Source organism: Rhynchophorus ferrugineus, unplaced genomic scaffold (assembly GCF_030347505.1).
Source record: "Rhynchophorus ferrugineus isolate W39M unplaced genomic scaffold, kcgeb_rfMv2 rfM11, whole genome shotgun sequence".
Lineage (NCBI taxonomy): Eukaryota > Metazoa > Arthropoda > Insecta > Coleoptera > Curculionidae > Rhynchophorus > Rhynchophorus ferrugineus.
The window spans coordinates 17,083,005-17,659,720 of NW_027472590.1; the positions used below are offsets into that span (position 1 = coordinate 17,083,005).

At 31.4% G+C, this 576,716-nt stretch overlaps 4 protein-coding genes and 6 long non-coding RNA genes across 14 annotated transcripts in view; 7 read left to right on the forward strand and 3 right to left on the reverse strand.

Moving 5' to 3' along the window:
* Positions 1–49,554: 49,554 nt before the first annotated feature.
* LOC143204548 (uncharacterized) lies at positions 49,555–94,949 on the reverse strand. Its single transcript, XR_013007627.1, has 3 exons — positions 94,745–94,949; positions 51,085–53,761; positions 49,555–51,031 (listed from the first exon to the last, which is right to left on the reverse strand). It is a non-coding gene; the product is annotated as an uncharacterized LOC143204548 (long non-coding RNA).
* A 29,924-nt stretch (positions 94,950–124,873) lies between these two features.
* On the forward strand, positions 124,874–134,551 carry LOC143204477 (kinesin-like protein KIF6). The gene is made up of 9 exons (XM_076417025.1): positions 124,874–124,892; positions 124,940–124,980; positions 125,068–125,100; positions 125,161–125,265; positions 127,738–127,850; positions 127,905–128,153; positions 133,718–133,949; positions 134,004–134,171; positions 134,225–134,551. The coding sequence occupies exons 1-9, from the start codon at positions 124,874–124,876 to the stop codon at positions 134,429–134,431; spliced, it is 1,167 nt and encodes a 388-aa protein (XP_076273140.1). The 3' UTR covers positions 134,432–134,551.
* Positions 134,552–134,911: 360 nt separating this feature from the next.
* On the forward strand, positions 134,912–139,640 carry LOC143204478 (uncharacterized). Its single transcript, XM_076417026.1, has 7 exons — positions 134,912–134,930; positions 135,152–135,259; positions 135,327–135,395; positions 138,092–138,361; positions 138,417–139,193; positions 139,397–139,506; positions 139,572–139,640. Exons 1-7 carry the CDS (start codon positions 134,912–134,914, stop codon positions 139,638–139,640), a joined length of 1,422 nt encoding a protein of 473 aa, XP_076273141.1.
* Positions 139,641–178,882: 39,242 nt separating this feature from the next.
* LOC143204547 (uncharacterized) lies at positions 178,883–453,143 on the forward strand. Of its 4 annotated transcripts, XM_076417137.1 has the most exons (8): positions 178,883–179,318; positions 280,539–280,575; positions 351,429–351,482; positions 437,613–437,800; positions 437,861–437,986; positions 449,887–450,107; positions 450,164–450,392; positions 452,494–453,143. In XM_076417137.1, the coding sequence occupies exons 4-8, from the start codon at positions 437,615–437,617 to the stop codon at positions 453,007–453,009; spliced, it is 1,278 nt and encodes a 425-aa protein (XP_076273252.1). In that variant the 5' UTR covers positions 178,883–179,318; positions 280,539–280,575; positions 351,429–351,482; positions 437,613–437,614; the 3' UTR covers positions 453,010–453,143. The 4 variants fall into 4 exon arrangements, with proteins under 4 accessions (XP_076273252.1, XP_076273255.1, XP_076273254.1 ...); XM_076417140.1 differs by lacking the exon at positions 351,429–351,482 and having other exon boundaries at positions 179,180–179,318; positions 452,494–453,122; XM_076417139.1 differs by lacking the exon at positions 280,539–280,575 and having other exon boundaries at positions 179,186–179,318; positions 452,494–453,121.
* Positions 453,144–475,283: 22,140 nt separating this feature from the next.
* On the forward strand, positions 475,284–476,908 carry LOC143204549 (uncharacterized). Its single transcript, XR_013007628.1, has 2 exons — positions 475,284–475,637; positions 475,697–476,908. It is a non-coding gene; the product is annotated as an uncharacterized LOC143204549 (long non-coding RNA).
* Positions 476,909–477,576: 668 nt separating this feature from the next.
* On the forward strand, positions 477,577–478,485 carry LOC143204977 (uncharacterized). Its single transcript, XR_013007711.1, has 2 exons — positions 477,577–478,219; positions 478,279–478,485. It is a non-coding gene; the product is annotated as an uncharacterized LOC143204977 (long non-coding RNA).
* A 12,174-nt stretch (positions 478,486–490,659) lies between these two features.
* On the reverse strand, positions 490,660–493,768 carry LOC143204744 (uncharacterized). The gene is made up of 4 exons (XR_013007667.1): positions 493,639–493,768; positions 492,086–492,310; positions 491,506–492,035; positions 490,660–491,015 (listed from the first exon to the last, which is right to left on the reverse strand). It is a non-coding gene; the product is annotated as an uncharacterized LOC143204744 (long non-coding RNA).
* Positions 493,769–503,409: 9,641 nt separating this feature from the next.
* LOC143204550 (uncharacterized) lies at positions 503,410–505,620 on the forward strand. The gene is made up of 3 exons (XR_013007629.1): positions 503,410–503,551; positions 504,394–504,468; positions 505,427–505,620. It is a non-coding gene; the product is annotated as an uncharacterized LOC143204550 (long non-coding RNA).
* A 4,816-nt stretch (positions 505,621–510,436) lies between these two features.
* Positions 510,437–576,716, reverse strand: part of LOC143204552 (uncharacterized) — a 237,693-nt gene continuing 171,413 nt past the window's right edge. The window contains exons 4-18 of one of the 2 annotated variants that reach the window (XM_076417141.1): positions 559,832–560,153; positions 545,958–546,043; positions 543,732–543,859; positions 534,179–534,448; positions 526,397–526,645; positions 526,157–526,339; positions 525,908–526,102; positions 523,745–523,912; positions 523,492–523,693; positions 523,267–523,435; positions 519,149–519,814; positions 518,858–519,091; positions 515,969–516,167; positions 515,702–515,910; positions 510,437–512,754 (exon numbers count right to left, since the gene is read on the reverse strand). In XM_076417141.1, the coding sequence (XP_076273256.1) occupies positions 512,636–512,754; positions 515,702–515,910; positions 515,969–516,167; positions 518,858–519,091; positions 519,149–519,814; positions 523,267–523,435; positions 523,492–523,693; positions 523,745–523,912; positions 525,908–526,102; positions 526,157–526,339; positions 526,397–526,645; positions 534,179–534,448; positions 543,732–543,859; positions 545,958–546,043; positions 559,832–560,153 (3,399 nt within the window). In that variant the 3' untranslated portion in view covers positions 510,437–512,635. The remainder of the gene's footprint in view (positions 512,755–515,701; positions 515,911–515,968; positions 516,168–518,857; positions 519,092–519,148; positions 519,815–523,266; positions 523,436–523,491; positions 523,694–523,744; positions 523,913–525,907; positions 526,103–526,156; positions 526,340–526,396; positions 526,646–534,178; positions 534,449–543,731; positions 543,860–545,957; positions 546,044–559,831; positions 560,154–576,716) is intronic. The other variant, XM_076417142.1, reaches the window with a different exon arrangement.
* LOC143204553 (uncharacterized) lies at positions 539,404–539,932 on the forward strand. The gene is made up of 3 exons (XR_013007630.1): positions 539,404–539,535; positions 539,603–539,725; positions 539,794–539,932. It is a non-coding gene; the product is annotated as an uncharacterized LOC143204553 (long non-coding RNA).

The following is a 576,716-nucleotide window of genomic DNA, read 5'->3' on the forward strand; positions in this document are numbered from 1 at the left end:
TCTATGCAATAGTCGTTTTAAAACTTTTGATGCACAAATTAACGTATTTATTATCTGCAATATTCGGTTAGTGCTTGGTTAAAAAATTCAGTCACTAAGGAAACTGGAAATTACTCAGAAGTTAATAACACTAAAATTTATGGAAAATTATTAACAATCTTTAGAATTCTAGAGGTAATTACAAAAATATATATACTACAGAATCATACCAATTAGTAAAAGCCTTTAAGCAAGAACAATATTTCTTTTTTTCTGTTTCATCAGCAGACATCAAATCATATTAAACGCTCACTTCAAAAATTTAAGTACATTGTAAGCAAAGAAAACAGACGATCCTTATTATTCTCAAATGCTGTTAATCCATGAGGGGATGATATTTACACATATGTCGAGTTTTCCTTTTACTGCTGTATATACCTTCCAATAAACTGAACACATTATTTTGTTTTCTCTGCAAAATATGTAAAATGTAACTTTACGTGATCATACTGTTCATAATAGATTTTTATCCAAACTTGCCATAACACTTTAATAATTCCAACAATATAGGTATTGCCAAAAGTAATACAGTATCTTATATAACACTGCTTAATATTAAATAATTGTTTCTAATAATGTTTTAATTACTCACTTTTCGTTATAACATTGTTTAAAATTTAAAATTTAAGGATTTGTCTTCCGACTGAAAATTACCTGCCTGCATTTTGCGGTACAATGCTGCCAGATTTTGATAAGATTACGCGCCGTCGTTGTTATACATAAAATATAAACGACAAATAATATACCGTTTGAGAGTTGTATATAGTAGCGCGTTAGCGAGAGACTAAAACATTTGTTTAGATATATGTTTTTTAAATTTATTTATTTATAGTCGCTTCAACACAGTTGTGTTATTTAGCGACTTCAAACACTCACTTAATTTTAACGAATACTTTATTTTGTTATCTCCTTTAACAAACCCTTTATTTTATTTTATATACTTTTAAAAAATACCTTTATCCCCATCGGACTTCGATCCTAGTACGGTATTATCGGCTAGCTAAACTCTTAGCCTGCACGACTATCCGTTGGGTTTGTTTATATATTTTATGTCAACGATCTGACGGCTATTCCAGGTTGCTTGATTTGGGCTTTTTTGTTATAACGAAATATATTTAGTTGTAACGCATATTACACAAAAATATTCTTCCTTTGCACGAACATAACTGTGCCAAACATCAAGACTCTCGCTGTTCCCGTTTTCCTCAAAAAAAGAGGGGGGGCAAGATTGTCGCTAAGCCGATCTATATATCGATTAGATACGATTAGATAATAATAGTACTTATGTAGGAAATGTAGGGGACTTAATTATTTTGACATATTTCGTTCTATTCAAATAAATATCTTTGAATATGAAAGAGAAGATAAATAAAACGTTCCAATTCGAAAACAAAATTAAGGCATGGAAATATATCAAGAACTATTAGAACCTAGAACTATTAGAACTATAGTCATGAACTATTATATCTTATGTCTATCTGTCAATAATTGTCAATACGATACTGTAATAGGAATTACGCCTACATATAGTCAAAGACAGTTTGTCATAAAGACAGAGTAATATAGGTAAAAAGGGGTTCATTTTTACAGTTTCCTTGTAACACCTTTCGCTGGTACCAATCAGAATTGAGACGGCAGCTGCTGGGGCCGCTTGGTGAATATAGCTATCGATACTCTTTGTTTTCTAACAGACAAACAATTCAGGAATACTAATTATTCACTGGTTATAAAAAATATGTTTTTTTTTTCAATTTAGTGTCATACTAAATCACACATATGTTAAATAGCTGTTATCGCGTTTTAAATTTCCATACACATAATATATATGGTGTATATAAATGTATATAAATTTGAATTGAATATCAAATCACAAAACAATTACTACCACGGTACTGTGAACAATGGCATATTGGCATATCATATATTAAATAAACAATTAAATACGAAGATAAATTATAATAGTTATTATAAAAAATGTACACAAATTTATAAATAAAAGGATAATACCTCTTCATCAGCGGCATTTAAGTTCTATATTCCCACGCAGAAAAATGCCTTGCTGTGATCCAGGATGCCAAGGGCAGATGGAAAAGGGATGTAAACAGAGAAACGCAACAAATTTAACTTTAAATCCAGGCAAATATATTGGTTGGCTGAGTTATCAATTTACAACAATTTACATATAAACATATACTAAGACCACTGTGCAGCTAGTGAATTCAGCTGTAATAGATTGAGATGGCCACGGACACTATCAAGATTTGCCGATTCCCAGCGCCGTGTCTTCTAGATATGGAAAAATCGATTTGATTTTACTAATGCGTCAACAGTAAATGATTCCGTGGAGAATATCATAATTGTAGTTGTTTGTTACTATATTAGGACAGAGAAAAATTAGTCTTTAATTGTACACTAGTTCTGAACAAATCTCAAAAAAATAAAAAATAATGCATGGTATATATTTAATCTCAATGAGAAGAGGATTAAATAACATATTATTACCTATTTGTGTTCACTGTAACCTGATTCAGAACAATCAACAACCGAAATAAAAAACATAGGACAGTCTTCTCGATAACCCATTTTTGTTAATAGATTGATTTTAATAAAAAAAAGCAAAAGCGTGGGTAGATGAAAGTTTTACAATACAAAATAAAAATATTTAACTATGGTGTCTATCTTGGTTTAGCACGGGGTACATTTTTCAAAAGCTGAGCAAGTGTTAAGAGAGCAGATAAACACCAACAGAACTAATAAATTTTGGTTTTGCAAGGTTTTTATAAGAAATATTATGTTATATAATAAAGCTCAGATTCAGGTCTTCTAACCGTGGTTATTTTTACTATTCTACTTATAATAAAATGTACAGCTTTCTTTTATATATTTAATGCAGCTTAATTAATTATAAATTGCATAGAAATATTATATAAGATATATTTATCTGAAAGTAAATATATAACTTTGAGATATATCATGTAGAAAAAATTGCGATATTTTTTGTACATCAACATGAAGCTTGAGTCGTTTACTGAAGGCAAAATTACTAAAATACATACCATGGTTAAAAATATTAGGAAATACACAAAAAATACGCCCCCACTGCCGTATTTTCCAGATGTTGCTCCGTTGACTACCATTTAAACGCTTAATGTCTTTTATCCGAACAAGTTGTAAATGGGAAGAGCCAAGTCTTGTTGGAAATGTCCTGTTTTATCTGTATCCAAGCAAGTTTTTACAATACAATCAAACGTTATTCTGTTGAGAATTTACTTTGTTGTCTCTTAGTTAGTATAGTGGAAAAAAGAGAAAATTGATTCAAGAACTTCATAAGGAATCACACTAATCAAATTAACAGTCAATGGCACTTTATTTCCACAAATCGAAATCAAACAAGGAAGAAATATACCACCTAATAACAATAAACCATATTGTTATATTAACCATCGTCACTTTTCGTCGACTGTTTCTCATTAGAGACCAGTTTTCATTAACGTATAATTATTCTTCGCTCTAGAGTGGTCAACGCATATATGCAATTAAACATTATTTATAGACCAATAAGCTTTATATTCTTTTACGATATAAAATCGCTGAAATAACTGTAACAAATTAAAAATAATTAAACACTGCCGTAATAAAATGATTTTAATTATATATTTCACCGACTAAGAGGCTATTTAAAAGAAAATTGCATTATTAGCGATCTTTCACGTGCTAAAAATTAAGATAATTTTTGTTATTTTATAATTATATTCATTTGTTATATTACTTTTTCAGGTATTATTTAATATGGGTTATATTTATATAAGGTATGAAAAGTGTTTAAGATATAAAAAAAATATATTTTATTTTACGATACTAATTGAACGCAATTTTAAGCGATTCTGCTGATTCAATCTCTAATATAAACCCCATATCTAGACATCTCACTTATCACATCTTGGAATTCAAATAGGCTAATTCACCGAGTCCGGGAACCAGTACTATTGTGTGTGTGTATGTTGTCTACCAAGATATAAAATAACATAACAACAATACTAAGATTTATATTTAAAATTAGTAACAAACTTAGTAAAACACACAGCGTGGGATTCACGAGCAATAATACCTGGAAAAGAAAACGCATTACTCGTATAATCACTATTACAAATGGTATCATTCAGGCCGTGAACTCACTTACTGGGCTACTGACAGTAATAAAGTGAGAGACCTACTGGACATTTACATTCCGAACGGCATCTCATCAAATAAAATGTAAATTGAGAGTTTGTGCGAGATACTGTCTAATCACAGTTCTATATTGTTAACAAGAAGCGCGAAAATTCTGAAAAGAACAAAGGGGCCTAATCTTGTTAACAAATTTAGCAACTGGGACACGTTTAGACATATAATGCAGGAACAAATCTGTTTAAACTGAAAAAGACTCAAAAGTATAGACAACCTTAAGCAGCAAACCCATAATGTAATTGAACAAGCTCGGTCTGCTGCAAAAGAAGCTACCCCGACATCAATAGAGAACTCAGAATATGAGGTAAATTATCCCCATGAAATTAGGAAACTGATAAAGGATAGACGAAAAGCTAAAAGAGTATGGCATAGTGCCAGAAATGCTGTAGACGAAACAATATTTAATAGATTTAGTATTCAAACAAATCAAAATATTAAAGAATATAAACAGAGTTGCAACGATGAAAAATCCCAATTATTCCCTGAACCCTTAGATATAAATCGTGTAACATATAACAACAACAGAAATTAACAACAAGCTCAATCCTGAAAAAGCTACTAGACTTGATGATATTTCACCTGGGTTATTGAAATAGCTGCCACGAAAAGCAATAATCATGTTGACGTATGTCTTAATGTTCCGTAATGTCTTAAGGTTGTTCGAATAATTATGTTCAAAAAACCTGACAAAATGGCAGAACTAATTGGATCTCACAGGCCCATTTAGCTGCTACCTGCGATATAAAAATTATTTGAGAAACTACTGTTAAAACGTATTAAAAGATTTATAGAAATACCAGATTTCCAGTTTGGATTTCGAGATCACCATTCGAAAATCGACCACACAGTGTACAGTAACAGCAGTTGTGGAAGGAAAGAAAAATAAATTCTGCAATATTTCTGGATGTCTCACAAGCTTTTGGAGGTGTATGGCACTATTCTCAGCACATAAAGCTATATCTGCTCTATACTGCTTATATCTTAACAACAAGAGAAACAGTACTTGGAATATTTGCCGACGACACAGTTATAATGGCAAAAGATTTATTTTTGTCTAAGGCTTAGAAAAAGTACACGTAACAGTATCAACAAGTTCTACAAATGGACTAGAGACCGGTAAGTGGAGCTTAATAGCCCCAAATCTTTCCATTTTAATTTTACGTAGCGGCGAAATGACAAAAACCTAATTATATCACTTGACGGATGCTCGATTCTTCAAGCAGAATCAGCTAAGTACCTCGGAATACTAAATACAGAATATGGTAGGTTAATTTGGAAACATTATATTAGACATAAAGCAGGATAAATTAAAAGATACAACTTGACCTAAAATCGAAGAAGTTGGTTTATCAGACTATCATAAAACCGATTTGAACCTATAGGGGGCAAATATGTGGTTGCACTAAAACATTACACCAACTAATAATCCAATGCAGCCAAAACAAATTTTTAAAATTAATTACCAATACTTATCGTTACCAACGAAGAGCTGCACGATGATCTCGAAATCAAATGAATATACGAAGTGATCCAAGATTTCGCCTTAAAACATGAAATATGGTTGCCTAATCACAGCAACGTGGAAGCAATACATATATTGGATAACAAGCAAAAATCGGAAGATTGAAGCGAACGAAACCACACGAACTTGTTTATTGTATAAGTGCTTGTATAGTAATTGTATTCTTAACTTTGGTTTAACTAGTTTAGTTTTATTTTACTTTGGGTAATACATGCGGATGTATTAATCGCGTACTCGACTTGCTTGTCTATTACTGTAAGTACAACGGAACAGTAGTAACACATTGTACATTTCAGCATCAATTGTTATCCAATACATTATAACTAAAGTTTTTTATTATGACATCATTATTAGATACGCTTAGTACAATCTTAATTTACAATTAATTTATTACTACTTTTCCTATGTGCTTGGATTAATTAACAAGCAAGACGAGTGCGGGAAGATACATCAATATATATTCCTCAATTATAAAATTATAATTATTTATTAATTATTAACTTATAGCTATAGTTTACACTAATAGTACACACTAAATATTCATACAAGTTCGTATGGTTTTGTTCGTTTCAATCTCCTGACCTCCTGCGCGCTGTCCTGCAGTTGTATTGCTTCCACGTTAGTATGATTTAGTAATCTTCTTTCGTGTTTCAAGGCGAAATCCTGCACAACTTCGCAAATCCATTTGATTTCCAGGTCATCGTCCAGTTCTTCATTGGTTACATAGCGATAGGCATTGGTAACCTTGAAGAACCTTGTTTTGACAGCGCTGTATGACCAACTGATTTGAATTTTAAGTGCAACCCCATATTAGCACCCCATAGGTCCAAATTGGCTTTATAATTGTATTATAAATCAACCTCTTTGATTTTAGATCAAGTTGAGAGTATCTTCCGACTAACCAGTATTGTTGTTTTATTTTGGTTCTAATGTGTTTTGCTTTTTGTTTAACGTGATGCTTCTAATTTAATTTACCGTCAAGATGGATTCCAAGGTATTTTGCTCCATTGATCATCCATCCGGGCACCCATTGAGTGATATAATTAAGTTTTTATTATTTCGCCTTCATGCAAAATTAACGTGGACAGATTTGCAGCTATTAAGTTGAATTTTCCAATCATTCGTCCATTTGTAGATTTTGTTGACTGCCACTTGCACTTTTTCTATTGCCCTAGGCAGAGATATATCTTTTGCCATAATAACTGTGTCAGCAAAGGTTCCAAGAAGTGTTGCTTTTATTGTTGGAATGTCAGAAGTGTAGAGCATTATACCTAAAGTGGTGTATACTATTTTCATCGGAACAACAAAATTTTTTGTTGTGGTATCAAATGTATCATGTTTAACATTTAACCTACCTTTTGTGACCTGACAAGTGACTTACTTTTGCCTTCTTCGAACTCCACTTAACTATTACTTAATTGCCAAGGAATGCTTCGAGTAAGTGCGGAACGATTGCCAATCCAACGTCAACCGATCTTCCTTTCTTCATAAATAAGCTGATTCCTTTTAGTTAAATGAATTTAACAGAGAACAACCTTCATATATTAATATAAATCAAATTGTTACCTCCAGACATCTTACTCTCAAAGACATGATCTATTCCTGAGATGATTACTAACATAAACATGTCGTCTCGTTTTTTGAACAATCAGGGCCGCATCAGTCTCGCGATACATTCGAACACGTACCAAATAGCCATTAAGTCTTGATCGCCCAATAACTAAGAAATAACAAATGTCTATAACTGATTTCAACCAGAAAATGTTTATGGGGCTTAGAACATAATTAAATTTACTGTTATTCCAAAGTTTTAGAGGGGTAGCAGGTGGTGTGAAAAATTGAAATTCCAGAAAATCCTTACAGAGATGGAATTCATAAATTCCAAAATCTGAATGTTTTACTATAATTCCCTATGTTTATTTCGGTTTTCGTAAATACCCGTTCTATTTTCGTGAACATACTGAACGCCATATAGCATTTTTTATAATAATCCCTTAAGACTTTAATATTCTGAAGTACTTCTTCAACAAAATAATGCCATCAGTTTGTTTGTTCACAATATGTATTATTGTCAAGGATTTTTAAATCATTATTATAATGTTACTTTTGTATTCAGTCTGGTGAATTTTAGGGAATTTATACGCAGTTGGCGCCGATATAATGTAGTATTATCACTAATGCTTTCAATCCTGGTTATTTGTTTCAACGGCAACGACTCGAGATTGCCTTCCAACTTCCATAAATACAACTTAAATCTATGCCCTATATATCCGCATATTTTTGAGAATAATACTTAAAAGGATATATATTGAGATTTTGTGCTAGTTACCCTTATTTTCTGGTTGTTACATATCATAAACATGCTTGAAATTCAAAATCATTTATATCGAATAGCTTATTCTTTTATAATATCTAGTTTCGTGCCAAACATAATTGGCATAAAATTCTCGGGCAATTTGTAGGTCCGTTTTCTAATTTAGAACACACAGAAGTCCTTTTAGTACATAAAAGCTACATTTACAAATTATTTGAAATGCTTACAATATAATTATTTAGCTGTTAAAACGAAAATTGTGGCACATCAAGAAAAAAATAATTGAAAATAATTGATGACAAAACTTGAGCATTCATGTTAGGAGATTGTTATTTTAATTTATAATATAATATATTTATAATTTAATTTTATTATATATATATATATATATATATATATATATATATATATATATATATATATATATATATATATGATAACAATCAAAAATCGGAAGATTGAAGATAACGAAACCACACAGAGCTAACATAACTGTACAACATTTTCATCAAATAGTAATATGATTGCTGATAAAAATGGATGGACAATACTCAATGTTGTCACTAAAGCCGAATATCAAACAATATCCAGCTGTAAAAGAATGTCGTTCGTTATACAAGCTAAAGTAAACAGACATTGCGTTTTCCTTTTATGACTTTTTGTTCCGATCAATACCGTTTAGCTAATAACGTTTACACTTTTACCAACCATTTATAGCGATTGCCACAAAATATATACTTAATTTTTAATCGGAACAAAATAGCTTCAATGAAATATCACATGGAGTAAAGTGGGGTAAATACGGAGAGCTTAAGTAATTTTATACCATGCAAATTTTTTTATTTTTTTTATACCCATCAGTTTTAATCAACTGTAGAATTTGACCATTACTGGTGAATTAGTATGGCATTAATTTACAAATCTATTTATTACAACTGTTATGTTCTTATACTTGCATTAATACACAAGCAAAACTAAGCGGGATAGATACATCAGTATATATTTCAGAAATTAAAATTAAATTAGACTACTTTAAGTAAAATTTAAGAGTAACACTTATAGACTATACAAGTATGGTTTGGTTCGCTTCAATCTTCTGATTTCCTGCGCGTTATTCAGTAGCGGTATTGCTTTCAGGTTGCCTTGATTTGGTAAACGTATTTCATATCGTAAGGTGAAATCTGAGGTGTGAGTTCTTCGTTGCTTACGAATCCATAAGGATTGATAATGAATCGAAGAACTTTTTGTTTGCTTTTGCAGCCTTGGACTACCAGTCGGTTTGATGTATTAATCCCATATTTACACCCCATAAGTCCAAGTGGCCTTTATATCTGACTGATTAACTAACTTATTTGATTTTAGGCCAAGTTGAGACTATCTAGTAGAAAATCGAGAATATAAACCGTTACAATTTTTACAAAATATTCCTTTTTTGTCGTTTTTGACAAAAAAAACTCTTGTACATGTTCTGAATTAGGTTATTTTTCTCTTGCTTAAGCTCTTAAATATTTCACATTTACATTTTCCATTGTAAAAATTATTGAAAACAAGTATTGAAAGACTTTTAATTAGGTGTGTGTGATAATTGTGATTTGTTTGTGATGAGGCACGCCAAGACGTGACTGCGCTAATTTCTAAATCGTCTTATCTAAAATAATTCTACCAGTTATTACACGTTTCATAAGATACTACGTCGGCACCAAGAATACCACAAATTACTTTCCGTGCTGTAGAAACACTTCAAATAATAAAAAAGCGGCGAAAATTAACGCCGGAAAAGAAGTAGCTTGTGCTTTTTCAATGACTTTAGAAGTATCATCTCTAGTAGTGTTTAATCAATGAAGTCGTACCAAGATAAAACTGGATATATATATATATATATATATATATATATATATATATATATATATATATATATATATATATATATATATATATATATATATATATATATAGAGAGAGAGAGAGAGAGAGAGAGAGAGAGAGAGTACTGATGAAATATTAAACTTTCTTAGTGGACATGTGTAACACAAAATATTTTGATAATTATGACTACAACCAATACTAAACTGGAGAATAACAGAAAATTTTACAATCGCATATATTTAGTGATATTTAAGTAAAACTGTAGCGCGTTTGGACAGTCCATAGAGCATTCAAGATAGTGGCATTCGTTTCCTAGTCGTACCTATTTTTGTCATATTTTTTAGGGAGATGAGCAGTAAACGCCAGTGTCAAAATTGCTTTACTTGAATTATTTCAGGATTATTTGTAATTGGTTTTGGAAATTTCGTTGAGGATTAACTCTTAACCCCCCCCCCCCCTGATGGGCGAATCGTTGAAACAGTTCTTGAAATTCTTGAAAATATCGAGGTAGACCGACATATTTTATCTCGCGATATATCTACAGTACTAAACATTGACCATAAAGCTTTTGAATCAGTTACATATAAGAGTAAATACCAGAAGAAGCTCTACACTTGGGTTTAAATCAATATGAAACACAAGTAACATTAGAAAGTTGAATGAACTAAGATTTATTTAGTGAATTGTCGGTGAATTAAAATGAAATGCAGTTATTTTCGGAACAGATTATTGCGAGCGATCAAAAGTTGATCATGCATGAGGATAAAGTCTAAGAAAGCTCGTAGTCGAAGCCAGGAGCATCTTCACAGGAGAAACTTTACAGATCAGACTAGAAAACAAAGAATAGTACTGTTTAGTCGAAATATATTTCAAATTTGATCTAATATCAAGCATATTTGTATGTCAGTCAATCATAAAATTTATCTGAACTTATGGGATTACACTAAGGCATCAAACTAATAAGCTTTGCCAAAACAAAGTTCTTCGATTAATTACCAATACCAATCGTTACACAAACAACGAAGCACGATAACCTCGAAGATAATCGAAGAAGATTTTAATCTTAACTTAAATGGTTAATTTAATATTAATCTAGGAAATGAATACTGACGCATTTTTTACAAGCACTGAATACTGATGCAAGTACAAGAAACAATAGTAATACATTAATTTAGAAAAACTAAGAGTGTACGATGAATATATAATATAAGGTATAATAAAAAATAACCATATAAACCGGACATTGCATCATCTGACTATAATTTGATTTGATCTATAAAAAACTCTCTTAATGGTCTGAAATTGGCTATCGAACAGGTTTCTGAAATTCACTAGGTTCATTTTATCATCCAGAGTGACGGAATCATAGTTTCATTAAAAAGCTGCATCGATCACAGCAATGAACAAGCGAATGATATACGAGCAAGTTCGTTTTGTAAAACATGAAGTAAGAAATAGGTTATTTATATTCGAAATATAATTCTGATGAATTCCTGAAGAAAATATCTATACATGTTAAGTTTAATATATTCATATAGATGTGTATGACGCCACAATTAAAACTGTTATTATCCAGAGCCAATTGGGCGGGTCGGGATTTTTCGATCGCCACTTCAGAAATGTTCATTTAACCGCCTAGACGACAGTCAGTTAGGAAAGCAATTACTGGTCTAATTGAACTTAAGATTGCATTTATTTCCTCTACCAGCCGACCCATTAAGACCGCAGCACATCGCTCTTTGTCAGAGGGAACAAGATGGGAGATTAGGATTATTAATTGCCGCAATGGCTTTGTCGCGCAATTTCTACATACCGACAAGCGGTCTACCAACCCGAAAGAAAGCACGAAACAAGGAAGGAAACTACATTTTATTAGTTGCATTAATCTGTAGATTTTTCACGGTCGATACAGATACATGGCAATATGCAAATTCATTGGGTCTTAACCAGATATCGTCAGCAACATTGTATGTTAAGCGGTATTTCCTAATATATTTATTATTTCGCTAAATTTCCTGATTCATATATAAGGCCGTTCAATCGAGGTATGTGTATGTTGAAACACTGTGAAACAAAATGTGCGTTAGATTTTAATGAATTTGATTCTTCATTAGAAAGGACCATAAATATGATGTATTTAATGGTTTAGACTAGGGATGCCTAAAAAACAGCGATATATCCATATCTTTTTATATATTTTTTTCAAAAATGTTGGAAATGTTGATAGTATATTTTTAGCAGATATTTTTTCGAGAAAATTAATTTTTCAATTAAATAATTTTAAAGGCAAATTAGAAATATCTTTTTTAAGTATTTAGAGAATATAAATATTTTTTTCATAAAAATATCGACATAAAAGGTCAATTGAAAAGTTCTCGGCCTGACACACAGATGGCGCTACTAGAATTAAATCCATATGTTTTTTTAATTAGCCCAGACCCTCAAGAGATTCGTGTATAAATTTGACAGCTGCCAGATCATTAGTTTGTTAATTATAGCATTGTTAGTGAAGCAAATTTTGTTATTGTGAAAAAAATTTATGAAAACTTCGCGTCTAGATAAAATATCGATTTTTGAAGAGCAAAAATACAGTTGAAGCAAAAACTTGGTTTGATGCCGAGTTTACGGATACTGCCCCAGGAAAATTTACCATCAAGGATTGGTGTGCTAAGTTTAGACGTGGTGAAATGAGCACCGAAGACGGTGAACGCAGTTTACGCTCAAAAGAGGTTGTTACCGACGAAAACATTTAAAAAATCCACAAAATGATTTTGAATGACTGTAAATTGAAATTGAACGAAATAGCAGACATTCTAAAGATATCAACTGAACGTGTAAGTCATATCATTCACGAATATTTGGGTATGAGAAAGCTCTGTACAAAGTGGACGTCGCGCGAGCTCACTTTTAAGTAAAAATATTTATAAAAAAAATTACGAGTTGATGATTCGGAGCAGTGCTTGAAGATGATCAAGCCTAATAATCCCGAGTTTTGCCTCGATATGTGACAATGGATGAAACATAGCTCCATCTTTTCACGCCGAAGTCCAATCGACAGTCATCCAAGTGGATTGCACACGATGAACCCGCTCCAAATCGTGGAAAAACAGTCGGCTGGCAAGGTTATGGTGTCTGTATTTTGGAATGCGCATGGAATAATTCTCTTTGACTACCTTGAAAGAGGAAGGACCATCAATAGCGACTATTACATGGCGTTCTTGGACCGTTTGAGAACGAAATCACCGAAAAAGGTCGCAATTGAAGAAAAAGAAAGTACTGCTTCACCAAGATAATACACTGTGTTACAAGTCAGTGAAAACGATGGGAAAAGTCCATGAATAGGGCTTCGAATTGTTTCCTCATCACCGTATTCTCCAGATCTGCCCCCAGCGACAATTTCCTGTTCTCAGATCTCAAAACAATGCTTGCTGGGAAGACATTTTCATCGAATGAAGAAGTGATCGTTGAAACTGCGGTCGATTTTGAAGTAAAGAATAAATCGTATTACAAAAATGGAATCGAAAAGTTAGAGGGTTGCTATAATCAGAGTATCATCCTTGACGGGAATTATGTTGAATAAAAAAAAATAATTTTGCCAAAAAAATGTGTTTTACTATGGTAGGCCGGGGACTTTTCAATTGACCTGTTATCTCTTGTAAAATGTTGATAATTTTTCTATCCGATGTATATTTTCTAAAGTATCGCCACCCCTAGTCTGAAATATCCTGATTTAAAAGATATTGATCGATAGTCTAGCGGTGCCAAATCGAATGATCTTGTTCGATATGTCTGTTCTTAACTAAAGCTAAATCACTTGTTTTCTAAATCTAATCAGATGTTTGTTTAATCTATTAACTTGCTTTTGTCATTTGGTGTCAGTGTTCCTGGTAAGGAGTCAACAATGGGCGAATTGTGAGCGCCAATAAAACCGTTAAAGAGTGGTAAGGCCGCTGGAGCCGACCAAGTCACAACATAAATCGGTGGAGATGACAATGGGTAGAGAAATGTTGTTTTAATGTTCCCGACTAATGAATAACTAATTTAGAGACTCCTCTTGAAGATATGCAGTTTTAACCAATAGCTTCATGTAATGCTCCCACAAATTTGGAAACCATAAGGAGTACCATCTCTATGGGCAGAAACGATAATTCTACCTGTAGTGGAAAAAGGCACCAATTCGTGTAGGAACTATGGAAATATGTCAAGAAACATATCTCCGTAGTTTTTCTTCTCTTTCAATTCATGCGATTTTAGATTGCTCTCGAGCATATACATTGGTCCTCACTTTAGGCAGATCGGAAAGCTCTTGACTTTATTGCCTAAAAATTATTGAACCTCTTGAGGCAACTTTCGTTGGTTCCATTAGCTGTTAGATTCATTTGAACTGAAATTTATGTGAGATTAGTGTTCGCCAAGGAGGTGTCGTCTCTTCACTGCTTTTCAACATAGTAATAGATGCAATTATGCGAAAAGCTTTTAAAAATATACATGGATTTTAATATTATGAACTCCTTGACCGATCTGATCTTCTCTGATGATAGCGCTGATAGTTGTTGATACATATGTTGAGGTTTCTAATATTCTTCATAAAAAGATAAAGGTATATAGTATAATATTGTAAATCTCAGTGAAATCCAGCTAGAACAAGTGCCGGCACCGTGTAACAGTAATACAGCATAAAGTGGCATGTATTGCTGAATAAATAAGCCGAATCATCCAAGCTAATATCTAAGGAGCTGTTGTTACTCTAAGATATACACATGAAAGAGGAGAAATATGGCAATCAAGATTAAAATCCACCTCTTTCGAAGAGTTATCTCGCAAACCGATTCTTGAGTTCTCTAAAGTCCTATTTAAGGTATTGTAGTACTTCATAAAAATGTCTTGTTTTTATAATTAATTTATCGAATTTGTAGATAGAAAAAATCATAAGCTTTTAAGAGTAAACCAAGTAAAAAGTCATGGTGTAAGTTACGTATGTATTGATTAGTAGTCACCTTAATCTTTCTGGATTGTTTAGTGAGTGAACCAAATGCTTAATGTAGACACTGAATTACGATCATTCCAACTGATGAGTATCCAACTTAAGATTATTTTTGAAGATATGCTGTTTTACCCAATCTGATTACTGACGTAAATGAGATGATATTCAAATTTTGTCAAAATTTACACACTTGGAGTCCTAAGATCCTTATCAGCAAAAATCAAGGCCAAAAGGAGCAAACAAGAGGAAGCTTATTCAACAGTAAAAGTAACTCAGTTTATATTGGCGATAGTTTCGATAGTTTTTTTCTCTATCTATTTAACACATATGAAGTATCATAAATGGAAAATATCACCTGTGCTGATGATACTATTGAGACAACAGCAAAGAAAAAATAACCAATAGCCAATAACAACGCAACAAACTCAACTGGAAACCAATATAGACAATTAACATCAATGAAAGAAATCAGTGTATAATGAGTTCTCATATAATTAAATTGTAAATAAGTCAATAACCATGACTAATACTCTCACCCTATATGTTATCTAATGCTATCTTCTGATGAATCTTGAAATAAAACTTCTTTGGAAGGAGTAAATTAAAAAGAAGTTATTTGAACCGTATGATCTCTTGTAGTATAACGAGATGTATTTAACAAAAAAAAAACAATATTTTGTATCTATATATTAAAAAATAAATAAAAATATTATTATGGCACACTTGTATAACAAAACTAGTAATGTTTGCATTTAATTACATTTTTACATTACATTTATATCAGTATATTAACGTAAAAGAGATTGTACACAACTTTCCCAGATGGTATAACAGCAAACCATCTAAAAAACTCACTAGCAAGCAACTATCAGAACTTGCTAATATTCTTAATTACATCCTGAGGTTAAAACATTTTATAAAGAACTGGAAACATGCGCTTGTCGCATAAGTCATTCGTAAAGAAATGCCAAGTCCAATACATCTGACTATAGGCCTATCAGTCTGATTAGTTCAGTCTCCAAGCTTGCCGAAAAAGTAATATTAAACGCTATAAACGATTTCACAGACGCACTTAATCAGATCACTTAATCCCGAACAAACAATTCGGTTTCGGCGCCAAATACTCATGCCTCCATCAAGCTGCCAGCGTCGCGGCAACAATCCACCAGGTACTAATAAAACGTCGAAAAACTGGAGCCATCTTCTTAGATGTCTCCAAAGCTTTCGATCAAGTATGGCACCATGGTATAAGTTTCATACCTCCTGTTCGACCGCTGATTCCAATGGTCAGCCCAAATTCAGCACGCTATTTGCAAAGGAAATGGCGTGTACAGCCTACTATTTCCACTACTATGCAGAAAAAGTAAACTTCCAATCCCACAGAAAGCGACACTGTATAAAATGCTAGTTCGTCCAGTCTGCCTCAACGGAGCACAGGTGTGTTTCTAAGAGACAACTTGAACTACAAGCGTTCCAATCCAAAAAAGTCCGCGCCTTACTCAATGCCCCATGATTTATGAGGAACGTCAATACACACCCCTTATCAGGCATCCCGTTTGTGAAGAATTTCACAAATATGCTCAGTGTAAGGTTCTCCATAGGCACCTTAGAACAGGACAAAACCTTAGTTAAATACGTACCCATCCACAATCCTCACTAGTAAACAAACTACGACAATCTCAGTCGTAACCCAGGTTCTCTGTCGCCCGCAAAACAATCATACTCCGAACCCGAAGCGAAATCATCAGAAGACCATTTGGTTCTAGCTGGTCAACTTGGTAAAAGAAAAAAAAGTACACAACTTCGTAAATACAAACTTTTGTATGCTTTGCAACTTTTTGTTTTGTTGATTTTAATACATAGTATATAATATTACCAATGTAATTATACCGTATAGATTACATTTATACCTAATTGGCAAATTAAACTAATGCGATCCTTCTTCACTATCCAAATTGCTTTGAATTAAAAATTGTACATTTGCTTAGCAACCAAATTTAAAATACAATGTATATATTCACTTAAGTATTCTGTTTTTCTTGTTTTTAAGTCTTTTATAACCTCAAATCTGGTAAGCCAATAGCGGTTTACTGAATATTAACTAACTCTATTCTATTTTGATTATTGATCAGAGATATGGTGAAAATGAGAAGTATTCATTTACATTAGTTTATATTAATTTAGTACTATGATAATGAATTGCATGACCTAAAAACTCCACTTAACCTTCCAAAGAAGTTTCAGATAACTTAGCAGTTGATGATTCAACAATTTCCAAACATTTACATGTGGTGGGGAAAATTGAAAAGGAGAGAAATGGAATATCGAACCACCAATATTGCGGTATGATTACTTGCCATGCAAAAAAAAAGATTGTTCTGTATGCGATTGGCAATGAAAAGTCTACTACGATATACTCTATGACAAAAACGCAACGGTTAGTCCAGGAGAACTGTCTATATCAATACTAAAGCGGAATATTCATGGTCATAAAATCTTGATATGTACGAACTGCTGAAACGGAATGAAACTGTTACGGAAGATATCAACCGGCTTGAGTTAAACAAATGGAATGACGTATTCCTGCAAAAAAAGACCAGTAAAAGCGAGTAACAGAAGCAATGCCATCCTTTTACATAAGGTTAAAGAGCAAGAAAAGGTGAAGATAAATCATATATGATTCTAAGTATACAAATAATTACTAATGATTGATGATAAATTATTAATTTTACATCGTAAAATAACTGTCTTCTAAATACCTAGAAATATAATCCCAGATGTTGAACAAGGGCTGGGTGCTAGCAGCGCCAACTATGAAACGATAACGATTATCTCAGTATCTACTCAGTATCTACTAACGTTGAGTTCAGACGTGCCACCATTGACTGCCCAAGCTTCGTTAACAGATAACACCGCTGCCATCCGTTTTATATGTTTGTATTTTCCACTTTTTATATAACGTCAATAAATAACGGTCACATCATGTAAACAATCACTGTTTCATTTCATTATACCTCCATTAACAGAGCTATATAAACAAACCCTAAAAATAATTACATATAATAAAAATATAGCTACAAAATTGTGTAGAAAATTTAAATATACTAAAGTAGTTATATAAAGCAAGTATAGAGTGAAATATGAATATGAATAAATAACTAAATAAGATATAATTACTTATTATTTATTTAGATGTAATATTTAGAGCTTTCTTGAAATTGATAAACTAAAATTACCTGACATAACTAATTATAATTAATATATTTTCAGTGTAGGAGCAGATAGTTATTACTCGACTGTTAACAATTGGCATTTCAGTAGAACCTTCTAATTATTGTTAAGTCAATACTACATCGCAATATGGACATTTTCTGCTTACTGAGATCACGATTGCAAAAGATACTTATGTCAGGGTCCCCTTAAATATTTTAACATATGAAATGCAATTATTTATTAGACTTTCACTGACCAACAGTACTTACGGCGGCAGACTTCAGCGGCTATAAATACCATGTCATGCCTCTTCCATTAACATTCCTTTAGTTATTTCGGGATAATTGTAATTATTTATTTATGCCTGTCTGGGTTCAATCAAATATTAATAATTATTAATTGGGATTGTTTAGCACTAAGTATAAGATTTATTTTTTAATATTGATGATAGAGATGAATTCAACAGGGTTAACTGTTTCTTGAAACACAGTAAACATTAACAAATTATGTGTTGTGACATGTTCATACTGATGTATTAATTTGAAATCCGTATATATATATATATATATATATATATATATATATATATATATATATATATAGTGTAGCGACTTTGAGGCATGTCGAATTTTACATCGTGGAATAACGGTCAACAAAGTATATAATCCCAGGTGTTGAACACGGTCGGGGTGCCAGCAACCACAACTAGAACACGATAGCGAATAGCTGGCAGCCCAAGACGTTTGTCTGGGATGTTATTGAAGGGTATTTCGATCATTCAGTAACCGACCATCGTTTGGTTTAGACGTGCCACCATCGACTGCCCAAGCCTCGTCTCCAGGTAACACCTCTGCCATCCGTTTTATCTATTTTGTATTTTCCACATTTTTATATTACTTCAATAAATAACGGTCACATAATGTATACCACCACTATATATAAATATATATATATATATATATATATATATATATATATATATATATAATATATATATATATATATATATATATATATATAAATATATATATAAATATATATATATATATATATATATATATAAATATATATATATATATATATATATATATATATTTATATATATATATATATATATATATATATATATATATATATGTCTCTAGTTTTTTCCTTTTCTTTTTTTACATGTTCCTTCCAGCGAAATATTGCATCAAAATTCATTCATACTTTTGTTTGTGGCTTCTTTTCTATTGGCTTCAACAACAAAAATCGTACTATCATCTGCAAATGTAGCCATAGTCAACTGATCCATTTGTGGTGTATCACATGTGTAGAGATAAAGAATTGGCCCCAATACAGTTCCTTGTGGTTCATCTATTTTAGCCTATTTTATTGTAGAGTAGTCTTCCTCTTATTTGACTCTAAATATTTTGGCTGTAATTAACTCATTACAACTCTTATTTGCGTTAAAAATGAATAAGTCTTTGTACATAGTCACAAATATTGGCTTTAATAATATTTTATCCCATAAAAATTTGAATTTTATATTATTTGTTTGTTTAGTTAACTAATCTTAGATATTAATACTTGCATCGTTGTTTCTAAAATAAAATAAGAATAATATTAATTTCAGTATTATCAAGTTATGTAGTTTACGGACGATCTTAAACTATTTCAGTGATATTTTCGATGTTGTGGGCGCAGTATGCAAGGGTAAATGTTAAACAAGCTTGTGCAATTGGAAACAATAACGAAATGTCAACCGACTACACGAATCTACAAAGCAAATTGTTTTCAAGACTGACTAGTATTATATATTTTGAAAAAAAATTACTTTACGCTCCGGTTCAAGGTTGCTGATATTTTCTTGTTGATAGTAAATGTAAAAATATCGTAGTAGATTCAAGTTTTAGTTGCATACTATAAATAAAGAATCTAAAATTGAATAAAATGAAGGGAAATGTAAATATAACATAGCAGTTGTGATGAATCAATCACATAAACTGAATATATAATATAATAGAATGGTGAGATTAAATATATTACTTGGCTTTGTGTTTGTTTCTGTTCTTTCACATACTTTTAAGAGAAATATTAATAAGAAATATATGACCTATTAAGTAATTATTAATTAATATTTCATTCATGTAGCAATTCATTCAATTCAACTTTGTACAAGTATGTGAAAAAGGACATACAGTAGTCGTGAAAAATTGAATCTGAAATCCTGCAAAACATGTTGGTTATTTGAATGCGAACTCAGAACTATTTTTCTACAAAGAAATTCTGAAACCTGCAATTCATTGTGATTTTTGTTTGTCTCTTACAACTTTAACAATCTGCACGTAGGCAATAAGTATTTCTTTATGATTCCGTTATACAATATAACTATCCTGACATGTAGAAGTTCGCTTCAGTAAGTGATCTGCTGTACAAACTTATAATCTAAATCTTATTCTAGATACTATTCTACCTTATTCTAAAGTCCATCCTAATGTATGCTAAGAATCACTCATATTCTAGAGATTATTATATCTCATTATATATGTCTTTCAGAGTACTTTGTATGTTAGAGACGTAATATGGCGCATCGACGATGCCTTGCAACACTTTATTCACTAGAACCCCTGAAGGATAGCTATGTTAGATTTGCTAGTACTACCGCAGAGTTGAATGCCATTGGGCCAAATGGGCCCAAGTATTAACTATGCAGTCAGTTGTATATAATAGATATAACAGTGGACCAGGGACACTGCTCTGTGGAACACCTGAATATATTGGATGTAGATCAGTGTATTCGTCATCCTGTTTCACAAGGAAATGTTTGTCTGCGCGATATGACTTTAGTAGTTGAAAGTGTATGTGGGGCAAAAGCTTTTTCAATTCAACCTTCCCCCTCCAACGCCTTCTCGAGAGCTTGAAATGCAGCGGAGCAATATATTTTATCATTTAAATTTTTGTTAACTTAGTTGACTAATTTGTTTATTTGTACTGTTATTTGTACTTTTGTGTTTGTTACGAAAGCCAAATTTAAGGTTTGGAATAATATTTCTCTCTTCTTTCTTTATTTTGAATCTCTTAATAAATTCAAAAACTTTGGAGACAGGATTTTAAGTAGAAAAAATGTGAGAGACAAATGGATATGTTTCATAATAGGTGCATGTTCAATTTCAGTACATATACATTTGCACCGCATGAATCTAAATAGGCTTAATAATTAATTGACGAATTTTTTGATCTTGATTTATTTCGTCCAAAAATTGACATTGACCTATATAGATCTTTTTTAAGCTGTATTTTCCAAACTCAAATACTTTTGTAAATCTTGATGACTGCCACTTGTATTTCTTCTACAATCTTAGGCATACAATAATATTCTGGCACAATAGCTGTGTCGTTGGCAAATGTCCCAAGTACTGTTTCTATTGTTGTTGGGATATCAGCAGTGTAGAGCAGATACAAGAGTAATTCCAAGACACCACCCTGGGATCTCCATCCGAAATGAGTTTAGATGTTGAGAATGTTCCTCCATGCGATACTATAAATTTTCTTTCGAAAAGATATGACTCCAACATTTAAATGGTTCCGCGGTAGCAATTTGCTCGTCTTGATTAGTCCCAAATATTAAAGTCGGTCAAATGTTTCTGAAACGTCCAGGAATATTACGGAGCAGTATTTCATTTCTTCAAATGCCATTTTAACAACCGCTTTTACTCTGTGAACTTGGTCGAGATTGTTGAGTACTGACTTCGAAATCCAAATTGAAAATTAGGTATATTTATAAATGGTTTAATACGTGATAATATTATCTAATAAGTTTGATATTGAAGGCAGCGAAATTGGCCTATAACATCCAACTTGCTCTACAGTTTTGTCAGGTTTTATTAATAAAGCGTAATTATTCGAGCTAATTTCAAGGAAATATATATAATTATTGTTACTCTTTATCAAATAAACATTACAAAAATAATTGAATACGATCGAATTACGCGATCACTAGTTTAAATAAATTCTTGAATAAAACAACTGGTTAAAAAACAGCGCGAACCAAATTGATATCATCTACCAAACATCTCGGTAACTTTTGCTTTTCAACGATCTATTAATCACGCGCTATGACAACTCTAGTCTAAACAGATAAGTATGTATCTAGTTAACACGAGAGAAGAATTCTTAAAGAAGTGTATCGTTTTTTTTTTTCATTTCAACCTCTCAAGGTTTTGTTCGAGCAATGGTAATGGACTTTTAACTCGGAATTATGTATGTAACTGGGTGTTCTCGAATGCGGAAAAGATAAAAATACCAACATCAATAATCATTCTCATCTGGGATTGGACCGAACTTAAACGCGATGCTGATAGCTTCGGTTTGTAATGGTAAACATAAATCATTTTAAGAAATGCCCCATCGATCTTTTTTTTATTTCAATACAATAAGTCGATATTGAAACACACCTTTGTTTTAGTTTTGAAATAAACGTGTTAATTGCTACGGTGGTATTCAATAATTAAATATCGTTTGATTATTTAATTTCATAGATGGTGCCACAAGTTCTTATGTTTTATTAATTAAGTTAATGACAAATTCATTTTAATTTCTTATTTTTTAAGTTAGGTTGCTAAAATGTCTAGGTTTCTAGACTTATCTCCTTCCCTCCTCTATTACTTACTCTTTACCGGCTAACTTAGAATTTTTCTCTACAGTAACTTAAAATTGGGTACATATTTACAAAGACCTATTGGTCCTTACTTAGTCTCTAATAATATAAAATAGATGTTAGTAGCACCTATGTTTTCAATAATTTTCTTAACTTTAACATTATTTCACTGCACAACAACAAGGTCACACGGTTTAGTTCTTTTGAGTCAGCGTCCTAGTTCATTGTTATTCAAGGGTTTCAAGCAGCACTTTCAGGTGGTGTTTATATGAGATTGGAGTTTTACTCATGTGTTGTTGCGTATCTCTGATTGTCGCCTGTAACAGTTTGAATTCAAAGGTCTCGGTTAAGTATCTGTTTCTGTAGTATCTGGGTTCATCCACAATACTTATTAGCATTTTGTTCTGAAATATTTGTTTTATGTTGATATTACATCACGCAGAATATCCCCATATCTAAATTCCGTAGATCCATATGGGTTTTAGTATCTGCTTCTATAGCAGCAACATATTATGTACGGATAGTTTAGATATTATTCTAAATAACCAATATATTATTTAGAATTTTAATTTAAGCACTTTTGTCTTTTCCTTTTAATGTGAAATATAAAGACAAATTCTACTAGGCTAGACGACATTCTTTAGAAAAACTGACACTGTCTACCGAAACAAAAAACATAAGCAGAGATGAAGGTTAACAAAACTATCTCTGTTATGGCAAAATCACAGTATTTTTAATTTCGGTCGTGTTTAGTTACGTATAACAATGGTAATGGGATGTAAAATTTCAGAAAATATAGGGATCGTTAATTGTAATAATTTAGAAAATAAAGCATGGAAAACTATCTCTATCTCTTCACTGTTTATTATGTAATGTGTACTGTCAAAACCATTTAAACTTGGGTCAAGACTTACACATTTTGCCATAACGTTAACAAAAAACTAAATAATGTAATAGTTTAATAGAAAAGCCTTCAATTGTCATACACTACTAAAAATCTAAAAACTAGTAGGTAAAATTGTCGTGAAACATTGTCATCTTGTCTATTACAAGTCAGATATTATCATAAGTTGTATTTGTTTTTGACAATAATTATAAACAGTTCAAAGTTTAATTTAAAGTAAATATGTAATAATATACAGTGGATACGCAAAATAATATGATTACCTGATATATACCCAATATTTATTTGTCAATAAGGTTTTGTGCCCCCATTTGCTCTTAAATCAGCCACAATTATTCGGGAAATGGATTTAAATTAAAGAGTATCTGTGACGGAATGTTATTCGTGTACCAAAACCCGCAATCCGCAATTTTCTTCAATGATATTGGAGAAGGAAATATACCCCTCACTCTCTGGTCAAAAACTCCTCACGAAAGGTTCAATTATGTTAAAGTCTGCCGGTTATGTCGACCAGGGAAGATGCTTGATAATTTTCGGGTGCTCCTCAAACCAATCTTTTGGTTGCGTGCATCTTGTAATATGGCAGTGTTTGATCTCTATATGCCAGTCATTGCAAGAACTTAATCATTGAGGATATTGAAATATTAATTCCCAGTAATTCGGCTAGTGACGTGAATGAAAGAACTAGCTGGACACCACGATATTGTCGCCCGAACCATAACGGAACCTTCCCCATGTTTAACCGTAGGATCTAGATATTCTGGTTCCTAGTGTACTTTTGGGGTTATATGGAGACCCAAAAAAGAGGACAGTTTGTAGGACATAATAAAAACAATGATACATTCATAATCATTCCACATTGTTCCTATCATTAGGTGTCTAATATTTATGATCGTTGTACCATTTATTTCGCGGCTTAGGATTGGCTCCCGTTCTAAAGGCTTTTACAATCGCAGCATTTCATTAATGTTAGCTTTGTATAGCTCCCGCCGTACTGTTTTTGTCAAATAGTATTAGAGGAGTATAATGAATGAAATGTAACATCACATTAGAGCAATTGTGCTAATAAACAAGCAATTAAAAAAACTATTAACTAGATGCTCTATGTGGTACGAGAATTTAAAGAATGGTAACTTAAATGGGAACATTCATAACCATGTTTTGCGTATGTGCATAACAGAAGGCCGGATGACAAACATGACAGATTTCTTTTGTTTCTTTCGATTTGAAATGTTGAATTTGTTGTTATGTTTAAATAGCATAAAAGAATATTATTTGTTTAAAATGCAAAAACATGATAAAAGTGTTATTTTTTAGGGTGTGATGGTTCATATAATATAAATTATTTTCCAAAGTATCCTAATTTAATGATGAATCTATTGATGAAAGTAAGAAGTGATAAAGTTCAGGAATACTTTTATGATATCGTACATTAAGCGTCCAAAATGGAAGGTTTATTCTTTCCATTTCTGTCCGACCAGATGTTTATGGACTCAAATATTGAATATCATAAGTTAGCAAAGATGCAATTTCCAATTGAAATTTTAATACTATTCTTTCATTTCTACAAGCTATATCAACAGTTGCCCAGCCTATACTTCTTCAGAATCGTCAAAAAGAATTAGAAGTACAGATATAATATTTTTTGAAAGGAAAAATATATATAATATAGTATTCAATATGTTATATTGTATTATATCTGTAGACTTATTTTATAGAGTCTCTTATTTATTGCCAAAACAAATTTAGCGAAAGTTCTCATTCAGATATTATATCAGCAAATGGTGATCTTTTTTAAAATTATTCATTGTGTAAAACATCCTGAGCGAAAATGATAAATTTGTCGTACTATATGTAATTGCATCTTAATTAATTACATCACATATTAGATATGCTTAGTAGAATCTTAATTTACAAATTAAGTTATAACTACTGTTCCGTTGTACTTGCATTAATGGACAAACAAGGCGGTACGGGATTAATACCCGTAATAATCAGTATGCATTCCCATGGATTAAAATAAAATTAATCTGCTTAAGCTAAAGTTAAAAATACACTTATACACAAAACAAGTTCGTATGGTTTAGTTCGCCTCAATATTCTGATTTCTTTCGTATTTTCCAGTAGCTGTATTGCTTTCACGTTACTTGCCTGATTTTAGCAATCTTATTTCATATTTCAAGGTGAGATCTTGAATCACTTCGTGTATCCATTTGATTTTGAATTCATCATGCAGCTCTTCGTTGGTAGCTATAAGAAATTAGGTAGCAATAATAATATTGATAATTAATAGTTTTTGATAATTAATCGTCGAACTTTGTTTTGGGTACATTGAATTACCAGGCCCATAGGCCCAAATTCGCTTTATGATTGACTGATAAACCAACCTCTTTGATTTTAAGTCAAATTGAGGGTATTTTCCGACTAACCAGTTCAGTAGCTTGACTTTGAGTCTAATCTGCTCTGCTCTTTGTCTAACATGATGTTTCCAGTTCAACCTACCATTGAGATATGTTCCGATGCATGTGGCTGATTCTGCTTGAGATATCGGGCATCTGTCAAATGATATAATTAAGTTTTTGTCATTTCTCCGCAACGCAAACAATATGGACAGATTTGGAGTTATTAAGCTACATTTTCTAGTCTCTAGCCCATTTGTAGATCTTGTTGATAGCTAGTTGTACTTTTTCTTCAACCTTAGACAGAGATACATCTTTTGCCACGATAACCGTGTCGTCGACAAATGTTCCAAGTACTGTTTCTTTGTTGTTGGGATATTAGCATATAATATGGATTAAGTACCTATAAAAATATATATAAAATAGAAAAGGAGGTTTTGTAATTAACATTGTAACATGTAATTACTACGTTCAAATATTGTATTTTGAAGTATACTGCGTATAAGTAACTTTTTGTTAATAGTTTATTACTACTATTTTGAAAATATTTTATACAAATGCTTACTAGTATTTAAATAAAATATTTTATTAAAAATTTTTCCCCCCTGTAATATAAATATATATATTCTCTGTATATATTCTCTGAACATATTCTCTCACCTCAGGTGGTTTAGACGAACAAAACTACCACTTTATACATGGGAGATCGTATTCTATGTTTATTTATTCTGTGATTACTACTAAACGTATTATTACCTTCCAATAAAACATAAAAACAATTAGTTCATAGCATAAAATAAACATGTGTACCGTTCGGTATGTTTTGTATGTGTGAAGCCTGAATGAGATGTAGGTGTAGAGCTTTCATGCTCTGTTTTCCAAATCAACTGACCAGACCAGACAATGGTTTAGCAGACGAACCGTCGGCCTGTCAAAGAACCTAGCGGAATTGAATCGTCGAGCGAGGTTGCTGATACGACGCCTATTTTTCATGTTTTGCAAATAAACATACATAAGACCGGCTTTGTATGGAATTTAAATTCGTGTTTGTTTAAATATTGACTCAAATATAACGAAAATGTTTCCTTGTTTGTTAGAATTACAACAAAGGGTGTTATGTTGTATTTAAGTCATACTTAAATGACTATGATTCACACATTTTTGGAAAAAACCATGTTAATTTATATTTTTTTATAAATAGTTACTAATATATAATATATAATCTTACTTTCTTTCTTTCTTTGTCAATATTAGAGATAAGTATTATATTCGGTTTCAAATTAGTTTCCATAGTTCTATAAGATATTTACGATTAGTATAATAACATATACGTTTTTCATTTTAATTTTAATTTATTACTCTTAGTTTGTTTTAATGTTTTTGATGTCTCCTGTCTATCAACTGAGGGCTTATTTAAACTGAACCTACCGCTTAATGTCCAATATAAGGAATATATAGTAAGATTGAAATTATAGCAAGATTGAAAGTACATATACAAACATATACAGTAAATACAAATATAACGAAACAATCCTAGTAGCAATATGTTTTTATATGAATAAGATGTGCTTAAATTGAGCGTTAAAAGAATATAAATTTTAATATTGTACAATATGACAACATTGAACCTAATTTTGCAAAATCGGTGAAAATCTTTGTCTAAACATTTAAATATGAGGTTCCTCCCTATTTTCTCTGCTATATGCGAGTCATTTTACGAGTATATTATGTAAAGATATTAACAATTGGTTGAGCGGTGAAGAAGAGTTAGTAAAATTTTGAATAAAAACTGAAAAGTCTTTTGGTTAATTCTCAAACATTTTGGTTTGGTATATTCTGTATATTATAATAAGAATCGAACACAGTAAAACTTTTTTTATTTGTAGTCTTTTATTTGTACTACGCCATTACTAATTGACAACACTGACAATTATTTTCTTGTAGTAACCCTTGACTATCAGTTTTTTTTTACAAAATATTTGTACCTAGCAGTGATCTTTACTAAACCTCTAATTCGGAGGAAACAAGCTGATTCATGTTTAACGAAACTGAAAGAACACTCTAATAAGTTAAAAGATAAAATCATCTATTCTGTAACAACATACAGTAACAACCGCCGAACATCACAATCTTCAAGGAAGAAAAAAGGTACAGAAAACAATTTAATAGTTGTGTTATGTCCTAGGTTATAGTGGGTTGAATATATTATTAACTTAAGTTATCCTACTCTATATCAGAGGAAGATTAATAACTTAAATAATAAGACCTAATAGGTTCGTAGTTTGCATTTTGGACAGGCTGATTATAAAACCAATTGCGAAAGGCAACCGTGCATAATTTCTATTAAATACATAACATATCTTTATTTATGTTACAGCTCCTCTAACACCTCCATTCGGAAACGGAAATATGAATACAAGTTTGATATCAGCAAGAGTCAGTCGGTGTAAGTCTGTAAAACAGAAATTTACAGATTCTATTTAGAAATAATATGGAATATATACTTATAATAATGTGTAATTATATACTTATAATAAATATATCATCATAAGAAAATATTAAAATATATATGGTCTTAAACATAAAGGTACATTGTATTTAAGACGAGCTTATTTATGATAATGCAAATTTTTCATATTTGTTGAAACAGAAATTGTAAGATTTGATATTATGTATTTGTATTATGTACATCGACTGTTTTAGACGCTATTTTTGAATCGACTGATTTCATTACATTTTACTATGACTGTTTCAGTCGCTATTTTCGGTCCGACTGATTTTATTACTATTTACTATCGATTGTTTCAGTCGTGTACTTTTAGTTACTATTTTTGGTTCTTCTACTTTCATTCGACTGGTTTTTCATGTTCTGGCTTTGTCGTCCTAGTCGCGACCTTGACCAAAATGTACTGAATTTATGCTTACATATGTTTTATATGTAATATATATAGCTTCATGATTTTTTTAGTAGTTTTGTTGTAAGTAACAATATACTGTATATTAATATAGCAGCATTTTGGAACGTTATTTTTCAAGATTATTAACGTAATAGGGCAAACATATTAAAATTGTGAATGTTAAATAGTAAAATATGTTTGACTGTTTTTATGACAATAATAGGTAATTTTTTTTTATTAACTTTTTCGTTTAGATCTAACACACTGGATTTTTGTTCAAGCCTTTTGATTTTCAAAAATTCTTTCCTAAATCTTGAAAACTGGAATTAGACTTTCGATTCCAAAAGTTTTTGGAGTAGCAGAGAATTTCGGCAAAAAATATTAACGGTAAAGATTATATTTACTTAAGTATTTATTTAAGATTTATTTTATCAGCAGGCAATAGAGAAACATCTCCTTTATAATGTAGTTTATAATTTTATTTAATTTATTTTTAACTTTTCAGTAGAGTGATGCATTCAGCGATACGTTCTATAGTTTGAGAATATTTTGAGAAATAATCATCTCATCTTCTGCTATCTGCAATTAGGTGTAATCAATAAAAGACAATTCATATTTTTAGATTCTCGATTTAAAAAAGCAGTATTTGGTTTTACAAATAATGCTGAGGCGATAGAAGAAATTATCACAATAGACACATCTTACACTCTAACTTCAAAAAATACAAATACGGCTCTACTACAACAAATTTACAAATTAAGTATTATTTGGAAAGGCCACTTATTGGGTGTTTAGAAAACCCATTAGATATTTAACAAGCTCATAAAAGGATATTACGTGAATTATATCAGTTACATTAAAAATATTCTGCTATACACGCAACAATATACTATCACCTCGGAACGATTTTTTTCAAAATCTAGCCAAATTATTAACGATCAAAGGCATCTCACGGGAAAAAAGTTGAACGTGATTATATTTTTGAATAGTGATTAAAAAATATTTCTGTTTAATAATAAATGATTCATTTATTTTATTTTAAAAGGCTCTGGCAGTTATTTTGCGATCATTTTTAGTTACGCCATGGATTAATTCTTTTCTATGATTAGGTATAGTTTAATTCTTATTTAGTATATATGGTTATTCTACATCATTAATTTTTATTATGTTATTTAAAAATAGCAATTAACATGTTAAAATACTATAAAATATTTGGGAGGTCATTATTCCATTCAGTAATTCTAGTATTCAGTAATTCATATTTTTCTTTTCTATTTTAAAGTTAGTACGTGAAGAAATATCTCCGTCTCGCTTATACTACCGTTGGAAAATATTAGCACATATAAAATTAACTGCTCCAAGCAATTATCTCAGACTTTTTCTCACTCAAAATTTATACAAGAAGGAATTCATACATCCTCGTCTGATATAACGAATTAAAAAAAAAAAACAATCGAATCGCGCGTCGCTAGTTTTTTTTCTATCGACTGTTTCGACTGTTTTGCGACTATCGACTGTTTCGACTATTTTCAGTCGATAGTTCCCAACGCTAGTAATTATTATTTTCAGCCGCTAGATTTTGACTATCGACTGTTTAGGCTGTTTTGCGACTATCGACTGTTTCAAATGTTTTCAGTCGATAGTACCCAACGCTAGTTATAACCTACAGTGATTATTACATTTATTTTATGAGATTTTATTATAGAAATACAAAATGTTTCATTCATGTTCAATGACAGGGAACTTATTAAATGCTAATTTATTTAAAGCCTTTAAAAATATGAAACTTTGTAAATTCCTTTATAAAATGATATTAATGTAATGAAAAATGTTTCATATTTCTGATATAAAAATTGTAAAATTGTATAACATGTAGCTTTATATAGAATTGAGAGATGGGTCAAGGTAGTGGATAGTGGTGGTTATTTCCCCTGATAAATATGTAACAGTTTTTGTATAATAGAGCTTTAATATTTGAAAAATAATGGTAATACCAATGAAGTACCAATTTCTCTCCATAATTTCTACATCCTATAAAAGCAATTTCTCCATGCCAAAAACGCAAAACTAGTATTTTTATTAATGTATTCGGTATTATTATAATTCATTTCAAGCTTTCAACATTGTTATACCTCTAATACATTTGATTGTTCTTAAATAAATATTATATTCTGTGGAAAGTTGACCCTATAAATCTATCCGAAATGAAAGTCACAAATTTATTTAATGATATTAATTGATACGCTGATCAGGTACAGCAATTTGTCCAAGCAAAAACACTTGTTCTCTTTCTGGTGTAGGCCGTCTACCTTCAATCGATACTGGCGCAGTTCATAGTCGTCGCTCAGGAATGTATATTACTATGCGTTTTGGGTTTCGCTATAGTAAATCGATTATTTATCGCCTAGTTTCACATATCTAAGAATTCGACATAAAAAGTCTTTAATTAGTGCTGATCAATGATAGAAAAAGGATTTCGCAAAAAGAGAGTACAACTTCTAGCTGCAGTATATAAAATTAATTGGTATTTTATTAGAAAATCGTTAGCAAGTTAGTTAACGGATTCCTCAACACTAATGATATAAAATATAAATAAACGTACTTGTTACAAGTAATAATTATAAAATAACGGATATTCAATTCCTCTTGTACAGATGTATTTACGATCATCTATTCTTGTTACTTGAAATCTTGAAATTAGTTGGATCAAAATATATTAGTTCTTATCCACTTGCAATTTACTTACTATACGGCACTCATTAAGTACTTAATATGTACTCAATTTTTAATTTCTTACTTTTAAAAGGCATTTATTGAAAATAATTGGGATAATATATATTAAACAAATTTAAAAAAAAAAATTTCTGTTATTTTCCAAGCTTTTCTCATGTTTCTGTCTATACCGTATCGAAAGGCGGTTTTGGCAGCATATATCAATTTTCTCATTTCTTCAGCATTTCGAAATCGCATGCCAGCCAAACTATGCTACATCGATGTTAACAAGTAGTAATTAGAAGGCGCTATAACTGCTAAATACACTGGGTGTGGCAGAACTTCCCATTCAAGCAACAGTGTATCCTTCATAACTATTGCAACTTGTGGCCGAGCAAGATAATGACTGCATCTAATACTCGTTATTACCTTTTTGGTAACAATTTGTCATTTAATTTGTGAAATAATGTCGGAAAACATCTGCAGTAACTGTTAAATTCAGTTCTAACAACTCATAATACTCTTTAGGGTAAATGATATGGCTCGGTGAATGGAGGTAAAACGAAATGAAACAGTGGTGTTTACATTATGTGACCGTTATTTATTGGCTATATAAAAAAATGTGAAAAATACAAATAATAAAACGGATGGCAGCGGTGTTACCTGGTGACGAGGATTGGGCAGTCGATGGTGGCACGTCTAAACCAAACGATGGTTGAGCACTGAATGAATCGAAATACCCTTCAATAACATCCCAGATAAACGTCTCGGGGTTGCCGCCAGCTATTCGTTATCGGGTTCTAGTTGGCGCTGCTGGCACCCCGCCCGTGTTCAACATCTGGGATTATATTTCTGGGTATTTTGTAGACCGTTATACCACGATGTAAAATTCGACATGCCTCAAGGTCGCTATAACTTTACACCTTGGTATCCACATCATATGCGTGGTAATACTTTATGGCCATGATGGTTCCGCCTTGCTGTCAATGTCGATAGTATCGTAGCATATTCACTTTTTATTGCCATTGACATTATGTCAAAGAAAACTCTTCTTTTTATATATAGAAAGCAATGAAACAACTATGTTGAAACGGCCCAAAACAGTATTTTCGCTAAATTCTTAATTTCGTTATATAATTGTTTTCGAACTCAAAGACTAGACATCAAAGTCTTTTTTTTAAATAATATGGATCAAGTAGGTTTCCGTCAAAATTCCAAATAAATAGTAATGTTTTGTGGAACTTCGTGTCGCGGTTTTTTGGTTGAAATTGGGATCGTCTTGTAATTCGTCAATTTAAAGTCTTCAAAAGAACGTTGCAAACCTTTATTACTTGGGGTTCTCCAGTACATTTTCATGGAGTGATCGTTTCAGTGGCATAGATGTGTTGGCTGTGAGTCATTCGTGACAAATTTACTATACAACTCTTTGCAATACAATTGCTCAATAGAAATGTGTGGCGACCGCCACGACCCTTTAGGCCACCACGAATTCACCAACAAGTACAAAGGTTAACAACGCCGGTGGATTGATACTATGCAGTTCCAGGCTATAAAAGACCATCAGGACGACGTCTCGCTCTCTTTTCTTTTCTCCATCCCCTTGTAATAGTACCACTTACACAGCGCTACCGTACTTCCTCTACCTAACATAATATCCTTTCAATTCTCCCGTCGACCACATGTATCATTTAACATTGAAATAAACAGTATTTCTTCAACCAGTGTTTTCAGTTTTCGTGCAAATTCCTTCCAGAAATAGTAGTGAGTGTGAAATAATTGCAGCGGCAGCCACACATTTCGACCGATTGACCGACCCGACGAACATTCTTACAAATGTTTGTCATTTTAACGTGCCTCTTAATCGTGTAACTGGCCAAAACGATTGACAATCGTCCATAACTGTGTCATTCAGCGATTTGCTGCAATATTATTTGAATCTTGCTTCTGTCCTTCTTCCTATTATTTTAGCCACTCATTCTCACCTCTCTAATTTGTTTATCACTAGTCTCGATCGTACTAATCTCGAATTTACTATGGTTATAATTAGTAGCTTATCGGACCATAGTACAATATATGAGTTAGAAAAATGTTAACACTGGCCTGCAAATAATGTATTTTAATTTCGTTTAATACATATCTACCTTTATTGTTCTTCTAATAGCTCTGTTATCATTAAAGCACGTGCCGTAATGCAACGTAATAATGCAATGATTATTGGGTAAGAAACATACAAGGTTTTGGTGCTTTTAATGTATTTTAACGATTTTTTACGATCCATAGGTAAGAGAGAGAGGGAATGAATATTTAGAGAGGAACAACTTGCTCTCTCACTTATAGTCACAAATAGTCAATCGTCAATTAATAGATTTGATATCAAAGACGATTGGCTAAGACGTAATAGAGTTAGCTTAGGTAAATCCTGAAGTTGGTAAATATATAATTTTTAATGAAACAATTATCTATCATTTGAAGCATATTTTTTACTTTTATATTTATTTCCACCTGCTCCTTTAGTGTAATCATTAAATTAATTTATTTTTGTTCATATTGATTTTATATCCTACCAAAGATTTATTCCATAAGTTTTTTTTCATAATCATTATCGAACGTTTCTGCGCAGTCTACAACATTTCTAGCGATCTTATATCAGGAATTATATTGCCTTGGTTATAGATAAATGCTGTTGGTACATGTATTAACATTATGTCTGTATAAAGTGTAAATAAGACAAAACTTAACTTTTCACGTTTTCCTAACATTGTCTACCTATAAGGTTTGCTATTTATTTTTCAAGGCTTGCCAGTACGAAGTATTTAAAGGGGGTTTTGAACACAGAAATTATTGATTAACTTGAAAAACCATTTTATTTAAAACTAAGAAGACGTGACTTGTTGAATGGATATACCTAACGACACTGAGAGTTTTTATACACTCGAAAATAGCCCAAACCTATTCCATTCATTCAAGTAGTCTTAAAGCAGATAGCTTTTCTCTTCAACACAGCCGTGTTAGTCAGGTTCATATCGACATGTAACACCTCCCTGTTATAGAAACGGCCACAATATAATTATTGAATAATTGTTTCTGAATATCACTAGTTTGCTTTTGAAGATCTTCGAAATGGCACTTGGTGTTTCTCTATGGAATGACTTCCCAAGTTTTGGGGACTCCAGGTTGAGATAGTATACTGCTAAGAAACTAAACTACTACAAACCTTTTGGTGAAATCCACAGACTAGGGGTATTTTTCAGAGCTGGAAAGTTTCCTAACTGGAACAATTTATGGCAGGAGCCCTTGGGTACTTTCAGGTTCGTCCATCGATCGATGGACGAATCAACCTTTCGTGAATTTTGAGTACCTGCGGAACGATTGCCAATCTAACGTAAATCTGTTTTCTTCTCTTGACAATAAATTTGATTTGTTTTGAAAAAAAACTATCTAACAAAAGGATACTGATGGTAAAGCTATAAACCCCTAATCGATCATATCTATTTTTGAACACTTGATTAAGCAGTGGAGTCTATAGACAAAGTCGCATAGTTAGGAGTGCCACGAAAATTGGTTTCAACGGATAGAAATATACATTGATATTCAGAAATATAACTACCAGCCTTATAATATACTGATACATATCAAATTCTACTGAGTCATTACTATTTACAAATCAGGTAAAAATTCTATTCTAAAAAACTGTTATACTCCATATAGTAAGGTTCTCTAAATTGATAGAATAGCTCGGTAACACTATCTCTCTTCTGGTTGTCATATACTACATTCCCATTATTATGAGCTAGTATTGAAACGTAAATAATTTGGATCTTTAAGCTAGCCTTCAATAAAAGAGCCAATTTGGCTCTATAAGTTGCAAATATGGGGTTGCACTAATACATCAATGTCAAAACAAGTAGTAACAATACTGCCAAAACAAAGTTCTTTGATGAATTACCAGTGCTTATCGTTACGTAGCTAACGAATAACCGCACGATGACCTAGACATAAAATGGACTTGCGAAGTTATAAAACTTTGGTTTAAGTAGTTTAATTTTATTTTTAATTTGTCTAATACATACTGATATACTTATTCCGTACTCATCATGCTTGTGTATTGTTGCAAGTACAACAGAACAGTAGCAAAACATTTATTTGTGAATGTGTGTATTTGTGAATTGAAGTGTACAAAGCATAGCTAATGTAGATGTAATTAATAAAAAAATCTCTAACAAAATATGAACTTTTAAAAGAAACAATTGTTAAATGGTGTGGGTCTGTATGGTATGATGTAGACTGTAATCAAAGAACAGATGATGGTTTTATGGTATAACACATTTACATACAATTTCTCAAGATCCATAACTGGTATAATTAATCGAGTATATTTAAAATAGAAAATCATTTTATTTCAAATTTTTCTGCGAATTTCATATAGGTTACAACAAAAATTTAAATATAATTAAAAAGAAAAGTTTTATTATTGATACTGTATGCTTCTTATATTACAGTTTGTCAAGATAATTTTGAAGAGTATTAATGATACGATTTGGTTCATTATGATCAAAATCATTACTTTCTAAAATATTAGAAAGCTAGTTCAGAATAAGTTTCAGCATAATTGCAAACAATATTCATATAAATTGCTTAACATACGCGTAGTGTTTTGATATAGCTATCTCTGACATAATTATAATCATTTTCAATGCCATGATTTATAACTTGGAGCTATGTTCTCAATAAAATCATTGATTTTTAAGTACTGAGTAGTTTTTATTAATTATATATAAGATACTAATTAGATAATTTTGGGGTATAAACCTAGCGAAATAAAATTTCAGGTCCAAGCCCATTTCAATTTAGGCGTTTGTTGATGTAAATTAAATATGTCAATGTTATAAGCAAAAAGGAAGGGCCCGATCTAAAATTTAAAATTAATCAATAAATTAATTATAGTGATCAACTTGAATCAACTTGAAAGACATTATCTTATTTACAAATCATTGCATGCTTTAACCAAATATAGATTTACCAGCACACATTAAATTTTTTTCTTTTTGCCGGTCCTTTTTGTACATTTTCGCTTACGGAAAGAATCTGTACCGCTTTGAAGAGTCTGATACAATATGAGCAATAGTCTGATACCACTGAAATGCTCCATTTCCCATGGCAATTTTTCTCTGTCTCTTAATGTATAATTTAATATGCGTAATGTGTAATTTAATTCATCTAAGTTGTACATTTGTTTGTCCTATTTGTGCTTGTAAAGCAAAACAGATAAAAATGTAATAAATCAACAGGATAGACATAAGAAAAGGAAATAGCAAAGTTCTAAGATATGAATCGACGACAAAAATGGGTTAATGGGATTGAGACGTATCTAAATAGGTCGAGTGGTCGTAAAGTTGGCGAAGGATGTCTCGAAATATATTGAAAAAAAAACCTTCGAACTATACTGGGTCATGAACGGATATTACAATAAGATCACTATCATCACGTTTTAAATCTTCATAAAATTCTTGTATAAGAATACGCTATAACATGAGTGATATGATTACTTTCTTTATTATATATTTAATACTCATATATATAGTACATCACTTCATCTATCAAAGAAATTGGTGGTTTATTTATGTTTAAGAAATAACATACAATTTTAACAATATCAAATAAATTCTTGGCTATTATTTTTTAAATATTGTAAGAACAGGTTCGTTTGTTTATAATTTCTTTATTAATAAGGAAATCATAAATCATATCGAATATTTATAGTATTTAAAAGGCATAATTTAATTTATTTCTTAATTCAGGAGCATTCATGCTTATTGAAAGAGCTTCAATGATAACATGAGTGATATGATTACTTTCTTTATTATATATTTAATACTCATATATATAGTACATTATTTCAGCTATCAAAGAAATTGGTGGTTTATTTATGTTTAAGAAATAACATACAGTTTTAACAATATCAAATAAATTCTTGGCTATTATTTTTTAAATATTGTAAGAACAGATTTCGTTTGTTTATAATTTCTTTATTATAAGGAAATCATAAATCATATCGAATATTTATAGTATTTAAAAGCCATAATTTAATTTATTTCTTAATTCAGGCGCATTCATGTTTATTAAAAGAGCTTCAATGATAGTGTAAAAGAAATTAGTTGGGATTGGCGCGTCTTTCTATTTGTGGGAATTGCCTTGTATTCAACAACAGAGTCTATTGTCATGAATATTTCTATTCATATGATCCCTTTTAGAGTATCCATTTTGCCAAACGTGATACTTTTGACATATCTCAAGAACGTTTGTGGTCCATAACAATTCAGTTTTGTAATAATAACGCTCAGAGTTACTAATTTTACTTTTACGTATTCATCTTAATGAGTTTCATCAAATGGTGAGATTATTCCAGTTTTCTCTACTTTGTCTTTATCTTCTTATCTTTCCCAATCATTTTTAAATTGCTGTAAATTAATGGGAATAGTATTTTATGATTACAACTATAAAGTATGAATAATTTGAGGAGGCAAAAATTAATACTAAAGTCATTATCATGAAATTATGTTTAAATTATGGATTATTAATGATATAAAGCATCTCCACTGATGCCACTCTACTTATGAATTTTGTTTATAGCGTATCAGCAGATTTCCCTTTGTTTATTATTTATTCAGGATGATATAATTCATACTACTCAAGGATTCAGTGGAAAATAACAGAATTTCGCTGCTTTAGCTGTCCCTTTCTAGTAGCCGTCCAGACGTTATATAAGCTTTTTAAAACTACATGATTTGCGAATGATAAAAATAGTAAAACTCAATATGTATGCACCAATCAAATATAGATGGTTTTTTCTTATTATTATGATCACTTTTTACTTATGATTAGTGTGCAGTATGCAAGTTAGTGTTAGAAAAGAATAACATTTTACTGTACCAGTTTATATGTTAGGTTTCTTTATACTGATACATGCATTTTCATATTGTCTTGCTATATTAATTTTCTGTTAATTTATTTGGAATAATTTTGTTATTTTAAATACATATTGAAGAATAATGAAAACTGAATAATGAATGGCAAGAGATGGACAAAATAATATGAACACATAAGAAACACACACTATTTATTTATTTATAAGAGGCGTTGGGCCGCAGTTTGCTTTTAGAACTGCTGCACTTCTTCACGGAATAACTAACAATTTACTGTAGTAATTTATATGTTAGGTTTCTTTATACTGATACATGCATTTTCATATTGTCTTGCTTTATTAATTTTCTGTTAATTTACTAGGAATAATTTTGTTATTTTAAAAAACATATTGAAGAATAATGAAAACTGAATAATGAATGGCAAGAGATGGACAAAATAATATGAACACATAAGAAACACACACTATTTATTTATTTATAAGAGGCGTTGGGCCGCAGTTTGCTTTTAGAACTGCTGCACTTCTTCACGGAATAACTAACAATTTACTGTAGCAATTTATATGTTAGGTTTCTTTATACTGATACATGCATTTTCATATTGTCTTGCTTTATTAATTTTCTGTTAATTTATTTGGAATAATTTTGTTATTTTAAAAAACATATTGAAGAATAATGAAAACTGAATAATGAATGACAAGAGATGGACAAAATAATATGAACACCTAAGAAACATACAATATTTAGTTATAAGGCGTTGGGTTCCAGTTTGCTTTTAGAACGGCTGCAATGCTTCACGGAAGAGAGCAGTAAAGTAGCTGAATAGTTTACAAAGGAATGTTTTTATACCACAACATCCGCCAGTTGCTTCTATGATGTTGAAGGCGGAAATTTCCTCTGCTTTGAAACTTCCCATAACAATCCAATTATATTAAGGACTAGCGATTTTATTGGCTAGAGAAGATATTTCAACGATGATTCATTGAACCATACGTAATTCTTCTAATCATCAAATACTCAGGTTTTATGATCATTTCACCACTTCTTTCGTTAGTTGTTTAGCTGGTTTCGCAATCGAAGCCCTTCCACGAATGTTAGCTTCGTGGAACTGTCGCCATACTGTTTTTGATGGAACAATATTATTCACGTGAGCGTTGAGTTCTGCTGTCAATGTGGAACTCCTTATATCTGGATATGTGTAAATGTCACTCTCTGGTCATAAGTTTTGGATTTCGCCTACTATTTCTCTTCGCCGATGATGTTTCACCATGTTTTGTGCATTGTGTCATTACTGTGGATGCTGTCGCTCGTAAAACCCTAGACAAATAGCTGTTTTCGACGCAGACGCTCCCTCTAACTGGTCACCAACGATTTACCGTCTGTTTACGTTTGAGATTAGACACAAATAAAGCATATAAACTGAGTAATATAACGTGTCGTATTATTTTTACGGTAACATGGTGTCCAGCATGTAGAAAATGTACTATATTGTGTGGTGTTCATATTATTTTGACTATCCCCTGTATGCTGAAACCTATACTTAAAATGGGTGCCGCTCTTGGTTTGGTAAGTAATTGCTTGCAAAAAATAAAAACATAGTCGGAATAAACCTATACATATTAAAATTTGAATAAAAAATATGTTTTGGTATAAAAAAAACTTTAATCCATTATATGATACGATATATAATATACGATATATATAATAGTAATCAAAATTCTCTGTTGTATTTATGATGTTGTTTAACAAGGTGTGGATGTGTACTGCACACATTATTATTCTTTGAATATATCGGGAAATTATTCAAACGACCTTGTTGCTTATGGTATTTGTGTTATATGTACGTTGATATTTCGCTCGTTTATAAACATTTTTTTATTGACCATTAATAGAAATGATCGCGTCTCATAGAAGAAAATAGTCAAAACAATAACTGTTAGTAACCTAAAACGCAGATCGCGTGTTTTACGCGTGATCTAGGACTGTGGAGGTCGTACCGTCGATACGCGTCCAGGTTATTAATTAGTTCCTAAATAATGATGTTACTATAAACGCATATCGAATGGAAAGTTTGGGTTTTCTATCCTTTTACTTAGATGTTTACTATTCTTCGGTGAATTAAGCTCCAAAAACGAAATTGTAACGGGTATAGTGGATTGTTTTTATTCAAACCTCTAGCACTGATGACAAAATTGATTATTTATTTTTACATTTTAAGTTTTTTAAGATAATTTTAAGAATTATTTATAACTATATATACATAAAATACAACTAAACGTTAATATATTTATATCTTTATAAATATAATATAACCGATTTTATTAGATACGCCTAATACAATCTTAATTATAAGTTAATATATTGCTAGTTTTCATTTGTATTTGAATTAATTTAGAGGCAAGACTAATGTTAATTATTAATGACAAGACAAAAAGTTGACAGGAAACTGTGCATCCTTCAAACAATTTTTATCTTTTTTACAAGCTGTATTTTCCAGTCTTTAGCCCAAGTGTGGATCTTGTCCATCAGAAAAAAGCCATCAATAGTTTTTCTATTACTCTAGGTAGATATTTGTGTTTTTCTTTAATGACTGTGTCATTGGCAAATATACCAAATATTCCTTCTTTTGTTGCTGGAAAATAGGCCTCGTAGAGCAGAAATAGAAGACACTACCCTACGGAATTTCAGGTGAAATAGGTTTAAATGTTGATAATACTTCTTAGAAAAAATGTAGAAATATTCATCGTTATATAACATTAAAACATAAAGTAATAAATTAATAAGATATAATATTCATAATTGATGGTTCTTCATTAAACAAACTGTAAATCTTTTTTATTGTATTGGGCACGGGAAAAGTTCGTAGCTTGGTTTATTCGTAAACGAATTTTGTTGAAAACTTCGTAGAGTTATTAATTCGTTAACCCTACATCGAAATAATTAAGATTAAAATAATAAATACAGTTTCTAGAGTTACTCTGACTGTTTATAAAATCTATATAGATGGAAACATTGGAAAGTTAATTGCGTTTGAAAATGGTCCAAATGAAGATGCCCTTGATACATATCAGCTGAGCCAGTATTAGTATGGAGCATGTACACTTATCACAACACTGTTTTGAACCATTTACATATTACTGACTATAAAATCTAGCTATATGTATGAGTTTTTCACCGTTTACCGGTTTCTCTTCCAGTAACGTTACGCCGATCCTTTTTATATATTTGTGTTTTATCGTATTTTATATTACATCAATACAAAACGGTCACATCAAGTAAGCATAACTGTTTTATTTCTATTTACTTCCATTTACTGAGCTGATTCCTAAAATACTTATAACAAGATCAGAAAGGCGGCCAAATGGACAGAACAAGCAAGAGCAAATGAATTAACAGGAGAGAACACCAGTTCAGAACTGTTTCTCTAAGAAACAAAGGCGCACACAATAAGTTGTACAAAACAAGAGATAATAGAAGAAAAACCGCCGCATGACCCTCATGCTTACCATATGCAGAATTTTGGAGAAATTCAATTAAAGGTACTAATTCTCTAAGAATAAAAGTAGAATTAGTAAGCCAATGAGTCTGAAATCTGTATAGAAAGAGAACGGTATATAAACCTATCTTGGCACCCCTCAGGAAGCCAGTTCTACCCGTAGAAATTATTGTAATAGAGAACCTGAATATAGAGCTCTTTATATAAATGTAGTCATCCAAATTTAAATTAATCAATATCAGATTGATTTATTAAAAATGTTGTTTAAAGTGAAGAAAGTGTATCAACCAAATACATTTTGCTGCATATTGATGTTATATGTGGTTGAATTATTAAGGACAGAAAACAATGTGCAATGTTGCCTTTATTTTCACTCTTCTTTGTGTATATTAATGCACAGTTAGACGAATTTGTTTATTTAAATGAATAATATAGAAATATATACTATTAAAGATGTTAAGCCGATGAGTAATGCTGAAAAAATTGTGAATTGGATGACAATGACTTACTAAATCATTTGTTTGGTTTAGGATAGTACTAATTCCGTCATCGGACCCAAATAGTGATTATGTGAGAATTCTGTTCTTCATTCTTGACTTCCAGTCTTCATACATTTTCTTTTTAATTATTTTATTTATTTAATTTAATTATTTATTTTTATTTAATTTATTGATTTCTTCTTAATTATGATTAGATCTTGACTCCCTTGACTGTTTCTTAAATTATTTTCTTTGATTCTTATAATTTTGTCGATTCTTTAGTTAATTCTGGTTATGATAATTCCGCTATTTGTGTCAATTCTGTTCTCATAACAAATTCTGATGAAATTCAGTTTTAATACTCGTTATTGATGCATCGTGTTTGATACATCGCTGAAGCTCTTCCGTCAGGTTTTTGCCGGTGGTTAACAAGACCAGCTCAAGAAACCCTTTCTGTATCCCGATTCGTTCAGAACTTCTGGGAAGGAAATACTCTTCCAAATCGGAACTCCTCACGCTGATAAAACACGTGCATTACGGGCTCTTAAGGAATGCACGAAAATTCCACGATCTAACTATCACTATTCCAGTTCTAACTTCTGACACGCTTCGTCTAGACTCGGTACCTGAACGACCATTATCCGGAACACTCGACAGCGATTCGATGGGACATCCTTTTTGCAAGACACGTGTTTTTTCTATGCTCGACACCTTTCTGGTACTCACCTAGCTTCACCAGGCATTCGATACAGTGCGGTTTTATAATGTGTCAAGTCATAACTCTTTTCTCATGTCACAAACATTACAAAAACCAGTTAAATGATATAGTAAATAACTATACAAAAGAATATACAAAAGTAACTATTCTCTTAAATATAGAGAAATGTAACTACGCCTCAAGAGATAAATTTAATCCATTATATTACAATGATGTATAAAAAACTATTAAGATTATTATTAATAAAATACTATTAAGAAAGTTATATAAACAATAATGGAAGAACGTCATATTAAAAAGCTCCAATATTTCATTTGGTATATGGAAAAAATACAAGAATTAACTGAAAAATGCGTTAAATTATCAAAACATATTTGTAATACCATATAACTAGTGTGTGTACCATATAACTAACAAGTGTAACTCTTGAGGTGATCTTTACGTGATAGTTATTTAATAGAAATCAGAGAAAATATGTATTACTCACTGGGTAGATTGTTAAAACTATAACAGAATAAAAAATTATATATCTAGTTTAAGTCTATAATATATATAAAAAATTATAAATGGTTAGAGCTACCTTATTTTATTCTTGCAGTTAATAATCAACAAAACAGCAATTTTGCTAACCCTATGCTTATAGTGAAATCTTCTGACTAAGAATCAAATTATAATTCAAGAGCACATCTTCAGCGAATGGTTATTGTAACATTTTTATTGAAAATATCGATGCATATCGCTACCTTAATTAGTATTGTTTAAAGAAATGTCCTTATTGTATTCAAAATACAAAATAAAACAAAAATAGTCTCACGTGTTGGATATTTTATAAGGCGTGTTGTGTATGTTTGCTAAATTACGCATTCAGCTAACTGTGCATATTAAATTTTTTTCCACAAAAAAAACAGCAAAACACATTCGTAATATTAACGTAGAACAATTAACGAACAATAACGGCTTTGCTCTTAGTTAACATAATTGGTACAACTTTCACAGCTTCAAACAAAATACATTTCTTGGATGTACTGTTAACATTGTTCGTGGCTAAACGCAAATATATCATTATCAACCTTGACGTTTAACTATTACATTGACATTGATATAATATTTACATATAGAGTCCCCTTTTTGCCCAACTAAACGGAATTGGAGGTCTAGTTAATTAGTTATTATTAAATCTTTTAATATATACACAACACAGTCAATTTATTGCTTCTTTTACAGTTTATTTGACGTGAATCAATTAGAAATTGAATAGAGCATATTACGTTTCTAAGCTATAATTATATGTGATTTGATAATTACCGGGTCATATTATATTAATGATTACATAATGTTTTTTCGCCTTAGCTTACAAGCCTATGCATAAATTAACAGGTCAATTGAAAAGTTTCCGGCCTACTAGTTCCTAAAATTAGTTTTTTTTTTATTCAACATAATTCTCTTCAACGGCGATACATTGATTATAGCGATCCTCCAACTTTTCGATACCATTTTTTTTAGTACGATTTGTCCTTTGTTTCAGAATAAGCCTCAGTTTCGGTGATCATCTCTTCATTCGACGAAAATTTCTTCCCAGCAAGCATTCTTTTGAGATCTGAAAACAGGAAATTGTCGCTGGGGGATAGATCCGGAGAATACGCCGGATCAAGCAGCAATTTGAAGCGCAATTAATGGATTTTTGCCATCCTTTTCACTGACTTGTGATATGGTGCATTGTCTTGGTGAAGCAGCACTTTCTTTTTCTTCAAATGCGGCCGTTCTCGGCGATTTTGTCCTTCAAACGAACCAATAACGCTGTTGATGATCCTTCGTTTTTTAAGGTAGTCAATGAAAATTATTTCACGCGCATTCCAAAATAGAAACGCCATAACCTTGCCAGCCGACTGTTGAGTTTTCCCACGCTTTGGAGCGAGTTTATCATGTGCAGTCCACTCGGATGACTGTCGATTGCCATGTTTCATCCATTATCACATATCGACGCAAAAACTCGAGTTTATTACGCTTGATCATCTTCAAACGCTGCTCAATCAATCAACTCGTCGTTGTTTCTGGTTAAAAGTGAGCTCGTGCATCACCCACTTTGCACATAACTTTCTCACACCCAAATATTCGCGAATGATATGATGTACACGTTCAGTTGATATCTTTAGAGCGTCTGATATTTCATTCAATTTCAATTTACGGCAATTCAAAATTATTTTGTGGATTTTTTAAATGTTTTCGTCGGTTACAAGCTCTTTTGGGTGTCCACTGCGTTCACCGTCTTCGGTGTTCATTCATTTCGCCACGTCTAAACTAAGCATACCAATTCTTGATGGTTGATTTTCCTGGGCAGTGTTCAAGGAAATTTTTTTTCAACTGTATTTTTTCCCTTCAAAATGCAATATTTTATCAACACGCGAAATTCCCTTTTATCCATTTTTTTAACAATAACAAAAGTTACTTCACTCAAAATGCTATAATGATCCAACAGCTGTCAAATTTATACAGGCAACTTTGGAGTGTCAGGGTTAACTAAAATTCATATGGATTTTTAATTATAGTAGCCCCATCAATGTGTCTGGCCGGGGACTTTTCAATTAACCTGTGAGTTATAAGGTGCAGTGAATATTAGGGTAGATGGACACATCAGGAATTTTTCATTTAACAAAAACAGAGGGTTCCAGTTACGAGAATTTTAACGTTGTACCGTAAGAATGTCATATCATAATATATTTATTTGCTTTTTTGTTTGTTCAAATCAAAAGCTAACCGAAAAGGTCTAACGTATTACTTTATTTCTTTCATTTAAAATATTCACCAGACATTGCTTCTTCCGACCATTTAATCTAGTCTGGCTTCGCTTCCCTTCCTATAAAAAAGTAAAAATTCTCTCGATTTATAGATTACTTCAAAATACGACACATTTCTTCAATATCTGTTCAGTATGGTCCTTGAAATATGAATTGATTATTGGGAAGTTTGAAAGCTACAACAAACACGCAAAGCTTATTTATATATATTATATATATTATTTATATATATATATATATATATATATATATGTATATATATATATATATATATATATATATATATATATATTAATATAAAATATATTAAGATACATTTTAAGCCGCTCCGTAATATATCATATTATTTTGTTTGAAAATGCCGAAAACAACAACGAGGTGCTGCCGCACTAAATATTATTGTGTGTACTGTGAATAACATCGCTTACAAAATGAAGAATAATACTTTAGATTCGCCCAAGAAAACCCGTCAACATACAAAGTGGATGACGAGTCTTGACCATCTTGATACTGGCTCTATTCGAGACCAAATATACGAAATATATAAGAGCAGTATGTTCACAAACTATTTTATCGATATGAACATAATTTCATACAATTAATTAATAATTTAGAGAACATTTTCTGTGTGGAAAGTATACATAAAAAATTAGGCACATGCAGCTTTTAGAGGGATGTAAGACATCCTTTCATACACTCTTACTGGGCATAGGGTTTAAATGGTGTAAAGATAAACTTCGGAGAGATTTAATGGAAATTCCAGATATTGCCTTAAAAATAATTGAGTTTTTAAAGACATAAAATAAGATCAAGGAAGATATACTATTTGAATTTGTGTATTTTGATAAAACTTGAATATTTCAAAATGGTTCATTGTGACACTCTTGGCAAGACAGTAACAAGAAAAGTGTAAAAACAACAAAAATTGTAACAACAAAAAAGGTAAAAATTACAATAGCATTCGATTAGATTTTGTTGGTCATTATATTTGTTAATAACTAATTGCAGATATATTGTTGGGCGATCACGATATTTCATCAAAAACTGTTAGGATATGTGGAAGGAAGCATTGTCAATCATAACATCTTCGGTTTGGATGAACGCGATAAGACAAACAGAGGAAGTAATTGATAAATGATGGAATCGTGAACATTAGACAGATTAGAAATTAACAGTTTAGTGACTGAATTGGACAGTGATTCGGAAAGTGAAAGTGACTAGAGGAATCTTTCACGATGTGATAATATTGTGCAATGCTGCAAATTCCCGAGACAGAGTGATAAGAGTGGAAATAACTAAAGGTATGCACATAATGAATTGAATGTAACTATAGAAAATGGTATTGTAGGACGTGAATGACTTGTGTGGACATATATGGTTGTAATTATTTAAAATTAAACATGAGTATTAGGTTAGAATATATGAGGAGGGAATGAATACTAACTGTTTTGTAGATATGGTATTTACCATATATTTACTATCTAATGCATTTGCATTAGATAGAAGTCAGTGATACATTTTATGAAGAATAGTGTACACAGATAGTAGCAGAACAAATAAAATATACACTGATAGCAAGATGACTTGACAAGTAAACACACCATCGCAGGAAACAGAAACTAAACGTAAAAAGGTAAGATGTACTATAATTTTAAAATAAATTATATTTGATAACATTTCTGTTCAATTATTTTATTTAGATTAGAATTTTCTTGTGTCATAGCCAAACTGAACTAAAACTCAGAGTTGATGCGTCAACATTGCAATGTTTTTCGTCACAAATATCCATCACGCATTAGTAAAAAAAAATTTGAATAGACTATACAATTTGTCTTTACAATAGCTTAAAATTTGGTATATATCTATGAGAATCCATGGGTAATATCTTCGGCTCTAATAAATAATGTTTATGCATTAACAGTTTTTCTATTAGATGCTCATCAATGCATTATTCTAGGCAAGATCAAATAGTTTGATTCTTTTCAATATCTGGTGTTATTGAATAGTTACTATACGATATTTACATGAGAATGGTGTCTTTTCTCTTGACATCTTGCCATTCTTTTGATTTTCTGAGTGACATTCGACATCTGAACGTTTCGGTGTAAGTAATCAATCCTATACTGAGTGCGCTAAATTTATTATACTTATATTCATTTTCGTGAAAGATCCTCATAATTGGATGTCATAGGTCAATATAGATTTTAAGATTAGATTGTAAACTAATTTATTATGTACTGATACTTGTAATTATCTTTAAATTAACCAATACATTTTCCTATATTTGAACTCCACTTTATTTCTTTTATTTTTAACTTGCTCACAGGGAAATTGTGCATCAAGAGTCGGATCTCTTGAAGGCGTTGTCGCTATATGGAATGGTAGTGTTATTTATTGCTACTGGTGTTTGTGCGGCCTGAGTATAGGTTAATATGTACAGTTTTACTTTGTTTAATTTTTATATTCCAGGTTTGGGTCCAATTTTTTAAATTGTCCTTAGCCTGGGTCATTGAGTTACTTCGTCGCTATTTACTCCTGAAGCAATTCGCAGTGGTTTGACTATAAGCATTCTGAAAATATTTAAAAATGTATTTGTTTGTTACTAAATTGACACTTTTTAAAGAAAATGTAATCAAAGCTCGGGATGTGTGTTTCAATATTTTAAAAGTATTACTAATTTAACTTTAAAACAAATTAACATCGCAGTCCTCTAGGTGAGTAATGGTAATATAATTGGTAATATTACTTACTTCTCCCCTAAACTGAAACAATCGCTTGCAACTATTACACAATTATCTAAATGCAACTATTGATTGACATGGATATTATGCAAAAAAACTGTTCAATTTTACTAAAATTGCATTCCCCTATGAAAACGCCGACTAAAGCAGACTAAAATTGCGTTTTGTTTAAATAACAAATAATTGTTACTGTTGAACTGTTTGTTTAGCTTCTTATAAATATATGTATATAGACTATTCAAAGTTGTGTTGTACATACGTCATTAAGATGTTTAAAGTATTTCCTGCCGCAATTTGTAAATTTGTTTTAGAATCAAACCATATTTTCCTTCTCATTTTATTCTTGTTAAAAAGAGACACAATGCTGTCTGGTTAGTTCAAACACGTACACGAATGACTCTGTCAAAGTCGTCCGGTTGTCAGACGTATGCAAATTTCTTGAAAGCAATAGTGATAAGAGGTTATAACTCTAATCTATAAACTATTGTTGCTGCATAATTAACTGTAATTTTTAGATGTACTATAATGTTAAAATAAATTATATTTAATAACATTTGTGTTAAATTATTTTATTTAGATTAGAATTTTGTAGTATGTCAAAGCCAAACTGAATAAAAACTCAAAGTTATTCATAAATTTAGATGACGTATGTACAAAATAACTTTGAACAGAATATATGTATTAATCGGTTTTTTTTAATAAAACGTTTTTTATTTGAATCACGTTCATTAATATAAATATTTCTGCGGTGTAAAATACACTTGGTTTAAGTCAGATTACCTTAACGAGCGTCTCCTGTACATCAAGAAAGCTATGGCAAAGTAATCTTTTCGGATTAACATTAATTCTGATCAATCATAATTTGGCCGAAAAGCAGTATAGTTCTTTTGAACATATTAAAAATTGATAAATTTCCGCGATTATTATCAGTTGTGGATAGTAGTGATAGCGTTTGCGTAATAAAGCTTTAAAATTTTAAAAATAACGGCAGTATTCAATTTGTACTTTAAATATAATTTTAAGCTTGTCTTAAGAAAATACATACTAATAAAATTAATAAATATTATGCTCTCGGCCCACCATTAATGACTTAAGCGACCATTATAAATCTTTCAACATAAAAGAAACAATCATGTATCATTTAACACTTTTTAAACATACCACACAAGTCGAATAACTGTACACCCCGTCGTGTCTTATAAAAGCCTATCTTCTACTTATGTGTCTATACATTTAGCGACGTAAAACTCTGGGAATTAAGTCATTATCTAAAGTAGCTTAAAGTAGTAGCATATCATATTTTACAGTTAATTTTTATGATTTCTTTTCTCTCGATCCGCTTCATACAGCTTAAGATCGTAAACCAAGCCAATGAATAAAGTAATTTGACGAATGGTTCGTTTTTTTTCAGTGGCATTTTGCTTTTATAGCTTCAGAGTTTTTTTAGGACATTCGTTATGACAATACTCTGAAAAATTACTGTATTTATCTTTATTGCCCTAAATGGTTACTTTAGTAGGAAATTACACAGTTCAGTTGAGCCGCATTCGATGATTGACATACAATATATTACGATAAAAAATATATAAACATATGTTTATATGGATTAAAACTAAATTTTAGGACCTAGATGAATGTTAAATTGTCTCAAAATATAGTTGTTCCAGGCATCATAATTCACGTTGTCTGCAATTATAACATTAGTAACAATCTAAACATATATGTGAAGGTAAATGTGACGTAGTAACTCCATTGTTATGTCGTTTGATAAATCTCCATCTACCAAGCACCCCCTTCCTAACACATAAATAGTCCTATTTCCATGACAAGGGCAACTACGGGATAATATAAACAGTTAGTGATGATTACCATAGGATCATCCTCTACTTGGTTATGCAAAACGCTATCCTGAAAGCGATCAGGAGTAAGAAACAATATTTACCACGCAACACAAGTTACACCTTTTATGAGGTCAAACAATATGCGTGTTCAGATATACCATTTTTATTGATCTACAGTTCACATTTCAATTTTATATGGTCATTTAATTGTGAATATTATCAGAGCTCTTATTCTAGCATTTCTAATTTGAAAAAACAACTGATGAATATATCCAGATGGGTACTTATCTATAATGTACGGTAATTTTATTACATATTAAGAAAACTGAGTTTCATCAGCAAATTTGAAAAATAAACTTTTTTAAATTTATTTATCACATTATTATTTATTGTTGCTAACTAATCTATAATTTTAAGTAATTAATTCCTTTAACTGAACTTAATTTTTGAGATATTACTGGATAAACTGCTTGTCGGATATCTACAACGAATTTTTCTGCTTGAAAATTTAATTGTTCGGTTTACTAAATGGGTATATTTAATTGAATTCGATTGTTCAATTCTTCAGAAAATACTTCCTACTTTGTTGCCTTGTTTCTTCACGTTGGATTTTCTTCCCTATTTTATCTTAACTTAGGCCAAAGTTTTCTTGGACTTCCATATAGTTGGATGTTGGTTCTAGCTGTGAAGGAATCTAACAGGTCTGGGGTTTTCTCTGGATTAGTCATCCAATAAGTTCGTTTTCCAGTTGACATGTAACTACATCTTAGTTTAGCAGCAGCTTTATGACAATCATATCTTTTAGTTGTCATTCTATATCCCCATCTTGTAGTTTTTGCATTGAAATGATCACCAAGCATTGAAATGTAACACAATTGGAGATTATGAAACATACCGTTGAAAGAAGAAAATTCTTGTTCAATTTAACTGCAAGGTTATGAGAGGCATATATTAAGAGTCCAGGGAAATATTCAGCGTCTATAAAACACAAAAGAAAAGAGACGTGAAGAATACATTAAAATATATTTAGGACATGAAAATTCCTTATGTAGGTTATTTTATTAAGGTTCTATATTAGATGAGTCCAAGAAAATATAGGTATTGGTTGTTTGATAAAGGTTTTGGCAACAAGTAAATAGGTTGAATTCTAGTGGTATGAAGTATAAAATTGATGTTATAACTTTTGAAGCATTGGTAAAATAGGTAAAAAATAGTAGATTATTAGCTCTTCCATAACCCACAATCTCAGACACTTAGTTTTTTAGATTTTTGTTATATATAATTATTATATATATAATGGCTATAAACGTAAAAGTTTACTTAAAATTTGCCATTCAAATATATATTAGCGTTAATTTAATTTGCCGCCAATATAAGAAATTTTACGTCCTATAATTCATGGTTGTTGAAATGTACATAAAATTTACAAGAACTATGGAAATATAACGACTAGCAGAATTGTTGAGGAATAAACTCATCAAATTAGTTTAACAGTTGACCCGGTACTATCATGAGTATATATGGATCGCTTTGTGAGTTCTATGGGCCTTACAAGTCCTACCATGATGTAGATCTAACAAAATATTGAATTTATTTCGCTAGATTTAATTGTAAATTTATTTATCTTATATTTTGCAAACAAGTTGCATTATTTTTTATTCTTATGCATTCAAAATGATGAAAAATCAGTTGATGATTATGCTTACAGAGCAAGAGCTCTGACTAATATAAATTAGTTAAATTTTGAAGGGCACCATTGAAGAATGACTAACATTCATGTTGTCTACTGGTGGGAACTATTGGGAACGACTTCAAGTAAATAAGATAGTTGAAGCTGAAGTTGAAATGCACTCTCGAGTAATAATTAGAGACCTTGACATCAGGTCACAATTTGAATAAATTGTAACCAACAGTTTGAATCAAAATGTTTATTTTAAATATAAATATTTGAAGGGTGTTAATTTAAAATACATTTATAAAAATAACCCATTTACAACTAAACTAATCAAACACATTCTAATAATAGTACAAATGATTTTATAGATGTGATGTACTGTTAAGTACCGCTATTACTTCACTAGTTACCAGTAAATAATTAAAAAGTATTTTAAATTTTCACTAAAAGTTATTCGAAGAATTGTGAAAGTACTAAGAGCTAACTACTTTTAAATTATGCAAGAATAATTTGATGATTAATTAAAATATATTTTAACGAAAATATTATGGTATATACCATTCAGCGATATAAGAATATTGCTCATATAAAGTCTCAACATCATATTAGAAAAAAAAAGCCAAACATAAATAAAAATAAAACAACTATATGGGTTAGTCGGAAGATACTCCCAACTTGATATAAAATCAAAGAGTTTGGACCTATGGGGTGCACATATGGGGTTGCTCTAAATATTCAAATCAACTAGTCATCCAACGCTGTCAAAACAAGGTTCTTCGATTGATTACCAATGCCTATCGCTACGTAAGCAACGAAGAACTGCACGACGAATTGGAAATCAAATGGATTTGCGAAGTTATCCAAGATTTCGCCTTGAAACACAAAAGAAGATTACTAAATCATACCAACGTGGAAGCAATACAATAGCTGGACAGCCCGCAGGATGTCAGAAGATTGAAGCGAACCAAGCCATACGAACTTATATAAAGTGTATACCTTTAGTGTAAACTATAGCTTAAGTTATTATAATTTCATAATTGAGGAATGCATGTTGACGTATTTTGTCGTACGTGTTGCTTGTGAATTAATCCAAGTATAAATTAAATGTAGTAATAATTTAATTTATAATTAATATTATACTAAGCGTATCTAATAAAGATTTTTTCACAAAAAAATATAGTCTCAAGATATAATAATCAGTAAAACCGATACCATATTTTATTCAAGAAATTAAGTATTTGTACGTCGACATATCATTGAGTAATGCAGTCTCTGATACTCGTAGCATAAACCACATGCAATTTAGTATATTGCAAAACGATGTACAGTAATTAGATGAAAGTGAGACTTACTTGTTCCACTTTAGCGGTTTATGGGAACCTGAAAAGAAAACACATTTTTTAGATAATACAGAAAAAAACTTGTTATAAATAGACATAGATAATTGACATACATTTAAATATATATATTGTGGCAAATATTAGGTAATTAAATGTATTCTGATATGGTTTTTATTTTAAAAAGGCATTTATTGAGAAACATTGGTACAATATATAATAACTTAAACATTTTGCATCATTTTCTACCCATTTTTCGAATCTTTATGGAAACATGGCGATACTATGTCAAATGAACGGTGTTGCTTAGCCATAGCTATAATCATCCATTTTCGCACTTCTTCAGCATATCAACCACATATGCTTACCTCAATGCTTTATAATACATAATATCATGCTATGTCTCATGTTCTCATACAAAAAGAAGAATTTGCGTCTGTACTATTGCTGGTATTTTATGCTATTAATATGTTATATGTTAATTATAATTATTCTTTGCTTATTAATATGTTGAAAAGTCCTCAGCCTACCATAGTAAAACACATATTTTTGGCAAAATTGCTTTTTTTATTCAACGTAATTCCCTTCAGGGGTGATACAGTGATTATAGTTACTCTCCAACTTTTCTATACAATTTTTGTAGTACCATTTGTCCTTTGCTTCAAAATAGGCCACAGTTACAGGAATCACCTCTTTATTCAAAGATAGTTTCATCCCAGTGAGCATTTTTTTTGAGATCTGAGAACAGGAAATAGTCGCTGTGGGTCAGATCTGGAGAATAGAGAAAATAGGAGGTGGATGAGGAAGCAATTCGAAGCCCAATTCATGGTTTCTTGCCATCGTTTCTACTGACTTGTAACAAGGTGCATTGTCTTGGTAAATCAGCACTTTATTTTTCTTCAAATGCGGCTGTTTTTCGGCGATTTCGTCCTTCAAACGTCCAATAACGCTATGTAATAGTCGCTGTTGTTGGTCCTTCCTTTTTCGAGGTAATCAATGAAAGTTATTTCATGCGCATTCCAAAATAAAGACGCTATAACTTTGCCAACCGACTGCAGCGTTTTTCCACGTTTTGGAGCGGGTTCACCGTGTGCAGTTCCCTCGGATGACTGTCAATTGGACTTGGACTATTTTATTCAATTTAAATTTACGGTCATTCAAAATCATTTTGTCGATTTTTTAAATGTTTTCGTCAGTAACAACCTGTTTTGGGCGTCTACTGCGTTCACCGTTTTCAGTGCTCATTTCACCACGTCTAAACTTAGCATACTAATCCTTGATGGTTGATTTTCCTAGGGCAGTGTCTGGAAACTCGGCCTCAAACCAAGTTTTTGCTTCAACTATATTTTTTTCCTTCAAAAAATAATATTTTACCAACACGCGAAATTTCTTTTTATCCATTTTTTTTTCACAATAACAAAAGTTGCTTCACAGAAGATGCTATAATTCACAAACTAATGATCCGATAGCTGTCAAATTTATACACGCATCTTCTGAGGGTTCGGGCAAACTAAAAACGTATAGATTTAGTTCTAGTAGCGCCATCTATGTGTCAGGCTGAGGTCTTTTCAATAGATCTGTTACTATTGTAATAACAGTTTTATTTGGTTTTAGCAACTCATAATACACTACATTTTCTAATCGCGTCATATGCACAGCTAAACCTTATGATCCATGATATTTTGCGCTTAGGATTGTTATAGTAGATCCACCTTTCATCGTCAGCTTCAATATTCCTTTTCTATTTGGCTGGCATAAAATGAAACCTCCATGTTGAAAAGGTTCGAAATTACCTTTTGAGACGGTTCGTGCGATAACCATTCCTCTTTTTGAATTTTTCCTATCGCATAGAAACGTCTAGAAATTTAAGTTGATTCATCCAGCTACTAAGTTGCTTAAACGTTCTTTGAGAGTTGAGCAGGATTGCCTCCAATGAATCTTAGAACCATTGTTTTCAAATTTTTTGGTCCCTTAGCCTGCACTTTGTCGATGTTAATGCTAATTAAATCGTCGACAAATGATATATAACGGAGCAGTATCACCATTAGTTTACTAAAATGTTTGATGGGCTTCGGTAACAGATTTGAGAAAATTCGTCTTAAACTGTATGCAGAAATGTGTAATTGGGAACCACGTCTCCGAATTGATGTTTCTGGAGATTCCCCAATACTATCGCGCACCAGAGCCACATTTTCAGCATTACGAGACGTCTGTTGTTTTCCAGAACGAGGCCTGTCTGCTGTCGTACCGTATTGTCGAAAATTTGCATGTAAACGATAAATTGTAGTTTTGTGAGGTACTGGGTGATTACGATATTTTTGACGCAATTTCTGCTGAGTGACAATAATGGAACGATTATTTTCAAAAAATATTGTCACTATTTCTGCTCGTTTTTGTAACGTATATTTATCCATAATAAAATTTGGACATCTATACAAAACAATGGTTTAAGCGAAACTGAGCTAAACGTCACATAACCAAGATGGCGCGCAATTAAAATAGTAGCGGGATTTTCGCCCCACATGTTATAAATATTTCAGAAGTAGTAATACAGATGCCTTCCATCAATAACACTCTAGTAGCTCAGTTAATTTTTTTACTAAGTGTCGGTAGACCTTCGGTATCCCAGTACGCAGATACCAAAATAAAACATATAGGTTAAAGAAGTTCTCCTGAGAATCTGACGAAAAAGTAAGTCCCCTTGCTCCAACTAACAACATAGTAGCCAACAATTTAACAATCTGATTAATAAACTTCATATGAAAAGCAATTTACTGCAGATTAGAGAATTTTTTAAGGCAATGAAAAATAATATTTATTTAATAACGTAAAGTGAATAACACATTTATAAATCATTGTAATCAATAAGCAATAATCGATCTATTACTTATTTATTAGTTATGGTTTTTGGTGGAAAGCACTCTATGTAATGGTATATCTCTTGTCAGACATTTTGTCAATATTTGCCTTTTATTTCAAACTCAGACAGATTAATTGATTTCTTTTGTAGCTTTAGAGCCATTAGACCTAATGTTAATGTCTGTATAATTTACTTCGTTTAAACAATAATCAATAACCTAAACAGAAGGCATAATAATAGAGAATAGCGTTTTTCTGAGTATATATCATTTTATTGTAATATTAAATCTTGCTACCCTACAAATATTTACTAATCTGAAAGTATAATGTATTATACTATAATATTGCGAAAGTTTTCGCCGTATATTTTTTGTAGGTTTTCCAAACCCAGCCAGACAAATCCTTATATTTTCCCATTAGTCTTAACGACCCTTCGGATGAGTATCAGTTTTCCATTGTACGAGAAAAATCAATATATAAGCGGAAATTTGACCAGGACTAGATACTTACAAATCTGATTTATAAGAAACAAGAAATAAATAGAAAAGAACTGGTTTTAATAGTGTTTCAGCACCATATAAAGCGTATAATATGGTAAATTCGAAGGAGCAGCATTATTTTTAAACATAGTACATACACTTATATAGGGAGAAGATCTACATAGAACATCTAAAAATTTAAATTAAATAAAAAATACAGTTAACAGCAATTAACTCCAATGTGTTTTTGTCACCAACAGAATCTTGAGACTCATTGCATAGTGTTACAATTAAAACAAGACATTAATTATTTAATTCAAATACCAAAATGAAGTAATACATATCATAGTCAATGCAAACTTGAAAAAACCTTTTGCTTATTTCTTCATTTATTTTGCTTCGTTAATATTTTATCGAACAAAAGCAGAAAAATTCATTTTTCTTTTATTATTGCAATTTTTAAAGTTATTAAATTGTGCCATTGTAATCGTTATTATAAAGTTTAAAATGAATTTTGCTGGTAAATACGTACAGCTTATACACCAAGGGTTTTTAACTCTACGAAATATTAGGTGCTTGTTTGTGCTTTTATCATTTTTTTTTCACTTAAAAAATGCATTTATTTAGAAACATTGTTACAATATATATTAATCAAAATATTTTTCATCAATGTCTACAGATTTTTCCCATGTTTCTGACAACTTGGCAGTACAATTTATTAGTTTCATTCGGTTATAGCAGCTCGTAATACACTACACTTTGCTGATTCCACCATATAAACAGCAATACATTATGTTCATGAATATTCTGCTTCGATCTCGAGGTGGGTGGCTTTCCTGGAGTAACCCTTGCCTTTTTGCTGCTGAGATTGTTGTAACATATCCATTTTCCCAGTGCCAGTTACAATGCGCGCCAGAGATCCTTTTTTTATCTAACAAGCAATGAAACCACGATGTCAAAACGGTTACAAATCGAATATTCTGTGAATTTGTGTGATTCCATCTTTCTCACCTTGCAATTGTCCTTGAACTTTTTGAAAATCATTGCCGTTGACATTATTACTTTTAAGTCGTTGCATCACCGAAAGTTTCTAAAAGTCTTTGATAAGATTTCGGTGGCACCTTTTCTCAAATCAAACACATGTAATGAATGTAGAAAATTAAATTTTGAGCATTTGCATAAACTAAATAACGCAACAGTATTAACTATAAAACTGTCATTTTACGGAGAGAAATGTTGAAACGATCGTATTTTAGAGTTGTACACATTGATTCTTTGTATTTTCACCGATAGGTATCGCTTATCAAAATACAAGTAAACATCCAATAATTTCTTTCCCTATAAAATAATCAAAAAATATTTAATACTAAATTGTTTAGATCTACTTTTGTAATAAAGACATTTAATTAATTTCAAATTTCACTAAATCTATTAGAAGATACTTATATATACCGAAATTATGTGCATTAACAGAAGATTTAATCCTATATACATAAAATATAAATAAACTGGTGGAGGTGGGGTTAACATCTGACTTGGGAGTACTTTATGGATTGTCTCAAGTGTCTTGATATTCGAATGAATACAGTGATACCTTATAGTGAAGCTAAATTGCTTTATATGTGAAACTATTAACAATAACAACACTCCAAAACATATAAACAATGCCATAAAGAACAGTTTAAGCAATAAAAATATCCGTATTGAAATGACCAATGTACAGTCCAAATTTCAATATATCGATATTTTTCTATATATTTGCCCAAGAAAATATCGATAGTTGTAAAAGTGAGTATCGAACTTCCCGAACAAAATCATCTTCACCTGATTACAGGCCTATCAGCCTTCTCAGTGTCATTTTGAAGCTTGCCGGGAGGGCAATACTCTACTCTCTCAACTCTTTCACAAAGGAAAACAACATCATTCCTGATGAACAATTCGGCTTTCGCGCTCACCACTAGTCCGTCCATCAGGCTACCCGTCTGGCTGCACACATCCATCACGCTCTTGGCCAACGTAAAAAGCTTGGAACAGTCCTTCTGGACCTAACTAAAGCCTTCGACAAGGTATGGCACGACGGATTGATCGCAAGGGGCGTGCGGTTAGGCCTCCCAGAAGATCTAACCGCTCTCATCAAGTCCTATCTCTCGGAGAGATCTTTCCAGGTCAAGATCAGGGAATCGCTTTCCAGTCGTAAACAAATCGATGCTGGCGTACCTCAAGGTTCCTCGCTAGCCCCAGCCTTATTCAACCTCTTTATTTCAGATCTTCACAGCCGCCAGGTTCGAAGTTACAATTCATAAACGTTTACAGAAGCAGCTCGATCACGAGGTCAAGTGGTTCAAATTCTGGAGGTTGCAAATCAACCCCCTGAAAACCCAGGCCTTCATTTTCCATAGGAAGCGTTAAGCACTGCGCGTCTCGCAACTTAAGATCGACACCGGCAATAATTCCATGGCTGGATAACGTGACGTACCTAGGTCTCCACTTCGACCGGCAGTTCGGTTGGCATTCCCAAATCCAGAAAGCAATTCAGAAAGGTTCGAGGAGAGCAAAACTGCTATCTTCTCTCATCTGCCCTTCTAGCAGACTGCCCATCTCCATCAAATGCTTATTTTATAAGATAAGTTAATTCGGTCCATATTCCTCTACGGATTTAATGTCTACTTCAAGTTTGTTACACCCAACCAGGTCAAACGGCTTCAAGTTTTCCAAAATAAGCTCCTCGGGAGAATATTAAACGCTCCATGGTTTGTCAGAAATAATCAAATTCATAGGGAAACTGACACTCCAGAAATCAAGCACTACATATCTCAATCATTCCACAAACAACTCAGCTCAAGTTCCTCTGAAAACGCGCTTGTTCGTGAGCTGGTCGACAGATCCGTCGCTACAGTCATAACTTTTGCCTGTCAAGAGTATCCAGTTGTGTGTTAACTCAGGTTCGCAAATCAATAGGATCGCCGGGCCCTCGTGCCCAATAACGGCTGCCCGATCAGCGGATGCCATATCCTCAAATTTGATGCAGTAACAGTAGCGATCCACAGTGGTCAACTGTGAGGCGGTTTCGGTTTAGTGTATTGGTAAGTCCAGAGGCAGTCCCACATAACCCGGTCCAACTTGTCACTCCAAGGCAAGTCTCCGCGACCAGTTATGCGTCATGCATTCCACCGCGTGGTTTTAGGCCAGAACAAAAAAACCTTCTATGAAAAAGGTATAAAAATAATGTATTGAGTGTATTACTCTGGATAGAACAAATCTTGAAGAAAGAAGTTTAATTTTGCATAATGTTTTATTGACTAGGCTCGGAACTTATAGACTGATGTATTATTTGGAAGTTTGTTCATTTATGACTCATAATGTAAGGTAAATTTCTAATACGTTATGATCCTAACATATACATTTGTTATATAGTGCTATGCTATGAGGCTATATAATACCATGGATATTCGCCAGAGAATTCTAGCCTAAAAATTTGAAATAATCGATTTTTTTCCTTTTTCTTAATTTTCGTTTAGTTCATTTAACCCTTTGTAGGAATTGTTCGTCGTGGGTCGGTCGATCGGTCGAAATGTATGGCTGCCGCTACGATTATTTGTCAGAACACTCACTACTATTTTTGGAAGGAATTTGCACGGGAACTAAAAACACTGGTTGAATCAAAGTTGTTTATTCTAACTTACGATTGATACATGTGGTCGATGGGAGAATTGACAGGATATTAGGTTAAGGTGAAGGAAGTACGGTAGCGCTGTGGAAGTGGTACTGTTACAGGGGGACGGTGATAAGAAAAGAGAGCGAGACGTCGTCGTGATGGCCTTTTATACTCCAGAACTGCATGGTACCAATCCACCGGCGTTGCCAACCTTTGTAGTTGTTGATGGTGAATTGGTGGTGGCCTAAAGGGTCGTGGCGGTCGCCACATAACTCCCTTCCTAGTGGAACAGCCGTGGAACGTACCTATATGTGGTGCAAGTTCCGGAATGCACCCGCAATCACGCAAACAAACGCCCGGGGACTGTTGATAAGATGGGGATCCCAACCTGAGCGAGGAGTTTTACGGGATCAGCTGCCATCGGAGCTGTAGCAGGACGTCGTTCGTCTTGAGGCGTTTAACTTTGTTTGAGGGTACCTGTAAATGTGTTACGTGCCCCGTTTCGTGTTGCGAGGGTGCTCATGTGTTGTGGTATACATGATGGGCTTCTGTGGTTTTCGTCCATCAGGCTAGTCTCGTGGGATGTCGTCGACCACGTGATGTTGTTGAGTTCCGTTCCTCGTGCTATCCTTCCATGCACGTGTCAAGCACCTGTCGAGTGGCTTATGTTGAGTTGATTTACCTGTTAGGCACTTTGATCACGTCGGGGTCACCAATTGTAGCAATTGTTCGTCGTGGGTCGGTCGATCGGTCGAAATGTGTGGCTGCCGCTACGATTATTTGTCAGAACACTCACTACTATTTTTGGAAGGAATTTGCACGGGAACTAAAAACACTGGTTGAATCAAAGTTGTTTATTCTAACTTACGATTGATACATGTGGTCGATGGGAGAATTGACAGGATATTAGGTTAAGGTGAAGGAAGTACGGTAGCGCTGTGGAAGTGCTACTGTTACAGGGGGACGGTGATAAGAAAAGAGAGTGAGACGTCGTCGTGATGGCCTTTTATACTCCAGAACTGCATGGTACCAATCCACCGGCGTTACCAACCTTTGTAGTTGTTGATGGTGAATTGGTGGTGGCCTAAAGGGTCGTGGCGGTCGCCACACCTTTAAAATTGTGCCTTTAGGAAGACTTAAAAACTTAAGTTATTTTCGGTAATTCGATATGGCTGTTTCGAGGCATCTAAACCGGCTGGTAATTAACCCTAAAACTTTAGGGGATATTATAGTCTAGAAATTTCAAGAAATCATGAAGTGAAACTCTGAAAGCGTCGTTGATTTTGTTAGAATTAACATTTATTTTCGGGTGTAAGTAAATACGTAATTATACCGTACAGTAACAAGATGTCCATTAAAAACATTACTAGTCGATTATAAATAGAAAAGCTTAAATCCTCAGCATATAATATCGCAGTAATAAATCATCAAATTGCTAATAAATATATTTATCTAACTTATATCTATCCGTTCATAATAATTTCCTCGTTGTACGTACAAAGTAAGCGACACACTAAGAAAGTGTTATAGTGAAAACCATTCACCCAATTTAAATCTTTTGTGACGCGCATTTTAAATAATGCATGATCGAACGAACCATTTGGTCTAATCTAATACATCATACGAATTAGAACGGTATTGTTACAGTTTCCTTAAAAGATACGCCTTATAATCGATGATGGCACTAATATTTGTTGTGGGTATGAAGGGGTCATCAAGTTTCGAATTGAATTTTGTAATTATAAATGAATAAAATATTGTAACTTAAGTTGTTTAATAATATCATGGAATATACATTATATAGCGAGACTGATACATCCTTGGTTTTTCATAAAATAAGGTGTATGTATTGGTTACATAATTATTATTATTATGAATGGTTTAATTCATATAAATATATAATTGAACCCGTAGCATTGTCTGAAATTAATCTTCAAGTTAAATGAACTAAAAAGATGTTTATGAAATTTTGTTAATTCTGTATGTTCCGCGTTAAAGACTATTGTAAGCTGACCAAACGGGACAGAGAGAAAGTTCATCCCTTTGGTAATTTCTTTAGCTTTTTTTACTCTTTGTGATTCCACAATCTGCCCTATAGGCAATAAGTATTTCTTATGTCTATATTATATTTACATGGCATGCAGAAAATCACTTCATTGAGAGATATTCTGTATAAAATATTATCATAATTTTTCTTATTAGTCTTATTCTGAAGTCAAGTCTTATTACAAAGCTTATTCTAAAGTCTACATATGTCCAGTAATCAGATCAGGTGGTGTTAAACGTTTTAGTCTACGCACTTCACTATCACGTCGCATATTTAGCTGATTAGCGAGTACATTGGGATGCACCGACACTCTTTCGAAGTACTTCACACAAACACGTTGAATTACACTCGTTATAGGTTCTAAAGGAATATCGCGTTGTATCACTTTATTTGAAATATAGTACGGAGCATCAACAATGGCACGCAACACTTTAGTTTGGAACCGTTGAATGATGGATATCTTAGATTTGCTAGCGGTACGCCATAGTTGGATTCCATATGCCCAAATGGGCTTGAGTAGAGACTCATACTGCAATACCTTGTTATCTAATGATAACTTGGATTTGCGCCCGATGAGCAAATTTGATATAATTTCAGTCAAAGTTGTTTTCGTTTAGAGAGTATGTTCTTCTTCCAGGTTAGGCGTCGATCTAAGTGCATACCAAGATATTTAGCTTGCTCTGCTTGGGGGAGTTGACGATGATTGATATTCACTGGTGGACATGTTCTTCTACGCAGGGTAAACATTACATGGGTCGATTTTGTTTCAATGACTTTAATGCGCCATGTCTTCAACCATAATTGTATTTGATCTATGTGGGTTTGTAGGTTTATTATTGCTGTGACTGGATCTTCATGGGATGCCAAGATTGCTGTGTCGTTTGCGTATGTTGCCACAGTAGTTATTTTTGTGGTGGACAGATCGGCCATATACAGAAGATACAGTACTGGACCAAGTACACTACCTTGCGGAACTACTGAATATATGGGATTTAATTCGATATGTTCATCGCCTTGATTTACAATAAAATGTCTATCAGTGAGATAGGATTTTAGTAACTAATAGTCTGGATTAGGGAGAAGTTTCTTTAGTTTAAACTGCAAGCCCGTATGCCATACTTTGTCAAAAGCCTGATATATATTTAGAAAAGCAACCGAACAATATCTTTTGGCATTTAGGTCAGTGTTTATTTTGTGCATTTGTTCTATAGTCCCATGCTTATTGCGAAACCCAAACTGATGTTCTGAAATAATTTTTCCTTTTTCTATTATAGAGTTTAGCTTCTTGATGTATAGTTTCTTGAAAACTTTCGAGATTATCGGTAATAAACTTATAGGCCGGTAGGAGGTCACATTTTCTGGTATTTTTCCTGGTTTAAGAATCATTAGTATTTTAGCTACTTTCCAGATGCTACAGAAGTAATTCATGCATAGGATAGCATTAATTATAAATGTTAATAGTTTCATACCCTTTTCTGATAGTTCTTTTAAAATTTTACCAGTAATTAAGTCATAACAAGGAGCTTTTTTAATATGAATTTCTCTCAATAATGTTTGTTTAACTTTTTTGGCCGTTAATTTCTCGTGCGGCAAGTCCATTTGAAATGGCGAATCTAGAAAGCTAGTAATTTTATTTTCCTCATCTTTATGTAGCTGAGACTGGAAAGGTTTAAAAACATTTCTTAAGTATTTTGAGAAAACGTCGGCCTTCTCTTTATTGCTTCTAGCCCAATTATTTTGGCTTGTTTTAATAGATGGGTTATGCTGCTATGCTCTTAAGCTTTCTTGTTGCTTTCCACAACGAATAGTCTGTAGCCTCAGTTGGTGTCAAATTCTCTAGGTATTCTTGAATGCCTTGGTTTTGTTCATTTTGAATTAGTTCTTTCAGCTCTTTTATTGCCCTATTAAATTTTCTTTTATTCTCTTCAGTCCTTCTGAAGTCCTTCTGGCTGTTCTCTTTTTCCTGCTATCTTTTTCTGTATTGTACATGATAAATACATTACTTTCATATATAACTGTTAATTATGTGGATTAGGGTTCCAGGGGATACCATTACTTAAAAATATCTGCCTAGAACTTTACCTCATGGGTGGTGTAGAAAATAATTCAATATAAATATAATAGAACAACTGTAATTTTTGTTTAATTGTTTTATTTAGATTAGATTTTTTTTGTATGTCAAGCCAAACTGAGCTAAAACTTAAGAGTTGATGCGGAAACACTGTGACGTTTTGACGTCACAAATTTCCATGACGCTATATAGATAAACTTTGAATAGACTATATATTAAATTTTTGCAGAGTGATGGACTTGATGATGTCAGGAATCACAGGATGAATTTTTATTTAAACGATAGTTACAGTGATGACTATTAATGTTTTGTAAAAGTCAATTACGTGACATTCAAAATCAATGATAATGACAAGTGCTATATGATTTATTTTTGGATGTAAAATGGTAGCATATAATTAATAAATAATGTACTAAAAATAAATTCAATCTGTGTGAGAGTATGTTAGTAATGCATGATAATAAGTGGACACAATTTAAAAAAAAAACGTATTTCCCTTCCTCAACCACCTTTTCAATAACAGCTGTTAATCTATGCCCTTAATCCATTTTTGAGTATTGATTTCGAAATCCAAAATGGATATCTGATAATATTATAAGTGATTGTTTAACAGCAGTTTCTGAAATAATTTCGATATTGTAAATATCAGAAAAAATAATGCAATGACTTTAGTTATAATTACTTGCATTCGTCCAACAACAAAATTGTTTCCTTCGACTATTAACATGGGTAATAATGGGTATAACATTTGTTTTAAAAATGATTTTTGGCTTCCCAGATTTTCGAATTCATTCGAGAAATAGTTAACATTTTAAGTAAAAATTACCTTATATTAATTAACAATTAAAATACTATTAAATATATTACACACATTACATTTAAATTACATTTAAATATAGAAAACTTCCTGTATTTTCAATAAAAATTTTGTAAAAAACTACTAAATATGTATTTACCTGTTAATGTCAAAGTTCCCACATACACGATTTCTATTTATATAACGTCAGGTTTATTATTGTTAAGTGGCGATTAAAATAAAAACTCCGAAATTTTATCTGTTAATTTAATGTTTCATTAGCGGAGCCATAAAACATTGAAAAGTACATTTTTTTTATTATACACACTATCAGTTTATAATAAGCAAGCCACTTTTATTTTTAATGTACAGACTCTCTCCATTCCAATTACAAAACTTTTCATCATGTTTTTTATTTAAAAATTATTTAAAAAATAAATATTCACTAAACAATAACTGTTCTGTCTTTAGCTTTAGCAGGACTTAATTAATTAAATTTTGATTTATAATCTGATACAAAATTTGTTGTTTTGTAATAATTAATTTATTAAATAAGTTGTATAGGATGTAATGATACAGTTGTAAATGTATACAAAATTCCATTCGTAACCGTAATATTCCCATAGATGTTCAATTTTGTTGTAGCTAAATTTTTAATAGCTCCAATAATTGTTTCAAACCATGATATATTGTATGGTGTACAAATAAATTCTGAAGTACGTATAAAGCTCTTTTTAAAAAATTGGTATAATGCGTTTTCCTTCTAAAATAATAGTATTAATAATAAATAAAATATAAAATAATAATTATATAAAATAATAATAAGTATTGGCTGTGCTTAGATATGACTTTTCCCTACCTTTCTGATAAGATGCTAGAAAAAACACGTCTGGTGAATACGTCAGGTATTAGCGACTATTGAAGCACTCCCATGCCCCCTTGGCGATTTTTGTGTTGCAGGACGTTATTCTTAATGCAGAAGTTTGAGTTTAACTGCTTAGCTCAGCTGCATACATTATTTATTGTCGGTGATTTCCCCAGTGATGATTTCGGAGATATTTCATAATTTTCTGCCTTGTTGATATGTTTGGGTGGGTAATAAATCGCAGACATTGTTAATGGTCCATGGACTTCCTCTATGGTTATACAGGCTTGTAGGTAGTCTGTGCGGAATTTTTCTTTTTCGATTTTGTAGCTAATAGTTTCAGGCATTAGGCAAGTTTGCTCACGACGGTTGTGAGTAGGCCAAGCATCGTACTCATTTTATCCATTAGTTTGACCATCATGTTTTCTAATCTAGAAATGTCGCTGCTAGTTTCAGTAGGTTGTGATGTGGTTTCTCGATTTTGTGCTGACCCATTTTTAACCATTTGGACATAAGTTATGTCTGGTTGACTTGGTCTGCTGGGTAGACTGGTAGGTGTGGATTGTATTGTTGCTGATGATGCCTTTTTTTCCTTAAGGCAGGATAGAGTTTCTGTTGTAGTTGCTTGTGAACTGCGCAACCCTTGTAGTTCGCTGGATAATTTATAACTTCACAGTTAGCACATTTCACTTTTTCATCGCAAACTTTACGAGTACAATCTCCTATATGAATGAATATTTATTGTCGGTGATTTCCCCAGCGATGATTTCGGAGATATTTCATAATTTTCACCATATATATCGCTGACTCAAATACATGCAAGTACTTGATATATGTAGTATCATGAAAAATAATCTAAGGTTTATTAAGTACTATTAGGATATGGCCTAATTTTCGAATATCTTACTTATCTTTTCATCTTACGATACGGAATAAAATTCAAAGAAAAAATTAATTTTGTTTTCTTAAAAATATATAAAGACTGACAATTTGATGCAGAATTCCATCGGAGTTATTTACTTTAAAATGAATGGCAGCTAGTAACGCCTTTTGTGAAATGTTCCAAATAAGGGGTATTATTGTGTTCCAGACACTGTTGGTTATTTGTCAAAAATCTTACCGCATATTTTTTTCTAGCTTTCTTTGTGACTTTTGAGTACCTGCCATCGTTAAGGGTCACTGAGTTATCTTTTTTGTGACGTATTATTGTGTTATTCTGGGTATTGGTTCATTTGTTTTTATTTTAGATGAAAATATGTTAAAATATTATCTAGCTTATTTAATTTTTTTAAACACTAGTAATCGGCCTGTGGTCGAAATTTGGCCACAATATATAAGTTTAATCATGTTCCTTTTATAATAGACGAAAGAGAAAAACTCTAAAATGTTAAGAGTACTAAAATTTGTTTCGACTCAGAATTATATTTGATATATAACATTAATACAGTAACAAATATCTGTATATTAAAATAGATGCAATCTATCTCAAGAACAAAAACTCACTAAACTTTTATAAATGGTATTTAATTAACTCTAATTTCTATTAAGTTGTATACCAACAAAGTATTGAAAGGCTTAAATTAATACGTCACTGAAAATTATAACAAAACTATTACGAATAAGTCTATTTTCAGAACTGCAACAACTTCAGGGCATCAAATATTACTATATAACAGGTCAATTGAAAAGTCCCCGGTCTAATAAAAATTGTTTCCCAGCGAGCATTCGTTTAGGATCTGAGAACAGGAATTAGTCGCTGGGGGGTCAGATCTGGTGAATACGGTGGATCAGGAAGCAATTCGAAGCCCATTTCATGGATTTTCTCCATCATTTTCATTGACTTGCGACACGGTGTATTGTCTTGGTAAAGCAGTATTTCCTTTTTCTTCAAATGTGGCCGTTTTTCAGCGATTTTGTTCTTCAAACGGTCCAATTATGTTATGTAATAGTCGCTATTGATGGTCTTTCTTTTTTAAAGCAGTCAATGAAAATTATTCCATGCGCATCCTAAAGTACAGACGCTATAAACTTGCCAGGCGACTGTTGCGTTTTCCTACGCTTTGGAGCGGGTTCATCGTGTGCAATCCACTCGGATGACTGTTGATCGGACTTCGGACTGAAACGATGGAGCCATGTTTCATCCATTGTCAAATATCGACGCAAAAACTCAGGTTTATTACGCTTGATCACCTTCAAACACTACTCCGAATCATCAACTCGTCATTGTTTTAGGTCAAAAGTGAGCTCTCGCAGCACCCACTTTGCACAGAAGTTTCTCATACCCAAACATTCGTGAATGATATGATTTACACGTTCAGTTAATATCTTTGGTGTCTGCAATTTCATTCAATTTCAATTTACGGTCATTCAAAATCATTTTGTGAATTTTTTTTAATGTTTTCTTCGGTAACAACCTCTTTTGGGCGTCCACTACGTTCAACGTCTTCTGTGCTCATTTCACCACGTCTAAACTTATTCTACAATTTTGTGACGAGTTCAGCATTAAAGAAAAAGAACTTAGAACCAATCCAACGAACTAGTCCACTTAAAAATTATTGTAAAAATCAGATTCATGCAACACATTTAACATTTCGATTCATTTTTTTTTTAGCTGCTAAAACTAAACTTGCAAGATAACTTTATTAAATAATTTACAAACAAATACCAAATTGTGATTGAAGTAGCTAATATTTCGTTGGCAAACTATATTTGACCATTTTGGGAATGGTTTACTCAGTTTTGCGTGTTAATATCCGTTATATTTTACAGTCATTCCTCGGTAAATATGAACCCAAGTCAGGTGGCTGGAAATGACTTATTCACAATTTGTTATTATTATGTAAAATGTTTTGGAGGGCCAATTGTCGAAAATGTGAATACAATAAAGGAAATTGTAATTAAATATATAAACTATGACGATCATGTGAGTGTTATTTCTGCTGGCCTGCTAAATATTGGACAAAAATTCATTAGAGATCGTTTGGAAAAGGCTGGATATGGAAAGAAGCTAGATATGTAGGTACCACAGAAATTATATTAAAACATATCATGAACCGAATTTCAGTCTGTGAATCACAGCAAAACAGCACCATATCTATACTAAATGATGACTGGTGAATCGCATTTACGACCAGGAAGGTTTTGCCTTTGGTGGTACTGTTAAGAAATAATATACTAGGAATTGAATTTCATTAAGGTTGCGACATGATACACATTGATAGCGACTCATTACTACAATGGCTGAAGTGACTACGGTCGTAATCTGAAGTAAATAAATTCGTTTTAAGGAAGACTTCTGAAAATCTACTGCCGCAGCCTTTTAACAATAGGGACAAGCGCATCTGTGGCAGAGGAAAAAATTGTCTTCAAAATAAAAACAAGTTAGTGAACAAAATGTTACATATGTGATTATTTTATCTATTTTAAATAAAACTTTCAATTATCTATAAAAATAATATTTCTTAAAAAAAAGGTTAAAAGTACACACAGACAAAAAAATGCACTGTAGATCAGATCACTGGACAAATTGGTCAAAGTGTTGCGCCTTCCTACCTATCACTACATATTCCAATCTAATCAAATTGAATTGGCCAGTAATTACTAATATGTACATGTAATATGTACAGTTAACCGTATGGTTTTGTTCTTGCTACCTCGGATTACTAGTTGGTTTGATGTTTTAGTGCAACCCCAAAGGTCGAAATTGTCTTTATGATTGACCGATAGACCAAACTCTTTGATTTTTAGGTCAAGTTGAGAGCATCTTCAGACTAACAAGTACAGTTGTTTAACTTTTAGTCTAATCTGCTCTGCTTTTTGTCTAATATGATTTTTCCAATTTAATATACCATCGAGACTTATTACGAGGCATTTAGCTGATTCTGTTTGAGGAATTAGGTATCCGTCAAGTGATATAATTATGTTTTTGTCATTTCGCCGCAACACAAAATTAACATAGACAGATTTGGAGCTATAAAAATGCATTTTTCAGTATGAAGTTCATTTCTAGATCTTGTTGACTAAATGTGTCAGCAAATGTTCCCGGTACTGTTCCCTTTGCGGTGTATTTCTCATTAGCAGGGTATAGTAGATAGATGAGTGGCGCCAAAACCCAAGAAGAGAATGCCCCTTCATATGAGACTCTAAATTTTATTTCGAAAATATATGATTTCAAAAATTGAACGTAATTACGCGGTGGCAATTTTCCAATTTTGTAGTTTAATCCCAAATGCCATACTCTGTCATAAACTTGAATAGTGAGACGCTCAGGAATATTGAAGTGCAGTATTTCTTTTCTTTTAATACCTTTTCAACAACCACGGTTACACTATGCACTTGGTCGATTGTCGAGTGGTGATTTCGAAATACAAACTGGAAATTTAGTATTTCTGTAAAGGGTTTAATATGTTTATACAGCAATTTCTAAAATAATTTTGATATTGCAAATAGCAGCGAACTGGATCTGTAAGATCCAAGTTATTCTGCCGCTTTGTCATGAGATATACAATAATGTTAAAATAAATGATATCTAATAACATTATTTCTGTTACATTATTTTATTATTTTATTTACATTAATATTTCATCAAAATATATCAAAAGTCAAAAGACATAGAGATGATAGGAGGAAAAAGAACAGATGCATTTAAACCGTTTAATATATTATAAATTGATTTATAAATACGCAATTTATTAATGTTACACTTACTAGTAGACATCTACAAACACTAGTAGACGAAAAAGCGGGACGAGCGGATCTGAAGGAACATTTTTGAGGTTAAGCGCAAGGTGTCGTCGTCGGTCGTCGAAAAAAAGCACGTTTCACGTCGCATAAATGAATGGTATCAAGTCGCTTGGCATACAAATGTATTAGAAACAACCGACTACCACTTGGACCGTATCTAAAGCCTAACCCACAGCACAGTCATCATCGAGTTAACGAGATTGGATGGGACAAAAAATCGTCTATAATTTGAAATAAATTGACCGTGAAAAATTTTATTATATTTTACGAAGGTGGGTATCGGACGGTCACAATGAAACATAATATACCGCCAGACAAAATGTCCTCATTATTTCATGCGAGCGAGTGAAAAAATAATTTAAGACGCTTAGATGGATTACTTAATTGCTTAACTACTTACTACTAAATTAATCCATGTTCTTAACATTTAAATATGTAAGTATTATCCCTTTCCGCCAAATAAATTTAATTTACCAAAATAATAATCATTAGAAAGAATAGCTTTTTCAGGATAATAAAAAAATTATTCATAGTATGAAACAAAAGTTAATTATCCTTTAATGTCTTAAATTTGCAATTTGAATATTGATTCACAACACTTTTATGATGAAGTCATTTTCCAACATTTGCTCCCTTCTATCGTCTAGATGTTTTAGAATAGTAGTCGTCACACTATCTAATCAAAGCCCACATAGGTGGTTGGCACAACCATTCAACTGTTTTTTTTATGAGTATATTTTGTATGACCATAGCTACCTGGGAAAAACACCCACATAATAATTAATTATATATAATAATTACTATTATAATTGAGTTAGAGAAGGAATACTTGATTCCAACACATCATGTTTGGGTTTATTAACAAGCATTCAACAATTGTCCACAGAATAATAGATGTTCTTAAAAAGGTCTACGAAAGTAAAAAAGTATGCTCATATATATTCTTAGTTATATATATATATTCTTAGACTTGTTTATAAGCTACAGAAAATGTTACCAAAATAACACAACGAACTATTAAAAATCGTACATTACAACCAGAATATTTAGAGTCAAACAAGAAGAATACAATAATACTCTACAATAAAAGAATCTAACCACAACGAAGTGGTCTGGGGCCAATGCTTTATCTACTCTACACTTGTGATATACCACAAATGGAGAACATTACGATGGCTACATTTGCTGATGATTCTGCGATTATAGCTGTCTGAGAGAATAGTGAAGAAGCATCACGAAAATTACAACAGGCAAGTGACAATATAAATAATTGGATACAACACCTACAATCAGACCGTACAAATACCAATAACATTAAATAATACTATCATTCCATATAGCAATAACGCTAAATATCTCGGAATGAATCTTGATATAAAATTTCTCAGAAAGGACCATATAAAGAAGAAAAAAACTGGAATTGAAATATAGGAAAATGTACTGGCTAATTGGAAGAAAATCACAATTATCAGTACATAATAAGTTGCTTCATGTAAGCAAATACTGAAACCTATATGGATATACGGAGGTCAATTATGGGAATGTTCTGCATAGAAAAACTATAATATTATAGATAAACAAAATACATATTTTCGAACAAAATCCTGAGAGGTATAGGTAAATACTATAGGACTGATTACCTACATTGATACCTTCAGATACCCACAGTCAGTCAAGAAATCAAGAGAATTGCAAGGAGTCATGAGGAAATACTCCATTCTCATGAGAATATTGAACTATTGCAGCTTTTGGATACCACCAGAATAGGACACAGATTCAAGTGTAGTGACGTGCATATAATAAAAAAGTAATAAACATTATTTCACCAGAGACTGATATAGGGCCGATGGGTCCTCCTAGTTATATACCTAGATTTAAGTTATCATAAAAACAAATTGTAGGTTAGTAGGAAACGACTAGTAACAATGTGATAATTAAATAATAAAAAGAAAATTATAATTTAGTTAATTGAACGACACGTCTGGCCTAAGGTGGTTACTTCTCCACTTTGGTTGCGCCGGATCCATGGATTTGATTCCCATCCTACTGAAAGAATTTTATAATCACTTTCTCATAAAACATGTGAATAGTATCACAATTTCTATGAATTTATAATAGATGACAATGTATGGTAATACATTACTTTACACACAAGATGATAACGAGGAGTTAAGCCATGGTGAATTGGTGGGAACTCAATTGAAATGTTGTCATTAAGTTGTTTATTGTTAAAAGAATTAACTCGTATATTAAAGGGTTCTGTTTGACTGGGGAGAGGTAGAAACTTATAATTGAGAATTCTTCTTGGAAGGCCCCTAAAGATAGCGGAGCAATAGACTTTTAAACTGTACCAATTAGAATTATATGAAATTAACTAAATATAAGTTTCAACTAAATTACATAAAATAGTTTCTTAAACTGTATAGACAGACTTTCCCGTAAATAATTGAAAGACGGGTAATTTTTAAATAGTTTGGGAAGAAAAATATATTAGAAATAACAATGAATTTATTCGAAGTTAAAATGCTGTCAATATCAGTTTTTTTGACAATTGTCGATACCACATTGCACATTCATCCAATTGCCTATATGATAATTCACATATTTGCGAGAAGATGAGGCCATAGGTAAAGGAGCAATAAAATTAAAGAAATTACTTAATATATTCGAAAAATCCCTAACACTTGATTCCATTGTGTATGTTTGTAAGATCGTACCAACAGTTTTTAATTATATTTCGTTTTTAAATTATTAAAAACTAACATAACATATTAAAAAGAAAGATAAAATAGGTCAGTGCTAATTTTATGTTATTACACCAATTACTGCTAATAAGTGCTTGATGGTATTTAATAATTATAATTTTACCACTAACACTGACCTAGTTTCTTTTTGTTATCAATAATTGTCTTTCAATGGCGTGATATACTTTCGAATAGTCTCATTGTTAATTAAAAATGAGCCACACCTCTCTTATACACCATCTATGATGACGTACATCGATTGATGAAATTTCACATCGTAAAAGTTCGTAGGCCATAAATATTTACGTATAAAAATAGTTACATTTAATCATATTTTATTTCTAATATAATGTTATCTTATTAATTTAAATCCCTTTATAAGTTACAAGATATATATTTTTGGAGACTTTTTTTAATTTCAAGCTTTGTTGCAAAAAATCTGTATATAGTATCTAATGTAATCGTGTAATCAATAGTCGTAGGGGTCATGGGAGATAAGGCCCCAATGGATAAATTTTGAAAAATAAGGCATAATATTTCACAAAATAGTTGTTAAAATTGTCTCTCATATTTACTACAGTATTTAAGACAAATATTTAATTTCATATATTAAAGAAAATAGTAAAAATACGCTATTTTATTCATTGAAATCCATTAACCATCTAAGATACTCTTGCCACTTAAGTCTAACCTTCTAAGTCTCATTTAAAAAGATCAAACATACAAATAAGGAATATACATAGATGTTCAACTAAAAAATAAATTTAATTGTTATTACATGTATGTATCATATTCTAATATAAATATAAATTATTCTACCAGATATTAATAATTGATTACAACACATTATTAAAATAAAGGTTCTAATATATTCTAGATAATTTTTACTTAAGTGATAGCAATAGGCATATCTTCAGCAACAAGTGAATTAATTTAATTCCTGCCAATTTTTCAGCTTCACCCAGAAATTCCGATCGAATGATCGTAACTCACGTCGCATTTAGAACCATCACTGCCTGGTCTCTGCTTGTACCGACTCTCATTACCGTTTTCGTTTTCATTCGTTCTTGGTTGGTCAAACCCATTTTCATTTATGTATATTGGCTTATACATATTCTAATCATCGACTGTTCTCTAACCTTCACATGTGTTCTAGTTCCTCCTTGCTTATTAAAAATACTTACACTATTGTAAGGCTTGAATTTGATTTTTTCTTGTTAAAACATCCGAGATTTCAATAAGTTTCTAGATATTAGAATAATGAATTGCTGGTTAAGTAATACTTTATAAAAATAGAAAAACTTTAGGAGAATATCAGATTAATAGGAACAATATTTTGACTGATGTTTTGAGCTTCAAAAATATTTATATATAAAATAATCTGTAATAAAAATAAATTACTGAGAAACTATCGTATTTTAACAGAATAACTATTTTAAATATGCTGAAACCAGTATATAAACGATATTTCACATACAGTTCTATTCTAATATACAAGGAATGTTGGTGATTACTTTCCTAGCTTATCACTAAAAAAAAACATTTTTACAAGGTATAGTTAAAATGTATGTATTTAAAGTCTTCTGATTCTATGCATTTTTCCACTTCTTGGACAACTTATGAATGCCACAAAATTTTTAAAATAAAAGTAAAGTAAAATAAAAGAACCATCACTGCCTGGTCTCTGCTTGTACCGACTCTCATTACCGTTTTCGTTTTCATTCGTTCTTGGTTGGTCAAACCGATTTTCATTTATGTATATTGGCTTATACATATTCTAATCATCGACTGTTCTCTAACCTTCACATATGTTCTAGTTCCTCCTTGCTTATTAAAAATACTTACACTATTGTAAGGCTTGAATTTGATTTTTTCTTGTTAAAACATCCGAGATTTCAATAAGTTTCTAGATATTAGAATAATGAATTGCTGGTTAAGTAATACTTTATAAAAATAGAAAAACTTTAGGAGAATATCAGATTAATAGGAACAATATTTTGACAGATGTTTTGAGCTTCAATAATATTTATATATAAAATAAGTTGTAATAAAAATAAATTACTAGGAAACTATCGTATTTTAACAGAAAAACTATTTTAAATATGCTGAAACCACTATATAAACGTTCAGACACAGTTCTACTCTAATATACAAGGAATGTTGGTAATTACTTTCCTGGCTTATCACTAAAAAAAAAGATTTTTACAAGGTATAGTTAAAATGTATTTATTGAAAGTCTTTTGATTCTATGCAGTTTTCCACTTTTTTGGAAACTTATGAATGCCACAAAATATTTAAAATAAAAGTTTTTTATTTGAACTAGACCATTGATCAAGCCATATTTTAACTATTTCGAAATTGGCGAAGTACTGCGTTGTAAGCACATACCTCGTCGATGCGAAGGGGTGGTTAGATGGAGTTAAGCCTGGAGAGTATGGCCGGTGTAATAAAACTTCGGATTCGAAATTTCGACCTTCCGAAACTTCTTCGATTGCTTGCGGAAAACGTTGTCATGCTGCACAGTTACATTATCATGACTTGATTGAGGATATTGAGGACGATTTTGCTAAAGCGAATTTGGAGTATAATGCTAAAAACAGTGGTAGGATTGAAAGCGTATGAAACTGAATTCATAGAAGGTCACTATAAATTGCAATCGACACAGTTGATTCAAGGAGTGAAGACAAACTGTTGATGTAGAGGTAAAGATGTTATGCCATTTTTTTTATTATGGTGCTTTGAATGAATTCAGTTTGAATTTTTTATTCAGTGAAAGAATTATGTTAGTTTTGTAGTAACCAAATCACGGAACCATTCTCAGACTGCTTCGATCTGCAACAATATATCCTTCACAACTTTTATAATATGTGGCCGAGAGATAATTTAGGCTGGTTTTTCATATACGCCAAAAGTGTATTATGGTTTTAGATATTCTGGATTTTGTTCCAATTCACATACTAAGTAATATTCGACATGCTGATTAGGCAGTGATTTGCCAAATTGAATTATCTCCTGTTGCTTCCGAGATATAGGTTATCGACTTAAGTTTCTTAGCTTAAACATTTTAGGCTCTATTTTTGTATTGTTTTTCCTAGGCCTGTTGTTTAAACACTAATGGATAAATTTGCTCTTGTAAACTTAATGCATAAGCTGAATTACGACATTAGGAATTCAGCTGAATTTAAGAACGCAGAAGATTCTACCTTATTTATATGCAGAAGACATAGTGATTTATTAAATTATGAATTACTAATAATAACTTTCAATTATAAATAACCATTATGTTGTATAATATGATATCTAAATATTTAAATAAGGAGTATATTATAAACATATTACCGTCATAAGGCATTACAAATGCTTCAGTACATACTTTATTAAAAATTAATACTAATTGATGGATGTGAATAAATCAATACATGGAAATGCCAATACTGAAATAAGTAAAATAACTACATAGACCTACCTAAACTGTTACAATTATGAATTAACAAACAATACAACTGAAGGAAACTGTATTATTTATTAGGCAGGTTAACGGAGCGTGTTTTACTACAGTTCAGCCATAATAAAACGTTTCCTTGATGACAATTTTTTTGTTATGTTAATATGTCCACGCCCTAACCTAATCATATATTATCTATTACTACCTGGTAGAGCTTTAATCACATTAAACAATGACAATGTAAAAAGTTTAATATACTTAAGCTGAAATAATATACAATTGTAGCCAAAAATAAATATGTACATATTTGTTAGTTCGGTAAAATTCGTGCAACCAGAAATAAATATAAAAAAACCTGAAAATGGCAAAAGAGTAGCAGCTAATTTGAAAGATTTTAACATTATACAAATCATTATTTTCCTATACATTCTTCCAAAATAATGAAAATAATATTAAGTCTTTATTTTTTATGACTTAATGATATTCTTAGGGCAGTGATTTAATAATCAACAATATATCTTTTGAATTTTTTTATAACATTTTTATTAGATACGCTTAGTACAATCTTAATTTACAATTAATTTATTATTACTTTTCCTATGTACTTGGATTAATTAACAAGCAAGACGAGTGCGAGAGAATACATCAGTATGTATTCCTCAATTGTAAAATTATAATTATTTATTAATTATTAACTTATAGCTATAGTTTACACTAAATATATACACTTTATATAAGTTCGTATGGTTTTGTTCGTTTCAATCTCCTGACATCCTGCGCGCTGTCCAGCAGTTGTATTGCTTCCGCGTTAGTATGATTTGGTAATCTTCTTTCGTGTTCCAAGGCGAAATTTTGGAAAACTTTGCAAATCCATTTGATTTCCGGGTCATCGTGCAGTTCTTCATTAGTTACATAGCGATAGGCATTGGTAATCAATCGAAGAAACTTGTTTTGACAGCGTTGTATGACTAGTTGATTTGAATTTTTAGTGCAACCCCATATTTGCACCTCATAGGTACAAAGTGGCTTTATAATTGTATTATAGATCAACCTGTTTGATTTTAGATCAAGTTGAGAGTACCTTCCGACTAACCAGTATAGTTGTTTTGTTTTGGTTCTAATGTGTTTTGCTTTTTGTCTAACGTGATGCTTCCAAACTTTTGAAATGTTTTTAAAATCTGTGACGATACATTTTACTTGTAGAGTGTTCCAGTTGCCTCAGATTTACCATGTTAATGCGGATACAAAAATAATGATGTTTTATATCATTTTTTAATTAATAGAGCCTTTATATAGGAGTCATTTTACATCTTAGGGTATTAGGATACTTGAAACAATCAAACCCGAACCATAGAATGTCATCGCCATTGGATTGAAAACTCTGTTAATTGAGTCTTTAAAAAGAAATATTAAGGGAACAAACAAATATGCGACTGGAAATATTAAGTTGGGCAAACATAATTAAGGTTTTTCCTAATACATGTGTGTTGAGTCGTATATCTCTAGTAATACTTATTCAATGAAGGCACATGATAGCGCGCTTGAAAGACAACAATTCAAGGAATATTCTAGATGTTAGATTAGTTTGTTTAGTCAAAGGTCGCGCCTTCCAAATTTAAATTCCAGACGGTTATTTTTATTACATTTTATTTCTTGCTTGAAAAATGGAGTTGCATTTAAGTGTACGTCGGTGTCAGAATTGTTTATACATTTTCGTGGTAGAATTCTCGAACAACTAGAAGTCGATGATATTCTATAATGCATATTATATTTCAAGCATGATAATTTTGAGCAAAAAAGTCGTGGTTCGTGCTCAAAATAGCGTCACAACGGTATAAATTCCAGATTGACCTCAAGCTCGAAGGTTATACTAACTGATAGGGCGATTAAAGAAGAAATAAGGTTAAACAATCAAATTGTTGATTTAAAGATCGACTAGAATTCATTAATAGGAAAGGTGCTGTCGACAAATTATTGGACTACTATCTATTTTCTTACAATGGTGTGAAGCTGCCTTGAAAATGAGTTTGTGAAATTCACTTGGTTTAGTTTTTCGTCTTAATAATCTTCCCAAAAATTTTACCCAAATATACGTAGAATTCTTGAAATACTAGAAGTCGATGCTATTCTATAATATATATTATATTTCAGTATGATAATGTTGAGCAAAAAGTCGTGGTTCATGCTCAAAATAGTGTCACAAATGACTATAAATTCCACATTGACGTCAAGCTCGAAGGTTGTACTAACTGATAGGGGGATTGAAGAGGAAATGAGCTACTTAAACAATTAAATTGTTAAGCGTAATTGTTAAGATTGAAAGAAATCGTAAGAAATTTGCTCTATAATATGAAATCCAAACCGTATTATAATCACAGCTACAATTAAAATATTTTGAAAGCCTATTCTCTATATTCCCGATACTTAAACATTCCTAAATTCTGTACTAAGGGATATAACATATCCTAACGTATCCTTAAGTTTTTTTAGCCGTGCCGCTTACATAATATTTTACCCTTTTCTGCCCAATGCCGTGCTTGAAAAATGATTATCGATTAAAGTGGATCAGTAGCAAAGAACATATAGTATTATGAATCATAACAGATCATCCTTAATGGTATTATTTATATACATAGAGCGACCGATGCTATTCTCACCGAATACCAGTTAACTATTGATTTCTAAATTATTTTTTTCCTCTAAAGGAAATATATTGTTTATGAAATTTCCCATGTAATCAGAAATACCTCTAAAGCAATTGACCACAGATTTCGCAAAAACACTCTAACCACTCCCAGATTATGACAGATGTATACCACCCTGCCTTATTATAGTGAAAGACAATAATCGCATAATCAGCTGTTGACTGAAAACAATGAAATTGACATCCTCAAACTCATTCCATCAAAACCGCTTTCAAAAGTAATAACTTTGATTTAATCTGAAACAACATTGTAAAGACTAAAATACTTAAACATAGTTTTTATGCCTATTTGGATCGATGTACTTAATTCCTATTTTTTCAACTTTTTTATTAATACATTGTTACTAGTCGCTAATCCACAATTTGTTTAACAATATTTTAAAAACCAGATATACAAGTATATCTAGGAGAATACATTTGGCCTTAGTTAGGCTATAGTAGTAATGTTCATATATTAATTAACATTGCTGATTTTCATGATAAATGCATTACAAGGTCAGAAGATTTGATAATTTAAAGTATGTGTTCTGTTTGGGTTTTATCCAAGAATTGCAACACTTCAAATCGAATATGTGGAGGTTCCCCTCGAGTCTCCTTGCGACTTTCCAGATTTTCTGAGTGACAGTCGGTATCTGAAGGTTACCGAGGTTAATCATTTCTGTATATCTGAGTATATCTATGATATCTCTTAGGACTTTGTATAGAAACATTTGATATCGGCTTTAGAAGTTGATTATAAAATAGCAACTTATTGGGTACGGATAATTGAGAATTTCTTCCAGTTAATTTCTAGTTCCCGATACATTTTGTATATATCAAATCCAGGGTTTTGCATTGAAGATCATCCTAAGGTTCTTAGCGTTGTTACTATATTGGACAACAGTGTTATTCATTGTTATTATTGTATGTGCAGTTTGCGGTAATCACCGATTTACATTGTTTAACTTTTATTCTTCAAAGGTAACTTTTCTTTTATTCCTGAATATTCATGAAGAATATTTGTCATGGATTCTTTTATTGTAGTTTGGAGTAAATAGATATGGCTCGGTGAATGGAGGTAAAACGAAAAGTTCGACGATGTGGTGGCTTATTTTCTTCAACGCCGAGACGTTGGCAATTCTGGTACCTCGGCGAAGACATGATGAGTCTACGGTGACTGCACTCGGTACCTAGCTTCTGGAGCTGCTCTGTGACTAATCCGTAGTCACATACGTTACATTAATTCAGTAATTCAAAAAACAAATAACGACGGTGTCCGACCGAAGCTGCCCAAAGCCTTTCAAATCAAAATGTCTGCCATTCCACTGAGCGAAGGAAGACATTATGATTTGAAAGGCTTTGGGCAGCTTCGGTCGGACACCGTCGTTATTTGTTTTTTGAATTACTGAATTAATGTAATTAACGCCGAAAGAAATGTTTAGCCGAGACGCTGATGAGTACTGTAAAAATCTCTAAGAGTTTACAAGATTATGAAGGAAATAAAATTTCGTCAAAAAAATTGGAAATAATGAAATTAAATTAAAGGTTCATTGTTCTAGCACTAAAATAAAATTTAATGAGGAACAAATGTTTGAATGAATGTAATGCTGAACGAATACAAGTAAAATCGAAGAAGAATAGTTTCAAAAATATTGAAAATATTGAAACAAAAAATATAACGGCCACGTAAAATACACCATGTTACACGGTACCCTCCATTCACGAGTCCAAACCTTATTTTGCGAAAGATCACGTCAGGGTCACCATTTTGGGCTAAATAGATATGACTCGGTGAATGGAGGTAAAACGAAATGAAACAGTTGTGTTTACATTATGTGACCGTTATTTATTGAAGTAATATAAAAATGTGGAAAATACAAAATAGATAAAACGGATGGCAGCGGTGTTACCTGTGTCGATAGTGGCACGTCTAAACCAAACGATAGTCGAGTACTGAATAAATGGAAATACCCTTCAATAACATCCCAGATAAACGTCTCGGGGTTGCCAGCTATTCGTCATCGGGTTCTAGTTGGCGCTGCTGGCACCCCGCCCGTGTTCAAAATGTGGCACTATATTTCTGGGTATTTTGTAGACCGTTATTCCACTATGTAAAATTCAACATGCCTCAAGCTCGCTACAGTAGAATGGGCTTTCCCTTGTTTGCTTAAACACCCTGGCTGAGGTGTAAAGTTTAAAAGCTCTGTGTTCTGCTTTGGTAACACTTTTTGAAGCTTGTGAATAAGTCCCACCTGCCAAACCCTGTCGAAAACTTCGTCTACATCTAGAACTTTTTTTTCGGTGACTTGTGCAATGCTATGCCACTGGTCAATTTTTGAATTCTTGTTCATAAAACTAAACTGATGGGTAGGTATCAGATTTTTATTCAATAATTTGATTTATTATTTTCAGTGGAGTTTTTTAAACACCTTAGTTATTACCGGTAGCAGTAAAATGGGTTTGTAATACGTTCGTAATGTAATCCTTTCATTGGACGCCAATTACGCTCCAGCGCGTTATATGTGCGGTGGTCTTTCTAGCAGTGTCCCCTTACAATTATATCAGCATTGTCTGAATATTATAGTTGAGTTATTTTCGAGCTTGGTTACGATTTTTCATTTTTGAGTCATTTGTATTATAGAATTGAATATGGTGGAAAAAAATATCAATATGTCAGGACCCTCTCATCCTAAAAGTGGAAAAATAGGTACGAAACGTTCCCTAACTTTACAATAAATATTCATGCAATCGTATTCCATTTTATGACTTTCGTTTGTGTGTCATAAAAAAGTTAGTAAAGGCTTCGTCCAGACCTACATCCAGAGCGGTTATTAGCGAACATGCTTTGAAAATACGAGAGGAGAAGAAAGCAGGACACGTAACGAAAAAGCAATGTAAAAATTGTTATTTACAAAAAAAGAAATGACACTATTTATATATGCATTGCATGTCCTGGATATCCTGGTTCCTGTTTAGACTGCGCAAAAATTAGTTATGATTGACCTCTTGTGATTTATCTGAATAGGGTTTTTATTTATTTTATGAATTTGACTGAAAATTTGTATTAGCTTATGGTCGTTCATTTATTTCTAGTGACTTATCTATTCACTTGAATAGTTTTCACTCAATTCACTTTTGTTTGTTTATAGTAACGTTTACTTAGTCATTATCTAAAAAATTCTAAAATATAGGTTGGACACACATTAAAAACGTTATTAGATCCCAGATCGGCAGCGAATGTGTTAAGACTATATTGGAATTTAAAATGAAAAACTAGTTGTAATCCTTAGATTTTGGTTGTGTTCTTGTCAAATACGGAATACAATAGAAGAAACCCCGATATTTTTTGTTGTGAAACTGTATTTTGAATATATTTTTTCGAAATTCAACTGCCCTTTTGAATTATGTAGTACCCAAGATTTGTGTTTATGGGCTTTACTGATACTATTTGAACCACAAATTAATTTTAAATGACAAATGAACATTTTGAAACCCAACAAAGTGATTTTAGAAAACTGTTGTTCGACAGGAAATCTTCCTATAATATAATAATATATATTATGCACAAAACTTACCAAAAACAGTCGCATAAGCGACTTTTTCCAATATATTCCACAATATTTAATCAAATTTAACTTTATTGTTTCACTAACACATCGCATCGAAGGAACTAAACAATATATTCTATGTATGCTGTTTTGAACACCTTTGTTACTATAAATGGCGTTATGAGCAAAAATACCTTGAATCAATATTTATCTTTACATAAAATCAAACATTGTGATTCATTTTAAAAACTATAAATACCTAATAAAGCTTGTTTAGTTTAATACTAATGATTTAGTGGAATGGTGTAAAACGTACTTTTAATAGCTTTAAATAACTTCAATATGAACGGAAATGTTTCTGGTATATATATATATATATATATATATATATATATATATATATATATATATATATATATATATATATATTAGGGATGTCGGTCGGTCGGATATTTTTTTAAATATACTAAATTTATATAAATTTAAATATAATTTTTAATATACCTAATCAAATTAAGTACCTATTTAAAAAGTTTGTTAAAACAATTATATGATTTATGTCTTATGAAAATATCGATATATCTTGCCTCGATGTTTCTTGTGTCATTGACTGGAGTATATATTAACAAGACGAAGCAACTTCGGGAGAATACAGATACTTGGAAGGACTTTTTTCTTACATTCCAAAAATGGTTTTGTAGTTTATAATTATTGTAGTATTTGGGGTGTTTTTCCTTACACAGTTGTGGAACTGTTTTAACAGTTATAAGTTAAACAACGGTAAATGTTATTCCAATATAATTCCAATTCCAATGATTTCATTTGAATTTAGCACATTCAAGGAGCTTTAAGCTCGCAAAAGCTTTGTGAGATATCCACGTTGATCACTCACCAGTTAGTAGACTTCACTAAATTTCAAAATTTAATTAATACCTTATGGTGGAATTATTTGAAGACAATGTATTAGGTCTTGCCTATAGAACGAAAACCGATCTCATACTCTCAATCAGCTTTCAAGCTGCTTGGCAGTTGAGGAATAAATTGTTTCCAGACGTTTGTAATGGGAAATATTCGAATGGACGAGAAATGAATACCACACCAATTGAGTGAAAATGCCAATTGGAACCATTTCAACATCACGGCTTTATTGCTTCCAGTCTTGCTGTGTATAAGGTGGGATCAGCAAAGTATAGTATGTTATGAGCTGTTAAAACTGAATGAAACCATGATTGCATATGATTACCGAAATCGATTGACCAAATTGAACGACGTATTGTTGCACAAAAAACCAGCAATAATGAATAACACGTAGCAAGTGTTGTGCGAGTTGTAAAGGATACACTATTGCAGCTCCAAGTTTTATCACTCACCGTATATAACCCGTTCAGATTTCCACTCCACTTTCCACCAGATGATTGATAATTGGATCGCTGCTTACATCGGTTTTTCGAGACGGTATCGCGATGTTACCGTGAAGACGACACAAAGTTGTTCCAAATGACGGAAAGTATATTAGTAATCATATAGTGTGCCAATTTTTGTCCACCTAATAAATATATTTTTTAATAGACTAGATGACTATTTTTGAAAAACAACTTTATAGCAATTCTCCTTATTTATTTTACCTGAAATAAAAGTATATGGATAAAACAAGATTAAAATTAACATATATAATAAAATGATATGGAAAATTATATTCAATATAAAGTGGTGAGCAGTCATAGAAGTGTACATGAAGTCAGTATATATTTCTACAAGATTAAAATACTATCCAAATAGAAGAACATGGCTTCTAACTAAACTCACTGAACACTAACTATATCATTTTCAAATTGCAAACAAAAATATTAATTAACTTCAAGATTAAAATGCTAACCAGATAGAAGAAAATGGCTTCTTTTTCTTATTCTTCTTCAACAAGTCTGATCCCATCAGGGTTACATTATAAAAGGCAATATCAAATATCAGTCAAGTAAACTAAATTAAACTAAGCACAGATCTAATTAAATAATTCATGGGAGAACTTGATATTTCAAAGCATGTCTAAGCACAGAATTTGTATACAATGCTATTCCGTTCAGTCTACCTCTACGGAGCAAGTGTGGTACAGGTACGTCTCTGAGAGACAGCTTGCACTACTTCAAGGGTTCCAGCCTAAGTCCGCCCGTTACTCAATGTCCCATGGTTTATGAGGAACGTAAACACTCACCTAGAATCATTCATCCCGTTCGTGAAAAGCTTCACGAACATGCTCAGGGTGAGATTCTGCATAGACGTCTTACAAGACGATAACAATCTGACCAAATCCCTACCCATCCACAGACCTCGGTAACTAAACCAACTACGACATTCCCAGTCGTATCCCAGGATCTCTGTCGCTCGCAAAATCTCCCTATCCCGAACCCGAATTTGATAACCATAATTTGATACAATACTGGATACTTAGTTTTTAGTTTCACAGAGCTGCTAAAAGCTTAAGAAAATCAAGCATCCATTTTCAAATGTATATAAATTAAATCTTTTTTTAGTGTTGCAGTCACTATCAACTATGCAAAAAATATTATGGTAGCCCTATTATATATATATATATATATATATATATATATATATATATATATATATATATATATTAATGTATATAAAAATATTTGCATCCATTTCTTCAAATTATCATCATAACTTTTTTTTAGTAGGTTTGCCATCGATACAGTTTTAATTTGTCCTATATATAGGGCACTTTATTTCAACAATACTATTTCCACAATTCCCAACTAACGATTATGCTATTATTGGGTACTCAATAGAGTTATTACCTGCATTTATTAATTTTCTTGCCAAGTGTTATAATGATATATATATATATATATATATATATATATTAGGGATGTCGGTCGGTCGGATATTTTTTTAAATATACTAAATTTATATAAATTTAAATATAATATTTAATATACCTAATCAAATTAAGTACCCATTTAAAAAGTTTGTTAAAACAATTATATGATTTATATCGTACGAAAATATCGATATATCTTGCCTCGATGTTTCTTGTGTCATTGACTGGAGTATATATTAACAAGACGAAGCAACTTCGGGAGAATACAGATACTTGGAAGGACTTTTTTCTTACATTCCAAAAATGGTTTTGTAGTTTATAATTATTGTAGTATTTGGGGTGTTTTTCCTTACACAGTTGTGGAACTGTTTTAACAGTTATAAGTTAAACAACGGTAAATGTTATTCCAATATAATTCCAATTCCAATGATTTCATTTGAATTTAGCAGTTATATTAGCAGTTTTGCCTCTCGTCGCTTGTTCATTGACGGTGTAAGCATACCTTCCTTTTTTGCTTAAAATCAATGTTTTTCAGTTCTAGTTCGTTAAAATTTCTGTAATTTCGATAATTTTTAATTTTTGAAATGGCTACTCTCTTAATCAATTCAAATCTGTGTTAATCCGTTAATTTCCGTTGTGAGCATAACAAAAAGTAAACCTTCTGTTGGTTTTTTTACATGTTTTGCGATAATCTTAAATCATCAGTCTAAGAAGTATAGAACTTGAACGTATCAAAGAAATAACAAAACATTTTCCCAAGAAAGATCCGGCATAATTTCAAAAATTGTTAGGTTTGAATTTTTACATTGATGAATACTATGTGTTTTACCGTAAACTCAGTGGCATTTATAGATGTATTAATATTACATCGTATTATAAAGTATTATCTACTTGATTTTTTCCCAGCCTTTTTTTACCTGGTAGGAATGGAAAAATTAACGGATTACATTCAGAAAAGGAAAGTAAACAAAAGAGATAAAATTGAAAAATTACTATGAGTTATATTAGCACAAAGAAGAACAAGTAATCAAATTGTAATAATAATTGAAGATATATATATATATATATATATATATATATATATATATATATAATAAATAAAACGATACGAAGATACGTTTGCATTCTAGCAAACTGTGATATCTAATCACTGAAAAAAGATTGTTATATACTTTTTAACCAGCTAAAATGACCAAAATTGACGTTTAATGCCATCTAGTCTATGAAATTATTGGATAAAACGACTTGTTTCCCACGATTTTTTGTAAAACTCTATGTTGCATTTGTAATAATTTTTAAACAAGCTATGTAATAACTAATATACATTATTTTAGCTTAGAATATAGAAGAAGCCTTTTCAAAGTCTTTTGATATTGCTTCATGATACATTCATAACAACAATTATTTTAAAATTAAAAGTAGGACTATTAAAATTTTAACAAAAATATGAACAAATTATTTCAAAATTGGTCAAAACCAGTCTGAAGCGCTGCGAAACACTGACGTTTCCACACGTCACTTAACGTTTCCTAACCAACATTTCCGCATTCCAACGTTTGAAGATTTGAGCGCGCATCGATACTACCCATGCTATCAACGGAAAGAAAAAAAAACACGAAAAACGAACTGGGATTTATCAATGCAAATAGTTAAAATTTGCTTAGAATCGATTTGTAGATGTGTACTGTGTAACAGTAAGTGAAATGATAATGTTAAAATAAGTACTAGCAGGCTTGGTTGACGCAGTGGTAAAGGCGACCGGACGGTCCACCTAATGTTGCGATAGTCGCGGGTTCGAATCCTGCTGGGGCATGGTTGCGATTATTTAATATTTATGATTGTCTTAGGCAAGAGTGCAAAATCCGACAATGAAAATGAAATAAGACACGCCAGTATCCAGGCTGGATAAGACCGGATGTCTTCTGGGATGATTTCTAAGTTGGTCACTCGCCAGTCGGTAGGCTTAATACCAAGGAGCGTGGTTTGGATGTAGCCTATGTAAACCGTAGGTCCAATCCAGATAAACCCCTAGTTGGTAAAAGAAAACTTTCAAATATAGAAAAAAAGGATAAAAAATACTATCATTATAACACTTGGCAAGAAAGTTAATAAATGCAGGTAATAACTCTATTGAGTTCCCAATAATTGCACAATCGTCAGTTGGGAATTGTGAGAATAGTATTGTTGAAATAAAGTGCCCTATATGTAGGACAAATTAAAACTGTATCGATGGCAAACCTACTAAAAAAAAGTTATGATGATAATTTAAAGAAATGGATGCAAATATATTTATAACAGGGCTACCATAATATTTTTTTGCATAGTTGATAGTGACTAAAAAAGGTTTAATTTATATACATTTGATAATGTATGCTTGATTTTCTTAAATTTTTAGCAGCTCTGTGAAACTAAAAACTAAGTATCCAGTATTCTATCAAATTTCGGTTATCAAATTCGGGTTCGTTTTTGCGAGCGACAGAGATCCTGGGATACGACTGGGAATGTCGTAGTTGGTTTAGTTACCGAGGTCTGTGGATGGGTAGGGATTTGGTCAGATTGTTATCGTCTTGTAAGACGTCTATGCAGAATCTCACCCTGAGCATGTTCGTGAAGCTTTTCACGAACGGGATGAATGATTCTAGGTGCGTGTTTACGTTCCTCATAAACCATGGGACATTGAGTAACGGGCGTACCTGTACCACACTTGCTCCGTAGAGATAGACTGAACGGAATAGCATTGTATACAAATTATGTGCTTAGACATGCTTTGAAATATCAAGTTCTCCCATGAATTATTTAATTGGATCTGTGCTTAGTTTAATTTAGTTTACTTGACTGATATTTGATATTGCCTTTTATAATGTAACCCTGATGGGATCAGACTGAGACTTGTTGAAGAAGAATAAGAAAAAGAAGCCATTTTCTTCTATCTGGTTAGCATTTTAATCTTGAAGTTAATTAATATTTTTGTTTGCAATTTGAAAATGATATAGTTAGTGTTCAGTGAGTTTAGTTAGAAGCCATGTTCTTCTATTTGGATAGCATTTTAATCTTGTAGAAATATATACTGACTTCATGTACACTTGTATGACTAAGCTCACCACTTTATATTGAATATAATTTTCCATATCATTTTATTATATATGTTAATTTTAATCTTGTTTTATCCCTATACTTTTATTTCGGGTTTTCGGGACATCTAGTCTATTAAAAAATATATTTATTAGGTGTGTGCATATATCCTGATTATTTTTTCACTCTAAAATGCATTTATAGACAAAAATTGGCACATTATATGATTACTAATATACTTTCCGTCATTTGGAACAACTTTGTGTCGTCTTCACGGTAACATCGCGATACCGTCTCGAAAAACCGATGTAAGCAGCGATCCAATTATCAATCATTTTCGAGCGACTGGAAATCTGAACGGGTTATATACGGTGAGTGATAAAACTTGGAGCTGCAATAGTGTATCCTTTACAACTCGCACAACACTTGCTACGTGTTATTCATTATTGCTGGTTTTTTGTGCAACAATACGTCGTTCAATTTGGTCAATCGATTTCGGTAATCATATGCAATCATGGTTTCATTCAGTTTTAACAGCTCATAACATACTATACTTTGCTGATCCCACCATATACACAGCAAGACTGGAAGCAATAAAGCCGTGATGTTGAAATGGTTCCAATTGGCATTTTAACTCAATTGGTGTGGTATTCATTTCTCGTCCATTCGAATATTTCCCATTACAAACGTCTGGAAACAATTTATTCCTCAACTGCCAAGCAGCTTGAAAGCTGATTGAGAGTGTGAGATCGGTTTTCGTTCTATAGGCAAGACCTAATACATTGTCTTCAAATTATTCTAGTCTTCTTGGCCATTCTTTGCCATCGGTATTCATCACCACTTTTAAATCATTAAAACAAAAACCGATAATTCTTTACTTTTCCTTACTTCTTTATTATACATGGACTTATATTTTTGATGTTTTCATAAATGATCCGACAGCTGTCAAATTTATACACGCATCTTTAGAGGGTTAGGGCTAACTAAAAATATATGGATTTAATTCTAGTAGCGCCATCTATGTGTCAGGCTGGGGACTTTTCAATTATCTGTTATATTTATTTACAGAAATATTACACTTTATATAAACCTCTTTGATTGTTTCTACATAATTTAGCTAATATAAACCTCCAGTTTTTTTATGAATGCACTCTACTGTGTAACACAGGCCTTGAACTACGAATATCTCTAGCATAAATCACCACCATAAGGTATTAATTAAATTTTGAAATTTAGTGAAGTCTACTAACTGGTGAGTGATCAACGTGGATATCTCATAAAGCTTTTGCGAGCTTAAAGCTCCTTGAATGTGGTCTTTTTCATTAAAAAAATCTGATCAGTTTTAAGAAACTGAATCCGTAATATAATATTACCAAATTTATCATCGAACTTACAACAATTTACGTTCTACTTTTAGATACATGTTGACTGATTAAATTCGTTTAAAAGGTCGATGCTATTTATTCAATTAATTATACCGATACCATTAATTGTAGTTCATTTGTGTTCATTTATTAGTAATTAATTGATTAAATTGGATCCGTCGTAAAGTCATATCAGTTGCATGCCTTTGTCGGGCATCGAACAACTGTTAAAATACACAAGGGCTGTGTGAAGTATTTGTTCAGGTTTCAGTTTCTTTGAAACCATATTTTACAAACTAATTTACAGTGAATTTTCGGAATAATTTAGAATAAATTACTTGTTAATTTATTTCCTAAAAATATGCTCATTAATATTTCAAAGACAAATGAAACTTATATTTGTAATCAATAACAATTTTTAATTCAGCTGATTTCGACGTGCAGGACAAAGAACGTTCGAAACGATCGGACGTTCAACGTTCCCAACTCAAAAGACCCAAGCTAAACTCAAAAATAATTGGCAGAAGCGTTAAATGTAGCTCAAGAAGACGGGTGTAACCTCAATTAAATGACAAGCAAATGGAAAATCGAAAAATTGTCTATGAAAGGCTGCTTCAATAGTATGGTCGGAAGTCATTTCTGCTGAATTATTTTGAAAACCGGCAGATCGACTCAAAGGTTAAATCGTTTTGGTCGCTAGACAATGCTCTTTGTTTGGTTGGATCAGAGTGGCGTAGTGTATTACGAACTTTTGAAATCTGATGAAACTGTTAGTGATCGCTACAAACAACAAATGATCAATTTGAACCATGCATTGGTTGGAAAACTTCCAGAATGGGCCCGACAACAAGTGATTTTACAGCACGATAACGCTCATAAAGCCAAACCTGTCAAGGAAATTTTGAAAGCACTTGGATGGCACGTTTTATCACATCTGTCATACTCCTCAGACCTTGCCCCGTCTGACTATCGACTTTTCGCGTCAATGGGACAAACGCTTACAGAACAACACTTCGCCAATTTCGAAGAAAATGGCTCGATGAATGGTTTTGCTCAAAGGGCAAACAGTTTTTTTGGACTGACATCCGTAAATTGCTTGAAAGATGGGCAAGATGTATAGAATTAAATGGCCAATACTATGAATAAATACATGTTTCCATTTTCTTGAAAATGATGTTGTTTCTTTTTCGAAAAATCGGTAACGACATTCCGATACGCCTGGCACACTACAATTTTTTAGGTTAGACTGTAAGAGAAACATTTTTAGACAAATTATTATCTCATCCCTTAATTTGTCTATATAAGATTATAAGATATTTGGTATAATAGAAATCATTTCATTACAAACCGTAAAAAATGAGATCATAAATATATTGAGACAAAATAATTATTTCCGAAAATAAAATAATTTATTTGTTGGACAAGTCTGCAGTAACAGTTTCATTTGATTTTAGTAGCTCGTAATACACTATACTTTGCAGTTCCAACCATATGGACCGTAAGACTTTATGACCATGAATATTTCGCTTCGGTGTCAATGTAAATGAATCTCCTGGACTAAAGTATGTTTTTTTGCGCTTAAAATTGTCGAAATAGATTCATTTTTATCGCCAATCATAATACAGTACAGAAAGAAGAGTTTCTTTTCTCTTGGAAATAAATAAAATGGTAATGTTTAAACATCTCTGAAAGCTCTCTGAAAGATATTTGAGAGTTTAGCTAAGTACTCGTCCAATAAATCTCACAATTCATTGTCCTGGAACTTTCTGGGTGAAAAGGTGTTGAAAAAACGTTCAATTATAATCAGGATTGAACAGTATTTGAATTATTTGAAACTAAAACACATTATTAAAATACAAATACAATTTAGTATTTGTAATTTAATTACTTCTTAAAAATGTAATTTCTAATTAGTATTTCAAATCCTTATGGCTGCATAAAACATTTCAACGTAAATACATTTAGCGATATTATCAATGGATGCGTTGTTTAAAAAAATAAGTTCAATGGCTTTGTTAAACAAAATCACGACCGCTAAATATGTCCATCTGCACCTGGTACTGTAGTCAACTTCTGAGGTATTTTGACAATTGTCATTTAGGAACATTTTCAGTTAATTATAGTAAGAATGTTATTATTTGGAATTAGTTCTAGTCTACTCTAATGCCTGTAATAACTAGATTACATCGACTGCACAATTTGTGGCATTTTACTATTATTTCACCACGTAAGATTAGAAGTAGGATATGATCAAATTGTGACCTGAAATAAACGGAGCCACATTAGCATCATTGTAACACCCTACTTACAAAATGCATTGGTTGTCAAAAAGCACTACATCACAAGATAAGGGTCAGGTACTTCATACTTTAAAAGCAAATTACAATTACTATAAACGCAAAGTAGCAGTACTAGTTAAGAAGATAATGATTTTAAAGTTTTTACGAATAGGGACAGTCATCAACAGCAAACATCAAAAACGGACTTAGAGTTAGTCAGTTTCCTTAACGATAAAAGCAGGAAGCTTATTTTGAATATTGTCCAATTATTCATACAATATAACATAATTCGTACTATTTAGAACCTGCAGAGATATATATTCTGCAGCAGGTTCTGTTCATTCCCCAACAAGAAGCTGTTGACATTTATTTTTATTGTCTAGTGTTCATGAGAGAAAATTCTTCTTTTACTCATTAATAGGCTGAACTCGATTAGTTCTATTTTATTTACATATCCTAATATCTGACTATATTTTATATTTTTAAATAAAAATAGTTCAAATACTGTATATTTCAAATACACGACTTTATTGTATCTTGTATTTCGTACTTTAAATACTTGCGAGATAGTATTTTGTAATTTAAATTTTATTTAATGAAAAGCAGTTCAGCTCTGATTCTAATATGGTGAAACAGAGCCACCATAAGTTAATTAAAGTATTTATTATATTTCTTCAAGCCAAACAATGCAATTTTAGGCATTCCATTAGTAGCTCTTGTATAAACTAAATGAAAATGATATTACATGGAATACTATTATTATATATGGATAGTTCAGTGGTTTATATTGATACTTCGTATATTTACCAATAGATATCGCTGATCAAAATACATTACAAGGACCTAATAAAGCTCGCAAAAAATTATTAGTAATAATGTAGTAATAGTTTTATCATAAAAGGTGCCGATATTTCTAAAAAATATATTTAAATACATATAATATATAAAATGCATTATTGCTAATAACTTCTTGCTAATTAATTAATTCATAATTTTTAGCTAATATTTATTAAATGTTTTTAAATATAATTGGAATTTTGCATGGAAAAACCATACCAGAGCGCGTAAAATGATGGAACAGAGCCACCATAAGTTTATTCGATGGGCTTAGGTATTAGGACCTAAGGACCTAATAAAGCTCGCAAAAAATTATTAGTAATAATGTAGTAATAGTTTTACCCTGTAAAAGGTACAGATTTTTCTATATAAAATATTTAAATACATATAATATATAAAATATATTATTGCTAATACTTTTTTGCAAATTATAATTTATCATAATTTTTAGCTAATATTTATTAAATGCTTTTAAATATAATTAAATTAGGTTTTTCCATACCAGAGTATGTAAAGAATAATTTAACAATACATTATTTCATACTTCATATATTTTTTTAATATCTCAAGATTCCATCATTCAATCTTATATGCGTTAAAATTAAATAAATCAATAAGAAAGAAGCCCAAGTGTTAGGCAAATAGTTAAGATAAATCTATACATATTTTTGTAAAAATGACATAAGTATAGTTATAAACTTACTTAATCTTATAAAATCCAAGTGCAAATAATTACATTAAAATGGGAACAATCACACTAGTTAATCCTAAACCCACTTCACATCTGGTAATTTCCGTTCAGACGCATTAATTTCTGAGACACATGGACCGAGAGTGAGAGAACACGCGGTATGAAGTCCCGATTCGAGACCCCAGCGTACAGAGCTGTCGAAAGCCCAAAAGGCACTGAGGGAGTTCATGCCGAATTGTGGCAGGGACGTGCCTTACCGTCCGTATCCCAGATGGAGTTGCACATTGAAAATGGATGGATAACGGCAACCCTATATTAACAACGAGGGGTGGTAGGCAGACGTCATTTGTGACCTACCGTAGGGGTGGCTAGATGGGCAGATTTCGATGTAAGATCAATAATAACGAAATTAAATGTGTATGCTGTAGATGTTGGTGCAGTTGTGGTTTTCTTATCGGTTTTCAAGGCCTATTATTTTTTTTAATTAAATAAGAGTCCATGATTAGATCCTTGAATGCTATTGAAATCAGATAATAACGTTATTGACGTGCACGTTTATATCTGATTCATAATGTTAATTTGTATGATAGATTAAGGAAAAATAATATAAATTTAAAGCCAGTTTTATATCACTAAGAAATTTTGGCTGAGAAGATAAATACTAGTCGGATAGGGCAAGATTAAAACATCAAAATTTTCCAGTCAAACTATCTCAGTTTTTGCCAAATCAATAAAAATGTGTATGATCCAGAATTGTCGAAACGGAGGACAACGTCTTTCCTATTGATCAATTCTGGTAGATTATTTTCAACCGCCTTATTTGTTAACATTAACAAGTCGAATTACTGACTAACAAGTCGACTTTCTAACTGACTGAAAGCCTCCTCCGGGATTCTATCATAATTATCTTTTTTTTTGTTCTTGTTCAGTTTTATTGTAAGTAGTTCAAAATTATTTTATGGTCGATGTTTAGAGGCAGTGTGTTGCGATTTTATCAGCTTTTTCAATGATGGGCCACATCTTTAACATTTATATTTCTGAAACAACAAGCAAACCAACTGACGACTTGGAAAACTTACTTTTAATGAAGCACTCATCATCACTAATACCACATCGGTATATTTTCACAAGTAAAAAGAAAATGATCAAGGAAATGAACCTCTGAAATCCTAATTTTTAAAACATAATTACTTTAGACAAAGCTAAAGAATTATATATACAATTTTAAAGCCATCTAGTTATTAGGAAAAATAGAAATTAATTTATTTTTCTTTAACCCAGTATAATAGCACGTATATGCTGGCTATAACAAACCTTTTGATTTACCTTATAAACTTTTGTATTGAAGGAGAAATGAATAAGCAGTAAAGAAAATTTTTAATTATTTCTGACATTACGTCAAAAACAATGTTATGTTTTATTTCGCCGAAGTCTACTAAACTTGCTATCAGAAACTAGAAAACAACTCAAGTAATAATACAGATAATAATAAGTGGACCCAGACAAGGTGAATAAAAGCCAACAAGAATACCAAACTGTTTCTATAAAATAAACATAAATATGATGAATCTTGATTCAAGTCTTCTTTGGAAATTTGAAAAAAAAATCTAAATTATCTGTACAAAATACGTTGCTGCTGTAAAAGCGGATGCTAAAAGCCTTATACACTTTTATTGAAATCAGTTATGCGGATATTCTGCGAAAAGTAATATCAACATAACACAAGTTTTTTGGAATAACGTCCTTAGTATTGTGGATGTACCCAGATACTATAGGAACAATTACTTATACCGATACATTCAGATTCCAATTGCTATAGTGGAAATTAAGATACTCATAACAAGGCGTTATGAACATGATAACGTCGAAATGCTGCAATTCTTTAAATAACACTAAACTAGTGCGCAGACTCAAGGAACTGTTTGGTCTTGTAGAGTTATATAGTGAAGTGTACTAAATGGTAAAAATATTGAAAAGTGCTACTAATCTTCGTATTGCTTTATTTTATTAGAGAATAATTAAGGGCCAATGGTTTCCCTAGATATACCTAGAATTACCTGGTTCGGCAACGGTTATCAATAATATATTAATAAACTAAAAAGGAACATCTGAATTGTAAGCTTTTTTCAATTTTAAAAATACATTGCAATCATTTCATTATAAACTAAAAAATTATTTTTTATACGGAACTTTCCGGCTTCATTGGTAAAAAAGTTTTGTTGAAGGTCATTAAGTGTTATCGGAATCTTACGGTAAATATGCTCCAACAAAAATGAATGAGGACTGGTTCCTAGATTTCAGAAGTTGAATCTTCCTAAACGTATACTCAACGAAACATTAAAATATTGCCATGAACTCTAATTGCTAAGTTTAATTGGAGTAGTATCAGAAAAACATAGTTTAAAAATGTACTTGATTAATCAAGACTTGACAGATTTAAAATGCTGCCTTTGAAATAGAACAAAAGGTAACGGATAAATATAATTAAATTAGGTTTTTCCGTACCAGAGTGTGTAAAAAATAATTTAACAATACATTATTTCATACTTCATATATTTTTTTAAATATCTCAAGATTCCATCATTCAATCTTATATGCGTTAAAATTAAATAAATTTATAAAAAAGAAGCCCTGGTGTTAGGCAAATAGTTAAGATAAATCTATACATATTTTTGTAAAAATGATATAAATATAGTTATAAACTTACTTAATCTTATAAAATCCTTGAGATAGAACAAAGGGTAACGGATAATTTTTCAAAAAAAGTGTTTAACAGAAATAAATTGCAGTTAGCTGTTTTTTTCTGGTCCAAACAAACAATGTATTAATTTTTTTTTCAATTTTATTTCCTTCAATGAAACTTTTCAAACAATGTTAACAGTATTTCCTTCTGAACACAGCAATAATGAATTAAACGATCTTAAGACATGTGGAATACGGAAAGTCGGACCACTTTAAATGAGCTTTAAGTCCTTTTTTATAAATAAATAAAAATGCAATCATTGACTAATTGTAAATAGTATTTAATAAATCTATTTACGATGAATATATTCGTTAACATAATACTAGATTGTTCAGTTCAATAAATTACCGGGGCAACATCTATTCTTCAATAGTACTAATACATATCAGAGATCATCTTAATATTTCACATTTCATAAGAACATAATCAAAATTTCGTAATTAAAGACACATACGTGCTGTATTCACTAACATAACAAAAAGTGCTATCTACTGCTAAAGTAATGCTTTGATTCTCAATGATGGTACACGTAGAAGGGAGAAAATATTACAACTAAAACCAAAATCCGAATCTCTCGAATGTTTATCTTGTCGATCCTACTGTATGGTTTGGTTAAAGGAAAAATTACAGTTATAATCAGTGCATAGGGAAGCAAGAAATTGAAATACTTAGATGCTTTGGATATATTTGTCGAATAAAAGGTGAATGAATTTGTCACATATTTCTGTAATAAAATTGATATTTTGGATGAAAAACGTAGCGAGCTGCACCGAAATCAATCTGAAAAATAAGAGACTAATATTGTCCAAGGCCAGAATGATTGCGGTCGACCACCAACTGTGGTGATATTTATTAATAGTATTATAAATAATATTATTATTAATTAATAATAATGAGTTGTGCACATTTTGTCAAGCTCAAGTTCAAAAATAAGATAAGAGGGTGTACATTTTGCTTAAAAAATGCTTCCAAGCCTGTAATACAATAAATTCAGATTATTCTTCTTACCTTTTGACCTAGTTAAATACAAACATTCTTGACAAAAAGGTCGGTGTACATAGAGAAAAAGATATTTTCCATCAAGATCATCAAGATTCAAAAAGACGCTAAACTTCAATAGATTAAAATAAGAATTCTTTAGAAATCCGGCGTAACAATCATGCTTTACGCTCACACATTGATATATTTGTAACCATAAATAAAGGTTTTTTCATTTATTCTTTTGGTGTTTTCCGATTACTGTCTGTCAAGTCCTAGTTCTTCCTCTAATTCATTTCTGAATAATCTATGAGCGCGCAAATATGAGAAGACGCTAGAAACACACACAAACACGTATGACATTGAAAATGGAGGTGCCTAGTACGTAATAGAATCACGAGAATAAAGCTATATATCATGACCTAAATCAGTGATTCGTAGAACCTTTATCTACTGTACACTAAGTAAAGATTAAGAAAACATTATTAGATTTAAATTACTTTCAAAATCCTTTTTATTTAATATAATAAATTGTGTTACAAAAAAATATAAGTAATTTATATTGATCAAGTATATAAAACCATAATGGAATAATATATAAGTAAATATGCAATATTATAGAACAAAAAACATGTTGTACACATATTACATTGTCATGTCAACTCTCGACTAACTAATTTATCTCTGTTAAATCAAAACGGGGATCATAAATACCGCAAGAGAATCATTTGACAAATATTTACCGGTAATTACATTTTATCTATATAATACGCTTGACAATGATTGCATATCGTCCTACGGTTGGCAAATCAAATATAATTTACTTTTTTTAATATTGCACGTATACATATGCTTGATAATGTTCAATATTTCTGATGATATTAATCTTAATTCATTGAATCCTAAATCAATTGTAATATGGTTCGATTAAAATTAACATCACGTTTGAAAACAAACAATTTCTCAAAAATTGGCTATATAGTATTTTTACCTTATATAAGCTGTGAACTATTAATTGGAATACTGTTTTTGATAGCTATAATAACACTAACTCATGCATGTTTCGTTTGGTTTACCATTTAAACGAGAATGGTATGAATTTATTTCAAAAGTAAAGGGTAATACAGCATACGTAAAGTAACTTTTGAGAATAATGTAATTTAGTAGCAGATTCTAAGAAATTGATGGATTATAAAAGTGCTGGGACATAGTTGTTGAGCTCTACTAATTATGATATAGATCTACTCGAAGGTCTAGTATTTCCTTCACATCTTATGGCTACATCTTTGATTTTTCAGGTAGACACATTTACACCATTATATTTAATTATAACTAACATATATATATATATATATATATATATATATATATATATATATATATGCAAAATATAAAATTCTATTATTCAATTGTCAATCAACTCAATTATTTATTCAATACTGAAGATTATTATGACCAATAATTAATAAATGCCATTTAACATCACTAATAACAATGCACCAAAGAGTAAAATAACAAAAATAAATAACGAGACGGTGGAATTATTTGCTGAATACTTAGCAAATATTTTCTTTACCCTGCTGACAGATCTGATCGAAGACTTGACTTTACTTAATAATAGAAACAAAAGTAGAGTTACAAACCTGATAACTCCAAAGGAAATTGTTCACGAAAGTCAGAAAGATTTCCATGTCAAAAAGGATACAGGGTACGATCTAATAAGTGGTCAAATACTTAAGCAGCTGACAAGAAAGAGTAAGATAAAGCTTGCACATCCATTCTATGCTACAATGCGATTATAATCCTTTGCAGTGGAGGATTTCGAAAATTTTCTTAAATAAAACATTATTATTTATTAAAATTATTATTCTATGACACATTGGTATTATATAAATATATTATCAACATAATCCGAAAAAAACACCAACTGTGATTGCGCGAACAGTAGGCCTACCCGGAGGTTGAGGAGAAAAATCTATTAAATAATCACAGCTAATCTATGTATAAAAACTATGCAACGATATTTTTACAAAAAGTTACAGATTTTAGTACAAAAGTGTATATAGCAATTACTTGTTTTTGGTTCAATGGTTTCGCCAATAATCAAAATACATAAAAAATTAATAAATTTTTAGTGGATATAGTCTTAAGATCCATGTTGATATGCATTTATATACATAAATACTGACTGTTTTTCCCATTTTTCAATTCCTGTCTGGCTTTTTCATTTTTGAATTGAATTACCTGTGAATCAAACCCCAGAAAGTCGTATAAGAGGTATACGTTAAAGTTATATTAGTTATACGATACAACAGTTCAATTATTTTCTGGAAGGATATATAAAGTTTCTAGTCTAAATTTATTAACACGTATGAACATATATGATTAACAACCTTAACTAACTAAAACATTCGCCATGTCATTATTGTGGAGTAAAAACCACCTCAAATGTAGCTATAGAAAACCGAAAATTGGACCTGTTGAGTGAAAGTGATAAAATAATAACTTTATTTCAATATAAGTGGAAAAATATGTTTGTGAATTAAGCTCGGAAGCAGACAAATATTATTGACTGTTGAAAGCAACTCGTAGATTCAAACGAACAATTCGACTGTCAAAATTTAATCTTAGAAAGCTCCTGAAACGAAACTGTCAAATATAACTGGATTATTGAAATAACTCTCACGAAAAGTATTCTTTATGTTGACATACATATTTTATGTCTGCTTATGACTGGAGCATAATGCATACATGCTGTAATAGCGTTTATTCAAAAGTTACTTGAAGAACATGAACAGTTCCTTGCAATTTTTCTGGATATCTAATACTCTTATTCACAAGACGAGCAAATTGATTCCGCAGAATTATCCTCAATTCCTGGAGTCCTATCTTTTTCAATGATGTTTGTCGCATCAAGAGACACTTTAAACATTCGAACCTATTTTGACTGTATTTCCGTAGAATAATGTCTTGGGACCACTGCTACATCTACTATACATTGACGATATCTCTCTAGGGCTATAGAAAAACTACAAGTAGCCGTCAACAAAATCCGTAAATGGGCTAGAGAATGAAAAATACAGCTAAATAGCTCCAAATCTGTCAATACTTATTTTACGTTGCGGCGAACCGACGAAAACCTTGCCAACGAATGCCTGATTCCTCGAGCAAAATCAGCTAAATACCTCGGCATCCATCTCAATGGTACGTTAAATTGCACCTGATGTTAGACAAAAAGCAGTGCAGATTGGACTCAAAATTAACCAACTCTACTGGTTTGTTGGAAGCTTGAAATTTGTCATCCATTTTGATGATAGATTAAATTGTAAGTACCATGTTAGATACAAAGCTGAACAGATCTGACTCATATAAACTGCTTAGTCGAAGGATACTACCAACTTAACATTAGATCAAAGAGATTGATTTTTCAGTAAATTATAAAACTAATTTGTACTTATTAGCAGTGCAAGCCGACTAGTTGTAACGCTCCTAAACCAAAGTTTCTCGAATAATTATCAATATACACAACCAACGAATAATTGGACAGTGACTTCGAAATCAGATGGATCCATGAACTTGTTCAGGATCTTGACGTGAAAAATGATAGAAAGTTACAAAGCACAACACATCGAAGCAGTCGTAGACAAGAAGCAGAAAATCAAAAAATTAAAGCGAACCAATTCACAAGAGTGTGTATAAAATATATGAGTGTTATTATTGACTTTAGCTTAAATCTAATTTAATTTTTATTTGAGAAATGCATACTGATACCGCACTAGCCTTATATCTGAATTGATCCAGATATACATTAAAATAGTTAAAAATGAATATATAATTAAGATTATATAAGGATGTCTAACTGAAATCAGTAACAATATCATTACAACAACAAATAACGATATACATATTACGTTAAGTATAAAACTGAGCAAATTTTTCTCTTCGTAGACTTTTACTAATTATTTATAAACTGACAACTTAAGTTCACAACAACTATATAATAAATCAGGCAAATATTAATAATATATTTTTATTTTTTTCTCATAGAAGAAAATTCAGAACATACACGTTTATTTTATTAAAAATACCTGTTGCAATGTTAAAGTTACGGATTTCTATGAATCGCATCCATAAGACCTGCTTTGAACTAAGTTTAGTAGCAAATGTTTAAAAAAATCGTTCCCGTTTATTTTCACTCCACAGCCACATAAAACCAATCAAATGTCCGCCGGCTAAAGAAAACGGCCGAAGCTCCGCTTTATTTTAAGCCCATCGAGTTTAATTTGGAATTTCTGATATTACCTTAGGTCTTTCATTCTAATCTTTTAGATTTAATCTTTATTATTTTAATTAAAATTAATTCAAATCTTATTATTTAGAATTATAAATAAAATTAATTAATTAATAGTTTTTAATGTAGGCTTCAGTATACATAAGTAGACTGATACATATAGCAATTGGGATGATGGCTAATAGAATGTACCTAAAAGTGTTATATTTACAGGAAATAAAAGTCAAAATGCTGGCTGATAACATATGACGTCAGTATATAGTAAACAATGAGCGTTTGGCGAGCAGTCATTGAAATAATTAATTTTGGGTATTAATTATGCATCCTAAATCCGTTAAGCAGTATGTGGCCCTGTACATACACAGATAAAATATTCAAATGATGAAAACTTATTTTCAAAGTTCGCACTGACCTAAATTATGTTTGCATGCTAGGCTTGATAAAATATTAATATATCTATAGAATCTATACATTTTTAGATAATATGTCTATATTTCTTTCCGAATATCGAAAAAGTATAAAAAAATATATCTTTTTAACAAACTGATTTCTTTCAGAAAAATAATTATTTTTTGAGGGAAAATAAGTAAACAGCAGGTGACAAATGAATCACGCTATAATTAATTAAATAACACAAAGCTCATCAAAAAGAAATAACCTAAGAAATAATAATAAATAGGAATCGAAAGATTTGCTCTAATAACAACATGAGGACAAATTCTTTTCTCATATCAATAACTAAGTAACAGGTCAATTGAAAAGTCCCCGGCCTGACACATAGATGGCGCTAATAGAATTAAATCCATATGTTTTTTAGTTAGCTCAAACTCTCAAAAGATGCGTCTATAAATTTGATAGCTGTCGGATCATTAGTTTGTGAATTATAACATTTAGAGTGAACCAACTTTTGTTATTGTGAAAAAAATGGATATTTTTTTAATTAACAGCTCTTTAATTAAATGGAAGAAATAGAAAGTGCTGCTTCACCAAAACAACACACCGTGTCACAAGTCAGTGAAAACGATGGCAAAAATCCATGAATTGGACTTCGAATTGCTTCCTCATCCACCGTATTCTCCAGATCTGACCCCCGGCCACTATTTTCTGTTGTCAGATCTCAAAAGAAAGCTCGCTGGGAAGAAATTTTCGTCGAATGAAGAGGTGATCGCCGAAACTGAGGCCTATTTTGAAGCAAAGACAAATCGTACTACAAAAATGGTATCGAAAAGTTGAAGGGTTTCTATAATCAGTGTATCAACCTTGAAGGGAATTATGTTGAATAAAAAAAATTTTGCCAGAAAAATGTGTTTTACTATGGTAAGCCGGGGACTTTTCAATTGACCTGTTACACCTCTTGGATAGTACCAGAACACAGGACACAGACTCAAAAGAATTCAACCATTTGATCTTTTATAATATAGTGTAGTGAAGTGCATTTAATAGATAGAAACAATAGTTTTAATACATAAACATTATTACACCTACATTTAAGCCATTGTAAAAACAAATTGTATATTAGTCGGCAACGACTGGTTACAATGTAATAAATAAAAACAATTCTAGAAACAATTTAAAGCTAATAATAAAGCTTAATAATTAATAATATACCAGAGAATAAATTTAATAAACCATAAAATAGGAGATGCCATTAAATATTCCTTGGAGGAAAAACGAATTTGCTCTGTAGTTTTCTCAGATATAGCAGAAGTCTTCGAAGAAGCATGAACGAAAGCTTGATATATAATCTATCAATGCAATATGAAATATGAAAGATATTTTTTTCGACAAAAAAGCAATTCATAATTTGAAGTTTAACTCAACATAATCTCTTTAATTCTATATATTTTTACAAATTTATCTCATATTTATTTATTTATTTTTTTAATTTTATAATTTATTATTATTTATTCAAATATATTTATTTCAAAATTATTTCAAATAAGCGTTTGTTTCAGTTCGGCACAAATATCTTTCCACCCAGCCATTTCTTCAGGAAAGAGTCGTAGGAGGCTAAATTTTGATAATATGTTGGATGGGTAACAGTTCGTAGCCCAGTTTATGGATTGTTACCATGGTTTGCATTGTCATGATGGAACAAAACTTCGTTTTTCGTCAAATGTGATCAATTTGCTTCAAATCAATATCAAATCTGTCCAAAAGCTCTGATCTCACAATCAGTAATCGTTTTATCTTTAATAAGATAATTGATATGAATGATATCGTGTACATAAAAAATGTGGCCAATCAACAGACACAAACTTATTAAGCTTCTTTGGTTTCGGTGATGTTTTGTTATGTAAAAAATAATACTTAATCAGCGCAGAAAAATCTCCTTGCCAGTTTTGTTCAAATCCCACTTGGAGGAGGTTGTCTGCCCTCAATGGCTGTCTAAACACAAACTAAATGATGCAGCTTGTTCAAAATTTAGGAGTCGTTTTTTTTGACAGAAGGCAGTTGGAGATAAAAAGCATATATCAACGGCACATATAGTTATCACATTATTGACATTATTGATAATTGTTAATGTGTGAATAAATTCGCTTTGAAAGGCACGAGAAAGAACGAAATTATTTTTTCCCCAACCTATTTTTCTCACATTAAAATATATTCAAATCTATTACAAGACGAGAATATAATGAAACCCAAAGTTTCCATAACCTTCTGTATAATATTCTATTATTTTTGCGTCAGTATAAAGGTTCTGTGACGTTATAATGACTAATAATCTCCAGCTGCGTTTTGCTTTTAATCATACACATTTTATTTTCTTTTGGAAACATGTATACTCACGAATTAAAAATGGAACGTACATCAATCTGGATAATATGAATCATTGGTAAACTTTTGTCATCTACTTTAACTGAATTGGTTGACACTTTTCTTTATCTAAGAGATCCAGATTTTTTCGTATTGTCATAATTGGATATATAAAATAATATATATTAAAAATTAATTTCTGAGCAATATCTGATTAACCATAGAAATTATTCAGGGTGTATTTTTACGATCAGTTTGTTAAAAATCCTATGAATCATTAATAACTTTGGTTATTATAGTATAAAAAATGTGACAAACAGCAGATTTCAAAATAATTTGGGATATTTAGATTCACCAACTTCAAGTATGTAAATATTCTGAATTATTTTGCAATAATTATGGAAGCAGTCACAATATTAATTTTGATATTCGAAAAACCGTATCACCCGGCTTGGTTGACGTAGTGGTCGTTGTGATAGTCGTGGGTTCAAATCCTGTTGGGACATGGTCGTAAATTTATGTTTTTAGTTGTGATTGTTCTAGTGTAAAATCCGACAAGGAAAATGATCCCAGGCACGCCAGTAACCAGGCTCGGTAAAACCGGATTTCCTCAGATCTGGAAGTTGGTCGCTCGTCAGTCTGTAGGCTTAATGCCGATGGCCTTGGTTCAGAACCTACGTTAAGCAGTAGGCCCAGTCCAGATAAAACCTAGTTGGTAAAAAGGACACCCTAAAATATTTCAAAAAACTGTATATCTCTTTTTACTTTCAAAATTTCTCCAACTACGGATAAAATCACAGCACCTTTACTGTATTATTATTGGATATAAAAGCCAAAAGGTTCTCTCAAAATATTGCTGCTAGTAAATCTCCTTGGGTGCAAATTTCTAGTGTTGATCTCAATCCAGATTACTTACCATCGAGATTACTCCAAATTAAGTATTGTTTTTGAAGGAGAAGGTTCATCTAATATATTTGCTAATTTGGTATTTTTATGAAATATTATCCATGTTCCTTTTTTACAAAAAATTTAATCACTTTACCATATTCAATACTTTCGATCGTTACCGATGGCAGGTCAGAGTAAAATGGTTTGTATATAAAGAAAAAATTGAATAACCAAACTGAAATTTGGTTATGTTTCTACAAAAGCTGAATTATTGCTATTTCAGCAGTATAATCTCAATTTACAAATAAATTTATTAATTAATAAGTAGTCAAGTACTTAAGCAGCTGACAGGAAAGAGTAAAATAAAGCTTGCACATCTATTCCATGCTACACTGCGATTATAATCCTTTGCAGTGGAGGATTTCGAAAATCTCCTTAAATAGAATATTATTATTTATTAAAATTATTATTCTATGACTCATTGGTGTTATATAAATATATTATCAACATGATCCGAAAAAACACCAACTGTGATTGAGTGAAGTAAACCTACCCGGAGCTTGAGGAGAAAAATCCATTAAATAATCATAGCTAAGCTATGTATAAAAACTATGCAACGATATTTTTTACAAAATGTTACAGATTTTGGTTCAAAGGTTTCGACAATAATCAAAATACATAAAAAATTAATACATTTTTAGTGGATATAATCTTAAAATCCATGTTGAAATGCATTTATATCAATAAATACTGACTGTTTTTCCCATTTTTCAATTCCTTCTCTGTCTGGCTTTTTCGTTCTTGAATTGAATTACCTGTAAATCAACCCCAAAAAAGTCGTTAAAAAAAGGTATAAGTTAAAGTTATCTTAGTTATATGATACAACAGTTCAATTATTTTCTCGAAAGATATATAAAGTTTCTAGTCTAAATTTATTAACACGTATGAACACATATGATTAACAACTTTAACTAACTAAAACATTCGCCATGTCATTATTGTGGCGTAAAAACCACCTCAAATATAGCTATAGAAAACCGTAGTCGAAAAAATGTAGTATTTATCGAGGTTTTGAATAACCAAACTGAAATTTCGTTATGTTTCTACAAAAGCTGAATTATTGCTATAAATTTGTATCTATTATAAGCGCTACTTTTATTTGTGCTATTATATAATTTGACTAGCGATATCTAAACTAGGGCGTCCGGTTCGAACTTTTGCATCTTAGAATAGCGGCCTACAATATATCTAGAAAATATTAACCCAGATGTAGAATACGTGCGGGGTGCAAGCCGCGTCATCCAGTAAACAATAACGAAGATCTTGCAACCCAGAGACGTTGATCTGAAGAGTATTTTGGATCACGAGTCACTAACTATCGTTCGGTTCAGACGTGCCACCATCGACCACACAGGCCTCCCTTCAGGTAATCCTGCGCCGCTCCCACCCTTTATCTATTTTTCTTCCATTACATTTTATAATGTCAATAAATACCTATAACATCATGTAGCCATCACTGTTTTATTTTCTACCTACATTCATCCAGTCGTGATTCCCAAACATACATTATAAACATTTAGAGTATAATTACATCTTACATTGGATATGTTTAGTACAATCTTTTTACATCTACAATTACAACAGTATAATCTCAATTTACAAATTAATTTATTACTGCTGTTCTGTCGTACTTGGATCAATATATAAGCGGAGTACATACATCAATACGTAGGGTATTTCGGAAATTAAAATAAAATTAAACTATTTAAGCTAAAGCTAAGAACAACGCTTTACACTATAAAAGTTTGTGTGGTCGGGTGAGCTTCAATCTTTTGTTTCTTGCGTGCTTTTCCAATAACTTTATTGCTTACGCATTGCTGTTATTTAGTGTAACTTCGTTTATTACCCATGGCTAAGCATCGGTAGGTAATCAGCATTGGTTAATGACAGCATTGATTTATTAGTCGATTTGATATTTTAGTGCCAAAATTGGCTTTATAATTAAATGATAAACCAATATGTTTAATTTTAGGTCAAATTGAGAGTAGCTTTCAACTAACTAGTACAATGCTTAATTTTGAATCTGATTTGTTTTGCTTTTTGACTCACATGATGTAGATTTTATTGACTGCTACTTATAGAAAAATCGCCTTAAGCAGAAATAATTCAGTAGCCTTAGAAAAGCTACAATTTTACCATAATAACTGTATGATAACTGAGATGAAATATTCCAAATACTGTTTCTTTTATTGTTGGGATATCAGTCAGATAGATACAGGAGTAGTTCCCAGACACTATCCATCATATGAACGAGATATTTTTTCAAAAATTAAATCAAATCCGATATAGTTTTGAATACCAACCAATTCCCTAAGTTAATATTTGTTTCAGTTTCTTTCTATAATAATGTAACTTTAATGCAAAACAATAGTAATAAAATACGTTAAGTAAATTAAAAAAATAGAAGGTTTAATTCATGACTTTATCACAGAGCTAATGTTGGTATTGTAATAAACATGAATAAACAGGCTACGATTAAAACAATTTAAAAATAATGCGGTTTTTTTATCCTAATTAACCGTTTCGAACTCGCCAATCTTTTTCATCAGCGAATCTGACAAATCCGACTTTCTACTTCAAGGGATTTCCACACGGCGTCGTGAAAATATTCAGAGCTTTTTTTTTCTTTCTTGCATTTGTTTCTACTTTTCGTTTCGGTTTAAAAATAACAGTCGGTCACGAATTTGACACGCCCGAATTCAAGGTCTCCAAAACCGACTCGAATTAAGCCCGAAGAAAAAACGGTTATTTTTAGAAACATCCATATGTCGCAGTAAAAACAAATAAACAGAAGTCGACTGTTTAGTATCGTGCCGCCCTTATCAATTGACCTTTTCATTCGTTTTGCGCTCGGGCCCATGCCATTCCAAACAAATAGTTCAATTAATTTTAGGGCCTGTTTAAAATTCTTCTTTGTACTCTACCAGAGCATTTTTTATACTCACCACCCCGCCTAAAAGCTTTTCAAAAGCATAAGCGTGCCACCAGGGTACGTGTATTATCCGCACCAATGCATAATTGATGTTCCTTTAAACTGAGGTTACTGATTGATTGATGTAACTTATATATTGTTACGCTTTTTTACTTAAAAAGAGGATTACTTTGAAGGGGCGGCGAAATATATTTGGAAGAACTAGAAAATTACATTATCTTATATTCTAAATTATATTAAGGTTAAGAATAAATTAAAGTTGAAAATATATTATTTACTAGGTACTAGTTAACATAATAAAATTAACAATATGATAACAGTATAAAAACTTAATTATCATGAACTTTATGAATCTTTTATTAGAGTCAAAACTAGTTTTAATATTAAATCAAATAAATATAACAATTAAATCATATAAATATGGAGTCACGATTCTTCTAAACTTATGTTGGTGTAGATGGTCCATATTTAAATTTCTGGTTGTTTTTAGCAGCTGTTGTCGCCATCATTTACTGGCGATTTTTACCCTTGCACCCAGCCATGTTTTATGATACGCTACGAGTTTTCGCATTTTATACAAAACATATGCACAGCATGCTGTGATGCCATGCCAGATCTAAGTTTGCTTTAAGATCTAAAATTAACAAATTTACAATTCTGATTCAGTGATTCTAAACACGGCCGTGTGTTAAAATATACATATTTATGGGCATAGATCATGCATGACTACTGCTTTATAGCGAGTCATTTTCATATTATTTCAATTAATCAAGTAATATTAGATGTCACGGGTTATCAAAAACTATTCCATCCACTTAACAGTTGCTATGGGAGTTCAAGACAAATATAATATTGAAGTAACTTTTTAAAAAAGGTGTTTTCAACAAAATACACATGTTTGCTCATTGATAGTGTAGAGACCTTGAGGCATGTCGAATTTTACATCGTGGAATAACGGTCTACAAAATACCCAGAAATATAATTCCAGATGTTGAACACAGGCGGGGCGCCAGCAGCGCCAACTAGAACTCGATAACGAAAGCTGGCGGCAACCCCGAGACGTTTATCTGGGATGTTATTGAAAGGTATTTCGATTCATTCAGTGCTCAACTCTCGTTTGGTTTAGACGTGCCACCATCGACTGCCCAAGCCTCGTCTCCAGGTAACACCGCTGTCGACCGTTTTATTATTTGTATTTTTCACACTTTTTTTATACAGCTTCAATAAATAACGGTCAGATAATGTAAACACCACTGTTTCATTTCGTTTTACCTCCATTCACCGAGCCACATCATTTACCCTAAAATACACAATATCATAATGATTATTTTAAGCGTAAAACTAAACTTCGAACTTTAAACTAAAAAAAAATCGAATATAAGACTCGATTTTAAAGGACCGATATTAAAATTTAAAACGTGAAAAGAATTTTTGGACATTATATGTCATTCAACCTGGGCACTCTTGACGTATCATTACATATTATTTTCCATAGATTAAAAAAATCAAACATTGATACAGATGTATAAAGTTACAGACATTATTGAAAGCCTACGACGGAAAAAAGTATGCTGAAATAAAGTCTGTTATAAGGGAATCAACTATAAACTCCATTAAATGTTACCCAAGCAATACGTTGAACTTTTAAATCCCTATATCTCAACCAGGATGTTTAGATTTAAGCAATCAAAAGCTTATTTAACTCAACAATTAAATTTTTATTTATTTATTAATTAAACCGGTCCCCAAGACCAACCATTAATTTACTTCTAACAATAATTATTATAATTTGCACTCTGTAATCTGTCCAGCGATAATTTATAGTTCCTTTTTCACGCACTTCACTCAGGCATTATTACACAAGTTTTCAGGGCAGTAGCTGAACCTATTGATTTATTCCTTGACTGTAGGAATTTCCAGGTTACGATGCAAATCTTGACCTGATTGTAGATCAGTATCTTGTTGTGAATTGACATTTTAGATTTTCTTCCAAGGAGCTAGTATAGCTGTTTATACTTTATTACTCAACACTGTAAAGACTAATTGTAATTTGTAAGTAATAATATATTAATTAACATTCAACAGTCTGCCCACTGCTCAATAAACACAGATTTTGACGTAGAGAAGATCGCTTCCGTCTATGATGAAATGTATGAACCACAACTTGTTTTAATTAGTAAGTATTTTATTCTAATAACTACTCATTTGTGTACTATTCTGTGTATCTGTTAATCAGGTAGTAAAATTTTAGTAGAAACTTAAAAATAATCTACAAGATCAATTAGGATATAAAGGATTCCAAAGTGTAAGTAGAAAAATAATGGACAAGAAATAATCAGTAAAAGACACAACACCTTGCAACACAATATCTAACTACTATGTACACATATATATGTATCATTAATAATGATAACTTCAAATCCAAAAATCAGTTGCTCGGAAAGAAATAGACGAGAAGATAAGAATAAAACTGAAATCAAAGAAGAAATATATATATATATATATATTCTTCTTTGATTTTATTTTTAATTTTATTTCTTATATTTTTAACCGACTTCGAAAATGGAGGAGGTTCTATGTTCGGCTATATAATAGCATATATATATATATATATATATATATATATATATATATATATATATATATATATATAATGAGTTTCTAGTAGTAGAGAATTTCTAGTAGAGAGTATATATATGAGTTTCTGCTGTGTAATTGATCCTCCATAATTGAGAAATCCAAATACTATAGGACTGATTATTTACATCGATATTTACGAATAGTACACTATTGCAGCTTGAATGAAAAGCCCAAAAGAGCATATACATGAGACATGGCGTATTCTAATAAGAATTTGTTCAAATCGCTGTAGCATGGCTTAGCTGACAATGGGTTCCAAAATGCTGAAGTGCGAAAATGGATCTGTGATTGGATCAGTCCGAAATAAACATCATTATTTCCACACAGTATCGCTATGTTATCAAAAATATGGGAATTAGTTGTAAAATATGATGGAAAATATTTTAACTAATATATGTTGTACCGTTTTTTTCTTAATATAGGATAAAATTAATCAGTATACATGAAATCTGCTAATAAATTCTCTTAATGAATGATTTATATTTATTCACTTAAACAATTTCAGATTGCATTCAACGATATATCTTCCACATTATATAAATGGATAAATTAGCAATAAAAAACAAACGTCTGAGTGTCTGGTGATGATATTTCCCACAATCATTGGTTGAAGAAAATACCCTTAATAAGATATATTAAGCAAACAGCAAGCGTAAATATGTCTGGCTATATAAAATTACACGGATTGGAATTATCGACGTTTATCTCTTAAAATGGCAACTGAGAATCAATATGTTGTGTTTGTCTTGAAACAACGACGTAACCTAAGTACATATTTGCCATATTGCCTTATCGAGACAATTGTCATAGCTGAATTGTACTTTAATCATTGTAAAAGCTCTTGGGAAAATGCTGCTTAGTTATGTTATAGCCTGTGCTAATATATGTGGATTGCTAGAATATATTTAATTTAATTGGTATATTAAATCATCAACAAGTATAAATAATAAAATACTACGGGGATCAAAAATAATAAAAATCCTGGTGCTGTACATCATTTGGTATATATGAATTATCAGGCGCTTGCATGTATTTCGGTCAGCGATATTTATAGGTAAAAATGTGAAATATAGATGCAAACAACTGTTAAATAATCTAATATAACTGTTTGTTGTAACGGTTTTGACATCTCTATAGAAAATAACACCACGCATATATACAGCGAATGATGGAATGTTGAAAACTGTATTTTTGACTTTTATTGTTTAATTTGAAGAAATGTACTGCCAAAACCGATTAAATACTTTTAGAGACTTTAATATCGATCACAAAGAACAGCCTGGAGGACTATGAATATGTTTCTGGACGATTTATTGGACGAAAATCCAACTCACATTTTAAAAGAACATTCAGGCAGCTCAGTAATCGATGCATAATTTATTTCGGATTACGTGCAATAGGAAGGATGCAAAAAGCGGAAAATGATGACCGCACGATTTGTCCGAAAATGTTTGTTAACCATTTCAAAACAAAACGTTATAAAACATCAATATATAGCACAAGAAATCTTGAGTTTGCTCAGGAAAGGTATCCACATTGAAACCAAAGCGGGACATTCATGTCTATAAAGTTTTGCTCTGCATACAGATCAGCAATGGTGTAGTCAATCGTACAAAATGGGCCATGTATTGCTGCAAAAAATACCAGCAATAGAGAGTAATGTGAATGATACCGCACCCATCGTACTCACCAAACACAGCGTCTTTTGATTCATACTTATTCAGATCGATGCAGTGTGACTGGGCATTGCGAAATTGAATCAACGATGAATGACTAACATAATTCTTTTAACACGGTGTGATCATGTTGCCAGCGAAATTGTTTTAGAAAATTAAATTAAGTATTTTGATGAATATATATTGTAGTAATTTGTTTCAATAAATGTCTCTTTAAAGTGAAATATGATCAGAATACATGTAAATACCTAATATTTTCGCTGGACCAAACTATCAAGCAAAATCTGTTGAGTATTATACATTAATCCCATGTAACTATTCGTTTGCATTCATCAATTTGTTGGGGTTTTTAAAACTATATCTTTTCTAATTCCACATTTGTTACCGGCTTGACGGGGATCAGTGCGATGGGGCCCTTTTAACCTGCTATTTATTTCCACTAATATATAACTATTTCATTGACTATTTATGGATTTTATCCCTCAAAACTAAATAACTATTTCAACTACATTGGTTTGGTTTAGTCTATTTCAAAACTTAAATTCAACAACATGGTATAAATGTATCCTACCCAAGACGAATTACTTTCAATGGATTAAAAGTCTTGTTATGTTCAAAGAGTTTCAAAAGGTATTGATCATCTAATATACATGATAATCAGATGATTTATGGTGATGAAAAGTGTAAAATCTCATGTTTATTTTACATTAAAATAACTAATGACACGCTTAAATAATCAAAATACCGTTGATTTCGATGTATTGTAATAGCCATTATAAAACTGGAGACAAACAATTAATTATACTAATTATTAGATTTATTAATATAGTCGGCTGAAGAGATAATAATTCCTTAATATAGTTTTTTTACGTTATTCAAAAAATTTGGTTCAGAACGTGATTTCCAAATGCCTAGTTTGAAGCCACCTTTACACCATTAAGAGGATTAAGATCTGGACCAAACGGTGGATGCATCAAAACATCCTATAGGTAGAGGTAGCTACCTCTATCAATTTTCGTCCAGACACTAAAGATGTGTGTTTTCTAGCGTTATGGTGACGGAAAACAGTGTCATTCCCATGAATCAATTCTGCTCATTTCCTTTTAATCACTTGCTTCAGTCAGATTACATATTGACAGTTTTAGTTATCTAGTTTTAGATTTAAGCGCTTTGATCACAATCTTTTTCGCACATTATTAATGTGCGTGATCCATTTTTCATCACACGTAATCATTCTTTTCAAAAATGACTCGATTTCATGTCGCTTCACCAGCAGCATTCATATGGAGCCGAAGTATAAAGCCTCATAAGGTATCCACTATTATATAAATGATTCGGAACTACTTTGGTTCAATATGTAGTTCCATAGTGAGGTAAAATATGTCAGTATATCTCGATATTTAAAACAATTTTATCGACTTTTCTAACGGGTAACCAGCTAGGATGGGCAACTTATAAGCAACTCAGCAACCTTATGTTTGTGTCAAATGGGAACTATAGCTTGCCAATGATGAGAAAAAAAGAACAATTCTACACCCACATAATCGTATTTCAGTAATATATTTAAGAGTTACGATTTGACAAAGAATATTAAAAGCTGACCTTTTTTGATATTCTCCAAAAATCAAGACAATTAAAAAACTTATTCGGCCAAACATTTTATAGGTTCTACCATTAACAGTACCAAAGTTGCTGTGCACGAGTATTTAAAGTGTTTGTTACTTATAAACGCCTAAATATTCTCAATTTATTAAATAAAAACATTTAGGTAAAAAAGGACTACATGTATAAATGCCCTGGTTCTTAGGAATGTGTATAAAAAAGAATTACTAAACAAAATATAGCTCACGTGTTTTTTTCAGTAATAAAATTAGTTAAAAAACAACACATTTCAAGGAATAATGTCAATTTCTTATTGAATTCGTCGGATCCTGAACTTGATAATATGATCATTCAATGTGTTATGTAGATATAAAAATATTAGATAATATTTCAACTAAATAATATAATATTTTCCATAATTTTGTTGGCCACAGCTGGTTTTTCATCTTTATGGAAGAAAAGAATAATTGATCTATTGAGAATACTCACAAATGTATTCTATTTTTTGTATCATATGGAAATAAAATATCGATATTTTTTGGCATCCAATTTTAAGTATTTATTTCAAAAGTCATACATTAAACACCAATTAGTTATGCTATGCTATGACTATTAGGCATGCGATTGAAGAGATAACTATTAGAAAAATCATAACCTTATAAAATTTTACGTGATGCTCGAGTGTGATATTTTTAAATAAGTAATTATTTTTTAAAGTAATAAGTCCAATCTTACGATATGACGCTTTACATCAAGCATTTTTAATAAGACTTATTTATGTAGTGTAAACGAAATAGGCTTATTTGTTGATTAAATATTATAGGAAATATAGCTCTATTTTAAATTAAATAAAGTTTAAGCTCGAAAAAGAATAATTCAAAAACTAAACATAACAAATATCAATGGATCGTCGTTCTATATCTTAGCAAGCATGTACATATCTACATATATCGTATTAGTACTAAAAAAAGACATGTAAAATAATAATACAGGAAATGCTGCGGATACATTTAAGGCACATGTAACAGTTAAAAAAATATTATTTCCTAATTAAAGTGTAACGGATATTATGTTTTTCTTTTGCATCCACAGACAGAAGTTAATAATAGAAATATCGTATACTTTAAAAGAATATTTAAATTAATTAAAAAACTAAAATTAATGCACACATGTAATGTTATACAAGTGATATAACAGGTCAATTGAAAAGTCCCCGGCCTGCTATAGTAAAACACATTTTTTTGGCAAAATTAGTTTCTTCATTCAACATAATTCCCTTCAAGGGTGATACACTGATTACAGCGACCCTCCAACTTTTGCCTCAATTTTGTCGATTACATCTTCATTCGACGAAAATTTCTTCCCAGCGAGCATTCTTTTGAGATTTGAGAACAGGAAATAGTCGCTGGGGATCAGATCTGGAGTATACCCTGGATGAGGAAGCAATTCGAAGCCCAATTCATGGATTGGTGCATTGTCTTGGTGAAGCAGCACTTTCTTTTTCTTCACTTTCTTCTCCTTTTTCGGCGATTTCATCCTTCAAACAATGCATTGGCAAACTTATAACGCTATGTAATAGTCGCTGTTCATGGTCCTTCCTTTTTCAAAATTGTTTTTGTAATATATATTTTAGGTAAGATATATGAATAAAAGATAAGGAATATATGAATACATAAATGAAAATATCCAGAATTTAAAATGAAAGTAACTACATAATTTGCATAGATGGAACACGTAGGAATAAGAAGAAATTAGTTAATAATTTTTTGAATATTGAAAATTAACGGAAATTAGATATAATTTATCTTAATTTCGTTCGCTATTGTTTTAATATACATATACAATAATCAGTATACAAACATATATTACTTCATTTATTATTCCATACTTATGCTTATAACTTAAAAATAATGAAATATCATGTATACTTATATTTGATACTGTGAAGTTGTTACAGTTCTGAAAATAATCTTACTTATCACACATTGTTATAATGTTCAGTGGCGTACTAATTTACACTTATTAATACTTTGCTGATTGTTGAAAGTTAATGGATGTTTGATTATTTTAAATGTAATTTAAAAAATGTTATTCAGTGTCACTTCTTGAGATAGTTTGCATATATATTAATATCATCTAATATACAGACATGTATTAATTTAAATAATGTTATATATCAAATCCTTTGCTGATTTTATATTGAAAATACTGTGAAAACAAGTTTTAGTGACATATCATTTTTAATTAAGTCCTTTGGCTCTATTATAAGACATACAAGATAAATTCGATCACAAGGCGATCACTAGATCGTAAATATTAGTACGATTTGATCAAAAAATAAGCGTGTTTTCTATAGAATTTTACGTACATTTTCATATTGTGCATTTTTAATATTTAAAAATGTTTTATAATAATAAGTAGCTATATGATGCAAGTTAAGCTCTAATTTATCCACATACAATTATAATAGTCTTAATACAATACGTAAATGAGAGAGCAAACAAGTGTTTTATATCTACTGAAATATATCACCTACAAATATTAAATTATTTAGAAAGTCACTATAAAAAGTAAGTTATGTAATATTTAAAGAGATAAGATATCTATTACGATCTGCTATTAATATAATATTATGTTTCTGGCGCAATATGTCGGAATAATATTATGCAGTTTGGAAAAACATTAATATAATAAATTATTACAAAAAAATTAAATATTTATTGATAAAAAGGAAACATTCATCGATTTTTATTATATTCTTAAACAAGCAACAGTGTGCAATTGTGCAGTATTAGTTTGAAAAATTATTTTGTTTTTTTTCATTGTTCATATAAGTTTAACTATAAAATGATAAATATTTGTTTAAAAAGTGTAACATGTGTAAAATACTGTACGATTTTAAATAATACTCCACGTGAATCTTTTAACATGTGTTAATTAATATATACAACTAACATATTGTCGTTTATTGTGTCTGAAGCCGGTATATATTTAATATCATATAAAAAATACACACAGCATAGAGAGAGCTTCACTTCCACACATTTTAACTATAAAAACAAACCTGTACTCACTTGCTAAATATCGAATATTATCCAGGTTTCCGGCATTCGCCAAATTTAGATCCGAAATATTAAAAATAATTTCACTTCACTACCAAATAATAGAACGAACACGTGATTCATCAAGCCGGAATGTGTCAGGTGCATAAATCTTTACATTTCCGACATCTACCGGTTAACTATTATCGAATTTTGGACCGTACATTGTGCCCAGAGACTTCCAAAATATTTTCTGCTGATCCGCGTCTGAATTCGTCGGTTTGACGCTTCCGCCATCGGTCGAATTGTTCGATCGGACGTATTTTATGATGGGAAAAGAGCGCTTAAACTACAATACCGGGGTTAATTGAAATTTTATTCCGAAAAAAATATTTGCCGTTGTTTTCATATTAATATGCAATAGATTTTCAAAGATAGTTTGTTAGATTTTTGGTACCATATAACATTGGGCCTTGGAATATTTAATTCTGTTACATATTATTAGTCTGCAAACATTGTCTTGACTATCTTGACAATGTCTTGAATAGTTTCTGGGTTTTCATGGAGGTGTAGCCCGGCTTCGTATTTATCTTTTAATTTTTTTAACTGTAAATACTTCACTAACTCTATTCCCTTTCGATGCAAATATTCATTGTATACACTACGTTCACTAGGTTATGAACATCATGTTAGAAAAATGGCAGAGCAGATCGGACTCAAAATCAAAGAACAATCTAGAAGAAGACTTCCAACATAACCTAAGATCAACGATATTGACTTATCAGTTAATTATAAAACCTATTTGAAGTTATGGAATGCAAATATGGGGCTGCAAGTCTTTGATTAATTAACGAATAGCTATCCAAGATTTCGCCTTAAAACATAAAAGAGGATTACTAAATCACGGCAATAGAGTTTCTGGATAATATGCAGGAAATTAGAATCTGCATAGTGTAACTAACGCATTAGTCTTAACTTTAGTTTAAGTGTTCCAAATTAATTTTAATTATAGAAATACATACTGACATCGTCTTGTTTGTGTATTGATAAAACAGAATAAAAGTAATAAATTAATTTGTAAATTAAGATTGTACTAAGTATATCCAATGCAAGTAACAAAAACCACTGTGATACAAAACACCTTATTCTATTAATGTTAAAATGTGTAAATTAGGATCTTAATATTTATTTATATGTTCAGTTTTCTTCCAAAAACTAATATAGCTGTCTATATTTTTATTTTCATTCTGGCAAACTTCAGTCTCATACCTAAATATTTAGCACAATTTAGCAAAGTTTTTAGGAAGATATTAGATCTAATTTAGTTTTATCGCCATTGTTTAGTCCACTATATATAACATAACCAGAAAATAAATGTGTTTAAATCAAGTCAACCCGATTATTATTGACAATATTAAATATAAATAAAGCTATTTTTAGGATTGTACTAAAACCTGCAAATTATCCAACATTCTTATGAAGAAAGACAAGACCTTGTTAATTATTCAATTAAATATAATAATATTAATTTCTCTAGTTCAATCATTTAAATAATTGAAAGCAAATGTTGTTAATAGCTCACCATCAGTAGTCCATAATATTTGATCGTTATCCTTATACGACTTGATTTATTAAAAGGTGAAAACTAAATGATTATTCAGTACTACTCTATTTATTTATTAATGAAAAGGGTTCTACCACTGGTGGAAACAACCTAAAATTGGCGCAGGTCTTGTGCCCTTGCAACCTCGCGCGCACGCTGCGATCGATCTTAGCTGCAGGAAAATCCGATACCGGTGAAAGAGAAATGCGCGAGATGCAACGGGGGTAACCGGGAATAAATAGAAACAGGATAAAAGAGCTATTATGATTGTCGTAAAAGATTATAGTCCTGTTATTAAAGCGAAACAATCGGATTATTTAAAAGTAACGAGTTTTAGAAAGCAAATTATTTGTATTTTCGTTAAGTTTTAATAAAATAACGTTAGTTTTTTATAACAATTCAGATTGCTATATGAAAATTGAAACTTTTTTTTATATACGTACTAATAAAATATATATATATATATATATATATATATATATATATATATATATATATATATATATATTATATATATTATATATATATATATGTATATATATATATATATGTATTTGCATATACATATCTATAAAATATATATACATAGATATACATATACATATATATATATATATATTGGACATTTCTATCAGTATTATTAGTTTACAAGAATTCAATTTAAATATACCCCAAATTATAAATCCACCCTGCGCATTAGCCATTTAGTAACAATTCAATTTATGATAAAACTTATTCCCAATCCTGGCGCCTTCGACATTTCTGTGTAGATTATTTGATATTACATCTTATACGTATAAATTACTAAGTTTAAGTACAGAAAGTTACTTGTATATATAAAGTTAAATCTATTTAAATCAAGGTTATAAATCATAAATTCTAAAAATCATAAACTAGATAATTTTTTATAATCAGCATTAATAACTTTATAAATTGGTTTGTATGTAATTTGAATTTTTAAATTTTATTAATAATTTGTTTCGTTTATTTCATTTAGTATTAATATTTATTAAATATTATTTTGATATTAGAATTATATTAGGTTTTGAGAACATTGTATAAAATATTCATTAAATAAACAAAATAAATGTAGGGCTTATCTGAAAAATATAGATTTCACGTATTTAAACGCCTTAATTGTTTTTAGAAGCCCATGGTAAAGCTGGTAATAATAATGAGATCAACGGAAATTGCAGTATGAGAAAAAGGCGATGACACCTTGCAAGATCCCTATATAGAAATTCTTAGATATATTTGCTCCGATAGAATCTTATTTCTTATGAAGAGAAAAGACAGGACTGTTGATACGCCAAATCGTACATCCACCGGCGCATTCGCCATTTAGTATCAATACAATTTATGATAGAATTTATTTCCTATCCTGGCGCCTGCGACATTTCTGTGTAGATTATTTAATATTACATCTTATACGTATAAGTTACTAAGTTTAAGTACAAAAAGTTACTTGTATAAATAAAGTTAAATCCATTTAAATTAACTTTATAAATCATAAATTACAAAGATCATAAACTAGATAAATTTTTATAATCAACATTAATAACTTTATAAATGGGTTTGTATGTAATTTGGATTTTTAAATTTTATTAATAATTTATTTCGTTTATTTCATTTAGTATTAATATTTATTAAATATTATTTTGATATTAGAATTATATTAGGTTTTCAGAACATTGTATAATATATTCATTAAATAAACAAAATAAATGTTGGGCTTATCTGAAAAATATAGATTTCACGTATTTAAACGCCTTAATTGCTTTTAGAAGCCCATGGTAAAGCTGATAATAACAATGATATCAACGGAAATTGCAGTATGAGAAAAACGCGATGGCACCTTGCAAGATCCCTATATAGAAATTCTTAGATATATTTGCTCCGATAGAATCTTATTTCTTATGAAGAGAAAATACAAGAATGTTGATGCCTTGATTTCTGGATCGCATCAAAAGATTAGAAATATCTTCATAGAAAATGCTGCTCAGTAAATAGTAGGCAAAGTTGGAAAACACTTTGAGAGAAGTATATTGCACTAATAACAACCAGTAAAATACACATTACAAATATGACAACGACAATTGTAAATTCGATCTTCGATTAGAAGAAAATCCATCTATAAACATGAGATGTAGAAATAAAAAAAGAATTATAGAATATATCGATAGAAAGAAAGAATACGTAGGAGGCAATTGACACAGGAGTTGTACTACTGAGCACTAACAAAGATAAGAGATGGTGCAAGCCGCTAACCGAGAAGAGTTGAAACAGTTGGTATACAGTTGGAAATCATAAGAACATAGAGTTTTGGAATTTTGGCAGATGAGTATAGAGAAACAACGAAACAAATGAAATAAATTTGAAATTATTATATCATTAATTCAGTATTAGATGCAATACAATAAATTTGTGGAATTAACAAATTAAAATCTGACCAGGAGTATGTTGAGAATATAATAGAGAGATGGTAGAAAAAGTGATGATGCAAAAAGTGGGGGCACAGAAAAGATATAAATTGAGACAAAGATACAACACAAATACTGCAATTACAGATAATCAGAAATCAAAAAAATAGAATTTAAATATCATTAGGACAAGACGGAAATTTAAGCCCAATTTGGTTAATATATTTCTGGATGAACTAATAAATATATTTATAGTCTATTCGAAGTGTTTTGGTACATACGTCATCAAGATGTTTCATGTATTGCCTGCTGCAATTTGTAAAATCTTTTAGAATCAGACAATATTTTCCCTCTTATTTTATTCTAGTTAAAAAAAGGCACAGTGCTGTCTGATTAGATCGAACACGTACACGAATGAGCCTGTAAAAGTCGTCCGTGTTGTTGATGTATGCAAAATTCTTGAAAGCAATAGTGATAAGAGGTTTTAACTCTAACCTGTAAACTATTGCGGCTGTATAATTAACTGTAGTTTTTAGATGTACTATAATGTTAAAATAAATTATATTTGATAACATTTTTTGTTCAATTATTTTATTTAAATTAGAATTATGTTGTATGTCAAACTGAACTAAAACTCAGAGTTGATGCGGCAATATTGCAATGTCTTGACGTCAAAATTTAGATGACGTATGTACAAAATAACTTCGAATAGACTATATATAGTTACAAGGGATTAATATAATGTTAATATCTATAATGTAATATATAGGTGTTGAGCCACCATTGTTTCTAAAATAGTTACAAATTTTCGTGTAGAATGTAGAGTGTGGAATAGTAGAGTAGGATAGTAGAGAGTATTTGGATGTGTGAATAATTTCCAAGGGAAATTTGTTTCACTAATGTAGTGTGACTGTTGAGTTCTACTGTCACTTTTGTCGCGTTATTTTTATGCTGCCTACATACAATCATTTTTAATGTGCGTTGGCCTTTAACGTCGTGGTTAAGGTTGGTCCCTATCGCTTAACATTGGGTTTCGCCACTATTATTCCTCAGAAATAAGCCCTCAAAACCAAATTCACCACTAACTTGATACTTTCTGTAGCTGTACATAAAATAATATTATAATTGAATAATAATTAATCGATATTATGATTGTTACTACTTGTCTACTTGTCATATTCATGTTGTTACTATATTTTTTTAAGTGCATGGCAAAATTGAGCTTGCTGACATTATTTTTTGTTTTTGTTTATGATTTTGGGATATTATGTAATATTTATTAATTTTATATATTTACGATTAATTTTGATCCATTTACTAAGAAATTATTGTAGAAAACATGTAGAAGATCACATCAGTAAGTGATTTGATGTACAACGTTTAATCTAAATCTTATTCTAGAAACTATACAAATTTATTTTAAAGTATATCCTAACTTATTCTAAAGACTATTCTAACTTATTCTAGGGATTATTAAATTTCATTCTGTGTCTATTAATCAGTTCACTGTCATCGCGCACATTTAACTGTTTAGCGAGTGCATTAGGATGCATTAACAGTCTTCCAGAGTACGCACTAACACTTCGAATCACACTCGTTATGGGTTCTAAGGGCTGAATCAGTTTGTTGGACACGTAATATGGGGCATCGACCGATGACTTGCAACACTTTATTCTGGAATCTCTGGAGAATAGCTATGTTAGGTTTGCTAGTAGTACCCCACAGTTCAATACCATAGATCCAAATGGGCCTAAGTATTGACTTATATAGGAAAACCTTGTTATCTAATGATAATTTAGATTTACGTAGGGTCTTATGTGACCAGGAAGCGGTTTGTTATTTAAATAGTAAGGTATTATTGTCTATGCACTTTGAATTGAAATGAATAGCCTGTGTATATTCACAGATCCTTTACTAATTGGAAATGAAAACATGGCACCAAGCCCCATATCGGAATCATCAGGAGACATTTCCATATTAAAATCATCAAATAGAATTAGATATAAATATGAATATAATATGTTCTAAATTGAAGTAAAATGTGAAATTTTGAAATTGAAATGATAAGTTGAATATGTGTTTTTATATATATTATATCGTTAAATTTTAGTTAGGATAGGACCGGAGGGCCAATAGAAATAATGGTGCGATCTGATGTCATGTCCACGAGAGTATGACCATGACAACTATTGGTACCACCTCATACCTGACTTCGTAAACGGGATGTCACTGTTAATGAAAATGATAGCTGACAGTTGTCGATAAAACTACATTTTATCTCAATGGTTTCCAAATCGATTAAGATATATGCACGTATTAAAAAAGAGGCTGCCAATGATTATAAGGTAAATATCACAAATTATTTTGTCCATTAATTAATTTGTATCCTTAGCTTTATGACATAGCTCATCGCCAAAATGGAACAGATAATATATTTATACACAGTAATAACAGTCATAAGCTCAGTTCCTTAAAATATAAGTATGGTAGTTTAACGTAAGCATATATCGATGACAATCTTTTTATATAGTGTATTTTATAGATTCAGTAAGGTTTTTGATCAAAACGCTGACCAGGAACAATTATTCAGTGTTATAGCGAAACCGATAATAAACAGGTATATAACATGTTCAGTGTTAAGAGGTTGTTATATTATTTTGACATTATAGAAGTTTTTATAATTAATACTGACAGTGTGTTGCAGGGATTTAACAGTACAATTTTCGCATATGGACAGGTAACCTCTTTTCTGAAAACATACTACTTTCTGGGCATGAATTTATAAATGATATTCTAGACAGGCAGTGGTAAAACATATTCAATGACAGGCTCCAGCAGAAAATATAAATACAGAGGAATTATACCTAGAAGTTTAGAATATATATTTTCGATTATGGAGCAGGTAACACATTGGTATTTTGCCTTTTTACTTTCAATAAATAAACTACATAAAATTACTTGATGAATTAAAATAAAATATACATAGTGAATACATAATAAATAAAGCATCATATATAAAGCAGACAGTAATCTTCACCTTTTGCATGCTTCTGACGAAGGAGTCATAATTGGATGTACATCCTGATTCGGGATATACACCTAATAGTCAAATATTGTTTAGTCTTCGTTAGATTCTGCATAGAAATACCTCCTATATACTCGTATGTAGACTCGAAACAAGGATATATAATGTCACATTTGGTGGTGCTGAAATATATAAGGAATATAAGTATATTAATAACATATTCCAAAAAGTATTTCTCAATTTTTCTAGCATGTAAGATTAAACCAGTTTGTAGGTATAGAATTTCGTTTTCTAATACTTTTTGAACGATATGGAATATGTCTTAGCTAATGCGTTTCACGCTTAAATCTTTTTTAGAAGGAAAATGCTGGAATCTTATTTCAATATCTTTATTATTAATACATTTTATTAATAATTATTTTTTGATTTCCGCAATATATTTCTCGATATTTCAATTAATGTGTTTTTTTTAAATTTGTGTATTTGGAAAATAATTGAGATTATTTTATTGCAGATTAGCAGCACTCTATTAGCACTAAGCCACTAAGCCAAGTTTCATCATTTAAATTTTCACCTATTTCATCTTATTCGCGAAGAAAATCTACGGTTTCAGAAATCAGGAAGTTGCTATAAAATTTACCTCTTTTTAACCATTTGATATCCCTTTGTTGTAATAATTCGGGTTGGCACCATCGCGCTGCTGTTGGAGGAGACGCCGTTTGAAGAAACTTGGAATAGAATTAACAATTTTAAATGTCTATGTTCATTACATATTTTGTGTTTTGTAGTTTGGTAATATCTGTCGATTCATCTAAGGGAATTGATAAATAAGAATATCTCTTTGATATGATATTCATATTATATATAAATGTTGATTTACATTCCCACGTATCCATTCAATTCTTCACATCACTGTGTTTGGAAATAATCTTAAATTGCAGCAATAATTCCACAGTCATTCATAAAATCGTTAAATAGTGAATTTGAAATTTCAAAAATAATTTATATGGATTATATGAATATAATGGCTTAAGAGCTTAGTTTGAATGAAAAAGTAGTTACTGCTTGTGACTTCAACCTTGGCTTAAAAATGCTTTGTTTATTTGTTTTGTTTTCTCAGTTCAGAATTTTGTAGATAATCTGTCTGATATATAATCTGTTTACAAAAACTAAAAAAAAATCTCCAGCTGTGTGGGCGGAGATGATATCAGAATTCTTCAATTTATAAGCATTTCCATGTACATTTACATTATTGTACATAAGCTTTTATGATTTGTTTTCTGACAAGATCTATAACACTAATCTAAATGATATTATACAAGCTGTGGAAATCCTCGCCTGTTCTTAGACAATGTTGTCTCTTATTTTGAATTGTTGGCGTTAAATATATGGCAGGTAGCCCCCATCCTCTTGAAATCGCATCATTGAGTAATATTCACGAATTTCTTAGAATAGAGGACTTTATTACAGCCCTCCTTCTATAATGGACATATTAATATTATCTCAGACAATTCTACAAATTTACATAGGCAAATAAATAATAGGCAAAAATACCACTTGTATTACTTCATTAAATAAAATAATGAGATTGGATTTACAGTATCTATTTGTAGGAACAGTAAATAGAGTTTATCACAGTCACAACAGAAATCTTTTATATATTATATATACATTGACAAAATAACGAAAATTATTTTAAAAAAAATTTGTGTAGAATACTTTCGTTCTAATACCTGATCGTTCATATAATCAACATCAATTTTAAAAGTTTACCAAACATTAGACTCACTCCAAAATTACTTATATCAATCATCGCGAATATAACATGATTCGTGGAATTAATACAGTTCGTATCCTTCTCGAACATTTATTGGATCTTATTTTTTATCGACTCGAAATTACTTACAGCTGATTAAATTGTAATGCAACATATTAGGTGGCTTCAAAAAAAAGTGAAAAGAAAATCTGAATAATATTTATTATGGACTTTTTGAATGTACACGAATTTGGTATTGAATGTATCGTATCTATAAAATTTTCTATCTGATTTTCTATTATTCTTCCATATTTACGATAACCAAACAACCTCACAAAACATCAACCTATTACATCAAAAGTAAGACAAATTAATATATTAACATATTATGATAATTCTTGGAGGATTAAAATGTTAAGTTACTTAGAAAAGTAATTGATCGCTGATATTGTGTCTTGAGTTAGGATAAGGCAAGCACAGAATATTACAAATTCTCGATTCCTGATTGTCTTCCAGGATTGTTTCTTATAGTTTTCCTTGGAATTCGTCCATGTAAATAACGATGTAATATTTACATGTAATTTTATTCGTAGGAGGAAGATAAACCATCTTTGTACATATCATATGTTGAAATTTATAAAGAGATCTGTTATGACTTATTGAAATCCAAAAACAAAGAAGTTGCCTTGAAACTAGAAGACTTGCCGTAAATATAAAAAAAAATAATTTAATTAGACAGGTATGTATATTTTATTTGTAGTAAAGTAGTTATTTTGGAAGACCGAAATGGCGAGGCTCATTTGCGAAACATCAACATACTTCCCGTTAACACTGAAGAGGAAGCTATGCGTCTCTTGTTTCTGGGCGAAACTAACAGAGTTATAGCCGAAACACCTTTAAATGAATATTCGTCAAGATCACACTGTATTTTCACGATCCATTTCAACTTCAGGGGGAAGGAAACCGATATTTATATCAAGTCTAAGCTTAATTTTGTGGATTTGGCTGGGTAATTAATAAGTTATGTTCTAGCTTTAGGCTTACGCGGTTATATCCAAGCTATTGACTATTTGATTGTAGTCCCATTTATTAACAAAAACAAGCCGACGTTTCGTAATAATTACAGATTGCATCTTGAGTGCGAGAGCTTTGATACTGAAACTCTCCTAGTCCGGTTATCCTATTTAAGTTAGTTAGTTAACAGCTCAATTGAAAAGTCCCCGGCTTGACACATAGATGGCGCTACTAGAACTAAATCCATATGTTTTGCGTGTATAAATTTAACAGCTCTCGGATCATTAGTTTGTGAATTATAGCATTTTAAGTGAAGAACCTTTTATTATCGTGATAAAAATGGATAAAAAGGAATTTCGCGTGTTGATAAAATATTGCTTTTTGAAGGGAAAAAATACAGTTGAAGCAAAAACTTGACTTGATGGCGAATTTCCGGACACTACCCCAGGAAAATCAACCATCAAGGATTGGTATGCTAAGTTTATACGTGTTAAAATGAGCATCGAAGACGGTGAACGCAGTGGACGCCCAAAAGAGGTTGTTACCGACGAAAAAAAATCCACAGAATGATTTTGAACGACAGTAAATTGAAATTGAATAAAATAGCAGACACTCTAAAGATATCAACTGAACGTGTACATCATATCATTCACGAATATTTGGGTATGAGACAGCTCTGTGCAAAGTGGGTGCCACGCGAGCTCACTTTTGACCAAAAACAACGACGAGTTGATGATTCGGAGCAGTGTTTGGAGATGATGAAGCGCAATAAACTCGAGTTTTAGCATCGATATGTAACAATGGAGGAAACATGCCTCCATCATTTCACTCCGAACTCCAATCGGCACTTATCCGAATGGACTGCACACGATGAACCGGCTCCAAAGCGTGGGAAAACGCAACAGTCGGCTGGCAACGTCAGGGTGTCCGTATTTTGGGATGCGCATAAAATAACTTTCAACAGCGACTATTAGATAGCGTTATTGAATCGTTTGAAGCACGAAGTCGCCGAAAAACGGCCGTATTTGAAGAATAAGAAAGTGCTGCTTCACCAAGATAATGCACTGTGTCACAATTCAGTGAAAACGATGGCAAAAATCCATGAATTGGGCTTTGAGTTGCTTCCCCATCCACCGTATTCTCCAGATCTGGCCCCCAGCGGCTATTTCCTGTGGTCAGATCTCAAAAGAATGCTCGCTGGGAAGAAGTTTTCGTCGAATGAAGAGGTGATCGACGAATCTGAGGCCTATTTTGAAGCAAAGGACAAATCGTCCTACACAAATGGCATCGAGAAGCTGGAGGGTCGCTATAATCAGTGTATCACCCATGAAGGGAATTATGTTGAATAAAAAAAACTAATTTTGACAAAAAATGTGTTTTACTATGATAGGCCGGGGATATTTCAAGTGACCTGTTTGTTATCGTATGGAAGATGGAAAATCAGATCGGGTTGTTCTTTTACCCCATTATTTTTGTTGAGATTATTTTGGTGTTATATATGGAAGTATTATCTACTTCTGATGTTTTCTCAATGATTTCTCTCAAAATAGCTCAGTGAAATGGCTAACATTTCGTGCTTATCGAATTTAACCTTTTGGCTAGTATCCATCCAAAGTGTTTAGCCAAATCTGACTGGAAATATCACACATTGGTCATGTTTTTTTATTGTTATACTGAACACTATCTCAGTTTGACCTAAGTATATTTTCGTACAACTAGGCACCTTGTTATATTTAGCAGATCCTTTTTAACTTTGAAGGTAGACAGAGCTTAAGAGATGGCTTCGTGTGGTTTAAATGTAACTTTGATATTGCTTTTATTACCCGTCCAATCCTGTTTGTTGTTTCTCTGTCTTCTCTGTTTATTTTTTTATAGTAGGTGAGCATTTATTGCTCATTTGAATGACTTCTATATTTATACCTATCGAGATTTATACCTACCTATCAATATTTAGAAAGGACATGTTGAGGTGATTCTCAAAGGAGTTTAATATGGATGTGTTGAAGGTCATATAAATTAGACAGTTTAGGACGGAAATTTTATACATGTGTGTTTTGTGCGAATTGTGAACCTGGTATTCGACTTGGCCATTATTTGTATGTCGCGTATTCGTGTTTGAGTTTGGCACTGATCGAATATATGTCGTTATATTAATTAAGGAAATTCATATCGACGCTACATGTTTATAAAACTTTTTTTGGAACAGGGAATATGTGAAAGGCAGTTTTAATAAGTTATCACTAGTGATAGTTATCGGTTATCTCTAAACTCTTATTAATGAGGAATTTTATCTATAGATCACTCTTAAAATGAACAATGAATCAAGGATCTTTCTTATGTTTAAGTGACAAATAGCTCAAAATTTTATATGTTATCTATCCGAGCCCGAAATAAAAATTCCGGGAGATCAGAAATGCTAATATCCCATGTTTAATATGAACATTAATTTATAACTAAATAGTGATTAGAAAATATTGAAATGATTCTAAAAGAGAAGTGATAAACTATTTTCTTTATACCATGATGTAAATTATCTTTGACATGGGTATACTAATATCAATTATAATTGTAAGATAACCAGATCCTTAATATTGATGTATCCTAGGAGGCTAGAGATGTCTCTAAGCCTCTCTTTTTGGGAAAAGAGAGTTTGCAAAGACTGGTAGAGATTCTGTTCAATCCTCTATTATCACTACTAACTCGCACATTGGGCGTGCCGGCCAAGGTCCATTCTCTCTATTCCGTGTAAATCAATGCCGGGCAATTATAGCTTGAAGTATAAATTTTCGCAATGGTTAATAAATTTTTATTATCTACAGATACCCAGACAAATACTGAAATTATTTAGTGAACTAGTGCAAATTTGTATAAACAAAATCATCATCATGATATATGTTACTAATTCTCATTCTATGAATATTAAGTGAAATTTATATATATATATATATATATATATATATATATATATATGTATATATATATATATATATATATGTATATATATATATATATATATATATAAATCATCATCATGATGTTACTAATTCTCATTCTATGAATATTAAGTGAAATTTATATATATATATATATATATATATATATATATATATATATATAATTGTCAAAAAAACTAATCCAGCTGCTAAATTTGGAAAGCTTAAAATTTCATTTTCCACATTCATTACCTTTGTTCTTTGATTTGAAGGAATCTGTTGCTGAAGAGTAACATATTTCAACCATCACATTTTGTTTCAACGAACGAAAAAAGAAAGTAGCAATTTTGATGTTAATGACAAAGTACGTTCAGGAATACCAGAAAAGTTCAAAGACAATTAATTTCAAGAATTAGTGGAGAAAAACCAATCTTAAACTCTCCAAGAGACTCTCCTCATAAGACTAGCTAGGCTGTTAAATGTTTTTATACGTTTATATTAGATGGGAAATAATCAAAACAAAAATAGCTGCTACAGGAATTGACTGAATATACCATTTCAAACCGATTCAAGATTATGGTTTTTTGCTTTCGGAGCCAATAACGAAGAAGCCACATGAAAATTACAATACCAGATACCGACAGAGACACCACTGACAGGAAATCAAGAGAATCGCAAGGATACATAAAGACATGGCGAAAGGCTCTATTCTCATGTTAATATCGAAGTATTACTACTCCTGGATAACACTAAAACGGGACACCGACTCAAAAGAATCAAACCATTTGATCTTGTGTAGTATAATTATAGTGAGGTGCATTTAATAACAAAACAGCAGTATTATTACATAAACGTTATTAGAGACTAATACAAAGCTTGCGAGACTGATGATGGAAAGTAGATCTATTACGACAATCTCAAATGAAAAAATTTATGTGTTCGTCCAGGTTGGCACCAAAGCGGAATATTCGTAGTCATATAATCTTGTTCCTGACAAACCTGCAGAACAAGTCGAATCTTACAGGCCTATTTCGCTACTACCTGCAATATCAAAGCTATTTGAGAAGCTGATATATAAACGTGTTAAACATTTAGTAACAATACCAGATTTCCAGTTTGGTTCTCGAAATCACCATTCAACTATCGATCAAGTGCACAGAGTAACTGCGGCTATTGAAAGAGCGTTTGAAGAACAGAAATACTGCCCTGCAATATTCCTGGATGTCTCACAAGCTTTTGATCGGGTTTGGCATTTGGGATTAATCTGTAAGATGAGCAAATTGTTACCGCGTAACTATTGTCAATTGCTGGAGTCATATTTATTCGGAAGAAAATTTAGAGTATCGCACGAAAAGGCGTTCTCGACATTTAAAAATATCTCGGCTGGAGTTCCACAAGGTAGCGTCTTAGGACCTCTCCTGTATCTGCTCTACACTGCTGACATTCCAACAACAAAAGAAACACTTCTTGGAACCTTTGCTGATGACACAGTTATTATGGCAAAAGATATATCTCTGCCTAGGGCAATAGAAAAAGTGCAAGTGGCAGTCAACAAAATCTACAAATGGACAAAAGATTGGAAAATTCAAGTTAATAGCTCCAAATCTGTGCACGTTAATTTTGCATTAAGGCGAAATAATAAAAACTTAATTATATCACTCAGTGGATGCCCGATTCCTCAAGCAGAATCAGCAAAATACCTTGGAATCCATCTTGACGGTAGATTAAATTGGAAGCATCACGTTAGACAACAAGCAAAACACATTAGAACCAAAATAAAACAACTATACTGGTTAGTCGGAAGATACTCCCAACTTGATCTAAAATCAAAGAGGTTGATCTACAATACAATTATAAAGCCAATTTGGACCTATGGGGTGCAAATATGGGGTTGCACTAAATATTCAAATCAGTTAGTCCTACAGCGCTGTCAAAACAAGATTCTTCGATTGATTACCAATGCCTATCGCTATGTAACCAATGAAGAACTGCACAATGACCTGGAAATCAAATGGATTTGCGAATTTGTGCAGGATTTCGCCTTGAAACACGAAAGAAGATTACTAAATCATTCTAACGTGGAAGCAATACAAATGCTGGACAGTGCACAGGATATCAGGAGACTGAAACGAACAAAACCATACGAACTTATGTGAACATTTAGTGTGTATTATTAGTGTAAACTATAGCTATAACTTAATAATTAATAAATAATTATAATTTTATAATTGAGGAATACATACTGATGTATTTTCTCGTACTCGTCTTGCTTGTTAATTAATCCAAGCACATAGGAAAAGTAGTAATAAATTAATTGTAATAATAATAATTAAGATTGTACTAAGCGTATCTAATAAAGATGTTATAAAAAAAATATAATCTTGTTGGGCATATGGTGTGATCAATGAGGTCTAGTGTATGAGCTGCTAAAACTGAACAATAACACCTCGTCATAACCACTTGTTCAGAAAAAGTCCGAAAATTGACCGATTGGATCGCTGCCAACATGGCAAAAAGCGATGAAAAATGGTGAAAGTTTAGTAGAGTAGTAGAGTTTAGTAATTAAACAGAAATTATTGAATAACCTATATTATGTACGTATAGTTAAAATGTTGTATTTTTGTAGTTCAGAACGCGTGTTCAAAACTAAAAACAATGGGACTACTTTAACCGAAGCTAAATTTATCAACCGATCCCTTCACTTTCTTCAACAAGTCATCCTAGCTTTGTCCGAGTCGAAAAGATCTCATATTCCTTACAGAAACAGCACTCTGACTTTTATGCTGAAAGATTCCCTGTGTGGAAACTGTATAACGGTGATGTTGGCTACCCTATCATTTGCCTCGCAACACGTTCAGGTTGTAGAGGTTTACTATACTTTTCCTCAATAAATAACCCGTATTTTTTCATAGGAGTCCATAAGCACATGCATGTTTGCACAGAGAGTAGCAGCAATTAAAACTGAACCAGTTGTTAACGAGATCAAACATCCGCAACAGGAAATAAATATGCTCAGAGACGAAATCCAACAACTAAAGCGACAGTTATCCCAACAAAATACAAGTTATATATCCACCGTGGTAAAATAGGTAAGCTAGCTATATATAACAACAATAATTTATAAGTTTTCCAGTACGTTAAAGATGTCAGTGAAGAAGACAAATTAAAATGTGATAAATGTATCGAAAAGTTTATAAATAACGATAACATGGATATTAAAATAGATACAAAGTTATGCGGCTACTATTTGTTAGTAATGAAGAATAAAATACAATCGCTGCAAATAGAATTACATAAACTACAAGAGATGAATGGTATACGATTATTTATTGGCTATTAATATTGTTAGACATTAATAGGTTGTTCAGTACATTTGTGGGATGGAAATGTAAAGAAAAAATATAAAATTCTTCAAATTTTCATCAAAACCAACAATTTTTCAAATTATGAAATTATTATTAAAATCTCCTGGGTTAAATGGTTTTCGAGGAAAAGTGGTTCAAAATCTAGTAGTTCAAAATATCTAACTGATCCAATGGTTACAATAATAAACTGAATTTGTTGATTTTTCAGTTTGGATGTATTCTGTATATAGCTTGTCTAAAAACTAACGTTAACACTTTTATGGTTAATTTCTATATAATAATGTTGCAACGCTATTTTAATTATTTATATTTGTGACAGTCGTGTAAATTTAAGTTTACGTTAATTGTACAAATTTTTCTGTTGTGTAGTTTAGGGATCTAATTTATTAGACCTTTAACTGACTTTCGTAATATTTATGGAATGGGAAAAGAACTATGATTTGAGACAAGATATAATGTCGCATTGTGTTGAATGTCTGGGGAAACTATGCGAACCAAGAACTACTACTCTATAGTTGTTTGCATATTTTATTTTGCATCATAAAATCACTTTAAAATGACTAACAAACGGTCGTTAGTCGATTTAATGAATATCAAAATAGGAATAAAGGTTCTATTAACAAGACCTAAATAAGAGATTGATGAACTCGACCCAGGTTTACGAGTATAATATCTAATACTCCGATGTGATTTAGTTAAAGAGCAATATAAAGAGTTTAATTTAATACAACCTGAAATAGAAGTGTTTCAGGACGATATTGACGTGGAGATAACTGATCGCTTAGAATTTCAAGAGCAGTATTGTGATTGCCTTTGCAATACCGAAAAACTTATAAGATAAGTAGCTGTTCCACGAACCGACAATTAAAGGGAATACTTCTCAAAAGAAGATTGAAAGACAGAAAATTGAAGTTTCAGTGTTAGCAGTGGCCAAATATGGTGAGGTATTGCATAAATTGGAGACTTCAAGCTCTATTAATGACCGCAACAATACATTAAGACAACGACCCGATGGGATATACTTTTTGTTGGATACGTCTGTTCTGTTTACTCGGTATCCTTCTTGATGAAGTTCTGGAAGAATTCCTAAAATTAAACTGAACAATTTCCTTAAACTTATGTAAATGTGATTACATCGCAACATACTGTCCGCTATGAACCATTAGGTTTTAATAATAATAATATCATTTATTATTTTCCTAAACTTAAAACTACACAATTTTTTAAAACTTATGTAAATAATAATTACGTTGCAACAATTAACTTAGCCTTTTAAGCTTTGCTTTGCTTTACGCGCACTAACTTTGAGACTTTTTGATAATCTTCAAGCCTTTTTTATATCAAGCAAAGAATTTCAAATTTTAAAATGTTTTTTTTTTGTTAAAAATAAATAGTAATAATAATCATTAATAAAGTATTACACGAAGACCTCGAATACAAGTTGATAAATAAAATGACCTAGCCAGATGAGTTAAATTCTCAAATATCCTACATATATAATCGTTACTTTAGAATAAAACACTGAATACTATTTAGATTCGAAACTCATTTATGAAAGTTTACCATAAGTTAGCGTTTTAGGATCAATATTGTGGTTACTTTCTACACACAGCTACTAAGAAACATGGTGATATGATGATGATAACTAAGAAATGGATATGAAGATATGAATGGTTATGAAGTCTACACTTGGATTTCACTACAAAAACAAGATTACCTACCGGTAACAAGGTACAAGAAGACACGAGCAGAACTCAGTAAGAGCCTTAACAAACTATAATGGTTGCTTGGACAGCAATCCAAATTGCCACTCTGCTTAAATTATTACCGTTATAAATGAAGCTTTTCGCAGTATTATTAACACCCCATAAAATATTAGAAACGAAAATATCTACAAAAATCTAGGGTTGGAAAGACAAAAACCTTTATAAAAATATTATATTGTTAGCAATATATGAAAACTATAGCGTGTTTTAAACTATTATATGAAGTGCACCAGTAGTGGTGCATCCACAAACTACTAATTAAGTTTGGATTTGTAATTTTACATCTGGCTTTAACAACAATATGAAGGAACAATTACTAGATAGTTGTAGCTTAGAACTAGTTGTATTATAAGAGCCATGTGTTTTTTTAAATAAAAAACTGTAAATCGTTTAAAAATAAATAATTAATTGTCAAACTGAAATAAAATTTCAGTAATGCTTTTAGAAAGAAAGAAAATAAAAATCTACTGTTAAAGAAATTGGAACATAACAATTCTTATATATATTATCAATATATTTATGAGTTGTCACCACTATACGTAAGTTATCTGTTGTCAAAAACAATCTTACGTATGCTAAGTACTCTTCCTGAAACGATTTGAAATGCTGATATTTATAAATATATATGATTTTAGGATTTAAATGATAAATATAAGATATTAGGTCATGCAAGCAAAGACGTTTGATTATTGTTAGGATTGTGGAGGAAAGTTATTCTAATAAAGAATGCATTAAATTTTCCACAATTTAGTTCTGCTTTTATATATTTTATCAAAAATTTCTGAAATCGCATTAATTATGTTCGGTTTCCGGATAATTAAATTATCAGCACAAATATTGTTCCAGCTTCTTCGACAGTGAAAATTTAGCAGGTTCTTTTATTATGCTTTTTGAAGTAATTTCAAATTTATTAATGCCAATTTCTGTAGCTTCATAAACAGCAAAAAGTGTTAGTCGAGAGTTGGGTATGATCGATTCCTCAAATGTTTAGTATTTAAACCTATGTTTGAAGTGGAAATGGACCATAAAAGTATATATTAGGAGCTTGCATGTATTTTTATCACCAATACTTATTGACAAAAATGCAAGATAGACAATTGATAAAAAAACTAACTTACCTGTTAAATTTATTCTAACATTTCTATAAAATAAGAGTTTTCCATTGGTATTATAGAGTTATTCTGTGTATGCAGATAATATTGTAAAGCTCAAAACTACATTTTCAACATTAGTTGCTTATGTTGTGTTATTTGAAGAAGTTTGCTGCCGACGTTCATCTAAAATTGGAACGGTTTGGATTTTAATCATTTAAAAATGATGATTTTGATGTCAATATTGAGGAATTTAGAGGACTAAAAAAGACAATTAACTATCGGAATAAGAGCAAGCTCAATATCGCAAAATATTTTCAGTAAGCTTAGCATATGATGAATTGACTGTTTCCATACGTTCGCTTGCTGTGGGAAACATTCTAAAAAAGGAAAAGTGGATCTACTACGACAATTCCAAGTACAGAAAGTCATGTGTCAGTGCAATGAAGCATTTGAAATGGATGCCGAAACGATATTAATGGCAACAAATCTTGTTATGCATATGATAGAAGCAGTAAGTGTTACGCGCTGCTAAAGCTAATGAAACCGTTACTGACGATGTATATCGACGTCATTTGAGCAAATTGAACGATGTATTGTAATTAAATATTTTTAAGTGATTGTAAACATAAATTTAGGGTTAATAGGCAATGATAAGTAATAATGAAATTGAGGTATTAATAAAATAAATACTGTTAATTATATAAATTGCTATATCGGAATTAATAAAATTTTCCTACACTATTCAGCATTAATGAAATATAACATGAAATTCCAGAAGATGTTCATGGAAAGACTGAAGAGAAAAATATAGTATTAAGCCTAGAATCTGTAGAAAACCAGGCTTATAGCTCAGATGATTTTATTCCGCAAGTGTTGAAAAAATCTGAAGATATCCAATACTACGAAAAACTTTTAGAAGGTACCCTTGTCAAAGCTAAAATGTATAATGAAACCATCGCGATTTGCCAAAGAAACATTAAATGTATAATGGAGAAGATTAATTTTTGTACTAAAAGAGGGGATAATTTAGGAAAAAATACTCAAGGTAATCATATACATATTAATTTGGGTGTATTTTTTAGGTATATACTTTATTTTAGTTAGGGACCTGGAATATCAACAAACTCTTTACAAACAAAGCATAAACCAGTTAAAAAAATTGAAAAATGAGACAATTATGTTGGAAGCTGGCTTGAATGAAGCTAAACAGAAATGTAGTGATGACATAGATGAAAATCAACGACATTTAATTGGCAATAGGTGTGAACAAACATGCACCTGTCAGTACAATAATCCCAGTGTCTGCGAGCAGCTTTATTCTCAGAAACATGTTCCCAAAAAGGAATATGAAACCTGTCGAATCTGTGGTGATGCCCTGTACAGTCAAAGAAATTATTGTTGCCTAAACTCTTGTTCTGATAGCTTCTCGACTCCATTAACTTATATACCTCAACTTACAACTAATATTTTATATAATAACAAGTGTGCATTAACCGACATTGAAGAAGTAACTTGTCATGGTGAATATCAAGTAGAGAGCGTAATTAATAAGCAATATAAAGACGAATCAGCGCCAGAACCCTTCATTTCCACCGAATCGAGTGCACTAAAGTTAAATTTGGATCTAGCTCCCATTCAATTGATTCCTGATAAACTTGAAAAAGAACCTGAATTTCAAGAAAAGGTTCCTTCGCCAAAACATCATGAATATAAAATTGAAGATAATATAAATGATACTGTCAATATTTCTGATGGCGAAGTGGATGCTGCGAAAAATAGTGATTGTGGAATATTTCTTCCTACAGATAATGATAATTTTAAGGAATTTATGAAAACGGTTCCGCTAACCGGAGATGAGGACGTTGATAAGGAAATTTGTGAATTTTATCGTTCCAAGTTTTTATAATTAAATTATTTTATATTATCATATTGTGTCTTTTGTTAACATATCTTTTCTTGGATTCTCTATGATATATATATTACCAATGCTTTTGAAATTAGCATATTTATTAGTAATCTTAGTGTGTAGAAAACCTATGATGAATGGAAAGCTTTTAAACATTTTAACGACTTATGAAAGTCAAACACAGTTTAACAGTAGCGCTGGTAAGTATAGTTATTGAGGCCTCCGTTGATATAATGGGTCTAAGTCATGGGTTTAAAAGTCCAGCATGGCACAATAATTCGGATGTACTTTATGTTTGTAATTGCGGTTTAGTTAAGTAATGCTCTTGTAAGATTCGTTTGTTTATTAGATGAAATCCGAAAGTTTGTTTTTTGATTTATTTGCATGTAACATTATTCTTAGTTTTGCTTCCGTTTGAAAAGAAGTGTTAATAAAGTAAATTATATCGTTTTTCTCATCTATGGATATTTCTAACAGTGTTAACAGGCTTAAAAAGTAAAAAAATAATTGACGCTTCTGGAATTTACAGTAACTTCTCACATGCTGTTAATGCTAATGATTATGCTATTAATGTTAATGCTGTTAATTAATGCTGCAACTGTACATTATTGAACGATCAGTGGGTATAACATCAGTCCGTTTTCCCGAATCCGTCAATTATCTCCCTCACATTTGGAGAAGATTAATTTGTGTTGTAGTTGTCGGTTGTGACAGTTATCACAATATTTATAAAATATTTTTTACCTTTAAAAACACATTTTTCTTTTATATAGAGCTGCATTTTTAGTATTCACAAACTCAATGGGTCATCAAAGCTTTTTATTATAACAATTATAGTCCACATGTTGGCTGTGTAATGCAAAACATGCTTGTAAAAGAATGTAACTATACACAATATTTCCTTCTTGTGTCAATTAAGAATAACTTAAGTATTTCTTTAATCAATATATATGTGTTCAATGCATATTTACGATGTCCCGTTTTATTTCAAACAGAATATATGCTCATGTATTATTTATGAGGTGTTGATGACAATAGATACATTCAGTTAAAAGTTTACGTCTCTTAAGTAAATAATATAATTAGCAAAGTAATTTATTACCCGCTGTACCGCAAGTGCATTTCTCTAGGCCTGGTGGTAATAAACTATAATAAATATTCTAGAAAATGACAATAATAGCAATCGCCTCATTTTCTCAAGTGAGTCATTCTTGTAATTTTATTTAATACATAGTTTATCCAATATATAAATAATAAAAGGTTTTAAATGATTCGGTTTACTCATATGCACCTGTCCAAAAAAAACATAGCAGAAATCATTTAATTAAATTACTAGTCATTTTATCATTCAACATATTCGCCATTTTGATGTAAAAAGAGTCAGTGACACCTTAAAACATTCCTGGAAGACGATTTTCATCATATGAAGAGTAAGGAACGTCGTAGGTCCTTTACAGGTTTTTCAAAGGAATTTCCAGATAATTTTCAAGGAGATATTAAACAATATAATAAACCTGAACATGAATTCCTTTGAAGAATTAACATTCAGCTGGCAGCATATGTAATGTTGAAATATGTTTTTAAAAATTCATATTCTGGGAAATGATTAAGTAGCGAAAACGGAAAGATTAACGCTTGGATTGAGTTTATAATTACTAAGGTGAGTTACTGACATTATATAACAAATAAACCAACTTAACTGAACACATCATCAGATAAGTTGATTCTTTAGGGGGCTTTTTTTGATTCTTTATATATAGAAAACAACACAAAAAATTAACTCTTCTAACTATTTTCAAATCGTTATAAGCTATACAAAGTAAGGGACTTGTTTTAATACTTTATACGTCATATTTTGTAAGCTTCCTCCTTGACATCACTCTGTTTTACGTGGCCATTTGCCATCATCACTCTTAATAAATTCAATGCATTTATAATGTATGACAATTTTATAATTTAAAAACTCTTTCGAGGTTTTTATAAATCACTTCAACAATTTTTATCTTCCACTTGTTACTAAGTTTAACGTCATCATTTCTGAATCGTTCTTTTTACTCACTAAACTTCATATGCCATCTTTTACTATGAGCTCTACAAATGTTCAACAGAGAGGGCAAGTAGATCATTCTACAAGAAACAATTACCAATGTAAAAAATGTAAGGGCCCAAGAAATATACGATATATAATAAAATATATTTACTCTAAAAGATATAATGAATTTTATATCAAATAATTAAAAAAACAAGGCTCAAGTATATAAACACCCAGTTGAAAAATATAGAAGCCCATTTTCTTGATGAATTTAATAGGTTACGTTATTTAGAAGAGATATATAGAAGAATTAATATATTAATATATATTGAATATAAATAATGTTATATATTAGATATTAATATACTTATCAATTATTCCATAAACTGGCTATTTTGACTACCTAGAATATGCAGGGTTCTATTAATATTTGTTTGATCTTCTAAATAAAGAGGTATATAGTGATACTGTAGTGAAGAGCCGGTCTAGTCACAAATCATAGATGGAGAAACATAATTGTTAGAATTTAAAAGTAAGTAACTCAAGATAAATCATATCAGCCAATGCTCTTGGCTTTATTGGTAATGTATAGGATAATATATATAATAAAAAGGAAAAATTTATTAAAAATAAACATTTAAAAATTAATCACGTAGTATACAATTCACGTAGGACGTTTCGTATACCTAAAAGAAACCTACAAGATTCCCAAGTTGAAATATGAAGATTATACTGGCAGGTATGTGGTGATTTTAATATCTTGTTTATGTTCCTCGGACATCACGCTGGATTTATCAAATTCCCTTGTTTTGTGCCTATGGGATAGCAAAAAGGAAGCAAGTCACTGTGTCAAAAAGAGTTGGATAAAATAATAAATATATCCAGGAAAAGACAATAACGTAGATTTAATATATTTAAATATTTTTGTAGCAGAAAAATTTCTTCAGGCTTTTACTAATATTTGGCTGATACCTATTTTTTTAGTAACTAGTGGTTTATCTGGACTGGACCTACAATGTCTTGTGAGCTCCGAACCACGGTTCTCGGCATTAAGCCTACCGATTGGCGAGTGACCAACTTAGAGATCATCCCAGAAGATATCCGGTCTTACTCTTACACTCTTATCTAGGAAAATCACAAATATTAAACAATCACACACATAAATTCACAACCAAGCCCAGCAGGATTCGAACCCGCGACTATCGCAACGGTAAGCGGACCGTCCTGTCGCCCTTACCACTGCGCTCACCAAACCGGTGACACCTAATTTGATGGTATGTGTTCCGTATATTCAATATATGTAACACAACTGTGATCTCTCACCATATTTTATGCAAGCCGGGGGAAAACCCCCTTTGAAAAGGTATTCATGGTTAATTTGCAAAGTTACACTTTCACCCTTACATTTTTTTAAAACACTATCCTTTACACACTGTTTTTTTAATGTCCCAAAGCACATTTTCTTTGATTAAATCCCAAAGAGCCAAAGAGCCATTGAACTGTGAAATTCAATAATTCACGTAGTTCAAGAATCTACAACAAACGCGTTCAGCTCTTCAGCCAGCTGAACTCTAACAATAAAGTGCAACAGTGTACTTTGAGATTTTTCAGAATCAATTTCTTCAAATATATTTTTATTCTAAGAATTATTGAAGAATTTAAACAGAAAAATTCTATATACGCTACATACCATAATGTAGCGAACACAGGTAATACCATGTTACTTGCAAACTGTCTGAATAAATTCTACAATCGCAGAAAAACTAATTACGCTAATTGATTACCAAAGAAGGTAGGAGGTGTTTTAATAACAACCATAAACCTTAATACATATTTACGAACCTTTAGTACTTTTATTATATAAAATAAAAATGATATATATGAACACTAACCGTGGGCCATACAGTTTCCTTTTATAACATCTTACGAAACATAAAAATAAAAAAACGAAATAAAGCACGATTAATAAATCACAGTTATTGCGATTGTGCTACCAGTTTTCTTGGGAAATTGCCAACTGTTCACGACGTTAAGTAGTAAAGCTAACAATTTCGATTTCATATCAAGTATGATTGAGAAACTTATAGCTCGAACCTACCTAAATAGATATTCGTTGTATTAATGCTGTAACGGTTCAGATTTATATGGGCAAGTGTGCCATATCCTGTCCAAATGAATGATGTTAAATTTAGCTCAAATTGAGATTAATGGGAAGAAAACGACAGCTTATTATTTACTGGATAACTGTTTACCGAGTTAAATAATCTATAAAAATAACAGATTTTATGATAACAATAACAGGTAAAAGGCTCATTCGACAATACGAATTTCGATAATGAAAATGTCTTCTATAGGATGAAAATCAATTTCTAGTAAACTTAAGTGTCGACTTTACGTACTACAAAAATAATTAGTAGAAATATTTCAGTTATGCGAATTTTAATTTTACTGGCCGACGATGCCTGGGATAGACTTAAAGGTTTTAAGACGTCGAATTTCAAGTTTTCCTGGAAGACGGATTTCAACAGTCATTTCCAAGCATTGGCACCAAATTGAAAAAATGAAAGACTTGTATTTCTTTTTAATTTTTATGGGAATCTCAAACATTAAAGGTCATAGATAACCCAGTATTTTAACAAGTTGGTAGAACATATCGTTAATATTTGAACAAGTAAATGTTAACATATGAACATATAAACAATCACCTTTCTAGATTAATATTCCAGCATTAAAAAATGATTATTTACGAAAAATTGTAAGGAAAGTATTTCTTTTTAATTTTTATGGGAATCTCAAACATTAAAGGTCATAGATAACCCAGTATTTTAACACTAAAATTACTTTACTAATATTCTCCCGTGTAGTTGGTAGAACATATCGTTAATAAATTTGTTCTTTTCTCTATATTGGAGAACCTTTTCGATAGCTCATCGCCTTTGGATCCTTTTTGTTTATTTTATTAACACCAGCGATTTACAGACTGACGCTAATTAACTGCACTATTTTGACTAACGTACTAATTAGCTATTTATGCTGAAGTGAATCAAGGCGTTGGTTTGTCTTCTCAAGTCGATCTCTTATAGGAGAATATTTTATCTTTATATTTTCAAGAGGGCGCAAGCAGAGCATATTACCTAGATTTATTGGCCCTTATTAAAATATTTTTAGGCCATCAGAAAAATAATTGCCACAAAAACTATTTATATATTCCAACTATTTATTACGGACTATTGGAAACTAGTCAGATAGAGGCTAGGGAATGCTACAGCCATTTACAGACAACAAGTTTAGTCAGAAGTTGAGTTGTCCTGTCGAGAGAAGTCAATCAGGAAAACTATGTACTAGACTAGGAAGAGAGCTTATACTGCTGTAGAACAACTATGTTGCTGTCCTAACTTTAGTTTTTGAACTTGGTGATAAACAGTTCAAAACATATAACGATATCTATACATTAACATTGTCATTAATAAGTGGATAATCTGATTCCTAAAATAGTCGATGAATATATGGACTAACCGAGAACAACCCCGTTGATATGCATTATAATTTAAATATATTTACAGTAATTAATAATAGATAAAAATAATATAGCGTTAAAACGGGTAAATACTGTAACGGCGGAATTATATTTTTATTAATTAAATTACCATCAATTCATTAAATAACTTGAACCACTGGAACCTGTATCTCTGGATTTGACGGCGCTAACCTATTGTTTGGTTTGGGTGAACAGAACGTTGGACGACAAAAGAGACTATCATCATTCCAGTAGATTACTTTTCAAACTTAAAATTTTGCCCCTTAAGACTTTTTATTTTGACACTAATGATAAAATCACTATACTGTCACTAAGTCAATGTTAATTGTGACATTTGTGTGCGTACATCATGTTCTGTTCTGACTGAACAGTCAACCGTATAATAAATAAAAGGAACAGGTCTAGTTTTTGCTTCAACTGTATTTTTTCCCTTCAAAAAGCAATATTTTATCAACACGCTAAATTCCTTTTTATCCATTTTTTTCACAATAACAAAAGTTGTTTCACTCAAAATGCTATAATTCACAAACTAATCATCCGACATCTGTCAAATTTATTCACGCATCTTTTGAGGGTTAGTTACCTAAAAAATATATGGATATAATTCTAAGAGCGCCATCTATGTGTCAGGCCGGGGATATTTCAATTGAGCTGTTATGGAGGTGTTGTTAAATCGAATGAAACTATGTTGTTAAAAAGTCCGAATAAAGGTTGAAAAGAATAGTAAGTAATAGAAGCAAAGCCATACTCTTGCATAACAATGTTCGGACACACATTGTATGAGTTGTAAAGGATACGATGTTGCAGATCGAATAGGAATGGGACTCTGACTATGTCTAGTGAGTAGCGCTTTTTCATTACAACATGTTCAGATCGATGCGGCATGCCTTGACTGACATACAGTTTCGACATTCTGGAGAAGTTCGAAAATGGTTCGATGATTGAACTGCTGTCAAACATTATTCTTTCAACACGGTATCGCCACTTTTCTAGAATTTTCTAGAACTATAACCGTCAATTTATAGTGAGAAATTAGCGAGTGACTACTTATTAACCAATCTATTTTAGGATACTGGTATCCTTTTCTGGGAAATAAACATAGAGTCGTCTTTCAGATCATTGATTTCGCTGCAGAAATATATGAGGAATTGGTTCGCTCGTCATTCGACAAATATCTACAAAGCATAGAATTTTTGCACCTGGGACGAATTTGAAATGATTTTAATTTAACTCAAATGTTTATGCAGAAGTCAAATTGTATCAATATACGAGTATCGAGGTTCTTAAGCTGAAAAATTGAGTTTTACTAATGATTTCTATTCAATAATGAATATAATAAGAATAAATATAATGTCATATATAATCTTAAGATGTTTTAAATATATTTAAAATATCAATATAGTAAAATTGTGTTGTAGCGTATCATAACAAATAACAGTTCATTTATTATCAAGCTTTTACTTTATGATTTATAACAAACATTCTATTTATTGGCTTTCTCTTATAAATTGATTCTTTCCTCAGAGCAGAAGAAATAAAATACATATAAGTATATATTTAATAACACCTTTTCTTGTTTTCCAATTAAATTATAGTAGAAAATAGTAGTAAGATTGTAAAAAGCCATATGCTATTAATTAACTGTTATATCATTTTAATACACTTTATAAACATTGTATGAAATTTGATACAAAATACATGACATGGATAGGTATAAAATCACCTTTGGTACTTTTCCTATTGTCAATTTTTTATTATATAATTAACAGAAAATTCAATTCTCGCGTACATTTTTGGGCAAAAATAAATAGCTGTGATATTGACGGTATAGTGTGGGTTATTGATAACTTTTTAGCACATAATATTTTTAATGCTGTATTAAAAAAAATAAATCTGAAATATTTCTTCATTATGTTCAATGAGTCATTTACAATGGCCTTTTCTAATAAGAAAGGGAGGATTACTATATGGATGATAGGTAAGATATTAGATTTTTATGATGGATTTTTGAATTTTATTAATATTATATGCTTCACAGCGAACACAATTGCATATTTTCTATGAAATTGATATCATTTACGATATCAAATGGAACAGTTTAAGCATCTCTACGAATAATGTAATAAACCAGTAAGCTGTTAAGCTGGATACATATACTCCATCAATAATTTTAAGAATTTTAAGATAATTTTAAATGATACATATGGTGGATATGGCAACATGCTGTTTATAAGGAATTAGAAAAGAATTCTAACGACATTCTAAATTTGGAAGGGTCACTGTGATACTTTAGAGCAAAGTTTAATCGTCAGGGATTAAAGCTATTATGTGATTTCATAGCGAATTTATTCATGTAAATTCTCAAATCTCTTGCTATATTTTAGTTAAAATTTTAATTTGTCCACTAAGTCACTTATGAATTCAGAAAAACTGAAGCAAGTGATTTTTAGAATCCCCTTTTCAAACCGGCTTTACGCTATTATGGTTTTATGGTTTTCTAATAGATAATATTCCAATTTTCAATATATTAATGTTGAAACAAATAGTTGGCGGACGGGGTAAAATTCGTAAAAAACAAAATATAATTTTTTGGTTATCAGTATATACGTCCAAATTGCATTATTGTCGCAGCATTAGAAAAAGTATAGCCATCTATTGGGAAGAACTGAATTTACTTCTTCCCAAGCTATATTACCGATAATTTACTAATTATTAGTATATTTGAATTATATAATAATCTATTAGCATGTTAAAAAGAAACAAGCAGAACTTGTATGAGGCTCAAAAAATGTGAAGGTTATTTAGACAACAATCCAAAATAACACTCCGTAAAAATATATTAACTGTTATGGGTTATAGAGTAATATTTATACATATAAGCCAATATTGAAGTCAGTGTGGATTTATGGTGTACAATTATGGGGCCTGATCTAATAAAGGAAATCTGACATTAATATCATCTAAACATATCAAAACAAAGTTTTCTGCAATATTCTTAATACCCCATTAGGAATGAGCAGATCCACAAAAATATAAGGGTGGATATTTTGAAGTTTGAAGTTTTCGAAAATATCAAGAAAGATTGCGTGACCACAAAAACGTCGATGTACTACAGCTACTCGACATCAGTAGACTTACCGGAGGTTGAAGAGTCAAAAACCCTTTGAGGTTAACTAATATAGTTATGTGTGAAAACTGTACCGTGTTTTAAAACTATATAGAGTGCACGAGTGGGAGAACAAATAATATTAGAACGTCTTAGAACTGCACTTAGGTTAGTTTATATACTAGGTAACATGGGACATTTGAATTGGGAGTTGAGATATTTAAATTCCAAAGGACAGAAGAACCCTTTTATTTTAGAGTTAGTGACGTAGTTTGAGGAATATCAGTGTTGAGTTATTCAAATATATTACATAGAGTAGGTTATAAAGGTGGGATAAAGGGTACATACCAGGCGGGAACATCAAATTTCTTTCTGTAATTACGTTTCTATATAATTAATTTTTTAAATTTAATTCAAAATTGCATGCTTTTTCGTTGTTAATTTATTTAGTTATTAACTATTTTCAACAGTATATTCATTCATTCAATTCATTTATTAAAACAACAATTAAATGTTCCAAAAATAATCGGTTAATTATTTTATTAGACATGAAAGCCGTAAGGTAATAAATATATTGAGCCATTTCTAATGAGAATATAACCAGTATTATTTTTATGTGCGTAAAAAGTAATAAATTTTTTATGTGTTAATATCAAAACTAATAGCTATTTATTTATTTATTTATTACCACGCTTTTACTTTATGATTTATAGCAACTTTTTTTTATTAACTTTCTCTTGTGAATCGAATTATTGCTTGAAGAATACGTAGTTCTGTATCTAATTTTAATATTCTTTTATATATTATTTTTTAATGTTTTGTTAATTTGTATATAGCACGCGAAAATTATTTATAAGAATTAGAACTGCAAATATATGTTTTTAAAAGGAGCCAATATTCGATGCCATCTTATTATATTTTATATTTAACTATATTAGAAACAGAAATTTATTTCGATCTGTTAATTAGTTTTTCTTTCATAAATAATTTAAAATATTAAATATATAAATATTTAGCTAAAATAATATAAATATTAACAATAAAGAAATAAATTAAGGTTACTATTATTGTTATTCTTTTACATATTTTATTAAATATTTTAAAAAGTCTCCATTTTACCAACGAGGGTTTATCTGAACTGAACCACAGTTTAAGGTGACCAACTTAGAAATTATTCTAGAAGACATCCGGTCGGACCCAGTGTGGTTACTGGCGTGACTGGGATCACTTTCCTCGTCGGATTTTATACTTTTACCTAGAACAATCACACATATTAAACAAGCACGTACATAAATTTACGACCAGGCCCCAGCAGGATTCGAACCCGCGACAGTAGCAACAGTAGGTGGGCCGTTCTGTTGCCTTTACCACTGCGCCAATCAAGGCGGCGGTTATCATTATTATTATTATATCTTTGAACTTTAATTATGCCAGTTTAGGGATGAAAAATAATTTTCTAGTAAGATAGCAATAATAATAATAAGAATCTGCTAATAAAATTTAAAAAATAGTATTAATATCAGCAAATGTAAATAGAAAAATAAAATGAGTACGAGTTTGTTTGTCGTACTGTTTTGCGGGATTCAGCCCTCATAAAGTATTGGTCTTCTTCATACCTACCTAAAAGATTTCGTGGTAAAAGCGGGCTTTTCAGAAAACTCTTACACTGATGTGGTTTATACAAAATGGAAACAATGAAATAAGAGTATTGGAGTTAAAGAAAATTATTATTATGATTAAAACATTATTGATATTAAAATTAAAATTATGAATGTATTTTTAATTTTAATTTCTCCCACTTATTGACCAGTTTGGTGGGACAATATTAACTAAAAAATTATCTCAATCGCCTTGTACTTTTAGTACGCATAAGCCGAATTAGTTCGAATGTAACAATTCTGAGAGATCAAAAAAAATTGCAAAATAACACAAAATATTTCCAATATGCGACATATGTTAACGAATACTTTATTAGACATTTAACTTATTTTGCTATATTAGCTAAATTTTGTATTTTTTAAAAGTTTATCATAGTTGTTTAATTCGGTCTTCGTACAAAATGATGTAAAACTTGACACATATAATGTTCATTTTTAATTACGTGTTGAGTTATCATTTTCAGTAAAAGTTGCTCTAATTCTTCTCTGAATAGATTCGTTCACTATCTGAGTATTTTCCAACGAAATGTTGTCCCATACTTGTATGAAAATATCCGACATATACTTTATTGATGACGGAGATGGAAATCTACTTCTCACCCTCTGATTCAATTATGTTAAGGTATGGTGATTGTGCTATCCAGGAAGGATGTTTGATGATATTCTGATGCTCCACATATCAAGACTGAACTTTTTTGGTTCTCTGTATCTCATTGGAAACAATAGCGAAGAAGCCTCATGAAAATTACAAAAAGCAAGGGATAATATAAATAATGGGACACAAGCTTGGAAAATAAGAATCAATGAATGTAAATCTCTACATGTGCAGTTCACCTATAAACAGATCATGCAAGTACCCATAACACTAAATAATACTATCATTCCATATAGCAACAACGCTAAATATCTCGAAATGAATCTCGATGCAAAACTTCGCTGGAAGGAACATATAAAGAAGAAAAGAAAAGAACTGGAATTGAAATATAGGAAAATGTACTGGCTGATTGGAAGAAAATCACAATTATAATAAAAGCTATATGGACATAAGTAGTTTAATTATGGGGATGTTCTGCAAAGAGTAACATCAATAAAAGACAAATTTTTCAGAACAAAGTCCTGAGAGGTATTGCGGGTGCACCCAAATACTATAGGACTGATCGAGACCTTCAGATACCCACAGTCAGTCAAGAAATCAAGAGAATTGCAAGGGGGCATGAGGAAGACTCCATTCTCACACGATTATTGAAATATTGCAACTATTGGATACCACCAGAACAGGACACAGACTCAAAAGAATAAAACCATCTGATCTCGTGTAATATTTTGTAATGAGGTGCATATATTAAAAAATCAGCAGTGACATGTATAAACATTATTTCACCAGAGACTGAGATAGGGCCGATGGGTCCTCCTAGTTATATACCTAGATTTAAGTTATCATAAAGACAAATTGTAGGTTAGACGGAAACGACTAGTAACAATATATTAATTAAATAATAATAAAAAAAATATCTCTGTCATCTATATAGGTTGATATCACAATCTTCATACGACAGTTGCGCAAAAATGGAAACATACGTCCTTACAAGTTAAATATGCGGTTATATGTCAACTTATGGTTAGTTTATATCGGCGTTTTTTAGAAACCAACAGCCTCTAAATGAAAATCAATAAAAACGTTAACATCAAATAAATAACGAATTGAAACATAATTAGCAAATCGCAATTAGCAATTACCGGCTATATCGTAAATCTTCTATTTCTTACACCGCGGCTATAGTACTCCTATGAAAAACATTCTTATAAAATATTGTATAAATTATCTTTTGCCAAGGATTACAAGAAGATATTGAATAAAAAATCGAGTGATTTATAGATTTGTTATCCACGAAATGTTTTTATTATAAATTATTGGTTATTATATAATTTTTATTTAGACCCGTTAATACGTAATCGGTAGCAGAATAGCGGGATATGCGTATTAAATTAAATAAAACAAGTCTCTTGTTGCGCAAATAATAAATTATGGTGCTAATTATATCATTTATTTAAGACAAGTAAATATTTTTAAGGAATGTGTATCCGTAGCTGTTCGCACCTCATAAATAATAATTATAGAACTGCGCAAATTCATGAAAGGTATTTAATTTTTTTTATTACAGACATATTTTTGTTTTTATTAAACATATGTCCATATAAAGGTTTATTTTATTTGTCCTTCTTTATGTGATAAAGGTAAAAATACGTTTAATTTATAAATATATTACCCAATTTCATTGATCAAAAATCAAAATTATGAAAGATATAGATTAATATATCAAAAATCACTTGATACTTGTAGTATTAAATGCATATCTTAAAGTTATCAATTTTTATATATTGCGATCTCCCATCAGTTTAGTTTTAGTTTCTATTTTCTGTCTTTAATAGCAAATGTACAGTTCTTAAGATTTTGTGTAATTTTTCCTCTATTTGTTTCATGCTGTGTATCATCGATCTAAGAAGTGATGTGTACAGAAGCCAAAAGAAATGACACATTGTATTAATTGGAAGCAAATAACTTGGAAGAGTTAAGGTACTTGCTTTTAGTTACTATCCTGATCTTTTCCTTTAACAGATCCAGAAAACCTCAACTATCTTGTTTAAGTAGCCTTAAGCCAAGATACTGATTTCCAAGACATTGGTGATTAAAATTTGACATCATAAGTTGGTTACGTGATACACATAGTACCAATGATCACCATTGTAATGATTAACGATTACAGTTCCAAAGTAGAATGGTGACATTTCCTCGAATGATCCTGTGGAATTGGATACATGTTGAGAATAGTGTTCCAGTAAAGCGATCGAAAAAGCATTTCGTAGAAATAAAACCATTGATGTAGTTGTTGAGAATGTAGTTGGAGGCAATGCCGATGTGGTTCAAGATTATTGATAATGTAACGTTTTATGACAGAGAAGTTTGTATCACTTATCCGATGGTGTAAAATATCTCTATCCAAAAATATGGTGAAATTTGAAAAGAAAAACAATATTTTCCAAAATTGTTCAGGCCATCCTTAAATACTCCCTTCGGAAAGCAACAGTTGGTTTTTTACTCTTAATACTCTTAATATACTTTGAAGTAAATTTGTTAAATGAACTAAACAACGTTCAATCTTGCAGCTTTTTAGAAATAATTATTTGAATAATATCTCAGTGATGTTCCTTAAAATTACAATCTGAATAATATTTGTTCAAGAAGTAATATTAAGGAACTAAATTCCTACAAAAAAAATGCATTAAAATATTGTGGGTTTATAAAACACTAATATTAATGGGTATAATAGCTGTGCTCTACTTTTGCATCTTCTACTTTGCACTTTTGCACTAACATTATACTACACCAGACCAAAAGCCTTGGCCTTCTTGTGTCTTCTTGTCCAGATAAATTGCAGAATGTAGGGAGGCCTTTATTCATAAAGTTTTTTAATGGTTTGGTTAATAATGGTGTCCATTTTTAAATCTGTTTGGTGAACATTATTTACCATCACCATTACCACCAAGTACCACCGATTGACATCACTCCTCAATACCTTGTTCTGAAACCGCTGAAATGTGTCCAGATTGCTATTCTTTTCACAATCCCATATCTGGATACCAGATATATAAAAAAGATTAAGTATTTGCTTGTACAGAAATTCTTTAGTGAATGTTGGTTGGATATATTTTTTTCCAAATAGCCAACAGATTACTCTCAATTCAATATACATTTCCTTCTTCTTCTCGTCTACATGAGCAGATTTGCGTCCATTTTTATTCCTAAATATTTTTTGTGTTAGCATATAACATTAGGATATTATTTATCCTAATAGAGATATGTTGTTTTCTCTTATATGTAGAATTGACGTGGGAAGATTTGGTTCCATTCAAACTGAGTCTCCATTGTTTGCTCCAATTGTTAATTTTGTTATAATTTTATTGCTACTTCCTCGTGGTCTCTCTCCACAGCCTCTACGACTATATCGCCAGCAGAAGTAGCAAATCACGAATATGTTCATTCATGGCATTGTTGAGTGAAATATGTAGCAAGTAAAGTGAATTTATTACTGCAATGTTTTTGTAGCCGATATTAATGTATTATTTATGCTAGTACTACGTTATATTTAAATGATTTAAAAAACTATAACGATAGTGAAAGTACAGCGACATTTGCTTTCTCGTCAAGTATCGATTTAAAAACTCATTCAAATTAGGTACATAAATGAAAAAATCAAATCAATATCAGTCTAAAATTGTGTAAATCAAACATTCAAGCCCGGCCAATCAAAAGAAATTGTTTATTAAAATTTGATATAGCGGTTTTTGTTCCGTCAATGTTATTTAACCATAAAACTAAAAAGTACTATAAATGTTGAAATGTGTGCGCTCAAACCCAAGTACTATCATCATAAATGCTAATGCCATTCGATTTCGAATTATTATTTTATTCGTTCCCCTTACCGTATATAGAATTTCTGCTGGCAAATTCATAAATAAAGTTGAAACCGAAAAGTGACATTTAAGACCTTTCCACTAATTTATGATATGTATTTAATATTTTTAAGAAACAAAATAAGAACATTATATGTGTGGTGGTAGTCATTTTAAACGGTATAATAATAAATAAATCATAGTTGTTTTAATACAGCTACCAGTTTTCTTAGAATATGTTGAGCTATTATAAGCTAAAAATTAAAGTCGAGGACTTCTATTAAATGTTATTGAAATATTAGGTCGATATCGATAAATTCGCGAATATCATTTTTATTACATCTTACATTATATATGCTTAGTAAAACGTTATTTACTAATATTGATCTGTTGTACAAAGCATGTCAATGTCCAAAGACGATCAGCATTGGATAATTACATCAGTATGTCTTTTCCAAATTAAAATTAAATTAGACTACTTAAACTAAAAATAACAGTAATACCGATACACTATGAAATTTAATGTGGTTTGGTTTGCTTCAACCAATTTCGTTATACAGTAGCTGTATTGTAAAAGATAATATTGTCCTTACCTTGCTTAGTCCAAGTTATGCGAACTTATATACTCTTACCCTGGCCGTAACCACATATACAGCAATGACTCCAAATCTCGCAGAGGAATTGACAATACATTTGTGGTGGTTAAGCGGTCATTCCGTTTCAAGCTCCCTGAACAGGGTTCAGTATTGATCGCTGAAATCTTCGCGATATTCACAGCTTTATCCTACATCACAACACAATCCTTAAAAGAATGGCTAATCCTTATCGACTCCTGAAATACTCTCGAGTGTTTTTTGGAACAGAAGTTTAACCGACCTCACCGACTCACTGTCAATCATCCGTACCCTCTAACTCAATTGGACCAGGACAAGTTTATTGAGGATCCCTTCTCACTTTCCTATGCCGGGAAATGGGCGCCGATAGTGCGGCTAAATCCTATAAATAGCCACCCGTATCACAGACATTAGCATCCATACTGACCTTATCCCATTTTTTGAGTTTTGGATTTCTTGTTCAAATATGTAAATGTAATATAAATTCTGTTTGGCTAATTTCACCAGACATTCAATACAATACGATTTTATATGGCCAGAATTCTTTTCCCATGTCATATATATTAGGAACATTAGTTAAAGGTCTAATAAATTAGACCCTTTAATTATACAACCGAAATAATACTACAATTACCGTAAAAATGCTTCGCCTCATATATAACGCTGTATGTATGCATGCACTAAACTCGGATTATTCTCTGTTTAATCAAATGGAGCTCAATCTCCGGAGATGACTGAGAAGTAACGTATCCTGATGAAAAGGGCCACCGTCGTTTCTCGCACTGTTACTTGATGATTTCGAGCCCGTCTGCTCACTGTGAGTTTTGTCACCATGCCCCTATTTCAGTCTACCACATACTGAACCACTGTTCATTGGTAACCTAAGTATGGGCAGGAAAATTTTTGAAATGCCTTAACAGGAGAAAATGCAGACAGACTCCTCGGATTTCTACGAGAAATCGATCCTCTACATAGAATGTTACTCTTAAATTAAGTGTTACTGACTATATAACCATTATCACTTTGCACATACCACATACTTTGGTATGGGTGCTAATGTGTGCTGTCTGGATAGACCCCTACTTCGTTATTGTTGTGCTTATAATCCTGAATTTGTATTGACTTTAAATTGTTTTAAATTATAAATATACAGGATTTGTTCTTTTAGTCCTCCTATTTGTGTTATTAATTTTATTTATTTATTAAGTTGTTATTTTATATATTCACTTTATGTCTGTTCCCGGCCCCATTATATTAACCGCATACTATTGTATAGTCGCAAAATGACGATATCCGTCATAGCGACAGAAAAGTAGCTGTATTGCTTCTACATTGTTGTGATTTAGTAACCATATCCAATATTATAATGCGAAATCTTGGATAACTTCATAGATCCATTTAATTTCGAGGTCATTGTGTAGTTCCTTTTTGGTTACTTAGCTATAAAAATGGATAATTAAACGAAAAACTTTATTTTGGGTTGGATTGGCGTAGGATTACTAGCTGGTTTAATAAACTCTCGAGATTGATGCCAATGTATTTCGCTGATTCTTAGGTTTTTGTTATTTCGCTAGAACACAAACCTGGCGTTGATTTCGAGCTATTAAGCCATCCTAACATCATGTATATTCGTTGATAATCTTGTTGATTGCCACTTGAATTTCTTTTATAGCCCCGACACAAATATGTTCTTTGTCATAATAATTGGGTCGATGGTAAATATTTCGAGGGTTGTGTCTTTTGTTACTGGGATATTGGTAGTGCATAGCAGATTGAAGAGTGATTCCAAGACACCACCCTGCGGAAGTTCAGCACAAATAGGTTTAAAACACTCAGAATTTTTTGGATAATATACTTCAGAAATTATCAAGATTAGCGATAATACTATATCCGGTTAAAAAATTGTGAAACGTTCAAGAAATATTGTAGGGCAGTCCATTTCCTTAAACGTCATTTCAATAACCTCTGTTGCTCGTATGTAGTTTAATATGTTTAATAGTATTTTCTCAAACAACAAAAGACTCCAAGGACTTAATGAAATTATGTGTTAAATACTGAAGTCCCCAATAATAAAACATGTAATATCAACTTGTTGCTTTTATGTCATTAATTATCAATTGTGCCTTATTAGTTAATATACGCTATTATTTTCAATGTTATCTATCATATAGTGTATTTCTTCTTTTATATTTCACCTTGTTGGAAGTGTGTAACAATTTGTTTAATAATTTGTGTTTTAATATAAATTTTGTTGGAGAATTAGGTCTCTAATATGAGAACTATATCTATATGATTGGTTATCAGAAATATTTCAATTTCAAGAACGCATTGGTTTAGCATTAGTTTCATATAATCATTTTTAACAACGGTTTACTCGTTTATATTTTCCTTCTGTGTAATTTGGATTTGGACTTTGCGATTTTTCAATTTTTATTTGCTAACTGAAGTTGTGTCGCATATCCCCCAGGAATTAAATAACAATAAGTTTCATGTTGACGATGGTTTCTACGTTTTGTTCTAACTTGTTTCTCGTTAAACTTTTTGGTGATTTATTTTTTTTAGACGGTGGCAGAATGATGAGGTTTCAGATTGCTAGAGGCAAATGGCTTTGCAAAGTTTTGAGTCTTGTCAACTTGCTATCTTGCAAGTATTGTACTATTATTTTATTTGCCCGATTTGGTACTTTGTTTATAATTGGTAGTTTGTATATATTGGTAGTGTATAATAATTCGCATATTACTATATCATCGCGTTCTTGTTTAGATAAATTCCCTACTAGTATCCCCAAGCAGTTCGTGCATTTGGGTATATTCTTATTACTGATTTATATTGTTTGAAAAATGTTTGGCAAAAATTCCATATAAAGTATATATTTAGGTTATATTATTAACACTTATTCGGTGAAGCCATAATGTAACATAACATAATATGCTTAGATATAATAGTGGTATGCTTTATTTTATGTACTCAAAGTTTATTGCGCTTTAAAATTAATGACGTTTTTAAATGCTTGAGTGAATGTGAAAATGCTCATTTCTCTTTTTCAATTGTCGATATAAAAAAGTTTCATTAAGTCGCTAACGTTTTTAAACCTATTGAGGTAGCCTGGATACCGAAAAAAGTATAATACTTGGGGATGAATAATGTTTGGTGGTAAGAGAAAGGTTCTTTAGTTTTTTTTAATTAATTTGTTTAATTTTAACCAGCTTGAATACTAGTGTACACTATTGTTTTTGACAAGATTCAATGTAATAAGTAAACCGAATAAATATTTTCAATGAAAATATGACAACATTCTTAAGAAATATGTAATATTAAAATTGTGTCGGATTTTTAGTTTTATTGTTGATTAACAGAAGAAACCCTAGGAACTTATTGAATCACCTAATTATTTTATTTTAATCTTAACTAATATAATAATATTATTTATTATTGCTATGCGTCAATTGACAAAAATTTTACCAAATTGGATAGTGTATCAACAAAAACATATAAAAGAGAATTTCTAATCTATAAAAAATGTTATTGGAATTAGTAATAGCTGTAGATTAGTAGCGGAGAATAGTAGGGGCAGTGATATTGATACATGTTGTTAAAACATTTGTTAAAAACATTTTCATTTTAGATTTATTCGTGCATATTTTTAGACCTATATATTTATAACTCACAAGTTATCTTGAAATAACTGATTAATTTTGTCATATTTTGTTAATAACAACGATATTCAATTACTGAATTTTAATAATTCTGTATACGATTTTTTGACTTCTTTATCCTGTAAAACTTGTCATTAACTTATTACAAGACAACATATTTAGTTTAGTCTACCAAAGTTTCACTGTCGAGATTCCATAACAACCTAAATATGATGACCAAACTTCCGTATCATATCAAAGCACAGATTTTATAAAAAAAATCATTCTATAAAAGAGCTGGCAGTATCCTTGCTCAGACAGGCAAAAGTACGGCTAATAAGTAGACCTTGCACGGGAGATCCCGATATTGTTTCAGTCTGGTGCAACAGGTTTCAGAAAATACTTGAAGGATCACTGATCTGTATCACCACTGAAGTCATTCGAGATAAGAATTATTGCAATGACTGCTTAAGGAAAAGTTGAGCTCTTAGTTTCCACTTACAAAGTCCAAATAGAATGTGTCCCTTTGCTTAAAACATTGACTTCAACTTCAGTGCTTCGATTTATCCTAGCCTATCGTTTATGTATCGTTTTTTCTAAATCCTTGGACGTTAACCATCGCTGGGTTCCGACAATATTTTCGTAACTCAGCTAAAATTCCCCCGCCCAAAGAGCTGGCAGAATAGGGCAAATAGCCGAATAAATTCTAAAACTACAACATATCCTGTATTCAGGATATATGCTTATACCGCCATGATTTATAAAAAGAAGCTAAATTTTAACCCATGAACTACAGAGCGATCATTTTGCTCGGTTTTTTTTGATTTTGTTCGGCATCCAAACTTGAGTGTAATCCTATACGCTTACAGCAACTTTACGAAAGGTTATTCTATTGCGGGTGCCAACTTCAAGCCGACGAAATATCAGCAGTATTCAAGGAATTCGTTGAAGAGGTTTTAATATACTTGAGTCCTACATAACTCAGTTAAACTTGTCGACTGAATAAGTAAAATGCAATCCCCTCCTCATTTTGAGCAAAACTAAAAAAACAACTGTTTAAGACAATGCAGATAAAACAAGCAAATCTTAATTGGTCAAATGGAAACTCTAAAGCATAAAAAATGAATTCAAATTTAATAATCGGCCGACTTGGTGGCGCAGTGGTAAAGGCGATGGGATGGTCCTCCTACAGTTGCGATAGCCGCGGGTTCGAATCCTGCTGGGGCATGGTCGTAAATTTATGTTTGTGATTGTTTAAAATTTGTGACTGTTCTAGGCAAAGGTATAAAATCCGACAAGGGAAATGATCCCAGTCACGCCAGTAACCAGGCTGAATAAGACCGGATGTCTTCAGGGATGATTTCTAATGCTGAGAACCGTGATTCGAAGCCAACGTTAAACTTTAGGCCCAGCCCAGATAAGCCCATAGTTGGTAAAAGGAAGCTTTAAAATATATTTTAAAAATATTAATCGGGTATTTCTAATATTTTCTATTCTCAATAGTTTTAGTTTGTCTCAGGTGTTTATAAATTATACTTTGGTACTTACGTACTAGAAGAAAAGAAAATCCCATAATTTAAAGCATATAATACATTCGTTGTAAAAAATAAAAAATAATGTTCAATTTTATGGTCTACGTTCAAACCATAAATACTGAAAATGTTTAAATTATTTATGAATTTACACATTACCTGGTGGAATAATTCGAGCTACTAAAAATGCACCATAATATAAGATTGAATATCAATGATATTTTTACGATTATTATTAGAATTTTGTATACATCGCTTTACAACTTGTTTAATCATTTTGTATTATAAAAGAACAGTTATGAAGAAACAAATTTTATATCAAATAATAAAGTAAATAAAAATTTGATATTAATAGTAATGTATGGTATAATAAATATGTTATAGGATGTAATTATTAACATCTTCATCAGTAAATTACGAGGTATAAAATCTCCTAGAGTTTTTAACCTGTGTTCGAGCATTTTTTTCATATAAATTAGACACGTGTTATATGAAGAGTACAATTATTATAATATATAACACCTTATTGGTATCCATCGTATCACTTGTATTCCTTTTAACTGTTTAATTTTATTTTTAGTAGATAGTTTAGAAAGATAGTAATTACAATCGTAAACCATTTATAGCTTTCTTGATATAGTGACAGAGGCATCTTTACTTTTTTATATAATTTCCAATATTCACGTTTCAAATCAGCTAATTGTAATATTTGTTTGGCGATTGATTAGAGTAACGTACGTTACGTAGCGAGGAAAATGGCAATAATTGTTCCAATATCGAAGAAAGAAGATAACAAAAATTTTAAAACCTATCAAAGAATAGTTCCTTACCAGTTGTTTCACAATTATTTCTTAAAATTAAACAGAGGATCAAAGAACACAGGCCGAGTTTAGAGTGAATAGTGACAATTACAGTGTAGATAAATAAATCACAAGCGCACTGATTAAGTTGTAAGAGGCGTTAATTTTGAAAATATTTTTCTCGTGGCCATTTGGACGTCCCCAATTTCCATATCGGAAAACCATTAACTTTATTTATTTACGCGCTAGAAAACAAAATCAACAATGCTGTGTGGCAAAAAGCACTATGTTTTTGAAATATTATTAAAATAATTTATTAGAATTCGAACTGAATATTCATAACTCATATGTTGACGTTTGTTGAATGTTTAATAAATATTATTAAAAGTCATTATAATATAATTATTATTGAAAATGAAATTAAGGAAGAAATAAGATATATTATGTCTTAAACGTTGAATAACAAATGACGTTATTTACATAAATTGAGAATAACATGTATGACAGCAATAACTATTTTATAGTTTTTGATGCAACAGTCTTCGAATAAGGACAAGGAGATGCTTCAGCGTTTTATACGCTATTTAAAACTAAAAAAAAGTTCTTGGACAAATACAAGGTTATCTTTAACCCAATGATCATTATATGGTAAATAGGTTTGAGATGCTAGTTTATACTTTTTATACTACAAGGTTTCACACATCCTGCCTAATGTTCCATGTGAAGCAGTTATAGCTACGTAAATTGAAATATTTCCAATGATGTTCTATAGTCACAAAACAGAATTTTCTAATGAACTACTGCATTTTCATTGATATGTTTAATTTCTTCATATATAATTTACAGACAAATCAGCACTGGGGTATTCATTAAGTTTACGGAAGTTATTATTTTTGGTATAATTTAACGAAATAATATAATAATTAACGATTTATAAATAAAGAAATCGGGGAAAAAAATTAAAGAACTGTTATAATTTACGTAATATATTAATGAAATATTGGTTTATTTATTTTCTGATAATATTAAACTATAACTGTCTTAAATTATTGCTGGAAACGTTATAGTTTAACCGATTAGATTTGGACTATTAACTTGAAACTTATTACGGTATTTAATAACCAAATAATCTCTAAACAAACTTTGTTTTGTAACAGTTAGTAGTCGATCGTTTGTGTTACGTAGTTATTTAAACCTGAATCATTTTCTGCTATATTCAGTCATACAAATATCTAACGCAACGTTATAAAGATATATCACTTATGCTTTATAAGGCATACATATTTATAGTTCTCGGTAAATACTACTAGCAAAAACATAACAATATTTTCATTATAAATTGATTATATTCTGCAGTATTGGTCCAGTAAGTTGATTAAGATCTTGGTATAAATAGGGCTTAAATTAGATTTTATAAAAGGACTATTAATTAATATTGAATTTTGTTGATACTTGTGATTTTTAATACACTGATCAAGTGGTAATTAGAAGGTACTATGTGTGGTGAGTATGTTGAATCTAGAAGAATTTTCTATTCGTTCTGCAAAAGGTTATCTTTCACAAATCTTGCAATGTATAGATGAGTGTTGTCATACAACCGGATGGATGAAATTTCGTTTTTATTCGCTAATGCTGGTCCTTTTTTCTACAGTATACCTTTAAATTTGTTATAGACATCTAGGATCAGATCTAGGAGTAACAGTTTCATTAGGCTTTAGCAGCTTTTTCGGTTTTAACACATTATAGCAAGTCAATTGAAAAGTCCCCGGCTCGGATCATTAGTTTTTGAATTATAACATTTTGAGTGAAGCAATTTTTGTTATTGTGAAAAAAATGGCTAAAAATTAATTTCGCGTGTTGATAAAATATTGCTTTTTGAAGGAAAAAAATACAGTTGAAGCAAAAACTTGGCTAGACTCCGAGTTTCCGGACACTGCCCCAGGAAAATCAACCATCAAGGATTGGTATGCTAAATTTAGACGTGGTGAAAAGCGAAGACGGTGAACAAAGTGGGCGCCAAGAGGTTGTTACCGAGGAAAATATTTAAAAAATCCACAAAATGATTTTGAATGACCATAAATTGATATTGATTGAAATATTAGACACTCTAAAGATATCAACTGAACGTGTACATCATTTCATACATAAATATTTGGGTATGACAAAGCTCTGTGTAAAGTGAGTTAATGATTCGGAGCAGTTTTTGAAGATGATCAAGCGTAATAAACATGATTTTTTTGTGTCGATATGTGACAATGGATGAAACACGGCCCCATCATTTCACTCCGAAAACCAATCGACAGTCATCCGAGTGGACTGCACACGATGAACCCGCTCCAAGCATGGGAAAACGCAACAGTGGGCTGGCAAGGTTATGGCATCTGTATTTTGGCATGCGCATGAAATAATTTTTGTTGACAACCTTGAAAAAGGAAGGATCATCAACAGCGACTATTATATAGCATTATTGGACCGTTTGCTGGTCGAAATCACCGAAAAACTGCCGCATTTGAAGAAAAAAAAAGTGCTGCTTCACCAAGACAATGCACTGTGTCTTTTTTTTTTTTTTTTTTTTTTTTGTTCTGGCCTAAAAACCAGGCGGTGGAATGCATGACGCATACCTGGTCGCGGAGACTTGCCCTGGAGTGACAAGTTGGACCGGGTTATGTGGGACTGCCTCTGGGCTTACCAATACACTAAACCGAAACCGCCTCACAGTTGACCCCTGTGGATCACTACTGCTACTGCATTAAATTTGGGGATATGGCACCCGCTGATCGGGCAGCCGTTATTGGGCACGAGGGCCCGGCGATTCTATTGATTCGCGAACCTGAGTTAACACACAACTGGGTACTGTTGTATGGGGGCAAAAGTTATGACTGTAGCGACGGATGAGGTCGTTTCAGTCTGGAAAAGGGGGAGAGCTTAGCGGTGACGCGGTGCTAAGCTCCCAGCATGTCGACCAGCTCGCGAACAAGCGCGTTTTCAGAAGAACTTGAGCTGAGTTGTTGTTTGTGGAATGATTGAGATATGAAGTGCTTGATTTCTGGAGTGTCAGTTTCCCTATGAATTTGATTATTTCTGACAAACCATGGAGCGTTTAATATTCTCCTGAGGAGCTTATTTTGGAAAACTTGAAGCCGTTTGACCTGGTTGGGTGTAACAAACTTGAAGTAGACATTAGATCCGTAGAGGAGTACGGACCGAATTAACATCTTGTAAAGTAAGCATTTGATGGAGATTGGAAGTCTGCTAGAAGGGCAGATCAGAGGAGATAGCAGGTTTGTTATCCCCGAACCTTTTTGGATTGCTTTCTGGATTTGAGAATGCCAACCGAACCGCCGGTCGAAGTGAAGACCTAGGTACGTGACGTTATCCAGCCATGGAATTATTGCGGTGTCGATCTTAAGTTGCGAGACGCGCAGTGCGTAACGCTTCTTGTGGAAAATGATGGCCTGGGTTTTCAGGGGGTTGATTTGCAACCTCCAGAATTTGAACCACTTGACCGCATGATCGAGCTGCTTCTGTAAACGTTCATGAATTGTAACTTCGAACCTGGCGGCCGTGAAGAAAGCAGTGTCGTCAGCGTAAAAGGCGACGTCAATATGCTCTTTTCTCGGCATATCTGAAATAAAGAGATTAAATAAGGCTGGGGCCAGCGGGGAACCTTGAGGTACGCCAGCATCGATTTGTTTACGACTGGAAAGTGACGCCCTGATCTTGACCTGGAAAGATCTGTCCGAGAGATAGGACTTGATGAGAGCGGTTAGGTCTTCTGGGAGGCCTAGCCGCACACACTTTGCGAACAATCCGTCGTGCCAGACCTTGTCGAAGGCTTTGGTTAGGTCCAGAAGAACTGCTCCAAGCTTTTTACGTTGGTCAAGAGCATGATGGATGTGTGCAGCCAGACGGGAAGCTTGATGGACGGATGAGTGGTGAGCGCGAAAGCCGAATTGTTCCTCTGGAATGATGTTGTTTTCCTTTGTGAAAGAGTTGAGAGCGTAGAGTATTGCCCTCTCGGCAAGCTTCGAAATGGCGCTGAGAAGGCTGATAGGCCTGTAATCAGATGGAGATGATTTTGCTCCTTTCTTGGGTATAACCGCTATATGTGCGTGTTTCCAAGACGCCGGGAAGTGTTGCAGTCTCATGATGGAGTTAATAATGTTTGCCAGTTCTGCGAGCTGCTTATGCGGGAGCTTTTTTAACTGGGTAATCGATATTCCATCGAAACCTGGAGATTTTTTGGTTTGAAGTTTGCCGATCATAGTCTGTAGAGACTGTGGAGACACAAAATGGTTGAGAAGAAAGGCGGGGGTTACTGGTCTTTTGACGGAGTTGGATTCGTTGATGACAGTGTCAATGTCTTTAGTTTTAGTGTTCTGTGCGGGTGGGAGGCATTTCATTTGAGCTTCGTAGGTCTCTGCAAGGGGCTCGACTTTTTCTTGGTCAGTGACTGCGAAATTTCCTGTAACCGCTGACTTCAGGGGAGGGATGACATTGTGCGTCTTCCCCACAAGGCATTTGGAGACACGCCAGAAAGAAGGGGGGCCATCCAGCCTTTGGTCCGCGAGAAATGAGTTCCATTTCATTGTTCGCCAAGTCGAGACGGCCGCCCTTACCCTCTTGCATGCTCTGTTCACCTCCCTTTTGTCTGCAGCATCAAGGGTGAATCGAGCTAATCTGCATAAACCGTTTTTGATGCGAATTTCACGTTTAAGAGAAGCGGGAAGGTTGTTTTTCCACGGCTGGGGTTGTGATGAAATTTTGACTGTGGAAGATTCGTGAGCAGACTGAATATCGCGAGTTAGCTTGAGTACGGCTTCCTCGAGGTGTTCTGATGTGTTAATTTTCGGAATTGGATCGGATTTCAGGAGAAGAGATTGGTAGTTTTTCCAGTCGGTTTTTTTCCTGAATCTTGTTAGTGGGACTTGAGTGGTGGCGCAGTTTCCGAGTTTGAGAAGGACCGGACGATGATCAGAGTCTAGTTCGTCAAGGACTCGAACTTCGGAATCGCGATTTACGTCTTGAAGAATAAAGAAATCAAGGATTCTTGCTGCGCCTTGAGAGACTGTACTAGGGTGATGGGTGGGTTCATCTGGCAAGGCAAGACCGTAGCCCAGATCTGCACTTAGAGCTACGATGGCGTTACCTGCGGGATTCGCTCTGGAACACCCCCAGGTGGGGTGGTGGGCGTTGAAGTCGCCACCTATTATTTTCGGAAATTTTCCTTCGACGAGTGATCGGTATTCGGCATAGTTGAATGCAGAAGATTTCCTGTACAGGGATGTAATCACGAAGGGACGTTCTTGGATATCGATTTTAATGGAGGTTGTTTCGAAGTTGTTTACTGATAACGATGGAAGGAGCTCGTGTTTGACTCCTTTTCTGACGAGAATGGCGGTTCCACCGCCTCGACCCGGAGTTCTATCGTTTCTGTAGACAAAAAAGTGTTCGAAAGAGAGACGATGCGAAGGTTTCAGGAAAGTTTCCTGGATGAGCACGATGTCGACGTCATAGAATGTCATGACGTCTTCCAATTCCGCTTGCTTTCCGCGTAAGCTATTTGCATTCCATGTCATCAGTATAAGAGATTTCGGAACAGCCATTTCGAAGAGTTAAAGGCTGCTGAAAGTTATAGAGACAGGTAAGTGTTGCCGCTTAGGCGGCGACATTTGGAAAAAGACGAGCAAGTTGGTGAGCCAGGGCGATCACTTGTAGGAAAGCCTGCGGGTCAGTAAACGCCTGCATTGTGGAGTTAAGGTCCGGTGTATTGGTTGGAGCAGGAGTTTGAGTTGGAGCAGGCTGGGTAGCGCTGGCTAATTTTTGGGCTAGCTTCCTGCCACCTTGGTTACTCCATGCAGAACCTTGTGGAGGCCTGGTTTCGGTCGGAATTTTTGGTTTTCTTGGAGCAGGACGGCAGCTGCAGCCGCTGAAGTTTGCGGTATGAATTTCACCGCAGTTGCTGCACTTTGGAGGTGCTTCTGGGATTTTGGTACAGGATCTAGTGTCGTGATGCCCGGCACATTTGACGCACCGTGGGGGGGCTCGGCAATATGAGCTGGAGTGCCCGAAAAGCTGGCAGTTGAAACACTGCACTGGCTGGCCGTTTCCCCTCTGGACCTCGACCTTCACTGTGATGACGCCGAGTTTGGTCATATATATGATCTGTCGCTCTTCGCGGGGGACAACTACCTGAACAATTGGTAGTTCTATCCCGGATTTTAATTTCCATCTTTGCACAAATTTGGGATGGAAGCCTTGATCAAAGAGAAGTTCACGTACTTCGTCAATGCAGAGTGATTCTGGGATGTTTCTTATTATTACCCGGAATGCTCTCTCCTCCGGATGACAGAAAGAATGGTAAGGGTAATTCCTTTCCTCGAGCAGGGTAGTGAGTTTACGGTAATTGTCGCTTGTGGCGACGAATAAGAAAATGCCCTCCTTTTTGTTTCGGGTTATAATGTCTATTGATTGTGCCTTAGTAATTCTAATGAGCTCCATGAACCTCTTCTTGTCACGGAGCACTATAGGCGGAATTTTTTCCTTTGGAGGACTTTGAGAAACAGTCGCCGAAACGGTTGGCACTGTTTTTGCTGTGGAGGTTAAGACTTGTTTAGTGGCCTGGCTACTTACCTGCGCAGGCTGGGTTGGTCTTGTGGTAACTTGTTTCGGTACTGGCTGTGGGGCCGTCTTGGTGGTCGGCTTGTTTTGCACTGGTCTGGTGGCATATTTTGCAATCGAAGGCTGTACGTTAGCCTTGGCTTTCGATTGGGTGGATTTAGTGGCTGGCTTGGCTACCGGATTGGGTTGTGATTTGGGAGCCTGTTTTCCCTTGTTGCCGGCCTTCGGCAGCTGGCTTTCCTGAGGTGGAGTGACGGGCCCTCTTTTCCTTTTTCCCACCAAGGTGAAACCGTCGTCTGAGTCTTCAGTTTGGTCTAAGTGTTGTGCCGGTTTAGCTGGTGTCTGGGGCTGGATTTCTATGGCAGCGGGAATCTTTACTTCCATGGCATCTTTTTGATGCTTCATGAATTGTGTTATCGTAGCTGTGAGAGTTCTTATTTCTTCCTTGAGCTCTTCGGAAGCTTTTTCGCTCTTTTCCAGCTTTTCCGTCTGTTTGTTCAGGGCGTCTGTTTGGGCTTTTGCGAACGTTTTAAGGTCAGCTATCTGCTTTCGCAGGTCTTCGTTCTGTTTTCTTAATTCTATTATGAGCACTTCTCGGCTGTCTTCTGAAGATGGTCCATTTGAATTTGGAACACTGGGATTATGTTCAGGAGGCGACGTCGGCTCTGACGTACATGACGCCATTGCCTTGTCTGTAAAAACGCCTTTTCGGCGCTTACAGACGCTTTATTTATTTTTTTTTTAACATAGGCACTGGTGAAACGTGATAACGGGTCGACCGTCTTAGGGAAAGTTTCGGGTAATTCTCGGAAGCGCAGGTAGGTTCGGCGGACCGGACACGACCGTTCTCTTCGAGAGCTAGCACGGAACTGAATGCACTGTGTCGCAAGTCAGTGAAACCGATGGAAAAAATCTCTGGATTGGGCTCTGAATTGCTTTCTCATCCATCGCATTCTCCAGATCTGGCTCCCAGCGACTATTTACTTTTCCCAGATCTCAAAAGAACGCTCGCTGGGAAGAAATTTTCGTCTAATGAAGAGGCGATGGCCGAAACTGAATCCTATTTTAAGCAAAGAACTAATCGTACAAAGATTGTATGGAAAAGTTGGAGGGCCGCTATAATCAGTGTATCACCGTTGAAGGGAATTATGTTAAATATAAAAAAACTAAGTTTGCCAATAAAATGTGTTTTATTCTGGTAGGCCGTGGACTTTTCAATTAACCTGTTATGTAGGTGAAAAGCATATTCCAGTGTCTATTTACACATTTCAGGTTGTACCGTTGTTTGTTATTCGTCGTTCGCATTGGCATATTTCATAATTAAAATCTTCTTAATGTAAGAAGATGAGCAAATTTTTCCTGTGAAACTATTGCAAAATACTGTAATCCTATCTAGTGAAATTGAATTTGTGTGACATGAAGGCATTCCCACATTTAAATTTATTTCAGGTGGAGCTTCGTAGGGAAATGTCTTGATACAAAACGTTAAACAGTATGATTATAGCAAAAATACATTTCTTCTGCAACACCAAATAATAGTCAAACAATCTATAAATGTGCTAATGACTGCGAAATACAGCTCAATAGCTCGAAATCTGCCCATGACAATTTTGTGTTACTCTGAAATGACAGAAACCTAATTACATTACTTCGGTGTAATTACTTGACAACGTGCAATAAATCAGAAAACTAGTTAAGTTTAATTTGGGAAATACAGATTGTTGTATTTATCGCAATTTTTTTTCTTTGAAGTGAGCTAAGCACAAAAGTAATGCAGTATCAGTTGATTTTTAGTTAAGATTATACTAAGCATATTAAATAGAATCATAATTCTATTTTTACCTTATATCTAGCTATATTTTATAAATAGACAGTATAGCTTTTTATTAGTATTTTATTTTCAGGTAACTGCTGTTTGTATAATGTGTTTCGGAAATTACATAAACGATATTTTCATATAAGAAGAATATTTCTAATTCACAGCATATACACTATTTGCACTTTCTTCCTTTTGGTAGCTATTTTATTATCTTCAGTCCCCAGAACATGTTTTAACAATTGTTGAGTGATTTGAAACTAAAAATACTATCTTATAATCTAAACATAATATTGAAAATTTGTTGAAAAAACACAATTTGTTGAGGTCTAAACCCAATTGTCGCTGCCAACAAACAGTAAAAGCAAATCCAATTAAAACCGTTGAGTCGTTGCATAAATATCAACTTAATTACGATAATTTCTAATACCATAACGGTACCGAACTTCACCAGCACGTGGAAACGTTCGATAAATAATGAACGAGGATACGCCCTCGCTGCGAAATCGGGATTATGATTTAAGAATGAGTAGGTGAGTATTATTGTTTCTTGAAGCAACGAACACTGTTAATTGCTCATATAGTACCCAAGGGGGCGTTACGGATGTTGGCATTATGATACCGAGTAGGATTCCAACTAATAGGCCTGCTAAAACTCGAGTTTCGAGATTCAGATTGGTTACAGGGGTTGATTCGAATAATTTATATACTCAAGATACAGAACATAAAGGTAACACTGTACTGTTCGTTTTAAAGTTTCATGACGAAACGATTCACAAAGTAATTTTAATTCGTTATTAACGATGTTTGCGGCACCCATTATGCACGCAACTTTCGGCTTTTAAGATTTCCCAAGAAGTTGTTCAAGTTAGATACATTTTAAGTAAAGTTGAGAACTATTGATTAAAAATAGTCGAAACAGTCAATAGTTACAAAACCGTCGAATTAATGGATAGTGAAAAAACTAGTGACTGAAAATACTACTTACTATTTCATTCAAAGTCAGGGTTCATCTGTTTAGGGGGTGTCGGCCACCGAGAAAAATATTGATATTTCGGCATATCGATATTTAAAAAATATCGTTCTAGCGATTTCAATATTTAAAAATTATATCGATTTTTTTACAATATATATATATATATATATATATATATATATATATATATATATATATATATATATATATATATATATATATATACATAAATACCAATTTAATAGGTTAATTAAAAATAATTAACTGTTCTTTATTATATTTAAGAAATATATTTAATTTTTTTGTTGAACCAATGTTGAAAAATAGTGGCTTACCAAAATATCGCAATTTTTAAAATATTGTCCACAGAATAAGAGAATGACGTCACCTTTATCTTTAGAGTGTTTCAGAATGTGTCATACCAAATCTAACAGAAACATTCGCTAATTGTCTCAATAAAGTTGACATAAAACTTACTTCTCATTCTCTGCTCTAAAACTCTCCACAACGATTTAATTATGTTGAAGTCTAAATAATTTGTTGGCCAAGGAGGATGTTCTTCGACTCTAGACTGAACTAACTTGCCTGTGTACATGCGTGCAATATAATCTTGGAATATGTCAGTGTTTGGCGGTAATATTCTAGTAATAGTAATAAATGTATCGTTGCTGATGTCGATATATGCATTTGCAGTAATCCTGCCAGTAATCTGAATGGAACAGTTTTCAGAAAATAATGTAAACGATGATTCATCGGACCATACCACATTCTTGCAATCATCAAATGTCCAAATTTTAATGTCAAATGAGCATCCAGTGAGTGTGAGTGAGTATGAGTTCCATAATCACTTTTGCTGTAATAGTTTTATGTTTTCAACAAATCGTTTAATACATTGAAATACAACCTACAAGACTTATTTCAAAGATCAAAACAATCCTGCGAATATGTGTGTGTTAACGGATTTTAGGCACGTCAAACTCTTAAACTTACCAATTCTGCTTACTGGAGGGACAGAAGTGATATTCCTTGTCTGATTTTATACCTTTGTCTACGTACAAACACAATTACCACCAAAACACAAGTAAGAGGACCGTTCTGTAGCCTTGACCAAAGATGACTATAAAGCCAGCATATAATAAATCACAATCACTAATTACAGTTTATCTATTCATTTAAAAGTAAGATATAAAATATCGAAGTGGTGTTAAACTCTTAGATATACTGATGATCTGCCGAGAATTTTCTGTGAATATTTCGAACAATTTCGTATATTTAGAATTCTACAAGATCTCTTGGTGTACTGCTTTTGCTATGCTTTTACACAACTAAGTATAAGTATATATTAACCTTTTTATATCATATTTTTAATACTCAGTGAATACGTAGTAAAACTGATAATATAGATTTTAACAAAGAATAACATGTTGAGAAGTAAATATACGAATATAACAAATAATGTTTAAAAATACCACCAAATGTCAGTCAATTCAATGTAGGAGGAAAATAAAATAATAGGGGAAACTTATGAAAAATATACTTACCTCCAAATTTATGTTTATAATGGTTCTGGTCATCCTGAAAATAAATATACTAGGTATTAATTAACAATAAATAGACATACTAGTATTTCTAACACTTTTCTTTTGATCTCTGTTTCCCTATTTATCTTTATCTCCTCATAAAATATGTTACTTCAGTTTTTGAAGAGTTTGTTACAGTTACAGTTACAGACATAGTATCATTGGATTACAACTTGGACATTAATTCAAAGAAAGCTCCTGGATCTGATTTGATTACAAGAGAGCTCTTAGAGCAGCTTCTGTGTAAAGTATTCCCACGTAACTTATACATATAATAATGAAAATATTTTTATTAAAATGTTTATATACACATCATTGGATTTACAAGAAAAATATCAGATATTCTCAGCCGAAGAAAATCGCTCAGAAACATTTCATACTTCATAAAATTGCCAGATATGATATGGAAAAATAGGAAATGAAAAAAATACCGATCATATAAATATAAACCGGAAATACAGAAATATAAACATAATCACAAAGAAAAGAAAAAAAAGGTAAGGAATTTGTGTCTCATATTGGAATAAACAATATCCAAATAACCTATTCCGGTATATAAAAATATTTGGGAATGGCACTGAAGAAAATTGAAAAAATATAGAACTGGATATCAAACATAGAAGAGTTATTTGGAAGAAATGTTAGACTTTTAACATGGAATTATTGCAATAAGTACTTCTGTATAAGCAAATATTTCAGCTTTTATGGACATATGGCATCCAGATATGGGCCCGTTTCAAGAATACCAATTTGGTCACAATTCAGCAGCTTCAGAATAAATTATAGTGAAGTATTGTTAATACACATTGGTACTTCAACAATAATAATCTCTGTAGAAGTTATTAGAACCTAGAATCAGTGGAAGAAGAAGAAGAAGCGGTTATTTAAGTTTGCGTATTACTACTTGTTTAATTGCTATTTGTTCAGGAGGTATTTGTAGTACTGGCTTCTAGGTATTATTAATAAAATATGCAAAATGTTCCACATTTTTGTCATACTTAATTCTATCATATTATATAAAAAATTGGATTTAATGGGTTAATCTAAACAACTGTTAAATGGTCTAGCTGTTAATGCGACATGTCTTTTCTTAAAATAACAGTCTTCCATTTTGTATTACTGAGTTATTCAATCTATATAGTTGTTGAACATGGAACGTTCAAAATTATATTTGCGATTCAATCATTAGTATTTGCTGTTTAGTTGGAAGAAATATGCTTTCGAAGCACCTCAAAGACCATTAGAGATTTATGGTGATGCTACTTCAGCATATTCTAATTCTTGTATTTAGATTTAACGAAGTGATTGAAACTGCTTATTCTGATGTTAATGACAAAGTTAAAAGCAAACAGCTTGGAGGATCGAAAAAGTGGAAGACAATGAATTCATTCTTGCAAGACAAATTGGTCGAGAATCCAATGGGACTGTTTTAATATCGCGGTTTTATTCCTTGTCGAACATAAATAAAGAGTTTTCTGTAGCGTATTTTAGCTGGCGACGAAAAATTGATTTACTAAGCTAATCATTACCAGAAAGTCTTTCTGTGCATATAATGTATCAGTATTCCGAGCTGTTAAAACCGAATCAGACCCTTATTACTGATGTTTGCAGTAAAAGACCAGCAGTAGCGTAATTAGCAGACATAGCGCTTTCATATTAACTCTTGTTTAAAATTGATAGCGACATGGTTTAAAATTGTTTAAGTACGAAAATTGGTCGATTATTGAATCGCTGTCGAACTATAGTTTATTCAAATTTTTTTTAGTAATGCGTCATGGATACATGTGAACTCGAAACATTGCAATTTTGCCACATCAACTCTGAGTTTTAGTTCAGTTTGGCTTTGACATACAGGAAAATTCTAATCTAAATAAAACCATTGAACAAAAATGTTATCAAATATAATTTATTTTAATTATTCATTATTGTATATCAGAAAACTACAGTTAATGATACAACAGTAATTTATAGGTAAGAGGAACCTCTAAACACTATTGCATTAAAGAATTTTTCAGACGTCTGACAAACGGACGGCGGCCAGTTGTCAGACGTACGCACAATTATTCAAAATATTAGTTATTATTAATACAGATTAAAAACAGACAAACGTTATTTCAGCTCAATGATTATTTTGATAAATTTTAAATCCCTCCCTAATATATGATATCATTTCGTTTGAAAATGCCGGAAACAATAGATAGTCAAGGCCACAAATTGATTGCGGCTTTAATAAAAAATTTCGAAAAGGAACGAGATAATGCAGGCCCCCTTTTGCCTATAATTTCCATTAGAGAGGTAATTATTGATGATATTAAATAATATAAAACCCTACTATTTTATTGAAAATGTTTTTAGCGGGTTGCTGCCGCTCTAAATATTAGTTTGGGTACTGTAAATAACACTGCTTACAAAATGAAGAATAATACGTTAGATTCACCCAAGAAAACCCGTCTACATACAAAATGGGTGACGAATCTTGACCATCTTGATATTGGCTCTATTCGAGACCAAATATATGAAATGTATATGAACAGTAAGTACACAAACTCTTTTCTCGATATAAACATAATTTAATAATTTTATTTTAGAGAAAATTATCTGTCTGGAAAGTATACAAAAGTATATAAAAGGATTAGGGACATGTAGTTTTTTGAGGAATGTAAGATACCCTTTCATACACTCTTACAGGGCAAAGAGTTTAAATGGAATGGCTTAAAAAAATTAAATTTTTAAAGGCATAAAATAAGACCAAGGAAGATAAACTATTAGAATTTGTGTATCTTGATGAAACTAAAATAATTCAAAATGGTTCATTGTGGCTCTCTTGGCAAGACAGTAACAAAAAAAGTGTAAAGATAACAAACACTGATGGAACAAGATAAAAGTTACAATAACATTTAATTAGGTTCTGGTAGTTATTACGTTTATTAAGAATTAATTGTAGATATATTGCTGGTCGAGAAGGATATTCCGTCAAAAACTGTTTGGATATGTGGAAGGAAGCTTTGTCAACTATAACATCTTCGGTTTGTATTAACTCGATAAGTCATACAGAGGAATTAATTGATAAGTGGTGGAATCGTAAACATGTTTTAGATAGATTAGACATTAACAGTTTAGTGAAAGGAAACTTTCAGGATATGTGATAATGCAGTGCAATGTTGGACATTCCTAAGACACAGTGACGAGAGGGGACACAACTAATGCTATGCACATAATTAATTGAATTTTCTACAGTTATGAAAATGATATTGCATGTTATATTTATGTGCACAGATATGATTGTAGTTGTTCAAAATTAAACATGAGCATTAGGTTAGAACGTATGAGGAGAGAATGAATGTTAACTGTTTTGTAGATATGGAAAATACATTAGACAGAATTCAGTGATTAATTTTATGAAGAATGGTATTCACAGATAGTAGCAGAAGAAATAAAATATACAATGGTACCAAGGTGACTTGACAAGTAAATACACCATAGAAGGAAACAAGAACTAAACGTAAAAAAGTAAATATGTTCTCGAATGAAAGTATAATACGTCTCTCAAATATACAATTGTTAATTACGTCGATTAGGCTTCCAGAGGGTTACCACTGCATAAAAAGCGCGCCTAAAAACTCTACCTCATGTGTGGTGTGAAAAAGAGTTTAATGTAAACAAAACAAATCTAACCTACAAACTATTATACCTGTGTTCTTAATTGTAGTTTTAAGTCCTTCGATAATGTATGTATTAGATGTACAATAATGTTAAAATAAATTATGTTTGATAACATTTTTGTTCAAAAATTTTTTTATATTAGAATTTTCTCGTATGTCAAAGCCAAACTGAGCTAAAACTCAGAGTTGATGCGGCAACATTGCAGTGTTTCAACGTCACAAATATCCATGAAGCATCACTAACAAAAATTTGAATAGACTATAGCATCGCCCTTTCGAAACGGCATCGCAATATTGTCAGAACTATGGAAAACTATACAATATAATGAAAATATTGGGACACCAACTTTAGTCGATATGTACATTTTCAAAATTACAAAATAATCACCATACACCCAAGCACTTATTCGTTATGATTCAATAAAACATTTAAGGAATAACTCTATTTACGTACCCTATACGACAGGAGAATTTATAAGATTTGGTAATTGCACAAAAAAAGAAAATACCAAAGTTTCATTTATAACATGTTATTATTTTAAATAAATAATAGTTTCAAATTAGTATATAGTATTTTCGCGTAAAAAATCGTCGTAAGACACCGCTTACGTATGGCGTTTTAAATACATAATTGGTAAAGTTCCGAAAGAAAAAAAAACTATTAGGAGGAAACTCGATGCCATAATAACGCCCTCTCGAACGCAATATCAGTAATTAACCCCGTTCAATCCTCCGAGAAATAATCATACTCCCTCTTAAATCATCATTATTTCTGAATTTAGAACGAAGGCGTATCGACGGCTCATAATTTATGCGGTATTTTCTCCTGCCAGAGCAGTTCGATTCCGTTATGGCGTTTTAAATTGTTATTGTTTGGTGGGGCTCGATTTTTTCCTGTCCGGTGTGGGGCCGGTTGTGTTCAAACACTTTGCCAACTGTCGCACCAGACGATGACTGGAACTTCTTTTATTCTTCATATTATTCAATTGTTATGCATTTAAAGTAGGATTCAATATAGATTGATTGGTTGGTTTGAGGTTAAAACCGAATAGGAATTATCACACAAGATAAAGTAATTTAAACGTATTTTTGTAATTTTATAGTAAAGAAATAAAGTATATTGGTAAGAGATAAACGACGAGAAATGGCTTTTTTATATTTAAGACTAGAGAGGACCTTTAAAACCTATATATTTAATATTAGAGAAGTAGACAATAATTTTTTTAGTTACTTAACACTTTTACGTTAAAAAAACAGACCAATAAGCCTGTCGATATCCAATGTTTTAAACAAACCATACATCAATTGGCTCAAAGTAATCACAGGAGAACAAAATATTATTTCAGAGCATCAATTTGGTTTCCGTAATAAATACGACACTATAAAGCAAGTTCACAGATTAAAATTCACAGAAGTAAATAAAAATTTAAACGAAAAAACAATATTGCTCGGCTGCATTCCTCGGTATATCTCAAAATTTTGATAAGGTGTGGCACAATGGACTTCAAATTAATCTGAAATATCTTCAGCCACATCAACTAATAAAGTCATATATCACACACAGACATATTATTGTGTAACAGGGTGATGAATACACTGAACTACATCCAATATATCCAGGTGTGTATAGCCCTGTATATTAGCCGACGTACTGACCTTAAACACCAATACTATGGCATCTTATGCTGACGATACAGCGAGGATCCAATATCAGCTACAAGGAACCTCCAACCTCGCCTCAAAAAAATTAATTTGCCGTTGAAAACATTGCGTATCAAGGTGAAGGAGACAAAATCTGAAATTTTAAGAAACATGTACTAATAAAGTTTTAACAACTCAAACAATAACATCTCTGAAAGAGTATTAATGCACCCAAATGCACTCGCCGAATAATTAAATGTGCATGATGTTAGTGAAGTGCATATATTAAAACGTTTACTACAAACCTGATTAATAGATATAAAAAATAATTACTACACCAATTAAATCGATTTTCTACATGTTATTGTATAATAAATACCTCATCAAATAATTCCTACCCATTGGGAAGGTTGTGGAATACTAAGATAATAATAATAAAAAATAGAACAAAGAGGAATATGCGGTCGAACTGCGGTCGCATTATGTATACGGAAGTGGTTTTGTCAATACAAAATGTTAAATCTAGAAATTCTTCCTTAATATAAAATTCACTCGTGCCAAATTTCACGCCTCCATGTGCATTTTTCAAATATTTAATCTCAAACATATATTTACAACCATGTCCCAGCAGGATTTGAACCATCTACTATCGCAAGGGTAGAAGGACCGCCCTATTGCCTTTCCCAATGTTCCAACCAAGCCTACGAAAGTAAAAAGGTATGCTCAGCTATATTCTTAGATGTAGCACAAGCCTTCGATAAGGTTTGGCATGAAGGCCTTGTTCATAAACTGCAGAAAATGTTAGTAAAATAACACACCGAACTACTAAAATCGTACACTACAAACAGAATGTTTAGAGTCAAACAAGAAGAAAACTATACATTAAATCAAATAAGTAGCTATACAATAATACAAATACTACAATAAAACAAACTAAAGCAGGTGTACCACAAGGAAGTGTACTAGGATCAATGCGTTATCTACTCTAAACTTGTGATATATCACAAATGGAGAATATTACGATGGCTATATTTGCTGATGATACTGCGATTATATCTGCCGGAGACAATAGTGAAGAAGCCCCATGAAATCTACAATAGGCAAGTGACAATATAAATAATTGGACACAAGCTTGAAAATAAAAATTAATGAAAGTAAATCTGTGCATGTGCAGTTCACCTATAAACAGACCGTATAAGCACCAATGACATTAAATAATACTATCATTCGCTGTTCACTGGAACGAACATATAAGAAAAGAAAAAACTGGAATTAAAATATAGAAAAATGTACTGGCTAATTGGAAGAAAATCACAACTATCAGTACATAATAAATTGTTATTATATAAACAAATACTGAAACCTATATGGACATATGGAGTTCAATTATGGGGATGTTCTGCTAAGAGTAACATAAATAAAATACAAATTTTTGAGAACAAAGTCCTGAGAGGCATTGTGGTGATTATCATAAAAACAGATTGTAGGTCAGCTGGAAAAGACTAGTAACAATGAAATAATTTTTTAAAAAATTAAACCGAGCCCAAACCTTTCTCAGAAATTCAATTACTGAAAATAGTTTAACAATAATTTTCCCCAAAAAGAAATTTTTGAAAGAAATTTGAAAATAATTCATTAAAGAATAAAGAATGAAGTTAATTAATGAAGAGTAATTAAGCTTTTTTTTGCAAAAATTGTAGAATACCGTAAATACACTACAACCTCTGTCAGAATTAGGAAGACATTTAAGCTTTACTTTATTGTTCATTATTTTGGAATGTAATGTTCGGGTTCGGGAAAAACTAAAAGTTGTGTTTGACCCAAATGTTTTTTTAATAATGAATAAATTGATTCATCCGACAAATTGGAAAGGACATATGATCATCAATCAAAAAACACTGACGAAAAGCTAACATAGAACCAGACAGTCTAATTAATTCGAATTAACCTCGAACCAATCTCACCGAGTATATTTTTGCGTAAACATTTTTTTTTGCGTTACACACGACTGATCGAAAGTCCAACGAGATCGTTTGATCGACGACTTCGCCATTCTTATTAATTCTAATTGAAAGCTACTGTTTCAACGTTGATCCTTTCCCAAGCAAAAGTGACGTCGATTTGGATGCACAACACGTTACGTTTAGGCATGTGCATGGTGGGGGAGCTCAGTCACTTCTTTGAATGAAAAAGCTCTACGATGGTGAGGCTTTTAGTATGTCGCAGCGGATCGCGGTGTCGACGGTTGACGCCAGTATCGCAGGATTCTTGTTCATCTTTACGTGTCTAGTGGATACTGTCGAGTGTGGAGAGTGAATTGGGCTTTAACAACTCACGATACATTATTTATAGGTTCGCGGACGAATTCGCTGTACTTTCTTAGTGATTCTGGGGTTATAGTGTTAGAAGTGTTTTGTTTATAATACCGTTATAGTAAGTATTTATTAATATTTACCAATATAAAAATTAAAAAGGTGATTTGAAACGTTTTAAATAAAATAACAATTAATATTATTATTGTTCATCTAGTTGATACTATAATTTAAGTTATAATTTTATAATTATCAACCGAAAAGCATTCTCGGGCAGCAGGAATTATGTATATTATTGAAAATGGTTGTTCTCATGAAGAGAATACATTCAGGAGTTATGCATCTCCAAAACTACACATTCGTGTGATTTGTAATTTAGTATAATTACTAACTGAGAATGAATCTTTGGCATCGGAAACGATTTTTTCAACCATCATCTTCATATACCAAAATTCAGATTATGTATATTTGTGTTCGCAAATCGCAGACAGTATTAGACGGATTGACCTGGAATCACTACAGAACGTAGCACCTCAATAGAAGAGTGTTTCAAAATAATTTTTGAATTTGTCAGACATTATTTGATTTTTATTCTTAGTGAATTTTTTTAATTCTTTAACTCATTGAGCATGTATATACGTATGCTATTTATTATTTTTATTATATTTACTTTTTATATTTACGTGTCCGGTGGATACTCTTCATCGTGGAAAGTGAATTCATCTTTAACATCTCACGATTTCGCAATACTTTAGTAGTGATTCTAATGATACAGTGTTAAAAGATTTTTATTTATAATATCATTAGAGTAAGTGTTTATTAATATTTAAGAATATAAATATTAAAAAACTGATTTAAAACGTTTTAAACAAAGTAACAATTAATATTATTACTGTTATAATTTTATAATTATCAAAAGAAAAACACTTTCATCCAGCAGGAATTATGTGTATGGTAAAAAATGGTAGTTCTCATGAAGAGAACATCTCCAAAACTATACATTCAATTAATTTGAAATTTAGCATAATTACCAACTGAGAAAGAATTTTTGACAAATAGTATCCAAATCGAATTTTTAATTTATCATCTTCATATACAAATATTCAGGTTATGTATATTTGTGTTTGCAAATCGCGGACTGTATTTAACGGACTAACTTGGAATTTATACGTAACCTAGCATTTCTATAGAAGAGAGTCTCAATATAATTTTGTTACTTTTCCTATAATTTTAATTCTACAGTTCGAATGGAAGCGAAATGGTAATTGCTATCACTGGAAATTTAGACAAGACAAATGAAAAAAAAGATTAATAACTAACTTCATATGCTCAAGATTTCTGAAAGTTAAGGGTTTTAAAAGGAATTGAAGGTTTAAAAAGAATTTAACTGGAATAAAAATCAAGTCATGTTTGACAATTGACTATATATTTATGGTATTTCTTACTTTGTTATTTTCACACTTCAGTGTTTAGTGTATACTGTCCAGTTTGGTTAGTGAATTGGTCTTTAATAACTCACGATTTCGCAGTCCTTTATTACTGAATCTAGGGTTATAGTGTTAAAAATGTTTTATTTATAATATCATTACAGCAAGTATTTATTAATATTTATTAATATAAAAATTAAAATAATAATTTCATACGTTTTAAACAAAATGACATTTATTATTATTATTAATCATTTGATGTTGGTTATAATTTACGTTATAGTTTTATAATTTAATAACAGAAAATCACTTTTCACATAGCAAAAATTATGCATATGGTAGAAAATGGATGAAGGGATTACGAAATCTTAAAAAATATACATTTCATTGATTTGAAATTAAATTGGTATAAATATAAAGTGTCAGACGAGTAACTATATATGTATGCTATTTTTTCCTTTATTTACTAATTTCTTCAGCCTTCTTTTTATCTTTACGTGTCTAGTGGATCCTCTCCAGTGTGGAGAGTGAATTGAGCTTTATGCTTCAATCTAAATTAGAATTTTTTAATTGGACAAAATAAAAGTGTTCTTTTTTTACACAGAGCTGCAATTATGTATTCCTACAAAACAGTTATACACTTTTGAAATAATCAACCGCTAAGAATGAATTTTCAGCAAATGGTATCCAAAACGAATTTTTATCCTACCATATAAACAAAAAAAATGCAGCTTATGTATATTATTTGTGTTCACAAAATTCGAACAATAATTGATCGATTGGATGTTTACACAACAAAGCGCTTTAGTAGAGTGGTATTCCTGTATAATTTTGCTATTTTTTGTATATTTTTTAGTCTGCAGTACCAACGGAAGAGTAACGTTTTAACCATTTTATGTTGAGATGAATTTGTCTTTGTTACGTTGTTATGGTAATCGTTATCATCTTAACCGTCGTTCTGGATTAAATTATATTTATTTTCCGTATATTTTCAATTCGTGAACACAAGATTACTAATGAGTACTTATATGCTCAATACTCTTGAAAGGCAAATGTTGTTGAAGGATTCAAGAGAAATCAGTTGGAATATAAATCCATTCATGTCTGACAAAATACTATATATTTTCCATCATCAATCACAATATGCCACCGGACTCTTCCTCTATATCTAACAGACAATACAAACACTATATTAAAACGGTTAGAAATATTATTTTTCATCCCTTTATATCATTTCAATTACATGTAAATAATTGGAAACAGCTGTTCCAGTTCCTTAAAGTTCTTTGGAAATGTGGTTGTTTGTCTGTTCCTTGTCACTGATATCAGAATTTCCACTTTTACACCAAACCAAAATTGATAATCTAGATATGACCGAACAGTATCATCATATGTTTCTAAAAGTGTTTCATGAGCTGCTGCAGTTCTACTATTAAAGTCTCTATACACTGAATAACTCAGCAACAATAAATGGAAAACTATTTTTATATGGAGAAATGTTAAAGCCATACAATTTCAAATATCAAATTCAAAATATTTCTCAAATAGAGAGAGAATTTGTGATAAAATATAGGCAAAATGATTCTAAGATAAACAGAGCAGGAATAAATTACATTTCAAATAACGCATATGTTAATAAAACACCTGTAATAAAATAATATGAAAAATATCACAAGTTAGATTGGCGCCTGGGACTTCGGAGACTTTGTCTGATCTTAAAAATAAGACAAATATTGATTATTCAAATGATAAAACTATTGCCCTGTTCTTGGCAGAATACATTAAAAATCATCGTGGTCTGGTAGATTGAATATACTGCGCTAAGTATATATACATTATTAAAACAAAGGATAATGTTTACGAGTGTTATATTAAGCTATATATACCATACATATGTATATATAGTAAAAATGAATTTAAAAAAAACAATAAGAACATGACATTAATTTACGAAACGATTTTAGAGGAAGTAAATAGAAAAAAAATTTATATTATATTCATTTATATATTTTAAAATTTGATATTAATTTCAAATTATAAATTAGAGGATATAAAACAATGAACCTTAACTATGCCATAAACTATTTATTAAATTACGACATATTTGAATATACAATACTACAAATGTATTATATATAAATAAAATTATAACAACTTTCTTGTAGATACAGCCCTTTATACTTCTCACATTTATTACTAATTAATTACAGTTAAAGTAAGGTTAATATATTTCATGGAAAAAGGGCTTACCGTTAAAAAAACACTACCATAATTAATGAAATCAAGGACTCAAGTGCCTTAAAAACTCAATGATGTTAATATTTTGTATTTTATTTTAGTATACCTTTAAACTATTTTCTATTATTTCTGCTTAGGTCTGCTTTTCTCTTCTTTGATATTTTGGCAGATTACTTTTCCTTATCAACAAATCATACAGCTGTAGCAAGTACAATCATTTGATAAATTGCTACCTTTTCAGGATTAATGGTCTGCAATATTTTCCTGCACTTCTGCGAAGACTATAAACTGGACGATTAATTGAAATTACTGATATATATAATTCCTTATTACCTTGTTAAAATTCAGTTTCAAATATTATTCTGGGATTTATATTGGCTACTTGTATTTTTGTATTGGCTTCAATATTGAGTCTTATAACATTCTTAACAAAAAAGAACTTATATAGACAGACTCAAATACATTGTTTGCCTGTAACCCTTCTTGACTTATCGTACCCTACTTAAAATTCATTCGTAAGATAATAATCATATCAATAGTTTTATGAAAAATAGTACCTTGATGATACATACTCTTTATACAGTGGTATATAAGCTTCTTGACTTCTTGTGCTCTAAGAAATTTTTTAAGCAATATTTTTTTCTTTATCATCCTGTTGCTTCCAACTTTCAAAGCTTTACAAATTTTTGAAATATAGATTAGATTGTTTAACATCTATATTATGGATTCAACAAAGATGTTGCCAAAATTCAGTATATCTTCAGTAAGGATACTAAAATTATTAAATTGGAGATACAGAGAAGGCAGATGATCCTTCTTGTTATCGGCTTTAGTTATACAGCAAGCGCATGGTGAAATCCTTCTTTGTCTTGCTACTAAGTATGTCATATTACAAGCTTGACATATTAATTTACTTTCACTGCAAAATTTAAATCATTAATTTATCCTATTTGTAACAACTGAAACTAAACCTATATTTGACTCTCCATATTTGTAATACTGTTAAGACGCTGAAATCTTAAACTAACCGGCCTTCATTTTAAGTAAAAAGGAACATCACAATATAACTTTAAAAATGCCATATCAAAAGCTTTAATATTTAAATAAATGCCCAAAGTTTAGTCACAGCAATACAGCACATCGCCATTTCTTTTGAGAAACGCTTGGCTTGCAGTATTGCCAAATCTAAGGGCAAGACTATATATTGTATTAAATACTAAAAGAATGTATCTACTCTATTATTATTTTTTCTTTCAAAACAAAATATAAAAGTTAATGTCAGAAAGTCTTGTTAAATATATTATTTTTCTAAAATAAAATACATTAATAAAGCAAATAGCCTAGCTGTAAATTTGGCAACAACGACTTTTAGCTTTTCGGCTTGCGGCGAGTAGATTGCGCCGACGAATATACCAATAGTTCCGAAAGTAGCCGAATCTCCGGACCACGATGATATTTAATGTATACTATTTTGGCAACTTGCTTTAAAATACGATACTATGAATATCCTTACTGATCAGCAATATGTCTACGATTCGAAAATTATTCTAAATATATGCAAGAAAATAATATCATTACTTTAAAATGATATCATTGTAAGCAAACAAATTAGGAAGGGATAACATACTCTATGTCAACATTACAGTGTAGAATCTGAACCTTAACAATATCCTTTTCTTCAGTTGTGTAAAATTTGTCTGACTCAGCAATATATTAAATAAGTCGATGGATTATGAATAATAATATAATATGTCTTCATATTTCAAATTCGCCTACCAACTTTCTAAGTCAAAAATAATAAGTTAATTACGTTACGACTAGCCAAATGGATATGTTCAGTCGTATATTCAAAATATTGAATCAATATATTGTCTTCAAATTAAATATTCCTTCATACGTCTATCTTCCACAATTATATTTTATCTGCATTTACCGCTAAATTATTATAATATTTTTAATAATATAAAGATTGATAAATATTGCAGACTCTCCTTAATGTAAACTAATTGAAGCCTTTACATTTATGAACGTGTTTCATTTTAAGGTTTATTAAAAGAAACAATTATGTTAATACTTGTGCATATATTTATAACAACTTATATAATACTGCAACAGCGCTGATAATTTTTGGGAATAACAATATTCTGCAACTTTGGTCTTCCTAGATTGGCGAATGTAGGAATTACGTGTTTGCTTTAAATGTTTTCGTTATCTAGTGTTTACGTTATCGAACGTCTGCTGTATTTATTTTCTGAATATGTATTTTTTTGGTACAAGTTTAATGTACGAGGCTAGACCGATGATCATATTGGACATGATATTCTTTCAAAACATTGTTATTAGCTTTTTTATTAGGTGTAATTTCTATAATGTGTCAACATCACATATTTCTCTGATGATATTTGATAATGAGCTATGGAAATACTGTTTGCGGGAATTTTAATTTTTATGATCGAGTCATTGAATGCCGTTGAACTACGTGCATGAAATTGTATTCATCGTCCTTATCTATGTAAATATAAATCTTTTAGCAGGTAGTATTCTAGGTTGGACGAAACATTCCTGAAATGACTATAGTGATTATATGTTGTTGTCACTGACCTTTATTTTCTCGTAGTGAAATTGAGCTTTGTTTGTGGATTGCCCCCTAACCTTTTTGATTTCGAGTTTTTGTTCATTAAGCTAAGCCAGACAACGCCTTTAGTATTGACCAATTCTGGTTTTATTTTAAAAGCCTGCTTCAGTATGAATGAACAATAATTTCCCAATCCTACCAAATAGTTACCTCTATTTATTTGAGACAAGCTTTGCAACCATTTGTGAAGCTTCTCCGGATTTTAATCAGGATATGTCTCGCTAATTGTACGTGATCCACTTTTTATCACTTGAAAATATTTCTATTAAAAATACCTCAACTTAGTTTGATTTCAGCAGTGATTAAGAAATTCAGTGATGTAATTTAGTATAGGTGAATAGTTTAAAACCATTTTATGATTGATATTTAGTTCCACAGCGATATTGGGATTATTTTTATATTTTAAAGAATTTCATCGATATTTTGAAACAAATTTTCCGGAACATAAACGAGCAAACCTGGAGAAAGTCTTTCTCTCACTTAAGCAAAAGCGAAGTACTCTGAAAGACTATTAGTGCATCCCAATGCACTCGCCAAACAGTTAAATTTGCGCGATGACAGTGAAATGCGTAGGCTCAAACGCAAACTGCCATACGAACTGATTAATAGACACATAGAGTTAGATTTAATAATCTCTAGAATAAGTTAGAATAGTTTTTAGAATATTTATTATTTAGAAGATTTAGATTATAAGTTACACAGTAGATCACTTACTGAAGTAGTAGATCACATGTCAGGATCACTTACTGAAGTAGTAGATCGAAGTAGTAGATCACATGTCAGGATAGTTATATTATATAACTGGAATCATATAATAATACTTATTGCCCACGGGTAGATTGTTGACGTTCTAGAAGATTAATAAAAAAAACTTAAGCAATCATCATCACTGATACCACATAACTTAGAAAATATGAAACTATGAAAATAGCAAATATATAACTTACCAAAATGACTTGTTCTCCAGGTATTATTGAGAACACTTTAATTTTTGTTTTAATTATGCTCATTGCCTATTTTATCACAATATACTCATTATTTTAACTGGCTCTTTTAAGCATAAATTCAACTGACACGAACTTACTATAATATACTATAATTACGGTATTGTAATAGCAACAAAATGACTTAAATGGCTAAATGCTAAAATGAGTTAAAAGTTTTTCATCGTAATTTGATCCTTATCGTTTCACAGTTTATTGAAAGTAAAAAATTGTGTCAAACTAGTTTTACATATAAACCTGCTATTCTGTCGCGTTATATTACATAAATAGTTTATTGATATTATGTTGACTGCTTTCGTTTCGAGCTTCAACTACATCTAATCTCTTTCTAGGCTTTTCTATTGATTATTTATCATTGCATTAATAGATTAAATTTAAGACTAAGATTATGTTAACTTTAATTGTAATGCTATAGATTTAATAAAAAAATGTTTTCTGATATATTTTTATGCATAATTTGATTTAAGGTCTACTTTAAAGAGAAATGTGATGTTTATGTCATTTTCAAAAATAACTGGTATATATATGCAAGTGTGAAGGCGTATATAAGAAAAATATATGCAATGATCAAGTTATAACAAATTCTGGTAATATAGTACAAAAACACAGAGTTACTTTTACTGGACTATAACATTTATATATATTTTTGATTTTGATGATTCATTGGTTAAATAAATTCCACGATCTATTATTATAAAATAATGATTCATAGTAACAAAAAAAGGTTTAGTCTGAACCTGTGAAATATCCTTGATTTTATATTTACCTTTTAATTTATATAAATGATATTATAATCAAGCATAATTAGTTTATAATAACAGTTAGGTGGGAAGATAAATAATCTAAAAGGTACATTTAGAACTTTTCTACTAAAACTGTTAATCAATTAGTTATTATAATCAATTATTAATTATTACGAAAATATATAAATGCATATTTCATTCATCATCTTCGCATTTCTGAACTTGGATAACAAGTCAATTGAAAAGACTCCGGTCAACATAATTCATACACTCTCTATAGCGACCCTCCTACTTTTCGATACCTTTTTTTGTAGTACGATTTGTCCTTTATTTCAAAATAAGTCTCAGTTTCGTCGATCACCTCTTCATTCGACGAAAATACTTCGAAAAAAAAAGATCTTCCCAGAGAGCATTCTTTTGAGATCTAAGAACAGGAAATAGTGGCTGGGGGGCAGATCTGGGGAATCCAATTCATGGATTTTTGCCAACATTTTCACTGACTTGTGACATTGTCATGATGAAGCAGCACTTTTTTTTCTTCACATGCGGTAGTTTTTCGGCGATTTCGGCTAATAACGCTATGTAATAAAAAAAGTTAATTCACTCAAAATGTTATAATTCAGAAACTTCTTTTGAGGGTTAGGTCTAACTAAAAACATATGAATTTAATTCTAGTAGCGCCATCAATGTGTCAGGCGGGGGACTTATATTTACTTTGAATTAATTTATCTCATTCATTTAATTTTTAAATAATCTACAATCCAAATTAAGAAATGTATTGGATATATTGTGTTATAATACATACTATCTTTTATTTATCATTTTGTTTCTTATCTGTATTTCTGTATGTCAAATTGGTCAATTTTTCTTTTATAGTTAGCATATAATTATTAATTTTATCATAGTTTACTATACAATTTATTTATTTTTTGTTTTTTTCAAATCCATTACACCTATTTCATAGGAGCCTTTGTCTTTATTGTCAAAAAACTGGGAAAATTGGTTTTCTTAAACGTCTTTTGAAGCGAATTTTTCACTAAAAAAACGTGGACAGGAACTAATCACTTTGTACTGGGTCCGGACTGTAAGGTATATATTCATATTCATGCATTTATTCTATATTCAGCTTTTTACGGATCTAGCCTTATCCAGAAGACCACAAACAGTTTTTTAGTAGAATATTTATCTCCTGAGCCATATAAATGGTACTTCTTTTCCGGTACAGCCATTTCCATACTTTTTTCCACATGTTCGATAAATGGAACAGAATCAATGGACTGCGCTTGGGTGTCTCCTACAGCAGCAAAACTATAAGCAAAACCCTATTTACATTTTAAGAGGCGTGGTTTGATATTTATATTTTATTATCAAGGAAAAATTGTAAAATATAATGTACCTTTGTTAGTGTTAACATTATAAGGCTATCTAAAATTAAACGAATGGACTTATTAGACTTAGACTTATAACATTAATTATAACAACATATTATATTATTATTATATTATTACTATATTATTAACATATTATTAGATCGTTACATACCCAGTTTCACAATATATGTAGGATTACGTCTAAGATGATGAATGTATGATGACAATTTTCTTAGTGTCATTGCTTTATTTATTTTTTTTAATATGTTGTACAACATATATACATATTTTCTATGTATTAGTTTTGTTCAACCAGCTGTTAACTCTTATTCTATGTAATTTTATTGTATTTATGTTATTATTGTATTATTCTCGGGATTTTAATTGATATTTAAAACAAAAAAATATTTCGCTGTAATTTATGATTTTCAAAGGAACAAACGTGCGATTTCAGAACCATAACATTATAGAATAACAGAATTTAGATGATATTTAGAAGTGTATTCTATATGGCTTCCTTTTCATTTAAAATGAAAATTATGTTCGGTAAAAGAACGGAAATTAATAAATTTTCTTTGTACCGATTTTAGGTGTAATCGTTAATTTTAATATTAGTGCCTGGCCATGTGATTGAAATTGTTTCAGACAATTTCAGAGTATTTCGAGCTAGTTTCGAAACAATGAATGTCGCCACTAAAACAGAAGCCTCCTACGTTTGTATTTCCTATTAAATTTTCTACTAGATGGGAACAATTTTAAAAAACTATAATTTTGCGTACATTTCTCGGTGATTGCCTTCACGAAGCTTATACATTTCTTTAGCGGCAACATTCATACGTTGTCTGAAAGATAAAAGAATAAATGGACAATATCTTCAAGATTCATTCAGAAGTTCATTGTTGTCGATTTTTTTATGTAAAATAAATTTACTTATAGTTGCATAAATTACACCATATTGTATTCATACGCTTAATATATTGATGATTTGAAGTATTGCTTTTTATGTAAAATTGATCAACAGCCACAACTAATATATTAATGCATAAGCAAAAAAACACTGAATATTTATAGAAAATAAATATTACCAAAACAAATTTTACACCTGTTTTGTTTAATGAGTTTCTCTTAATGCTGATGTCATTAGTAAGATTTTCATAGGCTTCTTTAAATTTATTTTTATTATGCGTTCATTTCTGTTAGTTTAGACTGTTGAATGACTGCCTCACGAAATATTGAGTAAATATTGTCAGATGCATGAAAAAAATTGTAGAATATGATTCGTTATAAACGTATTTTTCTCATCTAGGTATCGTTAAATAATCTGCATGTATCTTAGGAATTTTTATTATCGCGAATTTTATGATTTTTTGTGGCTCCATATTCGCCATTATATTTTTATCATGGACAGCTGGGTAATATGTGATGTTATGAGACGAAATTATTGATATAAACAGTTATTTAAAATCTTTTTTTTCTCAGTTGGCATGTTCTATGGATCTCAGAAAAAATATTTTATGTTTTAATTATAGCGAAATTATATCTACCACTTGAAGATATGGGTTCTTTTCATAGTTTTCTACTGTGATTTATCTTGCACTAGTTGATTCAAATTTTCTGCAACTGTTCTTTTGTCATCAGTCAAATGAATCTTCCCCTTTAGGTACTTGGATCACTTTTTATCCACCTATCCATTCGAGTCCGACCCAATTACATTTTAATGTACTTCAGCTATTGTCCTCGAGCAAGTAAATAGAAAGCATTCAACATATTTTACCAAATGTTGTCCAATCGAATATTATATATTAATGGAGGTAATTATTTGTCATGGCTGATTTCACTATCCAAAAATAAACATGTTTCCCTTAGTATTTCAAGATAATTTTTATAAAATGTGGTTAAGTAAAGCGAATTTTTAATTTTGAACAAAGTAATATATATTATGTACATATGCTAACAATATGAAAAGTGTTATTAGCCTTTCTTAAAGATATTTACATTATGGATTGTTGAACCTACCTAGTGGCACCTATCGGGTGTTTGAATCTAAATAATATAAATTGGTGATTAATACGTTTTAACTGGCTGATGCTGTGCCTTGACTTTTCTTGGGTAAGTAACATCAGGAATATCCCTATACCTAAGTTAGCAGTAGTCTAGCACAGAAATGTTCTCATTGAACTTTTCTCAATCATAAGCTGGGTGTGGACGAAATTAATTCTTTTTAAGTTGGTTATCGGATCTTGAAAACTTGTTGAGATCTTACATATTATTTTTATTTTGTACCTCCAAATCATACATTGCTGAAGGATTACTGAGGAAAAGTTGCAGATGTTTATATGACTGTAGGCTCTCAGCAAAAAATACTAGTAAGAGAGTTATGACATATATTGCAGCCTGTAATTTTTACGGCCCCTTTCTTTGTTGTTTATATGGCTTTGTAGGCAGTTTTCAAAAGTCCAATTTGATTTCTATAGTGGAAATGTTGATTCATTACACATCTGATGAATATATATTACTGGAATTGGAGATTTCTTCGGTATATTCATGTTTTACTTTTTGAAATACTCCAAACAAGATATTTTACATTAATCGATTATAATCTTCCAACAGTTAGATTATTTGTATTTTGATACTTAAGTGTGCCAGTATTAGGATACGAATTTCTCGAAAGCTGATACTGTAAAATACAGAAAATAGTGTGACTTGTATCTCTAAAGTTAGAACCGACTTGGTACATGTTACGGAGATTTTTGCATTCAGCAGATAAAAATAATTGTTTAACAATCTGGTTGATAACTCGATCTTGCAAATATCATGAATACTGTTTTCAATTAGCTCATTTCTAGTACGATGGACTATGAATTATTCGATTTAGGGACCATTAGTAGTAGTTCCCACAAGTCATTAGTTATTAGGATATGTCGGTGCAAATAACTGTACAAATCTTTTGAAATTAATTAATAGTCATATGCATTTAATATGCTTGTCTAGGACATGTTTACAACTCCTGGAAAATGCAGAACTCTAATTATATCACTTATATAGCCTGATTCCTCAAGCAGAACCATCAAAATACCTAGACATCTCTCTTATTTTAATTACAAAATTGTGAACATTATGTTAGCCAAAAATTTGAGCGAATGAAATTTAAAATTAAATAACTATATTTTTAATTTGGGAAATTCATATTAATACATTTATCTCCAACTCATCATACTTGTTCACTAATTAAAGCACAAATAAAATATACCAATAAATAAATTTATAATAATTGTTGTACAAAGCATATTTAATGAAAAATGTTATATCAAATATGTGTTCATATTTAAAAACAGTTTAGAAAACAATTTGTCGTATGGTCTCCCACAGCACAGCTATTAGTAATGTCGAAAGTTTTTATCTGATTATGTACAATAGTTATCCGATTTTATATCAGGAAAAATTACTTGACGGCATTACGATTTATCAATCCGTTTTGCTGAAATAACTACATGTTGCAGCCATGATGTCTATCTAAATATTGTAGATGATAGTTTGTTTTGAAATTTTCTATTACGTGAATTTTACATCAATATCTTACAAATTTTACTTTTGTTGTTCAAGAATTTAATTTATACGAATTTGGATTGAGATAAAAGATACGGCAACTTTCTGAAACAATCTCGAAAATATCTTAACCGTGAAATAAGTTAGATATTAAATATAAATTTTTGAAAAATAACTTTATCACACGAGACAGTTTTCTGGATATAAAAAGATGGATTATTTGAAAAAAAAAATTAATTAAGGTTTTTATTAACTTGATAATATTGTTTTAATTTATAAGCTGTATTATTTAGTTATTGATAAATGTCCCAAAAGTCTGACATTTTTCTACGCAAAATCTCGAAATTTCTCATTCGACAGTCCCAAGCGCAGAAAATCACGAATAATTTCGACGCCAAAGTGGAGTATTCATCGCTATATGGTCTTGATGTGCATATCATCAGCAAGATGTAGCTGTTGAAACCGAATGAAACTATTACTGCAAGAACCTATCGATGCCATTTGAGCAGATTGAACAATGTATTGTTGCAAACAAAACAAGCAATACCGAATAACAGACGTAAAGCTTCTTTTATGACAACGTTAGGCTATATGTTGCAAGAGTTGTGACGACTACACTGCTGCAACTTGAATTAATTGATTAATTAATAGATATGGATATATAGAAAAATAATTCGAAGAACCAATAGTGAAAATGTAGGTCTAAAAATGAATGAATTGAGAATTGAGATCGTAGTATTTTTTATTAAAAAATAATAATTAATAACAGGTGTGGCAAAAGTCACGTCATATTTTCCTTCCGCCCCATCTTGATTATGTGCAATCGTAATTACGCACTATTGGCACTCAGCGGAAATTGAGTCAAAATTATCCTAATGGTCCAGTGCCTCACAAAACCACAATTTATCCTTTATACGCGAATTTTCGACAGTACAGTACGATTGCAGTCAGGCCTCGTTCTGGAAGAAAACGGACGTCTCGTAACGCTGAAAATGTGGCTCTGGTGCGAGATAGTGTTGCAGAGTCTCCAGAAACATCAATTCGGAGACTTGGTTCCCAATTACACATTTCTGCACGCAATTTAAGGCAAATTTTGAAAACTGATTTGAAAATGTTCCCGTACAAAACTCAGTTAGTCCAAAAATTGCTATCGAGAGATCCTGATCGACGAGTTGAGTACAGTAATGTAATCCTAAGTCTGTCTGGTGAAATTAAAGAATTTTCGTATAAATTGAAAATGAGCGATGAAGCCCATTTCCTCCGCAATGGCCACGTCAATAAACAGGATGGTCGGTTTTGAGGAACACAGAATCCTCAGTTAATTCATAAAACATTATTGCATCCACCACTAAAAACAATGTATGGTGTGGTGTGTATTCATTCTGCGAACATCATTGTTCCGTGTTTTATTGAAAATGACCAAGGTGATCAGAACAGTACCAAGACATGATTCGAAATTTTCTAGAGAACATATGGTTTCAGCAAGATATACACCAAGGGCCACAGTACATGCAGCTCGTTCAATAATTCGATTACTGAATGACGTTTTGCTAGGAAGATTAAGTGGTGATTTAGCATGGCCAGCTAGAACTCCGGATTTAAAATCACCAGACTTTTTCTTAAAGGGTTTTTTAAATCAAAAGTTTATGTGAATAACCCTAAACGGTTTAACATCTTAAAGTCAATATTCGTCACGAAATTTAGCTTCAGGTATTGCAAAACGTCATAAAAAATGCCTTAAAATGTTAATCCTTATCAAGTTAAATCGCAGTCACCATTTAGTCGATATAATTTTTCAATTACAACGAAAAAAAGTCAAGACCAAATAAACTTTTTATGAAAACCAAAATTACTTATCTTTTCTTCGAGCAAAGTTAAAGTTAAACAGCTATTAAAAGACTACTATTGGAACAAAATGCGAATAGAAAATGAAAATTTTATCCTAAAATCGGTGATTTCTTCTCTATATACAAGAGGTGAATTTTCACAAGTATTTCTTTTAAATTCGTAATATAATACTTAGTAGTCTAATTTAAATGTTAAAATTTTAAGTTTTAAGTTTAAGTCGAATTTGAAATATGAAAACGAAAACAAAAATTGGGAAGAAAGGAAAATATAATCTTGCCTAAGAAATAGTAGTAATAATGTTTAATACTGTTTTATTTTTAAACGCACCTTGATTTTCTGAATGACAGTCGGTATCTGAAGGTCTCGGTATAAATAATCAGTCCTGTAGTATCTCGGTGCACCAACAATACTTCCCAGGACTTTGTTCTGGAAAACTGGTATTTTATTTATAATACTTTTCGCGGAACATACCCGTAATTGTATTCCATATATTCATATAGATTACAATACTTGTTTAATAGCAAATTATGTACTGATAACTGTGATTTTTTCCAATTTACCATTACATTTTCCTATATTTTAACTCCAGTCCTTTGCTTTTCTTTTTTTAGATGTTCTTTCTATCGAAGTTTAGCGTCAAGATTTATTCCAAGATACTTAGCGTTGTTTGTATAAGTTATAATATTATAATTTATTATTGTTGGTACTTGTGCGATTTGATACTTTCGTTAATTTTTATTTTCCAGGTTTGGATCCAATTATTTATATTGTCACTTACTGCAATTTTCAGGTGAATACTAGTAGTATTATCAACAAATGTAGTCATTGTGTTATTTTTCATTTGAGTTATATCACATATGTAGAGTAAGTAAAGAATTGAACCCAACACACTTCCTTAGGGTACACCTGCTTAGCTTCTTTTATTGTAGTGTAGGCTTCATCTTCTTTTACTCTAAAGATTTTGGCAATATTGTCAGATTTTAATAGTTCAGGTTCAGTTAATAGTTCATTTTAATGTAGGCTAAATGTAGAACAGTAGAGCAAATAATATAAAATAAAAATTAATTTTAATTTGAGAATATACGTAAAGAAGTTATTTCTTTGTTAAAAAGGCTGTTGTATCGGTGGGTTTTTATTGTAAATTTTGGGTGGAAATTACGATGGAAGAAACCATATATAATTGACAAGTTGTATAGTTGAAGTTATGGAGAATAGCTAAAAAAGAAACAACTACGTAATTTGAATTTATAATGTGTGCTTTTTTACTATGTAAGAAATTTGAAACAATATTATATAAGCCATATTACTTTAGATATATTTTACGATATGAAGTTCAAACTTCTTTATTTAAGTAAGTGGAAAGGTTCTATGAAAACGAGACAGTTACATAGAGCATGATTATGAGCATATGCTTATAAAATGGATAATTTGAAATTGTGTATTTTCTACTTATAATTATAATTGACTTTATTCTCGCCTAACGCATTTCGTCTATGAACGATTAGAATTATTACATTTGCTGAGACCTTCTACATTAATTTTAATATCAACAGTAATGTTAGGAGTTATAATTTTTGAAAAAATAAAATGGTTATTTCAAGATAAATAAATAATATACTAAAATACATCTTTTTCAACTTATTTTGGATGTGTATCAGTAGGAGGATAAATACGTATATATTAAACCATTAAAGAAATGATTATTCATCTGGTAATGTATGGTTTGCTGTTGAAAACAATGGAGGTGTAATTTACAGTTCAACAGGAAGGCGGAAGAGATGCCTGTGTTGTCCGTATCATGGCGATATTTCTATATACGATATAAGTCTTACGCCGAAGAAAGCATTGGCATTTAAAAATGGCGAATATTAAGTTGCAACGATGTACTTATGTAAATTACCAGCGACAATCGAGGAAGAAATCGTCGTAAACGTACTGATATAGCAATAAACAAGGAAACGTCTTAACAATATCTCAGCAATTTATGACGTTGTAAATTACAATAAATGACGAATAATCTATAATTTATATAATAGGTGCTATTAGTTTGGTGAAACAATAAAAAATGTTATATTCGCATGTACCATAACAAACTAATTTGGCAATCCTTATTAGATAATAACCATTATTATTTACATTAGATCTTAAAAATTTTATTATATAAAGCACTTATTCTCCTATTATTAATACTGAATATTTTAACTTTGTATTCAATAAACAAAATATTAGATTATTCAATAATTTTGTAAAAAATAGACAAAATATATTTTTAATATAAGAACAGAAACATATTAAATATGTTTAATATAATCATTAAATAATTCAATCATGGTCTGTTATGGTAGTGAACAAAAACAAGAGGTTAAGAAGTGGTGTGAAAGAACTACAGATATCTAGGATTGAAAGGAGATTTTGCTTGTTGATTACTATAAATACGAATGCTTCATTATCCATTATGTTAGAATAATGTAATAATGTTACTATTTTACATTAATATATTAATATATAAATAGCCTTGTTATACCAATAAAAGATAAATAACTATAAAAATAGAACAAAAATATTTATTTCTCTGCATTGTTTATATTATTTTCTATGTCAAATTTAAACAAATGATATAGCAAACTTGGTTGGTGCAGTTGTAAAGGCGACAGGACGATCCACCTGCCGTTTAACGAATGTGATTGTGTCCTTATACCAGAGTTTAAAATTCGACAAGGAAAATGACCCCAGTGACACCAGTAACTAGGCTGGATAAGGTCTTCTGTGATGATCTCCAAATTGATTACTCACCAGTTGGTAGGTTTAATGCCGAGCATCGTAGTTTGGAGTCAGTCCACTCCAGATAAAGCCTAGTTGGTAAAAAGGAAACTATATATGTAATTATACATAAAAGATTATAACAGAAGAAGTTACAAACCTACGCCAGAGTATTTTTTGAAATGAACTGCCCAAATTAAGAGTATTTGGATATAATGTCGTATACATTAACGTTTTTTTACATAACTTCCAGATACCATAACTAATCCCAAATCAACTACGTATCTATATCTATATATAATTTTAAAAAGTATACTCATTCTTGATTGCATTTTTTCTATCTAATTGTAAATTCATACTAAGCAGCTATTGATATGCGATTAATATTAAATAATATGCAAATCTTCTTAAATATATAGATAGTATAAAAAAAAATCAAATTCGACACGATTTCGTCTTAACTATTAATAATTAATTAAATTATTAATTAATATGTATATGATTGATATGTATATCATATTAGTTTCACTTATGACATACAACAATATCTAGTTGTATATATAATATATGTTGAAATATCTGGTATCGAACTAAATATTTCCACCAAATTATAATATTATTTTAAATAACAATAACCGTCCAAAGAATATAAATATTCTTGTTACGGTTTGTTCTACAATAGAAGAATGCTAGGTGTGAGTTAAAGAAGGTCAAGACTGAAAAAAGAAGAGGCTAAATGTTAAATATCTCTCTAATATACTAACAGCCTTGAATAAAAGAGACCACATGGCGCATATATATACTAAGGATAAAGAAAGGAAAATTTTAAACTTGTAACTGTTAATATTATATTATATTATTATTAAAAATAAGCTGTAGCTTAAATATAAAATGAGCTGTAGTGCTGTATTTATATTTCCACAAAAATATATCCACTGTTTTTGATATAGACGAGCAGTAGTAGTATCTTATTAGTAAATTGTAGTAAATTAGTAAATTGTAATTATATACCTTTTTCATGCTGTAGTCCTTTTATGTAGTATTATTCAATAAAGGCGTGTGAATTTCAACTTGTTTCTGATTGTCCAGTTACCAATGCGATTTGAGGATATTGTTATTGCTCACATAGTTGATCTGAGATGGCCACCAGCAGTTTTCTGATATCCTATGCCGATAAGTGAAAATTGTGTTTTAGCTTTAAATTTAACATAATTAAGGTCGTCAGTTAAATTCATATAATGCATTTTGGGCCTTTTAGATAAAATTAATTGGTTATTACCTCGTACAGCCTACGAAATACGTTTTAACATAGGCCTACCTTTATTGAAAAACTTGACATATTACTACATCGTTTACATCTTAATAATTATTTCAAATTATTTAATTATTTACTTTTCCTGACAGGATTTTCTGAGAAAAATGTTTCTTAAGTGGTTCAAAAGACTACAAGAGCAACTTAGGTTTAATGTTATAACAGCTTATAATATAAACGTATACATCGAATTTATTTTGAAATGATAAAAAGTCTTTACTAATTCCAATAATGTCGATCCATCTTCAAATATATTGATTGATGAAATAATAATAAACAAATGTCACTATCGAAAAATTACATATTACTATTAAATTACTAATATATTTGCTATTAATATATTTACTACTAATATATAATATATTTGTTGGCATTTGAAAACACAGCTGATTGGATAATATAAGTAAAATACAATCGATTAAAAGAAGATTTTGCTAAACACCTTAGTAAATCCTAAAAATATTTCTCTACCCCCACTATATCATTTATTACTTACACATAACAAGTCAATTGAAAAGTCCCCAGCCTACCATAGTAAAACACACTTTTTTTGGTAACATTAGTTTTCTTTATTCAACATAATTCCCTTCAAGGGTGATAGACTGATCATAGTGACCCTCCAACTTTTCGATACCATTTTTGTAGTACGATTTGTAGTATTTGATTTGCTTCAAAATAGGCTTCAGTTTCGGCGATCATCTATTCATTCGACGAAAATTTCTTCCCAGCGAGGATTTTTTTGAGATCTGCAAACAGAAAATAGTCGCTGGGAGCCTGGGAGCCAGATCTGTAGAATACGGTGGATGAAGGAGCAATGCGAAGCCCAATTCATGGATTTTTGCCATCGTTTTCACTGACTTGTGACACGGTGCATTGTCTTGGTGAAGCAGCACTTTCTTTTTCTTTAAATGCGGTCATTTTTCGGCGATTTCGTCCTTCAAACGGTCCAATAATGCTATGTGATAGTCGCTGTTGATGGCTCTTCCTTTTTCTAGGTAGTCAATGAAAATTATTCCATGCTCATCCCAAAATACAGACGCCATAACCTTGCCAGCCGACTGTTGTGTTTACCCACACTTTAGAGCGGGTTCATCGTGTGTAGTGTGTGTAGTCCACTCGTATGACTGTCGATTGGACTCCGGAGTAAAATGATGAAGACATGTTTCATCCATTGTCACATATCGACGCAAAAACTCGGGTTTATTACGCTTGATCAAACAATGCTCCGAATCCTCAACTCGTCGTTGTTTTTGGTCAAAAGTGAGCTCGCGCGGCACCCACTTTGCACAGTGCTTTCTCATACCCAAATATTCATGAATGATATAATGTACACGTTCAGTTGATATCTTTAGAGGATCTGCTATTTCATTCAATATTTCAATTTACGGTCATTCAAAATCATGTTGTGGAATTTTTTAATGTTTTCGTCGGTAACAACCTCTTTTGGGCGTCCACTACTTTCACCGTTTTCGGTGCTCATTTCTAAACTTAGCATACCAATCCTTGATGGTTGATTTTCCTGGGGCAGTGTCCGGAAACTCGGCATCAATCCAAGTTCTTCACCATAATTTTCATAATTACAAAAGTTGCTTCACTCATAATGCTATAATTCACAAACTAATGATCCGACAGCAAATTTATACACGCCACGTTTTGAGGGTTAGGGCTAACTAAAAAACATATGGATTTAATTCTAGTAACGCAATCTATGTGTCAGGTCGGGGATTTCAAGTCTTTTCAATTGACTTATTATACCATACCATATTTTTTAATAGAAGTGCCTTTGTTTACAATGTCAATCAAATTCAAATTAGATTACAAAAATCCAATATTAAAAATCTGTTTTTACAAAATATACGAGTAGTTAGGGAATACTTCACCAAATTAAGAGTAGCAGATACATGTTTGTTTGAACAATATGGCTTTATTAAGTTTTTGCTAGTGTGTGTTATGTCAAAAATATTTTCTAAATATTTCTAACAATACTCACGTTTGGCAAATTCAATAATGTGTGAACTCAAAGGTGTATCACTCAGTCAGATAAAGTAAAATTAATTTAGCAGAGATCCATTTTAAGAATTCATAGGAGAAGTTAATAAGTTGATACATACTAATTAATTAAGTTAATACATAATAACTAATAACAGATTTTAAAGTACTTGATGAAGTATTGTAGCTATTATTAAAATACACTTCAAAATTTCAATTTGTACATTATATTTACCCAAGTGTTACAGAATAATTTAATACAATACCTGATAAACTATTTTGTTCTACAGAGCTGCTAAAAGTTTAAGTTAAAATCAAACATCCATCATTAAATGTATATAATTAATAACTTTTTTGTGTTGTAGTTATCATCAACTATGTAAAATTAATATTGTGGTATCAAATACATTTGCAATCGATACAATTTTGATTGGTCTTAGCAAATATGGGGCACTTGATTTCATTAATACTATTCTCGCAGTTCCCAAATGGCAATAATGCTATTATTGGGTACCCTTTAAAATTATTTTATACGCTTATTAATTTTCTTACCAAGAGTATACTGATGGCATTTTTACTTAATGTTCATTATTCTGTCACATTTCATAGTTAGTAGATCTGGAATAACTCACTTAGTTCTACACAAATTATTTTTAAAATTACTATTTCGCAGTATCGACGTATAGTTTTTGGAAAAATGTCGATTATTTGCCTTGATACATCGCAGTTCAATTGTTTCGCTTATATCTTCCGTCCGTTGGTAGCACAAAACCTATGAAATATAAGATAGATGGTCCAAATAAAATCGAAATTCGATAAAAAGTTTAAAGGTTGATATACAGACATGATGGTTAGTGACTGACCTTGACTGTGACGTCAATATTTTGTAGCGCTTATGATTGGTGTTACTCCTGACTTAATTGATTTCTAATAGTTGTCTTAGTAATCGCAATTTTTCAAAACATTTTATGAAACAAAATTTTTTGTGATTGTTTATTACAGTCATCGTGCCTATTATTGAACAATATAGTATGGAGCATTTATCGCAATAGTAATTAAACAAACAATATTCACGTAATTATGCATATGACACGAAATATCACCAAACAATAGACCTAGAATAACCAGTTTTAATATACACGTATTCATTTCATGTTATGTGTATCTGAAAATATATTCAGCGCATTATGATAATATGCATTCGCCTAAATTGGTTCCGGCAAAGAAAGCAGTGACATTTAGAAATAGCGAATGTTAAGTTGCGTCAATGTATTTATGCGGTTTCGTGATTTGCGTTAAAAACGCTTCGAACGCGCTCACAACCGATGTAAACAACTGAAAAAATTGATGTTTATAACGCTTTCTAACTATATTGTACAATATATAATGTTATGTTTGAGCATTCATACTAGGCAAACTATCGAGATAAATTTCGTATTGGTTTATCTAAATAGTGCTATTTAATTTCATCGAAAGGTCTTTTGACGTGGTCAAACCGTTTGTCCTTGTTTCAGTTAACAGTATTCTGCAGTCGGACAGATTTAATTTGATATTAGTTTTTGAATAAGGAAAATCGTCAATAACTATCTTGAATTAAAATTGTTTTTTGGTTTTAATTATAATTAGAGGTAAATCAAGATGTAATATCCAATTCTCTACTATATCAAAATCTTATTTAAATTAGGTTTTGGTTTCGACTGATTATTAAGTTATTCTTGTTATAAGTAATAATAGTTTTCGTGGCTTAATTTTAAGATTTTAAGTTAAGAGATTGAGATCTAGAAGAAAATCTAACACCGACAGCATTAAAAAGCGGATATTATACTTGTAGTCACATGTGGAAAATAGAGATTATAGAGTATAGAAGGATCTATAGCTTTTTTCATGGATTTTTAGGGGAATATTATAACAGGTCAACTGAAAAGTCCCCGGTTTGACATATAGTTTTTTAGTTAGCACTAACCCTCAAAAGATGCGTGTATAAATTTGACAGCTGTCGGATCATTACTTTGTGAATTATAGCATTTTGAGTGAAGCAACTTTTGTTATTGTGAAAAAAAATGGATAAAAAGGAATTTTGCGTGTTGATAAAATAATGCTTTTTGAAGGGAAAAAATACAGTTGAACCAAAAACTTGACTTGATGCTGGGTTTCCGGATACTGCCCTAATAAAATCAACCATCAAGGATTGGTATGCTAAGTTTAGACGTGGTGAAATGAACACCGAAAACGGTGGACGAAGTGGACGCCCAAAAGAGGTTGTTACCGACGAAAAAGAAATCCACAAAATGATTTTGAATGACTGTAAATTGAAATTGAATGATATAGCACACACACACACATCACAAAGGTATCAACTGAACATGTACATCATATTATTCATGAATATTTGGATATGAGAAAGGTGCCGCGCGAGCTCACTTTTGACCAAAAACAACGACGAGTTGATGATTCAGAAAAGTGTCTGAAGATGATCAAGCATAACAAACCCGAGTTTTTGCGTCGATAAGTGGTAATGGAGAAAACATTGCTCAATCATTTCACTTCGAAGTTCAATCGACAGTTATCCGAGTGGGGTGAACACGATGAATCCGCTCCAAAGGAAAGTTTATGGCGTCTGTATTTTGGACGCGCATGGGATAACTTTAATTAACTACCTTGAAAAAGGAAGCAACATCAACAGCGAGTATTACATAGCGTTATTGGATTGTTGTAGGATGAAGTCGCCGAAAAACGGTCGCATTTGAAGAAAAAAAGTGCTACTTCAACAAGATAATGCGCCGTGTCACAAGTCAGTGAAAACGATGGCAAAAATCCATGAATTGATAAAAGACCTGTTATGGCTCGGTGAATGGAGGTAAAATGAAATCAAGCTGTGGTGGTTATATTATGTGACCGTTTGATGAGATATAAAATTTGATAAAATACAATTAGATGAAAAGGAGCAGCTCTGGTTTTGGTTCAGCTCTGGTGACATGTCTGAATTGAGCGATGGTCAGTGACCGAATTAATGAAAGTACCCTTCAATGGCATTCCGGATAAACGTCTCGAAGTAGCCAGATGTTCGTTATCGTTTAGTGGACGTCGCTGCTGTATTGGCTGTGTCTCTTTTATTGTGTATCTCACAACTTCGTCGTCTTGTTCGTTTAGGCCTGTTTTGATTGTGTTTGAGTCTATGGCGTGATGTAGTCACTTTATGACAAATATAAATGTTTTTTCGGGCTTTGGTTTAAAAGTATGGTATTGCATAATCCTATTGTTCACACATCTGAATCTTCATTGTTTCAAAGCCGATTCTTTTTATAGTATAATTATTTGATATTGTCTTGAGCAAGACGTGAATATGCTTAATAACACCTGCCTTATATTTTGTTACTGATGATGGTCTGGGAATTGTTTTTGGTTGGTTTTGCCATTTTGTTCTGGGTTTCTTCTGCTTAAAACTGTTGTATGTTTGGATAGGTTTGGACGACTTGTTCTTCCGGGCTCCTCAAGCGTATTTCTGTTTGTAACGAAGCCCTATTTTGGCGTTTGAGGGGTTTCTGTTATTATTAGTTGTTAGTTAATTCGGAGAGCTGCTGACTCCATTGATGAATCGACAGATAATTGTTATGACCTAGCGATTATGTATTGAAGTATTAAGTCCCTCACACAAGTATGTAATTGTTAATTAAAATTTAAATTTAAATCTACGCGCCTCATATTTCAGTCGTATGATTTACCTTTCCGAAATCAAAAACGAAAATTCCTATAAGTCAAGCCCTTGTTTGTAAAAAACATAAACTTTGGCGTGAGTTTCTATCGAAACACTTATTCAGTACATTTTAGGATAACTATACTTTTACTGAGATAAGATACACGTTCTCATCCTAGGATGGTTGAGGCTGATATTCACTTTTTATGTACGGGTCATATGACGGTAATTTTTGTGATACCAATAATAACTCAGGTCTGGAGCGTACGTCTTCACTCCCCCATGCTTTGAACAGAACTCAGTAAATATATAAATTAAAAGAAATTCATTTATTCGTAACTTTATATAGAATAAAAAAAGCTCCAATATTTTAGGTACCATTGGTATGAATAACTGAAAAGTACAGTTGGGTAGAATTATTTGTATATTTGGGTGAAGTTCAGTATTCCTTAATTTTTGCTGTTGTAAAGTGTAAATATTATTACGCAAGTAAAATAAGTGAATAGTTGATCATTTATAGTGAACGTTTAGTGTCAATGTTCCTTAACTCATATTTACTATAAGCAAATATGGCAAATATTAACAGCAAACATCAAATCTCACATATCTATAATAGATTTCAAGAAGTATTTATTCATATTTGGAAATGTTCCGTAATGAATAAATATTATGATTAAATAATCAAATATAATAATACAGTACAGTTTTATGGTGATGTACATATTTAGCTTAAAACAGCTCAATCGTTTGATTCAAAATAAAACTTATACATTGCTTCGTTGCATCAAGAGAATGGGTTATAGTTGGCCAAGAGAGCGGTCGGTTTTCGTTATCATATACCGGAAAATGTTTTGAATGTATTACCGTAATGTACATCCGTTCGGAATCAGTTCCGGCAAATAAAGAAGTGGCATTTGAAATGTGCAAATGCTACATTAAGTTTATATATCAAGGTGACTGTAACCAAGGAAGAACATCCTTTAAAGTGTACATCCTGAAAGTGTACAATTTTGCAAGATCGTTTAAATATTTTCAAGCTGTAGTAGCTAGAAATGATTTAATAATGTATTTTTTTCTTGGAGCTTAAACTTGTATTTAATGTAAAAATTGTAAAATAAATTGTATAAAAAGTAGAAATTTTGTGTAACTCCCAAACTACACTCATTTTCCTGATAAAATTATAATTATGTCACCGTAGAACTTCCTGGGTAAATGACTGAATTACAAGATTATTTTGAAGCCACACTTAAATCATTAAATAATTTTGCAATGAATATACGATGCTTGTATTAAAAGTTAATAATTTTTAAATTTTGATGTGTGCAGACACAATTGATACGTTATAAAATGCGAATAGAAAATGTGTGTGGTTTATTTCTGTTATGATGGAAGGCATGTAATCAATGCATGTAATTATTTGCTTCAAAGCACCTCGATTTGGATTAATATTAGTAACCCTTCATATATAGATTCTCGTAGCATTAAGATTCACAATGTTCTCCACGGATAGAACCAAATCAATCGGACATAAAAAAGTAAAATATGAAACATGACTTTCTGGAATTGCCATTTTCAAATCGTTACAACTTTTAACCAAGCAAACGAATAACGCTAGCTTTATATATAGAATGTGTTATGAGATGGTACCATTCAAACAGGAAACATTCAGGTAATGCAGTATAACTTGACAGAAAATAGAAATCCCTTTGTTTCATCAATTCTAGACTTATTTTTTTCTTACAGTACCCCTCTTAATACAACATATGCATCAAAAACTATAAGATGTGAATAAGTACCTACTGGGTCATAGTTGCAATATATGCTCATGCTCATTTTCTATAAGAAAATTCTCAAGGCAGAGAGAATCTTATAGTTTCTAGTAGCATTGGAAACTATCGACAGAAAACGACTATCGACTGTTTAGTAATTAACTACTTTTTACTATCAATTGTTTCAGTCGATTATTTTCGGTCCCACTGATTTTGTTACTATTTACTATCTATAGTTTTAGTTCCAGTTCATTTCGATGTCTCAGTCGTGTACTTTTAGTACAGTAGTTACCATTTTTGGTTTTACTAGTTTCATTCGACTGATATTTAATATTCCCGCTCTATCGAGTTTCTATATCCAGTCTATATGGTTTTATGATTTTGGTAGCTTGCTTGTAAATAACAATATATTGTTTATTTATGCTGCAGCATTTTGGTATATTTTTCAAGATCGTTAATGTAATAGGGTTAAAAGATTAAGATTGTCAAGGATAAATAATAAAGTACTTTTGACTGTTTTTATGGTAATAATATGTAATATTTCGACAATTCTCTCGATTTTTGTTAAAAGATAATACCCTTGAATAACAAGTAAAGTATTTACTTTATTTAAAAAAGATCTGGTAGTTATTGTGCGATAATTTTTAATTATGTCTTGGATTACTTTTTTTATGTTTAATTTTTATTTAGCATTTATGATTATTGTACATCTTTATGTTAGTTTTTAAGTTTTGTTTCAGTTCGGTTGTATTGTCTATATTTTTATAGAATATTATTGAAAAACAGCAATTAACATATTAAAGTACGATAAAACATTTGTGGAATATTATTCCATTCCATAGACAAAATCCATTACTTTTTACAGATCTAGAGAATATTCAAATATAAAAGTAATTCTACTTTGTTTAAAATGAAATTATTAATTGAATATTAATAGTCCTCAGTAATTATTTTATTATTTTCCTTTTTTAAAGTTAGTACTTGAAGGAATATGTACATCTCCGTCTCGCTTGTACTACCGTTGGAAAATATAAGCGCATATAAAATTAACTGCTCCAAATAGTTATCTCCGTCTTTCCTCTCTTACAATTTATACAGGAAACAGTTCGTACATCTTCGTCTGACAACACGAATAGAGAAAAAACAGTCGAACCGTGAATTTGACTGAAAATAGTCATTATTATTTTCAGTCGCTAGTTTTTTGACTGTTTCGAGTGTTTTCGTTCGATAGTTCTCGACGCTAGTTTCTAGTGACTAGTTAGATTAGCATCAAAATTTACAGTGAATTATATGACAATTCTAATTTATTATAAAATATCCATTATATTACGTACATGTTAAATGATACAAATTAAAACAAGAAGTATTGAGATTTCTTTACAGCGATATCATAAGTAATACATTAGAAGAATAATTAACAATGGTTAAAATATGTCTAATATCCTGGAGATTGTATACTCGGGGGTATCTGGGTTTGATTTGATATTTCAAATGTATAACTATATGTAAGCAAACTATTTAAGAGTGGATGTTGCAACGAGTGGGGCATCGAGATAGGGATTTAATTTGTGTTGTAATATAGTAAATGGCTTTGTAATGATTTTGTAATAATAATAAATTTTATGAAATGTTATTTTGTCTTAGTGTCATTCTGTACATCCATTCCTCTGTACAGCCTCTTATTTATATAAAACAAAATAGTTTTGAAGTAAAATGAATAGACTGTTTGAGTTCATTCAATTAACTGGAATCAAATTAATTTTCAAGAAAATCAGATAGGTTGTCGTTGAACTGGCAATTCCGCAAGTTAAATTCCGCAGTTACACGAAGCACTTATTGATATAGTTAATTGAAGTTAAAGCAAAAGTAACGCAGCTGAACTTGTAAGGTCACAAGAGGTGGATTGAAGGTACTCAAAGAAACCTAGCCATAAACAATTGCAATCATAAAATTTTCAGTCTTTTGAAAGCACCTCTAATTCGTGGACACCCGGTACAAACATAATAGTTCAGGATATTAGGCCACGAAAGGCGAAATGAAATTGCTGTACTAATAAATATACCTTTCATAGAAGCACCGACTAAAACATTGATCATTATCAAAAGACTACTAATTAATTTTCAACACACAATTTTATATACATATGATTAATATGTGTATAAAACTGAAAATAAAAAATAATGAAATATAATGACTGATTAATCAAATGAATTCTTACCTATTTGAGATGCAATTTAAAACATATTGTTATAAAATATAAATAATTACTAGCTTAATTATTTTATTAATTTGGGTAATTATATATAAAGATTAGCGGATCCAACAGACGTTGTCCTGTTCGATCATTGGCTTTTCGTTTGGATGGCAGTCTTTCGTGACTCACCAATTGGATGGCATTATGAATCTGTAATTGTGATGATCTCATAATATTTGTTTTTTGTTGAAATAAATTAAAAGGCAATTATGGACATTTATTAAAATTAAATTCCTATTAAATTAAAAACAAATTGGGAAATGGCGGTGTGAAATATTGTTATGGGCCCAGAAATAATTACTAAAAAATTTTTAAGTGAACATGAAGGAATGGTATTTTCATTTGGCACTCTAACTGAAGTTATAAAATTAAAAATGATGTTAGCGCAACAGAGGCTCCTGGTTTTCACTTTATTACTGGGAAAATAAAAAAGGAACTTCTAAAACAATTCAATATAATAAATGCTTCATTCAGACTACAAGGTATCTAAACTACAATTACGATTCCTAAATTGGGAACGGCATCTCATGAAACACCCTTATACTGGCCAACATCACTATTGCCGACAATATCCGAATTATTTGAAAAACTTATATTGAAAAAGATAAAACCCAATGATTGAGGAAATATATCTTACTCCGAATAATCAATTTATTTTCAGGGATCCATTTATTGGAATCAGTTTGACAGAATCATAATAGAAAAATCACCACAAGAAAGTAAGATTAGTTCTGCAATATTTTTAGATCTCGCTCACCAATATATGAAAATCCTTAGCGAGATATTGCTAATGCTATCAATCTGCAAAAGGACCTGAGGGCTATGCCCAAAGATATGAACAGAGGTTCCATTACAATATTAATTGACGTTCTTAAGCTCCTTGATAATGATGATTTAGTCAGATGATTAAAAAGAATAAAACCAGTTGATTTAGTTCAGTGAAGCTATTACTAAAACTTAGTGCCCAGTACCAAAACAGTAACATACAAATTAGCATGGAAAGTTATGGCTTATTAGTTTTAATTTACTAGATTGCTAAAACAAATAGTGATCTTGTGAATCTAAACCATCTCCGAAAAACACGAAATTTTGTTAAAGTTTTTTCAGTGGTTTAGAGTAACATAAATACTTTTTATTATTTCATAATAGAATTTGAATTAGAAATTGATTATAATATGACCACACAGTTTATCGATAATTTTTAATTAATATAAAACATTATAATTAATTAACGGCCATATCTGGTTACCTAATACCTGTGTAAGGTGTTTTTATTAAAAGAAAATCACTTTTTTATGAATACATTACTACTAATTACCAGTCAACTTAATCAGTTGTTAATATACTGTTAATACTACTTAATGATGCTAAGCTGTCCTACCACAAGAAGAAAAAAACGAAACACTTTCGATGGAATTCCATCTTCCGTAATTAATTAATGCAAACAAGTTTTGCTTTCTGTCGGTCCTTATCTGTATAACAAACAATTTTATTATTTCGCCACATATTATATATGATCTGAAATTTAATCCCAGTTGTTGAAAATATTTGGTGGGGATTTTGATGTGTTTTATGTTTGATTATTGAGGTTGTGTATTTTTCTTCCAAACGCTGTAAAGTATCAGGTTACAAAAACATTTTTCTGTTAATTATGAGGTATTTGAAAGTGTTTTTTGTAAATTTGAAATAACGTAGTCTGTTTATAAATATTATATTGTTAAAGTAAATATGTTTTTATTATTATAAGGAATCTACATATATTTTTTTTTTGGTGAAACTCAATATAAATTTCGTATATAATTATTTTCATTTTCCCATCGCTTGTCACTACTTCTTTTGCATCTTTCTTTGAATCTCTCTTCTGTCAGTTCAATATACAATCGATTCTTATGCATTTTTCATCAAATTCAGGACGCACAATTGATCAAAAACTGCTGGGATAGGGCAATGTTTGGTAAATAGGAATAAAGAGGCATTATTTGTTAAACAATTGTTCAATAGTACTCTTACCATACTGATTAAGTAGCACAGTCGTCATCATCTAATATCTAAGCTATAGTAGTTCGGTCCAAGGACATAATATTGCTATGAAAGCGTGTCATACAATGTAACATTAGTTACAATTTATTACAAATGTTTCAACATTTATTCCGCCCTCTAAAATTACAATCTCAGCCTATTGGGAGGGTCAAAGTTCAATTGATCATTGACTAACTCATTTAATGTCATTTTATTCCACTGATATCATGTTTCAAAGCTATGTATGTTATATTTTGCGAAAGTAACACCGTCATAGATTTATCCATTGTAAAAAATGTCAAGTCTCCTGTCCAAAAACGCGCATTTGTAGAAAACATTACTTACTTACATACTTTTCTTATTTAATTAAAATAACTAAGACGCTGACAATCATCGATTTCTGGTAGAAGCTAACGATGAAAAACATGTGAGTCGTGGTTCTGAAGATTCAGAAGTGGTGATTTCGATGTGCAAGAAAACGAACGTTCTGGTAAAAAGAAAATATGTAAGGTATTTTTTAGGATGGCATCCATACATTGCCTGAAATGTAGGTAATATGTATAGAATTAAACGCTCTATACTTTGAATAAATACATGTTTCGATCTTCTTGAAAATTATACAGTTTTTTTGGTCTCTAGGAGCGCCTCTATTTTTTTACTTTTCTTTTAAACAAGTGCAGGTGGTAACGAATGGGACATTTCCCTTTTTAAAGTAAACTTCAAGGGACGAAATGTCTGCTATGGATATAATACCTTGAGTAATTTTCGTTTTTACTAAAGTTTTTCGTGTGGAATTTTTAAGATATAAATGTTCTTTAAAAATGGAGATACCAGAACGTCATTTTTGCCATATTTTATTTCATAGTTCTAATAATGGAAAATTGCTATGCTAGCTCGTTGAAAATTGTACGGTGTCTATCATGGTAAGTTCTTAAGCTACCGTCAGTGTTAGAATAGGATTAATTTCAGAAAATACCGATGTGTCAGGGATCGGACAGAAACTCTTCTTTTCTTCCGTCGTGACAACGTTATACCAAGCACATTTTCATTGGCTCAGTAAAATTTTAAAGCGATTAACTGAGAAGTTTTGAAACATTGGTCGCATAGGCCGGAGCTTGTCCCATTCGAAGTTCCAAATCTATACGAGAGTATTTGCAAAATGAGCCGTCCGAAGAGTCGTCACCAGTCGTTGCTGCCACTTTCTTTTACTGTATTACTTCTAAACCCAAGTACTAGACTCTTCCACTTACCCTAATTGGATGCTGCAGAAATTAACAATATCCCATGATCCATCAGCTGTCAATACTTTGGCGTTTTCGCCATTTATTCTTTAGTTATATCGTTATGTAATGCGAACTATGTGCGAACATAAAATTAGTCAAGAAATTAGTAGCAGGAAATTTCTGAATATTACATTGTTCAGAAGTTACTTATTAAAGATATTTTATTAAGGAAAAAACTTTACTATTAAAAGTAAAATGCAGATTCTGAAAGAAATATATTGGTTGAAATATTCTCACTTTAGAAGAAAAAGTTTTAAAACTTCTATAAGTAAGGAATCAACATACACCTTTCTACTTATTTTTCAGACTTGTTATTAAATTTGTTTCTTTGAAGGTCTTTTTTGAGATCTATGAACATTACTAATATACTTTTTGTCAAGATTGTGGGCAGCTAATTTGTAGTGAAAAGCTTATGTTTTATGCAGCGCGACTGATATGGCACTGGATGTTCGTAAAAATCTGACTGTTTATGTCTAGCTAAGAGATGTAATGAATGAGGTTTTTAAAATTAAGGGTTTTGTGAAGATACGCTTGGAAATTATAGTTTGGGTGACTCCGAATTGAGTACGAGTACTAGCCTTGAGTCCTCACCAAAGAATATTGGAGTTAGTTCAAGGTGTCATTAAAATTGAAACCAGCCTTTTTAAAATGTTGTTGATATATCGTCATTGATCATCGTTAATACATTGACTGTAGTATTTTAGGGATATTTTCCATTGTGGAATTTGTATAAAGTTCAGTGGTGAATAGAACACATATTAGTTGACATTGATAAATCCGCGTTTTTGAAAAGTTATGTAATGCTCGTTGACCTGTTCCATGTTCCAACATTCAGGAAATTTATCGAAATACATCATTTTCATCTAGAAAAAATACATACCACTTATAATTGCTCGACAGTAGAAGAAATCAACGAACTTCTAGCCAGTGTAGCCAGTGGTTTGTGAGCGTTTGTGGTAAATTCTTCAAGTTTAAAGTCAATTTTAATGTTATACGTGGTCGATTATTAGTTCTTCTTAACATGAAATATTTTAGTTGTTCATGTCTTTAAATAAATTAAAAGCTAAATATAACGGCAAAAATGTATTTCAATTACACTTATACATTCAGTAATACATCATTTTTTTCTGTCCAAACTTAATTACATTCAATATGTTGGTATGTTCGAATTGTAAATTATCAATGACACCATTACACCTCTCATTCTACTGACTACTGTCCCTCTTTTTTTTGTACATATTCTCTCTCCGGATACGCTATCGGGTGACTCGATCAGAATGTTCTGACATTTTAAATTATGAAAGCTAAGTGAAAATATTTTTCCTTAATAAAAACAGGGGCGACTAATGGAAAGTTAAATTAATTATTGCTACCGAAAATCGTATGGAAATTGTCAATAAAGGTTGTTATTAAAATTTACGGTGAAAACGAGATTGGCTGCGGGGTACTCATAATTATCCTGTCGAAATTTCGTAATAAAAGTGTCCATTAGCTGTACCATAAAAGAAATCATTTGAAAATATGGGTAGTAATTAAGACGTAACTAAAACTTGAGTAATTATGCTTTACATTACAGTACTATTGGTTAGCTTCAATAGACCAAAGAAATAGACATTGTTTTAGAAATAGACATAAATAGACTCTGTTTTAATACTTTTATTGTTTTGTTTGTACATCACAAGTTTGCACAAACTGGAGGTGTTTTTTCTTATGTGAAAATTATGTTATATTTAATAGTATTGTTTATTTTATAGCTAGTTGTAATATAAGTAACTGTAATAAATACTTTAATAAAAATTATCCTTACTATTTTACTATTTTGGACATAATATCATATATATGATTTTAATAGATGGAAATGCGGGTGAGCCAAGGCTTTTTCCTATCTGATATACCTCTAATATTTTTACCTTCCGTGATTATTTTGAGCCTTATATTTGGTTTATCGAGAGTTCAGGTATCACAGGTAACAGATTAATATGACGACAAGAGGAGATGTCTGCTGATTTTTCCCTGCTTAGAGAATCATTCAATCAATCATTATTATATCAGATCCTGCAGAATTATAGATTTAATATCATCCATTAGTGTTTATTTTACTTTCCTAACAATACATATTTTGTATAGTAGATCTTGTTAAAATAAATGTTAAGAGGTACAAAGAAAAAATAAATTAACAAATTATAGTATTGAATGAGACATGGTAGAGCTCAAAGATATACTGTCTAATTAAAATTAAATCTTGTTCTACGCAAAGCAAATATAAAGAAGGATATACTAGACAGGATCAACAGACTGATAATTGCCAATTGTTGTTTTACTGATATTCATCGCAAGTTTCTAGAAACGCAGTCAATATGTGTAATTTGTGACGAGCCGACATCTGTCTTAAATTTTCGATGTGATTGCCTTTCCTTGATAGATGTACGAGAAAGATATAGTGAGACTGACTAACCGAAAGAGATACAGTTAGCAGGATACTTCACTAAGATATTAAATCATACCGTAAAATATTATTCCAGCAAACAAATAGAATTAATAATCACATAAAAGAAGATCAGCATATTATAAGATTCAATTAACTAAAAAATGGATATGAAAAAGGTAATTTACATGTATACGTTCACTAATATTAGATCAGATTTTTTCTTCTCAATTATAATGGAATAGTTTTTAAGTATCTGAAGTTCTTAAGCTCGATACTTACTTGATTGATGATGTTACGGTTTATTATAATTTATCGAACCTAACCCAACTTTTTTCATGTTAATTTTTGAACCTCGCACAATGTACAAGAAATGATAATAGTTCAGCAAAAACTATTTTATGATTATTTCTAAAGAAATATACAACATTTACTTATCTGAGAGCGCTTGTAAAATTCGTCCTGTTATTAGATGAAATCCTGGAGAATTCTAGCTTTAACAACATTCATTATTGTTCGTTTTAGATTCCTAATAATAAATATTTTGTTTAGTAGATCTAGTTAAAATGGATGTTATGAGAAACAAAGAAAAAATAAATTAACAAATTATGGTATCGAATGAGACATGGTAGAAGTCAAAGAAATACTGTCTAATTAAAATCAAATCTTGTTCTACTCACATTAAATATAAAGAAGTATATACTAGGCACGATCAACAGACTGATAATTGCCAATTGTTGTACTGATATTCATCGAATGTTTCAAGAAACGCAGTCAATATGTATAATTTTTGACGAGCCAACATCTGTCTTAAATCTTCGGTGTGACTACCTTTTCTTGATAGATGTAAGAGAAAGATATAGTGGGACTGGCTAACCGAAAGAGATACAGTTAGCAGGATACTTCATTAAGATATTAAAATATACCGTAAAATATTATTCACGCAAATAAAGTAAAATTAATAATCACAGGAAAGGAGATCAGCTTATTATAGGATGCAATTAATTAAAAAATGTATACGAAAAAAGGTAATTTACATGTATGCGTTCACTAATATAAGATCAGATTTTTTCTTCTCAATTATAATGGAATAGTTTTTAAATATCTAAAGTTCTAAAGCTTGCTACTTACTTCGTTGATGATGTTACCGTTCATTATAATTTATCGAACCTAACCCTACTTTTTTAATGTTCATTTTTAAACCTCACACAAGGTACAAGAAATGATAATAATTCAGCAAAAACTATTTTATCATTATGTCTAAGAAATATAGATCATTTTCTTATACTACTATATTAATTGTTATTGTTTTTCTTTATGTTCATTATATTTTACAGTTTCATAGTCACCGTTTGATCATTATATTTTAAATTGACGGTCATTCTTTTTCTCTTCCTGTTTATTTATTGTCGATTGCTATTATAAGCTAATGGAATAAGTTAGCAATGAGTCATATCGGAACTCCGGAAGAATAATGCAAATAAACATCGTTCGATATAGTGATATGGTATGCATTTCTAACAGCAAAACTAACAATATAGGTTCTTGCGGAGTATCAGTGTAAAAAGTTGTTAAACAAATAATAAAACAAGGTTATGCCAGTTAATAACAGTTTTTCATTACGAATTATTGAGTTATTGAGTATAACTTACATCAACTAATAAATAATCAATAAATAACGAACATCAATTTGGGTTTCCTTATAAGTAGGGAACAATAGAATAAAGGCATAGACTGGCAAACAAATTAAATCTTGCCATTATTAAATGTTAAATGCCAAAATGTATTGTTCGACTATATTCCTGAACATATCTCAGACATTTGATAAAATGTGCCATACAGGGTTTCAAATTAAATGAGACAAACTTCTCCCTCAATATTACTTTCAGTTACTAAAATTTCATGTGGCAATATAAGCAGGCAATTATAACACCATCAAAGAACGTTTAACCGCACCTAACCAAATACAACTGTGTTTTCACATCGGGAATCAAAGCAAACGAGACAAAATCATTTGATTTTGAGGTTATGGTGCAGCTCTACGTTGGTTACGTAATGATTAACATTGGTAATTAATCGTAGAAATTTATTTTATGTGCGTTGGATTGCTAGCTGGTTTAATGTCTTAGTGCAACCATATATTTTCATCCCATAGCAACCAATACCTTTAATTTGAAGTCCAGTTAAGAGTACTTTTCGGCTAACCAGTACGGTTGCTTGACTTTGTGTCTAAGCTGCTCTGCTTTTTGTCTAACATGATGATTCCAGTTTAACCTACTATCGATATATATTCCGAGGTATTTAGCTGATTCTGCTTGAGGAATTGAGCATCCGTCAAGTGATATAATTAGGTTTGTGTCATTTTGCCGCCACATGAAATTAACATGGACAGATTTGGAGATATTAAGCTGTATTTTCCACTCTCTAGTCCATTAGTAGATCTTCTTGACCGCTACTTGTACTATTGCTACAGCCGTAGAATCTTTTGCCACGATAACTGTGTCGTCAGCAGGTGTTCTAACTACTGTTTCTTTTGTTGTTAGATAGAGCAAATATACGAGTGGTCTTAAGATACTACCCTGTGGAACTCCAGCCGAAATAGGATTATGTGTTGAGAATGCTTCATCATGCGAGACTCCCAAATTTCTTTCGGAAATATATGACTCCAGCACTCGACAGTAATTCCGTGGTAGCGATTTGCTCATTTTGTAGATCAATTCCATTAAGGCCATATTCGGCCAAAAGCTTGTGACATGTCCAGGAATAATGCATTTCTTTTCTTCGAATGCCATTTCAACAATCGTTGTTACTCTGTGAATTTGGTCGATTGTCGTGTGGTGATTCTGAAATCTTAACTGGAAATTTCGTATTTCTCTAAATGGTTTAATACGATTTAACACCAGTTACTGAAATAATTTTGAGGAGGCAGGTAACAGCGAAATAGGTCTATAAGATTCAACTTGTTCTGCATGTTTGTTAAGTTTTTCAGTGAAAATTTTTCGAGCAACCTTAAGACATTTCGGAACGTGGTTCAGTCTCAAACAGGCAATTATTATATACGTCAACATGATTATTTCTTTTCGTGACAGCTTCTTTAATAACCCAGGTGAAATATCATCAATTCCAGGAGCTTTTTTATGATTGAGGTTGTTGCCAATTTCTGTGGCAACTTCTGTTGGAGATATCAAATTTACAGCTTCATTGGGTTCATAAAACTGGTCTTATAAATCTCCGAAATGCTTTCCATAGGGAGTAATATTTGTCTGCCTCCGGGCTTAATTCACTTACATATTTTTCGATATTCTTTAATCTTTTGATTTGCCTGACTACTAATTCTATTAAATATTGTTTTGTCTATAGCATTTCTGGTTTTGTGCCATACTATTCTTGCTGTTCATTTTTCTTTCTTCAATTCCCTAAATTCAAAGTGGTAATTTATCTCATATTCTGATTTCTCTCTTATGACATAATTATATTGAAAATATCACTTCAACCATTTAAACAGCATTGTTTAATTGCTTGTAAGGTAAGTAAAATGCTGAAGAAGTGCCAAAAATGGATCGATGATTGAATTGTTGCTAAATAATCATTGTTCTTTCGACGCGGTATAGTTATTTTGCCTAACAGATGGAACACATTGTAGAAAATGTTTCGAGGCAAATACATTGCATCAATTTTTTCGCAATAAAGGTCTTTTTAAAGTGAAAATATGATCAAAATATATGCAAGCACCCATTATATCGATCGAAAGATTCCGTTATGTATGCGCATAGTAGTTTCAAATATTCTGTTAGCTATCTACTTTCTATTTTAGTTACAGTCTCCAGATCGAAGGAAAAAAGGATTCGAATAACAATTTAGGTCACTTATATACACACTTGCCTTTATAGTAAAAAACAACACTATATAGCCTGAAACTATCAAAAGACGTGCCTATAATAGCAGCACTCGCATAATTCGTTATGTCAAAATATGTAATTATGGTTTCCACAATTCTTAATCCTGCTACTTCGAAAATATTTCGATATTAACTGAGAATTGTTGGGTAATGTTTGGCTAGTCTGTTTCTTGCATCGATCTTGTTTGACGAAAAGTAGTCTTGTCATATGCACATACAATTCTCTCTGTGGTATATGTTGCAATATAAATAAAGTTTCTATATAACGCGTTTCCTGCAATTCTTTATTATTGTTACACTGACAAACTGACTGTTAAGTTTGATGAAACTATTCTGTTTTTGGCAATAATATGATGATGCCATATTTATTGCTGAAATGCAATTCTATCGAAAACACTTTCTATGTGGTTTTGTAGATATATTTGCGCAGATTTAACTTACTAATATTCATTAAAAACTTCTTAGGAACCAAACTTGTTGTTGATGCTTGGCTTAGTTTTAGAGTTCGTAAAATTTCATTCGGTTTTTTCTAATAGATGTTTTTAAGTCATAATACTAATCCCATTCTAATAAACGTATTTCATAGAATATTCATTAAACATAAATGTAGCGTCAGTATATTTAAACTGTTAAAATTATTACGCCTTGGAATTATTGATTCTAATAGGTAATTTCTAGATTGCCAAAACATACCAATGCCCGTCTTTGGTCCAAAAATATTTTTATTACAAACGAACGTGTCACAGAAAATTTGTTGTTGAAAACAGTAAGGAAACGAAACTCGAATTGCTCATCTGGAACGATATTGTTTGTCTTCGTAAAATCATTAAGAGCATAAAGAATTGCTTTTTCAGCAAGCTTGGAAATAGAACTTAGTAAGCTGATAGGTCTGTAGTCAGACGGTGATGACTTAGTTCCTTTTTTGGGGATAACTGCGATGAATGCATGTTTCCATGTGAATGGAAAGTATTGCAGCCTCAGAATGGCCTTGATGATATTACTTAGTTCGGCGAGCTGCTCATAGGGAAGATTTTTGAGTTGGGCTATCGATATGTTATCGAAATCCGGGGCCTTCTTGTTCTGAATCTTGCTGATTTAACTTACTAATATTCATTAAAAACTTCTTAGGAACCAAACTTGTTGTTGATGCTTGGCTTAGTTTTAGAGTTCGTAAAATTTCATTCGGTTTTTTCTAATAGATGTTTTTAAGTCATAATGCTAATCCCATTCTAATAAACGTATTTCATAGAATATTCATTAAACATAAATGTATCGTCAGTATATTTAAACTGTTAAAATTATTACGCCTTGGAAATGTTGATTCTAATAGGTAATTTCTAGATTGCCAAAACATGCCAATGCCCGTCTTTGGTCCAAAAATATTTTTATCACAGACGAAATTGTCACAGAAAATTTGTTGTTGAAAACAGTAAAGAAACGAAATGACTTGTCCCTAAACCAATTTTTGTGAATTTTGTGAGGAAGTTAAATATTATCAACCGTACAATATTACGTCTAAATTCATTAATTTATTCAGATTTATCTATTAATTGATTCATAAAATTATAAATATTGTTATACCCATACCCTTTAAAGTAAATATACAGCACTTATGTTTCTATTTAATACTAGAGTGTATTTATTTAAGTACTGCTGCTCTGAATATTTCACTAATTATATCGAGAAAATTGGAAGGTTTAGCTCACAAAGTATGACAGATAAATTAAAAAAATATTTTATTTTTTTAAATGGTAATTATGTTTTTTATGTTACCTTGTTCATTTTTTTTTCAAATTCAATAATATTACACATTAACATCAGTACTAAGAGTTGCCTTTACTAACAGCCTATAGACATTTTCTGTCTTGGGTAATATCTAAGAAAATTGTTGTGGCTCAAACAGATCGTTGGTATCTAAGCTATTTACGGATCCAATATATTTTATAGTTATTCTCCACAATAAACTATTATATGAGTTTCCAACTTCTTTAGGTCTCCATCTATATACAAGATAGACTAGGAAAAAATAAGTTCAAACTAGGTTGCCGAAATATTCATAATAAACATTTACAAAAAATATAAATTTTACTTAACAAGTTATACGTATTATACATTATGTTGAATTCCTTAATAAGAGTCTGTGAAGCCAGTAATCTGGAAGTCTTAAGACAAATGAGTACTAAAACGACAATAAAACAATTTAATAATTTGTATTTATAATGTAGTTTAGTATTTAATTTTATATATTTCTTGATTTAGTTGAATTGGTTATTAAATATTTAAAAATAGTATTATTATTAAACCAATTATCTGTACGACTTTGTCTCCATAAAAAGAAACTACTTTATATATTTTTTAAATTTTAAATTACAAAAGTTCTTCAACGACGACAACATAATCGTAGTTGTAAATAGAGCATTATTGGTTCAAATAAATTAATTTTCCCTCTACAATAAAACAAGTTGAATTTTATTAAAAACACCCTATATTTTTTCATCAAGCGAATATGTAATATAATTGTACAAACTTAATGCAATCGATCGTTTCTAGTAATGGTTCTTTCAACATACACCGCTGAATACTGGGTAAAAATAAAATCAATACTAATAAGTGTTATTCGTAAATATCCCTTGTAAAAAGATATACCACTACACTGATATTTAATATCAGTTATGATAATTATATGATATATAACGTTATTGTGTAGTTTCGCAGGCTCGGTGTTAGGTAATACACTAGAGTATAATCATATGGATTTGCAATTTCAAACTTGGTAAAAATATCGTAGAACGGGCATACTAAATTAAGTTAGAGAAAGTTTGAAAAGTGAAGACAGGTTAGACATTAATTTTATAACGCATTTGGAGGTTGGGTAAATAACGTATCAATATCAAATGATGGCAAATTTTAACAGTATATATGAGGTTAATTATCATTATATGTCTTTCTAAGAAGTATTCAGTACGTGAATTAGTTTTCGCATCTTTACTGGGTGATTTAGATCAATATTTAGTGAAAATACAAGTTTTATAGTAGACCAACAACTTTTAAATTCAGTGGTTTTCACATTTCTCTCTAGAGACGTTAATCACGTCATTTATTACTGTTGTTCAAGTTGAAGCAAAGCCCTTCAAACATTTTTTTAGACTAACGGTGATGCTTCTAGACATTTTGAAGATGTTTTTTTTTAATTTTGGCCTGAAACCGAGAAAGGGAATCCTGTTACGGATACTTGGTCGGGGAGACCCGCAGGAATAAGCGAATTGGATTGGTTATGTGGAGACTGCCTCTGGGCTACCCACTAAAGCCCACCCGATCAGCTGATACAATGACTCTAACTGATACTTGTTACTGTTAGTAAGGAGGATGTCCGTAACTGGTAACATCGTTAAGAGGCGCAAGGGCCAGGCAAGGATATGGCGTCGTTATCACACCACGTAGTTTGCGGTACATGAGTTAAACGCTCGCCAGTAAAGGTCGAGACCATTTGGGGTTAGAGCACGACGGGGTAGTGTCGGCTGTGACAGATAAGGTCACGAAGAGCCGAATGAGTTATTGGCCTAAAATATCGGCCAGCTCGGTAATACCTCTATTGTCCGAGAGACGAAGAGTGGAGAAATATCTCGAGTAGAGCTCGGATATAAAATCGTGAACTTGGGGACGTCTGTTTCTCTATGAATTTTATTGTTCCTGGCAAACCAGGGGGCATTGATTATTCTCCTGAGACTTGAAGACGTTCTGGCTAGGTGAGACGTATTTTATATAGACAATGGAGCCCTATAGAACGACTGATCGAACCAGCATCTTGCACAGGAGAGATTTTATTGAAAGAGGAAGCTTGATGGAACGGTTGATAAAGGAGAACAGCAAATTAACAAAACCTTGACCTTTCTGGAGGAATCTTTGTATCTGGCAATTCCACCTAAACTTGCGATCGAAGACAAGACGGGGATAGGTGGCTTCTCCTGACCGTGGCATTTCAGCGTTCTCGATTTTAAGACACGAAATGCTCAGTGCAAAAAGCTTCTTGTGGAAGAAGATTGTATGTATTTTTTGCGGGTTGACCTGCAACCTGCAGAAATGTAACCACTGGATCGTCTCATCGAGTTGTTTTTGGAGTCTGCTTTAGATGTGCAGTGCTAGTCTTGAAGAAGCAAAGTAAGCAGTGTCGTCTGCGTAAAAAGCTCAACTGTATCTGCTTCAACTTGTGGTCTCCTAGGGATATCTGAAATATTAAATAAAGCGGGTACCAGGGGGAAGCGTTGTGGAAGTCCTGCGTCCATGGTTTTCCGACTAGAGAAAATATCTTTAATCTTCACCTTCCTGACATAAATTATTTGATAAGAGCTGTTTAATGATTGGATATACCTAATCGCATGCATTTCGCCACTAAGCCTTCGTGCCAAACCTTGTCAAAGGCTTTGGTTACGTCCAAGAAGACCGCTCCAAGTCTTTCAGGTCGGTTAAAAGCACAGTTGATTTTTGCGACTAACCCATGGGCGTGATGAACGGCTGAGTGTTTGGCGCGGAACCCGAATTGCTCATCTGGAATGATATTGTTTGTCTTCGTAAAATCATTAAGAGCATAAAGAATTGCTTTTTCAGCAAGCTTGGAAATAGAACTTAGTAAGCTGATAGGTCTGTAGTCAGAAGGTGATGACTTAGCTCCTTTTTTGGGGGTAACTGCGATGAATGCATGTTTCCATGTGAATGGAAAGTATTGCAGCCTCAGAATGGCGTTGATGATATTACTTAGTTCGGCGAACTGCTTATAGGGAAGATTTTTGAGTTGGGCTATCGATATGTTATCGAAATCCGGGGCCTTCTTGTTCCGAATCTTGCTGATCATTTGAGTGAGTATTTTAGGAGTAACTAGATGGTTTAAAAGATAACTCGGAAGCACTTGAGAATGAACGGAGTTGGCCTTCCTAATAATTTCGTCGTTCTCGGTAGACTTTTTATTTGCAGCAGGGCGGAGGCGTTTCAGTTGGGCCTCATAGATTTTAGGGAGGAGCTCGGCCTTTTCGTGGTCGGTGACGGCGAAAGTTCCTGTCTCTTTAGGGGGCGTTTAGGCTGACTTTAGGGGGGCGTTTTGACGTTATGACGTTTTGCGCCTTCCCCACTATATTTTTAGAGAGTCGCCAGAAAGTTGGGGGATTTTGAAGACAGTGACAAAGAATTGTCTGGAGGACCAAAAGACGTTCGAAGACTTTTTGACTGAAAATTTCTCTTAAACTATCAAAGAACTTTCAGGCAACTTAATATTTCCTGTATCAGTAATTTCTATATATCTACTGACGTCAATTCAATAACGTGTTTTTACGAAAAGAGGGTAACAGCCGCAAAGTAATCTTATTACATGGCAACATCTGGTTACATGTTGCAAGAGTTCTGAAGTTATTGTACTGTTGTTGCAGCTCGAATGAGAAGTTCACCTTCATCCGTTGAATATTTGTCAGATATAGCGCTTTCAGATTAACGTACGTTCAAATCAGTTGGGTATGATTTGGCTGGTCTACCGTTTCGAAATACTGAAGAAGTGTGCAAGTGGATCAACGACTGAATCATTGCCAAGCCGAAATAATTATTTCCATACAATACCGCTATGTTGCGCCATAAAAATTAAAGTGTTTTTAAGTGAGAAAAAAAACCACTAAAATGTATGCGAAGATCTAATATAATAAATGTCGTAACTTATGCTTTGTCATATTTTTTTGTATTAATTACATTTTACATTAGATCTGCTTAGTGCAATCTTAATTTATACATTTATTTATTACTACTGTTCTATTGTTCTTGCTTTAATACACAAGCAAGGCGAGTACAGGATTAATAAATACATCAGTATGCATTTTCCAAACTAAAATATAACTAATCTACATAAGTTAAAGTTAAGAATAAACTTATATGCTAAACAAGTTCGTGTTATTGGTTCGCTTCAATCTTCCGATTTCCCGCGTGGTGTTCAGTAGCTGAATTGTTTCCACTTTGCTGTGATTTAGCTACATTATTTCATGTTTAAAGGCGAAATCTTGGATCGCTTCGAGTATTCATTTGATTTCGAGGCCATTGTGCAGCTACTCGTTGGTTACGTAGTGATAAGCATTGGTAATTAATCATAGAACTTTGTTTGAGTGTGTTGGAGGAGTGGTTGGTTGGTGCGTTTAATGTAACCCCATATTTGCACCCCGTAGGTCCAAACTGGCTTTATGATTGACTGATAAACCAATCTCTTTGACTTTAGGTCAAGTTAAGAGTATCTTTCGACTAACCAGCACAGTTGCTTGACTTTATGTTTAATCTGCTCTGCTTCTTGTCTAACGTGATGTTTCCAAATTAATCTACCATCGAGATATATTTCGAGGTATTTAGCTTATTCTGCTTGAATGAATCGGGTATCAAGCTAGTGATATAATTAGTTTTTTGTCATTTCGTCGCGAATTAATTTATTAAGCTGTATTTTGCAGTCCCTAGTCTATTTGTAGATCTTGTTGACCACTACTTTTTCAATAACCTTAGATAGAGGTGTATATTTCGCCATAATAACTGTATCGTCGGTAAATGTTCAAAGTACTATTTCTTTTGTTGTTCTTGTTTTGTTTCTTTTGTGGATTCATGCGAGACTAAATTTTCTTTTGAAAGTATATGATTCCAGCAGTGGACAGTAATTCCGCGGGAGAAATTAGCTCATTTTGTATATTAATCCCAAATACCATACACGGTCAGGAACGAGAGTGAGATGTCTAGGAATATTGCAGGGCAGTATTTCTTTTATTCGAATGCCTTTTCGACAACCGCTGTTACTCTGTGAACTTGGTCGGTTATCGAGTGATAATTTAGAAATCCATACTGGATATTTGATATTTCTATAAATGGTTTAATACGCTTTAACAGCCGTTTATTAAATAATTTTGATATTGCAGGGAGTAGCGAAATTAGCCTGTAAGATTCATCTTGTTCTGCCAGTTTGTTGTCAGGTTTATTAAGCATGATTATTCGAGTAAACTTAAGACATTCCGGAACATGCTTTGGTCTCAAACAGGCCTTGAATATATATGTCAACATTATTATTGCTTTTCGTGATAACTCATTTAATAACCCAGGTAAAATATTATCTATTTCAGGGGTCTTTATAGGATTGAAGTTGCTGTCAATTTCTGTGAAAACATCCATTGGAAAATAAGATTCAAAGTTACATCGGGTTGATAAACATGATTTATGTCTCTTGTAGATTTTATATCATTCGGTTGGAATATGTTAGCTAAATGTTCTGCGAATAATTCAGTATCTTCATAGTTGCGTCGAACCCATTCATTTAGACCATTTTTAAGTTGGCATCCTGATAATTGGTCTTTTAAATCTCCGAGTTGCTTTCTGAGGCATTCTTACGGACACATTATATTCCCACATGTTAAAAATGTACATCGAAATTCTTAAAAATGTAATGATAGGTCGACATATGTCATCTCGTAACTTCTCTGCAAATTCAAATATATACAATAAAATAGTTTTGAAATATTTATAATAGCACGGGTACCAAAAGAAGCTTAATGCTTCAACCGAAACGTCACACAAGTTGATTCTGAAAAATGTAATCGATCAAATTCGCCCTTATGGCTTCCTGCGAAAACTTCTGACTCAGGTTTAAAGAAAGTTTACAAATAATTACAAGGCCCGAATTGCTATTAACCCTTCATTACTATCATTAATAAAAACCGACGTAGCTGAATTAATAGAATTTTTCATTTCATTAATTAAGTTCATTTATATTTTAAATTTCCTCTATATTTATATTGAGAAAATCGCATTTGTAAGAAGTTTTACTCTTTTACTTCAATTTGAAGAAGAAAAAAGAAGAAAAAGATGTTTACGCAAACACGCTCTATCGATTTTAAGTGAGTACTGGTGAAGTGAAGATGAGAATTTGAAAGCATTATTTTGAAAGCATTATTTGATGACGATTCATGTAAAACGTAAGAGAATTTACAGACGTATTAAGAGTAGCCTAAAACATATCAAATTGCTTAAATACCAAGAACATTACGATAATATAAAGCGAAAAAATAATGTCTGCGAAACCAATATCAACGGCAAAGCCGAAAATCAAGGACTAAAACTGATGCGTTTGAGCTATTGCTCAAAAACGATCAGAATACGACCAAAGACATTTTTTATAACATCTTTATTAGATACGCTTAGTACAATCTTAATTAGAATTAATTTATTACTACTTTTCCTATGTACATGGATTAATTAACAAGCAAGACGAGTGCGAGAAAATACATCAGTATGTATTCCTCAATTATAAAATTATATTTTATATTAATTTTATATATTTTATATTAATTTTATATAAGTTATTTATTAATTATTAACTTATAGCTACAGTTTACACTAATATTACACACTAAATGTTCACACAAGTTCATATGGTTTTGTTCATTTCAATCTCCTGACATCCTGCGCGCTGTCCAGCAGTTGTATTGCTTCCACGTTAGTATGATTTAGTAATCTTCTTTCGTATTTCAAGGCGAATTCCTGCACAACTTCGCAAATCCATTTGATTTCCAGGTTATCGTGCAGTTCTTCATTGGTTACATAGCGATAGGCAGTGGTAATCAATCGAAGAACCTTGTTTTGACAGCGCTGTATGACTAACTGATTTGAATTTTTAGTGCAACCCCATATTTGCACCCCATAGGTCCAAATTGGTTTTATAATTATATTATAGATCATCTTTGATTTTAGATCAAGTTGAGAGTATCTTCCGATTAACCAGTATAGTTGTTTTATTTTGGTTCTAATGTGTTTTGATTTTTGTCTAACGTGATGCTTCCAATTTAATCTACCGTCAAGATGGATTCCAAGGTATTTTGCTGATTCTGCTTGAGGAATCGGGCATCCATTGAATGATATAATTAAGTTTTATTATTAAGTATTTTTTCACCTTAATTCAAAATTAACGTGGACAGATTTGGAGCTATTAAGTTGAATTTTCCAGTCTTTCGTCCATTTGTAGGTTTTGTTGACTGCCACTTACATTTTTTCTATTGCCCTAGGCAGAGATATATCTTTTGCCATAATAACTGCGTCATCAGCAAAGGTTCCAAGAAGTGTTTCTTTTGTTGTTGGAATGTCAGCAGTGTAGAGCAGATACAGGAGAGGTCCTAAATCGCTACCTTGTGGAACTCCAGCCGAGATGTTTTTAAATGTCGAGAACACCATTTCGTGCAATTGACAATAGTTACGCGGTAACAATTTGCTCGTCTTACAGATTAGTCCCAAATGCCAAACCCGGTCAAAAGCTTGTGAGACATCCAAGAAAATTGCAGGGCAGTATTTCTTTTCTTCAAACGCTCTTTCAATAGCCGCAGTTACTCTGTACACTTAATATATTTTTGAATGGTGATTTCGAAAACCAAACTGGAAATCTGGTATTGTTACCAAATGTTTAACACGTTTAAATATCAGTTTCTCAAATAGCTTTGATATTGCAGGTAGTAGCGAAATAGGCCTGTAAGATTCGACTTGTTCTGCAGGTTTGACCAAAGACATAACAATATTATTGCTCAGCATGACAACGCTCGACCACATGTTGCAAAACCGGTGAATACATAATTGGAAACAGTAAATTGGAAAGTACCACCCTATCCGTCGTATACTCCAGATGTTGCTTCTTCTGACTACTACTTGTTCGGACATATAAGCCGTGGTCTATCTGAGTATTTCTTATGAAATTAGCAAAAAATCGGCCGATTGATGATTTACCTCAAAACATACATCTTTCACTCGAGATTGAATCCATACATTTCCTGAAGGATGGGAAAAAGTAGCGGCTATCGGTGAATAACACTTTGAATCAAATAGACTGCGTTTATATCTTACATAGGGCTTCAAATTAGAAAAAATCCTTTGAAACTAATTTAGAAGCCTATTATGCACGAATAAATTCACTCTGAAAAACATTAAGCGATTTTACAAAGTAGAAATATTTAAATACGAAGTCCTACCAAATATAATCTGTATCAGTATCCATTTTTAAGTTTTGAATTATTTTTTTGAGTTTCGGAATATTAAACTTTTTAAGAATATTTATAATATACGTCATAGGCAAAACCATTAAATATTTTTAATAAAATAAGAGGTAATAAATAAAATAACTTACAACGCCAATTTGTTTGTATTATATTGCCAATAGATATATTTATATGGTATCGATAAGAGCAAATAATATGTTATTTCTTAACTAATGCTAATTTATTTAGTAACGACAAATAATTACTATGTTAGACATTGCCAATTTAAGAAATAGAATCACAGAATGTCAAGATCCCCGATACGTTAGACATATAATAGAAGACATTGCCATTAATCATTTGCTATATCTATTCTAATAATCTACAATACACGCGTCAAATTATCGAAGGTGGAAATTGATATATAGCTGCTGATTTCACTTGATAAGGACGTGATATAAAAAATCGTCTGATTTTTTTGAATATAAAACTGTTATTTTTCAGCATTTGATGAGTAAAGCAATGAGTAACATGACATTAGAAATATAATAGATTGGTTACTTTACAAATACTTTACGCCCCATTGAGGTATAAAATGTAATAAAAAATATGTAACGTGAATATAGGTGCAATAAACTGTTTAAAAACTGGCTTGGTAGTGCAGAGGTCAAGGCGGCGAGACATTTTTTTATCTAATTTGAGTTGATGATCGTCTTTGGGCTAGAATGAGTAACATATGAGATATTAAAAAAATAAGTTGTTATTTAATTGCATGCATTCTGATAATTCTCTTTATTTGTCTTTTAAAATATTTATGATGAAAACCTTTCTCACACATCTTCAGATTTTCAAAACAATCCAACAAGTGATAATTAGGATATGTTATGTTTGATGTGGTAAAACTTCCCATACCATTATTCGTTACTACTATTGCGTGTGGCTATATCTTCCTATATAAAAATATGTCTCGCTACTACTTGTTCTTTTTACGTCGTTCAACTTGTCAGGTAAGGACTAAGGTAAAAATTTGCAAATAATTAGGATGCGCTTGGTTATCACAGTGATTTCATCGCCAGTCACAATACGCCACAAAAAAAACTATTCTTCGGTCACTTTCCTTTGTCTTTCAGGCATTCTTCCCACTGAATGTGATCGTCTGCAAACAGTTGACTGTTCGTTCAACTGCAAACCTGTTTGAAGGTTAAGTTGAATTTCAGACCAATAAATCTTGCAATTTATTGACCCATTAACATATTGAACATTCTATGATTGAGTCTATAAACACTAACTAACTTAATAAATTCTAAACGGAAAATTCTTATTTTATTATGTAGAAGGATGTCATGTTATTTCGAAGACTATAAGATGCCTAAACATGGGGAAGGGACTAGAAGAAAATATGGATACAGCAATCAGAACTACAGGACTTGAGAGGCAAATGGACAAGATTATGGAAGAAAATGAAAAAATAAAATGAATTAAAGGACGACATAGATGTACATATACATTAACTGCTGCGCATTTTAATCCATTTTCAAACAAGAAGAATGTCTAGAAATTAGCAATAACATAATAAGAAGCGATACAAAAAAGTGTGATCATTAACAAAAATGAACTCAATTTGTTAACACCTACCTACATATATAGTCTAAATTTTTCATTGTGACATATATAGTTATGTGCATGATTAGTCATGTTTTTTTATACATTTTTAAAATTGTTGTGATATATTTTATACCGTATTTTATAATTCGCTGATAATTTTGTTATCCAAATGCTTGATTAAAATTAAAATAATATAAATTGTAAAAAGACGTCATTAATATCTTCCCGGAATTAGAAAAATATCTAAATATATTTAATTACATGATAGGAAGCGCATAAAAAAGCCCGATCATTAACAAAAATGAGCTCAATTTATTAACACCTACATATATATACTGTCTAAATTTTTCTTTCTAAATAATTTATTTGCCTGCTTAGTCATAGTTTTAAATACCCTTTTAAATTGGTTTTTGTGATATTTTTTATACTGTATTATAGAACAGACCAATACAATTGTTCGCAATGTATTTATAAGAATAATGATAAAATTATTAATAAAAATAATAATAAAAATAAAGATAATAATAATAATAATAATAATAATAATAATAATAATAATAATAATAATAATAATAATAATAATAATAATAATAATAATAATGATAAAGAAATATTTATGTCTATATAAAAGAGTTATGGGAATTACAGAGTATATAAATTAGTAATATCAGAGATTGATTCTTTTAATTCTAATAATTTATTTGATTTTCAGTTTCTAATAATTTTTCGTATTTTCTACGACAAAGAAATACCTGTTTAGTAATTTAATGGGGTAGTTATTTATGTTCATAGTTGCCCATTTCAATTTCTTTAATTGAGTTTCCAATAATGCTTGCAAATCGTTGTCCTCGAATTATTTTGACTATGCGGGGAATTATTGCTCATTAACGTCACTAACTTAACTTAACCACAATCATCACAATAATTAAAATACAATTGGGCAGTATACATGAGTAAACATTAGTATATGATGCAGCAGAATCCTCTTAACCTTCTACAGTAGTTTAATGAGCCCAGGTAGCGGATTTCTTTGAATTAAATAGAAAGAATAAAGTCACAGATACCTAGTTTAGTTTTAGACCATATAATGTTGCATATGGCATATAATCATTAAAACTATAAAGTTTGATATGTGCCAAATTTTTTACTATTTATTCAGGTTTCTTGTGTGGCTTTCCAAGTAGACTCCTACCGAAATAATACATTTGCTGCAATAGCTAGATCACATTTAAAATATTTCTTCAAAAAACTAATGTAAAAAGTGTGGTTTGTAACCTGTTGCTTCAGTAAAAAAAATGAAGTATGTGAACAGTTACATAAGATTATCACTTGTGATAGAAAATTGATCTGCTATAATTTTTCTAAGGGAAAAACACCCAATAGATAAAATAAAATAATTGTGCAGTATGACTGATGCCGAAAATAGCGCGGAATCTGTCAAATCAAAAACTCACTTCTTATGAAGTTTTTAAAACAAGGTCGGTTTGATTCTGAAAAAGAGGAATTCTTCTTCTAATGCAATACAATATTTTTAATTACACTTCAATAAAAATGTGTCATTCACATATTCAAGTCAGTTATTGTTAATGTATATTATTATGTGTAAAAGACGCACATTTCTCAACCTAGAGAAAGTACGGCGAGTAAATCGGCAATTTTAAAGCATTTGACCTTGCATTGTCTGTACTTAAAAACCCTCATATCGTTTTACTGAAAATTCAATTGCTGAAATATTAATTTAAGAAGACCTATCTTATTCAGAGAAATCTCAATATCTCAAGTTAGATTACTCAGCTCTGTTTGGCAGAATCGATGCGGCTGATATTCTTTTCCTTCGACATTAAACTTATAGTATGTTGATGGTTTGCTGAGTTCTATGTCTTTTGCGGTCTTCATTTTTATTTCCAACTAATAAATTAGGAATGTCGGGTTTCTTTTAAGTCAGCGAAAATGCAATCAGCTATTTGACTCTCTCCAACTCGTAGGCTCAGTACACGCCAAGTCCTTCGGAGAATTGTTAACTCCCCATAGTATAACAGATATATGGATATCCATAAGGGTTTAAACGGGATTCAAGAAGCACCAAGTGAGACTGCATAAACATAAAGCCTTAAAGTTCTAATACTCGACTTGCTTATCTTATAGTCTGGAAAAGCTCTGTATAAAATGCTAGTCTCTGCAGTCTACTCTTTCGGTACGTATCTGAGAGACAACTTGCATTATTCCAAGTGTTCCAGTCCAAAAAAGTCCGCGCGTTACTCAATGCCCCATGGTTTTTGAGGAACGCTAATAATCACCTCGAATCAGGCATCCCGTTCGTGAAAAGTTTCATGAACATGCTCAGTGAAAGGTTCTCCCTAGGCACCTTAGAACACGATAACATTTTGATAAAAATCCCTACTCGTCCACCAACACTGGTAGTTAACCAACTACGACAATCCCAGTAGTAACTCAGGGTCTCTGTCGCCCGCAAAATTCTCTATCCTGAATCCGAAGTAACATCAGCAAGAGATCATTTGCTTCTAGCTGGTCATTCTGGAATATGCAAAAAAAGCTCAGCGGTCTCTTATTTCTCGGGGTTCCTTCGAGTAGCTGTATTGTCAACAGCAGATTGTCAGTCACTCGAATAAATAAAAAATAATCTTGTTATTTTATGTCAACTTCACCACGTGCTCATCCTCAATTATATTATGTACTTTTGTGTATTTAGATTTTAAGAAAGTGATAGAAGTATTAACACTAGCGAAGATACGAATTATGAATGCGATTACATTCTTTCAACTGTTTACAAGAAATAATAATCTAACACTAGTTTACATATCTTCTTTCATCTTCTCCCTTGATAATCTGCACGTACGCACAGAAAACATACGTACGTATCTACGAAAATAAGCTTACGCGAAACTCATAATCTAAAAATGTCACGTCCACCTGACATTCTTCGCACGATGACCTGCCACATAATTTATTCGCGAAAATGTCGAGGTTAAAAAAATATTTCAAACAGGAGGAAATGTTTGATAGATGTTGGATCGAGTCGGTAACGTCGTCGACGAGTCGGAATGATAGACGGATTAAGTAGAACGCGAAAGACTGCCGTTGAAACAATAGGAATTAAGATTGGACATTGTAAAAAAGAGCATTGTTCGCGAGAGAAGTTACGCGACGTGATGGACGTCTCTATAAAAAGAAATTTGAAGAACGCTCGCATAAGAAAGGGGGGTTTTGTAATTTTTTCACTATGTAAATTCGGTTCGGGCATATATTATTAAGTAATAGCGAAATTTGTGTCAAGAATTTTGACTGGCGTCATTTATTACGATGTATTTTTTATTGTAGTTTATAATTTATCATATCACATTGCTTTAATTATCTAGCTCAATAGTTAATTATACAGCTACAATAGTTTATAGGTTAGAATTATAACCTCTTATTACTATTGCTTTCAAGAATTTCACATACGTCTGACAACTGGACGGCATTGACATTCTCATTCGTTTACGTGTTCGAACTAATCAGACAGCACTGTGTCTCTTTTCAACTAGAATAAAATGAGAAGGAAATTATTGTCTGATTCTAAAACGAATTTACAAATTAGAAGGCAATATATAAAACATCTTGATGGCGCATATACAAATAAACTTTGAATAGACTATATATTAGTTTGAAGACTTCAGAAATCAGCAATTGGGAATAGCTCTTATATTTTTTGACGATTTATTAGTTTCATATCATGTTAACAGGATACAGAGATGATGCAAAATTTGAAGTCGAAAAAAATGTGAAGAATCATATATTGGCCTAGCCTAGCTAACATAAAAGGTTGGGAAAATATAATTTTGCTTTTTCCTAATATATCACTTAAAAGTCGCATATCTATTGATTCAATAAAATCACAATACGTTTGGAAAGTAATAGCACAAAAAATATTTTTATATAAAGGTAGCATCAAAATTATTGGGGGGTTTTGTAATTTTTCCCTATGTAAATTCGGTTGGGGAATATATTATTAAGTAATAGCGAAATTTGTGTCAAGAATTTTGACTGGCGTCATTTATTACGATGTTTTTTTTTATTGTAGTTTATAATTTATCATATCACATTGCTTTAATTATCTAGCTCAATAGTTAATTATACAGCTACAATAGTTTATAGGTTAGAATTATAACCTCTTATTACTATTGCTTTCAAGAATTTCACATACGTCTGACAACTGGACGGCATTGACATTCTCAATCGTTTATGTGTTCGAACTAATCAGACAGCATTGTGTCTCTTTTCAACTAGAATAAAATGAGAAGGAAATTATTATCTGATTCTAATACGAATTTATAAATTAGAAGGCAATATATAAAACATTTTGATGGCGCATATACAAATAAACTTTGAATAGACTATATATTAGTTTTCTTTTTATTACGAAAGCTTTAATTTTTTACAAGAACTTTGAAGACTTCAGAAATCAGCAATTGGAAATAGCTCTTATATTTTTTGACGATTTATTAGTTTCATAGCATGTTAACAGGATACAGAGATGATGCAAAATTTGAAGTCGAAAAAAATGAGAAGAATCATATATTGGCCTAGCCTAGCTAACATAAAAGGCTGGGAAAATATAATTTTGCTTTTTCCTAATATATCACTTAAAAGTCGCATATCTATTGATTCAATAAAATCACAATACGTTTGGAAAGTAATAGCACAAAAAATATTTTTATATAAAGGTAGCATCAAAATTATTGGGGGGTTTTGTAATTTTTCCCTACGTAAATTCGGTTGGGGAATATATTATTAAGTAATAGCGACATTTGTGTCAAGAATTTTGACTGGCGTCATTTATTACGATGTTTTTTTTTATTGTAGTTTATAATTTATCATATCACATTGCTTTAATTATCTAGCTCAATAGTTAATTATACAGCTACAATAGTTTATAGGTTAGAATTATTACTTCTTATTACTATTGCTTTCAAGAATTTCACATACGTCTGACAACTGGACGGCATTGACATTCTCATTCGTTTACGTGTTCGAACTAATCAGACAGCATTGTGTCTCTTTTCAACTAGAATAAAATGAGAAAGAAATTACTGTCTGATTCTAAAACGAATTTACAAATTAGAAGGCAATATATAAAATATCTTGATGGCGCATACACAAATAAACTTTGAATAGACTATATAGTAGTTTTCTATTTATTACGAAAGCTTTAATTTTTTACAAGAACTTTGAAGACTTCAGAAATCAGCAATTGGGAATAGCTCTTATATTTTTTGACGATTTATTAGTTTCATAGCGTGTTAACAGGATACAGAGATGATGTAAAATTTGAAGTCGAAAAAAATGTGAAGAATCATATATTGGCCTAGGCTAGCTAACATAAAAGGCTGGGAAAATATAATTTTACTTTTTCCTAATATATCACTTAAAAGTCGCATATCTATTGATTCAATAAATTCACAATACGTTTGGAAAGTAATAGCATAAAAAATATTTTTATATAAAGGTAGCATGAAAATTATTGGGGGGTTTTGTAAATTTTCCCTATGTAAATTCGGTTTGGGCATATATTATTAAGTAATAGTGAAATTTGTGTCAAGAATTTTGACTGGCGTTATTTATTGTGATGTATTATTTTTATTGTAGTTTATAATTTATCATATCATATTGCTTTAATTCTCTACTATAGCTTATTATTTATTATAGCGAATTAAAAATGTGTCGGAAGTCCAGACTGCAAACAAAATGATTCTTTTATTAGAACGAATAATATAGTATCCCAAAATATATGAAAGGTTTGAATATATAGAAAGACTGTAATTTTTTTTTAAACTATAATATATTATTCATAACTAGGGATATCTTTGCAGTCACAGAAGCATACTCATTTTCCATGACCTTTTTACATAAATATATCTCACAGTTTTGAGGATGCAGTATTGAATCTCCTTATCCAACGACGGTTTTTGTGACCTTTGTACTAAACGTTAAACCCAATAAAATAAATTAAGTATTGTAATTATATAATCATGGAGATCAATTTTGATCATCATGAAACATATAAAAGATACCATAGATTAGATGGACCTTGGATTTCTTCCACACCAAAAATACTAAATCCTCAAAACTATATAGAGGACTCTTCAGAATAGCATATCTCGTCGGAATAGATTCCCTATAGAAAATAAAACCCGCCATTTGCAAATCTATCAAGAATTTCAATTTATGGCTTAACAGTCTCCCTAAGGCAAACTACAGAAATAAAAAGAGTAGAAGTAGTAAGAAACAAGACATATTTAACGAATGAAATCAATATAATAAATACTTACACAAGAGGGTTACAATTAAACGAATAAGAAAAGCAAGTAACAACGGTGAATAAGGTAATTAGAAGCACTAGAGGGATTTATATTGTTATTTTTTTCCAATAAAAATTTTTTTTTTAAATACATTGACTTACGGTAATTATGTATTAAGATATATAGTCTATTCAAAGTTTATTTGTATATGCGTCATCGAAATTTGTGACGTAAAAGCACCCCAATGTTGCCGCTTCAACGGTGACTTTTAGTTCACTTTGGCTTTGACATAGAACAAAATTCTAATCTAAAGAAAATAATTAAATAAAAGTGTTAAATATAGCTTATTTTAGCATTATAGCACATCTAAAGGCAATAGATAATTATACAGCTACAATAGTTTACAGGTTAGAGTTATAACCTCTTATCACTATTGCTTTCAAGAATTTTACATACGTCTGACAACTGAACGGCATTGACATTCTCATTCGTTTACGTGTTCGAACTAATCAGACAGCATTGCGTCTCTTTTTAACTAGAATAAATTGAGAAGGAAAATATTGTTTTATTTTAAAACAAATTTACAAATTGCAATAGGCAATACATTAATCATCTTGATGATGCACATACAAATAATCTTTGAATAGACTATATATTAGTTTTCTTTTTATTGCGAAAGCCTTAATTTTATACATGAACAATATCAGCAATATGGGAACAGAACAGAAATGTATTACTTTGGTAGCGTGTTAACAGGGAATAGAGAAGATGCTCAATTTTAAGTCGAAAATAATGTGAAGAATCAGATGTTGCCTAGCCCAGTTAATATATAAGGCAGGGGAAAATGTAATCTTGCTTTTTCCTAATATATCATTTAAAAGTAGCATATCTATTGATTCAATGAATTCATAATACGTTTGGAAAGTAATAGCGCAAAAATATTTTTATATAAAGGTACCATCATTGATTTAGTCAGTAAAAAATTATTTCGCATTGTTGTTTATGAAAAGAGAACTGCTTTTGTCCTTTTTCGGATTAATATAGAATTATATATCGACTATAAAACAGTTTTGGATCATTATATAACATTGGTTAGGAAAAGGATGGGTTTCACTTGAACTAACACCAAACAATGTTAGAAATAGATCATTATAATTGTAGAGAAATAGAGTCATTTTTGAATAATTACAAGCAGTGACAAGTGAATTATCCGAATATGCTAAAAACATATAATTGAAACGTCAGAAATGCCTGCATTGACGTCAGGAGGAGGGCGAATTGGTCGAAGCAACCCATTACTTTGGCTCTCACTATCAAGAGCTAATGCTATTTCTTTATCCCTGACATGTTATTCTGACAGAATTTGTGTCCGATAAGCACTTCTTTTAGGCGACCTATATATCGCTGATGTTATACTGGTGCTATTTAATCACAAGTAAAAATCAAAAGTGGCATTATCAGGGAAATACAGCGGGTTGAAAACGAGATTCCATGTTATTTTCAGTTATTTTTCAATAAAAAAACGGAACTCACATATTTTATATGTTATTTGCTTCAATTGGCCAGCTCCTGGCTGATCTTTAATAATATATTATTAAAGCATACATCTTCTCATAAAATATGTTTTGTTTGGACATATATGTTATTTAAATTATATTGCAAATAATTAAAACCACATCAATAAGATTTGATGACTCACCTATGACATGAATATAGTCAAAGATATTCTAAAGAGTTTGTTGAAGGTTTGGAATTCCGGCCCTTTGTGTAACCGACAGCTAAGTTTAAGGCTAGTAAAGATGACGAACTATAGAATAAAAAGTTGGTCGATTGACGGTCGGCAGCTGATTTTTCGAACAAAATTATTCTAATTATTCTGATTTTAAAAAAATAAGTACATCTACTCTATTATATGGTTGGTTTTTGTTTTGGATTTTAATCTCTGTACATCATATGGCTTTACTTATAGAGTTTACTGTGACGTAATATGATAATCCCAGACCTGCTGAATTTCTACATTACAAAAGACATCTCATTAAATCAAATTAGTGCAGAAAACTTGTGCGATCTAACATCTGATCACACTCCAGAATTGATAACACTAGGCGTGACAATCCTAATCTTACCAACAAATATACTGACTGGGACAAATTCAGATTAATACTGTAGGAACAAATCAGTTTAAAAGTAAGACTTAAAAGTAGAGATGATCTTGAGCAACAAACCAAAAATATAACTGAATAAATTCGGTCAGCTGCAAAATATACTACCCCAATAGCAAGAGAGAAATCGGAATATGAAGTACTTTACCCCCTCAAAATTAGAGAAATGATAAAAGAAAGGCGAAAAGCTAGAAGAGTACGGCGCAGAACCAGAAATGCTGTAGACAAAACTACTTTTAATAGAATTAGTAATCAGACGAATCAAAAGATCAAAGAATATAAGCAGAATTGCTTTCAAAAGTATGTAAGTGAATTAAGCCCACAAGCAGACAAATATTATTCGCTATGGAAAGCAACTCGAAGATTTAAAAGACCAATTATTCGAGTACCGCCAATTAAAAATGATCGAAATGAATGGGTTCGACGCGACGACGAAAAAGCTGAATTGTTCGCGTTGTTGTTGTAATTTCTCCACTGGAAGTTTTCACTGAAATTGCTAACCTCAATCCTAAAAAAGCACCTGGTATAAATAGCATTTCACCTGGATTATTGAAAGAACTGCCACGAAGAGCAATCATCATGTTGACATATATATTTAATGCCTGTTTAAAACTGAAGCATGTTCCGGAATGCTTTAAGATGGCACAAATAATTATGCTCAGAAAACCTGACAAACCTGCAGAACAAGTCGAATCTTACAGGCCTATTTCGCTACTACCTGCAATATCAAAGCTATTTGAGACACTAATATTTAAACGTTTTAAACATTTGGTAATAATACCAGACATCCGGTTTGGTTTTCGAAATCACCATTCACCAATCGATCAAGTGCACAGAGTAACTGCGGCTATTGAAAGAGCGTTTGAGGAAACGAAATGCGGCCCTGCAATATTCCTGGATGTCTCACAAGCTTTTGGTCGGGTTTGGCATTTGGGATTAATCTGTAAGATGAGCAAATTGTTACCGCGTAACTGTTGTCAATTGCTGGAGTCATATTTATTCGGAAGAAAATTTAGAGTATCGCAAGAAATGACGTTCTCGACATTTAAAACAATTTCGGCTGGAATTCCACAAGGTAGCGTCTTAGGACCTCTCCTATCTCCGCTCTACACTGCTCATATTCCAACAACAAAAGAAATACTACTTGGAACCTTTGCTGACGACACAATTATTATGGCAAAAGATATATCTATATTTATCTATAGCCTATAAATGATCATGGATATAGTGTATTGCTGTGCACATCGTGAGATCAGTAGACACAACATCCTACTGCACTACATCTATTAATAACTGCTAAAATAGACGAATGAAGATACTGCTACAAATATTTATTAAAGTAAATTAAACAAATTGAATGATAATGGTGCAACAAAATACAGAAAAAGCGAATAAAAGACGAAAAACTATACCCTTGAATAATTACGCTCAATCATACGTTGCAAGAGTTGTGAAGGATATATTACTGAAGCTCTAAAGATACTGCCACAACTGGTGTATTCACAGTACCTTCTAATTATCAGTTGCTTAAATCGATGCATCATAGCTTGACTGGTACGCAGTTTCGAAATGTAGAAAAAGTGCCAAAATGGATCTAATATTAAAACGCTGGCAAAACCACAATGTTATTTTGATTCGATATCGTTACATTACGAGAAAAATGGAAAAAATGGTAAAAAAATTACAGAAACTATTTTGATTAACATATAGTTTACCATGTTTTTAACAAATGAATTTTTAGCGGGAAAAACTGATCAGAATACATGCTATGTCGGTTTGGAATGGATGTCACGATGTGCACAGCAATACACTATGGCCATGATCATTTATAGGCTATAGATAAATATAGATATACCTTTTGCCATAATAATTGTATCGTCAGCAAAGGTTCCATGTAGTATTTCTTTTGTTGTTGGAATGTCAGCAGTGTAGAGCAGAGACAGGAGAGGTCCTAAGACGCTACCTTGTGGAACTCCAGCCGAAATTGTTTTAAATGCCGAGGACGCCATTTCGTGCGATACTCTAAATTTTCTTCCGAATAAATATGATTCCAGCAATTGACAACAGCTACGTGGTAACAATTTGCTCATCTTACAGATTAATCCCAAATGCCAAACCCGATAAGCCCCAAAAGCTTATGAGACTGCGTTTTATATTTAGTATTACGGGTGGTAATCATGGAACGTTCAAAATGACATTTTCGACCTTTATTACTTGTTTAATTTCAATGCCAAATTTGGTCCAAAACGGATTACAAAGGATTTAAAAGTAATCAATTTGATGTTAATGTCAAAAACGGCCTAAGAAGCATAAGCTTTCCAAGACAATGATAGGCAAGACTTATGAGAATAATTTTGAGACAACTTGCCAGTAGTTGAATGGCAGCAATCTACGGAACCGATACGAAACAAAATGATCATGGCCATAGTGTATTGCTGTAATACTAAATATAAAACACTGTTTTATGTAGAGAAATGTTAAAACCATAAGATTTAGTGAGGTTAGGTTAGATTGTTAGCAGTTAGTCATATATTTTACGTAATATAGATATTCGAGATTAAATATATCTTATGCAAGCATCTTATGTTTTATGATTCAATTATTCAAAAGTTATTGTCTTTTAATTTACAAAATAAATGATGACCACTATTTAATATCAGTCACAATTTGCATGAAATTAAGAATTCTAAATAAATTATTAAGGTAAAAAATCTATATATTGTATTTTAATTAAATTATTATCCATTATCAATGGATAGCCTTTGTTTTTCCCCATTTTTCAGGCAGTTTACGGATTATTAGTTACTTTTCTATCAATTTATTGTTTTATTTTTTATTTTATTATTTTATACTTGTTACCAATTTTTTACCCATTATTATTGTTTTATTATAACTTTGCAAACTTTTTTATAATTATAAATATTACTAATTGGATCCGACATTTAGTGACATCACTGCTTTAGAATATTTATAAAAACTGCAATAAAATAGTTATCTATATTTAAACGAATCAAAATCGGCATTAAAAAATTAATTGCGCTTCCTCAATAGTTGACAACGATCAGAAGATCGAATCAACAATAAAACAATCCGCACATTCCCACGTTTTATAACATTCCCGACCGTCAAAATGTATATTAATAAAATTTCACAGGCCAGTGTGTGTCTAACTAAGCGAGTGAGTCACAAATGCGAATAAGATATTTCGTTTACCCATCATTTACATAGAATGTGCTCACAACTCCTTGTATGAGTGGATGTGTATTGTTAAAGGCTTTAGTTAAGCCATCACGTATCTGCGTCTACACCGAATGACAACGGATATCACGCTTCTTTTTTTCTCTCTTGCGTTCTGTGTTCCTTTTTGCTTCTTCCTTGTAGTTTTTCTGCGGCTAATTTCGTGGAGGTATTGAAGGTATATCGTATGAAGATGCGTGGGTTTGATGAATGCGTTGTCGACAGGAGTACCGAAATGCGTGGTATACCGATGTTTAATCTTTTAACTACTGGTTTGCAAGCATGTTTATTAGACTTGTTCAGCTGTTAATAAATGCTATCGTGATCGTGAAGGTTATTTAAACCAAAGACGTGGTAATTTTCCCACTTTGTATACATTCTCCATGTTTATTTAAACTTCAACATTCCGTGTATATATGTTCTGTCAAAAAGCCAACAAAACGACTAGATACAGGATGGTCAATATTATTATTATTTTTCAAACAGCAACACTGTTTTCCTACGTAGTATAACCCCGGGAACAAATAGGCCCGGTGATTGTAATCAAGAATCACACAAATATTGATTTATTATAATAATATATTTTAGGGAGACTGTTAAAAATATATTAATTTTAAAATTAAAAGTGGTCACCAAGATTTTATCTGAAATAATATCTTAAAATTTCAAAATTCGCCATGTTAGTCAAACACCTATTAAGTGCCGAAATATTGACGTCACTTACCGTGTCCTAAACGTCATTTTCGCGTTCTAACATTAGAACTTTTTAGAGCGCTTCTATTTTATTTTGATTATTAACTTTTGAGTATCGCACGAAATGGCGTTCTCGACATTTAAAAATATCTCGGCTGGAATTCCACAAGGTAGCGTCTTAGGACCTCTCCTGTATCTGCTCTACACTGCTGACACTCCAACAACAAAAGAAACACTTCTTGGAACCTTTGCTGACGACACAGTTATTACGGCAAAAGATATATCTCTGCCTAGGGCAATAGAAAAAGTGTAAGTGGCAGTCAACAAAATCTACAAATGGACAAAAGATTGGAAAATTCAACTTAATAGCTCCAAATCTGTCCACGTTAATTTTGCATTAAGGCGAAATACTAAAAACTTAATTATATCACTCAATGGATTCCCGATTCCTCAATCAGAATCAGCAAAATACCTTGGAATCCATCTTGATGGTAGATTAAATTGGAAGCATCACGTTAGACAAAAAGCAAAACACATTAGAACGAAAATAAAACAACTACACTGGTTAGTCGGAAGATACTCTCAACTTGAAACAAAAAACAAAGAGGATGATCTATAATACAATTATAAAGCCAATTTGGACCTATGGGGTGCAAATATGGGGTTGCACTAAAAATTCAAATCAGTTAGTCATACAGTCATACATACATGCAGGATGACCTGGAAATCAAATGGATTTGCGAAGTTGTGCAGGATTTCGCCTTGAAACACGAAAGAAGATTAATAAATAAAAACTAACGTGGAAGCAATACAACTGCTGGACAGCGCGCAGGATGTCAGGAGATTGAAACGAACAAAACCATACGAACTTGTGTGAATATTTAGTGTGTATTATTAGTGTAAACTATAGCTATAAGTTAATAATTAATAAGTAATTATAATTTTATAATTGAGGAATACATACTGATGTATTTTCTCGCACTTGTCTTGCTTGTTAATTAATCCAAACACATATGAAAAGTAGTAATAAATTAATTGTAATAATAATAATATTTAAGATTGCACTAAGCGTATCTAATAAAGATGTTATAAAAAAATTATTAACTTTTAATTACTGCTAAAAAATTGGTTTTGTGTAACCAACGGAAAGAAACTAATATGAAACTACAATAACTTTTCCGACAATGGATTGTCGATAATGACTCTACTGTGGGACTGTAACTGAAAAAATAATTTTACTAATAATACTAGAATTTCTATAGAAATGAAGTGACATTATTTGAAGCACACTAATCTTGAAGCATGGTAGAATGTTGAAGAACAAGAAGTAAAAATACTACCAGTATATCACTTGACAAGAAAATTAATAAATACAGTAATAACTCTAAAGAGTACACAATAAAAGCACAATTGCCGGGAACTACATTTGCCAATATTTGCTAAGACAGATCAAAACTGTGTCGAAAGCAAACCTACTAAATATGATTTTATGATGATAAATTGATTTTATGAAATAAAAAATTTTTAAAATAAATTATGTGTATAATAATCGTAATAATAACTAAATAAAAATAATCGAAAACCTTATTTAGCCTATCTACTACACGTATTTTATATTCCACTATATATACAAAATTTAGCTTAATACCTACCTAAACCTATTTATCTATTTACAATATTGTTTTAACTACTACCAATTGACTATTACTTGGAGGTCGGTGCCGAACCCAAACAGTTATATTAATTTAGATCGGTTTTGTTGGTAATTTAATTTTTTGTATATCTCACAAAATTTTATTATTATTTTTGTATTGTTTGGGCCGAACCCGCGACCTCCGCTTGGGAGCTAAACGCTTGAACCATTACACCATAAAAGCAAATATCTACAGTATTTCTACGAGGTCTTATATGCTAGAGTTAATGCTTAAAAAGCAAACTGAATGGTTTTTGCACTAAACGACTTCCGATTTTCCACCACATTAGCTCAGCAATAGCATTATACACAAATATATGATTACTTAGATGACAAATATGTGAAAATGTTGTACCTGTTTTTGAAATTTGAGCGTTTCTATCGATACCCCCCCCCCCTTCCTCAACAAATCCTGATTTGGTTCCAGTGGTACCTTGGAAGAATACTTAGCTCTGTATTGTAATTTTGTTCATTTTAACAATAGCCTTATAATCTTATAATCAGATTCACGTACAACACTTCATCAAGTACTTTACAAAATCTGTGTGTAAACATTATTTAATATATCAAGTTCTATTATGAATTCTTAAACTAGTTTTCTGGTTAGTTTCTTTGATTTTACTTGACTTCAGTGGCAACATTTGATTCATATATTGTCTGTACTTAAGTGTTGACCGAAATGTTAGAAATTTCTGTTTGCCGTATCACGCATGCCAGGCTGTAAAAACTTGATAAAATAACATAAGTGATGTTTAATCAGATACGTGCCACTTAATCCTAATCTGGTAAAGTATAGACCATCGAACTATTCGATATACAAGAAACCAGATTCTTGATATTAGCTTTTCGTAATCTAATCACCATGAGGTTGGATTGACACTTGTTGAAGTCTTAAATTTGATTTTTATTTGCATTTTGAGAATGTATGACCATTCAGTAGTGAACAACAGTGAATGTTCAGTGAGTCCCAACGATTCATACTATTTATAAGTCTGTGATATTTCACATACTCGTATTTCACCGATCGCTTGTTTTACACTTTGTTAAACTGTAAACCATGTTAAAGACCCGTCCCAAAACAATGCGTATAATATATTGAATATAGGACTAAATTAATTGAGGACAACCAAAACATCAGGATGGCCGAATGTTAGAAGCCTTTTTATTATTAGGATAGTGACAGTAGTTAGCAATCACTAAAATGATGTATTTATCTAATAATTTCGGATTAATGTATTTATAAAATGGAATAACTTAAATTTCGGATCCAAAGTTTGCTAAAGTGTAATCAAATATGATAAGTTGAGCACTAATCAGAGTGAATTATGTTAGAGTTCAGGGGGAATGAGGGGTACATATGTATCATTATTTGACAAAGGAATATTATAAATGTATTACTTCGTCGATAAAAAAAGTTATCCTGGCCTAAAATATTGATTGGTTCTCTATTCAGGAAAATATATCAGATTTTAAATCCATTTCGAACATTTTTGTTCATCAAATTTTTATTGACGTCACATAGTACCGCATAGTTCCATCGCGAATTTAAATCTTAATATAAAAAAACGCTTTTTATCGGAAACCCTTTTTCCTGAAGGAATAATGCAATGTATCATAGGAAAGGAGATAAGTCAGCAAATATTAGGGAAGCAGATGGATCCAGTAATTTTTGCCGATCAAGTTTAGTTTAGCTTGATCTGTCGTCCTATCTTGAGTTAAAAATAATATGTTTACTTTATATTATACAATAATTAATAAACTTTTATTGACACAAGTTTCCAAAATTCTATAATGATTATCTCGACTGAGTTTTTATGTTAGTAGATCTATAATTTGTATTTATACAAACAAAAATCAAATATATTACTGTCGAAGTAATTGTACAAACTTAATAAATAATTAAACTTTAAATATAAATGTTTAACAAAAATATTAGTTAAGACAAAATGTAGAGAGCAAATAAAATACAAGTAAAATATTTTTAATAAAATAGCCTGATGAGAAAATTAAACGAATATTGTCTTATTACAGAGTTATTCAGTATATTTTTCTTGACCATATCAAAATCTTCGTCGAATAATCAAAGTCACATTATCAATATTCATTACTATAGTTTGATTTTAAGAAGTAAAATACTTCATGCTCCTCCATCCGATATTGAACTTTGATTTTGAAGTCAATAACAAAGAACGATCTGGAAGACCAAAACAGAAGACAATGAATTACAATACTTATTTTTAATAACTTCTTTAACTTTTGTTGCAAAATAAGTCGAAAAATAGAAAGAATCGTTGTACAACACTAGGCCAGACTGCAAAGAATGGAAAGTTCAGCCGTACCCCTCTCCCGTCGTACTATAGCATCTTCTATTTACCACCCATGAAAACTTATTACGCTTATGCTAAGTCCTCACGAAAACTTGGGTTATGTATCAATTGAACATGTCCGTTTAGAGACAATCCAATAAGATAAATGTTTGCATTAGATAACAATTGTTATTTAGTTCAGATATGTATTTTAAAGTTAAGTGAGTTTTTGGTATATGATTTATCCTATATTTCCAGGTTTTCATTCATACAAATTCATAAGTATGATCAAATGATCAAAAATGTAAGTTTGATGTATTGGTTTTATTTTATGTAACCCGCCTCTAACTAATACAATCAACAGGAGTTTACAGTAAAAAGAAAAAAAAACAGAAAGATTCCCCTTTGACGCTACTGAATCGGCAATTTTCGTTTTTGAATTGTGAAATTTAATTCATCAAGGTGATTAAAAAATTACGTTACCTAAGATTGGCACATTAAAATTTGTCTTCCGTTTAATTCCTAAAGGCGTCTTATATTGGAACAAACGACTATTATCTAAGAAATGAACATAAAATTTTTAATTATTACATTAGGCCTTCCCGAAGAATTCGTGTAATTTCCAAAAAAAAAAAACAATAACTATACCAACCAACTGCTCTACCAGATGGTGATGAGAGAACAGGTTATACCATATTAAAAATTACTTAAACATTCGATGGCCACCGTGGAGAAACAATGTAATATTAGTAGTTATTATATAGATACTGAAAAGGATAAAAAATGTATTCTAATTCTATATACTTGTTTAAGATTATATATATTATAAGTTTATTTTTAGGCAGTCTATAATGCTCATGATATTATTTAGAATTCTTTTTTTTCTTATGTTTGTTATATGATATTTCAGATTAAACAATCATTTATTTAGATAAATTAATAACAGAACTAATTGCTAATTAACAGTATTACTAAGTTCTAGTAATGACGTAATATCATATTAGAGTACTTGTAGATATAAAATATCATAAAAATTAGTTGTATTTTCTATCTGTTTTTCTATTGTTCATTGAAATAAGTTGAACAGCATTCCTTATCTTCGAAATATCGGAATTTTTGCCAATTTTCAACTTCGACGTAAGTGATATGCTGCTTGTCTAAGCCATAAGTGATCAATCGAAACAAGAGGCAGTTGAATGAAATAATAAGATGGATTGAGCAAGGATTACTACCTAAGCATTTTCATCTAGATTTCCACGGATTTTTTCGGATGTGGGAGCGAAAATTTTTATATTGCGAAATCATTTGTGAATAATTTTGCTTCTGTAAGGATAGTTTGTATTTAGTGCTTGGTCCAAAATTTTGTTACAGTATAAGAAATGCAATGCTGCTATGAATTTCAAGTCATAACTATCTCCAAGATATATTCGAGTTTCTAACTTGTTTAACATGACATCTTTGTTTTTATTTAAAGACATAACATTAAAAAAATATATGAAAAAATGTTATGCTGATACAAAATTGCTATATTATTTTCGAAAATACTTCAAGATTTTCAGATATAGCTAGAAACTGTGATTTCTTGTTAGAAACTGCAGATCAATATACATGTCAGATATTGCCAAATTTAGACTATTCACTCTTTCCAATTTGTTGCAAGTCATTAACGTAATGTGTGGTTAGTTATAGTATATATAAAATGCGTCCATGTATTCTGATCAGTTTTGTCACTTATTATTTTTATTACTCGTTATATCTGGTATTTTTTCCAACAATAAGTCATTATCGGTCTTAGCATTTCATAATATACTTCACCTGGCTAATCCTACTGTATTGTAACTGTCAGAGTAGATTCATTTTTCATTGCCAGTTACAATACACCACAGAAAACTCTTCTTTTATTATAACAAACAATGAAATCGCCATGTTGAAAAATTCGAAATAACATTTTCAGACAATTCGTGTTGGAACCACTTTCCGTTCTTTAGGAACTTCTGGAAGTAGTTAATTCATCAAACACTAAGATGTCTAGAAGTTTTTTGAGATACTGAGCTGGGTTTTGTCTTTCATTGAATATCTCTAAGCTGTTTAGGCCTTCCAGGTCGTTCGTTGTCACTGATATCAACTGGGCTATTTTTAAGTTATTTAAACAAAAACCGATTATTGGAATATGATGGAGCAGCATCACCATAAGTTTCTATGAGTGTTTGATGGCTTTTCGTAACTCATTTTAACCACAAACAAGTGAACGACGTAAGTAGTTTTCCATTAATAGCTAATATTTTTAAATAACAAACAAACAACAAACAGGGCCGAAATTAAAAAGATGTTCAATATGCATTTTATGACACACGCAACATCACAATGTTTTACTTGAAAACGACAAGAATAACAGAGATACTTATAACTCTAGATTTTTGTACCTTTATACACAAGGAATTGTAGAAGTTATTTTCAAATGGCTAATACTTGAAAGTTGTTTGTTGATATTCCCCAAATATAATTAACTAGCGACCCGCCCCGGCTTCGCACGGGTGCAATGCTGATACTAAATTAAATACACTACAGAAAAAATAGGAACGTTGTATATAAAAACATAGCGGCCCGCTCCGACTTTGCACGGGCATAAAATATATATGCCTATGTCACTCAATGAAAACATGATTAAAATCGATCCAGTATTTTTGGTTCATTCATTACTGCCCTTGGCCTGCACGCATTAAATTTGGAGTAAAACAATTCCTCTTCCCCTATACTTACTATGAAGATTTCCTGCTATCTTTGGAATATCTATATTCATACAATTTTTATTACATTACACATTTTTAAACGCAAATTTTAAATTTGTAATATCTCCGAAAATATTTGTTTAATTTACATGCTGTAAGGAACCATATTGATCTATATTAATTGCACACTGTATTTAAGGTACTTAATTCGATAAGGATTAATGCCGTATTGCTTAAAATAGCTTCGTAAATAAGCCATTTTCTCACGTAAAAAGTAAACAATAAAAATGATTAATGTGGGTTATCCCTAAAAGATAAACATATACCATCCCGGACTTTTTTGTAGACCTTTTTATGGTGTACAATACTGTAGTACATTAATTTGATCTAACTCGTAGGGTTAGGCAGCGGTTTTGCTAATTGCTAAATAAGCCTAAAAAAATAGGTTAATTTACGACATCACGTTAGAAACCTCTAAAATTAGCAATGTTGCCTTAGTATATTATGCATGTATTATACATATAAGCCTTCATCTTGAATCACTCTATGTATTGAAAAAAACCGCATCAAAATCCGTTGCGTAGTTTTAAAGATTTAAGCGCACATAGGGATATAGGGACAGAAAAGGCGACTTTGTTTTATACTATGTAGTGATGATATATTAAGAAAAGTTTACAAATTCAGGTCAACTTTTAGACCCGAGCAGATTAGAATGATTATTAACGTTATTTGAGCCCTTCACTCAGATCTTCAATATGTGTATTAGGATTAGTTGTAGTTTTTGGGTTTGCACATGTAGGCAGCACTGGGCTTTTATGGCGGCTGTCTGCTGATGATATTTCTTTAAACCACTTTATTCGTATTTTTTAAATTTATTTGGAACAGGTTTTTGTGCTGTGATTGTGTTTCGGAAGGTATGAAAATGCACAAACAACGTTGCTAAATCGATTCAAAGTGTTTTTGCTACATTTGTGGATATTATATGCTCGTAATAGTGAAAAAATCATGACATGCACTCAAATATGCATAGTTATATGACTTTGATTTTGCTGTAACAAAGAGTGACACATCTACCGAAATTGTTTTGTAACGTGTAATGAACAAAGTTGTACAAGTCGTCACTTAGTGAAAATGTATACTTTTTAATTTCTGTTGCAATTTTACGTATAGAACGAATATACGAATTTTTCTCGTAGATGACTTTTCTGTAGATGATTTCTACTTTTACTCGATGAATGTCGTCAATATAAATACAAAAAATAGTAAACTATAAATATTCAGACGCATCATCAGTGTCAAAGCTAGTTCTATATACATATAATGATTTGTTGTCATTTTTCCAGGTACAAGTGCAATAAAGGTCTTTAAAACTTCGTCTTCATCATCGGCGAGCAATTAAAGCTTTGTGAACATGTCATTATGGCAGAAAATCATTTAATTTGGCAAATTGAACTAAGCGATCGGATTCATGATTTGAATTTATAAAAACCAGAAAGCAGACTTGCTCGTATCACGGTTACAGAAATGAAAACATCTTGACACTAAAACACCAAGTCACTATAAACAGGAATGGAATTGATGCAATTTTACCGTTCTTCAAAAAAGAAAATAACATGTATTTCCGTAATGGTAACAAAAGTTTATTTGATGTGATGAATTTACCATACGATCAAATCGAATGGCAGTTGTTCATAGATGGTCCTAAGTACAGTTTGAAGACTCTAGTCTACACTGGAAAAAACTATTCAATCCAATTGCTCACACAGTATAAACTAAGAAATGGTACGATAAAAAGCCTACAATTTCGGCGAAGATCACACGAAGGTACACAATCAGCACCAATGGAAAATATGTGGCGTTCTAAAGGTTGCTAAATAAATTAATTGTACTTAATTTCGAAATAATAATTGATTTACATATTCATTAAAAGTTATTGCTCTTTGTTGTTCTATGTTGAGATATAATCGGGATTTACGAAATTATGCTTTTTTCTGTTGTAGACACAAAAACTGTTTTGTGTCTACAGGACGATATTTCCCACAAGATTGGAGTTAGAATGTTCCTTAAAATATATTTTATGCATTCACATCTTGACTTTTTTTTACAAAATATGGGCAACATGAACGACAAATACGGAGAGCGACTACAAAATATAGCGAGAATTGAAAGGCGATACCAAGGACTTTTAATTATTTTATATCCTGATAACGTTTGAAACAAATCCTAAGCAGTATAAAGAACTCAACTTCTCAATTCAACCTCTGTTCATTTCTGCATTATACTTTTTAATTCAATAAATGACCGTTAATAGTCAAAAACAGTAAAGTAATGAATCTATTAACTATATCGAATACCTGCACCAATTTTAAGTAACGGATTGCTGATTTATATTGGGCCCCCCAATTTACCTTACAAACAGATTTAGTTTGCTCTGGTCTATCGTCGGGTATACTTAGGTAACCAATTTAAGGAACGCTTCAGACCCCGGGGTCCGCTAATTGACTTTGGTGATTTGACAATTATTCTAATCAAATTAGAACAACAACAAAATGACGTTACCCCCGCCGGGTGTCGAAGCCGCGACCTCTGCGTGTGAGCTGAACGCTCTAACCACTACACGTTACGTTAGTGCTTAAAAAGGAAATTGAACGGCTTTTACACTGAACGACTTCCGATCTGCCGTCACATCAGTTCAACATAACATTATACACAAATATGTACTTAATGTAGAGAAAAAAATATATGAAAACATTGTACGTGTTTTTGAAATTGGACGATTTTCCTCGATTTCCCGGATTCTGCCATCAGATCCTGATTTGGCTCCAATGGGACCACCTCGGAAGTGCACTCTTTTGATTTTTTTATTATTTAATTATTACATTGTTACTAGTCGTTTCCGACTAACCTACAATTTGTCTTTATGATAACCTAAATCTAGATATATAACAAGGAGGACCCATCGGCCCAGAGTCTGGTGAAATAATGTTTACACATGTCACTGCTATATTTTTTATTATATGCACCTCACTACACAACACTACAGAAGATTAGATGGTTTGATTATTTTGAGTCTGCGTCGTGTTCTGGCGGTATCCAAAAGTTGCAATACTTCAATATTATCATGACAATGGAGTCTTTCCTCATACCCCCTCGCAATTCTCTTGACTTCTTGACTAACCATGGGTATCTGAAGGTCTCGATGTAGGTAGTCAGTCATGTACTATTTGGGTGCGTCCATAATACTTCTCAGGACTTTTTTTTTCTTCTTTGTATGTCGCGTTGTTGTATGTTCCTTCCAGCGAAGTTTTGCATTCCTATATATTTAGCGTTGTTGCTATATGGAATAATAGCATTATTTAATGCTTTTATATGCATATGCACATATTTACGTTCGTTAATTTTTATTTTCCAAACTTGCGTCCAATTATTTATCTAGTCACTTGCTGTTGTAATTTTCGTGTGGCTTCTTCACTATTGTCTCCGACAGCTATTATCACAGTATCATCAGCAAATGTAGCCATCGTAATATTCTCCATTTGTGGTATATCTAATGTGTGGAGTAGATAAAGCATTGGCCCCAATACACTTCCTTGTGGTACTCCTGCTTTAGCTTCTTTTATTGTGGAGTAAGCTTCTTCTTGTTTAACTCTAGACATTCTGGCTGTAGTGTACGTTTTTAGTAGTTGGGTGTGTTGTTTTGGTAACATTTTCTGTGGTTTATGAACAGGGCTTTTATGCCAAACCTTATCGAAGGCTTGTGCTACATTCTGAGAATATAGCTGAGCATACTTTTATACTTTCGTAAGCTCTTTCAATATACCCATTAATAAACCCAAACTGGTGTGTTGGTATTAGGTTTTTTTCTCTCTGTGATACTCATTCGAATAAAAAAAATATTTTTAAAATTGGTCCACAATTGACAGAGAAATCGATGAACATACAATTGAAAAAAAATATACAGTCGTACATAGAACCTCTTCCTTTTTGTGAAGCCTGTTAAAAAGAACATTGAAAAAAAATGCTCGAAATATGTATAACTAACACATATCAATTAATTAATGATTCTTGATTGAGAACTGACATAGGGAAACCGTCCTACACCGTGAATGAATAAAGCTAATAAAACAATTTTCAATTTTGTTGCCGTTGTGTCCCTTGGATTAAATCATACACGCTTGTTAACCTCCAACCATCTGTAGCGTCCGGTATTTCATATAAAACGTCGCGTACATTTGAAACAAAACCACAAACAAGCATATAAGTAGTTCTGTTTTCGTAGCTCTTTAACATACTTGAACTGAAACAAAATTAATCGTTTCCATTTATGATTGTACTGTCTTATTACCACAAACAGACTCACCCTGCTATTAGCATGGAGATTCAGTTCAATGGATGGAACTACCTATTTCCTGCTGATAGTTCTGGGGTGGTAATAGTAGTGGGACAGACCGGATGACTTAGAGGCGGGTAACCATTCGATGGATAGTAATGGTTCTCTAGCATCGCAATCAAGTTCATCAATCGATACTATGCAGTGACGATTTTTTAAAGCTTATTCCGCATCGATTTAGTATAAGAACCAGTTCATTTAAATAGCTATTAACAGCTATTAACAATTTTATAATATCGCTGGCAGGATGATCGACAGATTAGTGGTTTTTTATTAGATAGCAGTTGCAAATGAAAATTTCAAAATAATTATATCCTGCAGTGAAGCTTTATGGCATTTTTTATATAACACCTATTGAAGATTAATAGCTAATATGTTTATAAACAAACGTCTTTAATAATTCTTGAACGCACGGTATGTACTTATTAAATGATCACTTATGAACGGAGTAGCATTTTTATAATTTGGATGATTTTGAACTAAATCGTTGGTGAGTGTTTTTATTGAGTAGTTTTCTAATGTGTTCTAATCTAATCACGATTGTTTATATTAATTAGGCCTAAAATTAACTTTAAAAGATTTACAATAGATTTTCTTATTGTGTATTAAATTGCATCAGGGTATATTTATAACCAACTTCATGTTGAAGCCTCACTGACTGAAGTGAAGCTACTTTCAGTATATGCCAGTTTATCGAAAATGTGATCCCAACATTTTTCAATGCTTTAAAAATATCTGAATTTATACCGAGTAAATCGCATTTGCGGGAAATTTTACTTCTTTTATTTTAAAATGAGGAAAAATGCAGCTGAAGGTCATCGAATGTTCTGTGAATCTTTTGCTACAAAGAAAGCTTTTGCTCGAAAAGCTACAAATTAAACAAAAACTGCAAAACTAATTAATAGGCATAATAAATATTGAATCTGTTGAAAACTTCAAGTGGCTTTATCGGACTTTCTGAACGTAACTTAACAGGTCAATTGAAAAGTCTCCGGCCTACCATAGTGAAACACATTTTTTTGGCAAAATTAGTTTTTTTTTATTCAACATAATTCCCTTCAAGGGTACACTGACTGTACCCTGATACACTGATTATAGCGACCCTCCAACTTTTCGATACTATTTTTGTAGTACGATTTGTCCTTTGCTTCAAAATAGGTCTCAGTTTCGGCGATCACCTCTTCATTCGACGAAAATTTCTTCCCAAGCGAGCATTCTTTTGAGATCGGTGAACAGGAAATAGTTGCTGGGGGCCAGATCTGGAGAATACGGTGGATGAGGAAGCAATTCGAAGCCCAATTCATGGATTTATGCCATCGTTTTCACTGACTTGTGACACTGTGCATTGTCTTCCTGAAGCAGCACTTTCTTTTTCCTCAAATGCGGCCGTATTTCGGCGATTTCGTCCTTCAAACGGTCTAATAACGATATGTAGTAGTCGCTGTAGATAGTTCTTCCATTTCTAAGGTATTTGATGAAAATTATTCCATGCACATCCCAAAATACAGACGCCATAACCTTTCCCACGCTTTGAAGCGGGTACATCGTGTGCAGTCCATTCGGATGACTGTCGATTGGACTTCGGAGTGAAATGATGGGAGTCATGTTTCATCCATTGCCACATATCGATGCAAAATCACGGGTTTGTTACGCTTAATCATCTCCAAATCCTCCGAATCATCAACTCGTCGTTCTTTTTGGTCAAAAGTGAGCTCGCGCGGCACCCACTTTGCACAGAGCTTTCTCATACCAAAATATTCATGGATCATATGATTTACACGTTCAGTTGATATATTTAGAATGTCTGTTATTTCATCCACTTTCAATTTGCGGCCATTCAAAATCATTTTATGGATTTTATAAATGGTTTCGTCTTTACCACCCTGTTTTGGGCGTAAATTGCGTTCACCGTCTTCGGAGGTCATTTCGCCAAGTCTAAACTTAGCATAACAATCCTTGATGCTTAATCTTCCCGGGGCAGTATCCGGAAGCACGGCATCAAGCCAAGTTCTTGTTTCAACTGTATTTTTTCCCTTCAAAAAGCAATATTGTATCAACACGCTAAATTCCTTTTTATCCATTTTTTTCACAATAACAAAAGTTGCTTCACTCAAAATACTATAATTCACAAACTAATGATCCGACAGCTTTCAAATTTATACGCGCATCTTTTGAGGATTAGGGCTAACTAAAAGCATATGAATTTAATTCTAGTCTCAGGCCGGGGACTTTTCAATTGACCTGTTAAATCCACTCGAAATTAATTATATGTCAGATGGCATTATATCTGGATGTATTGTTGATCATTGAGAATATTATTCGATTAGGATTGTTTACTATTAACGTCTATATTAACTTAGAATTTTGAAATTATTAGCCTTCTTCAGGCACCTTACAATAGTTCAATTAGTAGTATGCCAGTACGAAATAACTTATTTGAAGTCCAAGCCAGTACTCGTCAAGGAGATGTGAATTCTCCACCGATTTTTAACATACCACTGAACATAATAATGCGAGTAGTTTTTAAAAACAGACATAGCATTCAATATAACGCATTCCACAATCGATTTGATGTTCGCTCATAACATTTCTTGTATTCGCTGATACAGATTTTAGGCTTATAGCATTTTAAAAACGGATAAAATCAATGTTTGTTTTTTTAAAGGCATTTTCCATTTAGGTTTTCACTATGTACACATTATTCTAAAATTTTTATAATCACATCTCGTACACGAATATTTTAAAATCATTTTGTAAAATTATATAATATTTTGCTTCTCAACCTTTTACTATATTCAGTTGTAAATAACATGGAGAATCCAAAACAGTAAAAACTAATTAACTAGTCTGTGGTCTTTGACCCATTGTTTAGTCATTTGTTGAATATTTAACATGAGAATAATTTGTTAATAAAATATTCTTAATTTAATATGATTCAGGAGTTTCAAGTTTGCACAGTCTGAATAATGTATAAACTAGTACTGCTAAAATTTTATAAAATATATTTATTTTATTTAATTATTCTACATATGCCCGTTTGAGCTTACTGTTTTTTAAATTATTATATTTCTATTCGTTAGATACATATTAATTATTACAAGTTTAAGAAAATTTTAATATTATTACATTAATATAAAAATAAATGTAAATTCTCAAGATAAATTTTTATAATAAGATATGATATGTTATATTACTACTATTTTTAGTTATAGATTTAGTTAAAAGACATTTTCACTCTCACGAAGGGAAATGATTCTCTCTCTGATTAGAGTAACACAAGGATTAAACCCTGATTAACTTCTTCGCCGGTTTTTGATTTCCTACTGTTAATTCCGAAGTCCATACTAATTTTGGGATTGTTCGACATACAATTTGTGAATGTTCTACAGCAATTTCTTAGGAACGAAAATTTCTCTTTGAAATTAAATTTTGGTGAAAATTTCTTTGGAGCCAAATCAAACCCGTTTTTAATAAAATGATTGTGATAAAGCTTATGTTCTTTATTGTCAACACTTCCTTTAAGTGCTCTCTTAGATATCTATATTACAACATGTTTACACCATGTTCTGTAAGTAGATTGCTGTTTAGGATGGCAACAACAATTACAGTGACCCTGTTATTCTAATGTCTGGTGTATTGTGATTGTCTCACTAGTTTGTGAGCACTATACGGTCCATATACATTTTATATTTTTCTAATACAGATTCTGGTGCATATTGATAACAAGGAACTTTCGTTATCGTGCGGAGATCCAGTTTATCAGCGAGTAAGTAGAAGGAACATAATGACTTAAACCATAGTATCTTCTTACCAATGTGGAGGAAGTTATATAAATATATTTTTACGATAATTATTTTGGTATTAGTTGTTAGGGAAGCAGCTTGATTGTAAAAAAATGAATTATAGTTGAGTAACCAATGTATTTTAATCATGGACATACGAACCTTAATGATTATGTACCGATCTACAGGGTCAGATAAAATAATTACCACTAAAATATTTAATAAGCCACAGGATGTTTTGAATAACCATTAATCGAAGTTAGTAATATATCTGATTGCTATTAAAGTATCTTTTGGGTTGCAAATTTGAAAACTGCAAATTCGAAATGTTATGATGGAAATGCTTGTTTGTATTGTGTTAACTTCAGTAAATAATTTTAAGTCTTTTTTAAAACCTGTAAGTTTGATTTCAATGTGCCAAGATGCTAACATGGACTAAAATTACGAACTTATGCTTAGTATTCCATTAGTGATGATGACCCAAATTATTTTCCCTTTGCAAATATTCTAAAGACCATAAGGGGCGTCATCTATTGCAAGAAGCTGGTTAAATTAAATGTTTATGTTACTTATACAATTATATAGTTTTAACACTGTAATAACAATGAACAATTGAGACTAACCCTCCCCCAATTGCAGGAATTAAAGCGAACATAGCTATTGACTCATATTTTATTGAAAACAGATGAGCCAATGAACCAATTGAACAATTGACATGGGTAACAACTGAAAAAATATTGAACTCGTTGGCTGATTATTTGATAGTAATCAAGACATAATTATTAAGGAAACTGCTAAAGATGAGTATATAATTTATCAATATATAATATATAATTTAAATTTTAATCAAATAAGCCAGAATAGATGTAGAGTAGGGTGTGTAAGCATGTGCAGATAGTTAGAACATGTAAGAAGAGAGAAAGTACTAACTCTGTTCTAGATGGCATCGCAAATGCATTAGAGTACTGGTTCATTGTAAACATAATAAAATTACACTACACCATACAATTATTATGGGTATATAAATAATCTATAGTTTCCTTATTTATATTTACTAAGTAAGTATTATAATGTTAAAATAAATTATATATGCTGAATAATTTTGGTTGATTATTTCAATTATACTATATCAACTAAGGTTATTAGTAAAAATGTTATATCAACTAATTCTATTTTAATTAATAAATAATAAATTTAATAATAAATAATAGCTAATTGGTATATCTTCATTTATATTAATTGGTTTCAATTTTATCATTAATCATTAATAATAGTTGTTATCCTAAAACGTAGATTTTATGACACTATGACCACATTATATTGTATCATATTCTTTGATTAGGATTTAAAATTAAAAAAAATATATCAATATATCTTTATGTCGTACATTTAATATGTAGCAGTATCAAACGAATAAAATGAAAATAATATCTAAATGATTTTTTTGATATATTTAGTCTGACAGTAATTCATATATATTGAGAAAACCTAAGTGCAATATAAAATAATTACCACCATTATTTCATTATTTTACCAATCAGTGATATTTTAAAACATATAATGCTGGCTAATAAAGTATTTCTCGGCAAACACTTCAAAGCCATTATCTTTTTACGCAGATCAATAAATCATTTGCACCACAGCTGTGGCAAGTAAGTAGTACCTACAGGAACCGACGTCCGATTATTTGCGGCTAATTTCAGGGAGCGTTACGCAGTCATTATTATTATTTCGAGTTTGCACATTTTTACTTGTGTGAAAATGATACTGTCAGCTACCAGCCACTGAAAGTAATCCTATGAAATGGTTAATTTTCTTCACCCTTTGGCAGTTTATCTCAGTGAAGAAAAGAACCTTTAATTCTGGGTAAAACCATATGGTGGATATCTTCAAAAAAATGTTTTTTTTTCTTCAATTAAAAAAGAAAGATCCCAGTGTTGTGAGATTTTTAATACAACTCCTTGTTGGAATTCATCCATGTCGTAAGTCATCGACCGATAGTAGAAGAAGGCTGGTAAATTTGATTGAAGGATTAGTACATCAAGTACCTCCAAAGATTCACGACCTTTGCAACATATCTGTTACATCAAATAATGTTACAAATATTCCACAATGATAGTTTTATTAAGTTGTGTGGGCTCATAGTACATCGATCCGAGTTAATCCTACTAGACGTACAGTACAAATTCGGTATGACCGTTAATAATTATACACATTCGAAAGATTTTCAGGAGTTTGAGTTGTCATAGCGGATAAAAATCTTGTCTCACATTACGATTTGATGCAAAAAACTCTTTTGATTTCGGGACAGCAGCTCCAACTACCTTCAACTGGCAATTATTGAATACAAAAGAAATATCAGTAATTTTTTTGAGGATTTGAACAAACTCCCTTTGAGTCATTAATATTGATCTAATTGTGAAAGCAACTTAATATTGTCAAACTCTACTGACGCCCCTTGGCCTTGTTTTCTTCATTGGTGTAATAATTGCTGTTTTTTACTGATACATTATCGGTAAAATGAATCTTCTTTTCTCCTCAAACCAACAACAATAAAGCTGCATAAGATAACAATAAATAGTGGTTTGTTGCTACAAATGTTGATATGGTTGGACCACAAATAAAATATATTATTTAAACAACATTGAAAGAACACATCCTGAATTTCAGAGATAAATGATGAAGCATTAATTTAAATATTATCACTAAAATGCTTCGATGTGATTGACTCCATTTGTTATAATGATGTGAAAAATTACCGAAATAATATGATATATTTTTTGTGAATATATCTGTTCTTGTATCTTGAGCTATTAAAGTTTGATAGCTTTAAACTTATTGAATCTATGACAACTAACCCTGCACTATAACAGAAATATACTCGATATATTCTATGGAATGTCAAATATCTGGTATGTCTGGTCTTAGCAGCTTTCGAATAAATATTTAGAAAATTAAACTGTTCGATGACATGCTATTTTGAAAATAGATTTATTGAGAAAAATTATTATAATTAACATATATAATTCAAAATATTTTACACTATTTTCTACAACTTGTTTCCGTCTTTCTGATAATATGAATATGTGTTGGAAGAACAATGTTGGTTTGACAGCGATCCAATCATCGATCTGCAGATTGCTTGAGCATTTCGAAACCAAATTCCAGCCAAGTTATGCTGTAATGGAACTAAATAAGCCATAATTAGAAAACGCTACATTTGGTAAGTAGTCTAGATACGTCAGAATTTCCCATTCGAACTGAAATAGTGCATCTTTTAAAATTCTTGCAATATGTGATCGAGCAATTCTTGGAAGAGGATGACTTGGGTCTGTTCCTAGATATTGATGTTTTTTTGCAGCAATGCGTTTCAATTTGGTCAAATAACGTTAACACATAACTGCACTAATATATTAATTAGGTTTTTACAAGATTGTTATATATCATACTCTGCTAATAATATTATATACACACAATCAACAAGATTTTATGTCCATGCAAATACTCGTCGGTGTCGATCTTTATATCTCTGTTGGGCTAAATCATGACTTTCGAATTTGAAATTGTTGTAGAAGATTCACTTTTCATCGCCAGCGCAATAAGTTCTTCTTCTTGAAAGTTCTTTTTCTAAGAAAATACTTCTCCTTTTACCTACCAACCAACGAATTCGCAATGTTGGAAGAGTTGAAAATGGAATTATTAGACATTTGGTGTGGTGGTGGCTGCCCCTTTCCTGTGTTTTGGATCTCTCCCATCGTATATGAACATCCCGAAATAGTTGATTGATTAACTATATTGACGTGAATGTCACCGCTTTTAATTTGCTGGAACCAAAACCGACAATAGGATATGATGAAGGACCAGCATAACAAGTTTCCAAGAGTGGTTGGTTAGCAGCCAATTCAAACAAAAGTTTTTGAGATCAAACAATTGAAGTGATGAATGACAAAGATGTAATTTGGAGCAACCCATGATTAACATCTGTATATATAAGTGTAACTTAATTATAGTAAATCGAAATTTATTATTTTATATGGATGATAAAACCATGGAATTTATCTTTTAGGATAGTTTATTCGACTGTTGTTTAGATTGATACTTTTTATTTTGACCTATAGAGATCACTGATCAAAAATATATGCAAACACTTAATAAAATAATTTATTCTAATAAAAAGATATTTAAAACTAAATACCACTTGTTAAAAAACAAAGAAATATTCATAACGAAATAAAAATTCTTATAATGATGAGTTCTCAACAGCATATTTTATAAATCAGCCTTTGTTTGGCAAATTTCTAACCATTACTCATATAGTGGATTATTGTTCATTGTTATATAAAGTAAATTTATTTAATATTTATTCAATTAGCTATTTTGTGGGAATAATTCTCATATTTGTTTTCCTTGATATACTAAAGCAAAAACACTTTCTTTTTTTTAATATAACAAAACTTTAAATATTTTGGTTATTTTAGTGAACAAAATTAAATAACATACATAAAGTAGCATCCAACCTCATCTTCTTCACTGAAAAACTTCTCCATTATGGTGTATTTTAAATCTGGAAAAAATTTTCATACAATAAAATAATATGGTAATAAAGCTAATTTATATTAATGTGGTAATAAAAAGTTGTATAAATTGTTTGATATAAACTATGACACTGTCTGACATAATAATGGTGATGGTATGCAAACAATTAATAACGATTGGTATTCTGAGTTTATTCTTAGCTAAATCTTTACGCAGAAATAGCTCCGAACTACATTGTTATGGGTGTTTCGTATGACGTGGACAGGAACAGTTACTCAATACGACTTATGAATCTTTAGTTGTAGTTATCAATGAGATACAGCGTTAGACCAAGTATTTTCTTCGTTGTTCTTGTACTTGGTTGTCGTTATGTATATTACTTTCTATTATCTGGTATGGTAAAGACTAAATTATAGGAAATAGTATTTTAATATTTGTATCTTACAACTTTGGAAACATCCATGCTAGCTGTGCAATCATTCCAAAAATTTTAGTTTACTTTAATGTTATGATTATCTGAAAATATAATCATATCTAAATCCAGGTGTCCATAGATTACCTCGGTATGATAAAAAGATGAATAAAAAATTTCATACCGAGTACATCAAGATATTAATAATATAATTTACACAATTTGATAATTTTAGAATTTCTTATCAAGTTTAAGGAAATTAAACGGATATATCCGGAAATGAAAATGAAAATAATGACTTTCTGACATAATTTCCTTCAGCTTTTCGAATTAATGTCCTTTTAACAGCTCTATGGTTGGAAAGCAATTACAAAGGGTTATGACGTAGTGAACAACTTATTGCCCCTTTTATATAGATCTTTTGTATATGTTTCGTTTTTCTATAAGTTTCATAAGTATGTTCTCGTTCCATTTCAGATAGACCAAAAATATATTTTCAAAGAAAATTAAATGAAGCCTTATTTCAAAAATAATTATGAAAAATAGCCATATATAAAAATACAATAAAAATGAAATATTTAATCATTAAGCGTTTAATTCAATCTACTTACACTCTGCTACTGTGATATTATGAGCTATAATTTAAACCAGTATACCAATTTATAATTAAGAATGGTCTTAGTTAAAAGCCTTCCCTAATTATTCGGTCTAGAAATGAAAAAACGGTCTTAGCTTATCCTTCCATTATACCTACTCCAACCACAAGTGTCACAATGATCAATTTAATTTCATATATACGGCGAAGATCTTTTTATAAAATAAAATAGATTGTTATTCAATTAGAAAGGACACTGGCTTATTGATCTGTTTGGTAAATGATTAGTACTATAAGTTAATTTACTCTCTCTAACTATATATCTTGATCTAACTCTAACCTAAGAAATTAACATAAGTTGTAAGTTGTATAACAATAATTTTGAGATTTACAAAACATTGCAGAACCAGCTCTAAATCGGAATAGACCATCGTTGTCTATACTACTTTGTGCTTTAACCTTGTGTGCTTTCGTGTCCTTTAAAGATGAATTTCTGGCGCCGTTATACAAAATACGGTACAGATATCAGTGTTAAACAATGTGAAGAAGCGCTAGTGCATTTTATGATTTCGACTAAGACAAGCACCAAAAACAGCTCGCTTGATCTTAAAATTCACTCAATAAAAAACTGCGAACTATCTAGAGACTATGCATATGTTGCAAATAACTAGCAAATTAAGTGATAAACTATAAGATAAACTATTAACTATATTTTATTACGTATTGGCCTTAAACTGATTCTCTTTCACTTCACATTCAAATTTGTTATGCCAGTTATTTAACATCATTACAAAATATTAAAATAGAAGAGATAGAAACAATGATGATTCCATTATTTTGTGATTTAAGGCTAAAACGAATAACTTCATTTAGATTTTTAGCCAGAACTCTCAAAAGTTCTACAATGAGAGAATATTGGTTTTATCAGAAATGTAAAAAATGTCATAGATCAAAATGGCACATAGAGGCGATAGACAAAACAATATAAACACAATAACATATATTGTTACAAACAATAATATGATGTTGGACAAACCGCTTCCGAGTAAATACCACGATGTGCATCTACTCCTCGGTTTACATAACAACTTCTTGTTTATATTTCACTTGACTAGCATATTGCTACAAGACACTGTCATATTCACAGCTATACATGCGCAAAGCCAAAGAGTGATATTAAAGTGATTCATATCATTGGTCACCCAATGTATATCATTGATTAGTTGTTGAACAACTTTGAAAAATATGCATTAAACCTTTACAGCAAATCTTTTACAAAAGGTAATGCCTTTCTTATTATCAACTGTCACTGTTTATTCATGAGGGACACAAATAACAATGAAATATATTGGCCTGTGTTGATTTTCTAAAGAATTTCATCGATTTTTTCACAAATTCTCTGGCTAATGGCTGTAACCAATTATGATACTGGCCTTCACTCAATAATTGAACACAATACACATCACACACTAATCACTGAGTCTTCTAGTTACTTTCCAAGGGCATTATAATATGATTCTTTTTTAGTATTACTAACAGTTCAATTGAAAAGTTCCCGGCCTGACACATAGATGGCCTTAATGGAATCAAATCCATATGTTTTTTAGTTAACCCTAAACCCCAAAAGAAGCGTGTATCAATTTTGCAGCTGTCGGATCATTAGTTTGTGAATTATAGCATTATGAGTGAATAAAATTTTGTTATTGTGAAAAAAAATGGATAAAAATGAATTTCGCGTGTTGATAAAATATTGCCATTTGGAGGGAAAAATACAGTTGCAAGCAAAAACTTGACTTGATGTCGAGTTTTCGGACACTGCCCCATTAAAATCAACCATCACGGATTGGTATGCTAAGTTTGAACGTGGTGAAATGAACACCGAAGCTGGTGAACGCAGTGGACGCCCAAAACAGGTTGTTACCGACGAAAACATTTAAAAAATCCACAAAATGGTTTTGAAATACCGTAAATTGAAATTGAATGAAATACTGGATACTTTAAAAATATCAACTGAACGTGTACATCATATAATTCACGAATATTTGGGTATGAGAAAGCTCTGTGCAAAGTGGGTTCTGCGCGAGCTCACTTTTGACCCAAAAACAACGACGAGTTGATGATTTGGAGCAGTATTTAAAGATGATCAAGCATAATAAACCCGAGTTTTTGCATCGATATGTGACAATGGATGAAACATGGCTCCATCATTTTACTCAAAAATCTAATCGACAGTCATCCGAGTGGACTGCACACGATGAAACCGCTCCAAAGTGTGGGAAAACACAACAGTTGGCTGGCAAGGTTATGGCGCCTGTATTTTGGGATGCGCATGGAATAATTTCCAACAAAAACTATTGCATAGCGTTATTGGACCTTTTGAAGGATGTAAATGTCGAGAAAAGGTCGCATTTGAAGAAAAAAAGTGCCGCTTCACCAAGACAATACACCATGTCACAAGTCAGTAAAAACTATGAAAAAAATCCATAAAATGGTCTTCAAATTGCTTCTTCGTCCACCGTATTCTCCAGATCTGACTATTTCCTGTTCTCAGTTTTAAAAGAATACTCGCTGTGAAAAAAATTTTGTGGAATGAAGAGGTGATCGCCAAACCTGTGGCCTATTTTGAAGCAAAGGACAAATCGTACTACAAAAATGGTATCGAAAAGTTGTAGGGTCGCTATAATCAGTATATCACCCTTAGAGGGAATTATATTGAATAAAAAAACTAATTTTCCCAAAAAATTTGTTTTACTATGGTAGGCCGGGGAATTTCCATTTGACGGCTTTAAGGCCATATATTAGAAAGAATTGAAAATCTGCTAAATATTCTTTGCCCTAACTTATATTAGCGATTTTGTATCAACATAATAAACAATTTGCAAAATAAACCCAAAGGCGAGTTATTTCTATGTTCTATAAATCAGATGTCGTTTCCTCTTAATATAGTATGCGCGTCGTGTGCAGACTAACGATTTTATTGACGCATTTTTTAACATCGATAAACAATCTAGTCGTCTCCATGAGTCTGGCGCATATCCTCGCCATATGAATTATTCCGTAGGAAATGAAGCATTCTTATTTAAGATATACCGAGCGTGTGCGATGAAAATTATCGACATTATAATGAACCGTTCGCATGGTACCGAGCGGCATAAACAAAAGGTACAACGATGAAGACATTTCCTGGCTTTAACGTGAATTTAAAAACGTATATTGATGTCGATAGATATGATACATAATTTAAAAACGGTCGTTCCTGTTATAAGGAGATATTAAAAACGCGTACAAAGGAGTTCTTAAATACATTGAGGAATAAACTGATTTTTTGTGTGCAGTAATGATAGATTGTATCGCTTAATTATATTTTGCTTTGATGAAAACATTTTTCAGATGACTTGTATATTGTAATTTTTTACTACGTTTTTATTCTATATCATGCTCAATGAAATTTTTGTAGATAGAAATGTAAAAGCAAAATTACTCAACTGCACGGTTTCGAATAGTTCATTTGAAAACTTCCAGCATTAATATCTTATATTTAATAAGAATTGCCTGGAGAACATGTGAAGTACTAGTGTAAACGACTGTTAGACCACCTAATCCAACGTTAAATTCGATCAATAGAACGTTTCGAATGTACTACATTTACTATTTTTGTTCTTTTATTTTAATATGTCCGCTGTCGAAGCCCATAAAAAGCATTTATAAACTTACGGTAATATTGCTGCTTCATATAAAAAATTGTTGATTTAGGTTTCAACGATTTGAAAGCGGTGATTTTGAAGCCTCATGTTTGTCCGAAATGCTCGAGGACAATAAGTTGAAAGATTTATTGGACAAAAACCCAGCTCAAAGAACTTCTATATAGCTTAACAGTTGATGAATAAATTTCCATTTCCAGATGTTTACAGAGTTGTTTCGAAAAATATATAAGTGATTTAAGCCCGGAAGCTGACAACGATTACTCGCTATCGAAAGCAACTCGGAGATTTAAAAGACAAATTACTAGTGTACAGCCTAATAAAAATGGTTAAAACGAATGGGTTCGACGCAGCAACGATAGAGCTGAATTATTCGCAGAACATTTAGCTAACGTATTCTAACCGAGTTATATAGAATCAATATACAATAGATATAAATCCTAATCATCAGCTTGATCTAGCTGTAAATCTGATTTATCCAGTGGAAGTTGCCACGAAATTGACAACTTCAATCCTGAAAATGCTCCTGAAATTAATGATATTTTACGTGGGCTATTAAAAGAGCTGTCACGGAAAGCAGTAATCGTGTTGACATATATTTTCAATGCCTATTTGAGACTGAACCATGTTCCGGAGTGTCTTAAGGTTGCTCGATTAATTATGCTTAAAAAACCTGAAAAACCGGCAAAACAAGTTGGAGCTTACAGGCCTATTTCACTGCTACCTGCGATATTAATATTATTTATAACGATAACGATATTAATAACGTTTACATGGAATCAAAGAAGAAGAAGAGGAAGGGAGGAAGAAGAAGATAGAGAAAGACTATCAATGGCGTCTTGTGAATGGCTAATAAAAGTAGATCTCCAATGACAATATCAAGTGTAAATAGTAATGAGTCTAGAATATTCATGACCATAAAGTCATAAGGGCATATGCTCTTATATAACAATGCTTTCCAAGAATTTCAAAGTATACTGCTCTATATCTGAGTGGCTTGGCTGGAAAACGGTTTCTAAATGCTGAAGAAATGCTCCTTATACATGTATAAGCAAAATACTATGAAGTCGCTGATAATCACGAGATCTCTCAAAAATACACTGATCTTTGTATATTAAAGTTGAGCTTGCAGATAGTGGAACTTGCATGGCACTACGATTACTAAAAGACACCACCAACAACAAGTTAGCGGAAAATTTGGCAAAAGATATTAAAAGACAAATGGAAGGAATATGTAAATGTTCAACTAATCATTCAACTAATCACTTGATATCATTTACAACCAATACCTTATCGTTCTTGAATATATGTTTAACACAGTAATACAGGTAACACAATATTTCAGTTGATATCTCTAGTACCAATAAGAAAGTAAGCATGTTATAAATAACTGTCAGTACTTGTGTTGACCGAAGTATCTTTTTTTAGATTTTTTAAAATTAAATAAATAACAAAAGATAGTTGCAATGAAACAAAAAAGGTTTTGATGTTCTTAATAAAACACTTTAATATTTCCTCTTTAAAATATTTCTGGACACTGGCAGCGGAAATATTTCAGGATTAGAAGAAAATAGGATGATATTGAGAGATATCATTATTGAGATAAAGAATAGTTATTCTGGATCAAGTGAATTTCGACAAAGAGTAATTATGAATAATAACTAATGAATCAGCTTCATCTGAGCCTTCAATGCACTTCTGTTAGTGAAAATAGTTACTGAATATGAAAAGTGTTACTCTAAACGGTACCTCATGGGTAATATGAAATATATGTAATAACAGCTAAATCTGTCAAAGGTCGGGTAATTCATACCAAAATAGCAAATATGTTAGGTAGCTAGGTTGTTTCAAAGAAAAATTATTATAGCTGGATTGAAGTGGTCAAATAAATACGAATTGTTTCAAGATGCAGATTATTCGTCAGATTTAGCTCTTTCTAATTTCTGGCAATTCTTGCACGTCAAAAATTCTATTATATATGTTTGCAAATCATTATATGTTAATGATAACATTCATAAGTTGGAAGATTGATACTGAAAGTTTTTACTAGCGTAATGTATTACCGCAAATATATTAAGTTTCCAAGTATGGGCAATTACACTACCAGGATATGTAGTACATTTTGTAGAAGACAAAACATAAAAACGAAAGAACATTGCAGATGATATTGGGATTTATTTAAAAGCCACAGTTGGCGAGGTCACATATAAACAAACTAGAATGATATGGGAAGCTTACAGCCATAATTAATTATTATATAATATTAAAGAGAAAACCAAATTTTTGATATATGTGTAATGTTTAACGGATTTTATTATATTTAAGTCCTTTACATGTAGAAGAAATCTGTTAATTGTTGTAGTTAATTTAAGTAGAGTCCAAACAAATATACATAGTCGAAAACGGTAAATAGCACTGATTAATAGTGTGTAACAAGTGTTGATAAATATTGATTCCTGTTGAATTTTTTTGGTCCCGGTAATAAGAAACAACATTTTATGGCAGGCGATTACTATTCGATAACTGGCATTTACTGTGATTTTGTTTTATGTGCTTGTTTTTGTATTCACGAAGCAATTGAAAAGGTGGTTTTCAATTTCTTGAATAACTTAAAAAGAATTTTAAAATTGCACGTTATGTCGTGCTAAAATTTACGGAGAATATTTATAAAAAAGCGACACGTGTCAGACTTGATCAGAAAGTCCATATTATTTTTGATGTGGGTCCAGATTTGCATAAACAAGGTTAACAAGGATATAAGGGATTATAAAGTTTTAAATTTCTAATGTCACAAAATATGTGTTCCTTTTTAATTTATTATTCAGGTTACTAATGGTGGTGTCTTGCTTATATTAACTCCACCTTATAAATGCCAGATTCCATCTTTTTCATTGGGTTATCTCTATAACAAGTAACTAATTTTTCAAGATTCTTCCTCTTCTTTAGTCATCCGTCCTTATATGATCCGCACTCTCATCTTTCACAATCTCAAACATTACAATTAGAAAATCTGTAACGTTTTCTCTCTTCCTCCTCTTTTACCTTGTTGGATTTAGTTTCGTTTCTTTATTTTCTTCTTTCTTTTTTTTTATATATCTTTTATTATGACTATCCTAGCCTGTTTTATCTATCTATTACTAAACGAAAGTAAATGTGCAGTTCACCTACAATCAGACCGTGCAAGCAGCAATAATATTAATTAATATTATCATTCCATATAGCAATGCTAAATATCTAGGAATTAATCTTGATGTAAAACTTCACTAGAAATAACATATAAAGAAGAAAAGAAAAGAACTGCAATTAAAATATTTAAAAATGTATTGGCTAAGAACATTGCATCATCTGTATTGGAAGAGAATCACAATTATTAGTACATTGCTAATAATTAAATTGCTATTATATAAGCCAATACTGAAACTATATGGACATACAAAGTTCAATTATGAGGATGTCCTGCAAAGAATAAACAAAAACAAAATAAAAAATTTTCATAAAAAAGTCCTGAAAAGAATTGTGGGTGTACGCAAATACTACAAGACTGACTACCTACATCGAGACCTCCAGATACCCACAGTCAATTAAGAAATCAAGAAAGTTATAAGGGCGCATGAAGATAGACCCCATTCTCATGAGAATTTTGAAGTATTGCAAATTGCAAATTTTGGATACCATCAGAGCAGGACACAGACTCAAAAAAATCACACCATCTGATCTTGTGTAGTGTTGTGTAGTGAGGTTCATTTAATAAAAAATACAGCAGTGACATGTATAAACATTATTTCAAAAGAAATAGAGATAGGGCCGATAAGTCCTCCGAGTCCTCCTAGTAGGAACAGGTCAATTGAAAAGTCCCCGGCCTACCATAATAAAACACATATTTTTGGCAAAATTACTTTTACCCTCCAAGGGTGATACATTGATTATAACGACTTTTCAGCTTTTATATACCATTTTTGTAGAACGATTTGTCCTTTGCTTCAAAATAGGCATCAGTTTCAGCAATCGCCTCTTCATTCGACGAAACGTTCTTCCCAGCGAGCATTCTTTTTTGATCTGAGAATAGGAAATAGTCCGATCTGGAGAATATGATGGATGGGAAAGAAATTCCAAGCCCAATCCTTGGATATTTATTACTTTGCTTATTGTCTTGGTGAAGTAGAAAAATTATCCCAAGCGCATTCCAAAATGCAAACGCCGTTACCTTATTCGTCGTGTACAATCCACTCGGATGACTCTCGATTAGACATCGGAGTGAAATGATTTAGCCATGTTTTATTCATTGTCACATATGGAGGCAAAATCTTGGGTTATTACTCTTGGTGATCTTCAAACACTGCTCCGAATCACCAACTCGTCGTTATTTTTTGTCAAAAGTGAACTCGCGCGGCACTCACTTTGCGCTTGCTGCTTTTGCCGGGCTTTCTCGTACCCAAATATTCGTGAATGATATAATGTACACGTTCAGCTGATATCTGAGTGTCTGCTATTTCATTCAATATCACTTTTCGTTCATTCAAAATCATTTTGTGCATTTTTTAATTGTTTTCGTTGGTAATAACCTATTTTGGGCGTCCACTGCGCCCACCGTCTTCGGTGCTCATTTCACCACGTCTAAACTTACCAATTTTGATGGTAGATATTCCTGGGGCAGTGTCCGGAAACTCGACATCACGCCAAGATTTTGTTTCGTATTGTATATTTGCAACTGTATTTTTCCCTTCAAAAATCAATATTTTATAAACCCGCGAAATTCATTTTTATCCATTTTTTCACAATAACAAAAGTTGGTCCACTTAAAATCCTATAATTCACAAACTAAGGACCTGACAACTGTCAATTATACACGCATCTTTTGAGGGTTGGGGCTAACTAAAAAATATATAGATGTATTTCTAGTAGCGCCATCTACGTGTCAGGCCGAGGACTTTTCAATTGACCTGTTAGGTTAGTCGGAAACGATTAGTAACAATGTAATAATTAAATAACTAAAAAATCTGTGTATTATTTCTATGCCTTTTGTCGTTTTTATTATTAGACCATCCAAAACAATAGAATTTTATATAGCGTTATTATATATAGTTATTCACATATACAGTTAAATAATAAATTCATAAGCTGATTTGTTAATATTTGCAAAGGATTGTATCTTAAAGACTTCCACATTTAAACAAGTACTTTTCCTTCTATGTTTTACGGGTTTCAATAGATCTGTCTGTACTATGACCACTTATAATTAATACATTTAATGTCATCTTAAAAGCGGTTAATTTTCATATTATTTAATTTCTTCGTTTTCCTAATAGTTCATGCCATACAAACGTATTTTATGCTGTTAGTTTCAAAAAAATAACTAGGTAAAATAGAAACAAAATTGCTATTATAAAATTGGAAGATATGCATTACTAAACCTCTTGCTTAACACAGTAAACAAAAACAGTTAAATAAAGCACTGACATCTGTTTTAAAATATTTAGCATTAAATTTTAGGGTGTAAATGGTGACCGAATGTTTACGTAAAATTTATATTTTCTGTCAGTTGTGCGACACAAGTGTTAGTAAATGTTAAGCAGTATACAAGACAGTAATGTGTTTTCAATGTTGAACAATATTTTAAGAGTTAATAAATGATCACAATTACTGAAAACCCCTTTAAATATCGAAGAAGTGAGCAAGAGTACTGCTCAAAGTCTAAAAACATGAATTCAACTTCCTTGACAAAAATTAGAAGTTTCAAGGGTTATGTTATTTAATGCTCTTAAAATATTTAAACCTAGCCTATGTGTGATTCAATAATAACATATAAATTAAGAAAAACATTTGAATTTTTGAGGATTGTAAATGTAGTGTTTTATAATTTAAGTTTCGATGAACACACATATATTTTGTAGACCATATCTCAAGTTATGGTTCGTAATTTTCGCATTAACAGAATAGCTTCAATAGACCTTGTCAGTTTTCACAAGAAGTAAAAGTAAATAATACTTATATTACCGAACCCAAATAATCTTTGTAAATAAATTAACTTTGATTATATTATTAAGAAAGAAAACGTTTATTTTATCTTGTATGACGGCAGAATCAAATGCGTATTTTCGCCATTATGTATGTGTTACAAGAAAAATCGCGATCTTATATAAAGTCGATATTATAACGTATGAATTTAATAGATGTTTTCAATAAATGTCAATAAATAATCAACATGTAAATAGACGTCGAATTTCCATTAAATCCACGGGCGTATTTTGCAATAACGATCCGACTTTTATGAGAATAATTAATAAGATTTTGTTACTTTTTAGCTCATAGTTTCATAGGCCCGGAGCCTTTCGTGTGTTTGAAACGAGGAAATTTATACCGCCGTTTAACTAGGTGCAATTTAATTTTAAATCAAACGCCATAACTGCATTTTTCTGCTGGAATTCAAATCTTATTAGAAGAAAGCCAGGCTAGAATGTTCAAGGTGTTCTCATACACGATTTCAGTTTAAACAGCAATTATTTAAATCGGAATATATTATTTAGTTTGTTTAATTAACATGGTTTAATCGTTTTTCTTATTTCATAATATAATTGATTAAAAATAATTACGAGTCAATAAATCATGGCAAAAAACAAACTGTGAATTAATTTTAATGATTTTGTTTCGAATTTAGATCTTTATTAAAACAATTTTTCATTACTAGACCATTATCTTCGCATCTACCTGGCATTCAGTTAAATGTCGGAAAAACAACAAGTCATTTCATATAACTCAAGTATCAATGCCTTTTTTCCGAATTTTTCTTCCAGGTTTTAGTTCGTATAATACATTATTCAATATATTTATTACAATTGTTTATTAAATAATAAAAAAATATAAATTATTTCCTGAAATTCTCTTGGCTCTAGTGTCAAAGATATTCCAGCGTTATGAAAATATGGTAATGTTTGTTCATTTTCAGATTACACTCTCTAACTACTAATTTCATCAAGTCTAAAGAAGGTTGAGTTTTCCGGCGCTTTGAAGCGGGTTCATCACGTGCAGTCCACTCTAATGAATGTCGATTGGACTTCGAAGTGGAATAATGGAGCCATGTTTCATCCATTGTCACATATGGATTCAAAAAGTGGGGTTTATTACGCTTGATCATGTTTAAACACTACTTTGAATCATAAAGCTCGTCGTTGTTTTTCGTCAAAAGTGAGCTCGCGCGGGATCCACTTTGCACAGAGCTTTCTCATACCCAAATATTCGTTAATGATATGATGTACACGTTCAGTTGATATATTTAGAGTGTCTGCTATTTCATTCAGTTTTAATTTACGGTTACTCAAAATCATTTTGTGGATTTTTTGAATGTTTTGGTCGGTAGCAACCTCTTTTTGGCGTCCACTGCATTCACACGTCTAAACTTACCATACCGCTCCTTGGTGTTTGATTTTCCTGATGCAGTAGCCGAAAACTCGTCATCAAGCCAAGTTTTTGCTTCAACTGTATTTTTCCCTTCAAAAAGCCAAAGCTTCAAGCTTCAAAATTCCTTTTTATCCATTTTTTTCACAATAACAAAAGTTGCTTTACTCAAAATGCTATAATTCACAAAATAATGATCCGACAGCTGTCAAATTTGTACACCCAACTTTTGAGGGTTAGGGCTAACTAAAAAACGTATAGATTTAATTCTGGTAGCGCCATCTATGTGTCACGCCGGGTCTTCACAATAACAAAAGTTGCTTTACTCAAAATTCTATAAGTCACAAACTAATGATCCGACAGCTGTCAAATTTATACACGCAACTTTTGAGGGTTAGGGCTAACAAAACAAAACATATGGATTTAATTCTAGTAGCGCCATCTATGTGTCGGGCCGGGTCTTTTCAATTGACCTGTTAACAATCTGTGTTGACTGTGTTACCAGTTGCTAAAACTGAGCTTTAATAAGCACGTTATCGAACTCAACTTGCGCGTTCAATTGCATATTAAAAGAAAAATTTCTGCTGTATCAAGAATGGCCTAACAAATTCATCGTACTACATCACAATGCCATATGACTAGAAAGGTTGAAATTAGTTCGAGGTGCTAAAATCGGACATCCTAAATTATTCGCCATATTCTTCAGTTAAAGCTCCTTGGGAGTCTCGAGTCAATGGTACGGTCTGGCTGAAGAAGATGTTAAAAACAGAATAAAGGCTTGCATCAAAAGAAGAGAAGAAGTCAATTTTGCGGAACTTGTAATTCGTCCAAAAATGTGCCAAAATTGTGGATAATGATAGAGAGTATTTTCCCAAATAAATATGTAATAGACTAAGCAATAAAGCTGTACACTCTAAAAAACAACGACGTTTACAATTTATTCCAATATTTCACTGTTCAATAATTGTGTGTTCAGTTTCTTTTTAAATTTTTTTGCCGCTATAATATTACACTATAATAAAAGGAACTAAAAAAGTGGACCAATAGCAAATATCATTAAGGTTATTGGGATAGATTTAAATGTAACACTCCAGTGGAATGGGTACATCAAAAAGATAATTAAAACAATCGAGCTAGCTTGGTTGGCGGAGTGGTCAAGACGAGTTGAGATGGTCGCAGGTTCGTACCCTACTAGTGCATGGATGTAATTTATCCTTGTGATTATAAATGTAAATGTCTTTATAGGCAACAGTATAGTGGCTGATAAAGAAAAACCATGCGAGTCAAGCCTGTAACCAGGCTGGCAAGAATGGTTGTTTTCTGGGATGGTCTCTAAATTGATTACAGGCCAATCGATAGGCTTAATGCCGAGGACCGTGGTTTGCAGCCCACGTTAAACAGTAGATTCAGTCTAGATAAACCTTCGTTAATAAAAAGGAAACTAAAAAATATATATAAAAAACAAGCGAATTAAAATTTAAAAAATGTATCAGTTAATTATACTATATTAAGAGAAGATGTAAGGATAAAGAATAAAAACAAAAAAAAAGTAGATATAGGAGTGGGAGGACAAGAAATGATAAATATCCAAGTTGAGTTTGTACAAATAGAACGAGTAAATACATTTAAGTGTCTGGGTGTAGACAACGAAAACAAAAGAAGCTAGAAGACGAAAATTAACACAAAATTGGAAAGGTTATGAGTTTTTGCTTAATTATAAATAGAAAATTAATAAATAAAAACGAAATAAAGCGAAACGATTAACAATTACAAGCATTTTGTAAGTCAACCCTAACTTTCAGAAAGTCAAAGACGTAACAAAGATGGGCGGGATCAGAAATAAAGAACTAAGAAAAATGAAGAAAACATAAAAAGGAGACAATTCAATTGGTGGGGACACTCGTAGCGCGAGGAGGACGCAAGGCAACACCAGAGAAAGAGAGGAAAACCCCGACCGGATCAAGAAGACTGATCAGAGACAGAAAAAAATGGAAGGAATGTATACATAGAGAGAGAAGCAATAGACAATAAACATCACACACCATTCTTATGGTAACTTGGCATTATTCCAAATACTGGATTATACTTCAACAGGATACATATTCAAAATAATCAAACAATATTATCCTGTGTAGTATAGTTGATATGTTTAATAGTTTTATTTAATACATGAACATTGTTATTCTTGAGGCCATGAATAATGGTAGAAGAACTGATCCCAGATTCATATAGATCAATCGTATCCATCAGACAGGAGACAAAGCAAAGAAACAACACCAATATACATGATGTGAGACAAAACTGCGAAAGGTAACATGATATAATTCAAGTATATAAATAGATACACAAAATCTAGCTTGAGATGAAGGCTTAATACTACGCAATGCTTAATTTATAATTTTTAATCCATCTTTCATATAATCAACAACACAATCTTCTTAAACGCTGTTGTCTAACCATGCACCATATTAAAAAATATATAACATTTTTGTTGTTACACTCAGCCAATGTCCATGGGAATATTTTGGTTTAAAATTATTTTCATTATGACATTGTTTTCTATGACAAAAATTTGTTTATGTTAATTTTTTTAAAATACCAAAAAAACTTATTCCTCACACCCATACGCTTTAATATCTTAATTGAAAATAGTCCATCTAGGGCTGAAATATCTAGTACGTTTAACACTAACCTTATACGATGTTTCTGTTGACTTTTTGGTAGGCCATTTAAATTCTACCTCTTTATTTTATTTTATTGACTAACCATTAATTGTACTGGTGTCAATTTGCAGCTAATTTGTACATATATGGATTTTCTAAATTGGAAGTAAATTATATGTTTAGTGTGTCAAGTGTTGTAATTTACGGGAGGGTTACCTTTTATATTTTAGAATTGTGTTAAACAGCCTCAAGTTTAACAATTTTGATCATGTATATATTCATAATATTTTGACATTCTGTTAAAAATAATTATTTAAATCAATGAATTTAATTTTAACAAAAACTTCTAACTATTACTGGAATATTCAGTAAGCCTTAACTAATTTTTCAGAATGATTTCACTACAATAAAATCAGATTTAGTTAATTTGATCTTCAGTTCCTTGACTTCTTGAGGTATGAGAAGAGTCAGAATTTGGAGGAAGTTAAATTTGGAGAATAATTAGGATGTTGAAATAATTTTATCGATGATGTATGATCAGGTGTGTTATATTGATATAGAATTTCGATTTCTTTTACTAACAGGGTCGTTATTAATCTATTTTATGTTTTTCCACTATGGGAAAAACCGGCTTCTCGGTTAATCTCCAGGCGTTCATATGACGCAAGACATATTTTAAATAATATTGAAACCGATTCTTTTATATGTATTTATATTGTAAGTTACGTAGAAGAAAATAAAGTCGCTATATTCTCTTGAAAATTTAAATATCAAAATATGAGGTTCTTTTCCACTTTCACTTATTGAGAAAAATGGCACAATTTATATTTATCGAAATATTTTCCTTTCTTTATTTCTACAACTTTTTCTCATATTTCTGGGAAAATGGCTATGCCATGTCGAAATAACGATATCGGTTAGGCACCTAATGATCGATTAATTTTCGCTCTTCTTCATTGCTGGTGCCAACCATATCAAGCTGCATCACTCCGAACAAGTGGTAATCAGAAGGCAGAACTTTTGATCTGCAACAGTGTATCCTTTACGACTCTTGTAACGTGTGGCCGCGCGTTGTCATACGCCAAGACGAAGGGTTAGCGTCAATTACTTGCTATTTCTGCTATTTTCTGCAACAATTCAGTAACAGTTTTATTCTATTTTAGGAGCTAGGACTCTACGGATGGCTGTCTTGGACTAACCCATAACTTTTTGCACTTATGATCATTTCAGTAGATCCACCTATTATCGCACCTCAAAATGTGCCTTTTCTCCTCCATTATTGTTTAGAAAGGCTTAGTTGAGGCAGTTAAAAATAGCGTATACAGAAACCATTAGACAACTACTAAAATTATATTAAATTATATTATTAAAATATTAAAATTATATTATTATAAAATTACAATTAAAATATAAAGCATAGTTAAAGGCAATATATGTTATGTTAGAACAAATATGTTGCTTGGAATGCTTTATGTCTTATATTTATTACATAGCAATAAAATATGTTATGTACGAAACTATTTACAATGATATAAATGTTTACATTCTGTATTAATACAGAAAGAAAAAAACGACCATTGACTGACATATTCATACAAGCGTTAAAATCAACACGCTACAAATTGTGCATTGGTAATAAATACATTTCTTGCTTAAAGACATTATTTAAATGAACATGTATATTTTAATATTTCTGACGACGAAAACGTGTTAACGACTGAATGTTCTACACCTTATATTTATATGAAGATGTTATAAAAGATATTATGTTCTTCTTACAGAGAGATGTAATAATTTCAGTAATTTGACTTTATTTAATGTCTTCACTTTAGTTACATTATTTTTGGTGTAATAACTAGTTTCAATTAAAATGTAAAGTATCAATGTAGACGACTGTTAAGGAACCTGTTAGTATTACTGAGTTTTGCGTTGTATACAGACGCTAATGATAGAATACTCGAAATTTCGTTTGCGACATTTATTCCTTTTGTTGTTTAATTTTAAGAAATGTGTTGCCAATATCAATAGATTACTTGTAGGAACTTATGGTGACTATGTCTTCTACTCTCTCTTGCTTTTCGTTTTACTGCTAACTATAAATCAAGGATTCAATGTGCGAACACTATTTTAAAACATTTAAAGTCTTTTTTGAGTCATTGTCGTAAGTCTAAATTTGAGTTTTATGTCCTAAATCTATGAACCAACTATTCGATAAAGGTTGAAATCAGATATAGCAGCGACTTGTGAGATTGTTAAGTATTAGCTGAACATATTCAGCATTCATTATTATTCAGCTTCAACATTAACATTTTAATGTTAAAGTGGCATCGTTGAAATATATAAACACCATTGACATCATGTGAATATTGCAAAAATTCTGTTTTGTTATGTATTTAGCAATATCGGATTATTGTTGCAATCATGTTATATTACGTATATACAATAATAAAATAAAATAAAATATCTTTTTGATTTTCATTCATTGTTATACAACTAATTTGGTTTATTTTATTAACCTATATATTAAAAGGCATGATAACCAGCAAACATCATGGCAAGAATATGCAACAAAATATCATGTTCTCATAATATTTTTCTTATATGGTATAATCGTAACTATAACTTATTTTCATATGAAGCGAAATTATATTATGTTTTAGGATAGAACATTTTAATGAGTTTTAACCAAAATACAATTATAAATACATTGAATAAAATGTTTAGTATATTATCTAATAACAAAATAAGTTATAACTAGTTTGAATACACGCAAACTAGAATAGATTTCATTACCATGAGGCTTTTATTTCCTCGTGTTCTAATATATTAAAACACATAGATATAACGGAATCATTTTGTTGATTAATAGTTGTTAATTAATTTTGTCGAAACTATTATATAGCAAGATATTATAACATATTAGATCCTTGTATATATTTTGAGTGTATTTTTATTGATTAAAATGCTAACTATAAATGAGATTACCCTAAATTAAATAGTTTTTGCGATTTTATACTAAAATAATAGTTTTAAATAAGAGTTTTTTTGAGACACCTTGTATAATAATCAATAGCTGATTTGTTTAAAAGTAGATTAGATCTGTGAAATAATATTTATGAACATAACAATACTAAGAACGAAATGGTCTTTTTCTTCTGTCTGAGAATACCAAGTAAATTAGATTAATATCTCAAATTCCAATCCTATTCATTTATTTCCTTGCCAATTAAGACGATTCTATTTAACAATCTCATCGGGTTTGTTTCGGTCTAATTTGTTTTTTACTACTGAATATTGACTTGTTTCTAATGTAAACTGTTCTGACCTTCTTATGCTTTCGCTTTGACTTTCCATTTTTATATTTCAGAAAAATATAGTAACCATTAATATAAACTACCAGTTTTACTCAATCATAACATGTTTAGTCATAATGTTTATAAAATTTAATTAGAGTAACATTGAATCTAGGTTTGGAAATGTTTATGGATCCCAAAAAAATGTTAATAATGCATGTCAAAGTAAAAGTAAAAAAAAAAGTAAAAATCCGAATATTAACACATTTTATTAAATACGAATATAAATATGTTTCTATGTTTTTAACCGACTTCAAAAAAGGAGGAGGTTATATTTTCCGATTTCTCCGTCAATTGTGAAGTGATTTTCGAAATTGTTTTTTTTATTCGAAAGAGTGCACTTCCAAGGTGGTCCCATAGGAATCAAGTCAGGATCTGATGGTGGAATCCGGAGAAATCGAGGGAATTCCTCAAATTTTAAAGGCACGTACAATGTTTTCACGGATTTGTTTTATCTAAAATAATCAGGTATTTGTGTATAATGTTATTGCAGCGCTGAGTTAGAGGATAGATACTTACAATTGTCAGACAATATTTTTTCCACTTCCGATACATGTATATGGAACCATAGAACTATATTTTTCTTCAAATTTAAACTAAGAAGCAATACGCCGTCTTGGTTGGTACAGTGGTCAACGCGGAGGACGGTCCTCCTACTGTCGCAATAGTCGCGGGTCCGAATACCGCTGTGACATGGTCGTAAATTTTTGTTTGTGATTGTGTACAATTATGATTGTCCAAAAATCAGAAGTGCAAGATCCAACAAGGAAAATGACGATCAGTAACCTGGCTGGGTAAGACCGGATGTCCGTTAGGCAATAGACCCAATCCAGAAAAAGCCTAGTTGGTATAACGAAGACATAACAAATCAAATAACAATAGTTCCTGTCAATTGCATTTTGTTGGCGGAAAGGTACTTCTTCGAAACTTCAACGAAATTACCCATAATAGTCTGTAAGGGGAAATGAAGACATTAACACGAATATATTTTCAAGATGTTTCGATGCGATTTTGTAATAGTTGCTTCTTAAGTTTAAAATATTAAACAAATTGAGTAACTAAAAGTATGGTGAATATTTTATAATTTTTTACAAAATAGGTATTTATTCAAAATTTGGGCACACATATTTTGTATCAACTATAATTATCAAAGTCGTAATATTGCCGATAGTATAATATATTATAAATAATTATGTCTATTAAGTTTCTATTAAATATTTCAAACTGAGTCTGTAACGAAGACATTGCATTAACATAAACAAAGAAACATAGAGCTAATCAATTCATATATTGCAAAAGTAATTTGAAAAATGCAAGAGATATGGAGTAATTGCTCACGATAACTTGTAAATAGAAGCAGGTGAAGCCGTAACAGGATGAAGATTTTAATAAATGTAGTTGTGGGTGAGAAGTGTGATACATAATAGAAAAAAAAAGAAATTACAATTTTCAAGGTACTTTTACACACGATTTTAATTTACGCAGTGTATTGAAAAAGTTCCAATAGACTTCGATTGTATTGCAAGGATATTAATTCACGTTTTTTTTGTTGTTATTTTATAGGTTCAAATTTCGAGACAGGTGGGGAACAACATTAAAGGTAAGATTTCGACATACATTTAAATAGTTCACGTTTTAAATAAACAATTAATCATTGGATGACCTTGTTCACTGTTAACTATCCCATTTTCGTGTATCAATATGTTTATGTTACTTTAATTTTATTTTTTCAATATTATTAATCATTTACCTGCTCGCATGTACCTTAATCAGCGATATCTATTGGTGAAAATGTGAGGTAAAAAGTTGATAGTAAATAGAAGTATATGGCTTTAACATTTCGCTACATAAAATAATAGTTTTTCATTTAATATTATTGAGATATTCAGTGCTTTTTGTTGATAAATTTGAAGAAATATCTCTCTCAACAATTTTAGAAAATTATGGTGATGCTGCCTCATATCCCAATCGTAAATTTTGGTTTAAACGATTTGACAGTGGTTTTGATGTTAGTGACAAAGAACATCCTGGAGAACACACCCAGCCAACTAATCACACATAGGCCATCTGATTCCTACTTACATAAAGTTCGATGCAGAATGGCTTTCTGTCATAGGATTTCGAAATGCTGAAGAATTTGGATCGCTACCAAACCAACATCTTTATTTCGACAGGGTGTCGCCAGGAGGAAGGAAAGAATTTGTAGAAAATGGTTTAATGGAAAATGTTTTGATTAATATATCTTACAATTTTACTTGTAACCACACACTTGTCTTCTTTCCAACATACATCTTTTGTCCCACATATCACAATTATGTGTGACTGAGGGAGAATATTTTTTCTAAACTTCCGATAAGCCCAAGGTCAACTTCTCTACACTTGCAATTTTTATGAAACTTAATTTGCCTTTTCTATGTATCAGTTTTTGGGATAAGGTCTTAGTTCGATATTTTCTCTCTCCTTTTTTTTTAATGAACATAAAATCTATAATCACGTAATTTAAATTTGTTTGTAGTATCTGTTTTTATATTTTTACACATATAAATAAAAAGCTACTATTATAATCATATTCCGAACAATTATAAATATACCAGTAACTTTTTGCCTGATTCTAATAACAGTATTAGTATTTTTTAGTTAATATATTTAATAAAAGCTAGCGAAACAAATGAAGACACATAAAAAATATATCCTGGTTACGCGAACAAATGCCAGCGCCTATCTATTCAAATTTCAATTACACTCATATTTCATATTATGTTTTTTCAAAGACGACTTTGGTTTGTTAGTATCCATTACAACATAAATTAATATAATAAATAAAATATGTTTAAGATAACTGGCTTATTAGTATCCATTACAACAATATAAATCAATATAAAAAATAATATATAAAAATAATATGAATTTTATTTATAAATCATAAAATAAATAAATGCTCATGATGGCAACAATAAATATAAAAAGGTTTGCAACTTCCTTCATGCTGCTTTCCCACCATTTTGGGTAATTATTGCAACATATTTTTTGAATTTGATTTTTTATAACCTAAAATAAAATAGAATTTATTATAATTTTACAGTAGAACTAAATAAATAATTCTAATATAGATATATAAATTGATTATCGAATTATATAATTATGATACACAATTAGGGAATAATATATTAAAACAGCAGAACATAAAATCTATACGTGAAAGCAAAAAATGGAAAGCAAATAGAGATTGGGTGTATTAATACTGATATCCAATTGAGATATTATTACCAAATAGTAATTTAATTAAATTTATTCTATATTACTATGTAAATAACATCCTAAGATATAAACACATTACTTAGATGAACTTTTCTTTAAAATCGATATCCTATTTTCTTAAAATGCCGAATATCCTGGAACTTTTATATGGAACGACTATTTTTATTTTAAAATTTGTTAAACGAACAATAAAAATTTGATAATTGGAGTATCAATGAAAGATAAATACTAAGATTTGAATTATATTAATTATTTGAAGGTGTGAGATGGCTTTGCCATAGCAACATGACCTCAGTAATTTAGGAATTATGAATGAAACCTTTTGATATCAAATTAGCAGAGCAACAATGAAAATTTTAGCATCATATGCAATAGGAACTTGTTCTATTCAAATTATAGATTAAAAGGGCACTGGGTATTGTAAAAATTCAAGATTGCAGGATGTCGTTTCCTAGTGAAGCGAATAGTCATAGCTTTTCAGGGATAATTACTCTACATGATAAAACATCGGCATTAAACGGCGAGGGTATGCTTTTGCAATCAAATATCTATAGACTAATTAAAACTTTCTAAATTGAATATAAGCATGCTTTAAAAAACACATGTAAAATTTTAGGTTTTGGTTTCGCTAGTACTATTAACATTTCCTGTTGTTTTAACGAATTAAGCTGGATATCAATTATATTATGTTTTCATGCAAAGATATCCGTACATTTTATTGAGAGTACTTTTGATAATTCTAACAGAATGATACGGTACAGGTTTCCACCTTCCACAGGATTTATAATTGATTATTGGTAACAGGTAACACGCTATTTTTAACCGACTTGCAAAAAAGGGAGAGGTTCTACATTCGACTCTATATATATTTTGTTTATGGACCGCCTTTCAAAATTCTTATTTTATTCAAATAGTGTAATTCCGAGGCGGTCTAAATGGAACCAAGTCAGGATATGATGGTGGAATCCGGGGTTTTCACATTTTTTTTTATCTAAAGTGCACCCACTTTGCACAGAGCCTTTTTAGAGTGTCTGCTATTTCATTCAATTTCAATTTACGGTCATTCAAAATCATTTTGTGAATTTCTTTAATGTTTTCGTCGATAGCAACTCCTTTTGGGCGTCCACTGCGTCTTCGGTGCTCATTTCACCACGTCTAAACTTCGCATACCAATCCTTGATAGTTGATTTTCCTGGGACAGTGTCCAGAAACTCGGCATCAAGTCAAGTTTTTGCTTCAACTGTATTTTCCCTTCAAAAATTAATATTTTATCAATACGCGAAATTCCTTTTTATCCATATTTTTTTCACAATAACAAAAGTTGCTTTACTCAAAATCCTATAATTCACAAACTAATGATCTGACAGCTGTTGAGGGTTAGGACTAAGAGCAATCTGTGTCAGGCCAGGGACTTTTCAATTGACCTGTTACTTAACCTACCCATTGTAATACTTAACAACACTGTGTCGAACTTATCAGACACCGTTGTACTCTTTTTAACTAGAATGAAATGAGAAGGAAAATATTGTCTGATTCCATAACACATTAAAACAGACAATACATATTGTTGACGTGAGTTTACTTTTTATTTTGACTAGGCTATATATACTTAACAACACAATAATACTAAATGAAAAATTGTAAATGAACGTAAACGAATTACAGTAACACTTAAGTTTCATTTTCGTCAATTGACATCATTGATCAAAATACATGCAGTTAACAACTTTGAACCACCCTAATTGAATATCCTATATTGATCGAATTAATTAATTTTGATTTCTTAACTTCTTGAATTGACTTAGCTAAATGTTGATAACATGTTAATATATTTTTACTAGTTGTACCTTTCTGAGACTGTGTATTCCAACAGTTGCCACGTGTCTCTCGAGGTGAATCCGAATAAATTTTGAAGAGCAGATGTCGGTAACAGGTGTACACTATCTAGTCTCATTATTTAAAGCACCTGTGATGAAAAAGAGCGGATTTTGAACAAAAAACGGTTAAAGTTCGCTCGACGGACCCTTTTCCGCTTCTGCTTCGACGACCAGTTTCGTAACGGCCGTCATGGGACAGGTAACCCCCCGAGCGGTCTTTCACGGGGTTCAGTTTTGTGGGTGAAGTTCCAAGTGTCATGTCGAATACAGATAGCGACGCCGTATGTGCCTTACTGGTAAGAACGAATTTTCCCACAATCAGCTGTTTTTGAAATTATCAAGGCGAATCCAGTAATGCGGGACATTAATTAATTTTTAATGTGGGAACGGACTTAACGTCTATTATGTTTCGGTTGTTATTATTTTACTGTTGTTATTCTATGAAGTTGGCTTTTTTAGATAAATGTAAAAATATTTACGGCAATGGTTAGTTAGGCACATATTTTTTGATTGATTATGCTTTAAAGTTATTCGTTAATTATAATGGCAATTGCTTCTAAAATACATTTTCCAATCATAATAATAAATGCGTAGACACATTATTTATTTTAACCTTGTTACAACAGATGCTGTTTCTGTTTATTAAATCACATCGTATACTATACATCGTGTATTAAATCACATCGTATACATTTAAAATCAACTTCATATTGAAGCCTCTCTGACAGGTTGAGTATTCGTCATTTCGTCGAGATGAGAACAAAACATTTTGTCAGTCCATTGAAAATGTCTGACTTTGTGTCGAGTAAATGTCTTAGCGTCGCATTTGTGGAATGTTTATACTTCAAAATTTAAAAAAAGCGACTGAAAATTGCTCATCGAATATTGTATGAAGTTTATGGTCACCAAACTCTATCGACTGAAATATGTGAATGTTTCGACGTTTTAAAAGTAGTAATTTTAACACCAAAGAGAAAGTCCGTGTTTGTACAGGCAAAAATAATGTGAAAACAAGGATTTGAAGGAGTTAATCGATGAAGATCCCTGTATTTTTTTTATTATTTAGTTATTACATTGTTACTAGCCGTTTCCAACTAACCTACAATTTGTCTTTATGATAACTTAAATCTAGGTACACAATGGGCCCTATAATGGTCTCTGTATACATGTCACTGCTATATATTTTATATAGCACTTTTTATATGCACCTCACTACTACATAAGATTAGATGGTTTGATTTTTTTGAATATGTGTTCTGTGCTGATGATATCCAAAAGCTGCAATACTTCAATATTCTCGTGAGAATGAAGCCCTTCGTCATGCCCCCTTGCAATTATCTTGATTTCTTGACTGACTGTGGGTATCTGAAGGTATCGATGTAGGTAATCAGTCCTATAGTATTTGGATGCACCCACAATACCTCTCAGGAATTCGTTCTGAAAAATTTGTATTTTGTTTATGATACTCTTTGCAGAACATACCTATAATTGAACTCCGAATGTTCAATTAGCCAGTATATTTTCCTACATTTCAATTCCAGTTCTTTTCGTTTCTTCTTTATATGTTCCTTCCGGCGTTGTTGTTATATGGGATAATAATTTTATTTAATGTTATTGGTACTTGAACGGTTTACTTTCTTTAATTTTTATTTTACAAGCTTGTGTCCAATTATTTATATTGTTACTTTCTTGTTGTAATTTTCGTGAGGCTTCTTCACTATTTTCTCCGACAGCTATAATCGCAGTATCATCAGCACATATAGCCATCGCAATATTTTCCATTTGTGGTACATCACAAGTGTAAAGTAGATAAAGCATTAGTCCTAGTACACTTCCTTGTGGTACACCTGCTTTAGCTTCTTTTATTGTAGAGTAAGCTTCTTCTTGTTTGACTCTAAATATTCTGGTTGTAATGTATGATTTTAATAGTTCGGTGTTTTGTTTTGGTAGCATTTTTTGTAGTTTATGAACAAGGCCTTCATGACAAACCTTATCGAAGGCTTGTGCTACATCTAAGAATATAACTGAGCATACTTTTTACTTTCGTAAGTTTTTTCAATAATATCTGTTATTCTGTGGATCTGGTCGATTGTTGAATGCTTGTTAATAAACTCTCTATGATCCATTTTATTCTTTTCAACAGGAATTTTTTAAAAACCTTAGATATTACTGGCAGCAGTGATATAGGTCTATAGGCTTTTATTTCGTTTGTTGACTTCTGAGGTTCTGGGATTATTATATCTTCCAAATGCCTTGGGTATGTTTTAATCAAACTGCCGTATTGATCAGGTTGGTGAGTTTTATAATTCTCTTTCTGGTAGTTTTTGCAGTAATCATCCTGTTATTAAGTCATAGCCTGGTGATTTCCTGCGTTTAATGTATTTTGTTTAATGTATAATGTTTTCGAGGGGGTAATTATTGTATCATCAATTTAAAGGTTGGACTGTGGGAACAAAAATCGGTGAGAAATTATAGAAATATGGCTCTATGAATTTCTTCACTGATTGTGCATATATTGTATTTCTGATTATGATTAATACGGGTATGGTAAAAGAGAGAATAAAAGCTAAAGAAGAGAAAGAAACTATTATTTAACGTTAAAGTAATTAATCAAATTATTAAATATTACAAGCAATTCTTTTGAAAGTTATGTTAGCAGACTAAGACCATTCACAATCGAAAGCAACTCACAGATTGAAACCACCAATTATTCGCATTCTATTAATTCCCATTCTAGTACCATCCATTCTATTAATGTACAACATTCAATTAATATATTTACAGTGCACTATATACAATCTACAATAGATAAAACCATACAACATGTGATGATCAACCCGTAATAAATATACAGGTTTTTATAGCTGGTTCCTCCAGAGAAAGTTGCAATGAAAACTGACAACAATCTCAACCCTTAATTGACTTCCAGAGTTGTTGCTATTTCTTCTTGATTATTGGCAGAACTGCCAGTCAATATTCAAATCTATTTAGGCTGTGGTAATGCAAGGTAATATCTTGAGAGCACTTCTATATCAGCTCTACACTATCAATATCCTAACAACAAATGAAATATTACCTGCAACATATGCATTTTTTCTCTTAGTTTTCTGTTAAAAATACAGCATAATGGCTTAAAACATGTGCATATGAATTTTGTCGTGTGGCGGAAAAATCTGACAGAGCAGACCTAAAATGAAATAACAATAATCATTAGTACACTGAACTTAACATAAGATTAAGGAGACTAACTCATTGGACAAGAAAAGTGTAGAAGTATTACAACAAAAATAAAAGTAACAAGAAATTACCACATAATTAAGATTGCACATTGTAATTTTTTAAATTGTCATCTGTTATTTTTTTGCAGTAAATATACTTCGAAATAGGTAAACAAACTGTTCAGGCAATGTCTAAAAACTATGCGAACAATTTTCAATCGGGTCAAATAGTTATTTATTGGTCAGTGATAGAACTGGTTTTGTTGGACAGACGTAGCATTTCTTTCGGTATTCCGCATTCATCATTATATATCTCTTGACAGACATTATTTATTGGAGTGATTTTTTTGTAGGCTTGTAATCAGGAAATCCTTTTAATTATTGATATATTACCTTCTTTTTCTGGTCACGACGAGATTTTACTTAAATACATAATAAATAGGTTCTTTTATTGATTCACTATTACTATTGATATTCATTGTTATAAATGATATTAGTTGTAATTAGTCAATATGATAAAAATGAAACATAAATAAGTGGTTATTCTTTAAATAGCTTTCATTTACATGATTATTATTTTGAACTATTACTTTTTATAGTATACAATATTTTCTAATTAACTAGGATAATTATTTCCAATTCATTACTGTATTTTAATCCAAAATATATTATGGCAAAAATAATGATAGGTTTATCAAGGTTTATAGTTAAAAGGGGCAACATACCGTGTATATTTAACATAAAGTGAATGAACAATAGTTAACCAAACACATACCCCTTGTGTTCCGAAAAAGCAACATTCGAAGGAAAACAATACATATATTTACTTCCATTGTTTTTATTGTTTTATTTCTGACCTTTCTTAAGTAACACTGTTGAAACGAACAATATAACTTCAAATATAATTTTATTTGTCAAAATATATAAATATGGGTGGGTCATAATGTCTAAATATTTCTGTGAACATATAATTTAAAATATTACATATAACATGTAATGCAAGTTTTGAAATTTCAGACTAACTTGGTATATATATTTATGTTAAGTAGTTAAAATTAAATTAAACTATTGGAAATTTTTTACAAAATGTCAAAATCTAAAGAAACCAAAGTAGAATATGATTCTTGTCTCTAATATTAATATTGTTGTTAATTTATGTGTGTGTGTGTTTTAATTTCTTGGTTACCCAATGGCGTTTAAAATAAATTATTAATAAACAGACAGAAGAACAATATAGATGGTTAATTTACACGGCCATTAAAACAATAATTATAAGGTTTGTAATTCACCCTTCTATCAATTATCCAATGGTTCATGTGCGGAAATTATTCTTGTGTACCAAACATAACATTGATTTTTATGATAGAATATTTAGGTCTATGGTATTACTTCCTTCTGATTGAATGTATATCATTGGTTAGGATATATTATAATGACTGCAAAATGCGCGATATTATGGTTCTGGTGACTCAATGAGAACTAGAAATTATATAAGGTTTGCAAAAGTCAAGTAATAGAATTCATGTGATATCAGTGATCATAATGTGATTTAAACTATTATGTTGAAACCGCGAAAATATTGTAGAGTTTTTCTGTAATTTTCATTAATTTTCTGTCTTTTTATATATTTATAGTGCCATATTGATGTATCAATAGTGCAATATAATCGGTATAAAATGTCTATGAGTTCTGGTTGTTGTCAATTATGCTATCGAAGTGCCAGTGATAGCTCATACTAATTTGTTACAAGATTGTTACTATTTTCGTTTCATTTTACTCAATAGTATCAAAATTTTTGTAACAACCTTTGGATACATGATTTATACAAACGTAACGAAGTAAATGTACATCATAAGCTTGTGCACTATTTTTACCTATTTTGACAAAGTAACTTTATTGGACAGAGCACAGTTTTTCCTACAAGCAACTTTACAATTTCTTGTAAAAAACTATGTACATTATCCATTACTATTCCTCACAGTGTTTCTTTCCACCTTCAAACATAAATAAATTTCCAAAAAAAGCACTGTATGCAGCATGTAATGACTAAAATTGAGACTTTGTGGCCAGCTGGCTTGCTGATATTGTCAATTTACTTATTAATTGCACATTCGATTGAATCATATACTAGTACTGTGAGGAATTAGTGTTCGTCTTCCACACTTTACTAATGGCACTAACTTATTAGTTATCAATGGAAATACGATTTAATTGATCACTGGAAAGTGTTTCCTTACTTAATATTTGGGGGATGGAGATTAATATCAGAATTAGAAAAAGCATGCGTTTTTACTTCGGTATAAATAGCAATTACATAAATAAAAGGGAAAATAAAGACGAAAAAAAAATAAAGAAAATAAAAAGCTAGTCGTAACTTTCTGTTGAGAAACGTGTATATAACAGTAAGGTACAAGAAAAAAAAATACCTCAGAATAGTCAGGGGCATAATACAGCTAGATGGGATGAGAAGTACAGAAATAAGAGAAGAGCCTACTATTGAATCAGTAGAAGAATATGTTACATAAAAAGACACTTATAGCGTGTGGATGACGCAAGATACGTAAACATAACATGGGAAGCAAAAAGACCGAACAAGAACAGAAAAATATGAACGAAATGTATACATGGTGAGAAAAAATAGACAATAGATATAACACAAATACACCACTAAGTGGTACAAAATGTATTTTCTATTATATATAATGTTATTTGTTCGACTTCGAAAAATAAATAAGGAACTCGCTAAAAATTAAAAATAGCCAAAGTTAGATTTTTAACACAAGAAAAATCGTTTTAAAATAAAATATGTACATAATAATCAATGTTACAACTACATAAAAATAAACAAAATCCTTTAAAATTTAACATATCTACTTAATTTTCTTTAATATCTTATTTTTCCCTTTGTGGTGTTAGATATTTACTCAATAAATTACGCAGTTATTTTATTAAATGTTGTAAGAATGGGTAGGTCAAGTAAAAGTGGAGCACGTATGAGGAAAAATATGAATAAAAAAATTATTGAAAATTAAGACAATTAGATGATTTAACAAATGTTCTAACTAAAATAGAACAACAATAAAAAGTCGTTGCCCCCACCGGGAATCGAACCCGCTACCACATAGAGGCAGTTGCCTGCAATATTTCTACGGGTTCTCATATGATATGGTTAGTGCTTGAAAAGTAAACTGAACGGCTTTTGCACTGAACTACTTTGGTAAGAAAACCCTTACTAAAAACTCCTCAAAAACGCCTTAAGGGTATAACGGTCTAGTCTCTGTTTTCATCATCAGCTTGCATAATTAACTTCAAAGTATACAATTAGTTGTCTGTACGCCTCCATAATATTAAAGGAATAAATAATACTCTAACCCCTAACCGTTGAGGAGTTGTCTCTTCCGTCACATCAGCTTAGCAATAATATTATACGCAAAAATCTGATTATTTTAGATAAAAAAATATGTGAAAACATTGTACGCGCCTAAAAATTTGAGGGCCTCGATTTCCCCGGATTCCACTATCAGATCCTGACTTGGTTCCAGTGGGACCACTTCGGAAATACACTCTGTGGAATAAATAAAGAATTTTTCAAATCGGTCCACAATTGGCGGAAAAATCGGGGAACCTCCTCCTTTTTTGAAATCAGTTAAAAATGGTTCTAGCTTATTACTATATATTTATATTTGATAGTTTACACGGATAGTCTCCGAGAAATTTTAATAGCTTCGGAAATACTTTAACCACAATGTTAATTAATCAGCCAATGAAATATCCAATAAGCGTCTAATGATGGCACTACAGTTCGTGTCTACTGAGTTATTTACAATTGACGTCCTCTATCGGCAAAAACTTCAAGAACTCTTTTCCATATCCAATTAGACTTATTTCATATAAATAAACCATATAATCTGTTACTGATGGAACGAATTTGTAACGCTAAACTATTATACCTTGCGTTGATACCATCTATTCTTTACTGTCAAATAATCATGATTTTTCGCATCAACTTATGTTTCCGATGGTACAATGCCGAAACGTAATTGCATTTCCTGTTATAATATGAACGGGGACGATCCTAGCGTAAATGTTCAGATAGCGGAAAGCCCGGGCCGAATCTGACGAGATTTTCAGTTGGCCAAGGAGTTTCGGTCATCCTTGGTCGGCCAGTCGGAAAAAAACGAACACTCTGGTAACGATTTCCTCTTTTTTTATCGTCGATGATTCACGTGCTATTGCGGAATCGAACAAGAACGGAAACGTGAAATGGTAAGTCACGACAGGTGCGTACGCCGGCCCTGATTATATGGGTTGCGCATTCTTTTCCATACAGATAATTTTTGTTACGATACTTTTAATATAACGACAAGACGATGGTGTATTGTTACCAGGTATATAATTTTGGATAACAGTAGGTAACATAATTTCATTATTTAGCTTTCGGAATAAACTTCTATCTTTTATTACTACACACTACAATTTTATTATTTATACGAAACTGCTATTGAAATATTTACTAGTTTTTAACCATTCTTGTTCTTCAGTCCTATATGAGTCTTGTTAAGAAAAGCGCCACGACATAAATGTTAGAATTCTAGTCTAATTATGTAACATTTTTATTGAAACAACTCATTTTTGTATATCTGCAAGGTTATAGGAAGTCAGTGGAGATACTCGACGTAGGGAAGACACTAAATATAAAGGGTGGGATATATGAACAGAGGAGGGATGTTAGCGTTGCTTTATGAAGTAAAGCAGACTGTTTTAAGAATCAAATTTAGTTATTATGTAATTATGAGTTATTAAATTTTTAATTTTGAAATAGCCTTCAGTAATATATTGATGATAGTGTTACACTTTGAATAATCCAAAATACCCAACTTAAAATAGCTGCAGTTATCAAAGGAGTAGAAAGAGCTTAAACTTTTCATTGACTAGCCAAGTTACAGTAGACAAAAAACGTCTAAGTATTAACTGTAAATGAGCCCAAATCGCTGGAGGTTGGTGTATTCTTGTAGTGTATATTTTACCTCTATTCCAACTTCTTAGGTGTGGACTACTACGACCACTACCACCCCACCTTCGATTTGAAAGGATTACATTTCTTTAGCGTATTTTGTTTGATAGTTTTTATTTCTGATAGACCACGGGAGAAGTTATTATTATTACTGATTTATGCAAGTTACTGATAAAGAAGATGGTGAATATTGAGAATTAATAGCGTTATATGGGTCTTTTAATTTAGAATTATCGATATAAATTATGGAATGCTTACGGTTTAAAAACAAAAACTATTAGGTTACTTTGAAACTATAATACTCATATTCTAAATATTGTTCTAAAGTTCATATATGACTATTAACTAGATCAGAATGGTGATAAATGTTTTAGACTATGGACTTCACAGATATCATTTATCACTTACATTTAGCTGATTGTCAAGTGAACTATTTAACACTAACACATTGAACTAGATTTCATATGGGTTCTAGAGAGATATCAGATTCGATCACTTTACTAACATAGAAGTTAGTACAGCACGCATAACATCGGGTATACTATACATGCAATACTTTATTTTAGAACCGTTAATTGATAGTAATATTAGGATTGCTGGAAATACCTGGTAGTTAGATATCATAGAACCAAATTGGCCTAACTATTAATTTGTATACCAAAATAATGTCATCTAAAGATAGCTTCGATATGTGTTCGACAAATCAATACATAGGTTTAGCTTAAGCTGAATTTGTTTTCGTCAAGCATATATGTGCTTCTTCTAAATTCTAAGGTGTTGGAGTTGAACATTGTTAATATTCACTAGTGGGCTTGTTCGAGATGGTCCTGGATAAGGTATAAGTTACACGAATAGAATTTAAATCATTGGTTATGCAAGTTTCAAGCCACAATTATATCGTGTAAAGATTTGCTTGGAGCCTCCTTGATTTGCTTTCGTTGCTATATAAAAGAGATACAATATTGGACCCAGTAGAGTGATTTGTAGACTTCCTGAATATATTTGTTTTATCGTAAGCTCTCTAATTATACGACTAAGAACTGTAATATTTCAGTTCCTAAAAGTGTTTATGAGGGATAAACTTTTAGTTTAACCTGCAGCCTCGCATTTCATGTTAGGCCTGTGTTTATTCTGTAGTTCTGTTTACCAGTCAATATATTTGATTTATAGTTGTGTTCTTATTATGAAACCCAAATTGATATTCTGCAATAATATAAAAAGCCGCTCAAAGTCCAGTGAGTTAATTACGATAAGTAAGTCCTGGTAGGCCGCAAACATTTGAGTATGCATTATTGTAGAAGTTATTGGATGAAGACCCAACCCAAAGACAAAAACAGTTAACAGAGAAGTTGATCACCAGCAATGGAGAATATCCAATAGATAGAAAGATGGGTACCACATGAATTGAATGACAGTCAATTAGAAATTTGAAAAATGGTCAGTGAAAAGCTGCTTCAAATGTAGGAAAGGAGTCATTTCTGCAAAGAATGGTAACGAATTTATTTCGAAAATTTCCGGGTCAACGGGAAAAAAGGTCAATAATTTGTTCATAGAAAAATCCATCTGTTGTAAGCAACACATCAAAAAATTATGAACAGCAATGGGCGATACTTTCATTAAAACAAAACTCATCGTTTGGTTATAAACAATAGTTGTTTTTAATGAAAAACAATCCTGAAAAGAATAATTACCATATCTACTATGCGAATTAATACACCGATGACTGCTACAACAATTTATTATTATGTTCTCGCTCCCATTAGTATATCACCGATTATTTCGGTACTCATTGGTCCGCTACTAGCAAAGCGATGGCGTTGTTTTTTTGTTTTATTTCCGCTTGACTATATTAAATCGATAATATAGTCGTTAGGTAACCAAACAATAATATTTTATTGACTGACCTCTTAGTCATTCTGTTTTTAACGCGAAGTAACTGTTATATTTGTACCATGGAGCTACATAACTAACTGGTCGATATCTAGAACAATTTCTCGCTTATTGGGATATATTATACGAACATTATTATTTTAAAGTATTGGTAAAGATAACATTTTATGCAGGAATACTTTGTTCAATAATTGTAATAATTATTTCAAGTCATCATATCTCCAGAAATGCTTTTTTCTAATTCATATCTTTTATCCCATAACAAATTATTAACTTCTTTATGTAAAACATATGTCAACATATTACAACTACTTATTATTTAAAACTGTCTAGTAATTTTTATCCAAGATTAATTAATAATTTTTATCTAAACTTAGATAACATTTGATGGATGATATATATATATATATATATATATATATATATATATTTATATATATATATATATATATATATATATATATATATATATTATATATATATATATATATATATATATATATATATATATATATATATATTTATATATATATTTATATATATATATATATATATATATTTATATATATATATATATATATATATATATATATATATATATATATATATATATATATATATATATATATATATATATTATCTGATTATACAAATTTATTTAGAACAACGGTGTTATACCTTTTTAGCTATATAAAACACATATTTTGATTAAAAACGAATATTATTGGTCCTAATGATGCAACTTTGATTCAGATTTTATTTTATAAGATGTTATGTAATTATAAGCGACGAATTATAGATATTTTCAAGTTTTATTATTAGATTTAAGGTACATACCGGCTTGATATTGTTTTAACAAACATATGGAGAATTATTTATTCATAATGTTACTACAATTACCTTTGTATTAATATTGTTTGTAATGATGAAGTACCGTCATCATGAATGAAAGTAACAATTGTTCTTAGATTGAGAAAAGGAGTTAGTAAAGATTGTACAAATATCAATTATTAAGTTTTCCATGGATTGTCGGAAAAGTGTTTATAGTGGTTTTTATAAAACTTTACTTAATAAGTAAAATTAAAAAAAAAGCTCGCTAAGGATCAAGCCGAAAAGAGCAGGAAGGTTTTAAATCCTGGTTGTGCAGTTAATTGTTGCGCACTGCACCTGTTTTTAGAGAAATCTAATATATGTGCAATGTTTGCATTTTCGTTTTTATTGATTATTTCCTTGCTTTTGACTGTTATACACTGGCCCTCATTTTGGGTCGCTTAGATGGTTCCTTTAGATGTGGGAAGATTGAAATGGAATTTGTCTAAGAAAAAAGCCGATATTCGCCGAGGAGATATTGCAACTATGCGACTATGCGAAAAGCTTTTAAAAAACATGGTATTCAGTATGGTAATACAATGCAGGTGCTTCCGCTTATATAAGATCCTGAATATTGTATAGAGGAAAATTACAAACTATATGTTAAATGTTACAATCAACACTAATTTATCTATTTTGAACTCTTTCTTTCCAACCCTTCCATATGGCTCCGAGACTTGGGCACTAATTCTGACATCCGAGAGTTTCTTTGGGATCTCGCATTGGACAGAAGACATTCGTTTAAAACCGACAATTAACATAGAGATGAGGAACGAATCCTTAGACTCTGATTACAATTATTTGGATATATCTGTTGATTGAACGAAATGAGATCCTCATTGACTTCTATCGACCGATCCCCAGTTTGGGTGAGATTTAGTGAAGAAGTCCTGAGACACCAAAAATAGCGTATTGGTTGAGAAAAAAATATTCTCCTATATCCAGTTATAACAGATGATAACGAATGCTTCGGGTGATTAAACGTCGGGTGTAAACGTGTGTGTCTTTACCGATTCATTCTTTATAAGCAATACGATGACCATTTTTGAGAGTCCTAGAGTATATATCTTCGTTAGTTTGGAAACATTTCGTCCAATATTAAAAGCCTTAATAGTTTAAAGAAGGACATTTTTAAATTAACTACTTGGTTGGTTAAATTTTATTTAAAAATATGAACATTTTATTGAAGTATGTTGATGTAGAAGTTGTCAGTTAATATCAAATAGAAACTAATTCAGTCCTAAAAATAATTTATTAACGCTGACTAAATAGGTAGAATTAAATATAAGTAAATGCTAGTAAAGGTAATATCTAAATCTAACACTGAGGTTTACTCGCCATTCGGTTGGATCAATGTTACCTTAATAGACTTTAGTTTAAAGTGTATTTTAGCTAGGCCGTAGGCCCACACCAGAAAAAATACTAATTGGCAAAAATAATACTCCAAAAGGTAACAAACAAGCTTTGGAGGAAAATATAAGCGATAATTTTATTTTAGTTAATCACACCATATCTCATATATGCTTAGTACAATCTTAATTTAAAAACTAAATTATTACTACTGTTCTTTTGTACTTGCATTAATACACAAGCAAGGCGTGTATGGGATTAATGCATCAGCAGATATTTCACAAATTAAAATAAAATCAAACATCTTAGTGTAACATTTTAGTGTAACCCCATATTTAATAGGTATTTAATAGCTCCAAATTGGCTTTATGATTTACTTTTACCAATTTAAGAGTATCTTCTGATTGACTAGTACAGTTGCTTGACTTCGAGTCTAATCTGCTCTGCTTTTTGTCTAACATGATGTTTAAAATCTAGCTTATTATGGAGATGTATGCCAAGGTGTTTAGCTGATTCTGCTTGAGGAATCGGGCATCTGTCAAGTGATATAATTAGGTTTTTGTCATTTGGTTGCAATGCAAAATTGGACAATTGGTAAAAATTAACATGGACAGATGCAGGTATTAAGCTGTGTTTTCCAGTCTCTAGTCCATTTCCAGATCTTGTTGACCATTAGGGCGTTTTCACATCCGCCAGCACGACACCGACACGATACCGACACGGCACTGACACGGCACCGTATTTTGTTTTTGTCATTGTCATTAGTATTGTCCCATATAGAAGACTATGATTCTACTAATTCAATTAGTGTTATATCATATATAAAACTAGACATTTTCTTCTTTTAGCATAAAAAATATCTCTGTACACAATGGACACGAGTGGAGCGATTGTTTCCCGCCGCCATGCAACGACACGATACCGACATATCGGCGAGTGTGAAAGGGTTCCATTTGTTTACGTGATATTACGCGTCCAGCGATATCGGTGTCGTGTCGGTGCCGGCAGATGTGAAAACGCCCTTACTTGTACTTTGTCTGCAGCCAGACAGAGATCTCTTTTGCCTTGATAATTGTTAATATTCCGAGAACTGTTTCTTTTTTTGTTGGGATATCAGCAGTATAGAATACATACAGGAGCGGTTCCAAGATATTACCCTGTGGAACCCAGGCCCAAATGGGTTTAAGTGTTGAGAATGCCCCTTCATGAGAGACTCTGCATTTTCCTTCAAAAGGATATGATTCCAGCAGTCTACAGTAACCTGCGGTAGCAATTTTCTCATTTTGTAACACGAGATTAAAATATATAAAATAGATAAAAATTTTACGAAATACCAATGGACATTAAAGATTTAAAAACAACATTTTTAATTTACATGATATTAACGATCCTGTTAAAAATATTCAGTTACTTTTTCATAGAGAGTACAGAAGTAAACGGGTGAGAAGGAATTAAAAATATGTAATTGAAAGTAATCAGTAAGTGGATGGGGTCGTTCCCTCGCCCGAGGAACGGCGTAATATATAGTTTATGATCGCCTCGGTTTTGTTTTTTCTTTCGAAAACTAGCTCGTTTTAATTCGAGTCGTTATAATTAAAAGTCGCTCGAGTATCGCGATAACTATCTATAGGACGTGTTTATGGAATTATGACAGTAAAGTGTTACCGGTTTACTGCCGTCCGTTTAATTTAATTTAGTTATCAGTACGATTCGGAAATATTGCCTAACTACCGTTAAAACTTACGGGTATTTTCTTCCATGTCATTTGCAACATGAAAATATATAGAAGTTTTGTTTTATATAGAACTAGCTGACCCGACAGACTTTATCCTGCTTGAACTATCAATATTCAATTTGAACTGGAATAAGTAATTATTAAAACATATTTAAAAACCATGGTTATTAGTTTTATATCTTTTGAACGAAGAAATTCGTAATGAAGCATTCATTTTAATCGAAAACATTTTTTAAATTTATTTATTACATCGTTGCTAGTCGTGGTCGACTAACTTACAATTTGTTTTTACATTAGTTTATATTTAGGATGACCCATCTGCCCTATCTTAGTATCTGGTGGAATAATCTGGTGGAATAATGTTTATGTATTAACATTTCTGTTTTTCTATTAAATGTACCTCACTACGTCACCTTACACAAGATCAAATGGTTTGATTCTTTTGAGTCTATATCCTTTTCTGGTGTTATGCAAGAGTTGTTTTATTTCGAAATTGACATGAGAATGGAGTCGGTTCTTATGTCTCCTCGTAATTATTTTGATTTCCTGGCCGACAGTAAATATCTATAAGGTTTCGATGTAAGTAATCAGCCCTGTAGTATCTCGGTGCACCTAGAATACGTCTCAGGACTTTGTTCTGGAAAACCTATATAGTATTTATATTAGGTTCGCGGAATAGCGCCATAATTGTATTCCTTACGCCCATATAAGTTTAAATACTTATATGATAGCAATTTGTTATGTATTGATAATTGTGATTTTCTTAGAATGAAACAATGCATTTTTCTAAGTTTTAACGCCAGTTATTTCTTTTTCCTTTTTACATGTTCCTTCCAGCGAAATTTTGCATGAATATTCATACCGAGATACTTGACGTTGAGCAATCGTGATATTTTACACTTGTGGTATATCACAAGTGTAGAATAAGTAAAGAATAAGCCCCAAGACACTTCTTAGTGATACACCTGCTTTAGCTTCTATTAATCTAGAGTATGCTTCCTCTTATTTTAAACATTCTGGTTGTAATGTAAGATTTCAGTAACTCACTGTATCGTTTCCGTAACATTTTCTGTAGTTTATGAAGAAAACCTGTGCCATATCCAAGAATATATAACATACCTTTATAACCTTTTACAATTATATCTGCACCTGATCAATCGTCGAATGCTTGTTAACAAACCTAAACAGTTGTGCAGGTATTAAGTTTTTTTTCTCTATAATATGTTTTATCCATTTCAACAGTTCCAAGTTAAGTTTTCCAAATACCTTATATATTACTAGTTACAGTGAGATAGGTCTATAGGCTGTTGTTTAAATTGGTGATTTTCTAGGTTTTGAGATAATGATAATTTCAACCATCATTTAAATATTTATCCATTTCTTTTTTGCAGCAATTATCAAAATACGCTGGTGACTTATATATCAACCTTGATAATTTTGCTTACTTCTTTCGGCGTGACCAGTTGAATCGTTCAATTTTCAGATTTCAACTTCGGCAAATTATACTTGACATCTATTTCACTTGGTTTGGATGTTTGTTATAGCTGGTCAGTAAATGTTTTAGCTTATTTTTGATTGCTGCGTCCCCAATTTCGATGTAGATCTCTTAGAGGTAGCAATCGACAACATGTGCTTGATGTTTACAAACAAAGAATTAATACAATTAGGAATAACGACACCCAATGCACAACAGATTTATTCGAGTAGAGACGCGGAATCCAGTACGATTCCGAGGTATTGAAAGAAGTCGTTCAAAGATATGGTGCCCTTCTATGTCAACAACAAATATATGCCAATGATACGCTACTAAAGAGAGTGAATGATGGAACTGGTGAATTTTTTTTTCTTAGATGCTCCCGATGTTACTGGAAAAACGTTTTTAATATTAATAATTTGATGACATTTGGCGATTTGATGACAAAATGTAATTGCGCTTACTTCATTAGGTATTGTTGTTGAAAGGCGGTCGAAGAGCCCGTTCAGCCCACTCATATTGCCAAGGAACATACAAACTAATGCAACTCCAACTGGCAACCTTTCGATTACTTTTGTGACAGCCAAAGTGTCGGAGGAAAACAAATTCATTAAATATTGATGATAAATAACACACAATAAGTGTTTGGAGGCATAAACAAACGTATACTTTATCGTTTTAATGCTGTAATTCTAATAATAATACGTTTAAAACAATTTAATGACTGTACTAACAAACCAGTGCTACCATAGAATTAATACAAGAAATTTCCGGAAACCAATGAATGTAATGGCTCTGGTGGCTGTACCAATCTCACTTGGTCATTAGCGTAACACAATCCAGATGCTTCATTTTTAAACCTAAATGCCTCCCAATGTGGCTATACAACATTTAGTTCAAAAAGAGGATACACTGCTGGAGCTCGAATGGGACTCAGCTTACTGACCAGATATAGCGCCTCTCATTACTACTTATTTAGACCTGCGAACCGTATGCTGCTGAAGACATGTATGGAAAATTGATTGAATATTAATTATCTGCCAAAACAGCACCGTTATTTCGACACGCTATCGCCATATTTCCGATGTAAGAAAGTTGCAGAAATATTGTGTTGTACCAATATATTCATATTTAAAATGAAAAATAGATCAGAATAATTTTTTTTTGTTGTGGCCTAAAAACCAGGCGGTGGAATGCATGACGAATACCTGGTCGCGGAGACTTGCCCTAGAGTGACAAGTTGGACCGGGTTATGTGGGACTGCCTCTGGGCTTACCAATACTCTAAACCGAAACTACTGCTACTGCATTAAATTTGGGGATAAGGTACCCGCTGATCGGGCAGCCGTTATTGGGCATGAGGGCCCGGCGATTCTATTGATTCGGGAACCTGAGTTAACACATGACTGGATACTGTTGTATGGGGGCAAAAGTTATGACTGTAGCGACGGATGAGGTCGTTCCAGCCTGGAAAAGGGAGGGAGCTTGGCGGTGACGCGGTGCTAAGCTTCGAGTATGTCGACCAGCTCGCGAACAAGCGCGTTTTCAGAAGAACTTGAGCTGAGTTATTGTTTGTGGAATGATTGAGATATGAAATGCTTGATTTCTGGAGTGTCAGTTTCCCTATGAATTTGATTATTCCTGACAAACCATGGAGCGTTTAATATTCTCCTGAGGAGCTTATTTTGGAAAACTTTAAGCCGTTTGTCCAGGTTGGGTGTAACAAACTTGAAGTAGATATTAAATCCGTAGAGGAGTACGGACCGAATTAGCATCTTGTGAAATAAGCATTTGATGGAGATGGGAAGTCTACTAGAAGGGCAGATCAGAAAAAATAGCAGGTTTGCTATCCCCGAACCTCCTTGGATTGATTTATGGATTTGGGAATGCCAACCGAGTCGCCGGTCAAGACCTGGTATGTCACGTTATCCAGCCATGGAATTATTGGGGTGTCGATCTTAAGTTGCGAGACGCGCAGTGCGTAACGCTTCTTATGGAAAATGATGGCCTGGGTTTTCTGGGGGTTGATTTGTAACCTCCAGAATTTCAACCACTTGACCGCATGATCGACCTGCTTCTGTAAACGTTCATGAATTGCGATCAGAATACATGCAAGCACTTAACTTTTCAAACGCCAAGTAAGCACTATATAATACAAATATATAATACCTAATATTATTTATTAAATTAATCATATAAAATAAGTTAGAGAATATTAATGTAAAATAATTTTTCAACTCCCTAAATGTTTATCTACATCTTATATAATTTAAATTGATGGCTTTATGTATATTATACTGAATTAGCCCAGTTAATTTCACCAAATTTTGTTAACGGAAATATAACACAATTTCATCTAACGATATTGCATTACAGTGCTTTTTAATTGTAGTTATTTTTCTTATATAATATGAATTATATTTTCGTATCTAAAATTATTTAACACTTTTCATGCACTCAACTTCTTGCAGAAATAGGATATAAAAAGCGGAAAAAATTATTACATGCTCTTAATGGGTTATCGATAATATCAATAGCTATTCATGAAATAAATATTCTTATTAGAACTACATCCTTATTAGAACACTATTCCCGGTGAAACTCATAATGTGTCATAACTTACAGACAAAATTGGCTTCTATGTCACCATCTGTTAAAATCCACTCGCAAAATGTGTAGATATGGTACGACCGTTATTTTTGAAAAGGAATATGCGAAATGACATAATGCAATTTCTCAACTCGGCATAGATATTTCCTTTAATAGTTATGTTGGCAGACCCTCGAGCAAGGTGAAAAAATAATTAATCTACCTTTAAAAGTAACCAATTAATGTATTGTCAGAACTCTCGTCCGAGTACAGCCAATAAGTGAAAGGATTTTATTTACACCTAAGTAAATCTGTTTCAAAAAGCTTGCACTTAAAACGTAGAAAAAATTACGTCATATGTTAAACTAGTGAAAGGTACAGATGGTTTATGGTACCATCAATAGGCTTTGACGTATATTATGGTCAACGAGCGCGTTAGTGGATTTTACGACATTTTTTTTCTGGTTCAGTATCTATTACATTCAATACCGAACAATTATTACATTATGGTACTTTTAATATATATACAGTAGGTGAAAAATTGTTTTCCTTTTTTCTATATTTATTATTGTATTGTTTTATGTGTAATTTAAACAGTGGGCATCAGTAACTCTTAAGATTTTTTTACAATAAATATTAAAATAATGATCAAAATAATATTGATTTATAACAATAATATACTATAGAACGAGTATTAGAAATACATTTATTTCAAAATTAAAAGTACATATTTTTTACCAGAAATAAAATACAACATTTCAAAATTAGCCATGGTCAAGTCACACGTTGACGTCACTAACTATAATATCTGCATTCAAACGTTTGACCTTTTTAGCGAGCTTTGATTTTATTTGGATTATTTGTCTTATATTTTACAGTTGAATAATTGAGCAACCTGATCTATCAACAAATAGAAAAGATAAATGAAAAACCGAAATATAATTTATTAAGACAAATAACTTAAATTTGCCAAAAATGGATTCGTCGATGACTTGTGATTTTATTCGAAAAAGTGCACTTCCGAGGTGATCCCATTGGAACCAAATCAAGGGAAATCGAGGGAAAACTTCAAATTTCAAAGGGTCGTACAATGTTTTTACATATTTTTTACCTAAAATAATCAGATACTGGTGTATAATGTTATTGCTGAACTGATGTGATGAAAAATCGGAAGTAGTTCAGTTTCAAAGTTTGTCAGTTTGCTTTTAAGCAATAACCATATCATATGAGACGTAGTAGAAGCGTTGTAAGTACAAGCGTAATTCGCGGGTTCTATTCCCAAAAGGGCAGCAACTGTTTTGTTCCAGTTTAATTGAAACATTTGTCAAACCACCGAGACTAGATAGCGGACCCCAGGGCCAGAAACGTTCCTAATTGTCAATCATTGTTTTTTATTCCTACTCTTATTCTATCCATTGTAATACATAATAAAATAACTACTAACCAACTAACTACGCAATTGATTGAGTAAATATTTAACACTAAAAAGGAAAAACTAAAATATATTTATCATTATAATTGAACAGATTTCAAAACATAAATAAGGGACTCACTAAAAACTAAAAAACAATGAAACTTAGATTTTTAACAAAAAAGAAACGTTTTAAAAATAAAATATGTACATAATAATCCTTGCAATAACTAAATAAAAATAAACAAAAAACTTATTTCACCTATCTACTATACGTATTTTAACAGGTCAATTGAAAAGTCCCTGGCCTACCATAGTAAAACACAGTTTTTTGGCAAATTTAGTTTTTTTTTATTCAACATAATTTCCTTCAAGGGTGATACACTAATTATAGCGACCCTCCAACTTTTCGATACTATTTTTTTGTCCTTTTTTTCAAAATAAGCCTCAGTTCATCACCTCTTCATTCGACGAAAATTTCTTCTCAGCGAGCATTTTTCGAAGCCCAATTCATTTTTGCTATAGTTTCTACTGACTTGTGACACGGCGCACTATCTTGTTTTCGGCGATTTCATCCTTCAAACGATCCAATAACTCTATGTAATAGTCGCTGTTGATGGTCATTCCTTTTTCAAGATACCCAATGAAAATTATTTCATGCGCATCCCAAAATACAGATGCCATAATCTTGCCAGCCGACTCTTGCGTTTTCCCACGCTATGGAGCGGGTTCATCGTGTGCAGTCCACTCAGATGATGGACTGTCGATTGGACTTCGCAGTGAAATGATGGGGCCATGTTTCATCCATTGTCACATATCGACGCAAAAACTCGGGTTTATTACTCTTGATCACCTTCAAACACTACTCGTCGAATCATCAACTCGTCGTTGTTTTTGGTCAATTGGCTTAATCATACCCAAATATTCACGAATAGTACATATTCAGTTAATATCTTTAGAGCGTTTGCTGTTTCATTCAATTTCAATATACGGTCATTCAGAATCAAATTGTGAATTTTTTTAATATTTTTGTCGGTAACAATCTCTTTTGGGCGTCCACTGCGTTCACCGTCTAAACTTAGCATAGCTATCTTTAATGATTGATTATCCTAGGGCAGTGTCTAGAATTTCGGCATCAAGCTAAGTTTTTGCTTCAACTCTGTTTATTCCCTTCAAAAAGCAATATTTTATCAACACACGAAATTCCTTTTTATCCATTTTTTTTCACAATAACAAAAGTTGCTTCACTCAAAATGGTATAATTCACAAACTAATTATCCGAGAGCTGTCAAATTTATACACGCATCTTATGAGGGTTAGGGCTATTTAAATACGCATATGGATTTAATTTTAATAGCGCCATCTATGTGTCAGGCCGGGGACTTTTCAAGTGACCTGTTATATTCTAGTATATACACACAATTTAGCTTAATACCGGCCTAAACCTATTTAACTATTTACAAAATTCTTTTAGCTACTACCAACTCATCAGTTTGAAGTTGGTGCCGAGACTAAACAATACAAAAATAATAATATAATTTTGTGACATATACAAGATTAAATTACAAACAAAACAAATCTAATTTGTTGCCCAGCACTGACTTCACAGTGATCAGTTGGTAGTAGTTAATATAATAATGTAAATAGATAAATCGTTTTAAGGTAAATTGTCTGTATATAGTAGAATATAAAATACGTGTGGTAGATTTTTGTTGGTCAATTTTTTTTATAAAAATATTTTATTTACTTCTACATATATTGGCTTATTTCTGTGAGTGGCAATATGGGGTCATCATTAAATTTATACGCATAAATATAAATACACGCACATGCGTACGCTTGAGACGGCTTTATTATTGAATTGAATGACACTAATTACTTTTGAATATTCAATTTCTCGAATTATACACGACGCTACAGTCAACTGTTTGTTAATGAAGATTTTATAACTTTTTAGGCGGAGTCTACCATACCGTGCGGAAATAAAATATGTCATCGTAAAAGATTTGAATTGTTAAAACCGTAATATATTGTCCGCGGCTTCTACAGGCCTCACGCCACAAAATCCGATTCACATATAGCGCGAAAATATCCTTATCTAAGCCCGGCTAGTTAATTAAAATTTATTGGCAATTTCGATTGCGTTGATCCCAAGTTATCAGCTGTTTTAGATTCAAGCTTAAATCAAACGCGACTTTATGCTGCTGTAAATAATTACAGCGCCCGAATAAAAATCGAAATTTATGATTTTTGATGTCCCATTCCTGTGGAACACTACTTGCGCGCTTATAAATTATATCGCCATAAATAATTTATGTATTAGTAGTTTTTTCTCTCTCTCTCTTGTAGCTATTTACATATTTTACATACGAAAGACGGATTCAGCAGCTGGAAAATTTGTAAATAAATAGGTAATAAGTCGTTTGTTAGGCAACGTGTTTCAGAATCTATTGAAATTTTTATGGCATGACATATCGACAAAGCCGATAAATTTTCGACAAATTTTGTGTTTTTTTTTGATATTTTTACTAGGTGGGTAATTAAAATTTACCCGTCGAGAAATTTATTCATGAACAGTCGCATTTCGATTTTGTGGCTCAGCATGGCGTCACACTGTCTTTACGTTCTCGCCCGAAGATATATGTATGAAAAATATGGTCCTTGATTAATGTTAATTTATCGGTAAACATAACTGTTAGTTTTATGGCGTTTTTCACTCCTTTAATTTTAAGTTACCGAAATTGACATATTTTCTAACCGAAATGGATAAATCAGGCTGCGATGTCGAACTTTCATATCCTTTTTAATTAACAGTTGAGATGAGCTATTTAACACTATGATTTTTACTAGTGTTGTTAAAGTGAAGATTGTTGTCAGAGTAAAAAAGAAACTGATCAAAAATAAATTAATAGCAAATAATATAAAATATTATAAAAACATCTATATAAATAGTGGAATTATACTTTTTATCGTGTTCACTATTGCCAGGGCAAGGTTTGTAAAAAATAATAAGCTTACGGAAAGTTTTTGACATTTAAATTCCCTAATATGGAGTGAGAAAGGCACAGAAGAGAGCAAAACATTGACAAATTGAAGTTGTTTTTGATTGGTTTAAATAAAAATTGTGATAAACACGCACAAATAAATTAATATATTCATCAATAGTAAAAAAGAAGGAAGAGATTTACATGGGGAATAGGGAATTAAAAATTTAAACAAGTTAATTCAAAAAATTATCAAATTCTAGCGAAAAATATCAGATCCAGAGAAACTGCTAGAAGGAATACCCTATCGAGCCCTACTTCAAAGTGTGTCGACAAAAATATTGATTTTACAAATATTTTAAAAAATATCGATCTATCGATTTCGATATATATAGAAAAATATCGATATATCAATATATCGGAAAAAATATCGACATTTATAATTAAGGAACAAAATATCTCAAATATATATATTCTACTGTTCTACATTCCATTAATCCCCTTCCTAATTTTTTTTACAATGTATGTTCTTATATTTTAGTTTCCTTTGTATTATCTCCAATTGTTGACTAGTTTTCGAGGTATCAGGTCGAGTTTCTGTGATTTTTGTGATTTCTCATTTATTCAATAGATATATTATGTACTGTGTTTTGATTGTATCGTCATAAGTCTAAATAAAGTTTGATTGTGAGTGACCAAGACGTTTAAACAATACAATATTGCAATGGCAAATGGCAAATGTAAGATAGTAACAGATGATTGTGAATCACTGATATTGTATAAATAAAAACAAAAAGGCTCTAGTAGCAGTTCTATCTATGAGGTATTGAAAAGGTTATCCAATATACGTAGGAAAACATTTTATATAACCATCAATCTTATAGCTATTTTTCTATTTTCTCATCTTATATATTTTATATCGTATGCTGTTGAACAGATGGCAATAGTCATGTGGTTTTCCGTATACTGTTAATAATACTTATATAGCAAATGAATTATTAAATTCACATTATTATTAATATACTTATGGTGTTCAATATCCTAGTGGAAAATTATTATCGCTAAATGCAGAACTAAAAATTCTCATTTGATTATTTCTCTATTGAACAATTTAATACGTAAAATTACTTTTACTACTTTTCACGCCCTTCTACCGTTTTATAATATGATAAAAAATAGGGCCTGTTTAATTTTAATAAAAAAGAATGTTTAGGCATAATTAATGTATGTTTAATTCCCCTCCCCATAATTATTGTAATAAATAAACATCCCCATATGTTTAATAGATTGAATAATAAGACGTTATAATTATTTATATACTCTATACTATTAATTCATAGTTATGCTTCCCAGATATCCGTAAATAATATTCACAAAGCATTTGGTAGTCGGCATTTATTGATTATTCAATTAAGAAGTATGATATATGGAGATTATTACGGTTTTTTCCCACTAGACTGGCATGTGCTAAAGTCTGTACTTTTAACACTACTTAAGATAAGTAGGAAATTAAATAAATTTTTCTTATTATTTAATTCATATATAGTTACTACTCGTTTCCGTCTAACCTACAATTTGTCTTTATGATAACTTAAATATAGGTACACAACTAGGAGGACCCATCAACCCTATCTCAGTCTCTGGTGAAATAATTTATATACATGTCACTGCCACTGCTGATTTTTTAATATATGCAACTCATTACACAACACTACACAAGACCAGATGGTTTGATCCTTTTGAGTCTGTGTCCTGTTTTGGTGGTATCCAATAGTTGCAATATTTCAATATTCGTGTGAGAATGGAGTATTTCCTCATACCCCCTTGCAATTCTCTTGATTTTTTGACTAACTGTGCGTATCTAAAGGTCTCGATGTAGGTAATATATAGTATTTGGGTGCACCCACAATACCTTCCAGGACTTTACTCTGAAAAATTTGTATTTTATTAATGTTACTATTTGCAGAACATCCCCATAATTGAACTCCGTATGTCCATATAGGTTTTAGTAATTGCTTATATTATAGCAATTTATTATGTACTGATAATAGTGATTTTCTTTCAATTAGAGAGTACATTTTCCTATATTTCAATTCCAGTTCTTTCATTTTCTTCTTTATATGTTCCTTCCAGCGAAGTTTTGCATCGAGATTCATTCCCAGATATTTAGCGTTGTTGCTATATGGAATGATTTAATGTTATGGGTGCTTGTATGGTATGTTTATAGGTAAACTGCACATGTACAGATTACTTTCATTAATTCTCATTTTCCAAGCTTGTGTCCAATTATTTATATTGTCACTTGCTTATTGTAATTTTAGTGAGGCTTCTGCACTATTGTCTCCGTCTATAATCGCAGTATCATTAGCAAATGTAGCCATCGTAATATTTGCCATTTGTGGTATATCACAAGTATAGAGTACATAAAGCATTGGTCCCAGTACACTTCCTTGTAGTACACCTGCTTTAGCTTTTTTTATTCTAGAGTACGCTTCTTCTTGTTTGACTCTAGACATTCTGGTTGTAATGTTTGATTTTAATAGTTCGATGTGTTGTTTTGGTAGCATTTTCTATGTCAATTTATTTTAAATGTTATATTGGCAAAAGAACCGTCCAATGGCAAGAACTTAACTTTCACAAAATTATAATACGCAAATAAATAAGAGTAGTTTATAGAATCCACTATGTACTACCAACTTAGTGTTAGTACTTTTTAATTTTAAAGGAATATGTAGTTGCCATCGAATTCTAGGAGCTAAACCGTAATTTTTTAAACCCACCGTCTACCAAAGATGACATAAGAAGATGAAAATACGATCATGTATAAATTTATTAGTTTATTAACTATAGTGACCCACCAACTTTTCGATACCATTTTTATAATACGATTTCTTCTTTGCTTTAAGATAGGCCTCAGTTTCGGCGATCACCTCTTCATTCGATTCGAAAATTTCTTCTCAGCGAGCATTCTTCTGAGATCTGAGAACAGGAAATAATCGCTGGGGGCCAGATCTGCAGAATACGGTGTATGAGGAAGCAATTCGAAGCCCAATTAATGGATTTTTGCCATCGTATTCACTGACTGCACGTGACACGGTGCATTGTCTTGGTGAAGCAGCACTTCTTTTTTTTTTTCGTTTTTCAGCGATTTTGTCCTTCAAACGGTATTACGCTTTGTATTTGCTGTTGATGGTCCTTCCTTTTTCAAGGTAGTTAGTAAAAATTATCCCATGCGCATCCCAAAATACAAACGTCATAACCTTGCCAGCCGACTGTTGCGATTTCCCACGCTTTGGAGCGGGTTCATCGTGTGCAGCCCACCCGGATTCCTGTCGATGGAACTTGGGGTGAAATGATGGAGCCATGTTTCATCCATTGTCACATTGCTCTGAATCCTCATCTCCGTTGTTTTTGGTCAAAACTGAGCTCTCGCGGCACCCATTTTTCACAGAGCTTTCTCATACCCAAATATTCGTGAATGATATGACGTACATGTTCAGTTGATATATTTAGAGAATCTGCTATTTCATTCAATTTCAATTTACGGTCATTCAAAATCACTTTTGGATTTTTTAAATGTTTTCGTCGGTAACAACCTCTTTCGGGCGTCCACTGCGTTCACCGTCTTCGGTGCTCATTTCGCCACGTCTAAACTTAGTATACCAATACCTTGATGGTTGGTCTTCCTGAAGCAGTGTCCGGAAACTCGGCATCAAGCCAAGTTTTTGTTTCAACTGTATGTTTTCCCTTCAAAAAGCAATATTTTGTCAACACGCGAAATTCCTTTTTATCCACTTTTTTTGACAATAACAAAAGTTGCTTTACTCAAAATGCTATAATCACAAACTAATGATCCGACAGCTGTCAAGTTTATACACGCATCTTTTGAGGACTAGGGCTAACTAATTAACATATGGATTTAGTTATACCACCGCCATCTATGTGTCAGGTCGGGGACTTTTCACTTGCCCTGTTACGTGTGCCAGTAAAATAGCAGTCGAATTCATACAATGTACCAGTTTCAACGAACCTTTGCAAAATCCTTATGCTTTAAAGTCTTTAGTCGTTTTAGTGTGTCTTGTTCCTACCTGTATACATCTTTCTTCATAAAACTACATTTAATCTGCAAATGCATTCTCCTTAATGAATTAATCATCATATCTGAAAAACAGTTAGTATTATTTCTCTCCTCATACATATTAAACATGTTTATGTATATTCTGAACAATAATACACGTGCTCATAAATCTTTCACACTCTTTAATACAATTTCCTACAATTAAGGTATATTAATTGTATACCGACATTTAGTTGTTTCCTCTATGAGAGAGGAGGGTGATGACACCTTGTCTTGGTAATTGTCAGAATTGAATCATAAATCAACACTCATTAAGTTTTATTCAATCACTGCCACTTTCAGAAACACTAATCAAGTTAATAACTAAGCTGTTTATGTACTTTAAGCCATTCCTTAATTGCAGCCTCTGTTGATGCACTTGTTGGGTATGGCAGATTTAGTGCATTGTACATAACAATAACTGATGGTTTCTCCAAGTTTTTCAAAAGCTGAATTTCAAACTACTGAAAAAACAAGTTATGGCTCATTCTTTCAAGGTAGTACCTTTGGATTTAGAGGAAAACACTAATTCTGCACCAGGTATAAAATTATTCCTGTTTCCAGCATGAAGAACTATATGTGTGCAATGAATTATTAATAAATTTTATGACTAATAAAACCTAATCGATAGGTAATCCAATGTTTACCTTATTCCATCAACTTTTGGTGTCTTTACACTATATTTATTATCATCTTGCCATCATCTTGCCATTCTGAACTATTTATTTCTCATTTAGATATATAAATTGTTACAATAATTTTTCTTTAATTTTTTTTATATGTTATTGAAAAGATATTCTTCTAAAAGCAGTCTTTGGATCTTCCATTAAACCCCTTCATGGGTTATCTTTACACGATTTAAAGCCTATATTACCCAACATTGTACGGAGGGATATTCTACATCCCTCAAATAGCTGTATGTGTTTTTGCTTTTTTGGATACTTTCGAGATTAACAATTTTCTCTGAAATAATTGTATTAAATTATGTTTCGATTGAAAAAACTACTTATCGTTTTTTTACATCTCGTATATTTGATCTCTGATACAGCTAACAAAAAGATTATCTTGATTCGTCACCTATTTGGCATAAACAGGGTTTCTTTTTGGTGAATTTAAGGTTATATAGTTTTTCTTTTTTGATACATTTTAATGACCGTACCCGTACTAATGTTCAGTGCAGCTGCAAGGCTCACAAAAATATTTTTAATAAAATCCCGGCGATTTGCAATTTATTAAAACAAAGCGTTAAAACAACGTTTGCCGGTTTATAACCCGTAATTATAATATTTTGAAGAACTTTGCAAAGCTTTGACAAACGGACAACTTTTGCAGGCTCTTTCGGTTACTTGTTCGAACTTCACTAATAGCATTCTATCACTTTTTAAATAGAATAAAATGAGAAGGATAATATTGTCTGACTGTAAAACGAATTTAGAACTGAGTTGACTATATATATGTTTTTATTTCATTTGGTAATTTTGCAGGTTTTGAGATCATGATAGTTATAACCACCTTCCGTTCTTAGACTTTGACATCAATATCACCACATTAAAATCGTTTGGCATCCAGAAATTATGATTTTGTTATCAAAATTATTATAATAAGATTGTTCGATATATTAGTAAATATTAATACAAATAAAATTGATCGTAAATTTGGTGTAACGTACATGTAAGTGCACAATTTCAACGGTTGGTTGCCCAAGAGATCATGAATAACAAACGCTCAAAAAGACTTCAATTATTCATGAGACAGAAGTTTAGTTCCTAACCCGACCAGCTGTTTTAACAAATTCACTTTTATGGTTCACCCATTTTCCCACAAGACAGGAAAAAAAAACAACTATTAGATCAGTGAAATCACATTGATGGTGCTAACAAGCTCGTCACTATTCCGTACACGTTCGAGTGTTACGTAACGGTTTTAATTCTCTATTAATCAACCTGCCATTGAACTGCTTCTCCACATATTTTCCTTTAATGCCGTTATAAAATGTTAAATCGGTGAAATATAATCATAATTAATTGAATAACTAACATTTGACTTAATGGTGTTTTGATAAGGCCACTGTGTAATTATTTATAATGCAATATAACGAATAATATTTTTATTGCCATTAACGCAGCATGGATATCATTATCTTCTACAGTTGCTTCATGTTGTTTATCAACAACGTATACTCGATCATCTTCAAAAATACGTAAAACATCCAAGGCGTATTCTAGATTTTGTAATAAATAAATATTTATTAGTATAATAATGTTCTTGCTTTTTTCGTTACGTTGATTTTTACTGTAATTTAAGAGGTAAAATGCACCAAATAGGTGTTACAATTCTTGTGAAAAGCTCATTAACTGTTGTGGAACATAATCTAAATTTCGTCTATTGTTTCATTTAATTTGTGTTTATTATTTGTTAATAATTAAATAGTGAATTTACAGGTATTTCAAAATTCTTTAAAATTCTGTGTCGTATACTATATTATATAACATTTAAATTATTATAATAAATTAATTAATACATCAGACAAAATCTGACTGGTACAAAATTCGAGGTGATGTATAAGGAAGTAAACTCGGAACCCTTCGAATTTAAAACAGGAGTGAGGGAACTTTAGTTTTTAAATGCGTCTTAAACAAAGTAATCCGAGAGGGGTGCAAAATTAAGTCAAGTCGTAATATTGATTAACCAACCAAATCAGGAAGAACAAAAATTACGATAAACTGTTTGGCTTTTGTAGATGACCTGGAAATTCTAACCCGGGATACACAAACAGTTTAAAAACAAATAGAGATTCTAAAAGAAAGAGCAGAACAGGTAGGTTTTCAAATTTCGTTTGAGAAAACAGTTTTTATGAGAGGCAATAAATTAACACCAAAATATTTAGAAACTAAATGCGGACTTCAAAGAGTTTATCATTTTAAATTTTTGCTCGAAACTCTTCAAGAAATTGGACCGGAAAGGATCGTTAATATGATTCGTTTTCAAAAAATGGATGCAGGTTTTACAGTTACAAACTATTTCTCCAAAAAAATTTACCTCCTATTCAACATGCGAAGCTGATGTTCTCATTTTGAACAGAAAGGGGGATATTGCAGAGATCCCAAGGATGAAAAGGAAAATGATTAGGAAACTTTTAGGCCATAAACACACTGAAGAAGGAACATACAGGCTAAGGGAAAATAAAGAAGTGCAAAAGTTTAGTACTATATATAGGGGTTTAAGGTGAAATTCGCAGTAAGTTTCATCAGCATATCAAAAGAATGAAGCCAGGCAGAATAAACATAGAGGTGGTAGAATTCTATGAGGCTCGCAGTATTGCCAAGGTTAGAACAATAAAATGGATCGCTGCAATTAAGGAGGATCTAAACGCAGTTGAAATAACACAACAACAAATACAGGATAGAACCGGAAAAATTTAGATGGAAATTTTACGACACTATGTTGGACCAGACAAAGAAACCCAGGAAACTTGGAACCAGGTGGTCAGATAAACCAAAAAGAGCACATTCCGAGAGAATGAAAGTAATATGGACCGAAAAAAGAGAAAAAGTTACTGAAATGTCCCTTTGTTGCATTTCGCGTGGCCCAGTAGGGCCCATAAATGCATAATAATTAATAATTAAATTAATTAATTAAATTTAAATTTGAGAAATTTAAATTAATTAAATTTAATATCATACAAATTTTATATTAATTGTTACTTAAACACAGTATGTGACACCTTATACTATGTTTCGAATTCAATATGTAGTTTTCTCAGTACTAAATTCTATCATCATGCTAATTAATCAACACAAAACATCCACAAGTGGTGTGACTGCTCTACTCCAAACTTGAATTAAACAAAACTTAATAAATAAGTCTATAAATCTATCTTAAATTCAATTTGTAAATTTACTTTAAAAACTGATAAACAGGTGATCTTTGAGAAAGGCTCATTTTACAAATGAAAACAAATATTCTATCAAAATAGCCAAATAGCTGCTCACATATTTCAACTATTGCTAGAATCTGTGACCCAAGTGTGAGTTGGGAGTATCTTTCGACTAACCAGTGCCATTCTTTCATTTTCCGTATGTAAATCAATAATTTATTTTATTTATATAAAGCCTTGTATCAATTTCCATGAATTAGTAATTCAAAATGTTATATAATTTTAATTGTATACTAAAAGAAAAGTAGATAAACCGTTTTCGAAGTGCGTATTATTGAACAGCTGCTATGGATATGACATAAAAGGGAAGTCACATTTAACCATGCGTAAACGACAGTTGTGAAAAAGACTTCCTCTTTTTAGTATGTTTTCTCATTATGTATTTAATGTGTAGTGCTAAGTGATGAAAATATTTCGGATTGTTGAGATGCTGTGGGCTCAGGAAATATTTTAACCGATAAACTTACTATTAAGTAATAATTGCTCATACTTCAAAGTACCACAGTAAATTGAAAAGTTATGCACAAATTAAAAAATTATTTAAAATCATATATTTATTTTTTATATATTACAAGTTTTTTGCTTCGTCAGCATTAATGAAGTTATACTGAACAGCATTGAAATGTAACAATCCCTGGAGTATTCTAGATATAAAGGTAGCGTCATTAGCCTGTTCAGTCAAAAGTTATTGTTTTTGAAAATTGAGATTATAGAGGTGATTAGAATAAATTAAAAAATTGAATTAAGCAGGTATATTTGATCTGGGGACATCGCTAAGCAACTAAGCATCGACCATAAAATAGTTTTGAATCATTTACGTTAGATTGGACATATTGAAGAGTCTCGTAACTTGGATTCTACGTAAATTAACAGTGAAAGATTTAATTAACCTAGTTTCTCGTCGACATTCGATATTAATATTCAAAAGATATCTTAATAAATGTTCGGAACAGCTTCACAGACAGTTTCAAAGCTTTTCTGAAGTTAATATAGCTCATTGTAAGTGTTTGATGGAGACGGCATGATCTGGTCTGATCTGGTCTGATGTGGTCAAAACACAATTTGATCGGGGTCTTGCAAAGCTAACATCAAAAATAATCGCTCAATAATTCTTCCAGCAATGTCGCCGATTAGTATTTGAAATACATATGAGTTAATATACTTTTTAAAGAACGAAAAAAAAAACGAAATATTTTATCTAACCTATTATTTTACGGTATTACGACTAATCAATAATAAACCTTCTCCATATTCCAATATAGTTGATACTTTTCGGTAATTTAGGAATTTCGAATCAAATTGTCGATACTTTTAGAAAGGCACAAATCAAAATGATCACATCGTTCTAATGTTCATCAGCTTATAGTACAGATCACATGTACCGCTGCTTGTTTTTCATCAATTATGGCTGTTTCTTTCTCGAAACTAAAAAAAATCGATATATCGTCAATCTATAAAGTGTGTCTCAGGAATAAATTCGTTTTGATTCCACAAGACCAGAAGATAGAACACATAAATTCTATACATGATGATCACCGCGAATAATTAGACGCCAAGGCAACATCGAATGGCTACCAAGAACTCCAGATCTAACACCTGAGGATTAGATTGTTTTAATGTACAATATTGGAAAGAGAGTTTTCGAACAATATCATTGAATTTATTGCTGCTTTGGTTTGATATTAAATTTATCACAATTAAACAAACAACTTTATTAAAGTCAATCAACAAAACCATCACCATAAAATTATTAACAATTAATTTCAGTAGATTGACATTGGAACTTGACATTAATAGGTCCAGACCGTAAATTTTTCAATAAAGGAAATTCTGATTTTTCTTGTCTAATTAAACCTTTAATTATTTCATTTATATAAATTAAACAAATACCACACAAATACTTTCATTATTTTGAAGCGAATGTCTGGTATATAATTGTAAATGAGAAGAGATAAATATACATAGGTGCATTGACACTTCAAGTTCATATCATGTCATTGGTGATCGGTTCCTTATATTACACAAGTGTTAGAAAGCAGCTGACTGCTGTTAAAATATTTTATTTAAATGCTATGCAAATTTTTAACGCAATAAAAAATAAGCCAACTCTATTTGCTGTACTTTTGCGTGGCAAACTCAAATATTATTTAAAAATTACACTTATTTTAACAGGAATATTATCACTTTTTATCATTATAGGTTTATATAGTATCAAAGGGTGAAGTAGAACTTATTTAATTAATATTCCTTAGTCATTCCAAAATCATCATAGAAAAAGTAAGAAAAAAGCATATCAAATTTTAATTTTAATTTTTAACGTTAAATTACTAAATTGCGGGCTTGGTGGCGCAGTGGTAAAGGCGATGGGACAGTCCTCCTACTGTTGCGATAGCCGCGGGTGCGTATTCTGCTGGGGCATCGTCGTAAATTTATGTTTGTGATTGTTTAAAATTTGTGAATGTTCTATGCGAGAGTGTAAAATCCGACAAGGAAAATGATCCCAGTCACGCCAGTAACCAAGCTGGGTAAGACCGGATGTCTTCTGGGATGATTTCTAAAGTTGGTCACTCGCCAGTCGGTAGGCTTAATACTGAGGACCGTGGTTCGGAGCCCACGTTAAACTGTAAGTCCAGTCCAGATAAACCCATATTTTGTAAAAGGAGAGTTTAAAATATATAAAAAATAAATAAATAAGTAAATGTTTTAAACTATCAAAATTATAAAAGGTCCAAAATAAAACAAAAGTATGAATGAACAACACATATGAAAAAGTTGAAATAAGTGTAATGGTCCTTAATATAATGCTCGTGAAACCATATTACAGAGCATTTGAAAAGCAATAGTCTATAGAATATTCTGGGTATAAATACAACTTGAAAAGGTAAATATTGTTTATTGAGTTAAAAGTTATTACGCTTTGAATATGAATATTCCAGATGGCTATTCTCGTCATATTTTCGTTCCGTACTTCAGAAAAAGGCAAAATATAGGGCAGGCATCACGACAAATATGTGATGTTGTGTGTCGGAACTGGTTTGCTAGTATTCATTACGAAACTCAGTGTTAAGGGCCTCATCTAGGGCATGCGATTTTTTTAGAATATCCATGTTAGATCGATAGATTTTATCCGGAATTCAATATTGATCATATCAACTTCTTAGAACATTATATGTAACATTGAATGTTTTAATTAGTGTTGGGAACTATCGACTTAAATTGACTATCGACTGTTCGGTGCGACTGATCTTGTTACTATCGACTGTTTCAGTCATACTTTTATTTACCATTTTTGGTCCTACTTGTTTCATTCGACTGATTTTTAACGTTCTGGATCTGTCTTGCATAAATTATATGCTTAGATGCTTACATAAATTTATATGTAATATATGCAGTTTTATAATTTTTTTGATAGCTTACTTGTAAATAACAATATATTGTATATTAATATTACAGCATTTCGTTAAAATATTTTTTAAGACTGTGTAATAGGGTAAATAGATTAAAATTGTGAATCATAAATAGTAAAATACTTTTTACTGTTTTTATGCCAATAATAAGTAATATTAGGATCACTCCCTCGATTTTTGTTAAACAATATTTCCGTTCAATTATAAATAAAACATTTATATCATTTCATTCAATTGTGTCGCAGATTAGATTTTTTTCTATGATTAGGTCTATGTTTAATTTTTATGTAGTTAGCATTTAGGTTTATGGTTATCGTACATTTTTAGTTTTTAGGTTTTGCTTAAGTTTTATTGTGTATATTTATTATAGTATATTATTTAAAAAAAGCAACTAACACATTAAAATATAATAAAACATTTGTGGGGTTTATTCCATACCACAGAAACCTTCAATTCCTTTTTATAGATCCACAAAACATTCAAATATAAAAGTAATTCTACTTCGTTTTTATAGTATTTAGTTTTTTTTTCTTTTCTTTTTTAGTGAAGGTTCGTGAAGGAATTTATACATCTCCGTCTCACTTATACTACCGTTGAAAAGTATAACCTCATATAAAATTAACTGCCCCAAGCAATTATCTCCGTCCTTTCCTCTCTCACAATTTATTGAGGAAAGGATTCGTATATCTTCGTCTGGCATCACGAATTGAAAAAAAAGCCGAACCGCGCATTTCACTGAAAATCGTAATTACTATTTTAGTAGTGTCTTGACTATCGGCTGTTTCGACTGTTTTGCGACGATCGACTGTTTCGAATGTTTTCAGTCGATAGTTCCCAACGCTAGTTTTAATGTTCCGAGTTTTCTTCCGAATCGTTTATTCCGAATCGCTGCTAAATCGAAATTGAACCATTTTTTAAACGATTAAATGCCACTGATAAAAAGCGGATTACCTACAACAATAATAAGCGAAAAAATTCAAACTGATGTCAGGAGAAACACTACAAACTATTACAAACTTCGCATTGACACCAAGGATGATTACTTAGTGGGTTTGGAAAGGAATGACTGATCATGGGCTGCTCGGACCTGACCAAACCATTAATTCAAATCTATAATTTTCAAAATTCATGGAATTGAGGCAGGAGGTTAAAAATTATAAGACATTGTCTATTGTCATCAGGCATTGACTATTTTTCGTAATTAAAGTAACAAAGATTAAGTCCTTCCTCGACTAAATTATTTTCGGAACATTGAAAAAAAGCTTTAATGATATAAAACTTGCTTTAAAAGAAGCTTTCATCAGTTCCGTAAGTATGGTTTTACCATAAAAGTGGCAAAAATTCATCCATAAAAATAAATTCGATTTAAAAACATGACAAAAAAAACGAAATTACCTTGTCCCCAACCCATTATTATGAATGGCACTCCGAAAAAGATAAAATGCATGCTTTATTACTTTATTTAAAATACAAATTATAAAATACTATCTGGAATGGCGTTTTTAAGTCGTGTATTTGAAATAGAAAATGTTGCGATTTTTTTTGGAAACCAACGTATTTTGTAACTATGGTGGTAGAATATCGTCGATACGGTTTCATTTGTTTCAATGTCAGTTAAAAAAAAACTTTTCACAACATCTTTCTAAGCTTTCTTTTATTTATGATGCAGTGACACAAAAATTCCTGAAGTCTAATCTAACCTGGTTTTTAGGCAGAAGACTAGCATAGTAACAATTGTTGAATCTAATCTAAATCTGTAGTAATTGGTTTCAGTACTTTTCAATAATTCCTACGGGTGTTCTGGTTCTATAGCCGATAGTATTAGTCTAACCCAACTTACCAAACTATAAGCCATAATATATATTCGTAAAGAAAACTCTACTTTGTTGGATTGATGATATATTAACTGATGTTCAAAACAGTCTTTAATGACGTCGGACGATTTAAGCCGTCTGATAATATTCCATAACAAAATAAATTTCGCAATTTCTGAATATTGTGCCCTTCTAATATGGGAATCTTTAATGAAATCATTTGACGGTAGTGGCCCAAAGACTTAATAGGTGACGGACATATCTTGGTTGCTTAGACAAATACAACTCTCTCCCTAGTTTCATCTTCTGTTATATTTCCTGTAATAATCGCTTTTCATAATGAAATTTAGAAAGAGATGATGATTCTAGTGCAGCTTCTATGATTTAATTTAAAATATACGTACAGTATTGCCAACTATTCAATTTTATATATTTAGCGATTGCCACTTTAGAGAACTCATCCATTAAAAAGATTGCTAAATATATTTATACTCAAATATATTTTAAAGCCATAAATATTTGAAATATCTACAAAATACCTAACCATTAAGTATTTGAAATACCAATTACAAATGATATTTTCAAGAGGTAATTAAATTACAAATACCTAATAAATATCTGTTACATATTTTAATTTCAAGTAATTCCGATACTCTCTAACTCTGATGGCACTTAATTATATATATTTCTTTCAGAGATTTCTATAATAAAATGCCACAAATACTATATCTTATTTTGTATATATAAAATTATATATATATAAATGTATATATAAATTATATTATAAAATTATATATTATATAAGTACCTCTGGTATTTTTCATAGTTCGCTTATGAGAAACAAAAATAAATTATACAATATGTTGCTTATTAATTAATTAACATTCCGGGAACTGTCAAATTTATTACACAGATATATGTATGTAATATGTATTCATCTCACAGTGAGCTTGTAATACTATTTGAAGAATCTACTACTGAATTGTTTATATGTAAATATTAATAATGTAATGTGACAGAAACACTGATGGGAGGGGATAGGATGTGGAAGGGGAGTTAACACTTAGAAATGCAAAGTTTTCAGTTGCGTGTGAGGTCTTCGGTGTGGTGCAATCGTCCACCGTGTGAAATGTGCTGTGGTGTTGGACTGTCCAAAGTGTGTATAGTTAAGTGGGATATTACCTTTACAAAAAGCCTTCGTGCGTTTTTATGATTAGGTAAATGAAATTTTGTTTTACGCTCTACGGGAATATTCATGAACCTTAAATTATAAATATCTAAAATAATAGTTGTAAATATTATTATAGGCTAAATTATTTTCAGTATTGAAGTATAAATATTATTTAGTTCGGGAGAAAAATTTTATTTAATATAATTTATAGAACTAGGTAAAGATGTTTCAATTTCAATGTATATTTTACAATACAGTTACAGTTGATATATATTTGAGTAATAGTAACTTGAGTTAATTGAAAAACATATAATTAATTTTGTATAGCACTAAAAATCAATATAACACAATCCACTTGTATTAATATAAGATAAATCCAAGGAAAATAAAGTTCGTGTATTTTTATGATTTATTATAAACAAAATTTGTTTAACACAAATACATAGAATAAAATAAACGATACAAAAAAAAACAAAGAAAGTTTGTTTGTTTTTTGATCAAAGAAAATGTTGATGAACCAACTAATATATAAAATAATAGAGGTGTGTAGTAACATATGTTTTAGTAGTATTATTATAATTTAAATCACATTCAATCTTGAATTGTAAATATTATTTAACTATATAGAAATTTTTATTTAGTATAGTATATAGAACTATATAAAAAAAGTTTAATTTTAATGTAAATTTTACAATTACAATTATTATTGGTATATACTTGAATAATATTAACTTGAGTTAATTTGGAAATCATCTAATTAATTTTATGTAATACTAAAACTAAATATAATGTAATCCACTTATATAAATATCTAATGAATCCCTTTGAGGGAAATAAGCATATATAAAGTAGATAAAGTTTATATAGAGAGTAATTTCTAAAAGTTAAATTTATACAAAATATGTTAATCAAAATTAAATAAGTAATATTAATTTTAATAATCGATCTCGGGAATGTTATATATAGAAAATTTCTATGCTTTTTTAAATAATGTGCCCGATTTGTTAATAAATTGTTTATTCTTCTTCAAACAGCAATGGAGTTGAAATTCTTGAACTTTTAAATTCAAATGAAGTAACACTTTTCGATAAATAGAAATCAATACAAGCATACGACTAGAGGATATCTTGGTGCTGTAACTTAATAGTTACAGGATTTTTTTAGAAACAATTTATTCGAAATACGCTTTTTATTTTTCATTGATATTGTTTAACAATGTTTTCCTGTTCCTGAATTTTTTTTTTAATTGTTGTGCGGAAACAGTTATCAGTACAAAATATTAAATATAAAATTAATAATTTTCATGTGCAAGACTAAGTCGACATATCTTCCATATATAATTGTGAATTTTATATAAATAATTTAAATATTAAGAATGGCGACAAAAACTGTGGTTTTATATGTAATTTTGACACAACTGACAAGAAATGTCAGTCATTTGAATACATTAAAAAAAAATGTTATTCGAGGAATTTAATTGGTTAGATTAGATTTTCATCATAGGTAACTATAAACAAAGTATTTTGTTGTGAAGATATATGATGTTCTTAATTGATGTTTATTAAACGTGACTTCTCCTGACGTCACATGTTATTGAGTAATAAAATTTAAATAAAAACTATATATAATTGCTGAAAAATTTATTAAATTAATATCAATATAAATATAAATATACAGATGTATCTATCTATATATATCTATGTATGTATATATATATATATATATATATATATATATATATATATATATATATATATATATATATAATTTAAGTTTAATAGAGTAATATAAAAAAAAATAAAAATAAAAAATTCACGAAACAACTCTATTGTATTTTCACTTTACTGTAGGGCCAACAAAAGTTCTAAAATTGAAAGTTATTAAAGGCCTTTATCTTACATATTCTTATATCGATAATAAATTTCATCTCTGTTTTCTATCAAATCTGAAAATAATTACATATTACAGAATAAACATGTTTAAAATAACAAACGACACAACAGAATAAAAAATGCATTATTTAAAGATATCTGTTAAAACAACTATGATGTTATTGACCTGGCAAAATCCAGTAAAAAAATGAAGAACATGACTTTGTAATGACTTTGTAATAAAACAATAATGATGGACTTACTATGTTGGACATGAGATAATTCTTTGTCTCTATGAAATTAGTTTCACCTTTTTGGTTGTAGATAGAATAGTAGTTAATCATGACAGAATGTACACAAAAATTACATGTACTCTATATTTTAATATGCTTAGATATATATTTATAACTCTATGCGTTCTAATATATCCAACTCTATTTCGAGCTATGCTGGCTAGGTAGCTCTAAAAAATATACTGATAGAGATACATAGCCATATTTGTATATATAAGTAAATAAACCCCTTAAAACTTGATTAATCACTTGATGTCATTTATATAAGCATGTTTTTAGAAAGCGATACAATTTCGCACTAGTCAAATAACAGATAGATTTCAATATAATATAATTTGTATATTCGATCTGAATACAATTTGAGTTTATTCTCTGGCCAATATTTTTCCCACCAATTTCTTTATCAACGAAATATATATTTATATATAAGCAAATACTCTATATAAGTCATTGTACATATACAGGGTAAAAACAATATCGAGTCACATTTAAACGGGTTTAGTCCAGATAATTTGAGATTTCCAACCGATGATTAACTTACTTTTTATATAAAAGACTTCTTGAAAGCAAAACGGTATCTAAATTGCTTTCTCTGCATTCTGATATACGACACTTAACGAGGATACATTATAACAAATTAATATTGATTAAAAAAATTACACACGAAACAAAACAAACAAATAAACCTTTCATAGAAGTGAAATGTACCAATCAAATACCTTTGCACGTTTTAGCTTAGCCATTCGAACAAAGAAGTAAAATAGTATGAACGTGAGAAGGCAATTACAGTGGCTTCTAGATGATTGCCAAACAGTTCCCCAAAATATCCCATGAAATTAGATCTCTATTTAGTTTAGGCTTATAGTCAAAACTTTATCACATATGCTGCAAAATGTAAGAAATTCTATTCAATTCAAAAATATTTGACGTCACCAGAAACACATGATCTTATTATTATTCCGCGGACCATTCAGCCTACCCTGTATGTATCAAATTCTAATGAAAAATCCTCCAGTAATGTTTATCTGATACTATTTTTGAAATTTAATTAATCTTTTTTGATTAATATTTATGTCACAACATTATAATACAATCTTACGTTGAATAACGTCGCCAATAGTTATAAGTATACAAATTTATTAGCTATTTATTATTTCAGAACAAACCATTAAACAACTAAATTCAAGGAATATTTGGTTCAAAATAGTTTAAAATATGCTAATACCCTCATAAATAAATTTCCTGATAAATATTAGTAAAATCTTTTGATTTGCTACCTGTATAATTAAGACATCTAACATTATATTAAGTTATCGACCATAAATTGTTGAAGCAGAGTGATTTAGTTATTAATTATTAAATTATTCGACCAAATGTTTATGTGTATTTTTTAATCCCTTCTGACATAAAATGTGTTTTGAAGTTCACTCTTTCGGTAACTCATTCTTTAACCGTCAATCATTTGTTAATATCCACTAAAAGTCGAATTTTATGGAAATGTTTATTATTTTCTATGGCCTATACTGAATAATTCGTGACATACTACAACTTGATGACCCCACTGTAATAACAGTAAGACTTGAATGGCCATGAATATTCCGCTTTGTTGAAGATGTGGATGGTTCTCCTGGCCTAACTCGTAACTTTTGCACTTGAGATTTCCTAACACGCAGATTTTCGGTTTTCTTCATCAACTAAGCTAGGCCCTCCGGAAGATGTTTCTAAATTTTTTGACAATCCAGATCGTCCTTTGCCATTGATCCATCACTTTAAATCAGTGAAATTACAAAGTACTTGATTTGCATGGACTTTTGCAGCAGATTTCTTCAATTCAAATAAAAAAGCAATGATTGTCGAAATTATGGAATAACTAAATGTTAAATTTTAATTTCAAGTAGAGAAACCATAAAATATGGCGGTTGTATTAATGTAGACCTCGCATGTTTACCAATATATAATCACTGATCAATGCATGTAAGCACCTTAATGTTAGTAATTGCCATGCCACTATAACAAGTTACATGATTGAAAGGCGCATTCAAACAGTTACACTTTTATATCAGAACTAATTGTTGAATAATATTGATTGAATCATATAAATGTATCATCATTAATAAAACATTTCTAACATTCTGATGAATTACCTGTTGTGAAAAAGTGATTTCACCATTTGACAAAAAGAGAATGTAACTTAAATTCTGAAAATGAATGCAACCCCCTTAAGGTCAACTAAACTAGGGTTAGTAACATAGCGGTAGATCTCAATACATTCAATGAATATGTCTTATTGATGGACTCCAAAATTACAACAGTGGAATCTTTCCAATGGAACCTCCGAAGATAGTTTAATTTTGATCATCGTATGGTAAGCCAACTGGGTATTTACTGTATTTGCATGATTACAATGGTAGTCTAATAAGAGATGCGCAGTATTCTGGTAGAAAAGGAGTGTTGGCCACACGAAAAGATCACCTGATTTTAATTTCCCTATCAATCAACTCAGTCAAGCCTTGAGAGACACTCCAGTAAAACTCAAAGTTTATATTTTATTTAGTAATAAATGAAGCAAAACTTTATTTCGCTTTTTGTTAGGGGCCTGAAGTACAATTAAAACACATTTACGTATCTTTACTAACGTGTCAATTGAAAAGTCCCCGGCCTGACACATAGATGGCGCTACTAGAATTAAATCTATATGTTTTTAGACAGCCATAACCCTCAAAAGATGTGTGTATAAATTTGACAGCTGTCGGATCATTGGTTTGATCAAGAGCTGACTTTTGTTATTGTGAAAAAAAATGGATGAAAGAGATTTTCGCCTGATGATAAAATATTGTTTTTGAAGGGAAAAAATATAGTTGAATCAAAAACTTGACTTGATGCCGAGTTTCCGGAGATTATCCCAGGAAAATCAACCGTCAAGCATTGGTATGCTAAGTTTAGAAGTGGTGAAATGAGAAGAAGACGGTAAACGCAGAGGAGGCCCAAAGGAGGTTGTTACCGTCGAAAACATTTTAAAAAATCACAAAATGATTTTGAATGACCGTAAATTGAAATTGAAGACGCAGAAATAGCAGATGCTCTAAAGATATTAACTGAACATGTACATCATATCATTCACGAATATTTGGGTTTGGGCAAAGTGGACGCCGCGCGAGCTCACTTTTGATCAAAAACAACGACGAGTTGATGATTCTAAGCAGTGCTTGAGGACGATCAAGCGGAATAAACCCTTGTGCCACAAGTCGGTGAAAACGATGGCAAAAATCCATGAATTGGATTCGAATTGCTTCCTCATCCACCGTAGATCTGACCCCCAGCGACTATTTCTTGTTCTCAGATACCAAAAGAATGCTCGCTGGGAAGAAATGTTCGTCGAGGTGATCGCCGAAACTGGGGCCTATTTTGAAGCAAAAGACAAATCTTACTACAAAAATGATATCGAAAAGTTGGAGGGTCGCTATAATCAGTGTATCGCCCTTGGAGGGAATTATATTGAAAAAAAAACAATTTCGGCAAAAAAAATTGTTTTGCTATGGTAGGCTGGAGACTTTTCAATTAACCTGTTATATATAGTAGGAAATAATAAGAATACTGATATTAAATTTTTATTTATAGGAATATCTCCAATACTTTGACTCTTTTGAAATTGCTTATGCAAACAAAAGAGACTTATACTGGACACAAAAGTCTATAATATAATTTACTCCAAAGTATAACAAAAATTCAAGATAAGAAGAGATAAAAAATGGATCAAAATTTAGAATAAGCAAAGGGAAAGACCCACCCAGGTATTTCCAGTCAATTGTGACTAAATCTAGGTTATTTAATTATTTAAGAACAAGATTGATAAAAAACAAGTTGTTCATATTTATTATATAGTTCGAAAACAAACAGTAAACCTGTAGATATTAATTATTACTAGTTTATTTAGTGAAAAACATATTTGACCTAATAGCAAATAATGAATAACAAAATACGCATTCTAGTAAACAAAAATATACAATATAATTCGGTAGAATACGCTCTGGGCAAACCTAATTTTAATTAACAATTTGCAATATAATTGATAAATTAATTATTTTACCGCCCCGAAGTTGCGAAATATTTTGAGTCGAACTAAGAAAAAAACATAATTATCTTTTTCATAACTTCAAGTCGAGTTTTATTATTCAAAGAAAACAATCACGATTACATTTGGTTCTACCAAAGAGATATAATACGTACATAATAAACGTCAAAATAATAATTTATCTGCGAAATGTGTGTCAAAAAGATCACGTAGGAGTGGAAGCCGACATAATAATTTGCAATAAAATATTTCTCAGCTCTTTATTTTCGGAAGAGAGATATAAATTTTCCTTTGTTATTTATTCCTACTGTTGGCTTATGCTTAATATGCGCCACGGAGTGGGAGTTATTGTTTTAAACCACACGTTTGTCTAGGTTCGTTTCAATTTCTTAAACAGAAAAAGGAAAGATTATAGCTATTAAGTTTCTTTACCATAAGCAATGGTTTCCTTCTAATAAGGGCTGCGGAAAAAATATTTTGATTATTCCTAATAATGTATCGATTTAAAGTTGCTAATTCATAATACACAAGATGCGTATATTCAGTGTTACTTATTCTATGAATCCATACTGTAGCACCTTTCACGAAAGCTGGTAATTTGTTCACTTTATCAAAAGTTATTGTGCCTTAAAAACTGACATTTCGGAGGGAGTCTGAAATCTTCGGATTTTGAAAACGATAAAATGTAGGCTCATTGCCACAAGCCTAGTCACCAAATAAAGCTCGATATTAGTAATGAAAAGTAAATAACATACGAGAATAATGTTGCAAAAAAGATCGTAATTAAGGCCCGAAGTATCTTCGCAAACTACCACAAAACCCAAAAACAAAGCCAAAGCGTTTATTATGATTGAAAAAGGATTATTCATCATCAAACCAGGTAAAACTATATTAATTTGCCTGATTCGTCGTTCGAAGTGACACATATATCATAAATTATTGGTAAGATTTATATGAATAAATTCGCTCTGAATATAAAAAAAACGAAATTACTTTCTCCCGAACCCATTATAAGGAAAGATTCTAAACATTTTACTTTAAAAACTCGATAGATTTTGAAATGCTGCATCAGTCGACAGTAATATTTTAGACTTGACATAATTTTATTTGCTTATACAGTCATTTAAAAAAACCATGTACTTGGTTGTAAACAATTATACTTACAGTAATTAGAAGAAGTTTAGTAGATTAATTTCAGATTTTCCAGAAGGCCATTGAGTTTAAGTACTGCCAAAAAAAAGTAAATAATTTTCAGATATGAGAAAAGTCAGAGGGAGCTATTCTTAACCAATAAGCTGCGTGTTATTTTGATATACCTTTTTTTCTTCCGGTCATTACGAATGTTTGCATGTTGTTCTAAAATATACAATAATAATCTGAATATATTGTCTAAGTTTAAGTAAGAAGATAATCAAAGAACCATTTTAAACTTTGTGTCAATTAAAATCAAGATTTTCTTAACTTGATTTGGGAACACAAGTTCATCAGCTCGATGATTTCGATGATCACGCCACTTCTCGTCCTCTAGCTCAGTCTCATAAAATTTCGACAATGATGTTATGGAGGATGAAATATTATAAATACATATTTAGTTCTACTATTAACGACGCTTGACCTTCTTAGGATAAATATACGTCAGACCTATCAAGGTAATGTTATATACCATATATGTATAATCTTCTTTCCTTGTGGGAGATGATTTCCATATCAGATGCACATATGTGAAGATCTTTAGATGTTATTTTCAATAATGTACACAACATTTGTCTAATTTATAATAATATTTATGATATTACTGGCTATACAATGCGAATTTGCCCTGGAAGAATTCATTTGTAAAATTTATTAACACTACTTATTCGATCGCGTATACAATTGATAAAGATTAATAGAAAGGCATCAATTCAGTAAACCAATAAGTTATAGTCCATTGAATAATTCCATTGAATTTATTTCCAATGATGTGATAAACAGAATATATAGTTCGATGACACATTAAAAACCACATATGCATAGAGTAAACGGTAAGAAAACATATTCTGAGCTTTAAATAAGCTCTGAGCTGTATGATTCTAAAATGTTTATCTGCTAAACACTCCTCTGTGTAGAGACTTTAACATATAATCCAAATGATAGATATGTTATTATTGTGTTTAATGAAGAAAAATGTTATTTATTAAATTAATACAGTTGTAGCAAATATGAATAAGTATCTATAGATATATTGTTCGCAGGGCTAAAATAGTATTTGTAAGATTGCCTCATAGAAAAACAAACATTTGATGCATACAGAAAGTTTTTTTGATAACATCTTAATTAGGTATACTTAGTACAATCTTAATTATAACATAATTTATTACTACAATTCATTTGTACTTGGATTAATTCACAAGCAAGACGAGTGCGAGAAAATACATCAATATATATTCCTCAATTAGAAAACTATTTTAAATTAAGCTATAGTTTATACTAAAGGTATACACTTTAAGTTCATATCGTTTGGTTCGCTTCAATCTTCTGACATCCTGTGCGCTACTCAGCAGCTGTATTGCTTTCACGTTAGTATGATTTAGTAATCTTTCGTGTTTCAAGGCGAAAGCTTGGATAACACTGCAAATCCATTTGATTTCCAGGTCATCCAGGTGCAACCCCATATTTGCAACCTATCCAAATTAGTTTTATGATTGTCTTTTAAATCAACCTCTTTGATTTTTTATCAAGTTGAGTATCTTCCGACTAACCAGTATAGTTATTTTATATGGTTCTAATGTGTTCTGCTTTTTGTCTAATATAATGTTTCCAATTTAATCTACCATCAAGATGGATTCCGAGGTATTTCGCTGATTTTGCTTGAGGAATCGGGCATCCATTGAGTGATATAATTAAGTTTTTATTATTTTGCCGCAATTCAAAATTAACGTGAATAGATTTGTAGCTATCAAGTTGAATTTTTCAAACTTTCGTCCATTTATAAATCTTGTTGACTGAGACTTGCACATTTTCTACTGCCCTAGGCAGAGATATGTCGCTTGCCATAATAATTGTGTCGTCAGTTCTAAGTAGTGTTTCTTTTGTTGTTGGGATGTCAGTGTAGAGCAGATACAGGAGAGTCCAGAACTCCAGCCGAATGAGTTTTAAATGTCGAGAACGCCATTTCGAGCGAGACTCTAAATTTTCTTCCGAAAAGATATGACTCCAGCATTTAACAATAGTTAGGCGGTAACAATTTACTCATCTTACAGATTAATCCCAAATGCCAAACCCGATCAAAAACTTGTGAGACATCCAGGAATATTGCAGGGCAGTATTTCTTTTCCTCAGACGCTTTTTCAATAGCCTCAGTTACTCTGTGCACTTGATCGATTTTTGAGTGGTGATTCTGAAAACCAAACTGGAAATCTGGTATTATTACAAAATATTTAATACCTTTAAATATTAGTTTCTCAAAGAGTTTTGATATTGCAGGTAGCTGCGAAATTAAGAGTAATATTCGGCTTGTTCTGCAGGTTTGTCAGTTTTTTTTGAGCATAATTATATGTGTCACCTTAAAGGATTCCGGAGCATGCTTCAGTCTTAAACAGGCGTTAAATATATATGTCAACATGATGATTGCTTTTCGTGGCATTTCTTTCAATAATCCAGGCAAAATGTCATCTATACCAGCTGCCTTTTTAGGATTGAGGTTATCAATTTCAGTGGCAAGAAATTAGATTTAGATATACATTGGGTTGATAAACAGGAGATATATCCATAGTAGATTCTATATCATTAGGTTCAAATATGTTAGCTAAGTATTGTGCGAACAATTCAGGTTTTTCATCTTTGCGTCGAACCCACTCATTTCGGTCATTTTTAATTGGCGGTACACGAATAATTGGTCTTTTAAATCTTCGAGTTGCTTTCCATAGCGAATAACCTTTGTCTGCTTCTGGGCTTAATTCACTCACATATTTCTGACAGCAATTCTGTTTATATTCTTTGATCTTTTGCTTCGTCTGATTACTAATTCTATTAAAAGTAGGTTTGTCTGCAGCATTTCTAATTCTGTGCCATACTCTTCTAGCTTTTCGCCTTTCTTTTATCATTTCTATAATTTCGAGGGGGTAAATTACTTCATATTCTGATTTCTCTTTTGCTATTGGAGTAGCACCTCTTTCAGATGACCGAATTTGTTCAATTATATTTTTGGTTTGTTGCTTAAAATCAACTATACATTAAAGTCTTAAACTGATTTGTTCTTGCAGTATTAATCTGAATTTGTCCCAGTTAGTATATTTGTTGGTAAGATTAGGCATTTTCGTTTTTCTTAGGATTGTCGCGCCCACAAAACTGGAGTGTGATAACAAGCTTTCTGTACAAATTTGATTTAAAGAGATATCGTTTTAAATGTAGTCATCCAGCAGGTCTGGGGCTTTTTTACTGTGTGTGGGCAAGTAAGTGGGTTCGCGCCCTGAATGATATTTACAATTTTTAAGGTTAATGGCTTTGAGTAATTCCTTTCCTTTTCCAGGTGTTACTATTCCTGAACCGCAAGCTGTATGCTTAATATTAAAGTCTCCACAAATAATAAACATTGGGCCTAATTTTAAAAATACATCTTTATATTGTTGTTGTGTCATTTTATGTCTTGGTGGACAATATATAGTGCCACTATTTATTTCAGACCCATTTTTTTTTTCGATACTAACTATCGTAGCTTGTATTTCTTCATTTTTAATTTCTTCTTGTTCTTGTTTTGTTTAATTGTTAAAGCTGCTCCGTCTCGAGCCCCTTCGCTGGTGTGTAGTGTCCAGTAAGCATCATAACCCCGTATTTTAATGTAGTTTTTATCAGAAAAATGCGTTTTCGATATGAGAGCTAAATCTATGTTATTTGAAATAAGGCGGGTTAATTCTGAAAAAAAAGACAAACACATTCTGTGAGATATTTACGAAATATTTTTTCCAATTGTAGTGCATATTTCACTGACTCTTGCATATAGGTGCAATTTACTCCGCGATTTCAGAAAACCCTATCAAATACCAAACTACCAAAATAAGCCTAGATCTATAATATATTCTATGGCATCGACATCACAATTTCTACACATGTCCAAAATGTCTCTCCAAACAGATACTTTTCAAGACGGACAATATAACAGGTCTATTGAAAAGTCCTCGGCCTGACACATAGGTGGCCCTACTGGAATTAAATAAATATATTTTTAGTTAGCCCTAGCCGTCAAAAGATGCCTGTATAAATTTGATAGCTGTCGGATCACTAGTTTGTGAATTATACCATTTTGAGTGAAGCAACTTTTGTTATGATGAAAAAAAGGGATAAAATGGAATTTTGCATGTTGATAATATATTGCATTTTGAAAGAAAAAAAATACAGTTGAAGCAAACATTTGGTTGATGCCGAGTTTCCAGGCACGTTTCCCACAAAAATCAACTGCCAAGGATTGGTATGCTAAGTTTAGACATGGTGAAATGAGCACCGAAGACGGTAAACGCAGTGTACACTCAAAAGAGGTTGTTACCGACGAAAACATTGAAGAAATCCACAAAATGATTTTAAATGACCGTAAATTGAAATTAAATGAAATAGCAGACACCCTAAAGTTATCAACTGAACGTGTACATCATATAATTCACGAATATTTGAGTACTAGGAAGCTCTGTGGAAAGTGGGTGCCGCGCGAGCTCACTTTTGACCAAAAACAATGACGAGTTGATGATTCGGAGTAGTTCTTGAAGATGATCAAGCACAATAAACGAGTTTTTGCATCGATATGTGACAATGAATAATTAATGGCTACATCATTTTACTCCCAAGTCCAATCGACAATCATCCAAGTGGACTGCACTCGATGAACCCGCTCCCAAGCATGGGAAAACGTAACAGTCATCTGGCCAGGTTATGGCGCCTGTATTTTGGGCTGCGCATGGAATAATTTTCATCGACTACCTTGAGAAAGGAAGGACCATCAACAGTGACTATTACATAGCGTTATTGGACCGATGGCAAAAATCCATGAATTGGGCTCCGAATTGCTTCCCCATCCACCGTATTCTCCAGGTCTGGCCCCTAGCGACTATTTTCTGTTCTCAGATCTCAAAAGAATACTCTCTGGGAAGAAATTTTCGTGGAATGAAGAGGTGATCTCCAAAACTGAGGCCTATTTTAAAGCAAAGTGGTAATCGTACTACAAAATTGGTATCGAAAAGTTGGAGGATCGCTATAATCAGTGCATCACCCTTGAAGGGAATTATGTTGAATAAAAAAACTAATTTTGCCAAAAAAATGTGTTTTACTGTGGTAGGATGTAATTATTAGTATCGAAATGCGCCTCGTCACTAAAGAAGGTTTTTAGATGTGCTTTTCAATGGAGTAACTTGAAATACCAATTTAATATTCAGTTTTGATTAATTTAACAGTTTAATCATAATGTGACTTCTATAGCCTTTCTCGTAAAATGTCTCAACTCCAGTATGGTAAATACATAATGTTAGAGAAGGACAGAAGGATATACAATTTCACATGTTTGAATTTACTGATTTCATCAAAGGTTATATTTCACCGATAAAGATATCAGCAAATATAAATAATTTATGTAAATAATTGACAGAAAAAACTTTATTACACCAGAAAACACTTCGTCCCGCATAATTAACAACCTACATAAATCTAATCACCGATGAAAATGTATGTCTTTAAATGTATTAGGAACAAAAGAAACAGAATAATAATTAATGAATCACAAAAGGAAACAACTATATTCAACTAATTTTGCTAATCCGAGTGATTTTGTGGGCGTCAATACACAATATTAGAATAAAATAGCTTTTGGATATTTATTGCCGTTACCTATTCAACTATAATTTGCATGATTCTGTAATTTTGTAAGGCTTATTTGCCATATCAAAACAATAAATTATGGCTATCTTTATATAATATATTTTGTTGAGCTTGATAGTTCAAAACTGTCTTATAAATATTGTTTAAATGTTAAAGCTAGACAGAGAGTTGTCACATATTTATATAAAAAAAATCAAAATTCAAAAAATATGTGATTGTGGCTTAAATCGCAAATCTCTAGTAGTACTAATAGACTGAAGATATACCATATAATATTTCAAAGAAAACATTATCATCATCAATTCACAGTAATTTCTCGGAGAAACTCCCTACTTCTCACCCATTACATAGCAGTAAATGCAACAGAATTTCTAATATCCTTCGCCAAATATTTCCATAGTTTGCAATCGGCAGTCAACAATGTTAGTGTCTTATTTTTCAGATCACTCTTTATGTTCTCCATCTCTTTTTCGAAGATCCTCGCTGCGTCTTCCAGCTGAAATGTCTGTGATGAACTCGTTCTTTAATTCCACAGATATATAGAAATTATTGTAATCTGCCTATCGTCTCATTTGTTCCTCAACTGTGCATAGATTGTTGCATTTAAACGAATAACTTATCTTTATTCAGTACTTGAACAGTTTGAATGTGTTGTTTCCTGAAGACATTTTTTTGGTCAACTAGTAATTTCGAATTATTTACTCGCCCGCTGTATTTGTTGGATTTAGTCTATTTGGACGTTTGAAGTTTGAGGAAAATTATTAAATAATTAACATTGGTTTTTAAACTTAAAATATTCAAGGAATTTAAATATATGCTCAATACATTGTGTTATGATAATTTGGCCTTATATACTTAAATTTGACATAATAAAATATTTTTAATATAAGTAAATATTTTATTTAAAAAAAACTAGAAATAGTTTTAATATATGATTTTAAAATATTTAGCTCAGCTTATTGTGAGTTAATAATTATGCATTTGAATATGACATATTTATATAAGAGTAGCCCTGTGTAAATAGTGAGATTGAATTTTAATCAACACTCAGTAATTTTATATTTCGTAATGGTACAAGGACAATTTTAATTAGAATACAATACAGTTGTTAAAACATTCCAACATGAGCATATACATAATTTAGGCTAAGCATATTGACATGACTCTACAAATAAAAAAAGGTGCGATATTTCTAATCCTCCGAACATAGATTCAAAATTCCAAGTCATTAATAACAAGATTTCATGACCTATCGATCACTAAAATTTGAGATGGCATAATTTAAGTTGTATGATATTTTGTATGTTCCATATAATAGGTAGTCAAATACCGATTAAAGAGTATTAAGTAATTAAAGAAAAGTTTGATTTAAATATAAACGTAGCATAATTGGCATGATTGTTTCCATTTATTTTTTGTAATTCTTGTAAGAAATAATGTTCTCTTCTAACAAGTCAGATAGGACATCCTGTTTGAATTTTTGTTGAAAAAAGTTATCTGAAAAAAGTCTTAGATTAAAGCTATGTAATTTTCATTTACATAATATATATATAACAATTTGCATAGCATTGTTATTGTTATCTTTACCACTTATTTCTATTTTTTCAATTCATAAGTATATAAAAATAAAATTGCGAAATTCTCACTGAAACTATTACTTCAAGTTCTTAACAAATTGAGAATATCTAATATAAATAAGTCTCAGATGCTTTATAAATAATTTAAGAGAAGAAATGAGAGATATTGCTGCCTGAAAATGGATACCTGATATTCTGGATGACCTTAAAAAGTCAGCAAAAAATTACACATCAGTGTCGAAGAGAAAATATTAATTATTAAAATAATTAGAAAAGATTTAGAAGCAGGATATTGGTTCTATTGTAAGGATAAGAAAATACGCAAAAGATACAAGTTTTCTCCTAGAACGCCTAGAACGTCAACAATCTACGCGTGGGCAGTAAGTATTATTATATGATTTCAGTTATATAATATAACTATATTGGCATGTAGAAGATTACTTCTGTAAGTGATCTACTGCACAACTTATAATCTTAAAGTTTTAGTCTAGATGCTATTCTAACTTATTTTAAACACTATCCTAACTTATTCTAAAAACTATTCTAGCTTATTCTAGATATTATTAAATCTCACTCTTTGTGTCTATTAATCAGTTCGTATGGTACTTTGCCTGTGAGCCTACGCACTTCACTGTACATTTAATTGTTTGGCGAATGCATTGGGGTGCACTAATAGTCTTTCAGAGTACTTAGCACTAACACTCCAAATCATACTATGGGGATATAGCGCTGAATCAGTTTGTTGGGGACGTAATATCGATAATAATCGTAATATATGAGGATGATTCGCAACACTTTATTCTGGAACGTCTGAAGGTTATCTACGTTAGATTTGCTAGTGGTGCCCCACAGTTTAATACCATTGGTCCGAATGGGTCTAAGTATTGCCTTATACCTTGTTATCTAATAATAATTTATATTTACGCCCTACCAGCCACATTTGGTTTAATTTAACCCCAAGCTGTTTGCCTTTTGTTACTGTATGATTTTCCATGTCAAACGTAGATTGAAATGCATTCCAAGATATTTAAAGTTGTATGCTTGCGTAAGTTCATGATTATTAAATTTTACTGAGGGACATCTTCTTCTACAAAAGGTGAATGCCACATTTGTAGATTTTATCTCAATGGCTTTGAGACGCCACGTCTTCAACCACAATTCGACTTTGTTAAGATGAAGTTGTAGGTTTCTTGTGGCTAATATTGTATCCTCGTGTGATGATAAAACCGGTGTATCGTCAGCGTATGATGCAACAGCAGTGTTTCTTGTGGTGAAGGATACAATTTGAAGCTGAAAAACATTAAATTGCGTATTTCGTTAGGAAATTGGCACATCAACAGTTCAGAAATTCATCGGATCCATTTTAAAAAAATCATTATAAACCCAGCATAATAGAAAAATTCCTGCATTCGATCAGATAACCTTCGGCACGTTCCTAAAAAGCGGTAAATTACTTCGCAGCCTAGGGTCTTCACACTCCCCAAACAAGAATCCGCACACAAGCGAGGAATTCAGCTTATCAATAAAGTCCAAAAATATGGTAAAGGTTCAGATACAAATAAATATTAGGCACTGTATTTTAACCTATGAAAAACGGATGTATTATAATTCTATTACCTTCTAGTTTTGTTTGATCAGGAGATCGATATTGATTGATAGCGAATTCGAAGACAAAGAATAGTTGTTATACAAGCATATAAACTACATATTCTTATAATTTTTGAAAATGAAAAAAATATCCCTCAATATCCTGGCCGCTATTATCTCCTCTCTAGTATAAGTTGGATGATGAAAAAATTCACTGATTTCAATGATGATGTTTTGACAAGAAGATGTTTTTTAAGTGATCATTTTGATGTAAAATGAAATTCTTTCTGTAAAGCAGATTCATTTTTACGAACTTTTGAATCCAATTAGTCCAAAAGTAAACATTCTATTTGCATTTTGAATTTGAATTTAGAATATTTATTCTATTACTATTTTGAATTCTTGAGAATCAGCACCTTTATTTTTTACTTTTATTTTCATGCAAAATGATTTCAAGATCGTGAACCCAAATTTCATCCATAGTGAGCAACTTATATGAAGCATATTTTAACTAACATTTGAACACAGAAATAAAAGCGCCACGCAAAAATAAATTGACAAGAACACATGAAATTTTGTTGGTTCTCTTAACAAAAATGGAATATGGAAAAATTCTCGAATTTTTAATTAAACTCATGTTGCAAACTTATTCAAAGTAAGAGAGAGCAATAAACAACAGTCTTTAAATAATTTCGTGACAAGGTTTAAAAATATATTTTTATATACGTTGTCCATGAAATAATTTGTATTATTTGCAGAGTTACCTGTATATAAGATGAACATCAATTAAAATCTATAGTCATTAATTTACACGCTCAGTAATAACGTAAATACAATTTTAATTAGACTGCTAATAGTTGTTAAGACATTCTTTGTGTAATTATTATAGTGTAAGATATATGCTACTTTTTACCGTTTTATATACCACCAGTACGGATACTAATTGTACGAAAAATATTTGGCATTTGCTGAGGCAAAACAACTTTTATAAACGTGGGATTCGATTTCTAAAAATGGATGGCGAATAATTATCGCCAAATACGGCCGGAAATTTATTTATATTAACTGGTTAAATAAGCAGTGTACAGATAATATGTTAAGTACTTGCGTTGCTATATAAGTAATACATCCTACATTCTTTGTTAGCTGTTTATTTTTTCTAATTAATTATTTTTATTATTATTCGACATTAGATAATGAAAAAGATTTTTAAAACTTATGCGTAAGGTCACAAATGTGACGATAAATCAACATTTTTAAATGTCCTTCCAGCGTACTCGTTACATTTGATTGTTCCAAATAAAGAAAAAATAATGAAAACAAGAGAGGAAAGATATTGGTTATTATCCAGAGATGTTATATATATATATATATATATATATATATATATATATATATATATATATATATATATATATATATATATACAAAATAATATGATAAAAGGGTGTTTTAAACAGATAACTTAAAATCATATTACGTATTGGTAGTATTATTATAAACTTTACACATATCAGAAAGTTTCGATAGCTGATTTGTCTTAAATAGCACATCATTTGTTGTTAAAAATAGTATTTAATTGATTATAAACATAAATAGATATATTTTAAAGGACTTTCTAAATATATGAAGGAAACTATACTTAATTATACGGAACATCATACATTCCAGCCAAATCAACATGTTACCCAACATATTTATTATTATATGTTCCGAAAAACGAACCGAAACGTTTCCGAATAACTTTAGTCTAGGCAATATAATATTTTCAATCATCATCGTTCATAAAATACTGAATTTGGAATCCTATTTTAAGTTTGTGTAAAGCAGGTATATAGTTCGTCGTTAACTATTAATAACTATTAATAAACAAAATAATATGATAAAAGGGTGCATTTAACAGATAACTGAAAATCATATTACGTATTGGTAATTAAGTATTAAATAGCACATCATTTGTTGTTAAAAAATAGTATTTAATTGATTATAAACATAAATAAATATATTTTAAAGACTTTCTAAATATATGAAGGAAACTATACTTAATTATACGGATCGCTGCAACGGACTTCATACATACATTCCAGCCATATCAACATGTTACCCGACTTATTTCTTATTGTATGTTCCGAAAAATTATAAACATATCAATGTACACAAAACTTACACCTGCTACTCTCGCATTTGACTAAAAACTACATCGTATGTTTCATCTTGATATTAACTATATAGTTATCCTTTCAACCCTTATAGTCTAATAATCACTCTGTCTTGGTAATTTCCAGCAAATTATCCAACAAATTGAATACATTTTTAATTGTTACTTTAACATGCTTCTTTGGTTCAATTCTTTAAAACTAATTATGATTCGATCACCATCTTTGTGTTTATTCCTACATTTTGGTGTAATTAGTGATTTCATATTTATTAATTTCTATTACAATAATAAAAGTTGATGTATGTTGTCTGGATAGAACCTCTACTTCATTATGGTTGTATTTGTAGTCCTATATTTGTGTTTGTGTTATTAATTTTTTATTTTATATAAATATTTTACGTCTGTCCCATCCCCGTTATATCATCACCGTACTATTGTATAGTTACGAAAAGACGACACACGTCAAAGCTAAGCAAGGAATATATATTTTGTAATCAAAAAATGCTTCACCAGCTTCTTGTAACTTATAACACGACTTATGGTCCTCATAACTTTAGTCTAAGCAACATAATATTTTGAATCATCATCGTTCATAAAATTCTGAATTTGGAATTCTACATTAAGTTTGTGTAAAGCAGGTATATAGTTCGTCGTTTGGAAGTTGACACATTGAAATTAAGGTTACTGTACGTGCTAATCTGTCCAATTATTCAAATAAATACAACTAGACATTTGCCACCTTTAATAGATACGCTTTGTATAATCTTAATTATAAATTAATTTATTACTACATTTCATTCGTATTTGGATTCATTCACAGGCAAGACGAGTGGGAGAAAATACATCAATATGTATTCTTAAATTATAAAATTATAATATCTTAAGCTATAGTTTACACTAAAAGTGTAAATAATAAGTTCGTATAGTTTGGTTCGCTTCAATATTCTGCCATCCTGCGTGCTATCCAGCAAGTTGTATTGCTTCCACGTTAGTATGATTTAGTAATCTTCTTTCGTATTTCAAGGCGAAATCTTGGATAACTTTGCAAATCCATTTGATTTCCATTTCATCGTGCAGTTCTTCGTGGGCTACGTAGCGTAGGCATTGATAATCAAACGAAGAACCTTGTTTTGATAGCGTTGGGTGACTACTTGATTTAAATTTTTAGTACAACTCCTTATTTGCACCCCATAAGTCCAAATTGGCTTTATAATTGTCTTATAAATCAATATCTATGATTTTAGATCAAGTTGAGAGTATCTCCCGACTAACCAGTATAGTTTTATTTTGGCTCTAATATGTTTTGATTTTTGTCTATGATGATCTTTATAATACTTGGATGTTGTTTAAGATTTTCTTCCATGACTCATATTATTGAAACACAGAAAAATATTTACTTTTTACCTTTTGACAAATATACATAATTTAGCTAATATGTAGACGTATATATAATACTACACTACCTTATATTTCTATTATAAATATTATAACATTAAATATAGTTGACTTTTGACTAAATGTACTTCTTCGGCTACGACCAAATTTTCCAAAATACCAAAAAACATTCCTTAGAGTTTAGACATTAAACAACATATCTATACTTCAACCTCTGACAAATCTGTCAATTTATGTTGGCGAAACCCACCTGAGCAAGCCCCAAATAATCCCAGCTACAAAGATATTCAGATATGAGGGGAGTACAATATTCATGGCGTTATTAGTCAATTTCATATCATTACAACTATTAATTTACGATATTTTAACATATTTATATAAATAATTACAGTATTTCAAGTGAAACAACTTATTTTTCTATCTTCAAAACAACTGATAAAGAAAACATTGTGTTGCTTAAAACTTATCTAATTACTGATAAAACCATTGAAACCAAATAGAAGTTTGATAAATATTATACAGTTTTAAAACCGGAGAAACTGGAAACGGGAATAACTATAATCGACTGATATACCGCATCAGAATAGGCAGTTCCAAGAATTATCTAAAATTATATATAAGATTTATAAAGTAGTTTTGGAAAGTGGTGTTAAATATTGACACTTCGACATGAAAACGACATATAAACTATTATAAAATAACTTCACATAATTATTACATTCTATGATTATGACATTTTTCTACATAAAATAGCAGTTTTCCATTTAGTATTATTAAAGTATTCAATATAAATTGATACTCAAAATTACATTATAAAAATATATTACGTTTATTCAGACAGTTTTAGAAATTTATGATGATAGCACATTTTAATTGTCCATTTTGATTTCAACGATGTAAGAGTAGTGATTTAAGTGACAAAGAATGGCCTGGAAGCCCAGCGAAAGTTTGAATGAATTGTTAGACTTATTGAACGAAAATCGAGCTCAAAATCTCAAGGCACTTTTCCAGCTTATATACAGTTTAGCATTTGAGAATCAACTGTTTCCAGATGTTTACGTTTCAAACAATTGCAATATTGCGGTGTCTTTGGTTGCCAGGCAGAAAAGAATTCTTTAATTTTCTGTGGCGCATGGTAACTGACGATGAAAAGTGGCTCCACTACAACATCACGAGCATGACAACGCTTGGCCATACCTACCAAATTTTTAAAAGATACATTGTTACAGCTCGAAAAGGGATGGTATATTTTAAAAATTTCTAAAGGAAATTATACTTTTAGAAAATCTTTAAAATAAGTACCTAAAAACCTAGTAAACAAAATATTACAAGATTCTACCTATGCCATAACACACATTTAGAAAAATAATTTAAAAATATGCTTCACTCGATATTGCCGTTTATGCTTGATTTAAATTAACGATAAATTGATCCCATTGGAAATAGAAACGTCCTATTGTTTTACGTAATTGCTGTTACTGAGTTATTGGAAAGCCTTATGGTTAACGGAGGTACTGAAAATACGATGTTTACCATTATTGTTCAATAGAAATCTCAGCTCTGGTATGTAAACTCTCGATTTTACGGTACTTCCTATATAAGTGCTATAAGTACACTGGTATAACGTAGCAATAAAAGATACTTGCATTCATATTATCTGTTTATTACACCTGTTTCCATGCTTTAATGGAAATTGAGATTATTATTATAAACGAGGAAAATAATTATTTAACTGATGTTTTGATTATTAACTATAATATCATAACAATTAGAGAATATCGAAAATTAAATGACTAGATGGAAAACTATTATCAGGTCAAGCTAGATCCACATTAATAGTTCCTCATTTCACCAATAGACATCACTAATCAAAATACAGACCACCACTTAATAGAAGTTTTATCTTCTATTCTAATTTTCTAGAACTTTTGTGCCCGAACACGGAAGGAACGAGTTTAAAATGATTTCTGTAATATTCTTAAGATATTATGAGTCGTTTAATTATTCGAAGGAGTATTAAAAATGGAAGGAATGATGTCGAGTTGCGAACAGTAATTACAGAACTCTAGAGGCCAATGATCGAAAAGACTGAGAAAAGAAAGTTGTTTTAATATCCATCAGTTTTCATTAGATTACCATTTATTTTAAGTATTTATTTACTAATGCTAATTCCTTACTAATCATTTTACAAAATTAAGTGAGTTATAATCATTATTTCTGGTGATCGGTGCTTAATAAATAGTAGTATCAACATTTAAATCCCGTGTTTTTAATAAAACAGTTTTGAAGCGTTTTTATTTGATATTTGGGCTCTATATAATAACTATTGAAATGAAATTAAATCGTTCCCTAAATATTCACTTCAGATTAATGGAAACTAAAGCATACGCTCACAAGCCCGCATTAGCAACAATTTTTAATGGAGTAAATTGTTTATTTTAATTTTAATTAAATTAAATTTGTGATATATTTAAGGAAGAACATTTTTTCTTGCAAAATTTAGTCATTTATATTTTGATAAAATATGACGAATATAGTTATGTACCTTTAAAATTACAGTTCATACAGTCGTCAATACTAAATATACTTATGTCAATGTCAAAACGCAAATAAGGTAAAACTTAAAGTCATAAATGGTAGTTAAACAGTGGATGTAGCTGAAACCAGACTGTTGGTTAATATTTACTATTTGAAGAATGAATTTGAAGGCCTCAAACCAAAACGTTACAACAATTACTAAACATCCTTTTAAAATTGTTATCACACTTTAGATCTCGATCCCGCTATTATTCCTTCTAATTTCATTGTGTTAAATGAAGTGACCATATTTGTTAACGTTAAACCTACATCTGACCTTTGGTACACTATTATCTTGATATATGTCACTTGTTATAATCAATATTAAGTCATGTGTAATATAGAATAGGTAGATCTTAAGAGTACCATTCATTTTTAAAGCTAATTCATGCACAACCGAATGTATTAAAGCCATTTTAACGTTTTGTTAAAATTAAAATTAAATTGTTATTAAACCTTCATTTTCTTATCTAAAATCGTAAACTAATACATTATGTTAAATTTACTGTTCTACATTAAAAAAATAAAATCAGAATCAGCAAATTGATCCTTGATTAACCTAATTAATTAAGCTAATTAACCGCTCTAATCTAACGACTAATGATCAACCAAAATAATTTATTCATGTCTTTTTTTATGTTGTTGTATTTATAATTGTTGTAAACCAATATCTACCTGAAATGTCTGTACATTTAAAAGGTAATATTTTAGATATAAAGGTAAAAAGGCAACGTTAGTGCGAGTTGAAAATGGAGCTTTCAGATAGTAATTCTGCTTTCCTATAAAGTTAAAGTTGTTGAAATCAAACGCCAGTGTTATTGTTCGTTTGCTAGTTTTCCTTACCGAAATTTTGATGTTAGGGGCCAACTGCACCTTGGCTACCGGACCGTCGAAAAAGTCAATTAAATTCTTAAAATAGCCAAATAGAGCGACATATTTGATGCCACCATGTCGCCTTGCAATTAAACATCGACCGCTTTTAAACCACTTACGAAACAGTGTATACCCAAAATTGAATGCTTGTCTTCTGAAACGACTTCAATTCCAAAATAAGCTCATCAAGAGAATCTTAAACGCTCCATGGTTTGTCAGAAATGATCAAATTCATAGGGAAAGTGACACTGCAGAAATCAAGCACTTCATATCTCAATAATTCCACAAGCAACAACTCAGCTCAAGTTCTTTTGAAAACGCGTTTATTTGCGAGTTGGTCGACGTACCGTGATCTGAGCACCGCTAACCTCCCCCTTTTTCAGGCTGAAACGACCTCATCCGTCGCTGCAGTCATAACTGTTGCCCCTGTACGACAGTATCCAGTCGTGTCTTAACTCAAGTTCGCTAATAAATAGTTCTTGGCACTATTTGTTATTTCACCGGGTCCTCGTGCCCAATAACGGTTGGGACAGTATCTGAGAACAATAGCGACCCACAGGGGTCAACTATGAAGCGGTTTCGGTTTAGTATATTGATAAGCCCAAAGGCAGTTGCACAAAATCCGATCCAACTTGTCACTCCAGGCCAAGTCTCCGCGATCAGGTATGCGTGATACATTCCACCGCCTGATTTTAGGACAGAATAAAAAAAGTTAATATTGTGCAAAGAAAATCGGGATAGAAGTCCACCAAAGCTTCAAAACTAAAGTGTTTGATTCTGTTCGAATCGACTTGTTCTATTGTCAAACGTTACATTTTTGTATCATTACTATTTTATATCCTACAGAACAGGATTAATGGTTTAAAAAAAGGTGCAGTGAAGAATAACAAAGATTAATTGATCAAAATGCCACATATATCATTTATTAGTGTATTATATAGATATCAAGAATTTATATTAAACTCGTTTTAAAAACACAAAATAAAATAAAAATACTTTCTTCAACACATTACAAGTATGTTATTATTGTATAACTAAACTTGTTATATTCAATTTTACATATCTATATTAATCAATTTAATTTTTTATGCTAGCATATTATTCTAATATTACTTTTTTGAGACTTAGTGGCGCTAACGCGTTGTGACGACACAAGATAGAATAAATAAAAAACACAATTAAAGATAGCTTAAACATCAAGATTAATCCTAACCTGATATTTTATTTAAGACCCTATTGATAAATTGTTTCGAAACTATTAAATATAACACTACTGAAGCTGGTAAGCACAATGTAAACTAAATATGAAATTTAAGAGTCATAATAATTGATTTTAAAGTTAGTATTAGTTCCGATATTTTTCTATATATATTAAGAGTCTTCATTTAGAATTATACAGACAATTATCATGGAGTTTTAAAAATTGCCTTTTTGATAATCATTACCTTTGTTGAGTATTTCCAAAAGTCTGCTTCTGAAGCTTATCATGAAATTTTATGATTTCTAATGATGCTTTAATATTTTAAAATAGTAATTTTGATGTCAAAGAATGCCCTATAGGACAAGGACCCTTCGAGCTCAAACTCGCCAATAATTTTCAAGCTGCTTAGCAACTAATGAGTAAACTGTTTCCAGATATATATATGCGATGGAAAATGTCAACTCAATAAACTGAAACATTTTCGCGAAAAAGAGTAACAAGAGCGAGTAACAGACGCAAAATATTCTTTGCATGGCAACGGTTGCCCACACGTTACAAGAGTTGTAAAGTGTATACTATTTCAACCTGAATGGAACGAATTTCTACCTTACCCATTTTACTCACGCAGACATACCAGCATCTTATTATCATTTTAGACGGATTCGAAATACTAAAGAAGTGTGAAAATGAATCGATTTCAAACAAATATAGTTCTTTTGATACGTTGTCGCCATCTTTCCAAAAGCACGTGAAAAGGATATAAAAAATATACATAGAATATATAATAATATTGTATAAAAAATTGAAAAAATTAATGTTATTTAAACAATTATTGCAATTAACTATAAAACCATTGAACACTTAAACTAATTTTGAACATATGATCAATTCAAAACAGCAGTGAACCCACGGGAACTGTCAAAATGTCGCAGTGTTGCCGCACCAACTCTGAGTTTTAGTACATTTTGACTTTGACATATAACAAAATTCTAATCCAAATAAAATAATGAAATAAAACTGTTATATATTTAAATTTATTTTAACATTATAGTATATCTGATACATATATTATCGAAGAAATTAAAACTACAATTAATTAAACAGCCACAATAATTTATAGGTTAGAGTTGTTTTATTATATTTACAAAAATTCTTTTTCACACTAGTATAGGTATAGCTCTAGGCACGTTTTTTTTATCTAGTGGTATCCTCCGAAGGCCTAATACACATAATTAACAATTGTATATCTGAGTAATATATTTTACTTTCATTACAGAGCATATTTACCTTTTGCGCACAGTTCTTGTTTCCTTCGATGCAATGGTTCCAAGTCATTTTGATGTCACCTTATTTCTGCCTAGTTTTTTCTGTTACTATTTCTATACACCTTTCTTGATAAAATTACATTTAATCACTCCATTCTCCTTAATGCATTTGCCTTATATGCAAAGAGTTAGTATTATTTCTTTCCTCATTTATTTATACATTTATATTCTGAACAATAACACACATTCTCATAAAACTCTCACTCTCTACAATACAATATCCTACAATTATATACTGACTTATAGTTGTTTCCCCTTTCGTCACCCTGTCTTGGTAGTTGTTAGTACTGAATCATAAACCAATATTCATAAATATTTATTCAATCACTGTTACTCAGAGAAACACTAATCATGTGAATAACTAAGCTGTTTATTTCCAATATATCAAAAGCCTGCTCACGTATGTATTCCACCATTTGTCAATTTTTTCTTGAATGTGTCTGATCAGGCTCATTCAAACCGAAGGTGTTATTTTCGACAAAGTCTCTTTCCATAAATCCAGACAGTTCTGGTTTGAAGATCCTTCTCGACGTGAATGTCTATTGTAATACTTCTTCGCAATACCCCATATCAACTCAATTGGATTAAATATGCAGTGATAGGAAGAAAGACATAATTATCTATGGCTATAACCTTCAGCAATCTGATCTATCATGTATATTTTCTCAAGCTTATTTCTAACAAAGTAAATTACATAAAATGCAATTAAATATTTCATTTATAATTACCGAGTAACAATTTGAAATAGTTCATTTTTAACATAGTTTCTTCAAATCTTAGTTTATGTACTTTAAGCCATTTCTTAATTTTTGTTGATCAACTTGTTGAGATATCTTCTCTGCAGGAACAAGCCACTGCAGAAACAAGTTATGATTCATTTATATATGGTTATCACCCTTGGACTTGGAGGAAAACACTAATTCTGCACCAAGAATTAAACTATTCCTGTTTCCAGCATGAAGAACCATATGTCTGCAAGGAATTATTAATTAATGTTATGACTAACAAAACCTTATCCATTGTTATTCCCATGTTTACCTTTATCCATCAACTTTTGTTGTTTTTACACTATATTTAATATCATCTTACCATGAGTGACCCAATGTACCTTTCTGAAATATCCATGTCTCATCTAAATATGCAAATTGCTATATATTATATATTTATATAATATATAATCATTATTATATATAATTAATATTTTCAAGAATTTTGCAGACGTTCGACAAACGAACACCTTTTGCGGCCTCATTCGGTTACATGTTCGAACTTCTCATACAGCACTCTATCTCTTTTTAAATAGAATAAAATGAGAAGGAAAATATTGTCTGGCTGTAAAAGGAATTCACAACTTACGAGAAGTACATATTAATGACGTGCGTCACTACAGTTTTGAATAGACTATATTTATATTATTAATGTTAAATATACACCTAAACTTGTTCCATTAGTATGTATTAAACTGTCACTTTTATAATTCAGAAAATGATACCAAAAAAATACAGTTAATTTACTATCTATCAATAGAAATTCGAAATTTTCGAAATTTGATTGTAAAACCACTTCATTTGAATTGTTTTCGTGGAAAACAATTCGAAGTCACTTTACGTTCGTGATCTATAAAACTGAACTGACATTTTCGCGCTTTTTTTGCCTTTGTTCATTTAAACTCGGTCTGTGAGTATAATAGAAAGTCGGCTTGAAACAGAGGCGGATTGAAAGAATCGTTAATTAAGGATTTATGTGGAGATCTACCGAGGAAACAATAGGCTGTACGTAGAAAACACATTTAATTAGGATAGGGCTAGGCGAACATTCTTGAATATTAAATCGTTCTCGTTCTAACTACTGCACATTTACTGTTGGAATTTTATAACAGTTGTGCTGTATGGAAAAGGAATAAGATAACGTTAAATTTTATTTTATTAACTGTGAATTACACTGAATGACCATCAGTAATATTTTCTTCGAATTAAACAGCAAATAGAATTTATCGCATTTTTGGCCTATAATGGGACATTTTTGAAGCTGATATAACAAATAAAAAACTGTTTACTTTATGGCTAACTATTGTCACACTTCCATTAACATTTTTTATTATTATAGACCTGGCCACTATATTCATAAGAATAGAATCATATAATATCAAAAGATTAAATTAAAATGTAAAAAAACTTTAATTTTTGCTTAAACATTTTCTTCATTACTTTTTTATTTTTTGTAAAATTATAGTTCCTTTAACACTTTTTTATTATTTAACTTAATACCTTGATTTATTAAGTTTGGCTGTATTATCCAAAAGACATAGTCGGACTTAAATGATACCGAATAAGAGGAAAAGATATATAAATATTTTTATTACTCTTTGTGGTTCCATAATTTTCCCAATAAACAATAAGTATTTTTTATGTTTACTTTATACATATGTATACATGCCATGTAGAAAATCACTTCATTAAGTGATCTCCTGTATGAAATACTGTCATAATTAAATATTCTTATTCTAAAGCTTATTCTAAAAGCTATATATGCCCAATAATAAGATCGCAAATATTGAACGTTTTAGTCTACGCACTTCACTATCACGTCGCATATTTAGCTGATTAGCGAGTACATTGGGATACACTGACATTCTTGCGAAGTACTTTACACAAACACCTTGAATTACACGTTATAGGTTCTAGAGGAATATCGCGTTGTATAACTTCATTTGAATATAGAGATATAGATAGTACGGAACAATGGCACGCAACTCTTTATTTTGAAACCTTTGAAAGATGAATATATTAAATTTGCTAGAAGTATGCCATAGTTAGATACAATATCTTGTTATCTAATGATAACTTGGATTTGCGCAATGATTGATATTCACTCGTGGACATGTTCTTCTACGCAGTGTAAAAGTTATATGGGTGGATTTTGTTTCATTGGCTTTAATGCGCCATGACAACCACAGTTCTATGTGCTCTAGGTGGGTTTGTGGGTTCATGGATGCTGTGTTTGGATCTTCATGAGATGCTAAGATTGCTGTATCGTCTCTCTATGATGCCACAGTAGTTATTTTTGTGGTGTGTAGATCGGCTGCATATAGAAGATATAATATAGGACCAGTACACTTCCGTAATATATTGGATGTAGTTAGGCATATTCATCGCCTTGTTTTACAATAAAATGTCTATGAGTGAGAAACGATTTTAGTAAGTGATAGTCCGGATGAGAGAGAAGTTTATTTGATTTAACCTGCAATCCCGTATGCTATACTGTCTTAAAAGCCTGAGATATGTCTAGGAAGCAGCCAAACAATATATTTTGGCATTTAAGTCCATATTTATTTTGTTTACAGTCTATGCACTTATTCTATAGTTCCATGATTATTGCGAGACCCAAACTGATGTTCTCGAATAATTTTTCTTTTTTCTATTATATAGTTTAGCTTCTTTATGTATAGTTTCTCAAAAAGTTTCGAGATTATCGGTAATAAACTTACAGGCCGTTTGGAGGTGACATCTTCTGGTATTTTTCCTGGTTTGAAAATTATTAATATTTTAGCTACTTTCCAGATGATAGGAAAATAATTACTTCGTAGCATAGTATTGCATATAATTGTTAATAATTTTATATAATTTTCTGATAGTTCCTGTAAAATTTTATCGGTAATTAAATCATAACCAGGAGCTTTTTTTAATATTAACTCCTCTCATTATTGTGTGATTAACTTTTCCCACTAAGTCCACTTGAAATGGCTTATTTAGAAAGCTAGTAATTTTATTTTCGTCATCTTTATGTAGTTGAGATTGGTAAGGATTAAAAACATTTTCAGTGCTTTGAAGAAATGTCGACCATCCCTTTATTGCTTCTAGCCCAATTATTTTCATTTATTTTAATAGGTGGGTTATGCTGCTGGTGTCTCTTAAGCTTTCTTGTTGCTTTCTACAAGGAATGGTATGTAGCCCTAGTAGCTGGTGTCAAAGTATTCTTGAATGCCTTGGTTTTGTTCATTTTGGATCACCCATTTCAGCTCTTCTATTGCCTTATTAAATTTTCTTTATTCTCCTAACTTTTGTTCTTAATTGTTGCCAATTGAATCGTAACTTTCTTTTTTCTGCTACCTTTTTCAGAATTATACTACAGAATTATATTGTGTTAAATGTTTTGTTGGAAACGTTTCACTGTTAGGACTCGCTGGATATGCTGCCGCCTGTATATTTTTTGTATTGTATATTGCTCTGCTGTTTCTATATCAATTTCAGTTTATAATGGTATAAAATAAATTGTAACATTTTAATACATAGAATGAGACATAAAATACATATTATGAAACGAAATATATTTAAAATACCAAAGTGTACACAATATGTAATACATAATCAGTAGACGTCTTAATGAAATGAAACATGTACACATATGTGTGAGAACATGAGGAGAAATGATCTACGGTGATTATCATCTTTTCTATCTTATCATCTATTTTTTTTTTGATGGGTCGTAATAATTTCATGTATATTTTAAGTTAGTATTAAAAAATATTAATATTAGAAAATAAAGCTAATTTACCGTTTTTCTTTTCAGGAATAGTGAATAAATTAGGACCAAAGTTGCAGTGCAAAATATAAGTCAATAAAGGTAAGATTTAAAAGAAACCATCATATAATATAAAAATAATGACAACAATTTTATGTTACCTAATGACAAATACAACTAAATTAAATACTTTCCTTAGCTTAATGCATATTCCTGAATAAAAATCAATACCATTAGCAAGGAAAATGTTAACAGAATAAATAAACAGTAATTACAAATTCGGTTACCCAAAAACAGTTAAAATAGTGTGCGAAAAAAAGTGTGAATACCTTTTTAAGGTTTATCAATATTTAATTAAATTGAATTAGCATGTAAAAAATGCAAATGTTATAATAAAGAATTAATTATTTATTTGTACTAAATCGAACTTAAAACGTTTCAAATTTATTCTAAATTAATAAATTAATTGATCTGGTAAAAGATATGTAATAATAATTTCGAATTATTTAAAAATAATTTATATTAGATACGGAAATAATCCTATTTTTATATTTTATTACACATAATTAGTTACTCATTCTTTCGTTTTTACTTGGCTTCTTTCTTAACGATGTTGTTCAAAGATATATTATATCCTGTTATACTCAACGAAAAACCACCATATAATTTCACATAAAACTGAAAATAAAAGATAATATCAGATAACGTAACGGGCCTATATTTATGGTACAACTAATTTCTGAAGAGAAACGGAAAATTAGGTGACGCTGATATAGTTTATAACGTTTTTTTTTTCGTAGAAAGTGTAGCATGTGGCTTCTTTATAAAACGGTTCGATTCATAATAACGGTTTGTAATTTGTCGACAGAAGTTTTAAAAGAGTAAACAATATGCCATGAAATTTATGTAACGCCAAATTATGGGAAAATAGTTTTATCACATAATATAAATTACCAGAAATATTAACTGTTTACTAAGGTACAAGGTTTAACAATATAATTGAAGAATGAAACCGAAAGTTTTGGGCTGATCTAACAAATATAGTAATATATAATTTTACGAAACAAAAGACACTAAAAAATCAGTACAATACAAGTACAAGACATGCTAATAATACAATAGGTCAATTGAAAAGTCCCCGGCCTACCACAGTAAAACAATTTTTTTGGCAACATTGTTTTTTTTTATTAAACATAATTCCCTTCAAGGGTGATAGACTGACTATAGCGACCCTCCAACTTTTCGATACCATTTTTGTAGAACGATTTGTCCTCTGCCCCAAAATAGGCCTCAGTTTCGTCGATCACCTCTTCATTGGACGAAAATTTCTTCCCAGCGGGCATTCTTTTGAGATCTGAGAACAGGAAATAGTCGCGGGGGGTCAGATCTGGAGAACACGGTGGATGAGAAAGCAATTCGAAATCCAATTCATGGATTTTTACAATCGTTTTCACTGACTTGTGACACGGTACATTGTCTTGGTGAAGCAGCACTTTCTTTTTCTCCAAATACGGCCATTTTTCGGCCATTTCGTCCCCATAAACGGTCCAATAACGCTATGTAATAGTCGCTGTTAATAGTCCTTCCTTTTTCAAGGTAGTCAATGAAAATTATTCGATGCGCATCCCAAAATACTGACGCCATAACCTTGTTAGCCGACTGTTGCGTTTTTCTATGCTTTCCAGTGGCTTCATCGTGTGCAGTCCACTCGGATGACTGTCGTTTAGACTTCGGAGTGAAAACATGGAGCCATGTTTCATCCATTGTCACATATCGACACAAAAACTCGGGTTTATTACGCTTGATCATCTTCAAACACTGCTCCGAATCATCCACTCATAGTTGTTTTTGGTCAAGAGTGAGCTCACGGGGCACCCACTTTGCACAGAGCTTTCTCATACCCAAATATTCGTGAATGATACGATATACATGTTCAGTTGATATCTTTGGTGTGTCTGCTATTTCACTCAACTTCAATTTACGGTCATGCAAAATCATTTTGTGGATTTTTTAAATGTTTTCGTCGGTAACAACCTCTTTTGTGCGTCCAATGCGTATGTTCGGTGCTCATTTCACCACGTCTAAACTTAGCATACCACTCCTTGATAGTTGATTTTGTTGTCACAGTATCCGGAAACTCGGCATCAAGCCAAGTTTTTGCTTCAACTGTATTTTTTCCCTTCAAAAAGCAATATTTCATCAACACGCGAAATTCCTTTTTATCAATTTTTTTTTCACAATAATAAAAGTTGCTTCACTGAAAATGCTATAATTCACAAACTAGTGATCCGACAGCTGTAAAATTTATACACGCATTTTTTTAGGGTTAGGGCTAACTAAAAAACATATGGATTTTATTCTAGTAGCGCCATCAATATGTCAGGCCGGGTTACTTTTTAATTGACCTATTAAAAGTAAATATAATACAAAAGTGTAACACATATACATATGCTAAAAGCGAGATATAAAATTTAGCACCAAAGTTAATAATATAAAAACAAGTAATAATATAAATGGTGCAATGTTCCAATCTTATTTTATTCATCATTAGTATAACTAAAAATTGGATTTTTATAATTTATTGCTCTACAAAAACTAAATAATAAATTGTTAAAACAGAAAACTTGATATGTATTTAAAGCGAAATTGTGGAAAAAAGTTTTATAACACAATATAAGTGACAATAATAATAATTTATTGTTTTTTCCAAAGAATTTTGAAGCGAGAGACCCAGCGGAGCTATATCGGATGAATGAAAAAAGAAAAAATCAAATATCTTTTTTATTATGTGTTAGCTACACTGCTATCTTCAAAGACCTGTGTCCTTAGGAATAAACATGATTGATTTTAGCTATTAGGTGAAAATATATAAATTTGTATAGTAAAATATTAATGTTATCAACTATAATCTCACTTATTCATATATATACTATTCTATATCAAAAAACACTTAAGTTAGTGGCTTCTATAATCAAACAGCTTTTTAGTTTATGCAGCATTGTCACTCTAATCTTTAGGAAATAGTGTAAAATCCGACAAGAAATAACCATCCCAGTCACACCAACAACCTGGCTGAATAAGAACGGGTGTTTCCTGATCTCTAAGTTGGTTACTGAGCAAAACGTATGAGGCTTTAAAATGCTATTTAAAAAATAACTTCCCTTCAAATGTTGTATATTACAAATTACTTTTCATTCTTTATATTTTTGCGGTACAAAATTTAAGCTAAAACAACCTAATATTTATTTATGTATATATTTTGTACGCAGTATCAGTGAAATAAACACAAGTATTCAGGAAAATATTAAATTTAAATCATCCCTCACACTACTTGCGGATGAATTTCCGAAAAAAATATTTGAAATTAATTCTATTAGCATTATAAATTATTTTTATACTCACACTTATACTTATAGCATCAGCAATACGTTTAATTATTACAGTGACTAGAACCATTCAGAAAAATATCGTCAACATAATAAAACAATCGCAAACAAATAACGTACACCACTATTGACGAAATTGATCGATAAGTCGATGCAAAAAAGGCCATCAATAACCAGTAATCGGCGAGAAGTAATTCTTTCGCATGACAATGCGACAGCACATGTTAAACTGCAACCCGAATAGTAAATTGTTCCACTCCCATCCGATTCTCCAGACCTGGCGCCATCGGATTATCATAATTTCCGATCGATGCCCCACCGAAGCTATTCTTGAGCGTGTCAATTAATTGATAAAATATTCAATTATTCGTTAGTTGTCCGTTTTTATGTATATAAGTTATGAAAAGTGAAGGGGTTTAAGACACAAAAACTATCAATTCAATTAAAAATACTATTTTATTTTAAGGAAAATCGTATCTGATTTTTAAACGGCTATACAAAACGACACTAAGGGTTTGTACCTATTACAAAACAAACCAAATGCTTATCTCTACCTATCCTTTCACTAAAATCTTATTAAGTTTTAACAAGCAGTCTCGTTTTTCCGAGTTGGCAATTCGTAGCCAGTGTCATAAAAGTCGGGCGATGCAACATGTATCTATATAAAGTCGAGATATAAGTGTAAAAACAACATCAGTAATTAAAATATGTTTCACACAGTTTTTAATACATATCTTTGGAGCAAGATTAAAATTGGTAAAACACCTAGATATACAGTGTAGAAGGGTTGATTTTATATTTCTGGATTTTATATTCAGGCCTGGACATTTCCATTAGAATGTTGGCTTTTTCAAAAGCTACGGTTCAGATGCCGTATCATTTAAACATTTAAATGTTCATAATGTTTTCAAAAATCCTCTTAAGGAAGGGTTCTTAAAGGGTTAGTTTTGATAATATGAAAAAGATTGATATTTTCAAATTTCTAGACTAAAATATCCACTTAATGTATAGAAGGATTGTTACTAAATATAAAGCAAGTAACTACATATTCCAGTAGCTACCTTTGGTCACAGAAAATACGAAGAATTTCCAAGATCTACCTGAAGATAAGATCGGTGCAACTACAAAGTTACTTCACTGGAAGTAAAACATCACAAAAACAAGATGAATATAGAAAACACACTTTTGACGTGTATAAATTGTTTTACTTCACTAATGATATTTAAACACAGTATTCTAAAAATACATAGATACATGTTTTGAAAGAATGTTATTAATTAATATTAAAATGTCAAATTATTCAAAACAAAATTTAAATTCCATAAATCATAGCAAAGAAACAGTTGTAAATTATATTAGCTAAATATTTCGGTACAATGGAAAGATTAATAGTTAATATAAATAATTTTTCTGTAATAGATTATTGGGTTTTTGACAAAAAACTAGCCACGTCATACTTAATTTATTTTAAAATTATTACGTCTGCCGTTCTTCCGTTGATATTCAACAATTTATTTCAATAGGACATTAGGTAATTAAAATTATTTTTCCGTTGATAGAAATACCGATCGGGCGTCATATTTCATTCAATTCCGTAAAATTAATGTCGTAAATTTCTATGCAAATGAAACTATTTAAAACACAATTCAAAGCAGCGATTTAAATCGGTATTACCTATTTACAATATTTTAACAATAAAATGATTCGTTTATATTTTCCTCCGCACGTATTTTAATATATTGCCCAGAGTAATGAAATAATATTAATTAACGCTGTTTGATTATTAGCTAACAGATTTATATTTGCATATAAATGGACACATTGTTGTGCCGTTAAAATTCGCAATTAATTTCACAGTTTAACTCGGTTTTACTACAAAAAAATTAAATGGTTTTACTATATTGCATAAATAACAAAAATCATAATACAAAATAGTATGAAACATAAAACTAAATCATATTATTCATCGCGTTAATTGAAAATTTAACAAATAATCAAAATAAAGATCATTAACAAGCTAATTAAATTAATACATACAAATTTAGTTCAAAATTCAGTTGTAATATTTGTTTCACTTTTAAAAAATCTAATAAATCTAATAAGTCACTAATAAACAGGAACAGTTCAAAAAATCTTATTTTATCAGGAATTATCTTATATCATATTGAGTATTTATGTGAATATATTGATGTCAAAATGATATACTGATGTATTTTTTGTCATGTGTCAGTTTGGCGTTGTGTCATATGCAGTTCTAGCCAATCGAAACTTATACAGGCATGGATGTCTAGATTTTTTACTGTCGTCTCATTACGATACCTCAGGTATCCTTATGGGTCCTCTATCAGAGAAAATCATAAGATCAGTATACTCACTCAGTGTACTTTGTTTTCAAAATCTCTCAAAATATTTTTCAATGTTGTTTTCTTTTAAACGTAAAGGTGTAAAGCTATCGGCTTGATATATTGCCCTGTGTAGAAGTTATCTCTTAATAAAGTAGTTTGCTGATATCTATTAATCCCTTTCCTCAAAGATTTTGTTGTTGTTTCGATTGCACTGATATGATCCATTTATTAATCAATTTATCGAAAATTTTGTCTCCCTTTTTGACGAAAATCAGAATACTTCCTCATTTGTTGGTGAGTTGTTAGTTTCCGCATAGAATATAAGACAAAGTAGAAAGCAATAAAGAAACGAAAGGTAAACCAAATTAAAGATAAGCTGTCTGCAGAGGTGGTATCGAAAAGTGTAATGAAAATAGGTGCAATTTTATTTAAAAATTTATTCTTTTTATCAGCGTATTGTATTTATTGTTTTTGCAATATATATTTTACGTGAGAAATATTAATAAAAGTTAAAAGCTATATGAATACATACATGCAATAATGAAAATAAGCAGCACTTAAAATGAAACTAACTATATAATTTGCATAGATGGAACACATTGTATAAATAGAAGAAATCGAAAATTATTAACAGTAAATTTGTAAATATTTTAAAGCACTGATAAATATTAAGGTGAACAATTATTCTGATTATTTACTTTATGGACCTAAGTTTTGAAAAATAAATAGTTAATTTATTGTTTGTAAATACAGTGCTTTAATATACATTTCTGAATTGCAAACAATAAATTATCTAACTGTGTTCATTGTTGCTTTAATATGTTATATGCAAAAGTCAACTCTAAATTTCTGTTTTAATAGCAAAATATGTATTATTTCATTTATTATTCCATATTTATGTTTATAACATAACAGTAAAGAACGATCATGTATTTTTATTGTTGGTGCTCTGAAGCTCTTAGTATCCTGAAAATAATATTTCTTATGATAGTTTATTATTAGTTTGTTGATTATTGAGACTTAATGAAAGTTGGATTTAATCAAATGCAATTTATAAAAGGTTAGTTAGTGTTAGATCTCAAGATGGTTGCTTTAACATGTTTTAATATACAGATTATTTTAACTAAAATAATAAATAGTCTAAATATTATGTTTTACTAACACAACATTTTTAAATTATTTCCATTACTCTGTTACTAAATTGGGGTTGGATGTCACACACTCTTTTGTACGAGGGTGGTTCAAATATGATCGAGGCAAATACTCTGACACGTTTATTAATTATAGAAAAAAATTACAAAAGCTTTAGGTATTTCTCCTCACTACTTACGCATTTTGTCCATGTTTGCGGAAGTTTTTTGATGCCGGTATCGAAGAATTCTTTGGGCAACTCAGACAGTCATGTGCGCACGAATTCCTCTACCTCGTCGTCGGTGTTGAATCTTTGACTTCCGAGGGCTTCTTTCAGTGGTCGAAACATGTGGTAGTCGAAGACTGATATAGTATGTAGCACTATTGGTACGTTGAGCGCAGGAAATCGACGTATAGCACGCCCCGCCGGTTACAGAACATCGTACGGAGAACCTTACCCGCGGACCCGGTTGTCTTCGCTTTCACTGGCGCCTCTTCCTCCTTCTTCATCTACTCTTTAGACGACATGTTGCTTTCGGGAGTGTAATAGTTTACCCTGTCGCTTCTGCAGTGAAGATTTGCTCTAAAAAACCGCCCCCCTCCGCCACGAATCGCATCAACAAGCGGCGACAAACTTTTAACCGGGTAGCTGCTCGATGTTCAACAGTTTAGGAACCCATCGCGCCTTTATTTTGCAATATTGAAGGTGTTCGTGGATGATAGACTCTACACTACCAATACTGATGCCGAGTTCAGCCGAAATATCTGGAACATTCATCCTACGGTCCTCCAAAATGAGTTGTTCTACGCGGCGAATGGTGTCTGGTGCGTTACTGGTTCGCGGTCGACGAGTATGCGGCTCATACTCGCAGCCATCCTTGAATGCTTTGGCCCTTTTATACTCGGCAGCTCTACTCAGGCACTCAGGACTACCGAACTGATTTGCTCTACGGCGGTCGGCACTTAATGTTCACTCACGGTCGTAGTGCGCGCGTGAGTCATGCACTCGCGACGAAAACTATATCACACTGTTCGCAAGGGACCCAGCTATCACATACTCAAGCCACGACTTTCAAAACATACATGCGCGCCATCTACAACGTTTGTCCCCATCATATTTGAACCACCCTCGTAATATTCCTTTGTTTTATTATCATGATTTTATGCACTATTATTTGTTTTGTTGTAATTCTAATTACCTTATCGTAATTATATCTTATTGAAATATGTTGTTACTGCAAAGGACATGCTTCATACCTTCATGAACGTGTATGGTGCGATAATATAACTAGTTCTTAAAATATGTTGCTTGTTGGTATAGATTAGAAGAAATTTCTTTTTCACAAAAAAATCGATATGCCGTGTACTTTAAAACATTTAGACTTAAGAAAATTAACAAGAACCTTTTAAACATTAATCTCTGGACGTTCATCAACTTAGAATCAATCAAACGTTATTCACACCCGAAGAATAAATTGTTGCGTGATCAGATATTTTATCTTTGCCCGATGGACCCCGAGGACAAACAACGAGCTGCGGCAACAAACAACAAACAAAAAGAGAAACAATCCGATTCCGTGGAAAAACTGCAATTGGCGTATTGCCATTCGAGAAAAAATGGGAAAACGTCCCATTAAATAATTAAACTGATTGGTGGGTAGCGTTAAAGTAGAGCCGCATCTTTACCAATTCAAAACAGGCAGGTTTTGTCGATTTTACTCGTCGGTTCATCACTGAATATATCGTACATTACGTTAATGATGATGGGCTTCTATAACACAAAGAATAATCGAGCGAAAAAAAGAACGAGGATAAAAACGACTTTATAACTGGTTAAAGATAATTTTCAATATCAACAAATTATATTGATCTTCAGCGAGTCATTTCGAAATAAACTCATTAATATAGTTGAGGATATTCGCTTTTTTCTCATCCGCTAGGCCAGCAAGGCGTTTAATCGGATTAGATATAATTGCATTCAGGTAAATACGAAAGCAATAGACTTTGGCTGATTAAGTGATATAATCACGGTATACAATGTAATTTACTGAGAAATCTGGTTTAAATCAAAACACAAAAAATGTTTATGTTTTTGGCTTATTAATAAATTATTGGAAAATATTGTATGTTTACAAAACTCTAATATAAATAAAATAATTAAACAAAAATGTTACCTAGTATAATTTATTTTAACATAGTACATCTAAAGCATATATTATCGAAGAACTTAAAACTACAATATGATTATACAGTTTTATTCAACCACTGTCATATTCAGAATCACTATTGTGAATGACAAGTGAATAACTAAGATGCTTATTTCCAACCTATCAAAAATTTTCTAACAATTTCACCATTTGTCAATTTCTGCGTCAATGTGTCTGATCGAGCTCATTCAAACCGAAAGTATTATTGTCGACAATGCTTCTTTCCATAAATCCAAACATTTTTGATTAGACTGTCCTTAATTACAACCTCTGTTGGAGCACTTGTTGGGATCTTCTCCACCAGTGTACTATGATGTGTTGCCATTCTCTCATCTCTATTCTTTAAAATCTGATTATCAAACCACTGCAAAAAAAAGTTATGGTTTATTTCTCCATGATAGTTACCCTTGGACTTGGAGGAATACACTAATTCTGCAACAGGAATTAAAACGTTCTTGTGTCCAGCATAAAGAACTATATGTCTGCTATGAATTATTAATAACTGTTATGACTGACAAAACCTAATCGATAGTTATTCCAACGTTTACCTTTATCCATCAACTTTTTTTGTCTTTACACTATGTTTATTATCATCTTGCCATGAGTGACCCAATGTGCCATTCTGAAATATCCATGTTTCATCTAATTATACAAATTGATGTAATAATTCCTCCTTGTTACATTTTGTTACATGTTTTTAAAAATTGTATTCTGTTAAAATCAAAGTCTGGAAACTGCATTAAACCTCTTCGTGGCTTATCTTTACACCACATAAATCCAATATTACCCAACATTGTATGAAGAGATGCATATCTTTCAAGTTTTTAATGGACACACTACAGACTAACAATATTCTCTGAAATAGTTTTATTAAAATATGTTTCGATTAAAGAAATTGCTACTACTATTAACTGTTTTTATACATTTCGCATATTTGATCTCTAATATATCTAACATCAAGCTGATCTTAGAAGATAGACATATTAAAAATTAAGGTTTCTAGAAAATAAATAACAATGTATCTTAACGGTTTTGCTCCGTATTCAAATATTGCTATTCAAATAACCATATTTATACCAAATTATAATAATTTAACAATGCTATGCTACAGCAGCAATGTCCTTGTGAGAGTAATTCACAAAGATAATCAAAATGTCACCCATCATAACCCAAAGATGTCAAGACCGAAAAGAAAATATTATAATTTAATATGATTTTTACTATTTGTAATCATTAAATGAAATCTTATATTACTAAAAACTACAGTCTGAATAAGTGTGTAGAAATTTCTTAATGGTCTGGATAATTGTGTGCATTTCCAAATCTCTATGGCTGGGGATCATTATTTCTGACGCACCAGGAAACATTAACAACAGTCTTCAATGTTTTGTTCCAAAACCACCGAATTATGTCCATATTGCTATTCCTGGAACAAACACCATATTTTGGCATTCATATGGGTTTATGGATTTGCTGATAAAACAGTACATTATCGGAAAGAATTCCTTTCATATTACCATGTTATGTTATTCTCTGATCAATGCAGTATCGTTAGAAAAAATTACTCAAGAAAATACCGGTCCCAATACATTACCATGCGCATTCCTGATTTTATCATTTATTTCATTTCCAAATAGGCGTCCTTATACTTAATTATTTGTGCCTTCTAACTCAAGTCAGACATATTTCCTATATTATATTCCTCCTGTATTTCTTCTCTTCCATAGGGTCCAATTTTTTTGGTTCTCGAAAAAACAAGAATTACCAAGAGCCGAATTTTGAGAATGTCATATTTTTTACATTTAATTCTATATTGAAACTGGATTCCTAGACCAGATGTTATTTATTTCTATTACTTCAGTTTTAAATTAATTTCCATATACTAGAGTTCATCGAACAAGTTTTGTACTCCTGATTTAGGGCCCTTTCACTCGATAAACTTGCAGAAAAAAAGTCCATAATTTTTTTTCTGGTAGTTAAATTAAACCGACTTCAAAAAATATATTAGAAACTCACTCAAAAGTACAAAATACAACCAACTGGTCAGTTTGAAGTCGATGCCGAGAAATAAATTAGATTTATTTTGTTCGTAATTCATTTTTGTGTACATTTTACAAAATTATATTATATATATTCAAAGTGATCAGTTAGTAGTACTTAAAATTATATTGTAAATAGAAAAATTGGTTTAGCTAGGTATTAATCTATATTGTGTGTATATAGTAGAATATAAAATACGTGTAGTAGATATGCTAAATAAGCCGTTTGTTTATTTTTATTGAGTTATTACAACGACTATTATTTACACATTTTATTTTAAACGGATTTTATGTGTTAAAAATCTAAGTTTGATTATTTTATACTTTTTAGTGAGTTCCCTATATATTTTTCCAAGCCGGTCTGATCTTTTTGTAAAAAAGTTTTATGCTTCTCATTTTAGTGCTAGATAACCAATAATTTACGCAGTTATTTTATTAAGTATTATAATGGATAGGCGAAGTAAAGGTACAGCCCTTAACAGGAGGAATAGGAATAAACACACAATAATTGGAAATAATGAACACTTCACGTCGCAGGATTAATGCTTAAAAAGCAAACTAACATTTTCCGTTATATCAGTTCAGCAATAACATTATAAACAAATATCTGATTATTTTAGATTAAAAGTATATGAAAACTTTGTAAAGGCCTTCGAAATTTGAGGTTTTCCTCGATTCCCCCTCTCCCCTTCCCCCATCTCATCCTGTCTTAGTTCCAATGGGACCACCTCGGAAGTGGACTGTTTGAATAAAAAAATATGATTTTGAATATCGGTCCATAATTAACCGAGAAATCAGCAGTACATATATTCAATAAAACAGACAGCCGAACATAGAACCTTTTCCTTTTTTGAAGCTGGTTAAATATAAGATAATTTAAGACCATCAAAAGCTGTAAACAAATGACGGAGCTGACGGAAAAATACTTTTAACACAGAGACGTATGATCATCCTCGTATTGAAATCATATTAATTTTGTTTCGTTAAAGATCATACTTCAACCAAATGAGGGCTCAAAAGAGAAAAAAAAACAAGTTTTATAATTAAATTATAAGCTTTAATTGATATTGAAACTAAATGTTACACAGTAGGGTAAAACAATAAAAACATCAAGTCATGCTGAACCTGACTGAGTTATCGTGATAAATCGTGTGAACATTTAATAGGATACTACAAGCTTTTTCCTCCTATATTAATAAGATGTTTAATCGGATTAAATATAGTTGCATTCAGATCATTATAAATGCTATAGGACTTAAGTGATTATAAGGAGGATGCGGTCGAAATATACAACATGATTTTGTTAAGATTATAATTAGAAACAAGTAATGAAAACAATCTAAAGTTAGAAATATATTTCGAAATCTCAAACAGGCTTTTTCATTTTACATATCTAATTTTATTTAATTGAAAATCTGTTTATGAAAAATAATATTCTCTCGCCGAAACCAACATAAAGTCTTCTCTGATTACCGTATAAACTAAATTAGTGTTCGCTTGTTGTTTTATATATATATATATATATATATATATATATATATATATAATCTTTCAAAAGCATATTCAGATATCTGCAGAACCCCAAAATTCTCCCTCCAAAACTAAAACAAAATTGAAACTGAATTTCAATTTTCAAATTTCTTGTTTGATCACCATTTTTTAAAAAGTTATTTGTTATTATAATCTAGCAAATTAATACAAATAAGATATTTATTTTTATCCTCATTTGCTACAGTTTTAAAATTACCTACATTTTAAATTACGAAGTAGTTTCTATTATAGACACTTTGGGTGTAAACCTATGTCACTTTTTTAATGTGCACTGTATTTTATTTATAACTTCACTGTATTGGACTAAATGTTCCTTAAACTTCTGACTAAGCCATAATTATCTAGGAGCTGGAGTACCTCAATATCGATGTTCTGATGTAGCTTCTGTTAATGTCTTTTGGACGTAGTTTTTGATAAAGTTATCGACACTACTTTCAGGTCCTTATACAGATTATCGTTACGAATATACCATGGAGCATCAACAATACCACGTAGTGTATTGTTATGAAATCTTTGTAGAATATTTTTTTGGTTCGGCTGGTATAATCCCAAAGTTGAACACCATAAGTCCACACTGGTCTCATGACCTGTTTTCTTGGTGAAATAAGTATACATTCAGCAGTGTGTTTCGGCTAGAGTTAATAGTATTATGAGATACTAAAACCAAATGAAGCTATTACTTCAGATATCTACTGACATCAATTAAACAAATTAAACGACGTACTGTTACAAAACAAAATTATTCTCTTTTATGACAACACTTGTCACAAATTGCAAGAGATCTGCAATTGTAAGTATTCTGCCACACCGAGCAAACCCACCTTTTGATTGCCACTTTTAGATCGATGCAGCATGACTTGGCTGGCACAGGATTTCAAAATGCAGAAGAAGTGCGAAAATGAGACGAGCAGGGGATCTATGCCAGATAATTCTTTTAACACGGTATCGTTATGTTGCCAGAAAGTCAACATTTTCAGAAAAAGACGGAAAATATTTTAATTTATATTTATTGTACCAATTATTATAAAAATCATTAGAATATATGCAAACACCTATTTGATAAAATAAACATTTTTACTATTATAAAGATAGTACAAAAGAAATAAAATCTATCAATTTAAACTGAGAGGTAAAATTATTATTATTCAGTCGGTTTGAACATTTAATTCTACCTCTTCGAAGACCTTCCATCTTCTACTTTTTTTTGATTTTCAGAATAAATGTGTTGTCCGTAAATGTTCGAAATCATTGCGTATAATTTATTCCACTTAAATCATTATTACGATGTACTACAATAGACCTAAATTTCTTATAATTAAAAATAATAAAAAAAAAACTAACTCAAACTTTTAATAGAAGGAATGTGTTATTGCTTGAAGACTATATTGTTGAAAGATTTCCAATCTTACGAAATTACGTTTTAAATTGCACGAATTTTCATTTATAACTTTTTGCCTTCTTTTATTGACTGTAAAATACTTATTTGTAGTCGTAAAATTTCTCAATATTATATCGACTATTTTTCATCAGATCTATATATTATTTAATGAGAGTTCTTCTCAATTATATATCTTTAATGTATCAACGACAACAAAAACAGCACTAGAGAACCAAAAATACAGATTCTCGCCACACAAATTTTATTGAATAAATCTGAATGACAAAATCATGTCATTCTCACCGTGTAAAATCGCTATGAGAATATTTCATTAGTTCCAACAAGAACTGAATCGAAAATAATTACTTTTCACATTAAAGGTGTGCCTTTTTCACATAATTGATGACGTATTTTTATCATTCAGCAGAAATACAACTTGTATTGTTTACAAATGATTTAAATGTTTTTTTGTTTGATGTAATAATAGTAAAAGCAAGTGTACGCAAAATTTATGGCGCTTACATTAACATGAGATTACCATCAATAAATCATGGAATGTACTTAACTTGAATAATGATAATTAAAATAAACATTCTTCAGATTTTGTACATTTTTTATTCGTTTATACTTATATTTGATGTACTTGTTTTTTAATGGTGCAAGATAGTAGGGCTTGTAGAAATGTATCTTTTACTGACAGAAAGGTCAAAAAGGACAGAAAGAAAAAACATCCTTGCATCTTTGTTAAAATAAAATAAAACATAAATTAGATGGATTATATCTTGTAAATATACCTGTGATAAAGCGTAATTGTTAAGACTATCGAAACAGTTTAAATATATCTTAAATAAAAATATATTGCTAGATGCAGAGCTTAAGAACACCGGTAACAATTCGGCTATTTTCTAGAGGAAAGTTGTTTTGAAGAAAAAAATTGGAAAATTTTCATGAGAAAAGTTAAATATAATTTTTCTTTTAATTATTTAAAGTATTATAGACACAACTTTAAAATTAATATAAACTGTTTAAATGCTTCCCTAGATTTGACACTGTCTCTTCCAAATTGTTTGAAGCTGTCAATTCGAGAGATTTTTGGGGTTGCAAGGATCTATTTCAAAAACGAACGGTTTAAGTGTATTGATCTATTATTTTTATTGAAATAAAACAAAAGATTACCTATCAAACCGCAATATAAAGAAAAAATAACATAAATAAAATTTTATGATTATGAACGGAACTTAACTGAAGTTATTATTAATTAATTGAATGCATCAGTAATTTTGATACCTTCTCTTTCTACGATAATTGGTTTTCTAGTGGATTATCCATTAGTGCCTGATATATTCTTGGTTGTCAATTGACAATCATGTTCCTCGTTAAATATCTTTGGTTGGTTAGTTCATTTTGTGTGTATTACTATTCAGGGCAATACTTATATCGCCTATAAGATATAGACGGGAAATATTTGAGGGACAAAAAATAAGATAATTACTCTGAAATAATTTTTTTTGTTAATAATTATTTTTTTGATGATATCTTTATTAAATATGCTTAGTACAATCTTACTTATAAATTAATTTAATACTACATTTCATTTGTACTTGGATTAATTCACAAGCAAGACGAGTGCGAGATAAATACATCAACATGTATTCCGCAATTATGAAATTATCATACCTTAAGCTATAGTTTACACTAAAGTTATGCACTTTATATAAGTTCGTATGGATTGCTGCGCTTCAAGTTTCTGATATCCTGCGCGTTGTCCAGTAATTGTTTTGCTTCTACGTTAGTATGATTTAGTAATCTTCTTTCGTATTTCAAGGCGAAATCTTGAATAAATTCGCAAATCCATTTGATTTCCAGGTCATTAGTTTATTCATTAATATAATAATTGTTGATAATATGATAATTACTGTTTTAATATTCTATTTTTAGATTAAAAGAAACTGTTAAAAACAATCGATTGCTATAATGGAACTATATATAAATATTGCTATAAGAGCAAATAATATTGGTTATTTAGAAAGTTATATAGTTATCTACGTTGTAAGTTGTCAAATCTAAAAATCTGTCAAATTGATGTTACACGATTACAATGCTAGGTGTAAAGGGTGAGGGTATATATTGAAATTTCAGTATAAAAATTCTTTGCGCATTTAGATGACAGTATGTAACACCATTTGTTATTTGAATTGGGCATCTGATATATTTACCAGATAATAACTCCAGATATCACCAGATATTATACGATGACAGCCATAAAGGGCACTTTGGCATTGTTTTTGATAGGGAAATCAATTTTTGTAATTAGTGCAGACATTATGTTATAATGTGTAATTATTCGTAATAACGTTTCAAAAACGGTAATTGCGACATTAGTTACCACTTGTCAGCTGGAAACCCCCAATACTTTGTACATGTAATGCAGAAATCACCGTAAATGCAATTAAATGCATTAAATTGTGAAATTTCAAGAACCAAAATTCAGTTATAATCAAAACCAGCCTAGATCAACGTTCGAATATGTTTTACTAACTCACCGTATATAAAAAAGGACTTTTTATAGTAAACTATAGGAAAATATGTTAATAATGTCAATATCTGTGTGTATAAAAACATATTGGTGTAGTTACCAAAATGTGATATATTTCACAGAACTTGTCGTGACCAATGATATGGGCCCTAGCATATAAGCAGTTCATAAAATTATATAAAATAATTACGTAACATTAGCAATAAGAAACCAAAATGATAAATATAACATAAACTTAATCTAATAATAAATTAATGTACTAAGTTTTATGTTTGATATATGTTAAACATAAATTGTATTTGTTTTTATCTTAACACTAACAATAAATATATCATAACATGCAAGGTACACACTCCACTCAATTTACGTATAAATCTTCTTAAATGCGTTAAAATACATACAAAATATTAAACATTGATTGATACTGTCACTACGATTAAAAAATACGAATACGACCGAAACTTATTAATTTTAAATTAATAACGAAGCGACGGGATCCAGCCATATTGAATATGAACGTAACATGCAACTATGATGACTGAATGCGCGATATCGTCGAGATGCAGCGTTGTCACAAATCAAGAGTGCAATGATTAATACGGTTATATGCACGTTAATTTCATACTTTGAATTATGAGTTATGCACAAGTGTTATTATTTGCAATTAAGTGTTTAATTTGCAATATCTTTCAAGGCAAATAAATTAATTTTTATACCCAGAATATTAGAATAAAAATAATATATGCAAAATTGAAAATATATATCATTAAAATTTCGGATACAGTTGTCAAAATGACAACGTCTTCTTTCAACTCGAGCCGGAATTTGTAAAAAAAAACAACACAAATACAATACATGAAAATGCATTCTTGTGGAGGCAATATGATTTTAACGATACGGAATTTAAATAAATTTAGTAGGTTCGTTCAGGGATGTCCGAGTTATTTATGAGATTTATCTATATCATTTTTATTAAATCGATTTTTAATTTTTAATGAATTAAAACTATCAACAAGATAAAATGTAATATTTACTAGTTAGTTCTAAATAATTTTTTAAATTATTTACAACCATTCTACCAAAGTTACATTAACAAATAAATTGTGATTCTTATAATGGCTAAGAACAGCGAGCAACACAATGCTAATGGTAGATCGACTCTATAAAAAATTGGTATAGATAAGTCAAATTTGAGTAGAATGAATTCAACAAATAATGTTCTGGAGGTGGGTTTTTACCAGCGGGATCGAATCCCGCCAAGGTATGGTTGCTAATGTATGTTTGCGATTATTTCTAATAGTGAATATCCAAGTAACCAAGCTGGGTAAGACCGAATGTTTTCTGGGATGGTTTCTAAGTTTGTCAATCGCCAGATGGCAACTTTAATGTCGGGCACCTGAGTTAGAGCCGACATTAAACAGTCTGGATCTAGTTCAAATAAACACTTAGTTGGTTAAAAGGAGATTTCCAAATTTAGCAAAAAAATATTTATATACTCGTGGTACAAATGTAGAGTTCTGAATTTTATTTCTATTAGTATGTACCTCGGGAACATGGACGTGGATTTCACACACACGTAATGAGTTCCTTGGAAGACGTTTTCCGTATAGAAATAATTTATAATACAATGAGCAATTTAGCGTTTTGTATAGAAAATTTGCTGTTGTTTCTGATTTTTTACTCATATTCCAAATTTGATTTTCTTATATTTTGCAATTGATGTAATTGTTAGAATTGAGATTTTCTTCCATTTAACCAATACATTTTCGTATCTTTCGATATGAGTTTTTCTTTTTTTCTTTTTAATGGCCTCCTATAAACAGAGTTTAACATCGAGATTGACTGCAAATTACTCAGAATTGTTGCTATATAAATAAATTGGTCGTAGCTACACTAACAAACCAAACATGTGACATAACAAACTTTTTGAAGTGACTTGACTTTGTGATATTCTGAAGGAGCAACATTTGCTGGCATGGCAAGTGCTACATCGTGAATTCATTTGTAAAGCACATAAAAAATTTACCCATTAAATTTTCAAAAGTCTGTAATGTAAGACCTAGTCATCCTGTTTATCATCAGAAGCTTTTTCAGTGATATTTATGATTTTATAAACTTGTTTAATATCTCTCTTTCTGTTCTCAAATTAAACTTATAAAACTATTCTTAATATAAAATGGTCGTTAGTAGCTACACTAAAAAACCAAACATGTGACATGACAAAGTTTTTGAAGTGACTTGACTTTGTGATATTCTGAAGGAGCAACATTTGCTGGCATAGCAAGTGCTATAGACTTCCCTTTTAAACATGTCGGTATTTGTATTGATATAATTTTCAACTTCCTATCAAGCGTTTTTACGTACAATTATTTCATCACCTGCCGGATTATATAAAAGCTACTTTAATCAATAGCATTCGATAACCCATAATAGTTTCAATCTACTTAAAATTTCGTTTCCTCTAATATCTTCGATCAGCTGAAGCATTTGGTAGTTATTACTCCTAAAATATTAAAACCAATTGTTATAATATTTTAGTAAGATTTGATGATACTCTGTTCCTTATATGTAATTTAAACAAAACTTCAACTTTAACTTACAGAATATGAATTGTCTCGATAGAGAGTTATTTTTTCTTTTGTTTCAAATAGGCCAAGGAGGTTACAAAAATTGTCTAAGTTTATTGTTTTACTAGTTAGAAGGTGATCATCGAATATTTTTATGCCCTAAAATACTGACACAAATATTTTTATGGTAATCCTTGTCAGTGTCTCTAGAACCTAGAGTACCTGTATCTTTAAAACTTTCGTTCTGCTTTCATTAAACATCAGATATTAGTTCACAAAATTAATTATAGTTAATTACAATTTTCAATTCTACTATTGGTTTCTCAAACCTATTGAACAACCTATTACATATATAGAAACAAAATTATAGATAATACAAGTGCTACCAACAGTAGCTCTGTTGTGTTTTGGTAGTATATAATTACTAGCTACATAAAAAATATTTACTTATACTTTTAAGGTTTCGACGTTTCAAGAAAATGAGCATACAATTACATAAATTAAGCATGTTTCGTAACATGTAATGGGTAGAAGATAATATACCACTTAACTAACTAATACAAGTACAAGGGCTACTGTTTAAAATGGTATATTTGCTTTGACCTAGTTGACTTTATGTGTAACATTTTAAAAACAATAAATTACTAACAATTTGAAATAAATTGAAGGAAGGACTATATGAGGCTAGCTCCACTGTTATGTTTCTCTGAATAATATTTTGTGTAAATATATACACTTGAAATAAAATAAAATAAAATGCAATTCATCTAATTGTATATTAAAAAGGATAAGCCACATCCTTCAATATCGCTTTATAGTAAAATAACATTTAGAAAACTGTATGCATTTAGATTTTAGCTAAATTAGAAACACCCAATATCAAATTATTTCTGTGTTTTTTATTTTGGATTGAAGGATTTGTGTGGGTTAATAATATATTTTACATTTAGGAGGCAATATATTCTTTCACTGTTACCATGTCAATTCTACCTTTCAGCTAAACAAACTTCACCAAATATGTGCTGTTGAAATCTTTTCGAATCTTGTTTGTTATTTTTTATAATTTACATCTCCAGATATATGTTAGTAGATTAACTGATATTCCGGTATACTAGGTCGTTCAATAAATTCACGGATACTTCGTCTGTCATAGCCCAAATTCCTTGCATGTACTTGCATGTATTTTGACCAGCGGTATATATTTTGATGTCTTCACTACATAGTATAAAACAAAGTCGCCTTTTCTAATGTTTATTTGATAAAGAGTAACAATAATTATATATATTTCATTGAAATTAGCTCAAATAATTACGCTTCACTACATAGTATAAAACAAAGTCGCCTTTTCTGTCCCTATATCCATATGTGCGCTTAAATCTTTAAAACTACGCAATGGATTTTGATGCGGTGTTTTTCAATAGATAGAGTGATTCAAGAGGAAGGTTTATATGTATAACACATGCATAATATACTAAGGCAACATTGCTAATTTTAGAGGTTTCTAACGTGATGTCGTAAATTAACCTATTTTTTTAGGCTTATTTAGCAATTAGCAAAAACGCTGCCTAACCCTACGAGTTAGATCAAATTAATGTACTACAGTATTGTACACCATAAAAAGGTCTACAAAAAAGTCCGCGATGGTATATGTTTATCTTTTAGGGATAACCCACATTAACCATTTTTATTGTTTACTTTTTACGTGAGAAAATGGCTTATTTACGAAGCTATTTTAAGCAATACGGCATTAATCCTTATCGAATTAAGTACCTTAAATACAGTGTGCAATTAGTATAGATCAATATGGTTCCTTACAGCATGTAAATTAAACAAATATTTTCGGAGATATTACAAATTTAAAATTTGCGTTTAAAAATGCGTAATGTAATAAAAATTGTATGAATTTAGATATTCCAAAGATAGCAGGAAATCTTCATAGTAAGTATAGGGGAAGAGGAATTGTTTTACTCCAAATTTAATGCGTGCAGGCCAAGGGCAGTAATGAATGAACCAAAAATACTGGATCGATTTTAATCATGTTTTCATTGAGTGACATAGGCATATATATTTTATGCCCGTGCAAAGTCGGAGCGGGCCGCTATGTTTTTATATACAACGTTCATATTTTTTCTATAGTGTATTTAATTTAGTATCAGCATTGCACCCGTGCGAAGCCGGGGCGGGTCGCTAGTCCTACATAAAATACCATTTTGCCCTTTAACACTATTGAGTTATTCAGCGATTAAAGATTTTAGTCATTAATCAACGTTATTTCACTAACATTAGTTTTATAGTTTAACTTGCATAAATTTCAATTACCAGTTTTGTCAGATTATAAGCCCTAACGATTTAAAAATTGTGATTTTGATGTCAATGGCAAAGATCAGCCTGGAGGACCAATAATTTCGAAGGCAACACAATTGCAAGACTTATTGTATGGAAATACAGCTCAAACTCTCAAAGAACTTGCAGACAGCTTAGTGGCCTGGGCCATAATAGCGTATTTATGGCCATAAATTATTGGTATGCATATAGTGGGATCAGCTAGGTATAGTGTATTGAAAACTTCTGAAAACCAAAACTCAAATCAATCTGATCAATCAAAACAAGAGCTGAAGAACAGGGTCCATGTTCAGAAATTAACAAAAAATATACGTAGATAAACCTCTGTATTGAGTTTTCTCCTTCGTTTCTAGAAAATTACTAAACAATAAAACATTACACCTTAATATGACTTAGCAGCAGTATTTTCTCTCACTTATCAAAATAATACTAAATAAATAACGAATAATGAAGCTAGATCTGTTGTTACAATGCATCTAATCTAGAATTATAATCGAAAGAGGTTTGTCGTGTGTGTTACGCAAGTATAGAGATTGTTACGTCTCGTTTACTGATGTCTTATTGGTTGTTATGGATAAAGATCAGCAGAAGATGAACGATCGTTGAAGTTAATAATGCAAACGGAATACTAAGCATTTGTTGCGCTTCATGAATCATTTACAATTTCAAAAAAAAATTTATTTAGGAAAATTCTTCACATGGTGTTAGTGAAGGTTGTTCATTATTAACCGAACGATGGCAATCAATTAGTCATTGTTTGACAATGAGTTATTCATACAAGAACAGAAGAACTAATGGGAAGTGAAAACAAGTAGAAGTCTAAGATTAAAAGAATTAAAAAAGGAAAGCGAGACAACTAATGCATATATTTTAACTAGACGTTATAAAAATAAAATCAAGTATAGATAACACAATTTCAAGCAATTTCAGTGTGATTGCAGCTATTAATACTTAAGAACAATTAGCGAATTCGCTATGCATTTGGTTGTGTTCACACCACTTGTACGGCCTAAATATACGCTGTATGCCTCGTTTTTCTAGATCCCTTATATGCCTCAAACATGTACAAAATTGCCTACAATTATCATTACCCATAAATTCCTCACATTTTCTTATAAAATATGCATGAACACCATTTAATGGTGATACATACAAGCTTAACTACCTTATTAAACAGTAGAAAATGAAAATGAGTTTTTTCTCTTTCCCTATTATCACCCCTTTTTTATTAATAGCATTATGTTTCATTTAGGATTGTGGGCACACTTATAATTCAATTCATTACAATAAGAATAATAAAAATTAGCCAAATTATTGACATCAAAAATAAAATTAAATAATAATAAGTTAGTTAATTAAATCTAGCGTTTTTTTCCTGAATTTCATCAAGTATTCCCAATCAAAAATAGCAAAACATTAAATAAGTCTGAACATAACCATAAAATTAGCAAATAATGAAGGAAGGAACCAGATTTAAGTTTTCAAAATGCGAATGCATATATCCTGTTAACAATATACTAAATCCTCAAGAAGGAAGGATAAAAGAACCAGAGAGTAAAAAGGAAAAACCAAATCAAAAACCCTAATATTTGGAGTGAAGTAAAAGAATATAAATGTATAATTAGGAAGAAAGAAAATCATGGAAGCCCTGAAACAAAAGGCGAAAAAATATAATAAAGAACGAAATAAATATGAGAAAAATAATGGTAATTATGAGATGTGAAATAAATTAATAAACCAATTGTTTTAACACTAACTGCAAATGAAAAAGGAACAAAAACGCTAAATAAAAAAATAATTTTAAGAAAACATACACAAGACTAAGAATATCAATTTAAGAATATATAGGCAATTAGACTGGAGAGGTCAGAATGAAAATTAAAACCCATATCTAATAAAAAAGCAAGAATCCAAGGAAATCAAGCAATAATTGTGTAGCAGGAATTGAAAAAAGGGGAAACAAAAACACCAATAATAAATATCTTAACAGAAGAGAAGAAATTATTTATTTTTGATAAGAAATTAACCAAAATTAAAATAACTCAATAAACTAATAAAAAATAGATTTATTACAATTTCATGTGATATTATGATAATGTGGCATGTGTGTATTAATGCTGAATTTCATATTTTTTTGAATATAAGCACTTTCTAGTATTAAGCATATTATTTTTCATGTATTTTGGAAATGTTACATTGAAAGGTTAACATTTCAGTAAATTGTATTGTAAGACTATAAAAATGTAGATTAGTAAATAAGTTTTCTCAAAACAATTACATGTATTTTAATATTAAATGTTGCTATCTCGGTAGCTGCAATAATTAAAATGATAGGACAGCTTTTCTACTGGTACAATAGTCGCGAGTTTGAATCCCGCTTGTTATAGATGTAGTTACTTTATGTTTATGACTTTGCTTTTAAAGTCACTCTAGTAACTAGGCTGGGTAATACCAGGTGTCTTCGAGGATGATTTCCAAATTAGTCACTGGTCAGTCGGTAGGTTTAATATCCAGAACCGTGGTTCGGAGCTCACGTTAAGTTGTAGGTGTATTCCGGATAAATCCTAGTTAATAAAAAGCAGATTTTAAAATAAAATGTTCAAATATATATTAAAAGCCATTATAGGAATGGAGAATATTTTGAAATTTTTTAGAAATTTTGTGAAATGTTAAAAGAACGTCAAGTATGGAAGTTTTTTGATGCCGGTATCGAAGAATTCCTTGGGCAACTCGGACAGCCATGTGCGCACGAACTTCTCTACCACGTCGTCGGTGTTGAGTCTTTAACCTCCGAGGGCTTCTTCCAGTCGTCCAAATACGTGGTAGTCGCAGGGTGATAAATACGGACTGTAGGGAGGGGAGGGGTGTTTCGGTACCTTCCACCCTCATACCGATATTGTATCAAGCGTGAGACATGCGTTATACTGGAGAATAATTGCAATTCGTGCTGGAATGCTTCTCCGTTTCAAGCACTAAGCGGATTTCACGCGTGATTTCAGAAGGTTAGAGTAGTATGCAGCGTTAATGGTAGGTTGAGTGCGCCGGAAACCGACGTACAGCAGGCCCCGCCGGTTCCAGAACACCGTACACAGAACCTTACACGCGGACCTGGTTGCCTTCGCTTTGATTGGTTTGCGATATTGAAAGTGTTTGTGGATGATAGACTCTACACTACCAATACTGATGTCGAGTTCAGTCGAAATGTCTCGAACATCATCTTACGGTCCTACAAAATTAGTGGTTTTACGCAACGAATGTTACCTGGGTGTGATGCTGATTCGCAGTCGACGATCATGCGGCTTTTTCTCGGCGTTTTCGCAGCCACCCTTGAATATTTTCCATTTAAATACGGCAGCCCTACTCAGACATTCAGTACCGAACTAATTTCGCAAACGCAGAAAAATTTCCATCTTTTTAACGCCTTCCCATACTAAAAACGAATGACAATACGTTGTGCCACGGCGGTCGGCACTTGACATTAACTCATGGTCGTAGCACGCGCGTGAAGCATGCGCTTCCGACGAAAACTATGCCACAGTGTTCGCAAGGGACCCATCAATCACATACTCAAGCTGCGACCTCCAAAACATACATGCGCGCCATCTACTGCGTTTGTCTCCATCATATTTGAAGCACCCTCGTATCTTTACAAGTTTTAATTGCTGGTTTATATTATTAGATATAGTTTTTGTTGTAACCTAAAATTGGTTTGAAATAATGTTTGATTCACCTTAGTTCAGCCAGAAAGTTGAGAATGGTAGTTATGGATAAATATTCGGTCTTGCACGGAACCTAAAATATTTTCTATCTTGTATATATGAACATATGTATCAGAACAAATAGGGATAACGACAATCTAAATTGGTCTTTCCAAATAGTATAGCGTTCCATATAAGATAACAGGTTTTTACAAAACAAGTCTCACCCTCAACCAAGAACTCAAGGATGGAGCTTGACCTATACCGATATAAACTCGACGCAGAAAGTCGATGATGTACTTTCTCTGGGTTTCCTCGAGTAGATGTGTTGTCAATCACTGAAATAAATCATAAATAATTCCATTAAATCTGTTAATAGTCGCCACGCACTCAGTCCAGTTAATTCCATATGTATGATCTTCTTCAGACCTAATATTTTGTCTTAGAAGGGAATAGAAAATTCAAAAATTAATAATATGAATGTATTATTAATATGAATTTTCACGTATCTAAGCTATTTAATGTACAAAATTTAGTATAAAGAGAGAAATAAATTTCAAAAAATATGAAATGAACGAGATGTTTCGCATGATGACGGACATTTTCGGGTCAAAAGGACCACACACGTATGACAACACGCAACTGGGACGCGATAAAATATCTCTGCGTATTAACGGTTTTGAAACCGTTGCCAATTTTCTACAATTTCAATAAAATAAGCCGTCTGCCGATGCGCCCTCTGGCGTGGCGGCATCGGAACAGCATTACATTTATCAAAACACGCGGGATATCCGAAGCCGCGCTCGAAAGGAGACGGAGCCAACCGCCCGGCAACGCGAAAGACGAGGACGCATCAAGCCCGGAGAAAAGAAATGGAGTGCCGTTCGTGATAGCTGAAGGGGTTTCGGGTCGGATTGAAGGCGGAAAGCACGTGGCCGCACCACTGAAAAGCGGCATCGGAAAGGAGGAGGAAAAAAAAAGCGCGCAGATTAAAACGCTTCGACGAAGTTACGATAAATCTTCGGCGTGGTTGCTCGGTAATGATTTTCGCCTCAAACGATGGTCAGCAGTTGCGGTGATCCGGCGTTCGATGAGGCGAATTGGTAGGTGTCGGTTTTTCATATGCCGAATAAAAAACCGTTTAATAATTATGAAGATTTATTACTGATTATTGTACAACGGTTCTAGTATTATATTTTATGCTTTATACTTGCCGAAATTATGTTTAGCCGCATGTATCAACAATATTTCCTTATACTGTCTGTTGAGTTGTTGGAAAGAAAACAATATTGTAAATTGAATATAATTTATTTTCTCTCTTGTTTGTGTAAATTAATACCAAGGACGAGTTGCTTATTTATATAAAAAAATATTTTTACAACAAAAACTGAACCGATCCCAAAAAATAAATAAGCAACCCACTAAAAATTAAAAATAATCAAACTTAGACCTTTAACACAAAAAAAAAACGTTTTGAAATAAAATGTGTAGGTAATACTCGTTGTAATAACTAAATAAAAATCAGTTTGAAGTCGGTACCGTGCCCAAACAGTTATATTAAATTAGATTTGTTTTGTTTCCTTTTAATTTTGTGTTTATGACATGAAATTATATTATTATATTTGTATCCTTTGAGGGTTCAGCACCGACTGCAAACTGATTTTTATTTGGTTATTAGAACGATTATTACGTACATATTTTATCTTAAAGCTTTATTTTTGTGTAGCGTTAGATATTTACTCAATAAATTATGCAGCTATTTTATTAACTATTACAGTGGATAACCCAAGTAAAAGTAAAGCCCGTATGGAAAAAATAGGAATAAAGAAACAATGATTGAAAATAAGGAATATTTCAGGCATTGGGACCCGCTACCTAGTCTAGGTGATTTGACAAATGTTCCAACCAAACTAGAAAAAGAAGGTTGCTGCTCTGTTGAGAATCGAACCCGCGACCTCCGCGTGTGAGCTTAACTATTACACCATAGAAACAGTTGCCTGCCATGTTTCTATGACTTCTCATATGATATGTTTAGTGCTTAAAAAGCGAACATAACATTATAGACAAATATCTGATTATCTTGGATAAAAAATATGTGAAAACATTGTACGTGCCTTTGAAATTTGGTGTTTTCCCTCGATTTCACTCCGCTCTTCCATCTGATCTTAACTTGGTTCCGATATGGAATAACACTGGATTTAGTCATTTCTTGTAAGTATTTAGTAATTCTGTTAACTTTTCTTATCAATTCTTTCTTCTGGTCCACACTTTTATCAATACTGATTCTCGTTGTCAATGCACCGTGTTTTATAGGCGAAGCTCCTCCCTCGGGTTCTTAATAGTGGTGGGGAAGGGTGGTCCAAGAAATGCTTCTCTACCCCGATTCCTTCGAAGTATCGAGAGGGAAATATCGGAGAGTATCTAAGAATCTCTTAAGGATATCTCGAAAATTCCACGATTTTGGGCCTTCTTGATGTTTATGTTTATAAGCGCCTTAAAGAGTCCCCCACCAGGTCTAACTTCTGATATGTTTCGTCTAGCCTCGGTGTTTGAACCCCCATTATCCGAAATACGCAACAACCAGCCGATGGGATATCTTTTTGTTGGAGACGTACAAAAAACATGTTAAATGGTCTAATAAATTAAACCCCTGAACTATAAAAAATAAAACTACAATTTTCGTAAATTTAAATGACTTCCTTAAATATAAATAACTAAAATTGCGTCGCAACACTGTCAAATTTGTTATAACACAATTTAATTTCATATTGTCTTCAATAACCTAACTGTTATATCCTGCAAATTTCTTGATTTATTATTACAATTTTAGTGCTCACACCTCTTAGTTCTAACCTATCTCATAGGGAAACACCTTTTTTTCTGTCATATGCTATTACAAATCAAAAAAAGCTTGTCACATCTGTTTTTTGGATTTGAGTTTTTCTCCTGTTTGCTTCATACTATAATTTTTTCGCAACCCCTCTCTAATTACACAAGTAAAAAAATTCGGGTCGACTTTTGTATCCCCTGAGATGAGAACGATTCTTAATATTACTTGATGTCCTGGACTCATATCTTCAATTCTTGTGTCAAGATTAGTTCTTGTTTTCAACTCTACGCATAATGGCAGCATCACGTTCTTATAATAGCTATCAGTTGACGACGTTGTAGTACTTTGGTTTTGCTATATTAAACACTGACAAGTCATGGGTACCATAATTTCTTTATAACGCGTACAGAACAAAGTTGTAGAAGAGGTCACTTAGTGAAAATGTATAAATATTGTTCTCTATGCCGACATTCTGGAGAGAACAGAAAAATTATGTTGATAATAGCTACTTTTGCTTAATGAATGTTGTCGGTATAAATACAAGAAATAGCACAGCATCAATATCGTATCATCAGTACTGAAATCAGTTGCATGTACGGTCAGCTCAGGTATAAGTGCAAAAAATGACTTTTACAATTTCGTCTACATAATCACCGGCCAGCAATGAAAGTGATTTTGCCTGATATTCAAAAACTAATGGCAGACGCAAACAAGTATAATGTTACAAGATGTTTAATGCTTGATGAAGTAGAAGCGTGGGCATCGTTTTAAAGTGTTGTTCTTACAACAACATTCTCGGTAAATACAAATCACTGCATTATAAGTAGTAACCTACAGCATAGCACTAAATTATCACAAGATTGGAGCTCCAATGTTTCTCAAAATACATTTAATGCATTCACATCTTGATTTTTCCCCAAAAACTTGGACGAAATAAGCCACGCCTAATAAAAGCGGCAACCCAATATATATCGAAAACCGAAAGGCTATTACTGTTGAATTCTAATGCATGAAACAGGTCCCAAGCATGATAAAAGATCCAGTTCGACTTCTGTTCATTTTTGATTTATAATTTTTAATTCATTAACTAGTCGTTGGTCAACGTATGGTTAAAATAGTAAAATAATGAATTTATTGAATATTTCAATGGAAAACTAAGATCAATTTTAAAAACAGATTGTTGATTTGGATTCAGCCCTCCAGTTTACCTTATACATATTTTTTGATTGCTCAGGTCCAAAATCGTATATACTTGTGTTAGTACAGTATCTTTTATCTTGTAGGAATGTTCGTATGGTCGGTCGGTCGAAATTCTGTTGATGCGATTGTTTGTCCGAACACTCTCTACTATTTGTGGAAGGAATTTGCACGAGAACTAAAAACACTTATTGAAGAAACAATTGTTTATTACGATATTAAACGATACATGTGGTCGACGGGAGAATCAACAGGATATTAAATTAAGGTAAAGGAAGTACGGTAGCGCTGTGGAAGTGGTACTGTTACAAGGGGGTTATGAAAAGAAAAGAGAGCGAGACGTCGTCGTGGTGGCCTTTTATAGCCAGGAATCGTATGGTACTAATCTACCAGCGTTGCCAACAAAACCACAATCTTCTTGTGTATCAGATCAATAAGTGCTATTTGCCAGTCTTGTTGAATTTGTTTATCTTTCCGTACCCAATTGTCAACTGCAGTCTCCTTTTTTATCTTTTGTATGTATAATTTTATGGCCCTTCTCCTAGATCCAATAGTCAGTTGTTCAGTTCATTTTCCTCGATATAATTTCATTTCTCCCTAAAATTTTATGGTTACTATTTATACAAATTTTCTGCTTATAATTTGCTTTTGTAACTTCGCTACTATTTTTTATATGCTTATTTAATGTATTATTTATATTTGGTCTATGTCTTTTTAAAAGCGTTTCAAATACACAGTGAAGCAATTAGAATCAAAAGCTCAAATGATTTTTAAAATAATAAAAACTGTTCTAGCTACTATTATTTTGTATATTTAAAATATTAAAATGTAATGTAAATGTAAATGTAAATTTCTGAATTATTAATTACTTATTAATTAATTTAGTAATTATAATTTTAATTATAATAATAATAATTTGATCTAATTTTACGATGTGGTTTTATGCAAACTAAAACAAAACTTAATATAATAGAAATATATAAGATTAATGGATATTAAAATCTGCTTAAGAGGATTCTGATGATTTATATAATAGCTATTTCTTCCATAAATTTCATTTAAAAGCTTTATTTATTATTTTTTCTAATTTGACACACATACAAAAAAGTTTAATTCTAATTTTTATTTTAATTTTACGCAAACCTGAGCCATGGTCAATAAAATAACTCGATTTAAAAAAAAAAGTGATTCGCTTTCGATAGAAATGAAAATGTACAGTTCGGTAACACTGAATAATCATGAATGGTAATAACGGCTGATTTTATCGATCAAAAAATTTGAGAATCAAGGACTCAGTAACGACAAACAATTTAAAAATAATTTACATTTCATCCGCTTCATTTATATCTTAGACAAGAGCACTTCCTTTTACAATCAGATATATATATATATATATATATATATATATATATATATATATATATACTAAAAATGCTAATAAATCTTTTAACCTACTGGAGGTAGCTCATCGTAAATCTATTTTTACACATATTGTTAAATGGTGAACTTCCCAGCAATACTAGCATAATTATCTTATCCTGGAATTTTTCAAGAATTGCATGAACTACTTGTGAATACTACTACTACAGTGAATAAAGTTACTAGAACGAAAGCAAGTCAACCATTTGAGAATAGCAGATTTTGATAAAGTGCCGTACCGAAAACATAATTTTTCACAAGCTTTCTCAGAGTTTTTGGTATCATCTATTTTAAAAAGCAAACATATTTCCAATCACAGAACTGTTACCTTTAATTCACAATTTTTTCGAGAAATAATCCAAAATCTCAAATTCAAACATTGATAAACCATGCCATTAAGGGGACCATTTAAGAACATAATCACTTAAATACACGAAAATATTTCATAGTAACTTTAGTAATTAATATTTACTTTTAATTAATGAACAATATATAATACAAAAAAGCCAGATGCACTTATTAACATATGATGCAACTAGGAACAGTTTAGTATCACCGAAGAAGCAATAGAGCGATGCTTCCTACAACAACAAAAAAACCATTTACTGTCCAAGGACGCAATAAAAACGAACACGTTAAAAAACATAACAAGTTTACGAAAAAAAAGCTCATTTCAACAATTGGGTACGCTATAATAGGTGCACTTCAATGTGTCAAGACACACCGGCGACTGTATGTCTCGGGCAACTTGAACCTGACGTGAATTTTAAAATTAATGTACTTCAAAGGTACTTCTGGGAGAGCGCTTGAACTTCATACAAATTCGTGTTAAAAGAAGTTAATTGAAAGAATTAATAATGAGGTAAAATTGTTAAACAAACATTGAAAAAATAAGGACAATATAGAATGTAGTGAGTAACTGTTTATTTTAAATTCAGTATTCTTCATTTAAAGAATTTGTTTGCAATTCTGTTCTAAAATCATGTAAAAAAATATAAATTAATATTAATGTATATAATATAATTTTGCATGTTATTACATTATAATTAATATCTCTTAACTACTATTAATATATCTTGCTATGAATTCATCTCTATTCTACAGAACTTATGTTGATTGTCACAAAATACATAAGATGATTTTTTACAAAGAGTTTTTGGTTTTAAAATTTAGAGAGTGAGAAACAGAGAGAGAAAGACGAAGACCTATTAGTATATTTATTTCATCATCTCAATCTCACTAAATAAGGAAAATTGGTATATACATTGAGATGAAATTAATATATTTGTTGCTTGTCTTTTTCTGATATAATGCATTTTGCTATTTTTGTGAAGTGATCAGTAGTAATCAGTATCCATGTTGATATTCCATCATCCTCGCTATCATTTCTCGATATCTTTATATCATAATGAAATCATTTCCCTTGTTTTTTCTTCACACGCCTAAGTTGCAGGAAAAAAAGTTAAGATGGTTGTCAAGGAAGTTGCGTTTAAGGTTAATCAACCAACCAACCAACTGTTCTGGCCTTGGACAATGTTGGTTTCCCAGTTTTTGTATTGCTTATCTTGGTTCATGCCTTCTTCAGTGCTATTTACTGTATCTTCCATCCAAAAGGCTGATATCTCCATGGAGGCCACCAAAAAGTTTGTTAATTTTTTATTCGTATGTCATTGTAATCTGTTTCTCAAAAACTCTGTTTAAACAAACAAAAAAACAAACTTCATTTCTTAGTCATTTCTAATACGGTTTCGTAGAAAAACATATGGAGTTTGCCTTAGATATCTGATATCAAACATCTCAAGCTTAGAGATGTCGGACTGCAATAATGGTCATTTCTTAGAGCCATATATACAAGGACTGGCAAGAAAAGCGTTCGAAAGAGGCAGATTATATGATTGTAGAATTTCATCTAGTTTTGTACAACTTTATCACTTTAGTGATTATGGCAAATTTATGGCTAAAATATTTACATTCCCTCAAAAGTTGGTAATAACATCTTTTAAAGATATTCAAGCCTTATTTCAGACAACTAGAGAATATCAAGCGCAATGAAAATACCTCTTACTGTTAATCGCTAAACAATTTGTACAGTAATTATCTTTAGGTAAAGCTTTTATATACCTTCTGAATAAGCTCAACTTAGAGGCTAGATAACCCTACCCTCTAAGTTACCTACCTACTTTTTAAGTGATTATGTGGTCAACTTCTTAGGGTGTACTAAAGGTTTATGTTAAATATTGTTCTTCGCAACTTTTTATCGTTACTTATTGGTTATCATTCCACTTAAATATAAAATATATGAACTTCGTAAGACGCTTTACTGGACCCAGGAGCATGGAGACAACTTTTAAATCAATACAAAGCAACAAGTGTTTTATAAAGACAAAATGATCAAAAGGCAATAAGTATCTTCATATAGTAATAATATACATTTTACACTTGTTTTTGATGTCAAATAATGAAATGCCAAATATAATGGACATATTATCATTGATTTAGATACGCTTGAACAGATATGATATTTGAATTCAAATGCTTGCAGCTTCTACTTCGACTGTTCGTGTGCATCTTTGGTACAGAGAAAATCACAAGAAACATGTGGACTAAATTTGGAACATCACACTAGGGAAAATGTTTACTTATTTGTGCACATACCCGATGGAAAATGAAAAGTATCGCGTATATCTATTTAAATATATACAAATTGCTTAGATAATAACGATTCGAAATTATATATGTGTTTTATTTCCATGTAAAATACCTAAATCAAAACAAAAATATGAAGACGCATTAAAAAGAAGGCCACCGTAGGCCACCGAAATTATTCACATAATTTAATTTTTTTAATACTTAATCACCAGAAATTTACAAGTTTTTCTACATGATGTACAGTTCAGAATTTGAATTATTTCCAGCCACCTGTAATTTCGGGCCTTCATTAAAATTCAAATGTTCTTTTCGTATTCAAATAAAAAAAAGGTTAAACCGAGATTCGCCAGACGAGATGTTTCCTCTCCTCGACCCGGCTCGGGTCCAAAACAATCGTAAAATAATGGAGTACATCCATCAAAAAAACACGCAACTCTTTGGCTATTTGAATCCATAATCTACGAAACCCGTATCAATAAAAAGTTCAGTGAACTGAATTACTAGAAAATCTTTCCTATTGTATATGCGAGTAGCTTGTAAATTAATTCTAGTTTGGTCGCGTCTCAACAACAATCTGCTTCAATTATAATTATTTTAGAATGAGCGTGTAAATCAATAATAAATCTGTCGAAGTAAGTCCTTATCTCAAGATATATTAACAACGTATTGTTGGTTTTTTTTTGCTATTTGAATATCGTAGGAAGTCGGAACAACTTTTATGTTACTTCTTTAATTTGAAGACATCTGCAGATAAGACAGATTGTTAACAGTGTTGACATAAGTAAAGCAATTCCTTATGAGTGGTTTTAAAAGATGAATTGATTGATTTTTATCTTAGGTCAACATCTTAGGTTCGGTTTTTACAATGTAACAAGTCAATTGAAAAGTTCCCGGCCTACCGTATTAAAACACATTTATTTGGCAAAATTAGTTTTTTTTAATTCAACATAATGCCCTTCAAGGGTGATACATTGATTATAGCGACCCTCCAACTTTTCGATACCATTTTTGTAGTACGATTTGTCCTTTGCTTCAAAATAAACCTCAGTTTCGGCGATCACCTCTTCATTCGATGAAAATGTCTTCCCAGCGAGCGTTTTTTTAAGATCTGAAAACAGGAAACACTCGCTCGAGACCAAATCTAGAGAATACGGTGGATGAGGAAGCAATTTGGAGCCCAATTCATGGATTTTTGTGTATTGTCTTTATGAATCAGCACTTCCTTTTCCTTAAAATTCGGCTGTTTTTGGGCGATTTCGTCCTTCAAAATGTCCAATAACGCTATGTGTAATACATTGTAATGTAATAATCATCCATTGTCATATATCGACGCAAAAAATCGGCTTTATTACGCTTGATCATCTTCAAACACTGCTTCCTCCGTAGTTTTTTCCTTCAAAAAGCAATATTTTATCAATACGCGAAATTCCTTATTATCTATTTTTTCTCTAATAACAAAAGTTGTTTCACTCAAAATGCTATAATTCGGAAACTAATGATCCGAAATCTGTTAAATTTATACACGTATCTTTTGATGGTTAGGACTAACTAAAATAAATATGGATTTAATCCTAGTAGCGCCATCTATGTGTCAGGTCGGGCACTTTTCAATTGACCTGTTATTACATATAATTAGATCTTCAAAATTTTAATGAAATATTTACTCTATTAATACAGCCATTATATAAATAAAAAATATATAAAATATAAATACAGTAATATAAATATTAATATTAGAGAGTGCCAAAGAGAAATTTAACTAATTAATTGATAGGAACAAATATGTAATACAAGTGTAGAAACACATATACTAATATAGTAATATTGATAATACTATGCTAAATAATAAATCTAAATAACAAAATTAAATGAAAATTAGTAATTAAAAATATTATGTTAAATATGTTACGCAATAATAAGACGCGGAAATATATTTTTTAAATTTATTTATATTAACAAGCATTGAAGAAAAACTGTTGTTACAAAACAAAAAAATTCAAAATATCTAAAAGCTAGAAGGAAACCTTTAAACAGGTATACCTGCTGTTTTTACTAAATGTTGTTCATTCTGACGACTGTTTGTTTCCTATAGCGTGCCTCGTCATAATTTTGCATTATAAGAACAATTATTTCATCAATTTGTTCAAAAACCTCATAAAATACATCACTCTTTACTACTGTTAGAAAATATTATGGTATATTGAATTGCATTGTTTTTGGACTATTGTTAGTTAACTATTATACTTAAATAATATATGCCAAAAACACTAATGTACATTTATTGGCGAAAAATACTAAGCATATACAATATTATTAAAAAGCTAATTAAACTACTTAGTAACAACAACTAAAAATCCGATGGCATTTTAAGAGATCTTCTAGATCTTTGTTTTCAATTTTTTCTATTTTTATTTTCTTTGATAAGAAATGAACCAAATTTCTCGGACCTAATTAATTTTATTTTGAATTCTAACGAAATGGGAAATAGCTTTCGAATGAAAATTTTAAAATGATTAAAAGGAGTTTGTGTACCATTCCATGTAGATAAGACTTGGGTCTACTACAATGATGATAATTGAAAACTGGAGGTTAATAAGAGGTATAAACCATCAGTTCTTCAACAGCTAGACAAATGTGTTGTCCAAAATCGGTTAAGAAAATATTTTATATTAATTTATATATGCAATCATGTATATGCTAATGAGAGTCTTGGCACGAGTATGGCTAAGGAAGAGTCCTAATTCAGTGGCAATTGAATGAGCTTCTGAGCTGGCTACTCGAATAAATCATAGTTGAATCCAGTAGTTTTATTATAAAAAACCACCTACGGATCCTCAATTCTCACATTTATATTACTATGCAATATTTTGAATGAATTAGGTGAATCAATTGTGAAAATGGATCCCATTTGTAAGATTTGAATACTCAAATAACTCATGAATATATATATATATATATATATATATATATATATATATGTATGTATATATATAAATATCATATGCTATTTGAATGCTCATGCAACACAACAGAACAATTGCAAAATCATTTGAATTAATTTAACAACCAGCTTATTAGCAGAAATTACTATAAGAGCACATTAAGCTGCAAAATATTGGTTTAATAAATCTAAATATTAGTAATAAATCCACCATACGAACCAGATTTGACCACCATATATTAGTCATTATAGAATTGGTATTTATTTTATACACTTTAGTATATAATCATAATTAATTGATTCGTAATATATTGATATGATATATGTTGATCCAAAAACAGATGACACGTACATACATTTTCAAACAAGTCGTAAAAACCTTCACTAATAAAAAAGTTATAAAACATCCTTTAGGATTTATGTATTATTTAATAATGGACACTTATAATAACAATGCGAATTTTATTAAACCATCTCTTGTCAAATTTATGAACACAAAATTTGAATTTATCTGAATATTATAAATAATATTTGAATATATACATAACCAAATATAACGTAACCATATTTCTCGGTATTTCGAACGTTCCCGTTTAGTAAAATGGTTTTTTTTCGGATACTAACAAGACGCTACAGAGGTTAAAAGTGAGATTTTGTGTAACATTAATGCCCGCGTTTTCCTCGATCTTTACTCATTCTAGATTATTGGGCGCTCCTGGTATTTGACATATTGCGCCATTTGGAGAAATATTATTGCTTCAAACCAGATGTCATTTACGATATACCCATAACATCGAGCTACGCGTATTTTAATGATCCATCAACATATTCTTCCCAAAAAAATTCATCAAAATATAAGTGACAGATGTTTGAAACTGAAATTCGGAAAAAATTGACTGATAAAGTATCATGAAAGATGATTAATTGAAATAAATTTGCTTGATATAAAGTATTCAATCAATGAATGGCCTTCAAGGATAGCTGATGTGATAGTCGGAGGTTCGAATCCGGCTCAGAGAATAGGTGTTTCTAATTTGAGCCTTTGATTGTCTGTAGGTAAGAGTTAACAGGTCAATTGAATAGTACCCGGCCTGACCCATAGATGGCGCTACTAGAATTAAATCCATATGTTTTGTATTAGCCCTAACTCTCGAAAAGTGCGTGTATAAATTTTACAGCTTTCGGATCATTATATTGTGAATTATAGCAATTTGAATGAAGCAACTTTTGTTATTGTGAAAAAAATGGATCAAAAGGAATTTTGCGTGTTGATAAAATATTGTTTAAGGGAAAACGATACAGTTGAAGCAAAAACTTGGCTTGATATCGAGTTTCCGGACACTGCCTCAGAAAAATCAACCATCAAGGATTGGTATGCTAAATTGAGACTTGGTGAAATGAGCATCGGAGACGGCGAACGCAGTACACGCCCAAAAGAGGTTGTTACCGACGAAAACATTTTAAAAATCCACAAAATGATTTTGAATGACCATAAATTGAAATTGAATAAAATAGCAAACATTCTAAAGATATTAACTGAACATGTACATCATATCATTCACGAATATTTAGCTATGAGAAAGCTCTGTGCAAAGGGGGTGCCGCGCGAGCTCACTTTTGACCAAATATAACAACAAGTTGATGATTCGGAGATGTTTGAAGATGATCAAGCGTAATAAACCCGAGTTTTTGCGTCGATATGGATATATGACAATGGATGACACATGGCTTCATCATTTCACTCCGAAGTTCAATCGACAGTCATCCGAGTGAACTGTACACGATAAACTCGCTCCAAAGCGTGAGAAAATGTAATAGTCGGCTGGCAAGGTTATAGGGTCTGTATTTTAGGACGCGCATGGAATAGTTTGATTGACTACCTTGAAAAAGGAACGCCCATCGACAGCGACTATTACATAGCGTTATTGGACTGTTTGAAGGACGAAATCGCCGAAAACACGGTCGCATTTGAAGAAAAAGAAAGTGCTTTGCCAAGATAATGCACCGTATGACAAGTTAGTGAAAACGGTGGCAAAAATCCATGAATAAGGCTTCGAATTGTTTCCTTGTCCACCGTGTTCTCCGAATCCGACCCCAGCAACTATTTCCTGCTCCTAGATCTCAAAAGTATATTCGTTGGGAAGACATTTTCGTTCAATGAAGAGGTGATCGCCGAAACGGGCCAATTTTGAAGCAAAGGACAAATCGTGCTACAGAAATGGCATCGAAAAGGTGGAGGGTCGCTATAATCAGTGTATCACCCTTGAAGGCAATTATGTTGAATAAAATCTAACTTTTTCAAAAAAAAATGGTGGCCCGAGGACTTTTCAATAGATTTATTACTGTTTGGATAAGAAACTACCTAGTAAAATTCTGTAAACCGATTAGGTAGGATCCAATGTTCCTCGATCAATCGTTGATCTTGGCTTAAATTAAAGAACCGTGGTTCAGTTTAGCCAATATGCTACAAAATATTGGATCTAGAAAGACTAGAAAGAGACTCTGAAAGAGACACTAAAGAAAATATATCACCTTAACGTTGATAATTAATGTGTATATTAGGTGCTTGCAGTATTTTGATAAAAGCAACTGTTAGACAACCCAACCTAACTATTAAATTAGAAGATTTTCATGTTTATCTGCTTAAAATAATAGTTCTTAAATGTTGTTTTGGCTCTTTTTGAATGTTCTGTGGCATATTGTGACTAGCAACGAAAAGTGGTTCTGCTCCGACTATCCCAAGTACAAAATGCCATATGTTATTCCAAGAAAGTTATACACATTGCCATTCAGGAGCAATATTCCTTGCCATAAAGTCTTCTGTGCATTGAGATGTAGAAAATGATAAAAAAGGTATTGATTTATATATTTTATATCGATTTTTCTCAATAAAAACATTTTTAAAATAGAAAGAATGATCAGCATACTTCTGAGGCCTTAATACTTCCTTAATATTTAAAAAATGAATGTGTAATAACATACATATCAGGATATTCAGCTTCAAAATTTCTGATCAAAAGATACCATGCCAACCATGGATTCCAATATTAGATCTATCAGAATGTTGCTTTAAGAAAATTTTGAAAGAATCTTTTATTTTAGTTTTTAAGTAGGAAGTTATCAATATATATTACAAAACAACAATAGTTTTATGAATTTATATAAATATTAGTTTATATACATAATACTAAGAAACAACATTGATTAAGTTACTTAAGAATAGTTTATTCATAAAACATCAAATATATACTCATTAAGTACCCTCAAAAGAAAAGCGTTAAACAATGCCATGAATAGTTTGCTCCTATACATATATTTAAATATAGAAATATGTATAGGCCGTTATAAATGTATTAATTTTGAAAAACAAATTATAGATTCATCGACAAACAATGTGATGTAAAATAAGAATTTTTTAATTACACTTAATATGTGTGGTGGACATAACCACTATTTACGTTTGTTGGTGTTACCAACTCTCAAGATTTTGTTTTCGAAGAAAAAATTCTTATCTTAGTTCTTTTACCAGATAGTTTTTTTATCAAACCAAAAAAAATTTCACGAAACTATTTATATAAATATTAAAATATGTACTAATAATGTGCACAAATTATATTGATTGAAATAATAACAGTCTATTTATAAGAAAACTACATCAGATATATACTCATTAAGTAAACTCAAAAAAACATCAAGCAGTTGTGTGAGAAATGCGCTTGAAGACATGCCAGTGTTGACCATTACAGTAAAGAAACTACGCTTTGTCATTTTTTACATAACTATACGTGTGCTAATGTTATTTTAATATTACCGGTAACAATTGTTACTGTACATTTCCATAATTTTCACACAGGATCTTGTGAGGCTTAGTGGCTTTAATTAGTCATATTGAAAAAAACTGGTCGAACAACTGGTTTATTGTTAATTTTATTGACAAGAAGTATTAAGGATAATCTTCTACTCGGCATAGGCTTAAAACTAACTAGCAAAAAGTATATAATGACAATAAAGAACCCAGTAGTTAATTTTTTATTTTAATAATGTTTATATCGATGATTCATATTTATAAAAGTGACATGTTTAATTAAGGGGTTATACCCTAGATACGGTGGAAATGAAACTTAATTTATTTCTTTATTTTTCTCAAAAACAACTACACCATTTAAATACAATTTTTATACTGTACAGTTTTACCGTCCTTAACATATGATCAACCAACAAATATTTAAACTTGAGTGGAATGCTGAGCTGCAGAATGAAGTGTTATATATTTGACATTCGGCTAATTCGCCATCTCTAGCGAATGTTTAACTTATAACAGTTATAAATAATATGCAGTATATAATATACATATAACAGAACTTATAAAGAATGTGTAGAAACCAAAGACTACATTTTCATCTTCTCATCCTATCTTTATTCAGTTTAAAACCAATACCTTTTATTTGGTGTTGTTCCCTAAAACAATTTTAAATAAACACAATTACCCATTGTGCAATACAGATTCTAGTATACAATAATGATTATTTTGACTAATGTAATGGATAATTTTTTCCGAAAAAAAAACACCAACAGAACCTCAAATATTACTGATATTAAGTCAATAAAAACGTAAAATAAAGAACAAATTCAAGGCGGTATAACTCCTTAATATTTGATCATATAAGCAACATTATAATTTGCGAACAAACAAGAAGAATAATCATAATAACATTTATTGACAGAAGAACTCGAGATATATTTCATGATACCAAATCTGTGTCTAAATATTGAAACAATTTAATTACCCAATACATACTGGGAATGGTCAAAATAATATGAACACCTGACATATATACAATTTCTATTTATTAACAAAGTGTTTAGCCTCCATTTTGCTTTCAAAATAGCTGCAATGTCTGTATAAATTCCGACGGTATGTTGTCCCAATGCTAGCACCAAAGCATCCGCCAATTTCTTCAGTGATGTTGAACATGGAAATCTATTGATCTACTCTAAAGCTCCTCATATTGGTTCGATTATGTTGTCTGATGATTGTATTGGATAGAAAGGAGGTTTGATGACTCTGATACTTTAACTTTTTAAAAGAATATTGAACCTTTTAGCCTGTGTCTTTGCTTATAATGATCCCCGCACATCCAGTATTAACAATTAAGAGAACACATTGGGCATGATAGCATAAAGGATATTAAAGACTTTCTCTAAGTTAAATCTCGACGTTAGTTTTAAGTAAGATGTCAATCATTGAAACAGTAAATAGCCCGACAAACTTCTCACAAGAATAAATTGCCTATTGTGACAATACAAATTCTGGACTTTATATTACAATAATTAGTCAGATTTTTCCTTCGAAACCTTTTAAAAGTAAAATTTATTTTAAAGAAGTTAGATACGTAAAAATTTCAAAGATGTGTAGCGACCTTGAGGCATGTCGAATTTTACATCGTGGAATAACGGTCTACAAAATACCCAGAAATATAATCCCAGATGTTGAACACGGGCGGGGTGCAGCAGCGCCAACTAGAACCCGACAACGAATAGCTGGCGGCAACCCCGAGACGTTTATCCGGGATGTTATTGAATGGTATTTCGGTCATTCAGTGCTCAACCCTCGTTTGGTTTAGACGTGCCACCATCGACTGCCCAAGCCTCGTCCCCACATAACACCGCTGCCATCCGTTTTATTATTTGTATTTTTTAAAAAAATTTATATAGCCAATAAATAACGGTCACATAATGTAAACACCACTGATTCATTTCGTTTTACCTCCATTCACCGAGCCTAAAGCCACATCATTTACCCTAAAGATGTTTTTCAAAATGATTAATTATTTTCATTATATAAACGCGTATTTTGTAACAAAAACTTTGATCAAATTATATATAAATATTTGTTATATGAATTGGCAACATCTCAAATTTTAAAAAAATGGTACCGATTATGTTTGTGACGATTTAATTAAAAAACTGTCCCTCAGCAAGAACGGTGAGAATATTTTCGTTTCCTACGGATATTTAAAAGGACACTAATTAATAACGAATTCAAATTTAAATTACTCTTTTACGACCGGATATTAAGAAAAGGTTTCATGTGAAGCTGTGTTTGTTATATGTTAATTTCGAGAATAGATTTTTTAAGATACCAATATATTATACTCGTATTATTTGAGTTAAAGTTATTCGTAAATAATTATGCTGTATTATAAAACTTACAAGGTTAAAAAAAAATACGTATCTTGTTTCAAAATTAAATGTTCTATTAAATGTTATTCCATTAATCCCTTCCATTCTAAAAAACTGATAATGGCACAAATGTGATAAGGTATAAACTAATCATCTTTTGTAATAATCCGTGCGTAATAATAATTCTGTGCGTCTATATATAACTGAACTCCTCCCAAGCGGTTGAATTCTGATGAACTTTGTTAGCACGCGGTTTCCAATAGATTTCAAAATGACAACTACGATATTATCATTAAACTATACAAGTATATATACTACAAGTTCGTTTCATAATATTTTGCTATACAAGAAAGTTGTCCAATTGGACTAAAGAATCCAAATGTGGAATTTAAAGTATATAAGTATACAATTTTATGATTGACATTTCCTTACTTTAATGCTGCGTCAATCTATAAGTGAATGGTCATTACATACAGATTACAACAATTAAATATACATAAACATTGCAATAAAGTGATGCATTTCCATAATTTTACATGGCGAGTCCTCAGTAGTTCTAAACCATGAGCACATGTTTTACATAACTTTTTATTTGATTATAATAATTATTGAGTGTAATGCTAAACTAAATTAAAATAGCATGTACTTCGATACACAATATTTTAATGTTAAGCTTTTCTGGTTCAAGATTGATTAGATTCTCAAATGCTATGCCAGCTACTTTTAAAATCAGCATTTGACCTTCATTAATTTGCATAGTAAAACAAACTCTAACTGGAAACAACAAAGGCTTGTAGTGCAGTGATAATCGGATGGAATCTGAAGGTATTCTTAGAATGAATACTGCCTGATTCTGCTACTGAATAATTTTGCCCAGATAGCTGAGAGGTTTTCACCTGAAGTCAGTTTTTATTACGTAATTTGTGCAAAAAGCCATAGGTTATTCCAATAAAGTTATCCACATTGCAATTCAGGAGCAATATTCCTTGCCGTAAAGTCTTCTGTGCATTGAGATGTAGAAAATGATACAAAATATATTGATTTATATATGTTCAACCTATTTTTCTCAATAAAAACCTTTTTAAAATAGAAAGAATGATGAGCATACTTCCAAGACCTTAACATTTCCGTAGTATTTAAAAAATGAATGTGTAATAAAATACATATGAGGATATTCAACTTCAAAATTTCATATTAGCCTTGCCAGATATCAGTTACCTACCACAACAAACACTTATTAATAAAATTTCATTGTATTACCGAATCTTCAGCAAATGCTGATCAAAAGATACCATGCCAACCATGTATTCCAATATTAGATCTATCAGAATGTTGCTTTAAGACAATTTTGAAAGAATCTCTTATTTTAGTTTTTTAGTTTTTTAAGTAGGAAGTTATCAATATCTTTTCCAAAACAACAATAGTTTTATGAATTTATATAAATATCAATTAGTTAGAATTAGAATATTTTTTTCATAAATCATCAAATATATACTCATTAAGTACTCTCAAAAGAAACGCTCTAAACAATTCCATGAAAAGTAATATTATTTCTATAAAAGACAGTAAAAGTAATGGTTTGCTCCTATACATATATTTTCATTTTCATTAACTTGCATAGTAAAACAAACTCTATCTGGAAACAACAAAGGATTGTAGTGCAGTGATAATCGGATGTAATCTGAGGGTATTCTTTGAATAAATACTTCCTGCTTCTGCTACTGAATACTTTTGCCCAGATAGCTGAAAAGTTTTCACCTGAAGTCAGTTTTTATTACGTAATTTGTGCTGGGTTGGTTTAAATGACACAATAGCATTATTGGTGTGCTGATCTTTAGATAAGTAGTATGAAGTAGTGTGCCCAGTGGATTGAGCGTATCCAAAAATTCTACGGGAATTCTAGTGAATACTAGCTTCTCCCTCTATTTATCTGTACATCTAACAAAATAAACATTAATCTTATCATTCACAATAATTTATTGGATTCAGTTTAGTTATTTCCTTTAACCATGAAAAATTATTCAAAATGGTAAGCTACATATGTTTATCAGCCTTTTATATATACAGTAATAGTGATAGAATAGAAAATTAACAGGTAAAAATAAATAGTCATAATTAAGAAATAATATAATAATTAAGTCATTATTAAGAAATATGAAAATTTTTGTTTTAATAAATATGTTAATGTTGATAAAATATTACCATATATAGAAAAGGCATTAATTAATCAGCAGTAATCAAAACAGCGCGCTTAAAGAAACACTCATAAATGCATTGGGAATAAAACTGCCAAAATTTTAATATGCATAAATGATATCAAACATATTAATTAAAGGACACTGAAAATGCTGTAAGATAATCAATGGTACTTAGATATTATGGAAAAAATATATTCATAAGATAAATGAATGAAAATATATACATATATTATAAGACCAACAATTTAATGTAATAAATAACATAAAGTACCAATGTACATGTAGAGGAAATAAAGTCCATTATAAAAGTTTTCTATGCCTTTTTCTGAATATAAATTACTCAACTGTTCCTGTTTCCTTTTATCGTATTTTGAACAATATAAACTGTAATCCTCGGTAGCTTCTATTTATTTTCCGAGCACATATGCCGTAGTTACCGGAAATCTACTCCTAATAATGGTCTAAAGACGACCACCTAGATACATAATAACGAATGGCTCTTGTCTGAAACACTTTCATTACCAATTTTATCTAAGCGGTGGTTCTGCTTCATCCATCGTTCGGGATCCTACCTGATAGAATTGACATGACAAACGCTATAGTCTGTTCTATTTGATATATATTAAGTTGAAAAGAAACTTCGGTTTTTCTTAAAAGATTTTTTTTAATTTTCATAATAAGTTCGTTTCATAATATTTTGCTTTATTAATAAAATGAAAATTTTACGATATCGCCACTGCCATTGGTCGCCACCGTCAGAATTGATTTGTTTAACCTCGCCCTAGCTGTCGTTGAAATTCTTAAAGAATTGATTGTAAAACGATTTTGAACCGTTGACATAACAGTTGCCAAAAAATATTACTTTAAAATCTAAATACATAAAACATATACATGGGTTAATAATGTATATAAGTGGGGTTAACAAAAACAGCTGGACCGATTTTAATGATGTTTTATTTGTTGTATTCGCCTCCTTTCTGAATATAAAATAACTAACGGAACCATTCACTGAAAAAATTATACAGAAAATTGAGGTCTTCCTCAACTGAGTTCACATTACACAGGATTTTTTCCAGCTTTCAGATAATTTCCATCACGAAAGGACGAAGTGTATTTTGAGAATTTCCAAGAATCGACCTATTTTGTTAGAGTTTATGTGGAATGTTCATCCAATGAATCCTACAATTTGGCATCTTCGAAGGTTTCCGATATATCAGAACTTTATTTACCTTACACATTTAAATCACCAAATTCGAATCTCAGAACAACGTTTCACGGTGTTATGGTTAGAGCGATGACCTTCAGCGTTTTTTTTTTTTGATGAAACGAAATAAGTAGTGCGTTCCACAAATGCTTCAGATGCAAAAATTAATCTTTTAAAAAATATACAAATCTACAACGCTGTTATTTTTGCTAACTTGTGCAATTTTGATGTTAATATTAGTGGAATAAAATGCCATATATATCAAATCATATCATTACATACATTATCTATAATCGGCTGGCGCAACGACCAAAGCGACAGGACGGTGCGATAGTCGCAGATTCGAATCCTGCTGGGGCATGGATATTCTTTATGCTTGTGATTGTAATGGTAAATATCTTTATAGGCAACAGTTAAAAATCTAACAAGGAATAACCATTCTTGTTATGCCGGTAACCAGGCAGGGTAAGACCGGAAGTCTTCTGAGATGGTCTGTAAGCCAGTCGGTAGGCGTAATGCCGAGGACCGTGGCTCGGAGTCCACGTTAAAACTAAACATTTTTTAGGCAGGTTGAAGTAGTAGATTCACCTAATATATTTCGTTATAGATTTCATTTTTTTACAATTAGCTATCAGAAAATAAATCACTACCCTATGTTAATTTTTTTCACTCTGAAAAAATATATATGATAGCGAATAAAATTCAATATACTTGGAAGCGATTTCAGTTTAAAATTCGAATGGTCGTCGGGTTTCACGTTGAACTGGTCGTAGTTCTCAAAAGTGTACGTGTTTCCGGCGGGTCCCATCGTCTGCGGAGTTAAGATTCTCATCGAAGAACGAGAAGACCGACGAACAAGCGGATATTGTTTATTACCGGCTAATTTTCATCGAGTTTTTATCGACATTTGGTAAATTGGCGTAGCGTGTTGTCGGTAGCCGCCACGGTTAACTGAAGGTGGTGCGTCGGTAATAGGTCAAACGCTAATTACACGGGTACCTAATCTACATTTAATCGTTGCAAGGTTAGTGCAACAGGCACTGATCTAATAAATATTGCGGTTCGAAAATGAATCGCGCTTCGTATTCATCCGTGGCACGCAAACGCAATTCTAGGAAAGACAAATGTGTTCCACCTTATACGTTGAAGATCTGGAGTTTGACTGATGTACTTCTTCAAGATTATTTAAATTTCATAAACGTTTTGATGCAAAAGTTTAGTAAAGTATGTATGAACTCATTTATTTAATTTAACATGACACATTTAATTAACACATTTTTTTAATTTAACATAATGAAAGACTGTCATATTTAAGAAAAAACAAAAAGCCCAAGGTATGAGATTTAATCAAATTTAATATGATCGTATCTTTCCATTGTTTTAATATAATATTTTGCTTTATTAATAAAATGAAAATATTACGGTATCGCCACTGTCACTGGTCGCCACTGTCAGAATTGATTTGTTTGTATTTGACCGAAAATTTCTATGTTAAAGATGAACCTCGCCTTAACTGGTAATGAAATTCTTAAAGAATCGTGAAACATTACTTTAATATCTAAATACATAAAACATATACATGGGTTAATAATGTATATAATGTCTTATTTGTTGTATTCTTCTTTGAATATAGAATAACTACTAAAACAATGGAAAAATTCACGGAAAAAAATTGTACAGAAAATTGAAGTCTTCCTAAACTGAATTTACGCACGTTTTTTTTTCAGCTTTCAGATGATTTCTATCTCGAAAGGACGACATATATTTTGAGATTATACACGAATCGACCTATTTTTGGTATCTTCATAACATGGAACGGCGCTCAGATAGGTCATGACTCGTATATCGCAACAAGTAGTAATCTGAAGGAGCAAGGTCTGGAGAATATGGCAGGTGGGATAAAATTTCCCATTTTAATGATTCCAATTATGTGAATAATAACATCACTATATATTTTTAGAGTTATTCAATAATAATAATTATTAACACATTAATCAATAAGAACCTCTGATAAACACGACGCCAAGCTTATTCTCTCAGCTAGCTATAGAGATATAGTATATAGAGATTACTAGCTCTCAAGCTAGTAATCTCTATATAAACATGGTGTTCTTCACTCTGCCTTTTAAAGATTTGTAATAAAATAGACCATGAGTTTTATTTTCAAATGGTTCCCAATTTTTACTTACTCGGTAACCAAAATTACAACACACTTTAATAATTAAGTGTGCATTTTAATTAGCATTTAATCTGAAATATTTTACAAAGATTTAATGAAAATTTTCATATTACTGTATTTACTAGTATTTAAATGAGCTCCCAGTACTTCCATTACTATGTAATATGTTTGATTTTGAATTTCATATGGCTAAATTTCTCCATCACGGAACGATATACATATAAAAATATATTAGAGTAAAATTTTAAACGCCATTTACAAAACAAGGTACATGCGCTTGCGTAGAGCTTGCCACGAGAGTGCTTCTTCACTCAGACTATAATTCAAATAAATGAAAATGCGCATGTACCAAACTGAAATTACCTTCAGTTTACAGTACCCTGTCTGGCCAGTGTCGTCTGCAATATTATTTTTCATTTCGGATGTTTGTGCCAGCAATGGATTGATGATTAGCCCTTTAATTAAAAAAACTCAATTCATAAGTATTATCCTTAAAAAGTATAACTTTTCACGAAAATTGACAATTGCGGATAATGTTTAAAGCTAATATAAATCACGCACTCAATTTATATAAAACGGTAAGAGAAGACATAGGAGCCGTACCAGGAACCCGAAAAATACAAACAAGACGTGAAGTTTGACTGACCGGCGGGCAATTTTCTTCAAAAATTCAGTCAAATTAAGTTAATTTGAGCCGTCGAAGAGTGGAGCAGCAATTTATCTTGGCGTGTATGGCGAACGGCCGCGTTCATTTTAAATTCGAAAAAGATACATTTTCGTATTATTTCTCGATATACGTTGTTCCAGAAATGACTCAGCCGACACAATGAAATAAACATAAGCAGATTGTTTATATAAATATACATCGTTTCGGAACGACGTTCCGAGAAGAGATAAATACGATTCATAACCTCATTATAAACGCAGGTAACACCGACATAACTGATATTCAATAATGACAAGAACTTCATTTAAATAGATGAGAGGATGCCGGGAGAATATTTAAAATCGATATTATAATTCTAACTTGTTAACAGGAACTATTTTCAGAAACGATTTGAATGTATGTCGATAAGTTATAGATGTAAATCGGTATTTTTGAATAACTGAAATTCACACACTTCCCAGTTGGTTTTCGCACTGGGACCTCTTGAATTAAGGATGTACACGTGTCCTATCGTGGAGCTCTTAACGGGTCTGACTACGATTCCTAGAAGACGAGGCGGGGTGCTTATGTGAATGAGTGGTGGTGATCAGTAACGCCTAGGTATAGGCATTTTGGTTTATATTCGAATATATTTAAATCGTCAGTATCGTTTTGTATCACCGTTCAATAACTGGTATCATCCTTCCTTGAATAAAATAATTTCTAATAATTAGACGGTAGGGTTCCGGGGAGATCATAAGGCTGTTATGTGCTGAATTAATTCAATTAACCGATATCAAATTAATTATTAAGAAAAGAGCTCGGGCTAATATTGGATTGATAATCGTTGCATAGTTACTCCAAGCATACCATTGGTGTGGTTAACATTGGTGTGGTTGCCATTGGACAAAGGTATCGCGGCTGAAGCTCTAAGGGCACAAAAGGTAGATTGAATGTACTCAAAAACCTTTAACTATAAACCATTACGATTAGGAAACATTCAAGCTTTAAAGAACAATCCTCGTTTATTCCCGAGACAAGCATCAGTTCCGGGTGTAATGCCACCAAAGGACGACTGAAATTTCTGTAAATTTACATATTCTACTCGAATTTCGACAGAAGCTTGCTGTTCAGGGGGAACGGCCACCAAAGGATGTTTGTAGCAGTCCAGTTTCTCAGCCGTAGACAATTGAAATCTGAAATTGAAATTGAAACATCCAGAGTATTTGAAAAACTCCAGTTAAAAAGATTAAAACCATTCATAGATAGAAACAATCTAATACCTGCACATTAGTTTGGTGTTATGAACAAACATTTAACAATACGCCAGGAATATAGAATCACAGACATTATTGAAATATTCTTCAAAGAAAGAAAATTGTTCACTCATGTTCTTCAACGTAGCGCAAGCCATTAAATGTTACCAAAGCAATACCCTTAAGGTCCTAGATCTCAGCCAGGATATTTAGAGTTAAATAAAAAGCTTCTTCTACGATGGATGAAGCAAAATTAGGTTTACCACAAAGCAGTCATTTGGATCCTGTCCTTTACCTACTCTATACATGTGACATACCATAAATAGAAAATGTTATTATGGCTATACTTGCTGATAATACTGAGATACTTGCTACTGAATACCATAACGGAAAATCAACCATAAAACAGCAGCATGTAAGTGCTAGTATAAATAAGTGGACACATACATAGAGAATAAAAGTCAACGAGAGTAAATCAGTGTACCAAACTAATAATATTCGTATACCAATAAATATGAATAAGAACTATTGTCGCATAAAGTAACAAAGTACGGTATCTTAGAATAAATCTGAATGCAATATTTTGTTAGAAGCGTCATATTAAAAGAACAAAAAACCTGACTTAAAATTCGAAGAAACGTATTGGCTTTTTCGAAATAAATTTGATTATCTGTACATAAGCTGATGCTCTAAGAGAAAACACTGAAACCTATTTGGACCAAGGCCTTCTAACTGTCATACAAGAACTTAAGAAATTTTCCAATGAAAAAAAAACGAGAAAAGACTCCATGTTGACCCCAAAGTGCTAGATAAGATTGAACTAGGGCGCATACTCAAGAGAACCAAATCGTATAGTTGGGTAGTAAAGTGAATGAAATGATAAAAACATTGAAGAGAACTATCAGCTTTTATTTTATTAAAGAATTGGATCTTCCTAGATTTTATGATAGGTTTGAATCTCTTAGGAAGTATTTTATGTAGTTTTACAATAACTGGTAACCACGACATAGGTCTATACGATGCTGGTTTGGGATTCATTATTATTCCTGCAACCTTTTACATCTTAGAAAAATACTTCAAACTGAAGAATGCGTTAATAAGGTTATTACAATTTATTATTCTTCATTAAAGTTTCTTTAAAACGTCGCCAGTAATTGATATTTGTTCTAATTTCTGTTAAATCTGCCTGTTCAGATTCTGCCAAGTTTTAAGGACTTTCTGCATGGTTTTGTTGGAAAATATTCTCTAAAAATTTTGCAAAAATATGTGCTTTTTGTACGCAGCTCCCATCCATGTTTTGAACTCAAACATTAGGTAAAACTGGTGTTTTAGTCGCTTGGTAATAGCCGCTGTGTTATCAACTGATGCTCTAGTATGTTGCGATTCCGGCATGAGTTTCTTTTCTGAGATAAAACTTCTAACTTCTTTATGATAGTTATTGTCTATTAAGGACGGAGAATCTTATTATGTTATCGACTCTATCGACACATTTTGTCAGCATTTAAGGCAGATCAGTTTTACAATATAATTTCATGTACTAAAATACTAATTGTTTTCGCATTTATCATATTTTCTATATTGAACATCATAGTTCCTTTCATAGATTCCTCATATAGACGTTAATACCAAATATTTAAACATTATTTAGTTATAAGAAAATAATTCTAACAATCAGTTAGTATTGAGAAAAATACTTATTTTGATGGATTGAGGCGATTTTATTTTAATAGAATGAAACATAAAACATAAATGGGACTTTGAAGATACATATTTTTTGAAATATTCGTCAATTCTGCAAACAAACGGAACCATTTCATTAACACATCTCTATCGGAATAAATAATACATGTTACGTTAAGCACTTGACCAGTCCAAATAAACCCACTAATTAAAAAAGTAATCTCCCAAATACAACAAGTTCTTCCAAATTCAATTCTTTAATTATTTTTAATAACATAACTTATCAATACATAATAATTAGGCTGTGTTTTCAAACATGTTTCTCTTATGCAACAGTAAATTACGTTTGATATGGGTAATATTTCAAACCCGTCAAAATCATTAACCCAATATGAGATTCCACAGCAGACGTAAATCGATAATATTTCGCCAATAATAGACTTATACAGCATACATTATTGATAAACGAATTAATCATCGCTTATTAATTACAATTGACAATTATTACGCAACTTGAAATGTTTATTATACCTCTCACTATAACTGAATCAGAAATCCACTTACTCCTAATTAATAGAGACAGCACATGTTTCGTGCTACTGTTTTTGTCGAACTAGATTATTCTTGGAACGACCATGAGTAGATTATATTAATATCATTGGTGTATATTTGACGATACATTAATTCATGGAGATGGAATTAACTAATGACGAATTAATTTTTAAAGTTTTTTTAGTGGTGACACATATTTGTATAAACAACATATATTTTCATAGCTTCAGATCTGAAGGCGTGCTAATGAATTTTTCAGTGTTAAAAGCGACAGGACGGCCTGCTCTTGCGATAGTAGCGGATACGAATCCTGCATATTTATGTTCATGTTCATCCTTATGGTGGTTACAACATAAGGATTCGTGGCGAATTAAAAAAAAATTAACATGCGCATGAGTAGAACTGAATTCGGCCAACAATTGTGCTGAACAGGTTTCAAAGTCGTAGTGCGCATGCACTTTGCTTAATTCCAGTTTTTGCAGCATCAATTTCAGCGCTTGGTGACGAACATAATGTTTTCCAAGGAGCCGCGAATCGGGTCAACAAATTTGAGCGAAAGGGAGAAAAATTGGCACAATTATGAACGACATAGGTTTTGGTTTCGAGAAAATAGTCCTGATTTTTCATTGAAATTTAGTTATTACTATAAAGATGTTTTTGAATGTTAAATATATGGTTAATATCTATTAATGATTAATATTGATAATTATATAAAAACGTTATAAAAACCATGAAAAATTTAAATATTTTTATTTTCTAACAATCAATTATTAAAAACAATTAACTTTTAAAACAATTATTAACAACATAAAAAATTAAGTTTCAACAGATATGAAAGTTGTGCAAATACTAGAAATAGTAATTGGAAAAAGGTTTTTATTTGATTTATAGAACATTATTTTAAAATCTATCAAACAGGTCGACATGTAACAATAACCACCCATTAAACTCACTATACTCAACAATTGGATTTTTTGCTACCTTTCTAAAAGACTACCATATTTTCGACCTAAAATATAAAGTAAAACCCATTAAATATCTTCTTACGGCTGTGGCTCTTCCATTCAAATCATCTTTTACTGGTCAGCTTTTATTTTTTCATACTACTGAGCAAACAGCATTGTACTAAAGAAATATTTCACCTTGAAAACAGTAATAAAATTTCTACCATGCATTAAATAAAAATTCGTATATATTTATGTAATTCTTGTCTCTATCTATTTATACATTTTATTTACACATGTTGCACCAAATAAAAATAGTATTCTTATTTTATACTTGTATTATGCCTAACTCATTACATTTTAATAATCATAATAATCATTACAAAATAATCCAAAATCATCAGAAGACATATTCAGATCCAAGAAGAAAGACGTCATTACATTTCCATATATACCGTCTTTCCTCTTGGATCTGAATATATCTTCTGATGATTTTGGATTATTTTGTAATCAATGCAGAAAGTAAAGGTTTGAAATCTCTTCAGGAATCTACGAATAGAATACTAAAGATATATAAACATTTATGACACATTTTTACCTTAATCTTCAAACCAGTTGGATTTCAATATTATTCGCATTTTCCTCCTTATCATGACCATGAACGGAGAGCTCTTCGCCAAATATTCCCCAAATTTTCGCGCATGGTGACGCGCACACGTGAGCCCGAACCATTCGCTTCATTCATACCTGTACACACCATTAGACAAGAAGGCAAAATCTGGCAAGGAATATTGTCCCGGTCACGGTGTTAACCAGGCTGGGCCGAGCGGATGTCTTCTCGGATGATCTCCAAGTTTATCACTCGCTAGCCGGTAGGCTTAATACCGAGAACCATGGTTCGAAGCCCATATTAAACAGTCGGTCTAGTCCAGATAAACCCAGTTGGTTAAAAGGAGTCTCTAAAATATATATTTAAAAAAAAGTCAAACTTAGCATCTTTTTCGTAAATCAAATGGCAGGGGGAGCAATAAACTATGGTTTATTTGACATATATTATAAATTATATTTATTTTATTATTAGCATTTAACGGTCTTAAATTGTTTAGTAAGTATAATGTGTATAATATGTAATAAAATAATAAAGTTTATTAATTTTCGTAACAGTTATTGCCAAACATCTATTAGCATCATGTTGGTATTTGGTGCTATGAAAACATACGCTGTCCGCACTATACAGAATTAAATAGACTTCGGTTTTAATAAAAGCCATAATAAACATATCGCGTTGCACAATAATTGTCAATTGTAATTAACACGCGATGATTAATACTTTGCCGATAAAATATATAAACCCATTATTGGAGAAATATTTTCAATGTATAACTGGTAAATTTCCTTTTCTGGGTCAACACTTTTGACGTATTACAAAATATTACCTTTAATAAGATTAGCAATACTATCGCAGGTGATGTAATAATCTTAATTACAATATTTATACTTGTTTTGTTGTTGTTTTCCAAAATGAACCCCATGTCATATCAGTCATAATATCTTCGGTAATTTGTGAAAAAATAATAAACGAGGATACAAAGCCTTTAGAAATATATTATTGTCTGGCAATTTAGTATACAATTAGTTTCGTTTTGTACTCCTATCTATCTAACGCCATGCGATTTGTACACCGCTGTTAATTCCATCATATCTGCAGGACTATATCCGTTTCCAAATATTTTGTTAGTGTCTGCAAGTACTCATATTTTAAGCTTTTATTTAATTGGACCAAAAAGAATATAAATGTGTATGGATATGATATCTACTTAAATTAATATTGACGCAGTGGATTATGCCATGGACAAAAGGCTGTTCTTCTTTGAATTCATTCAGTTAACTAATCGAACAAATTATGACCAAGTGAAGACAGATTGATTTTGCATCTTTTAACGAAGTTACGTTTCGAAGTTACTAAAAGCACCCTTTCGCTTTGTCTCTTAGTATTCGGGTGATAAAGACGCACTAACGGAAGAACTAAATTGAAATAAAATTACTTTGAAGTTACTGAAACTATCCATAGACTGTAGATATTCGAAATTTCTGAAATTAATATTTCAAATTAACAAAACACTCAAAGTTTCGTCAAGTGTTCATATTTCATATATTCATTTAATTTACAAAACCAAGAGATTGGAAATAAAATTGTTTAAGTAAATCCTTCCCTAATAACTTCTATACTTTCCTGGTTTAAACTTTCGAGATAATAAGAAGGTATAATTTTTCTTTTCAGTTTTTGACTCAAAATTGTAAGCACTGGCAGAATACCAAAAAAATTTTGAAATAGAAATACCTCAACTTTCAGTCCTTGCTTTTGTTCTATTGATAAAACGATTTGGGAAAGAAGCAGTACCTTTAAATCAATGCCCGATATCTATAGAAAATTAATGAATATGACTAAGTGACAATATTTGAGATTTTAACAAAATTATTATCTTCTTTCGTCTTTCAATTACTGAACTAAACAATTTTAATAGAAACGAAATATAGATTTATTGCGATAAACTAACTGATAAACTTCATTTCATCCAAAACTATATGGTAAAGGAACATTATAAAGGCTAGTGATCTTATAATTTGTACCAAGTAAATCGTATTTGCGGGTAGTGTTTTAATTTCGTCTGAAGAAAACGTCCACATTAGTCTCAGGACTTGTAGGTAAACCAAAATTTTATTTTATACTGACAGAGCTGAATATCTATATACCCAATATCCAGCACATTTTTTTTGAAATTCAGCGTTCAGAGTTCTTCAGATTTTTATTGACATGTGGTTTCCACCTGAACTTAGCATCAAGGGCCTTACCAAAATATTTGACTTGTTGGTGCTGCTTGTTGGTTTATTTATACTGGCTTGTGCTTGATCCTTTTTTTGCTGAAATCGATATGCACTGATTTCTATTAATTCATTTCTTGCGTCATATTTTAGTCCATTATTGTATTTCGATAACAACTGTTAGTATCTTTTTTTTGGTTAAGTTGGTATTCTTATCTCCAGTGTTTAGAATTGCAATGTCATATTGTAATTGTAATAACAATTTGTAGGCAAGTCCCGAGTATACGTAGTTAAAGGACTCGTCCCGATATACTTCCATGTGGCACACCATCGATCGGTTATATATGATTTAAATACTGGTCAGAGAGAAGCATTTTAATCGTACTCTTTAAACAGTTATGCCGAACTCAAAATCATCATCTAAAAATAAGCCGGAACAAACTTTCTTTATTTCTGTCTAGTGATTTTTTATTGGTGATTCTGTGAACTTGGAATTGATTCGAACCCGAATAAGATAAGCTTTGATCGATTTTACTCTTTTCAATAAAAGTTTTTCAAATAATTTGGACATTGTCGGCAATAGTGATATTGGCCGATATGATAATGACTTTTCTGATAGTGACTTTCCTGGTTTAAGAATACAGTTTTACATTATTAATTAATTCAGTTTAAAAATTACTTTAGCAACCTTCCAGAGTCGTGGTACATATTGTAGTCTGAATGAAGTATCTATTCAAGACCAGAAGCTGCTCTAATACTTTTTTTATTTCTTAACCTCAATCAAAGTGTCAAATGGAATATTTATCCTTTCCTGTCCAAGGAAATATATAATCAATAACAGTTCAATTCAAAAGTGCCCTGCCAGACACATAGATGGCGCTACTAAAATTAAATCCAAACATTTTTTAGTTAGTCCTAACCCTCAAAAGATACGTGCATAAATTTGACAGATGTCGGATCATTAGTTTGGGAATTATAGCATTCTGAGTGAGGCAACTTTTGTTTTTGTGAAAAAAATGGATAAAAGGGAATTTCGCGTGTTGATAAAATATTGCTTTTTGAAGGGAAAAAATACAGTTGAAGTAACACCGGACACTGCCCCAGGAAAATCAACCATCAAGGATTGGTATACTAAGTTTAGACGTGTGAAATGAGCACCGAAGACGGTGAACGCAGTGGACGCCCAAAAGAGGTTGTTACCGACGAAAATATTTAAAAAATACACTCCACCAAAAACTGACTGTAAATTGAAATTGAATAAAATAGCAGACACTCTAAAGATATCAACTAAACGTGTACATCATATCATTTACGAATATTTGGGTATAAGAAAGCTTTGTGCAAAGATGGTGCAGCGCGAGCTCACTTTTGACCAAAAAAAACGACGAGTTGTTGATTTGGAGCAGTGTTTGAAGATGACCAAGAGTAATAAACCTGAGTTTTTGCGTTGATATGTGACAATATATGAAACATGGCTCTATCATTTGACTCCGAAGTCCAATTCGCAATCATCCGAGTGGACTGCATACGATGAACCCGCTCTAAAACGTGGGAAAACGCAAGGCTGGCAAGGTTATGGCGTCTGTATTTTGTAATGCGCATAGAACAATTTTTATTGACTGCCTTGAAAAGGAAGGACCATCAACAGCGACTATTACATAGCGTTATTGGACCGTTTGAGGGACGATATCGCCGAAAAACGGCAGCGTTTGAAGAAAAAGAAAGTAGTGCTTCACCAAGATAATGCACCGCGTCAAAAATCGATAAATTGGGCTTCAAACTACTTCCTCATCCGCCGTATTCTCCACATATGGCCCCCAGCGACTATTTCGTGTTCTCAGACTTCAAAAGAATGCTCGCTGAGAAGAAGTTTTCGTCGAATGAAGAGGTGATCGGCAAAACTGAGGCCTATTCTGAAGCAGTTAACAAATCGTACTACAAATGGTATCGAAAAGTTGGAGGGTCGCTATAATCAGTGTATTACCCTTGAAGGGAATTATGTTGAATAAAAAAAGCTAATTTTGCCAAAAAATATGTTTTACTATAGTTAGCCGGGAACTTTTCAATTGACCGTACTCTATGTATTTCAATGACTATATGTAAATCATTACCAAGAAAGATCTAAAAAAATATTTCCATACCTCTTGTTTTATTTGGGCGGCAACTCGAGTCAAATTATGTTACACAATAAGAAAAAATCACAGCGTTCCTGCTTAATCACGTTACGCCGAGCCATGTTTCTTAAAATCGTTTTGATAAATTTGACCAAAAACAAACACACGAAACCGAAACATTTGCCAATCAAATCAAGCATTCAACCGATTTAACTTTTTATATAATGACACAGTTTGTTAATTAATTTTATTGATACCGATCTGCTAATGAAATAATTTAATACCCAATCGATATTTTATTTATTAGCAATAATACGTTCATTTAACGAGCTATTATTGCCGTTTCTATTTCGGTTTTGGTCTATTTTTACCATAAACTTGTCATGTGGAAAACGTCTGTCGCTTAGCTTGTTCTTTGGTATACCAAAAGTCTACGGCTACTTTTTTCATTCGCTATCTCTCTAAGGTGACAATTCTGAATATGATTTTACTTTCATTTAACATATTCTACTATATAAAATATATATGGATATAGATGGTGGAAATTAATATAGATTGTTATTTTTAATTTATTATGATAAAAGTATTAATATTCACAATTCATATCATCTAATAAAAACATATTATATATAATATATAATGTTATATAACATTCCATCTATATTTCTCTGTCTCTGCTTAGTCTTGCTTCAGCTGGTTTTTTCCTTCTTTTTGCTTTCTTCTGAAGCAAGACAGACTCAGACTCTTAGGTTCGCTTAGTTTACCGTCTGATTTTTCTCCTCTATGTCTTTACATCCCATATATATAGTATGCTTGCACTATAAGTGTCCCTACCAACTGAGTTATTTCACTATGTATTCTTCCACCAATGCAGTATTGACGTCTTTTTATATCTTTAGTTCTCATCCTGTCCATCTTTGGTACACCTCTGACTCTTCTAAGACAATGAGTTTCGCGAACGGATGTTAGAGTTTATCTGCATTGTATATCTTTATTTTCGTTTTTTTATGTTTTTTTTTTTGTTTATGAATGTACTATTTATAGCAAAATACAAACCTGTGTTTTTTTTCAATTATAGTATTCATCTGCTTCTCCTGTATTAAATGTATCTATTTCTGGCTCTCCCATCACCATGAGTTTCATTTTACTATTATTCAATATTATTATTATTTAATGTCATATTACATTTGTTTACCAATCTTTATATTGATTTCCATATTGTTATATGTATATTTGACATTTCTTTATTATTATTGCTGGTGTTCGATTTCATGTTGTCTGTAATGATGACATTGGTATTTATCCTGTATATTTCTTGTATTATTCTTACAATTTTATTACTTCCACCTCTTTGTTCTAATATAATCTATAGTGTTTTTGTTCTTAATTTGTGAGCTACCTTTTTCAAATCAATGAATGCTAGTTAAATCTGTTTATTTGAGGTGGACTTTTTCATTATTTATTTTATACTGAATGTATAATCTTGACATATTCCCTTCCGAAACCTTCTCTGCAATTTTTTCTGCGTATTGATTTTGGACAATTTTCTATAATTTACCCATATTCTATAATTATTACAGACCTATTATCTTCATTTATATGTATCGGAACAATCACCTAGTTTTGATGCATATTAATTATCATTATGAAATAAAACTGCCATTAGACTATATTTTCGTTTTCGAGTCGTTAGTAAATTAACCCTTTCTTTCGTAAGGAATTTTGACTTTGGGGACTTTTTTCTCCTTGATACAATAAATAAGAAAAAGTCTAATGTAACCAAATTGCACAAACAATAGTTAAATAGAAATAACTACATACCTATAAGTTGCCAATATCGAACCATCCTTATTTAACAGCTCTATAGTACCCGTCATATATAGAGGAGTATATATACAATTTAATAATACCAAAGCCAATAGTTTCAACAAAGTTTACACTTTACTGTAGCACCAAAAGATAGAGATTTTATTTTTTACACGTCTATTCTAATTACTGTTAAATCGATGCGAATATAAGTGTTATGTTAGATGACCCATCAGGAAGCACTTGGTTTTAAATAATATAAATAAATTCGGTAGACATTTTCAGGAGAATCAAAAAAAATTATTGTTGAATGCAAGTAAGTTCAAGTATATATATCAGATTATATAAATCTAATATAAATAAGTTGTTAAAATGCTTGATTAGCGAAATATTAAGATTACAAAATATAGAAAATCAAATTTTAAATTTAGTACTTCATGTATTAAGAGAATATTTCGAGAGCTTTAAATCAAGTAGAAAATATCATCATTGGCATTTAACCTACTGACTGGCCAGTGACCAAATTAGAGACCATCCCACAAGTCATCCGGTCATACTCAGCCTGACTAATGCTTGCGAGATTTAAACCCGCAATTATCAAAGCAATAGGAGGACTGTCCTGTTATTTAACTATTGCTACCAGCAAACAGGATGACAAAATATCCAATATCAATTTTGAATGTGGGTCATTACCAATTTTCCGTATTAGCCCAAAACGAAGAACCAATTTAATTAAATCAAAGCCAAATGATGGGTAATAATAAAAAGTAACAGCTTCATAAAACATATTAATCCTTTCAGAATATTAATTTTTTTCCGTTTCTGCCTTTACCATGCCATGTCAAGTTTATTTGCAGTTTTTGGCAAAATAAATATTGTTTTTAATACAAACTGAAATGAAACTGACTAAAACTGACACATTGGTGATAACGTTTGTATTACATGAAAATTCCTCTATTTATTTGTGTTTTATATTACTGTATATAATAAGAGGAACTGTAAATTTATCTTTTAGTTCATCTAAAAATATGAGTATAATATCAATTGGTAATTCAGTAACTGTAATTCCGATTATCTTACCATTTAAGTGTGAATATAACTCATAACATAACTTCAAAACATCTTGATATTATCTCAGTGTTAATGATTCAATTTTATACTCCGAGTTGAGTTTATAAAACCATATCTTTGCCGTATCGATTGCGGAGAAAATCGAATTTTATAAATTCAGCAATAAACTCAACGGCGAGAATTTAACGGAATTTCCTTGTTTGGTGCCGCTATTTTATCTTTTCAAAAAATTACAGCGAAGAAGTAGATATATCAATATTATTTGAAACAAAATGATTTAGTTTCAGTGTTGCATAAGGTACATTCAACAGTTTAAACATACCTATACATCAATAAAAATTAGCAGTACACCTGGAAATCACATGCTTCGTGGATGTTCTATAGAAAAAGTATGTGCAAATGATGTCTAAAACCGATTAAATATTTTGTTTGTAACAGTATGTTTTAGATTTGAGAAATCCATAGTCGCTCATAACTAAATTATTGGATTCCAAGTTGGTACCACGTTCATAGGCTAAAATAGCGGACCCTCGCAATACTTTCAGATTGCATCTTCAAAGATATAACTTTCTTCAAAGATATAACTCTGCTTTGCTAATCAGGTTATGATATTTTTGAATGATAAAACTGCGAAATATAACGGATAGGTTTGGTCTTGTTTTTATTGAGATTATTTTGATATTTATAAATATCAAAACCTTTTGGATGTTTTCCATCAAAATAGCCTTGCAGAATGGCTAAAAGCCCAATTTTATTAAACTGAATGTCCTACTCGGTTTCTATTTAGTGTTCTGGCAAAGCTGACTGACCGGCTATATATTGTATAGCCAGTCAGTCAGCTCATACATTGTGAATGCTTTTTCACTAGAGCAATTATCATCCTTAAAGCTTTTCCCATGTACATTTTCCCACATTAACAGTGTATACACCTGGTGTTTTTAATGAACTCTTTCTAATTTAGGAGCTAAGGAGAGCCTGAGGCACCTCCCTGTGAGATTATAATATTAATGTTATGTTGTGTTTCTTTAGTAGATTCGCAATGTGGTCTGTTATTCCTTATAAACCTCAGCAGTATGATTATAGTATCGCTATAATAATGAATATTTTCAAAAACACTTTTAAATGGTTACGGGAATCTAAATGATGGCCAAACTGTTGGTCATCGAAATTTGTTTTAACAAGAAATTCTAACAAAACAAACTCAAGATGGAAATTAATGAAATAATGAAAATGTATTAGATCAGATCAAAATTAAATTTAAATGAATTATTTAATCATCTTTTTCAGTCTTTTTTTCTATCTTTCTCTCTATCAAACATCGTAATCTCTACATGTTGGAAAAATTACATATTTTGGCGAAATAAAGTCGTTATAGCAACGTTGATTGTAATAATGAATTTTTGTAAATCCATAGATTTTATTGCCGCATTCTTCTCCAATTTACATGAAGCATTATTATGAACTCTATCCAAACGACTACAACTACTTTTAATATCTTGAAGCGCATTCAACATATATGTATGTGCCCCTTTCAGCAATACTTTTCCATAAACTAAACAGGAATAGAAACAGAAAATTACCTTGTTTGTTATTAAAAATTGTCCTATGTTATTTAGAAAATTTGTTTTAAAGATCATGAGCTTTAAGTTATCAATAGAGTCTTTTATGACATTTCTTGTATGTTTTCATTGCCAGTTGGTACAAAAATGATAAATATTTATTTAATTCAAGAAATGCCTAGACGATATGCGAACAATTATGAATAGACGGATATATACAATTATAATTAGTATAATTTATTAAAACAAATACATAAATATACATTAATAAAAAGCGTACAATTCATTGTACAGAAATTGTACATGTACATATATAAAGTTATACCTCTAATGGCTCCCTTAATTTCTCGATGGTAGTTTAACAACACAAAATTTCCCTTTAGTATCCTGACTTGCTACATTCTTTCTAGGAATACAAAACATATTCAACTGTTCTTACCTCGACGGAAAATAATACGTAGGTTCTCTTAAGGTTAATATATAAAATATATAAAATAGAATACAAAATAATAAATACACTATCTAAACTATCATTTTTTCAGCAGTCATTTTAACACCAATCTGGTGATTTATGAATTACTTGACTTGTTATTTCTTCATAAATTGAATGACACGCGAAAAACATTGTAAATTATGCAAATTTCTTCTACTCGAAGGACATATTAATCACTACCTCCATTTGATGGAGAATATGATCGTCCACTAGGGCAATTAATTGGACTAAAGATTCAATGTTTTCATATCACGTTTATCTAAATGATAACACACATTCACAACGACATCGTAAAGTGTGCATAAGAAAATCTACTGATGTTGTAGAACAGAGGAAGACCAGAAATAATTTGGGTGCTGTAAAGTAGACCTTCAAGATCTCTCTCGCAGTCAATACCGATATTATATACTCTCATAGGTAGCACCAAAAGCGATATATCAGAATTAATATTCTAATAAAAGTTTCAAAAGTGCTTGTAAAAACAACATCTTCTAATTTATACTGTCAATTGCAAATAACTTCAAACTAATTTTCAGTCCTGGTATTATAATTAGAAACTTAATAATAATTCCTGTTATAAACTATAATTAAGAATTGTTTATAAATTTAATAACAATAATACCAAACGGAAATGATAAAAATACAGTATAAGCAATACAGCCAACACCAATAGCCTATTATATAAAACATTTACAGGTAGTTAGTACACTAAATCGAAAGAAACGTCCATTTAATAGCGACTGTACTCATATTAATAAACACGATCTAGTTGGTCATAATTACCTGGCATAATTTAGCATATAAATCTCGACCAGCTAATAGGAAACCTCGAAAAATATGTAACGTGATTAATTAATGTTTCGAACAATTAATTAAGACATTTCAATGAGGTTGTTTGGGTTTCTCGTATGGGATTTGTTGGCAAACAGTAGAAGGCTTTGAAATTAATTAGATACGTAGAGATTTAATACGTGCTTGTTTGTGATAATTATACTAACAATATTAATAAATAAGTGAATGAATTATTTTATCGTAGGTAGGTAGTCTTATTTACTTTGAAACTCGTCAACATCATTGACATTTTAATATAAGTTTGTAAATAAAAAATAAAACATTTTTAAAAATTTTTTCTTCTTTTTACCAACTAACGTTTGTCAGCATTGGTCCTACTACTTAACGTTGGTTCTGAAGCACGATCCTCGGTATTAAGCCTACTGACTGACGAGTAACCAACTTAAAGGGCCACATGTCTAACTTCCATCCAGTTTTTATTTTATATACTTCTTTTTCCAGTTTTTTTTTCATATTATTCTCAGTTTCCTTCCACAATGATGCTTTGTGTATCGATTACATCGTCCCCCAATTATTTGTTCTCTTATTTTAGTCGTTTTTTAATTGGTTATATTTTATTAATAGTGGTATCTTGGTTCTGCTATCTACTGTATCTTTTTATGCATCTTTCGATCCTATTAACATCTTTGTTCTTCAAATATGTATCTATCTCTTTTACCTTATCTGGATATTATTGAAATGAAAGAAATATTATAATAGACATATCTAGCAACACCACACTAAGAGCAGTGTACTGTAGTGACTTGGAGAAAGTATCAATAACAAAATGTTTGAGGATCACGAAAGATGGAAGCACTACTGTTGTTAAAGAAATTGGAGTATAGTAAGTTTTGTTTATATTTTTACAATATATTTAGTTCCGTTAACGTTAACTTTAGCTTTTATCTAATTAAATTAATTCAATCAATAAATTATTATTTGAGTTCTTTTACATTTTCTTTTCTTTAGTATTTCTATTCTTTTTCTTTTATAGGTAGCGCCTCAACCAATTGGATTATTATTATATCAATTGGATTAATTATTATATCAATTGGATAGATAATATCTGGACATTTTTCATAGCGTTTCACATAATTCTGATATATTTACTTCGTTATTCAAATTTACTCCCATTTAAGGAATCCGTGGTGGACATTCTGAATATACCATTTGAGGATGTCTTTTTCATCATCTCATTTTGCAATTTTTTGTCAATAAGCCGTATATCTAAAATTCACAAAATTCTGTGTATAAATCTTATATTTCAGACAATGGGATTATGGATATTTTAAATAATACTAATAAATTTAAACAATTGATTAGCTGCAATTATAAATAGCGCCGCAATTATTATACAGAGATTGTACTACTGCACAGCCATGAAGATCTATAAACTGATTATAGAAAACCATCTAAAGTCAGGAGCTTAAAGCGAAGAAGTATATAAGATCATAAAATTAGTAAACATAAGAACAAAACTGACACTGAACAAAATCAAAATGAAGGCTATATATGAACTTGAAGAAATAAATATCCAAATTAAAAAAGCAAGAACAACTAAAGTAATTTAATTATCTGAGAATAGAAATTGAAGAAACGAAAGCCAGAAGAAGGAAATTATTGGCAAAACTGGAAAAACTTTAATTGTATTATTGAGCAAAGTGATATCGAAAAAACCGAAAATGGAGGCATACAAAACGATAAATAGGTCAAATAGAGTTTGCCTAGAGTAATATCGAAAAACGATATAATTCGAGCAGCGAGAGTGAAATATCTTAGTTAAATATCTAACTACTATCAATAGAATCATTATAGAAAGAAAATAACTTAGTGAGTAGCCACTTACAACCTTTCGAGGGAACAAGATAGGTTAAGAGAGTCTGAGGAACAAGAACGGAAGTTGGAAAGACAAGATATGAAAATGAAATAAAAACATGAAAACAAAACTAAATGAAACTACATTATTAAGTCTAAGCAAGATGGAATATGGAATGGATCAAATTCATATACAGATTATGAGACAATGCTCCAAATATAACACCATTTAACTATAACCCGCGATTTCGGTTACCAGATATATAAACAATTTTCTTAAGGCTTAAGATAAGACTAAATCTAAAAATCAGACAGATTTCATTTCTATAAATAACTATATTGACTGTTATAAATTGTAAAATTACAATTATCGATATATATATATATATATATATATATAGAACTGTAGCGAGTTTTTCCTAAATTACTGTACATAAAGTAGTAGATGCGGTATGAAATCCCGTTAACGCTAAGCTATTGGATACTAATTAAAATCGGATCACTGACAAATTGATATTTTACACTTCTCTCTATGTTCATAGACATCGAACTTTATTCGTTTCCACTACCAGTTTTGCACTATATATTTCCTCTAACGGCTATAAAACAAATGACGCTTATAAACTGGATGAAATTGCCCAATTTGCGTGTTTTCTCTATCGGGTTTCTATAAAGAGCATTCTTCTCAATTACGTCGCATTATTTAAGATCTAAAGCACACCGGAATTTAATAATAATATCACTTCAGTATAGCCATAAAAGTAACAAAAGAATTTGAATTAAAATAAACTGTTTAACTATACTGTAGCTTTGTGTAAAATATATATACTGTTTCATAGGACTTTTAAATAATTTAAAGAGCTCTAAAAATAAGTTGAACCTATTTCTTCAATCTTCAAACCCAACCCAAATCTTCCTGTTAACAAAATAATCTTATAGGAAAAAGCCAATGAGGAAAATTATAATGATCAAGCTATTTTATTATTAAGATTTTTAATTGAAGATTAACATTCATATTGATTTTAAAATTGTTAAATAGATCATTATAGATCTATATTTAGTATTTTGTTGTTTAGTGTTTTGTTGTTCTGCTTTCTTTTTAATATGATTTTTTATCATATCATATTTACCTAAGTTACTGGATAAACATCGCTTTTGTTACAAAAAGGCATCTAATATTACATGGAAGTTCATTATGATTATAAGAGATTTCATAAGTGAATAAATCACTGAATTAAGATGTAAAAACTGATTATAGATGATATTGCTCAAACACAAGACAAAAGATTATTGGACTTAATTGCAAAAGTTTAAATCAGGAACTCGACTTCATCCATCATGCTTACCGGACATTAAACATCCTAATTGTTGCTCCTACGAAGATCACATGGTGAGACTAATTTTTTATGGTCATTCCTAAAAAAAACAATAACTGTTGGATAGACTTCAGAATTTTACAAGCAAATATATGTAGAAGTATATAAATGTACACAGTTTGTGATTTATTTATTATCTGTATTTACATAGTTTATAGCAAAACCATTTAATGTTATCAGAACATTATTTAAAGTATTTTACATCAGGATTGACCAAGCATCAATAAGAATAAAACAATATACTAGTTAATATCTAAAATAGATGCTTAACCAAAGTCAACACTTAATATATCAAACACTTATTAATCTAATTAGCCATAAAGTATGCGCTATTTACTCTCGTAACGTTTGAAACGACTTCATTAAAATAGATTAATTAAATACTAGAAATATTAATGGGTGGATATCAAGATTTCGAATCGGTCTCTCGATTTATATGCTAAATAATAATTTCTAATTACGCCTAACCGTTCGCTTATTAATATGAGTTGAATAACGGTGAAATAAAAATATTTTTAACAAAAAATTGAACCGACTTCAAAAAGTAAATAAGGAACACACTAAAAAGTAAAAAATTATCAAACTTAGATTTTTAACACAAAAACCTATTTGTCTATTTACAATATTGTTTTAACTACTACCAATTAATCACTTTGCAAGTCGCCGAGCACCAAAATAGATTTGGTTTGTTCGTAATATAATTTTCTGTATATGTCATAAAATTATATTATTATTTTTGTATTATTTAGGCTTGGCACTGACGTCAAACTGATCAATTAGTAGTAGTTGCAATAATATTGTAAAGAGATAAATATATTTAGCTAGGTATTAAGCTAAATTATGTGTATATAGTAGAATATAAAATACGCGTAGTAGATAGGTTAGTTAAGTATTTTTGTTTATTTTTATTTAGTTATTCCAATGATTATTATGCATATATCTGAATTTAAAACTTTTTTTGTTAGAAATCTATTTTTGATTATTTTTCAATTTTCAGTTTTTTGTTAAAAATATTTTATTTTTCTTTTTTAAGTGTTTAAGTTTTAAGTGATATTTGCTCAATAAATTACGCAGCTATTTTATTAAATATTACAATGGATAGCCCAAGTACAGCACGTATTAAAAAAATTAGGAATAAATAAACAATTATTGAAAATAAGGAACGTTTCAGGCCCTGGGGTCCGCTACCTAGTCCAGGTGATTTAATCTCGTTCGCATCATGAGTTAATTTTTACAATTTTAGATTTAGAAAAGCGAATATGACACCATTGCTCAAAAATTTAAGCAAATATCGTTGATGTCGTCTGAATTTAGATAACATTCTGCAGAACCATTGAAACTTGAAGTTTCTTCTGATAACAAATCAAAATGTTAAATGAAAGATCGTCTTCATAGTTATTTTTACGGGCTTGTTGAGTCCTTCTTGCCCACAATTTTGTCTGTCCCCACAAAAGTTGTCTAATTGAATTTATTTAATAAAAATGTTATTTTACTTCATATGCATTAAAAATTGTTAAGAGTAACATTTATACACTTTTCATAAATTCGTAATATTTAGTTTCTCTTTCAATCTTCTGCTTTAATGTATATTATTCAACAGTTAGGCTGCTTCCATGTTGGTGTTATATTGTATCTTTAATATTTTATGTCGAAATAACATATTGCTAAGTTAATCTTACAAGGCTACTTACAATTTAACGATAAGTATGCTATTTAATCAAATACCTTTGTTTTGGGAGTCTTAAATTTATAGTAACATAACTTAGAGCAATCCCATATTTGCAAACAAGTTTTTTAAACTGACAAATTAACCTCTTAGATCTGTTCAATCTAATTAGCTCATTGTCATGTCAATTGGAAACGTGCAATTTAAGCTGCCATCGAAATGTGTATTGTGATATTTCGCTTTCTGTTTGAGAAATTGCTAGGTCCGTAGGTAAGAAATAATCTAGGGGAACTATCATCAATTTTAGGAAAGATTATGAAATTCGCTCTTACATCTACAGTATAACTGTAAAAGAGCTAGATTATTTGTATTTGTTGTTTGTACAAGGTTACGATTATTACCTCAGAAAAACTGATGCTAATAGTCGATTTTTTAACAGAAGAGTCTTCTAGCAATTTGGTTCGGTGCAAATTGCTGCATATTCATTAATATTTTACAGTGTCCTGTATAGTGTCCTCCTTTATAATGTTTATCGCCTTCAAGATTTGTGCGGCTGCAAATGTGGGAAGAAACTTGAAGTTCGGAACTTCAAAAATTCATATATCACATTCAGCATTCGCATAAATATTTCAGTATAACTTTTCATATTCCAAATTTTGTTAGAATAATTAATTTTGTCTATGGATAAGTATTTTCATTCTTATATAATATAATGATAATGACAATACTGACAATCCAACTTAAATGGATTGTACACTAAAAATGTATCGACATATCTAAATTATATTTTATTTTACGGTTGTTATTGTTATATAAATACTACAAATAAGGGGTGCCTTTAATAAATAAGGCCTATAAATTAATTTTAAAGGATTTACAATAGATGAACTTTATAATGAAGCATCATTTTTCAATATGCGTCATTTCGTCTAAGTGTAGAACAACAAACAAGAATAATATTTTTTTATTGGATTAAAAATCCGCATCCGAATTTATCCAACAAGCTCCATTGATTAGAACATGTCATACTGACTGCAAAGCTGTAAAATTGGTGATTTTGGCACTGAAGATAAAGATCGTTCTGGACAGCCAAAATAATTTGAAGACGAATATTTAAATGCATTACTCGATGAAACTATTAATGGGGATTACTATCGATTACAATTTAATGCCTTTGAACTGAGCATAGCTCGAAAAACAATCGGCAATAGAACAAAAATATAACAACGTTATTCTTCAGAATGACAACGCTCGACCACATTTTACAAAATTGGTCGAAACCTGTCTGAGCAACGCTTCATTTCTCATGAAGATACCAAAAACGGCTATCGAATAACAATATTTAAATAAAATACATTGCACCGATTTCTCTTAATAGAGCTTAAAATTATAAAAAATCTTTAACACTAATTTATATACCTAATATAATATTAAAAAAATAAACAGACGCATTATTTTGCTAGATCTAGTTAGATATCTTGAATTGGTTTGATAATTGATATCTAGAATTCACATAATCCTAATAGTTTCCGATCCATTTAAATAGTTAACTACCGTGGAACGACTACTTTGGACATGATGTGAAATATAGGCAAGTAACAGCTTATAGACAGATACTTTTAGCTGAATCGATTTTTTGATTAGATTAGTTTATTACATGCTGATATATGTTTTACAGCAATTACAGCTGTAACTATCTAATACACCATTATCTGTCTCCATAATTTACGTTAGCTTTTTTGCAAATATCTTTCAACTGCATAGCGGGCTGCATTCAGTATTAGATTGATTCTATTTTAAAATTACTTTTTCTTTATTCCTAAAAAAATCGTAAATTGCTTTGTATTAGCTTATTATATATTATGCAATAATTATAATACTATATAAGTCGTTCTGCTTTCGTTATAAACTCGTATATAACTTTTATGTCCGTTTAGATTGTAGTTTCGATATTGAAGTATGGAAACGAAACAAACATTTCTGTTTATTGTTCTTAAACAAGACCAAACAACATTCTAAATTTTCATATTTTTATAATATATCAAAGAAGTAAATTTTATCGAATCTGGTTCAAATTTTCGTATTAAATATGATCCACAGAAAATTACAAGTGACAGTGTAACTACATTAAATTAAAGAAAACAATGAATATATATATATATATATATATATATATATATATATATATATATATATATATATATATATATATATATATATTACGTCATCCACCCACTTACCAATTAACTATAATAAGCGTAGGATATTAACATCGCAAAAATCTACTAATGATACAAATTTCGAAAACTATTTAAACCGCTACATTCCGAAATATGCAACATATTTTTTTAGCATATTTTTTTGGGATAATTGATCGTCTTGTAAATGTGCCTCTACCAATGACGCATGAATTTAATTAAGTGGACTTAGAAGTTGATAGGTATAAAAATGAAACCGTATAGATTATTTTCTTAATATTGTGAAACAATTAAACGAATATAGGGATATATATATAAATTATAAGACAAAAAGTTAAGCTCTAAAGGTTACCCGGCAAAAATAGATATTTTCTGAGATACGACGGCTTTGTGTGGGAAGAGAGCATTATTATAATTGAATTCTGCTAATTCCGTGACCCACTTTCGATCCTAAGCCGAGAAGATCGATGAAGATAACACCAAATCGAAAATATGCACATATAAGGATGATTAATTATTTATAATGAAAATTATTTATCTGTTTGTTGATAATGTGCAGTTTATATTTTTGACATGTCTGGATGCTTAATACTGTTTGATGACTCAACATATTAGACTGTTTAAATCATTTATAATTTCTACAACAAATATGTCCCTTGAATCTAATGACGATACCCAATAAATCAATAAAGAAATATGCTCTCTTATCATATTTAATTCACTCTTTTTATTAATTCAAAGAAATAATTAAAATAAAACTTGTTTTAAATAGTCATATATTAAGTATTTTGTGCACGTATTTTGATCAATAATATATATTGGTGAATTTGGGAAGTTTAAGGTAAATAAATGTTAAACAGTCTAGCCTAAGCGTTAAATTCGATTTAGATTTACATTTAGCGCTACATACCGTAGGAGTTTTCCTTTTCATACTGTTAAATAATGCAGTGTATACAGACGAATTATGGAAAGCTCAAAATTGCTTATTCTTCTTTCATTACTTTTGTTAGCCAACTTTAAAAAAGGAGGTTCTATGTTTGATTTTCAAAATTCTTTTTAATTCGAAAGAGTGCACTTCCGAGGTGGCCCCATAGGGACTAAGTTGGGATCTCATGGGGTGAAGCCGGGGAAATCGAGAGAAACCCTCAAATTTAAAAGGAATGTACAAAATTCTCACATAATTTTTTTATCTAGAATAAACAGATATTTGGGTATAATTTTATTGCTGAATTGTTGTAACTGAAGACCGGAAATCGTTCAGTGCAATAGCCATTCGTTATGCTTTTAAAATACTAAACATGTCATATGATAGACAGGAGTAATAATGGTAGAGCTGATAAAATATAGCCTGTAAATAAACTGAATAATAGATGAAATTTAAATTTTACATGAATATGGAGGGCAGCTGTTAAGCAACTTGTGACAAAAATATGTTTGACAATTCGTTTAAGTAGATTTCGCCAATGATTAACCCCCATTATTTTTAGAAATAATTTATGTATTGTTTATATATATATATATATATATATATATATATATATATATATATTAAAGTCTCCTTTTACCAACTATAGGTTTATCTGGACTGGTCTTAAAGTTTAACATGGGCTCCGAACCACGGTCCTCAGCATTAAGCCTACCGATTGGCGAGTGACCAACTTTAGAAATTACCTCAGAAGACACCCGGTCGTACCCAGCCTGGTTACTGGCGTGACTGGGATCATTTTCCTTGTCGGATTTTATACTCTTGCCTAGAACAATCACAAATTTTAAACAGTCACAAACATAAATTTACGACCATGTCCCAGCAGGATCCTAACCCGCGGCTATCGCAACAGTAGGAGGACCGTCCTATCGCCTTTACCACTACTACTACAAGCGCTACTAAGCCGGCTTGTGTTGGTTATTAGAAATATAATATTTATGATGTTAATTCATCGTACCCTATACCTTTTCCATTCTTAGGTCTCCAATATTTGAATAAAGCTTCAATTATTCTATTTACTATAATATTATATATTTTGTATATCTATACGATATTACGAAAATCAAATATTATATTCCTTCTATATTCCCATATTCATGTAATAACGCTATTATTTTATTATTTGTTTTTATATTCATAAATCATCTTTGAATGGATAATTTCGTATTTATTGATTAATAATTAATGGTTGACTCATAATGGTATTCCTTTGTAATTAATTATAAAATATGTTCAATTCAATGTTTTAGACAATAACAATAAACTATTCTTGGATGAAGTATGAGATGTGCACACGGTAGAAGGGATAACACGCGACGTACCAGCTTATATCCTAACACTAACAATAATGAGATGCAATGTGATCAAGGGATAACGCGCGAGATCTACTGTCACTAAGGTTTGTAGGCCTCGCTAGGATTAAGCTGAATTTTTAAAATATATAAACAAATTAACAAATGAACAGTACTGTTACTAGTGCACTCACTTCTCCAGCTCCAGCTATGATGGACGTGCAATGCGTACAAGAGAGAAAGCTAAAAGCCACACACTAGATACGCTGCTATCAAGAGCCAGTACAAACCACTTTCGGTGGCGTTTATGTATGCTTCAAATTATCCATAGATCATAACTATACATCATAAACTTTGGCCACTATGGCATTAGCCTCTGGTTTATAAAATAGCTACAATTTATATTTGTTGCAACAGTTGCAACCATAAAACTATTACCTTTGATTCATAGTATTATGGGTTATAATAATTAAATAAATAAATAGCTGAGAATGTTTAGAATAAATTGATAAATGAATAGAGAAATGACTAAATAACTAAATAGATAAATGAATAGATAACTGAATAGATAAATGAATAGTGAAATGAATAGATAAATAAATAGTTAAATCAATAGATAAATGATTGGATAAACGAATAGGTAAATAAATAAGTAAATGAATACAATTAAAATAACAAGAAAACTGGAATGCTCTGTATAATCGACACTATTAAAAAACGTAGTTACTCTGACGGTCGCGGCTGCATAAATGAACTTTCATAGAGCTCGAATTTTTCATGTTTTCAATTTTCATTTTTCATCTCCTTGGGCATATTAAGTTATCACATTTGGTATCTCAATTTTCCCAGAAAGATAAAACACACCAATAAAATATCAAATTACCCTTAAAATATGATCGATATTTTACCGTTAACATAAACTTTCTAACGGTTCATTCTGGGGTTTCCAACTAATCGAACCACAAGTATTTCTTTTTTGTTCGTTTTTTAGAGATAAATTAAAAAAATTATTATATTAAAAAATAATTCGCTTTTACACTTTTTCTACATTTTCTCATTTTTCTGACAACATGGCAATACTGTATCGAAATGACATGTCGGTTTGCTATCGGTTGAATCATAGACCATTTTCCAAACTCCTTCAGTATTTTAAAACCGTGTGTCAGCCAAGCTATGATGCATAGATATACGCAAGTGGTAATCACAAGGCGCTATATCTAATGAGTATACTGGGTGTTTCAGAATTTCCCAACCAAACTGCGTTATTGTTCTATCGTAAGAGGATGACTTTGAGTTAATCAGTAATGCTGGACTGTTTTTGCAACTTTAGCTGCGGACGGTCTCTTGTTAAAATTAAAAAGCTCCCGGCCTACCATCGTAAATAAAATACATTTTTTGGCAAAATAAATTTTTTTATTCAACATAATTCCTTTCAAGGGTGATACACTGATTATAGCGACCCTCCAACTTTTCGATATCATTTTTGTAGTACGATTTGTCCTTTGCTTCAAAATAGGCCTCAGTTTCGGCGATCACCTATTCATTCGGCGAAAGTTCCTTCCCAGCGAGCATTCTTTTCAGATCTGAGAACAGGAAATAGTCCCTACGGGGCCAGATCGGGAGAATATGGTGGATGAGCAAGCAATTCGAAACCCAATTCATAGATTTTTGCCATCATTTTCACTGACTTGTGACACGGTGTATTGTCTTGGTGAAGCAGCACTTTCTTTTTCTTCAAATGCGTTTATCGACGATTTTGTCCTTCAAACGGTCCAATAACGCTATGTAATTATCACTGTTGATGGTCCTTCCTTTTTCAAGGTAGTCAATGAAAATTATTCCATGTGCATCCCAAAATACAGACGCCATAACCTTGCCAGCCGACTGTTGCGTTTTCCCACGCTTTGGAGCGGGTTCATCGTGTGCAGTCCACTCGGATGAGTGTCGATTGAACTTCGGAGTGAAATAATGGAGCCATGTTTCATCCATGGTCACATATCGAAGCAAAATCTCGAGTTTATTATGCTTCATCATCTTCAAACACTACGTATCACGATTTGATAAAGAAAATAAAATAAACACCTTTAACCAGTCAAATCAGTAAAAACATATTTTTACACTAATATTTGATAGAAAATCGTACATGAGTTAATGAAAACGTTGGAGCAAAATGATGTTTTAAAGGGATTAAATCAAGGATAACTAATCTAGAATGAACTAGAACTAGAAACATTAATTATCAATTAATCACAAAGAAGCGAGGCTATAAATGGAAGTGTTACAATACGCGATAATCTCGTGATAAGAACAAGAATCCTAATTTAATAATGGGCTTGTGCCGTAATAATTACCAAACACTTCGTAGAAATTACTTTCACCGTAATATGCAGTCGGGCTACTCGTTCGTTTGCTTGCAATTTTTTTAATCATCAATCAGTGTCGATGTTCCGTACAATTTTAAAATAAAATTTGCATTTGCGAGGTCTGAATATAATAAGATCGTCATTACGGACTGCAACATCAAAGTTAAAAACTGAAGAAGCGCGACTCAAATGAGTTTTTAATTAAATATTACGAAGAGGTGGCTTCCTCGACCGCACGGACGCTGCCTGTTTCGGTGTCATGAAAGAATTATTTGGTTCGTTCACATTGACGTACTAATTTTCATAAAAAATACATAATATATATATATATATATATATATATATATATATATATATATATATATATTTTTCATATATATTTTGTGTATTTATTGGTACCTTCATAAGAAACACATTTTTTGGCAAAATTAGTATCTTTTATTCAACATGATTCCCTTCAAGGGTGATACGCTGATTATAGCAACCCTCCAACTTTTCGATACCATTTTTACAGTACGATTTGTCCTTGACTTCAAAATAGGCCTCACTTTCGGCGATCACCTCTTCATTCAACGAAAATTTCTTCCCAGTTTCAATTCTTTTGAGATCTGAGAACAGGAAATAGTCGCGGAGGCAATTAGAAGCCCATTTCATTGATTTTTGACATCGTTTTCACTGACCTGTGACACGGTGCATTGTCCTGGTGAAGCAGCACTTTCTTTTTCTTCAAATGCTTTTCTGACTTTTCATTTTTGGCAATTTCGTCTTTCAAGCGGTCCAGTAACGCTATAGTCGCTGTTGATGGTCCTTCTTTATTCAAGGTAGTTGCGCCATATATGTGTCAGACCGGGGACTTTTCAATTGACCCGTTAGTTCGGAGGGTTTTGCAATATCTGGTAAACATGAGGGTTTTATATTATCGCCAGTTTTTCGGCCTTGTTATGTTCACGAATAACATTTTTGTATCTTTGCTTGTATTCCGGCGATCTTTCGGGCAGTGCTCATGTCATACGCGTGACTCGTCAATAGTACATAGCGGTCCCCATTGATGGTTTCATCGAGAAATGCCTCGGTATAGGAAGAAAAATCTTTCGGTATCAAACTCACTACTTTTAAAACATCTATACATACTATATATAGATATAATACAGTCTGGGATTATTCTGGTGAGAAATTTGGTGAAAAATTGTTAACGATGAATAATTTTATACAATGGAAAAATTAACAATCTGTTGGCGCGTCGGCTTTTATATACTTCTTTTCGTTCAGTGAAGGAATTCCCAGTTGTTTATAGAATGTTAATATTGAATGTTTTTAATATTGGCATTCTGATGAAATTCTTGTTGAGTTCGAAGGATCTGTAATATTACTTGAACATGAACCGAGGGAGAAGGAGCTCAAATTTCGAAGGCACGTACAAAGTTTTCACATATTTTCTATCTAAAATAATCAGATATTTGGGTATAATGTTATTGCTGAGTTGATGTGACGGAAAATCGGAAGTCGTTCTGTGTAAAAGCCATTCCGTTTGCTTTTTAAGCACTTACTCTAGCATATGAGACTTCGTGGAAATATTGTAGATAACTGCTTCTATGGTGAAATAGTTAAAGCGTTTAGTTTCCAAATAGAGGTTTAAAAATAGAGGAGGTTTAGTTGGAACATCTGTGAAATCACATAAGCTAGTCGGTGGACCCCGGATCCTGAAGCCGTCCTTATTTTCTAATACGCTCTGCACCTTTACTTGGCATTGATAAAAACTGTACTTGATATTGAATAAATATCTAAAACACTAAAAAGAAAAAAATAAAATATTTTTAACAGAAAAATTGAACCGACTTCAAAAAATAGATAAGGAACTCACTAAAAATTAAAATATAATCAAACTTAGATTTTTGATACAAAAAAAACGTTTAATAATATTGTAAATAGATAAATAAGTTTAGGTACCTACCTAAATACCTTATTACCTTTAAGCTAAATTGTATGTATATAGTAGAATATAAAATACGTGTAGAGGATAGATTAAATAAGGTTTTTAATGATTTTTCTTTAGTTATTACAACGATTATTATGTACATATTTTATTTTAGAATGTTTTTTCTTGTGTCAAAATCTCAGTTTTATTATTTTTTAATTTTTAGTGAGTTCCTTATATGCTAAGTCGGTTCAATTTTTTTGTTAAAAATATGTTGTTATTGTGGACTTAATATTCAGTTGTTATTTGTAAATAGGAAATAGTATATCATATCTAAATAAAAACAAATTCTAGTATAATGTGCTCCATATATCTAATTTTTATTAGAGTATATTTCTCTATATTTACATCAATAAATAATTAGAAATTAACAGCTGTCGTCCTTGCGCGCAATGATGTTTGTTTTTTTATTATTCGCAACCACGGTCGCAGCTCGTTCTCGTTTTGTTGTTTCTACTTCTTTTAGTTCGCAGAATGTAACGATCTTTAAGGAATCAGGAAATGGTGCGAAATCGCTTCGATTTAAATGAGGTTTAATTGCTAGTTTTTCTTTATTAGGTCACGCTTTATTCTTTGTCCTGTAGTTACTCAGCGGCTATTCCTTAGGATTTTAGAACATATATATATATATATATATATATATATATATATATATATATATATATATATATATGTATAATATATCCAAAGTAGCAGCGAACTCACGTCATCTCAGTTTATGACGTCAAAGCGGTGCAATTTTACTCATTTATTTTAGCTTTGTATAATAAATATATAACAATATTTATTTTAACATTATAGTCCATCTAATGTATATATTGTCGAAGGCCTCAAAAATTACAGTTAATTAAATAGCCACAATTGTTTATGGGTTAGAACTGTTTTAGTATATTTATTACCTATGGTATCCCCTGGAGGTTTCATCCACCTAATTAATTAATTAATCAATTAATAATTAAACAATTAAATAATGTATTTTATTTTCATTAGTCCTTTTTTTTTCGTTACTATGTTTTCTTGTCAAAGCATTCTGATATCACTTTGTTTCTCTTTATTTTCTCATATTACTAACTTTGTACATTTTTCTTGATAAAATTAAATTCAATCACTGTATTCTCCCGAAAGGATTTGCTATATCTGCGAAAGAGTTAGTATTATCTCTTCTCGTACATTTTAGCCAAATGCTAACATATATTCTGAACAATTACACACATATCTGTTCAGATAGATCCTTCAATACGATTATATATATATATATATATATATATATATATATATATATATATATATATATATAGTATATCCAAAGTAGCAGCGAACTCACGTCATCTCAGTTTATGACGTCAAAGCGGTGCAATTTTGCCTCATTTAACGTTGACATTTTACTCATTTATTTTAGCTTTATATAATAAATATATAACAATATTTATTTTAACATTATAGTACATCTAATGCATATATTGTCGAAGGCCTCAAAAATTACAGTTAATTAAATAGCCACAATAGTTTATGGGTTAGAACTATTTTAGTGTATTTATTACCTATGGTATCCCCTGAAGGTTTCATCCTTCCGTCCATTAGTTAATTAATCAATTAATAATTAAACAATTAAATAATGTATTGTATTTTCATTATAGAAACTGTTTACCTTTTTATGTTTAGTCCTTTTTTTCGTTATTGCGTTTTATTGTCAAAGCATTCTGATATCACTCTGTATCTCTTTATTTTCTCATATTACTAACATTGTACATTTTTCTTGATAAAATTAGATTCAATCACTGTATTCTCCCTAATGGATTTGCTATATCTGCGAAAGAGTTAGTATTCCCTCTTCTCGTACATTTTAACCAAATGCTAACATATATTCTGGACAATTACTCACATATCTGTTCAGATAGATCCTTCAATATGATTATTTAGAGTTGTTCTATATTAATTATATACTTATCTTTACTTGTTTTCACCACCCTGTCTTGTCAGCATTGAATCATAATCCCACATTCAGAAAGTTTTATTCACTCACTTTTATTTTATGAGCCAATATTCAAGTAAATAACTAAACCGTTAATTTCTAATCTAACATTAGTTCACATTTTCACCTATAGACAATTTCTTCTTCTGCCTGATTCTGACTTCAGATTACTTCTGATGGAGTTCATTCAAATCGAAAGATGTTATTTTAGACAATCCTTTCAACACATCCAAGAAGAAGAAATGAAAATCGTTTGGCAATATTGTAAGGCATTAAAATAAAGTGGTGAATCTACTAGATCATGCTGTGCCGAAGAAAAAGTGGATCACAAATAGATCCATCTAACTACTGGTAAATACAAAAATATTATATTTGTGTCTAAATGTCATTATTTTCTTTAAAGCATATTGTGCAGGACAATTTCATGTCCATTTTCAAGGTATTATTCCATAAAAGTTTATTGGCAACATTCAAATTTCTATCAGAAATAACTCAACAAAATCGTAAACAATTGCAGCTATAAGAACAAACCAAGTAGCTTCCTTAATACTATCAAATGCAGATCATGAATTCTTAAACATTTAACAGAGAGGCGAACTATTATGCAAATCATCAAAAGAACGATTTAGTCAAAATATTCAAAATAACATTCGATCGGATGCCATCTGAGAAGATTTTCCGGTTGGCATCACTGGCTGTTGTTATTTCTGGAGAAAAATTGTAAGATAGATGTAGTTCTGCAATCACTAAATTATGATTTTTCTAGAAAACTAGTAAAACGCAATACGGCCTGAATATTTATTAGTTTTTCAAATTTATATAAATAAAGTCACTTTGAATATCATTAAAAAAATCTTTCTCCAGTCTATTATAATAGTTTTCATACCCCATTAATACCAGTCAGATGCATTAAGTTAATTCTTCCAGTTAACTGATAACCAACTGTGAATATCTTGATAATAATTCGACATTAAAAATTATTGTCTTTGATATCATGAAGCAAACTAACCCAAGATTTCTCCATCTTTAATCGATATTAGGATCAAATCTATAACGTGATCTTATAGTAATAACAAATAGATATGAAGTGTTATGACGACAGTTTAATATATGTCGATAATAATGCCATGTTTTTATATTTTCCTAGAAGAGAGATTTGGAAAGATAAAGTAATATATTGATATTGATAATAGCGACATACTTAAAAGTTATTTGTAGTTAGTTATTATAGATATAATACATAATACTTATCTACGATACTTGTTCCTTTTATGTTTAATTGTCCAAGAAAGATTGAATATTATAAAAATAAAACAAGACATTATGAACTAATATTTTTACCATAAATGATTATCAGTAATTGAATATTTGAAACTTCTTTTATGACTCACCTATTTTTAATAATATATTTAAGTTAACTAATTTTTGCGCTGTGACGTCGTATGTATCACTGTTATCTTCAGCTGTCAACTCTTAGTTCTTTAAGCAAAACACCGAAACCAGGGAAAGTCTTAATAAATAATAGTGGGCAAACTTCTCGTCAATTTCAATAGTTAAGAAGTTTATCTAGTTATTATCTCCCCTAACTATTTCCTCTCTCCAAACCTGAAGAAATTCCTGAAATTTTGAGGGCCTTGATAAAAAATATTATAAGAAAGGAAAGGAATAAATATCAGTAGCCGAATTGACCGTCAGTAAATCATGTAAATATTAATTATCGCAAATGTTTTAGTACTATATGAAGTTTTACATCATGTTTTGAATTGAAATCTTATCTAAATATCAAGAACGATATGAAGGAAATATTACTAGATAGTTTTAGTAATGACTAGTTGTAATATATATTCGATGTGTTATAACTACTCACAAACAAAGTCGCGTTTATATAGTAAAGTTGATATTTTACACTTATTGAAGTACGCATATTCAGCCAGAAAATATATTGCAAGATTATCGTCCGACCAAAAGGAGATTTAACGACTTAGACAAATTTCTTCTGGATGCATATACACACACGCGCCTAAAAACATAACAGTTCGGGCCACACTACCTATATTTGCAACAATAAAATCGCCATAAAATCGTAATAAAAACGTTCGTACAACTGTTATTACTTTACAGCGTTGACATAACTTTATAACGAATACCGTAACATTCCGTTAGAAGACCGATTAAAATCATAAAATACTGTATATCGAAGGCCCTTTAAGGACAATCTTGTTTACTATGATCTAAATGTCCATTTTTTTATTAACATATCGTTATAAGTTACGAACAAAGTCGTAATAACATTTGGCATCTTAATTTGGACTTAGGTATGAAAACTACTAAAGGTAAATAGGTTTAGACCATCATCAAGATACAAAAACAATTCGGTTTTAAACGCGAGAAAAGTGCGCTTAAAACTCCTGCAGATATATTGTAAACTTACAACGAATATAATTGATGATTGTAGATAGTTTTGATAAAAAAAAGTATATAATGTTCAAGTTCGAAAATAATCGAGTAAAATTATGATATTGTTGCGGATTACACTTAATACTTGAGTAGAACATTAAAAGATAAACCAGCATAAAAACCGCAAGTATATTTAATACATAACAGGTCAATTGAAAAGTTCCCGGTCTGTTTCATATGTTTTTTAGTTAGCTCTAACCCTCAAAGGATGCGTGTATACATTTGACAGCTGTCGGGTCGTTTGTTTGTGAATTATAGAATTTTGAGTAAAGCAACTTTTGTTATTGTGAAAAAAATTGATAAAAAGGAATTTCGCGTGTTGATAAAATATTGCTTTTTGAAGGGAAAAATACAGTTGAAGCAAGAACTTGACTTGATTCCGAGTTTCCGGAGACTGCCCCAGGAAAATCAACCATCAAGGATTGGTATACTAAGTTTAGAGGTGGTGAAATGAGCACCGAAGACGGTGAATGCAGTGGACACTCAAAAGAGGTTGTTACCGACGAGCTTTGTGCAAAGTGGGTGCCGCGCGAGCTCACTTTTAACCAAAAACAACGACGAGTTGATGATTCGGAGCAGTGTTTGAAGATGATCAAGCGTAATAGCCCGAGTTTTGCGTCGATATGTAACAATAAATGAAGCATGGCGCCATCATTTCACTCCGAAGTCCAATGGAGAGAGATCCGAGTGGACTGCACACGATGAACCCGCTCAAAGCGTGGGAAAACCGTGTCACAAGTCATTGAAAATGATGGAAAAAATCCATGAATTGGTCTTCGAATTGCTTTCTCGTCCACCGTATTCTCAAAATCTGGCCACCAGCGACTGTTTTCTGTTCTTAGATCTCAAAAGACTGCTCGCTGGGAAGAAATTTTCGTCGAATGAAGAGGTGATCACCGAAACTGAGGCCTATTTTGAAGCAAAGGACAAATCATACTACAAAAATGGAATCGAAAAGTTGGAGGGTCGCTATAATCAGTGTATCACCCTCGATTATGTTAAATAAAAAAAATAATTTTGCCAAAAAATTGTGTTTTACTATGGTAGGCCAGGGATTTTTCAATAGACCTGTTAATGCTGCTATTATATGTTGCAAAATACGTAAAAGCTCATATAGAAATCATTTAATGTAACTTAACTGAATCGTTAAGCTTAATTTCAATAAAGGAGAATATGTCTTTGTATAGTATTATGTGTTGATAGCAATATCCTTGTATTTGAGATCAACAATTACATTTACCTTGATTCCCATTTTGTTGGGAATCGAAGGGAAATATTTTTATTTAGTGTGGTCAGTCATAAATATGAGCTTGTGATTCACTAGCACTTCATATATCCATGCATGACTCCATACAGATCAGCTATTTACTCGTCTCCCCATTCAGAATTTCCAGTTCTTCATTCAGTTGGAGGAAGCTATAAGTAAAGATAATTGGCCCTCCCAAGATAGCAGCACCAGCATCGTCACCGGTCTTTGAACCATGTGAACATAAGACACGCGACAAAGAATATCCTGATCTGAAGTCATTGATTTTAGTTCTCCAAGTCCCGCTTACTGTATGCTTATAGTGACGCATTTTGCATGGTGAAAGATGTGGAGATACAAAAGAGAAATTGTATGTCTGAAGAACAAGGTGTTATTATATTCAAAATGTTGTTCAACAATGAGAAATATCTTGATGTTTATTTATAGTTTTTAACGAAGGATCATTTGAACCCACTGCTGAAGGACATAACTTAGCTGTTGACATGGGACACTCAAAATTGCATTTTTATTATATTTGTTGTTCGACTTGCAAAATTCTACTGTCAAAACCAATATAACATTTTTATAAACATATGGTGATGTCACTCCATCATATACTTATTGTTAATTTTATTTTCAATGATTTACATGTGATGATGTTGATGCCATTGACGAAAAACCTCCTGGGGACCAAAGAAAATCAACGATTCAAACAATGAATTGCATCTTACGAAACCAAAACCAACAACACAAAACGGTTTAGTCTCTTCTAATTGAATTGACTATTGACGATTATATCTAATTGAATAGTCTATTCGAATTTACCGCAAATCGGTATATTAATAGATATAAAGTATTGTTGTGTATATGGTAGGATCAAGGTGTAGTGTAAGAGCAATAGAGAGCAACAGACGTAATTTTTTTTCTGGAACGAGAACGCTCAGCCATATGTAGCAAGAATAATGAATCTAGCATAGTCACCAAACATATCGTCTGCTAATACCACTCACAATGAAACACAGAAAGATGAAAAAAAGTTGTAGAGATTGGTTGAAATGGCAATATGTTGATTAATATATATTAATATAATATCTATTAATTAGTACAATATCTTTTTATTATTTTAGAGTGAAAATGATCACTGTCAATATAAACTCTCAGCTGTTAAGGGTGTTGATTCAAATTTATATCACATTCTTACGCAAATATTTTAATTATAATATCGACTTGCATCACTATAAAAGGAAATTCTTTAGATTACTGGCTCGTATATTTCGTTTTTGTTTTTATTTGTACTAGAGATAGTAACGTAAATCTCATTAGAAATACAACATAATATCCCACAAACAAATATTAAAGATATTAAGAGCTCGCAATAAATAAGTGCTAACGCAAACCGAACAGGATCTTAATTATAATATATCGAGAAACTTGATTTCGCGTAAAAAATAATTAAATCGTTACGAAAATAGTATGCCTTGAATTGATTTTTTTTTCGTATGTATTGCAGCTGTCTGCACGTTGGCTTGATGTTCTTAATGGTATACTAGGAATGAATGATTTAATTATGTTTAAACCTTGATAATCTAAAGAGCAATAACATGGATATTATTGTATATTTTTAATACGTTGATAAGACTACGGATAGAATCAGTGTCTGATAAAATTAAATATTTTTAATAGTATTGTTTTAATAATTTATAATCCCATTTGTCGTAAACAAATATCTCCAAGGATTTGTCTGATAACTTAATGTAAAGATTGATAAAAAATAAATTGACTTTATTATATCCAACCAAAATGTCGTATTTTCAAAAATACGATTAAGGATATATACTGATGATGAAGTAAAACATGGCATAAGTTTATAGTAATTATTTTGATTTCTGTACATTTTATTAAATATATTATCAGTAGATCTAACATATAGATAGCAACAAGCTGTACGAGGTTCACCTTCAATAATTTTGTTGTATTCTTAAACGATTTTGCATGATAATTAAAACTTGAAACTTTTAGGACAAACATTAATCACCTTTATAAGCCTATTGTAGACCTTTTGGTCACTAGACGGAGATGCTCATCCGTTATTTGTATTTGAACTTGTTTATATTTTTTAATTAAATTTATTTCTTGCTTAAGTTGGATTTATTTATCAGTTTGTCTACTTATATTTTACTTGTTATTTTATCTGTCTATCACTTATAAACTTCTATAGATTAATTTGCTTGTTTAAATAATTTTTAAAATATTCATGAATTAAAAAAATGAGGATAAAAAAATAATTAAACCATCTGAATTTGTGCATTGCAGCATATTTAACAGGAAAATCAGTGCAGAATTAACTCATAAACATTACTAGTATAGACACTAAGTTAGGACCGATGGGTTCTACTAGGTATATATAGTCTATTCAAACATTTCTTGTACATACGTCATCAAGATGTCTAATGTATTGCCTGTCGCAATTTGTAAATTCGTTTTAGATTTTGATAATATTTTCCTTCTCATTTTATTCTAGTTAAAAAGAGACATAATGTTGTCTGATTAGTTCCAGATGTCCAGTTGTCAGACGTATGCAAAATTCTTGAAAGCGATTGAAAAGATGTGTGCTCTGTAATTAACTGTAGTTTTTAAATGTACTATAATGTTAATATAAGTTATATTTGATTACATTTTTGTTCAATTATTTTATTTTGATTAGAATTTTGTTGTATATCAAAGAAGCCCAACTGAATTAAAACTCAGAGTTGATGCGATAACATTGTGACGTTTTAACGTAGCAAATTTAGATGACATATGTACAAAATAGCTTTGAATATACTATATACAATTTTAAGTTAATGTAAAAAAAATAGTATGTCAGTCAGAAACAGAAACAAAGTAAGGAGAATATTTTAGGGCCTTTTTGGGATTAAATATCCTCTTTAATTAGATACTACTAAATATTAGAAAGTTGAAGGAGAAATATATTTTCGAACGTTGTTTGTTTACATACATGTGATTTTAAGCCACATCTCTCTCTCGAACTTAATGCTCTTTACCTGTATAGCATTGAAACTGTTATTACTAGTTCAAAACTCATCAATTACGGAATCGGACTTACACTTACCGCCATATTTAATTTACAGAAATGTGGCTTAACGATACAAGTCGCTCATCCAGATTTCCGGACGATTCTGATCTCGATAGCAGCGGCAGTAGTGGTGAAGAAATACCAGTCTGGGTCAGGGGTGAACAGAGATGGGTCTCGGGTATCACAGACGAGACCACATGCTTCGACGTTATACAGGTTCTTTTAAAAGATGAGGAAAAAAGGGTAGGTATTTGTTTACTGTAGTTTTGACTAGTTTTATTAAGATGTTCTATTTTGATGCAGGGAAGGCACATGGGATTACCAGAAAACTACCAAATAACTGAACGGTGGAGGGGCGTTGAACAGTCATTAGAACCGTACTCGAAAATTTTGGATATATGGAACACATGGGGATCTGCACAAACTGAAGTAAGATTTTTAATTAACTACGTTACAAATAAATTGAGACAAATATTTGCATTAATAACATTTAAGCTAATTCTATATAAGTTATTGAATTAAGAAAATACGCTTAATTTTAACACATAATTTTTCAGAAAATCTAAATTGTTGTTGTTGTCGATATTTAAATATATTAACGGGGGATTTCGGTTTGGAGGCCTACATTTTAGAAATTTGTCTGAATTTACAAATTTGTCTTGATTTACAAATACAAAAATAAACCAGAAAGACAATAAAGTTGTGAAGAAGAGATTAAAAGAAGGTGCATCCTATTCGACATGCTTCCCAACTCTTGTAGTATTCTAAAACTAAATATTAAAATATTTCTTTTACTAGGACGATGCCGCTATCTCTCTTTATGATTGTTTTCAATTGTATTAAAAACACACAAACAAATATTTCATGTTCCCACATATAGAAGGATATACACAGATTTCAAGTAAATCTTTTAATTAGAACGTAGCAGCGTATAGCAGTTTTGATAGAAGGCGTTTAAAATTTGAAGCACATTTACGGGTAACGTAAAACAATGATACTTAATACTCATATTTGCTTGATTGGTAAACCCAGATACCTACACAATGCTTCTTCAACTCCAGAAGTAACATTTTCTGAACTTCGCTTCCCAACTCTTGTAGTATTCTAATTGTTGATTGTTTTCAATTGTTTTAAAAACACATTAAAAACATTTAATGTTCCCAGATATAGAGGCATGTACACAGATTTCAAGTAAATCGTTTTATTAGAACTTCATATAACATGTCGATTAAATTAAAAAGAACAATTTCGATACAAGGCGATTAAAATTTGATAAAAATTTTCCGGTAATGTAAAACAATAATACTTAATAGTAATATTTGAATAATTGGTAAACCCAGATACCTGCACAATGCTTCTTCTACCTCAGAAGTAACATTTTTTGAACTTCACTTCCCAATCCTATAGTATTCTAGTTTTTGATTGTTTTCAATTGTTTTAAAAACATTTTAAGAAACATTTCATGTACCCAGATATAGAAGGATATACACATATTTCAAGTAAATCCTTTAATCAGAACTTCATATAGCATGTCGACTAATTCGAAAATAACAGTTTGGATAGAGGGCGTTTAAAATTTGCGAAAAATTTTCGGGTAACGTAAAACAATGATACTTAATGCCCACATTTGATACTTAATACTCATATTTGATTAGCAAACATAGATACCTACACTATGTCTTCTGCTACTTCAGACGTAACATTTTCGGAACTTCTTTTAGATACCTGTTCTATATTCTCTAGAACACGCACTTCAGAGCGGTCAGTTCTGTATTCTAATCACTGTTTTACTTTAAAAATGCAGAGAGAACTTACTATATATGTTAATCGAACTATTTTTCCATCGTATCCTATATTTTGTTGCTGTTTGGCAGTCCTGAGCTTGAGTTGGGGCTGGATTTGTATATAATAAGTTGGTTGATTATTGAATAATTGTGATTGGTTGTCTTCGAACTTTTTCGATCTTACAGGTCGTTCTTTTCGTTCTCCAGGTCATTAACATCATAAAAGTTGGTAAGCTTTTAACTGAGCAGCATCACTACACATTTCTAAAAGTATTTGATGGGCTTGGCTAGCAGAGGTTTTCAAAATAAGCAACAACAAGCAAGATATTAACGAATGTCAAAAATAAAATTTTGAACTTTCCGTAATTAGTCCATGATATGTACTGAATAATTCAATAACACTAATTGGAAAATTGTTATTTTTTGTAAAGAAATACCATCGGAATTATTTAGGTTAAATTACATTGTTTAAGAATTGTTTACACTGATACTTCACTGATTTCCAGCAGATATCTCTATCTAAAATACAGGCTAAACGAAAGTTCATTTATTGTAGCTATATCGGCTGTAGAAAACAATACTAACTTGTCGACTTCGATAGTTGTAAGAATATACTACTTTTTAACAATAATGATATTTCTTTTAAACTCTACTTCAAGAACCCTTGGTTTTAATATGTATATTTTATTCAAACAAAATTAAAATTCTGCATGCATTATAACTGCATGTATACTATATAAAAATTTCGGAAAATATCGGTTACCAAATATATCTTTTTTTGCATCCTTAGTTTGTTGCACTTTGATTAACCACTACTACTATAGTCGTTGAAAGGACATTGCTCGAGATCAGAAAACAATGAATATTTACTACTTATTTATTTTGATATTAAAAATGGTTTATGGGAGAGGTCAAAATTATTCCGGGAAAGGGAAGAAAGTGGAAAAGTTTTGTAGCGACCTTGAGGCATGTCGAATTTTACGTCGTGGAATAGCGGTCAACAAAGTACCCAGAAATATAATCCAAGATGTTCAACACTGGCGGGGTGCCAGTAGCGACAACTAGAACACGATAACGAATAGCTGGCAACTCCGAGACGTTTATCTCAGTAACCGACCATCGTTTGGTTTAGACGTGCCACCATCGACTGCCCAAGCCTCGTCACCAGGTAACACCGCTGCCATCCGTTTTATCATTTGTATTTTCCACATTTTTATATTACTTTAATAAATAACGGTCATATAATATAAACACCACTGTTTCATTTCGCTTTACCTCCATTCACCGAGCCATATCAATTTGCACCAAAGTGGTGATCCCCACGTGATCTTTCGCAAAATTGGGTTTGGACTCGTGAATGGAGGGTATGTGCGATATGGTGTATTTTACGTGGCCGTTATATTTTTTGTTCCAGCATTTTCAATAATTTTATTTCGATTCGTTTTCGATTTTACTTTTGTTCAACATTACAATATTTGTTCCTCATTAAATTTTATTTTATTGCTGGAACAATGAACCTTAAATTTCATTTCATTATTTCCATTTAATTTTTTTTGTCCAAATTTTATTTCCTTCGCAATCTTTTGAACTCTTAGAGATTTTTACATCACTATTTAATCATCAGCGTCTCGGCTAAACATTTCTTTCGGCGCTATGTTTAAATCATAATGTCTTCCTTCGCTCGCCTTCTCCGTCATAATGACAGATATTTTGATTTGAAAGGCTTTGGGCAGCTTCGGTGGTATACCGTCATTATTTGTTATTTCTAAATTACACTAACGTGTGTGGCTACGGATTAGTCACAGAGTAGCTCCAGAAGCCAGGTTCCTATTGCAGTCACCGTAGACTCGTCATGTCTTCGTCGAGGTACCAAAATTGCCAACGACTCGTCGTCGAAGAAAATAAGCTACCACGTGGTCGAACAATCGATTCTCCCTCAGCATCGATTACGGGAGCCCTGTCCGAAAAATAGCTTGTTTTCAACGTCGTCGGTGGACCACATTCAAGCGCCAAAGCAACGATGACGCAACGGTATCTATAGGACCGAAAGATATCAACAGCCGTACCAGATCGTAACCGTACCAACCACAACTGTTTTGATTTAGCATATCCAAATATTTAAAACCCTTTTCATGCATCATATTTTTTTTGTTGTTTAAAATATTTTTATGTAAAATTCTGGCAGGGGAGTATTGTAGCGACTTTGAAGCATGTCGAATTTTACATAGTGGAATAACGGTCTACCAAATACCCAGAAATATAATCCCAGATGTTGAACACGGGCGGGGTTCCAGCAGCGACAACTAGAACACGATAACGAATAGCTGGCAACCCCAAGACTTTTATCTGGAATGTTGTTGAATGATATTTAGATCGTTCAGTAACCGACCATCGTTTGGTTTAGACTGCCATCCGTTTTATCTATTTTGTATTTTCCACATTTTTATATTACTTCAATAAATAACGGTCACATAATGTAAACACCACTGTTTCATTTGGTTTTACCTCCATTCACCGAGCCATATCAGGTTACCCTAAAGTTTATTCAAAATATTAACTATTTGATTCCATATATCTTGCCCATCTTTCAGGCAATTTATGGATGCCATCCGAAAAAAACTATTTGTGCTTTGAACAAAACCATTGATCGAGCCATTTTCTTACTTGTTCGAAATTGGTGAAGCGCTGCTCTGCAAGCGGAATAATACGGCGAGTGCGGTTATATGTCATATTCAAGTGCTTTCAACGCTTCCTTGAATGGTGTTGCTTTATGAGACGGCACGTTATTGTGCTGTAAAATCACTTTAACAGGTTTTCGGCCTTATTCTAAATACTTTTCGATCAATACGTGACTCAAATTGATCGTTTGTTGTCGGTAGCGATCACTATTAACTGTTTCACCGGGTTTCATCAGTTTGTAATACACCACGCCACTCTAGCCCTACCAAACACAGAGCATCGTGGCACCCATTTTCGAGTACGAGGTTCACCTCCAATAATTTAGTTGTATTATTAAACGATTTTGCATGATAATTAAAGCATCAAACTTTTATGACAAAATTTATCACCTTTATAAGCCTTTTGTAGGCCTTTTGGTCACTAGACGGAGATGCTCATCCGTTATTTGTATTTGAACTTGTTTATATTTTTTAATTACATTTATTTCTTGCTTAAGTTGGATTTATTTATCAGTTTGTCTACATATATTTTAGTTGTTATTTTATCTGTCTGTTATCACTTGTAAACTTCTATATGTTAATTTGCTTGTTTAAATAATTTTCAATAAAATATATTATATTACTTAATATTCATGAACCGAGTTTAAAAACCTATGAGACTGAGGCAACAACATTTTTAAGAACATGAGGATAAACTTCACTCTCCTGTTAATACTAAAATATTACATATTTTTAAAAACACTCAAGGACACAAACTCAAAAGAATTGAACCATCTGAATTTGCGCGTTGTAGCATACTTAACAGGAAAATCAGTGTAGAATTAACTCATGAACATTACTAGTATAGACACTAAGTTAGGACCGATGGGTTCTACTAGGTTATTTATCTATTTTGTGTTTTCCACATTTATATATTACTTCAATAAATAACGGTCACATAATGTAAACATAATAATAATGTTTGTAATACACCACGCCACTCTAGCCCCACCAAACATAGAGCATCGTGGCACCCATCTTCCCACCTTTGGATTTTCCCCATTGCTCATAGTCAGCCTCAATCCTTTGTCGGACCACATTTAACGCTTTTATCAATTGTTTATGAGTTTGGGTTGAGTCTTCATCCAATAACTCTTGTAGTTTTGCATCTTCAAACTTTTTGGGCTAGCAGAAAGTTCTTTGTCTTGCACATCGAAATCACCATTTTTGAATTTTCGAAGCCATGCCCCACGTATTTCTAAGATTAGATTTTCTAAGCTTAAGTTTCTACCGGCAAACGATGCCATTCAGCGGCATTTTTCTTTTGATTATACAAGAAATTAAATTTCAAAAAAGCATGCCGCAAATGCACGTTTTCATGTATGAAACTTGTTATTTTCAAAGAGTTATGAATCTATGACGGTATTACTTTCGCAAAATATAATTGTCAGTCATAAATATTATGTCAGTGGAATAATACGACATATGTGTCAAATCATAACATTGCATACTTAAGCCTAGCGACATCTGATAAGAAAACCGGTAATGACTTTTCGGTATACCTGGTATATAGTAAAAGTCCAGATCAACGATTTGAATGATGATACGTTATTGTCATCAGTTTGGAAATATAAAAAAAAATATAAAAAATTTTAGTACCAATATACCCCCTTAATATAATCTAATTTATATTACAAATTATGCTAAAACTAAATACAAATTCGATAATAAAATTAACAGCTGTTATTTTATGAAACAAACAAGTTAATTGATTCCCGTTACTAATGCTGAAAAAGTTGGTTTAACGCGCAATAATGGATTATAAAGACTTTTTTAGTTGGTGGCAATGAATAAACATTAGACACAAATCTGCAGATTAGCCACATGGAAATTGCAAATTGATTTTATTCACTTATTTTATGAGTTATTTGACCTGCTCAATGCACACGTTTTTATCTCGCCTAGTAAAACTGAATGTGTAATCTAATACTCGAAATGTTATTATTAATTCTTCACGATTTATGGCCGATTTAAGATAGCTGATTAATGATAAATTTTATTGAAATTTTGAATATTCAATATTCAAGAACATATCATCTCTTGAATCTTCATACTATTTATAACTAAACTCTCTATATAAAACTGGAGAAAACTAATTCCGTAACATAGTTGTAATTTTAATATTTGTTCATACCTTATAGTATTTTAGGATAAATGATGTGGCTCGGTGAATGGAGGTAAAACGACATGAAACAGTGGTGATTATATTATGTGACTGTTATTTATTGAAGTAATATAAAAATGTGAAAAATACAATTAGATAAAACCGATGGCAGCGGTGTTACCTGGAGACGAGGCTTAGGCAGTTGATGGTGGCACGCCTAAACCAAACGAGGTTTGAGCACTGAATGAATCGAAATACCCTTTAATAACATCCCAGATAAACGTCTCGAGGTTGCCGCCAGCTATTCGTTATCGTTTTCTAGTTGGCGCTGCTGGCACCCCGCCCGTGTTCAACATCTGGGATTATATTTCTGGGTATTTTGTAGACCGTTATTCCACGATGTAAAATTCGACATACCTCAAGGTCGCTACAATACTCCCCTGCCAGAATTTTACATACAATTAGCACAAGCAACAAAAATACAAAAAAAAATATATACCAAACAAAATGTGCTGCATGAAAAGGGCTTTGAAAAATATGATAAATCGAAACGGTTGTGGTTGGTACGGTTACGATTTGGTACGGCTGTTGATATCTTCCGGTCCTATAGATACCGTTGCTTCATCGTAGCCTTGGCACTTGAATGTGACCCATCGACGACGTTGAGAACAAGCTATTTTTCGGACAGGGCCCCCGTAATCGACGCTGTGAGAGGATCCATTGTTCGACGGCGTGGTAGCTTATTTTCTCCGACGACGAGACGTTAGCAATTCTGGTACCTCGGTGAAGACATGACGAATCTACGGTAACTGCAATCGGTACCTAACTTCTGGAGCTGCTCTGTGACTAATCCGGAGGCACATACTTTACGGTAATTCAGAAAAATCAAATAACGATGGTATCCAACCGAAGCTACCCAAAGCCGTTCAAATCAAAATGTCTGCCATTATGACGGAGACAGCGAGGGAAGGAAGACATTATGATTTAAACATAGCACCGAAAGAAATGTTTAGCCGAGACGCTGATGTTTAAGCAGTGATGTAAAAATATCTATGATTACAAAGGATTGTGAAAGAAAATTTTGACAAAAATTTTTTTAAAAAATGAATTGGAAATAATGAAATGAAATTGAAACTTCATTATTCCAGCACTAAAATAAAATTTAATGAGGAACAAATGTTTGAATGAATATAATATAGAAGGAATTTGAAAAGTAATAGAAATAAAATGAAAAGGAATATTGAAGGTAAAATCGAAAACGAATCGAATTAAAAATATTGAAAATTTTGAAACAAAAAATATAACGGCTACGTAAAATACACCATGTTGCACGTACTCTCCATTCACGAGTCCAAACCCAATTTTGCGAAAGATCACGTCGGTGTCACCAGTTTAGGGTAAATGATGTGACTCGGTGAATGGAGGTAAAACGAAATGAAACAGTGGTGTTTACATTATGTGACCGTTATTTACTGACTATATAAAAAAAAATATGAAAAATACAATTAGATAAAATGGATGGCAGCGGTGTCACCTGGAGACGAGGCTTGGTCAGTCGATGGTGGGACGTCTAAACCAAACGATGGTCGGTTACTGTATGATCGAAATACCGTTCAATATCATCCCAGATAAACGTCTCGGGGTTGCCGCCAGCTATGCGTTATGGGGTTCTAGTCGGCGCTGCTGGCACCCCGCCCGTGTTCAACATCTGGGATTATATTTCTGGGTATTTTGTAGACCGTTATTCTACGATGTAAAATTCGACATGCCTCAAGGTCGCTGCAGTATAGACTACAAGTAATAGACCAAAATTCTCTGTACATGATATATATTCATCCAGTATATGATTCCAGTATATTGCTCGATAAAGATATAGGATATTCCAAAACGTAATTTCGTCATATTTTGGCATTATATTTTACTTCCGAAAAGGAAAGGTGCAACGCAGGCTACTGGGAAGTTGTGTAGTGTTTATGTTGACGAGTACTTAAGTGAAGATTTATTTTTCGAGCCTGAAATTTCTAAGTTAAAGTTGGATCTCACGGCCATTCGGCTAATCGTTAAAAACATTCATGAAATTTTAAAAATATCCTTGATGAAAAATGTCAGTTTGCAAAACCAAGCATTCTCACATTTTAAACTTACTGCATCACAGTTTTATAAATAAACCTATTCTTACAAGGTAGCTCTCAACAAAACACTCCATGCATTCATATCTTCAATTATTTTCAATTAAGATAATGTTAAAATGGTTTATTTTAGTTGAAATATATATATTCGTTAATGTCAATTGACAAGTCCTAGTCATATGGTTAATTGACAAATCAATTTTCCTTTATAAAAGTATATAAAACTCAACCGAAACGATATAAATATAAGTCTTTTAATATAACGTTATGTTCCGAAACTAGAGTTCATTGCCTTAGAAGATAAACTACATCAGTCTCAATTATTCTATTATTTGCACTCTGCACATACTCTCATCGTATAGAGAAAATTTGTTATAATATGATATTCCATATTAACAGTAACAGTTCCATAAAAACTAGATTATTGATGACTAATATATGACTAATAATTAAATTATTATTTATAATTAATCTTATCTTAATCAAATTTGATTATCTTTTCGAGAGCATATATAGCAAAAAAATATAAAACTCAAAGCTATACATTTAAAATCTATTGATTTAAAATATAAACTCATACGATATAAAATAATATTTTGAATGTTAGATGTAGGACTAAACTTTAACAGAATTTGTTGAAAATACTAGCAAAATCAAATTTGCCTCTCCGCACGTCAGTCTGTTATTAATTATTAGGGTAAAATCAATTCAAATTTAAATTGAATTTAATAATAAAATTACAATATATCTATATGTCGAACAAATATGTTTCATTGAATATATTAATTTGTATCGCTGTGACTATACAGTAAATCTTGCCTATACCATTCATTATCATTTCTTAAAGCAACTCTTAAAATGTATATTACCTAACAAGTCAATTGAAATGTCCCCGGCCTACCATAGTAAAACAAATTTTTTTGACAAAATTAGTATTTTTTTTGTTCAACATAATTCCCTTAAAGGATGATACATTGATTATAGCCACCCTCCAACTTTTTGATAAAATTTTTGTAGTACGATTTGTCCTTTGCTTCAAAATAGGCCTCATTTTCGGCGATCACCTCTTCATTCGACGAAAATTTCTTCCCAGCGAACACTGTTTTGAGACCTGAGAACAGGATATTTCCACGTGGCCGGGGGCTAGATCTGGAGAATAAGGTAGATGCGAAAGCAATTCGAAGTCCAAGTCATGGATTTTTGCCATCGTTTTCACTGACTTGTGACATGGTGCATTGTCTTGGTGAAGCAGCACTTGCTTTTTCTCCAAATGCGGCCGTTTTTTCGGCGATTTCGACCTTCCAACGGTCCAATAACGCTATGTAATAGTTGTTGGTCCTTCCTTTTTCAAGGTGGCCAATGAAAATTATTCCATGCGCATCCGAAAATATAGACGCCATAACCTTGCCAGCTGATTGCTGCGTTTTCAAACACTGATCCGAATCATCAACTCGTCGTTGTTTTTGGTCAAAAGCCCGCGCGGCACCCGCTTTGCACAGAACTTTCCCATACCCAAATATTCGTGAATGATATGATGTACACGATCAATTGGTATCATTAGAGTGTCTGCTATTTTACTCAATTTCAATTTACGGTCATTCAAAATCATTTTGTGGATTTTTTTAATGTTTTCGTCGGTAACAACCTCTTTTGGGCGTCTACTGCGTTCACCATCTTCGGTGCTCATTTCACCACGTCTAAACATAGAATCCAACCAATCCTTGATGGTTGATTTTCCTGGGCAGTGTCCGGAAACTCGGCATCAAATCAAGTTCTTGGTTCAACTATATTTTTTTCCTTCAAAAAGCAATATTTTCTCAACAGGCGAAATTCCTTTTTATTCATTTTTTTTTCACAATAACAAAAGTTGTTTCACTCAAAATGCTATAATTCATAAACTAATGATCCGACTAACTAAAAAACATATGGATTTAATTCCAGTAGCACCATCTATGTGTCAGGCCGAGGTCTTTTCAATTGACCTGTTATATAGTCTAATTTCATCTACATAGAATCACATCTTCTAGTATAATTTTCTTTTGATCATGATATGAATGAATGTATAGCAGACGGCTGTCTCTGTTTTCGCATACCGGTCTAATTGTTATGTATCACAATTCGACGGAAATAATAATTCATTGAACTAACTATTTTATATTGTGACTATGAATTAATAAGCATCTTGACCGCTTATCATGTAACATTATGACTACGATTCAATAACTGCCTTCTGACTTCATTAGATATGTGACAGACTTTTAACCAACGATTTTAATCTCCCATGATCTCCCTTACGTTCTTTGACGTTCTAAGATAATTAACACCGGAAAAGCCGACAATCTAAATTAAAGTAGTTCATACAATTATTTGAATACAGCATTCTGCATGAAGTTAATCTTTTTAATTACAGATAAAATAATCATTTACAGTTTAGCATTTTTTTATTTGATATATTTTTAAAAATATGAGTGAAAATAGCAACGTGTAAAAATAACACGGGCAGATTTAATACATGTATGTGAGAATGGAGGGTGGGCAGGTGGTTTTGATAATAAAAATATTGGATTCTACTATCGTTTGTTCGAGGACCCAGCTCAGAAGCTCATTCAGTTGCCCTTGAATTAGGATTCTTCTTTATTCCTCAGGCAACACTCGTGCCAAGACAGTCCTGATTTGGCGACCGCTCCAAAATGTGGGTCCTCCTTACTCAATAACCATAACCATAACTTACCTCTTGTACCCATGTGAAACCTAATATTAAATTATGACTATAATTATAAATGATAATATGATAATAATTATCATGATAATAAAATTATCACATATTATGTTACTTAAAATGTTTCGCTTTCATTAGGTCAGCGGAACAAAAGGCAAACGTATACATTTTTCTGTTAACAGTTACTCCTATATTCACATTATAGGTCCATTATTTAATTACTTTTCGATTTTTTCGGGCACATACGTATGGAAACTGAATATGTTTATAATATTACAAGGATTTGATTTGAAAACACTATTCAAGTCATCATGAAGAAAACGTATTTTGAGACTTATTAGGCAGCCTAAAGTTTTGAAGTGATTTTAACATTATTGCGAGGATTTGTTTATAGTAAGGGTTTTTACGATTTCTTAAATATTTCTATACGATATCCTTAAAAGCAATACACGCTTCTTTTTTAAGGATTCGTCATAGTCGTGATAAATTACAGGTCAGTCGTGTGCCGTCTAATGTCTGGTCCAACGAAAACTCCTTCCTTAACGCTTTTAAGAGACTTGTATGCTTTAAAACTGCGTATCTGGGGAAATATCCATCTTTAGGAAGCGATTTTACGAATCGGTAAAAGAACTTTATATGGAGGTACTAATTTTTCTTGGAGGACGTTATTTTCCTGACATACTGGATTTTTTCCGTATTATTTACTATGGCAAAATACATAGAAATCATTTGAAAATATTCAAACACCATTTTTGTTGCGGATCTGTATAATTATTTATTATATATTATGTTATATATTTAATATTTTGGCCTGTTTCGAATTAATTGTTGTTAAAACAACCGTAAAGCTATATTAACACCAAATTTGTTTTCTAGGTAAAAATTTCCTTACGACGACTTAGATCAGACCGATCATCGAACAGGCGAACCAAGTGCAGATCGGACGCCAGCACCCACTCAGATCGAAGTGTATGGAAGACGATACACCCCAAAAGGTTTCAAGCACTACAAGAAAAAGAACCCTCCAGTACTGAAGAACTATTAAAATTAGTTTTAGCCCAGGGAGAAGTCATCAGGCGGCAACTAAAAAAACTCAGGTAATAATTTGTAGTTAATTAAGCAAAATGGACGCTCATTCTTTGAATTTTTCTAGGCACAGTGAACACCAAATAGGATATTTAGAAGATAAAGCTCACAGAGCTAGAGTTAGGAAGCACGGGAGTAATTATCTACTAGAAACATATTTAAAAGGTTTATCTGAAGCTGTCGATCCTGAAACCGATCACATAGGGTTAGATAAGAATAGTGATAGTGGTGTTATGACAGAGGGTGATAGTGAACAATCACACAATACAAATTTAAAGGAATGTAGAAATATAGAGGTAAGACCAAATTTAGTTACACAGATTAACATTAATTTTGAGAATATGGAATTTCAATAATTCCTTAGTAATTATAGTTATCATGTACGAGTCTTATAAATAGTATAAGAAGAGATAATACATGGCCTAAAAAAATTACTTAAGTATACAAGAGAACAGTTGACCCACATTTGTGCTAATAATAATAAGAAAACCTAATTTTTTTTTTCATGTTTATAAGAACCCTCTTTCTTAAATCCCACATGTAGTTTCCCATCATATATTCGTTGTATTGGCCTTAATAAGTTAACGATATATTGAGTTAATGATAAATGTCTCCTTGTTCTTCTGAATATTACCGATATGTTGTTTTCAAGTCTCTAATGACTATGTAGTATATGCACTTCTAAGATGTTGTCAACCAGCTTTCAGTAATTTTCAACTTCATTATTCCCTAAAAATCTAGATCCTAATCCTACAAGTTTACTCCAATTTTTTTGCTGAGCACTGAGGTAATTAATTATTTTCTTTTATTTTGTGAAGCAGCAACATTTCCTGCTTTCACTAAACCTTTACTTCTGATATTTTTTATTTGATGTGCAGAAACGTATGATGTGCGAAACAAACACATTTTCAGATTCAGCAATAGGTTCAGAATAGCAAAATTCAGTTCTCATTGACCAAAGTCATTAAATATAGCATTGCGAATCTGCTCTACTATCCCACAAACAGAGATAACACGATATTTTCTATATACCTCCTGTATTCTCATTAGAGATTCTACCATTTTAAAATATCCAATGAACTACCACTTATAATACTTTTTTTGGTTTCAAAGTACTGAATAAAATGTTGACACTTTCATAGTTTTCTATCAAATGTATAGAACGAGTGACTAGAAGAAGCGTAAATTTATTTGCGTGTTGCTATAAAATTTTGAAAGTCTTTCGATGAGCTATGAAGAAGTAAACTCCAGTCACTAGGAACATTCAAATTGCTTCATACAAATATCTTATGTCGTTATAAAAACATCATCTTTATTGCGATATTCCATCGCCTTTTAATCATGTTTCTCGTATGATAAAGCCAACGAATTGAAATATTTACTAAATTTCTACAATTATTTAGTTAGCTTCATCATTTCTGTATATTTTCATTACTTCATTCATGTATTCATATAATATTTGTCTTTCAGTCAATATTTCTTAACCAAAATACAAATTTAAAAACAATAAATATACCTGACTTATGTGATAAAACCATGATTTCTTAACTCATCATAAATGTTAAAATAAAATTGCTTTGTACTTTACTTATTTATTCCATTTTTCGACCATTAAAACAACAGCTCTCATATTTTCTTATTATTATATTTTTCGTGTCACTAGATTTGTTTATTTGAAGCTATTACTTCATGTAATATTCTGGAATCTCGCTTTCTACTTTATCTTGTCCCCTACATGGAAACTAACAATTCACAAATAAAATAATATTAAGATACTCTTCAGTATTCATTTTAACTCTTAATACGCAAATTAATATATCTATTACTTGCAATAGTGTTTTGCTACGAAATGTACATACTTATAAAACTTGAGGTGTATTAAAAATTAATATCAACAAAATTTACAGAAATATTGATAAATTTTATAATTACCTTTAAGCCTAGAAGAGCACAGTTGAAATAAGTACGCTTCATCAAGCTTTTCACATGCGTTTAAATAAAATTTTATATTTTGTGGTTTTAATAAAGATGCGACACATAGAACAAAATTTATTAATATCATTTATGCCTTCTAGGCGACATTTTAACCTTTTTGAGCTTTCTACAAAACAGTTAATTGCTGTTTTCACCTAAGTGACATCTCTAAAGGCTGTCTGGCAGTTACGACCTATTCATATTTAGTGCTATTTTTAAAAAATACAGAACTACTTAATGCTATTTTACATATGATAAATGAAAAAAAAAATCATGACTACTTCCAAAACAAACTTTTTAAAGAACATGGATATGTTTCCATTATTTTGGAGCATAATGATTAGAGAAATCATATAATTTACGACAAAGCCAAATTTTTTTTGTAGAATTGTCATTATTATAATTAATTTTTTTTTATTTTAGACCACAAGCGAAAGATTTTCACCTTCCTCAGAGGACTTCAATAGGAATCTCAAAGATGATGATACCAGTTCGACAATAAGCGAGTCCGCCATAAAAGAACAACTAGAATTACTAGAAAAAATAGTAAAAATAAATAAGAACCTACTAAAGGAAGAAGAACAAATTAACAAACTGGACAGCAATTTGAAGAAATACGACCGAAACAAATTGAAAGAGTTACAAAAGACGAAAGGCGGCGAGGAAGTGAACAAGGAGTTGGGAAAACTTCGCACGGAAATGGCGAAAAGTGCGTGCGAAATGCAACACAACGAAATCGTTCTCGAAGAAACCCTGGAACTGTTAGAGAAACGAAGAAAGCATTTGGAGAATCTCCACCAGGAACTGTCCAACGAAGACTATGAATACGAAATGTTACAGGCTCTACTGTATAGTAATATGCAGCAGAGGTCCAAGCAACAGGAGATGTCTCATAGTAATTTTTACCGTACCAAAGAGTTACTAGATACCTTAGTTTAATTTTTGGATTTATGTGTTTTTCTTTTAATTTAATACCAAATATGTTGTACCTAATAGTTTTTATTGTTCGGAATTTTTTAATATTAACTGATTTCAAATGTTTTGTTGAAATTGATTTGAAATATATATTTAAAAAACTAGAAGTGTTTTTATTGTACCATAATTAATTTGAATTAATATGTGTTACTAAATACATTATATAGGGTGTCCCAAAATTTACGCAAGGCTTGAATTAAATACTAAACTCAAACCATAAAATTTTTCCATGCCCAATTAGTATAAATATGGCTATATTTCTTTGGAGCAAGTTTGAGTCTTTCCTTTCAATGAATGGGTTGTAATTTTGTTGACTTAGAGCTTTGGCTACCTATAACATCATGAACATAAATCAAGTGATGTTTAAGTGATACTACTTGACCAGCTGCATTGTTGAAGAATTAGGTTCCAATTATATTTTTTACCCGAAATATGCATCAAACCACTCAAACTAAAAGTGCATGTTGTCAATGCATTCGAGATACTAAAATTATCTAGTTTGCAAGTTACAAAATTATTAATAATAAGCTTCATAAATTCTCAATTATCTCTTCTTATCAATGTTCTCTTTTTGGAGCTAGTCAATGCACATCTTCATTAACTTTGTTGTTTGATTTGATGAGGTCTGGTACCGGGGGGCTTCCTAAACATATCCAGTAACTTATGGGAATGGTGCCGTATCATATCCCAATAGTCTGATTTAACGATTTAAAAGTGGTGATGTCGATGTCAATGACAGAACGACCTGGATGATCTAAACATTCACAAGACTTATTGGACGAAGACCCAGCTCAAAACTTCAAAGAACTTTAAGACAACTTAGCACTTAATAAATTAAGTTTCCAGATATTTACATGCTATATACCAAAAACGAAAGAGAAAATGGCTACCATGCTAAATAACTGACTATACCATTTCGAACAGTTTCAATATGACATCTTCGTTGCTGGCCAGTAAAAATAACCAAAGTTTTCTGTGGCCTATTATAATTGGGAAAGAAAAATGAATCTACTACGAAAATCATCAAGCGTCCTATACGAAAAATTGGTTTTGAACATATAACAGTACACACACAGTACAGTTAAGAACCTCCAAGACATAGAATCGCTCAAGGATTAGAAATGGAGTCTAAGCAGCCTGCGAATGCACAATATTCACAGGAAAAGAGCAAATGATAACACTGAATTTATTGATAAAACGATGAAAAAACTTCAGAAGCCTTCTATTTTCGTTCAAATTTTAACTTAATTTTTGAAAAATTATTCAGTATATATTTTCTGTCCTAAGAGAGCAACTTCACAATCTAGCCAGCATCCATGGGTTAGAGCATCTAGAGTAAATAACTTCGAGATAATGAATAACTAATATTTCGCTTAAACAACACCCTTCATCACGTTATTGTATTTTGTTTGCTACATTATTATTGAAATCATCTTTGTTGAATATCCAGTACAGACTAACTTTATTTTCATTATATATTAAACAGGAACTATAGGTGTAGCTCTGATGCTGATATCTGTTGGCTGCTTATGTTACTAATCTTATATTTACCGATATTATTTTTAAGCTTTAGCACTCCCAGTAACACGAAAATGATAATTGTTTATTGATTGAAAAACTGTTTATGTCTCACCAACGTCTATTCCTAGTTTTTGAATAAGTTACTTCGCAACTAATCTAGCAAGAGATTATACTCTGTTGTCGCGGTCTCTTTTTCCTGTAAACTCCCACTTATACATCCCTATTGCCTGTTCTTCAGGAATATCAATTAGCTACCATGCTTAGTTTGTTGGTGGTTGTGGCATCCCTGATATTTTCTGAGTCGTTGTCCATAATTAAACTTTCTAGGAACATATAGGTGACGTGTATAAGTCTTCGTGTTAAGTTCTTTTGGGTTATCTTTTTGTATGCTTTCCAATATTCTGAATACTGCCATGCTTTGGATCTTTTCTTCAGCAATAGATGAATCGCTTATATCGCCTAAAACATCCTCCATAATTTCATTTAGAATATCTGAAGATAAATCTCCGTGAATTATATCGTGGATAATTGGAACCCCTCTCGTCTCCCCTCTCTCGTGTCTTTTTAGATCAGGCATTGTTTACAGCTCATTTATTAAGTTCAGAAGCAAGTGACTTATTTCATAGAGAAACAGCCGTATGAACTGTATCACCGCAGAGTAGATATTCTATCAGTATATAGTTTTTTATGGATGATACTACTTGATTTTCAAAAACCTTGCTGCAATATTCAGCACCATTTTCTAATCGTTATTGTATATTTATTCTGGATTCTGTTGATGCTTGACCATGTTTTTAAAGCTTATAATATATTCTAATACTTCACATATTTGAAATCATATTTGAAAGTTAAAAAATCCATTTATCCACCTAGCGACAGATTTTCTATAGAGCTACATAAATCGGTAAGTACTATATTCAAAATGTTTGTAACTCTCTCTTATTTTTGAATAATTTTTTATACTTTTTAACACAAATTTGGCAATTTTGTGTCCTACATTGACAGTAAGTACTGTTAAGGTGTCCAAAATACCGATGCCAATCTTCCACTGTTAAATGTTAGTGCTGACAATAAATATTTATCAGCATTCAATATGTTCGTACACTTCTTCTTTCAAATAACTTTTAACTATTGAATATCTGGAAACCGTTATTCAAAACTTTCACAGTGTTTCCATTGCTTATTATTTAATTAAATAGCAACAAATTTATAGCTAAATCCGGAACTAATAACATATTTGTACAACTGTAGTAAGAGGCCAATTGAAAAGTCTCCAGCCTACCATAGTAAAACATATTTTTTGGCTAGTTTTTTTTATTCAATATAATTCGTGTCAAGGGTGATGCACTGGTTATTGAGACCCTCCAACTGGTATCCATTTTTGTAGGTCGATTAGTAAACTGAGGCCTCTTTTGCTTCAAAATAAGCCACAGTTTCGGCACCTCTTACCACCTCTTATCACTCTCTTTATCACCTCTTCAATCAACGAACATTTCTTCCCAGCGAGCATTCTTTTCATGACAGGAAATAGTCGCTGGAGGCCAGATCTGGAGAATACGGTGGATGAGGGCAATTCGAAGCCTAATTAATGGATTTTTGTCGTCTTTTTCACTAACTTATTACACGGCTCATTGTCCTCGAATCATCAACTCATCGTTGGTTTTGGTTAAAAGTGAGCTCGCGCGGCGCCCACTTTGCACAGAGCTTTGTCATACTTAAATATTCGTGAATGATATGATGTGCACGTTCAGTTGATATCTTTATAATATCTGCTACTTCATTCAATTTCAATTTACGGTCATTAAAAATTACTTTGAAAATCCACAAAACGTCGGTAACAACCTCTTTTGGGCGTCCACTGCGTTCACCGTCTTCGGTGCTTAGTTCACCATGTCTAAACTTAGCATATCAATCCTTGATGGTTGATTTTCCTGGAGCAGTGTCCGGAAACTCGGTATTAAGCCAAGTTTTTGCTTCAACTATATTTTTCCCTTCAAAAAGCAATATTTTATCAACACGCGAAATGCCTTTCTATCCATTTTTTTCACAATAACAAAAGTTACTTCACTCAAAATACTATAATTGACAAACTAATCATATGACAGCTGTCAAATTTATGCACGCATCTTTTGAAGGTTTGGGCTAACTAAAAAACACATGGATTTATTTCTAGTAGCGCCATTTATGTGTCAGGCCGGGAACTTTTCAATTGTCCTGTTAATCTTGTTTTTAGAGGGTTGTCTTTAAACCCAGGGGGTAAAATATAAATTATATTTAATAACGCGATATAAAATAATCCGACATTTCAAATAACAACAGAGATCAAAATAAGTAATATAACAACTACTTACTGGAAAAATATATAAAGCATAATAAAGTGATAAAACGCAATGAAAGCGTATGTATTACAATGAAAATTTACAAGGGTGAAATTAAATGTACTTAAAGCATAACGGGGATCGGAGCATCATAATCCTGCTGATAAAGATATATATATATATATATATATAAATATATATATATATATAATATATATATATATATATATATATATATATATATATATATATATATATATATACAAGAACTGTTTCCATATATGGAAAGTATTGTCTACTATAACAGCCTTCGATTTGGAAGAACTTCATCAGATACACAGAAGGAGAAATTGACAACTAGTGAAATTGTGAACTAGTGTTATATTGAAAATGAACAGTCAATAATGACTTGTATAATGGCGCAGAATGTGACAGTGCGTGAATGAAACTTTCTGGATGTGGGATTATGATTCAATGCTGATATAAAATAGTTTTGTATCTAAGGAAAAACCTTTCAGAATGGTTTGACAAGAAACCTGAGAAACGCAGGGCAGGAAACAAGTACTAAATATAAAAAGGTAAGTTGTTCTCTAACCAAAACAAAATATATTTCTTGGATATAGAATTAATAATTGGGTAAATTAAGCCTCTCCGGGGGATACCACAGGTTATTTATAAAAGAGTTCAGTGTATGTATAATAAAATAACACTAACCTACAAATTATTGTCTCTATTTAATTAATTGTAGTAATGTAGTTCATGTTAAAGTAAATTAAATTTTATAACATTTTTGTTTAATTATTATATCTGCATTAGAATGCTATTATATATCTAAGCTAAAATAGACTAAAAAGGGTAAAATATGAAGGTTAAATACCGCAACATTGTGCTGTTTTGACTTAATAATTTGAGATGTCGTAAGTTCACTGCTACTTAGGATAAACTAAATAGATTTACATATATTTACAAAATTGATTATTAAAGATCAAAAGTTGAGCATTTACAATCTACTGTAAAATATACTACAAGAATTTAATTAATTTGTTATCGGTAAATGGCTAATTATCTGTTACATCTAGAGAATTTTTGAAATAACTTGTGTAATTTAATGATTAATCTACCATTCAAGCAAAACAATTTATGTGTTTATCTTATCTATTTATTAGCATATAAATTTGTTATAAATATACAGACACATCGCCATACGCGTTTTTGTCATTAATGTCAGTGCATACTGTAATAATAATTTGTTAATACGTGAATTTCTGGGAATCACCATGCCACCACAACCTGGTCCACGACGCCGGCCTCCTGCAGGTATACGACCTATATTACTGCTTCGCCGCTATCATCGCCGCCGCCATCAGCAACTTTCGCAAGGGCCGCCTTCGCCAACTACACCTAAACCAACATGTACTATATTGTGAAATTATATTGAAAGTGTTAAAAGATAATTTTATATCAGATTAATACTAATTCATTGTTTATTAAGTTCAAAATTCAAAAATTAAAAATTAATGCCAGAAAAATGTTTTATTTCAAATCCATTTTTGTTATAGAAATTACTTTTATTCCGGATAAGGGCAGAATTGTCATAAAGTAGTCTTTCAAAAGCATTCGTCTAGCGTATACTTACATATAGACAATGTATGAACCCAAATGTTGTCACTGAAGTCATATAAAAGAAGCAGACAACTCAGCATTAAGAATTCTTTTCATTCATAAAAATTAAAAAGATAAAACATTTCCAAACAGAGATTTTGTAAAGTACTTGGTGAAGTATTTTATTCGCATGGGCTTATATGTTTTTAGGCTATTATTAATATAATAAATTTAAACATAGATTTTTTCGTTTTACAAAACGGCTTAAAATTTAAAAACACCAAACCTTTTTCATCAAATATATATATAATATATCCAATGTAGCAGGAATATATATGATTTCAATTTATGACGTCAAAACGTCGCAATGTTGACACATTAACTCTGAGTTTTAGTTTATTTTGTCTTTTACATATAACAATTTTACATAATATATTTTAACTTTATAATTCCTCTAATGTATATATTATCGAATAATTTCAGCTAGAGTTAATTATACAGTCACAATAGATCATAAGTTAGAGTTGTTTTATTATATATACATTAAACCCTTTTCCACACCATTAATGAGGTAGACTTCTAGTCGCGTTTTTTTATGTAGTGGTATGCCCCTGGAGGCATAATCTACCTAATTAACAATTGGATATGCAAGTAATGTATTTTACTTTCATTAGAGAGCATATTTACCTTTTTACATTTAGTTCTTGTTTCGTTCGATAGCGTGTTTCCTTGTCAAGTTATTTTGATAGCACTGTATTTTTTGTTATTCTTTAACTATCTGTGTATACCATTCTTGATAAAATTAATCATTGACTTCTCTCTAACGCATTTACAATTAATAGTCATCCTCTCCTCATACTTTACAACCTAATGCTCATGTATAATTCTGAACAATTCTATTAATTATATACTCACCTTTAGTTGTTTCCAGTCTCATCACCCTGTCTTAATAATTGTCAGTATTGCATAATTATCATATATACCGAAAGTTTCATTTAGTTACTGTCACTTTCTAAGTAACTGTTAGTCAATCACTAAGTTGTTAATTTTCAGAATTTTTAAAACTTGTTCCCGATTTCACCATTTGTCAATTTCTTCCTGTGTATACTTGATTGAGTTCATCCAAACTCAAGTTGTTATTGTAGACAATGCTTCAAGGGCTTAAGAAACATTGACTCTTCTCCAGAAGTAAAATCATTCTTATTCCCTACATAAATGAAAATATATCTGCAATAAATCATTAAAAAATATGACTAACAAAACATAATCAAATGTTGCTCTAACTTTTTCCATCAACTTATGTTGCCTTTACACTGTTTTTGTTAGAGTCTTGCCAAGAGTGCAATGTACCATTTTGAAATATCCAAAACTCGTCAAGATACACAATCTGAAAAAACAAATCGTCCTTAACTTTATTATACGCTTTCAAAAATTGAATTATTTTCAAAGAGCTGCATAACTTTAATTTTTTTATGAATACTCTCCAAAGCAAAAATTTTTTCTGAAATAATTTTATTAAATTATGTTTATATCGAAATAATTGTTTGTGTGCTCACTGTTTTTATACATTTCATATATTTGATCTGGAATAGAGCTAACACCAAGATGTCTGATTCGTCACCCACTTTGTATGTGGACGGGTTTTATTTAGTGGATCTAACATAATATTCTTCATTTTTTTAGAGATTTTAATCACAGGGCCCACACTAACATTCAGCGTAGCACCAACACACTAAAAACATTTTCAATAAAACTGCAGCAACTTTTAATATTTAATATCATCAATGCTTACCTCTTTAACGGAATTTACTGGGAAGAGGGAACCCTCATTATTTCGTTCCTGTTCGAAATAAATCTTCTTAGAGACGCAATCAGTTTCTGACCCGAACTAAATCTGTAGCATTCACCATTTTCAATTAGAGTAATTTGATATATAATGTAGCTATTTTAAATTCATCGAAACAAGCAAAGCGCCAAAAGAACTTTTGCCGGCTTTTCTTTAACCTTTTTCCGCTTTCGAACAAAAATACACAACTTGTGTAGAGTTTTACCAATGTATAAATGTAGTAGAGAACCTACCATCAGTGCACTTTAAAATATCTAATTATAACGCAAAATTATTAAAATAATGCACAAAATGGGACATGCACCCATATAAACCGTACAGTGTGACCAAAACAATTACATCACGCACATATTTGGTGCTAAAACGCAGCCCGCATTTAAAATTACACTACTTAAACCATCAATTCTTTTAAAATAACATTATTGTTTCAGAAATAACTTATATTTCCGGTAAAGTAAGTAGCCAAAAATATCACAGAAGTTTCCGAAATTATGTCTCATTCCTATTCCGAAACAAATGGTAAATTGTTGCTCAAAAATAGTGTCTCAAAAATAAAGAATTTATTTTTAGCAAAAAGATTTCAAAAATAACGTGAAATTAACAGAGAAAAATAAAGAAAATTGCCAGTTCTTCTTTTTTGTGTGCCGTAATTATCCTTTTGTATTAAATCTTGCTAATTTCCTTTTGAAATACCAACTTCAATTTCATCGATTACATCTCACATTAGATATACTTGATACAATCTTAATTTATTATTACTGCTCAGTTGTACTTGCATCAATAAATAAGCAAGGCCAGTGTATGATAATAATAGCAGTATGTATTTCTCAAATGAAAACTAAATTAGATTACTAAAGTTAAGCTAAAGTTGAGAATAAATATACTTAGACAAGTTCTTGTGGTTTGGTTCGCTTGAATATTCTAATTTCCTACATATCGTCTAGAAGCTGTATTGCATATATATTGCTGTGATGTAATAAGCTTATTTTATGCTTAAGGTTTAATACCGTTGGATTGTAATATAAGTTGGTTTAATAGCCTAAACCTGAATAAACCAATCTTGTTGATTTAAGGTCAAATTCACGACTAACCAGTACAGTTCTGTGAGTTTGATCTGCTCTTTTGAATTAACGTGATGTTTACAAACTAACCGGTAATAAAGATGGATGCCGATATTGCGCTGATTCTGCTTGAGGAATCTGGCATTTACCAAGTTACTTAATTAAGTCTTCATCATTTCGCCGCAACGCAAAATTGACAGACAAACTAGGAGTTACTAAGCTTCATTTTCTTTGTTAGCTGCTACTCATACTTTACCTATAACCCTATTTAGAGATATATCTTTAGTCACAATGACTTCGAAAATATACGATTGCAGTAGTTGACAATAGGTTCGTGATAACAATTTTCTCATCACGTGGGTCAGCCCCATGTGTGTATGTTTCTCTTTACGTATTGGTCGTCAATTATAATTGGAATTAGGAGAGATAAGTTTATCTGTTATTATTTAAAGTTTACGCTATAAATATTAATTATTAATTTTAATTCCTGTTAATTTCAATGACAGGGTATCTCCCAAGTTTTCTTGTCCCTTGATACTATTGTAGGTCCACTCTCTCTAGTGTTAATAGTAGAAGCAATTACGTTTTTCGGCTTTAAAGATCGATGCAAAAATTCGACCTTAATAGGTTGGGATTGGTTTAAAGTGAGTCACTTCATTAAAATTTGTGACAAATTGACATTTTATGTCAATTGTCACGTGATTTTTTCTACTGTAAAAATTACTGTTGTACATTTTACAGTACAAAATGTAGTTGTAAAAATGAACCCTACAAATTGTACTTCTTTGTAAATATATAAATAGGTAACAATATTATGATCTAATAGAATAATAATAGTTAAAATCAAAAACATTATAAAATTGTAGACAAATGTTTAAAAATAATCCTATTTAATATGTGGGATACAAATTACTTAAAAATTATCGCGAAGGTAATATTTCCAAATTGTTATACTTGCGTAACGTAAATGAAATTCCACTATTTGTAGATATGGGAAGATATGTAGTGTATATTATTTAATATGAGGGAACTAAAATTCGTCATAATCTGAATCACAATATATATAAAGTTAATTTGTATAATTCTTATTAATTCAGTTTTTAGAAATCAATTATATTAGTTAAGCAATTTTTCAAATATTTGTATATATTATTCCTATTTGTTATAGTTTATGACTACGGGTACTTCAGCAATTAAAACCCAACTTTTTTTTGTTCTGACCTAAATCAAAGCCGTGGAATACATTACGCATACCTGATCACGAGGACTTGCCCTGGAGTGACAAGTTGAACCGGGTTATGTGCGACTGCCTCTGACCTTATCAATACACTAAGCCGCCTCACAGTTGATCCCTGTGGGTCGCTACTGCTACTGCTTTAAATTAGGAGATACGGCATCTTCACGACGGCTTGACGAAAAAACAGATAATGATAGTAACTATAGATTAGCAAACTGGATGCAGTCATATGGGGGCCAAAGTTATGACTGCAGCGACGGATGAAGTCGTTTCAGCCTGGAAAAGGGGAGGTTGTCCTCCCAGCATGTCGACCGGCGTGCTTTCAGAAGAACTTGGGCTCAGTTGATATTTATGGAAGGATTGAGATATGAAGTGCTTGATTTCTGGAGTGTCAGTTTCCCTGTGAATTTGATTTTTTCTCACAAACCATGGAGCGTTTGATATTCTCCTAAGGAACTTATTTTGAAAAATTTGAAGCCGTTTCACCTAGTTAGTTGTAACAAACTCGAAGCAGACCTTGGATCCGTAGAGGAGTACGACCGAATTAACATTATGTAAAATAAGCATTTAATGGAGATGAGAAGTCTGCTGGAACAGTAGATAAGAGAAGATAGCAGGTTTGCTATCCCTGAACCTTTTTGGATTGCCTTCTGGATATGGGAATGCCAGCCGAACCGTCGGTCGAAGTGGAGACATCGAATCCAGCTATCGAGTTGTTGCGGTGTCGATATTAAATTGCGAGAAGCATAGTGCGTAACACATCTTATGGAAAATAATGCCCTGGGTTATCAGAGGGTTGATTTTTGCAACCCCCAGAATTTGAACCTCAATGTGCTCTTTTCTCGGCAGATATGAAATTACGAGTTTAAATAAGACTGGGGCTTACGGGAAACCTTGAGGTACTCCAGCGTCATTTTGTTTTCGACTGGAAAGTGTTTTCCTGATTTTGACCTGGAAAGATCTGTCCGATAGATAGATCTTGATGACAATGAAACCCAACTTTTGTAAGCTCCACCTGCGATACTTTTAAAGAATCTCTACATGATCACACCAAGTAATACTTCTAGTAATTGCGGAACGATAATCACCCCATCAACCTGTCTTTTTATTGAAAATAAGTAATTTGATCCCGGTTAATTGTATGAATTCAAAAATGAACCTTATGCTCTCCCTGAGATTTTGCCAACTAAACTGTTTATTATATTTGGAAGGTTGATGGTAATAAAATATCGGACAAATTTAAGTCGTAGACAATTGGGTGTGGGAAGTGTTATGTTTCGTTGGGCTGCTTGATGGAAAGACATAAGTACAACTCATTTCTAAAAATATTCCTGCGTTCTCCTGATTCTCCTGATGATCATTGAAAATTATTGGTGTAAGCTAGCACGTGCTGTGCACTCAAAAAGTAAACAATTTAACAATGTTGAACAACTAAAAGATGTTATACAAGATTATATTAGAAACCTGCCTCAACCTGAAGAAAGTAACTCAGCTGAAGAGAATGATTAAAGTTGTGAAAAATTATTGAAATAAAATTCAAAATATTGATCCATTGTTTGTTTTTGTTTAGCTGTGCTACAGTCCTGCCGTGTTGCAAACATTTGAAATGCTTCCATGAATCGTAGAATCGGAAAAAAAATGTATTAAGAGTTAAAATGAAAATTATGTAGTGCGTTAAAGTTTTATTGCAGACTGTAACAGGTCAATTGAAATGTCCCCGGCCTGACACATAGATGGCGCTACTAGACTTAAATCCATATGTTTTTTAGTTAGCTCAAAGCTTCAAAAATGCCCGTTAACTGTAAATTTGACAGCTGTCGGATCATTAGTTTGTGAATTATGGTGAGAAATGGATAAAAAGGATTTTCGTGTGTTGATAAAATATTGATTTTTGAAGGGCAAAAATATAGTTGCAGCAAAAACTTGGCTTGATGCCAAGTTTCTGGACACTGTGTCAGGAAAATCAATCATAAAGGATTGGTATGCTAAGTTTAGAAATGGTGAAATGAGCACCAAAGAAGGTGAACGCAGTGGACGCCCAAAAGAGGTTGTTACCGACGAAAACATAAAAAAATCTATAAAATTATTGTGAATAACCGTAAATTGAAATTGAAAGAAATAGCATGACACTCTAAAGATATCAACTGAACATGTACATCATAGCATTCACAAATATATGAGTATGAGAAAGCTATATGCAAAGTGGGTGCTGCGCGAACACTTTTGATCAAAAACAACGACGAGTTGATGATTCGGACCAGTGTTTGAAGATGATCAAGCATAATAAACCCGAGTTTTTGCATCGACGTGTGACAATGGATGAGTTATGGCCCCATCATTTCACTCAGAAGTCCAACTGACAATCATCCGAGTGGACTGCACACAATGGACGATGAAACCGCTCCAAAGCGTGAGAAACCGCAACAGTCGGCTGGCAAGTTTATGGCGTCTGTATGTTGGAATGCGCATGGAATAATTTTCATTGACTACCTCGGAAAGGGAAGGACCATCAACAGCGATAATTACATAGCGTTATTGGACCGTTTGAAGGACTACAAAATGGTATTGAAAATTTGGAGGGTTGCTATAATCAGTGTATTACCCTTGAAGGGAATTATCTTTATTGCCAAATTTGCCAAAAAAATGTGTTTTACTATGGTAGGCCAGGAACTTTTGAAAATAATTTTGTTACGAGAATTTTTATAAAAAGTGCAAAACTGCGATGAATTTGATTTAGTTTATGCAATTGGCTACTATTTAAATGATTACTTTTAATACTATTTCTAGTGTAACCTTATATTTTTTATTTTTGTTTCGTAATTTTTTTTTATTAATATGTTATATTCCGGAATATTATATTACAGTATTATGTTGCTTTATTGTGTGTATTTAATAATTCACTAGAATAAAATGTCTTTGAATGAACACAGCATATCATAAATATACTCTACACAACATATAATATCAACGTAATCCATAATATCACTTATCGCTATTGCCTAGTTATTCGGATTGTTATTGAAGGCAAATGTTATTTTCTATTATTGATATTAGCAATAGTAGAGAATAATACTCTTGTTCATCAATATCATGACCTATAAATACAGTTATTTATATGTTGTGATAGTTATCTATTATTTATTAGTAATAGTACAATTACGAAAACTGACAGCAGTAATTACTTCAGTGGCACTATATTTAATTATTAATATCTGGCATAAAATATATATGTTATGGTAATTAACTATGCTTTAGAACAACCCCTTTCATTGTTTAAGGTGCTAAATTAGCTTCTGTTGTTTGTTGTCGATTAATTACTAATTCTCTATTATACATATTTCTAAAACTTGTGCAATTTAATGAATCATCTCCTAGTTCTAATAAATCTAAATTCGTATACGTTAATTCAACCAAAACAATCTATGTGCTTATCTTATCTGTTTATTTGCGGGTACATTGAATATAAATATACCGTCAGATTGTGTAGGCATTACTGTTATTAATCTGAATGTATACTGTACTAGTATTTTATTAATATACTAAAAAACTATATAATTTTAATGTGATTATCTAAAAATCAGGATGAGACATCACGTTGGACCACGACATCATCACCATATGGGACCAAGACACCCGCCTCCTCCAGGAATACGACCTATATTTGTGCTGCGTCGTCATCATCATCGCCACCACAACCATCATTTCCACGGACCACCTATGGGGCCACCACCTCCGCCAATGTATAACACACCTGAACCAATATGTTGCTTTTGTACTATATTATGAAACCATATTGAACATGTTAAAAATAAAATTTGTTTTACTCCAAATATTGCTTTTATATAAAAAGATTCGGCGCCATTTTTATATTTGTCTATTATTTGTGAAAATATGTTTTTAACAATGGAAAATATAGAACACCATGCAGTGATTACATTCTTTCTAAAATAAGGTTTAAAGGTCACGAAAATTCGCATTCAAATGGTAAATTTGTCAAGTAAACCCAGACGACAGTAAAAGACCTCGTTGTCCAGTCCTATACAATTTTCTATTGGCTAGGACTGCACATGCGTACTTATTCTTATTTAGTCTAACAGTTTTCACAACTCGGGTTCTTTTCTACCACGCCTTCCGTACCACAGTCTAAGTTGTGGTTAGATGTCATTTTTAGGTTAATTTAATAGCCAAATTAGCAGCAGCTAATGCGAAAATAACTGTATAAGGTATGAATTATTAATAAAATATTATTATTTTATAACACTAATTTTGTAGATTCACAACAAAACAAATTATATAAATACAAAATTAACCTAAAAATTACCATATATATAATTTGTTCCATAACAATCTACAAGGTTATAGTGTTATAAAATAATATTTTACTAATAATTCATACCTTATACACTTATTTTCGCATTATCTGCAGCTAATTTAGTCTATAAAATAACTATATTACATCAGAAAAAAATGGACAGGTCTTTTACTGTCGTCCAGTAAACCCGCTTCTTCAAAACATCCTGCAAACCTGGAGGAATATCCTCATAAATTAATAAATATGAGTAAAATTTTATAGAAGCACTTGACAAAGACTTGTGGGATTTAAAATGTTGCCACTCAATGACATTAATAAAGAATCATAGAAATATTGATTCATAATATTAACATAACATAGAAATATTCTAAAATAAGACTGATCAGATATTAGTAGAAATAACAGCGGAGAATTTAAAACTTCGCCAAAGTCAAACACCAATCCATCAAATATGTATTTAATTTTATCTGAATTTCTTATCTTATAGTAAAAAAATCGGATTTGTGCAACTATCAGTACGAAAAACAAACGAATAAATGGAACAAGGATTTATTTGCCTTGATTAAAATTTCTAAGTAATTATTGTCTATGTTTAATAATTAAACACAATGTATGGTTAAATAATTACCTATCCTATCTTTAATGAAAAAAATTAGGTGAGTTAAAAATAATGATTTTTTTTTTAATTTTAAAAGGAATAGTTGATCAGTTAGGGCTTCGATAATAGAAGAGAGTAATCCAGACACTAGTGATAGAAAATTGAAGATAATGAAGCCCAAAATGAGCAAGTTCTTTGGGTAAGAAAACACTTGGATGGAACTGAATCTCAACGATAGGGGCATGGGTAGATACAAAAAATTCGGGGCGCTAATGGATTCTGCATATATTCATTAATAGTTCCTAGGCGTTACGAAGAGAATAGGATATAAAGCAGTGTTGGGAACTATCGACTGAAATCGACTATCCACTGTTTAGTAATTGACTACTTTTTACTGTCGACTGTTTCAGTCGCTATTTTTGGTTCGACTGATTTTGTTACTATTTACTATAGACGGTTTCAGTCATGTAATTTTAGTTACTATTTTTGGTTCTATTAGTTTCATTCGACGTTCTGGCTCGGTCGTCCTAGGCGCCACCTTCAAATATAAAATTAATTCTACTTCGTTTAAAATGGAATTACTAATTACATGTTAATAGTATCCAGTGATTATTTTTTTCCTTTTCTTTTTTAAAGTTACTACGTGAAGGAATATGTACATCTCCGTCTCGCTTATACTATCGTTGGAAAATATAAGCACATATAAAATTAACTGCTCCAACCAGTTATCTCCGTCCTTTCCTCTCTCACATCTTCGACATCACGAATGAAACAAAACAGTCGAACCGTGCATTTGTGCGCCAGTATTTATACTATCGTCTGGTTTAACAGTTTTGCGACTATTGACTGTTTCCACTGTTTATAGTCGATAGTTCCCAACGCAAATATAAAGCAGTGATCGCCATGAAAGTATAATCGCCAGTTCGGGAATTATGCGAAGAGTTTATATCAAATATTAAAATTACATCGATCGCAAATTTAGTGAAAAAAATTATGATGATAATTTTAATACGCAGATAATATATTTCATGCGGCTATCAAAAGGTTAATTTTATACAGCTGCTAGGAAATGCAATACAAAAACGTTTAAATTATATAGATGTAATAGTGTATGTTTAATTTTCTTAAACTATTAGCTATATAGTTAAAAAAGATGTATCCGGTATTGTAGCAAAATACCTTAGCTTTTACAAATTGTAATCTTGCAGTTTATTTTAATAATAGCCTTGCAAATCTATAAGAGTGTATACAATTATAAGATGTTACTTCAAGTACTCTTATAAAATCTGTATTTAAACATGATTTAATATATTAAAGTCTCGCAAGTCTCTAAATTTCTTCTCAACATCTCAATTTACTTTACTTTCCTCCACTGATTACTCTTGTAAAACACTATCCATATGTAAAATAAGTATTGCTCCAAATGTCTGAAACTATCTAATATACATAACACACCTGATAAGGCCCCATTATTCAACCAAACACCATTTAACCTTAGCGTTGTGAAGTATAATTTAAGGTACTATTTAATATACAAGAAATCAAATATTTGACAAACACTAACTTTTTATAATCTAACCATAATGGGACTTGATAACACTTTTTGATATCTTGTATTTAATGATTATTTTTTATAATTAAGTACAAGACGTAATTTAAATAATCTTTTGAGATTTTATGATACTATTAGAAGCTCATTTCCTTGTATATGGTTCGAATCAAATCTTGTAGGAATGTGTGCAGACTTCATACATACTTATAAAATAAATTCTATCATAGATATTAGATATGATGTTCCATAGTATTTCGTAATTGAAGAAAATTATTATATACGCTATGAACAAAACAAATGAGGCCAAAGGTAGTAAAAATAGTAAATACTTCGAAACTTTTCATTCTCTAACTGAGTATTTCCCATTTGCCGGCGTCGCGATCCAGTACCTGGCCATCAAAATAAATTACTGGGTTGCAACAATAGTTGAGTCATAGTGAGTTGGTACAGCGAGGCGCTAGTTCTAATATCGATTCCAACAAACGGAATGAACAGGTAAATGAATCCTCAATAAAGCGAAAGGGGTCATGGATCCGACAGTGTCCTGAAGATTACATTCAATTCTGCTTTATGGAGGCATTTAACAAACCATTAAGTGTAATTTGCAATGTAGAACCATCGAACGAATCAATGAAACCTTGAAAGTTTCAGCGGTATTTGGAACTAAAACATCCTGAATACAAAGCAAGCCCAAAGAGTTTTTCGCAAATAAGAAGAAATAGTTTGTAGCGACCTTGAGGCATGTCGAATTTTAAATAGTGGAATAACGGTCTACAAAATATCCAGAAATATAATCCCAGATGTTTAACACGGGCGGGGTGCCAGCAGCGCCAAGTAGAGCCCGATAACGAATAGCTGACGGCAACCCCGAGACGTTTATCTGGGATGTTATTGAAGGGTATTTTGATTCATTTAGTGCTCAAACCTCGTTTGGTTTAGACGTGCCACCATCGACTGCCTAAACCTCGTCTCCAGGTTACAATGCTGCCATCCGTTTTTATCTAATTGTATTTTTCAAATTTTTTATATAGCCAATAAATAACGGTCAGTGCTAAACACCACTGTTTCATTTCGTTTTACCTCCATCCACAGAGCCACATTGTTTACCCTAAAAGTTAAATAATAGAAAAAAGTATGGAGTGTATTTTTTCACAGGGAACTCAAACTCATAATCTTGTCCTGGCTTCCAACGAAATTTCCAATTAATTGCCAAATCTGGCTTCCAACGAAATTTCCAATTAATTGCCAAATCTGGCTACCCACATGTTATTTGTAAGCAGATAATAATTCCGTCGCTAGAAATTGCAGCATCGCGATTGTTCGAAAAAAGTCAGTTAGCGTTATCGAATAACACGGTAAAGCTTAGAATTGTGGATAAAGTAGATAACATTGAGAAAACAGTAAGCCATCTAAAGTCATGTCATTATTTTTTCCTTGCAAATCGATGAAAGCACAGACGTATCCGATAATATCAATATGATACATTTTGTACGATATGATTTTGAGAATACTGTTGAAGAGCTTTTGTTTTGTTGCTTTGCCAACAGCTACGATTGACGAAGGTATATTTAACTTGATTAAGGATAATATCAACAATAAAATATTTTTACAAAAAAAAAATTTGAACCGACTTCAAAAAATAAATAAGGAACTCACTCACTCAAAGTACAGCCCGTATGATGAAAAGTAGGACTAAAGAAGCAATGATAGAAAATAAGATATGTTTCCGGCACTGGGGCCCGCTACCTAGTCTATATGATTTGACAAATGTTCCAACCAAACTAGAAAAAAGAAAGTTGCTGCTCTGTGGGGATCGAACCCGCAACCTCCGCGTGTGACTATTACACCATATAAACAGTTGCCTACCATGTTTCTACGACTGCTCATATGATATGATTATTGCTTAAAAAGCAAACTGAATAGCTTTTACACTGAACTACTTCCGATTTCTCGTCACATCAGTTCAGCAATAACATTATACCCAAATATCTGATTATTTTAGATAAAAAATATGTGAAAACGTACGTGCCTTTGGAATTTGAGGTTTCCCTCAATATTGCCTCCTTCAACCCATCTGATCCTATCTTGGTTCCAATGGGACCATCTCGGGAGGGCACTCTTTCGAATTAGAAAAGAATACGGAGGAATCGGCGAACATACATTAAAAAATTATATATACAGCCTAACATAGAAGATAGAACGTCCTCCATTTTTGAAGTCGGTTAAAAATAACATTGAATGGAAGAAATGTGTGGGATTTAGTAGTGATGGCGCCCCAGCAATGACAGGCATTCGTACTGGAAATGGACAGAATAAGATAAACACTTGACATATACAAAATATTTATTTATTCATAATGCGTCGAGTCATCATTTGTTTTAAAGCAGATGTAATTCTTCAGGAAATAAATTAGTAGTGTCCGAATAATCCGCCAATTGCTTCAATGATGTGGGAGATGGAAATCATCTCTAATTGCCTGGCAAGGGTTGGTAATTGCGCTGTCCAGAAAAGATACTAGATCATATTCTGATCTACCTCAAATCAAAACTGAGCCTCTTTGTTTGTGTGTATGGGAACATTATCATCATGAAGTAGTGTGTGTCAGCAATACGCTAGAGAAGCAAGAACTTCATCAAGTCGATATATTAACCAACCATCTAATCATCAAATGTCCAGGTTTTAACATCGTTACACCACTTCTTTCGCAACGGCTCCAAATGTACTATTTTTGTCAAAACAGTATAATTCAAGTGAGTGTTGAGTTCTACTGTCACTTTTTCCCCGTTTGAAATATTGATCAGGGATAACCACTTTAATTTTATGCTTTAAACCATCATTCTAAGCTTTATCGAAAGTTTGAGCAATTTCTAAAAATATTTCAGAACAAGCTTTCTTTTCCTCTAATAATTTTTCAATGCCATTGGCGATACTAAGACACTAAACCGAAACCGCCTCACAGTTGCTACTGCATTAATGTGTCCGTATTAGCCACGAGAAACCGGCGAAAAGAACAGATAGTGAAAGTAACTATAGATTCGCGAACCTAATTAGCTGTCATATGGGGGCAAAGTTATGACTGCACGACGCATGAGGTCGTTTCAACCTGGAAATGGGGAGGTTAGCGGTGACGCGGTGCTAAGCTCCCAGCATATCGACCAACTCGCGAACAGCGTAGAATGAACTTGAGCTGAGTTGTTGTTTGTGGAGGGGTTGAGATATGAAGTATTTGATTTCTGGAGTGTCAATATCCTTGTGAATTTGATTATTTCTGAAAAATCATGGGGCGTTTAAAATACTCCTACTACTTTCAATTTTCTATTTCCTTCTAAATCTTGACCGAGGACGAACAAATGGGATTTTCATTCTTTCCTATCCACTAGCGCAGGGTAATGTTTTAATGTCATCCATTGCGTGGGGTTAAAACTTTCTCTCAAGGTGGTCTACCAATATTGTAGCCTTCTCCTGATTACCTCTGGTCCAACTGCCATCCTTATTTTTTATTGAAAGTTACTGATTACTGTTACGTTATAACTATTAGCAAATCCACGCAGAAACTTGCTGGTTTTACTTTTTAGTTGTTTAATTTCATGTTTCACCTGTAATGTAAGAGTATTACTTGAAAACTTACTAAACTTGAATTGTTTTATATATATAAAATACCATTCTATATTCTCTATATATCATGCTCTGATGTGATTTCTGTCCCTAAACTTATTGTGATCGGCAATAAATAAAAGCTCATTTGCATCAACTCAACAAAGTAAAGTATTTCCTGCTGACGTTTGGGGTGTATTGAAAAATGATATTCAGAAACGTAGCCAAAGTTGACACTTCCCAATGTCCTCCAATATATTTTATGTTAATTCTAAAAAACTGCACTGAAATTAGATTGATAGCGAAAGAATGATGTTCTGAACTTAAGCAACCTAAATACTGTTTTATTTATTTCGAAACTCAGTTGATTGATATGAGTTATTTGCTTTAACTGATAAAAATTAAACGTTCGAAGAGCACGTAATCATTAATTTACCGAAAAGATAACAAGTTATAAACATTTACAATAGATAACGTGACCTACGCTATATCAATGTGCGATACCTCTCGGAGCTTTTCATGATTGTAGATGTCAATTTATATATCAATAAAAATGTATTTAGGAAGATATTAGGGTATTTGGTAAGGAGTATTCAAGTCTATGAATTTAAACAAAAAATGATTTTTCCATGTTTTCAAAGCTGAATCCTTTAGGGATATACTCTTAAACGGATGTTTTTTAAATTTACATTATTTGTGAATTGTTTAAACTAGGGATGCCAAAAAAATATCGAATTATTTTAGATATTTTGTCAAATATACCATATATAAAAATGTAATATATAATAAATCATTAAAATTAAAATTTTGGTACTAAATTTTAAAAAGTTAATTATTCAGACATACAGATTTATTTTCCTATACCTAATATTAAAAATTTATTAAACATATACCTTTTTTTATCGATATTTTTTAAACCGATACTACCGATGCCGATACTAATAATTTGCCTGCTTATAAAAAAAATAGATATATTTAATAAGAAATTTTTTTTTTAATATCCAAAGTGATATATCAATATTTTTTTAAAATGTCTATCGATATTTTATAAAAAAAAGAAACTATCGATTTTTCTTGAAACTACGTTTTTCATAGAGTTGACAATAATATCTCAAGTTCTACTAAACCGATTTATTTGATATTTGGTGTGAGCTATCTCTATACATACGATCTCCATTCTTTCACTCTTTTCGTTCTTTATTTTTACTATGTATGATGGCAGCACTTTTCCAGATTAATTTTTCCGTTCTTTATTTTAGATTGCTAGGAAAATTGTGTATACGAGGGCGATCCAGTAACTACTTTGATTTTTAATTTTTTTCCCTTTTTTCTTTTATGTTTCTTTTAAATATTAATAGATATTTAGTAAAAAAGTGGAGAGTCAAAATATTGTTTGTTTTTTAAAAAATATTTCCCTTGAAAAAATACCTAAAATTAAACCTGAGGACTAGAATACGATTTTAAAGAAAAATTGTGTTACCTTAAAAGTTATCTTAAAAGTAAAACTGACTAATAATTTTTAAAACTTTATGCAGAGAAATTCGTATAATTCATTTTAATTAAATTATTATCCTTGTAGTTACCGCTATTCTTAATACAGTCCTATACAACTTCCGTGTTGAAAAAAAATTGATTTCTTCATGACAAGTGAAGCGTTATTCTACTAGATCATGAGTCATCAGTCAGAATAAGTTGTAGTCAATGTCTAGTGAATACAACCGGTTGTTGTAGTGTTGTAGTGCTTTTTATTTAATCATATTAATTTAAATTAGTTACAAAACGAATTAATCGACTCTTAAATTCCATAACAACCGCTGTAATTTAGTGCTTGGTTCAGCCGTAATTAATTTATACCAATTTACCCTGATTGTTAACAAGTGACAATCAGATAACGCTATGTCTGTTGAGTATGCCGAGTGCCTCAGGACTTTTCATCACATAGCATCGATAAATATATATATATATATATATATATATATATATATATATATATATATATATAAGATAAGCAGCATCGATAACCATTTCGGCTGTGTTTGAAAATCGACAATCGAGAAGTGTCGAAACTTGGTTTTATAACGTCATTTTTAAGCTTTTACGATAAGATAACTTTGCGTATGTTACTAATTATTGCTGATCATTTTTACAACAAGACGTCACTCAATTTGTTCAGTTGACGCCGCCAGATATCTGCAGTAAAAATTTATTCTGGTTTTAATAGCTCATAATACAATACAAGGTGTTTAGATCACATCAAATGCATAACTTTTTTGCAAACAAAAATAACAGCAAGCATAACAATATTTATAAAGACTTTATGGTTATGAATATTTCGCTTCGGTATGGATGTGGATAGCTCTATGTGGATAACTAACCCATGACCTTTTGCGCTTGGTAAAAGATACCACTAAAGCACTTAAACTTGGACATTTAAATGGTTCGAAATGGCATTTTAAGTCCGTTCCTGTGGTATACATCTTCCGTCGTTTTAGATGTTTGTCATTATTCATCAATTTCTCTCCTATATGATGGTTTTGAAGGATTTGTACTAAAATATCGTGTAATAAGTTTTGCAATTTATTGTCTTACTCTTTTGTTCTTCCAAGTCGTTCTTTGTCTATGACATTGACTGAAATTAAAAATTGGGATGTAGTGGAACCGCATTATACATTACAGGTATTTGATGAGATTTGGCTGCAGATTTCAAATGTAGGGAAATGTCAAAATCATGGAGTTTAACAGTTGTTTATATTAAGCTGTTATACAGAAGGTGTCGCTGATAAAAATACATTGAAGAACTTCACAATAATTGATGGTTAGATTGTCGACAGACCTGTGAGCTTAGGATATATCCTATTAAAATATTCGATGTTCTGGGCTACTTGGAGAAATTAATTCATCACCCTCTACAAGCTTCACAAAAAATTGGATGATCAATCAATAAAAATCAGGTATTTATATATTATTTTAGGTTTATTATGATTTATTATGTTGAATCTTCTTGTTGTAGATTTGTGTGTCATCATCTCGCCAAGTGTGAAATCACTGGGATCCAAATCAACACTTCTAAAATGTTTTACCAATAATTATACGTCACCACCATCAACACTACAAATCGATTGTCACGTAGCTCGCGAATAGTTTTTGTTAGGTAATCTGAAAGCAAACGATCGATTTTGAAACCACAAAGTTCTTTAAATTTTTAAACGCACTGTGATTATATATTATATGAATTATTTATGGAATATAATATATAACATGATAATTCAACGATCGATTTTAAAACCACAAAGTTCTTTAAATTTTTAAACGCACTGTTATTATATATTATATGAATTATTTATGGAATATAACATATAAGATGATAATTGAACTTAAAAGTTCGCTAGGATGTTTTACAGATGACACGAAAACTCGACTATTCACCTTAAAACAATCACAATCCGTTTAAGTCGAATTTTCATGTCGTGTATCTCTTCCGCGAAGTTTATTTATTCCTGAAAATAAGTCACGTTAATTTACAAGTGTTAAATTACTGGAATCGACAGTAGATTAGATAAAATCACTCCCATTTCCGATATGATACAACAGTTACCTATAAAAACACATCGATAACGAATCATCGGTAGTTTTAAAATATAAGTGAGCGTATTTAGTGACTAACAGACACATAATGCCGCCACCACCCCACGGAGGACCACCACCACATGGAGGACCGCCTGGAGGACCACATGGAGGGCCACCGCACGGGGGACCACCACCAGGAGGACCCCCACCAGAGCAGTGCTGTTTAATATGCACAATCCTATAAAGCACATTGTTATAAACTAGTAACTAGTAAATTTTTCGTTAAGTGAAGAAATTTTTTTATAAATTTTTTCACACGAATTAACTCAGAGTTTATATTAAAGGTAAAGTGTCAATCAAATTGAAAGTCAGTATCTCGAGTATTTTGTTTGTAATATCAATACAAAACGATAAACAAGATAAAATACTATTTTAGGAAATGACTTGTAATCATATTATAATAATCTAATTATTAGTATTATAGTAAATGACCGAGATTGTTATTAATCTTTTGTGTAAAAATATATGTCACGTCAATACTATGTTAGAAAATTCATTATGTTTTAGTAATCAATTATATTGTTGTTACTTAGTACTGATATTGTTATATTTATAACTGCCATAAATGTTAAACTTATAAAAACTTACAAAGATAGTATTTGAAGTTTTTTTATCTCCATTATTCAAATAGATTATGTCATAAATACTTTATTTTATAATCGCAATATTTGTATTCGATGTACAAAAAGCGTTTTCTGTCAATTATCAACAAACTGTTAAGGTTTTGAGTTATGTAAACATCAGTAAGGGGTAACCAAAATGAAATTACTTCTTTAACTCACCGATAAATCAAAGCATCAAAAGCATGTTTTATTAAGTTTCGAATTTAATTTCTTAGGGTATTAAGGAAAAACGATTTGCAATAAACATAAAAAAAAATTGTTGCTGAGTCAACCCGTCCTATATATATGACAATAGGGATATGCGGTCAGGTCTTATAATAGATAACAATTCTAAGAAAATCAACTCAATTTGAAAATTGTGTGAAGAAACTTCTAAAAAGCTTAATTTGTATGAAAAGGTATGATATATTGTATAAACAATCACTGTAACCTACTTTTTCGTATTTGACACAACAAATTTGAAGAGTTTTTTTATAGTCAAAGTTCAACAGTGTCCAAATTAGTCTAAAAATATACTACATTAATGCCATGCCATTTGACGCATATCTCATTATTTTATTGAAACAAAAATCGAAATAACCTCGGCCTTTCATTTTCATTTCTTCTTTTGTCATGGTAGGGTATACAGACTATATCTTAGTCTTATTGTCTGACTTGATGTTCTGTTATTGATGTTTAAGATTACAGATCGATCAACAATAGCACACAATTTGAAAAGTTATCGAAATAGACACGTGCGCTCAGATCCGTTCACAAAAAGTTGCTTGAAACTTTTTTATTACTCTTGAACCCAAGTGATTACCCCTACCATCTGAGATTTGAGCGTCCTTGTCAAATAGTTTATAGCGAAAAGTTGAATATCAATATCTGTTGACGCCACATACTGCCCAAAGCTTGCACTGAAACCTTACTGGTTTTAAAAATTGTTTGATCTCGTCGTAACCAAAGCATTTGATAATCATTTCATTAACAGCTAAAGTGAATTCCAACACCCGAAACATAATAATTTAATAAAACGTAATGCGTTAGATTTATCGATAAATGGGTGAATATCAAAAGCTTTGTATAGAAAGATCATTTATTTCTATTTATTATATATTTGGTAAAGGTCTTATATTCTGTGTGTTTTGTAGATATGGTGAATGCATTAGACATACTTCAGTGATTAATTTTATGAAGATTGATAACACAGGTAGTAGAAGAAAAAATTAAATATACAGTGATACCAAGATGACTTGACAAGTAAACACATCATTGAAGGAAACAAGAACTAAACGAAAAAAGTAAATATGCTCTCGAATGAAAGTGAAATAGATTTCTCAGATATACAATTGTTAATTAGGCGGATTAGGCCTCCAGAGGGATAGCACTATATAGAAAGCGCGCTTAGAAACTCTATCTCATGGATGATGTGGAAAAGAGTTAAATGTAAATAAAAGAAATCTAACCTAGAAACTGTTATAGCTGTGTCTTAATTGTAGTTTTAAGTCCTTCGATAATATATGTATTAGATTTACTATAATGTTAAAATAAATTATATTTCATAATATTTTTGCTCAATTATTTTTTTAGAATAGAATTTTTTTGTATGTTAAAGCCAAACTGAACAAAAACTCAGAGTTAATTCGGCAACATTGCAATATTTCGACGTCACAAGTATCCATGATGCATTACTAAAAAAACTTTGAATAGACCATAGAATGGTTTTAAATCAAAACCATTCTATAGTATCCATTCTTTAAAGTAAGTGGTTTTTTTTCTACGATATGATATAAATCATAAAATGTTACCTTTCTTCATGCAACAAAAGCAAAGAATTTAAAAAATGTATTAAAATGACGTAAAAACTTTTCACATAAAAAAAATATAGAAATAGTATGTAAATACAAATTTTATTAAAAATAATGTTGTATATATCAATCGCCTTGGATTCCTTTTTTAGGAAAATGCCCCCTGGAAGCGTAATGTTTGGCATGGCTACAGCTTACATCAAAGGAGATTTTTTAGGCCTAATATTTTTGCGTAACATGTAATAATAAATAAATAAATTTCCATAAAACCAATCCAAATCAAGCAACCAGGAATATCCGTCAAACTGGTGATAAAAATATATAAACAAATATTTTATTTATTTTTTTATATGTATAGTTTAAAGTCCCAATAAGGGATTATCTAGACTGGACCTACACTCCAAACTACAGTCCTCGGCATTAAGCCTACCTACTGCCGCGTGACCAACTTAGAAATCATCCGAGAAGACATCCGGACTTACCCGGCCTAGTTACTGGCGTGATTGGATTTTCCTTGTCGAATTTTGCACTCTTGCCTAAGGACAATCACATACATAAATTTACGACCATGCATCAGCAGGATTCGAACCCGCGACTATCGCAAAGTTGGAGGATTTTATTTAAAAATTTCGATAAAGAAGCCGTTCTTTTAATCAACTTGGGGTACTTATTTTAGGTGAAAAATATGAATAAAAGATAGGGACTATTTATTTTTTGAAAGTTTTGAAAAATCAATGGTTATTTTAACGATTTTAAATTCATTCCTAAATTGTGTATTAGCATTTCTAAATGATGGAAAATATATTACCTAATTGTGTTCGTTATTGTTTTAATATAAAAACATGCATTACTTCATTTATTAATATACATTTATAATTATAACATGAAAGTAAAAAATATTATATATATATATATATATATATATATATATATATATTATACTTATTCAATCTCTGCTGAAGCTCTGAAATTGTTAACGCTCCGAATATAATCTACTTGATACTTAATGATTATTGATTGCATGACAGTGTTTGATACTAATTGATTATTTAATCTTACTTAATAGTTTGCTATAATATTTAGCCGTGTAATAACTTAAGTTTATTAATACTTTGTGTATTACGGAAACTTAGTGGATATAGAATTTTTAATTAAATACCATTTAAAAAATTCAGTAAGTATTAATTCTTTAGATACATATATTTTAATATATTTTAATATAAGAATATTAATTATCTTAATTAATATTTTTTAGATATAAGAAGAAGAAAAGCAGCGGCTGTATTCACGGGAACATAAAATAAACAGCGAATTTGACGTTAAAAGCAAAGCACCTACTGGAATTCTGAAATGGTTTGATGATTTAAAATCGTTACAGATTTAGATTAACATTTGGTCGTTTTTTAATTTGGTCGCCAAGTATTGATTATAAACTGTCTTTATAGATACAAATAAAATCAAGAAATTTTATCGCCATTTGATTCCGTCGATGATTCATGTCGTAATCGAGAATAGAGATGCCTAAAAAATATCGATATTTTAACGATAATTATATAACAACCTAAAGGCAATGACGCTGTTATCAACAAATCCAACTCCATCAAAAGATCAGTAACCCCAGCCTTTCTTCTCAACCATTTCGTGTCTCCAAAGTCTCTACAGACTATGATCGGCAAACTTTAAACCAAGAAATCTCCAGGTTTCGACGGAATATCGATTACCCAGTTAAAAAAGCTTACGCATAAGCAGCTCGCTCGACTACAGGCTTATCAGCGTTCTCAGCGCCATTTCGAAGCTTGCCGAGAGGGCAATACTCTACGCTCTCAACTCTTTTACATAGGAAAACAACATCATTCCTGATGAAGAATTCGGCTTTCGCGCTCACAACTCATCCGTTCATCAGGTTACTCGTCTAGCCGCACACATCCATCATGCTCTTGACCAACGTAAAAAGCTTGGAGCAGTCGTCTGAACGTAACCAAAGCCTTCGACAGGGTCTGGCACGACGGTTTGATCGCCAAGTGCATGCGGATAGGCCTCCCAGAAGACCTAATCGCTCTTATCAAATCCTATCTCTAGGACAGGTCTTTCCAGGCCATGAACAGGGAATAATTTTCCAGTCGTAAATCGATGGTGGTGTACCTCAAGGTTCCGTTGACCCCAGCCCTATTTAACCTCTTTATTTCGGATCTGCCCAGAAAAGAGCACACTGACGTCGCGTTTTACGCTGACGACACTTCTTCCTTCACGGTCGCCAGGTTCGAAGTTACAATTCATGAACGCTTACAGAAACATCTCGATAACTCGGCAAAGTGGTTCAAATTCTGGAGGTTGCGAATCAACCCCCTGAAAACCCAGGCTCTCATTTTTCATAAAAAGCGTCCCTCGCGCCTCGCAACTTAAAATCGACACCGCAATAATTCAATGGCTGGATAATGTCACGTACCTAGGTTTCCACTTCGACCGACGGTTCGGTTGGCATTCCCAAATCCAGAAAGATTCGGCGATAGCGAACCTGCTATCTTCTCTGATCTGCCCTTCTAGCAGACTTCCCATCTCCATTAAATGTTTATTTTACAAGATGATAATTCGGTCCGTACCTCTCTACGGATCTAATGTCTACTTCAAGTTACACCCAACCAGGTGAAACGGCTTCAAGTTTTCCTAGATAAGCTCCTCAGGAGAATATTAAACTCTCCATGGTTTGTCAGAAATAATCAAATTCATAGAGAAATTGACACATCAGAAATCAAGCACTTCATATCTCAATCATACCACCAACAACACCTCAGCTCAAGTTCTTCTAAAGACGCGCTTGTTCGCGAGCTGGTCGACATGCTGGGAGCTTAGAACCGCGTCACCGCTAAGCTACAATAACGGCTGCCCGATCAGCGGGTGCCATATCCCCAAATTTAATGCAGTAGCAGTACCGATGCACAGGAGTCAATTGTGAGGCGGTTTCGGTTTAGTGTATTAGTAAGCCCAGAGGCAATCCCACATAACCCGGTCCAACTTGTCACTCCAAGGCAAGTATCCGCGACCAGGTTTGCGTCATGCATTTCACCGCCTGGTTTTAGGCCAGAACAAAAAAAAATAAAATTAAAACTCCTCAAAAACCCCTGATGGCTATAGCGGTCGCGTTACTGCTTTCATTATTAGCTTACCTAAATAACTTCAAAGTATACATTTAGTTGTCTGTACACCCCCATAATCTTTAAAGAAATATACTTTAACTCCTAACCGTTAAGAAGTCGTCTTCCGTCACATTACCTCGGCAATAACATTATACACAAATATATGATTATTTTATATTAAAAAGAAAATATGTGAAAACATAGTCTTTGAAATTTGCGGGTTTCCCTCGATTTCTCCGGATTCTACGATCAGATCCTGACTTGGTTCCAATGGGACCACCTCGGAAGTGCAATCTTTCGAATAAAAAATAATTTTGAATATCGGTCTACAATTGACGGAGTAATCGATGAATATACATGAAAAAATACACAGTCGAACATATACCCTCTTTCTTTTTTGAAATCGGTTAATAACTTCTGTTATAAACTTGAAAATAGACAGTTTAGTAAATATACAATTAAGACACTGAAACAATAATTCAAACGCAAAAGCGATATATAAGTTTAAGTCGGATTAAATTCGTCGATTCCTATTTACTTCGAATTTAGTTTACCCACGTTGAGAGACAAAACAAAATTTAACAATGTTTACTATTTAGTCAATATTGTATTTGTTATTAAGCTTTTGTAAACAACACTAATAATCTGGAGTCAATTAGTTTATATATCATAAAGAATTTCAAACTTTACGATAGAGACTTTAGTTTGTCCAGACAAACCCTAGTGAGTGAATGGAAAAATCCCTTTATTTTGCCACTATATTTTATTTAGCTTATAAATTAACAATTATTCTGAAATATTCTAATTTATTACATGTTAATGATGATATAATTGTTAACACACCGAATAAATGCCTTATTACAAATGTGTACCAAAAAATGTGCGTTTGTATGTTAATGGTGGATGCGCCAGTGATATACTAAAACAGTTTTTTTTAACATAGGGTGTTATTAACAGTAACAAATCGACGAATTTGACTAAAAATAAAGAAATTACAATGCAATAAAATTACTGGGTGTAAGGACCACCGAAGGAACGAAAAATTTGGTTAATTTATAAACAAAGCCTCTTCAAAATTTAATTTGTTGTTGAAGCTTTTAACATATTCATATTTTTGTTGTTGTACTTATTTTTGTCTCCGTTTTCCCATATGCAATTTAGTTAGACTCGACATAGAGCGAATGTTTTTTCTTGGCAAGTATTACATATATTTTTTTAAAAATTATACCTTTAACGAAATTAGATTTCGGAATTCGCCATGTAGAAGGTGCCGTCGCCTCTTCAATATGATCTTAAAAATAAACTAATTGCTATTAATGCCAATACATATAATATCAAAATTATTTTTAACAATAATGGTGAATGCGCAAATGTTTATAAAATATTTAAATAATGATAATAATAGTAATGGACGCAGCAAACTACATGCCTAGTGGTAATTTATAAAATTAATACGACATGTATTACACAGATGGAAGGAGCAACTTGTATTAACGCAATTATCTATTACCACGTTTGCCACAAAAATTATTTGGCATTTGGCAGAAGGCATTCGATTTTTTATTTTATGAGTGGCATTATTATATAGTTAACTAAGCTGTAGAATAGCCTAGAACATTGCTAGCCAGCCCACAAAATCACTAGGGCAGAAGCGCGTTAAAAAGAGTTTCCTGGAAATTTATAAAAAGTAAATAGTGGCCCAATGTCCCATTCTGAAATATCCGTGTGAAATGATAAGTCTCCTAGATTCTGTTATATGCTTTTAAAAATTGTATTATGTTGTTCACACATCAGCTCATCTTCACACCATTTAAATCCTATATTACCCAACAGTGTATGAAGGGATGTTAACCTGTAGTTTTTTTAGAAATATCTTACTTTTGATTCGGTTACATATTTGTACGTATGAGACAACATTATATCCCTTTTTAACTAGGAGAAAATAAGAAGGAAAATATCTGATTCTAAACCGAATTTACGAATTGGGACAGGCAATACATTAAATATCTTGATGAGGTAAGTTCATTGTTTTTTAAATAGACTATAGGTAATACAGATGTTAGTAAGCAGCTTCATCAACAGAGAGTAGATTTACCTCTTTAAATCCAAAAAACAGCAGCAGCAAAACAGGGGCTATATTTAACTACAATAACTCTTTTAAAATAAGAGTTGATCTTGACTGGACATAATTCTGAATAGGAACTTCAAACCTCTTGGGCATTACATTATTGTCAAATAAAAAAATCTAGGTCAGTTTACCTTTTTAAACAATAATGGTGAATGCGCCAGTGTAAAATATGAAATATAGTACAGTAATTCGTTACACGCGGTCTCACCAACTGTGGTTTCGCTTTTTATGTATAAGCTAGCTAAAGACCGATTAACTCTTGTTTTGTTATAACGCGTCAGGTGATTTTATGATGAAGTCAATGCTTTTTTACAAATCATTAAATCCACGGTCCTTGAAAAATAAAAAAGGACTGTCTGCCTTAGTTTTGGAAAGCAAATCCTTATGTTTGTATTACACTATTTACAGACTGGTTTACTAATTGTTTTGTGCCTAGTATTAAACAGTATTTGGCGCCAAAATCACTATCATTTAAGGTACCTCAACTTATTGGCAATGCGCCCGGACACCTTATATTTAATCGACTCCAATGTGAAAATACAATGTTTACCTCGCAACACAACTTCGTTTCTGCAACCATTTGATCAGGGTATAATAACAGCATTTAAACAATATTATCCAAGTTAATCGCATCTTACAATGCATGGATCCTTCGCTGACTCTTACCGGAAGTTGGAAACAGTTTAATATTGCTTATTACATAACCATTATTAAAGGTGCACTGAGTGATTATCATCTGGATATACATGCTGGGAAAACCCCTCCGGAAGTTGTTATCGATATCTCATCATTTTGGGACAAAGAAGCCGAAATAATTAACACTTTACAACTTATGCATCAAATACATGGAGGTTTTGAAGATCTTCAGTCACATTAACAGACGTTGAAATTGATGCCGCTAATGACAATGCACTCAGAAAAAGGACTCCATGAAGTTTTGGAAAGCAATACAAATAATGAATCAAATGATGAAGATGATAGTTCTCAATAATTGGTTGAAAAATGAGCTACGTCTGTAACTTTTTACAAAATTTGGATTTGGTTTAGGACCTAGATTCTTTACTGGAAGGAAGTATGAAAATGAAATTTAGTGTTGGTGTAGAGGGTTTACTACAACCGAATAAAGAAGCAGAGATAGACATTAAAAATATATTGAAACAGCCAACAATCCTTTTTTCTAATAAACTTCGTTTTGTTGCATTTGTATTTTCTAAGTACATATAACTTTGCAATTTGCATACTATAGGTGATTTTTGTTATTTTAAGCTTTTATCGGCAACAAATATATAAGTAAAATAAATTTTATATTTACGTCGGTATGTACATAGATTTTTCTTCATTAATGAATAGACCAATAAATTGAACTTTAAATATAACAAACTTACATGTTTAGGGTAGGTGATGTGACTGGGTGAATGAAGGTAAAACGAAATGAATCAGTGGTGTTTACATTATGTGACCGTTATTTATTGGCTATGTAAAAAAATGTGAAAAATACAATTAGATAAAACGGATGGCAGCGGTGTTACCTGGGGACGAGGCAGTCGATGGTGGCACGTCTAAACCAAACGAGGGTTGAGCACTGAATGAATCGATATACCCTTCAATAACATCCCAGATAAACGTCTCGGGGTTGCCGCCAGCTATTCGTTATCGGATTCTAGTTGGAGCTGCTGGCACCCCGCCCGTGTTCAACATCTGGGATTATATTTCTGGGTATTTTGTAGACCGTTATTCCACAATGTAAAATTCGACATGCCTCAAGGTCGCTACAATACTCGATATGTGACATTGGATGAAACATGGCTCCATCATTTCACTCCGAAGTCCATCGACAGTCATTCGAGTGGACTGCACAAGATTAACCTGCTCCAAAGCGTGGAAAAACGCAACAGTCGACCGGCAAGGTTATGGCGTCTGTATTTTGGGGTGCGCATGGAACAACTTTCATTCACTACCTTGAAAAGGAAGGGGCATCAACAGCAACTATTACATAGCGTTATTGGACCGTTTGAAGGGCGAAATCGCCGAAATACGGCCGCATTTGAAAAAAAGAAAGTGCTGCTTCACCAAGATAATGCACCGTATCAAAAGTCAGTGAAAACGATGGCGAAAATCCATGAATAGGGCTTCTAATTGCTTCCTCATCCACCGTATTCTCCAGATCTGGCACCCAGCAATTATTTACTGTTCTCAGATCTCAAAAGGATGTTCGCTCGAAGAAACTGAGGCCTATTTTGAAGCAAGGGGCAAATCGTACCACAAAAACGGTATCGAAAAGTTGGGGGGTCTCTATAATCAGTGTATCAACCTTGAAGGGAATTATGTTTAATAAAAAAAATAATTTTGCCAAAAAAATATATTTTACTATGGTAGGCCGGGGAATTTTCGATTGAACTATTATGCCCTCGAAAAATTCTACTGTGTCTAAAATAAACATCTAATAGTTCTTTGTATTTTTAATGTATTATTATAAATAAACTTTGATACCACCAGAATTATTATCAAGTTTAGCATTCAGGCACATTTAGATAAAAGAAACCGTAGAAAATAAAACATTTTATTTTGTAAATAACAGAAGAATACGATCAGGAATAAATATTTTGAATTGCTATCGAATGATAAAGATTTGTTATTTGCAAATATTTGATTAAGGGCTACGTTACTATCCGTTTCACACAAACATTAAGAATGAACCGTATTATCGACAAACTGTTAGTTTAAACAATACCATTTGACGTTATATCGATAAAAATATCGATTTTATCATTTCTCCTTATATTCTTTCAGCAAGTATATAGGTTAGGCACTATAAATTCGTGGTTACTTGATGAGCATTCATTTTAAACCGCGAAAGACATTCGTAAAGAGCGCATTTTCTATACAAGTATCTTTCAAGTGTTATACGATGGGCCAGAGACAAAGTGTTTTCGATAACTTCAAGGGCTGGGTCGGTTTGTATCCACTGTTCGAAGACGAAGAACATTTTTCGAGAAACATATACGGCATGTTTACAATTCCGCTTCCAAATGAAAAAGACTCGAAATGGACATTGCTACCATACTATGAGGACGAGGACAATGATGAGGAAAATGAGGATAAAGATAATTTTCAAGACTTCAATGATATGGAGCATTTCCATATTCCTTATTATTTTAGCTACGAAGTTGATGATGATAATGATGAAGAACTTCTGTCGGTTTAGTTATATATGCTGTATTTTTTTCTATTATTTATATCATTTCATTTTATATTTATCAATTTTCTAATTCTATTTATCTAGTAGTGTCTAATTATCATATATCAGAAGATTATGTTATGTAGCTTTTTATAGTTTTATTTATTGTATTATGATTAATATATAAATAGTTTTGGAAAATTTAAAGTGTAATTTATTTATTTATTTTTTTATATATATATTTGAAAGTCTCCTTTTACCAAATATGGGTTTATCTGGACTGGGCCTAAAGTTTAACGTGGGCTCCGAACCACGGTCCTCAGTAATAAGCTTACCGACTGGCGAGTGATCAACTTTAGAAATCTTCCCAGAAGATATCCGGTCTTACCCAGGCTGGTTACTGGCGTGACTGGGATCATTTTCCTTGTCGGATTTTACACTCTTGCCTAGAACATTCACAAATATTAAACAATTACAAACATAAATTTACGACCATGCCCAGCAGGATTCGAACCCGTGGCTATCGCAACAGTAGGAGGACCGTCTCATCGCCTTTACCACTGCGCCACCAAGCCGGCTGTAACTTATTTTGAAATATTTATTAGTTACTTAGGACTTACAAATATATTTAAATTATGAATACGTTCATGATTTATTGTTGTTTTGAACAGGTTGGATGCAAAACATCAGATATCGAAAGAGAAGTCTAGTAAATTACAAACAAAATATTCTATATTAAACAAAGTGAATACGTATCAACGAGGTGCTACAACCGACAATTGAACAAACTGAAGAAAATACTTTATCAGATTCTTTTTTGATCTGCCATTTGCTAGGCGAAAAGAGAGACAAATCATATTGCTGCATGATGAGCTGAATTGCTGAACATGAGGCTTGCATAATTAAAAATACATGCCTCAACTTAGGATATATTCACCCGACATAGAGTATATATAGAGGTTTTACTTAAATGGTCGAAATCGAGGAAATGTTTTGCGTGGTCCCTTCAGTGCTGGCTCTGAGACCACTTTTTTGATTGGTTCATTTGAATTGGCTTACAAAGGCATTTGATTGGCTCGTTTCTATAACGCGATTGTTTGTTTCAGTTTGTTTACAACGCCATTTTTGTCTGTCTGACATAGAATACAATCAGCATTTTTGTGTCTTAAATATAATCACTATTAATTGATTATAATGTATTTTCATCCTCAAAAGTGTTGTCTATCCAGTGTTTCTGCGGAAATAAAATACCAGAAGTAGTTTTCCTTGGAAGAAACAACCCAAGTTGACCCCCATTAAGGATGTGAGTATGACTTAGCATTGCTTTTATCTGGTAAGTATACAATTATTTATATAAAGCATTTGTGTTCATATATATTATTATTTAGAACAATACAACAGAAGATAAATGATGTACATTAAAATATTATACCCAGTTTAACACAAAATGTGTCCAAATAGCGCGATGGCAAAATGACATTGAAGGTAAAGGTGATTATGCTATATGAAAAGATTTTGTTACCCTTTAAAAAGTTGCTTGTAAAGTGTCATCAATTAAAAACCTAATTATTTTGAAGCGGTTTATTTACTTCAACAAGGATGTTAATAAAATACATTATAAATACACAATACAAAATAATATAATACAATTTTTGGACCAACAAGGTGAGCTTGATTTTATAGACAAGGGATTATCATAACTGTTTTATTATATTATTGCACAGTAATAATTTTTGATATATATCATATATTTTAGTTTTTTGTTGCTAATTATTACTTTTTGCTATGTTTTCCCCATTCTGACTTATATTCGTACGTATATATTATTGAACTGTTTTAATTATTCGTTCCATAACTTTCACTATAATATTTTAGTAATAATTATATATTGTCTCAATACATTTTTGTGTTGAACAAGTAATTAAAATATTAACAGACACAGGCTTTCAGCTGTACTGCTCTGCTTTCATTATGAGGGAACAAAAAGATAGAAATATCAATACATCTTATTTGAATTGATAGCACTAAAGAAATATGAAATAAAGAAAACAACAAGCATAGCTATAAACAATTTTGATTATATTTGCCACGAGATATGTTACGTTTTCACTTAGATTGCAGCCATTTTTATATCCACATTTAATTAATATTTATTTATATAATTATATTTCATTATTTTTTAATTATATACATTATATATATTCATTACATACTTGTATTTTAACGTTTTGATATTGAATATATTTGTATTTATGTGGATTTTTATATTAATAAATGGTTTTGAAAAATTACATTTTGGTTTTATTTGAAATTTAATTGGTTGACGTCAGAGGTTAGTCACATAATACGTATGAAATCGTCGACCAACGAAATGCTCTTCTAATAATATATTTTCACTACAGGTGTCTGTAATGGTAATTTAAACTAACCAATAAAATTTAGCGAAATGACGTTCTCAGCGCCTTCCTGCTGAGGCCAGGCAAAACAATTCTGATATTAATTGTATTAAGTTAACACTCTATATATTACTATATTTTTACCCGGGTGGTACTACAACACGTTTTAATATATGAACAGTTTGAAACTGTTTGATTAAACTATAATGTTTTTATCTCGTTGACAATCGCATCATATACAAATTTGTGAAAGGAAAATTTTAAAAATATGATTTTGATAAAATATTTTATTTAAATATTCGTTCTAATCTAATCTGACATGGTTAATAATTAATCTGATTATGGTTAAAATGGCATAAAAATATGAAGAAAATATCAAAATATAAAAAAAAACTGAGAAGAAATTTTCAATTAACCCAACAATATAATTTTAAATAGAAATGAACTGAATTGGTTCCGTAACACTAAATATGTTGTATATAAATGATACCACCTTCATTCAACCTTAATGAAATTCAATTTTTACAAGATTTAATATGATGATATATGTAAAGTTGTCTTTATTCATAAATGCAGGTATTCAGTAATATAAAACATGATTGACAATTTTTATTAAACTAAGTATTGTATAGAATTTCAATAATTCATAAAAAATTAAGATAGAGCATCATTCACTAATGAACTGACATAAATTCTGAAACCGTTAGATAATCTAACATAATAACAAGAGAAGAATAATAAAAAAGATAGATAATTATTTCTTGCAATGTTAACACATATACGCTAAGTTCTTGTTTTGTTTTTTTTTTGGTTTTATATTGCATGATTCTTATTTTCATGAACTTGAAGGCACTCTACAGAAAGGGCAATTTCAACTACTATAATTTTCAGTTTTCAAATGTCCACAATTTACTTCTTTTTTAAATATTATACTTGTAATTATATTTCTAGGTTCTATGTGGACTGAAGAACTGCTAATTTCAATTTGTTGTCGTTTTCGACGATCTTATAGTCATTTTGCGACTATAACATTGTGTTTTGTTCTTAAAATCCAGACCTTTCTATATAAACAAGGTGGACAAATATAAATATCTGTGTGCATAAATAAAATTTATATAATAATTTTATATAAGTAAAATATATGACAAACAAAGATATGTTTATAGATAATGAATGTCAATAACAAAATGTAAAGGTTTAAGATAAATATAAGTTTAAGTTTAATAAAAACAGTTGAAGAATACAAAGAAAATCACTAATTATTAGGAGTTAAAGGATTGTCTCGTTAATTGTTAATTAATGTCTCGTAGAAATCCAACCAACATATCACTATTGTCACCGGGCAGAGTGCTCCTATAATTTTTCTTAACCGAATCCTATTTGAACAGAAGAAAGGCGACGGCAGTCACTCAACGTCACAAAATTCGCAGCTTGCTGGAGAGATTGAGGACATCTGTACGAGAAATAACACTGATCAGTAGGGGAAACATGAAGGGGTCTGGAAGATGGAAGGAAAGTTGCTTTTGATTTAAAAGAGTTTGTTTAATGCATCCACAAAATAAATGAAGTAAGAAGGGAATAACGCATGCATTAGTCGTGAAAAACCTTAGACATTAGAAACGTGACATGAAAAATTAAAAAACTTACTCCATTCTAACCATTTCACAATTATACTGAAGCACTTAACTTACATTTTGTTTACTAGGTTATTGTTAATAATAACATTATTGTCAGTAAGCTTGTCATAACACTATAATTGGCTCCTTTTATCGACGATATAAAATTGTTCAGTTTTAAACACGTTTGTTTATAATTTTTTAAGTTTGTTTGTTAGCCATGTTGAAAAATTGATCCGAAAGAGGCGCTTTGGACAAAAGCTTTATAGAAAAAAATTAAACCGAAATACATAACTGAAATTGTTTTTATAGGAAGTATATAATTACCAAAAAGATTCCAAATATTCAGTAACTTCTTGATTATTTTGATAAAAAACAAACACTCGTACAGTACATCTTGATCTCTAAATATATCAAATTTAGGTTTCCAGCCAAATTTATACTTCTAGCCACATAGTCACAGAAATATTTACTAAAACTATGTTTAACATGTGCCTATTTAAGATATCCTTCTATATTCTCTATATTTCTCCAGTGGATCCATTCTCTTAGATCTAGCGTCTTTGCATTATATCTCAGGTAGAGGATCTGGTGATGGGATAGAGCTCAATATAGATACAAATGTTCTTGATAGAGAGTTGATTCCAATATTGATATATTCTGTGCAGTGTACATTTAGGAATTGGGTCTTGGTTAAACAATGCTCTTCCATTTATATTTATCCGGTCTGACGGACAAAATCTTCTTGTACTTATATAGTAGAGCATAAAACCTAAAGCCTTAATTTTATCACTACTTGCTTTTAAAAATTATTTCTGAACTTGGAAACAAATCTACTCTATTTCGACCCTCATATTCTGAAATATAACAAGTTTATTTGGATGTTACATTTAAAAAAAAATTTTACCTCGTCGACAGTCGCGGGTTCGAATCTGTCAGGACATGGATGTTCTTTATGTTTGTGCTTGTAATTGTAGATGCCTCTAAGCAACAGTGTAAAATCCGACAATATTTACTTCGGAATACCAGAGTGGAACAAGCATCTCAGTCACAAGTAAACTGAAGTTGGTCACTGAAATTCGGTAGGATTAATGCTGAAGACCGCGGTTCTCGGAGTCAATTTTAAACGGACCTACAGTAAAAAAACAGTCAATAAAAAAACGAGAGGTTACATATACATATATTTTTGAAAAGATAAAAAATAAAATAAAAAATATAAAAAAATTAAAATAAGTAAGGCGTATAATGAGATCATGGTTATGATTGCGCCTATTTAACTTCCCATTGTGTGTTTGTATTTTGTGAACCGTGTATAACCTAAGAGATGGCGCACATTCATAGGACTTACCTTTATACAATTTACAGAACTGACTTCGTTATCTAATTTTATATATCACCTAAATGTATAAAAAAATTTTAAAATTAGGTCATACGTATTATGTTTAAGATTTTCATTAAATATTTTTAAGTACAGGTAAATTGCAATTAATTGTTAGTCAGTGTGGTCAGAGAGTTCAATAAGAGATGGTGCTAGTAGTTTTGTCAATTTATTTTTAGATTGCCTATGAAGTCATCGATTAAATAAAAGTAATTTAGTAAACAATCAAGAAAAGTAGATTTAGTAAAAGTAGCAAGTTTTCATCATGAAATTGACAACATTCATCCTATTAGTAAGATTTTAACGCTGTTTTATTGTTTTGACTGCGTATATCATATATTAATTTTAGAAAGCATTCATTTCAAAAAATAGTACTACATATATTAATTAAATATTTTCCAGCATTTTCTACAGCTTTCTCCAATCATTCTGACAACATGTCTCAGAAATAATGTTGTTATCTATCAACAAGGGAGATGAATATCAAAAATAAAATATTTATTTTCACAAAACCATCAAATTTAACCGTTAGATTGGGATGTTTAATAATAATTCATCCTCGAGCAGTTTTATAAAACCATGATAATATATGAATAATAGCGAGGGAACTAAATAGGTAATTCTGTAGAAAACGTCCAATATCCAGATGGTTCGGTGATCGTTTTTATATGATTTGATTTACTAGTTTTAATAGGCACTGTAAAGAAAATATTTTGATATGAAAGCATTTGATTTGTACTTAAATAGGTTTTATCGCGCCATGTTATTACATGGCTAACCCCTGACGTCAGATTTTATTGTTATTTTGTTCCAATAATATTCAAGTAAAAATATAATTTTATTTCTGATGATGATTTTAGATATATGTGCCTTGATATTAAAGGTATTGGAAACAAATGCCTCGTTTTATTAATACATTACTATTAACGCAATACATTAATATGTTTTTTTACATTTACTAAACGAGTGTTAATATCTCTACAATATTATATAAACTAAACTTTAAGTTTCATTATACTACCTGTATATAAATACGGTACCATCATGAAATACATAGATATAATTCTGATAACGTTACTCACCGGTAAACAGTTAATAATTGTTAATCAAGGCCTTAGTGATATCTACAATAACATAAATCTCTATAAATATTAAATACTACAAGAGTTCTATTATAAAATAATATTATGCAGTTCCTTGAGTACAAAAAAGTAAATATGATGCAAACTAAATAAAATGTTTACTAGCCAAGAGTTCAGAGACGCAATTAGAAATACTTATTTTTATGATGAAAAATGTTACTATTGTCAATGTTGATAGGAATTGATAATGTCATTATTACAGTAATTATTGAAAGAAAGGTCAAGAAAAGCAATCATCCTGTTGATATACTTATTTATGTCAATTTAAGATAGAGACATATTCTGGATGTTTTAAGTTGGCACAAATAAGTATGCATAAAAGACTTAACAGAAAACAATAACTTGCAAATCAGGTCGGCTTTTATAAGCCTATTCAGTTTCCAAATTGGTTTTGAAAACTGAATAGGCTTATAAATCTAGTTCTAAATCACAATTCAACAATCGATTAATTACAAAGCCTAACAGTGTATATTGAAAGCATTTGAAGAAAAGAAATATTTCCCTGCAATATTGCAATAGTGTTTTTCGACAGCACTTATATCCCAAACTGCTGATATTAAAACAATAAACAATAATTATGGAAAAATATTTGCTATCTATACACATTGAACTAACAGGGAAACAATATATGTGACAGTTAACCAGATCCAAATCCAAACAAATAGACTAGAGACTGGAAAATGCAGCTTAATAGCTCCAAATTCGTCTATGCCAATTTTGCGTTAAGGCGAAAAGATAAAAACTCATGTCCTTTAGAAGAATCAGTTGATCTCAAGAATATGTTAGACAAAAAGTTGGGAATATCAGTATCAACATGACAACAACTAAAAGTATAAAATTATGTTAGTAAGATCAAAGAGGCTGATTCATCACTTGTGCGTGGTGAGTAAGTGCTGGTTGAGTTAATTGAGTTAAATATTAACAAAACCAAAACCAATGCTGAGTCACACACCCTGCATACTTAAATCAGAAAATTTAGGATTATTCATTTTATTTTTCTATTTTTTGAATAGAGACTTCTTGAAAGAAAAACGATTGTTCATTCGGTTACACAGCACCTCTTAGAACAATAATATCTTTAAATGAATTAAGCATTATTAAAATTTGATCACTAAAACGTAGAGAGATATTAAACGTACTTGTTTATGTCCCGTACAAAAATTGTACCCAAAGTAATAAAATAACAAACGCACCATAGAAATTAAATGAACCAATCAAATACCTTCGCCACTTTTACAATTGCCATGCAAAGAAACTAATAAAATGGATCGAAGAGGCGATTACTCGTCTTGCTTGGGAATTGATGTAAGTATAAGAGAAAAGTAGACACAGTTCGACCGTCACTTTAGACAAATGAAGAAATTCCTGATTCTTATCTTTCGGATTCGGTGCACCCCAGTATCGACAGTTCTGCCCAGTTTGGCCCATGCCCTAAAAAATATATATGGTATATGTTGAAGAGTTTTCAATTGCTTACTTGACGAGACTAAACCTCTAACAAGCTTCTCCTTTAAGAGGTAAAAAAAAACAATAAATATTTTGTATTATTACCAATTATTAGAAGTCATTAAATACATTGATTATGAGTATAGCTGGTCTATGAATGAAGAGTATGAGATATTACCTGTTCAATATGTATGTGTTAATTTAGGAGAGACTTTGCAGCAAATTTTAATGAGTTGCAATAGACAGGACAAAATAATTCAACCACTATCATATTCATAAAATTTAGTAATATCATATACACTGAATTCAAACTTCAGTATATTTTTGTTAATGGGAAGTTTTCAATTACATTGACATCTTTAATTCACCAAAACAAACACTTAATTATTCCTATAAAATATTACTAAGGTGTGTTCTTATTTTAAGTCTTATACATAATTTGGATATTGATTCATTCACTAATTGATTAAAATATCTCCGAAACTTTTTTTATATATTTATTTTTTTTATATATTTCCAATTAGTAATGCAAAAGGATCTGTAAATAAAGATATGTTATGTATTTAAAATCAATTATACACATTTGCCATAATGATGGACTTATTGTTTCAATTATAAGTAGAAACTCTATCTGTGTTTAACAATGATTCTCCACATTTGGCTTTATGGTTAGCCCATCGTTGGGTCTCTAACGGGTATGTTGCTTTAAGAAATTTCGAAATTGGTTAAGTCACATTGATTGAAATATAACTTAAATCAATGTGGCATCTCTCTCTAATCGGTACATTGGAGTACTGCTCTTTCTCCACTGAAATATCAAATTGAATGTGCTAGTTGATCACTGGCTCAGTGATGACTCAGAAATGCGTATTTGTAGTACTTTAGTTTGCTGAAGTAAACTCTGACTACTAATAGATATCGAAATTGTCTTATAACGCGTGCAGAACAAAGCTGTACAAGAGGTCACTTGGTGAAAATGTATACTTTCCATTTTGTGTGCCCATGGAGAGAGCTATTCTTATCTTCGTGGGTTATTTTTACGCTATTTAAATCCTATATTACCTAACAGTATACGAAAGCATTTTAAATATCATATTAGACCTAAGCTATCTACGTATACTTTCCAGACTGTTTCTCCTGTTATAATTGCATTAAATTGTGTTAATATTGAAAAAACTATTAACCATTTTTATACATTTAATATATATGATCTTTGGTAGAACTACCATCAAACTGATCTTGATTCGTCACCCGCTTTGTATGAGACAGGTTTCTCTTCGATGAGTCCGATGAATGATGAAGATTATATATTTAATTTTTTGTAATATTTTAATGACCGTACAAACACAGCCTAAACACGCTAAAAATACTTTCAATAAAAAACGTTGCAGCTTAATATTTAACAAATTTTTAACAAAGTTTCTACCTTTCTAATGAATTTTACTGTTAAGAGGAGACCTCCATTATCTCGCTCCTGTCCAAACTAACTAATTAGAGGCCAAATCTGTTCTGTCTGGCTTCGGCATTTTCAATCAGAGTTAAAGATCAAGTGTTAAAACAACGTTTGTCGGTTTATAACCTGTAGTTGTTATAATTAATATTTTGAAGAAATTAACATCGAACAACTTTTCAGGTTGATTAATTTACTTGATGGAACTTATAAGGCAGCATTGTATGTGTTTTAACTAGAATAAAATGAGAATCAAAATATTGTCGGATTCTAAAATAAATTTACAAACTGCGGCAGACAATACATTAAACATCTTGATGATAAGCTCACTGCATATTTGGACAGACTCTAAAAGGTTCAATATACTCGGTTCAACCTCTGTTCATTTCTGATTGATACCTTTTAGTTCAATAAATGGCCATTAATGACCAAAAATAATAAAATAATAAATTGATTGACTGTTTAGAAAACTAGAATCAATTTAAAAAACAAGCTGTTGATTTCACTCTCCCAGTTTACCTTCTAAACAGCTTAGGTTTGGTTGCCCTCAGGTCCAAAACCGGGTATATTTATGTTATTATTGAATAACTTAAACAAAAATATGTCACATTTATTGCCGAATTTAATTACAATTTTAAAACGGAGGACATTATTTCGTACACTATATTTATTGATTACAAAAACACAGAAGCAAATCCAGTGAAACTAGGATATTTATTATTATAGTCGATATTTTAATAAACGTTTATTAAGGAAAAGTTTTCTAAAAATTATATATAGTTTTATTAGCCACAATAGAGAAATAATACACTATTTATGTTTGTTGTCGTCGAAATACTACTTGTGCAATGATTTTTTCAGTGCATGTCTGAGGTATTATTCACTTGAGATTAATTTTCGTACTAACTCAAGCGTGATTATAATGACAGATATTTTGTTATTGTGGAGCTGATACAGTGGCATCCTTGTGCAATATAATATTTCCGCATTTTATTTATATTATAATCTATAGCATTTAATCTATTACACCAGGATATTCCCTAAATTCCCGGAAATTAATAAATTAATTTGTAAAAATTACTTTATTTTTAACTATAATGTTTTTACAACTTAAATACGCATGTTCTACAATTTTTTTTGTTCTGGCCTAAAACCAGGCGGTGAAATGCATGACGCATACCTGGTCGCGGAGACTTGCCCTGGAGTGACAAGTTGGATCAGGTTTTGTAGGACTGCCACTGGGATTACCAATACACTAAACCGAAACCGCCTCACAGTTGATTCCTGTGGATCGCACGAACATCCGGCAATTTTATTGAATCGCGAACTTGAGTTAACACACGACTGGATACTACCGTGTGGGTGCAAAAGTTATGACTGCAGCGACGGATGAGGTCGTTTCAGCCTGTAAAAGAAGGTGGTGACGCGGTGCTAAGCTCCCAGCATGTCGACCAGCTCGCGAACAAGCGCGTTCTCAGAAGAACTTGAACTGAGTTGCTGTTTGTGGAATGATTGAGATATGAAGTACTTGATTTCTAGAGAGTCAGTTTCCCTATGAATTTGATTATTTCTGACAAACCATGGAGCGTTTAACATTCTCCTGAGGAGCTTATTTTGGAAAACTTGAAGCCGTTTCACCTGCTTGGGTGTAACAAACTTGAAGTAAACATTAGATCCATAGAGGAGTGTGGACCGAATTAACATTTTGAAAAATAAGCATTTGATGAAAATGGGAAGTCAGCTAGAAGGGCAGATCAAAGAAGATAGCAGGTTTGCTATCCTCGAACCTTCCTGGAAGAAATCCAGAAAGCTATTCTGGATTTGTGAATGCTAAACGAACCGTTGGTCGAAGCGGAGATCTAGGCACGTGACGTTATCTAGCCATGTAATGCGGTGCGATGTCGGTCGATCTTAAGTTGCGGTAAGCGCAATGCGTAATGCGTCTTATGGAAATTGATATCCTGGGGTTTCAGGGGGTTGATTTTCAATCTCCAGAGTTAACCACTTGACCATATGATCGAGCTGCTTCTGTAAACGTTCATGAATTGTAACTTTGAACCTGGCGCCCATGAAGAAAGCAGTGTCATCAGCATAAAATAGGACATCAATGTGCTCTTTTCTCGGCAGATCTGAAGTAATGGCATGATCTATAACCCATCATGTTAAAACATTCTATTATAGTTAGTTCGATGAAAATTATTTTGCACTAAAAGCAGGAAGATGGAGGGAATGAAGGAAGTCCGATGAATAAAATATACTAGTACTTTAATTCACTAATTGTCGAATCACTAATTAATGAGATGTGCGAGCTTATCTTAATACGAAATGATTTTTGTATAAACTGGGTTTTTATCAGGAGTTTTTACATACTATTGTGAGTGTATTGCTTTATCGATTTGGAGGTAGACCAAGAAGGTATTAATTGAAATGAAAAGACAAGAAGTCATTTTCTAAGCAGCTTCTCTATTTGTCACGCACTTCGTTTCATTTGTCAGTCTAAAGTGGTAAAATCAGATCCAGTAAAGAACTAGAAAGTCTTATGGTGTATATTGGGCACGCTAATTCAATGCATCTGTTCATGTCCTGCATGATGACATGATGCTATCATGCATCTCAAGATATGACGTTTCTGAGATTGTCATGTTTAAAATTTAAAAAACTTAACATTAAGAATGCATAATGGATCTATAATTTTATGCTGCACTAAAAACGCATTTGTAAATCATCAGGTAACATCTCCAAGTCCATTACATACTTTATACTTAACAATATTAAAGAAGTAAATTATTTACCAAAGTAACGATTGATTGCTAATTATATTTGTTACTTTGTCAGTGTCCTAAACGATCTAAACAGTTCGCTTTGTGTGATATCACTTTTAAAATTTTTACCAATTCATCATTCTTATTATTAATTAATAAATGTGTTATTCACGGTCTATGTTATAATGCATGGAAAAATCACATGTAATGAATAGAAAAATCATTATATACTTTCATAAAATAAATATTTCTACAAGAAAATATATTTATTACATATTTTTTAACCCGACCTATTATTTTGAACTAAAATAAAAGTAGGAAATTTTCTGGTCAAAAAAGCAATTCGTTCTACGCTTCTTCGGTTACTTTCACAGAAAAAAATCCTGAATATTTTTCAATAGGCTAGATTTCAGTAGATAAAGAACGGATGATAGTAGATCGCTATCCCATTGATTTCAAACTTGTTAGCTCTGGGCTTTTTAGGGTATGTACATAGTTAAAATAATTTATATAAAATTTAACCCATTTTACAACCGCAGTTAATTTTATTTGAATTTCTCTTTGTTTTATGGCCTGCCTTTCCATTTTTGTCTTGGTTTCGGCTTGATTAATTCTTTGATTTTTCGACACTACGCAAAACAACAAAAAATGAATCAAAATTCTGTAATTATCAATGTTCTAAAATATATAGAATTAAAAACTAGAAGGACCCCTTGGGAATGAATCATTTGAGAAATTACTTATCACATAACGCTTATCTTTTATAATATGATTTGAATCAAAATCTACACAATTGTTACCAATTTGTTCGTTATATGCAAATGTCTAATTTATAAACATCGCTAATATACTTTGAATTTACTAATTTAGAATTTGGTGTTTCTTAAAGTTATTACAGCCATCATATTCTTGAATTACTTAATGGTATTTCTTCAGCGTAAAAAATACAATATTGCCACCGGTAATGACAAACATTAAAGTTAACTTCCTTTATCACGTCCTAATGAATTTGAATCATATATTAAATTAAATTAAATTATTAATACTTAAGCAAGACTTTTTGTCAGACCTTGCCTGTTGTACCAACAGAACACTATCTTTTGGCATTTATGTTGTCATTTATTATTATTTATTTAGATAACCAATATTTCAATATGTCCACGATTTTCCAAAATACTTGCTAGCACTTTTTCATTACGGTAATCTGAAATACATTTCAATTTATTTTGTATTGTTTCCGTAATATAAGTCAAACAAATTCATTCTGCGACTGTGCTTCACAAATACTAAAATCGACACATTAAGAGAAGAATTAACCAAAGGACTTTCTCTAGATAATATAAGACCCGCTAATATGTCAACCACTTCAATTCATCCCATATAGTTTCCGAAATACAGGCCGCCGAAATTAATTATGTAACTCTGTTCAACACGAACGTATTTGTCAATAAAAGAACTAAAAATTCGACGCTATATTAATGTATCATCTTTAAACCATCAATCATCCGAAAAGAATAACCAACATTCCTCATGTATGACTATGAATCATCACGTTAGACAAAAAGCAAAACGCATTAGAACCAAAATAAAACAAGTATACTGGTTAGTCAGAAGATACTCTCAACTTGATCTAAAATCAAAGAGGTTGATCTATAATATAATTATAAAGCCAATTTGGACCTATGGGGTGCAAATATGGGGTTGCACTAAAAATTCAAATCAACTAGTCATACAACGCTGACAAAACAAAGTTCTTCGATTGATTACCAATGCCTATCGCTATGTAACTAATGAAGAACTGCACGATGACCTGGAAATCAAACGGATTTGCGAAGTTATCCAAGATTTCGCCTTGAAACACGAAAGAAGATTACTAAATCATACTAATGTGGAAACAATACAACAGCTGGACAGCGCGCAGGATGTCAGGAGATTAAAACGAACAAAACCATACGAACTTATATAAAGTGTATACATTTAGTGTAAACTATAGCTATAAGTTAATAATTAATAAATAATTATAATTTTATAATTGAGGAATACATACTGATGTATTTTCTCGCACTCGTCTTGCTTGTTAATTAATCCAAGTACATAGGAAAAGTAGTAATAAATTAATTGTAAATTAAGATTGTACTAAGAGTATCTAATAAAGATGTTATACGAAAAATGTATGACTATGTAGTTCAAGCGTAACTAAACTAGAATGTGATTTCAAAAAGATTAGAAGAATTTTATTGATTCTGTTTATCACCATGTATGTGAAGTCTACCACCATGATTTTAAATCAATTCAAGAGGGTAATTAGGGATGTAAAACCAGTTCTTCAACTGCAGAGTGAGTTCACATTGTGAAACCGAGCAAGAAAAATTTAGCGTCAGTTTTTTAGAGATATATAGGTATATATACAAGGAATTTTATTTGTAAATTACTTCCAAACTGGTAAACGATAAACTCAGATTATTACTGCTCAACCTCAAGAAATTGTTCTAACTGGAAAGATGGAAAATTTACGTTTCATTTCCATGATGTTTTGGAAAATCGAATATTTTAAGTATTTAACATGTCTGGCCTAATAGTCAGACACCATTCATTTATGTTTGTCCTATATATTTTCGGAATAATTTTCATTTTATCACATACACCTCTATTCCAACATATTCTCTCATAATATTTCAGGTCGTGTTTCGGTAAGAAGCCTTTTCAAACTGTATGAATGCTAGTTATATTTGTTTTTTGCTATCGTTCTTTCTCTATTATTTATCTTTTATATTTATTCCGTTTTGTTACACCGTTATTGCTGCTTTATTTATGACTGCGATTATTTATTCATTAATTTTCATACCAGTGCATGCTAAAATCATTCCTCAATAATTATTACAGTCTCTAGTGTCTTCTTTATTATATATCGGGCCATTGAGTTCGTCCTATATCCCATGCTTTTTATATATTAATAATAATATTATTTTTAAAACATTTCCGATAATATTTTATCTTCGCTCAGTGGTTTTCTGTTCTTATAAGTGCTTGCATATACTCTGATCATTTATTCCCTTTAAAATAGCATTTATTACTATTGTATTATGCTGGTTTGATAGCGATCTAATCGACAAACAATTTTTCCGGAATTTTCAAACTCTGCCCGCCAAGCATGGATCTGAACAAGTCGTAACCAGAAAGCGTTATGTCTTGTGAGTATTCTGTGCACCGCAGGACTTTCCAATCGAGTTACAACATTGTATCCTTCACACGTTTTAGCAAAACGTATGTCCATGAATATTCTGCTTCGGTGTCGACATAGGTGACTCTGGACTAATGATTTTTAAATGGCCTTTTGGGCTTAAAATTGTCACTGTTTATCCACTTTCATCGGTTACGGTACGATACTTTATCGAAATATTTTGTTTTTGCCTGACAAGCAATGAAATCGCTATATTGAAACAATTCGAAATAGCATCTTGAGTTAATTCGTATGGTAATCGTTAATTGCATGGTTAATTCGTATTCGAACTTTTTCTATCGCATCATGGAATTCTGGAACATTTAAATCATTGAAACCGAAACCGGCAATTGAGTTTTGATGGAACAGCATCACCATAAGTTTCTCATAGTTTTTGATGACCTTTAACAATAGTAATCAAGGTCGAAAATGCAACTTTCAACTTTCCATGTCTAGCGTTTGTACTCACTGAATAAGTCAATGATACTAAATGGAATAATGTTATGTTATATGGACACATATCTAAATTAAAGAATTTAGTAGTTGCTTGGTTTGGAACTTCGCATTTCCACAAAATAAATCTAATATAATTCTTTATATAAATGATTAAATTTACAAATAACTAAATAACGTAGCTTATATAAAATATTTATTAATTAACCGTTATAATGAATATTAATATATATTGAATATATTGCATTAAAATTATTTCAAATATTACTTAAAAGTAATAAACGAAAAACGGTCGTTCTAACTTCGCGCTTTGTCATATACCGGTTCGAAGTACGCCCCTGTGTAAGGTTGTTACTCCCTCTTTTTCCGGCTGTTCATGGATCGATGATTTAAATCGTGTACGCAGACCTAATTCTTACCAGACGATTCACTATAAATCAAAGACGGGTTAGTCGTTGGCCGATTAGATAAATAAAATCATCTGAAACCGAAAAATGCCTTCTCCATGTGATTCTTGCAAAAGTAAGTTTACATTTTAATACACTTCAGATTTAATTAGTTTGACTCTGCATGTATTGTCCTTACGATATTTGATTGATTGAACGAATTGTTGCTTGAATAGATCGTACAAGAAGTTACTTAATCTGTTAATTAATCGAGTATTAAAATCGATACAGTTTTTTCATGTTTTTGACGTGATTGACCTCAGAGTTGGCGTAAAAAAAAAGTATCATGAAATTGTTGTTTCCAATCAAGTTACTAGCGAGGCGGCTATTTGCTTTAGTTTGGTTTTATCTATTAACTGTGTTTCAATTAACTGCTAACCGTCTTTTATTATTCTAATTGTTTGTATTTTTAGTATATTATACTGGCTAAATGAATTTTAAACATTCAATGTAAATATAATGTAGTATCAAATTTCATAAATTTTAACAACATATCATTTATTTCTTATATTAAACGTTAGAATATTTTATATTTCTTTATTATTTTTTAATGTTTAATAATAAAATATACTGATTCAAAAATGTACTCCAATTATATATAAGTAATCAATTACACTTGTATCACACACACTCGCTAATTCGGATGCTATTTGGTTTTATATATTAAGTGTGTGTCCATTAATTTTTATTTTTTATTATTGTAGTTATATTATACATATTATTATAATATAGTAGCTATTAGAATTTTAAATATACACATTCAATGTATCACAATTACTAACATTTATATTTTCATGTCTGATAATAAAATAAATTATGTCAAAAATAAGCTGGCAATATATTTGAGTTATTAATTAAAATCTTATTTTTCCTTATATAATTATAATGTTGACCATTTTAAAATTACTGTATTTACAGCTAGCTGCAAGAGCGGAAAAGGTTGTGATCCAGAATGCAAATGTGGACCAGACTGTAAATGCGACCCAAGTTGTGGTAGGTATAAGTAACTATTAAGTTAATTTCTAATTATTTTTTTAAATAAATAAAAGTCTCCTTTTTACCAACGAGGGTTTATCTGGACTAATTTCTAATTATTAAAGTACTTTCAAGTATTACTCAATAATATTATAAAATAAACATATAATATAAATAAATTACTAGAATAATTTATTCTAAAAAAACAGAAATTATATTACATATATATCTCTAAAACTAACAATAATATTATCAATATCAAGTCAAATATTTAAAAGTTAATGTTTCCTAAAAGTACGCATTGGTTGATATGAAAATATACGTTAAAATGGCTTATTAGAAATAATAAATATTTATATCTTTCAATTTTATTATAAAAAATTAGTAAACATATATTACCAGAATAATGTGTTAGATTGAATCCTTAAAAGCAGAAGTTATATTACGGTGTATGACTATGTGATTGATGACTGTATCATTACTATTGGTATTCATTAAAAACCATTTTCTATAATATGTGTTAGACGATAACGTGCTGTCAGACATATTATATATATATATATATATATATATATATATATATATATATATATATATATATATATATATATAATTATTTTTAACAAAATTAGAATATTGCTGTATATAAAAATACATATTAAACTGCCGTATTAGAAATAATATATTCTCCTATACTATAACATTATAAAATAGTTAATAAGCATAAATTACCACAGTTATTTATTCTTGCTACCATCAAAAATTACCAATAACAATTTTTATAATCTGTATTATACTTACTGATGGTTTCATCATATTAATAAACCGTAAAACAATGCTAGTGTACAATACACACATAGACTATTGATTCATTCATAGTAAATATTGGATCAATGAACGTAAATAAGGAATTTCTTAAGATTTACATTACTAGGTCAAGTCAAATTACACTGTTAATTATAATATTTTATTTTAGGCCTAGATTGTGGCTGCAAGCCCGACAAGAAAACTGAAGAGAAGTGAATGTTTGAAGTATAATCATGCTACATTGTTAAACTATTGTGTTATATTTTTCGCTTTTTATAATAGTATTATTACTTGCAAGTATGTATATTATGCAGGAGATGATTTAAAAAATCTTAATGTTCAATAAACTTCTATAATGTTCTATTGAATTAAAATTGTTTTATTTCATGTACTACTATTATTATTCCTTATTTTTTTATATACTATATTAAAATAAAATACAAGAGAGATACATATATTTCTTCCATTCAAACATATATAAGCACATAAAAATTATTAAAATGTGACAAGTGGCAAGCAATTTTTGGATAAATTATTATACTTAAATTTTGTGTATGTAACGTTGAAGGTCATACCGGCTATTCAACCATAGCCGGAATTATTATATATCTTTTCATATTTTTTGTATTGAAATAATTTATGTGTTACGGCTTCTTACATTTTTCCCACACCTCTTTGGAAAGAAAATCGATTATAAGGATATTTAATACAACAAAATAAAAAACAAAAAAATGTTCACACAAATTTTGAGAAAACTTTATTCAGATTAATCTGTATAATATATTTAATTTATTAAAAGTGTTGTCCATCTTTGGCTATAATTTTTTTTTTGGTTCTCAGACAATTGAAAAATGTTCCAAATTCGACTTCGGCACTCGAAATTCGACCAAATTAATGCATATTAACTAATCTCGATATATTTTTTCGTTATTTAAGCTTCTAAATATACAAATTGGGTGCCACACTGCTAATTTCTTCAACTTATTTAATTGATTTTAACAATTGGTCAGTCTGATTACTTAATTTGCCGAGTCTTTTTTTCTTATAATCTCTATCAAATAAATATTTTATTACACATTTTCCGTAGCTGTAGGATAAGAATCTCAAAAATTATAGTACAATAAGTTTAATATTAGTTACGCTATGCATTTATGCGTTTATATCAATGAAAAACAATATAAAATAGAATGTACTATTTTATATTGTCATTATATCGAGTGTAAGTATAAGAGGTAAAGTGGACTTATACAACAATAATGAATGTGTAATAAAGCACAGTAACTTAAAGAAATGGGAGTTAATTTTGAGTTTTCTTTGGTTCTTCCGGTTAAAATTATGTTAATTTAAATATTCTCTTAAATCTCTCTTATATGTAGAAGGAATATTCAAATTTAAAAATTGAACTTATATATTAATCCTAATATCTGCCAATATACTATATATTACTAGTAGAAAATAGAAATAAAAATATAAACAGAAATTCATTAAATGACCTAACTAAAAATAAAAAAAGTATTAAGTAATTTTCAAAGCACACATAATAACAGAAAATATCAAATGTAACTACTTATCTGACACTATTTGGTAGGGTATGTATGCATAAATATTAGTGTAATTATTCCTAGTATTATAGGAATATGAAAGAAATGGGTACTAACAGTCCTGAAGACAATTAAACTTAGATTTTTAACACAAAATAAAACATTTTAAAATAAAAGAAGTACATAATAATCGTTGTAATAACTAAATAAAAATAAACAAAAGCCTTATTTAACCATCTACTACACGTATTTTATGAATATAAATATAGATAAATGTAGATATATGTGTGTATATGGTAGAATTACTATATACACAGAATTTAGCTTAATACCTACCTAAACCTATTCATCTATTTACAATATTATTTTAACTGCTACCATCTGACTACTTTGAAGTTGGTGCCGCATAAAAGAACTTAGAATATAAAATAACTTAGAATATAAAATAACTTATCTATAATATATCTATGAGGTCTTATACGCTATAGTTAATGCTTAAAAAGCAAACTGAAGGGCTTTTGCACTAACATAATTTCAATTTTACGTCACATCAGTTCAGTAATAACATTATATCGGATTATTTTAGATAAAAAATATTTGAAAACTTTATACGTGCCTTTGAAATTGAGCGTTTTCCTAGATTTTCTCTCCTTCTTCCAACAGATCCTGATTTGATTTAAACGGAACCATCTGGAATGTGCACTCTATCGAATAAAAAAAGAATATTGAAAATCGACCCAAAATTGACGGAGAAATCGGTGAAAATACATTTAACAAAATGTACAACCGAACATAGAACCTCCTCCTTTTTCGAAGTCGGTTAAAATGAATAATCCAGTCATACAAGTAACATTTGGTGCTGTGGAAAAACCAAATGTTACTTACTCGATACTAAAATGTACCATATTTGACATAACTTGATTTGTTTATTTCGTTTTTATAAATTCATTTTCAGTTTTTAATATTTCAACCAAACGGTTTTACTTAAATTGTTTTAAAGTATTTAGTGAAAAACTGAGGTATATCAGTAAATTCGAGCAACATTATAATAAGTTTATAAATAAGTTTTATTTTACTTCAAATGTTTCGGTACTCAATAGTACCAATTTTCTTAAAATATTAATAACTGACGTAGAGAAATGGTGCTTTCAGCTATATTTACTTCTCAATAAAATACAGAAATGTAAACAATAAAAACGTCAAACACAAACAAACTAAACTGACATTTTGTTCATTTTATGCTCCCAACTGTGCACTGTGCACAAATGTGTACCTGCTCCCAACTAGCAAATCACATGTAGTGTTGTTCACTTCCCTGTAGTCTTTTCATGACAGTTTATTTTCTAATATATTTTATAGAATATTTTTATTCAAAGTATTAATTATTTTTATCACTCTTCTCCTTGCATATTGTAAAGTTTATTCAAATGAAATAACTTGAATTTGGTGCTTAATAGTAGTTTTAAATAATGACGAGTAACAACTAACTCGTAAATTTCCTTACTTCCTTTACTTATATCTCTTATATCTTATTATACTTATATCTTCGCTTTCTTCCAGTGGATAGAATTTTGAATGTAATCGGTAGCTTCCTATATATCCACTAAAAACATACAAAGAATTAAATTATCATAGTTTTCACATATTGTTTGATACGCCTGATAATGTTCGCTGTTGCTCTTCAGCCATTTATGTTATGTAATACTCACCTGACTATCCGGCCATTTGATTTTTTCTAATAGACTGCCAGTGTCGCTTTATTTTGTTCAACAAGTCGCCTCTTCTTCCTGTAAAATAAAACAGTTTTTAAGTGAAATAACAGTTTTTTTTTGTTTAATGGGGGATTTAATAAGTAGGATTCCAGGGAGATCATATAGCTGTTATCTTTTAAATTCATCCAATATACCGGAATCAAATTAATTATCACGAAAAGAAGCCAGATTTACGATGGATTAACAATCTTTCCGCAGTTCCACAAAGCGTTTCTTGATGTAATTATATGGAGTTCAGGCAAAAGTATCGCAGCTGAAGCTGTAATGTCTCCAAAGGTGGATTGAAGTCAAACAGTCAAGCTTTGAAAAACACTCTTAGTCCCTGGATTCCCTGCAGATGTATCACAGTTCAAGGTGTAAGGCCATAAAAGTCGAACTGAAATTGCTCTGAATTAACATAGTTTAAAGGAATTTGGACAGAAGCTTGTAATTCAGTGTGAATGGCCAATCGAATTGCGGATTGCAGTAGCTCAGTTTATTAGACGTGGACTATAGTAAAATTGAGTCACGTAGAGGGGTACCATGCAAATTTGGGTAAACCGGTAAACTGCTTCAAAGGTAAACTGGCAAACGAATGTATAGTCAATGGCCTAAGAACAATTTTTAGAACGACTATGTCAATTTATGTCATTTTACTACAACTATCCAGACGGATTAGCGGATTAGCGAGCACGTACATCCCTGTAGTCGTCTCTCCAGGAGGGAGGTGTTATGAAATACGGCTCTCACTATTCGGTGAACAAATATGACCGGTTGGTTTGTTTTTTAATTTAAAGCGAAACAGCGTGGTCTACCGAATGACCTAATATCCCTGATAGATTCATACTTGGACGGTAGGTCCTTTCAGGTGAGGATCGGTGACGCAGTCTTTTCTCATAAACAGATCTCCGCAGGAGTACCGCAAGGTGCTCCACTAGCTACAGCCCTATTCAAACTTTATATGGCTAATTTCCCACTCCACAAACTTTCCCACACAGCATTTTATGCAAATGCTACCGTCTTTTCCACAACCGGTTATTGTCCCGACGCTATTCGTAACAGAATCCAAGTGCAACTGAACCAAGCGATAGCGTGGTACAAATTCTGGCGGATACAGATAAACCCGAGCAAAACTCAGACTATGCTATTCCATCGCAAAAAGGAGTTCCGCGCATATCGCTCCAAATTAATAAAATCTCTATCCTCTGGCTCCAGAAAGTTGCATACCTCGGTCTCCAATTCGACTGCAGATTCCAATGGTCAGCCTAAATAAAGGATGCTATTTGCAAAGGCAATTGTGTGTACAGCCTACTATTTCCACTCCACTGCAGATAATATAAACTCCCAATTCCCCATAAAGCGACTCTGTATAAAATACTAGTCTGTCCAGTCTGCCTCTACGGAGCAGAGATGTGGTACAGGTATGTCTCTGACAGAGAACTTAAACTACTCCATGTGTTCCAATGCAAAAAAGTCCGCGCATTGCTCAATGCCCCATGGTTTATGAGGAACGCCAAGACTCACCTCGAATCAGGCATCCCGGTTGTGAAGAATTTCACAAACATGCTCAGTGTAAGGTTCTCCATAGGTGCCTTAGAACACGACAACATCTTGACTAAATCCCTACCCATCCACAAACCTGATTACTCCGAATCAATATCTCGACATCCTCAATGGTGAAGTTCTTACTATCACTAGTTCATTGCTGCAAAATATTGCTATATTCATTCTATATTAAACGTACCTTTAATTTTTTAATTTTACCCTTATGGAAGATTTAGAGTGGAAAGTGAGGAGTAGATTTGAATCTCCATCATCAATGAAGCAAGCAACGAATGTTTTTGAATATACTATAGTTTTTAAAGGACTAAATAAAATAAAAATAGATTCTACAATATAATCTTTATTATTGAAACAAAATACATTTTCACTTTTATACGTTTATTTTAACAATATTAAATATCCTCTCAACAATCATAAAATATATCCTTTGGAAATCACTTTCATATACACTAGCAAGGAAGTATCATTCTTTAGATCTAATCGTTACTCATCTCAATACGAACCGAAAAAGCCTATTCTGGTTAAAATGTATTAATATACATACATAATTGCAAATATAAATTGTTCTTAATATTGGCATAATCAAAATCTAAACGAGAAGGTGGGAAGGGAAGCCGAAGTAGTGCGTCTTCGTTTAAGAACCTATCAGCTCTGATTTTAATTCACCATCACAAAGGATTCATTCGTAAGTAAGCCGTGGAAGAATCAATCTTCTATAATTAATAGAACTCTCATATATAGACATATTTCAGGTTAAAAATCAAACTTAATCGCATGTACAAAAATTGCACTAGATTGGAAATTAAAACGTAATACAATTCCATTTAATGGAAAAAATTAACTTATATACATATCGTATATTTAAAATATAATAACAAAAATTCGATCACATTTCAATTAGTTCGGCATGATCAAATCACCATCGTACGTTATTCAACTGTTAATGGTTAAAGTTTTACTGCTAGTTGATGATTTAATCACAACTGTTCATAAAATATTTAGTGGCTGGAGTTTTTGTTTTCTACATGTATGTGTGTACAGGGTGGAATTAAATCTTGGACACTTTCTCTTCATAAAATCTCTGCTATGTAAAAATAGTTTTAAATGAGTCATACATAGACTTATTACAATAAAAAAAAACTCTAGATAATGTTAAGGAAAAACTCATCGCAATACTGAAGTGACCATGGAAAAAATAACAACATAATTGAGGGTCAGCACCAACTCCAAGAACAGGTTGAATTTATGCTGCTACTAATTTCCCTAATGAAAAGATAAAAATAAAACTATAGTAACAAATAGCAGTGGTTGCTTTGGTGATGATTTGAGCCAATATATAAGCCCTCTTCAATTGGGGTTTAACATATTATTTAAATTCATCGAAAGAAATGTTTAATAATTATAGATATCAACAGCCAGTTCTTTGTTATACTGGAACTATTAATAACAGATTGGTTGGATTAGTTGGACTTTCGTATTCAATTGTTTATGTAATATCTTAGTAAATATGAAATATTTCTATTGTCCGAACTTTAATGTCACCCTGTGCACTATTAGTATGTTAGACATTATAAATTAAAAAGAATTAATTGGAAAATACTTTTCACGACATTGGTAACAAAACGGCCATCATTTTACCATCAGTGAAAACAAAAGAATTCGGTTTTCTTTTTTGTTTTTTTCTAAATACACAAGACTTAAGGCGTAAACTCAAAAAGAGCAAAGTGCTTTCACATACTCTCCTGTCTCTCGCTTCAAATTAAGTAGTTTGATCCCTTTAACGCATCATCAGAAAAGAAATATCACACGTTTATAAGTAGCATCATCATCATCATAGTCAAAGCACCCTGCGCATATATAATAACTACCGCGGTTATATATAATAAAATATATTGTAATATTCAGTAGTTGCAAATATTTCTATCCGAGAAACTTCACTATTTCACTTTCGTATATATAATATTTTAATATGAGGAAATTTATCAAATAATGTATTAGCAAATATCACACAAGTAAATTCAGAAAGATTTTCTACAGATTACTGTTTGTTTTTTTTTTCGTTTTGAAATGGCACATGGTTATGCGAAATGATGTTTAGCCTTTTTCCTACATATCTATGAAGCCAGATATGTTTTAACTAATATATTTGGATATATTTAATGTCCTTATTAATAAATACGTGTTAAGTTTAATATTACCAATTTTTCTCAATGAACTCGTACAGATTATATTACTACAGATTTTTGAGATCACCGGATAACGATACAAAGTTTTTTTTAAAAAGGTTAAATATTAACCGAAAATTTTATACATATACATATTAAAAATAAATAATGATTTGTTGAATTTTCTGAAATCATAAATAAGACTAATAAAGATGGTTAGTAAGTTTTGAAATTGCGGATAAATTAATGCGTTTACGAAACAAAGAGTATCAATTGCCAATTTGTACTTTTATCGTTATTTTAAGTAAAGTCACGTTAAATATTATAGTACAACTAAAAGAGAAAGATCTGCGAACGTTCAGTCGTCTACTGTTACGGGTTCTTCGTCCGTTTCGTCACAGGTTTCGACGGGTTCCGTCTCGGGAGCAGTCTTGGACAATCTTCGACGTTTCATCTCGCATTCGCGGATTTGAAAACCTGAAACAAAATCGCATTTTATAGGTTATATAATAAATGGATATATATACATGATGACTGTTTATTACTAAGAAGAAAATTCTAAATATTTTAACGCGTGTATAGATGGTTTATTTAAGTTGCGAGCGTACATATTTTTTATACTAAAATCATTTGGACTTAAAATAAACCAAACGTGTTGACTTACATGGGATGAAAATCAAAGTTATTCTGTGATAAGATATTATTGTAAAAATCATTATATTTAGGCCTATTTGATCCTACGGAATCCAGATATGGGATACTTCTAGCAAAGCTTGACAAAATAGTCATCTTTTAACGGCTACAAAACAATGTGGTGCGTAGTGTTGTTGTCTTTAGTTTATTTATTCTTGTACCGTTCACATTTTGATTATAAATAGTAGGCACTAATAGATAAATCATCGATTTCTAAATAGTTTCAAAAAAGCTATTATAACACTTTTAATCTGAAATATGAGGACATTCCATCCAGACGAGTATCTATACGATTTTAATTTTAATTTTGCAAATTGGATTCAATTCTAAATAAAATTCCTTACATCTTAGGCATAGTTGACCCTGCCAAAATAAAAGTATAAATAAATATGTCCTTTATCTGAGTACATCTTATCAAAATCATATCTCATTGATCATACAGTATGTGGAATAGCATTAAAATTGTACAAGAAACATTGAAGTTTGGCTCACTTGAAGATTTTCAAGGTTCGAGGTTCCCATTTTACCAAAAATATTACGACTTCTAAATTAGAGGTGAGAGTTGCTAAAATCAGATAAAAATATAATTCTATATTTGATGAAATTCGAGTTTCGATCAAAAACAGTGAAAATTTGAAAAGACTAGGATTATTGAGTAGTGGAAATTTGAAAAGACTTGAAATATTTATACATATAATATACAGCAAGCAAACCAAATGAATTCCGCAGGTACAAAATATAAAAGTGGCGCCATAAGTGATGAAGAATTTACCCAATAACGTGAAAAATATAGGATGTGATTTATATAAACCACTATCTTAATTTCTGGATACCTACCCTATTTTAAAGGAAGATGATTTTATGTTAATCATAATAAACGGAGGACAATATAAAAATGTTAAAAGAGTATAGCTATGAGTATCCGTATATATTCTACATACAGTGCATGCAATAAATGCATATCCCTTTTATTGAATGAATCGAGGGAGGGTGTTCCATGCTGTTTTTGCATATTGAATAGATTCGACGACGAAATAATTAGGGTATTTAGAAGATACATTATTGAGTAATTTTAAAGATAAGTGCATGCTTGTGTTTTATATATTGATAAATATATAAATCTAATAATATTAAATATAAATTATATTTGTTACCTTATATGTTATTTTATTTCCTCTTTTTTCCTTTTAAAATTATATATGTTTATAAAAGGTTAAATAACTTAGACCTAACATATAAACATAAATAAAATAATAAGCAGTAAACTTAGTTAAACTTGATAGATTTTAGGTTAATTTATGAATTCGATAATATATATTATACTCTTCAAGTATACGAATAAATTACAAGAACTATAAATTCAGTTTATTATTGTAATGTTTATATATTGATAAATAATTACATATTGTTTTATGTTCTCGTTTTTCTTTTCAAAATTATTAAAAACATTTATATATATATATATATATATATATATACAATTCAAATAGTTGTGCGTATGCCAGGATTCTCCAATATCTATATATATATATATATATATATATATATATATATATATATATATATATATATATATATATATATTTATATATATTATATAAGGACGAGTGACCATTGAGCATAAGATTGAAGCACTAAGAATAATTGAACAAAGAAAATCGCCAGTAATATGTAATAATATTCTGTATATTATATTAGTAATGACAGATCTAAAGGAATTAACTGTAATTTGAAAAGTAAATATTACTTAAACTCATTATGATAGCAGACAGGAGCAAAACATGAATGCTGAGAATACATCACTTGATGTACTTTCGTTAGTAATAAAAAGATAGTATGGCCAAGAAAGTACAGTACCTGGAAAGGAGTGTAAACATATCTAGACATTACTGAAACATTAAGGAAATATCCTTATATTTATCAATTCTAACTTCAAAGTAATGATAAGTGCAAAGAAAAAAGGAGGCTTGGATATCATTTAGAGAAACTGGGACTGAGTTTAAACTATGAACTTATCGTAACTAATATGATAACTATTTCAAAACTCTTGGTTCTCTGATGAACCTTAGGTCATCTGAATGAAAAGCAAATTACAGTTTCATCACAACATAAAAGAGATGGGGAACTTATACCAAGATGATTCATGATTGAATGTTAACATGATGTGTCATTACTGTAGGTCTATAAGAAATTTTATATAGGAAGGGCAACGGAAATATAAAAAATAAGCACCCAATGTCTGCCTTTTTGTATTTGATTTTTTAATTTCTATATATCAATATATTTTCTCTATTTTCGGAGATAGATAATTGGTGTCGTATTGTGAGAAGCTAGTGGGTGATAAAATAATATTAAATATTGCTTGGAAGTACTGTATTCTAGTGTTAAATACTAATTAAAAAATTTCAATGATTTTAGGATCGACAAGGAAATTCAACTCCAATTCACAACAAGCAGTACTCGATTCTAAAAAAAAAAACAATATGTTTAGAAGTAAAACAATACATGGAAACAAAGATAGCACTGGTTTAAATAATTATGTCGGAGGAAATCTCCCAAACTTTGCCAAATTAAACTTTTAGACGAATATTAGGGGAAATGAGCATTATTATTTAAAAAATCAACACAGAGATCTAACTGTCTTTGTATGATAACTTTACAGTTTATAAAACCGCAAGATTTATCAAGATAACAGTTATTATGACGATACTCAAAAAAATAAGATACTCACCTATTAATGGATGCAATGCGTTTTTCATATTAACAAATAACTTGGGAAATAATATCTCTTGCTGGGTAAGAAGCTGTTTGATTCTCTGACGTTCCTTGGACAAATTTATACTGGAAGCTGATACTGGCAGGTTTTCGTTGCTTGAAAATTGACGAAGGGTCTTCTCTCGTACATACACCAACGGTCTTATCACACGTAAATCATGTTGTCTGTAAGTTCATAATCATCATTAATCGTTATGTTTTATAATCGTCCTAATCGGCTTACTTTATATAATAATGGGCCCTCATGGATCTTAATTTTCCCAAATGAAAAACAGATAATAAAAAGTTCTCGCAGAGATCGTCCAAATGTTGTCCTATAGCTAAGACATTATATCCAGAGCTTTTGGCAGCTGCATATAAGCGTCGTCTCAGCGTGGAGGTACAAAAACTGTACAAGTTATCTTTGGCTTCCTCTCGTTTCTCTATAAGTACAAACGTATAATAAGAAATAGTAAATATGTTTGTAAGTTACCAATACATAAAAAAATTAATAGTACAAAATGTTTTTAGTAGTATGTAAATGTCTTCTTTATATTAGGTGCTTACATGTGTTCTGATATGTCTTCACTTTGAAAAGGCATTTATTGAGAAATTATTTTCTTCTGGCAACATTGTATGAATATCGCATCGTTATAGATGTTGGTTTGGCAGCAATCCAATCATCGATCCATTTTCACATTCTTCAACATTTCTAAACCGCGTGCCAGCCAAGGCATGTGCATCAGAAAACGCTATGTCTGTCGAATATGCTGGGTCCAGTAGAGTTTTTCCTTCACAGAACAGTATATCTTTCAAAAATTTTAAAGTACATGGCCGAACATTATCATGCAAGAAGAAGTTGGCGTCTATAGTTGTTATTAGTTTTTTGCAGCAATACGTCTTCCAGTGGGTTCAATTAACGTTAGTAGACACCTGCAGCCATATTTTCATTCAGTTCATGAGCTTGTGATACACTACACTTTGGCGATATCACCATAACAGGTCAATTGAAAAGTACCCGGTCTACCATAATAAAACACATGTTTTTGGCAAAATTACTTTTTTTATTCAACTTTTCGATACCATTTTTATAGTATGATTTATCCTTTGCTCCAAAATAGGCCTCAGCTTCGCCGATCACCTCTTCATTCGACGAAAATTTCTTCCCAGCGAGCATTCTTTTGAGATCTGAGAACAGGAAATACTCACTGGGGAGCAGATGTGGAGAATACGGTGGATGAGGAAGTAATTCGAAGCCCAATTCATGGCTTTTTGACACGGTGCATTGTCTGAAACGGTGAAGCAATCCAATAACGCTATATAATAATCGTTGTTGATGGTCCTTCATTTTTCAAGGTAATCAATGAAAATTATTCCATGCACATTCCAAAATACAGACGCCATAACCTTGCCAGCCGGATGACTGTCGATTGGACTTCGGAGTGAAATGATGGAGCCATGTTTCATCCATTGTCACATATCGACGCAAAAACTCGGGTTTATTACTCTTGATCATCTTCAAACACTGTCCGAATCATCAAATCGTCGTTGTTTTTGGTCAAAAGTGAGCTCGAGCGGCACCCACTTTGCAGAGAGCTTTCTCATACCCAAATATTCGTGAATAATAGATGTACACGTTCAATTGATATCTTTAGAGTATCTGCTATTTCATTCATTTTCAATTTACCGTCATTCAAGATCATTTTGTGGACTTTCTAAATGTTTTCGTCGGTAATAACCTCTTTTAGGCGTCCACTGCGTTCACCGTGTCATTTCACTACGTCTAAACTTAGCATACCAATCCTTAATGGTTGATTTTCCTGGGACAGTATCCGGATACTTGGCATCAAGCCAAGTATTGCCTTAACTGTATTTTTCCCTTTTAAAAGCAAAATTTTACAATCTTTTACAATAACAAAGGTTGCTTCACACAAAATGCTATAATTCACAAACTAATAATTCGACAGCTGTCCAATTTATACGCGCATCTTTTGAGGGTTAGGGCTAACTAAAAAACATATGGATTTAATTCTAGTAGCGCCATCTATGTGTCAGACCGGGGACTTCTCAATTGGCCTGTTATGCACAGCAAGGCCTTATACCCATGAATATTCTGCTTTAGTGCCGCTCTGGATGGCTCGCCTGGACTAACCCATGAGTTCTTGGACTTCGAATTATCGCGAATGATTCACTTTTCATTGTCAGTTACAACGCGCCATAGAAAGTTCCTCGTTCCTCGCAATATTGAAACGGTTCGAAATAGTATTTTCAACAGTCTGAAAGTCTTTAAGGACCCATCTGAAGATTTTATAAATCTTGCAATTCATAGGACACTAAATCTTGCAATTCATAGACTTCTCACTTTTAGGACATCTAGGCCGGCCTTTGCCAAAGACGTTAAAATCGCCATTTTTGTTTAAAAACATCGGAAGTGCTTCGGCAATAGATTTCAAATAAAACAACAAAAGCAATGAATGTCGCAAATTCAATCTTCCATGATTAGCATTTTTATAGTCTTTATACACAATGAAATCAGACGAATTCAGCGGAAGAACTCAGTAATACTATATCAAAAAACTGCAGTTATGTAAAGATGTAAAAAAAACTAATTTTAAATCAACAATTGTTCACACTGATAATCTGATATCACTGATCAAAATATATGCAAGCATCGAATATTTCAAAAATAAATAATAAGATTGATACTTAATTATAAAGGATCATTACTAATTAACTTTACTTAATACTTAGTAATGTTTTGGTGTATAAATTGATATGAAATTGACAAAATCTACAAGAAATATTTTTATTCAGGGAAAAATAAGTTTACTGCATTAAACATTCCATTGTATTCGTGTGAGTTGCCATGTGTAGTGTTTATAGTCTATTCAAAATAACTGTGAACTCACGTCGTCATTATGTCGAACGTATGACCTATCGCAACTCATAAATTTGTTTTAAAAATTTGTAACATTGTGACTATAGTTTCATTTGTAATAATTAATATTTTCTAACTGTACCTTGTATCATATCTAGTATTTCATGTTAAACATGTCGAGAATAATTCAATTTAGTATAAACTAATGGCGGCTTATTTTAGTAATTGTAAACTTATTTAATTAGTAATTAGTACCTGTATTATCTCCCGGATCACATTTTTTGTCGTCAATTATATAATGAACGCCCAGCGTCTTTAAATGGGGAATCAGGACACAGGGATCACAGCCTGAAGAATCTGGATCGACTGTAATCGCTCCAATACTGAAAAGTATCCCTTGCTTTTGTGCATGTGTCTGGAACTGAAGCAGTGTGTGAAGGAGACTGAGAGAATCCTTCCCTCCAGACAGGCACACCATTACTTTATCACCTGGATGAAATAGAATATTTTTTGTATAATTCTAAGAAAAATGTTTAATAAACTAACCGTCTTTAATCATCTTGTATTCATAAATGGCTTCGATGCTAGGATTCCAAAGATTTTTCTCGGGGCAGTTCCATTTTTTGGCAGCTAGATGTTCCAGAGTGGTTCTGTCATCGCTCATATCCCGGTGAATGGGTGGCTTATGCTTCTGAAGTGTAGAGAATTTGATTTCGGACTCAGATTTTCGATGACCCGACCTAGAATCCGAATTACTTCGGATCTTAAACTCTCCGTTCGGATTGGCCGGAAAGTGTTCAGGTTCTTGGAAGGACATGTTAATCCCGCTATCCTGAGAACTAACGCTGGCTGCCGTTGACGTTGACAATATCTTGTTTTTGGTCTTGTTGGAATCGGTTTGGTCTTCGTCGCATTTATTCGGTGTGGATGGATTGATAAGGTTAATGACAGTTTCGCTACTGCTTCCGGGAGTGTAGCTCTTCTCAGTGCTGCCTTGATGTTTCAGAGGAACCGTTTTGCTCTCACACATGAGGCTGGACTTTGTGTAAGTGAGGTGGTTGCTGTCGGGCGTGATAAAAACGTCAACTGCGCTGACTACGTCGCGGATTTCCGATTTGACTTCGTTGGCCATTTCAATCGAGATCTTTTCCAAATATTCGGCGACGGCATTGGAGGAAATGGAGTCGCTTCTGCCGTCTTCACTACCACTACCTATAATAAATATGTGAGAATTATACTTAAGATATACTGAACATATTTATGGAGATGCCAATTATTGGGCTAAACGACCTAATATTTTTAATGCACGTCATGATCTAAGTGCTACTTGCAATAAAAAACATATATAGAAGTATGTAGTTTTATAGTATATAGTAATATATAGTATATAGTAATTGAGATAACGTCACCATTAGGTTGTTTAGTAATTTTTTTTTCACAAACGCGTATTTGTCTGATCACTTTTAATAGTAAACAGAGCACAGATAAAGTAGTGTGAGCTACCAAGTTCCCATTGGTGTCACACGAAGGACAAAAATACATTAAAATGATCGACAGGGTCATAGGGTCGACAGCTATCATATGACGTACAAAAAAAGAGCATGATAAGATTATTTCAGTAAAGAATTTAATACTATTTCGTAGTAATAAAAATTATTAAGGATGCAACATAGACGAATGCGACCTCATAGGTCAATTGAAAAGTTGCCGGCCTGACACATAGATGGCGCTACTAGAATTTACACCATATGTTTTTTAGTTAGCCCTAAGCCTCAAAAGATGCGTGTATACATATGACAGCTGTCGGATAATTATTTTGTGAATTATAGCATTTTGAGTGAAGCAACTGTTGTTATTGTGAAAAAAATGGATAAAAAGGAATTTCGCGTGTTGATAAAATATTGCTTTTTGAAGGGAACAAATACAGTTGAAGTAAACACTTGGTTTGTGTGTCCACACTCAGACACTCGGCATGTGTCCGGACACTTCCCCAGGAAAATGAACCATCAAGGATTGGTATGCTAAGTTTAGACGTGACAAAATGAGCACCGAAGACGGTGAACGCAGTGGACGCCCAAAAGAGGTTGTTACCTACGAAAACATTTAAAAAATCCACAAAATGATTTTGAATAACCGTAAATTGAAACTGAATGAAATAGCAGACACTCTAAAGTTATGAACTGAACGTGTACATCATATCAGTCACGTATATTTGGGTATGAGAAAGCTCTGTGCAAAGTGGGTGCCGCGCGAGCTGACTTTTGACCAAAAACAACGACGAGTTGATGATACGGAGCAGTGTTTAAATATGATCAAGCATAACAAACCCGAGTTTTTGCGTCGATGTGTGACAATGGATGAAACATGGCTCCATCATTTCACTCCGAAGTCCAATCGACAATCATCCGAGTGGACTGCACACGATGAACCCGCTCTTTTTGGAGCGGGTCCAAAGCGTGGGAAAACGCAACAGTCGGCTGACAAGGTTATGGCGTCTGTATTTTGGGATGTGCATGGAACAATTTTCATTGGCTACCTTGGAAAAGGAAGGACCGTCAACAGCGACTATTACATAGCGTTATTGAACCGTTTGAAGGACGAAATCGCCGAAAAACTTTCGCATTTGAAGAAAAAGAAAGTGCTGCTTTACCAAGACAATGCACCGTGTCAGAAGTCAGTGAAAACGATGGCAAAAATCTATGAATTGGTCTTCGAATTGCTTGCTCATCCACTGTATTCTCCAATTGAACTCCACTGAAATTATGTTGAATAAAAAAACTACTTTTAGCGAAAAAATGTGTTTTACTATGGTAGGCCGGAGACTTTTCAATTAACCTGTTAAATGATACAATGCAGTTATTGGAGGGAATCGACTTCGAAAGAGGTGAACGTTATTCCATTTCCTTTCCCAGTAGCGGATCCAGAATTTTAATTTTGGGAAGGAGACCTTTACTCTGCTGGTCCGATAGTTTTGGGAGAGTTTTGAAACACTACTCAACCACCGGATCCGCCTCTGTCCTCAAATAATCAAGTTTAAATAGTATAATGAAAAATATAAAACTATACCAATAGAGATGTATGTCGTCTCTCTACTTGTTGTTTATTATTCAGTCATTAATGATACATAATCACGATAAATCGCAGGATTGTGTTTCATATTGAAATGATACAATTTTATTATCAAAATAAGTGTCCGCAGACTAAGGACTAGGCAAAGAATAAGGACCGTAGTTTTGGGAGCAAATAATCTTAAACAACGAGTTATACTTTTAAAGCATCATGTTAACAAGCATAATTGATCTATGTGACACTTACACACATGAGTTTCATATTACACAGGAGATGCATACCCACAAAAGGTTACACAACGGTTCTGGTCTAAGATAATGCTAATTTATTAATTGATGCTTTCATTTCTTAATTGATGCTTTCATAAAATAAGTGAAATTTGCGGTGCCTAAACCGCATTTGGAAAATTTGACGCTTGCAGGTATTGGACTGATTGATATTTCTTTAGCCTAGAGAGGAAAAAGCCTTGATTCTTGGCCGACTTGATTTATTATTTCAGCAGTAATAGCATCTAATATATTATTCTTTATCCTGATATAGATTATTCTTTTCATGTATTACTATTCTTTAACTTATAATCTTTTACTTTTATTTATCAAATACTTTAACTCCTGAACTTGCTCTAACTGAATCCTGTTGAGATTTCTAATAGGAGACCGATATGATAATCGAGACCAGAACAAAAACCAATAAAAGCGTGTGTCGCAATATACAATGGCCATTTGGTCTAAACCTTGTCTGCTCTTCTGAAATCTGTTGGCTCATCATTAGGAGCTTTAGTTTCTGGAATGTCAATTACAATGCTACGTAATAGGGGTATCGGCCGCCGAGAAAAATACCGATACCTTTAAGAAAAATAAAAATATCAGGCCAAAAATACCGATATTCTGTAATTTTTTAAAAGTAGGAATATCTGTAATAAACCTTTTCAATAAGTATCATTTTTAATGGTTTATTAGAAATAATTAAAAGGTTTTTTATAATGTTTAAAAAATATGTATATATTTTTTTTTAAATATCGAAAAATATCGGGCAAACAAATATCGGAGAAAAATATCGATATTTTTTCGACATCCCTACTATATGCTATAAGAATGGATATTCTGCATGAACATTTTCAGGGTACAGTTCACTCAGATAGGTGATTTCAACTGGTGGAAATAGAATGCGATTTGATCTTGATATGATATTTCTTGTAGAGTTTTATGAAGTTACAGGTATACGCTAATAATTAGAAACCAATTAATACCATTAAAATCTACGTAGTCCAATTCTATACGTAATGGTAAGCATATGCCTTTCAAAAAAACATTCAATAATTCCTCACATAGTTTCTTCCATTCCAGATCAATACCAGGCCGTCTTTATTGAAAACATTTTTATGTTTATTTTAATTTATTTTCACTCGAATTGACTTGATGTATAGGTTCAAAAAAAGTATATATTACATTGATTAAACAATTGAAATATCATACTATTAAAAATAGCATTAATATAACTTTAAATATTAAGGTAAGAATATTTGAATGATTCGATTATTTAACTATATTTTTTATTATTAATTGATCTACTGCTATGTAAAATATTATAATTACCGTTTCTTTCATAAAAGAATGAGTTGTCTCTTTCGCTGTCAGTGTTTTCGAGAACGTCCTCCACTTTCGAAATAACCTCCCGTATTTCAGATTTAATATTAGTGGCAAGTTCCTTTGTCATTTCAGTCACGTATGTTTGAAGATCTGGCGCGGGAGACGCCCTTCCCAGCTAAATAAACAAATAATCATAAGTATTCTTTAGATACTATTAATGATGCTGTTTACCTGGCTGCAATCGAATGCGCTGCTTGACAATATATTCAAACTATGAGTAGGTGACAAGTTCGCTTCGGAGTCCAGCGAGTGTAACTCGTTCTGACTACTATAACTTAATTGTCGTTGTCTGTAGTTGCCCATACCTAAACTAACTCGGGTTTGCGGACTTAATACTGGCGGAGATACGTTCGGATGACCTAGGCTAAGACATCTAAAATAAATCCACAGTTTACTGGAATTAACACGTGATTTATATATTTACCTATCTCTGGCAAAATTCGGCTGCTGGAAATGAAGACTGGAGTTAACTGTTCCTCCAACTACGAAATCGACAGAGGGTTGGGGGTAGTACAATCCATTGACGTCTTGTAGAAAATATGGCACGGGGGATGAACATGTTAGTATCTTGGGGTCGTCAATGGATGGTAAACTGTTGAAGAGATAATATTATCTTAACATAATTGGCATATCGGATGTTTGCTTGTATTCTGATCAATTTTTCATTTTGACATTTAGACATTTATTGAGAATAATTGATATAAATTTTTATCATTTTAGGTAATTTTTTCCTGACGACAGAACGATGTTTCCTTTTTTATTTTCCTTTTTTGCACTTATTAAGCATTTTTAAACCGTTTGCCAACCATGCCATACTGCTTGAATCTGAATAAATGCTAATCAGAAGGCGTTATGTCAGGCGAGTACTTTGGGTGCGGCAAAACTTCGGTAAGCACCTACAGTAACGGTTTAATATGGTTTTATCGTCTCGTAATACACTGCATCTTGATCATCCCCCCTTATGCATAGAAATACTTTATAGCCATGAGTATTCTGCTTCCGTGTCGAAATGGAAAATGTTTCCTTTTTGCCCGGAAAGTAATGAAACCGCGATATTGAAACGGTTTGAAATGGTATTTTCAGTCAATTCGTGTGGTAGCCATTTTCCGTCCTTCTGGATTTTTCTCATTACATGTAAACGTCTAAAGACAGTTGGTTCATCAACTGTTAGGCCGCTTGAAAGTTATTTGCGAATTTGAGTTAGTTTTTCGTCCAGTAAGGGTTGCAAAAAAGCATCATCATGAGTTCCTAACAGTCTTGGATGGATTTTGGTAACACATTTCGAGCGTTCCATAATTAGCTTCTGAACACTGATTTATTCGATATTACTAAATGGAGAACTGTTTTTGCAGTGAATAACATGTGTATGTAGAGAATTAATAGAACACATGGGCTCAAAAACTTTGGGCGTAACACAGAAAATCAGCTTTTTTGTCACCGTAATCTTCATCAAGAGCCACACAATCATTCCAGCGCCGCTGTAACATTTCAATAGCACTTTTTAGATTTATCTTCTGCCTCAAAATAGGTCTCAGTTTCAGACAATCTCTTCATTGGAGCAAAATTTCTTACTGGTGAGTAATATTTTAAGGTCTGCGAACAGCCCGTACTAGGGAGCCAAATCTGGCGAACAGGGTGGATGTGGGAGTAATTCGAAGTTCAATTAATGTATTTTTGCCATAATTTTGATTGACTTGTGACGAGGTGCATTGTCTTGAAACAGTTTACACGTTTTTTTTTAATCTGTGCTAACTCACGCAACTTCACTATTCGATCATTCAAAAGGATTTTGTGAATGTTATCTGGTGTTTTCACCTCATTTGGGCGTCCACTGCGTTCAGCATCATTGGTGTCTCTACGATCAGGTTTGAAGTCAGCAAATCAACGTTTTATTGTTGTTTCTGATAGAGAGGAGTCCTTATAACAATTTTGCTTAAGCTTAAACGCTTTTATTCCCATCAAGAAACAGTGTAAAATTAAAACACGAAAGTGTATTGGATCCATTGTTTTAAAAATAACAAAAGCAGTGTCACTCTTTAAACTTTAACAGCCTTCTTTTGAAGGTGTGTACTGGATATGGAAAATTTAGCCACGAAATGAATGGCACGAGCGTTCGTACTCGAGCATAAGCGCAACTGTCAACCGTGAAGAGGTTATTTTTGCGTTGCGTCGAAATATATATACGTCACAAAACTCTAGTGATCTAGGAACAATCAAAACAGTGGTTTGTCCGGGCGAATATGTTGTGTCAAGTCATCGGCTGGTCGCCAAACCTGAAAAAATGACCGGGCGGTAAGAAATTGGGCTTAAATAAAGAAGTAATTAGTGAAACAGATACGCCTTTTGAGAGTCCTGAGAAGACCTATTTTTTTGGAAGGATTAAAAAGTTGTAAAAACGCCGGAGAAATAAAATGCTTTTTGCTGAAAAAGCATCCTTCATTCAAAATGTCACTGATTTATCAAAACTGCTAACGTATCAAAAAAGTGATATATAAAAAATACGAATACCTGAGATATATCAAATATACCTTGTACTCTTGGTAACTTTTACATTATTCTGTAGATTTCATTCCAGTTCATCACTTACCTATAATGACGTGGCGATCCTCCACTATTCGACAGGTTATGAGGATGAGCAGTTGAAGCATGTTGATGTTCCTCGCTATGTTTTTCGCTTTTTTTAGAATTTAGATTAGAGCCTGGATCGAACGGAACTTTTTGTTTGACGTTTTGGGCATTACTGATGAGAAGAGCTTGAGCCTCATGTTGCAGCATGAACCATCTAAGAAGGATTGACATATTAAACTATTACTAGCCCCGTGACATTGTTACGTACCGTAATTTCTCTCCTCTTGAATCAAATACTATGCTTGGTTCGGGACATGGTAATCTGTTGGCTGCTTTTCGAGCTTTGTTGAATAAATTTCTAGCGGTTTGCAAACATTCCGAGTAGCTTTGTGGAAATAGGCCCGGACCCGATATTCTTCGTTCATGCATTGTCATTTTACCATCAACATACCTTAAATATGTTATATAAGGGTTATTTAACTACGAAAAATGCGTTTGAAATACTTACCTTATGGCTGATAACCACTTTCGGTCTCTTTGTATGGTGTTGGTGTGGTGTCTCCATTCGCCTGTTTCAACGTCGATGACATATTGCGGTAGGAGTTTCCATCCTTCGGTAGCTACCATTTTCACCGCCTCCATAACGAAGGCCAGTTCGGCATCATTGATGAAGTATGGAAGACAGATTCGTGTAAAACCCGGTCTTAGAAGTTCTAGCGTTGAGTTATCTGCTCCTAAATTGAGGCTGGACAGTCGCCTGTAAATAATATATAAGGCTTAGCTTAATTTGGATATTGGTATAAATTACGGACGTATATAAATATTCAACAAATAATTTGTTTATGCATTACTCTTAACGTTGCTATGAAGGATGACATAAACGGAAAAAGTTGTGTGTTACGGGAAATTATAAATTGATCGAAAGAAGAAGAAGAAGTGGCGATTCGAAGAAGCAATGTCTGGTCTGATACACATGACATATTCACAAATTTTCTTCGTTAACGAGGTGTTGAGGACCATTTTCTTGCAGGACATCGGTAGCCATGCGTTAAATATAAGTGATCGTTGAGTATTTAAATAGCTTCCAATGAAATATGGTCTCATTCTTATACTACAACAATTAAATTCGATGATTCTGGAGAAGGAAATGTATTCCTCACTATTATTTATTTTAAAAATTTCAATAACGGTTCAGTTATTTTGAGGTCTTAGCAATTGTGTTGGTCAGTGAAAATGTTTGATGATATTATGATGTCTATACCATAGTCCATAGTGTGTCGGTAATGACTGTCCGGTTTTTGTAACAGATTTCACTGGCCATAAGTATGCAATGCCATGAATTAACGTTTTGGTATAAAATAACAGCATTATAGATTTATATTCTTTTAAATATCCAGTTTTATACCTGATTATTATTACATTTTTTGTTTCATGAAAACCATCGTTTGCTGGTCAAGACTTGCAATCATGCTCCATTGATAAGAAAATGTGAAATATGTTTCAAATCATTCAAATGTGGTGATTTCAACGTTCAAATTCAAAACTAAAACGTCCTAGTAGGCAAGAAAATGTTTGAGGATACAGAATTAGGGCAGTAATTGGACGAAGACCTAATACAAATTCAAAAAAAATTGCAAAGAAGTTGAATGTGAGCCGAGTCACAATTTGTGATCGATTCCAAGCGATAGCACGGATCCAAAAAATCGGAAGATGTGTGCTAGATGAATTGAATGAGAGACAATAAAAAAATCGCAAGTGAACTGCTGCATTGTATTAAAACGAATCATTTCCTGAAATTGCAAGTGAAAAAAATCATGGCTATTGTCTGGCGATGCCGGACCATCGGCGGCAAGGCCTAATCGCTTTCGTCACAAGACCATGCTCTGTTGAATTATTTGTCTGGTGGGACCAGGTTGGTATTATATTATTATTAATTGCTGAGATATGGAGAACCTGTTAATAGTGATCGCTAACGATCATAGATGATAAATTCTAACTATGCGTTAAACGAAAAACGTTCATAATACGTTCAAAGGCGTGATAAGGGTTTTACCAGCATGATAACGCAACGTCTCGTACAGCAAAATGAGTTAAAGAAATGTCGAAATAATTAGGATAGGAAGTATTATCGCATCTGCCGTGCTCTCCACTCGACTACCACCTTTTCGCATCGCTAGGGCATGGGCTTACACCAGCAGCACTCCACCGTTTTTGACGGAGTTAAAAGAATGGTTCGATGAATGGTTTTGCTCAAAGGAGAAACTATTCTTTTGGAATGGTTTTCATTGTAGCGACCTTGAGGCATGCCGAATTTTACATCGTGGAATAACGGTCTTCAAAATACCCAGAAATATAATCCCAGATGTTGAACACGAGCGAGGTACCAGTAGCGCCAACTAGTGCACGATAACGAATATCTGGCAACCCTGAGACGTTTATCTGTAAGACTATTGAAGGGTATATTCATTCATTCTGTCACTGATCATAGTTCAGCTCAGACGTGTCACCATCGAATGCCCAAGCATCGTTTACAGGTAAACTCAGTCCCGCTTTCTTTTATTACTTGTATTTTCCACATTTTTATATTATCTCAATAAATAACGATCATATCATGCAAAAACCACTGTTTCATTTCGTTTTACCTCCATTCACTAAGCCATATTATTTACCTTAAAGTGGTGATCCCGACATGATATTTCGCAAAATTGGCTATTCGACATATGTATCACTTTCACTATCTATTCATCAACATTTTGATTAGACATTCCTATCGGCGCTATGTTTAAATCATAATGTCTTCCTTCGCTTTCAGTCTCAGTCATATTGGCAGACATGTTGATTTGAAAGGCTTTGAGCAGCTTCGATAGGATGCTGTCGTTATTTGTTTTCTCTCGATTACCGTAACATATGTGGCTACGGATTAGTCACAGAGTAGCCCCAGAAGCTAGGTACCGATTGTAGTCACCGTAAACTCATCATGATTTCGCCGAGGTACCAGAATTGCCAATGCGTCGTCGTCGAAGAAAATAAACTACAACGTCGTCCAACCATCGAATCCCTCACAGCGTCGATTACGGGAGCCCTATTTTCAACGTCGTCGATAGACCACATTCAATTGCCAAAGCGACGGTGAAGCGACGGTATCTGTAGGACAGAAAGGTATTAACAGCCGTACCAGCGCACAACCGTACCAATATTCACGTCAGTATATTCCGTTGTAGCGACTTTGAGGCATGTCGAATTTTACATCGTGTAATAACGGTCTACAAAATACCCAGAAATATAATACCAGAGCGCCAACTAGTGCACGATAACGAATATCTGGCAACTCTGAGACGTTTATCTGGGAGATTATTGAAGGATACATTAATTCACTTAGTCACTAACCAGCGCTCGGTTCAGACGTGCCACCATCGACTGCTCAAGCGTCGTATCAAAAAAACAAACCAGAAATGAATTACCGACACACCTAGTAAAATAAAAATACCAATATGACAAATATTTGATAACAATATACTGGCCTCAGTAAGAACATTATTAAGGTCGAGATATTAATTCTCAGTACCAATCATTTCAATTTACCAAGTTTGGAAGTATTTCTGGCTGATATATTTCTCAAATAGCTTATTGTAACCGTAGCAGAATAGATCGTATGTTGCAAATTTATTCTGAACTCGAAAATAAAATAGAAACTATAAAAGTCTAAAAAATTAAAAATAAAAACAGTTACTTTTACAGGATAAAATTGTTTTTAAAACAATATTTGCCATTTTCAAAATAATACATTAAACATTATTCAATATTAATGTTAAAAAAAAGGTGATTAGAAAAATGATATTAAAGACAAACAGAAACTTTATAAGCTTTATATAGTCCATATAGAGTATTGATATACAAACACCAATGATGCTAAAGGCTCAGATTGCACAAGGTCGGAGGCTATTTAGACTTTTAAGTAGAAGACTCATTAAGTGTTGGTCTTAACCTTGGTGACCTTGTTCAAAAAATTCAAACAACTTTGTTCTCCTTCGACAAAGGGAAACTGATACACGTATAGCCCAATAAAACAGCCAATGCACGCCATCAAAATTTGTGACGTCAGTAACGTATCAACTTAAAATTTTGGTTTACGTTTCTCGCTTTATAACTTCTAATAATTATCACTAATATTTTAAAGACATTTGGCAACATGATTCCGTAGTTCTAACCCAAGTGAAATTTTATAAGCTGACTCTGTTACACGCTCCCAAGCATCAGACACAATTTTATCACTTTTTAACTACATTAAAATTAGAAGGACAAAATCGAACAAAACGAGTTTGAAACGAATTCTATATTTTTACAAACTACATCTGTCGGTATATTCGACGTCATCGATGACGTGCATTGGCTGTTTTCAGAATTAAATGACAACTCAAATGAAATATAACCATTAAACTTAAGTATCCATTTGTTTGCTTTTTGCTGCGTATACGTCAGAGCACGCACGAGTAAAAAGACACGGATGCATGGTATTATTTACAGTGAAGCTGAATGATAATGAAATAAGATGCATGACATTGTATGGCGTTCATAGCATTATTTCCATCCACTATATAGATGGTACGATATTCTAAAAAAGTAGAGATAAAGATTTGTATCACTTAATATACAGAAAAAAATAGTGGATTTTTAACTATAAAATAGTACTGGTTTTACCAAAAATAAAAATAACTTTACTTATTTATTCAGGACAAATAAAAATGTAATACGACTGGGTTGACTTGAGTAGATACGTTCGGTTTATTATTTTACTACAACCGTAAGATCGTAATATGATAAACACATAGTTGCACATTTCGAAAACTTGGTAAGTCATCACATTTTTTTTAGTTCTCGCTACCAGGTCAAATATCATTTCCTTTAGAATTAATAATCTTAATACGCATTTAGTTTTTATATTTTTAAAAATGCTTTTACTACAGTAATATATCATTATGACACCTGAATATAAGACCACTGTTGAATGGTATCAGACGATGTGTAATTTTTCTGATATCTTTTTTAATCTTTTTTTTAAGATGTTATTTGAAAGGTGGAGAGAAACAATATCTGTTACTTGACAATTCTCAAAGATTCAAGCTGTAGCAATCTTGAGGCATGTCGAATTGTACATTGAGGAATAACGGTCAACAAAGTACTCAGAGATATAATCCCAAATGTTGAACACTACATTTAGATATTTAGACCCTATCTTCTTTATTGCAGTAACATACTTGGGGTTAACGATAGTCAAAAAGGAACTAGCATACAACCGAATTACAACGTCGATCAATTTCCTTATTTCACAAAAAACCATAGCAAATGCCAGTAGAAGATTGCTAGTTATATTTTGTTTGAAAGCACGGTCTAACTGCATCATTGTCACAGGGATAAATATAACACTACACTAGTGTTGGTTATGCCCAGTCGATTATTCGACTTTAACTCCTTTGAGCCTCAAAGAGATCCTCTCTTTAACAGAACCAGTCCTGTTTTTATGCAAACCCATTTACAATTTTACTTAAGCCTCTCCAATTTTGACTTTCATACTTCGAAAGAGAATAAAATCTCTTCCTCTACTCCTCTGGACCCTTTCAATTATTGTCCCCAGTATTTGCAATTTCCTTCTTCTTTTATTATTAACTTCCTGTTGACAATTAGTTGTCGTTCTCTATCCTCTGGTTTCTATTAGATATAGTTTTGGAAAGTAAACTCTATAATTTTCCTAGATCTTCGTGAATATCTATCCCTGTTTCAGTTAAAATTCTCTTCATCTTCCATATTTCGATTCTTTTTGTTTTTGTTGTCATCCTTACTTTGATTGTCCACTTTTTCTTCCTTTTCCACATCTACTTCCATCTATTTGTTAATATCTATAACTTTTTTTCTTTTCATAATAATTATGAGGCATGTCTCGTAAATTTTTGTTCCTAGTTCATTCGTTTCATTTCAACCTGCTTGCTGGTTACTACTATCCGTAGTATGGCTAGTTTTACCATTATTCTTTACTACTCCTTGTCTTGTCCTTTACAATTATTCCTTTTTCTTTTCATTTTACCATATTTCTCTCCTATTCTTCTTTCTTTCACGGCTATTCACAGTAGGTTTCTTAGCCATTATTCTATTGTCAAGAACCGCTTTAAATCATAACATTAATATATTGTAATAGATAACAAATTAGAATTCAAAGAATACAATTACTATAAAAACTGTGTAGGACAAAAATATATAATTACTTTATATATAGAATATAGTGATTTAGTAAATTTAATTTAGTGGAAATTAAAAAAAATTATCTTAATGGGGTTCGTAAATATAATTTCAGCAGTTTGTATATAATTATCTAATCTTATCTTCCATAATTATAAAAACACTTTTTTGCTACCTATAGAGCCAAGAAGAAACGAAAACGAAAATTAATTATTAAGAATTATTTACATCAAACAGTGGCTTTTACTCAGTTGAATATTGAAATAAAAAACTAAGAATTTCCTACATCCAATAATTCAGATACAATACATAATTGAATTTTTCAAAAATATGTATTTTATTTCTGTTAAAAGCTTATAGATAACTTCTTAATATACGATGTTTTATTCAATTACTACTCTTCTTGCGGCTGTATATTGTAGCATCGGAAATAAACAGGTCTTGGTGACCATCGGTAATATTATCATGTCATTACCATCAGATCATCGTTTAGTCAGTGTAAAATGAATAATGGAGCTCTTATGATATTGATAATTGAAGGGAATTTCTAGGTACACCAGCTATGAAACGTAGTAGAATATTAGAAAATCAAGAACGAAATACTGTCACTTGACAAGAAAATTAATAGGTACCGGTTTATACCGTTTAATTAGTACCGAATGTTATACAGGAGAAAAAGTGCCATCTATCGGTGACGTAATCAACCAACAAAATATGTCTCTTTCGACAACTTATATTGCCAATCCTTCTGAATGGCTATAAAAATTGGACACTATTACAATTACGTAAGATCTATAAGCTATACTTCAAATATAATTCGTGCGATAATCGGAGCACAGTTGAAGAAAACATTTAGATACCTAGATTACAGTGGTTTGAACGTGTCTGCCACAGAAGATACAGCCAACAGCTCCGAAAAAGACATGAATAAAGAGAGGAGAGACATGGAAAAATAGCAGATGGACTTTGTCCGAGGTCAGAGCAGCCTTAAAATGTATCTTTTACTAAATGAATTAGCAACTACAAAAAAATTACATTATAATATATATTACACTCGATGGCAAGTACGTTTTTCTTTCTTAAAATATTTAGAAAAAATATAGATAGTTATATATATTGTAGCGACCTTGTGGCATGTCCAATTTTACATTGTGGAATAACGGTCTACAAAATACCCAGAAATATACTCCCAGATGTTGAACACGGTCGGGGTTTCAGCAGCGCCAACTAGAACCAGATAACGAATAGCTGGCGGCAACCCCGAGACGTTTATCTGGGATGTTATTGAAGGGTGTTGCGATTCATTCAGTGCTCAACACGCGTTTGGTATAGACGTGCCACCATCGACTGCCCAAGCCTCGTCATCAGGTAACTCCGCTGCCATCCGTTTTATCTAATTGTATTTTTCACATTTTTTTATACAGCCAATAAATAACGGTCACATAATGTAAACACCACTGTTTCATTTCTTTTTACCTCCATTCATCGAGCCACATCATTTACCTTAAAATATTACATAGAACTTTTAGTTGCAAATTAAAACGTCCATATTAAAACCTTAGTGTTTTCGAAGGAAAGTATCCTACTTTTGATTTGGAATTTCTCTACTGGTCACCAAGTGAATTTTTCATGAAAAAGTAGGGTTGGAGTAAAGAAGTATCGTTATTATTAAAAAATAAGTATCGACATTTTTAGTTCGCCGATATATCAATAATTTTTAAAATAATAAAAAATATCTAAATCTATATAATGATATTTTGCTCTGTGACATCTAAATCTGGTAATATATGTTATATGTCAATAAAATGCAAAAATTTTAATTTTTATTTACGAACCCGTCACGTGTCCATTTTTCTTTCTAGAGCTTTTTCGGATAAACTAAATATTTAAAAATGTATTGGAGTATTTTTTCAAAATTAGTTAAGGGCATGATAAATTGAGCCTGAATCTAATATATATTAGGCAGCGTTATCTTATTTTCAAACGTAACAAATCCCAACAATTGACAGCTTTAGATATTAAAACACAAAATGCTGACTAAAAAACATTATCAACTTACCTATCTTCCAAAATGATATTTTCGTACTGATCTGCCAAACTCTGATCGATACCTAGAAGCTCCTGGGCGTAGGAGCCTGAACAGGGACATCCAGCTCTCGCCTGTATACCGAAGACATCATTTAATACCGCACAGACGAAGTTATGATGCAGGAACGTTGCTCTAGGATGTCGTACCATAAAGGAGAATATCGACACCCTCTTGAGATTAGGCGATGGATTGCCAAGAAGGATTATTTCTGGAATGGTACGAATATGTTGGAGCATTTGCCTGTAACAAAAATAAATACTTTAGTTATAAACAAATATATCTTAAAATTATGGTAATTAGTGTTCGTTATACGTAAGTTTAGCAGCCAGGAATTATACTTATGATGTTTATGTCAGGATTGCCAATACCAATTTATGAAATTTCCCAGTAATCCAAGTTAAATTCCCTAAATTCCTGATTCCCCTCAAAATTATTGTAAGAAATAGAACAAGACTCAGCCATTTAAATGATATTCATTTTTTATTTTTTGATAACATGAAATAAAGTGTACAGGTTTGAATTATAACGTTACACCTTTTTTAATATTTTTCTTTAGCAGCCAGGAATTATACTTATGATATTTATGTCAGGATTGCCAATGCCAATTTATGAAATTTCCCAGTAATCCAAGTTAAATTCCCTAAATTCCTGATTCCCCTCAAAATTATTTTAAGAAATAGAACAAGACTCAGCCATTTAAATGGTATTTATTTTTTATTTTTTGATAACATGAAATAAAGTGTACAGCTTTGAATTATGACGTTACACCTTTTTTCATATTTTTCTTGGAAACATTTTGCTCGATGGGTTAAAGATGACATTGCCGCCCATGTTTAAATACGTTCCCTTGTTAAAGACATTACATTATCTATATTGAGTCTATAGAGGTTCTCTGTTTTCTTAATTGGCATTAAATTTTCGCTTCTCCCGCAGCATTTTTAAGTCGAAACACTTCACTACAGTAGCATTCACCATCAATGATATCTTCAAGCACATTTTTTTATAATGGTTGTCTGCGAATAATAGAGAATAATTTTATAATTTAATTACCCCTTGCTAGTCTTATATTTGTTGTGTATTTTTTAATATAATCTGCCATGTCTTCGAGGAGGCACAGCAAATATTGATCAGTGTATACTTAATGTTAAATAACATATATAACGTTAAATAGAATTACAGAATAACTCTTGAAGGGTAATGTAAATTTAAGAGGCCAGGTTGCAGAAACACCTGTAAATGAAAGTCGAAATCAACACAATCAACGTATTTGAGTTAACAGATTGACACAAGTGGTATCTCACGTTTGAAGATGACGCTGAAATAGACTATTCGTTACAATTTGCAATCTTTGGGAACATGTTTCTTTGGTTTAGTTAAGAGGTAGTCATTTTTTTCCAACTCTCACCTTGTTGCTTTTTTGTAAGAGTGTACGTTTAAGTATTTGTAAAAAAGGGGAGTTTGCATATTTAAAGGAGTTGCGTCCTTCTTAATTGTAGGATTCGGATATTTTCTATCGTTCTCAATGACCAACTGAATTATGTTTTTTTCAGTTTCAGTTTATTTCTGCTTCTTTCGTTAGTTTTTTAATAATTTTAAGCTTAATTAAAGTGGAACCATAAGTCGCCGCTTTTATAAAAATCTTGGGCGCATTCGGCGAAAGGCTCTGTTGCCACCGAGTTATTAATAACGAGGTTGCGAGTAAATATACCTCGTACATCTCTAACATTTACTAAATTTATGTAGTAACTAAATAAACATTTTTTGAGACGCCTTGTATATGCTTAACTTTATCGAAAATAAATCACTTCTAACAAATAACTAAAACGACTTTTCCATTGCAAGAAGCCAAATAATACTTCGACTTTGACGTCATTTGTGTTCCACTTCTAGAGATTCTGCATAAGGATTTTCATTTTCTCACAAATTATTTGGCTTGATACGTATAATTGCGGTTTCTATACAGAGTGTAGTCTAGCTGCAGAATAATATTATAATTTTTTTATATTATATCTTCTATTTATATATTTTTAAATATATATTATACTTTATAAATATAAGGCAAACATAAGTCATATTTCATGGTTTAATAACTTAGAAATTGATTCAATTATAAGCATAATAAAACTGTAGTTTCATAAAAAAAATTCAGTTTTCAGTAGGTCATTCCCTTGAGATTGTATTGTAGACGAATTGTATGTGAATTGCTTTTGGGGTCATATTGACCCTTAAAATATCGACACAAAAATTGTTCAACGTTATCTGATAGTAGCAGGAAAAAAATAAAAATATATATAAAAAAAGAAAAACCCGGTTACCAAATATAGTACATAAAAGATGTATCGTGTTGATTGTAATGACGTTTTCATTATGACGCCATCTTTTCAAAATTCACACGACACATTCGCAAGATATGCAAAATGACTTTTTGTCATTATGTTTACGTTTGCAGAATTCAGATTCAACAGTTCTTTAAGATATTATTTTATTATATACTTTCTTTACAAATTTGTAATACTATATTTAATACTTAAAATATTTTCTAAGAAGTTAAAGAGTTTTTATCGCAAAGGTTACACATACGAAAAAGTTATTTTGGTTAGGTTACCTATTAACTGAAGCCATAGAAGCCCGTTTCAAAACTAACGATTCATATTCAGCCAGAGATTTGAAAATGGGGATTCCAGAATGTCATTTTCCTCATGTTTTTGCTTTTTTATTTTCAAAAGACAAATATACTCACTGATGCCAAGACAGGTGATGCTAGGTAAGATGGAAAAGAAATTTTTTATTATGATCTGCTCTAACATGGCAAGACTGAGAGTTGAGCTACAACCGAGACGTTGTTCTAGAATATCATTGAAGGGTATTTTGTATCATTTAGTTGCTGACCATCATTCAGTTCAGACATGCTAGCATCGACTGATGAAGTGCCTCTCAGATACCACTACGCCAGTTTTTTTCTATTTCCTTATATTTTCTATATTTTATATAACGTCGTTAATAACGGTCACATCATGTAATCGTTACCAGTTTGTTTCGTCCTATTTCCATTCATTGATTTTCATATATTTCAATATTTCCAAACTGGTGACATCTTGACGAGATTTTTCGCAAAATGGGGTTTCAAGTCGCGAATGGAGGTTTCTTGCAGTATGGTGTGTTTTAAGTGAATGTTATCTATTTTTCTGAATCGCTCATTTTCACATTTGCTTTTCATTTTTCAATTTTTCCTTCAACAGTTACATTCTTATAAGATTATGTTCCTAATTTAATTCAGTTTTAGTGATGGAGCAAAGAACTTTCATAAAACTCATTTAATTTTTCCATTTCTTTGACATAATTTTACATTTTACACCATAATTTTAATTTTTCGACAAATCCTAGAACTTCTAGCATCTTGCTTCATCATCTAGCTTCTAGCATATCTTAGCATCTAATTGTCACTATCTGGTTATCAAAATTTCTTCACTTGCAACCTCAGTCTTATCGACAGACATTTTGATTTGAAGGGCTCTGGGCAGCTTCGGTCGGATTGTTTTTCTCGAATACCGTAACATATGTGGCAACGAATTGACCACAGAGTAACCCCAGAAGCTATATACCTATTGCAGTCATCGTAGACTCCTCATCTCTTTGCCGCGGCAGAAGAATTATCAATATTAAAGAAAATGAGTTACGACCGATATACACCGAACCTTGCAACATACGCAGTTCTGTTAGACAAGTAGTATATTTTCAATTCGTTTCAAGATATAAGACTTAAGTGGTTTCACATATCTGAACAGTTGACTTAAAATTAGTCGACGTTTCGCAGAGTGTTCGTTTGTTACAGAAAGCAATTTGAGTGCGGAAGTTTTGATACAGAGCTCAGTTTTAAATTTGAACTAACCATCATAACATAAACATCCTAAGGCGGACTGAAATTTCTATGAATTAATTTGGTCCACTAGAATTGTGGTAGAAACTTGCAGCTCGAGTTGTATGGCCACCAAAGAGAAATTACATTAGCTCAGTTGCTCAATCAAGGTCCGCTGAAAATTTAACTATATTGGCTGTATTTGATCTAAACGATTTTGGTCTATTTTATGGTAATGTTTATATGGTTCTTAGAGTTCTTATAATTGTTTGGACAACATTACGAACAACGTTACAATCGATGCATAAACAAAATTTTACTAGAAGTCTTAAAAGTAAGCTGTCTAAATAAGGCCTTTTGTCTTTAGTTAAGACTTAACAAAGGACCTTCCGTCAAGAGACTGACACGTGACAACTTAAGAATTCAAAATATGATTTTGGATTTGGATTAAACAAAATATGTTTCCAGAAGAAAATAGGGAGCTAAAACGAATTCGTATATACAGACATAAAACATTATATTAAAGTGGCACTTACAGTTCAAGCATGGAAAATAATATGATCACCAAGAAATGACAAATAATTATTTAAATTTTAAAATGTAAAAGGTAATCCTTGTATTACAAATAAAAAATGACCAACGCAATTTGAACAAGAGAAATTCCTTTAAATACTTTTGTTTCAAAACATATCTATTTATTTATAGTTGTCCTCAAAACAATACAATAATCCATCTCTATGTTCGCGTTAGTCACCATAATACATTATTGTTCTAGTTCTTAGAAAAATACGAATATGTTTTATGCAATGGTCGGCGTTATTTTTGGCTCGGTTTTATGCACCGACAACTCCCAACAATAATGAAAATAAACTATTTCTAGGTCGGTAACTAGAACGTTAGTTTCTATCGGAAAAAAGACAGGGAAAAATCAATTACATTTGGCTCGAGGACGGTCCAAATAACGCACGAACACTGCGTTTTCCCCGGTTGTTTTATTTCATCATATTACAAAACGTATATAGGTCATATTAACAATATACATACAGGGGAGAGACAAAATAATATGAAAATCATGTAATATAATAGATCTTGTTGCATCTTGGTATATACCTCATACGTATAAATAATGCGACGCGTATGTACTCCTCAGTTTACATGTCAAGTCTTGTTGGTTATATTTCAATGTATTATGGTGAGTACAGACATAAACGAAGCGAACTCCACATCTCCGGATTTGGCGCATGTGTATGTATATTGTCTTGCTTTTCTAATGGCGGTCCATTCTTTTCGAGTCGATCGGTACGGTCGATCAGATTAAAACAACGAAAAAATCTAGAATATTTAGATTTTGTGTTCCCTTAATAATTCTATAGTAATAATAATTATTATGTTAGTTATGTAGTTGTGTTATTCTTGGTGGTCTAACATACATTGGTTTTAAAATATGGAAGAACAACGGTAAGTGGAGAAGGTAAGGTTAAATTTTAATAGTTATAAAATCCAAACAGTATCAATTTTATTTATAGTGGGAATTTTAGCTATTAAATTTATAACACATCACTTTTAACGACCTAAGAAAGTGATTTTTGTTGTATTGGCAGTAGCCAAGTCATTAATGGGGATTGCCCATCAAGAATTAGAAGCAAAAACTGTAGTAACTGGTAATAATTAGACATTTATTTTAAACATAATATATTTTAATGATAATGATTTAAATTTTATTTTATAGCTAAGATGTAGTTAGAAATTGTTGAGAGTAAAAGTCGAAGAATGTGAAATTCAGAGAATCAGAGAAGAAGAAATTAGACAGCATTTTGCTAAGATGTAAGAACAGTATACAGTGATACTTTGGAATAATTAAATTTTCTAACAAAAGTAGCCCTGGATCAGATAAACAAAATATAAAACTATCAACGACACCCTAATGATCTAATGACATACATAATGGAAAATACAATTCATTATTATATAAGAGTGTAGGTAAATAAATTATTCTTAGGTAAAAATAATGATGTATTAACTGAGATGTCTTCAGCTTTACACTACGATCATACATTCATTTTTAGCTAGTAAATATAAAGTATGTTAATCGAGCGCTCGAGATAGTCAATTCATTACTGAATTGACTAGGGATTTGAGGATCAAGAATAGTAGCGATAATATTTGGAGATTTTTAGGAAAATTTTACCACTTTCATATATAGTTGTGGCATTTTCGTTTGGTTTTAACTATATTGGCTGTGTTTGATCTAAACGATTTTGGTCTATTTTATGGTAATATTTATATGGTTCTTAGAGTTCTTGTAATTGTTTAAATATGTAAATGTATTTAAATAGGTTGTTTTTATAAAAATATAAAGATATATAGAAATTATTTTTATTATTTCATTTTATTCAATAATTTTTTAAATAAAATGTGTTATTTCAAAAAAATTCAATGTTTATTTCCCTCCTTATTTTATTTATAAAAAATAATGATGATGTGTAATATGATGTTTTTACAAAAATAGCAGAGCTGGACATATATTAATTATATTTTTATTATTTCGTTTTATTCAATACCTTTTTAAATAAAATGTGTTATTTCCAAAATTTTACCATTTTTCTTTACCTCATGAACCTATTTATCTACTTAATATATTCGACATTAAATCTAATAATCACAATAACAAAAAATAAGTTAATAAAGCTGTATAAATGCATACGCCAAACACCTTTACTAGTAGCAGGATATCCTAAAACTTTAGGATATCTAACAAAGAAAGTGTTAGCGTTAGATTTTTGGGAGGCGAAAGAAATTTTGTTAGTGGATTACCATCATTGGTTGCAATCGTTGTTCAAAAAAGCTTCAAAAAAGTTCGGTTTATAGAAGAAATGTTTTTATTTATTAAATTATTTATATATTTATATTATAAAATATTATAATATATTATATATATATATATATATATATATATATACATACATATATATATATATATATATATATATATATATATATATATATATATATATACATATATATATATATATATATATTAGAGTTAGGAACTATCGACTGAAAATATTACTATTTTCAGTCAAATGCACGGTTCGACTGTTTTTTTCAATTCGTGATGTCAGACGGTGTCAAAAGATGTGTCCTGTCTGTATAGTTTTTGAAAAGGAAAAAAAACTAATTTCTATTATCATGCAATAAATAATATAATTTTAAAGGAAGTAGGATTACTTTTATAATGAATGTTCTGTGGATGTGTAAAAAGTAATGGAATAATAACACCACAAACGTTTTATCGTGTTTTAATATATTAATTGCTATTTTTAAATAACATGGCATAATAAATATAAATAGTACAATACAACTTAAACAAAACCTAAAAACTGAAGATTTTTGATAACCATAACTACTAAATAAAATGTAAACGTATACCTAATCATTGAAAAATCTAATCCACGGTGAACCTAAAAATGATCGTACAATAACGACCAGACCCTTTTTTAAGCATTTTAAGAATTAACTTTTATTTATTTTTGGATGGAAATATTTTTAAATTACTATGAATATTATCATGTTCAACTTTTCTCCCGTGAGGCGATCTTTAATTATTTGCCCAGATTTTGAAAACACTCGTTCCCATGGGACAGATGTTGCGGGAATAGAGGAATATTTTACGTGTAACTGATATAATTCAGGTAGTTTCATTTTATGGGTTTGCCAAAAATCCAATAGGTTTTCTAAACGCCCAATAAATGGAATTTCCAAATAGTGCTAAATTTGTAAAGTTGCTGCAGTACTTGGAGTAATTACTTCTTTCATTCTAGCCATTTTTTATCAAAGTATCTCTAGATGTCAATACATTTTTGGTCAGTAGTTTTGTCTTGAATTTGGAGTTGTGGAATTATATTTGTATTTTTTGAAGTTTTGAATGGAAGGTATCTCTTTTGTGATAACTTTTTGTATCGCGTCAGCATTATTTGCTATACCAAATCCTGCTTTTTTAAATCTAAGATCTAAAAATGTGGATTACTCGTATATCTTATTCATTTCTAAAATTGCCAGTCTTTTATTGAAAACATCTTATAGACAATTTTGTAATTTTTTTCCCATTCCCTTGTTAAAATCCTGGATTTGATGAAATGTTGCAGTCCTCTTATTAACGGTATAATCAAAAACATTGTTGGGATATCTTTCACTAGATAACTCGGTGGTCATTATTTCAATGAGCTCTAAAAGTTGAACACATTCTGTTATGATATTCCATTCGTTAACAAGTAAAAACTGTGGTGCTTTTCTTAATAGCCAACAAAATAAGTTGTTGGATATTAAAGTAGAGTTTTCTTATCAGAAAATTTATTTATTACAAATATTTAATACTTTATTCACCTCTTTACGCTTAATATTTTTAAAAGAAATTTAACAACTGCTACTGTAAAAAATTCTTGAAATCTTTTGGATCGATGGAATTTCTGAAACTTTTGGGACCTAATTTTAGTTTTCAAGATTTTAGGAAAAAAGTTTCGGCAAACAAGAGGCTTGGACAAAAATCGTGAAAGTTTATCAAAAAACTATTACCTATTATATCAGTCCAAAGTAATACCTATTATACCAGTCAAAAGTATCTTACTATTTATCATTTACAATTTAATTTTTTTGCCTTCGAAATCTAGCGTTCCAAAATGCTGCTATATTAATTTACAATATAGAGTTATTCACAAGAAAACTACAAAAAAAAACATAAAACCACATATATTACATATAAATCTGTATAAGCATAAATTCGGCGCATTACTTTCAAGGTCGCGGCTTGGACGACAAGGTCAGAACGTTAAAAATCAGTCGAATGAAACTAGTAGAACCGAAAATAGTAACTAAAAGTAAACGACTGAAACAGTCGATAGTAAATAGTAATAAAAATAGTCGGACCGAAAATAGCGACTGAAAACAGTTACTAGTAAAAACAGTCGAACCAAAAATAGCGACTGAAATAGTCGATAGAAAAAAGTAGTCAATTACTAAACAGTCGATAGTCGATTTAAGTCGATTGTTCCAAATATTAATATATATATATATATATATATATATATATATATATATATATATATATATATATATATATATATATATATATAATGCCAATACCATGTCATATATATAATAATAATTTAAAGGCATTAATTCTAATAACATTTAATGACTAGAATGATTGAAGCATATATATTTTTTGTTTTTGCCTTTTTTAAATACATAAACAAAAACTAATATCATAAAAGAAAACAGTATCACGATTATTCATCTGCAGACATGCGATGTTGGAATGATCCGACATATTTATGATAAATGATAACAAGTGATATTTATAGTCTTGGCATTGTTTTATAAAGAAAATCGTCATGTATATAGCGACGTATAATATATAGTAACATGCATAACTTAACTGAGATTATTTGATGACATAGACAAAATAAATAACTAAGTTTTCTAGCCAAAAACATTTAATATGACCAACTCAACATGTTGTTTAGTCGTCCAGAAAGGATTTTCCATTCTAGTGGAATTATTTAGAATATTCTACGCACTAATTTTCCTGTTTCTATTTATTATTAAGTTAAACTATATTTATTTTTAAACTATGAACTAGAAATGAAATAACGAAAAAACGAAACTTACTTATTGATTTTTTCCTGTCTCTGTTGGATGCTCGAAACTGAAATTGTTTCCTTTAGTTGCATAACCAAGCCAAATCGAATTGACTCGACTACCGCAGCGCAGTTTCCCTCTTCCTGCAGTTCAAAACCCTGAAAAATAAATTATTAATCATTGAAATAAATAAAAATACATTTTTATTTTAAAAGATTTTTTTAAATAATTTTATTCTGATAAAAATAAGACTGTTGGATTTGTTTTGTTACTTTGGGTGTAGATGTGTTAATATTAACGGTTTTGTATCAGATTATTTTTTTCTTTTCATTTATTCGAGTTTTGTGCCGAACATAATTTGGGGGAACTTTTATTTTGTTTCTTTTGCATTTAGTAGTTCATATTGATGTTTTTTTGAAGCAATTTTAACTTTTTTCTTAGGTGAGATAAGTAGCACCTTTCCTCGATACCTGGCTAGATTTAATTATTTCAGACAAAATAGAAAAGAACTTTGAAATATGTTGTTTTTTTGTAGGCATAGAACAGAGACTTTTTTTAAGGAATAAATTGGTTTTAAATGAATGTTTATTTTGGAAATTCTTTCTGTGTAACCTTTCAATTAATTTACAACTTAACATTTTTGAACAAAATAGATAAAATGTTTTTTTCTAATTAATTTTTATTGGACTGTTCAATTTTATTTTCGATTTTCAAGTTCATGAAACCAAGAAAATGATTGAATTTTAATTTTCTGATTGATGTCTATTGATCTTATATATTGACATTGGTAGTCTGTGTTATTCTGTTGCTAAAAAGCAGTGTATAAAGACGAAGATGTGGATAATATGACGATAATTCAAATGTACGCATACATTCAATTTCGTTGATCTCTGTTCATTTACACTGCTAAGATCATTGATGAAACATAAATAATATAAGTGGTCTATACCATCTGCTCTGGGTATCGATTACTGGTGAATTTCACTGATAATATGCTTTCATCACTGGTCTATGTGTGTTTACGAATCTGGTCCCAACAAGGCCAGTTTTCAAATTCCCTAACTCTTTTAAATTGTAGCTTTTTGGGGCTACTAAGTGCTTGTATAATTATGATGTTTTTTTCATTTGTTAACGATATTTATTTTGAACAATTGTCACAATATATTGACACTTCATCGATCTGAACAAACAATAACCAGAAGGCGTTACATTTGGTGAATACACTGGATGAAGTACTATCTTTCAAAATTGTTGCAACATTTGGCCAAGCGTTGTCAGACAAGAAGACTATTTTTCCCTTGAATATTTGCTGATGCTGATTTGAAGATTATTTCCGAAGTCTTGAAAACAATCAAAATATATTTTAGATATACTATGTTGTTCAATAATGAAGACATAAGGTTACAATAATTATTTTATTTTTGGGTATATTTTCTTTATTTCAACGATCTCCCAATTCATTAATCCCATTAATGTAGTAATTTTTAAGAATTTATTGAGTTAAGAGGAGCGATAGAAGTTAAAGCAAGCTAAATCTAATGAATAAGGTAGATGTTAAAACAATCTATATTTTATTTAACTAACTTTGGCGGTCTTTCTCAAAAAAATTTGTAGTTAATTAGTAGAAAAGATTTAGAATAGTCTGTGTTTATTTTTTAACAGTTTGCAGGCGGTCTACGGATAATTGTTTTTCTTGTGAAGAATATAAATAGACAGATTATAAAAAATAAATATATAACTAGATAGATATACATTTTTATGAAATCTTATTCAAGTAAATGAAACAATGCACATAACCATTTTACTCTTTGTATGTTCACACAGATTAATTGTCGATTTTCTTAGGGAAGATTTCATTTGAAAATGATCTCGAATACTTAGTTATACTGTGCAGACAATGTTCAGATGTTCAAATAATGTTCCAGGAACTTAATGAATAACCTAAATTAAAACTATTTATATCTAAATCCATCTTTTCAAAAAGTATGAAATTACTAGAACAAAAATCGAGTTCAATGACCGACAAGGAAATCTAGGTGTTATTTTCATTTCAATAATGTAGCCATTAATCCCTGTCATGAACTGATTAAATATAAATGGACATCGGTCTCCGGCACAATGTGTCCGTAATGATAAACAAATTACTGTTACAACTCTTTTCTTACCGGCCGAGACCGTTTTCGATTCGAATATGAAAAAAAAAATATACAACGTACGAAATAAAGGCTAATGGTGTTCGTATTGATTTTCACTTACTCTGTCGTGTTCGTTGGAGGCGAAAAATCCGTCTGGTTCACATGTATTCAGCCGTCGGAATATCGATTTTTTGGCTATCATCATACCTAGAAATAAAACCACAACAATTAGAATCGATAACTCCTTCTCTCTTTATTATTTTCACTGCGTATAACAAACATGCATAGTATTTACATGACATTGGAATTAAATATGAACTGGATTATTTACATATACGAATTTAGTATATACAAGAATCGGGTAAGGTTTAAAATAAACTATTTAATTTACTAGAACACTGTTTTAATTTTACGAAAAGACATGGCGCCACGATGGAGCAACACTGACGATAATACTGTTGGTCCAGTTTTATTCTAATATAAATGAAACCCTTTTAGTATAAATACATTACGTATCACTATATAACATATTCCTGAAGAAGCGATCAAAGGGGTGTGTTAACTATATATAATTTTGTTCTCCTATCGATGTTGGAAAGTCTCTTCGATAGCTCCTCCTAACTGCTTTTGTAGCCCTTTTATTTGTTAATTTATAATTCGGTGATGATAAAAATGTTCCAAAAATTATACTCTATGCCCTAAATATAGTGTTGTTTGTACCCTTGTCCACAAGTTTGATGATAATTTTCTCATGTGCATTGTTTTTATTCAAATTTCCGTGATATAACTTGTATGGAATCGTTTTTCTAACGTTTTAGTGTCACCAAATTTCAATAATCTATTGAAATTTGCTCTTATATTCCTATGTTAACCGTGAACCGCTTCCACTAGTTTAATTTGGTTCACAACAAACTCAGTCCATTTTTGATATCCTGATATCCTGAAGTGCTATTATTTTACCAATAATCCACGGACTGGGACTGTTTTAGTTCTAATAATTTATGGGCATGGGAGTATGAATACTTCAAATCCACCTCTAGTAACATTATAGCTTGAACTGCTAAAATTTTACCTAAACTCCGGTCCAATCCGGGATTTCGGCCAAATGAATGCATTAACAAAAATAGCCTTACGATCTCTCAAAATCCTACCGGGTGTAACAGTTGTGAAAGGCATACGTTTTAAAATAAATACTTTTAATTTACTTTAAAACTATTTTATTTTAATGGAGATAGTTGGCGACTTGTTGTGACCACTGTACGTCATTACCTTATTTTACACCTTTTCATTCGTCACATTTCACAACCAGAGCCATCAGTTCAAATGCAAACTAAAAAGAATTCTTCTCTCGGAAAATCTTGAATCCATCGAACATTCACTGCTGTTTACCGTTGAATGACCATATATCCTCAAAATGCAAAGAAAAAAATTAATTAAATTCAAGCCTTTAATAAGTGTCAATCAAATGCCATCATGGTTGGATTATGAAAAGCCAATATCAAATTACTTAATTCTTGTACATCGATAGTTCAATAGGCTATACTTCACCAGCTTAAGGGTGATTTATTTGATAGAAAAATGTGATATTATCAAGTTTTTACAGCCTGGTATGTGTGTTATAACATAAAGAAGATTCAATCATTTCGAACAATAGTTATGTACCGCCAATATATGAATCAAATGTTGTCACTGTTAGTAAAGTCAAGTAAGTAAAAGAAACTAAACAGATACATAGAGTAAGAATTCGTGGGAGAACTTGATATGTTAAAGAATATCTAAACACAGATTTTCCGAAGTACTTGCTGAATAATTGTAGTTGCATATGTATATAAGACTGTAATCCATCTATTTGAGGCACAAATACTATCAAACATGTAAAATTAATACTTTGGTAGCCCTGTCAAATACATTTATAGATGCCTCTTCAAATCTGCTTACAGGTACATCCTCAGGTTAATCACAAAATTTTTCAGTAGTTTTGCCATCGATACAATTTGATTTTGCTATTATTTTCAGAGTTCCGAAGTGGCGATTGTGCTATTATAGGGTATCCTTTACAGTTGTTACCTGTATTTATTAATTTTCGTGCTAAGTGTTATATCGATATCGATATTACTTAACGTTCTTCAGTATTTTATCACATTTCATAGTCTACGTCTAGAGTAGTCACTCACTTACATTCCATAAAAGTTAATGTGTGTAAAATTTTATAAAAATTCTATAGTAGTTCTAGTATTCTTCTTAAAATTATTTTTTCAGTTACAGCCACACAGTACACTCATTATCGACAAATCCATTGTAGGAAAACTTAGCTTATTTATCTTGATCCCAGTTCGATTTTTTCATTCCTCTTTTCTCTCCGTTGGTTGCACAAAACCAATTTTTTATGTGAGAATAAGATAAGTAATCAAATAAAATCGAAACGCGCTATAAAGTTCAAATTTTGGAATGCGGAAATGATCATTAGGAAACGGTGTGTGACTTCAATTTGTTTTATCTAACATGGTGAATATTGAAGTGTTGTGTTTTTGTTTTTGGTAAAATCTCAATAATCACACATTTAATTTTAAAATAAATGTATTTTTAATAATTAAATCCTAATTGTAATTGTAATTTGTCAATTGTAATGAATGTAATTTCTAATTACAGTCATCTGGCCCATTGCAAAAATGCTGAACTACATATATTGACAATAAAGACAAATGGTGACTAACGTATTAGTGTAAAAACCTACCGATAATGGTTCAAAAGGTTTCAACTAGATGGTATCTACGTAGAAGATAACTAACGTCCCTGTTTATTTGATGAAAAGGTTTGATGAAGACTCGACCATTCATTAGACGTCATTCAACAAGCATTCCCTATGAAATAAAAGCTTTGGATTCTTGGATAAAAGATTCTTGGATCGCACCCAAAGAAAACAAATTTTACCCACGCGGCATCCGCATGTTGCCCAAAAGATGTACCAGGTTATGAATAGTTTTTCCAGTATTTCTCCCAATAAATATATAATAGTTTTTGTGAAATAAAACTTTTAAATATGAAAAATGAAGTTTTCCATATTTGTTCGCGAATGGTAGTTACAGTTAAAATTCGAATACTCTTCTTAATATATTTTCAAATTTTCAAAATTTTAAAATGTTTCAAACACACTCTATCATTCATACCAGGTTCATACCTATCCTCCATTTAGATAATGAGACTGCACACATTTTGATGATATATTCATTTTTAAATATTGTTGTATCCATTCTTGATGTGGTTTTTAAAATGACATTTCAATTCCATATTGAAAAAGCAACAGTTTTGATTATTACTAAATATTCAAACTATAGGACATCGAACTCAGCAAGAAAAAAATCTAAATATGTTTGTATATCGATCGTTTCTTTTCAACTTAAAAGCATTATCCTTTTTGATCTTTCAGCTTCGCATCATCTAACTAGGACTTTATTTATCCACCCAATCGAAATAACCATTAAATAATAAAAGAATTATAATATTTTTTACTATGAAACACTATAAAAAACATTACCTAGTTAATATATTAATAAACTAGATAACATAAATATTATCTAGTATATTATAACAGACAGGTTCTGTCGCCCTCAACCTTGTTTTCTTGTTTGTATTGACCAATATTGTTTAAGATAACATTTTTACTATAACAATATATCAAATTATTCAATAAGTTTTGTCACTCGATAAAAAAACACAATTTTCTATTTCGAAACATAACATAAATTCTTTTAAAAAAGTATTGGGTATTGATCAATATATTACAACGTGTTTACGACCTATCAAAATGTATTGTACCGACTCCAAAGTAGATCCATTCTGTAATAATACATTTACGCCAAGAAATAATCCTATTATCAAAATTTTTTTTAAAGGTATTTATTAGAATTGAAATCAGTTTTAGCTGAAAATACTCCTTTATGTCTTTTATTCGATGAAACCGGGTGCCTCGAGATGGTAATATGAGTTTTATACAGAAAAAGAGCCGGTAGAAGCCATATCGGCTGAATACGATGGGGTTTATTGAGTTTTTTCACAGAAATTCGCTCACAATGTTATTATTGTGAGATTTAGCGATCTCATGCTGCAATACCAAAAGTTTTCCTTACACAAATCTGACCTTTTTCTGACGATAATGGTCTTTATGTACTGCCTGTTGTTCTTCTTATAATTTGTAAATGTTACTTAGATTTTTTATTAACTTGAACGTGTTTTTTTCTGCTTCAGTTCAGTTGGAAGGCGCCACTCCGAATCTTATTGACTGATTTGCATGTCAAACTCACATATCCATGACTCATCGCCAATTCCAATGCGTTTTATCAATAAGGGATCGGCGACCTTATGGTATTTTAGAATTAGTCGAGCGATTCGTTCCCCCGTGCCATTTCGATTCATCGAAAATGGTACGAATTGTTTCGTAAGAGACAAAAATATCAGGGGTTATCTATCTCAAACTTACAAGACAATGTTCATTCATCTTCTCTTTTACTTTGGCGTTGTGAATTTCAGTTGAAACGTTAATTGCTGATTAAAGAGATGCTAATGTTTCACTCTATTATCTCAACCCGCTTTGATTGTATTTCATTACTCGTACATAAAAGTTATAGTATTGATTTTAATCACAAAGACTAATTTATGAACTGATAACAATTACGACAAAAAGAATTTTGACAATTCGTTTAAGCGAGCATTGAAAATATCAATTCACGGTATTTTTTTGATTCTATATATTTTGAAATACTTTTGTTATTATTACAAACTTGAAATAACAACAGCAAACAGTGAAGATGATAGAAAGTTTATACAATCAAGAAGTTGTCCGAGCCCCAGAAATTTTTAAAAAAAATCAGTACGATTTAATTAATTTTTAAAGGTAAATATTCTGTTGCTTGGTTTGAGAGTTATATATTTTTTAAATTATCATAATTTTTTAAATATGTTGTATCCTGAGGTTCAAGTTTTCAAAAGGTTTCAGCTGGTTAACGTGTGAAATTTTATGTTATTAAAAAAAAGGCAAATACTTATTACATAATTATATATAACACTCCTGATGCTTAATAAATTGGAATAAATGACTCATGGAATTACATTGTCTCAAACAAGAAAGCTTATGCTAATGCTGAAATAAAAATTAATTGTTGGTCTCCCTTTCCAACTTGAAGGACAAAAAACAAAACAAATATCTGAAATTATAATTGATAAACTTAATGATCTAGGAATTCACTTACTTGAATTTTACTTATATTAATTCTTAATCATATGTTTTTGTTATAACTATTGTTCGCCCGCTATCCTGTCAGTTTAGTATTTGTTTTGGTTTCTGTAAAACTCTGATAATTTTTTTATTATTATTTAATTATTACATTGTTACTAGTCGTTTCCGACTAACCTACAATTTGTCTTTATGATAACTTATGATACGAATATCTAGGTATATAACAAGGAGGAACCATCGGCCCTATGTCAGTCTCTAATGAAATAATGTTTATACATATCACTGCTGTATTTTTTATTATATGCACCTCACTACACAAGATCAAATGGTTTAATTCTTTTGAGTCTGTGTCCTGTTCTGATGGTATCCAAAAGCTGCAATACTTCAAAATTCGTATGAGAATGGAGTCTTTCCTCACGCCCCCTTGCAATTCTCTTGATTTCTTGACTAACTGTGGGTATCTGAAGGTCTCGATATAGAAAATTAATCCATCCTATAGTATTTGGGTGCGCCCACAATACCTCTTAGGACTTTGTTCTCAAAAATTTGTATTTTGTTTATATTACTCTGCAGAACATCCCCACAACTGAACTTCGTATGTCCATATAGGTTTCAGTATTTGCTTATATAATACGAATCTATTATGTAATGATAATTGTGATTTTCTTCCAGTTAGCCTGTACTTTTTCCTACATTTCAATTCCAGTTATTTTCTTGTCTTTCTTGTTTTACACCAAGATTTATTCCGAGATATTTAGCGTTGTTGCTATATGGAATGATAGTATTATTTAATGTTATTGGTGCTTGTACGGTCTGATTGTAGATGAACTGCACATGCACAGACTTCTTTCATTAATTTTTATTTTCAAATCTTGTGTCCAATTATTTATATTATCACTTGCCTGTTGTAATTTCCGTAAGGCTTCTTCACTATTGTCTCCGACAGCTTTAATCACAGTATCATCAGCAAACGTAGCCATCGTAATATTCCCCATTTGTGGTATATCCCAAGTGTAGAGTAGATATGTTAGAGCATTGGCCCCAGTACACCTCCTTGTGATACACCTGCTTTAGCTTCATTTATTGTAGACTAAGCTTCTCCTTGTTTGACTATAAAAATTCTGGTTGTAATGTACGATTTTAATAGTTCGGTGTATTGTTTTTGTAACATTTTCTGTAGTTTATGAACAAGGTCTTCATGCCAAACCTTATCGAAGGCTTGTGCTACATCTAAGAATATAGCTGAGCATACCTTTTTACTTTCGTAGGCTTTTTCAATAACATCTGTTATTCTCTGGACCTGGTCTATTATTGAATGCTTGATAATAAACTCAACCTGGTGTATGGCTATTAGGTATTTTCTCTCTATGATCGGTTTTATTCTCCTCGACAGGAATTTTTCAAAAACCTTAGATATTACTGGCAGCAGTGATATAGGTCTATAGGCTTTTATTTCGTTTGGTGATTTCCCATGTTTTGGAATCATTATAATAAACTCGTTAATGGTAAAATTTACTTTAAAAGATGCTTGTAAACAAGATAGAAGGCAAAATGTAGAAGACTTGAAGTTACGCTACGTCACTTTGTTATAATGTCAGTTCGTTACAGTGTACTTAGTTTGTGAACAATTATGTGATTATTATCCTGTTCGGTGAATATGCCTCCATAACCATAACTTAACAAATCATAGAACCTATTAGGTTATTTAGTTCAATTTTTATATTTTCATTTTCACAAAATAAAATATACTCTATTGAATTAATCAAAACATTTAACATTTTTTAGGCTTCTGTATAAATGCAATATACAAATGACAACATTCTATGGGCGTTCAGAAGGTCTTTAATTTCTAATAGAACTCTGTTAAAAAAACGCTTCATTCTGGTAAATTATCTAAAATATCTTCACCTAGAAATATTTTAAATTTATTCCATAACCTCAATGCAGGTGGCACATTTAATGAACAAAGTTTACTGAATAAAATTCGCATTTGTTTTCGTAAACGTTATTATTATGCTTCATTTAAGCATCACGCCATTCATTATCATTTGAAGCAATGCCATCAGGATGATACGGTTTAGATACAACCAAAATACATTGAAAGAAGTTTATTAAATGTTAGTAGAAACATGTGACAGTTACATTTTGAACTGTTATATTAATACTAACATTATCACTCACCAGATAATCATCAACCTAAAGAATAATATTATATTAGATTTATTTTGTTCGTATTTTAGTGTCAAAATATGTTAAAAAATTATATTATTATTTTTGTATTTTTTGGGCTCAACACCGACTTCAAAATGATCAGTTGGTAGTAGTTAAAATAATATTGTAAAGAGATAATCAGGTTTAGATATGTATTAATCTAAATTGTGTGTATATAGTAGAATATAAAATTCGTGTAGTAGATAGGTTAAATAAAGCCTTTAAAATGTTTTACTTTTGTGTTAAAAATCTAAGTTTAATTATTTTTTAATTTTTAGTGAGTTCTTTATTTATTTTTTGAAGTCGGTTCAATTTTTTGTTAAAATATTTTATTTTTCTATTTTTTACGATGGGTAGGCCAAGCAAAGGTGCAGCCCGTATCATTGAAAATAGGTATAAAGAAGTAATATTTGAAAATAAGGAGCGCTTCATTCCCCGGGGTCCGCTACCTAGGTGATTTGACAGAGGTTCTAACTAAACATCAAAAAATTGTCATCTCCGCCGGGAATCGAACCCGCGACCTGCGTTTAGGAGGTAAACGCTATAACCATTACACCATAGAAGCAATTGTCTACAACATATCTACGAAGTCTTATATGCTATAATTAGAGTTTCAAAAGCAAGCTGAATGGCTTTTGAACTAAACGACTTCCGATGTTCTGTCACAGTAGCTCAGCAATAACATTATACCCAAATATCTGATTATTTTAGATAAAAGATATGTGAAAACTTTGTATACGCATTTGTTGCATGCAAATTTGAACGTTTCCCTCGATTCACCAACCCCTTCCCCCAACAGATCCTGATTTGGTTCCAATAGGTCTACCTCGGAAGTGCACTCTTTCGAATATTGAAATCGGCGAACATACATTAAAAAATATATATATACAGCCGAACCTCCTAATTTTTCGAAGTCAATTAAAAATGGTGAATATGTCTTGGTAAACCATTTTGATGATGACTAATTTGCAAGAGTCATTTTATAAAATTCCAATATCTTTACCATTTACTAAAAATGAATATTTTTTTTATTTTAATATTTAAGCGCGTGCCGCTATGTATTTGGTAAATAATGAAGTTAGGTGTGGAAGCATCAAAATCATATTATTCTGTATGAGCATTAACTATGTATTTTAAAGTATATGTATGTATTATATACTACATACACCACTAGATATGAATGATAAAGTGGTATATGATGCTGTACTAAGACAGATAAAATGTTCAATAACTGCAAAAATTGTAGAACTTCGTGCAGAACAAAATGAAAAAATCTCCATATATGTAAATATTTTATGAATGTAGAAAAGTTTACCAAAAATGCCAATTTTTCAAAAAACCAATATATTTTCCAGACTAAGGACCTTTTGGTATTGGTGTAGTTAAGTGAAATTAGAGCGAAATGTAGTAGTCAAAGCTGTAAGGTCACAGAAGGAGGATTGAAGCTGATCAAAGATTTCTAACTATTCGAATTAGAAAATATTCGAGCTTTGAAAAATTACTCCAGCCTTATTTAACCTCTTTATTTCAGATCTGCCGAGAAAAGAGCACATTGACGTCGCGTTTTACGCTGACGATACTGCTTTCTTCACGGCCTACAGATTCGAGTTTACAATTGAAGAACGTTTACAGAAGCAGCTCGATCATACGGTCAAGTGGTTCAAATTCTGTAGGTTGCAAATCAACCCCCTGAAAACCCAGGCTCTCATTTTCCATAAAAAGCATCTGCCTTTCTAGCAGACTTCCCATCTCCATTAAATGTTTATTTTACAAGATGATAATCCGGTTCGTACCCCTCTACGGATCTAATGTCTACTTCAAGTTACACCCAACCAGGTGAAACGGCTTCAACTTTTCGAAAATAAGCTCCTCTTAGGAGAATCTTAAACGCTCCATGGTTTGTCAGAAATAATCAAATTCACAGGGAAACTGACACTCCAGAAATCAAGCACTTCATATCTCAATCATTCCACAATCAACAACTCAACTCAAGTTCTTTTGAAAACGCGCTTGTTCGCGAGCTGTCGACATGTTGGGAGCTTAGCACCGCGTCACCGCTAACTTCACCCTTTTCCAGGCTGAAACGACCTCATCCGTCGCTGCAGTCAGTGTTAACACAAGTTCGGGAACCAATAGAATCGCAGGTTTCGCTTTAGTGTATTGGTAAGCCCAAAGGCAGTCCCACATAACCCGGTTTAACTTGTCACTCACGTCACGCATTTCACCGCCTGGTTTTAGGCCAGAACAAAAAAGAAAACTATGAAAAATACCCCTAGAAACAGTGGTATACTCACAAATAATTCACGTATAATTAAAGCTATCCAGGCGGGACAACAACCACGTACATCCTTTAGGTCGATTCTTTAAGAAGGAGTTATATCGCGCAATTTTATAAATCCATCAATCCGATCGCATCAGAATATTTTTGTGATTGTTGACTGCTGTGATCATACCAATAGCCCTAATTTATTTATTTATATGTAATTTATTTTATAATAAAAAATGCTATTAAAAATACATATTCTCGGATTGGTTAATATAATAGTTTCCAATAAGCATTTATCTTTTTATGAGAAAAACGATTAATATAATGAATGTTGTATGTCACGTTTTTCTACGGGGAAAATATCAGGTGTTCGATATCAATAAAAACTATTGTATATAATATCAGTGTGGTAACATATGAGTACTATTACTTATGTTGTGAATAATTCTGTGGTATAATAAATACCGGGTGTTTAGTTTTATAAGTTATAAGTTTTTAAAGACACATGGATATAATTTAATAATTCTTAATAAAATATTAGCTTTGTTACAGATTTTTGGTTATTTATTGTTTTAATAAAAATACAATTAATGAGATTGTTTGATATATATTATAGTAATTACTAAACATATAACCTGTTACAGACACTTTAAAATTATTAATTAATTAAAAATTATATTTAAAATAGAAATATATCCACGTTTTTTTGTGATTTTAAAAGAATAAGATGCAGAGCTCCAAAACGTCAAATGACAGTTAAGTTTACCTTATTTATTTAACTTACAATTCTGAAGATTAAGCATATTACTACTGATAAACAACATATTCTTCATTGGAATCTATGCGAATCTTAACATGAAAAACTAGTTCTAAACCATGGGATATGTATCTAGTATTTTTAGTGCTAAGCAATGATCACTCGCAGTTTTAACAGTCTTCAAAGTTAAAAGATGCGATATTACTAGTTCTGGAGGGTCAAGAATAAAACAACAAACACAATAAGAAAACAGTCCAGCCTGGAATACTACAAAATACACCAAATGGGGAGTATTTAGAAACTTGGGAAAGGGCAATCTCTTACACTGTCATTTAAGCTTCTATTTTATTATACATTACTTATGTTTTTGTTTTGTTTAACATTAAGTAAAATAATATTAGGTAGAGCAAAAAATAATTTTTTTTCTAGATTTTTTTGGTTTCAGAAAAAATTATCGCATAAATAAAACATCGTATATTTATAGTAATATTTCTTCAATAAAGTCAAACTGTAGTGCATTTGGAAGGTAACAGTTTACAGGATATTCTAGACAGAGCATCATTCATTTACCTATTTTTGAATGTTAAAAGTTAATCCGCTTGAGACACCAGAAGGACATTTTCATCATATTTTACTTTTTAATTTTGAAAATGCAAAAATGATTCCAGGTTAAATATGAACTTCACTCTGGCTGGACAAACGTGGAAAAAGCATAAATTCTTAAATACATCCTGTCTCAATATCTTTCACATTTCATTTTACCATAAAACAGTCGTGAACTATTTAGATATGAGTATGAGTTAGAAATCATCCTAGACGACATTCTGTCTTACCCAACCTAGTTAATGGCGTGACTGTAATCATTTTCCTTGTCGGATTTTATACTCTTGTCTAGGAGAATCACAAACATAAATTTACGACCATACCCTATCAGGATTCAAACTCGCGGCTGTCGCAACAGTAGGAGGATCGTCCTTTACCAATGCGCCATCAAGCCGGCTTGAGCTGATTTTGAATTTGTAAATCGTTGCTAAGTGAAATAAAAATGAAATTTTATTTAAATATTTGTAGCTGTATTTAAAAAGTGTAATTACGATCAATAAAAAGGGAATCACATACGCCGATAATATACGGAAGAGGTTTTGGTGGAAGGTTTGCAACCCTAAAATCCGCATTGCTGCAAAGACAGGAGATGCTAAGTATTTGTTGGAACTGGAATAAAATAGTTCTTCATGAGCTGCTCAAACGTTAAGCCTGCCAGGTGACCAAAATTGATTTATAGCAAAGGTAATTCGTAAAGGGATTCTCTATCACAATTTTTAGTAGCGTAGCAAAAAATCAGAGAAATTATCAGGGAGTCTTGATACATTCACCGTATACCCTTCATTCACATGAATTTTACACTACAACTTGTTCCGATCTATGTGAAACACAAATCAATAACGGCACGTAATTTGTTGATAAATCTTGATCTTATCTGTGAAAACCTAGAATGAGTGGCTAAACTTTAGCGTATTTGATAATTCCTCCAAAATCAACAGATAAAAAAAACTATCACGTGGAAACGAGAAGTATACAGAAAACATTGCAGCTATAAAAGAATATGGAAAATTCAGAGATGCAGTCTGATCGGGTTCATTACAACCTGACCGAATCCAACAATTTAGAAATTTGGCCGTTTTGACATTTTGTGGATTTGGAGCTTCATCATGCTATGCGAGCTATGTTAACTCCTACTTAAATATCGTTTTCTATGTCTTCTTGGGGGTTGTTCCCTTCATCTTCCATCAAAAAGGCCAGTTCGTCGTTCGGCCACAGTCGTTTATGGAGTACTGCACACGTTTCATACGATAGACATGTTTAAACCATTGTAATTTATGTCTCTAAATTTGTTCGACAACTCTGGACTGATTATCGCCTCTTAAACGAATTACTATAGTTTTAATATTATCTTGGTAAAAAAAACATGTAAAATGTATCCTAAGCATCGCATTTGAAAGGCCTCAAGCTTATGTCAGATTCTAACAAAAGCATCTCCAGTGCTGGATTAATAAGACAAGCATTCGAATGAGGCGAATTTCAATTTTGATTGTAATATTTCCTTCCTTCTATACAAGTTATCTTGGAGAAACAAAAGCTTTTGCAGAGTTTATATTCGGTACAAGAACTTAAACTCCTGCACTTATTCTAACTAGGTCCCTTTGAGATTTACAATACTAAGCAATTCGTCAGTTGTTAATACTTTGGTCTTTTAGTCATGAATTCTCAAAGCATATGACTCTTTGGTGTGAACTATATCATGGAGAATGCTAGAAGCTTCAAAATTTGTATCAATGAAAATAGCGTTAACATCAGCAAAAATCAGGTAGGTCAAGCAGTCTGTAGCAATATAATATTGAATGCCATCTCTGCTTTTTTGTTTTTTTCGCATAATTGCATCTACTAGTATGTTTATAAAATATATTTAACAAAAAAATTGAGCCGACTTCAAAAAAATAAAGAACTCACTAAAATGTTAAAAATAATTTAATTTAGATTTTTAACACAAAGAAAAACGTTTTAGAATAAGATATGTAGGTAATAATTGTTGTAATAACTAAATAAAAATAAACAAAAAACTTACTTAACATTCTAAGCTAAATTGTGTGTATATAGGAGAATATAAAATACGTATAATAGATGGGTTAAACAAATTATTTGTTTATTTTTATTTAGTTTTTTCTTTGCGTTAAAAATCCAAATTTACTTATTTTTTACGATTTTAGTGAGTTCCTTATTTATTTTTTTAAGTCAGTTCATTTTTGTGTTAGATATTTATTCAATAAATTAGTCAGTTATTTTATTAAGTATTACAATCAATAACTCTAGTAAAAGTGCAACCCGTATGAGGAAAAATGGGAAGAAAGAAACAATTATTGCAAATAGGGAACGCTTCAGACCCCGAGGTCCGCTACCTAGTCTAGGTAATTTGACAAATGTTCGTCAAAACAAAACTAAACTAATAACGTTGCTGTCCCTGTTGGGATCGAACCTGCGACCTCCGCGTGTGAGCTTGACGTTCATACTGTTACACCACAGAAACAATTGGCTCTGGTATTTCTATGACTTTACACTGAACTACTTCCGATTTTTTTTCCGATGTGAAAATTTTGCTCGTGCCTTTGAAATTTAATGGTTTCCCTCCATTTGCCTCCTACCTCCCATCAGATCCTGGCTTGGTTCCAATGGGTCAACAGCGAAAGTGTACTCTTTCGAATAAAAAAGAAATCGGTCCATAATTGACGGAGAAATCGGCGAACATACATTAAAGAAAAAATACATCCGAATATAGAACCTCCTCTTTTTTGCTAATGGGCCCATAGTAAGATGGCCGAAGGTAATCATCTTCGAGGAGCATTTTCAGTTTCCAAAGCTATTCAAAAGGAGGGCCAGTATTTTGCATTCATTCAAACGAAAACGTTTACATTATATGTAAAATAAACAGTTAATTAAAAAATCATTCGTTTCACATAAACAAAAATCAATTACCTGGAGTTTGGACACCTCCTATGAATTTATGACCTGAGAAATAAATGGCATCTTTATTGGCCAAATTATCTTCAACTCCTTGAACTGACGGATTCATGTCGACCTGCACGGTGGGGGCGGTCATGTTGTAGTCCCAAAATGCCAGGGCACCATATTGATGCAGAAGAATGGTGCAGGCAACGTCATCTATAATGATCCCCGTGACATTGGATGCGACCGAGAAACATCCGATTAGTTGTCGCCCGTTGTTGTGAAGCATTAATTGACTTTCCAAGTCGTTCAAGTCCAAGAGACCTTCTTTGGTTTCAGCTATCCGAACAATCTGAAACAAGATATACATATCAATATATTAATATGGCACTGTTAAAGCATATATCGAGGAAGAAACGTTAGGCGTAATATTTTTGTGTAATATGCGCTACAAATAAATATATTCCAATAAAACGAAAAACGCTCAAATCAAGCAACCAGAAATAGCCGTCAGATCGGTGATATAATAGGTCAAATGGAAAGTCCCCGGCCTGACACATAGACGGCGCTACTAGAATTAAATCCATATGTGTGGTATGCTAAGTTTAGTTTTCCCCGTCTGGATTCGAACCCGCCACTTCCGATTGGGATTTTTTTTGGGAGCCGTGGTGAAATGAGCACCGAAGACGGTGAACACAGTGGACGCCCAAAAGAGGTTGTTACCGACAAAAACATTTAAAAAATCTACAAAATTTTGAATGACCGTAAATTGAAATTGAATGAAATTGCAGACACTCTAAAGATATCAACTGGACGTTTACACCATATCATTCACGAATATTTGGATATGAGAAAGCTCTGTGTAAAGTGGGTGCCGTGCGAGCTCACTTTTGAACAAAAACAACGACGAGTTAATGATTCGGAGCAGTATTTGAAGATGACCAAGCGTTATAAACCAGAGTATTTGCATCGATATGTGACAATAGATGAAACATGATTTCACTCCAAAGTCTAATCGCAAGATGAATCCGCTCCAAAGCGTGGGAAAACGCAATAGTTGGCTAGCAAGGTTATTGTGTCAGAAAAGCACCGTGTTATAAGCCAGTGAAAACGATGGCAAAAATCCATGAATTGGGCTTCGAATTGCTTCCTCATCCACCGTATTTTCCAGATCTGTCCCTCAGCGACTATTTCCTGTTCTCAGACTATGTTTTTAGTTAGCCCTAACCCACAAAAGATGAGTGTATAAATTTGACAGCTGTCGGATCATTAGTTTGTGAATTATAGCATTTTTAGTGAAGTAACTTTTGTTATTGTTAAAAAAATGAATAAAAAGAAATTTCGCGTTTTGATAAAATATTGGCGAGAGCTCACGTTTGAGTAAAAACAACGACGAGTTGATGGTTCGAAGCAGTGTTTGAAGATGATAAAGCGTAAAAACCCGAGTTTTTGCGTCGATATGTGACAATGGGTGAAACATGGATCCATCAATTCACTCCGAAGGCCAATCGACAGTCATCCGAGTGGACTACACACGATGAACCCGCTCCAAAGCGTGGGAAAACGCAACAGTCGGCTGGCAAGGTTATGGCGTCTGTATAGGTGTAAAGATAATACCAAGGGTATGGCCAGCATCAACGTATACTTTTTGAAAAGGTTGTTCTTGGGGACCTTTTGTCATAGTACCTTTTGTTAAATTTTTTCTGAACTAAGCGATTTGTTCGTAGAATGGATGATTTTTTACTTGACCAAATTTCCAATACAGACATTATTAAAAAAAATTCATGGTATAACAAAATAGGATAGAAAAACCGTAATTATAAATAACCGTATTACTAAATAGTAAATGATAAAAGTTTACACAAAGAAACGTCGATTAGACAGAAGTCTCCAATGATTACATTTAAAAGTATTTGTGTTTGTCTGATAGATATTATAGTGAATTAAAACAAGTAACAAGCTAATGATAAATCACGCACACTCATAACGAACAATCGTGAGTGACATCAATGTATGCTCGCCGCTAAAGAAAAATAAAAATAATATATGTATTACTACTCTTAAGGAAGCACGGTCGAATTTCTCCCATAGAGCGATCTCCAGTATCCTTAATAAGGGCACCGAAGTAGCCTTACGTATATATACTTATTATTATTTATATTTGTATATTTTATTGAAATAAGATTTAAATGTTTTAATATTGAATAAAACTAAATGAAAATGTATCTATTATTTACTAGGACTAGTTAATATTAATTTCTTGTTATATATTAATAAAAATATTTTAATATTTTTCTACTTTTTCTGACATCTTTCTGACAACATGGAGCTGACGGGCTTTGGCAACATATTCACCCAAGAAAAATATTACACTGTTTAAGCAAAGTATACAATGAATATTTTATGTAGAGAAATGACAAAACCATTACAGTGGAACTTCGGTTAGTTTGTTTATATCGATAGTCCACGTTATCATCAACAGATCTCTTTGATTGAAATATACGTAAGCACATAATACATTATTAATTCTTTAATCCCCCAAATTACGCATTTTCGATAATTTTTTATCTTTTATGTATTCTGAGACAATATCGAAAACAATTAATGGCATAATTTAACAGTTCTTTCAGCTTTAACCGGTTTTTAGCGATAAATAAAACCAGCTGTTTTTATAAATACGATGACGCAAAGTATCAATGTTTACTATAATGATTATGATAAACACATTTCCAACTTGGACAAAATGAATGGCCACAGACGTATTTAAATGCCTTGATCAAATGAAACCAGTCAGACGTAAAGTGATAAATTAACCAAATACGGTTTTTTATATTAGGAAACCGACACAATTAAATAGACTTAATGCAATTTGTTAGTGTTTACCAATAAAATAACAAATAAACATTTATAAACTAACGAGATATTTTGATTAAAAAATGTTAATGGAGTAAGTTACTTTTAATGGTAAATATTATTTTTATAACATCTTTTATTGGATACGTTTAATATAATTCTAATTTATAAATTTATTGCTACTTTTCAAGATAAACTATTGCAGGAAAGGCGCATCATATTACCCAAATTCAAATTAAAATAGACCAACTTAAGCTAAGGTCAATAATAATACTTATATACTTTATACAAGTTCATGTTCTTTAGTTCCCTTCACTCTCTTGATTTTCTCTTTGTTGTCCAATAGTTATATTACTTCCACATTACTGTAATTTACTGCGAAATCTTAGTGAATCCATTTTATTTAGAATAGTCGTTTATTCGTTGATTATATACTACTAGTAGGTTTGGTGTCTTAGTGCAACTCCATAAGTTCAACTAGGCTTTAAGCGCATTAAGCGGCTCCAGTGATATAACTAGGTTTCTGCCTTTTCGCCGTAACGCAAAATATTAAGGTGTATTTTCCAGTCTCTAGGTCATTTGTCGATATAATTCACTGCAACCTATAATTTTTCTATAGCTATGGGTAATAATATGTATTTGTCATAATGATTGTGTCGTCAACAAATGTTTAAGGTACTATTTCATTAGTTTTTGGGATACCGTCAGTACAGAGCAGGTAGTCAGTCAGTGTAGAGCCAAGATACTATCCTATGCAACTCCAGTCGAAATAGGATTTAATATTTAGAATATCCCACTAAAAAACGAGCACAAATAAATTTATTTTCGAAAAGATATGACAAGAGTTCCTCATCAAAATGATGTATAATAATAAGCCATATAACAATAACCTATAAGTCAACAGTAGAGTTATTGTCTAATTTTAACATAAGAATATAATTAAAGTTCTAGCTAATTGCTAACTGAAATCATTAATTAAAAACTTGATTTTAAAATGTTGCATTTGAGTTGATGAGATTTGGAGCTGATTGAGTCTGAAGTTAACTCTTTTGTTCAATAAATGCATATGTAACACCACTGGGAAATTTCTACATCTTGTTGTCTTTCCTTTCCAAAACTAAGTTAAACGCAGAATTTCAAAATAACAATTTTATCCTAGCTTTCTATCTTCATACTAAAATAATATCACTAAACAGTTTTCATAAGAGTTGAATAATACATTTGTGTTTATAATACATTTTCAATACATTCACTAGTGGTTCAGGTTTTATGGTAATTTATATATTAAAACGAAACTACTTCATCTTTGTGTTAATCACTAGCGATAAGCGTTTAACAATTCAACTATTCAGAAATATATACCACTACAAATATGTTTGCCATTTACGGATTATAAAGCAAATGTTCTGCTGTAGTTTGGTCATACCATATATTTTAATATATTGGAGGAGGATAGTAAGGGTTCGTAAATCAAGAACGACCTCTTTGTTCTGTTATATCTCTAGAATAGAGAAAAGTACAAACAAAACCTAATAGACTGACACTTATTTTTTCCTCATAGAGTGACCTGAGATACTTGTCTTTTTTCTATACACAAAATTATTTATTTTTTATTGCATCTTTATTTATTTACTAAATATTGTATAGATTTTGTCGCTTCTTTAAAAGTTTGATGCCATGCATTTGAATGTGTTAGCAAAGTGAGGTCTTATCGTATCCAGGGGTTCAAGCCTCTTTTTTTTTATACATTCTTTCTTGTATAGATAGTCTCCCCAAAAGTACCGAATTGAGAGCCTTGTTTCATCAAATAAAAAGTCTATCAAACTTATGTTTCTGTTAAGATAATGTTAATTTATCATAAATGTAGTAAATATTGTTGATTGGATTTACATATTTCCATCGTAAACAAGATATTTTACACCAAATTTAACAAAAATACTATGAAATTCAATGTTACAAAAATAATATCATCGATAGTAACCTTCAAACAGCTATACTGTTTGTATTTTGATAGCTAACCGATGTATCAATATTGAAAAAAAAAAATTCGACAAACTGAAAATCTATAACATAGAAAATAGAAAATGTTATTTTTATTTTTAGAGTCAACCACTAGTTATTCGGAAATATTTTCATTATATTTTTAATATTTATTTTGTTTGCTTTGACATCTAAAAACAAGATATATATTATAATCAACTAAGCTGATTTTTGAAACCAAATCAGATTATCTTAATCACAATAATGTTGAGTTAATTTCAAGAAATTTGATCATTATCAAAACTAGTGTTAAAGTCCACCAGCCGTGACTGTTAATGCAAAATATAGTTTCACTTTTTAACCTACTTTAATCAGTTGTCACAATATGCGAATTAACAACTATGCCTATCAATACGTATCTAATTATCTGTATCGAATAATTTAAATAATTAGGTCAGGCGAAACTTAGCAACTCCTTAAACGTACGCAAGATACGATCAGAACCTTGAACTTTAGATGATAGATGATAATTTTAATTTATGCGCATATCGTTAATGGAATACCATATATTGTTCTAGTAGTATGACCTTAAATATCGTTTTTGTTATTCAACATATGTCGTTTGCAGGCTTTTTTACTGTTATCACGAACAGCAACGGGTGAAAGATTTGGAGTGATTGTTGATAATATTTAACTACAATAAACAAGATCATTTTCGAAATAGAAATGAAGAAAATATGATCCTACGAGGGACTGTCGGAGTTAAATATCATTTTTGAGTTACTACATTCACCATTCAATGTTGAGAATTAATGAAGTTTATTAATAATATATGTTTAATCATTTATCGTATTTATTTCAGATTCGAACCGATGGTCGCATTGGAGATAGCGTCTCTGCACTGTTTTTCACTATAGTAAATACAGTTATGCGAAAAGTACTTAAAATGTGGAAATAAAATTAAAGTTTGCGTATTCTTCATGCTATAGTTCGCAATGCAAAGCCACGTGGATTGAAAATTGCTGAGGAGCAAAATATTAACAACTGACGGATTGTCTGCTATTGTAAATCTCAACAACATCCAGTTACAGAACGTGCAAGAGTTCAAGTACTTGGAGTCAGTAACTAAAAAAGAGTAACATTTTTGATTGAACTAATAAACCGAAACAACCAAGCTGCGAAGATTTCGCTTCTGTAAAATGGTGCGTGTAGAAAAGAGGAAATATTACAATCAAGACATAAAGGCCCAATGGTTCTGTAAGGTTGATGAAGTTTTTCAAATATGATGTTTAAGGAAAATTCTAGATGTTTCTATTCTTCTCTATTTCGTGATCATACTTGAAATGAAGTTATTCATTAGGATGCAACAATCAGGACATAGTTGTGGGGTACATTCGGAAATATAGATAATAATAGTTAGACTAGAATTGTTTCATGCCAGAATAGTGAAGTATATTTGTTCATTACAAGTTCGTTCAAGTCATTCATCCCAATTAACAGCGTGTTAGCTGAGAAGTAGACGCCCTCCCTGCCTGGCGGCAACGGATAGATGATAATGATAACTATCATTGCGTTTTAGAGATCCTTCAAAATTTCCTGGTAAATGCAAAACTATTTTAAACGCATTTATTGAAAATCTATTCTGTAAACTGTGGTTTTATTTTATATACACACATGCAAGTACATTTCATTAAGCCGTGTTAAATGACAAAACGTTTCATACATAGTCTATATTAACACTAATAATTTTATACAAATATTACAATTTGTTTATATTTGAAAGTCCCAAAAATACATGTGCAATACATTGAATGCACCTCAATTTCTTTCTTAACAAATTTACATTGAAATAAACATATTATAATTACAAAAAATAAAATACGTTTGTAAGTAACTAAAAAGTAGTTTTCATAAACCCGTAAATTTCATAAATAAAAATATATTAACCCCCTCATCACTTTGTTGTTTAAATCGCTCTAGAATGTATGCAAATTAGTTTGCGGCACCATAGCATATCATCACGAAACATTTGCAGTATAATTAGATATCCATGGTTGAGCAGGATAATAACTTAAAACAAACTTGAAAATTAGACAGTAGTTATTTAGAACGATTGTATTACTAATTCAGTAATTTCTGGACTTAATATTTGAAGAGATAATTTTCTAAATTAAAAAAAAAATGTTGCAAATTGGCTACTTAAGAGTATTCTGGTCTCAATTTATTTATGTCTACAATTTTGCACAAATTCGATAGTTAAATAAACTTTCAGTAAGTTTCCAAATTAGGTAACCGCAAATCACTAGAATACAAGCACGTAATCGCTAATTTCCTGCAAAATTATCACAAGATTGGAGGTCGAAGGTCTCTCAAAAATACATTTTCTGCATTCACATTTTCCTATTTCTTGAAAAATATGGGAGACACGAGCGACGAGCCATGAGCAAGAAGAAAGAATATCATTCATGTTCTTGTTTCTTAACATCTCACGATGATCCAGCAATAACAGTAACAGGTCATTTGAAAAATCCCCGGGCTACCCCGGTAAAACACATTTTTTTGGCAAAATTATTATTTTTACTCAACGTAATTCCCTTCAAGGGTGGTACACTGATTATAGCGACCCTCCAACTTTACGAAACCATTTTGTAGTACGATATGCCCTTTGCTTCAAAATAGGCCTCAGTTTCGGCGACCACCTCTTCATTCAACGAACATTTCTTCCCAGCGAGCATTCTTTTAAGATCTGAGAACAGGAAATAGTCGCTGGGGGCCAGATCTGGAGAATACGGCGAATGAGGAAGCAATTCGAACCCAATGAATGAATTTTTGTCATCGTTTTCACTGACTTGTCATACGGTGCATTGTCTTGGTGAAGTAGCACCTTCTCTTTCTTCAAATGTGGCCGTTTTTAGCCGATTTCATCCTTCAAACGGTCCAATAATGCGATGTAATAGTCGTTATTGATGGTCCTTCCTTTTTCAAGGTAGCTAATGAAAATTATTCCATGCGCAGCCCAAAATACAGACGCCATAACCTTGCCATCCCACTGTTGCGTTTTCTGCACTCTGATGACTTTCGATTGGACTTCGGAGTGAAATGGTGGAGCCATGTTTCATCCATTGTCACATATCCATGCAAAAACTCGGGTTATTATGTTTGGTCATCTTCCGAATCATCAACTCGTCGTTGTTTTTGGTCAAAAGTGAGCTCGCGCGGCACCCACTTTGCACAGAGCTTTCTCATACCCAAATATTAGTGAATGATATGATGTACACGTTCAGTTGATATCTTTAAAGTGTCTGCTTTTCATTCAATTTCAATTTACGGTCACTCAAAATCATTTTGTGGATTTTTTAAACTTAATATTAGGAATAACTAAAAAACATATGGATATAATTCTAGTAGCGCCATCTATGTGTTAGACCGGGGACTTTTCAATTAACTTGTTATCGAAAAATATCGGAAGATAAGTTAATAAAATACAACATATACGTCTCTAATAAAGTGATACAGCGCGTTATCCATTTAACATCCATAATGGGGGTGTCTTGTTAAGTACATCAAAGGAGTATCAGTACACCTCAATATAGTTGACTAAAACATTTACGGCAATCTGATCTAAGTAATGGACAGATATAGATCTTACAAGAGATTTTAAACATCACATATGTATAAGAAAACTCTTAAGAAATACATATTGCCCACTGGGCAACTTGTAGAAAGAAAAGAAACTTACAAAATTTGAAAAATTCCTTTTTGTAATTTAAATCGACAATGGACCGTCGAAATTAATCCTCTGGAATCTTCATTTTCAAAGCGCAATAATTTTTGACCGTGAAAATTAATGCTGCTTAATATTTACATCAAAAACGTTCAATGAAAAATTCCTTCCAAAAAGCGGTATAGTATTGCTTCATTCTATAAGTAATACTAGATACAGGCGCCTTTGCAGCCATATAGTAGGGGTATTTGTATTTTTATATGTATTGTATAAATTAATTCAAATTAAGAAACTTGTTTTTTTTATTGTTCTGCAGCAGAGGTGCTGTGCAGAATTCGATATATGAACAAAAATATGTGTCTTCAAGTTGCATGTTGCAAAAGGTCAATTTGGATCGTAAATGAATACAACGTGACTACAATTTTAATTGCCTATAACTTTGCTCAAGCTCAAGCAAAACTCAGCTAAACATTACATAACCAAGATGCCGACCAATCAAAATTGTAGCCGGACTTTTGCCCCACCTGTTACGAAAACAGTTTCCATATATCTGATATATAGAAGATATCTGAAGTCATATACATTAAAGCCTCTGAACCATTTTTAACTGAGTGACTGACAACCGCTGAGTAGTTTTCGAGAAAATATATTCCAAAAACGATTTAGACTTACATTCTCACCTTCAGAAAATTGAACTAAATGTAGGTGTTCAAGTTCGAAAGAAAGACAATTATTAGCCTAAAGAAATGTCATATTTAACATATGGAATTTTAAACAATCAATTCTTTATTTTATTTTAGCATTATGCGAAATATTCTATTGTTTAGTTCTAGTACAATACATATCATTTAAATCAGGTTAAAATGAATGATTTCATCTGGATTTTCCAATGTCTCGTTTGAATCGCCAGATTTTTTCGTCATCTGATTCAGATTATTGATCTTGAGACCACATTTATGTCTAAATATAACATTTTTTCGGGTCAAGTCTAATTCATTATGTCACAAACGCGGAGGAATAAAGGTCGTTTAAGTATTATATAAATAAACGGAAAATTATTAAAACACTATACGATTGTGTAAACTGTGCTGTTGTTTTTCGAATTTCAATCAAGATTTACCAACTGTTCTGTATCGAATTCTATCATTTAATGTTTTATTTTATTTTTAGAGCCGAATAAGATACAATTTCTACTCGTTATTTCGGATAACTCAGGGACCAAATGTAGAAAATTTTTCTTTCCTTTAAATAAATCAGTGAATAGCACAAACCCGTAATTTATATTAATGCTTTAAGAAAGAGAAAAGCAGAAAATAGAAAATAAGAAATAGCAGCACTAAATAGAGCTTAAGCCATTGGTTGAAATTCGACCCTAATTTATTAAGTTAATTAGATTTTCATTGAGAAATTGTAGCTATTATTGTATTTTTATTACGAGTATCGATACATTGAATGGAGGGAAAAGTAATTTCGTATTCAGTATTTTTCAGATTTTTCGCAGCGACTTTGTTTCACAGCTTTTGATTTTGATCTGGAGGATCTTTTGATGTTTCTTTTTATGTTGCCTACATTGTAGTGGTAAAAATTCAACATATACACATAAACGGAATACAAATTATCTGACTAGTTCTTAGGGTTCAAATACAGGGTGATATAAAAAACCAGTAAGTAGTCTTACTTCCCGAATATGAAGAATACTGTTGATAATCAAAATTAATCTTCCGGAATCTCCATTTTCAAAGAGCAATAATTTCTGACTGTGTAAATTAATGCTGCCTAGTATTTACATAAAAAATGTTCTACGAACAATTCCTTTCAAAAACGATATAGTATTACTTCATACAATAAGTAATACTAGATATAGGCGCCTTTGAAGCCATCTAGTAGGTATATTTGTATATTTATAAAATGAAAAAATAATTTAAATTAAGAAAGTTGTTTATTATTGTTCTGAAACAAAGGTGCTGTGCAGAATTCGACATATGAAGAAAAATATATGTCAAATTGCATATTGCAAAAGGGCAATTTGGATCCTAAATTAATATAAAAACAACAGTTTTCAGATATCTGATATATAGAAGATATATGTAGATATATACATTAAAGTCTCTGAACCATTTTTAACTGATTGACTGACAAACACTGAGTAGTTTTTGGGGGGAAAATATTTCAAAAACGATTTATCTTGCAACCAGTCAATATAGTTCTTAAATATACACTCCCACCTTCAGAAAATTGGAGTAGATATAGGTGTTCCACTTAAGACAACGAATAGTCTAAAGAAATGTCATATTTAATATAGGGAATTTTAGACAATCAATTCTTTATTTAGTTTAGCATGAAGGGGACCTTTTACAGTTTCTTTTCCCGTTGCCTACACTATAGTGGTACAAACTCAACATATACCCATAAACGGAATACAAATGATCTGATTAGTTCTTAGGGCTAAAATACAGGGTCGTATAAAAACAAATAAATAGTCTTCCTTCCCGAATAACAAGAATACTGTGGATACGAACTTACAAATACCTTGTTGTGCTGCTTTTGTTGAAATGTTTACTATAATAATATTATACTGTAATACAAATAATATTTATGAAAATTGTTTAATTTTTCGTTTTTGAAAATTATAATGTTTTTTCTTTCGTATAGCTTAGCGGTCTAATTTGTTACAGTATTCAACTATTATTGAAATAATTGTGACATGGAGAATGAATTATGACTTGAAAAAATATAAAATTTTGCATTGTATGGAATGTCTGGTGAAGTTAGGCTAAGATAAGAAACCGAGCAAACATAAAACACGTGTTCTAGCAAAAAGGATGTCTCATCGGCTCGTTATTGAGTGTTCTAGATAATAGGAGTACAGGTACCGAGGCTAGACGAAGCGTGGCAGAAGTTAGACCTGGTGGAAGACCTCTTATGGTGGCTATAACCATAAAATTGAAAATGGCCCGATATCGTGGAATTTTCAAGTATTTATTAAGAGCCCTTAACGCACGTGTTTCATCGACGTGAGAATTTCCCAGTTGGAACAGGTTTTCCTTCCCAAAATTCTGGATGAATCGTGATGCAAAAAAGGGTTTCTTGAACCAGTCTTCTCAAGCACCATCAAAACCCCGGAGGAGCTTCAGCGATAAAATACGATGCAAAGAAAACGAGAACCGCAATTGGCAAAATAATTAGAGAGTATTAAGAGAATTAACAAAATACAGAATCACCGAGAATTTGCCATCAGAGTTAGACAGAATTAAGAACAAAAGAATTGTCAGAACAGAGTAAAAAAATTTGCACAAGAATTAAAGAACTAAGAACAAAACCTCAGAATTAGCAAAAGAATTACAGAATTCGTCAAAAATCTGAATTAAGAAACAGTCAAGATTTGGTCAGAATTAAGGAGAAAAAAATTATCGAGAATTAATTAGGAATCAAAAACAGTAGGATTCTTGTATGTCGTGTCATCAGTTGGGTCCAATGACAGAATCAGTATTATTCAAAACCAGACAGACGATTTACTAAGTAATTTCCAGGTAATTAATAATTATTTTCACCATTAGGTATCAGTCTAATATCTTTAATTGTATATATTTTTATAATATTCATTTAAATAAATAAATAAATTCGCTTTGCATATTAATTTACGCAAAGAAGGGAGAAAATAAATTGCATTTTATGTGCAACATTATTTTCTCCTATTAACAACTCAACACCTTATATCTCTTTAAACTCAAATATGTATTTTCAAACAGCGTCACGTGCCATTTATAACTGGGAGATCAAGACATGTCAGAAAAATTGGACATGCGAAAAAGTAAATCAACAATATAGGAGAGCGTTCTAATGTATGCTGTTGTATATTGCACAAACCATTAGTGGAGCAAAGGCTGCAGAAGACGGGCGATGCAATTGTTTCATGTCACTCATTACGGATCTAATTCGATTTTGTACGGTACTATGTTACTGTGGATGAAACCTGTGCATTTAGCACCAAAAATAAAGCGAATTTGCATTTGTCGAAAAAGACACGACCAACGTGTTTTAGGATTGGAAAAGAATGCTTTCCTCGAAATAAAGAACAACTGCAGTCAAATATTACACCAAACTTCTTGGCTAGTCAGAGGGCAAAATTCTGGATTCAATAATCTGCCTTGAAGAAAAAAAAGCTCTAGAAATATAAACACCTTTAGAAATCAAGCAGAAATATATGGAAGAAGTAATAAAGAAATGTCAGTTCGAAAAGTTGGTATTGAGAGCACATGTAATATAGAGATATGAAAAATTAGCTTTTGCTGCTGATGTATTGACAACAGTTGATAAACCAGAACACCAATAGATAATCCTAAGTAAATGGTGTTAAGAAAATACGGAATGATATTCAACCATAGTAAAACGAAAGGTATGATGATGGAAGAAATATACAAATTGAAAAAGTAATGGTGGAACAAGTAATTCACTTAAATTTTGAACAGAAATTGAATGTAATAAAAACTAGGAGAAGGAACTTAGTGCTTTTGTGTGTATTTGAAAAATTATGAATTTAAACTTCAAAGTGATGTAGTAATGTCTTAATAAAAAAGGGTAATTGAAAATAAAGAACACACATATATATAATTTTAACATTTGGCCGTAAGAGAGGAGTTACTGTTAAAAAACATAAAACCAATCTACAGATATGAAATGCATTAGAAGATTAAAAACTAATAAGGAAGTAAAAAGAAAAATAAGGCAGAACAATTACAGGCAAATATACAACTACAACCTTCTAAACCAGCGGGATGGCAAAATTCGTAAGAAGAAACCTGCCTTGAAGAAAAAACCCTGTACAGAAGGACAAAAGTTGCTATATTTAGGGTACAATTTGCTTGATCATCTCCACTATTCTCCTGATTTGGTAAATTCAAACATTTTCATTTTTCCCAAAGATGAAGAAATATTTGGAAGCGCCTCGCGTCCAATTCTTCTCTGAAAATCATTGACTTATCAGGCTGAGCACTTTTCATTTTAACCTCGTATTTATAGGACATTTCGCTATCGCTTCATATTTCATGGGATTAAATGCAACCGTAGAAACGTTAAGTTGCATTCCACACTATTTTACTCTTGTAGAGATAGATCACGTTAATCAGTTTTAATGAATGAAACGCGCGGCCTTCTACTATTTTAGCATAAACAAAAATCCAACAATCAAATCGCCTTGATGTCTGGTCCATAAATGTGTCAATGACTCCGCGGAGAGATAGGCGAATTAAAATTTGCAAATTAAATTTGGCAACCAGTTTAGCGAAAGTCACAGAGCATTAAATTAACCGAACACAATACATAACATTTTTGCAAATGACTACTACCGAAAAAGGAAGGATTTGTTTTTTTTTTCTTTTGGTGATTGATTAATAGCCTCGTTCTACTTTTTTTTGCAACACGTCAAAAAGATGAAGCTAGGAGTGGGTAAATGTGGTGCGGTGAAAACCAGGTGGGATTAATAACTGCGTCCTAATAATAATGATAGTTGTTGAGTCTTGCTGCGATTGGTAATGACATAGTTTACAAATGATTTAGCCGCTTTCAGTTTAAAACATCATATGTTATATAAGTATTGTTTTTATAGCTCTAGTGGACCTTAAAGTTATGCTCTGTATATTTATATGAGATGAGAAAGATCTAAAAGTACATTCTCTAAAAAGATCATCTCCCGATCTAAAAATAATATGGCTGCCACACGAATTAACTGAAAATATAATTTAGAACCGTTTCAACATTTTGGTTTCGTTATCAATATCACAAAACTCTTTCTTTTGTATCTGAAGAAGATATAATAATTTTATGCCTAAATAACAATACTTCAATACATTGACACTGAAGCCGAATATGAAGCGGGCTATGAAGTGATATGGATATGATGGGATCAGTAAGGTGTAGTGCATTATGAGCTGCTAAAACCAAATTAGACTGTTGCTACAGATGTACACCGACATCAATTGAACAAATCGAATGATGTATTATTGCAAAAAAACTAGCAATAGTGAATCACAGACGCAAATTCATTCTTGTATGACAAAGCTCGTACACATGTTGTAAAAGTTGTAAAAGACAACACAGAGAGCGAGCTCTCAAGTAAAAATAGGACGAAGTAATTTGCAACATGAATATATTCGGAAAGATCTAAACCGTTAGGTATATATTCCTTCCAATTACGTCTTGTTCTTGTCGATGGCTCATAGCCTGGTCACCATACTACTTCTTGTGAAGATACCAAAAACTAGATCCATTCTTAGATGACATAAAAAACTAAAATCTTGAAGACACATAAATATATGCATCAGTTTCTCTGTATAAAGCATAAAGTTTATAAAAAAACATATTATTTACTTATTTATTTACATGCCTTATAAAAATAATTGTGCATATCGTTTCATCACGATGAAAGCAACTGGGTTATATTGTCATGATCATATGACTCAAAACAAGAGATCAAGGGATAAAGTGAAAACGACTTTCGCAAAAAAAGAGAGAATAACAGCTGTGAAAGCATACTTAATAAAATGTACATGTAAGGCAATATATATTTGAAATCATAAAATCACATTTTTCTTAACTAACAACAAAACTTGTTAATTAGGTATTAGTAAGAATTTCCTAAATATTTCTCACATAAATTGTGCAATGTTATTTTGTAATGTCGTGTTTCTTTTAATTAAAAACTGGGGAATTAGTTTATAATATAATTTTAAAGTGGTATTAATTGCAATTTGTAAATTCGTTTCTTGAGTCAGATAATATTTTCCTTCTCTTTTTATTCTAGTTAAAAAAAGAGAATGCTGTCTGATAAGTTCGAACGTGTAACCGAACTAGCCTGCTGAGACATGGATATTTCAGGACAATATGACCAATATACTCAATGGTAACTCATGGCAAGATGATAATAAAAAGAGTGTTATGACAAAAAAACATAAACAAAGGAAAAGGGTAAACGTTGGAATAACAATTGATTAAGTTTTACTAGTCAAAACATTTATTAATAATTCATTGCATATATATTGTCACTCATGCTACAAACAGGAATGGTTAATAACAACTTCGGTTTGGATGAACTTGATCAGATATATTAAAGAAGAGATTTACAAATAATGAAATTGTGAACAAATGTTAGATAGATTGGAAATTAACACCTTAGTTATTCATTTGAATGAAACTTTCTGAATATGATATAATTCAATGCTGCCAATTTCTAAGATAGACATGAGAGTGGTGAGTATATAATAAATATATAATAAATATGTGATAACTGTAGGAAATATTATTGTAGAGTGTAAAAGATTTATGTTCATAGATATGTGTGTAATTGTTCAGAATATACATGAGTATTTGGTTAAAGTGTGTTAGGAGAGAAAGAATAGTAACTCTTTTGTAGATATGGAAAATGCATTAAGGAGAATACAATGAATTAAATCTAGTTTTATCAAGAAAGACGTATACAGGTATTAACAGAACAAACTAAGGAGAAATACAGATATCTTTACAAGGAAATACTGTACCCAAGGGCACAAGAACTAAGCGTAAAAGGTAAATATACTCTCTAATGAAAATAAAATATATTACTTGGATATACAATTGTTAATTAGGTGGATTAGGCCTCTAGGGGATATAAATATATATAAAAAATGCGCCTAAAACTCTAACTCATAGGTGATATGGAAAAGAGTTTTATGTAAATATAATCAGGCACAATCCTAAACTACAAACTACTATAACTACGTACATAATTGTAGTTTTAAGTCCTTCGATAATATATGCATTAGAACTACTATAATGCTAAAATAAATTATATTGGATAACAGTGTTTTTGTTTAATTAATTTATTTACATTATAATTTTGTTGTATGTAAAACTCAAACTGAACTAAAACTCAGAGTTGAAAATTGCGAGATTTTGACTTTGGACAACTGTATTCCCAATATTAAAATCTTATCTTGAAAAAAGACGTTACAAAGTAAAATGTAATTCCGACACATCTCAAATGCACCAAATTAAGTAACTACCACAAGGCATCTACCATTCCTTGGACACATGAGAATCAAATATGAATTTAAAAAGTTAAACTTTATTAAAACTGATATTTATATATGGATACTTTCTATGAACTAGATTACAAATATTTCTTAAAATTATTTAATATTAAAATGTTTAATTCAGTTTAAAAAAATATACCGTTTATTTTGTACATTTTAGAATTTCTACTTAAATGGCTAGTAATAAATAATGACTAGTGAGTATATATTTTAATTTTGTTTCAAAAATATTTCACCACTTTTTTTCACACTATTTTTTAATTATTTTACTGGCCATTTTTTCTGCGTATAA

What these genes read in the sequence shown, in the direction of transcription:
- LOC143204478 (XM_076417026.1), top strand. An exon ending in AGAATTTCAAGAGCAGTATT is followed by an intron (nt 135,260 to 135,326) that starts GTGATTGCCTTT and finishes CGACAATTAAAG; the next exon opens with GGAATACTTCTCAAAAGAAG. An exon ending in TTTAGGAAAAAATACTCAAG is followed by an intron (nt 138,362 to 138,416) that starts GTAATCATATAC and finishes ACTTTATTTTAG; the next exon opens with TTAGGGACCTGGAATATCAA.
- LOC143204547 (XM_076417137.1), top strand. Translation starts at nt 437,615, where the DNA reads ATGTGGCTTAACGATACAAGTCGCTCATCCAGATTTCCGGACGATTCT. An exon ending in TAAAAGATGAGGAAAAAAGG is followed by an intron (nt 437,801 to 437,860) that starts GTAGGTATTTGT and finishes ATTTTGATGCAG; the next exon opens with GGAAGGCACATGGGATTACC. An exon ending in AGGAATGTAGAAATATAGAG is followed by an intron (nt 450,393 to 452,493) that starts GTAAGACCAAAT and finishes TTTTTATTTTAG; the next exon opens with ACCACAAGCGAAAGATTTTC.
- LOC143204477 (XM_076417025.1), top strand. An exon ending in GCGAAACCGATAATAAACAG is followed by an intron (nt 124,981 to 125,067) that starts GTATATAACATG and finishes AGTGTGTTGCAG; the next exon opens with GGATTTAACAGTACAATTTT. An exon ending in TTGAAACTAGAAGACTTGCC is followed by an intron (nt 127,851 to 127,904) that starts GTAAATATAAAA and finishes TTTTATTTGTAG; the next exon opens with TAAAGTAGTTATTTTGGAAG.